The following is a 564,494-nucleotide window of genomic DNA, read 5'->3' as shown; positions in this document are numbered from 1 at the left end:
TCCCTCATGCCACAAGCCTTTGTATTATGCTTGGGTTTTCTTCTGAATGAAACACTCTTCTCCACCTGCTCTTTGCCTGGGTCAATCCTGCTTGGACCTGGAATCTTGTACATGCAAAGCAGGCTCTCAGCCACTGAGCTACACCCACTCCTCCCTGCTCATCTTTTAATCCCTGTGAATCTTCCCATGACCCTGGTCCAGGCCAGGATTTTCACATGACAGATTCCAGTTTTCTTCCTTTAGATCCCTTTTATCAGCTTGTAAAACCTACCCATTGATGTAATGACAGAATCCTTGTGTCTCCCTTCCCTAGGCTGTTTACTCGCTGGGAGTAGAGCTGTCTCTCTTCTGCTCATTATGTTATTATCCCCAGGTATTATTAGCACTGGAGGCCCTCAATAAATATTTGTCAAATGGCTATTGAATGTGGGGGAAAAAAAGAGAGGAGGAAATGAAGTTGCTGACTCTCAAGTTTTCTGAAGGAGTGGACTATGACAGATTTGCTAACACACCTTTGTTGTGTTTGCAGTGGCTGGCTCTGTGCCTTAATAAATATCAAGAGCTTAATAAATATTGGTAGGGTTGAACTGAATTGAATTGAAACCAGCTCCACCTTGAAATATGCCCTGTGCTTTCGTTTATTCAGCTCTTAACTCTGTGCTTGCTATTATGCTGAGTGCTTTCCAGGTTATCCCATTTTGTCATGAAGATGCCATGGAACGGGCTTTTTTTTCAATTTTATGAATGAAGCAACTGCATCACTCAGGGTCTCTACGGGAAACACATGGCACACTCCAATTAGGAGGATTTCCAGAGACTTGAATAAAGGGATTATTGATAAAGCTGTGGGTAGGGTGAAAGTAAGAAAGTAAGGGATGGCTAACTGGGGGGAGAGGGGCTTCAGACTCCCCTAGACCTGAAGATGACCAGAATCTGTAGACAAAGAGGGCATCGTGGAGGGACTGCCTGTCGAGAGCTGAGACCTTGCGTTGAGGGATGTGGCCAGCTCATGGTGACCTAGCGGGAGCCAGAATAAAATGCCCAGGTTCACTTTCCTCCCTCTCTGAGGCTCTCCATTGGCTGAACCCACCTGGGAGCCAGAGAGCAAGGGGACTGTTGATGCTGTCTGACAGGTGAGCCACCCGGAGCCTGGAGCAGGTGGGTGAGAGGAGAATGGAGCTGGAACTGCGAACTGGAGACACCCAGCACAAGTGCCACGGGCACAACCCTGAGAGCAAGAGCTCTCCCTTCCAAGGTCCAGCCTCTCTATCTTCATAGCCCTTAGGGAGCTCACGCTGGCTGAACATGTGCCACCTTCTTGGAACAGAAGTCAGAGGAGCTAGGGTTCTGCTCCCAGCCGAGTGCTGATGGACTGATGTTCTGAGACTGATTTATTGGCTGGGGCAGCAACAGCGTGGCGAGTGGCCCAGGGAAGATAGGAAATACAAAAGGGGCACATCAGGGTGTTTACCAACCCAGCAACTCCCCGAGATCAGCTAGCTAGAGGATCCAGCAGGAGGGAGGGAGGAGGGTCTGGCTTGACTTTATTAGACCGGGGGCTGGAGGACGATATAGAATCCAACCAGTCTGATGACTCACGCTGGGGACCTAATCCTGTCATTTAAAACAGGCCATCTTAGATCAGGTTAGCTTACCTAAGGTCCATTTCACCCTGAATTAAATCTGGTGACTGTGACTCTAATGACCTTGAAGCATTAGCCAGGGGCACTCTTCCAAAGAAATCGTCCACACCCTCCGACGGGTCCTCAGTGGCTCAATCTCTAAAATGAGGATGAGAGAACATGAGAGAGCACTTGCATAATCTTACTAACTGTCTGCAAAGCACTTTGATGATCTCAAATGGAAAGTTTCCTTGGAAGCATAATGAGCTGTTACTGTCTATTATTAACATTCTTTCTAGCATCTTCCTCTTTCTATCCTCAACCACAGCTTTTTTTAGACTTACAGACATCTATTTGCCAGCTAAAGGAGAAATCCAAGACATTGACCCAGGGACATTGATTCTTGCAAACTTGGTTGAGTAGTGACAGTTTCTCCTCCGAATTTCTCAACAATTAAATTTAACTTCTTGCCAGTCAGACTTTCTTCAGTCTCATGCCACAGGCTGCTTGCAATTATTATTTCCTAATCTAGATTTGCATTAACTTGTTATAAATAAATTTTCTTTCTGGACATGATTCCTAGTTCGAACTCTAGTAAAATAACTGATACTTTTTTTTTTTCTTGTTGTCTTCTCATTTTCTTTAGGAGGCAATGGGAACCAAACCTGGGACTTCCCACGTGGGAGGTGGGCACACAACTGCTTGAGCCACACCTGCTCTTTTGTTTTTGCTTGTTGTCTGCTCATTGTTTGCTCATTGGTTTTGCTCATTGTCTGCTCATTGTTTTCGTTCATTGTCTACTCATTTGTTTTCTTTAGGAAGCACAGGGAACCGAACCTGGGACCTCCCATGTGGAAAGCATCCGCTCCCTATGCATTTTTATTTAAAACAAATGTATATATTTTTTAGATGGACATATTGAAGAAATATATATTCTCAGACAATGTGAATAGTGACTGCTCTTATACTTCTCAACTTACAATGAAAACTGGTTTTAATTTACACCAGCAGTGACATCCAGAACAAAATAGTAAGGCAATAAAGCTAAAGGGGCTTATTCAAATCACCTGATTGGATTGCTCCATTTAACAGAAAGAAAAATGATAGCATGAGCAAGTGACCCATGAAACGTTTTCACAAAGGCTATACTTTGAATCTTCATAGCATCTCAGTGAGGCAACAGTTATTGCCCACAGAGGAGGGTACTGAAGCCCAAAACATTTCCTTGATTTGCCTGAGAATAAGTAGCTGAACAGCAGTAGCACCAGGTAGATTTTTCTCGCAAAACCTATACTTTTTCCACTGCATCTCTCTGCCTTTGGCTCGGAGGAGATCAGCAACATGTCCACATCTCTCTGATGATGATAACAATCTAGAATATGGGTCTATATTTTCTTCCCACTTTCATTCTAGAGCTCTGCCCATGTACAACAGTAGCATCTTGAGGTCAGAGCTGTGGCGTAATAAAGAGATTGGTTCACAAGGATCTCCAGGCTCAACACCAGGATCCTGGTGCTGAATGAAAATCAGTGTCGCCAGAGGGGTGTAAACTGCAGGCCATTTGAATAGAGCAACCTCCTGGGTTTATTTGTTTATGAAAAATGCTTTATATTCCTGAAACACTCAGAGGAAACCAAGATAATCATTAGATCTCCCGGCCCAAGCTAGCTTTGGGGACCCTCCATTCTGGTCTCCCTTGTAAAAATGCTTACTTTAGGAGCTGCAAGAGGCCCGGTCCCTCAGTCCCAGAGGTTCTAATGGTAATGAGCCAATAATCCAGTTGAGCAAGTAATCAGAGAACAGTAACAATTGTTCTGGTAACAATGCCCCCCAGTTTGCAATTACTTAGCAGCTTAAATTCACTTCATTTGGAAGATTTTGCCTCTGAGACTCTCATTCAGGGGGAAATTAGGTTAAATGAGGAATGACTTATTAGCTGGGGAGACAATTCATTTTGGGTTATTTGCAGCTTTAATTACGATCAGAGGGTCTCCAGATACTCCCAGGGCCATCCTTTAGAACAGTTTCTTGCCTCTGCAGTTGATCTTCTTCGATGGGGGCGCTGGCAGTGGTTGGATCCCCTGGGAGAAGCACTGACAGTGGTGGGTGTGGTCAACCAATCCCCCAGCTGGCTGCTTTGTTACCAGATTCTGCTCTAGACCCTTTCTACCAGCTGCTGTGGGAGAGTTACAAGAAGTGGAGAATCCTAACAAGATCTTTCTTTGTTAAAAAACAGCTTTATCGAGGTATAAGTCACAGACCATAAGCTGCCCATATTTAAAATATACAATTTGATAAGTGTATACACATTATATATGTATACATCCATGAAACTACCATCACAGTCAAAACAATAACCATATCTATCATTCCCCCAAATTTCCTCCTGCCCCTTTATAATCTCACCCTCCAATCCTCTCCTCTCTCATGGATATTCAGGCAAACACTACTCTGATTTTTGTCAGTAGAGATGAGTTTGTATTTTCTAGACTGTTTTATAAATGGAATGATGCAGTATGTACTCTTTTTTTTATTCTTTCACTCAGGATAATTGTTTTGAGATTGACCTGTTTTGCCCTTTTGAAATTATTTTATGAATCCCAAAAAGAGAAAGATTATGTTTGTGAAACAATCCATTCCTATGGGTGTGGGACCCTTTCAATTGGACTACATCAGGGAGGCGTGACTCAGGTTGAATCTCCACCCTCTTGCTGGGTCTGATGAAAACAGACACAGATAAAGGAAGCTACCATATTTGATCCTGCCATATGAGAGAAAGGACTCTGGTTTCACCCACAGCTGTGTTGCAGGGAGAGAAGTCCCTGAAAATCTCAAAGAGCTGAAGCCCAGGGAGAGATGAGCCATATGCCTGATAGCTTACAGCTGAACTTGGGAAGAAGGTGGAGCCACCGAGACTGAGAGAGAAGGCCCGGTAAGAGACAAGCCCTTGGGAAGCAGATGTGGCTCAAGCAGCTGGGCTCCTGCCTATCACATGGGAGGTTCCCAGCACCCTCTAAAGAAAACAAGCAAGACAGCAAGCTGATGAGATGGGCTGGTGCAGCGAGCTGATGCAACCAAGAGACACAACGAGGAAACACAATGAGAGACACAATAAATGTGGAGTGGAGGTGGCTCAGGCAATTACGCACCTCCCTCCCACATGAAAGCCCCAGGTTTGGTTCCCAGTGCCTCTGAAAAAGAAAAGGAGCAGACAGCAAGTGCAAACAACGAGGTGGGGGGCAGGGAATAAATAATAAGTAAAAGAGAAAGTCCTATGCCAAGTTTGCCTACAGGTGCAGAAAGGCAGAGACCATAGCAGAAATTCGTGGTCATGTTGCTTCCCCACATGGCAGTTGACTTTGGTGAAAAAGTACCTTTTATGGTGACTTGAGCTGGACTTTTCATGGCCTTGGAACTTAAGCTTTTACCCCAAATAAATCCCCTTTATAAAAGCCAACTACTTCTTGTGTTTTGCATCAGCAGCCCTTTGGAAACGAAGACACTTAGTTGCAAATCCGAAGTTAAACCTTTTTATTGCTGTGTATCCATTGAATGGATATACCACAATCTCTCCATGCAGTTATTGAGAAGTGTGGGCTATTACAAATAAAGCTGCTAAGAACATTTGCATACAAGTCTTTGTGTGAGCATATGGTTTCATTTCACTTGAGAAAATACCTAGAAGTGGAATGGCTGGATCAAAAGGATAGAAATATGGTTAGCTTTTTAAGTAAACTGCCAAACTGTTTTCCAAAGTCATTGTATCAGTTTATAATCCTACTAGCAGTATATGAGAGTTGATCTATATCTTGCCAGAACTTGGTCAGTCTTTCTAATTTTAGACATTCTAATATGTAATTAGTTTTATCTCATTGGATTTTTCATTTGCATTTCTATCATAAAATTGATTTTGAGCATATTATGATATGCTTATTTGCCATATATATATATCTGTGTGTGTGTGTGAAGTGTCTATTAAAATAATTTGCCCCTTTTCTTGATTAGGTTGGTTGTTTTCTTACTGAGTTTTTTTAAATTTTTAATTAGAGAAGTTGTAGGTTTACAGAAAAATCCTGAAAATAATACAGAGTTCCCATGTCACACCCTCATATACAGTTTTCCCTATTATTAACACTTTGCATTAGTGTGGTACCTGTGTTACAACTGATAAAACAGTATCATTACAATTGTACTATTAACTTTAGTTAATGGTTTACATTAGGGTTTACAGTTTGTGTTCTGTAGTCTTTCTTTTTTTTTAGGAGATACCAGGGATTGAACCTCATATATGTGAAGCATGCACTCAACCACTGAGCTATACTTGCCCCACTGCTCTGTAGTCTCATGTTGTTGTTTTTAAGTTTTTTAAATCCTAGAAATATATATAACCTAACATTTTCACTTTCAACCACATTCAAATATATAATTCAGTGGTATTAATTACATTCACAATGTTATGCTACCATCACCATCATCCATTACCAAAACTCTTCCATCACCCCAAAAGGAAACTCTGTACTACTATAGTTTCAGGGTTCATCCATGTTGTTGAATGTATCAGAACTTCATTTCTTTTTATTGGCTGGATAATATTCCATTGTATGTATATACCACATTTTATTCATTCATCTGTCAATGGACACTTGGGTTGCTTCCACGTTTTGGCAATTGTGAATAATGTCACTATGAACATGGGTGTGAAAATCTCTGCTCAAGTCTCTGCTTTCACTTCCTTTGTTTGAGTTTCCTGGCTGCTAAAGCAAATACCATGCAGGTTGGCTTAAACATTGGGGATTTGTTGGCACTTGGTTTGGAGGCTAGGAAAAGTCCAAATCAGGGTGTCATCAAGGTGATGCTGTCTACCAGAAGACTGTGGTGTTCTAGGACTGGCTGCAGGTGATCCTTGGTCCTTGGCTTTTCTGTCACATGGCAATGCACATGGTGGCCCCTCCTGGTTTCTCTGGACAACACTGACTTCCAGCTTCTTCCTGTGGCTTTCTGTGTCTGAAACTCATTCTGCTTATAAAGGACTCTAGTAATAGGATAAAGACCCATCCTGATTCAGATGGACCATACCTTAGCTGAAGTAATCTTATCAAAAGGTATTTATAATGGGTTCACACCTACAGGAATGGATTAAGATTGAGATCTTGCCCTTCTGGAGTAAGTAATGTAGCCCCAAGCCACTGCACCAGTTCTTATGGTAACTCCATACTTAACTTTCTGAGGCACTACCAAGCTGTTTTACACAGGGTATGCACCATTTTACATTCCCACCAACAATAAACAAGTGTTCCTATTTCTCTGCATCCTCTCCAGCATTTATTTCTTTTTTTTCAATAGTACCCATTCTAGTGGGTGTGAAATGGGATCTCATTGTAGTTTTGATTTGTATTTCCCTAAGGGCTAATGATGTTGAACATATTTTCCTGTGCTTTTTGACAATTTGTATATCTTCTTTGGAGAAATGTCTATTCAAGTCTTTTGCCCATTTTTTAGGTGGGTTTCTTTGTCTTTTTATTGTGGAGATGTAGGATTTCTTTGTAAAATCTGGATATAAAACCTTTATCAGATCTGTGTTTTCCAAATATTTTCTCCTATTCTGTGTGCTGTCTTTTTACTTTCATGGTGAAGTGTTGGGATGCACAAAAGTTTTAAATTTTTATGAAGCCCCTTTACCTGTTTTTTCTTTTGTTGATCATTCTTTTGGTGTAAAATCTAAGAAACCATTGCTTAAGGATCCTGAAGATGCTCTCCTGTGTTTTCTTCCAGAAGTTTTTATGTGTTGGTTCTTATATTTAGGTCTTTGATCCATTTTGAGTTAATTTTTTAAGATGGTGTGAGATAGGGGTCCACATTGATTCTTTTGCTTATGGATATCCAATTTTCCCAGCACCATTTGTTGAATAGACTGTTCTTTCCCCATTGAGTGGTCTTGGCACCCTTGTTCAAAATTTGATTGGCCATGGGAGGCAGACATGGCTCAACTGATAGAGTGCCTGCCTACCATATGGAGCGTCCAGGGTTCAATACCCAGGGCCTCCTGACCCATGTGGTAAGCTGGCCCACGCATGGTGCTGCTGTGCGCAAGGAGTGCCATGCCATGCAGGGGTGACCCCTCATTGGGGTGCCCTATGCGCAAGGAGTGTGCCCCGTAAGGACAGCCGCCCATGTGAAAAAAGTACAGCCCGCCCAAGAGTGGCGCCACACACACTGACACAGCAAGATGGTGCAACAAAAAGAGACAGTTTCCTGGTGCTGCCTGACAATACAAGCAGATGCAGAAGAACACACAGTGAATAGACAGAGAGAGCAGACAATGGGGGGAAAGGAGAGAGAAATAAATAAATCTTAAAAAAAAAAATTAGTTGACCGTAGATGTGAGGGTTTATTTATGAACTCTTCATTCAAATCCATTGGTCTATATGTCTATGTATTTGAGGTATGATCTTACTGTTACAAGGCCCTAAAGAATCCAACTCCAGGTACCATAAGAGGTACTTTCTCACCTAATATCTGTTGCCACATGTTGAAGCAAGATGGCCCCTGATATCTGCAAGGGTTCAGCCTTCCTCTTTCCTCTCAAGGCTCTGTGAGCCCAGCTTCCTCTGATCTCAGCTGTAGGCTGGCATAAGACTCTTCTCTCAGGGCTTCTCAGCAGCTCTGGTCTCTTCACAATGTCAGCTGTAAACTATCAGGCAAATGTCTCATGTTTTCCCAGGGCTCCAACCTCAGAACCAAGTTCTCTCCTCTGCCGTGTCTTTTTCTGTGTATCTACTTCTCTGTATTTTTGATTGAGCATCTGTTTATGTAGCCCACCAAGGGGGCTGGGACTCAACCCTGCTCACCCTAATAATGTGGTCGAATCAAAGCCCTAATCTTGATTTAATCAAGTAAATGTAAAGCCTTTGAATTTAAATCAGTCAAAGGATATCATGCCCAGAGAAACAGACCAATTTACAAACAAATCTTCTTTTTGGAATTCGTAAGTAATACCAAACTGCCACAGCATCTATATTCACAAGGCATATGTCTTAGTTTGCCAAAGAGCTGCTGATGCAAAGTACCAGAAATGGGTTGGCTTTTATAATGGGAATTTTATTTGGAGTAAAAGCTTACAGTTCTAAGGCTATGAAATGGCCAAATCAAGGCACCATCAGAAGTGCTTTCTCACCAAAGTCAGCTACTGGTGATCCTGATATCCTGTCATGTGACAATCAGGCATATGGCAGGGCTTGTCTCCTAAGCTTTGAGTGCTCCATGGGCCCAGCCCCTTGGGCACCTCATTCTGTGACTTGGTGCTCTGCTGATTCCATATTCCAGGACATCTCTCAGCCTCTTGGGACTTCTTTGCCTTTCTGCAGCTCTGGGCAAACCAGGAGTCCTCTTTCCCACATGGCTGGGTCAAAATGGCAGAGCTCCCTTTTCCTGTATCTCTTCCTCTGTGTCTCCATTTATATAAGGCCCAGCAAGAGGGTAGAAACCCAACCTGTGTCATACCTCACTGACATTGTCCAATCAAGAGTCCTACACCCAGAGGAATGGATTAGTTCAAAAATATAATCTTTCTTTTGGGGATTCATAGAACTTCAAACTGTCACAGCATGTAAGTCTGTAATTTTCTTATGATATCTCTACCTGGCTTAAAGGTGATATTGGCCTCATAAAATGAGTTAGGGTCCTCTTTAAGTTTTTGAAAGAGTTTGAACAGAATTGTTATCAATTCTTTTTGGAACTTCTGGTGAAATTCATTAGTGAAGCCATCTGATCCTGGGCTTTTCTTTGTTGGAAGGTTTTTGGTTACCAATTCAATCTCTACATTTGTTATTGGCCTGTTCAGAACTTCTATTCTTTCTTCAGTCAGTATAGGTAGTTTTTGTGTTTCTAGGAATTTGTCCATTTCATCTCAGTTACCAAGTTTGTTGGTGTACACTTGTTCATAGTATGCACTTATAATCTTTTTTAGTTCTGTGGGGTTGGTAGTAGTGACCCCCCTTTTCATTTCTGATTTTAGTTACTTGTGTCCTCTCTCTTTTTTCTTTGTAAGTCTAGCTAAAGTTTGTCAATTTTATTGATCTTTTCAAATACCCAACTTTTGATTTTGTTGATTCTTCATTTTTTTTATTCTCTATTTAATTTTTCTCCATTCTTTATTTCCTTCCTTTTGCTAATTTTGGGTTTAATTTTCCCTTATTTTTCTAGATCCTCAAATTGTAAGGTTAGGTCTCTGATTTGAGATCTTCCTTATTAATGTAAACATTTAGAGCTGTAAGTTTCCCTTTCAGCACTGCTTTTACTGCCTCCCATAGGTTTTGGTTTTGTGTTTTCATTTTCATTTGCCTCAAGATATTTCCTAATTTCCCTTGTGATTTTTTTCTTTGAGCATTGGTTAAGAGTGCTTTGGTTTCCACTACAGATGCAAGAAAAAGAAGGTCCTTGTACTTTTTGTCTGTCTGGTTCTGGCAGCCAAGATTGGGGGAATACAGGAAATTTTTAAAACATAGGGTAGGGGAAATAATCTTTGCAATTCAGAAATAGACTTAAAAACAACAAAAAAAGAGTGCATTGGTTAATTCCTACATATTTGTGAATTTTCCAGTTTTCCCTCTGTTATTGATATCTAGCTTCATTCCAATGTGGTTGGAAAAGATTCATTGTATGATTTCAATATTTTGAAAATTTATTAACTTGCTTTGTGACCTAACATATGGTCTATCCTGGAGAATGATCCATATGTACTAGAGAAAAATGTGTATTCTGCTGTTCTTGGGTGAATTGTTCTATGTATGTCTTAAGTCTAATGGGTTTGTAGAGTTGTTCAGGTTTTCTATTTCCTTATTGAGCTTCTGTCTCTTTGTGGTCTATCCATTACTGAAAGTGGTGTATTAAAAGTCTCCTTTTAGGTTTTTCTAATGTTGGAGTTTGATGCTGAAGACTTAAGCTGGAGCCCCAGGAAGTCAGCATGCAGAGGAAAGAGAAGTCAGCCCGAGGAAGAAAGGAAACTTGAACCCAGAGAAAAGGAAGCCCCAGAAATGTAGGAACCCAGGAAGCCTGAACCCTCACACACATCAGCAGCCATCTTGCTCCAAATAGACTTTGGTGAGGGAAGTAACTTATGCTTTATGACCTGGTATCTGTAAGCTCCTACCCTAAATAAATACCCTTTATAAAAAAAAAAAAAAAAATCTCCTTTTATTTATGTGGAACTATCTACTTCTTCCTTCAAATTTGTTGATATTTATTCATATATTTTGGGGCTCTGCCATTAGGTGCCTATTTATTTATAATTGTCTTGTACTACTGTAGAATTGACCCCTTTATTGGTATATAATAATCTTCCTTATCTCTCACAACAGGTTTTGATTTAAAGTCTACTGTATCTGATATTAGTATACTATCCCAGCTCTCTTAGGGTTACTATTAGCATGGTATATTTTTTCCTCTTCTTTCACTTTCACCTACTTGTGCCTTTGAATTTAAGAAGAGTCTCTTATAAACCATATTCTGCTGATCTCTGCCTTTTAACTGAAGATTTTAATCCATTTACGTTTAAAGTAACTATTGATGCCTCCTCAGTTTTAAAGTTCTTTTTTATATTCTTCATAGAAGTCCTTTATCAGTAATATGATTTGCAAATACTTCCTCCCAAATTGTGTCATCTTTTCATTCTCCTAACAGTGTCTTTGGAAGAGCAGAAGTTCTTAATTTTGATGAAATCCTGTTCATCCATTTTTTTTCTTTTATGGATTGTGCTTTTGGTGTCATAGATAAAAAAGTCTTTATCCAGCCTAACTTCACAGAATTTTCTCCTATACTTTTTTCTAGGAGTTTTATAGTTTTGGGTTTACATTAAGGTCTGTGATACGTTTTGAATTAATTTTTATTAAATGGATCCAAGTTCACTTTTTTGCATATGGCTAGCCAGTTGTTCAAGCATCATCCTTTATCCACTGAATTGCCTTTGCAAGTTTGTGAAAAAATAAATTGTCCATAAATCTTTGTGTCAATTTCTGGACTCCCTATGCTATTCCATTGATCTTCTGATCTATCTTTATATCAATACTGTATACTTTCATTATTGTAGCTTTAAAATAAGTCTTGAGGAAAGCAGATTTGGCTCTATGGATAGAGCATCTGCCTACCACATGGGAGGTCCAGGGTTTAAACCCAGGGCCTCCTGACTTGTGTGATGAGCTGGCCCATGCACAGTGCTGATGTGTGCAAGAAGTGCCGTGCCACGCAGGGGTATCCCCTGCGTAGGGGAGCTCCATGCACAAGGAGTATGCCCCATAAGGAGAGCTGCCCAGTGTGAAAAAAAAAGTGCAGCCTGCGCATGAGTGGTGCCACACACATGGAGAGCTGATGCAGCAAGATGATGCAACAAAAAGACACATTCCCAGTGCCACTGACAAGAATACAAGCAGACCCAGAAGAACATACAGTGAATGGGAGAGAAATAAATTTAAAAAAAAAAAAATCTTTAAAAAAAATAAAATAAGTCTTGAAATCAGGTAGTGTTAGTCCTCCAACTTTTTTTTTTACATTGTAGGTCCTTGCATTTCCATAGAAATTTTAGAATAAGCTTGTCAATTCCTACAAAATATCCTACAAGATTTTGATTGGAATGTTGACCCATGAATACAGTAATTCTCAATTCATTTAGATAGTCTTTAATTTCTCTCAGTAATGTTTTCTATTTTTATATGTACATGTCTTGCTCATCTTAGGTTTATTATTAGGTATTTCATATTTTTTGAAACTACTGTAAATGATATTATCTTCTTAAATTTAAATTTCTGATTGGTCATTACTAGTATAGAGTAAAATTTTTGTTTTTGTATATTGATCTTGTATCCTGCCATTTTGCTATTTTGTCTTTTTTTTTTTTTTCGGTTGTTTCAGGTAAAAGGGTAAATCCAGTCCCAGTGACTCCATCTTAACGAAGCAGAAAACTAGAGACTTTCTTTTGAAACTCCTAATTAGACTCAGATTCCTTTCTTTTAAAAAAAAAAAAAATTATTTATTTATTTCTCTCCCCTCCACCCCCCTTGCCCGGTTGTCTGTTCTCTGTGCCTATTTGCTGCGTGTTCTTCTTTGTCCGCTTCTGTTGTTGTCAGCGCACGGGAATCTGTGTTTCTTTTTGTTGCGTCATCTTGTTGTGTCAGCTCTCTGTGTGTGTGGCACCATTCCTGGGCAGGCTGCACTTTCTTTCACGCTGGGCGGCTCTCCTTACGGGGCACACTCCTTGTGCGTGGGGCTCCCCTACGCGGGGGACACCCCTGCGTGGCACGGCACTCCTTGAGCGCATCAGCACTGCGCATGGGCCAGCTCCACACGGGTCAAGGAGGCCCGGGGTTTGAACCACGGACCTCCCATGTGGTAGACGGACGCCCTACCACTGGGCCAAGTCCGCAGCCTGTAACCTAATTCTTATTTCTTGCCATTGTTATTGAGCACGGGTTTATTGCCTGATGCACATGGAAGTAAATAGTATGACACTAGGGTTTTAAGAAAAGAAAGGATTTTATTATGAGACAGCCAAGTAGGAAGACAGGAGAAAATTTTCAAATCTATCTCCCTGCATTGGAATTGGTTAGGGTTTTTATGGGATTACACACAGGGAAGTGGGGATAGCGATATGATTAGTTAAATTTATATTTAAATTAGGGATTGAAGTTAGCTTGTATTGATTGGTTGAATGGTTTGGCTCCTGTCCGTAGGGAACAAGCATGGCCTGAGAAGTCTTGGAGCTAACTGGCAGTAACAGAGGGGCTGGGAGCACCGTTATAAATCACTCAGCAAGTACAAAATAACAATTACAAGTGAAGAAAATAACAAGCAAAGGAATAAGCTAAAGCAACAACTACAATTACAAGTAAAACTGCTGTAATCCGTGATTTCGCCATCCAATAACCTTACAGGTAAAAATGATTAACATCAAGTTTTATTTCCTCCTCCATAGACATTTGCATTTTGACACGAGTTTGAATTTTAAACAGAAGGCATGTAGCTGTTGTATTGGAAATCTGGGTATTGAAAGCAGTGAGGGAAACAAAGCCTAGAAGTGTCTTCCTGGGATCCTGAATTCAAACCCACTGGTTTCATTTGTCCAAAAGACCCTGGCCTACTGTAGCTCTCCACTGATCAGGAAATCCACAGCTATTCACTGGGGGCCCCAGTGTACCAAGGCTCCCCAGGAAAAGAGGGGTACATTGTTTTAATTTCCAATTCAGCTAGATAGATTGCGTTTCCCATCTGTGCTGAGCTCTAAATTAGGTAGGACAGCAAGCTGCATTCCAGGAGAAGGAATGAATAAGTACAAATCTAACTTTAAACCATGAAGAAGTTTCCAAGTATTTTAGGGTTCAAAGGAGAGAAATCAGACTTTACATCATAAAGGTTGTAAGTACTAGGCCCCTCAGGTACTGAAATACTGTGGAGGGAGTTTGGCACATTGGGTTATATTTTGTTACATTCTCATGTGGTTGCCCTGATGAGCCCATCAGGTAAGGGCACAGTTGTGGGGAGCAAAGCGGTCTTTCCTGAAGAGGGAGCCCATATCTGGGATTGAAAATTGGGTAAAAAAGCCATTTTTTAAAAAGCAGACATTTCTCAATTAAATGTACTAGAGATGTATGATTTTTTTTTTTTTAATCATACAATATGTTGCACCATCTATTTGGTTCATAGTAACACAGTCATACAGTATTTGTCCTTTTGTGTCTGGCTTGCTTCACTGAACATAATGTTCTCCAGGTTCATGCATGAAAAAGCAATTTGCAAATAAGAAACAGAAAATCAGATGGGCCGGAGGGAGACTAGAGAGGGAAGTCCTCTCTCTATCTGGATCTTTTTCTCTTTTCCTGGACTTTGAGGAGTTAAGCAGGTTGATGGCCTTCCTGAGTGGCAGGGGGAAATGGCCTAAGCTGTGTAGTGGCAAGTAGGGGCCCTGTGAGGTAGCAGATCCCAAGTGTGGGTATGTATCAGAGGCTCTGGAAGCATCGAAATATTACACATGCCCAAGGGACCATCTCCTCCCAAGCCCACAAATTCTGTTTCAGAAGGTGGGCTTGGGGATGGGTAGATGGGAATCCGTATTTTCCAACACCACTAGGTGGTTTTAAGGCACACTGCTCGTTGGGAGCAACTGCTGCAGGAAATCCTGGAGTGCAACTGAAGGTGAATAAAATATAGACCAGGATGAGCCGAGCCCTGGTGAAGAGGAGGAGTCATCCGTGGGGGCGTCTTGGAGAAGATGTTCCAGGCAGAGGGGACAGAAAGGGTAAAACCCAGAGACAGGCATGAGCTTGGCACGTTCAAGGAAAGCAAGCCCGTGTGGCTGGAGCAGAGGAAAAGGAGGGGAGGGGTACGTAGAGTCAGGGAGGCGGGTGTGTAGGAAAGATTCTGGCCTCCAGTAAGAGGTCCAGCCTTGGTCCTGGCTCCTGGGAAGGACAGAGCCTCTGAGTCTTCATAGTTACCTGTGATAGGAGGGTCACCTGATAGTTCATATGCTAAGGAGATGACAGGGTGGGGCCAGCCCCTGGAGGTCTTAGAGGGTGTTGGCGGCAACAGAGACCAATCATGGGATGGGGCTTGGGGCTTGGAGCCAGGTCAGATCAGCCCAGCCTCTGGGAGAGGGGGTGGCGCGTAGGGGAGCTGGGGATTGAGTCCAGTCTGGTGGGCAATGATGCCATCGAAGAACTGCCCTGATTTTGAATATATAGGGGTGTGCCAGGAGGGCAACCCGTGCCGACTCCAAGGGGGTTGTGTTGAAAGACGAATCGCAGTCAAGTTTCCGTTTACAGCATTTTAGTCCCAGCGCCAGGCTGGTGCAGCAAGGAAGCCCAGAAACTTGTAAGAGCGAAAAGGGCCTTCGAGCTTGAAGGGTGGGTGAGAGGTTTTATAGACCTTAGCTTGAGTCCTACTGTTTGGATGGAGGTTTGTCCGTCTCCCAGGTGTGGGTTTAGGGCAAGCGGGCTTGATTTTGTATTGAGCCGAGTGTAACGAGCTAGAGGCTTGATTGACTCTGCGTGCTGGCCACATCAGGGGGACTTTCAGAGAGAAAGTAGGGCATGGGTTTGGGGGATTTAACTTCAGTGTTGGTTCTAAGAAAACCCAGGAGCTCTTTTTGATTATATTTCTCAAGAGGACACAGAAACTTTGCGTTTGAGATCTCTTCTTATTTGTATCCCTTTTGCTATAATAAAACTATAACGCTAAGTATAATGCTTGTCTGAGTAAAATCATTCTGGTGAATTATTGAACCTGAGCAGGTGGGAACCCCCAAATTTGTAACCACTTGGCCTAGACACCCCCCCAATCCCTCCCCCACCCCCAGCCTGTAGCTGGTGTCTAAAGAGCTTCTGATCAAGGATCACACCCTTAACCCGTGGAGCCTCACTCCAAGTGCTTAGGGTCAAAATGGAATTTTATGTTGTTGGTGTCGGGAGTTACTGCAGTCATTTGCAGTAGGTAAGGGTCAGATTGTGTAAGCAGGGGTAGGCAGACTTTTCCTGCAAAGGAGCAGAGTCCATATTCTTTTCTTTGTGGGTCATCTTTCCATATTTTAAAGACAACTCTGCAGCACAAAGGCAGCCACGGGCAAGAAATATTAACGAACAGGCACGGCAAGGCTTGGCCTGTCGTGCTCAGATTTGGTACCATAGTTTGTTGGCCCCTGACAGAAAGCCTTACAGAGCCTTAATAAGGGAGTTGGATAGTTTCCTATTTGCAAGGAGCAGCGACTGGAGAATTCTAAGTCAGAGAGGGATATGATGTGATTTACTCTTCAGAAATGACCATTTCAGGAAGCAGATGTAACTCAAATGGTTGAGCACCTGCTTCCTGTATGCAAGGTCTCGGGTTCGATCCCTGGTACCTCCAAACAAGACAGACAAGCAAACAAATGTAAAAATCAACTTAGGGGAGCTGGCGTAGCTCAGCGGTTGAGTGCTGTTGCCACGTATGAGGTCTGGGTTCAATCCCCAGCCCTGGTACCTCAAAAAAATAGATCGTTTTGGAGCTATTAAAATAACATGATACTAAAGGAGTTGTTTTATTTTCTTGTGAGAAAAAGTCAAATCACAAGCTTTCAGGGACAACCAAGGTAAATTTCCAATGCATATCGCCACCGTTTTCTGAGTTTTATCTTAAAGCAGGTGTAAGATAGACATTCTAACCTTGCACTGTGGAATTGTAAAAGCACAGGGTTGGTGGAGGCCTCCAGAAAGATCTAATCCAATCTCCAGACCTCCAAGCATACCCATATCTAAATCATCTCAGAGAGAGAAAGCCCAAATTACATGTCAGTGCTGACTTTGAGGACTAGTTTTCCCAGGCGCTTCCCCGGGGTGATGAGAACGCCCACCCCACTCTGACGAGAAGGTTGAAAAATAATTCTGGTTGTTCTAAAACAGGGGATCAAATGTAATGAATGGGCCACAATGATGAAGGAGGTTGGTGATGTGGGAGGAGTAGGGGGGTGGGGGGTGGGGTATGTGGGAACCTCATATTTTTTAATGTAACATTTTTTGTGATTTATGAATCTTCTTAAAAAAAGACAATTTATTATTTAAAAATAATAAAAATAAATAAAATCTACAACATTTAAAAAATAATAATAATAAAGCAGAGGATCTTAACCTTTTCTGTTCCACAGACCTCTTTGCCAGTCAGGTGAAAACCACGGACCCCTTACTAAGTCTGCACTATACTGTGTATTATTTAATAAATATATCACACCTGCACCAACACGTCCCCACAAGAATAATGTTTTTTTAAAATTTCAATTCAAGCTCACAGACCCCTTGTGAAGAACCCCTGAGCTAACGAGATTAAATACAAACAAAAATCCACACACACACAAAACAAGAAATGAAATACCAACTTAGGTGCCTTTGAATGCCCAACTCTGACTATTCAAATCTAGCAAATCTAGCAGGTGGCTTTTTTCCTGTAAAATTCCTGCTTTCAAGCCAAGGTCAGTCTAGTCAACTCCAATATTAAGGGAGTGTCTGGTAATTACACAGCATTCTGCTGGCTGCGAAAGGTCGTGACTAAAACCTAAGACAAGGTGTTGGAATGGACAATGAGACTGCTCAAAAATCAGGTTAAAGGAGATATTTATAAGCATGGAAACATGATCACTAGACATTTCTAAGTGAAAATAGTCACCAACGGTTTGGTATTAGCTTTTGTAAAACAAAAGAGCAGAGAGAGAGATTGGAATGATCTCTAAATTATAGATTGAAACGAAAAAGAAAAAACAACAAGTACAACAGTGTGCTCAGCACTCTTCCATTTGTGTTTTAGAAGGGTGTGTGTAAGTGATTGGCAAATCTTATCACTGGGCTTCTGGTTGGAAGGATTTACTATTATAAGGAAAGGCAAAATGATAAGGAGAGAGATGAAAAAAAAAAGGAAGCCTGTTGACCTGGTGGGAGGGCGGGAGGGGACAGAAACACTGGAAAAAACCTGCCAAGATCCACATCTTCCTGATCTTCTCCCCCATTTTCAAATATCCTCCCAGCAGCTCTGCGCTCTCAGTCACATATTGACAAATTCCGGTAATGGGGCTATCTTAGAGCAATAGTACCCTGAGGAATCTAGACGGCTTTTAAATGTGGTTCCATTATGGGATTACACGGCGCCTCCAAGTCCAATACCCAAGTACAGAGCTGGAGGGACGTGACCCAGAGCTCAGGCGGACGACAGAGGAGATGGTTCGGATCCTGTGGCAGCAGATGACATTTTCTTCTTTCAGAGAACCACAAAGCTTTTTAAAAAGCAAATGGAATAAAGATGTGGGCGGGAAGTCCCCTCCTTGGAATAAACAGATGGGGAGAGAGGAAATGAAAAGCAGGTGAATTGCCAAAGAACAGGCAGTAGAGTGAAAAACATCAGAATTTAAGAGTTAATTATATGCTGCGCTTCTAGAGAGGAGAGATAAGAAATCAGAAAAAATACTACTTTAGTGAAGGTAGAACAAACAATTCTTTTCCCAATGGCAATGAAAAAAAAAGGAAGCAAGCATCTCTGAATGTCGGCAATTACGCTGATGGCAGAAAGAATAAAGACTAACTTTCGTTGACGATGCAATCACACATAATAAGGGAGAGTATTAGAGAGACGAAAAGCAATCTGAAGTGTTTACAGTTTTGAGTGAGCCAAAAGCTCAGCAAGCATTTAGAGCTCATTATCTGAGTTGTGAAAAATTACCTTCAGAAATCACTGAAATTAATCGAGAAGTTAAACATTTATTAAAAACAAGCTTAGAGATTACAGGCGAAAGGTTGAGTCCGAAGAGTCAAACCAGAGCTGAATCAGCTCATTTCTGTGTGTTTGATTTGGAGCACGAGGCCCAGGTGCAATGGGAGACCGTGGGCTGCTTTGGGGGACCCAAGCCAGCACCCCGGGGAAAGAGCTGAGGATGCAGGGATCGAATGACCCCTGACCCCTCGGTGACGCCTGTACCCAGGGAAGGGAAACGATCCTTTGTTGACGGCCAGGTAGCTGCTTGGCTTGGGTGTTTGGGCAGTGGCCCATACTGAACCCTGGAGAGTGGTTCAGCCCCGTTCCCAAGGCCTTGACGCTAATGTCCAAACGAAGGAAGCCCTTTGCTGGGGGTGGCAGAGTGCAGCTTACCCCCCCCTCTTGTGTCACATCCATCTGGCAAACAAGAGGGGCCACGTGAAGGGACAAGGGTAGCCGCTGACGGGCCTCTTAGTGCGACACCGACATGGACGCGGCTGTCGTGGCGGTCGCAGGAGCTCCCGGGGGGCGTGTAGGCGAGGAAGAGAGGCTTTTCCTGCTGGTTTCTGGGTTGGTTTGCACCTCGGTGTTGAGCACTTTCCTAGCCAGGCACGAGGTCTCGCAAGAACGAGACCCTGATGAGCCTTTGCCAAAATGAGGACAGCAGCGAATCCTTAAATGGGACGGAGGGAGGAAAAAAAGGGAATATCTCCTGTCCTACACCGTGGCCTACTTTCCTTTTTCATGGGTGACTCTAACTGTTCCCTTTTCCAAGAACTCTGTGAATTAAGACATGTGAAAATTTACATGACCACAATTTTCAGTGGGAAAGGAAATAAGTTTTTTTTTGAAACCACCCCCTTGTATCCTTAAGTTACACTAAAATTTGGGAAACGGACTTTGGCCCAGTGGTTAGGGCGTCCGTCTACCACATGGGAGGCCCGCGGTTCAAACCCCGGGCCTCCTTGACCCGTGTGGAGCTGGCCATGCGCAGTGCTGATGCGCGCAAGGAGTGCCGTGCCACGCAAGGGTGTCCCCCGCGTGGGGGAGTCCCACGCGCAAGGAGTGCGCCCGTGAGGAAAGCCGCCCAGCGTGAAAAGAAAGAGCAGCCTGCCCAGGAATGGCGCCGCCCACACGTCCCGTGCCGCTGACGACAACAGAAGCGGACAAAGAAACAAGACGCAGCAAATAGACACCAAGAACAGACAACCAGGGGAGGGGGGGAAATTAAATAAATAAATAAATCTTTAAAAAAAAAAAAAAAAGTTACACTAAAATTTGGGGTAGATATCTTGAAATTCTTAGAACTATGTGAAACCCTAAATGTCTGTTTCTCTCTCGTGGTTGGTATTTTGGGAGAGGAATGGTTATGAGCTTTGGAGTCAAAAAGGTCTGAGGTCAAATGTCGGCTTTGTCACCTCCTACCTGTGTGACCGTGGTCAAGATGCTTAATCTCACCACGTCTCTGATTCATGATTGCTAAAATGGAAATAATAACATCTACCTTAAGACATGCGCTAATGCTGATGAGTTGATGCACTTAACACAGCGACTGGCGCATAGTAAGATCTCAGTAAATAGTGGCTGTTATTGTTGGTATTATTAAAATAAGCTAGAATTTTTAAATAATTTTCTTCTCTAAATTATTAATTTCAAACCTTTGAATGGACTTTGATACAGAATGTCATCTGGGCCCAACGTGCCATGGGAGTGAATGCAAGCTGGATTGTGGACAAAGTAAAATGTACGCAGTCTTAGAAAAGTTGCATGGAAACATGAAGAACAGAAATGAAAATTCTCTTTCCCTCAGTAATTCTTGTTGTGTCGGGTTTGTTTGGTTTTTTTCAGCAGCGCCTCCATTTCAAATGGAACCTCTGGCATTTTTCCTGATGCCAAGAATTTTGAAATATGACACTGCTTATATTGCAGCATCAATCTTACAGTTCCAGGAAGTCCAGGTGAAGACGTCATATAAATTCCAGAATCAGAGCACACTGTGAAAAACACTTGTGTTTCAAACACTGTACATTAGTATTCAGAGAGAGAGAGAAACGGCTCTCCACAAAGCCCCTGCTGAAACCATAACTTACTTTACTGTAAATTTATGCCTCACGCTTAGGAGAACGGAGTGCAGCAGCCAGCCTTTAGCAGCAGAAAATAGAAGTGCTCTAGGTCCTTTAGGCAGAGAAGGATTTAATGCCATGAATTAGGTGCTTACAAAATCACCAGAAAGGTGGGAGGAACAGATCCTCCAGGAGCCGCTGCCTTGCCATCCTCAGAAGGTGGAGGGAGCAGGTGCGGCTCGAGCGGTTGAGCGCCTGCTTCCCGTAAGGAGGGTCCCGGGTTTGATCTCTGGTGCCTCCTGAAAATAAAACAAACAACAAGCAAACAAACGAAACAACTAACTCAGGGGAGCTGATGTGGCTCAGTGGTTGAGCACTGGCTTCCTACATAGAAGGTCCAGGGTTCAATCCCAGCCCCAGTACCTCAAAAAAAAAAAAAAAAGAGATGGAGCATGAAGAAGCTGCCTGGTACGTGTCCCTTCCGGAACACCACTGAGGCAAGTGGGAGGTAAGAAAGCCTCAGTCGCCCTATCTCCTCGAGCTGCACTGGCAAAAATGGGGTGTTCTTATACTGCATCTTTTTTTTTTAAGATTTATTTTTTATTTATTTCTCTCCCCTTCCCCCCCACCCCCAGTTGCCGTGTGTTCTTCTGTGACCGCTTATATCCTTATTGGCTGCACCGGGAATCTGTGTTTCTTTTTGTTGCGTCATCTTGTTGTGTCAGCTCTCCATGTGTGTGGCGCCATTCCTGGGCAGGCTGCACTTCCTTTCGTGCTGGGCGGCTCTCCTTACAAGGCGCACTCCTTGCGCGTGGGGCTCCCTTACGTGGGGGACACCCCTGCGTGGCACGGCACTCCTTGCGCACATCGGCACTGTACGTGGGCCGGCTCCACACAGGTCAAGGAGGCCCAGGGTTTGAACCGCGGACCTTCCATGTGGTAGGCGGATGCCCTAACCACTGGGCCAAGTCCGCTTCCCTTATACTACATCTTGACTCCCAGGAAGCTCTGCTGCAGAAAGTCCCTCCGCTGTGACCAAGTTTGCCTGCAGAAAAAGCAGGCAGGCCTGAGCTAACTGCCATCTTCAAGCGTCTTGGGAGTGCATCTAGTGCAAGTAGCCAGGTCCCCATTTGTAGGAGAGTCTGGGAAGAATGCTTTCTTGCTTTTGAAGCAGCTGCAGGAGATGTCCTAGAAGGAGCTGGAAATGGATGTTGAGTACCCATCTGTCAGAGCATTGCATGTTGTAAGGGGGAAGGACTGGGCTTTGAAGCGAAAGAACGAAATGTGACCACTGAATCTGCTGCTTTCTACAACTGTGTGATCCTGGCAAAAGCTCTATGTTCCCTCATATGTAAAACAAGCAAGTTGGACTATCTCCTCTCTAAGGACCCTGCCGGTTCTTGCAGCAAAAATGCACTTTTGTGAGAAGTATCAAGAGAAACCATTTTCTGGTACAATCCTCCTGTTCCTTACCGCTCAGTTGTATCCTTGTTTTGCCTTTGTGGTGGCTGTACTTCCTTGGAAGGTATACCACCCGCAGCGGCAGCTGGATCTCAGCCGTTTTCTCCTAACAGGATACTTTCACATACTCCCCACACCATCCCATCTTGGAACTTTGGAATACATTGGGGTTGGCTGTAGCTAGAAGTAGGAGTAGGGCAGAAAAAGTTGGCAGAGCTGAAGTTCTTATTCCACATCTAAATTACTCAGAGAGTCCCCAGATAACCTATGCTGTCGGCAGGTATTCATTGAGCAACTTTTGTGAATAAAACTGAGCTGGAAAACCTATTTCCTGGCTTGTAGGTACTGATATACACCCCAAAGATAAGTGTTCCTTTGCATTGACTCTTGGAGCATTGCTTCTCTAACTTCTAACGTGCACAGGAATCTCCTGGGATCTTGTCAAAATGTAGATCCTGAGTCAGTGGCTCTGGGTAGGGTCTGAGATTCCGCATGTCTAACAAGCTCCAATGTACTGCTGGAGCTGCTGTACTGTGGGCCACCCTTTGAGTGGCAAGGATGTAGACTTGCCTAAACCACACTCCCACTCCAACCTCAACCCCAGTGCATGGAATTAAATACAAATATCTGTAATAGAATTTCTTAAATTGAGGATTCCAACCTGAAAGATAAGGGATTTGAGTTTTTGTATAGCGTTTTTTCGCCCAGTAAATATTAAGAACAACACAAGCACTATACAGTATTGTACTCAGAGCCATGTGTTCCAAAGGGGCTGCTCTGCAGTTTCGCCCCCTCCATATCATTCTTTATTATCTTTGCCTGCTCCTTCTAAAGCTGGCTGGTGTTTGAGCCTCAGCTTCCTTATCTATATAATGGAGATGAAAATATCTACCTGTAGCATTGTCCAGAGGACTAAAGAAGACACTGCATGTCAAAGAGCATTCACCTTACTTTACCTTGGGACTTCTCTTCCATCAGCTGTTATGCGGGATATTACTCATAATTGTTCCCATCTTTTCCAAAGCTTGGAAAATCTTCCATTCTCTCTCTCTCTGTCTCTCTCTCCCCCCTCTCCCTCTCTCCCTTTCTCCCTCTCTCTCAAAGTACTGGGCAGGGGATTGAACCCAGGACTTCGTATGTAGGAAGCTGGTACTCAACCACTGAGCCTCATTGGCTCCCCTAATTTGGCTTTTTCGTTTGTTTGCTTGTTTTTTGTTTCTTTGTTTTCAGGGAGGCACTGGGAACCAAAACTGGGACCTCCCATGTAGGAAGCAGGCACTCAACTGCTTGAGCCACATCTGTTCCCTGCCATTCTCTCTTTTGAAAGGAAAGGGGAAAACTTGAATGATACGAGATAAAGAATATACTAAAGTATATCCTGTTCATTTATAGACCTGTTTGGTGTAGTAAGTTATGGAAAGGAAAGCAGAGAGAGAAGTAGGTGACAGAAACATAGAAGCTGAGCAAAAAAATCTCCAGAGTGGAGATGAGAGTGTTCATGACAGTTTTACATGTAATGACAAAGAAATCGGGTATAATCAAAATGTCCAACATCCTTGTAGAGGTAAGTAAAGCATGGCATTGCTATACACAGAATATTTTAAATGCTTTGTTTAGATTTTTTGTGGCATGGAAAATGCATATGGCATCAAGTTTAGAGTTTAAAGAAAAATCAGGCTACAAACTGGTATATATTAAGTTAAAATATACAGAGGAAAGAGGCTAGAAGGAAACATGGCCCAGTGAAAAGAGTGGTTGATCTGAGGGGCTGTTTTTTCCTGTTTTTTCATACTTGTTTGGATTTCCCAAATCCTCACTAGTAAAGTGTCATGAGCACAGACTGTGCAGCCGTACTGCTGCTTCTACTGGTGTTTTACCTTCTTTGCCACTCACCCACTAGGCTAGTAGTAGGACACTGTTTTCTGTGTCTCTATTTCCTCAACAGTCAAATGGAGATAGGAATAGCACCAAACTCTTAGGATTTTCTTAGGAGTAAATGAGTAAACATCGATTAAGTGCTGAGAGCTAAGCCTGACACAAAATAAGTAATAGTGTAATATTAGCTGTAGTTATTTTCATTGTTATTGTTCATATCATTAAAAAATAAAAAGAGAGAAAGATGAAAAGATCAGAGGTAACATTTATTGGTATGTTAGGATGTTAGGATGAGCTCTGTCTTATATAAACTTTGTCTTGAATTGATTTAATATTCACAGAAAAGAAAAAGTTGCAAAGATTGTTTAGAGAGTTCCCAGACATCCCTTACCCAGTTTTTCCCTGGCCGCTAATATTTTACCTTACTGTGGTACATTTGTCAAAACTCTGAGGTGAACATTTGTGTATTCATGAACGCCCGACTATTTTTGGATTTCACCAGCTTTTCCATTAATATCCTTTTCTCTTCCAGGAGGATGAGATTTTTTAATATTGTCTGAAGTGTCTTTTAAGGCATTTTTATTGAGAAATATAGATCAAGGTTCATAAAACAAAAAATGTAATGATATAGGAAAATATAAAGTTCAAAAACTAACATTGCCAGTATCTTAGAGCCTTACCTTGTATCCTTTTTCTGTCATGACTCCCTTCCACCTCCTCACCCCAAAGATAACCATTATCCTGACTTCGGTGGCAAGCACGTCCTTCCTTTTCTTTATAGTGTTACTGTCATCTATGAATTCCCCTAATAGAGTAATTGTTCCTGTTTTGAACTTCCAGGACATGAAATCATTCTGTATCGGGCTTCTTTGATTCAGCATCATTTTGTTGTTGTATGTTGTGTGTCTACGGATCATTCATTTTCATTGTTCTGTGGTATTGAGCTTATGTGTTGGTTTTTTGTTGTTGGCTTTTTTTGTTTGTTTGAGATTTCCCTCTGCTCCTGACCCTTTCCTGATCAATTAAACCATTTGCCTCCATACCTCAGGGATAGGAATGCAACAGCAGAAAATTAGATGATAATATTTTAACTATTATTTCAAAAGCCCCAATCCTGGAGGATTTAAAGTTTAAACGATAGATTAATAACAGGGCTTCTCAACTTGGGCACTGTTGACGTTTTGGACTGGATGATTTTTTAAGTGTGAGGGGCTGTCTTGTGCTTTGGTGGGATTCAGCAGTATACCTGACCTCTATCCACTAGATGCCAGTAGCACACCCTTCTACCCCCAGGTTTTGACAACTCAAAATTTCTCCATACTTTGCTAAATGTCCCCTGGGGGGCGATATTCCTTACAGTTGAGAACTACTGATTTAGAAGAAGCCAAGAGCCGGTCTAAACTGTATCAACCACATGAAAACTCAATAGATGGGAATGGCAAGAGTTAGATGACGGTGGGTGCCTGTGACATGGGCTCCCAGGCCTGCTTCAACTCAGGGCCAAACCCTGGGGTGCAGAGTCGAATGATAGAAGCTTCTAGGTTGGTTGGGGGAATCCTAAGCAAAGGAAATTTATACTCCCCATGCCCAGGGGAGAGCCCAGAATACATGTCCTCCTGTGTCCAGCAGGCTGGGATAGCTAGGGAGGCAAAGCCAAGGCAGCCTCCGCAGAGTCTGCTGGCAGTCCAGAGAAAGTAGGGAGCTGCTGAATGTTTCCTGGGAGGCCAAGGGCTGTAAACACAGCACAGAGAGCTGGATGTCTTATGAAGCCTTACGCTTGGGCAGGATATAGCTGTGATCTGCAGGTTCCAGTGATTGATGGTTAGATGAGAATAAAGAACGGTGATGACACCAAGGACCAGACACACTCCTCCCTGTTGATGACTTGATTCTATATAAGCAACTAAGAAACAAGTCCAGGAAGCCCAGGATAGCTCCTCAATGGACTGATAGTCATGTTTTCTTGGCAGAAAGGGAGCTCTAGAGGAAATTATTGTGAAAATATGAGGCAAAGCCAGGACAATTTGACAAGAAAAAGAAATAAAAGGCATGCAGATTAGAAAGGAAGAAGTAAAGTGGTCTCTATCTGCGGATGACATAACTTTGTGTTTGGAAAAATCTATGGAATCCATACAGACCAAAAAAAAACCTATTAGAAATAATAAACCATTTCAGAAAGTTGCAAGATACAAGATCAATACACAAATTCAATTGTGTTTATATACATTAATAATGGACAGTCAAAAAATGAGACTCAGAAAACAATTCCATTTACAATAACATCAAAAAGAATAAAAGTGTTTAGGAATAAATTTAATACAATAAGTGTAAGACTTGTACACAAAAAGCTATGAAATATTGCTGAATATTAAAAGACCTAAACTAATTTAAAAAAAACCTCCCATGTTCATGGATTGGAGGAGTTAGTGTTGTTAAGATAGCAATGTTCCCTTCTTAGTGTGCCAGGGTTGCTAGAGCAGATGACAATAGGAACTTATTGTCCCACAGTTTTGGAGGCTAGATGTCCAAAATTAAGGTGTTGGAAGAATCATGCTTTCTCTGAAGTCTGTAGCATACTGATGGTCCCTTCTTAGCAATCCATAACTCAGTCTCTACCTCTGTCCCTTTGCCATCTGTCTCCTTCTATCTCCTACACTTCTGTGTCCAAATTTCCTCTGTGTATTTGGACTATAGTCATACCAGATTAAGGCTCACCTGATTCAATTCCACCTCCCCTTAATTAATAACATCTTCAAAGATCCCATTTACAGATGAGTTCTTATTCACAGGATCAGGGGTTATCGTAGCAAGAGATACGATTCAACCTGTAACATTCCCCTAATTGTCCTACAGACTTAACACAAATCCTATCCAGATCCCAGCTGTCTGTTTTGCGGAAATTGAAAGGCTAATCTAAAGTTCATATAGAAATTCAAGGAACCCAAAATAGCAACAATAACAACAACAACAACAAAAAAACGCTCAAAAAACAAACTAAAAAATGACTTTAAAAGAAAGAACAAAGTGGGACTCACACTCCCAGTCCAAAGCTACAGTAATTAAGACAATGTGGTATGGCCATAACAACAGACATCAATGGAATAGAATTGAAAGTTCAGAAATAAACCATTACAATTAAATTAAAGTCAATTGACTTTCAACAAGGTGCAAAGACAATTTGCACCCATAGGGAAAGAATAGTCTTTTCAACAAATGGTGCTGGAACAACTGGATATCCATACACAAAAGACTAAAGTTAGATCCCTGCCTCATACCACATATAAAAATCAACTCAAAATGGATCAAAGACCTAAATGTTTTCTTAGAAGAAACCAAAGGTAAAAATCTTCTTGACTTTGGATCAGCCAAAAGCACAAACAATCAAAGATAAATTAGACTTCATCAAAATTAAAAGCTTTTGTGCTTCAAAGGACACTACTAAGAAAGTGAAAAGACAATGTACAGAATGAGAGAAGATATTAGCAAATCATATATCTGATAAAGGATTTATATCTACAGTATATAAAGAACTCTTACAACTCAACAATAAAAAGACACATAATCCAATTAAAAAGTAGGCAAGGGCAGACTGCACTGTTTGCCACTGCTGCTTCCACAATTGTGCTAGCCCCTAGAGTCTCAGCTACACTGGGTGATGTACCAGAATAGAAGACCGGCAATATAGGAGCAGATTGGACCCACCTTTGTTCAGCAATTCTTTTTTAAAGATTTATTTTTATTATTTATTTCTCTCTCCTTCCCCTCACCCCCATTGTCAGCTGTCTCTGTCCATTCGCTCTGTGTTCTTGTCATGCAGCTTTCTTGTCATGCAGTACTGGGAAACTGTGTCACTTTTGTTGTTGTTGTTGTCATGTCATCTTGCTGCATCAGCCCTCTGTGTGTGCAGCACTACTCCTGGGCGGACTGTGCTTTTTTTGCACAGGGTGGCTCTCCTTGTGGGGCACACTCCTTGCACGTGGGGTACCCCTATGCGGGGGACACCCCTGCATGGCATGGCACTCCTTGCACACGGCAGCACTGTGCGTGGGCCAGCTCACCACACAGGTCAGGAGGCCCTGGGTATCAAACCCTGGACCCTGCATATGGTAGGTGAATGCTCTCTCAGTTGAGCCACAACCGCTTCCCTTCATTCAGTGTTCCTACCAGTCATTTGATGATGACAGAACCCAACCAGGTACAATTTACATTGACAAGGCCTTACATGAGAAAGACAGCCGTTGCAGGAGAAGGTTGCCTTTGTGAAGAAGTTGTCTAGCCTCCCATTCCAGAAAATCCAGCACAGCCTCACAGCACAGGACCACCAGCCCACTCCAGATGGCTGCATCATCGGCGTGGCTGTGAGCCAGCTCAAGGGTGACTGAAGACCCCATCACGGGGTTGCACCGTATATTCCGATTAAAGAGCTGTCATGATGCCTGGATTTTCACCAATGACATGTTCAAACCAGCCTGCACAACTTTGGGTGACCTCCACCCAGTCGGGAAATCATGCTGTTTCCCTCCTTTTCTCAATTCCATTCATTTTCCTCCAGATGCTCCAAATATCATACACAAATGAGCAGGGCTGTGGTGGGAGCGGGAACAACCTGCCGTCGCTACTAAAGTGTTGCGCGTGATGTCTGGAGGCGTCAAAGACGACTGGAGGATGGAAACGGACTTTGGCCCAGTGGTTAGGGCGTCCGTCTACCATATGGGAGGTCCGCAGTTCAAACCCCGGGCCTCCTTGACACGTGTGGAGCTGGCCCATGCGCAGTGCTGATGCGCGCAAGGAGTGCCGCCCCACGCAAGGGTGTCCCCCGTGTGAGGGAGCCCCACGTGCAGGGAGTGCACCCGTGAGGAAAGCCGCCCAGCGTGAAAAGAAAGAACAGCCTGCCGAGGAATGGCGCCGCCCACACTTCCCACGCCGCTGACGACAACAGAAGCGGACAAAGAAACAAGACGCAGCAAATAGACACAGAGAACAGACAACCGGGGGAGGGGGGGAAATTAAATAAATAAATAAATCTTTAAAAAAAAAAAAAAAAGACGACTGGAGGCAATTTTTAAAATTTGTTAAAGTTTATTTGAGCGAAACCAAAAGTGGTAAGAAGTGCCACTGAGAGGGTGGAAAGGAGAAACTTATATAGGACAGATATGGAAGCAAGTGAGGGACTGTTCTGATTGGCTGATGTTAAGCTTCCATTTGACATAGGGGGTCAGTAGGGGCCAGATATATCTTGATTAGTATGGGGAATAAGTTATCTCTATTGGACCAAAACTGGTATATCACCAGGTGTTGCTTTTCCACAGTTCTGTAGGGTGTGTTCCATTGTTCCATTTTCTTGGAAAGTCCCTGCAAGTCAATTGTTTTTGCCTTCTGGAATATCCTTTCTTGGAAAGAGGTCTCTCCTGGCAGTGCCCAGTGCAGGTGGCCATAACTTAGTTGTTAGATTAGTTGCATCTGACAGGATAAGTTTGTGTTATATCAGCACATGCCTCGAAAAGACTTAGTAAGTAATGCAAAATGTTGTTAATTTACTGACAAGTTGTTCTAGTTACCCAAAGAAGTAAAGGAGAAAACAGATGCCTCAATGTCCAGATATTGACTCATTCAGATGTTTCAATTCCTCATTACACAATAAAACCATGCAAGGGATTAGAACAGACATTTCTCCAAAGAATATGTGCATATGGCCAATAAGTACAAGAACAGATGCTCAACACCATCAGTCATTAGGGAAATGCAAATCAAAACCACAATGAGATACCACTTCTTACCCACTAGGATGGCTATGATTAAAAAAGACAGACAAAAAGTAGGAAATACTGATTCATGCTACAACGTGGATGAACATTGAAAACACTAAATTAAGTGAAAGAAGCCAGTCAGTCACAAGGCTAGGTATTATGTGATTCCATTTATATGAAATGTCCAGAATTAGCAAATCAAGAGCAATAGAAAGTAGATTAGTTGGTTGCCAGGGCCTAGAGAAAGGAAGGAATGAAGAGTGATTGCTAAGGGTTTCTTTTTAGTGTGATGAAAATATTCAAGAATTAGATTGCATTGATGGTTGCACAACTTTGTGAGCATACCAAAAACCACTAAACTGTACCCTTTAAAAGGTAAATTCTAAGTGTTTTAGTTTGCCAAAGGGCTGCCAGTGCAAAGTAGCAGAAATGGGTTGGCTTTTATAAAGGGGATTTATTTGGGGTAAACACTTACAGTTCCAAGGCCATGAAAAGTCCAAACCAAGGCAATGTAAGAGTTGCTTTCTCACCAAAGTCAACTACTGTTGGCTCTGTTGTCCAGGCACATGGCCAAGCAAGATGGCGGCCGGCCTCTGCCACGGTCCCTGCCTTCCCTTCCAGGCTCACATCTCCTCTTGAGCTTCTCCATGAGCCCACATTCTTGAACCACACCCACTCCACTCCGTTTTTATCAGAACCAGCAAGAGGGCGGAGACTCAACACAAACCAGGCGCCTCTGACATAGTCTAATCAGAAGCCCAAAGTCGATCTTATCAATTAATCTAATCAAAGTCCCCTCAGCCGAATGTAATGCAAACAAAGGGTATCATACCCACAGGAATAAATTAAACACATAAGCTTTCTCATTTTGGGATTCATAAAATAACTTAAAACTGCCACAATATGTATACACGTTGCATCTCACTAAAATATTCTTCTAGGAACTTTTTTCAAAGTAATGTCACATTTCTTGTAAACCTGAGTTTGTAGCCCAAACTGTGTACTGGCCACATATTCCAAATATATCTGTTCTGGTTCAGTATCTATTTTATTTTTTGATTTTGTTCTCTCAAAGGTCCTAGCAGCCCCGTCTACTCTCAGGGTCATCGGCTGACCATTTTCATTTCACCCATCTCCATCCCCAGGGTTCCCTAGACTGTGCCAAAAACACTTTTGAGGATGTCATGTGCCCTGCTTCCCTGCAATGCTGAACTTTGCTAATTGTGTTACTTCATATAAAGATAGACATGCTATTTTTAATCCTCTTCTGATAAATCATCTCTCTACTAGCAATTTCATCTATAGTTCCATCCCTGATCTTGGAGTCAACTCTCATATCTTTAACTGCCCACAGGGCATTCACTGTTAGCTATCATACCATCACTTCATAAATATACTTTAAACACATTTTAACTGAATCTCAACCATAGCTTCTCTTTATCCTTCCATGTCCGTTCCTAATAGCAGCTATATTTTCACAACTTTTTATAGTTTAGAATATATTTTCACATGGACTCATCTTGCTTCCACAAAACCCATGTGAGGTAGGTATTGCTATTTCCATTTTATAGCTGAGGAAACGGAGACTCAAAGAGGTGAAGCAGGATGTCTGCTCTACGAGTCAAACCCAAGTTTAAAAGGTCCAAATCTGACCACAATTGTTCTCATCACCGCAGACCTGAAGCCTCTGAGGACACGTTGACTCCTCCCTCTCTTCCACGCCTATGTAGCCAATTAGGCACCAAGGTCTGGACTATGAGTCTGAGCCCAGAGCTGATAGAATTTAACATTGGTCATGGGTTTCTGTTCATTCTTCCTTTGTAGTATTTCACCAGTCGGCCCCTTCCTACCCACTCCCACAGCCATCACTAGACTCTAAGCCAATGGTTCCCAAACTTGAGCATGCAGCAGCAGCAGCTGGAGAGCTTTTAAAACACAAGTGGCTGTGCCCCTCTCCCAGAGTTTTTGAATCAGTAGATCTGGGATGCAGCCTGAGAATTTGCATTTCTAACAAGCTCTCTGGTGAGACTGCTGCTGCTGCTTCTGGGACAACTCACTGAGAAGCCTGGACCAAGCTCTCACCACTCCATGCTTGGCCTGGCCTCCCTTGCTCCAATCCACCCTGCATGCCCCTGTCTGACTACAGCCATTGTCCTGAGTTCAAATCCCTGCCCTTCCAGTAACTCACACTCTGCCTTTAGTCAAGTCACTCAGTGTCTCCAAGTTCAATCTCCACCTCTGCAAAATATAAGAATGCCTACTTCATAGGGCTGTTGTGAGGATGGAATGAAATCATTTTCCAGGGCTTAGCACAACCAAACGGACAGTAGGTGCTCAATAAATACTAGTACTGATTTCCCATCCTGCCTCTTGACCGTTGCATGCACATTGTGCCTTTATACCTTTATACCTTTATTCATACCTTCTCCCTGCCCTGGAAAATCTGTTCCTTTCACCCCTTTCTCTCCAAGGAAGTCATTTCCAACCTTTTAAATTTTTTCTCAAGTTTCTCAGCCCATGGGGCCCTCTGCCTAATTTGAAGTCCCTTATTTATTATCTTTGTCATTCATTAGTCCGTAATCAAGCACTGCCTTATGACACCCTTTGCACCACTGGAGTAGTTAATTGTCACATATTTTTAAACTACATTGTGAGAGCCTTGCAACCAGGATGCTAATGGAATGCTGGCACATTAGTATCCCTGGCCCCATCCCAAGTCTCCAGGAAAATTTGCTGAATGAAAAATTGTGTCCTTAATGGACTCAGCAGAGAATTAAGGCATTCCATTGTATCTTGTATAAAGAAGTAACAAGCAACATGAGAACACTGGTTTTTATGTGCCTTGGCTTCAGGGTTTCATTTAACCAAAATTGACATTGGATCTGTTTTCAGCAGGTCTTGGGAAATTTTTTTTCTTTAGTGTGAGTTTCCTGGCTGAAATGCAGTGAGGTTGCCACTCTGTAGTGAAACCTGTAACTGTGCCATTCAAAATAAGTGAATTCCACACCCAGGAAAATCAAGCCAGCTCTTGGAACTTTAAAAAACAAAACAAAACAAAACAACCTCTGAGACTTAAAGGAATATCTCTGCCCTAGTGAGACAACAGATGGAGATGTGAACTTTTAGTCTTGGTCCACATGATGTTTACCCAAAAGGATGGCAGAAACAAGGTGGAATAAATGATTTCCAGAATTCTCTGGATTCCTGGAGTGACATTTAAGTAGATATTTTCCTGCAGATGCCATTACAAGTTATTGTGGTTGGCCATTGCAGTGTGGGTCTTTTTCATCCAACGTTATTTAACTTTTGCATACTATTATTATTATTACCACAGAAACATTTTTGGAGCCCTTCCTTTCCCGTGTTCTCATGAACATGGTCAGAGTAACTGCCCGTAACTGTTGGAAAAGGTTCCGATTCTGCACCACACCCCGATGTGCCATTGTTCCTTGGTGGCTGGTCACAAGTTCCTCATCATTTCATGGACAAATGGGGACTGTCTGGTCAGCTGCTCAATAGTTAAGAGTTCCTTCTACCTTTTCCTTTAGCAGCCATTTATTTGAGTCCCTACGATTGCTAAGGTTTTCAATTCAGTATCCTGTTTGATCCTCCAAACACCCTATCAGAAAGGTTGTATAACTACTCCAGTTTGGTAGAGAATAGAAACAAGACTTAGAAGCCCCCAGGCCGTCAGCATCACCTGGGAACCTGTACAGATGCAATTTCGCAGGCCCTGCCCCACACCTATGGAATCAGAAACTCTAGGGGTGGGGCCCAGTCATCTGTGTCCTCGTTTTTTTTTCAGAAGGTGTCTTCTCTTTTTTTTAAGATTTACTTAATTATTTTTCTTTATTTACTACCCCACCCCACCCCAGATGGTTCTCTTGTCTGTCTGCTTATTGTTTGCTTGCCTTCTCCAGGAGGCCCTGGGAACCCAACCCAGGACCTCTTATGTGAGAGGCAAGGGCCCAATGGCCTGAGGCACATCCACTCCCCATGGACTGCAGTGTCTGCTGGCTTGTGGCATCTCCTCATTGCAGCATCTAGCTGGTTGCAGCAGGGGCAGCATCTGCTTGTCTTCTTTTTGGAGGCATCAGGACCCAAACCTGGGGCCTCCCATGTGGTAGGCAGGTGCCCAACTTGTTGAGCCACATCTGTGTTTTAAGAGGTGCCCTAGTTGATGCTGGGGCAGGCTACACCTTGAGAACCATGGGCTTAGACTCTCGTGATGGCTGTGGGGATGCAAGGGGAGGGGAGCTGGAAATATAATGAAAGGAAGAACGAACAGAAAACCCTTAGTGTTAAATTCTATCTACTCAGTGTTAAGAAGCAGAGGATGGACCTTCGTGGCTGTCACTTGGCCCAGTGGTTAGGGCGTCCGTCTACCACATGGGAGGTCCACGGTTCAAACCCCAGGCCTCTTGACCCGTGTGGAGCTGGCCCATGCGCAGCGCTGATGCGCGCAAGGAGTGCCATGTCACACAGGGGTGTCCCCTGTGTAGGGGAGCCCCACGTGCAAGGAGTGTGCCCCATAAGGAGAGCCGCCCAGTGTGAAAGAAAGTGCAGCCTGCCCAGGAATGGTGCTGCACATATGGAGAGCTGACACAGCAAGATGATGCAACGAAAAGAAATACAGAAAAGAAACGGACTTGGCCCAGTGGTTAGGGCGTCCGTCTACCACATGGAAGGTCCACGGTTCAAACCCCGGGCCTCCTTGACCTGTGTGGAGCTGGCCCATGCGCAGCACTGATGAGCACAAGGAGTGCCGCACCACGTAGGGCTGTCCCGTGCGCAGGGGAGCCCCACGTGCAAGGAGTGCGCCCCGTAAGGAGAGCCGTCCAGCGCGAAAGAAAGTGCAGCCTGCCCAGGAATGGCGCCGCCCACACTTCCCGCTGACGACAACAGAAGCGGACAAAGAAACAAGACGCAGCAAATAGACACAGAGAACAGACAACCGGGGGAGGGGGGGGGAATTAAATAAATAAATAAAATCTTGGGGAAAAAAAAAAGAAACACCGATTCCCATGCGGCTGACAACAGAAGCAGACAAAGAAGAACACGCAGCAAATAGACACAGAGAACAGACAACTGCGGGGGTGGGGGGGGGGAGGGAAATAAAATAAATAAATAAATCTTTAAAAAAAAAAAAAGCAAGACAAAGGAGAGTCAACATTTCCTCAGATTTCAGGTCTACAGTGATGAGAATAATCGTGAAAGAAAGGAACTGGGTAAAGAAATTCTGCCTTCTGCATGGGCTTGCAGTCCTTCCGGAGAAGTCTCCTTTGGGTTGTGAACAAGCCTCTGTACACCCTGCTGTCTCTTTTGTGGCTTGCTGCAATGCAGTGATCAGTGCAGTAGCACATCACAATTCATTGTTTTGCACCTTTTCTTGCCTCGCAGCTTCTTTTCCCCTACCCTCACTGCCCTAGGCTTGCACCTCCCAAATAAAATATCAGCGCTTTAACCCTTGCCTCAGGCTCTGCTTTCTTGAAAACCTGGGCTTATATGGTTGCTTTCTATTCCTAATTTACAAAATTGGGTTCTTGTTTTTAAAATGTGTTCTTGAGACAGGAAGATGATGAACATGCTAACATCAGCTGCACTTCAGAAAAGCATCCTATGTATAAGCAGTGAGAAGGACTTTCTTGTGAATACAGAATATGAGTCTGTGTAAGTGAAACAAGTGAATGTATGAGTGTGATTATTTTATGGAAGAAACAGAAAAAGAAAAGCCAAAATAGGATATAGCCTGTACTGTAGTGGCCTCTATGAAACTTGTCAAACTTTTGCTTTTTTTCCCAAACAAAACATTTTGAACTCTCTAGTAGAAGACTTGAATTTTCCTAGGACAAGCACAAAATAATAGTTTACAGTATGCAATTTTGTACTAAGGCCAAAGAGACAAAAACCAAAGAGACATTATTCAAGCTCTTCTCCTTAGAGCAAAAACAAGCAGTTAACTTTGCTGCCAATGAGCCTATAAGACCAGCCCCAAGTTGACAAATGTTATGCCAAGAGAAAAATCAGAGCAATTTAGTCACAATTCCTTTACAAAACATTTCTGTGGGCATCACATAAAATTCAATGGCTGGGAAGTGGCTGCGGCTCAAGTGGTTGAGCACCCGCCTCCCCCATGGGATGTCCCAAGTTCAGTACCCAGTTCCTCCTAAAAAAACAAGGACAAACAACAAGCAAAACAAACAAACAAACAAAACTCAGGGAAGCCAGTGTGACTCAGTGGTTGAGTGCTGGCTTCCCACATATGAGGTCCTGAGTTCAATCTCCAGCCCCCAGATCCTAAAAAAAATAAAAAATTCAAGGGCTGAAAATGTGGAAAAGCCATCACTGTCATATGTGTATGTGCACATATTTTACTTCATAGCTGGGTAAAAACACCTATGTCCAAAGTATGAATCAACTTTTGGCATATGTATAAGTCAAGTTAGGCCAGGCTACGTGCAGGAACAGATAAACCCTGAAACTGAGACTTTATAAAATCCAGTGCCACTGGGGGACCCTCTTCCATATTAGAGCCGTGCCAAGGAGAGCTGTCTTCCAAGATCACCGCAGCATGGAAAGAAAGAGATGGAGAAGGTACCCCAGCTTTCAAACATCTTGACCTAGAAATGACACACGCCATTTCCTCTTAAACTCCATGAACCCAAGCTAACTAATAGGATACATGGGAAATGCGGGGAGGAAACAGCATTTAGACAACACACCATTTTCTCTGCCATAGAGCTGGGAGGTGGGACAAGGGTTAATGACTTTGCTGATTATGAACGAGAACCTATGCTTCGAGAAAATGATTTTTTTAAATTGTGTTTGTTGGATGAAATGATCTGGGAGTCTGAAAGGGCTGTCTTGGGATGGATGCTGAAGGAGCATGAGCTCTGCATGCAGCAAGGGAGGGTGTTTCCAGGTAAATAAAAGAGGCCACAACTGAATTCAGTCCACATCCTGGGTAATCCCTGGACAAGAGCCAACAGTCAGCAATAGCATGCTCCTGGTGTCGATTCAGTATTTAAGAAAATGGAGGCAGTTGTTCTGGTCATCCAAGTGTGCATGCTGTGTTTCAATGAGTTGTGGCAAGAAATGAGCAGTCTAAGGTAGACACTGCTTTTTCTTTTCCAAAATAAATTATGGGGAAGCAGATGTGGCTCAAGCAGTTGGGTGCCTGCCTACCACATGAGAGGTCCCAGATTCAGTTCCCACTGCCTCCTAAAGAAGACAAGCAAGACAGTGAATTTTTAAAAAAGATTTATTTATTTCTCTCTCTCCCCTCCCCGCCCCCAGTTTTCTGTTCTGTGTCTATTTTGCTGTGTATTCTTCTTTGTCCGCTTCTGTTGTTGTCAGCAACACTGGAATCTGTTTCTTTTTTTGATGTGTCATCTTGTGGTGTCAGCTCTTCGTGTGTGTGGCGCCATTCCAGGGCACCCTGCACTTTCTTTCGCACTGGGCGGCTCTCCTTACAGGGCGCACTCTGTGCACGTGGGGCTCCCCTACGCGGGGGACACCCCTGCGTGGCATGGCACTCCTTGCGCACATCAGCACCGTGCATGGGCCAGCTCCACACGGGTCAAGGAGGCCCGGGGTTTGAACCGCGGACCTCCCATGTGGTAGACGGACGCCCTAACCACTGGGCCGAGTCTGCCACCAAGAGAGCAAATTGATGCAATGGGCTGGCACAGCAAGCTGATGCAACAAGATGACACAATGAGGAAACACAATGAGAGACACAACAAGCAGGGAGTAGATGTGGCCCAACTGGGCACCTCCCTCCCACATGGGAGGTCCCAGGTTTGGTTTCTGGTGCCTCCTAAAAAGAAGACAAGCGGACACAGAACACACAATGAACAGACACAGAGAGCAGACAGTGAGCACAAAAAGGGGGGAGGGGATAAATAAATAAAATAAATTATGACAGCTGTCAAAGTGAGGAGTACTCACATGAGCATTTGAAGTGAAGAATGATATTAAAACATTTATCTCTTGGTGACCCCAATAGTTTCTGTAAAGACCATTTCTGTCATTTCAAGTGGTATGTTCAAGTGGCTTCGCTCAGTAAAATTTTCAGCACCTTGGAAAAACTGAATCAATCAGTTCAGGTCCAAATGATAAAGCTCCTTAGCACTGAAGTAAGCTAGCCAGACTTTTAAAGCGCAAAGAGCACAGTCGCCAAGAGCTGGACTTTCTCAAATCTAGATGATTTTCTTCAGTCATTGGTGAATTGAATCAATGGCATTCTTGGGCATATTATAAAACATAGGTCCAAATGTTGCAACAAGAACATGAAAACTTTTCCCAGAGGTATGTGTACCCCAAGAATGGATTAAGGATCCATCCATTCACCACTATCTCCCAAGCTGACACCTTCCATCTCTCAGCTTTTTCTTAAAGGTTTATTATATTCATTGATCTCTCCCCACCCCCTTGTTGTTTGCACTTGCTGTATCTGTTCATCTTTTATTTCTTGAGGAGGCACTAGGAACCGAACCTGGGACCTCTGATGTGGGAGGGAGGCACCTAATCACTTAAGCCACCTCCATTCCCTGCTTCATTGTGTCTCTTACTATGTTTTTCCTCATGTCTCTTGTATCATCTTGTCGCACCAAATCGCTACATCTGCCCATCACGCCAGCTCACTGTCCTGCTTGTTCTCTTTAGGAGGCACCAGAAACCTCTGCTCCCTGCTTTGTTGTGTCTCTCATTATGTTTTTCTTCTTGTGTCTCTTGTTATGTCATCTTGTCGTGTAAGCTTTCCGTGCGTCAGCTCGCTGTCTTCTTTAGGAGGCACCAGGAACCAAACCACAGACCTCCCATGTGGTTGGCTGGAGCCCAATCACTTGAGCCACATCCACTTCCCTCAGCTTTTGAGTGAAACAAGCCTTTCAACACCACAACTGACAGTGTGCCAGCAGTTGTCCTCAGAGTGAAATCTCCCCAGAGTTTCTGAATATGTCTGACAAAGTCATCAAATACTTGCCATTGATGACCTATGCTGTCCAGGTAGGATATTTTAATTCAGTTGAAATAAGGAACAAAAAAGAAACAAATGGAGAATTCAATCCAAGAATCAATTCATTTCTTTTCCAGCCAGATACACACACACACACACCTTGGCAAAATATGACAAAAATATTATCCCTGTCACTGAGTCACTGATAGGGAATATATTGTCTAAAATGTTAACAATTATTTTTACCTACAATTGTGGTGCGTCTTTGAAATGTACCTGAAATTGCCTGCATGTGCACCCCATGTCGTTAAGTGGCTCATAGATGGAAAAATGTTCCAGGACACCCTTAGCTACTCCTCTGAACCCTCAGTAGAGTTGGGAGGCTCATCTCCTGGCTTCTATTAGCACATGGGCCCCAGGGGAGGCTTGGCCAGCCTGAAGCCGAGAACCGGAGCCCACCCTGGCTTTACCCACCTCTGCTTGTCTTGTCTTTGATCTGCAGGTCTGAAAGGGAAGCTCCAAAGACTTAGGGTCCAGATGGTGAATGCCTGTCCAAATGTGAAGCAGACAGTTGTTAATTAAAGGCCTGGAGGACAGTAGCAGCTATTAGCCAAAGGAAAAGGTCTTTACTCGATAGACTGGGAGCCCTGGGGAGACCAGAAGTTTCTTTCTGATGCTGTTGGCTGTCTAGTGTTGCCGCGTTGTTGCTCAGATTTTCTTACCTGCAAACCTCAGTAAGAAATATATTTTATAACACAGCCCAGTACACACATGCAAACGTGTATCTACATATATAATGGAAACAAAAGTTTCCCAAGTCAATGCTCTTCTTTTCCTTTTGAAATACACTCTGATAGGCTCTCTCCTTTTATTTTCCATTCTAATCTATTATATTCTCTTTCATTTTTTAAAAAAATTCTGTCGAATGGAGACCAAATTAGTGGTTTCCAGGGGTTACGGAAGAGATGGGACGGGTGGGTGGAGATGTGACTTTAAAACAGGAGAATGTCTTCAAGGGAACGGAACAGGTCTGTATCTTGATTGTGACGGTGCGTATCCATTCTGTCCATCCACATGAAAGTGTCCGCGCACAAACTGGTGAATGCCCGGTAGGGTCAGTAGTTTGCACAATTATATTGTGTTAATGTCAGTTTCCTGGTTTTGATCTTGTACTACAGTTAGATAAGATGTTACAATTGGGGGAAGTTGGATAAAGGGCAGGGGGGGCCTCTCTGTACTATTTTTGCAAACTTCTTATGAGTCTCTAAAGATTTCAAAATAAAAAGTTTAAAAAAATGTTGCTCAAGACTCGTTAAATTGATATCATGACCCACTAAGAGGTTGCAAACCATAGTTAAAACATTAAGTTTTATTGCACCAAGTGTAGGCTTTGGACAAACAACTGTGACTCTGTGTACTGATTTGTTTGAGGAAGTACGTCAACCTATGTAGACTTATATTTGATCTGGCTGATGTTCTGCAAATTTAACTCCCCTTTGTCACCAGATAGATTGCAAAGGATTGCATTGTGTAGACAGACTGTTCTATTTTGTTCATGGGTTCTCCTCTAAAATCCCCTCTCCCACTCCTCCCCCCACTTTTACAAAAAGACAATTTTAAACAAGCTCCCAGAGTCTGCACACAGCAGCACTGCACGTGGACCACACGGGTCAGGAGGCCCTGGGTTTGAACCCTGGACCTCCTATATAGTAGGCAGACACTCTAAGAGTTGAGCCATATCCACGTCCCAAGATTTTTAATATACACCAAATTATTGAGAGGCTTGGAGGAGTTTGCTAAAAGTGGACATGTGAACACTTAAAATGTCAATTGCAATGGATAATGGAAGTGAATTTGAGTTTAAAAAGTCCCTTGGTTGTGAAAATAGTACCTCACAGGGTAGCTAAAGTCTTCTTCTTTCTAATTTATATGCTTCTTAAACAATAAAATTTTCAATGTTGACATAACAAGTCAAGTTGCCTGCTATGTATAGCTAAAGCATTACTTTAGTGACTCAGTTTCTCCATGTATGAGGACAAAAATTCCAGAGCGTTCTCCCTAATTCATAGCACTTCCGTAGATAATGACCATTTGTTCTCAGATGGAAGTAATTTCATTAGCATAAGTGGACGCGTAGTTTATAAACATAGGCACATGTGTTTCATATTCCACTCGTATATATTTACATATTCTGTAAACACATGCATACACAGAGCCACAGTTTTGGAGGCACTCATGGAATGTTATGTGCATGCAAATACTGTAGCTGTTGCCTTTAGGGCTTTTTTCTCAGGTGGCAAATCAGAGATTCCAGGGTGAGACCTCACTACCAGTCCCCAGGTCAAAACATACCCCCTGTGGAGCTAGGCTCTGGAATTATCCTCAACTTCTTTCCTCTCCTTAGATTGGGGGTACTAATTTATTGGGGGGGGAAAAACTGCATCTTAAAACATTAATGGCTTCTAATGTTTTAATACGGTAGCCTCTGTGGATAACGTATCTCTAAATCCACACTACCTGACTCTAATGAAGAGAATTTTAATCAGAGCGATAAGGCAGCTACCTTCTGCCAAGTAGAATTTACAACTCCCTTCTATTAACACATACTTGGGGTCAAGTTAAAACGAACCTGCTCCTGGAAAGTCAGGATTGCAAAGAGCAGAGAGAGAAATGGGAAAAGCAGCACCAGGTAATCTTAGACTTTATGGTGCTGTCTCTCTTTTGTGCCTTCCCCATGAAACTGAACTAGTCCCAAATATTATCTCTCACCTCGCAGTGGAGCAAGTGTAGCTCAGTGGTTCAGTGCCTGCTGCATTTGTGAAGTCCCGGGTTCAATCCCTGGTACCTCCTAAGAAAAACACCAAGAATTCAGTTAATAACAATCCAGTATTTTGTGGACTATATTATGTTTTTTTTACTAGGTACTAAATATAATGTGAGAGGGAGGAGAAGGTTATGTAGAGATTGTGTTCCTTAAAGTTTTCTCTATTTAAACAGCATTCTTTGGCTCAGGGACTGTGAAATGCGCCCCCCCCCCCCCGCCCCAAATTTGAAATATTATTTTTTGCTGATAATGAAAGCAAAAATAATAGCTGTTTTTTTACTGGATACTCACTCTGCACGGGACATATGCTGAGCACTTTACATTAAGCCTTACACAAAGCCTGTGATTTGGTAAAGTGAAGACTTTATACATGACAAAACGAATGCTCAGAGAGAGCCCAAAGGCTGCCCAGGGTCACACTGCTTATTAGTAGCGGAGCCAAGATCTGAGCCCAAAGCCCATGCTGCTAAGCCACACCCCCCACAGCCTGTTTGTTGTTGAAATCTGGGGAAACAAGAGAATACACAAAACACCAGAGATGCGTGCTTTTGTCTACAGTCCTCATGGATTTGTTTATTTTCAAGTTTCCTTCACTTCCTCCCAGCCACCATTTCATCTACTTCCACCTTTTAAAAATAGCAGCAACCCTCTTGTACGTTTTCTTCTCTTTTATTGTTTGGTCAGCTGTGCTCTTTTTGAGGTATGCTTTAAAAATACTGGGAACAGTGGTAAATCTCTGAATCCTCTGATTATTATTGTCACCATTATCATCATCATCATCATCATCACTTGAGTGCATTGGCATAGTCCAGTGGCAATGAGAAGTGGACCTGCCTCTGATTTGGGGTGTAGGCAGTGAAACTGCAACAGGCGGCTATGGGTAAGATGTACAGAAGATGGCAGTGTGGGTCACAGAACCACACAATCCACGCACCACTGGCCAGGGGATCCTGGTGCAACAGCAGACCTTGGGCTCCTGATGTTTTTGTAAAGGATCCTGGAAACAACAGAGGCAGACCCCTGACCATCCTGAGAGGCCAGCTGGAGTGAATATTTCCCAACTTTGCATGGCCCTTCTGGTTTAAGAGGGAAATACTGAACTGCAGTGCTAAGTTGTTCCCTTGAAGAAACTTACCGTTCAGACCCTGGAGATTCCCGTCACCGATATTTCAGCTTATCACCTGTACTCTATACTGCCCCTATTGATCTGAGGGTTTACAGTAGGCATCCTATTTCCAGCATATTTGGATTGCAGATAAAAGGAGGGCTGAGAAAGAGTGAAGAGAGATCAGAAGGGGCAAGGGAACAGAACATCATGATCTGTTTCTTCAATGTTGCCTAAGCCGTGTGATCCTGGGATACCCACTTCACATTCTGAACCTAAGTATCCTCATTGGTTTCCATTTTATTTTTTTCTTGGGCATGATAATATGGGCTATGCTGATTCTGCTCTGCTGTGATACAGCTCAAGTGTGAAAATGGCTGTTAAAATTGTGAATTAGTGGAGTGGATGTAGCTCAAGTGGTTGAGCGCCTACTTCCCATGTCTGAGGTTTCAGGTTTGATTCCTCGTTACCTCCTAAAAACAAAAGAAACAAACGAAAAAAAAAAACAACTCTCATTCGGGAGCAGATGTAGCTCAGTGGTTGAGTGCCTGCTTCCCATGTATGAGGTCCCGGGTTCAATCCCCAGCACCTAAACAAACAAACTGTAAAATATATTTATTATCAAATACTCTTTTCATAGGTGTGGCCTTACCAGGGGTTCTCAAACATTATCTTGGATCAGAATCACCTGGAGGGCTTATGAAAACTTTGATTGCTGGACCCCACCCCCAGAGTTTCTGAGTCTATAAATCTGGGAGGGAACTGGAGAATCTGCATTCCTAACAAGTTCACAGCTGCTGCTGCTGGTCAGGGAAAATATTCTGAGCTAGAGCAAGGGTAAGAGAATTTGGTACTTTTGAGGTCTTTTTTTTATTTCTTGGAACTTCCTAGTCTTCTTTAAAAAAAAACTTAGACTATTTTCAGAGCAGTTTTAGGTGTACAGAAAAAATTGTTCTGAAAGTACAGTGATTTCCCAGATACTATTTTCCCCACCCCACTGTTTATCCTATTATTAACATCTTGCATTTGTTTACACCCTAGTTATAATTGATGAACCAGTATTGATAACATTACTAGTAACTAAAGCCCTTAGTCTACATTAGGGTTCACTCTTGGTGTTTTATAGTTCTATGGGTTTTCACAAATGCATGTCATGCATCCACCTTCCTAGCATTATACAGATTAGTTTCACTGCCCGAAAAATGCCCTGTGTACCCCCTTTTCAGCTCCACCCCTACACAAAACCCCACAACCACTGATCTTTCTACTGTCTCTACAGTTTTACCTTTTCTAGAACGTCATATAGCTTAGGCTTCTTTTTAACACAAACTTAAGGAAAGTCTTTTCACAAAATTAGGAAATTATCCTTGCCTTAATGCTCTGTGTGTGTGTGTGTGGTGCTTCGGTGGAGCCTCACATGTAACCAGCTTGTGGAGCTTGCCCTGGCCGGGGGGGGGGGGGGGGGGGGGGGGGGGAGGGTGTGGCTGTGGGTGTGTGATGTGCAGATGTGGATGCTCTCTGCCCACCACTGCCTACGGAGCACACTCCTCCCTGCTGCGCTCGGAAGCTGCGGGCTGCTGAGTGCATGGCAGCGTGGACCTGCCTGCAGGGTTCTTCTGGAGGCCAGAAGAAGACCTGGCCGAGGGCCGGGGCCTTTCTCCGCACTGCTACAAGTAGCGGCTGTGTTTGGTCACCCCCGGCCTTCCAGCCCCTTACCCTGCTTGACTTTCACTTTAGTACCCATCACCTGCTAATAAATCATTTCCTTGTTTATTAGGTTTATTGATTGCTCACAGGCTATTTTCTTCTATAACCCTGCCAATCCCTCCTCTCCAAATATAAAGAGCAGGAATATTTGTTTTGTTCACTTTCATATGCCCTAAGAACAAAGAATAGGCACTCAGCTATTTCATGGAATGAGTGGATAAATGGCAGCAGTGCCTTTCCCGACCACTTACGATTTTGAGAAGCACATTTATTTGAGCATACTTATCTCCCAGAGCTGCTTGAGGACTACTGCGTCGTTCCAGCAAAGTGCACACTAACCACGAGGAACTAGAAAACACATCTTAAAACCACTGGAATTAACGTGCTCAATCAGGATTTAGCTGGTGTCAATGAAAATGGAATTGCAGAACTAGAGAAGTGAGCGCCGGAAGGGGCTAAGAGATTCTCTAACTCCTAGTCCTGCCCAGATGAGCGAACGGAAGCTCAGTGTCCCACAGCTGGTCCGGCTGCAGATGAACTAGAGTTCAGTTCGCCTCTTCGAGGACCAGTTTCGTCCCTGGTTTTTCTCCTGGACACCCTGGTGGGTTGAACCCCCTGACGACATCCTCCTAATAACCACAATTTGGATAACTAACTTTGGGATGTATCATAACTGGTGATCAGCTCCTGAGCTGCACGGAAAGCTCGCTTGAGTCCCTTTATTGACTTCAAAATAGCCCAACTTGCATTTTACACAATTCCATCTTTTTGGCTCACAGTTAAGGCATGTGGTGGGATTTACTGAATTTAAATTTTCCTGAGGCTTCTACAGCTTCTACATTCTACAGATTCTGAGGTCAAGACTGTGCAGCTACTCTCAACATTCTGATGTTCTGTCTTTTTCTGATCCCATAATTTACGCTTTGGGTTTTGGAATGAAAATGAACACAGGCTCAGAGAGATTATGATTAAGGGTCTGCATCAAGAACCCTAACAACTAGGAAGATTTAAGAGGCTTGAGAAGCCCCATGGAAACTACCATGAAAGTATGCAAGCTCGCAGAGAGCCATTAGAGTGCAGGTTGCCAGGGACAGCGGTCAGGGAAAATGGGGCGTTAGTGCAGGGTTTCCTTCTGGGGAGATGGAAAAGTTTTAGTAATGGAAGGTGGTGAGGGTACCACAGCATTGTGACTGTGATTAATCCCACTGAGCGGGATGCTTAGGAGGGGTTGAGATGAGAGTGTCATGTATGTATGTTCCTACAATTGAAAAAGAAATAGCAACTAAAGAGATAATGACAATTAAATGTAATACATAATACTGGATGGGATCCAATAAGGTATGTGTGGGTGGGTAAAGACTCAAAAGGACAGGATTGGGGATATAAACAAAATTGAAATATAAACTCTTAGCTTTATATCAATGTTAAATTTCTTGAACTTGAAAAATGCACTTCAGATGGATACATAGTGAATATCCATGTTCTCAGGAAATTAAGTGTTTGAGGAGTATGATGTATACAACCTACACTCAAGTGTTCAGAAAGTGGATTGATAGACAAATAGATGGATGGCTGAACAAATGGATGGATAGACTGATAGATGGTGGAGAGATAGAATGCTATAGTAAATGTGGCAAAATGTCAAAATTGGTGGATCTGAATATCTGGGGGATAAAGGTACGTTGGAGTTCTCTGTATGGGGTTTGTATTATTTTTTGTAACTGGTAAGTTTGAAGGAATTTCAAAATAAAATGTGTTTTAAAAAACATTAAATAAATAAATAAATAAAATGGCTTAGAGGAACCAGAAGCTCTGAGAAGATAGAACCTGACGGAAACAGATGAGGACACCCAAATAAATGCTGTCAAAATGCAACCAGTTCAAAGGCAGTGTCAGCAGATTTAATATCCCTTGAGCATTGCCAGTCTTGTAGGCAGCAAGCCAAGTGTTTTATATTCAGTGACACTTACTCCCCATAACACTCTTCAACCAAATGAAATTGCTATTTTTATAAGTAAAAAATGGTCCGAATAGCAGCAATTTCATTTGGTTCATTTTACAGGTTATTAAGGAGCCCGAGTTTCAGAGTGGATGATCTGCTACCAGTCATTTGGCTAGAAAATGGTGGTGCACATTTTGAGCTTCAGTCTGGTAGATTCCCAAGTTCATTCTTTTTCCACGATACCATGGGCTAGAAAGAAGTTAAGGAAAATTATTAACAACCCGCATTCTGTATTGTACTGGCCAACATTTCTTTTAATACCATATAGTTTTTTCTAGTCATAAATAATGCAGTTTAGGAGAACTGAAAGTACTATCTTGAAGGAGCCCTAAGTACTGAAAAAACCACAAATGGCTGTTTCCAGGTTATCAAATTTTAATAACATTATTTTGCTACCATGCTGCATCTATCCTTTTAAAGTGACTTTTCCAAGAAATCATTATGTGATTATAAACTAAAAAGATTCTTTGCTCAAAGTGATGAACAAAAGTCAGTCTCTCTTTGTAGCCACACTCAGAAGCCACTACATTTGATTTTTAAATCCTAAGCACACAACAATGCTTCCTCAAGTGAGATAGATAAAGCACGAAGTAAGTATAAGTAGGGAGCTAAACAAAACGGCCTGAAATTAATCTGATACATATTAATGACACGCTTAACAATATTATCAAGTGATAATGGTCTTAAAAGTTAGTGGCTTCCAAATGGCTGTGATGAGAATGACTTTTACACACAGCCATCTTGAATCTTTGGGGTTTCCTCTTTTATGTTCTCATATCACTCTTGCCAGTTTTCTCTTGGCATGGGTTCTTTAATCCTAAATGCATACATATGCACTCTCTTGCATGGCTCCTAATAGAAGGAATGAATGCATGATAATAAAAGGTCTTTGTATTATTTTATCAGAAAGTGGGTAATCACTGTGCTAAGCACTTTACTTCCCTGGGACAAAAACTAAGCTGTAGTTAGACATTTTTCTGGCCATTCACATTGGCATATTTTATAATGAAACTTCTGTGATCTGGCACTGATTGGTAGATGATATAAGAAGCAGAAAGAAAAAGCTTTGGAGTGCATAAGATTTTGACCCTACAGAGTTAACAGGGGTAACAGGAGTATGTCAATTTAGGTTTTCCTCATCTACACACATTGAGTGGAAAATATTGCTATATCCACACTACAAACAGCTCTTCAGTATCTGGCTTTCGTGAAATTGTGACAAAATGTGGGCAAACGAGAGGCTGTTTCAAAGGCTTAACTTTATAAAGAATATGACAGACTGATTATATTTGGGTGCCTTATTCCCAACTTCATTTAAGGACCTTGATCAGAATCAAATGCATACGATGCTTCATGGTATCTGGCATGCACTGTGTCATCTAGGTTAAGCTGGAAACTTGTTTCCCAAAATCTCCTCCCTGGATGGTTCTAGGTTAGAGTTGTTCAAAAGAGAAATGTGCATGAAAAAATTAAGCAACAGTCAAAAAAAATTTATCTCACATTTTAAAAATCAAGAAATAAGGTGGCTGTGGCATAGTTCAATCAGTGGCTTAATGATTGAATCTCCAGTCTTTGCAAGGGAAAGGGAGTGGAATCAGGGACCCAGGATGCCTTCTAACTCTCCACTTACCCTGAAGCTGGTTCTCCTCGCCGTCCAGGATGACCTCAGCAATTTTAAGCCTCACGTCGGGGCAAGCCATCCAGACGCAGAGGAAACCTAACTCAGAAGCACCCCCTCCCTCCTGTAGAGGTCTCACATCTCATTGACCAGAACTGGGTCACATGCCCAGCCCTAACCAATCCCTGACGAGGGAACTCAGCTAACCATGATTGGTTTAGCGTCTAAGTCTTAGGCCAATCAGGACTCACTACTGGCAACCGTAACTCTTTGAAGGTTATCCTGAGTAGGTCAATGACAGACGCTTCTAGAGGTTGCTTTCTCCTCTGATTCTCCTGTCCTCCTTTCAAGCTTTCCCTTCTTGAGCACCTCCCACTATCGTGTAAGGTCTAATTCCCATAATAGCTCCTGAATTCCATAGCTCTTAGAATTCTCTTTTCTCGATTGAACCCTGATGGAAACAGTGACAATTTCACTTGTCATAGCTGTGTTGTTTTTGAAATATAATACACATAATTTAAAAAATCAAGCAATACAGAAAGGTACAAAGAAGAAAGCAAAGAAATCACCCCCAAACCCCTTTAGTCTTGCTGAGCAGAAATAGAAGGTTTAGTGCTAATTTTCCACAATTTTATCCTTAGGATTCATGGCCTACTAAAATGACTTACAGAAAGGAAGAGAAAAAGGTTTGATAGGTCTGGATAAATAATAAAATTTCAGAGAGCAGATGTGGCTCAAGTAGTTGAGTGCCTGCTTTCCACATGGGAGGTCATGGGTTAGGTTTCCAGTGCATCTTTAAAAACAAAACAAAACAAAAAAACCACAAGCAAACAAACAAAAAACCAACTCAGGGGAGCTGATGTTGCTCAGTGGTTGAGTGCCGACTTCCCACCTACGAGGTCCTGGGTTCAATTCCTTGGCCCTGGTACCTCAAAAAATAATAATAATAATAAAATTTCACACAATTGCCACCTTGCATTCTATAATTGTAATTATCTTTTGGATTAAAATGTAGGTAAGCTTATTTCCCATTCCAGCCATATTTGTCCAAGAGAATTTTAAATGGCATTTCCCCCCTCGTTTTAGTTACTATATAAAATATAAAATATTTTTGTTCTAATTCAAACCAGAACTACAAATACTTCCCCAACCTCTACCAAAAGCAGCAGAGTTAAGAGTAATTCGTGGCATTCTTCATTTCTAACTTGAGCATCATTGACGTTTTTCCCAGAAGAGCAATCTCTTGGGAAAAGAGTCAGAATACTTTGGGTAAAATGTCATAGCAACAGCTTAAACTGAGAAAGGATTATGGAAATATATCTTTCCAAGGAACAAATTCCACCCAGACCTATGCTCCATTCATGCTTTTAACCATGGAAGACCCAAATATAGTGTGAGAAGTTGGGATTGTTTTTCTCTAAATTTCCCTCCTGATAACATCTTTGGAGTAAAAGAGCAGTGAGTTTTAGTCCAGTAGCACTTTGCCCTGTGCCATAGATAATTCCCAAGATCTTCCAACTCTATACCTTCTCCCACATGTACAGAGCAACAAAACTGAGTTGAGCTGTGGTTGCTGAGCAAGCAGCTAGGCTCACTCACTGGCTAAGAGGCTCCCTCCTGCAGACCAGCCTGCCAGAACAGACGATTCTAATCCGTGCCTTTGCAAAAATGTCAAATGACTATATCACTCAAACTTCGCTAAGAGCTGAAAGCTCAAATATTGAACCTGCAAATGCTGGGAGTAATGTAGCAATGTACTTCTAGTCCAAAGAACCAAAGTTCATCTCTAGCCTTGACAGTCATAAGATCTTGGGTAAACTACCTAACGTCTCTGTTAGGTTCCAGGTGAAGAGAGAAGTAACATTCTATTTGTGGAAATGTTTTGGAAATGAAAGTGCCCTATAAAGAGACTGTATGATAGTAACCCAGACATCGGCCACTCGAACTCTGATCAGTGACTGTATTAGCTCCAAAATATTTCCTGAATTTTCCACAAATTCTCAAGGCCTTACATTCTCAGGGTCACCCCCAGGCTTTCTCCTTCTGCTTCATATGCATCCCATTTCTGTGTCATCTCAGTTTCTCTCCTCACTCTTCCTGCTTCATAGCATGTCAACTCATACGTGAGATTCTGGCCCTTTCCTCAATTTGCTCTCCCTGTACCCTTTCCCCCACAAGCCGGGGAAGTGTTGGATTTCTCTAGGTTCTTGGCTATGCTGCATAAAAGAATTTAAGAACACACCAGTTTAGTTAGGCCAATAAAAGGAATTTATTGAGAAATAGGGGGAAAGAACAGAGCTTGTGAAAAATGGGAGAAAAGGATAGAAATAGCACAGATTTGGTGCAGGGACCCCTAGGCAGAGAGCTCTAGATTTGGCTTGTGTAGTTACCTTTTAACCTATTAATCACTCCTCCCCTTGCTAATGTTTAGGGGAGGGGCCCCAGCTGTTTGCTCTTCTGATTGGTTACCCTGTCAGTTCCCCAGGGGGCCCAATGATGAGGCCCCTTGAGGATATCTGGGGCTTCTGCTTGGCCCCAATGAGATCTCATGCCAAATGGGGTCCTCCCGGGGTCCTCGGGCAGCCTCGGGGGGTTTCCAGCAGGGCTCCAGGGCCACGTTTTTCTGTATTCCATTTTCCTAAGTTATCCTGCCTCACCTCTCTGAGATCTTCACCAAAAGCCTTTAGGCCTTTGCTTGTAGCAGACTTTTTACTGAAGTTTCCAGGAGACAGTGTGAGTTTACATAGTAGAAATCCAAGTATCTTTTTTTTTTAAAGATTTATTTATTTATTTAATCCCCCCCCCAGTTGTCTGTTCTCTGTGTCTATTTGCTGCGCCTTGTTTCTTTGTCCGCTTCTGTTGTTGTCAGCGGCACAGGAATCTGTGTCTCTTTTTGTTGCGTCATCTTGTTGTGTCAGCTCTCTGTGCGTGCGGCGCCATTCCTGGGCAGGCTGCACTTTCTTTCACGCCGGGCAGCTCTCCTTATGGGGCGCACTCCTTGCGCGTGGGGCTCCCCTACGCGGGGGACACCCCTGCGTGGCATGGCACTCCTTGTGCGCATCAGCACTGCGCATGGGCCAGCTCCACACGGGTCAAGGAGGCCCGGGGTTTGAACCACAGACCTCCCATGTGGTAGACGGACACCCTATCCACTGGGCCAAGTCCGCTTCCCCCAAGTATCTTAAAACCGAGTGTGAAACACTCCTGCTCTGAAAAGCCCTTTGGTCCTTCTACCATTCTGAGGGAAATGCCCTTCCCTGTCCTCGTGGTACTACTTCCTTCTCAAAAATCAGAAATACATACATGCCGACCGTCTCCCATTTCTCTTGCTGTAATCCCTGCCTAACAAAAGTCTTCTCTTGGCATATGGGAAAGTGCTGCATGTGCCCTGTCTAAACAAGGTGCTATCCAGCTATCAGCTCAGGCTCCTCCTTTCTCCTTCCATGTCCAGTCTTTGCAGGGGAAAGGGAGTGGAATCGGAATTTCATTTCCCCTGGAATATAAATTATGCCACCATCACACCTCCCCCTTAGGAGACAGAAACAGATGTCGCCGATTTTTAGCATTTCTTTTTAATTGTTCATTCAGCCAACAAATATTTATTGATCCTCACAATGTGTGAGGCCTTTTCCTAGATGCTACGTTGTAGCCCTAAACCAAACAGACAAGATTTGCTGCCACTATGAGTTTATATTTTAGAGAGGAGATGATAACCAGATACAGACAGATAATAAACAAATACATCCTGAAAATAAATGAATGTCAGAGTGTGTTAAGTGGATCAAGATAAAGCAGGAGATGGGAGCAGATGGGGGTCAAGCAGTTGAGCACCCGCCTTCCACACGGGAGGTCCAGGATTCAGTTCCCAGTTCCTCCTGAAAAAACAAAGACAAACAACAAGCAAAACAAATGAAAAAAGGAACTTAGGGAAACCAAGATGGCTCAGTAGTGGAGCACTGACTTCCCACATATGAGGCCCAGAGTTCAACAAAACAAAACAAAACAGATACAGCAGGAGAGGTGGGATAGGGAGCAATGTGCGCAGATGTGTGTGTGGTGGGGAGGGGGGTGGATTGCAATTTTAAATTAAGTAGTCAGGGAAGACCTCACTGAGAAGGGGCCAGTTTAGCAAAGACCTGCAATATGCCTGGGGGCAAGTCAGTGGACCATGGAGGAAGACGGTGCAGGCAGAGGAAAGAGCCGGTGCAAGGCCCTGAGAAGGTGGTTATCGTATCTCAGTGTTTCCTGTTTGTAGAAAAGATAAGATTCAGTAGCTTTGGCTCTGCTCTAAACCAGGAGTTCCTTTGGGATCAGAAGTAAAAGCAAGAACATGCTCCACACCCACCTGTATATTATGGGTTAGAAGAGCTTATGCAGGATAACTACGCCAGGTGCTCACATTCTTTGTGACATAATAGGTGCAAGGTTCTGAAATGGAAAGAAACTTGGTTCCAGGGAAAGAGGGGGCAGGTAGCTATCTTAGTCTGCTAGGGCTGCTGTAACAAAGCACCACCAATGGGGGGCATGGCACTTAAAACAACAGAAATGTATTGCCTTACAGATCTGGAGGCTGGAAGTCTGAAATCAAGGTGTCAGCAGGGCCAAGCTTTCATCACAGTCTGTTGGAAAGAATCTTTTCCATGCCTCTTCTAGCTTCTGGCGCTTGGTGGGCAGTTGATGGCATACCCATCTCTCTCTCTCTCTCTCTAAATGTCCCCTTCTCATAGGGATGCCAGGCATATTTGATTTGTCGTCCCCCCCCCCCCGCCCCCGCTCCATGACTAATGTTAACTAGTAACATCTTCCAAGAGTCTGTTTCCAAATAGAGTCATATTCATGGGGATTTGAACTTGGGCATCTCTTTCTAGGGGGACATAATTCAATCTATAACATAAACTCTTGTAGGACATTATTAAGTTGAGAAGTGTGTGTAAACACTGCCCATCCTACTGCTGGTAAGATGCAGATAAAAGTGCTTTGATAATAAGGAAGGGAGGGAGGGAGGGAGGGAGGAAAAGGGAAAAGGATTAGAGTCGCTCGATCTGTTATTTGATTTTAGAGGAGCCAAGGACCTCAGTGAGCCCTTCGTCCAACCTCTCCATTAAAAAGTAAGACAAAATGAGGCCAAGACAAAGAGTCTAGTTGACCAACTTCAGGCCCTAGTGCTAATTAAACAGAATTCGAGAACTGAGCCCATGTCCCCTGGGCTTGCACAGGGGCATTTGACATGCCTGGAGCAGTGATGATGCTCTGTCTTTTCTAACCCAGCAGGGCCACTAGCTGTTGCCCTCATGGATGCTCACTTTGATTCTGTGACGAAGCAGGCATCCGGGCCCTTGGGATCAAGGTGACTCTTTATCAAAGTGAAAAGGATGGAAGCACATCTTTTTCTCAGTAAATTCCCTCCTCCTTTTTAAAAAAACAGCGCATCTGAATGCATTGATACACAACTGCGTTGTCTCTTAGCTTGAGCTTTTGTGATGAGAAGCCTGCCTGTTCAGGGTGGAACAGCACATTGCTGTGGATGCGTGAGGGCAAGTCAGTTGTCCAGTTCCTTTCCTGAATGCCAGTGTTTTTCACACTTTGTTGGTTCAAGGCCAACAGTAATAATTACAGTTTGGGGAAGTAGGTGTGGCTCAAGCAGTTGGACACCAGCCTACCACATGGGAGGTCCTGGTTTGGTTCCCAGTGCCTCCTAAAGAAGACAAGCAAGACAGCAAGCTGATGTGAGGGGCTGACACAACCAGATGACACAATGAGGAGACACAACAAGAGACACAACAAGCAGGGAGCAGAAGTGGCTCAAGCAATTGGGCACCTCCCTTCCACATGGAAGGTTCCAGGTTTGGTTCCCAGTGCCTCCTAAAATGAAGACAAGCAGACACAGAGAGTACATAACAAACAGACACAGAGAGCAGACAATGAGCACAGACAGCAATGAGGGGCAGGGAGGGGAATAGGTAAATAAAATAAATCTTTTTAAAAAAAAAGGAGTTACAGTTTTTAGGAGATACAGTTTGAATCGCCACCTAGTATACACAGACTCAGATATTTGAAACTGAAGTTGTGTGTAATAATATCTGACCTGACAATATTTGGTGCTTTTGGGTATTTTCAATTCCATTTCATTTTTTACAAAGGCTGATTACGACCCACTAGGTTGATTTCAAGGCTCACAAATGCAACACAACTCAGTGTAAAACACACCAACCTAATGTACAGGAAAGTCCTGGCTCTGAGTTTCCATATGGAAAACGCTGAGAGAGTAGGTGGGGGGGGGGGGGAGGGGCAACCTCCTGAAACTTGATTAAAGGGATAAGGAACATCATTGTCTCTATAGTTCATGGTCTTTGTCCTTCCTCACCTCCAGCATTGCAGAATCTACTACATTGCCTTGGTTGACTTTCTCTCCCAGTCCCTGCCATATTAATAGCTAATATTAGCTGAGCATTTAATGTAAGATAAGTACCTTGCTTAGATTTTCTGTGCATTATCTCTTTTACAGCAAAGGAGGCAGATGTATTAGTTTCCTGTTGCTGCTATAACAAATTACCACAAACTTAGTGGCCGATAGCAGTACAACTGCTATTTTTCTTTTGATCTAGAAGCCAGATGAGTTTCACTGGGTTAAAAATCAAGGTGTAATCTGGGCTGGTTCCTTCTGGAAGCTCCAGAGGAGAATCTGTTCCTTGCCTCTTGCAGCTTCAAGAGGCTGTCTGCTTCTTAAAAATGTGAATGTGAATGTACTAAGGGACAAGAGCCAGTGATTCATGGCCCCTTCCTCCATCTTTTTTTTTTTCCTTTCTCTATCTTTAATTCCGACAGCGTAGCATCTTCTCTCTCGAACTCGCTCCCTCTGCGTCTGTTGTCACATCACCCTCTCTCACATGGATCCTCCTCCCTTCCCTTTACGAAGACCCTTGTAATTACATTGGGCCCACCCAGATAATCCAGGATAATCTTCTCTCTCAAGATCTTGAAAAATACCTGTTCTCATGGAAGATGACATATTCCCAGGTTTTGGGGATAAGGTTGTGGCCATCTTGTGTGTGGGGGGATTACCCAGACTACCCCAGTCGATTTGGATCCCAGAACAGCTACACTAGACCTCTACCTCTCCCCTCCAAACTTTGAGCACTCCCTCTCCTTCTCTTTTCCAGTAGGTGTTTCCAACATAAATCCCATGGAGACACGGTGGCTCCTTTAGCTTCCAGACTCTTAACAGCTCCTACTCACTATCTGAAACTATTGCCGTTATCCTCCTCCTTCTTTCCTTTCACCAAGCCTCAGTAGTGGATGTCTCTCTGCCTAGCTTAATCCTTCTCTTGTGCTCAGAGACCCAGCCACCACCCCTACCCCCAAGGGATCTTGCGCCTTTCCCATCCCCTCTTTATTAAATTCAACATTTCCTTTCTATTGGCTCTCGTCCCTTAGTACATTCACATTCACATTTTTAAAAGGAAAATTAAACAACAACAAACAAACAAACACACTCCTCCTGTTCCAGGATCTCTCTACTCTCACTGGCACCCATAATTTCTAAAACCTCGTACCATTACCTGACTGCCACTTGCCATTGGTCAAGTAAAATGGTAGCATGTTTTGCTGGGTATACGCCTTGACCACACTCAGCTACAGTAGGTGTAGATAGCTGCGTTCTATCAGGTGACCCTGTTCCCTAGCCAACAACTGATCAGACCATGCTAGATGCGGCCACATGTTCTTTGCAGCACCTGCCATGAAGAGGTGGAGTCTATTTCCACACCCCTTAAATCTAGGCTGGCCTCATGACTTGCAGTGACCAAGAGAATATGGCAGAAATTACATACAAAGTTTGGAGCCTAGGCCTCAGGAGTTCTTGTAGCTCTGGCCATCACTCTCTTGGAATGCTGCCCTGAGATTGCCATGCAAGAGGATCTGCTCAGCCTCCTGGAGGATGAGAGGCCATGAGGAAGAGAACGGGAGAGAACTAGCCAGACTTGTTGGTGAGGCATCTTGGATCTTCCAGCCCAGCTGACCCTCCAGCTCAATGCAGCTGCATGAGTGAAATGAGGCAAAACTAGCAGAGAATATGCCCAACTAACACACAGTGAGAAAGACTAAATCACTGTTGCCTTAAGCCTCTAAGGTTTGGGACAGTTTGTTACACGGCAATAGATAATTGATATAGTGGACAAATGATCCAAATTTTAAGAGTCAATCAGATTTTCTCCTAAGAATATGAAATAAAATACATAGTTAAAACCCCAATTATAAACTGGCAAAATCTAAAAGTCTTCCAGAGAAGCCAGTGTTCATAGAGGAGAACAGTATGAATAAGCAGCAATTCAGAGAACATGCAGCCTAAGAGCGAATGAAAAAGCTGGAGAAAGTAGCTTTATGATGACTCTTTGGTACACTTGAGGCCAGGCTGTACTTTCCATTGACTTGATTCCTTAAGATTCCACTTGATCCTTACAATACCCACCATCCTCCCCAAGCTAGCTCAAGTGGGTTTTGTTCTTACTAGCTGAAAAACCTCCATGGAACCAGATCCAGTAAAATACCTCTCGCATCACCTAGGTTAGACTCTGTTGTTCACTCTTTCTCCTTTGAAATTTTCTGCTGTATTGGTTTTGTGACAACACTTTTCTCAAGGTTCTTTTCTTGGCCACCTTTTCTCACTCAATATACTCTCCCTATGTACATTCATCCTGTAACTTTGTTTTGTCTGACTCATGATGACTCCCAAGCCTGTATCTAATTCCCCAAATGCTAGAATTCCAGACTCAACGATCTAGCCTCCTACTGAACATTTCTGCTTGGGTTTCTCTGAAATGCCTCAGATTGATCCATACCTTCCTTTTGTATTTCCTATGGATTCGGTATTAGTCAGCCAAAGGGGTGCTAATGCAAAGTACCAGAAATCTGTTGGCTTTTATAAAAGGTATTTATTTGGAGTAGAATCTTACAGTTACCAGGCTGTAAAGCATAAGTTACTTCCCTCACCAAAGTCTGTTGCCATATGTTGGAGTAAGATGGCTGCCGATGTCTGCCAGGGTTCAGCCTCTTTCTTCCTTTTAAGGTTCCGTGGGCCCAGCTCCTTTCAATATCAGCTGTAGGCTGGCATAAATCTTGTCTATCTCCTGGGGACCATTACTTTCCAGGCTCAGCTGCCCTGTTCTCTCCACAAGGTCACTGTAGTCTATCAGGCTCTCTTTTCCTGGGGCCTCTGCCTTGTCTATGGAGCTGTCTTGATGCCTCTGTGTTCTTTGCCTGTGTGTTTACTTCCCGGGGTTCCAGCATCCAAAACTCCAACTAACTCCTTTGCCGTGTCTTTGATGGATGGGGACTCAACATCCTACTGACATGGCCCAGTCAAAGCCTTAATCATAATGTATTCAAGTAAAAGTCAAACCTCTGAATCTAATACAATCTAGTATGCCCAGAGGAACAGACCAGTTTACAAACACAATCCAATATCTATTTTTGGAATTCATAAATAGTGCCAAACTGCTACAGATTCTATTTCCTAAATATATCTTCAATCCACCCCCAAACCCTCTTTGCTCTCATTTATGCCATCATGATCTCTCCCCTCGACCATAGGCACAGTTTCCCATCTGTAGTATTTGGCTGCTTCCACCAGGGGTTCAGGGTGCTTTATAATTCAGATCTGAACACATTAGTCTGCTGCATTAAATATTTCAATTCCCCACTCCCTCCAGCCCCCATAAGCTTCAGAATAAAATTCTGCCTCCTTCACCTCCCTGTGACAAATATTGTCACTGCCCCACCTATATCCCTTAGCACTCCCTATTCCAGGATATGCCCACAGCTTCCTTTTGCAAGCACCTGCTACTCTTCACTGGGGAGATTTCTTTTAGCTGCCGGCAGTGGGCCATAAGTGCCAGGAAGTTAATTCTTCCAGGGAGCCAAAGACAGATGGGAACTGAAGGATGTACTCGCCATCTTCCTCCACCAGGAGTGTGTGTGGGAAGGGGCCGGGGGAGGAAGGAGTAGCTTTGAGGTGTTTTCTGTACTACCTCCCAGACTCTCCCAGTGGAATTGACTCCATTTGCCCACAGTAGTAATTTGCTGCCTAATGCACACTATTTTGGTTTCCTTCCCTTCCCCGACCCCATTACCCACCCTCCACCTGTATTTCCTAGATTCACCTCCCAAATCAAGTACTTGTACTCAAATCTGGTTGTCTATTGCTACACGTAACAGCTGCCTCAAAACTTAGTGGCAAAAATAGCAATTATTTCCTTTTATCTCACAATTTTCTGTGTCAGGAATTTGGGAAGGGCTCACCTGGCCCATTCTCCTGCCCCCTGTGCTGTGGACCAATGTTATTCAGTGATATTCAGCTGTCAGCTGGGTAAGTCTGGCATGTCTAAGACAGCTTCGTTCACGTGTCTGGCACTTTAGCAAAGATAGGAGAGACAGCTGGAGGGCTGGGCTCAGCTGGGACTCTTGTCCAGAGGACCCACATGTGGTCTCTTCAACAAGGCAGTTTTAGGGTAGTCTGAATTCTGTGGTGGCTCGGGGCTCCCAGAGAGAGGGTAGTCCAAGAGACCAAGGCAGAAGCTGCAAGGTTTCTTGTGATTTATGCTAAGAAGTTTCAGAATGCCACTTTGACCTCATTCTGTTGGTCAAGCAAGACACTAAGCTCAGCCCAGATTCAAGGGGTAGGGAATAAGACTTCACCTTGCAATGGGAGGGGAGCAAATAACTAATTGTATTAGTCAGCCAAAGGGGTGCTGATGCAAAATACCAGAAATAGGTTGGTTTTTTAAAAGGGTATTTTTTGGGGGTTGCTTAAGTTACAGGCCATAAAGCATAAGTTACTTCCCTCATCAAAGTCTGTTGCCATGTCTTGGAGCAAGATGGGTGCTGATGTATACAAGGGTTCAGGTTTCCTGGGTCCCTCTCTTCCTGGGGTTTGTTTCTCTCTGGACTCAGCTGCCCTGCTCTCTCCACAAGGCCAGCTGCAGACTATCAGGTGACCAGCTCTGTCTCTCTCCCCAGGGCTTGAGTCTCTCCAGGTTCAGCAGCTCTGCTCCTCTGTGTGCTTACTTCCCAGGCTCCAGTTCAAAACTCCAACCTCCCTTCTCTGCAGTGGGGTTTCTCTGTGAGTCTCCACTTACCAAGGGGGCGGAGATTCAATGTCCTACTGATGTGGCCCAATCAAAACCTTAATCATTATTTAATCAAGTAAAAGTAAGATCTCTGAATCAAATACACTCTAATACACCCAACAGAAAAGACTAGTTTGCAAACATAAGCCAATATTTCTTTTTGGAATTTATCAGTAATATCAAGCTGCTACACTTATCCTTCAAGACCTACATTGGGCTTTTCCCTCTCTATTCCAGCAAGGTCAGGGACCTCTCTTCCTGCTCCTGCCCCAAATGATCGGTTAACATCTGTTTACTTTTTAGGAAGTTCCTCAGGAGAGAGAACTCTTCTTTCCTCTCTCTCTGAATCCTCATGTCTGTTGATGGATGAATGAATGGTCTGTGGTCCTAAGAACCCCAAGGCAACGTCTAATCAATCAAGCAAACTGCTACATTTTTACATTAATGTTCTTTCATTTTTTGAGTGGGTTTCTTAATGTCAGTCAGCCTTCCTACATTGAGGTGGCATCAGCTGGCATCAAGGGAAATGGTCAGGTGAGAGACTGATCTAATGTAACCATTTGATTAAAAATGATGGGACCTTATATGTGATTGTCTCAACAGCTTCATTTGACTCTCCTTATTCCCTAATAGGCACGGTTGATAGGTTAATGAAGTTAATCTGTTTAATAAAGGTGCCCTGTTCTTGCAGTAAAGAAGAAGTCACAATTGCCCTGAACTGAGACCTTTTGTTCAAAACGCTGTGTCGGAGTTCTACTGGTTAGAAACTGGGATACAACATAGTGTAGTATAGGGGTCAAGAAAATGGTTAGGTAAAGGGACAAACAGCAAATATTTTAGATTTTTTGGGCCAAGAGGCAAAGTAGAGGATACTTCATGTAGGTACTTACATAACAATTTAAAATGCAGCCATGTAAACATTTTAAAACCTTCTTTTAATATCCAGAATATATAGAGAATTCCTACTACTCAACAAAAAGATTTTTAAAAATTTTAAACTGGGCAAAGGACTTGACAGACATTTCTCCAAAGAAGATAAACCAAAGGCCAATAATTTTATGAAAAGATACTCAACATCCGTAGCCATCAAATGCAAATCAAAACTACAATGAGATGCCACTTGACACCCACAAGGATGACTTTTTTTTTTTTTTTTTAAAAAAGGAAACTAGCAAGTATTGGAGAGGATGTGGAGATATTGGAATCCTCATGTATTGTTGGTGGAAATATATAATGCAGCAGCCACTATGGAAAGCAGTGTGGCAGTTTCTCAAAAAGTTAAATACAGAAATACCATATGATCTGACAATTCCATTCCTAGGTATATACTGAAAGAAATTGAAAACAGAAATTTCTACCTGAACAATATTTAGAGCCTCAAAAATTCAGAACTGGTATGTCTGAGAAGAATCACAAGCTCATAAATTATGCAGCAAAAATGAACACTGCAAAGATGAAATGGATAAGATTTGATAAAGACCAACCACATTAAAAAACTTATATGGCCCTAAGAGGAGTTACATAAATCACATTTTCTCCTTCCCTCTGTCACAAAACCAGTAGAGATACAATTTTGTTTATTTTTCTCCAACCTACCAAAAAAAAAAAAAAAATCCTTGAGCTGGTGGACCTTACAAAAACAGGCAGTGGGCCAGATTTAGCCTGGAGGTCAATGACTGGTCATGGGTAGAGAGCAAGATTTGAATTAGGAGACTGCCCTCAAGCACTTAATCTGTCATTTATTATCTTGTGAATGCTCTGCTGGAGATTCTACCAACAATGGAAGCTCTGCTTCTGAGGGAGTTAGGGTGGAGCTAGGGATCCAGGCTAGTGTTCTTTTCTCCATGATAGAAAGGGGTACCACATGCCTGATCCTTAAGGAGCGTCAGAGAAAGGGAACATGGTTAGAGCCCTGGATCTCCAGGGAACAGACCTGAACTTGAGCCCCAGCCCAAGTCCACATCATAGACATGCGATGTTGAGCGCATGGATGAGGTGAAGGAAACTGTGTGGTCAACCTCAAGCCTAAACTGGAAACAGTGGTTCACCAGAAGACCCAGCCCCTCATCTCATCTTTGGGGAGTAACTAACCCTATCAACTGTCGCTCAGCAGTGGAACCTATATCTCTTTCTGTACCACTAAGGACTTCCACTTCACACTTGGAGGTCGCTGCTGTTCAACATCAGTGCCCTCACAAAGGTGTGTTTCCTCGGTGCTGCGGTTCCTGTGTAGTTAGGAATGAGCTGGGGCTTGAGCCCCCTTTGTTTAGGGTTGCAGTGAGCACAAAGGGTCTCAAGCAGGGTCTGTAGTGCCCTCCTGGAGGTACCCAAAAATGTTTCTGCCCAACCCCTTGACCTTCAAGGAGGGGCGTTCTCCAGGGGTGGCACATATTCTGCAATTCATGTAACAGATGAAGATCCAATGAAGATATGTCCTAACCAAATGCCAGTCGTGCCCCGTTGGGGAACACTGCTCCTGAGGCACACTGGAGTCCCAGACCTGGGGAAGCGGGGAGGGGAAGGATATCCTTCTCATCTTTAATGCTTCCTTCTCTATCCTCAAACGTGTTTGCAAGATCAAAAGAGCTCATGCAAATATAAATAATTTAAAAAAGAAAAAACAATGAAAAAGAGCTCCTGCATATGGAAGTCTTATACACTGTCAAGTATTAGAAGTATATTAATTATTGTTATAAATGTGTCTTTAGATGGCTGCTAAAAGTGAGACTCCTTTTTTTAAAATTACTTTGTATTTTAATAATCTATATGCAACTCAATTTTTCCCATTTTAACCTCAAATCGTACTCTCAAATGTACAATTCAGTCATGAGTCACATTCACAATATTGTGCTACCATCACCAAAATCTATTACCCCAATTTTTTTTTAATCACTTCAATCAGAAACTCTGTACCCATCAAGCAGTAACTCCCTCCTCCCTCTCCCCTTTTTAAACGTACAATCTACTATCTGTCTCTATAAAATTTGCTTCTTATAGGAATTTCATATAAGCAAGATATCCAGGATTTGCCTTTTTGTCTGGCTTATTTCACTCAACATGTCTTCAAGTTTCGTCCCTGTTGCAGCTTGCATCAGAACTTCATTCTTTCTCACAGCTGAATAATATCCCACTGCATGTATATACCACGTTCTGTTTGTCCATCTGTTGATGGACGCTTGGGTTGTTTCCACTTTTTGCCTGCTGCGAATAACGCTTCTGTTGGAGAAAAGTGGTGCTCTTTGGGATGTGGAGACTGATGATTGCAGGCAGAAAGGTTATTGGGAAGCTCTCCCAATGAAGGGGATATGAAGAATATACTTCAGTCCACCCCTGGCAGAGGCAGTCATGAATTTATACAATACATCTACAGGTGGGAAAATGCTTAGTCAGTGGGAGGGGGTTGGGGCTTGGGTAAGACCCAAGGGCCCATAGGGAGCCGTAGAGGTGGATTTTTCCCCTTGTATGGCTAGGACGTGATGGGCTAGGGGTAGTGAACTCTAGGGATGTCAGAGGAGTTGGTGGTGCCATGTGGCTCCTTTGTCTATCATTGTGAGGAAATGAGCTGTATCTGAACACATGGCCTATGGCTTGTTCAACCAATCACATAGGCTCTGGTCGGGAGGTTGCTCTATGTCACGGGAAGGCAAGTCACTGTTTGTTAACCATGTAAACCTTGTCATCAGTTAATCGTTATGAACCTTGTAAGGGACAAACCTCTAACAGTCTTCTTTGGTTACCTACGTATATATGGTAAGGGACCTAAGTAGGGGTGTAAAGAGCTGGGCTGGACGGAAGGATGAGGGATTTTAGGGTGTTGACTCCTTCTAGTTATTTCCTGCTGTCAAGATGTGGTGAGGGGTTCCCTTCTCTCCTCTCCTGTGGGTTTTGATTTCTGGTTCTGAAAAGGCTGGCATTGGTGTTCACACAGCAGAAAAACACCATTCACATATTCCTGAGTTGTCGATTGTACAATCTGGCATATGAATTGGATGAGGAGCTGTAAGAGGACCAAAGAGAAGAAGCAGCAATAATATCAGGAGTGGTGTTATGAGGGGTGAAAGGATTGATTTCAGGGGTGAGGAGAAATAAGAAAGAAATGCGGACAGCCATGACTGATTTCTGTAGCTGTTATGTCATGCTCTCTGGATGATTTCTATGTTTTCTTTTAAAATTTTGAGACGTTCTTCACTTGTTTCATTCTGTTCATATAGAAGCAACAGGTTTCATTTATGATTATGAGCCTCCCGTGACAGTGGTGAGGACATTAATGGTCTCCTATTTTGTATGACAACCGAGGCCACGCTTTTAATTTCTAGTTGTTGATTGTTCAGGGCCATATAGTTGTATCCCAGGATAACTGTCATTGGAGGGAGATATTTAGGATTGCTCTTTCCAACATTGGAATACTTGCAAACCAGAACAGGCTGTGGAAGATGGTGTGTCCTATGCCAGGTTTTTTAAGGATTGGATTATCGTGGACATGATATCCAAATTCTGGGTCTAATGGTTAATTGCAGTCGCTATGGTTTGAATAGTTCTTGTAAGAGGATGATAAGGGGTTTTTTTGAGAGGTTGGTATGAAGAGGAGTGAACGTGAAATGCAGGATGGTACAGCCTAAGAGAGGAGAGGGACAGGTCGGGATCATAAGAAATTGATGGGAGAATGTGTGATTTCTTATCAAGCGTATGATTGGTTTGGTAATTAAAGGAGACAAAAGGGACGCTGTTAACCCCCACAATAGAGATTGAGGAAGCGATTTGGATTTACAGGTGGAGATGTGGGGCCATCTCGCACCAGGACCTATCGGTTGTCAGTCGTTAATCTGAGGAGGCCTGGAAAGGAGGCTCTCAGCTCTGGGTCGGTAAGGGTGTGCTAGAGGAACTTGCCTGGAAACAAGGTTTTCAGGACAGTTAGACTTCCGATGAAGTTCACGACGACATGAGCCCTGGCGTCAGGGCAGGAGCATGCCTAGTGCCCTTCATTTCCACACTTCACACAGGGTCTTGGAGGTGGCCAAAGAGAAGAGGGGGGATTAGGTTTCCAAGAACCGGACTTGAGGGCAGCAGCTAGGAGGGAGGCTTTAGCCTGGTCTCATTTGTGTTTTTCTAATTTGGCTTCCTCTTCTCTACTGTCAAAGACCTTAAAAGCTGCTTTAATCAGGTCTTTTGAGGGGCTGGAGGGCTGGCCATCTTCTAGTCTGTGTAACTTCTTTCTGATATCTCTATAGGATTGTGCAATGAAGTGGGTGTGTAGGGCTAGGCAGCCAGATCTGATTCAGGGTCTAAGTTAGGGTATTTGAGGAGAGACTGGGTTAATCTCTTCATAAAAGCAGCTGGATTTTCATCATCATTAACTGCCTTAAGGGCAGCCTTTTTCATGCCTTCTATTACACAGGTTAAAAGGTGGGCCACATGGGGAAGGCTCGAGGACCCTGGCTGATAGTCCCAGGGTGGATTAGTGGTTGGAACTGCAGTGGGGCCAGCTGGGTGTCTACTGGGGTTTTGAGTGTGCATGGAATCTGGAAAGCTGTAGCAGCTGCCCAAATGCAGTTTTTCTCTTCAGGTGTAGTTGAAGAGGTAAGGATAGCATATGTGTTCTGATATGTGAGGTCATAAGACTGGGTGAGGTGCTGGAATTCCTTGATGTGTGTGGCAAGATTTTCAGAGCAGAAGCCTAACTGGTTTTCGCTCTGACTTAAATCTGAGAGTGAGAAGGGAATGTGCACCTTAACAATTTTTTCAGCTTCTGTTACTTCTCTGAGAGGTAAGAGGGTACTGATGTTTGTGTAGAATTAAGAGGTAGAGAGGGGTCAGCCTTTGTGTCTACAGAGGTGGAGGAAGATGGTGAGGGGCGGGGAGGATGTAGTCCTTGCGAACGAGTATGAGGAGGGGAGAAAGGAGGGGCAGAAGACGGCGCAGCAGTCGGCTGAGGGTGGAAGGTGGCGGTTGGGTGAGGACAGAGATGAAGTTGGAGGCACATGGCGGAGGGGCGTGAGGGAGGAACTTGGTCTGCCAGATCAAATTTGGGATTTTCAGGAGACTTGGGAGGTGGGTGAGAGGAAGATGAAAGTTTTTGAGGGGGTTCTGGTGTAAAGGAAGAATTTTGTAAGAAGAACAGGACTGGCAGAGGGTGGGGTGGTAACAAAGGAAAAGGAAAGCCTGAATGAAAGGTACTTGAGACCACTTGCCATTGTACTGGATGTGGTTTTTCTAAATCTTAGAGAATTTGGAAGTTGAAAGTGCCATGTTCCAGCCATTGATTTTCACTCTCCAATTGGTATTGTGGCCACACTGAAGTTGAAAAATGGATGTCTTTTGGGTCTGATGTCTTCTTCTGGATACAGAGTTTTAAGGTTGTGAAGGAGGCAGCCCAGAGGCGTGGTTTTTGGAGGGAATGAAATAACATTGCCCATTTTAGGTGGCTCAGGTGAGACTAAGGATTTCTAAAACAGGGGGAGATTCTGAGTGAGGCAGTTGTCCCAGAATCAGTCAGAAATCTCCAAGGAAACAGGAGACCACTCTTGGAACTGGATGTCTCCAGAGTCAAGAGGTCTCTCCCACGAGGATGCGGGCTTCCCGTCCACCATGGCCGTTGGGGTCAGTGAGGATCACCGACCTAGCATTAGGATTTTTGGCAGGTTGTCCTTGACAGCAGAAAAAGAGAGAGAGCAGGATCCTCCGGTGGAGAAATTCTTGACTCACCCAGCTATGATTTAGTGTCTGGTGTTTGATGGGTTCTCAGCAGCAGCGGGGTGGAGATTCCTCACCAATCAGTCTCAAAGTGACCCCAGTCCTGGGTTTTGGCACCAAATATTGGAGAAAAGCGGCACTCGCTGGGATGCAGAGACTGATGATTGCAGGCAGAAAGTTTATTGGGAAGCTCTCCCAATGGAGGGGGTCTGAAGAATAGACTTCAGCCTGCCCTGGCAGAGGTGGTTATGAATTTGTCTAGTACGTCTATAGGTGGGAAAATGCTTAGTTAGTGGGAGGGGGCTGGGGCTTGGGTAAGACCTGAGGGTCAATAGGGAACCGTAGAGGTGAATTTTTTCCCTTGTTTGGCTAGGGGCGGTGCCCGAGGGGTAGTGAATTCTAGGAATGTCGGAGGAGTTGGTGTGCCATGTGGCTCCTTTGTCTATTCTTGTGAGGAAATGAGCTGTATCTGAGTACGACGGCTATGGCTTGTTCAACCAATCACATAGGCTCTGGATGGGAGGCTGCTCTACGTCAGAGGAATTCAAGCCACTGTTATTTAACCATGTAAACCTTGTGATCAGTTAATCGTTATGAACCTTGTAAGGGACAAACCTCTAACAGCTGCGATGAACACTGGTGTACAAATATCTGTCCTAGTCAATGATTTCAGTTCTTTGGGGGTATATACCAAAAAAGTGGGGTTGCTGGGTTGTAGTGTTTCTGTTTTTAAGTAATGAGATACAACGTACATTCAGTAAACATGCAATAAAAGGCACAAATTTTAAATAACAGCTCAGTGAGTTTTTACATATGCGTACACACCTGTATAACCACCACCCAGATCAAGATAAAAGATATTTCCATAACCTGAGAAAGTTCCCTCGTGCCCCTCTCCAGTCAATACTCCCCACCCAGAGATGACCACTGTTCTAAACTCCCATAGCTTACTTAAAAAAAAAAGAGAGAGATTAATTTATTTACTTTATTTTTTAAAAATTTATTCCCTGCCCAGATGGTTTTCTCACCTGTCTGCTCAGTGTTTCCTCACCTTCTCCAGCAGGCATCAGAAACCAAACACGGGACCTCCCACTTGGGAGGCGAGTGCCCGGCAGCCTGAGCCATATCCATTCCTCACCGCTTACTTTTGCTTATTCTTGAACTTCATACAAATGGCATCATCCAGTGTATACTCTTCTGTGTCTGACTTCTTTCGCGAAACATGTATTTGAGATTCAACTGTGCTTTTGCTTGTATCAGCAGTTCATTCCTCTCTATTGCTGTATCATGACATATATGTCTTTTCTGTGTGGAAAGGAATTTTTAAATTTCACAATGACAGCAGAAGCTCCAAAGCAGTAAACCTGAGTGGTGAGCCTGGTCTCTCTGCCAGCCTCACTCCCACACTTGGGGAATTAAAGTCAATTAGGCTTCAGCTGCATTGGGTAAAGAACAGACTGTCATCCCTCACCAGGACACGGTGGGGGTAGAGGGTTCTGTTAGCTTAACCTTTATTAGTCTACTTATCTGTTCTTCCGATTGAAATTCTGCTTCTTTGAGACTGAACTGTCTTACTCACGTGGAAAGTAGAAAGAAAGACGGCTCTGAAGTGCAGATAAGCTCCTCAACCTGGGAGCCTGGTGCTTTAAGACCAAAGACACACTCCGCAGACAAGACGCCGGGAGTGGAATGGAAAACTACACTGAGTGCTTTCCGGGCTTCCTGCCACACTGTGAATACTTCACAATATATATTTTTTGAAAGCCAACTGTTCTCACATTGAGGCCAATTTTTCTTTTGCTAATACATTCTATTCTTGTCTTCGATCCAAAACAGATTGGGAATCAAGAAAGTTACATTCTTTGCACAGATTTATTTCACCAATAATCTGTTCATTTTCAACCAATGGCAACCACTGATAGTTTTTACATACTAACATTGGCGCCAAAGATTGTGAGGTGATGCAAGGTTCCAAGTTTGCATTTCTGAGAAGGTGCAGGCTGCGGTGGGTTTTGTAGGGATTGGTCCAGTAACACCCATTTCCGGAGGTGATGTCTCCCAAAAGAAAATAATGGAGACTGTTGGGAGCAGGATTTGGGGTCTATGATTAGGCAAGCGCCTAAGGCATTCTCTGTAACTGTCAGTGGCACCATGTTCAGTTGAGTCTGGGCCCCTTCAGAAGCTGAAAATAAACTCAGAGAGAAACAGCTCTATACTTCCTCACTTGCTTCTTCATTTACTGTCACTAGTATCACTGCTTATTCATCAGTACCAGCATTATCAGCCTTCCATTTCTGGATAATTGCACTTATCTTTAGGTATTTTCCCATAGCTTGTCTCAGTGTGATTCTTACATTAATTCAGGAGGTGGTTAGGGAAAGTATTATCTCCACATTGAGGTGTGAAGAGGTTAAATGAATTCTGCAAGTAGCCTTTGGGATATTTTATGAAGGTTAATTGAAAGGCAGAGACCTATTCTAATATTATTAAATACAAAGTTTTTTTTTTAAGATTTATTTTTTATTTATTTCTCTTCCCACCCCACCCCCAGTTGTCTGCTCTCTGTAGCCATTTGCTGTGTGCTCTTCTGTGACTGCTTCTAGCCTTATCAGCAGCACTGGAAATCTGTGTCTCTTTTTGTTGCGTCATCTTGTTGTGTCAGCTCTCCATGTGTGCAGTGCCATTCTTGGGTAGGCTGCACTTTCATTTGCACTGGGCAGCTCTCCTTATGGGGTGCCTTCCTTGTGTGTGGGGCTCCCCTACACGGGGGACACCCCTGCGTGGCAGGGCACTCCTTGTGCACATCAGCACTGTGCATGGGCCAGCTCCACACGGGTCAAGGAGGCCCAGGGTTTGAACTGAGGACCTCCCATGTGGTAGGCAGACGCCCATCCATTGGGCCAAGTCCACTTCCCTAATATAAAGTCTTGTCCATAGAACCAGGATAAAGTTGCGTGAGTTGTCCCAGTGACTTGACTAAAAACATCCAGCTATTATGGCTTATTGGCTGTCTTCTTTCCCTCTATTAGAATATAAGCTCCAAGAGAGTAGGGATTTGGCCTATTTAGTTCACTGTTATACCTTCAGGTCCTAATCCAGAGCCTGGCACACAGTAGGTATCTATAAATGCTTGTTGAACAAATGGAGGGTTGAGGGGACAAAAGAAAGATCAAGACTTAAATAGGTGAAGTGGCTTGCCCGAGGCCACACTGCCACAGCAGCCTTCATACTCAAGAGGGATTGGTCATAAATACCAGCCCTTTGTTCAAGCTTCTCACTTTCCCTTCATTTCCACTGGCCACATTAGTTGGCATTATTGGGGTTCGATGGGAGAGGTGGGGAGAGGTTGTCGTTTTCAAAAAGAAGCACCCTTTTCATAAAGATGTCACCAGAGTTACCCAATAGCCCAAGTCTTATATGAGCAATAAAGTTACCTTGGACATGAATGCCGGTTGGCTGACTGGGTCCACCAACTAGCAGATTACTACCTATCAGAGACTTTATCAAGGAAGTGACTGTTCTAAAACCAGAAATGCTAAAGGTCTGGGTAGTTAGTTACCTTCAGAGCCTTCCATCTCAGCTACTCTTTTTAAACTGGATCACCTGCATTTCTTGTGCATCACAAGATACGCCCCTAGAAAAGGAAAAGCTGATAGTTGAATGCTCTTTTTCTTCATGCTTTGAGAGTCCTTAGGGAAATATATCTGCTTGTGCAAATAATGTGCAGGAATATATGCACAAATATGCAAATAATTAAAGTCTTACTGACTTGTAAGAAAATTCTTGAGTCACCTTTTGATGTTCTAGGAATTCAATATTTCCCAGTGCAATTATCAAACTCCTACTCAGATACACCAAATAGAGACTTGGCTGCTATTGAAGCATCTATTTACTCAGAAAAGTAAATCCCACACTTAGAAGAAAATATGCCTTATTGGATCTGATGTTCCAAATGCCTTCTGCTTAGAGATTGCTCCAAAGGGATGCCAACATGGACAATGAAGGTTTATAAGGAAGGGTGCACCAAACCAAGCCCAATGTTACATATTTATGTTTCACAAAATTGTAAGGTTCACAGCAAAGAAAGAGAGGAGCCAGTGCAGAGAGAAAACGCTCTCTGGAAAGAATAAGATGCCAAGAAGGCGGTTAGAGACAGATAATGTATCTTAATGCTGTTTTAAAAAATTTATATGTGTACCTTCCTTTCTCCTTCTAGTCTGTGCTCTCAAGATAGAGAACAAATCAGTGGCTTAACCACATTTTCTCTCAGAAAAATTACAGTAACAGAGTGTACCTGGAAGCTTATGATTTTCCTGGCCAGCCGTCTTTAGGGTTATATTCCTTTTCATTACATTAAGATTGAAGGCTAATTAAGGCAAGTGTGGCCAGAGCAGGCCAAATTGGATTTTTTTTCTTATAGCTTTCCCTTCATCTCACCGTCATGCCATTAAATGTTCAGGCTATGAAATGCTAAGAACAGCCTGTTTCCACTGTAATATGGGTCACAGTGGAATGCAAGGGAAATTCGCCGCAGAATGTCATGAAGCTTTGAAGAGTCACAATAAACCTACGTGGGAGCAAAGTGGAATATGGGCATTTGCCTCTCCGTAAACAGATTTCACGAAGCCGGGAGGTACGCGTAGGTTGGAAGTGATGCTGGAAATGACAAAGTGAATGGTATCGTATCACCACTCTGCAGTGGCCTGCGGCCTCTTGAATGGCAGTCATCACTCAGAGGCTTTACAGGACCTGGGAATTGGGACCGCTAAATTGCACACCTTCTTTGCAGACTTATTTGAGCACGGGCATCTCTTGGGCCACAGGGCTATATGATACGGCCTCTTGATACCTGCCTATAATTAAGCAAGGTCCAATGTTTTCGTAACAGAGAGATATTAGTCAAGTAAGTCGACCTCACTGGGCTTCATGAGACATGTGATTTGAAGAGTTAAGAGTTAGATGATGCGAGTGGATGTAGCTCAATTGGTTGAGTGCCTGCTTCCCACGTACAAGGTCCTAGGTTCGATCTCCGGCCCTAGTACCGCAAAAAAAAAAAAAGGGTTAGGTGATGGAGTGCTTTTGGATTTTAGAACAGCAGAATTCAATGACAGGACGATTGTAATCCTGTCTGAAATTTGAAAGATACATGAGTAAGAAGATCTTGATGGAACTGAATGATGCTGATACATTCCATATTAAATGGGAAGGGTAATTTTAAATGATAATATAATAGTCAAAATATGAATGATAGAATAATTAATGAAAACACTAACTTTGAATTATGTTGGGATATGCTAATGTAACATAAATTTCAATTTTGTTAACATTATATCACCTGTGCTTGTATCATTAATACTAAGTTATGGAATAAGTATTAAAATATAATCATTATATTTTATCGGTGTTCAGTTATGTAGTGCGATTAGCATATTGCTAAGTAGAACTTTTCAAATATTAATAAAAAGTGAATATGGGCGGGGAGGGGAGAGTTAGGCAATAGCCTAATAACAGAGTGTGTTTCTTATATATCATTGTCTTACTGTGGAGCATCCTATTGCATTCCCAAGTGAGAACTATTTAGCTGGCCCCCACTGGTTTTGTTTTCATGTGTCTAGGTAGTGTATGAGTGCTTGTCCCTACCCAGATATAACCATTTGGTTTGCTATGGATCAAAAAACATTACTCTTACCAATCACCCAGAATATTTACTAATACCTAACATGTGTAAGTCATGGTTCTGGATGCTGTGCGATAAATACGGATCAGAAAGATGTCCTACTTGCTTTTTTTTTGAGGTACCAGGGGGCTGGAGATTGAACCTGTAACCTCATGTGGGAAGCTGGTGCTCAACCACTGAGCCACACAGGCTTCCCTGAGTTGGTGTTATTGTTTGTTTTCCTTGTTATTTATTTTTGTTTTTTCAGGAAGCACTGGAAACCCAACCTGGGACCTCCCATGTGGGAGGCAGGAGCGCAACTGCTTGAGCCACATCCTCTTCATGATTCTCTAGACTTAGCCTCACCCTTGCTTCTGCTGATTCTAGATTGACCTTCACCCTGGTTTGTAGATTACACTCACCTTTGCATTTTGCTTACGCTTGGGATGGTAACCACTCCACGGTCCTGTTTAATATCCATAAGAAAAACTGCTGCTGACCTCTACTTCGCACTTCCCTATCCCAGAACTTTGATCATTGTAACTTTTGTGACTTAGCCTGGCTCGGTACCCACTCCATCAGGTTCAGCCCCTTAATGTTTATTAAGGAAGGAACCGGTGTCCAGCTCCACCCCGGTTATTCATTAGCACTCTGGTGTTATAAAATACTAGTCTGGGGCCATTAGGCCCTAGTGCTCCTTTGCTTGTTCAACCAAATAAACATTTTCTCTTTGAAACCCTGGTGTCTCAAGAATTGCCTTTAGGAGCACTGGGAGAAAGGAACCCACTTTTGCTTGAAATCAACCCTGTTTCACCAGGGTGATTTTGCAAATAGAAAAAAGTTCTTAAATTTTTATTTGGAAATCTAAAAATTATCTTTCTAGAGATGCGATTGCTTTTCAAAAAACGTCTCTGCACGTTTTAACGTTGTTCTGTACGCTGACCAGCCAAAAGAAAGCCGTAAGGTATTCAGAATTCATGAGAAAAGTGTACTCAGCCTTGAAGAAGACGTGGCCTTTGTGCGTGTGTGTTCCCTTATTTAACTGCTGGGCTCAACCCTTTGGCCTCCACAAAAGCAAATTTTGACATTGACTTCAATGGGGAGAAGGAAGCCATGTTTTCAATAAAGGGGCATTTTTGTGTGTCTGGCTCCAGTCGCTGCAGGTCAGAGCCCATTGTGAATTACAAAGCTATCTGCGCACAAATTAAGGGTACACCCACCCAGCCTGGCCACCTGTTTTGTTTCCTTCAATGAAGCCACAACTGTCGCTGCCACCCAGTTCAATGCCACAGAAACTGTTGTGCGGGCTTAGTGTCTGCATTGTTCAGAGGTTCTGGGGGTGGAAGAGAGAGACTGACTGGCTTTCTAACTTGGGCAGCTCACCACCACCACCTCCCCCACCAGCCATCTCTTACGACTCTCCCCCTGGGCCAGTGCTTTGCAAATGAATGCAGGCCTGGGAAAGTATGGAGGCAGAGGAGGAAGTAAATGCTTAAATGAGAAGGTTGACTGAGAGAAAGACAGCTAATTCCAAAGGAGACCATTTGACAGTGACTGGAGACATGGCAGTGCTTAGAAAGTGCACCCACGCTTGACATGACTCTACCCTTAGAAGGATGCCTTTATACCTGGGAGGTTCTTCATTCACATGAGCAGGTGGGTCCATAATAGCTCTTGATTGGGAAGGAAAATGCAATTCCAAGTCAGGAAGAAAAATAGATTTTATTTAGGCTCTTGGCTATGCTGCAGCAATGAATTTCAAGAGCACACCGGGTGAGTTAGGCCAGTAATTTATTCAGGTAGGGAGGGAAGAGAAATGGGAGAGAATAACAGAGCAGGGGGCCCAGGGAGAGAGGAAGGGGTTGAAAAGTGATAAAGAGAGCTGATTTACAGGCTACATTTCCCCATTATAGGTTATAAATACCCAGGTTTATTTGTGTGGCCACATGGCAGAGAAAAAATGGTGAGAGCAGCATGCAAATGGCAGGAACGGCAAGAGAGTGGAGCGGTCTGTTTTATAAACTTAATTATTCCACCCCTTTACTAATGGCAGGGGAGGGGTCCAGCTGTATGCTGTTTTGAGTGATCACCCCACCCATCAATCCCCCAGTGAGGACTAGATGATAAAGTCCCTAGGGAACAGCGGGGCTTTTCCTTGTATCCAGAAGAAGCCTTTGTTCTGGATAGCAGAACCTTGGGGTGGGGTCTTCCAGCAGCCATCTGGGGGTTACTGAGGTCCACGTGGACTCTCTGCCAGGTTCCAGATCTGTGTATTGATTCCCTATCTTACTCTCCTGCTTCATTCCTCCCTCAGAGAGTTTATACCTTTAATCTTCAGGGGGTGCTAAAGGGAGATGATCTTTCTTCCATAGCTACTCCCTGCTGGTTAGGGGCTGTGGGCCCTGCCTGACAAGGTGTAAAACCCTGCTATTCTATCTCAATTGGAGGGAGACGGATCTGGCATCCTGTATGAAGCTGACTGAAGTCCCCATATGGCTGACAAGATGTTGATCCTGGAAGAAATAAACTTAATTAGAATTTTGAGAATGTATGGTTTTCCTAAGAGGACACTGGACTATGAAGTAGAAAAGGTCACGTGCCTGCAAAGGCTGCATTTTCCCAAAGTTGGTGGGAAACAGTATTTTTAGAATGGGAAGAAGCATTGCCCTTTTTAGTTAAGCTATAGGAGATGAAAACAGACAAGATTTCTTAAAGAGGTATTTGGTTTGTTCTTCCCCTAGCAATAGGTATTTGGGCTAGAGTTAGAGGGAAGAGCTGACTTTGACATAGACACTACTTAACTTTGTTTCTTGAAGAGGTATTTCAGGCCTTCCAATGACTGGTATTTATACATTCTGTCAGGTGCTTCTGGTGAGCAGGCACTTTCTTGGGTAGCTGGCTTTATTAAGGACTAGTGCCCCAAGCTAGACCTTTAACTTTAATAGGGGCTAGGAGGGAGACCTGGGCTAACCACGTTCATTAATTATTTAGAAAATGAAGTTTATTAGGGCTTTTAACATGTTCACTATTTCTTTGCATATGGTCTAGAATAGAAAAGGTATCACCATAATCATCAAGCATATATCTAGAGTAGGATATAGGTACAGTACTTAATAGTAATTATGTACTACTTAATGCATACTTCTCTTTGAACTGCAATTAACAGATGCAAGTTCTAGGTTTGTAATACCTTACATGTTATCTCTCCATGGGAGCAGGCCATAATGCCAATTGTGTTTAAGTTCTACTCACAGTACACTGGTGATCATTGCTCCACTTGGTATGTTCTTTACACAGTGAGCAAGTCACAGCACTGTTGACCCTAGAGAAAGGCTATGAAAGTAGTTTCCAGTATTCCACTGGCCTGGTGCATGGCACTCTTTGGCACTATGAAACAGTTCCAGTTTGGAGGCGATATCCATTGTACATTTGGCTATATCGAGCCACTGTTGGCTGCTATGGGAGTTTGAAACTGCAACATAGTTTCCATCAACCTCAGGAGCCAGAGATGTAGTAGATACCTTTATTGTTTTAGGGGTCAGTGACCAACCTGGCCAATAAAGCAAATGGAGAGGCAACCTGCAATGTATTGAAGGCTTGGTTTGAATGCACAGGAGAGTTTGACAATGCTGAAGTCTATCTCTTGATTTTTATACACTTTTAAACATTTTCAATGCAATGTATTATATATCAAATGAACTTTTTAGTATTTTGCTTTTTACTTCTACACTTTTACCATGAAGATGTTAATTAGCAGGTATTTTACTTTAGCAATAGAGGAAAAAACTACTTTTTCCATTTTTAAAATGAAAACTGAAGATTCCCAATGGAATCCAGATAACGTTTCATTACCACTACTTGAATATGGACATTGAGGTGACTTTCAGACGGGTTTCACTGCTATGAAGTTACTTTTTGCCGTTAATGTCAATTTAGGTTTCTAGTTAATAATGACTTCTTAGAACTAGAGCCATTTAAATGCTTCAGTTTGGAAAATGCCTTCACAAACTCTTTATAATTGACCACAATCACATAGACTGGCTGATTTACCTTAGATTACAATTAGCAACCAGTGGAATTTATGCATTTAAGAGAGGGCAGCCCTACATTTCCTTAACTTAATTTCATTAGATATGAATTTAGACTTTTCATCTTTCGTTAATTTGATATTATCATCCTGATGTATGAAGTTACACCCTGAGCAAATAGGCAGACATGAATAGTTTGACACAAAAACACAACTTAGTTACTCAAAATTTTCATTTTTTTACAAAACAAATTTAACTGTAATGAATGGCTTATAACTAAAATGTCCCCAATGCTTTAATATGATTTTCCTTTGCTTCAGAACTTTATATTATACTTTGACTTTAGAAGACTTTGGATAAGCAAGACTAATTTTATGTATATTCACTGAGGTTATGAAAGCCTCAGGAAACTGGTTGCTCTCATGAATTGCCACTTTTAGGAACCCCGACAGTCAAGGCAGGAGGCCTTCTTCACTTCCCAGTCCTCGGAGATAACAGGAATCTGGCAGCCACTGGCCTGGAAAAGTGGATGTTCAACACTAAGGGTAAAGAATTCCACCAGGCAACAATTTAGTTCACACTTGGAGCCTTGAGAGAAAGCAGAGTCACAAACACCAGTAGGATAGTAGACAGGGATGTTACAAGTTTGCTTTCCCCTTAGTCATAGGGGCAGAAGCTGTTATGAAATAACCATAAGCAAAGGCAAGGGGTGAGGCTAAGCTTGAAGTGACCATAAATGAAGGTAAGATCATTTTAGAATTTACACCTACAATAGTAGGTTTAGGCTAAATCCACCCAAATATAATTCAGTTTTATTCTTTTGCTGTTTTATAATATAAAGGCATTTATAAATAATCTTAACTCTGAGTTACAGTTTCTAGTTAGCTTTTACCTTAAGATGAACTGGGTACCGTTATTAACTAAGCCACAAGAAGTTTATTAGTAACAACTTTGGGAAGTTTCTTTGCTTTTCTAGCAATTAAATAAATTCCACTTGTGATTTATCCACTAAACCTACTAGGAAGACAGTATTGACATTCAAAGACTCATTTTTAGGTTACCTTTTGCCATTATCCATTTTGTAATAGGTGAACCCTACATCTGATTTCCTAGGCACAAGCAATCTGACAAACAGATTTCAAAGTTGAACACAAGGTTATGCACAAATTTAAAAAGAAGAGAGAATTTTATACCTTTAGCATTTCAAGGAACTCTTTGACTTTAATTGATGGCACATGAGGTTTCTTTATCTTGATCACTATTCACACCTTTTATAGGCACAACTGAGTTTAAACTGAGATGTTTGAGGTTTATTTCTTCATTTCTTTAAGGAGACATGACATGAGGTTTCTGGCCTCAGATTTATCTGTTCTCTTTTCTTACACTGGTTTAACTGGAATTCAGGGTCCTATACAGAGGCTGCTCTTGGCTATACTGTGGCCACATGGACCAGCAGTAGGCAGAATTTTGGGATTCCTAAGAGACTCCTATGGGGAGTTTGCTGGTATGCTAGAGACTGTGTCCATTATTCTAGGAAGAATGAAAAAGTGCCTTTAGTCACCCGTTCTGGCATCCAAGAGTCCTAGTCTGACTAAAACCATTTACTGCTCCACATAATTTGGAGCTGAAGCCCTGTCTCAGCTTTTCAAGAATTTTAATTTTCAGAGCTTAACTGGCCTACAAGCATCTTTGTGTGTAGGTCTTGGGGATATCTGATTCCAGATATCATATCAATGAACCCAAGCCAACTTTGTGGGAGGCCTGAGCAGTGGCCCCAAATCAAAGCACCTGAAATATCTGTCCCAGGAGATATTTGGCTGCTCCCTGAATGGATGGGCCCAAGGAATGGGGGCCATTCAGTTTCCTGCTCTGGTTCTTGGCACCCCTACGTTCCAGAGTCCAAGACCAACTGACCCAAACAGAAGTTCCTGAGTTAAATCTCAGGAAATGTTTGGCTGCTCTCTGATTCTCACCACCCCAGGGAATCATAGAGCCCCTGCAGCCGTGTATTCTCGGGGCAATCCTGGACTTGGGAGACAGGCTGACTAGATTTCAACCTGAAGCTGCCGAGCCGAATAGTCCTTCTTCCTCCTATCCTTCCAGAAGTTTTAGATGCAGTTTTAGTTCTATGAATTTACTGTCTGATAGTTTCCCAGTTAAACCAGCCATCAAAAGGCCATTAAGTGATTAGAGGTTAATCGTTCTAGCTAACAGGCTTTGAGGTCCTGAGGCAATAGTGTCCTTGCTAGACAAAGGCACTTTCCCAGTTTTACAGTTTTTAAAACATTCCAAAGCATCCTGGCACAAACCTGCAAAGAGAAATTCAGTAGCAAGAAGTAGAAAGGTAAAACATGGTAAAGGTTAATTATGCAAAGGTATCGTGGCCCTTGGGGAAGGGAACTCCCACAGCATCCATTTTGGCTCTGCCCACTACCTCCAGACTTTATTCCCCCAGGAAGCTGGGCATGGTTAGATAGGAATGCCACTTGCAAAGGCATGGGCTCGGGAAGCCCTTGGCTCTCTGGCTCTCCATCCCTGCTGTGCACTCTCTAGGGGAGTGGGCAAGAGAAGGTGGTATTTACCGGCCCTGAGAGCAGAGCCTCTGGCTGCTAAAAGGGCTTGAAAGAGTGGCACAGTGAGCTCCTGTCCTGTGCCCCAGCCCTCCCGACTGGGGTCAGATTCAACAAGGGGGCACACAGCGCAGATGCAGAGAATTCCCGCGTCCCAGCCCCTTTCCTCCTGGAATTACGTCCTGTGGGGGTTCGTAGATGAACCCATTTAAAATAGAGAACAAAAGGAAGGCATTAAACAGGCTGTAGGCCATAGTTTCACTCACCAAAAAACTCCTAGCTGGCTCGCCAAATACGTTACTGAATTTTATCTAGGTCTTGGCCATGCTGCAGAAGTGAATTTCAGAAGCATGCCGGGTGAGTTAGACCAGTAATTTATTCAGGTAGGGAGGGAAGAGAAATGGGAAAAAATAAAAGATCAAGGGTCTGACGTAGAGAGGAAGGGGTTGAAAAGTGATAAAGAGGGCTGATTTACAGGCCACAATTCCCCATTATAAGTTATAAATGCCCAGGTTTACTTGTGTGGCCACATGGCAGAGGAAAAATGGCGACAGCAGCACACAGAGGGCAGGAACAGGTCCAGAGGTAAGAGAGCAGAGCAGTCTGTTTTATAAACTTAATTATTCCACCCCTTTGCTAATGGCAGGGGAGGGGTTCCAGGTGTTTCCTGTTTTTATTGATCACCCCACCCATCAATTCTGCAGAGGGTCCAATGATAAAGCCCTTAAGGAACATCGGGGCTTTCCTTACATCCAGAAGAAGGCTTTTTCTGGATGGCAGAACCTTGGGGTGGGGGTTTTCCAGCAGCCATCTGGGGGTTACTGAGGTCCACGTGGACTCTCTGCCAGGTGTCAGATCCATCTATTGATTCCCCATCTTACTAGCCTGCTTCAATAATAGCGCTTGATTAGGAAGGAAAATGCAATTCCAAGTCAGGAAGAAAAACAGGGAGCAAAGCAGAAGTCTCCCACTTCCAACCCATGTTTATTTGTACTGAACTAACAGCTGGACCAAGAGGGATTTAATCTTAGTCCTGTTTGGCAGTATACTGACTCAGAATGGGGAACACTGATTTGAAGCTAAGCCACTTAGGCTCCAAGTTTTTGTTTGTTTGTTTTTAAATTATCACTGTATCCCTAGTGCAGATGGCACAACCTTCTTAAATGCAGCAGCATAGAAGGCAAGCTGATATATTATCCATTGAAGATAACAGTGCGCATTTGAAAAATATTTAATGCAGATGGAAAGTGAAGGGAAATGAAAAATGGTGCATTTCTTAATGCCAAATAAACAAGTTCTTGGTATACTAAGGCAGAGAATGAGAACAATAGGTGGGGATGGAGGGATGGAGAAGTGGAATGGTTATGAAGGAGACAAGATGTATTTCTCCACATATAACTGCTACTTAGGTCAGTACTAATGTTACCAGATTTTGCCTAGGTTCTTGACTATGCTGCAGAAGTGAATTTCAAGAGCACGTCTGGTGAGTTAGGGCATTAATTTATTCAGGTAGGGAAGGGCAAGAAATGGGAGAAAATAACAGATCATGGGTCCCAGGTAGAGAGGAAGGAGCTGAAAAATGGTCAAGCAGGCTGATTTACAGACTACAATTCCCCTTATAGATTATAAATGCCCAGGTTTTCCTTGTGTGGACACATGGCAGAGGGAAAACAGCGAGAGTGCTGTGCAGAGGGCAGGAACGTGTCCCCCAGGAGGGCCCAGTGACAGAGTCCTTGGGGAATACCCCGGGCTTCTCCTGGCTTCCAGGGGAAGTCTTTGTTCTCAATGACGGAATCTTGGGGAGGGTCTTCCAGCAGCCATCTTGGGTTATTGATGTCCACGTGGACTTCTTGCCAGGGTTCAGATCCATCTATTGATTCCCTATCTTATTAGCTGGCTTCATTACTAACTCTGGTAAAAAGAGAGTGCTTTAGTTTATTTATATCTACCCTCTCTCTTCCTCTCACATTTTCTAGTGCTTGATGGTTAGGTGAAGTGATTAGATCTTCTGCTGGTTATCTTTTTAAGTATAAATAATATGATACTTGAATATTATGGTAATATGATAAGGGGTATACTTGGACCTCTAGCTCTTCTTCCAGCCTCTCTGATGGATGTAGGATGACCAAATACCTGAAAGTAACTTGTTTCTCTCCCTGTTGCTAGGATACAAAGAAAAGAATTGTATGTAAATCAGAAGGTAATGAAATGCAACCCTCTCTTTGGGCCAAATTCCACTTTTGGTGGTCAAGAGTATCCTGTTGAAGCAATGAAGTATGAAAACCAGCTTCAACTAGTTGGTCAGACCTGTGCAGAAGCAGCCCCTGGCTGTCCTCACTTCAACTTGCTTAATTAACATAGTAAAATTCCCACCCGGGGGTGGAGTTATCCACCCCTTTCTTGATCATGCAATGTATGTGCAAGTGTGATTTCCTGAACATACTAATCATACAATTATATAACCAGCTATGTGTGTTCATCCATATACATAAAAACTAATGCATAATCAAAGCAAATGCTAAGTAGTAACTTGGATATTTAAGCAAGAGTGGAACTGCAGCATGGGGAGTCGGGTCTGAGTCACCTTGGACTGGCCTTGGCTCCTTACCTCTGCAGACGTAATAAATGTGAGTTTGCCTGACTCTCATGTTGAAGTTTTCTTCATGCCATCTCTGGTTATCCATAAAGGCCCTGCTTTGAGGCCTAACAACTCCCCCCTTTAAAGATGGGAATATTAGCTACCTTGGTGAGACATATTAATATGGGGAAAGATGGAAGGCCGAGTCACAGCTGGGACCCAGCAGAGAACAAGACTGTGAGACCCCACCCAGAAACCCCTTGAGGGAAGGCTGCCATTAAGAACAAAGCCAGAGGACCACGAGCAAGATGGCAGCAGAGTAAGTCACTCCTAGAGTCAGCCCCTGCTACAGGGCACTTAGGAATCACCCAGAGCTATCTAAAGCACCTGTCTGGGAGCTCCAGGAGACCAGAAGAGCATCCTGCAACATCATTGAAAAAGTGGAAGCAGGAGACTGCCCATCTGCAGAGAAGACTCGTGAGTAGAGCTCTCCACGGGAACCCTGCAGGCCGGTGCCCATCCTCCACTGGAGGCACAAGCCACCTCAGAGGCTGTTCCACAGCCAAAATTGGAAGCTCCACTTCCAAAAAATGGGAGAGGAAGGAGGCGGTTGGGCACCAACTTCAGCTACTGATTATTAAATTCTGGCTAAAGTATAATCCCAAATCAGAAAGAGGCCGGTAGCTGCCATTTTAACTCCACCCCTGGCAGGAGGGGAAGAGGGGTGGACTGAAAATCCCAGTGCTGGTAGGAATGGCTTCTTTCCATCCAGATCAGATTGCAGCCCCAGCCCCACCTCTGGCAGGGAGAAAGCTGGAGGACTGCACCAGCCTCTCCGGGAAAATAAAGGCCATGCTAAAGAAGCCAGTGATCATCTTACTCTTGTGGCACAAGCCACCTCAGGAGCTATTCTGTGGCTGGAATTGGAAGCTCCATTTCCCCCAGACAGGGGAGGAAGATACAGTTGGCCACTGATTTCAGCTACTGATTAGTAAATTCAGCTGGTAAAGTATAACCCTAAGAACAGCTAAAGTTTGAACCTGTCTGAGTTGGAAAGAAGCCAGTAGCTGCCATTTTGACTCCACCCCTGGCATGAGGGGAAGCCAGGCTGACTAACAATCACCGTGACCGTAGGGACCAGCTTCTTTCTCCCAGATTGGCCTGCAGCCCTAGCCTAGGCTTCAGCCCCACCTCTGGCAGGGAGGAAGCCGGTGGGCCGTGCACCAGCCTCTCCCAGTAACTGCAAGTACATTTGGCTGAACCGAGTAGGAAGTCTACCAGGGCAAATGTGGTCATCTTGGACCCTCACTGCATAGATTGCTGCCCACACCTGCAGCTCCATCTCTGCCCTGGGCAGGGGAGAAAGAGGCGTGAAGCTTCATCAGTCTCTCTGGGTAACTACTGTCTAGGCCTGCACGACTTGGATTATCCCATCAGCTGTGACTCTGTCCCCATCCCTGGCAAAGAAGAAAGTTGGGTGAAGTTTCATCAGTCCCTGGGGCAATGAGGGCAGCTGGAGCCTCCACAGCTTATAGCATCAACTACATCCTTAGCTTCTACTATAGAACCAGGAAGGGAGAAAGAGCAAGAAAGTCCTAAACTAAAGAGAGACAACTGCACCCAGAATAAATAGGACGCCAGATGCCAAGATACCAACAAAAAATTACAATCCACACCAAGAAACAGGAAGATACATCCCCGTTAAAGGAAAAAGACAAGCCTCCAGATGACATAAAGGAGTTGAGGCAACTAATCATACATGTTCAAACAAATCTCCTTAATAAATTCAATGAGATGGCTAAAGAGATTAAGGATATTAAGAAGACATTGGGAAGTAGATGTGGCTTAACTGATAGAGTGTCTGCCTACCATATGGGAGGTCCAGGGTTCAGACCCAGGGCCTCCTGGCCCATGTGGTGAGCTGGCCCACGTGCAGTGCTGATGCACGCAATGAGTACCATGCCACACAGGGGCGCCCCCTATGTAGTGGAGCCCCCTGCACAAGGAGTGCACCCTGCAAGGAGAGCCGCCCCGTGTGATAAAAGTGCAGCCTGCCTAGGGGTGACACTGCACACACCGAGAGCTGACGCAGCCAGATGACACAACAAAAAGAGACACAGATTCCCGTTGCCACTGAGAATGGAAGCAGACACAGAAGAACACACAGTGAATGGACATGAGAACAGACAATGGGGGAAAGGGGGAGAAGGGGAGAGAAAGAAATATAAATAAATCTTAAAAAAAAAAGACATCGGATGAACACGAAGATTTTGAAAGCATACGCAGAAAAATAGTAGATCTTATGGAATGAAAGGTGCAGTAAATGAAATTTAAAATAGATCGGAATCATATAATAGCAGATTTGAGGCGGAAGAAGAAAGATTTGGTGAGCTTGAAGAAATGGCCTCTGAAAGCAAATATACAAAAGAACAGATGAAGGAAAGAATGGAAAAAATTGAACAAAGTCTCAGGGAACTAAATGACAGCAAAAGACATGCAAACATATGTGTCATGGGTGTTCCAGAAGGAAAAGAGAAGAGAAAAGGGGCAGAAGGAATACTGAAGAAATAATGGTAGAAAATTTCCCAGTCCTATTGAAGGACATAGATATCCATGTCCAAGAAGCACAATGTACTCCAGTCCAAATAAATCCTACTAGACCAACTCTGAGACACATACTAATCAGAATGTCAAATGCCAAAGACAAAGAGAATTCTGAGACCAGCAAGAGAAAAGCAATGCATAACATATAAGGAATACCTAATAAGATTAAGTGCTGATTTCTCACCAGAAACAATGGAGGCAAGAAGACAGTGGAATGATGTGTTTAAGATATGACAAGAGAAAAACTTCCAGACAAGAATCTTATATCCAGCAAGGTTGTCTTTCTTTTTTTTAAAAAAGATTTATTTTTTATTTATTTCTCTCCCCTCACGCCCCCCCCCCCCAAGTTGTCTGCTTTCTGTGTCTATTTGCTGTGTGTGTTCTTCTGTGACCACTTCTATCCATATCAGTGGCACTGGGAATCTGTGTTTCTTTTTGTTGCATCATCTTGTTGTGTCAGCTCTCTGTGTGGGCGGCACCATTCTTGCGCAGTCTGCACTTTCTTTTGCGCTGGGTGGCTCTCCTTACAGGGCACACTCCTTGTGCGTGGGGCTTCCCTACGTGGGGGACACCCCTGCGTGGCACAGCTCTCTTTGCATGCATCAGCACTGCGCATGGGCCAGCTCCACACGGGTCAAGGAGGCCCGGGGTTTGAACTGCAGACTTCCCATGTAGTAGGCGGATGCCCTATCCATTGGGCCAAGTCCACTTCCCAAGACTGTCTTTCAAAAATGAGGGTGAGGGAAACAGATGTGGCTCAAACAGTTCAGCTCCCATCTACTATATAGGAGGTCCAGGATTTGATTCCTGGGTCCACCTGGTGAAGGCAAACTGGCCTGTGTGATGGGCTGGCCTGAGAGGAGAGCTGGCCCATGTGGAGTGCTGGTCCATATAGAGTGATGATCCGCATGTCATGCTGGCCCACACAGGAGTACTGGCCTGCATGGAGTGCTCTACTGCATGGAGTGCTGGTCCACATGGAGAGCTGGTGCAGCAAGATGATGCAACAAAAAGAGACACAGAGGAGAGATCATAAGAGATGCAGCAGACCAGGGTGCTGAGGTGGCGCAAGAGACTGAGCACTTCTTTCCCACTCCGAAAGGTTCCAGGATCAGTTCCTGGGACTGCCTAAAGAGAAGACAAGCAGACACAGAAGAACACATAGCCAATGGACACAGAAAGCAGATAGTGAGCCCAAAGCAATAAGGGGGGTGGTGGGGAGAAATAAATAAACAAATCTTTTTTAAAAAGAGGGTGAGTTTAGAGTTTAGAGAAGTCTGTAATCAAGAGACCAGCTTTTGCAGGTAGGTGGTAGATTCTTAAAGGAAATAAGAGGAGGACTGAGATGGAGAGCTGATGTTTAATGTATTAGAAGTTTAACTTAGCTTTAATGTAAAAGTGCAGAAATGTATAGAGTTGATGGTAGTACATTATAGTGAGTAATCGCTGGTTTATAAATTGGAATGTGCCTGAAAATGGTAGACTAGGGATATAAATGCCAATTGACAGAATGCTTGAGACTAATCTAGGGACTGAAAGGCACATTAAACCCAGAAGTGGATGAGAATTGTGGTTGATGGTACAGATGCAAGAGTGTCCTTTGTGAGCTAGAGCAGATGTACATCACTATTGCAGGGTGGTGGGAATGTGGAGAAGCATGGGAAAAATACAACTGTTGTGACCTTTGGATTGTGGTTAACAGTAATAATGTAATATTCATGCATCTATGCCAAAGATGTACTATGTTGATAATGGGGGGAGTATGGAAAAAGTGTACCAAATGTACCCTATGGACTTGGTAATAATCTGATGATATTATCTCATAATCTGTAAAAAATGTTCCACCACAGTGTGGTGTATTGATAGAGGGGTGCTGTATGGGAATTCTGCACATGTGCATGATGGTTTTGTAAGTTTACAAGTTCTGTCATAAAAATATATTTAAAAAATAATAATAGGGTGAGTTGGGGAAAACACATCAAATGTAAGATAAGGAATATAGTGCTAAGATTTTGACAATATTCTTTCATAACTTTTAACAAATGTCTCACAACAATGCAAGATGTTGGTGGAAGGTTGATGTATGGAATCCCCGTATGATATGCTTCGGAAGTTCACAACTTTTACTATACACTTATTGTTTGTATGTTCATGTATAAATGATATAAAATAATAATAATAATAGGGTGGGTTGGGGGAAAATACGCTAAATGTAAGATACTTTGGTTAGTAGTAGTATTTTGAGGATGCTCTTTAATCATTAGTTAAACGTGTTTCAGAACAATGCAAGGTATTGTGGTGGGGTGAGTTTTGAGAGTCCTGTTATGTATGCTTGTTTTTTAAGTTCACAACTATTTATACGTATTGTTTATGTATATTTATGTATGAGTGATATATTTCAATAATTTAAAAAAAAGAACAAAGCCAGAAAGACCCCTTGGAAACCTTGGGCTCAAGAGGAAGCCCTGTTTCACTCCAAACAGGCCTCCCCACTGGGCCTTGATAACTGCAAACAAAAGGCCTCCCATTGGTTCCCTGAGAGCTAACAAGTGGGGCACCCAATCAGAACAGCAAACAGCTGGGGCCCTCCCAACATTAGGAAAGGGGAGGAGGAAAGGGCTTCAAGAAGCCTACCTCAGGGATGTGGACTTGGCCCAGTGGTTAGGGCATCCGTCTACCACATGGAAGGTCTGTGGTTCAAACCCCGGGCCTCCTTGACCCGTGTGGAGCTGGCCCATGCGCAGTGCTGATGCGTGCAAGGAGTGTCGTGCCATGCAGGGGTGTCCCCTGCATAAGGGAGTCCCACGCACAAGGAGTGCTCCCCGTAATGAGAGCCGCCCAGCACGAAAGAAAGTGCAGCCTGCCCAAGAATGGCACCACACACACGGAGAACTGAAGCAGCAAGATGACACAACAAAAAGAAACACAGATTCCCAGTGCCGCTGATAAGGATAGAAGCAGTCACAGAAGAACACACAGCAAATGGACACGGAAAGCAGACAACTGGGGGTGGGGGGGGGGGAAGGGGAGAGAAATAAATTTAAAAAATAAATCTTAAAAAAAAAAGAAGCCTACTTCGAGGCCTACGTGCACATCTCGCCCTAGAGCATGCCCGCACTGGTCTGGGGTGTGTACTATTTTTTTTCTTCTTCTTTCTTAATAAACTCTTTCCTCCCTTTCCCAACCTATGGCATGTCCTTAATTCTCTTAAGCAGCATAGCCAAGAACCCAGAAGCCCAGAAGCAAGAGCTTTCCACTAACATTGGGCTGCCTCTAGTTTTCCTCTGTTCTTTCCTGCTTCCCACCTTCCGTTAGCTCTACCCTTACCATTTGGACCCCATTACCACCTTCAGGGGAGGGGCCCTACCACGTGGAGGAGAGAAGAGGATGACAACCCCTGTAATACAAGCATCGGGGTCACCGAGAAAGACCCAGCTCACAAGGCACTGGATGGGGCGTATCTTCACCCAGAGAAGAGAGAGCAGGGTCAGCTTCACTAGGCGGCATCAGTGACCCGTGGCCACCCAGTCGTGCTTCACAGCCAGTGCAGAGAGACGGTCTACACCCTCTCTCTTGGGTGTTGCAGGTGAGGGACCCCTCACCCTCTTCTCTGGGAACAGATAAAGCAGCAGGGATGAGCTGAGTGCCATAAAAGGCATGTACCTGGCCACGCTGTCTCCAGTGAATGATTATATATGCTTAAGGAAAAAGGGGAAGACCACACTAGCTACTAGGATGGGTTTTACCTCCAGGCACTCCAGAGAAAGGGGTCAGCCTGTAATTATCATCCCATGCTAGGAGGCAGGCAAAACACCCCATACCCAAGCACAGGGTTTATTTGTGGGCCGTAGGGAACAGAGACAGGCTGCGCTCAGACCTTTCCATACCACACCACTGCATGGTCAAGATGCCGTCCTAAACCTTGGCCAATGCTTCTTTGTCTTGTCTAGCTAGAACTAGCTTTAAAAGTTGAAATCCAGTGCATAATGACTATGTACTGACTATTACTCTCTGTTACTGCTGAAGGGATATATTCCTCTCTAGTGTCAACTACTTTATCAAGTAGCACCTCACAGAGGCACCCATTTAACTGAGAGATATCATCATAAGAGAATATATTGGAGCGGATGTGGCTCAAGCAGTTGAACTCCCACCTCCCACATGGGAATTCCAGAGTTCGATTCCATGCCTCCTGAAAAAACAAAAACAAGCAAGCAAAGCAAAACAAAAAAACAACTCAGAGAAGGTGATGTGGCTCAGTGGTTGAGTGCCAGCATCCTACATATGAGATCCCTGGTTTAATCCCAGCCCCTAGTACCTTGGGAAAAAAAAAAAAAAGAGAATTAAAGCACATCCTACTCATTTCCCCTGCTTAAGAGCTTTGGAACATAACCACTTTGTACCTTTCTGCATCAATCATTGCATTTGAATAAATTAGCTTCATTTCATCTGTGAAACAGATTGTTCCTTAATCTCTTTTTAATGCAGAGAGTAAAGGCTTGTACTACAAAGGCACACAATTGTATGACCACAGAATGTCCCCATTTTGATTGCTAGTGGTTTAAAAGTGTAATAATCAACACTGATGGTGCCACTTGAATGATTTTCTAAATATCTAGCATTCAGGCATACATTTTTACAGTAATGGACATCTAAATGTGACTGGAGCTAATAGGAATAAATTTGCTTTTTGAAATGCATGCTGCAATCAGATATCTTTTCTTACACACACACACACACACAGATAGATGGAAGCAAAAAGCTATAAAATCATTTCCCCAAGGACGTGGAAAGATAGGAACACTTACTTACTGTTGGTGGGAATACAGAATGGTACAACCACTGTGGAGGACTGTTTGGCAGTTCCTAAAGAAGTTGAATATAGATTTGCCATGTGACCCTGCAGTACCACTACTGGATATATACCCAGAAGAACTGAGAGCAGTGACACGAACAGACATCTGCATACCATTGTTTATAGTGGCGTTACTACTCAGTTGCCAAAAGATGGAGACACTCATGTGTCCATTAACTGATGAATGGATAAACAAATTGTGGTATATACATACAACAGCTGTAAGAAGGATTTCAATATTAACATTCAGGATTACATGGATGAATCTTGAAGACCTTATGTTGAGTGAAGCAAGCCAGGCACTGAAGGACAAATACTCACTGGTATGAATTAAGCAAATTGAGCAGAATCATAGAGCTTATTGCTGCATAATATTCCATCATGTGTATACACCACAATTTGTTTATCCGTACATCGGGTATATACACCCAAAGCATCATAGCCAGGAGTCAGTAGAACATACGCCTTTTTTTTCCATCAGGTCTGATCAGGGTGCTGACCTTGGCCACATCAAGGTCATAGAGTGTCTTCACAGCTTGTTTGATCTGGTGCTTGCGGCCTCAGCACCCACAGTGAACACAAGTGTGTTGTTGTGTCTGATCTTCACGGCTGACCCAGTGGTCAGGGGAACTTGATGGTGGCACAGTGGTCAAGCTGGTTTCTCCTGGGGGCGCTTTTCCGAGGATATTTGGGCTGTCTCCTGAGACGCAGTGTCTTAGGCTGCCGGAAGGTGGGTGACATGCTTTTGCTTTTGCTTCAGTTTTGGGAGGGACAGGGGCTTCCTTCTTTGCTTTTGGCACCATCTTTGTGGAAGGAATCCTTTGCTTTTAAAGCAACTTTTATTGAGAAGACCCGAAGGTGACCATAAACAAGTAGGGTTCTCAGTGCCCCTGGTTCCAGAGTAAAATGCCTAACATGAGTGCTCACTCCAGGGCTGCCATGCTCTCCCTCACTGCTAGCTTCCCTCCCCATATGCATTCAGAAGCAGAAATGATGAAAAGACATACTGTCCCCATGGCAGTGCCAGAGCCAGCCACGATGGACATGGTGATGACCTGACCTGTGAGAATCATCTTTCTCACAGATTTTTCTCTAGGTCAACCCTATTTCCAGCAGACATCAAGGTCTTGGAGATGGCAGGATAAGATGGGAGAACCAGACAACGGTTCTCTTTTTTTCTCCTGCAGGGAATGCACATGGCCACCATTCTGCTTTGCTCTTGGGAGCAGCCTTGACATTCCTTTTCCACTGATGGGAAAACTCAAGCAAAAATCAAAGTAATAATCAATGTCACTTAGCGAATTAGTGATGGAGACAGGAATAGAATCCAGACTTTGTAAATTGGGGATCCCCTGCTTTTAAGTCTAAATGGCTCTTTTTATTTTAATCCAGCTGCACTGAGTTAATCAGGCTTTGACAAGATCCAGCCCTGTATTCTGTAGAGTTAACATATTTGATATTTACCTCAGCCATTCGTTGTCTGTTTAATAAGTTTTGTTTTGTCTTCCCAGATGCACATTATTTGGCAGCATATAATCACATACGATTGTTTACACCATTTACTGTTTGCTTTCAAGTCTTGCCAAGGCCAACTTGGTGTAAACTAGCTGTCTGCAGCAGCCACACTAAGTTAAGCCTTTGAAAGGGTCTAATCGGGCCAATGGAAATAAACAAAATGATATGGAAAATAACTCCATGTAAGTTGACTGCACTGCTGGTCACCTGGCAAATAGGCAGACCTTCTATCCTCAGGAACACATAGAATTAAATCTTACTCAGGACACTGTAGCCCATAGAATGATTACAAAGAGCTATATACGTTTTTAATTTAATGCTTGATCCAATCCCTTCCAATAAACACACACACTGCCCCCACACACACTGGATGCAGAATCATGTGGTTAGTAAAACTTCACTCTGGCTTTTATTTTCAGAGAAAATGGTCAGTGAAATAAATTTCCTATCTGTTCATTAGAATGTCATGGTAATTGGGGGACTGTAGATGGTTTGATCATCTTTTTTTTTTTTTTTTAACATTCATTGCATTTTTTATTATCTTTTTTTTTAAGATCACACAAGATGTTACATTAAAAAATATAAGAGGTTCCCATATACCCCACTTCCCATAGCCCCCACTCCTCCCACATCGACAACTTCTTTCATTAGTGTGGTACATTCATTGCATTTGATAAGTACATTTTGGAGCATTGCTATAAAGAATGGATTATAGTGTATGTTGTAGTTTACACTCTCTCCCAGTCCATTCAATGGGTTATGGCAGGATATACAATGTCCTACATCTATCCCTGCAATATCATTCAGGATAACTCCAAGTCCCAAAAATGCCCCAATATCACACCTCTTTTTCCCTCTGCCTGCCTTCAGCAACTTCTGTGGCTACTGTCTTCATATCAATGATACAATTTCTTCCATTGCTAGAGTCACCATAATTCTATAGTAGAACACAGTAGGTCCACTCTAATCCAAATTTTATTCCTCCAGCATAAGGACCCTGGATGGCAATGTCCACTCTACCTCTAAATCGAGGTGGGGGCTTAGATCCACAGGGCTGATGGATGGAATTCTCCTGCTTGCAGTTGTAGACTCTCTTGGTTCCCTGGTGTGGTAGGTGATCATCCTCACCTCCCTGATAACTGACCTGGGTAAGTCCAAAGAACCAGAAAGTGGGTGCTGCAACTCTGAGCCAGCCAAAGTAGATATAACCCCAGGTACTGGTGCTCTTGAGGGCTACAGAGACACCCATGTCCTATGGTCATGGCAGATGGCTCTGGAGTTCAGTGCCTTGCCAGTGGGCCCTACTTTGGAATTTGTGCTCCTGAGTGGGATGGACTCAGGTATGACTTCTCTGCACATGCCTCCTCTGTCCCTTTAACTGAACCAGTGATTGGTGCTGGGGTTGGTGTATACTCAGAAGACTTGATCATCTTTTAAACTAATGAAGGAGGGCAACATAAACCACCAATGAACTGCTTAGGCATATGAAAGAAACCAGAGCATAAGGGAAGCAACTGTCACTCCAAAAACACTGAGCACAATCCCCCTCATCGTAAAACAATGCACCACGTACCTCTTCCTGAATTGGGGAGGGGACGTGTAGGGACTCTATGCCATAATCTTCATGTAGGAAAACAATATGTTTTCATTTTAGTCATTTTAGGACTGGCTGAGAATTCATACTCATCACTGTTCGAGTAAAAAGAGACCTTTACATTCATTTTGTCAATAAGTGTTAACTGAATAGTCCCTGTGGGTCAGGCACTGGGCTAGGGTTGCGGGCCAGGCAGGAGATTTGCAAAGAAGTCAGAGGCATGGGCTTTGCCCTTGAAGAAGGAGTCATTTAGGAGATTTTTGTCTTCTCTCTGCCCTTTCTCCTGCAGATGCCTCCTGTGAAAAGCTCTCTGCTGCCCACCTCAGAAGGGTCACACATCCTTTAAAATACTTTTCAACTGCTGATTCTATCTTAGAACTCTTATTTGTGCCTGATTCCTTCTTCTTTGAACTATATGTAGACTGGTTTGTTCTACAGTGCCTCAGGGGCAAGAATTAGATCTTGTTTATCTTGGTTTTCTGGGCTTAGTATTATGGGTATTCAAGCAACACCTGTTGGATCAGTAATGAATGAATAAATGAATAAATGAATGCAATATTAATATTTCTTTGACAAATGGCAAGCCATTCTTTTTTTTTTTAAAGATTTATTTTTAATTTATTTCTCTCCCCTTCCCTGCCCCGCTCCCTCCCCTACCCCCCCAGTTGTCTGCTTTCTATGTCTATTCACTGTGTGTTCTGTGTCCGCTTGTATTCTTGTCAGCGGCCCCAGGAATCTGTGTCTCTTCTGGTGTGTCATCTTGCTGTGTCAGCTCTCCGTGTGTGCGGCGCCACTCATGGGCAGGCTGCACTTTCTTTCGAGCTGGGCAGCACTCCTTGCACATGGGGCTCCCCCACGTTGGGGACACCCTTGCATGGCACGGCACTCCTTGCGTGCATCAACACTGCGCGTGGCCCAGCTCATCACACAGGTCAGGAGGCCCTGAGTTTGAACCCTGGACCTCCCATATGGTAGGTGGATGCTCCATCCGTTGAGCAAATTCTGCTTCCCTGGCAAGCCATTCTAATAGCCTGCTAGACTGCCTGAATTTACTCCCTCTTAAATGGTACCAGAATGGTATTCAAACTAGTCCAGTTGTTTAATTAATACCAGAAAGGTTTTTGTTGGCTGAAATCCTATGAGAGCATCTCTGTTTCAATGAGACGATTTTATTTAAAATGTCCTTTTCAGAAATATTGTTGATTTTGGAGTGTGAATGATGAGGATATTGCAGTTAAGTTTAGAAAGGGAGTCTTGTATGTTAGAAATATATACTGAAATATTTAGAGATGAAATTAGATGGTGTCTGGATTTTGCTGCAAAATAACTGAGAAAGGGTAAAGAATAGGAGAATAGATGAAACCAGACCAGCTGTTTGATAAATTAGATAAAGGGCTATTTTCCATAATTATTTGAATTAATCACTCTGAAAAGCCTTATTCAGTTCTGCCCTTGGCTGGAACATTGAACTAAAACAGGTTCAACTATACACACTGAAAAAACATCAAACTCTGTATAGAATTCCTATATTTTCAAACCTATTTTTTGTTCAGGTGTGCAAAATTGTTCCTTCCCTCCCACACTCCCTCTCACCCCCCCCCCCCCCAGCTTCCTTCCTTTTTTTCTTCTTTTGGTAACTCAGTAGGGAGAGACAAGTCCTGTAGTCCCTGAACTGCTATGTTTCCTGTTGCAACACTGGTGTCAGCCCATCTTTGACCCCATGGGCTCCTAGGAAAATGATCCTCATACATAATAGACACTTAGTCTGTTGAACAATTAACCAATCAGGTTCAATTGATCAATTGGCTAAACGTAATTATATTTTAGCTTTTTTACTTATTCACATTTATTTTTCTTTCTAATAGATAAAATTTGGAACATAGAGAAAAGAAAAAATATATATACCTGCCTTAGCTCGATCTTCACAGAAAGTAGAGCTTGGGGCAGTGGTTTAGGTGTAAGTTCTCTGGGGTGTGATATCCAGGAAATGGGACTGAAAGAGAGACGAGGAGAGTGGTACCTTCTTATCATTAAAAATAGTCTCATACGGGGATATGTACAATCCATTCAAGTGGATATGGCTTATCCCAGGTTCAGGTCTCAGTGCCTCCTAAGAACAAAACAACAGGAAAATAAAGATAAAAACCAACTTAGGGGAGCGAATGTGGCTCAGTTGTTTATTTATCAATTTTTGGTATTATGATAGATGAGAATTTAGTTTCTTTTACAGTCTTCTCATTTTCCCTTTCTAGTTTTTCTTTTCATTTAAGAAAATATAGAGAGGTATAGCATTCATACATGAACATACATAAACAATAAATGTATAGTAAAACTTGTGAACTTAAGTCCAGGGGAAAAAAAAAAGTTATGAACTTACACGGCAAATATGCATATCATCATACAGGGCTTCCATATATTACATTACCACCAACACCTTGCATTGTTATGAAACATTTGCAACAAACTATGAAAGAGCATTGCCAAAATATTACTGCTACCATAGCCCATATCTTACATTTGGTGTGTTTTCCCCCAACCCACCTAATTATTAACATCTATATTAGTATTATATATTTGTTACAGTTCATGAGAGAACATTCTCATATTTTTTCCATTCATCACAGTCCATCTTCTACCTTTGGATTCCCTGTGTTATATACAGTCTCAAGCCTCGTGCAGTCCATTCAAGGTATACATTCAGTGGCTGTCGTTTTCATCACGGAGTTGTGCTTTCATCGCCTCAGGCAACTTTAGAATGTTTTCGTTACTCCGAAAGGAAAAATCTTATACCCTCTTGTATCCCCATATTACTGTCCCTTAGAATTGATGTATCTTCTTTGCCATTGCTGCAAAATATTACAATATTACTATTAACTATCATCCATAAGTTACATTAGTTGTAATATTCTCGTGTATTACCATATTCTTAACAGTTTGTAAAAGAACATTCTTTTATTTATAATATTAACCACAACCTTTATCCACCACTGAAATCACTATGTTGCACAGTCCCTAGATTATTCTTTAGCTTCCTTTCTCCCTTTCTAGTTTTATTCCTACCTTTGGTTAAATAAATCAACTGTTTGCATCATTGTGATCATAAATATCCTCAATGCAGAGTCAAGCAAAGTATTATGATTATGTTTCCTTTCTTTTATTACTTTTTTTTAGTTAAGAATTTCTTCGTTTTTATTTCATTTGTATAAAGTTTGTTCTTCACATGTCCTTGATTATTTCCATATGTTTTATTTGAGTGCAGCTCAAAGTGTGGTCCCACAGATCAACAAGATCAATATCACCTGGGAACTTTTTAGAAATGCTGGGACAATTGGAAATCCATATGCAAAAAAATTCAAATTTTGATCCATGCCTCATACCATATACAAAAATTAACTCCAAATGTATCATACCCCTAAATGTAAACATAATGCTATAAGGCTTCTAGAAGGATACATAGGAAAATCTCTGTGACCATGAGTTAGACAAAAATTTCTTACATAGAACCCTAAAAAATGATCCATAAATAAAATGGACAAATTGGACTGATAAAAATGAAGAACTTACGCTCTTTGAAAGACACTGTAAAATAATGAAAAAACAAGTCACTGACTGGAGAAATATTTTCAAAGCATATGTATTATAAAAGACTTGTACACAGAATACATGAAGGATTCTCAACATTCAGTAATAAGAAAACAACCCAATAGAAAATGGGCAAAAGATTTGAATAGCTATCTCACCAGAGAAGATATGTGAATGGCAAATAAGCACAGGAAAAGATGCTCAAAATCATTAGTTATTGGGGACATGCAAATTAAAATAATAATATGATACCATTATATACTTGTTAGAATGGCTAAAATTAGAAAGACTGATATCCCAAATGTTGACAAGGATGTGGAGAAACTGGAACGCTTATACCCTGCTGGTAGACATTTAAAATGGTATAGCTACTTTGGAAAACAATTTGGCAGTTTGTTAAAACGTTAAACGTATGATCTAAACATTCCGCTCCTAGGTGTTTACCCAAGGTAAACAAAAGCATATGTTCACACAAAGGCTTGTATATAAATATTCATGGCAGCTTTATTTGTAATAACCCAAACCTGGAAACAACCCAAATATCTACCAATAGGTGAATGGATAAACAGATGGTGGTGGATCCATACTACCTAGCCAAAAGGAAAAAAAAAAGGATTGACCTGGTAACACATGGCAACATGGATGAATCTCAAAATAACTGTACTGTAAAAGAAGGCAGAAGAAAAAAGAGTACATATCGTATGATGCCATTTTATCAAATTCTAGAAAATGTACAACAATCTACCGTGACAGAAAGCAGCTGAGGGGTTATGGATGGGGAGGGATATGAGAGGGGGGTTACCAACAGATGAGAAAATACTCTTTGGGTTGATGCTAGGATGTCACAGATATATACAACATCAAATCATAGCAAACTTCATACTCTAAACAAGTGCATTTTATAGTCTGTCAATAAAGCTGTTAAAAAATAGTGACTCCTAAGCATGCTCTCACGGAGGCAGAGGGGAAAGGAAGGAGGATATACTTCTTATGCAACTTCACCGCAGAGAGGGGTGTTGTTTTTATAACTATTAGAAGCACGATAGTGTTGTCAAAAGAATAAAGTACAAAAAAGTTCATGGAAAGAGCACCGTAAATTGAGAAATGTTAGTTACTGATTTATTTGATTGGAAGCAGTGCAAAAATCACACATTTTTCATCAAGATAGAAAAATAAAGCTGCAAGCACTTTATGTACAGATTTGATGGGACATGCTTGGGGTCCCTCTGGCTTCTATCCCACTCTTCCCTTCTATCCCACTCTTCCATTGGTTCATCTTGTCACCTACACAGGCTTTCATTGCCCAGTGCAGTTTTTCACTCTTCAGTTTTTCTGACATTTGAACCATGATCCGTTGTACCTTCTTTCTTGGAAAAGTTTCTCGGTTAAATGGCTCTACCTCTCAAAAGTCTCTGTGAATTCTCTCTCTCCTTTTCTTCTTTCCTGCCACTTCCTTTTGAATTCAGATGATTTGGAATTTCTGGGAGAGTTTAGATAGGCTGGGTTGGGACCACTGAACCTGTGATCATGTTTCATCCCATCCCCAAGGTTCATGCCTTTGTAGTGACCCCAGAATATCTAGTTTAGCCCCAGGTTTACTAGAGTAGAAAGTGATTCCAGAACATTCTCCCCACTGTGATCCTCATGGGACATTAACCATACCAAAGACTGTTGGACAATTGGTATTTGGGGATAGTTTGAGTTGACAATAAGTTTGTTCCACTTCTGGGTGCCTCAGAAAACCTGCCCTGCATCCTGAGAATTCTGGTGAGATGAGCTGGCTGGCTTGCATGTTATCATTGGAATTCATGCCAAGGTTATATGTTGCTCTTCTTCCACCTACACAGAACCCTAGTTCTTCAGTACACTAGGAATGGTAACTGTATGCCAGGACATTCTAGAACTTCAAGCGTCCACAAAAGACAGAATTACACAAGGTTGTTCTAACTCAATGGTATGGGAAAGCTCAGAAATCAGTGGTCTGGGATAGTCATCTGGCATTCCTTCTTAGGATGTATATACCACTCTCATCACGTCTACAAAAGCAGAGTAGACTTGCAAACTTTATGAAAAATTCAGGTAGGATTCTACTTATTATCATTGGACTTTTATTTAGAAAAAAGCCATGAAAGGCATGCCATTACTAAAGATTACAATTCATGCACTAAATATAGTTTGAGGCAAAAAGTCCATCCATGATAAATTTGCCAATATTATGGCCTTTTAAGATGAAAATGTGAAATAAAAGTTGTTGAAATTATATATGACTATAGCTAGATATTTGGCAAGCTTTACTTCATATCTTGATAAATCATCCAAACACCGAACATCACTTGTGTTCAATTAAGATAAAACTAGGATTAATAGCATAATGTCATCCCAGAGTGTATATTATTCTTTCTTAATAGATGACATTATTTTCCCTGATGGAGACATTTAATATCCTGGAATCAGAATGAAGAGTAATATATTAGAAATTAAGTGCTATTGCTCTATCAAAATGCCATATAGGGCCACCTACCTACAAAATTGTCATCTCTCTCTTTCTGCCATTTATTTCTGTTTTCCTTGTTGGAATCGTCACCTTCTGCCCAAAGTAATGGACCATCCTGGTGTCATACCAACTGGTACAGGGTCATGTACCCACTAAATACTCATTGAGGGGGAATATGAGAATCCTGTATTTTGTGCAGGATTGCTCAATAAACCCACAACTTCTCTATTAAAAAAGTTTTTTTAAAATGCTCATTAAGTTGCTCTCATAATAAGGGAATTTTATGGACATTCTCCAGCCACTATTAAGAGAGGCAGCAGTGGCTAAGTACTGTCTTAGCTTAGGGTCCCACAAAAGCACACCCAGAGACAAGTATTTAGGTGCAAGGAAGTTATATAGAAGTTGATCCCGGGATGCACTGAGAGAGGTAGGAAAGTATAATAAGACAGGGAAGGGAGGAGAGCCAAAAAAAAAAGGGTGAATTAATGATCAGGCTACCTCTGGGGGCAAGTGAGGTTCAATCCCACTGGGACTCCTCTGAGAGCTTTTATGGGAATTACCTCAGAATCATTCTATTGAGGGAGAGGAAATTTGGCTATTTGTTTTATCATCATCTATCCTCATTGACTGTGCACCACTCCTGTGAGGTTAAATCCCTGTGCTCAGGTCAAACAGACTGATGCCCATGGCCAGGGGAGGCTCTCAGGCAGAGAAGCAGGAAGCCCGTAGGCAGAGAGGGAACTCTCTGCAGGTGACGTCCCAGTCCCCAGTGGGCTAAGAGGATGTGGGCAGGGCACTAGCTGCATCTGCTGCAAGAACCCTGGCCAGGCAGACCTGGGTTCGGGTCCTCAGTCTGACACTTACCGACTGTTCTGTCTTGGGCAGGCTAGTTAATATCTCTTAACCTCCATTTTTTCATCTGAGAGAATCATAAAAATAGTGTATACTAATGGCAGGTCTGGAGTCCAGGGTTATTGGAAGAAATACTTAGGGACTGAAGGAGAGTACAGGGTTTCTAAACATTCCCCACCCTACCCCATGAGGGTGCCAGTGCACCCACCTCATAGAGCTGCTGCAAATATAAAATGCCGGCAGGACAAATCCGATTGCATCGCTTCCCTACATAGAACTCTTCAGTAGTTTCTCATCACTAGTGAAGAAAATGACCAATGTCTTTAACACAGCCTAGGAGACCCTGTAAGGCCTGACCCCTCCCTGGCTCTCAAATGTGCTCTTCTACTCTGCTCCTCCTCTCTCTTAAGTTCCTTGGGTGTATCACCATCTGTCTGTGCATACCTCACTTCCACAGGCTAACCTGACCTTCCACCACACGGGTCTCCTCTCTTTAGGGGAAGGCTCCCACTCTTCTCTCTCCTTGGGCCAGCCCACCTCTGCCCACTTCGCCTCCACCTTCCCGTCAACCGTGATCCTCTCTCCATTGTCGGGAATTGGCTTCTAGGGGCCTTGCACTCCCCCTTCAGCCTTCCAACACAAAAGCCATTCCTAGGCTAGGGAGCTAAAACGCGAACCTAAAGTCTTCTTGGGATGGGGAAAAGAGAGTTACTCTTTCCTTCATGCCTACAGCACTAAGAACAAACCACAAATCAATATCCTGCTATAATTATTGCATCAAAGTTTGGATCCATAATCTTATCCTTATTCATTTGTTATTATAGTAGGAAAAAGGAGTTTAATGCTTGCAATTCCTCTCTTGCGTGTGTTGTCTTTGCAAGGCATTACTCCACTTCCTCTCAATGAAGGACTTCGCGGCCACCCACTGCTTTAGCCACGGCCTTTCCTGAGTACATTTTGATCAATGAAACTATTTAGGTAATGACTACTCTTTTTTCAATTCATACAGAAGAAAATATTGAACTGTGTGAACAGTGTCTCTGAATGCAAACCAAAACCTGTGATGGAAAACAGGAGGCATTACTGAGGAACACAGGCATGGTTTTTGTGTTCCAAAGCATCCCCCCCCGGAGCCTCTTCAGTGTGACTTGACCACGAGGTGCCTGCGCTCTAAAACTCGGGAGGCCATGAGGAGCTAACTGGGCTTGAAATCTGTGAACACTGTTGATCGGAACGCTGAGGGATACTCACGTTTGCCCACATGCAACTTTTCATAGGGCTCCCGATGGCTCCCTCATCTGTTTGCTTGTTGTTTTTGCTTGTTGTCTGCTCGTTGTTTTTTGCTCATTGTATTTTGCCCGTCTGTTTTGTTTCTTCTCTAGGAGGCACTGGCAAAGAGGTGGGGAACTCCCACGTAGGAGGCAGCTGCCCGACTGCTCGAGTCACATCTGCTCCCCCAAATTGTCTTTTTTTTCTTTTTTTCTTGTATTTTTTTGAAGATACATAGATCACAAAAAATGTTACATTAAAAAATATAAGAGGTTCCCATATACCCCACCCCCCACCCCCCACTCCTTCCACATAAACAACCTCTTTCATCATTGTGGCACATTCATTGCATTTGGTGAATACATTTTGGAGCACTGCTGCACCGCATGGATTATATTTTATATTGTTGTTTATACTCTCCCCCAGTACATTCAGTTTTAATAACTTAAAAGAGACTGGAGTACATGAGATGGAAACATAAGAATAACTCAGACTACTTAATCACAATTGATCTCTACAGTAGAATTTTTTTTCTTTTTTTTTTTAAGATTTATTTTTTATTTATTTTTCTCCCCATCCCTCCCCCACCTGAGTTGTCTGCTCCCTGTGTACATTTGCTGTGTGTTCCTTTGTGTCTGCTTGCATTCTTGTCAGTGGCACCCGGAATCTGTGTCTCTTTTCTTTTCTTTTTTTTTTTTTTAAAGATTTATTTATTTATTTAATTCCCCCCCTCCCCCGGTTGTCTGTTCTCTGTGTCTATTTGCTGCGTCTTGTTTCTTTGTCCGCTTCTGTTGTCGTCAGCAGCACGGGAAGTGTGGGCGGCGCCATTCCTGGGCAGGCTGCACTTTCTTTCGCGCTGGGTGGCTCTCCTTACGGGGTGCACTCCTTGCGCGTGGGGCTCCCCTACAGGGGACACCCTGCGTGGCAGGGCACTCCTTGCGCGCATCAGCACTGCACGTGGGCCAGCTCCACACGGGTCAAGGAGGCCCGGGGTTTGAACCGCGGACCTCCCATGTGGTAGATGGACGCCCTAACCACTGGGCCAACTCCATTTCCTGTGTCTCTTTTCATTGCATCATCTTGCTGCGTCAGCTCTCCATGTGTGCGGTGCCATTCCTGAGCAGGCTGCACTTTTTTTTTGCTTTGGGCAGCTCTCCTTACGGGGCACACTCCTTGTGTGTGGGGCTTCTCTTCGCGGGGGACACCCCTACATGGCAGAGCACTCCTTGCGCACATCAGCACTGAGCGTGGGCCAGGTCATCACATGGGTCAGGAGGCCCTGGGTTTAAACCTTGGACCTCCCATGTGGTAGGTGGAAGCCCTATCTGTTGGGCCAAATCTGTTTCCCTCTACAGTAGAATTAATAATGCTAATTTTCTGGCAACAGTAGTAAAATAGGGTTTAGAGCAAGAAACCTTGAAAGTATTTTGCTAGAATCATTTTTTTTTTACTTACAGTAAACTGCACATCTATGTACAACCAAGGGGTTGTAAGCATTTCACTTGGAATCTTATCCAGTAATCTGAGGATTTTAATTAAGCTTTTCTAGGGTGACAGAAGGAGGAGGTAATACTGTCTAGCTACCAAGATTTATCTTTGTCTTCTCCATAAGCCAATATTTGCATCATCTGCTGACTTGAGTATTTTCACACCCCTGGCAATAAAATACTAGCCTTGGGAATCCTCCCTTTCTCCAACTCCTTTTCACAGAAGAGTGTGGGTTTAAGAAGCCATGTTTGTGTCACACGACCCTGCTTCCCTGCCCTAACTGATTGGATTAGGGGTGGGCATGTGACCTAAAACGTCTAATCATATTCCTTTTCCCAGTGATTCAGAATTGGAATGAAGAGATCTGGTATATCCTCAGAGGACAAGATTATAAATTTGAGTATTCTGAAATGACCATCTTTGCCCATCACAGGGTAGGGATTCAGAGAAAGATATAGGAAGAGAGTAATGAGTGAAGCAGGTATGTTTCCAAGCAAAGAGAGAAGGTTGAGAAGAAGAGAGAGTTCTGGTTCCTTTGACTCAGCTTCATTCCTGCCATTAGGTTACTACTGTATTTTGATAATAAATTATCAGTTTCTACTTAGCATGACACTTGAAACCAGAGACTCAACTAATACAAGCATCCGGCCAGTGGTAACATTTGGTCAGGAGACAAGCAGATTCATGTTTACCAATCTTTTTGCGGAGGTGTTTATATTTCAAGTAGGTATTAAAATCAGAATCCTTAAAATAGTGTTATTATGGCAGTGACGGAATTAGACAAATCCAGTGACTGTTGAAAGATCTTCAATCAGACTGAATGCCACAGGTCTTAGGAATAATATCTGTCTAGCCTGGGAGAAATAGCAAATTTTTGCTACCACTTGTGAAGTCACAGCTTTTTTTTTTGATCTGTAAATGGACCCCAATTCTGCCTGTTTCCAACACTGTCACTGGTGGTTAGGACAACCAACTTTCATTTGCATAAACAGGTTTGATAGGAGACCTTCTACAGGGTGATTGCCTGGGTTGCCGGACCCAAGCCCTTATGGGTGGGCGTCCCCGGAGAGTTTTGCTGGGGCCTTCCCAAAGCTATGCCATTGGGTTTGTGCCTGGGTAAGGTAGTAGTTTGTACTATATTGGCTTAATGTCTGGGTGTCTATAGAAGCTGGTTTCTTCTCAGCCCCATCCATGGGAATGTTTGTCTTGCCTTATGTCTGTTCTTCTGCTCTCAAAGAACAGGAGAACAAAGTTATGCAAGAGACTTGTCTTTCACTCATTTTTTAAAATTATTATTATTTTATTTATTTCTCTCCCCTTCCCCCCAGTTGTCTGCTCTCTGTGTCCATTCACTGTGTGTTCTTCTGTGCCCGCTTGTATTCTTGTCGCGGCACCCAGAATCTGTGTCTCTTTTGTTGCATCATCTTGCTGTGCCAGCTCTCCGTGTGTGCGGCCCCACTCCTGGGCAGGCTGCACTTTTTTTCGCGCTGGGTGGCTCTCCTTACGGGGTGCACTCCTTGCGTGTGGGGCTCCCCTGTACAGGGGACACCCCTGTGTGGCACGGCACTCCTCGAGCACATCAGCACTGCGCATGGGCCAGCTCATTACCTGGGTCAGGAGGCCCTGGGTTTGAACCTTGGACCTCCCATGTGGTAGGCAGACGCCCTATCTGTTGGGCCAAATCCGCTTCCCATCGTTCACTCATTTTTAAAAATAAGTAAATAAATATTTACTGTGCATCTTTAAAGGCCAGTGAGGGCTAGGTGTTGAGACCCATTGCCCTACCTTAGCCTGAGCGTGGCACATCCCCATCAGCCTACTTGCTTGGCCAGCCAGAATGACTGTCCTTGTCCTTGGAACCCCAGTGTCTCCAATTCCCTCCTGTAGTATACCTTTCTTTAGCTTTCTTGGTTTCTCAACATCCACCTCCTGTCTTTGCTTTTATCACCATTACTTGGTTTTTACTGCCCTCCTGGCTTTGATGGTTGAACCCATCTAGGAAACAAGCCCAGAATTGTCATCTAACATAATAAACCATATTTATCTCCACAGCAGACTAAAACTGCTTTGTCATCAAGGACGTATTTCTTCAACTTTGTGTTGTCAGAATCCAGTATGGTACCTACTCATGGCAGCATTCCAGAAATGTTGCTGAAAGAAAAATAAATGAATGTGGCTATATGACAGATATTCAATTAACAGGAAGGTGTCATTGCTAAGTCTCACACGCCCCCATTCCTGCTGAGTGTGCTCCACAAGCTTACTGTTTCACATGTCCCATTCCCATTGAATGTGTACCACAAACCTCTTAAGCCTTAGAGAAGAAAAGGGAAACTAGAGATGGGGATAGAAGGCCTCTTTCCTGGAAGCCATAGCCTCTGTTCCATCAATGGCTGAGCTGCTATAGTATTTAATTTGAAATTCTTCAAAAATGATTGCTGCCTCCTTCCCCCATAGAAGTGAATTTACTTCGAATGTCATTCTTTTTTTTTTCTTCTAGGAATCACTGCATTCCTTCCTCTTTGAATCAATATCTTGATTCTCCCTGTGGCTTTCTTTTTTTCTAAATAGAAAGAGCATCATTTTCAATCTCAGTGCCCTTGGTAATGACCCTGTCGCTTTGAGCCACAGACACTCTTCTCTGTTTACTTATGGCACCTGGCCACCAGTACTCTGTAGCAATAGGACCCAGAGCCCATATTGCTCTATGGCTATATATAAAATCTACAAAAATCTCTCCAACTCCCATTGACCAAGTCACTGAGGTGTCTTGTTGCTCATATCCAGTCAATTATCCCATCCAACTTTCATTTACCACCCATCTTACTCTAGTATGATTTTTCTCTCAGAAACTTGCAAATATTTCAAATCCTGCATTTATATTTTGTCACACACATCCCACCTGTCTCTCATCAACCCACAATGATTTTCAGAGAGGATTTTTTTAATAAATGCCATTTCTCCTGCCTTCAGAGATGATGGCATCAAACCCAAAGCTAAGCTTTAGCAAGCTTTCTCCTTTGGTGTGATGTGTGGGCAGATGATGGCAACATTAAATGGGCTAGAGGCATGGCAGACAGGCTTTAGACTAATTCCTTGAGAAAATTCTGCTTGGAGCTTAAAGGCATAGGTAATTGTATTTAATATCTAGGGGTAGTTAGAAAAGTGGAAATTTGAAATTTTGAAGAAAAAAAAAATCCAAAACTCTAAAATCATTCAGTGACATTCTCTCAATTCAAGTACAAGCCTAGAGAAGTCAAGTTCAACCCACACAAATTAGATTGCTGGGCAGTCCGGAGGGTACATTCTCACCCCTGGAGGGGCGGGGGAAAGGGCGGCAGTGCTATGTCAGTCCACCTGGGCAACTGTGGTCATTTTGGACCTGCATGGCATAGATTGCTGCCCTACCTGCAACTCCATCCCCGTCCCAGACAGGGGAGGAAGGGGCATGAAGTTTCATCAGTCCCTCTGGGGAACAATAGACAGTCTTGGCCTGCCAACTTGGATTATTGCATACAGCTGTGGCTCTGTCCCTAACCCCGGCAAAGGAGAAAGGTGGGAAAAGCTACATCAGTCCCTGGGGCAATGCAGGCAACTCGAGCCTCCACAACTCACAGCACCAACTACATCCTTGGCTCCTATTACACAACCAGCAACCAGTTTCTAAAGAGAGAAATTGCCACCTAGAATAAATACATCTAGAAAGTCCGATGTCAAGACAACAGTAAAAAATTACAATCCATACCAAGAAACAGGAAGATATGGCTCAGTTGAAGGAACAAGATAAGCCTCCAGGTGACTTCTACATTTTAAGCATCAGTAGTTGTTCTTAGCCCTTCTCTTATCTCCTAATAACCTATAATCTAGGTTTTAACCCCATGTGCTTATTCTTCGTATTTAGTTCATATTAATGAGACCATGCAATTTTTGTCTTTTTGTGTCTGGCTTACATCACTTAGCACAATGTCTTACAGATTCATCCATGTTATCATATGTGTCCCAATTTCCTTTCTTCTTACTGCAGTATAGTATTCCTTCATATGTATATACCACATTTTGCTTACCCATTCATTGGTTGATGGACACTGGCATTGTTTCCCTCTTTTGGCAATTGTGAATAATGCTGCTATGAACATTGTTGTGCCGATGTCTGTTCGTGTCATGGTTTTCCATTTTTCTGGATATACTCCTAGTGGAGGAATTGCTGAATCTACTAGTAGATCTTTGTCGGTGGGTTTGACAGGCTAGTCAAAAATCACATGACCATGGTTCCATTGGTCTATGTGTCTATGTTTATGCCAGTACCATGCTGTTTTTACCACTGTGGCTAGGTAATATGATTTAAAGTCCAGAAGCAAGAGCCATCCAACTTTACATTTCCTTTTTAAGATGTTTCTGGCCATTTGGGACTCTTACCCTTCCAAATAAATTTGATAACTGTGTTTTTCATTTGTTTAAAAAATGTTGGTGGAATATTTATCAGGATTGTATTAAATCTGTATATCAATATGGGTAGAATTGTCATCTTAAGAATATTTAGTCTTCCAATCCATGAGCATGGAATATTCTTCCAATTATTTAGGTCTTTTTAAAAATTCTTTTAACAATGTATTGTAGGGAAGTGGATGCGGCTCAACTGATAGAGCGTCTATCACCATATGGACAGTCCAGGGTTCGATTCCCAGGGCCTCCTGACCTGTGTGATAAGCTGGACCACACGCAGTGCTGTCATGTGCAAGTAGTGCTGTGCCACACAGGGGCGCCCCTATGTAGGGGTGCCCCATGCAGAAGGAGTGTGCCCTGCAAGGTGATCCACCCCATGTAAAAAAAGTGCAGCCCACCCAGGAATGGCACCACACACACGGAGAGCTGACGCAGCAAGATGATGCAACAAAAAAGAGATGCAGTTTCCCACTGCTGCCAGATAATGCCAAGCAGATGCAGAAGAACACACAGTGAATGCATACAGAGAGCAGACAACGGGGGTGGGGGTGGGGGGTGGGATGGGGGCGGGGAGGGCAGGAGGGAAGAGAAATAAATAAAATAAACAAACAAACAAACAAAAAACCCCAAATGCTTTGTAGTTTTCTGAATATAAGTGCTTAATCCTTGGTTAAGTTTATTCCTAAATATTTGATTCTTTTAGTTGCTATTGTAAATGGGACTTTTTTCCTGACTTCCTCCTGAGATTGCACATTACTAGTATATAGAAACACCACTGATTTTTATATTGATCTTGTATCCTGACACTCTACTGAAATTGTTTATTAGCTCTAGGAGCTTTGTTACAGATTTTTTTCAGGAGTTTCTAAGTATAAGATCACATTATCTCCAAATAACGTGAGTTTTACTTCTTCCTTACTGATTTGGATGCTGTAAGAGTTTGATATGGTTATGATTCCAAAAATAGATATTGGATTATGTTTGTAATCTGATCTGTACCTGGGCATGACTGAGTTATGATTAAGGCATAGAGTCTGCACCCCTTGGTGGGTGGGGACTCACAGATAAAAGACATGGCAAGGGACAGAGTTGGAGCTTTTAATGCAAGGGTTTTTGATGTTGGAGTTTGATGCTGAAGCTTTAAGCTGGAGCCCAAGGAAGTAAACACACAGAGGAAAGAGAAGCAAGCCCCAAGAAGGAAGAAACCCATGAAGCCTGAACCCTCACAGACATCGGCAGCCATCTTGCTCCAACACCTGAAAATAGACTTTGGTGAGAGAAGTAACTTATGCTTATGGCCTGGTATCTGTAAGCTCCCACCCCAAATAAATACCCTTTATGAAAACCAACCAATTTCTGGTATTTTGCATCAGCATTCCTTTGGCTAACTAATACAGATGCTTTTATTTCTTTTTCTTGCCTGACTGCTCTGTCTAGAACTATCTTGCACTATATTGAACAACAGTGGTGACAGTGGACATCCTTGTCTTGTTCTTGATCTCATTGGGAAAGCTATCAGTCTTTCACCATTGAGTACAATGCTAACTGGGGGTTTTTCATATGTCGTCTTTATGCTATTGAGAAAGTTTCTACAATTCCTATCTTTGGTAGTATTTTTATCAAGAAAGAATGATCTATTTTGTCAAATGCCTTTGTGTCAATTGGCAGGATCATGTGACTTTTATTCTTTGATTTATTAATGTGGTATATTATGTTGATTGATATTCTTGTGTTGAACCACCCTTGCATGCTGGCTATAAAACCCAATTGATCATGATGAATAATTATTTTATTGTGTTGTTGGATTTGATTAGCAAGTATTTTGTTAAGGATTTTTGCATTGGTATTCATTACGGAAATGGGTCTGTAATTTTCTTTTTTTGTAATATCTTTCTATGGCTTTGGTATTAGGGTGATAATGGCTTCATAGAATGAGTTTGGTAGCATTCCTTCTTGTTCAATTTTTTGGAAGAGCTTGAGTAAGATTGGTATTAAATCTTCTTTGAGTGCTTGGTGAACTCAGCTACGAAATCATCTGGTCCTAGGCTTTTCGGGAAGATTTTTGGTGACTGTTTCAGTCTCTTTACTTGTGATTGGTTTGTTGAGGTCTTCTACTTCTTCTAGGGTCAGCGCAGATTATTTATACGTTCTAGAATTTTTTTCATTTCATCTACATTGTCTAGTTTTTTGGCATACAGTTGTTCATAGTTGGCATACAGTTGTTCATAGGATCATCTTATGATCTCTTTTATTTCTGTGGAGTCAGTAGTAATGTCCCCATTTTCATTTTTAATTTCATTTATTTGCATCTTCTCTCTCTTTTTCTTTGTCAGCCTAAAGTTTTTTCAATTTTGTTAATCTCGAAGAACCACCTTTTGGTTTTGTTAATTCTCTCTATTGTTCTCTTGTTCTCAAGTTCATTTATTTCTGCTCTGATCTTTGTTGTTTTATTCCTTCTACTTGCATTGGGGTTCATTTGCTGCTCTTCTTCTAGTTCCTCCAGCTGTGTAGTTAGCTTTTTTTTTTTTTTTTTTTTTAGCACTTTCTTCTTTTTTAATGTAAGCATCAAGGGTATAAATTTCCCTCCCAGCACTGCCTTCACTGCACCCCATAGGTTCTGATATGTTGTGTTCCCATTGTCATTTGTCTCAAGATATTTATTGATTTCTCTAGAAATTTCTTCTTTGACTACCTGATTATTTAAGAGTGTGTTGTTTAACTCTCCATATATTTGTGAATGTTCCCTTTTTCTTCCTCTTCATAATTCCCAGTTTTATTCTATTATGATCAGAGAAAATGTTTTATATAATTTTGATTTTGTTGAATTTATTGAGATCTGCTTTCTGACCCAACATATGTTCTATCCTAGAGAAAGATCCTTGAGCCCTTGAAAAGAATGTTTATTGTGCTGTTTTGGGGTGCAATGTTCTGTAAATGTCTATTAGGTTTAGCCCATTTATCATATTATTCAATCTCTCTGTTTCTTTATTGATTCTCTGCAAAGATCATCTATCCAGTGCTGAGAGTGGTATATTGAAGTCTCCAACTATTATTGTAGAGCTATCTATTTCTCCCTTTAGTTTTGCCAGTGTTTGCCTCGTGTATCTTGGGGCACCCTGGTTAGGTGCATATGCATTTATGATTATTATTTCTTTCTGGTAAATTGCCCCTTTTATTAATATATAATTCCCTTCCTTGTCTCTAATAACAATTTTGCTTTTAAAAGTCTATTTCATCTGATGTAAGTATAGCCACTCTGACTTTGCTGTTGTTGTTGTTGTATGCATGGAATATCTTTTTCCAGCCTTGCATTTTCAATCTATTGGTATCCTTGGGTCTTAGGTGAGTCTCTTTTAGACAGCATATAGATGGCTCATATTTTCTTATCCATTCTATCAGTCTGTATCTGTTGATTGGGGAGTTTAATCCATTAACATTCAATGTTATTATTGCAAAGGCAGTTCTTTTTCCACTCATTTTGACCTTTGGGTTTTATCTGTCATATTTTATTTTCACCACTCTTTTGACACTTTTAGTTACTTTTACTAATATAATCTTCATTCCTAGACTTTGTTCTAAGCATCTCTCTCCTGTCTTTTCTTTTCAGGCTGTAGCACTCCCTTTATTATTTTCTGAAAAGCCAGTCTCTTTGTTATAAACTCTCTCAATCTCCATTTATCTTTGAATACTCTAAACTCACCCTCATTTTTGAAAGATAATCTTGCTGGATATAAGATTCTTGGCTGGAAGTTTTCTCTTGCAGTATCTTAAATATACTAATGCCTTCTCACTTCAGTTGTTTCTGATGAGAAATCACCATGTAATCTTACTTGTAATCCCGTCTATGTTATGCATTGCTTTTCTCTTGGTGCTCTCAGAATTCTCTCTTTGTCTTTGGCATTTGACATTCTGATTATGAGTATTCGTATGTGTTTTGGAGTTGATCTAGTCAGATTTATTTGGAAGGGAGTATGTTGTGCTTCTTGGACACAGATATATATGTCCTTCAATAGGGTTAGGAAATTTTCTACCATTGTTTCTTCAAATATTCTTCTGTCTCTTTTCCCTTCTCTTCTTCTGGGACACCAATGACAGGTATATTTGCATGTCTCTTGCTGTTGTTTAATTCCCTGAGATTATGTTCAATTTTCTACACTTTTTCTTCATCTGTTCTTTTGTATTTTGCTTCAGTTCACTATCTTCTACCTTCTCAAATCTACTGTTCTATGACTCCAGTGTATTATTTATTTATTTATTTAGGTACTGGGGCTGGGGATTGAACCTGGACCTTGTAAATGGGATGACTGCACTGAACCACTGAGCCATATCAGTAACTCTGAACTGGTTTTTTTGTTTGTTTGTTTGCTTGTTGTTCATTTGTTTTTGGAGGCACCAGGAACTGAACCCAGTACCTCCCATGTGGGAAGCAGGTGCCCAACTGCTTGAGCCACATTCACCCCCCTACAATGTATTTTTAATTTCATTTCTTGCACCTTTCATTCCCATAAGATCTGCCAGTTTTCTACATATGCTTTCAAATTCTTCTTTGTGCTCACCCAGTGTCTTCTTAATATCCTTAATCTCTTTAGCCATCTCATTGAATTTATTAAGGAGATTTGTTTGAACATCTATGATTAGTTATTACAACTTCTTTTTGTCATCTGGAGGCTTATCTTGTTCCTTTAACTGGGCCATATCTTCCTATTTCTTGGTATGGATTGTAAACTTTTGTTGGTGTTTCTGCATCTGGCTTACTAGATGTATTTAATCTGGGTGCAGTTTCTCTCTTTAGTTTAGGTCCTTATTGTCCTTTCTTGCTTGCTGGATGTGTAGTCAGAGCTGAGGATGTAGTTGGTGCTGTAAGCTGTGGAGGCTCAAGCTGCCCGCATTGCTCCAGGGACTGATGAAGTTTCTCACACCTTTCTCCTTTGCCAGGGATGGGTTCAGAGCCACAACTGTGTGTAATAATTCAAGTCATGCAGGCCAAAACCATCTGTAGTTGCCTGGAGAGACTGATGAAGCTTCATGCCCCTTCCTTCCTGCCTAGGGCCAGAATGGAGTTGCAGGTGTGGGCAGCAATCTATGCCATGCAGGTCCAAAATGACCATGTTGCCTAGGTAGATTGACACAACATCCACCCCACCCCCGCTGGGGTGAGGATGGACCTGATGTTCTGCCCAGCAAACTAATTCGTGTGGACTGAATGGGCCTGCAGTTGCCCTGAAAGACTGAGGAAACCCCATCCCTCTTCTATCCTATTAGGGCATGGGGTGGATCTACAGGCACCCAAGAGTCCAGTCTGTGTAGACTGAAAGTGCCTGTCATTGCCTGTAAATCTGAGGAAACACCAGCCCCCTCCTATCCTATCGTGGGATCAGGGTGGATTCACAGGTACCCACCAGTCCAGTCCATGCAGGCCCTAAGTGCCTGCCATTGTCCGGAAAGGCTGAGGAAACACAGCTGTCCTTCTACCTTATTGGGGGCAGGGATAGAGCTATAGGTATATAGTCTGTGTGGCTGCTAGCACCTGCAGTTCCCCAGAAAAGCTGAAGAAACTCCAGCCCCTTCCTATCCTATGGGGTTGGAGGGGTGGAGATGGAATTGAAGGCACTAAACAAACCAGCTTGTGTGGGCTGAAAGTGCCCGCAGTTGCCCAGAGGGGCTGTGGAAACACAGCTCCTCTCCTATCCTATTGGGGTGTGGGGATGGAACCCCAAGAGTCCAACTATTCTGTCTGTTCTGTCTGAATGCTCCTACAGTTGCCCAGAGAGGCTGGTGCAGGTTCTGCCAACTTTGCAGGTGGGGCTGGAAACTAGGTTAGGGCTGTAGTCTGATCTGGGTGGAAAGAAGCCTGTCCCTTTGTCACTGTGATTTTCAATCAGCCCCACTTCCCCTCAGATGCGGGGTTTAGTCAAAATGGTGGCTACCAGCCTCTTTCCAACCCAGACAGGTTCAAACTTTAGCTGTTCTTTGGGTATCCTTTAGCTAGCTGAATTCACTAATCACTAGCTGAAGTCAGTGGCCAATTGTCTCTCCCTCTCATTTTTGGGAAATGGAGCTTCCAACTCCAGCCACAGAATAGCTCCTGAGAGTAGGATGGGCACCAGCCTCTGCAGCATGGCCTGCAGTTTCCCAGAGAGGCTGGTCCTGGTCCCCCAGCTTCTTCCCTGCCAGAGGTGGGGCTGGGGCTTAGGCTAGAACTGCAATCTACTCTGGAGGGAAAGAAGGCGATCTGTACCAGTACTGTGATTTTTAGTCAGTCCTGCTTCCCCTTACGCTGGGGGGCAATGTTAAAATATTGGATACTGGCCTCTTTTCAACTTGGACAGGTTCAAACTTTAGCAGTTCTTGGGACTTTCCTTTAGTCAGCTGAATTTACTAATCAGTAGCAGAAACTGGTACGCAACCATCTCTTCCTCCCCAGTTTTTGGGAAATGGAGCTCCCAAGTCCAGTCATGGAATTATCTCCCAAGGTGGCTTGCACTGCCAGTGGAGTATGGGCACCAGCCTCCACTGCATGGAGTGCTCTACTCACGAATCTTCTTTGCAGATGGGCAGTCTCCTTCTTCCATTCTTTCAAGGATAATGCAGGATGCTCTTCTGGTTTCCTGGAGCCCCCAAACAGGTGCTTTAGAAAGCTCTGGGTGATTACTAATTGCCCTGTAGGACATACTGACTCCTGGAGCTCCTTACTCTGCTGCCATCTTGCCCCCTCCTCCATGATCTATCTTTTTATAAGGAGATAAAATATGTCTCAGAAGCCCCTAATACGCTTCCCCTTCCATCTCATTGGCCAGACTGTCACACAGTCATCTAGATATAAAGAAAACTGGGGCCATGAATATGGGGGAGAGGGGAATGGGATTCTGTGACAGGCTTAGATTTGTAACGATACGTACCTTGGGTCTGGAGGAAGGGCCTATCTTCTCTGAGGTCAATGGATATTCTTTCACAAAATTAGAGTTCTGCTAGCTGGGAAAGGGGGTATATAGGGTAGGATACAAAGAGAGGCTATAAACTGTGAAGTATTGCTTTATGAAGAGACTGAATTATGAGTTAGCACCTTCAGACAAGACATTTTTCACGCCTTTATTGTCTGATTTCAAAGGCTTGGGTTTGCTGAAGCAAGACTCTCTTCCTGCAAGAGCATCTTTCTTCTTGCTATTTAGGTCTGCATGAAATCTGAAAATGCCTTTACTGTGTCTTTTAAACTTCTATCTCCTTTAACAATTAGAATTAGGTTTGGTGGAAACAAACAAACAAACAAACAAAAACCTATCTAAAATAAAGTGACTTAAATAAGAGAGCAGCCTGTTACTCTGGGTAACTGTTCAGAGTTGGTATGCAGACTCAGTCCAAAAGTCCTCATGGATTCAGACTACATGTGTCTTGTTGCTTTCCCATAAGTCCAAAGATTGAATTATGATCCAAGATGGCTACTCTAGAAGTAGCCAACACATCTGCATTCCAGTTGACAGGAAGGGTGATGGGAAGAAGAAGACACACTCAAGTCTCATCTGTTTTTTAAGAATGGTTGATAGAAGTTGCCACATTATACTTTCTCTAACCATCCATTAACCAAAGCTTAGTCACGTGGCCACACCTGGTTACAAGGGAGGCTGAAAAATATTGTCTTTATTTTAGGTAACCATGTGTCCAGCTAAAATAAGGATGTTCTGTGGAGCAGGTATAGCTCAGTGGTTGAGCTCCAGTTCTCCATATTCCAAGGGCTTCACTCCCCTGTGTTACCTGGCTGGCTCTTGTAGAATTTTGGGTTTGCAGCCTTTAGTGTATCTTAAGAAGACCAAGGGGGAAAACAGTTTAAGGAAAGGTAGAGAAAGAGGAGCCTCTTGATGGAAACGTAGGAAAGATGGTCAGAGAGGTAAGAGGAGAACTACAGGGCTTTGTAACAAAGAAGTGAGGAGATTAGGGTTGAAAGGAGTAGGAACAAATCCTATGAAGAACTAGAAATAATTTTAGCTTTATTATCTAGGTATTTTCTTAGATCAGAAACTTAGGGGTCATTTTTGACATCTTTCTTTTCCTTATATTCCTTATCTAATAAATCTTCATATTTGTTATATCCACTTCCAAAATATTCCTTAAATTTATCCATTTCTCTCCTTCATTTCTTAACTAAGCTCTGCAAAAATAATTTGTCTGTATCCTTTTCTGCCTGCCAACAGTTCATTATATACACAGCAACCAGAGTAATCTTTTATTAATAAAATCAAAAGCTAACACTCACCTGTTTAATAAAACTCTTCCCTGGCTTACCATTACACTTAAAACCATACTCCTTGCCATGGCCCAGAAAGGCTCTGCATGATCACCTTGCTGATCTCATCTCTTCTGCCCCTAGCAAACTGTTTTAGTTTCCTAGGCTGCTCAAGCAAATGCCATGCAATATATTGACTTAAACAATGGGAACTAGCTTATGGTTTTGAGGCTACAAGAAAGCACAGATTAAGGCATTTTCAAGGTGGTGCTTTCCCCCCCCGACGATTCTGGGTTGACTGCCTGTGACCCTTCATCCTTAGTTTGTCACATGGCAAGTCACATGGCAGTTTCATTGATTTCCGTTTCTGGCTGCTTCCTCTCTGGCATTCTGTCTGTCTGGATTTCACTCTGCTTATAAAGGGCTCCGTAATAGGATTAAGTCCTATCCTGAGGCAGGCTGCATCTTCTTATCTGAAGTAATCTCATAGAAAAGTCCTACTTACAAAGGTTACACTGCCACAGGAACTGACTAAATTTAAGAACATGTTTTTCTGGCGTACATACAGCTTCAACACCACACAGACTTTCTCAAACGGCACCACATGCCTTCTCCTTCCCATGACTTTCACACATGTTGATCCTTCTCTTGATTGCTGTTCCCTCAGCTCATCAAAGAGCTGGCTTCTTCTCTTCTCAGTTCAGTGAACCTCTTCAGAGGGCACTTCCTTGACACCCCAAATGAGCCACCCTCCATTTTTTCAGCAACTTACTCTTTTCCGTTCATGCATGTACCGTGATCGAATTATTGTGTGTGCTTTCTCAACTAGAAAATGAGGGTGGGTATAGTGTTCTGGTGTGTGTCCCGGATTTTGTACACCGCTTCCCTAGCACGTAGTAGGATGAATTGTGATGGAATTAATAAGTGTATGTAATCAGCGGTCATGTGCAGCACAGGCTGAGTAAAATAAGGAATAAAAAGTGCACATTGCATTTCAAGAACAATTTTTTTCTGAGTCCCCATAAGATTGCACAATTAGTGGTGGCTGGGTAATAGGGCAACCCTACACACCACAACTCATGCAAGGTGCACTCTTGCGCCGTCCAGGGCCCGTGGCAGCTTCGCGCCTGCGCAGACCTCCGCAACGCGATCCAACCCGGCTCTTAGCTAAGGCACGGCCTCCCCCGAATGGGGCGGGGCCAAGAGGACGGCAGGCTGCGGCGCTCGTGGATGACGTCGCCGCGCGCGTGCTCCGGTAGCCCGTAGTAACCTGGAGTCGCGGAAGTGGACACCGATGGCAGGCGGCAGTGGTAGGTAACTTGTGTGCTCCGTCTTGGCTCCCCGCTTTCCTCTCCTGCTCCGCAGTGGTGCCGGGGACATACCCTTACTTTTCGTCGGTCAGCGGGGACCCTTTCCCCGTCCCTTCCCCGTCCCTTCTACGCTTGGATCTGAAATCCGTCCTCAGTACTGGGCTGGGCAGCCACTTTTCTCCGCCTCTGTTTTCTAGGTGGCGGTGGTCTCCGACTCTCCACTTCCCGGCGGCAAAAACCTTTCCTCAGTCAGTAATTGCCATCTCCTTCCTCTTTTCCCTCCTGGCACTCCTCACCCGTCCCTCTCCGTTCCTAGCACTACAGGGTTCATCTCCAACCCTGTTTAAGAGATGGGGCAGTTTGTTATTCCTTTAAATTCTTGTTGCAGCAAACCGTCTTTCTTCCCTCCCCCTGGAGGATCCTTACTGGGAGCATCATGTTTTGAGTTTTGAAGTCCGTAGAGAATATTGGTTCTATTTTAATCTAGAGTTTTGCTTATTAACCCATGCATGGGAAGTGGGGGTGGTAGGGTGGAGCAGTAATGTGGAAAGCTTTTGTGATAATAAAAATTCACTTGAGGTCCAGTCAACAGTTAATAGCTTTTTATTAAATTGATCCTTCTTGCCCCTGGATTTCTTTTAGGTTTTCGACCAGTGATGATTGCAATTATCCTTGCAACGTAGCTTACTGACCATCAAAATAAATAAGCAATAGAACTCGCTAGGAATGTTTAGATCACTAAAAAATTACATTAAGATTTACATGGTTGATAAAGGAATAATATAGGTTATTATAAAACTCATTAGCAACCCACATATTGAGTATATGAGATGAGAACAGGATTCTGAAATCCTTGATCTCATTGATGATGTGGTTTTGTATTTCTTGTTCTTTTAGTGTGTTCCGTTTTTTAATAGGGTTTATGATACTTTACATAATTTAGGGAAGCCTGTTACTGGCTTGCAAATTGGTAGGATTGGGTTCTTCCAGTATTTCCCGGATAAAGTTGAATAATGTTAGGGGGATAGTAGTAGTTGCTGTTTATTGAAATGCTGTATCCTAGGGGCTGTTTTTAACACTTTACCTAGTTTTCTCCTTAGTTTACTTAGATTTCACTGCCTGTGAATTAGGAATTATTATTCTTGATTTACAGAGAAAGACTTACATATGTGAAAATGACATGCCAAAAATTTACAGTAATATATGACAGAGCCAAGAATTAAATTCGCATTTGTGTGACTTCAAAACCTGTACTTAAAAACCCCACTACTAATGATAAAATTCTATGCTTTTTACAATAATTACACATAATTCTATAAATTTGCCCACTCATCCAACAATGGCTTTACGTTTTCTAATATCTTTAATATTAAACTGTCATATACCTGGAATTAAAACACCTAAAAAGCCTCATTTGTGATCCTTCTACACATGCACACACAAACACAGACCATCCTTATCTTTAAAAATGAGGTAAAGGGCAAATTAGATGACTCAGTAAAACTTTTCTGTTGGAGCTCTCAGGGAGTAAGTAATTCTGGATAATAAGGTTTTATCCTTTTAGAAATGAAAACAAATATTTACTGCTTTGGATGGAAATTTGAAAAACATACTAAATGATTCCTTGCCTTCTAAAACACGATACATTGAGCAGATTTTAATTTTCCTTTGATGTCTCAGAGTGGGCATCTGAACATTATTTGTCATTTTGTGTTATAATTTGGTGATTACAACAGCTTTTTATTATATTTGACCTCCAAACTGCTTTGCAATTTGAATTTGCCAGTACTTTTTTTGTAGTTCATTCCCCAATATCATAATAAGTGAGTAAAGCATAGCAAATAAAAACAGGGACTGTGGAATCAGACTTAAACAGGTTTCAAATCCCTGCTGTGCCACTTATCAGCACAGTGATCCTAGATAGTTTCCCATCTCTGTACCCCTCAGTTTTCTCATTTGTAAATGGGGGTAAAAAGAAAACTTACTTCAGAAGCTTATTTTGAGTAGAAAATGAATTAGTATCTGTAAAAAGCTTAGAACACTGTCAAGCATATTGTAAGAGCCATGCAAGTATTTACTAATATATTATTAGCCTGGTTTGGACCTTAGGTTCTTTGAAAATTGCATTCTGCTTTGAAAATGGTTGCAACTTGCATGATATTTAATATGTGGTAATTCTCAGTTTACTGGAGAATTATCCTGACTAGAATCCTTCATCCTAAGCTGTTCTAAGGAAAATGTGAATTTATGAAATTAGACTTTATAGAACTTCACTTTCATGTACCTTTGTAAGGCAATATGCATTTTGCTTGGGGTGTTTGAACTAGAGATTTCATATATTCACTGTATTACACATATCAAAATAGTGGACTTTTAATTTCTGTTTTGAATTTGGGTCATTTTTCAGTGGCTTATATTATGGTCTACCAAAACATGGGAACCCCTTTTACGTTTGAATTCCAGTTGATTTACATGTCTATTTATGTTGCCTTGCACAGGTATAGTCTTTCATGTTCTCATAGTTCTCTTGGTTAAGTACCTCCTTAAAACAAAATAAACAAACAAAAAACTAGACGCCAACACCATTATGTACTGGCCACTTGTAAACACATCTCTTCAGTATAGTTCTCTAAGTACTGCTCTTTGTCCTTTCCTCCCTCCCTCCCTTCAAGGAACTCAAAAAATTGACTCTATCAACAAAATGAAATCATATTTCTTATGACATTTTCAAGGCGTGTACCCCTTTTTGGGGGTGTACTTTAAACCAAGGCCAGCTAAGCATTAGGTATTGAGTCCTTCAGCATCCATACTTAGGAACTTGAGAATAAATGGACTGTCCTTTATTTGAATACAAATCAGGGCTGCTATTCATGTTCAGACTTCTTGTCCAATATATATGTGCTACCACTTGCGCTACACTCACTCCCAAAGTGTAAGATATATATATATATACATTCGACAAGAAGTCTGAACATGAAATGAATAGCAGCCCTGATGAGTATTCAAATAAAGGATAGACCATTGCTACACTTTTGATGCATGTTGAATTATACTTCTTTATACTTTTCCTTTCATATGGCATGAGCTCAATATTGGATGATTTGATTTGATTGTGAGCTGGAGATATGAGTGGAGATAGGAGCAGAGATAACACTGTGAAGTTGCATGAACAAACATGCCTGGTGAGCATTGTCAAACTGGTACCAGAGTAGAAATTATAGTGTTATTTTTCCTTTCAGTTCATTTTTAGTCTAAAAATACTAAGGGAAGTAATATTATTAATAGTAATATTACATGTTACTTCTATAGGGTTTAAAGTATGCCGGGCACTTTTCTAAGCACTTTATCTGTAAAGAAGATAATACTATTTTTCATATTTCACAGATGAGGAAACTGAGGCACATAATTAAGTGAGTAGCTAAAATTATGAAGCTGGTAGGTGGTGGAACTGGGATGTGAACCCAAGCTATCTGGTTCCAGAGTTCATTTATCCCTAGTTTTTTTTTTTTTTTTTAGTTTTTTTTTAGGAGGTCCTGGGGATTGAACATGGGAAGCTGGTGCTCAACTACTGAGCTACATCAGCTCCCCAGTAAAAGTTGTTTTTTTTTCATTTGTTTCTTTTGTGCTTAGGAGGTACTGCAGATCAAACCTGAAACCTTGTGTATAGGAAGCAAGCATTCAACCACTTGAGCTATATCTGCTCCCCTATCTCTAGGTTTTGAGTTAATACTTAGTAAGTACAGCTTTACAATGTAAATTGTTTTGCCCACCACACACTTCCTCTATCCTCACCTTTTTTACTCTCTTTAAAACAGAATGTGATTCTGAGCTTAGTGGGCAAATGTATTGAATCTGTCAAGAGTGGTAGGTGCTTCTTACGTAATTGGGATAATATCATTTGAAAGGAATTCAGACTGTATTTTCTCACCTTAGTTCTTTTTCTGAGAGTATTGTTTTGAAAAGCAGAGCTTGAAACTTTATGATTTCATATTGCATATATATTGTGCTGATGTTTGCCTTTAGATATTATACAATTTCCATACTACTGTTCTGGGAGTAGAAAGAGCATTTTGTTCATAATGTTATTAGTGACTGTCAGAATGGTTTATAGCATACTCATGTTGCTCCTGTGTCATTACTCTATGTTGCTTGATTTCAGAAGGAATTATTTTGAATTTGCATTTTTATACACAATCAATTTCATTATAATTTTTCTTGGCTTTTTTGGCTAACATTTTATTTCTTTGACACTTGTAATTGAAGGCTTAGTTTTTTAAATTGATGGAAATTAGGATATGCTTAATATGTTTTGGTAGCAAAGGAGACTCAGCAGCCTTTTCTTTTAGCATCAATAATGTCTTGCATATATAACAAGTAATGAGGAATGATCTATTTCAGTAGTGCCTGATAGAAGTAGAATTACAGAATGTTAAGGGTTCAAAGGGTCCTTAGACAAACACCCCTGCCTTTTTAATTATTAATTGTTTTTATTGTGGTAACATATATACTATGCAAAATATCCCTTTTTAACCACTTTTGTGTTTGCAATTTAGTGATGTTGATTACATTTACACTATTATGCTATCACTACCATCCATTACCAAAACTTTTTTATCACCCAAAACAAACTTTTTACCCTTTAAGTATAACTCCCAAGATTTCTCTTTTACCTTTCATTTGGCAGATGAGAATCTGGAATGATTAAATAATTTGCCTATAGTCATATAATATTAGAATCTTTTTTTTTTTTTTTAAAGAATATCAATGTTCTGTGTTCTTTTGAACCATGTTATTATATTTGGGTAGCATCCTTACTTATAAGACAGGGTGCCAAGTTTTTTACTCGTGCAGTTTATTGTCTTGCTTCTTATAACACTGTTCTTGGAGAGATAGTGACCTGAGTGGACAGGTTGCAGAGGGAATGAACTGATATGACAGATCCAAGAGATATTTAGATAGATCGATAGGACTTTGAAATTGATTATATGTAGTTGAGAGTGAGAAATCTGGGCTGGTCCCCAGGATTTTAGCTTGGGTATCTGGGTAGATGGTGCTATATCATTCATTGGAGAGACTTCCTTAAACGATGGGCTGGGTATATGGATTTGAGTGATGAGGGCATGGGTGGCACAGAGAACATGAGAAAGATTGAAGATAGAACAATAGGAAACATCAACGTCTAAGAAGCAGAAGGACCCAAGAGATAGGAAGATGTAGTGGAGAGAATGGTATCACAAAACCCAAAGAGGAGAGGATTGCTAGAAGGAGGGCATGGTCAGTGGTGTTAATGCTGCAGAATTGACTGAAAGAGCCCACTGAGTTGACAACTAGGATGTCATTCGCCTGCATTTGAGTGGCCTTGTAGGGATGTGGTTCCAGCGAGCTGTGGTCTGAAAGGGAGATGGAGTAATGAGGATAGGGATTCAAGATAGTTCTTACAAGAAATTTGGCTGTGAGGAGAGAGTGAACAGTTAGAAAGAGAAGTGGAAGTCAAGAAAGGGCTTTCCTTATTTGTTTTTTCCCTTAGGACTGGATCATTCATTTATTTCTGAGATGAAAAGAACTGGGGAAGAGGGAAGAGTTGGAGATGATAGGGGGCTAGATGATTGATAAAGAAGGTCAAGTTCAGGGGAACTTTTTTTAACTTTACCTTAATGCATTATTTGTTAAGAAAGAATGGGTACTAACTCCCACCACTTTTACAAAGCATTTAAAAAAGCCAAAACCAAAACTGTTTTAACCACAGATACAAGTTCAGTAGGTTTTATTTTATTATTCCTGTTGTCATTGCAAAATAGGAAGCAAGTAGGTGACATTAAAAGCCTTGTCATTTTTACTTGATTTGCCTAAAAGTTAATTTTCATGAAAGCTGTTCTATGTGATATAGTATAAAAAGCAGCTTCTATCGAGGAATAGCTTATGATAGATAAATCCTCCACTGGTGATTAACAGTGATACTTTATGATCTTATTTTCATACTTAAATATGAGGATTTTTAAGAAAAAGATTAATTTGTTATCTCAATATGGAGCGATGACAAGTATTTCATATAGACCTGATTTGTTTTGGTGTTTAGGGTCCAGCACCTCAAAGGAGACATGGGTTGTTCTCTCCAAACCAGAAAAATGGACATTCATACTGCATGCAGATGGTAGACCCAGATGCATGCCAGAAGACAACGCTTCTGTCAAAGAAATTGCACTTAAAAAAGCAGCAGTATCACATCCCAGCAGTTGCTCTATAGCAGCAGCTGACACTGAACACTCATTCTGCAGCCACGTTCAGTACTTGGACAAATCTGTAATTCTTCAGTGGTCACATTTGAGCAAATGGATGCCCAAGGACTTCGACTCTTGTTCATAACAAGTCTAATTTGGAATATGACTTAAAGTTTTTTTCTAATAAAAAGGGTATTTCAGGTTCTGGAAATACCATGGTTACAGTATATGTTGTGTTTAGTCATTTTCATCCAATGATTTAGGAAAGGCATCATCTTATATTTTTTTACACCTAAAGGTAAATCATTAAAGCTATGCAGTATTTGTAGCATTTGAGCAGCTTATGGCTAACACATTAAACATGAGGCTTCTTCCATATTCGTGTAGTTCTGTATTTTTTTCTTAAGCTTATTTCTCTTAGCATAAATAAGAAATAGAGTGTTAAAGGAAAATAAACTCTTTAATGTTACTTTTAAAACCTCATACATTTTTAAATATCCCCCAATTAAATGTCAGTTACATGTTCAAATTTAAAAGGTGATTAAGCTCCTCAAAGATCTTTTAAAGATATTTAAATGATAATCAGATGTGCTTTCTTACCTTGCTCACAACTGCTTTTCCATTTCTAGGAATTTGTTCAGATCTCTTGTCTTGGCAAGGACGAATTAAATATTTGTTTCAGTTCATCCCTTAGAACCTGATGCTAGAAGTGTACTTTATGCCTTGATGAAATGGATTTAAAAGCCATTTAGAAAGAACAGGGTACCCATTTGCAGTGTGTACATTCCAGTTCTACCCCAATGGGAAAATCTGTGTTATAGTATTAAAAATATTTACCCCTGTGAAGAACCAGAATATAAATATTGAGATCTGAGTACTTCTGATATTCCTAGAGAAAATTTGAGTTTATTCCTCGACTTAATTTTGCTCCCTAGATGCAGTACTCCTTGCTGAGATTGTCTGTATAGCTGTGGCCCTGATGGGTGATCACCAAATAAATCCCCAGGGGGAAAGAGCTTGTCTCCTTTTCCGGCTGAAGGAAGTGTAGCTCTCTTAAGACAGGAATAGAAGGACCTCCAACCTTTTGACAGCTTTCCTCTTTGCAGGGTAGGAAGTGGGCTATAGGGTCAGACTGAGGCCAGGAATTGGGGGAGGAATAGACCGGCTGCTTGTCCTGGAGTTGCCAAGAAAGAAACAAGCTTATCACAAGTTTTGAATGGTGAAAACTTCCTGAATATACTGAGCAACAAAATTCCTACACAAGAAGCACTATAGGAAGTGACTAGAGCATTTGTCAGATGGTGGGTTTTGTTTTTTTTTTTAACACATCTTTGTACTCTACGTGAATCCAAAGTAGTGCTGTTGAGAGAAGACCAGAGTTAGGTTAAGCCAGTGTTCCTCAGTGTAGTCCTTGCACTGAGCAGCATCACCTGGAATTTGTTAGAAATGCAAATTATTGGAGGCCAGTAGTCTGGTTTAACAAGCTGTTCAGGTGAATCTAATGCATGCTCAAGTTTGAGAACCACTGATCTAGCTAGTTCAACCCAGTTGCAGTGGCAAAGTCACAATGTTGAGGGGGAGTGAGTGAAAACCTTATTGCATGACAGAACTCCCTTTAATTTTTATGTTCCATGTCATAGCTCTTAGAGAGTATGCTGTGTTTCAAGTTGAAGGAGAGGAAAGACTGCTTTGCTATAGATACCAGTGATGGATAACACTGTTCTTGTGAATGGAGAATTTCCTGGCTCATGACTGCAGTTCATGCTGGGATTTAAATTCTGCCAGACTAATAGATGAGAACTTTTCATCTTGCCTATATTTTTTAAAATTTCAATTATTTATTCCCTTATTCTTTTTTTTTTTTTTTTTGTACTTCATATATGCAGTGACCTGTGAGAGTCCTGCTTTCTTGGCTTTGTGATGGCAAGAGTTGGTTCAAATAGCTCAGTATTTCTGAAATATTAGGAAATGTAAGAATTATCTGGAAGTGTCTTTAAATGCTGATTTTGACCCCTATTCCTGGAGATTCTGATTTAGTAGATCCAACATAATGTCTAAGGACCTGCATTTTAACAGTACTTCCCTGGCCCCCATTGATTCTGGTACATGTGGATTTCAGATTATACTTTGAGAAACACTGCACCAGGTCTCTGAGGACAGTGATGATTTATCTGATTATAACTTTGTGTTTGGGAAATTCTGAGATACAAATGGTTTCATGAATTTCTTAGAACATTATCTTCATAGACATGAATCTATTGCTAGTTATGAACCTATCTGAAGGTTTAATATCTCACTGCAAAGGCTTGGGGTAAAATTCTTTGAGAAGTTATGAGTAGTCTTCTGAGATTAAAACCACTTCTGGGCAAAGTTTCTGTTTGGCATGATGAAAAAAATTTGGTAATGGATGGTAGTGATGGTAATGCAACATTGTAAATGTCATTAATGCCTCTGAATTGTACACTTAAAACTGGTCAGAGTGGCAAATTTTGTTATGTATATGTTGACACAATAAAATTGTGAAAAATGCCCTGTGAAGACCACTTTGGCAGTGTAATATTATAACACAAAACCAAATTTAAAACTTCTTAAGTTCCATAATTAGTATTTTCTGAATAATGAATGTTTTGGAAGCAGACCTTTATGGCTGTAGGGCTACATATTAAAATTTCACATAGCAAAAGAGTAAGTTAACTTGAGAAAATAGTGGGAAAGTGTACCTTTTCACACAGTCTCCAGATCATGTGCTGGAAGCCTAAAAGGCAAGAATGTGGAGAAAATACTACAAATGTGCCTTCAGGTTAGTACCCTGAGACCACTGTCAGGGGCGGGAGGAGATTTATCTAAAATGACTTAGACATGAATTGTCCAAAAAAAAACTGTATCTAGCTTCCTGAAAAATGATTAATGAACAATAATGCGGCAGGAAGCATTTTTCATGTTTCTGTTCTCTTTGGAGCACACCAGCAGTAACTGTCTTTCTTAGTGCCCTGCAACTCCAGGATTCCATTAGGACTTCTTGAAATGGATGAGAATAAGGAGAGTGGCAAGTTCTTATTTTCACCTACTTAAGGATAGATAATTATCAACAGAGTTTTCATTCTTGGAATGGGAAAAGTGAGTGAAAAAGAGGATGATGAGATATTCCAGTGTTTTTAATGTTTGGGGGGAAGTATTGTCTAATGACACCCCCAATCAGGAATGGGAGTATGCTTCCCTTAGGAAGCTGTTTCAGACTGCCCACTGCATTAATATTTCAAAATGAAATGTAACCCATATTTCCTTTCGACAGGAGAAATAGGTGCATTAGAGCTTGAGAAGCGACCCCCTCTGCATACTTGCATGACTGGTGCCAGCAGGAAGGAAGTGGGGCCAATAAAGAGTCCTGCCCCACTAATCATCAGACAGTTGGCCTTTTGTCAAGTTCACTGTGACAGAAATGCCTGCGCTATACCACACCATGACCCAAGCACATGTAGAGAAGACCTAGCCTCCCTGTTCTTGCAGGAGCTCCCCTCACGGAGCCCAGCTACCCAGCCATTTTCCTGAACCATCTAGTTTCCTGAACTGTCCACATTACTGTTATTCTCAAATACTTTATCATGGCTACGTGGCAGATCTGCTGCTCCCACTGAAGGATGTACCTCATTTTATGGAATAGAACCATCCTAAATTTTGCTGAAAAGTTGTCTTTGGAACATTCTAATATCCCTATTATTTAAAATGGATATATAGGTGTAGATATGGTCCCAGGTGTTTCAGTTTCTGGGCCTCCTTAAGCAAATACCGTGAAATGGGTTGGGTTAGACAATGGGACTTTATTTGCTCCTGGTTTTGAAGCTAAAAGAAAGTCCACATCAAGGTGTCATCAAGGTGATATTTTCTTCCCAAAGACTGGTGTTCTGGTGCTGGCTGCACCTTGTTTGGCACCTGGCAGCATCTCCTGGTTGCTGCTTTTCTGGCTTCTGCTGATTTCATCTTCTTCCTTTCCTGGCTTTCTCTTTCATGCCTAAATTCATTCCGCTTATGAAGGACTCTAGTAATACGATTAAGTCCCATTCTAATTGGGCTGGGCTCCACACATCTGAGGTAACCTCATCAAAAGGTCCTATTTGTAATCAGTTCACACTCATAGGAATGGCTTAAATTTAAGAACATGTATTTCTGGGGTACGTTCAGCTTCAAACTACCACCCTGGGTTAAGCCCTTTTTTAAACCAGTGTTTCTCAAATTGTGTACCAAATGATTTCAAGTGAATTTTAATAGTTATGTACTGATTTTAGTACCTGGTGAAAAAAATTACAATGAGCACATCCAATCCACAGTTTCATGGATAGTATTACCTAGGATGAGTTTAAGAAAAAAAGATGAGTCAATGATTAAGTGGATTTAAGAAAAATATTTAATAAATAATAGCACAGCAACGAGGGTGGCAAAAATGCTGATGGTGGTACATACATGGCTGAAGTTTGGGAAATACTGTTTTAAGGGAATACTTGGGGCCAACACGTTACTTTTGAAAAATTGCCTTTAAGATAATATATAAAGTAAATTGTAAATTCTCCAGTGTTGGAAGGAGATGATGCCACCAGGCACTGATGCCATTTGGCAAACCAAACAGAGACCCCTCATGGGCCATGGCAAAGGCAAGGGAAACCCAAGGCAGAACTGTGAAAGGACAATACTCAGGTTGGGGAAAGAGAGGTGAGCTCAAGCAACAGACGTCACCTCTCCGTCCAGCTCTTGTCCCATTCTTGTACTTTACAAGACTAGACAGGAGTAGGCAGCGCTTTAGTCTGGGTCAAAACGGCGAGTTGGCTTGCTGTTGGAGCAATGGGCTGGTGGCTGCGTGATACTTGAAAATGGTATTGCAGTACTGCAGGGTTCAATAAACTAGGGTTAAAGCAAGATGACACAGTAGCCAAGAATGAAGATGTAAAAGAAGCCATAAGACACCTTCCTGAGAACCTTTAGAATGACAGGATGATTTGCATTAAGAGAGTTCTGGACCTGACCATGAGGCAGCAGATCTTGCCTAAGAGCAGTGGACAAAATATGAGGAGGATAAATTCTACCTTGACTGATATCAGAAAGTAGTTAATTCGGGAAAGAAAAGAGATGAATGGGCATGTAATTGAAACCGTGATTGCAGCTATTCTCAAAGTATTTTTTTTGAAGTTGGTAAGACCTAAAATGTACAGGTTACGGACTATTTGGGCTACAAATGGATTACTTTAAACAAATGTCAATTGTAATTGTTGTTGGAGTTCCTGAATTCTACACCTTAAAATAATCTTAACTACTCAAAAAAAAAAAAAAAAAAAAAAAGACTAGAGAGCATGATGAAAATGAGAAAACAATAATGTTATTTTGACAGGTAGGTCTGTTGAGGCATTTTTCACATTTTAGAGTATTCCAAGCATCTAAACCATTATACTTTTGTTCTTTCCATACCTTTGGATAGCTTTTAATGAACATTAATTATTTCTAAATATTAGAACTAATTTTAACTAAATAATTTTGTCTTAAATTCTTCTTTTTAAAATTTATTTATTCTCCCCCTCCCTCCCCCCACCTTGTTGTTTGTGCTCACTGTGTGCTCCCTGTGTCCATTTGCTGTGTGCTCTCATCTTCTCTTTAGGAGGCACTGGAAACCGAACCTGGGACCTCCAAGTGGGAGAGAGAATGCTCACTTGCTTGAGCTACCTCAGCTCCCTGCTTTGTTGTGTCTCTCATTGTCTTTTCTCTTTGAGTCTCCTTGTTGCTTTATCTTGTTGTGTTATATTGTTGTGTCAGCTCACTGTCTTGCACATCTTCTCTAGGAGGCACCAGAATCTGAACCCAGGATCTCTCATGTGGTAGGTGGGAGCTTCATCATTTGAGCCACATCCACTTTCCAATTATTCTTTTTTTAAAATTTTTAAATTTCTCTCCCCTTCCCTGCCCCCCCCACTTGTCTTCTCTCTGTGTCCATTCACTGTGTGTTCTGTGTCCTCTTGTGTTCTTGTCAGCAGCACCGAGAGTCTGTGTCTCGTATTGTGCGTGCTCTCCGTGCGTGTGGCGCCATTCCTGGGCAGGCTGCACTTTTTTCGCACTGGGCAGCTCTCCTTACTGGGCGTGCTCCTTGCGCATGGGGCTCCCCTATGCGGGGGACACCCCTGTGTGGCACGGCACTCTTTGTGCACATCAGCACTACGCATGGGCCAGCTCCTCACAGGTCAGGAGGCCCGGGGTTTGAACCTTGCACATTCCATATAGTAGGTGGATGCCCTATCCATTGGGCCAAATCCACTTCCAATTATTCTTTTAATCAAGATTTTTTAACCTGTTTTGAGTCTGCTGAGATGTGCTAGTTCCTACCACATCTAACTGCCCTCAGTGTAGGATTACCATGCCCTAGAGGCTGTGTAGATAGTGTTTAAGCACACGCTGCTTGAGTTCAAATCCCAGATCTGCTGTCTGCTAGCTGAGTAATCCCAGTCACTTAGCCTCTCTGAGCATCATTTCTCAGGATCGTCCTTTATCTGTAAAATGGCGATAATACCTGTTTTACAGAGCTGTAAGAATTGCAAGAGATTGGAAGAGTGTCACATACACAGTAAGCACCCACTAAATATTAATTATTACTACCTTTGCTATGTTCTTCTAAAAGATGATCTCCAGAAGATGTTTCACTGCTTTTTGCTTTGTTTTTCACAAATGTACTTGTATCTTTTTTAAACTGACAAATCATGTTATTTGCCCCTGGATCATGGCGAATTGGCCATATATATACAAAGTCCTGGGTGTAGAGCAAGATGGTAAGGGCTGAGGAAGGAGAGAGGCATGAAGGGATTACATGTCCTTTAGGACAAAGTTGATAGGAGAGTTGTACCCCCAACTGGCCATGTTATGATTGATTAGTTCTTCAATCTGTTATGATGACATTTTTTTTTTTTAAGATTTATTTATTTATTTTTAATCCCCGCCCCCCCACTTGTCTGTTCTCTGTGTCTATTTGCTGTGGCTTGTTTCTTTGTCCGCTTCTGTTGTCGTCAGCGGCACGGGAAGTGTGGGTGGCGCCATTCCTGGGCAGGCTGCACTTTCTTTTGTGCTGGGCAGCTCTCCTTATGGGGCACACTCCTTGTGCGTGGGGCTCCCCTACGCAGGGGACACCCTGCGTGGCAGGGCACTCCTTGCGCTCATCAGCACTGTGCATGGGCCAGCTCCACACGGGTCAAGGAGGCCCAGGGTTTGAACCGCAGACCTCCCATGTGGTTGATGGACGCCCTAACCACTGGGCCAAGTCCGCTTCCCTGATGACATATCTTTAACAATTTTGACAGAGAGAGATTATTTTCTAGTTTTAAAATTTAGGTAGTTCATATGAAATCTTTAGTTGTTGATAGTGCCAGGAAACAAATAAGTCAGATCGTCATTAAGGCACGTCTGGGTCTGCAGGATGGATGAATAAAGTATGGATTGGAGTGGACTTGGTGGTATTCTACTATAGAACTATTGTGACTCTAGCAGTGGAAGAAACTATATCATTGATGTGGAGACAGTGGACATGGGAGTTGCTGAGGGCAGGGAGAGGGAGGAAAAGGTGTGATATGGGGCATTTTTGGGACTTCGAGTTGTCCTGAATGATACTGCAGGGACAGATGCTGCACATTATATATCCTGCCGTAACCCACTGAATGGCCTGGGAGAGAGTGTAAACTACGATGTAAACTATAATCTGTGCTGTGTAGCAATGCTCCAAAATGTATTCACCAAATGCAATGAATGTGCCACAATGATGAAAGAAGTTGTTGATGTGGGAGGAGTGTGGCGGGGTGCGGAGTGGGGGTATATGGGAACCTCTTATGTTTTTTAATGTAACATTTTGTGTCATCTATGTATCTTTGAAAAAAAGATAAAAAAGAAAAAAGACACATCTAATGAGGAAATAGATGTTGGTATAAAGCTTTGCAGTTCAGTATGTTCTTAATGTTTCTAGTACCTGGACTGGCCAGCCTCCCTGGGCAAGTGTAAAATCTTGAAAAAGAGGTAGAGGGAAACGGACTTGGCCCAGTGGTTAGGGCGTCCGTCTACCATATGGGAGGTCAGCAGTTCAAACCCCGGGCCTCCTTGACCCGTGTGGAGCTGGCCCATGCGCAGTGCTGATGCGTGCAAGGAGTGCCACGCCACACAGGGGTGTCCCCCCATAGGGGAGCCCCACGCGCAAGGAGAGTGCCCCATAAGGAGAGCTGCCCAGCGCGAAAGAAAGTGCAGCCTGCCCAGGAATGGAGCCACCCACACTTCCCGTGCCACTGACGACAACAGAAGCAGACAAAGAAACAAGATGCAGCGAATGGACACAGAGAACAGCAACCGGGGGGGTGGGGGGTGGGGAAGAGGTAGAGAGGAGCAGATGTAGCTCAAATGGTTGAGTGCCTGCTTCCCATATATGAGGTCCCAGGTTCGTTCCCTGGTACCTCTTAAAAACAAATGAAAAAGCCATCATTGGGGAGCAGATGTAGTTCAGGGTTGAATGCCTGTTTCCTATGTACAAGGTCCTGGGTTCAATCCCCAGTACCTCCTAAAAAAAATAATGGAGTAGAAAAGTGAAATCTCCATTTCTCTATAACTGTAATGAGTTCTCCCAGGAATCCTTGTTCCAATCACGCTGCTATAATTTAGTTTAAGTGGCACTCTTTAGAAAGCTGAAACAAGCTCTACTTTGCAAGCAAGTAGCAATCAAAGGGATAAATTCTCTCCTCTTTGAATATAGATTGAAATCTCTTCCAGTCTGATCTTTGCAACCCAGAACAGTGCCTGCTGCTAATGTGAGCACAAACATGTTATGCACCAAAGTGGAATGGCATCTGTATGCCAAGGTGAGATGAGGATAGCCAGAATTAACACCAGCTGCCATCAGTGATGCTGATTTCTATCATATCACATCAGGTTTAAGCATAATTCAGCATAGGCATATACTGATGTGAATAAAACCACTTGATCAGTTTTTGTATTCAGTGTTCACATTCTAGAACCTCCCCCACACCTCCCCGATTGTTTATAATATATAAATCAAGCCACTGCCGACAGTGATTTGCTCTCTTTATCTGGGAAAAGGTCTTTGACTCAGACCTGACTTGGCTTTGCTGCATTGATCTTCATCACAAGACCTTTTCATAATTCCCACAACAACATTAACTCTAGTTTTTGTTTTTGTTTTTTTTTTTTGCATGTATATATCACAATCGAGTCTTTCATTACATGGTCACAAATTATATGCAGTCACTCTTATGTGCTTCATGAAAGCAGTAAACTGAAAGAAAAGAGAGACTTAAAAACTTGAAACCAGAGAGCACAGTTTATCTTTTTTACAGTTTGCCTTAAAGATTGGCATTTAAGTTAATATCATACCACATGTGGTAATCCTGCAAAGTGCTACATATTTTTATTTATAGTTAAGGGAATAAAGCAAAATCCCTTTTTCATTATGTTTTCTTGCATTATTTACTCAATGATAAATGACATTGCCCCATGGGTATGAATTTTGGAATGAAAGACCCTATTGTAGCATATATTTATATGGGAGGGCGGTTAGAGTTATGGTTCCAGAGGGATTTTAAACTCTGAATATCCTGGTACAAGTACAGTTAAAACATATAGCTTAATGTTGTTATAACACTGCATTTTTACTTAAAGTAAAAGAAAAATAAAAAGGAGAGTAGAAAGGGGAAAAGCTGAAGGCTGAAATGTTAGAAACCAAGTAAAATGCCTAAAAGCATATCTTAAACTCACAGAGTAGAATTATACCAGAGATAAGGGGAATCTTTGATAGGATTTCCTCTGCAGTTTAAAAATGACTAGCCTATTCTTTTTAAAAGTTTATTAGCTGTTTAGTGCATCAGCGAACCATTTCTGTCAAACTGAGGAGAGATGAAAATGAGGAGCTGAAAGAAAAGTTCTGAGGGGCAGGAGAGTTCAATAGCTGTCCAAAACTTTGGGTAAAAACCAATTTTATGATATATGTCAATTTGTCCAACCAATTTCATGAGAATTTCTACTGAAGAAGGAAGGAAGTGGATATTTTGGAGTGAGGGTTCGCTTTTTAGAATATAAGTTATTTTGAAATGGAGTAAAAAAATAAATGATTAGGGAGAAATACTACTTTTGAATATAGTAGACATATATAAGCTTAAGCTCGACTCACTTAGAAATTTGGAAAATTGAACCAGGTGGGCTACCATTTTGCTAAGTACAGAATAGGGACTTCCTAACAAATTAATGATTTAAGTAAGGTTTTAGGACTTACATTTTCCAGACAGATGTGTGTCCCCCCATTCATTCAGCAGTTAAAAGACATCGTTCTGCTATTTGGAGGCCTCGTTATTTCTTAGGAGAAGTCATCTGTCGTTTGTATCGTTGTTCCTCTGAATGTATGTCATTTTGTTTTGGATGCTTTTGAGAGGATTTTTTTTTTTTTGAAGGGGCGGGGGCGGGGTGGGGGGCTGGTTTAGGAGTTTAGCTATGATGTGCCCAGGTATGATTTTCCTTGTATTTATCCTGCTTGGAGTTCTTTCAGATTTTTGAATCTTTAAATTTCTGACTTTCACCAAATTTGGGAAATTTTAACCATTTTTAAAATAAACTTTTCTGTAGGAATACTTCTAGATTTACAAAAAAGTTGCAAAGGTAGTGTGGAGAATGCACATAATATTCTTCAGTCAGCATCCCCTAATGTTAACATCTTACATAATCATGGTACATTTGTTAAATTAAAATGTTAGCATTGGCATAATGCTAACTACAGATTTATTTGGAATTCACGCATTTCCCCACTACTATCCTTTTTTTCTGTTTCAGGATTCAAAGCTATACATTACATTTAATCTCCATGTTTCCTCAGTTTCCTCCAATATTAGTTTTCCTTGTTTTTCATGGCCTTGATACTTTTGAAGAGCACTAAACAGAAGAGAGAGAGAGAGATTGATGGATGGTCAGTCCTCAGTGTGAATTTGCTAATGTTTTCACATGGTTAGTATGAGGCTATGGCTTTTGGTAAGAATACTGCAGAGGCGAGGTGCCCTTCTCATATCGTGTCAGGGGATAATGATATCAACATGACTTACCAGTGGTGATGTTAACTTTGGTGCCTTCCAATTTCTGTATTGATTCTTGGTACTTTGCATGCAGATATTAAGTCAAACCCATACTCAAGGGGAGGGAAATTAAGCTCTACCTCCTGGAGGAGGGAATATCTACTCCTCTTATTTGAAATTCTTCTGGAAGAAAGATTTGTCCCTTTTATTTATTTATCTAACCATTTGTTTATATCAGAATGGACAGTGGACTCACAGATACCTGTTTTGTTCTTTGAGTTCTAATCTAATGCTATTGTTATTTTTTCTTGCTCAAGTTGTTCCAGCTTGGCCATTGGGAACTCGTGTTTTTTGTTTTGTTTTTTAAAGATATTAGTGTTTTATATTTACTTAAAATTTTTTTTAACATTAGTTACCTTTGTTAAAATTGATGAAAAATTGGGGAGCAGATATAACTCAGTGGTTGAGTGCCTGCTTCCCATGTATAAGGTCCTGGGTTCAATCCCTAGTACCGCCTTAAAAAAAATGATAAAAAGTTATTAAAATAGTACTCCATAGTTTACGAGTATTTTTTTATATCACTTTTTATTAGTGTTGTACATTTATTATAATTCATGAAAGAACATTCTTGTACTTGTACTGTAAACTATAATTCATTATCTACAATAGAGTTCGCTGTGTTATACAGGCCTATGCTTTATCTTTTAATTTTTATTCTAGTAACATATATGACTTAAGGTTTCCCTTTTAACCACATTCACTAATATAATTCAGTGCTGCTAATTACACTCACAATAATGTGCTACCATCACTACCATCCATTTCCAAACCTTTACAATCAACCTAAATAGAAATTCTGTACAAATTAAATATCAGCTCCCCATTCTCTAATCCCAGTCTATGCCTTGGTAACTAATATTCTAGATTTTAATGCTCAGAGTTTGATTATTATAATTAGTTCATATCAGTGAGATCTTACAATATTTGTCCTTTTATGTCTGTCTTATGTCACTAAGCATATTGTCCTCAAGGTTCATCCAATTGTTGCATGCATAAGGACTTCATTCCTTTTTATGCTGAATAATATTCCATTGTATGTATATACAACATTTTGATTATCCATTCATCAGTTGATGGGTTGAGTCCATCTTTTGTCAATTGTAACTTATGCTGCTATGGACTTTGGTATGCAAACATCTGTCCGAATCCTTTATTTCAGTTCGTCTGGGTGTATACCAAGAAGCAGGAGTGCCAGATCATATGGTAATTCTATATTTAACTTCCTGAGGAGCTGCAAAACTGTCTTCTATGGTGACTGCACCATTTTACATTCCTTCCAGCAATGAATGAGTGTTCCTATTTCTCCACATCCTCTCCAACACTTGCAGTTTTCTGCTTTTTTAATAGCAGCTGTTCTAGTGGGTATGAAATGATATCTCATTGTGGTTTTGATATGCATTTGCCTAATAGGTAGTTGTATTAGTCAGCGAAAGGGGTGCTGATGCAAAATACCAGAAATTGGTTGGTTTTTCTAAAGGGTATTTATTTGGGGTAGGAGCTTACAGATACCAGGCCATAGAGCATAAATTACTTCCTTCACCAAAGTCTATTTGGAGCAAGATGGCTGCCGATGACTGTGAGGGTTCAGGCTTCCTGGGTTCCTACATGCCTGGGCTTTCTTTTCTCTGGGTTCAAGTTTCCTTTCCCTCTAGGGCTGGCTTCTCTTTCCTCTGTGAGCTTACTTCCCAGGGCTCCGGCTTAAGTCTTCAACATCCAACTCCAACATCAAAACTCCAACCTCACAAACCCTCAACTTTGTTCTTTGCCATGCCTTTTATCTATGAGTCCCCACCTACCAAGGGGTGGGAACTCAGCACCCTAATCATAACTCAGTCATGTCCAGGTACAGATCAGATTACAAGCATAATCCAATATCTATTTTTGGAATTCAAACTGCTACACTCCACCCTCTGAATTCCAAAAAGATAATACAATATTTGAAAAAAATCTTAAATTAGTAACAGTGCAAGTACTAAATCATATCACAATCAATTTAAAGAAATACAGTTTGTCTTGGAGCAAAGTCCTGTCTGCTATAGACCTCTAAAACTTACAAAACAATTTATCTGTTTTCAGTCCACAAATGGACAGACATAGGATAAACATTTTCATTACATTAAGGAGAAATTGGGAGGAAATAAGAGTCATGGGTCCTCTACAGTTTAGTAAACCTGCACGGCATTCTCCATTTGATTTCAGACTGAGAGTCATTCTTAAGATGATGGTTTCTTCTCCTTGGGACTATATGGGGACCCACCTTTTCCACAATCTTGCCCAATGGCCATTTTCTTGGTTCCACCCTCATCAAGCATCTGGGAATCGACCAAGCTCCAGACCTCTGCCTACAAGAGTGTTGTGGTGATTGCCACACCTTACCCAATCTTTGGGTTAGAGTCTTAACCCCCCTAGTACAGTGATCTGAAGACAACATTCCCCCTAACCTTTGGCATACAGGCTTACCCCTCTCAGAGCAATGAGTTGACCACTTGGCCTTCCCTAACCTTTGGGGGACAGGTCCACCCCTCTCAGACCTGTGGGGTGCTGACCTTAACTGCCCTAATCCTTGAAGAATGTGCTCCACCCTCGCTGCACCCTGGGGAAACAAAACTCTCCCAGAAGATCGAACTGGAGTATCCACCCTCTTCAACTGCTGGGGCAAACTCACCCTCTCTGTGTACATGGGTGGGGTTCCTCTCTTTGCCCAAGGTGAAGTTTTAATTCCAAATCTCAGCTTCCATGATTTTCCTCTTAAAGTTTTTCCTTCAGTCTCTCCATTCCAAGTCCTTTTTATTCCAGTCTCACATTGGTTTTGTTTATACAGCTCTTTCAAAAAGTCTGTTGGTTTAGCATGCAGGAAGCAGGGGTCCAAGCCATCATACAGTAAGACTTTCCACAAGTCTTTACGACATAACTGCATCTTCCCTTCTGATTTACAAGTTCCAAGTTTAGTTAAGTTTTCCAGTGGGGCACTTACATCTGGGAACCTAATTTCCAGAAGCTTGGAATTTTCAGAATTGGTTTCTGTTTCCTTTGTGCTCAACTATTCAGTTCTCAGCTTATTTCATTTTGCTATAAGCTTCAAGGAGAAGCCAAGCTGCATTCTCCAAGTTTAATTTGGAAAGTTCTTCAGCTAAATGCCCAGGCTCACCATTTTCAAATTCTGCCTTCCATAAAACACTAGGAGTTAATCTTGTGAAGTTCTCTGCAACTTTAAAACATGGATTGCCTTTCTTCCAGTTTCCAATAATAATTTCAACATTTATTTCTAAGGCATCATAAAAACTCTCTTTATCATCCTTATTGCTATCAATGGTCTCTTCAAAGCATTTTAGGCCTTTTCCATCAAGCATGTCACAATTCCTCCCAAAAATATCCCTTACCCATTTATAAAACCTTTCCAGCATTCCGGTAATTGCAAAAGCACTTCCCTACTCCTCAGTACCAAATTCTGTGTTAGTCTACAGTAGTGGTGTTGAGCCTTTTCAGAAATCATTGGCCATAAATGTAAAGCTCTTCTGAAATCTCAATTCAATTCCATTGCACAATATTTCTATCCTTGTGCCAATACCATCCTGTTTTGACTGCTGTAGCTTTGTAATATGCTCTGAAGTCAGGAAACATGAGGTCTCCAACTTTGTTCTTCTTGTTCAAGATGTTTTAGGCTATTTGTGGCCCCCTTCTCTTCCAAATAAATTTGATTATTGACTTTTCCAGTTCTGCAAAGAAGGCTGTTGGGTTTTGATTGGGATTGCATTGAATCTGTAAATCATTTTGGGTTGAATTGACATGTTAAGAATATTTAGTTTTTCAATCCATGAACATGTAATCCTTCCATTTATTTAGGTCTTCTTTGATTTCTTTTAGCAATGTTTTGTAGATTTCTGTGTACAAATCCTTTACATCCTTGGTTAAATTTATTCCTAGATAAATTGGTTCCTTTATTTGCTATTGTAAATGGGAATTTTTTTTTCTTGATTTCCTCTCCAGATTGCTTATTGCAACTATGTAGAAAAACTACTGATTTTTGTATATTGGTCTTGTACCCTGCTACTTTGCTGAATTTCATTTATTGGCTCTAGTAGCTTTGTTGTAGATTTTTCAGGACTTTCTATGTGTAAGATCATGTCATCTGCAATAGTAAAAGTTTTATATCTTCCTTTCCAATTTTGATGCCTTTTATTTCTTTTTCTTGCCCAACTGCTCTGGTTAGAACTTCCAAAACAATGTCGAATAACAGTGGTGGCAGCAGGCATCCTTGCTTGTCCCTGATCTTAAGGGGAAAGCTTTTAGTCTTTCACCATTCAGTATGATGTTAGCTGTGGGTTTTTCATATAGGCTCTTTATCATGTTGAGAAAATTTCCTTTTATTCCTATTTTTTTTTTTAAAGATTTTATTTTTATTTATTTAATTCCCCTCCCCTCCCCTCCTCCCCCGGTTGTCTGTTTTCTGTGTCTTTTTGCTGCGTCTTGTTTTTTTGTCCGCTTCTGTTGTCGTCAGCGGCACAGGAAGTGTGGGCGGCGCCATTCCTCGGCAGGCTGCTCCCTCCTTCGCGCTGGGCAGCTCTCCTTACGGGGCGCACTCCTTGCGCGTGGGGCTCCCCTTCGCGGGGGACACCCCTGTGTGGCACGGCACTCCTTGCGCGCATCAGCACTGCGCATGGGCCAGCTCCACACGGGTCAAGGAGGCCTGGGGCTTGAACCGCGGACCTCCCATGTGGTAGACGGACGCCCTAACCACTGGGCCAAAGTCCATTTCCCTATTCTTATTTTTCAAGGTGTTTTTATCAAGAAGGTATGCTGGATTTTGTCAAATGCCTAATGCCTTTTCTGTGTCAAGAGAGACGATCATGTATGTAATTTTTGTTTTTTCTTAATATGGTGTATTACATTAATTTATTTTCTTATTTGAACCACCTTTGCATACCTGTGATAAGACCCATTTGATCTTGGTATATAATTCTTTTAATGTGCTGTTGGATATAATTTGCAGATATTTTGTTGAGTTTTGAATCTATATTCATAAGAGAAATTGGTGTGTAATTTTCTTTTTTTATAGTATCTTTAACTGGCTTTGGTATGAGGGTGATGCTGACCTCATAGAATGAGGTAGGTAGTATTCCTCTTTAATTTTTTAGAAGAGTTTGAGCAGGATTAGCATTAATTCTTCTTGGAATGACTGGTAGAATTCACCTGTGAAACTGTCTGGTCCTGGGCCTTCCTTCATTGGGAGATTTTTGATGACTCTTTCACTCCCTTTACTTGTAATTTGTCTTGGGAAATTTCAGCCATTATTTACTCAATATTCTTTCTGTCCCTTTCCCCTTCTCTTTTCCTTCTGAGACACGTATAACATCTGTGTTTGTGCATTTTATGCTATCACTTAAATCCCTGAGGCACTGCTCAATTTTTTCTTTTTTCCTATCTATTTTTATGACTGTATGGTTTCAATTATATTTAAAGAAGCTTTAGATTACATAAATGTGGCATCAAAAATATAGGCGAGGGAAGCAGACTTGGCCCAATGGATAGGGCGTCCACCTACCACATGGGAGGTCTGCGGTTCAAACCCTGGGCCTCCTTGACCCATGTGGAGCTGGCCCATGCGCAGTGCTGATGCGTGCAAGGAGTGCCATGCCACTTAGGGGTGCCCCCCGCGTAGGGTTCCCCACGCGCAAGGAGTGCACCCTGTAAGGAGAGCCACCCAGCGCGAAAGAAAGTGCAGCCTGCTCAAGAATGGCGCGGCACACACGGAGAGCTGACACAACAAGATGCTGCAACAAAAAAGAAACATAGATTCCCGGTGCCACTGATAAGGATAGAAGTGGTCACAGAAGAACACACAGCGAATGGACACAGAGAGCAGACAACTGGGGGGGGATGGGGGGGGCGGGAAGGGGAGAGAAATATCAGTCAATCAAATCAATCAATCAATCAATCAATCAATCAATCTTTTAAAACGTATATATCCCAGTCCTTCCCCTTAACATCTTTCATTACTGTGGTACATTTGTTACAATTGATGAATGCATTTTGAAGCATTGCTACTAACAGTGGTCTATACTTTACATTATAGTTTATTTACACTTTGCACCACAGGATTTTGTGGGTTTTGACAAAATGTATAATATCCTGATCCATCATTACAGTGTCATGCAGGACAATTCCAGTGCCCCACAAATGCCCCATGTTACACCTAGTCTTCCCTCTCCCTCCCCTCAGAACCTCTTGTGGCCACTGCCTTTATATCTATGTTACAAATTCTTACATTGCTAGAATAGTAAATTCTACTGTAGTCCATAGTTGCATTCCCCCCTTAGGTTTGTTCATTCCTCAGTTTTGAGGATTTTGGGATGGTGATGCCCATTCTGTTTCTGATTGAAAGGGGGCTTAGATCCCGTGGGGAAGATGGATGGAACTGTCTTACTTGCAGTTGGGGATACCCTTTGATTTTGGGGATGGGCATTTTCCATCCTCATACTTTTGTTAGTTGTCCTGGATGAGTCCAATGAGTTGTAGAATAATGTTGCAACTCTGCTGAGATTCAGGGCTCAACCGGCATATGAACAGACCAAAGATTTAAGTCTCTGAGACATATATTTAATGATATATGTGCTAATTTATGTTCAAAATAAAAGGCCAGAAGAGCCATGTGTAGGGAAATTATAAATGAGTCTAATTCTGTTACATTGGAGAGTATATCTAGTGTATTTTTATTATCTACTGTTGTGACTTTCATCCCCATGATTTGTTATATTTCAAATTCTTCTTTGGGAAGTAGATGTGGCTCAACTGATAGAGTGTCTGTCTACCATATAGGAGGTCCAGGGTTCAAACCCAGGGCCTCCTGGCCCATGTGGTGAGCTGGCCCATGCACAGTGCTGCCGCATGCAAGGAGTGCCATGCCATGCAGGGGTGTCCCCCACGTAGGGGAGCCCTCTGCTTCAGGAGTGCACCCTGCGAGGAGAGCTGCCCTGTGTGTAAAAAAGCGCAGCCTGTCCAGGAGTGGCGCCGCACACACAGAGAGCTGACGCAACAAGATGACACAACAAAATGAGACACAGATTCCCAGTGCCGCTGAGAATACAAGTGGACACAGAAGAACACACAGCAAATGGACACAAGAGAGTAGACAATGGGGGGGGGGGGATAAATAAAAATAAATGTTTAAAAACAAAAAAAACAAATTTTTTAAAAAGATTTATTTATTTATTTCTCCCCCCTCTCCCCCCATCCCGGTTGTCTGTTCTGTGTCTGTTTGCTGCATCGTCTTTGTCCGCTTCTGTTGTTGTCAATGGCATGGGAATCTGTGTTTCTTTTTGTTGCATCATCTTGTTGTGTCAGCTCTCCGTGTGGGCAGCACCATTTCTGGGCAGGCTGCACTTTCTTTTTGTGCTGGGCAGCTCTCCTTACGGGGCGCACTCCTTGTACGTGGGGCTCCCCTACGCAGGGGACACCCCTGCGTGGCAGGGCACTCCTTGCGTGCATCAGCACTGTGCATGGGCCAGCTCCACATGGGTCAAGGAGGCCCGGGGTTTGAACCGTGGACCTCCCATGTGGTAGATGGATGCCCTAACCACTGGGCCAAGTCCACCACCCAAATTCTTCTTTATGCCCACAGATTGTCTTCTTTTCTTTTTCTCTTTTTCTCCCCCACCCTGCTGTTTTTGCTGTCTTTGTCCATTTGCTGTGTGATCTTCTGTATCTTTTTGTCTTTTCTTCTCATCTTTCTCCTCTAGGATTCACCAGGATTCAATCCTGGGGACCTCTGAGGTGGAGAGAGGTTCCCTGTCGATTGTGCCACCTCAGTTCCTAGTCTCTGCTGCACGTCACCTTGACTCTCCCCTTCGTCTCTCTTTCGTTGCATCATCATCTTGCTGCATCACTCACCTGTGCGGACACTGACTTGTTGTGCGGTCACTCAGCTTGCTGTGTGGGCTATCAGCTTGTCATATGGGCACTCAGCTTGCTGCACAGGTACTGGCTCACCACACAGGCACTTCTGTGGGCACTTGGCTCACCGTGCAGGCACTGGCTCTCTGCGTAGATGCACTTTCTCTTCTTCTTTTTCACCAGGAGGCCCCAGGGATCAAATCTGGGTCTCCCAGGTAGTAGGTGGAGGCCTTATCACTTGAGCCACATCTGCTTCCCACATTGTCTTCTTAATATCCTTTATCTCTTAATGTGTATTTTCCTTCATGTCCTTGAGTTGATTAAGGATTTTTTTGGTTAGTTGTTCCAAATTCTATGTGTCCTCTGAGGTTTTAATTTGTACCCTTGACTGAGCCATATCTTCCTGTTTCTTAGTATGGCTTGTAATATTTTACTGATCTCTAGGCTTCAGATTATCTTGATGAGTTACCTCTGCAGGTCAGTTTTTCCCTCTTGTCTAGGGTTTTATTGTTGATTGGCCTTGTGTTAAGGCTCTTCTTTGATATTTGTTCCAATGTATTCTAGACTTTTAGAATAGCCCATGTTTTACTGACCAGATTTTCTCAGCTCTTCTTCATCTGATTCTTGCCCTGGATAGGGGGTACATTTTTAGGATTGCACTTTTTGTGTAATTGTTTCACATACATGTGAAAACCTCCTTTTTTCTGTTTCTTCTCTGGGAATACTAAGATGTTCTGTTTGTTTTTGTTCAGAATTTCCCCCCTAGCTCCTATGAATTTTAAAAAAATTCTCTCCCTCACTCAGTGCCCCATTTTCCTTGTTTTTTAAGTTCTGGGACACTCCTGTTTTACAGCAGTTCAGTTCATTATCTCCCCCCTCCCCCCCCTTTTTTTTCTATGTGGGGCTTTTCTACCTCCAATTTCTTTCCCAATAGGGTATCCCACTCTGGGGAGCCAGACGGGGTCAACCTAGAAAGGTGGGTGTAATAGGCAGCCAAAGGGGTGCTGATGCAAAATAACAGAAATTGGTTGGTTTCTATAAAGGGTATTTATTTGGGGTAGGAGATTATAGATACCAGGCCATGAAGCATAAGTTACTTCGTTCCCTAAAATCTGTTTTCACGTGTTGGAGCAAGGTGGCTGCTGACATCTGTGAGGGTTCAGGCTTCCTGGGTTCCTCTGGGCTCATCTCTGTTTTCTCCACAAGGTCAGCTATAGACTATCAGGTAAATGGCTCTGCCTCTCTCCCTGGGGCTCCAGCTTCTGCATTGAACTCCAACATCAAAACTCCAACATTAAAAGCCCCCAGCTCTGTCCTTTGCCATGTCTTTTATCTGTGTGTCCCCACCCACCAAGGGATGGGGACTGAATGCCCTACTGACACAAGAGGTTTACATGATTACTTAAGTAAACCTCTGAATCTAATATAATCTCATATGCCCAGAGGAAAAGGCCAGTTTACAAACATCATCCAATATTTCTTTTTGGAATCATCAATAATATCAAACTGCTATAGTGGGTTACTCTAGAAAAGTCTGTTAGGCATTTAGGTGGTCCAGTCAACAGAAACTGGATAGATTGAGTTCAGCACTTTCCAGCTGCAATCTTATCATGCTTTCTCTCTTTCTCTCACTCACTCTCTCTTATTTTTCCCTCCTGGGACACTTAGTATGCAGCACTCTTCAGCAGCTTGTGTTCCACCTTCAGTCTTTGTGGACTTGGGTTCCTATGCCTGGATATGTGTGGGATGCTATAACTGCTGTCCCTGGGTGGGGGTGGGAGGAAAATGGGCTGCTGCTTCTGAGGAACTCCTGAGCTGTGTGGGACAGAGTGAAGAAGAGGAAGTGGACTGGCAGGTCTGGGTCCAAAGTTTCCTATCGGGTATATTCCTTTTTCTTTAATTCAGTGTTTGTGGAGTTCTTCTATAGTCTCTACCATCCTCCAGAGTTCTAAGCAAGTGAGATTTGTCCTTTTATTTGCTGCATCTTTGGGAAGGTTTTTTTCAGGGAAAGTCTTATGTCGCTGTGTGGATGACATCACACCTCCTTTTTTTTTTGTTAAAAAACTGTTTTGTGTTCAGGTTGGTTCATACCTTTTGATATGTTCCTTCCTTTTTGCTTTGTTTTATATTTTGCTTCCTTACTTTCTGGGCCAATATGATGTTCTAGTTTTTATCTTGTATTTTCCTTGTCTTAGCCCTAGAATCATCCATTTCTCTAAGAAGCCTTCATTCCTTTTATTAGAAAATGGTATTTTGAAATATCTGGATGGTGGGTGTACTCATTGCCCATTATTTTTAAAAGTATTTTTCTTTACCACATTCTCTTTCCCTGGTCCTTCTTGGACTCCACTTACATGTATGTTAGACCTTTTGATTTTGTCTCAAAGATACCTGGAACACTGTTCCTTTTTTTTTTTTTTTTCCAATATTTTTTTCTCTCTGTTCTTCAGATTGGTTGCTTTCTATATAAAACCAGCAGAATGTGGTGGAAGTGATACCATGTTGATTCTCAAGGGTAGGTCGGCTCTCAGCTGGTTCTTTTGGGGTGCTTGCTCTGCAGGCTCCTAGCTACCAGATAAGAAGTCTAACTATTCTGAGACCTCCATGTTAGCGATACCTCTTTTAGTCACTCTGGTCATCAAACCCTCTGGACAAGCCCATCATCTACCTGAGTACAACTGAGTGATCAGAAGAATAGCTCAGCTGAGTGTTATCCAAATTCCTGGCCCACAGAATATAGTAAAATGTTTTATATTCATTTGTGTATTAGTATGCCAGGGCTGCTATCACAAACACTATACACTGATTGGCTTAAACAACAGGAATTTATTATCTCAGAGTTTTAGAGGCTAGAAGTCCCAATCAAGGTGTTTTAGGCCCTGTTTTTCCAAAGCCTGTAGCATTCTGATGATGGTTTTCCAGAAATCTTCCATCGTGTGGTAATCTGTCTCCTGTGTCTCATCCTCTGATTTCCTACTTCCTTGTTCAATTTCCTTTGCTTATAAGGGTTTCAGCCATATTGGTTTGAGGCCCCTCCTCATTCAGTCTTGCCTCTTAACTAATTACATCTTCAATGGTTTTATTTTCAAATGGGTTCACATCCACACCCTGACTCACCTTAATTAATAAAACATTCAAAAATACTATTTACAAATGGGTTCACATAAAGGTTTTGGGGTTAGGATTTGAACATATCTTTTGTGTGGAATATGGTTCAGTCCCCAACAATTGTTAAGCAGAAATAGTAACTGGAACAAATTTGAACCAGAGGGAAAAAGTGGAATGAATGATCAGTCATGAGTAAGGAAACTGGTGAACATTTTTATAAATACAAATATGTATTGACTTTTAAACTTTACATTGGATTTGGGGGTGATTAAAAACAATGCTATACTGAGATATTAATAACAACAATATGAAAGCTGGTTTAGAGTGGGAAAGAGGGGAATCCAATGATAAAACTTTCCAAGGTCCTTGTGTTGTTCAGAATGCTGTTAGAGATCTATTTAAAGAAACATGTCTTAGGCAGATTAAAAAAAAGAAAATGAATAGATGGTGTAACTTATGAAACAATAGAGAAAAATGGGAATGCAGAAAAAAATAAGTAAAAGTTAGGAAAGTAAGAGCAAAGAAAATTGATCATGGTGAATAGAAAACATAAAATATGTTGGCTTAGATTAGTGCTATTACAACAGTAGCCACAATAAATGTAAATAAATTAACCTTATTTCTTAAAAATGATAATATACTTTTAAAAATCCAGTCCAACATTGCTTTAAAAATATATCTGAGGGATGCGGATGTGGCTCAAGCATTTGAGCTTCTGCTGAAAACATGGGAGTCCAGGTTCCGTTCCCAGTGCCTCCTAAAGAAGACAGCGAGCTGCCGTGATGGGCAGGTGTGGCAAGCTGATGCAACAAGAAAACATAATGAGAGACACAACAAAGCAAGGAGCGGAGGTTCCTGGTGCCTCCTGAAGAGGACGAGCAAGACAGTGAGCTGACGCAACGGGCAGCTGTAGCAAGCTGACACAAGAGGCACAAGAAGAAAAACACAGTGAGAGACACAGCAAAGCAGGGAACAGAGGTGGCGCCAGCGATTAGGCTCCTCCCTCCCACATCAGAGGTCCTGCGTTCAGTTCCCTGTTCCTCCTACAGAAACAAGGAAGACGAACAGACACATCAAGTGCAAACAGTATGGGGGTGGGAAGAAATATATAAATAAAATAAATCTTAAAAAAAATCTGAAGAAAAATAATCCAGAGCAATTAAAAATAAAAATAAAGGAGGAGAAAAGATATATCAGGAAAGAACAAACCAAAGGAAAGCAGGTGTGGCAATATTCATATCAGGCAAAACGGAATTTCTAGGTGTTTTGCACAGAATGCACCTGTATAACAGGAGTCATGGATAAGGATGTTCATTGCAGCATTATTTGTGATAAAATTTTAAAGAACTTAAGTATCAAGAAGGGAATGTTGAAATAAACTGTGGTTTAGTCATATAGGGGTATTAAACAGCGGTTAAAAGAAACAAGCTAGATCTCTATACATCAACATGGCTCTATTTCAAAACCACTGAGTGAAAGAAGGAAGCTAAAGAATATGTCGGTGTGACATCTCTAAACACACAGAATACATTTGGACCTCTAAGACTCCTTCTGACTGCAATTATTTTATTGAGTTTCACAGTAATAAGTTATGTTACTGTGATCATTTGCATTTTAGTGTCTGAAGAAATGTGCCCAGAAACTGTGAACTGGCAGTCATTAAGAACAATCACTTTATCTTAAAGAAGGAACACTCTTGGAATAGTAGAAAGCTGTCTTCTTCTGATCAAGTAATATGTAGACTTAAATATTTAATAAACGTTGCCCAGTGAGTTCAATGCTATATGATAAACATATATGAAAAAGTTTCTTCTCCCCCTTCTCAGCCCCCAAGTTGTTTACAAGAAAACAAATGTGGCATAAAGAAGCACAGGTATATCCTGAGAAGGAAAACTAGGAGTAATGCCTAGAGAAAAATGTTTGATAAGCAGTAATTTTCTACTGGACTATAGAGCATATGCAACCAGGATCCCTGTTCTATATGTAATTAGATGTTGAAATCACAGGTGGCCTTATATTTATTTTTAATAATATTATAATAATAAATAAACAAGAATATTTATTGAGACCCTACTCCGTGTGGGGAACTCTCCTTGTCGTCATCGTGAACACAGAGATGAATCAGGAGTCCCGAGGGCTTTGTAGACCAGTGGAGGATAAGTTAAGGGCCATGTAAGTAATACAGATTGCTCTGTAGCTTGAAAAGAGAATGAAATTATTGTGGTTGGAAGGATCGCAAATGGCCCTACAAAGGGTATTTCACACATTTCTTCCCCTGTGCTGTAACTTTGCTTAGTATTTGATCTTTCCCTCCTGTTCTTAAGAAAAAATATTGCTGTACATTAATCCTTTTGAAGTCGTTGATGTTGCTGAGACAATCATGTGAACATTTAAAATACAAACCATGTCTAAGCACTCTTATTTTAGAGGCAGCAATGATGAGACACTGGAAAACTAACCACTGTGCTTGGGAAATTTTACAGTGACAGAGAATGGAAAATTCCTTCAGTGAGACAGGTTGGGGTGTGATAACAGCATAAAGTGCTGAAGTCAATTGACTGTTTAGGAATATGGTTTCCATTTGCAGAGAAGCCATTCAAGGTGGCCACATATACGTGTTTGCACAATCAGTTGAGTTCTCGACGTGTGGCGCTGTGGCTCCGATTGATGTCAGTAAGAGTGATGTTCTTAAGAGAGAGGAGTTTTAGGTCAACCATGAATCCAAAGACAAGTATGAAGTAGTTGTAATGATCATTGAGTTGTAGTAGATTTACGTATCACTCTTAATTTAGGTTGGAAGCTATGCAAAGGTTATGTTCTGGGGCTGGCTTAAAAATTCTTTCTTCTCCAGGTTATTCCAATAAGAATCACTTCCTAGTCTACCTAACTTGAAGAAGAAAAAGAAGGTATAATGACATATGGAAGAGAGTCTAAGGAGGTGACATTTGATTTATGATTTGGGCTATATGAAGGAGATGGTCAGAGAGCTGGAGGATGAAACTTCCAAGGAAAAGCATCCGCAAGTTGGAAAAAATTCCTCTTCTCCCCCATGAAAAGAGAAATGATTGGCTTTTGGGCAAATTGCTTTACCTCTCTGGGCCTCGTTGTTTTCATCTGTAAAACTAGAGAGCTGGACTAATGATCCCTAAGGACTTTTCCAGCTCCAAAATGTAGTAAAACAGGACTAGTTAAAATGGGCAACAGAGTGAATGTCATTTTTGTTGTTTTTGTTTAAAGATGTCAGCCCTAAGGATGTTTGAATCCTTGGTGATAGGATAGAATCAGAGAGAAAATGTTGACTGGAGAAAAAGTCAAATGCAGAAATAAGATTCCAAGTAAGTGGGAGGATAAAGTGGTGGAGGGGAACACTTTCCCATTTCTGATGTTTCCTTTCTTGTCGTGAGAACTCAATTACTGCAATATTCTTGGTCCATCGACACCTTTACTCCTCTATCCTAAGGGAGTGGCTTATTTTGGTAGATTTAGGAAGAGAAAAGTGCTCTGCTGAGCTCCTCCCTTTTGCTTTTAGGCAGCAATCCTGACCACAGAGAGCCATTTTCTGCTCCTCCAGGGCTCAAGTCTTAGCATTGCCTGTGACCGGGGTGGTGGGGGTGGTGGGGGAGGTCAACCTGTTTAATTTGGGGGCTTGATTTTCACGTTCCTTGGACACTCACACCAAGCCATAGTCTTGGCCTTCATGGTGATATTTTCGTCTTCACCTGCCACATCTTTGTTTTCTCAGTACGCTCAGAACTTGGATAGGGAAGAAGAGTGCTATTTAGTTGGTTCTCTCAAGGCCCCCAGCGTTGGGATTCAGGGTGAAGGCGGTAGCTTTCGTAAGAAGGGACGTTATTTCCTTAGAGTCAGGAGAAGGCAGTAGTTGTGCAAACCCAGAGCTGTTTTTGAGGTATGATGGACCATCAGAGATTCGAAATCATCTCAGTAAAGTACGAGGCAAAGTAATCTGCTGAAGATGAGACCACAGGCATGGGTTTTTAAAGTTACAAGAAGAAAACATTTAGCATTGCCTCTTCAGGGAGTGTACTAAGGAATCCAAGGAAGAGGAGGACCAAGGATTGCCAGCAACAGTGGCAAACGAAGGAAAGTTAAGGGACTTGAATACAGAGGTCTCGAAGCAGCCTAGTTCTTAGCCTCCAGGGAAAAACATGACAAAAAGCTCTGTATAGAAGACATTTCATTCCTAAATTGTACCATGTTTCAGGAGTCAGCGAAGAAATCTATTAAGGTTGGACAGTACATGTAGATTTAAGGTGGTGTGTGTGTGTGTGTTCTGGCTATTATTATTTTTTAATAATTAAAAAAAAGCTCGATCAACAAAATGCTGCATGTTCGCAGCCCCAAACAGGAGGTTGGATTTTTAACATCCATTGTTTCTCATTACATAGATGTAGCCCATGGCTCTACTGAAGGTTACTGTTAAGCTTGTTTAAACTGTGCCTTCCTTTCTTGTCTGGTTAAATGACAAGTTCAATCACTTGTTCAGGCTTGTGCAGAAAAGGAAATGTCCCCCCTCCTTTTTTTTTTTTTTTTTTTTTTTTAATTTTTATCCTTTCAGGTCCCTTGGTTTTTCCAGGATCAACAGAAGTACTAGCTTCTCCTTAATGTAACTGCAAACTTCTTTGCATCCCCGAGTCCTCTCAATTCCTATAGCACCTAAATCATTACCATACACAGTTTGCTGGTGGTGGAGTTCTGACCACAGAGGGATTTCCAGAGGCGGTTACACTTAAACTGGGACTTGGAGGGGGAATAGGATTGGAATGCCAGGAGCATTTCGGTGCGGAACAGGACCTAAAGGCACAGGGACGCCTGGAAGCACCTTCTCTTCCCAGTGCTTGGTGGCTTCAGCAGGTCCTTTGACTTAGAGGACAAGGATACAAAGAAAGTGTTGGTCTCTATGACTGGGTCTCATTGATAAGGCTGCAGGAGGCCAGGCTTTTTTAGAGAAGGTGAGATTTTGATGAGGAAATAGCTTGTGGAGAGGTAGAAACTGGAAATTTGATCAAGTTGGTTGCTGGAAATGGTTGCAGAGGGAAGGGGAATTAAAGGGTCTCCTAGAGAGGCAGATAAGATGGGAAGGGAAGTGAGGCGTTAACTAGAATAAAAAAGGAGGCTCAATTTTTTACTTAAAAAGCTAAGCAAGTAATGTTGTTTTGTAGATGATAAAAGAATACCTCCAGATATTTAGAAACAAAAAAATTATTTTAAATATATCTCCTCTGTCAGAGTTTTTATTTCTTTTTCCCTGCTGTTTCTTATTCATTTTGGTAAAAGAATTAACAAAAAGAAAGAAAGAAAAAGAAAAACAGCATATGCTAAAAGAAATTAGGTACACAACAGGGTCTGAAATAATTTCAAATACTTTTTCTTTTAGCTGGGTTGCTATTATAAAATAAGAATACATTTTGATTCAGAACTTTTATGAAGAACTTGTGCATTTTATTGCAACATCTGTTTCTACATTTTAATTTCTCTCTTCCCTTTTATAGGTATTTGCATACTTTTTTTTTTTTTCCAAATGAGAAGACCTTTTGTTTGCCACGGGAAAGTTATTATCCAGAATGTTAATGGGCTTTCAGCTATTAAGATGTAATGATATACCTTGAGTATTTAACTATAAATTTGAAAAATCTCCATGAACAATCTCACAGGAATACTTAGAATGCACTCCTGGTAAATTGGCTCATTTTCCCGTAATTTATTGGAAGTGCTGATATGAAAGCGGTCCTAATGTGAAAAGTACATTAATCCCTGGAGTTACATTGTATGTATTAAATTATTACCCTCAAAGAATAAAGCTTATGAGGCCATTTAGCCTTCATTCACACTTGTTACTTAAAATCACAGTAGAGAAACAATCACTTATCTTTTGATGCACAAAATTAGAAATGATAAATTTAATATCTTTTAAAACAAGAGGCAGTGTGATACTCAGCTGCACGTTTGCATAGCAGTTGCTCTTTCCAAAACAAGCACTGTTCTAGTTTGGAGTATGATTCTTCTGGCTCTGTAGAGGCCCATTTCATTCGGTTGGTAATTGAAATATTTTTAGAAAACCATTGTGCAGCTTTCTTTGATGTCAGTTAAAAAGACCAGTTAGCCATGAGCATCTAATACATTGGAGGAATTACTTAAAGATGATAGTCAACTGGCAGGAGCAGCGGTTGCAGGAGGGTCTTATTTGGAACTTTGTCTAATTGTATTTTTCCTCTTTGCCAGGGCATGTGAAAGTTGTGGCACCATAATTTTTTCTTTCTTTTTTTTTTTTTTGGTAAGCAGACATTTATGATTCCAGAAGATTAAGGCAGCTAGGAAGCCCCATCTGAGAGTGGAACCAAGCTCTTGAACCGCAGACTACACCATGGATGGAAAGCTGGACCCGTCCCGAGACGACCTGCCTCTGCTGGCCAACACCAGCCACATACTGGTGAAGCACTACGTACTGGATTTGGATGCAGATTTCGAAAGTCAAGTCATTGAGGGCACCATCGTACTTTTCTTTGAGCCTGGAAACAGAGTCAAGAAATGGAACAGTTGCACTGAGGAAACTGGCCAGCCGGAGTCAGACGAAGCCCGCACGCTTAGGGCGCCCGAACCCTGCCGTACTCCTGTGACCAGTGCAAGGACTTTCTCCTCTAAAATGGGATGTCATGATTTTGCCATCTGCAGTAAAGGTGGAAAAGAGACTTCTGATCAAGATGGTAACCATGACAACCAGGAACAGGCTTCTGGGATTTCCAGTTCAAAGTACTGCCATGACGCAGGGAATCATGGGAGTGAGGATTTTTTGCTAGTACTGGACTGCTGCGATTTAGCGGTGTTAAAGGTCGAGGAGGTGGATGTGGCTGTGGTGCCAGGTATTGAAAAATTTACAAGGCCTCCCAGGCCCACGGTCGTTTCCGAGACACTCAGGAATCAGATTGTACGCGAACTCGTGACTCTGCCTGCGGAGCGCTGGAGGGAGCAGTTCGACTATTACGCTCGCTGCAGCCAGGCTCCTGGCTGTGGGGAGCTCCTCTTCACCACTGACACTTGGAGCTTACAGATCAGAAAGCCAGGGGCTCAGACAGCCGCTGCCTTTCCTCATGCCGTAAGGATCTGGTACAAAAGCAAACCCGAGGGGAGATCAGTTACGTGGACCTCAGACCAGAGTGGCAGGTAGGTTGCCCAGGCACCCTGCCCCGGTGCCCGTGAATCGCACACACGAGCCTTTTGCAGGGATGCTGTCCGACCCGGGGCCAGCACAGATGCCCCTCTTTATCCTGTGGCATTACCCATCCAGCCTCACATCCATAGATCCATGGCCAAGCAGGTAAATCCCCAGGCCAGGCATATTGAACTCTAATAGGATTACCTCCTTTGAGTCAGGATGAAAAGATTACTGCATTAAGCCCCCGTATTTCTGAATTAGGAGCTTGAAAGGCGAGTCTGATGGTTAAATCCCAAGCCTAGCTCTCCACTGAGAACTCTGTGAGAGATTTCCAGTGCTACGGATGGGAGTGGGACGTGGCTCCCAGCAAATGCCTTCTCAAAGTTCCTACCTGTTCCTGGAGAGGGTGGACCCCTGAGAAGTTGGGTCGGTGGGAAGCCCGGTAAAGAGCCTCCAGGGAAAGCTGGCTCTCTTTGTGAATTTCTTACTGTACCTGTCTCTTGACCAGTTGTGCCTTCTGGGACCAGGTGTGCCTCCTTGGACACGGTTTCAGTTTCCATATAACATGAACCCCAGAGCACTTGGAAAAATCTGTTTCGGAGAAGTATAACAGTCTGCTGAGACGGCTGCACACTTGCTTCTTTGGCCTTGGTTCTTGGGATTTGAATCCAGGAAGACTCCTGATTTTTAGTGTCAGGAGGAGGAATTGACAAGGCATTGATTTCCAGGGGACTTATGTAGGCAACCATTTGTCCTTTGCTAACTGCCCTTCTTCCAGCAGTTCAGATTTTTTTTTAAATTCGAGAATTTTTAAAACAAATTATTGGTTCTTCATTATTTTACCTATTTCTTTGTGCTAATTTACTGCGAATCAATGTGGTAATTATTGCAGAGCTTGGATGGAGGATTGTTTTTCTCATTTAGCACCTTTTATAGTATCAGATTCCCTTAATTGAAGCAGTTGTCTCCATCAATTTCTTACCTTTCTTCCCCTTCCCCCTCCACTCCCCCCCCCCCCCCCCCCCCCCCCCCCCCGCCTCTGCAAATTTGGATCTTTATTTAAAGCCTCACCTTGACTTTGAACTCTAATTATGCCGTTCCTTGCCTTCTAATCTTACCTCCTGCTCTGGTCTCCTGCCCCACTCAGCAGGAGTTCGTTTCCTGTCTCATTCCTGCTAGAGTCTGAGGCAGCCTTCGGGAAATTGCAGGGTTGGTACAAACTTACAACAGTACAAAGGCATAGTGATGCGATGTATTTATAGATTAACTTATTGGTTGTTCTTTGGAACCTGTGAGGGAAAGAAACAGGTGTTATTATATCTTCAAAATTTTTTTGAAATTGTTAAAGACAGGATTTGCAATAAAATTTAAAAACATTCTGTCTCTGAATACCTAACTAGGAAATTGTAGTTTTATACTACAGTATAATATTTCAGTTTTGAACAAGAATAATAAAAAGAAGAAACTATTGACAGTTATTTGGAAGAAATACTTATTAGTTGCCTCAAACATGACTTTCTCCTAAGTGCTTGCTGTAGAGAAAGAGATTAGATATGTGAATTAAGTTACCTGTAAAAAGTTTGAGTAGGATTGAGTTATGGATAAATTCTGGTTTCCATAGAGGTCCTTGGGCACATTTTATTTCTGAAAGGGTTGACTTAATGGATTTACTCTAGGTGTCTCTTGGCATCTTCTCTGATATTTTAGTAAAATGCACGATCAGTGCATGAATTTAACCTGTATCCTTGGAAGTTTGCAGTCATATTAGTAAATAAGTGTCATTTATGAAATATTACAAGGATGATAAATGTTTTTTAAAAGGAATCTAGAAAGATTCTCTTTTTTTGGAGGGTGGAGTAGAGTTTATTACAGTCAAATTAATTTTCCATAAATGGTCACAAAATCTCCTTATTTTCCCACATGTTTAAGAATACATCTAAGTATATACTGGTCCCTGTTTGACTACTCAAAGGACTTCAAAATGCCTGAGCATCCCAGGTTACTGGACAGAAATGATTCCTTAGTGATATGAGCAAATAGTGATGTCAAGGTCATACATAACTCTTTATACTCTCATGGTGTAATTTGGATAAAGTTTATTCCTCCACGCACAGGGCCCACATTTATTAAAACTAAAGTAGTTGTTATATGTTTGCCCTTGAATGGCAGAATATTATCAGTTTACCTACCATAAATTCTTAGTCTTGGATGAGAAACTTTTTAGTCCCAAATTATAGGTAGAAAATTGAATAAAGTGACTGGAAGCTCCGAGAAAAATCCATGTCTCAATTGTAAAAGGAAGCTGCTCTTCTTACTTTTGATCTTGATCAGGTCCCTTATCATATGCAAATGCATTTCAAATACATTTAAAAAAACAAATGACTGATACTAGCTTTCAGTAAATTTCAGTTTTATGCAGAGATTACTGCAGAGTGGTGTCTCCCTTCCCACTCTTCTATCACTGGTCAAGACTAAAACTTACACCATTTTGTTTGGTAATAAATAATCACTTAAGAGGTCTGGGATTCCAGATGAATTGCAGAATGTGACAAAACAGTCTTAACTGTATTACAGATTATGAAACAACCTCACTGAAGGCGATAAGGGTAGAGGAAAGGTACCAACCTAAGTAATTTTTGAAACGATGGAGTCTTTAAGACTAAGTGCAAAAGGACCTGTACATTAACACTGTACTATAGTTGATAAAGTTTTTTTCCCACAAGGGTACAGATGAACAATTCTGGTGCTGCTGTACATGTATACTGGAATTTGAACCATTAAGTAAATGGATGGCAGATGGTGGAAGCCTGGTTTCTCACTATTGGAGTGGGAGGTTGCAGATAAACAAGGAGAAGAGGTTAGAATGAACCATATGTCTATGGATTAGAGCAAAGACATCACTATGAATTCCCATGTTTAATAAAGATACAGATGGTTCCATACAGTAGTAATTACATTAATAGGTATGTGTATATTCAGGGTTAGTACATACATATATACACACACATATACTTCCTTGCTCTGCCAGCTGAAAGAGTCTAGAGCAATGATACCCCAGTGGCAACAGACACTTTCAATGCCCAGATTTCAAGTCTCTCATACCAGTTCTCCAGTTATTGGAGCCAGGGCTCCCTGGAGAATGGCTGATTCTAGGACTGGGGCAGGGTGTATGCAAGGTAAGGTTGGAGCATCTTGTAATACCCAAAGATAAAGAAGTACTCAAACAACAAAAATAACAACAGCAATTTCAATAAACTGACAGCTGCTCTAATTAATACAAACAATTAAACAAAACAACAGCAATCACCACCACCTGCAGTAGTGGAGATATTTGTCAGAGGGACACAGGAGCCAATTGAAAGAGCTCCTAATGACTAAAACTGGGCAACAAAATAAATAAAGTAGCACTGGGTTATAACCAGGCATCAAATACATATTTATGAGTCCATACTGCTATAAATAAATGATTGCACAAATAAGTGAATGGGGGAGAATAGACAAATTTCCCATACAGAACAATTCTAATTTATATATAGATACTTTGTCCTCAAGGAGATGAGTGAGGTATAACTCCTTAAGTGTGGGCTACATGTAGAGACATCCTTCCAAAAATACAGTATAGAAAGGAGCCAAAAGTAACTTCATTATGGAGAAACCTGACAAACGCTATCTCACCCAGGCGGTCAAGGTCAACATTGTCAGTGGTAACTCACGTTGATAGTATCTACCCATGATAAGATGTGATGACAATGGCACTTTACGGAAAACGGACTTGGCCCAGTGGTTAGGTCCGTCTACCACATGGGAGGTCCGCGGTTCAAACCCCGGGCCTCCTTGACCCGTGTGGAGCTGGCCCATGCGCAGTGCTGATGCGCGCAAGGAGTGCCGTGCCACGCAAGGGTGTCCCCCGCGTAGGGGAGCCCCATGTGCAAGGAGTGCACCCCCTAAGGAGAGCCGCCCAGCGTGAAAGAAAGTGCAGCCTGCCCAGGAATGGTGCCGCCCACACTTCCCGTGCCGCTGACGACAACAGAAGTGGACAAAGAAACAAGACACAGCAAATAGACACCGAGAACAGACAATCGGGGGAGGGGGGAAATAAAATAAATAAATAAATCTTTTTTTAAAAAAATGGTACTTTATGTCTATTGTCCTCCTTCCCCCAGCCCCAGTGTAATCATGGGGAAAAATTCAGACAAATCCCAATTGAGGGATATCCTACAAAATACCTGACCAGTTCTCCTCAAAACCATCAAGGTCATCAAAAACAAGGAAAGTATGAGAAACTGTCAAAACTAAGAGAATCCTAAGGAGACACAACAACTAAATGTAATCTGGTATCCTGGGTGAGGTCCTGGAACAGAAAAGGGATATTAGGGTAAAACTCAGGAAATCTGAATGATGTCTAGGTTGTAGTTAATAACAGTGTTTCAACCTTGGTTCATTAATTGTGACAAATGTAACATACTCATGTAAAGTGTTAATAATAGTCACTTTTTATCCTGAAATCCCCTTTATGACGGTTGTCTTCCCATTTTTACTAATTGACACTATTCTCTGGAGAAGAATTGAAAACATTTGAAGCAATTAAAGAGTATTTCTTTCAAATAATTGTCAATAATTTCTTTTCTTTTTATTTTTTTTACCTCCAACAACTATAAGTTGATAAAGGCTTTTTTTTGTTGTTGTTTTTGTTTTTTTTTTGAGGTACTGGGGGCTGGAGATTGAACCCAGGACCTCATATGTGGGAAGCCAGCACTCAATCCCCTGAGCCACGTGGGCTTCCCTGATTGGGTTTTTCATTTGCTTGTTTGTTATTTGTTTTTGTTTTTTCAGGAGGCACTGGGAACCGAACCCGGGACCTCCCGTGTGGGAAATAGGTGCTCAACTGCTTGGACCATATCCACTCCCTAGCAATAATTTCTTCTTCTCCATTATTCTAGTTTTATTTTATTTTTTTTTTAAAGATTTATTTATTTATTTATTTAATTCCCCTCCCCTCCCCCGGTTGTCTGTTTTTTGTGTCTTTTTGCTGCTTCTTGTTTCTTTGCCCGCTTCTGTTGTCGTCAGCGGCACGGGAAGTGTGGGCGGCACCATTCCTGGGCAGGCTGCTCCCTCCTTCGCGCTGGGCGGCTCTCCTTATGGGTGCACTCCTTGCGCGTGGGGCTCCCCTACGCGGGGGACACCCTGCGTGGCAGGGCACTCCTTGCGCGCATCAGCACTGCGCATGGGCCAGCTCCACACGGGTCAAGGAGGCCCGGGGGCTTGAACCGCGGGCCTCCCATGTGGTAGACGGACGCCCTAACCACTGGGCCAAAGTCCGTTTCCCTATTCTAGTTTTAAAATGAAATATCTGGGAGTATACAAACTATAGTTTTCCACCTCAGTTTAGCCATTGCAGGGCTTTGCCAGCTTTTGAACCTAAATGCTGTTTCTTCCCACCATCATTCAGCTAAAGATGAAATTTAAAGTGGACTGACAGATAAACATATATATATATAAACCATCTGAACATATACATAACCATCTGGACACATTTAACACACTTCTTGGAAAAGATGTTCACTTTCGAGTGGTGTGTGTTAGTGTGTATGTGCTCTTTAAAAATATACCTATATGGGGAGTGGATATAGCTCAGTGGTTGAGCACCTGCTTCCCACGTACAAGGTCTCAGGTTCAATCTCCAATACCTCCTAAAAACAAAAAGCAAAACAAAAAAAGAAAAAAAAATATTGATGAGAACAGGGACAGGATCAAGATTATGTAAAGAATTTGTTCTTGCTAAGTTAGAAAGGAAGAGGACTTAATATCTTTTTTCTTTTCTTTTTTTTCCTTACTTTTTGATTCAAGATCCTCAATACACCTAAGAAGAAAACTTTTAAAATGGGAATCTTAATTTGAAGTCTATGTATTTTCCACACTTGCTTTGCATTTTCAGCATTTTTTCCGTTCCACTGAATAAAATATTATTTTAAACCAAAGCATTCTCTCTGGTAACCCATTCCCTTTGCCCTTAGGAACATCATAATATTGTGGAACCAGCCAAGTGGTCTAGGAAGACTGGGCTTGAACCGATGATTCATTGAACATGAGTTGAATGGAAAGGAAATCTAGTTAAATGTAGGAAATTTAGTGCAGAAACTGCAATTATATCAATCATTGTTAAAGATAAGAAAAATTAGTAGGAAACACATTATAATTTGAAGTAATATTAAAATTTAAAACTTATCTAAACGCTATGGTGTTTCTTTGTTTTTACACAAGACCAGGATGAAGCTGGCAAAATAATATAAGAAGGACTACTTTTTCTGTTATATTTATTGCCCAGCTACTGGAAGAAGGAATATGTAAACTCTTGATTTTAGTTTGACATCAAAACTAGATGTTAAAAATGGGGCTTCCCCAACCACTGAATTAGTTTTATTGTTTTATATCTCAGTTTAAAGGAAAGTTTTAAAATGAAAAGAGTAAGAAACTCTGTGGGAAGGAATTTCAGGTTTAAAAGGAACCTACTTCCTTATTTGCTTCAGGGAACCAGAACAAAATTTATGAGAGCTGAAGTAGAAATACATGTTAGTTCTGTAATATCATTGTAAAACTGCAAAGGAAGAATTGGTAATCCCGAAGTTGAAAATGTTTAAAAAGTTTCATTTTTTAAGCCTCTCTTCCCCTTGCTTCTCATACACTGTTCTCTATTTCCCAGAGTCCCACTTGAGTCTTGTGGAAGAAAAGACAGTGATTCACTGTCCTCACCTAAACAAATAACCAAAATGACCAACCAAACCAAAAACGAATGACCAAACATCAACAGAAAATAAGGATTCCCACCAGCCTATAACCAAGAGCATAGTGTGAAAAGATCCTGGCAGGAGAGAGCACAGAGACCCGAGTTCTGGTCAGAACGGTGTGACTTTGGAGATGTCATTTTATGAGCTTAATTTCCTCACGTGTAAAATGAGGTGATTCCATGAAAGGATCTTCAGATGTTTTTCACATGTAAAATCCTATATCCACAAAGGATTTATAGATAAGAAATACTCTCTTTGGCTTTACAAGCAGCTTGCCTGTTTCATACCCAAAATACGTCTGGTAAAGAGGGGATTTCAATCTAGTCCCTTTGACTTGACACAAAGTGTGTCTTTCCAGGTCAAAGTAGCATTGTCCTTGGGCCTGCCCTGTATTCAGTATGATTGATGAATCCGGGTGGTCTGGTTGCTGTGCCATGAATGATGTTACAAAAGGGGTGTCTGTGTCTGTGTGTAGGGGAGAGAGTGAGTCATAGTTGACGCTTCCTGTTTTAGTAGTTCTCCTCCTTGGATTCTGTAGTACAAGAAAGCAAGAGGGTTGCTCACCCTCCAGGGAGACTGCAACTTAGGTCCACTGAGAACATGGAGTTGTAAGATGCAGAGGACTGTGTCACCTGGGAAGCTAGTAGAAGATTCTGAACCACTGAGTGGTTGCATCGGTGGCCCCCCGGTCTCCAGTGACCATATCCATGTCTCACTGTTTGAAAGACGCCACCAACTCATCAAACCACAGGCCCCGGAGCTGGAGGATCATCACCTCCTCACCGCTCCTGAAGCAGTCTTTTCCCCAGACGTCGAACTCAGTGATAGCTGAGTCTGAACATGAGTGACTTTAAAGTCACTTTATGGAAAGTAGTAGAGCTGAAATCCTTTTTTAAACTAAAAATGACCACTGCCTCCAGTGCCTGAGACCACGCAAACACAAATACCTGTAGCGGTCACCCGAAGAGAAAGAAAGATATGGTTTGAATCCGTCCCCTGCAAGTTTTCTTCCATTAATGACTCCTGCTTAAAGAAGACTAGGAAGCCTGTTGGTGGTTTTTTTTCCTTGAAAGGAACTGGTGAGTTCTTGTCCTCATTTGACCACTCGATGAACACAGAGATATTTAACAAGAGGCTGAAGTAATTGTTATTCTGTCCGGTTCTTTTATTATTATTACTATTACTATTTTTTAGAAGGTACTGGAGATTGAACCCAGGACCCCATACATGGGAAGCAGGCACTCAACTACTGAACTACATCGGCTCCCCAACAAGAGTTTTTTTGTTGTTTATTTTTCAGAAGGTACCAGGGATCAAACCCGGGACCTCTTATGTGGCCAGCAGGCACTTAACCACTTTGGCTGCATCCGCTCCCTGTCAGGTTCTTTCTAAATTTAAAAGTTATTTTAATATCAGCAAGCCATGAGCTTGCCTTTCTACCCGTTACACTGTTTTTTTCTTCTTTCCGAATTTCCGCCTCTTCTTCCCTCTCCCATGACTCTTGTTGCTGTTAACTTGAGCTTCCCAAGGAGCTTCCCATCAGAGAGGCTATCCTAGGGCGTGTGAGATGAGCCCTGGTGAGAGAAAGTTTTCCTTTGCGTGCTGGAAGGAATTATTCTGTCTGGAAATAATGAAGTTATAAGCATTGGGGAATGTCAGGCTGGCGCCTGCCCATCTATCCCATGAGCGTTTTAGCACATGGCCGAGGTGCAAGGCTGTGCCTGTTGGATAAACACAGCTGCACTTATTTCAGTGGCTACACATTCAGATAAGTGCACACCATGTTGGTTAAATGCACGTAGATTTCCCTCCTCCCTTGGCTGGGTGGGAAGTGGAGGGCAGGGAGCCCGCCCTCCCCAGGGTACTCATTTGAATGAGAGCATGATGGGAGCCACCTTTACTCCATGAGTGATTTCCATGACTCTCTGAAGACCCCCTTCGCCCACCCATCCTCCATCTGCTAGCCGGTGCCCCACATTCTACCACTGGAACTTTCGCCAGAGAGTAAAGCTTTCATTCCTGTTGAAATACAGCTACTTCACTTTGAATCATCTTCAGGTATTTGCACTATGCTGTGAATAAGGATATCAGGCTGTAAAAGAGCCAGAGGCCGTTGATTTATAGAGTCTAAGTCACTGGGGCCTGGTTTGGGAAGGTCATGGAGGGAGAAGTGGAAGCAGAAACTGTGAAATAGGAAAAGGCTGACAGAGGAGTAAGCTGGGGCCATCCAGAACTTTTCCTTAGGACCTGCTTCTGTGGTGGTTTTCCTATTTGAGAGAGCATCCCGATAAGAAAGTCTTATATTAGACATGGGTGTGTTTATAAGGTGTGGCTTTTGGGTGGATGACTTGCTCTACACTTTCAGATTTATAGCTCTGGATACCAAATGGAAAGTTGGGAAGAAAATCCATTTTAGACGTGAGCAGAAAGGATACCCCTGCTAGGGAGAGAGGATTGGAAAAGAGTGGGAATTGGAGGTGAGATCTCCCTGGGGGCCTGGCCAGGCGAGCAGTTCCCTTGAAAGGGAAGGAAAGGTCAGGCACCAAGGCACAAAATGGCAGACGGGCCTTCAAGAGGAAGACAGAAGGGACCAGGACCGAATTCTGGAACAAAATGTTTAGAACTGCACAGTTAGAGGGGAAATAATACAGAATTGGGGAGGAAAGGATGGTGAAAAACGACAACATCCTGTTTTTAATCCAGTAGATGGAAGGATTTCCCCCTGATTCATGTGTGGTATCCAAAAACAAAAATGCCTGTAGCATGAACATTTACTACTTTATAAAATCGTCATTCCCATCTTTTCCGAGGCAGGTCTGGTTTCCGACACTCAGTCCCGTTGTCGGACACAGAACTGCAGTCTGCGATTAGGAAAGCAACAATTTCTACCCATAAAACTGTCCTCTGCTGCCTGGCATGTAAAGCTTTCGTAAGCACCCTAACTAGGCAGGGACCCTCTCTTCCCCTCGTCCCTCCCTGCGACCCTGCTTGCCGTCCTGGTTTTCCTCTCTCGTTAAATAACTGTACTATCCATTTTGTCGCTGGAGTCAGAAACCTCAGAAAGTTCTGTGTTAGCTACCTCTTGCTCTATAACAGATTCCTCCCAAATGAGCAGGTTAAACATTTCTTGCCTCACACAGTGTCCGAGGTCCCAGGAGTCCAGGAGCCACTGAGCTGGGTGGGTCTGGCTCAGGATCTTTCCCAAGGCTGCAGTCAAGGTGCAAGCAGGGGCTGCGACTTCTCAAGCTCAACTGGAGCTGGGAAATCTTCTTCCAGGCTCCCTCACAAGACTTGTTGGCTGGAGGTCTCAGGGCCTCACTCGCTGGGCCTTTCTTCTCCGTGGGTTGCCTGAATGAATGTCCTCGTGCTGTGGTAAGAGAGAGGAGAGGGGAGATGGGAGTCAGGAGAGCACCCCTAGGACAGAAGTCACAGTTGTGTAAAAACAGTCTAATCTCAGAAGTGATATGCCATCAATCCTGCCATGTCCTGTTGGTCACACTAGGATATACTAGGATATACTATCCCCTGGTATCGTGGGAGGGTGGGGGCGGGTTACAGGGTCATGACTACCAGGAGGCTGGGCTTGTTGGGGCCAGCTTGAAAGCTGGCTGCGTCTTCTCCTTCAGCTCATCACATCCCGTGTCCTGAGTCTTCCTCTGCAGTGTGTCTCAGATAGGGCCTCCTCTCAAACCTGACTGTCTCTTCAGGGAAAAGGTGGCAGCTGCGGAGGAAGTGGATCCCACCTGCAGAAGGGCTCTGGCGGGATGCCTCTTATGCCAGCAGGGCCTCCGACCCAAACCCAGTGGGGGAAGCAAAGCCATTGTCACGGCAAGCCAGTCTTTCGGGGGAGAATGTTCCTTGTGGCCAGGAAGGGAAGCCCACCCTGGGGAAATGAGATGCTGAGCCCCCAGGCAGCAAAGGACAGATACGTTCCCACCTGGCCTAAGCACCTTAGAGCTTAAGGCCCTCCCTGTATGGGCCCAGCTCCCTAAGTCCTAGGAGGTCTCTGGCCAAGGACCTACACTTCCCTGTAAGCATCAAAATAGGTCTAACCCCACACAAACCAGCTTAGGTTAGAAGAAGTGGCTCCTTGGAGCTCTTGGACTGAGAAAAATCAGAGAGTCCAGTCTGCCTCAGTGAGAAAGAGCACAACGTTTGCCATGTATGCCATTGCCAAGAGGGAAACAGGAGTCATAGCTGCCATTTGGCCAGTGAGGATACACCCCCTTTCCCTTGACAGTACTTGCTTTCCCTTCTCAGGATCCTTCTCTCAGAAGGGCTTTTGGGAAAACACTAAACAAAGGGTAGAATTTTCAGAGGGAGGTATGCCTCAATCTCACCTACCTTAGTGATTTGAGTGCTACAGGATCTCACCCCATCACTTCCACTGGAAGAGATGAGTTCTAGCAGTCTCTCTTATTGGGTTCTTTTTTTCATTTTTTTAAAGAGTTATATTTCATTTATTTCTCTTCCCTTCCCTCCCCCATTGTCTGCTCTGTGTCCATTCGCTGTGTGTTCTTCCATGTCCGCTTGTATTCTTGCCAGCGGCACCAGGAATCTGTGTCTTTTTGTTGTGTCATCATGCTGTGTCAGCTCTCCATGTGTGTGGCGCCACTCCTGGGCAGGCTGCGCTTTTTTCGCACAGGGCAGCTCTCCTTGAGGGGCACACTCCTTGCGCATGGGGCTCCCCTATGCGGGGGACACCCCTGCGTGGCACGGCACTCCTTGCACGCATCAGCACTGCGCATGGGCCAGCTCACCACATGGGTCAGGAGGCCCTGGGTTTGAACCTTGGACCCTCCATGTGGTAGACGGATGCTCTATCCTTTGAGCCAAATCCGCTTCCCCTTATTGGATTCTTAAACAGCCTGAGGCTGGTCATTTAACCTAGGTTAAGTCAATTAACCAGAACCCCAGGGGACCAGAGTGAGCTCCAAACTCACCAAAATTGGCAGGCAGTTCTGGACCTCTCAGAAAATATTTGCTCTTTGTTATTGGATCTATAAACTTGAAATACAGAATCATAGACTTATGGACCTGAACAGACAGAAGTCACCTATTACCTCCCCCACCACCTCCTCCAACCCCCATCACCCCCATTTTACATGTGACTCAAAGAGGCCAAGGGACTTTCCCATGTTCATTTAATACATTGTCAATGAGACTAGAGTCTCGTTTCTGAACTTCATTTCCTTTCCCCATATTGAATCTGCACGTTATAGTGACATGTTCACATCTAGGATAGGTATACTGCAACTGCCTGTGTGCTCCAAGATCCATTTCTGCTAGTACTGGGATCTTCTCCAAATGGCAAAGAACCTCATTTCCCACTCTCCCTCCTTTGGCCTCTGGGTTCCTGCTAGGTTTATCCAGTGGGGGGCACTGGTGGGAGACTTGAGAGCTGGAATTGGTGAGAAACAAGGTATTTCTTCTCTTCTCCCTGCTCCCTTTGACTTCTCCAGCAGTGACTGAATCTCTTTTTTGGTTGCGGCTCCCACTAGACAGTCCCCACTGTGACGCTAGCTTCTGCCAGGGGACCTCTGGGGCTGTAACCCAGTAATACCTAGTTACACCAGCTGCCGCCATCACCCATCCAACCCACTGGGTCATAGCTGCTTCCTGCTGTGCTAATCTCTGGGTTGCCTCACTGTCCCCTACTTGGCAGCTGAGCAGTTCCATCATGTGTGTAACCAATCCCCTATATATATCAAATTATTTGGTAAGCCCTAGGCTGGTTTATTGTTTCTTTATGGGACCCTGACTACTAGAGGTGCTCTTGCAGCTTGTGGGAACACAATCAACGTTCAACCATAACGACTTTATATAGAAAAGGAAAACTAGTTTCTCCAAATGAGGTAGTGCTCTGCTCTATTTATTTACTCTATAAATCAAGCGGAGCAAACTTACATCATAGTTACCATAACTTCCAAAACATGGCAGCATTTCCCTAAGATGATTCCTGAGGAACAAGATTTGTGCTTTCTCCTCTGTGATGTCACAAGAATGTGGTCCTTTGCTGTCATAGATCTCTTCCATCTCCGTCACCCATGACTTAATCACGGGAGGGCTCTTTTTTTGTATTGGTGGATTTGTGCTTCTTAACTGCAGCGGGACGAGCCCTGACGTCATGCTGTACTGTGTCCTTGGCCTTTCCCTGCTATGGCCTGATTGTTATAGCCTCCAGCCCTGTTTATATGCCAACCCCTGTTCTTGGCCTCCACACAAGCTTTCTCACAAGGGTGCCATTTGAGATGGTGGTTTCCAGGATTGGGGGTATCCGCCCTCCAGCACTGGATTTGAGACCACCAGCTTGTTTTTCCAAGCATTAATATCTCAGTGATCTCCAAACATATTTTCTTTTCCAGGATGCTTTCCAAAAGGTTTGCGAGAACGTCTCGAAAACGTTTTTCTTTTGAAGGCATGTGGGTCGAAGGGGAGCGGGCGAGGGTAATATAAATTATAACTTGGCAGACGAGAATTTGAAATTGTATCCAGAATATATTTTTTTTCCCTTAAAAAATAAAACCCAGAAAAACAACCCTCTTTACATATTTAAGTAATTCGTTTGGGAGGAATCTACCACTCGGGCTCTTCACACAGCCCGGCCCTTGGCAGTTTCCGTCCAGAAGGCTTTGAAACCCCTGAACTACAGAGCCTCAAATGTTTTCTCTTTGAAAGCCCAACTCAACCTTCACTACCAGCGCAGTGAGAAAAGGGACAACTCATTTTAAAGACGCTCCCCCTTTGTTTCTTTCTCTTTCTTCTGCAGGCCATGTGTTTATACTATGGGATCCCCCATAAACAACAGGGCCCTTTTTCCATGCCAGGAGCCACCCGTTGCCATGTCAACATGGCAGGCCACAGTGCGAGCAGCTGCATCTTTTGTTGTTTTAATGAGTGGGGAAAATTCTGCCAAGCCAACACAGCTTCGGGAAGGTACCGTACATGTGTTCTTTGCTTATTTATGTATTGCACACATGCTGGACCCAGGAACCCAATAAGCAGCACTTTTCTAAACTTTAAAGAGCTTCTTTATTAGTTGGGTTGGAAGTGAACATACTATAAAATGTCCTGCCAGAGAAAACAAGCAGGGGGTGGGAAGGGGTGGGCATGGGATATGGGTTCCTGACTCCAGGTTATCAATTCATGGTTACGCCAGTAGTTGCCTTCAGCTGGGAGTCTGTGGGTCAGTCGTGGGTGGTCTTGGTTGAAGACTTCCTGGAAGCACTATTGCAGTTGAGTTACCTGTGGTTCCACCATGGAGGCAGTAGCTGGTTATTCATTATTTTTAGAGACAGTCCTGTTGGCTGTTGTCCCTTCTGCTGCCTGACGGACTAGACTTGTCCTGGGAAGGATCTGTTCTACACACTATGTGCCCGGGAAAGTTCTGAGCCAAAGATGTATAAAGAAAGATGGAAGGCAAGTGCTAAGGCATCATCTGATGTTTTTATTCTATGAATTACTTGTTTGTTGCAATAATTAACTCGTTCAGTTAAGATCCTGGCACCTTGATGCTGGGTAAAAATTTTGTAATTTTCATATTTCCTTCTTTAAATTATGGTGTTTCCTCCCACATAGTTATTCTTTGAAACATACAGAAAAATCTAAACAATAAAATAAAATGATTTTTAGAGGAAATGGTTACTAACATTTTCTTGCTTTTCCTTCCAGTATTTTGAACTCTACAGCAGAACACATATTATGATTTCAGATTTGGCATCATAGCATATAATAGTTTGTACTCTGCTTTTTCCCCTCTTAGTGTATTTTGAACATTTTTCAGGTCATTAAGTCATTTTCAAAAAGAGAATTTTATTTATTTATATTTTTTAAAGATTTGTTTTTATTTCTTTCTCTCCCCTCTCCCCCCTCCCCCCCCACTTGTCTGCTCCCTGTGTCCGTTTGCTGTGTGTTCTTCTGTGTCTGCTTGCATTCTTGTCAGTGGTACCGGGAATCTGTTTCTCCGTTTGTTGAGTCATCTTGCTGCGTCAGCTCTCCATGTGTGCGGCACCACTCCTGGGCAGGCTGCACTTTTTCCGTGCGGGGGCAGCTCTCCTTGCAGGGTGCACTCATTGCATATGGGGCTTCTCTATGTGGGGGACACCCCTGCGTGTCATGGCACTCCTTGCGTGCATCAGCACTGCACGTGGGCCAGCTCACCACACAGTCAGGAAGTCCTGGGTTTGAACCCTGGACCTCCCATATGGTAGGTGGACACTTTATCAGTTGAGCCACATCCGCTTCCCTCAAAAATAGAATTTTAATGTCTGCATAATATTTTATTTTACGACCATATCAGAATTTAACATTTCTATATTATTAGGCATTTTTATTGTTTCCAGATTTTTCCCCTATATAAATAAAGTTGCCTTAAACTCCTCAGGAGACATTTTGTCTAAAAGTAGAATTATCAATTGAAGGTTTTGAATATGTTTCAAGGCTGTTAGCACCTATCCCAAGTTGTTTTTCCAAAAAGGTTGTACCAATTTACATGAGGATCTCTGATTCTGTGGAACTTAGCTCATCTGACATGGAAGAGAAGATCTCTCTTTAATTTGGCTTACTTTTATTATCACTGAGGTTTTCTGTATTTCTTAACCATTTTCATTTCCTGTTTGTTCATATCTTTTGCTCATTTTTATACTGAGGTTTTAGTGAGACTTTTTAAAAAGTTTGTTCTGTTTTACTTTTGAATTTGATAAGCTCTTTACAAAATAAAGATACTAATCTCTTATCATATATGTGGAAAGTATTTTTCCCAGTTGTTAGTATGACTTTTACATGATGTTTCTGACCTACAAGAGGTTTTAGCTTTTATGTCATCAGATCTATCAGGTTTCTCTCAAAGTTTTTCTTTCTTTGCTCTGAGATTCACCAGTTTTGTTCTAATCCCTTTATATTTTAATTTATGTAATTTAATTCCTTAATCTATCAGGTCATAGGAAACCATTTCTCTAAGATCATTTATTGAATCTTCTCTGATTTGTGTTATCGCCTTTAGCATAAGCTATATTTTCACTTGTCTAGAGTCTTCAATGGATATTTACTTGGTTCTCAAGTAAAAAAGCAAAACTGCAAAATGAATAATGCATTTTTAAATTTTATTTTTAAAAATAAGTAATATTAATATGGCTCAAAATGAACCAAGGACAAAAAAATATGCAATTAAGTCTCCCTCTTACTTCTATCCCAGCCACTTGGTACCCTTTCCCCAAGGCAATCAATGCTATCATTTTTCCTTGAATAATATATTTTTTCCTCTTTTGTTGAACAAATAATAAATAGCATGCCATACACATTTTGTCTTGTGATTTCTCCCTTTAAAATAAATTTATCTTGTAGACATTTTCATATTGGAATATAAAGAGCTTCTACATTATTTTTACAACTATATAGCGTATTCTATGAATAAGGTGCTTCAAATCTAGTTAACCAGGGAAGTGGACTTGGCCCAATGGATAGGGTGTCCGCCTACCACATGGGAGGACTGCAGTTCAAACCCCAGGCCTCCTTGACCCATGTGGAGCTGGCCCATGCGCAGTGCTGATGTGCGCAAGGAGTGCCCTGCCACTCAGGGATGTCCCCCGTGTAGGGGAGCCCCACGCGCAAGGAGCACACCCCGTAAGGAGAGCCGCCCAGCGTGAAAGAAAGTGCAGCCTGCCCGGGAATGGCGCCGCACACATGGAGAGCTGACACAACAAGATGACACAACAGAAAGAAACACAGATTCCCGGTGCCACTGATAAGGATAGAAGTGGTCACAGAAGAACACACAGCAAATGGACACAGAGAGCAGACAACTGGGGGGGGAAAGGGAGAGAAATAAATTAAAAAATAAAAAAATTTAGTTAACCAATAGCCCTTTTTTTTTTTAAAGCAGATGCCAGGGATTGAACCTGGGACCTTATACACAGAAAGCAGGTGCTTAAACCACTGAGCTACAACTGCTCCCCACCAATAGCTTTTTTTTTTTTAAGATATATCTTTTTTTTTTTTTTTTTTTAAAGATTTATTTATTTATTTAATTTCCCCCCCTCCCCTGGTTGTCTGTTCTTGGTGTCTATTTGCTGCGTCTTGTTTCTTTGTCCGCTTCTGTTGTCGTCAGCGGCATGGGAAGTGTGGGCGGCGCCATTCCTGGGCAGGCTGCTCTTTCTTTTCACGCTGGGCGGCTCTCCTCACGGGCGCACTCCTTGCGCGTGGGGCTCCCCCACGCGGGGGACACCCTTGCGTGGCAAGGCACTCCTTGCGCGCATCAGCACTGCGCATGGCCAGCTCCACACGGGTCAAGGAGGCCCGGGGTTTGAACCGCGGACCTCCCATATGGTAGACGGACGCCCTAACCACTGGGCCAAAGTCCGTTCCCCTAGATATATCTTTTATTTCTCTCCCCTTCCCTCCCCCCGTCTCCATTGTCTGCTCTTTGTGTCCAATCGCTGTGTGTTCTTCTGTGACCACTTCTGTCCTTATCAGCGGCACCAGGAATCTGTGTTTCTTTTTGTTGTGTCATCTTGTTGTATCAGCTCTCCGTGTGTGCAGCACCATTCTCGGGCAGGCTGCACTTTCTTTCATGCTGGGTGGCTTTCCTTATGGGGCGCGCTCCTTGTGCGTGGGGCTCCCCTATGCGGGGGACACCCCTGCGTGGCACAGCACTCCTTGCACGCATCAGCACTGAGCATGGGCCAGCTCCACATGGGTCAAGGAGGCCTGGGGTTTGAAACTCGGACTTCCCATGTGGTAGGCGGATGCCCTATCCATTGGGACAAGTCTGCTTCCCCCCACCGATAGCTTTTAACCTCACTCTTTGTCAAATGAAGAATTTAATGGGCATTTACTTCCATCCTTTTCTCTCACCCACATTCCCCAATTTTGATTAATACAATTTGAGGTTTGGGACTCATATTATCTCTATATTTTGATTTTTAAATGTCTTCTCTTCCAGGAATCACTATTATCATTTTATATCTTCATTCCATTTCAGACCATGTTTCCTCTAAGTATTTAGATTTTCTACATTCTTGAACTCTTACTTTTGAATCATCTTAGTCAGTTGGGAAATGACCTCAATATTCTTTTTCTAGAACGGCAGATATAGGGTATATTTTCTAAGCCCTTCCATATTTAGATTGGTCTTTTGTTGTATATTCACTTATGGTCAGTCCTTGGCTATTATAAAATTTTTAGGTCACTTCTTTCCCCTCTCAAATGGCTATAAACATTTCATTATCCTCTCTAATTAGTATTTCTGAGGAGAAATCTGATATCTTTTTTTTTCATTCTTTGAATGAAAGAAGTCTGGTTTTTCTGCCTAGATGCTTGTAGAATTTTTTTAATGTATGTAATTCAAAACTTTCTAGAATGATCTTAATGTGAGTACCTTTGTTTTTAATCAGTTATGTTAAAGAATAATTTACATATAATAGTATGCATGCATTTTAAATCTGTGGTTCAATGAAATTTGACAGATATATATACTTATGTAATCACCATCCTTATGACGATAGAAAACATTTCTGTCATCCCAGAAATTCCCTTGTGCCCTGTAGTCATTCCTCTCTTACCCCACCCTAGTCAACCGCTGCTCTGGTTGCTGTCACTATAGATTAGTTTTACGTCTTCTGAAAATGTATATAAAGGGAGTCATTCAGAGTGTACTCTTTAGTGTCTGACTTCTTTTGGCCAGGATAATGCGTGTGAGATTTATCCATGTTGTGGCTGGTGTCAGACACTTATTCTTTCTTTTCTTACTGATGCATCGAAGATCACTGTATAAACAAGCCAGTTTGTTCACCTGCTTACCCATGGGTGGACATTGGGATTGTTTTTGACTGTTACGAAAAATGTGCTGTGAGCCTTTATCTATCAGTCTTTTTGTAGACATAGGTTCTCATTTCTCTTGGGTAAATACCGAGAAGTGGAATTACTGGATCGTATGATAAGTGTATGTTTAACTTTATAGGAATCTGCCAAACTATTTCCAAAGTGGCTATATTGTTTTATGTTCCCACCAGCAATGTATGAGAGTTCTAGTTGCTGTACATCCTCGGAAGCATTTGTTCTTGTCAGCCCTTTTAATATTAGCCATCCAACTAGGTGTAAAATACTGTTTCAGTGTGCTTTAAATTTGCATTTCCCTTATGACTAATGATATTGAGTACCCTTTCATGTGATTATTATGCACTCATATTTCTCCCTTTGAAAAGCATCTCCAAGTCATTTGCCCATTTTTATAATGTGTTTATTTTATCATTTTATTGTTGTGTTTAATACTTGTGAAACTAGATAACAGTTTTTTCTTTTGTTAGATATATTTATTGCAGATATATTGTCCCTGTCATTGTGGCTTGCCTTTTCATTTTTTACTTATACTCTATATCACTGATTTTCCACAGTGCCATTTTTGCTCTTTACAAATCCCGTTACAGATTTAAATTATGTTATTGCAAATTAGTTTTCTGCAAACCCTCATTATATTTTAAATCTTTTACTGTGTTGTCTTTTGATCTCACCCTGTTGTACTTATGGTTCAGCCTATTATCTTCTCCTGGATTTTTACTATTATTTCATTGTAGTTAGATCTTCTTATATAGTAATGAGAATGCTTGTTTCTTAAATTTATCTTCTGGCTTTTGTAGTAAATTGATTTCAGAGACTTGTTTTTCCTCCAAGACTGTAGAATGATGTTTTCTTTTACCTTTATTTTGCAGTAGCCGCCTCCCTCCATCCCCAGTGCCTTTTTGGTGTATACCGACAGGCAGAAAAAAAGGTGTGGGTTTTCTTTAGCTCCACTGACTGTCCACTTGCGTGCCAACTGAATCTTCCTCTCAGGTCAATTAGTGAAACGTTAGCCGAAGCACACAGCTCCATTATCCAAGCGTCTAGTTGGCGATTGTTAGTGAAGTTCTGCTGGACACACGTGGGATCTTTTTCGACCCCCCTACTTGGTTCCCTGACATGCTCAGTTGAGCAGATGAAGCACTGCAATCTCAAGCAGGCACTGCTTCCTGGACTCCTGGCTCCCCTCCTGCCCATGGCCCTTTACTTGTCGTAACCACGCCTCTCAGGATGCAGTGCCACTCTCTCTAACCCCACCTCGCCAGGCCTGCATACTTTCTTATTCAGAATTTGGTCCTGCAGTTCAGATGTAAGAGGCAATATTTCTCAAATTTGAGCATTAATTTTCTTTCTAGTAGAAAAAAAAAATCATGGGTTCAACGGGGTTGACTTATATTATTTATACCAGATTTCCATTTTCAAACTAAATCTATGAGTAGATATAAACTGTGGATGCTTTTACTCATCAGTAAAACTAAACTAAAATTTAAATTTAAAGACAACAAAATTACTAAAGCAATAAAATTCAATTTAAAAACTTAAAGGTTAATATTAATGTGAATATTTTGCCGACAGCTCCATGCAGTTTCTTTTGAGATCTCTCTGCTTGTAGTATCCTGAGCCAGTTTTCCCACCATTTCTCTTCCACTTGCTGTTACACTTTTGCTTACATCGCTTGCTGTGAGGTCATTTAGCTTTTACTTGGCCAAAAGCTTAACCTTTGCATTCTTTTCTCGGTATCTCTAGACAGCTAAAGCAGCCTAACCTGTCCGTGTGCAATTGTATACACTAATGCAAATGTGAACTCTGAAATAGGTTGGCAATAACTATTATATCTGGACGATCCAGGTGTCAGCAAACCACAGCCTGTGAGTCAAACCCATCCCACCATCTGTTTTTGTAAATAAAGTTGTATTGGAACACAGCCATCATCTATGGCTGCTTTCATGCAATGATAACAGAGTTGAGTATCTGCACAAAAGGCTGGATGGCTCACAAAGCTTAAAATGTTTACTCTCTGGCCCGAAAGTTTTCTGACCCTTATGATATCTGTCTATCTATTTGAAGATTATCATCAAAAACCAAAATAAGAATTAACTGTTTTCCTTTTTCATGGAAAGCTTTCATACCTCCAGGGGTTATATCTATGGACCTTGATTTCAGAAGGACAAGTTTGAGGCAAAATTATAATAAAGAAGATGTTCATTGGGCTTTGCTCGTGTTCCTTCCACTTATACCTTATATGATCTCACAGGGCAGACTTTACCAATTCAAACTGAGGGAGGCTTGAGCCAGAAAAGGAGAAAGAACTCTATGCCTAATATTGCAATGCCTCTTGCAGCCCACAGCTGGGATTTATCAGGACAACCAGGAAATAGTACTAATAAAGCTCCTTGCCAGAGCCAAAATGGCTGTTCTGTGGATGGAATGATGCCTACAAATGTATCTGCATTCCTTGGAGAAAAGGGTATGTGAATACAAGATGATATTATTTCCTTTCCAAGTCAATGTTTCCTCGCATGGTAGATGATTGGTCTCCTAGGACCTGCGCTTTGTTCACAATGCCCTTTAAAACGATGAGCTATCCTTGAAAACATGAGAGGCACAACCCAACCCAGCAAGTCACAGTTTCCATCACAGTGACACATCAGCCTGATTAGCACTCTTGTCGGGCACCAGCTGATTTCCCGAAAGAAGCAAAACACGTGGGAGCAGCATAATGCTCTGAGGCTGATAGTGGCAGAAATGACAGCAGCCCTTGGGCAGGGGACAGAAATCAGAAGAAGGACTGCCATGGGAAGTCAGTCCTATCTTTTTAAGAAGAAGCCTAATGGCTTGCGGTGTGGGCTGGTGGCCATCGTAAGAATTTTATTGGTTGAGTAGGCGCTATCCTTTTTTCAAGAAGCCTAAGTCAGGGCCATTGGATTTAGATTAACTTGTTTACTCCCTTATTCAACTTCCTCAGCATAATGCCATTTGGGTGGAGAAAATATCCTGCATCTTATGGTCGGTCTGTATTCTCTGCCAAAATGTAGCCAAACGATTGCGCACAGAGACCCAGTGTCCAAGACGGCACCTTATATGTAATAGGTGCTCACGATTTATCTGTTGAATAAATGTGCTCCAAGTAATCAGACAAAAGTAATATGTTTCTGGAAAAAACATTTAAAACCACTACTGAGAGTGACAAAAGTGATTTGAGTCATTTCAGTTAGGTTTCCAGTGATAGGTTATGCCTTTCCTCCAGATTCAACAGAGTTTAAAAGGAGAAAAATTAGTGCACTATGTTATTTTTTCTCCCATTTGGTAATATGGGTTTCTTCACTTTATTTATTTATTTTGCAGAGTCTACTTTAGTGTGTTCTTCCCAGAAAAATAAAATACTCTGCTTATATTTTTTGTGGGCAGCTTAGAATAAATGAGCAAGGCTGCCTAATACAAGCTCCTTCCAAATATAGGAGAAAAGGCACTAGAATAAGTGAAAGGTGTTAAAAACTCTATGTGCCCTCGCATAGGATCTGACTTCATTTTTCTGTGCAAATGTAGAACTGTAGACATTACTTCATCCTGGACAAAATGCTACTCCTTGGCCTGCCCACTAGACCAGCTCTCTGACAGTCTCTTTCTCTTAACTTGGTGTGGGAAATTCCAGGGAAAAGCCAAGCTTTCAGGGTCCAGACCCTCCTGTGGGCAATTGAAAGCCAACTTTTCTTCCCTCTTGATGGCTCAAAATGAGCAATACTGTTTAAACTGCTCCCACAGTATGCAACCAGGAATTACGTAGAAGGAAATGGTAAATTAAAAGGCATTTAGGAATGGTTATGATTAAGTGTTTTCAGCATAAAGAAAGAATGCAAAGTAGAGAAAGCACCTTGTTTCTAGAACTGAGGGAACTTTATTCTGGGCTGGTCCCCACATGTTTTCAAGAGGCAGGCAGTACAGAATACATGTATTCATCTTTTCTCTTTAGAAAGCTACCGCTGAACAGGGACTGGGTGTTCTCTCATCTGTTCCTCGTAAGGTCTCCCATGATGCCTTGCACTTTCCCAATCTTTGCCAGGTAATTCTTGTGTTTTGTGATTCGGTTTTTGCTTAGTTCTCTTTGGCCCTCCTAGCACTACACTCACCGAACACCGCACACGTGGAGCTCTTCTTTCTGGACGATGATGATTTCAGCGGGCACGTGTCCATCAGTTCTTGTGGCTGTGCATTTCCGTCTTACACTTGACCTTCATGAATTTTCTCCTGCGGACAAACTAGTCAAGGGTACCCTTGACCGTCTGGGGCGCTGTAATTCGGTGTCCAGTTCACTGATGCATTTTGTACTCAAGTTTAAGGGGAACTACGTCCCCGCACCGCAGGTCAGAAAGGCCGGTGAGGGCCGAGTCCGGAGCGGGTGCCGCAAGTTTCTTCCGGCTCGCGGGGAGCCGGGGGAGCGCGGGCCTCCAGACCTTGCGGGCAGCCGCGCTCTCCGCCCAGCAGGTGGCGCTGTTCCACCTGCTTCTCCAGAGTGCGCTTAAAGGTCATTCTCCCATGCGTCTCCTGCGCCTTCGGCGGTACCATGTGGCAGGCAAGGAAACCCGAAGCCTGGCCCGCCAGACAGAAGGGCTGAGAAGCGGCGGCATGACCTGGCACATCGCAGTGGTTAGGCAGGGCCGGTGCCCACCAGCCCAGGGCGTCTCACTGACTCCTTGTTCTGGCGCCAGCAACAACCGTTGAGCAACAGGAGAGAGGGATAACGAAAGACAGTCACGCCATGAGGGTTCAAGAGGGTGGCGCGAGCTCTTAAAGCCGGACCCGGGAGGCTGGGCATCCCAAAGGGAGGGAAAGAAAAGGCTGCTGTTGGTGACAGACCCAAGCACTGGAGAAGGCAACCAAGAGGGAGACAGCAACCAACACTGGGTGTTTACCTCCTTTATTTATGTGTGTGTGTATATATTTTATGTATTTCACATATATAAGTATATTGCATGTCTAGATAGACTTCTAAACATATGTATTCCTATATATACAACTTCTATACGTATTATCAAGTGCCTTTAATTTGTGGTGCAGATATTACCAAATAATGAAATAGCTTCAAGTATAGAATAGTTTGGGCGGGAGGCTCTGAAACAAGGAATAGTGGATAGAGAAAAGAACCAATCTTGAGATAGGAAAGAAGCAGGGGCTACCTAAGAATTGAGTAAAGAAATATAGGTTCATTGAAAGCACATATCAACCCGATGTTGCCAAATGCTTCCTGCTAATTGTCTAGTATACAATGGGAATCTTTAAAAGATGGATACTTTTAGTAGGAAGAATTTGAGTGTCTGTTTTAATTTTCAGTGACAACATTGACTCTGGAAATACAAGGGGCTCTAGGAGATGCTTAACTTTGCAAAGACAAATAATGGGCAGAGGCAAAGCAGGTGGTTTTGTGTGTGGTGTTGCTGTATCTTTGGATTGTGTTTAGTGACTTTATCCAAGATTCCCCTAAGACTAGGAAAATGAATTTCCATAAATCTTGCATTTCATTTGGTATTAATAGGCATGATTGATATACAAAAATGAGAAAGTGTTTTGGTTATTTTTCTCTTTAAGTTTTTTTCCTTTTCATAAAAATGATATTCTGAAGTAATCAGCAAGGCTGATCACAGGTATTGGGTAAAAAGTTCTCTCTCCCCATGAATGGACTATTCCATCATGTTTTTCCTTTTTTCCTCTTCACTGAGAATCACTCTTCTTCCCTTGGAAGATAGAATCTTCAAAACTATTTGTAGGACAGGTTTTAGAGTCAAAAATGGAAAAAAAAAATAAGGTAATTGTTTGAACACTCTTTAGTTATACTTGTTTTCAAAACCGAAACTTAAACTACCTCTTAGGATGTGCTTGATCCCTTCAAATCCTTATCAGACCTGCAAAAAACCACAGTCTTCTTTAAGGAAAATTCCAGTCCTGTTCTGGAGATGAAACTGTCTATTCGGATCTTATAGCAGCTGCTATTGTGATGATATGAATCAACCTCTGACATGCTCTGTCTGCCTTGCTGGTGAGAAAAATTGCAGCCTAAGAATTTTCCTCCCTAAATAAGTTCCCATTTGAGAAAGTGGCTTAGGGGCTTTGGGGAACTCTGATCTCTTTCTGAGGAGGTCAGAGGTCCCGCTTTATGGGATCTATTCAGAAGGGAGGGCAAGCTAGGTGGCTGCTCAAGCCTGCAAAGTTAGGGAGTGCCATTTCCTGCGGGCCCCTTCCTACCACCCCAGCTGTTAGTCTTGCTAATGAATCCCGGCCTGGCCGTGAAATCATCCAGTGGTGCACTGGGCTTCTGGCCTATACGGAGGAAGAAACTCTGGGCGAATTCAAGTACAGCGTGTTCTCTTTGTTTTGCAGCTGGTGTAGCGAGGGAGTCTAGTGCAAGTGGATTGAATCAAAAAGGAGAATGAAGGCATTCACTGTCTATTTCATCGCGGATGGCTCATTTAAAGTAAACACCATTTAAATAGTCTCCAAATGGCCCGTTCGATATGAAGTCATACAGGATGCCCCCTTTGGGCTGTCATTCTCCTTTAAATGGATGGCTTTGTGTGTACTGCGTTTTCATGCCCTTCAACCTTAAACCCCATATGTGGGCCCCATCAGGCCACGGGCTTCGTTGCACATATGGTGGCCATACCTTCAGCATTCTTTGCCTCTGTCTCTGGAAAGTCGGCCCGAGCCACAGGGGGAAAATCTGTGAAGACTAGAGCTTGCAGATGATGATGATGATGATGGTGACAATGACGACAACAGCAGCATTTCTCGAACACTTAATATGCCAATTATGATGCCTAGTGATTATCTAATTTAGTCCTCACCTCATCCTATTATTTCCTGGTTATAGATGAGAAAACCGATGCCTCGAGGGATTATGTATCCAAACTGGTAAGAGTAGAACAGGGATTTGAGCCCCATAGTCAGATTCCAGAGCCTCAAACTTTAGCCAAGGGACATACTCACAAGAAATAAACTCTCATTAATTCTCTTTGCCTAGAAACGCAAGGTAGACTTCCCAAACAAGAGACAATCCGAGATTAATTTATTTCTCTTTGTCTTTGGAATGCATGCTCTGCTTTCTGGGGGTAGTATTCCCACTTTATCATTTGCATTTTTTTGCAATCTGGTTTGAAGATGAGGTCATGTGTTCCCTAAGCAGCCCCTGGTGCTAGTGGGCAGTCCTCATGCACAATTGGGCTCAGTGGACTGATCCTCTAGCAAACAACCCCAAAGAGACTTTTCCACCAAATGAAGATAGTAAAAATGCCCTCTTCGTAATGAAGTAATAAGACCCTTCCCTAGAGCTCTGGAAGATCCCAGCATTCGCCCAGGATCAGAGCCAGAAGCTCAGGGCCAGACACTTTGGAGAAGCTTCTCAGAAGAGTCTGACCGCAGGTCTTTGGGACATGGATTTCTGGCTGGTTCTTTTTGTCCCAGCTTATTGATCTGCCTCTGACTATCATTTGATATCCAGGAAAACTTCCTTTGTATCGAAAACTTGAAGTGCAAAACAGTTTATTCCAAATGAGCTCTGCTAAGTAGAGGAACTCTAGGAATCTAGGGGAAAAAAGTCCTGAGGGCCATAGAAATCATCTTGGGCACTTAAAATATGGATTTGGATGATGCTTTCAAGACATTTCCAATAAAGATATTTTTCTTTCTAGTATTTAACCTCCGAGAAGACTGCGAGGGAGCAATCACAGTTCTGTTAACACTTGGGCTGGACTCCACTCAGGTTCTGTTATCACATTTGGTATATCTCATTCCCAAACACCAGCTCATTTAAAGTTCTGACTTTTAAAAAAAATCACTAATGTCCATTCTGCTACCTTGCCACCTCCCTTGTGACTTCCAGTGCCCTCTTCATATCAGCTCAAGGTGCCAGGCATTCTGACAAAGGTGCCGTGACATGACATGCTTGGCTCTCCGTGTGGACTCTCAGCGACCTTGTGCATCTAACCAGTACGTCTTATTCCAGTAGCAGTCTTCTGTTTTGGAAGCAATCTCAGTGCCCACTGTCTCCACAAGTCTCATCTTGTGGATGGAGAAAGAACGAAATAAATCAGGTCAGGGGTTCAGTGCAGGACAAAAGGGGAAAGGCTACTGTGCCGAATGTTTCAATCTTAGGAGGATTTCTTAATGAGATAGTGTCTCCTCCTTGTCTTTAAATTGTCTCTTCCATCTGATTTATATATTATCCTTTTTTTTTTTTTAAGATTTATTTGTTTACTTATTCTCCCCTTCCCCTCTTGCCCTGCTGTTTTTGCTGTCTGTGTTGTCTTCTCTTCTCATTTTCTGTCCTCTAGGATTCACTGGGATTCGATCCTGGAGACCTCTGATGTGAAGAGAGGTTCCCTGTCAATTGTGCCATCTCAGTTCCTGGTTTCTGCTGCACTTCCCCTTGACTCTCCCCTTGTCTCTCTTTTGTTGTGTCATCATCTTGCTGCGTGACTCACTTGCGTGGGCACTGGCTCACCACACGGGCACTTGCGTGGGCACTGGTTTGCCACACAGGCACGCAGGGATTGAACCCAGGTCCTCCCATATGGTAGGCAGAAGCTCTATCACTTGAGCCACATCCGCTTCCCTATATGTTATCATTCTACTGGTACCTAAGAACCAAAAGTGGTGTTCTTCTTCTGATAAGGTATTTTATATTAAAATGTTACTTATTTAAAGAGTTGAATAGTTCTATCGGCTTTATTATACTGCACCCCCCAAACAGTCCTGCCCCCTCCCATTTTTCTGGTTCCAAAGGTGGCCACTTTTACCTCTTTTAGCTGATCTTTTGGTACTTACCTCCATGTCCTTCAGTAAGATGCTTGGTTGCCCAGTGTTGGTCTTCCCACTATGGCAAATGAGATGGAGCTTTCTCCCCCCCACCCATTCCCAACATCCCGTCTTCCTCGTATAACTAATATCATCGCTCTGGTTAGATCATCATTCTTTGTTTTATTGTCCCATCTATCTTTGCTATTAAGAGCTGAGCTGTGTAGTAAAGCTACATGTGCTTTATCGTTTCTGTACCACGTGATAATTTTTTTTTGAGTTAATAATTGTCTTACTGTTTTGTTTTGTTATTTCCCTTGCTTGGTTTCCTATGTATTCACCAATCCAAGGCTCTTTGAAAGTTGTTTAAATCTCTTTTCAAGGTACTCAGATCTGTCAGGTGTTTTCCCAAGTAATCTGCTCCCGTGCAGATGGGTGTCCCTCTCTACAGGGCTCATCACAGCTGGCTCCCGGGGTCTGCCTTCTCCATCTTTCTGCAGGGTCCCTTGGCCTCTCTCTTGTATTGGCTCCTCTGTCTTCTCTCTTGGTTTACTACCTCTTCGAAGCACACATTACATACTCTTGTAGCTTCCAGAGAAGAGAGTGTGTGGGAGGGGACTTTTTTCGAAACTATGCATGTCTGAAAATGTCCTTATTGTAAGTAACTTTTTTTTCACCCTTTTTCCTGGAAACTTGTAGGATCTTGCCTTTATCCCCAGGGTTCTAAATCTCAAAATGATGTGTCTTGATGTGGGTTGATTTGTAGCCAGTGCGCTGTGTATTGTGGGCCCCTTCAATCCAGAATCTCTTGCCCCTTTCAATTTGGGGAAACTTTCTTGAATTTTTTAACTGACAATTTTCCCCCTACTATTTTCTCTGTCTTCTCCTTCTGGGTCTTTTTCACTTGCATATTGGACCTCCTGAATTGATCTTTTTTTTTTTAGAATAGCTGTACGTTTTCAGAAAAATCACGCAGAAAGTACAGAGTTTCCATACACAACCCTCTCACACACACTTGTACTTAACATTTTGCGTTAGTTCAGTACTTTTGATATAATTGATGAAATATTACTATATATAAGTATACTATTAACTACAGCCCTTAGTTTATATAGATTTATAAATTATTTTTTCCCCCACTTTATATTAAGGTTCGCTCTTTGGGCTGTACAATTCTATGTTGTTGCTGTCTTTTTCTTTTTCTGGTAACTTAGAAACAACCTAAAGCTTCCCATTTTATCCACTTTCAAATATACAGTTCAATGCTGTTAATTATTTCACCAAGTTGTACCTCCAGGATCATCATCCGTGGCCTGCTCTTTTCTATCACCCCAAACAAATTCCATACTAATTAAACATTAACTGCCCATTCCTCTCCCCCACTCTGCCCCTTGTAACCTGTATTATAGTTTTTTACTTTATAAATATGTATATTCTGCTTATTTATATAAGTGAAATCACACAGTATTTGTCCTTTCATGTCTGGCTTATTTCATCCAGCATGATGTTTTCAAGGATTTTCCCTATTGTAGCATAGGTCAGAACTTCATTCCTTTTCAGGGCCAAATAACTTTCTATTGTGTGTGTGTATATATATATATATATATCAAATTTTATTTGTCCATTCGTCTGTTGATAGGCACTTGGGTTGCTTCTGCCTGTTGGCTAATGCGATTAATGCTGCTATAAACATTGGTGTGCAAATATCTGTTCGAGTCCCTGCTTTCAGTTCTTTTGGGTATGTACCTAGAATGGGACTCTGGGTCATATAGTAAGTCATTACCTTCAGAGTAATCAAACTGTTTTCCACAGGGACTGTGCCAGTTTACAGTGCCATCACCAGTGAGGGAGTGTTCCTATTTGTCCCATACCCTCCAACCCTTGTATTTTCCATTTTTTCAATAGTATCCAGGCTAGTGGGTATGAAATCTTACTGAATTGGTCTTTTATTTTTCCCTTCTCACCTCATCTTTTTGTCTTTTTTTCCTTCTACTTTCTGGGAAATTTCCATCCCTTCTATTGAGTTTTTCTTCTCTTCTCTCACTTTTAAATTGTCTTTATTTCTGTATGCACCTTTTTTTATAGCATACTATTCTTGTTGCAGGTCTGCAATGAATTCTGTTCACTCTCAGTGTGTGTTTTGTTTCTTTTGAAAATGTTTTTCTCCTTGCACAATCCCTGTCCTCCAGATTGCTCGCGTCTGTTCTGGTCTCTCAGTTTCTCCTTAGGGACTTTCTAAGGATGTCTGGGATGAAAATGCTGATTGGAGGCTCTGGGTGCACAGAGGAGGCTTTCCCACGGTGAGATTCACCACAGACCTATAGGAAACCCCGATGGCAGTTTCTCTGGAGGTCTTCTGTTGGACTTGTCAGGTTCCTTTGGTCTCCTGCCTGGAGGGTGAATGCCTGGTGGCCAGCATTCTAGGGACCAAATAAAGGAAGGCGGCTGGAGGTCTCAGCATCCAGTATGCATACACTCCTCTAATCTCATTCGTTTGCCTGCGACTGTGCGTTCTTCCCAGCCCAGAGGCCCTCTTTCCTATTCTCTTTAGAAAATAAACTTCCGGTTTTTTGGCAGGATGGTTGGGGATTGGCCAACAGGCCTGGCCGTTAGGGATCTGACCTCTTCTTAGACAGATGTTTCAGCCAGCCCTGCTAGATTTGATATTTCCAACACACCATAGCCTTTTGGGACTTTCAGGGTGTCAAGTGAGCTGATTCTTTTATTTCCCCTTTGCTAACTTACGATTCAGGTCTGCTGTGCTATTTGCCTCTCTTACCATCTGGGTTTTAGCTTCCAAAATCTTGTAGCTATTTTCTCCTCTTTTTGTTGTTTCACGTCTGAGAAAATCCTTTTACTGTCCTTCACTGTCCTTTCATGGAGTTTTGGAAAGAAGCAAAGGTAAGCATTCCTTCTTCCATTTTCACCTGAGAGCCTCACCCTGGCTTTTTACTTACTGAACTCCCAAGGGTCCAAATGTTTTAAAGACCAAAATCCAATGGCCCATGGTAAACACTACAAAATGTATTCCAGAGAAAGAATGACCAGGCTGCATCCCTTTGATTAAGAGAATTCAATTACTTGGGATTTTTTTTTAACCAAAGCCTTTCAAAAGATTTGGTTCCTCACCAACTTCTTTCCTCTTCTTCCATCTCCATCCCCTGTGCCAGCTCTGATGGTGTTGTCCAGCCCAAATTGAAATTCTTCATGGAGCAGCCACAGGTGATATCAGGCTGTAGAAAAAAAGGTAGTTATGGGAAGGTAGAAAAGTGAGGGAGATGGGTGCAGTAACACTGTGTCATGTCAGATCCATGTCTTACTTTTATCAAATCCACTGTGACCATCCTTGCCCTTCTCTTACGGGCTTGGAATGAGAGCAGTGATTCTCTTTAAAGCTATGGCTTTCCTTCAAGCCCAATAGAAGCTAACTTGGCTCCAACACCATTGGATTGGGTGTGTGTGTGGTCTAAATCTACAGAAATCTATTCTCTCACAGCTCTGCAGTCTAGAAGTCCAAAATCAAGGTGTTGGCAAATTTGGTTCTTTCTGGAGACTCTGAAGGAGACTCTTTCCCAGGCCTCCCTCCTCACTTCCAGTGGTTGCCAGCAATCCTTAGAGTTCCTTGACTTGCCGCTGCATTGTTCCAAGCTGCGTTACTCAGTTGCCTCTGTCTTCCCATGGCATTCTCCTCTCCGTGTCTCTGTACACCAGTCATTGAGTCCATGAGAGGCAAAAGGGTGGCTGGGGGCAGAGAGTATAGCCAAGTGGCAGAGAAGTCCCAGAAATAACCCCATGTGCCCTTGACCAAAGGTCGGCTCTTCAGGGCGATAGCAACAGCGGAGCCAGGAGTTCCATAGGCTGAGATATTTTCCATTTCTCTTCAAGGTTCTTGCAGAGCCTGGAGCCAGAGGACCCTTCTTTTCATGGTTCATTTGTATCATTTTTTAAAAAATTGTGATAATGTACATCTAGCAGAAAAAGTTTGCCATTTTTATGTATACAATTCTTAAGCTTACAATTCAGTAGCGTTAATTATAATTATATTTGCAATGTTGCGTTAATGTCACTGCTATCCATTACCAACACTTTCTCATCACCCCAAACAGAAACTCTGAATCTATTAAGCAGCGACTTCCCATTACCCCTCCCTCTGGCCCCTGGTAACCTCTAAACTGTCTTTTGTTTCTAGGAGTTTGTCTATTCTAGATATTTCATATAAGTAGAATCATACAGTATTTGTCCGTCTGACTTATTCCACTCGGCGTAATGTTTCTCAAGGTTCAGCCCTGTTGTAGCATGTATGGGGACTCCACTCCTTTTTAGGGCTAAATAGTATCCCATTGTATGGATAGACCAGTTGGTTCATTCATTTATCTATTGACGGACACTTGGTTGCTTCTACTTTTTTAATATTGAAATCATGGGATTTTGATCCTCTCTTTAAAGAGAAGTGTGTCTTCATCTTCTTAGTCATCTACACGGAGAGTGGTAACAAGTGTAGCCATTCTGATTCCAGAAGCAGGAAGAAACTTAGAAGCAGTTTGCAGAGAATGGCTTTTGCAGCCCCGAGCTTACCCGTCTGTATTCCATATTCCTCTAATGACTTCCAAACTTGAGTATCACCAGATAGTGTATCTATATTTTCCCTCAAGTTTAAGTCTTTGTTTCCCAGTTAAGATTTTATTGTTCATTAGAGGAGTTTCATAGTGTAAACTTCTTTGAATCTAAGATGGTAAAGTTCCAGGGGATCAATAATGAATGACCTCTGTTACCTTCCTGAGTTCAGAATTAGTTGAGAGGCAGACAAAGGAGCCAAGCATATGGAGATCAAACGCCAGCCTTTATTATCGATTGTTACTGGTACGGCACTTTGAAAAATGCTGTTAGGCCTGCTGGCCAATGTGGCCGTGTTAATATTTTGGTCTTGAATTTGGTATCCTATCTGCTTGCCGGCAATATTGGACCACCGCAGACCACTCCGTGGATGTGGAACCCCCTAAAACTTAAAGCAAGAGAAGAACATCCCCTGCAGAGGAATGGTCAGGGGACTGAAGAAGAGGCAGGCATGCCCGCCTAACGCAAGTTCCTCCCCTGGGAACGCGAGGAGTGGAGGGTTTGTTCTCGGTAACATAAGGAGATGGCGAGTCCCCTTAAGACACCCCAGCAACTTATACCAGATTCTCAGGGAAAAAACAAAACACTAGCTTAAATCAGATGGTACAAGACATTCAGATTTCAGAAACATTATTTTTCAAGTTTCATCTTAGAATTGAGGGAAGTAACGGTGTCAATCATTCCTCCCTTTGATCAGAAAGCCTTCTCTAACATTTGGACTAAGTAGGAAGACGCGGGCTGTAAGCCAAGCTTGTTACAAACCAGGCGGGAGTCCTTGGCGCCATTGTGCCTCTCTAGGCCTGTTTCTCATCTGCTTAAATGAATGGGGGACCAGTCCAATATGTTAATAGATAAAAAGGATGGGAGGTCAGATCTGAACTTTCAAAACTCATTAGTTTCAGATTTGGGACTAAAACTCAGGTGTCTCCCTTCCTGAGTCTCTTTTTTTTTTTTTTTTTTTTTTTTTTGAGGTACCAGGGATCGAACCCTGGACCCCATACATGGGAAGCAATTGCTCAGCTATTTTTTTTTTTAAGTTACTTTTTTTTTTCCTTCCCTTCCCCCTCCTCCCGTCCTGCTGGTTTTGCTGTCTGTGTCCATTCGCTGTGTGATCTTCTGTATCTGTTTCTCTTTTTGCCTTCTCATCTTTCTCCTCTAGGATTCACCAGGATTTGGTCCTGGGGGCCTCTGATGTGGAGAGAGGTTCCCTGTCAATTGCGCCACCTCAGTTCCTGGTCTTGGCTGAGCTTGACCTTGATTCTCGCCTTCATCTCTCTTTTGTTGCATCATCATCTGCTGCATGACTCACTTGCGCGGGCACTGGCTCACTGTGCAGGCACTCATGCGGGCACTCAGCTCACTGCGCGGGCACTCCCGTGGGCAGCTGGCTCACCACGCAGGCACTCAGCTCACTGTGCCGGCACTTTGCTCGCCGCATGGACACTGGCTTGCCACGCAGGCACTGGCTCACCATGCAGCCATGCTTTCTCTTCCTCTTTTTTCACCAGGAGGCCCAGGGATTGAACCCAGATCTTCCCATATGTAGGCAGTGGCCCTATCACTTCAGTCACATTCCTGGCACTCAGCTATTAAGCAACATCCACTCCCCCTTCTCTAGTCTCTTGGTTTTCTACTCTATCCATTTTGGATGGACTTGACTTGAATTTAGATAAAATAATGTAGTTACAGCCCAGAAGTGATCATTCATTTATTCACATATTCTTTCAACAGACATCAATGGAGCATGTTTGGTTTTTTTTTAATATGCCAGGCAATAAGAATGAAAAGATGCATTTTTGTTTCTGTCGGGGTATATAGCTGTGCCCTTCTGTGTTTGCAGCTGTGTGGCCACCTCAACCATTGCCTTTATTTATAGCCTCACTTGAAGGACTCCGAGGGCGCCAAGCCTCCCTCCAGTGCTTCCCCCGAGTCCTCGAATGATGCCCCATCCGTGGGCAGGAGCGACCTCCACCGACCAGCTCCTACCCGCTGATCGCGCCAGCTCGTCAAGCACCCGCAGAGAAGAAACGCAGAGGAAGGTCCAGAACCGGGCTCTGGTCTCACGGCGGCCCTCCTCTTCTCTTCCATAGGCTACTCAAGCTGGCATTACTACGTCACCATGCCAATGCCAGCCTCCACTTTGACCATTGCAGTGGGAGCCTGGGCGGAAGTGAAGCCACCGTCCTGCTCATCCGGTGATCCAGCAACAGAGACATCCTTCCCAACTTCCGAGGCCGACCGCAGGTTTGTGTTTGGGAACTTGCTGAAAAAAAACAAACACTCGAGGGAGGCCAGTATGATGCATTTCTTCCAAGCGCTGGGAATGTGAGTCATTCCTGCTGAGAAACCAAACCAAAATATGATTAATCAAAGCAGGAAGGGCCCTACTGGGAAGGAAAGAGAGTTGAGAGGCAGGGATGTGGGCATATTGTTTATACAGACAGAAGGGGAAAAGAAACTAAGGCTATAGGAAATGCTCTGCGCAGTCAGGTGAAATAGGTGTGTTTGGTGAAGCTAAAAGAATCCTCAGATGCAGCTCCCCTCCCCCCTCTGCCTACACACACCTTTTAACTTTGGTTTTCAGTTCTTATTTGGTGGAAACCATAATCAAGAGAAGTTTCTTGTCTGGTGGAGCGCATGGTAAGCCGCGCGGCGGTTGCGGTTCCAGTGATGTCTCTTAGCGTCATCGTCATAGTTTGCCAACCTCCTTAGCGGCATGGTACCCGCCGGTGCTGTCACGAGGCCGGCGGGTTAAGTGATTCCTGCTGGCTCTGGGCTCCATTGACTTCAGCAACAGTGTTTTATTTTTTTGGAATGAATAAGAGCAAATCCGTTTTGAAGTTTGGAAACAGTGGTATGGGCCATTGGAGAGTCACTTGCAGGTTCCCCGGCTTCTAGCTTTGAGCCAAAACAGCAAGAAGGGGAATGCCCTTGGGAGACACAGAAGGGTGCAGATGCTGTGCTTTGTGGCAGCGTGCTTCATCTTAGGGCTTTTGCACCTGCTCCATTGACCCATTTTTCCTATTTACAGAAAGTCACTGAGTCAGTGCCTTCTGGTGGAGAAATCCCAGACTAATGGTACAGTGAGTTACTTCACCCTTGACAGCCAACTAAGATGGTTCTCAGTGCAAATGCCTTTTGTGTTGGTTTTATTTTTCCCTGTTGCTTTAACAATTCCTGCGGTGGCCTTGGTTAGTGGGTATCCTGAAGGCATGAGGCCATCCTGTCTTCTGTTGGGACAGGCTTGTCTAATTATTGCCTGCGTTTTGTTTTTTGAGGGAGGGGAGGTAATTTCTACTTCTTGCTCACTAACTTGCCTATCTTGGATGATTTTCCCTGAGCCACATAGAGAATATCATAGACTGATTATTGGATTTGACTTACTACTCCCAAGTCAAAAAGAGAGTTATTGGCAGAAGTGACCTTGTACGTGGAACATTTATTTACCTGCAGTGTCAGACCCTCTGGCACTCTGTTTGCCTGCCACTGAGATGACAGAGTGGGCCTCATGCCACAATTGTGGGCAGTCTGCCTTTCGGAGGGAGAGGACAGGTGCCCTGGAGAGTTGTTTGGCTCCTTAGTGGACCTTGTATGAGTGTTAAACCACAGAAACATTGGGGTTGTTTGTCCCTGCAGCACATCCTGTCCTATCCTGAATTGATACAGAAGCCATTGGATGTTTGCAGTCAGGGAAAGCCTTGGTCTGACTGTCCTTCCATTTAGTCCTGAGTGCAAGCCTGTACCTCAGGTAGCTTGTGTTATCCCCCTTTTAGAGATAAGGCTACTGAGGTTCTGACAGGAACTTGTTCCCATCCACGTGCCTCCTGAGTAACAATATTTGGGTTCACTTCTAGACCTGACCCCGTAGAGAGGTGTTTCAGAATCTCACCTGGGGGCTTTTAAAAACTGTCTGCGACGTCCCTGCCTCCCCTTGAGAGTCACTGCTGCGTTTGAGCCACGGTTACTGATTGGAGCGCGTCAGGTTGGGGCAGCAAACAGAAGTGGAGCGCACGGCCTTTCCCCTGACAGGGCCTTACCTGCTGGTTGTGTCTTTCTCTCAGGGCAAGGTCCCACTCCCCGTACCTGGGCGTTGGAGACCTCGGCCAGGGGTTCTCAAATTCATCCCGGTGAAGAAACACCGTGCTGTTCACCTCGAGCCTCAGCAGTGAGGGACTGTTAGAGGAGAGGTGCCGGTGGACGAATGTGTGCCTTAGGAAGGCTGAGGGACGGCAGAGACAGAAATGTGCTCTTTTGTCCTTCCAGCCACATTTCCAAGCGATGTGGGGTCGGGGAGAGTGGGCAGCGACCACTTCCTGTGCGCTTTCTCTCCCGCCCAGAGGCAGCTGAGGTGGCCTTTCACTTTTCTTATCCGGAAGGCTAGGGCCAGATCAAACAGGGATTCTGGGAAGAGATGAGTTCAGGGCGAGGGCTGCACACGCTCCCCAGTTAAGACCCAAGCGGGAAAGGGACAGACTGCCATCAAAATCGAGGTTTAATTATGGACGCAAGCAGGGCTGGGGGGCATGCTCCGGGGCATGGGCTCAGTGGGCTTTCTAGTACTCCGTTTCAGAGTTGCCCAGTTTTCCACTTAGCGGGGCCGCTGTCGGTTTCCACCGCGTGGCACAGAGCAGGCCAGAAATGCCCTGGGTAGGCAGGCGGCCTCAAGCACAGGCAGGCCCGCGGCGGCAAGCCAGCCAGGAGGGTCGGGGAGCGAAGCCCAGGGTGCTCCTCCAGGGGGTCCCTGCCGGAGACGGGAGGCCTGGGGCAGGGGGGTTCCCCCACACTCCCTTCCCTGTCCAACGTGCTATGACTCAGTTTTCCCTTCATTTATCAACGTGCTTGTCCGTCAGAAATGCACTGCTGATAAAATAATGGCTTGCATTCGCTTAACCCTCCCAAGCTGTGCGCTTCATGTGTGCTGTCTGTAGTCATCAGAGGGTGGTTTGTGTTTTTGGTCATTAACTCTCCGGCTCCACGCTCAGTTTGCCAGCAGAGGTGCTCTTCAGTGCCAGCCGCAGTGGTGTTTTTGGTTATATTCACATCTGGTCGCTTTTGCCTTCCCAACCCCCTTTCTACTTCAAACCTTCCCGAGACCACCAGTTCAATGCACGTAAATATAACTTTTACAGGGCCTTCTACAGCACAGGCTTTCATTTGCCAAAAGTGTTCATCTGGGTCCCAGAAATTTGGCCAAAGTATCGGTCACTGAACTTTTGATCACTGTTCATGTGGGCTAAATTATGGGAAGAACATTCCCTCTTTCAGCTCCAGTTCCACACGTTCTCCAGCCCACTCTGGGTGAGCGTTTCAGTAAGTACATTAGTTATAAGGCACTTAGATACACTGTCCAAAGTTTCTTAATTTTGTTGGGCTGCAGCTTAGCCTTCCTTAACCACAGGGGAATCTTTGTATTATATTTAACTTCTCGGGGCCTTTGTTAAAGCATGGTCTTCACTTTGGGGACCATACGGTTTAAGCACGGCATGGAAACTTGGATAAAGTCCAGAAGAACTCAGGAAAAAATGATTAAAGGCATGGAAAATCAGCACTGGGAAGAAGAAAAGGCATTGAGCTTATTCGTTCAGAAGAAGAGAAGACGTGGTGGGAAAAGTGGGTCTGCTCTATGGTTGTCAAGTATATGAAAAGTAGCCTTGTAGACCTTGGGAGGTGAGGCCCTGTTTCCATCCCTTTGAAAGTCTAGAAAAAAGGAATGATATCGTCAATGTTACGGGTTGGATTGTGTGTCCCCTGAAAGACGGTGAAGCCCTAGCCTCCAGTGCCTTTGAACATGACCTTATCTGGAAGGAGGCTCTTTGCCGATAGAGTTAGTTAAGATGGGGTCAGAATGGCATAGGCCAGGCCCTGAGTCCAGTCTGACTGATGTCCTTATAAAAGGGGAAGTGAGACACAGAGAGAGAGAGACCCAGGGGAGAAGGCCCTGGGAGGACAGAGGCAGAGCTGGGAATTATGCAGTTACAAGCCACGGAACACCAAGACTTGCTGGTCACTCTCAGATGCTGGGAGAGGCAGGGAGGGCTGCTTCTCTAGCACTTACAGAGGGAGCGCGGCCCTGCCGTGGTTGGTTCAGACTTCCGGGCTCTGGAACCGTGAGACCAAGTTCTGTCATTTTAAGCCCCCCAGTTTGTGGTACTTTGTTGTGGCAGCCCTACCTAAGAACTAATATAGTAAGTCACAGGAAGAAATAGTCGTGCTATTTCAGAGATCCGTTTCCAGTATGTGAAAGAAACCTCTCCAGATCTCCCTGGCCCTTTCTCCCCCATGGTATTTTGGCTTTGCATCTCTTATTGCACATATCTCATTTTGTTTTGTAACATTACGAACGCCTTAATAGAATACATCCAGCTTTCAGACACTACATCAACATATATACTGCATCCTTGTCAACAAGGCAGGGGCCTGGTAGTGGCATTTTGAACACTTGTGATTTTTAAGGTCTCCAGGCACCTGCTCTGCTTGTTAAAATATGCTAATAAATTAGGTAAACATTTCAGCGTGCCATGGCAGTTATTGGAATTTTATGTTTCAATACAGGCCAGTCTCGACATGAGAGGAGGGCTAAAGCAGAACCTCTTGAGGCAATTTAGTCTTGCGATTCCGAGTGTAACACAGATACTTCTAACTCCTTAAACGGCCTCTCACAAAACAATTTCAGCCCAGTGATCATATAAGAGGTACTTGGCCAGCTAGTGGCCTGGTTGCCTTCCCATCCTGTCCTGGCCTGATGTCCCTTTCCAGTCCAGCCCGCTCTTAGCAGTGTCAGTGGGCAGGATTGACACCGAGGGGCAGGAAGCCAGGGCACCAGAAGGCAGCCGAGCTCAGCTGGGACAAAAAGCCGGTACCCAGATTTATTCTAGAAGCGTCAGGAAGTTTGTGGGGAGGGAGGGTCAGGCAGGAGGAGCTTACGTTGACTCATGATGCAATGAAAGTAAATAGTTCTTATTCCCGAGGGGTGATGTATGGCTTCATGGGGATAATGCACATAAAGTTTTCAGAAATGCTTGTAAATGCTCAGTAAATGTAGTAGTAATTGTGGTAGTAGAGTTACCATTTTTTATTGTTATCATTAGTATAGGTTATTAATTAATACCAATTATTATCACTAATCTTCACTGTAAAAATATATACTCTAATTATGAGATGGGGCACAGCTCATATATAGCTGTTTCCAAATGCTTGGTTTGTTGATGATCTTGGGAGTATAAATATATATATATTTTCTTCTTTATTTTCTTTTAAATGTTACATTCAAAAAATATGAGGTCCCCATATACCCCCCACCCCACCCACGCCACCCCTCTTGGTAGTATATTGAAGCAGGTACATCTATAGAGATTAACTGAAGACTCGTCTGAAAGGAAGGTAAAGCATCTTTGAGTTGAAATGGGGCCTATGAAAAACTATTCAGGATTTCAAAAGTACAGTATTCCCTCAACTCTTCCGGAACATGACTCATATGTAGAGGGGGTCATAGCGTGAGTTGTCGTAGAATCTGTGCCAGAAGAAACCTTGAAACCATTTTAGGATTTTGTTTGTTTGTTGTTTGTATGATTAGAATATAGCAAGATGCACAGATCCTAAGGGCTTGGCTTAATGAGTTTTGTGTTTTTTTGTTTGTTTGCTTAATGAGTTCTGTGTTTTTTTGTTTGTTTAAAGATTTATTTATTTCTCTCTCTCTCCCCTTCCCCCCCATTGTCTGCTCTCTGTGTCCATTCGCTGTGTGTTCTTCTGCGTCCACTTGCATTATCAGGCGGCACTGGGAATCTGCGTCTCTTTTTTTTTGTTGCATCATCTTGCTGCTTTAGCTCTCTGTGTGTGGCGCCACTCCTGGGCAGGCTGCACTTTTTACATGCAGGACAGCTCTCCCTGTGGGTCAAACACCTTGTACGCGGTAGACAGATGCTCTATCAGTTGAGCCATGTCCGCTTCCCTGTTTGTTTGTTTTTTAAAGAAATCAGTTTTGTTGGTACAGATTGATAAAGCATACAATTTATCCAAAGTGCATATGGTATTTGGTATAATTACATGGCTGTACATTCATCATTTCAGTCATTATTAGAACATTTTCATTATTTCAGTAATAATAGTAACAAAAACCAGACAAACCTGTAAACAAGAAAATTCTTCACTTCTCAATCTCTCAATGTTTCCCCTGCTGTATATAGCTCCTATTTCTGACTGTTCTTGCACAGTTATTTATTTATTCAGCAGGTTGGGTTTTTTTCTTTAGATATATTCACATACCACATGGTCTATCTAAAGTGTACAACCAGTGGCTTTTAGTATGATCACAATGTTGTGCATTCATCACCACAAAGAATTTTAGAGCCCTGTGATTGTGTACACCCTCAATGAGATCCAGAACATTCTGTTGCCTCAGTGAGTCCCCTTGCACCCCTTCCCAGTGACCCCCTCTCCTCCCCCAGCAGCCCCTTTGTGAGACCATGTTTTGGTCAGGGACAGGGCCCAGCCCCGAGCGGTTTGCCTCAGGTCACACAGGCGGCCAGTGTGCGAGCAGCCCCTGACACCCGGGACTCCTCACCCCACCGCGGCCCCACGCGCGGCTTCCCTGCTGCTGCCAGTCCCACTTTTCCTGGGAGCCTTACCGGTCTCACTCACCCATAGCTTGTTTGCCTTAAAGGCCTGCATTTTCCCCAGGCTTTGATTATGAAAAATGGTACTGATTCCCACAACTGGACTCACCTTCACTATCCGGATGAGCACATTTTACGTCCAGAGAGAATTTCACCCATCTTTTCCCCCTTGAACAAATTGGCTGTTTGGCGAGGGTGCACCTTTGGGGTTCTTGCCTGCAAGAAATAATCTCACCCCATGGTGTGTTTTGTTCACTAGGACACAGAGACTGATGATTGCAGGCGGAAAGTTTATTGGGAAGCTCTCCCCGCAGAGGGGGTCTGAAGAATAGACTAAAGCCCCCCCATGCCAGCATAGCAGGGGTCTGAGTAGAGACTTCGGCCTGCCCCTGGAGGGTGGTAGGTATGACTTTACACAGTACATCAATAGGTGGGGAAACCAAGTGCAGCCTGGGGCCAAATGGCCAGGGGGAGTGGGCTAGGAGGTCTTGGAGTACACCTCCAGTTTCCCCATTGTCTAAAATGCTCCTGAAAGCTTTTCAAGAGAGGCTCTATCAGCTCAAATTATTTCGGTGCATCATGTACCTATGTAAATGCATTTGGACCACATATTGTGGTGGTTCATTTAATAAATGGCCTTCGGCACTTCGTGAGACTTTTAGTTGACGTGACCCACGAGCACGGCACTTGTCACCAGGTGGACACACAGCCTTTGAAGTTCAGTGTTCTCCGATAGGGACCTTTTCTTACTCCCTCCACAAAGCAAGGTCAACTGCCCAGGAGGCTGGACTAGATTTCGATGTCAGGAAGTCGGTTCCTTGCACCTTAGCCAGGCAGAAGTTCCTGGGGTCTCCCCTGGTGAAAGAGCCTGGGTGCTGGAAGCTGTGTTCTCTCTGCCCCGGGGTGATGGATGAGGCTTGTTTACGTCAGCTGTGCGCATGTCAGGGAGAGCTGGGCTTGGAGGAGTAAAAGACTCTTGGTAATTGTGGAGAGGTGTGGTGGTTGCAGTCTGAGTACACTGGGGCAGGGCAGCGCCAGTATTTTAAGGTTTTTCAGTGTTCATTGTGGCTTTAATAAGCACCTATCGTTACTCTTCATAATTTAAAATTAGAGGGGCTTTCCACTGTGTTTGAATAAAGGACTCGTTAACAGGTGGAAAAATAGAATGTTCCCTTTGATCTCAGTTTATTTGGATAGATAAGTTCTCTAGAGGCGGATGAGTCAAGTTGGAGGAATTTTTTTTCAGCTCTGCCTTTGATGGAATAACTGGCAGTGGTCAGATGGTGCAGGCTGGGTGCTGATCTGTTTCCTTAAAAGGTTGGCTCCAAGAAATTTGTATTGAAAGTGGATGGAGGAGAAAATGGTATCAAAAGTACTTCTGTATTCCCTATAGCACAACTTTTGGTGGCCTTTGTAAAGAACAACTAGGTTACTTTTCAGTAAAATTGTTCGTATTCTTCTGAGAAGTTTGAATCTATAGTTTTATTTGGTTAACTGTTCTGTTTGAGTCCAAGTCTTTTTGTCCCCCCCTAGGAAATTCCCAAATGGAATCTTTAATTGCACTGTACCATCCCTTCCTTTCTGAGGTTTGAATTGTCTACTGATTTGGGGAAGATTTTTTCCCATGGTGATATTTGAAAACACATTACTGAGGGCAGAAATTTTTTTTATTTGTGTCTGCAAGTTGTTTTGTTGTTTTGATTGTTGGGTTCTTTTTCCCTGTTTATTCTAAAATGAGGCCTTACTACTTTGCCTTAGCTTAGATTGAAGCTAGTCAATCAATTCAAGCACATCAATAATGATGGAATTTTTCACCCCTGTACAGAAACAAACAAGCCAAGAATACAAATGAACAGTGTTTTCTTGTGAGTCATGTGAACTGCTGTCTCCTTGAAGTTGTGCATGTCTATATTGAGTTCCTCACCTCCTCAGCCAGAGAAATAAACTCGATTTACCCTAAAGTGCATCTGTTTATGTCCTCTTGCTCCCAGGTTTGCCAGCGCTTGTGGTCACTTGGAATACCCCTGCCGCTTCCGGAATGCGTCTGCCACCACCCAGGAGATCATTCCCCACCGGGTCTTTGCCCCGGAGTGCCTCCAGGGCATCTGCCAAGAGACCCTCCTGCAGCTGATCCCTCCTTGCCTCTCAGCAGCACATTCCATCCTGGGAACACACCCGTTCCCCAGGCTGGATGTTCTCATCGTCCCCGCCAACTTTCCAAGCCTGGGGATGGCCAGGTATGTTGTTCTGTTGGGGCATTTGGAGAACATTGTGTTGGTAATTCCTGGATTATTTCTTGCTCTCCCCCGAGCTCCGTCGGAGCCACCCTGTGATAAAAGATGGAAGGGCCACGGTCGCCCGTGCTCGCAGGTCACTCTCATCACCGCCCTCGTAGGCGTAGGCTCCGCACCGCGTGAGCCGTTGGGTGCCATGGGCTCCATTCCAAGTGCCTTGAAAAGAAAAAACTTGAGAACACGTGTCCCCAGAATGATGTAGGTTGGACTGTGGAGGATCTGGGGCTGGTTGGCTTAGGTAGTTAGGCTTTGTGTTAATGAGCCCAAGGTCGGACCTTCAGGCTCTGGGCAGAAAACACAGCCTGGTCCCAGGGCCACAGGCTGCTCGCTTAATCCTGACCAGCTGTCACCCACCCCTGCCATCGGTCACAAGGGACCTCGCCTTGAGAGCCTCTTGTCAGAGAGACTGTGGGTGGATCAGTGTAAATCCATCATCACTGTTGGGGGAATGGCTCAAAGCAGATGTCTTAGAGGGAGGGCGGTGGGGAGTCACTTGTCTACTTTTTTTTTAGTACAGTAAATGCCTCATTCTTGTTGTTGCCTCAGTTTCGTTCCTGTAGAAAACCAAGGCCTTTTCACTCTATATTATTTATACTTAAAATCCATTCGTTAATGTCATTGTTCATTCTGTAATGGATAGCTGCGTTTCACTGAGAAAAGATAGGGAATGTCCTCAAGCTTTTCCTTGGTTATCTTTTCTATGTGAAAATTTTGAACATCAACAGTGAGTGTGCTTGACTGAGGATGGGAAAAAATAGGCTCATCTAAACATGTGACTTTAAGTTTTTCCCCATTAGTCAAGGAAATTCCTGCTGCCAATTAATTTCCATGCTTTCGAACAGCTGTCGTTTGTGGTGTTTTCCCTGAAAACTGCACACAATCTTAGCGAAACCCATGAGTAGAAAAGAACTGACCAGAACATTTGCTTTTGATCTTTACGACATATGTCTACTTTTAAAAAGTTGGCTGGCTAGCCTTAATGCTTGAGGAAGTCTGAGAAAGTCACTTAGACTGATTTTTATCCTATATTTATGAAGATAATGGGAATGTAGAAACTGGGATAATTACATATATTTGGTTACGTACACATATAATTGTCTTAGACGTCTATATATAGACTTTGTCTTAACAATGGGGCTTCTTTTGTTCTTTTGAAGAGTCGGCTGGACTTTACAGAATTATTGGTGAACAAAGAGTTGTTCATTAAATGTTTCTCATTTGTACATAATTTTGAGGGGCCAGATTGATTGGGGAGTTCTGAGCTCTTTGTGAGAGTTGCAGTTTCCAAGGGTGTGTTTGATAACAGTTGCAAGTGCTTGCCTGAGGCAGCCAAAAGCAGAGGAACTTTCAGACAGAGAGGCCTTCTTTCTGTAGCGCCTTCCTGGCGTTAGTCTGCCAAAACCAGAGTTTGTTGACCTGCCGATCATGCCGTAAACTCCTCTTTTCAAGTGTGCATGCCCAAGCAGGTAGGCTGTGAGTTTGCTACTTTTCGAGACATCAAGAGTGATTTAAACGTGCTTAACTCTGTATTTTTAGAGTAAGCCCAATCTTACCCTGAGGCCAAATGGTCCTGGGTACAAATGTCAAAAAAATATAATGGCGATAATAACTTAGCAGCAACAAGAGTGCTTTTATGCTCAAAAACAGGAGAACCATGCATTTAAAATTTTGTGGCAGGTTGTCAAATATCTTTTTTTTCCCCCTTCAAGTTTTTCTTTCTATCTTTTTAGGCTGTGGAAATAAGCCTGCCCTGGTCTACATGTTTTCCTGGCCTTACTTACTGTTCCCTGTATTTGAGCCTTATGTGTGTGTGTGGGGGGAGCAATTATGGTATCTTCTACTGCCAGTGGGGGGCGAAGGGGGGTACTCTGTTTTTCCAAACTCCAACTTAAATTGATTCCACTTGCTTGGCTTGACTATTGGGATCCCGACACCTTGAGCCACATGCGACTGAGTGGAGTTTATAACTGGCTCCTGGAGCCCTTGCTGCTTTATTTATGGGGGAGGTTTTGCTTGGGGTTGTGGAGCTGGAATAAAAGCCACAGTCTTGTAGGTTGATCCTGTACCATAAGCGGGAATAGAGAAAACCCAAGGCTAGGAGCCGTCACAAAGACCTCCACCCCAAAACTTGCTGTTGTCCTATTGGTTGTAATCCACTGCAAGATCAAAGGATTTCTTGGTAGTTTAAATGGCTCTTTTCCAAGTCCACATTTTATAAACATGCTTGTAAGATCATAAATTCCATACCTCTGTACTTCTATAGTGATTAGTCTTAATCAGAATGAATACCATTTGAGTATCCATTTTTGGTAAGTCCCACGTGGACTGAAATGGATAAATCGTTGATAAGCCCTTTAAATATTTTTTTGGAAGAGATCCGTAATGATTTCACTGTATTTTAAGTATTATATATCCTAGTTTGTATGTAAAAGCTTAAAACTCTCTTCAGATTCTGTCTTTGTGCCTGATTCTGATATTTCATTCAAGTGGAGAAAAACATATTTGTATGACCTGAGTGTATGATAATGCCAAACAAGTTTATAAGAAGATAAATAATATGTAAGAAGTATTTTAGGGTTTGGAATGCTTTTCAGACGTAGTAAGTAGAACATTTATCAGTACTGCACTTCATGCTTTGTGTTACCTTTTTAATGTAACAGGAGCCAGTGCCAGTTGATCCGCGCATCCTTTTGTCACTCACTCTTCCAGAAGAGAGACACTCTCCTTCAGTCCTGATTCTGGGAAAAACTATTAGTTTGCCCTTAAAATACTTAATAAGCAGTTCCATTCCCATGCTTTTCTCATTTAGTGAGCGTGGACCTCTGTTTTTGTTTCATTTAATTTTTGTTGTCTTAAAAAGGCTGAATCTGTTGTATCAAGAGCTGTGAAGTGTACATTTACTAGATTGAGTAATATATGTCGGTGGTAAGGTATGAATGCATTTCAAGTGAATCTCCAGCTTCTAAAACAGCTATCATCACTTTTGGCATAATTAATATTCTGCCACTTTCACTGTGTCCTTTCTCAGGAGTCTTGGCTAGGGATTGCCTTGTGAGCCTAATTTTCTAGGTATTGAGAAATACATGAAAGGAGTTCATCATCACACTTATACTCTTTGTTAAAATAATAATAATGTTAATGGAGTAATATCCTGGGACCAGATTTATGACACTTGCTTAAAAAGTAACACCTCCGTCTTCCCTCTGTATGTGTTTATAATAAATGCTTTGCTTCACCATTTGTCTTTCAGCAGTTCACAATTACACGTCACGGGGCATAATTAGTTTGGCAGAACTACCTTGCTGACATTCAGATATATTCTGTTCTCCCTCCTCGATTTGAATTTCGAGAATCTCCTGCAAATGATTTCAGAGTTGTTTTATGGTTTAGGGCACAGAATGACAAAGCCAAGTCCTCTATTGCTCTGTTTCCCAACTCTCCCATTCCCATGTAGTTTCACCGCTGGTCCCACTGGGAAAGTTGGGGGAAATGGCAACAGTGGTTGATGACTAGGTAATGTATTCTGCTTTGGTCTTTTTTCACCGGTTCCATACTGATTGTCTTTTTCATTTGTGCATTGTTTGTTTAGTCATTCTTTCCAGTAAAATGTTTAAGCACCTACTGTGTGCCAGGTAATATTTAAGACACTAAGTCTACAAGGATAAGTACGATTGATGAGGTTTCTCTCCTCATGTAGCACTCTTGTTCAGGGGAGATGAGTATACATGAACACAAATAATGAAGATGCATGCTGGTGGGGGGAGGGGTGCGGTGGGGGTGGTGGGGTCGAATGGGACCTCATATTTTTTTAATGTAATATTTTTACAAAATCAATAAAAAAAAAAAAGATGCATGCTGTGAAGAAAATAAAACCAAGTAAGCCACAACATGGCTGAAGGGACAGGTGACATCATTAGGGTAGGGAGGGGAAGGTTTCTATAAAGAGGTGATGTTTGTGATGAGACCAAAGAACAGAAAAGAACCAACCTTGTGACAATCAGGTTGAAAAGCAACCCAGGCAGAGGAAGTTCAAGTCCGAGGCTTCAAGGTGGACCACTGTAAGGGGTTGGAGGAGCAGAAAGAAGGCCAGTGTGGCTGGACGGCAAGGAGCTTTTAGAGTCACTTTCAGAATCACCCATCCTTAAACCCTCTTTGAGCGCCAGGAGATCCCATGGTCCCTCATGGTCCCACAGGGTCATCTGAGCCATCTGCACACCCATATGAAGACGAGCCAGGGAGCGTCACTGAGAAATGGCCAAGGTTGAGTGGGCTTCCGTCATTCCAGGCAGTCAGGGCTTGTCGGGAGAGAGTTGCAAGAGAGGTCCAATCTTTTTTCGGTTTTCTTGGGACCAAAGGTACCATATCACTCCCTGACCAACTTAGCTAGAGCTAGACTTATCAGCTGCTGTTCTGGAGCAGAACTCTGCGTTGCTGGAGGTAGCAGAGCATCTGGCACCTAGACTAGCAACTCTTCTTTTGCAAAGGTGGATGTAGCCCCATCTCCTTCCTGCAGTGGCTGCTGATAAACTTTTTGCAATCTTTTTGGATATAGTAATAGGTCACAGGGAGAGAGGCTGTGTTTACATGTTTGCTCATCTTAGTTTTTTTTTTTTTTAAGTTTTACAGACTGAACAGAAATAGGATTGATAAATAAATAACATTAGAGAAATCAACATTAATGACTAAACTATCTTCAAACGCCCCCACAGTGGAGAAAAACTATAAAGCTCCCTAATACACGGGGCTTGTTCTTAAAAGATTTGATTGTGCAACAAAAGACTTCTGAACGCTTCTACTGGTTCCTGATTATTGCATGCACAATTTTCTTAAGCACCTCAATTTGCGAATCAACGGTGTGCACATACATGCCCCAGAAGGAACATAACCAGTTTTTCCCTCCACCCCCTCCTCCTGGGGTTAGACAGGGTGTTGTCCTGTTTATTCTTATCTCCTAGCCAATGTGTAATAGAATAAGCAAAGCATAACATGCCAGTACAAAGAGCCTGTTGTTTTCAGCCTTCTAATTGTGCTCCTTTTTGTCGGGGAAGGAAGCAGTCATAAATTTCTGTCATTATCTTAAGTAGCAAGGTTTCACAGCTTGGGGAATTTTTCTTTGCTTGTTCTTTGTTAGTGTCTACTTGAATTTTTGACCTCCAAAACCAAAACCACTATAATTTTGAACAACCCTTTAAAATTTCAGGGTCTGCAACCCCGTGTTTTCAAGGTAGTGATTTTTTTTTTCCTTCAGGAATCTGATTTTGAGCCTTAAATTAGTGCGTCTTTCAATTCACCATGGCAGCCAACCCTTCTGATGCACTGAGTATTTGGGGGTTTGTGTGTGTGTGGTTTTGTTTTTTTGTTACTGTTGTTTGCTTTCTAGACTTTAAGGCATTTTCAAATTTCTTTCTGCATGGATTGCTTTTAAAACATACATTGAAGGGAGCATTTCTTTCCTCTTTTTTCCCTGTCGTACTCTTCTCTGTTTTGTCGAACAGGTGGATGTGAATGACGGAAAGCTGCTCATCCCAGCATTCTTTTCATCTCTGTAAAATTTTAATCCTTTGTCGACTGGCAACTCCGCTGTTGCTGTAGAGATGAGCAGACAGACTGGGTTGTGAGTAACGAGGTACCTGCAAGGTGATTTATGTCCCCTCATACCCATCCCCTTTGTTGCTTCCTTTGTGTTCAGGGTCTCCATTTTGTTGTCTATTTCTGTGTTTCTTCTTGCGGAAACTGCCTTTGTTTCCCTCCTGTCTCACAGAGAGGGGCTTTCCCTTTCTGGACATGGTTCTTTCACTTTCCTTTCTTGCAATAATAGCTGGTATCCATAAAGTGGTGTTCTTCTGGGACTCTGGAGGCCCTGGCTAGGACGGTTTTGGTAATCCTAACAGTGCCAGGTAGGTAGTGCAGGCGTGTGTGTTCCAATTTCAGTAGAGCAGGTGGAGGGAGGATAGAGGGTGTTCTCAAGACCACTTAGAGCCTCCAAGTCAGGGAAGACAAGAAAAGGGCCTCATCCGGGGGCGTGTCTCGGAACCTGCGAGTTCAGATTAGGCAAGACTCCTCTGTCACCCTCTCTGGGCATGTAACGTTTGCCTCTGGCTCTCCCCACGGAATCACAGTGTCACAGTCTCCTTGAAGGTCACCGTTCACCATGGGCTCCTTTTCAGGCAGGCTTCGAATCCAGGTGCCAGGCAAATCCCTGGACCACATGCGCGGTTAGGGCCAGGCTCTCTCTCTCTCCTGTTGGATCAACAAGCAGAGTCATCTCACAGCTTTGGGCTTAGCCAGAATCTTCTTGCCATCACACAGCTACGCTGCTTGTCAGCTCCAGAAGTAGCATTTGATCATCATTACACCACAATTCCCCCCACTCTAAAAGATTTAGCCAAAGCGTTTTGTTTTCTTTCAACTGTTGTACACACACATACACCGACAGCCCTGCCTTCAGAGAGCGCTGCTGGAGCCATCCTTCACGAGCAGTCGTCGGGCCTCTGAAAGGCCTTCCGGAAGCAATCCTCCCTCTACCTGCGTTGGTAATCTTCTCTCTCTCTTGATGTCATCACAGGCCCCTAATCTCTTCCAGTCCTTGAGCCAGAGACAGCCAGTCAGCACTATCTTTCCAGTTTCCCATTGCCAAGAAAAGCCCCCCTCCACCCCACTTCTCCATGGAGGCGTCATTATCGAAGAGACCGTGCTCTCTCTGGGTGAAACAGCACGATAGAGATCAATGTCAATGTTGCCCTAGTTGGAACATTCCCAGTGTTGCAGGCATCTCGCTCCTCAGACCCACTACGCAGTGCGAGCACAGACTAACAGCTTCTGGACTGTATCGTATATGCATGTGGGCCTGGAGACTCGTATGCCTGACTTTATTATTTTTTTAGGAGGTACGGGGGATTGAACTCGGGACCTCGTACATGGGAAGCGGGTGCTCAAACCAGTGAGCTCCGCCTGCTCCCCTGTACATATTTATTTTAAGGCTAGACTTCTTTTGGGGAGAACACCAACTCTGGAAACAGTCCTCAGGCGAGGCGCAATGGGTGGCTGATCTGCTCCCCGGGGACGTTGCCTCTTGCCCTAAAGCCAGAGGCAGCTGGGACAGATGAGCCTCTGAGCCACAGGGGCCTATTTGCCTCACATGAGTGTAAGATGGCCTTTTCTCTTGACCCCACCCCTAAAATGAAACTGGAATCGTATCCCAACTACATTTCCTAAAAAGAAGTGATTACATTGAAAGACCAGAGATGTGAGGAAGTGCTCCTTTAAAAATGGGGTATTTTAAGGATTTGACAGTACAATAGACTTTTGGTGGGATTAAAAACAAATGGATTGCTTTGTGGGATCTGAAGGTACAATACGAAAATCCACCACGGTTTAGCTCCAGAGAGGCTCTCGGAGTAGAACACGTTATATTTCTTAGTTAACTAACCGTGCTATTTATAGAGGTGACTCCTCAAAGTCTAGACATCGTTCCGGGAACAGAGAATTCCAAATCTGCAGTCATGGCACAAACCAAATCTGCCCTACATCTTCCCACTTAGCTTGCTGAAAATAATGACCTCCTCCCTTGTCACTGTAAAATGGAAATCTTGGAATTCTATTTCAGGAGATTGTTTGGACTCCCGAGCCAATGACTGGGGATGGGCAAAGAGGAGGGGGTTGTCATGAGAGCCTGCAACAGGCCACTGGGCTCTTTGCTCCTTAGAGACCCCCTTGCTGAATTATTGGAAACTGGTTGGTGGAGTCTAGCTTTTGAGTTGGTCTCCTCTAAGAAGAGACCATAAGAACCTAAGGATAGTGCTTTTCTTGGGGAATAAGTAGACCATAGATTCTGTCTCTAGTCAGAAGTGCAATTTCTGAACATCCTATTGAAAGCGGCTATTGGAAGGGGATGGATGGGCAAAGCCAAGCCTTCATTCCGGCACACATCCTTGGACAGGTGTGATGAATGCTGCAGACACCGCGGATACAGAGAAATAGGAGACCTTCAGCCCAAATCAGGGTTTCCTGAAGTTGGTTCCCAGGAGGACTAGTTTTGTGGAATGTTAGTAATGTGCAAAATGGCTTAATTAGTTTTAATTAGTGTTGGAAATGAGTAAACGAAGTTAAAAGGGATTCTTTACTGGAGGACTTCTAAGAAGGCCTTTCCTATCATTATCCCAATTTAATAGCCTGATGTTTCTGTGCCTCTCCAAGACCAAGCCAGGATATGCAGTATTCCCCAACTATTGTGCCAAGGCATCCCCCTTGACAGGGAGCATTTTCTGGGACGATTGTGTTCTCCAAAAAAACTACGTGCTCAAAACACACTTTGGGAAGTGTTCTAAATAACTGAGATGATTCGCTTGAAAAGTACCTTGGAGTCCATTTTAAAGCTGAACTGAATGGAATTCGGCTTTCATTCTGCAAGTGGTAGTTAAGTGTGAGGAAGAGACCACAGGCCCTACCTCTCCGGAACTCACAGCGTGGTACAGGAGACCTCCTGCTTCTTCTGCTTACACCCGCCTTTTTGAGCAACCATCCCCCTGTCTGTACATTTATTTTATTTGAAAGTTGTATACCGTGTTAGTACTGTGTTAATGTTAGGTACACTACAAAACACACACACACATAGAAAAGTGAAAAGAATGATGAAAAGCCAATTATCAAAGGAAGTCTGGTCCCTCCCTGCCTGCACCTCCCTGGATGGGCCTGTGCCCTGGGCTCTCGAGGCGCAGCCTTGGCAGGTGGAGGCTCAGCGCCTGTGAAGCTGACATCGCCACGCAGGGTCAGGTGCACCTGCTGCAGGAGTTAGAGAGCTGTGCGTGTTCGGTGGGTGCGTAGGGGATGTCTCTGGACAGGTGAGGATCAATACCCTGCTGACTCTTCTCAGGTGAGGGTGTCAGGTGGAGGAAGGACGATGGGGTACTCCAGTAGGTGGGTGGGAAAAACCCCTTGCCCATTTCGCCATAAGAAATGTGCTCGTGGACGGACTGGTCCTCCCTGGCTTAGCTCCTTAGCGAGGACTTGGCTTAGAGGAGCAGCCTGCAGACTGGCTTGGAGCCCTAACTTAAACAACAAAAAAAACTGATTTGTTTTCTATTTTTATTTTGAATGGGGGAGAGGGGGCGATTCCGTTTCTTTCATCAGTTTAACATACATGTATTTCTTTTTTGAAATAAGAGCTAGGGAGATTATAAGACTGGGATTTGCTTGCACTCTGTGGGTACCTACGCAGCAGTAGGTGTTTAAATTTTAGGCCCCCAAGTAGAACACGCCTCTCTTACCCCTAGTTAATTGCAAAATAAACAGATGTCAAGGGCAGAGGCCCCTTGCTTTCATAATAACCATCTGGGCCGCGTGCCCCCTCAGTGCACAACGGCATTTGAAATACCCGATCAGGAGCACGCTGTGCCCCTGAAGGCCGCCTGCCTTGAGCCGAGCGGTTGGCGGCACAGACCCCCTCCCCTCGCTCCCGCAGAATTAGCAGCTAACTCGCCTTCCACCCCAGCTTTTTAGCCTCCAGATGCCTCCATTTGCAAGCTAATAAGCCGCACGTACATATGTTTGAACAGTTGCGGGGCTTGTCTGCCGCTCAAACTGCGCGTTGGTTTAAAACAAACAACCCGGAACCCGGGGGTGGGGTGGGGGATGAAGACATTTCAGTTGTGCCTGCAGGTGGTGTTGTTTTGACCTTGACAGTCAGTTTTAAACGACCTGTCAAGCACCTTTGTGTGCTCCTGGGCACACCCACCTGGAAGATATTATATCCCCTAAGCTTTATGTGCCCCAGCAGGCAGGCAGCGGCCCCCTGGATTTTGTTTTCATCGATGGAGGGTTAATGCATGCATGGCAGGACTTTACGGAGAGGGGTCCAAACCCTGTTTTCATTTAATTCTGATTTCTCCCTGGGCCTTCCCCTCCCACCCCCAGCCCAGCCCACCCCGGCCACTTGGCCTCCTGGCCTCCCTCCCCCACCCCCTCAACCCTCCCCACTCTCTCACTCCCTCTGGCTTCAAACCATTTCTTCCTGGCTTTGATATGTCCTTGCAGAGCTGCAAGCAATCAGGAACTTAGGGGCCCAGAGTTCCGCAGGCTACACTGCCTGGTCCTTGGCTCGGAGGAGTCCCCATATCACCAAAGGAAATGGGGCCCAGAGGCCAGCCCTGGCCCTGCAGGACCCTCGCCCCAGGCCTGTACCTCTGCCCATCACCCTTCTGCCGGCAGCTCCCCAGGGGCGGCCCCTCCTCGGCTTTCTGTGCTGGCCGGGGGGAGCCGGCCAGGAGTGAGTCGGACCTTTCCTCCGTGGCCCAGAGCCCCCTCTGCTGCATCTGTCTGGAGCTCACCCTTCTAGGCTGGGGAGTCTCTCGCCTGCCCCCCCAGGTCATACAGGCTGGCCCCAGGAAGTTGGAATCAGGGGAGTGACGGACAGATGAGAGGAGCACATGGCATCCAGCCCTGTGCCAGTGTTTGGCTCTTTTCACATTATTTGAGGATGCAGACGATGGCTCTTTGTCCAGGGAACTCCTCGCCCTGAGCTTCTGTGCCAAGGCTCCAAAACGTTGAAGTGCTGTATTTCTAAAGGGAGCAATGAGGGAGGGGGTGCCTGTTCTCAAGACCAAATGGACATCGAACCAGCCTGTGATAATTCCGAAGTCTAAAAGAAACGGGCCGGGTCTAATTCTAATTTACCTCTCCGACAGGTGTTACCACCAGCAACGTGGGCCTCCATTTGCTTGGCTCCAGAGGTTGGCGGAGGAGCCAGCCTCTGCCTCGTCCCCTGGGTGTCTTCCCAAGATCCCCCCTGAGACCTAAGGGGGCAGCCCACCTTCCCCAGACCCCAGGCAGCCTTCCTAGGTAGCCCCTCACTTCATTTCTCCCTGGACTCCTCCGCCTGCAGCCCTCAGGGCCCCTCTGCCTTGGAGTCTGGTCCCCCAGCTCTTCACAGGCTCCTTGTCCCTCACAGCACCCATCAAATGCCCTGCCCAGAGTGGTCTCAGGAAACAGACGTTTGTTTCCATCTTCTTTCCTAGCGCTGCAGCTGGGTTTGCTGCTCCACTGGTGTCTGAAAGGCAGGAGAGGAGTATTTCTTCCTAGTTTTGATTTTGCCTTCCCCTTCCTCTGCCTCCCCTTCCTCTACCTCGTGGACAGTCACCGGTAAACAAAGAACACAGGCAGGGACCCACGTCGACAGCCAGCGTGGTGTCTGTCCAAGTCTTCTAAGAGTGACGAAGAGGCCGTCTTTCAGCCCTCACTCCCCCTTCCTCCCTACATAGGCACATCATGTGACTTTTTGATGACTTTCAGCACTGCCTTCTCACCGGGGCTCATTCTTGGCTATCCCCACTGGTCCTGTCTGGAGCTTTTCTACCTCGATGAGGACAGCGCTGTTTGCTTGGCCCCACCCCTTGGAACGACATCACTTTATTTGGAGGAACTGCTTCTCCTCCTCTTCCAAGCACATGGTCCCAATTGGGCCCAAGTCCTTCCCTGGGGTTTTCTGGTTGGAACAAGGAGTAGAGGAGATGGAGAAGTACGTGGCATGAGAGTGACTGGGCCGTTTCCTGCTTTGGGGAATTTCAAAAGCTGTCAAGTCGCCACATTTCCTACCACCGGGTCTCAGAGATGAAGGTCAGAAATGGCATTTGCTAGTGTGCCTCTGCCCCTCCGGTGGCTCTTTGAACCTTGAAACAAGGGCTCAATTTGGTCCAGGTTGAACGAGCTGGGTTTCCTGTCCCTGACAACCCAGAGCCCTGACTTTTTGACCAGGGGGGCTTCTTTCTTTACTTCTCAAAACGAGAGCATCAATGACAGCTGGAGAAGTGGGCCCGTGGCTTCGAGTGCACCTCACAGTGTGCCTTCCTCTCCCTTCCAGCGTTCAGATGCTTTAACGTTGCTCTCACCGGGTTTAAAACCAGCTCTCTGCAGCTTCTGGAGGGGTCTCCGATTTCCATCTCGTCTCATTTGAGCCTCACGACCAAGCTCCCAGCCCCTCCAGGGCCCACGGTCACGGGCTCCCCACAGCTTCCTTCAAGGCAAGCCCTGCCCTGACCTCACCAGCCCTGGCTGGGCCCGAGTGCCCGCGCCTGCCACCGCTTCCCACCCACCAGGCAGGGCCAGCTCCCCTCTCTGCTCAGCCGGAGTACTTCATCATGCGCGATGACACGTCCCAGCAGGTGCTGACAGCCGGGGCAGGGCCTGGGCTCCCATGACTCCTGGTCCTTGAGGCGCAGGGCAAGTGGCTGCTGAGGAGCAGGTGTTGGCAGGAGCCGAGCAGTAGAACCCCGTAGACCCGGCCACAGGTAGCGAGCAGCCGGGGCAGGCCCCGGGGAAGGCAGTCCTGTCGCCTCCCCGGCCAGCTTCTGGACCACCGGGCTGTGGGGCTCACTTCTTCAGAACTCCGGCCTCTTCCTTCCGCATCCCGTGATCAGAAAGGTTCATATCCCAGTGCTGCCGCTGGCTGCGGAACCCAGTACTGGGACGTTCCGAGCAGTCTCCGTTTTCTTCTGGCAAATGCTGTAGGTCTCCTCCCTTCTGGGACTCCGCGAAGATCAGCAATGACGTGGACGGAGCCTGGACCGTCATCGGCCTTCGGTGGACCCTGGCTCCTTGCTTCACTTGGCAATTTTGTGGGTCAAAAAACACCTACGATTTGTTGCTTATTAGTGTTCACCACACGCGTTACGATCCTTACGCACCCAGAATGCCCACGATCCTCCAGGGAGAAAATAAAAATCAACGTGATGTGGTCGCGGGACAACGTGAACAATTTGCTGTGGAGAGCTCCTGAGTCCAGGACAATCAAACTGTACAGACAGAGTTTCTCAGCTCATTGAAGGAGCATTTTAGAGTAGCACCTGCATTTTGTCAGGTCTTCCTTCAAGGCTGCTTAATACACAACTTAAATATATGTATGGTTTAAATATACATAGTGACATCCCTCCACCCTTCAAAAAAAATAATAAAGGTGAAGAAGGCAGTAGAATAAAGCTACTGGACACGTTCTGGTTCTGGTCAAAATGCTTTGTTTTTTCAAGCGGTACCAGGGATTGAACCAAGGAGCGCATACATGGGAAGCAGGTGCTCAAACACTTGGGCGACATCCGCTCCCAAAATGTATTTCTTAATTTCTTTTCCACAGCTAATAACAAACAGAAAGAAACCCTACACCCTATGTTCAGGTGATTTGGGATCCCACCTGGATTCAGACAGACTATCCTAGCCCTGTCTGTCTGATTGGCTTTTAGCCCTGCTAGGGTTCTGATTCCACCCTTTAATCAAAACCCAGTGTCCTTGACGTCTTTCTCTGTCACCTTTGGATCAGAGATTGAGCCCTGTCAGCTCCCAAAGCAGCTGTCTCTGATCTGTTCTCAGTATTATCAGAACCATTAGCTGACCTATGCTTGAAAGGACCCCGTGATGGAAACTTTTGAAAGAGCCCTGTGTTGGGAAACGGACTTTGGCCCAGTGGTTAGGGCGTCCGTCTACCATATGGGAGGTACGCGGTTCAAACCCCGGGCCTCCTTGACCCGTGTGGAGCTGGCCATGCGCAGTGCTGATGCGCGCAAGGAGTGCCGTGCCACGCAAGGGTGTCCCCCACGTGGGGGAGCCCCACGCGCAAGGAGTGCGCCCGTGAGGAAAGCCGCCCAGCGTGAAAAGAAAGAGCAGCCTGCCGAGGAATGGCACCGCCCACACTTCCCGTGCCATGGCACCGCCCACACTTCCCGTGCCGCTGACGACAACAGAAGCGGACAAAGAAACAAGACGCAGCAAATAGACACCAAGAACAGACAACCAGGGGAGGGGGGGAAATTAAATAAATAAATAAATCTTTAAAAAAAAAAAAAAAAAGAAAGAAAGAGCCCTGTGTCGCCACACCTGCCTCTTCCGAGTAGAGCCAGAGAGCTGCGCGGTGCATGCCTCTCAGAATCAGGAGGCCAGGATGTGATCGTGGGAGCGGGGATGGGGAGAGTGGGGGCGCAGGGAGGGGCTGGGGGTGGAGGGAGTGTAACCTGCACAGCTCCTTCTCCAACTTCTGGTTTCAGCTCCAGCTTATCTCCCAAACCGTCTCTCCCAGAAGCATGTACAGCGTTTTGTAAATAGTACCTATCTGTCTTGCTTGAGATAATCCTGTAGGCCAGAGTGCTTTGCTCAAGATGCTTTTGCAAAAGGAATTTTGCAAAGAAGTAGCGCTTAAAGGACCTCTGCATAGTAAATTTCTCTAGTGCATTTTTTCCCCTATTTTTGTCATCTCCACACCCCCACCCCCCACCATGAGTATTACCTGCCTTCCTTTACTTAGACAATCGAGCCCACATCCCGTTGTACAATGTGCTTCTGTCACTTCACATTATAGCCTGGATTTCTTTCCATTATTAGGTCTTAGAGAGTTTTCTTGTTCTCTTTTATTTATCTGCATAGTACTCAATTCTGTGGATACTCTTAAGTTTATTTTTCCAAAATATGGATCTTTGAGGTTTTACCCAGCATTTGCTGTTGTACTCCTTGCTGCCTGGACCACTTGGGTGCATTTTAAAGAGCCACTAAATGCACAAAGATTTCATTACTGTGCCCACCCTATGGTGGAAAGCAGGGCAATGCTGCGCCTTTCTAACCCTCACTGCAGCTAGGTGGAACTATGTGAAATTTCTGCTTTGGGCAATTTCAAAAGCTGCCAAGTAGCTGCACTTTTGTGTGGTTCACTAATGCTTGGAGGAACCTGCATGCAATAAAGCAGGGATGGAAAGAAGACAAGTCTTTCAGCCCAAACCTCACAGTTTGCCGTGAAGGTCTTTCTTGCTTAGACCCAGTCCCCATTTAGCAAACTGCGGGACAGGCCACGGTAGACCCCATCCAGCAGTTTTGGTCATGACATTGCTGTTCAGATTTCATTGATTTTGACAACTCTAAGGTGGCTTTTAGGCGATTCCCAGTAACTTTGGAAGCTTAAAGAGAACCTTTTTTAAAAAAAAAAATGAGCCTGCATATTTGTCATTTTTAAATGGCAGGAAGCAATGCCCTTTATTTTTCTGGTTTTTCAGCACTCGATGCTGTTTATACCATTTGGGCTGCTGATAACATTTTGGGGGGTTATGCCCTGGTGTTGCCAGGTGACCTGCAGCTGGGCCCTCAGGAGCAGAGTGCACAGGCCAGGTAGCGTGGAGGTGGAGCCTGCGCGGAGCCCGGCCCGGGCCGCGTGATGAGGCCACAGAATGACGCTGCTGCGTGGGGCTCCCGTCAGAAAGCTGGAAGGGGAAAGGGGAAAATAGTCCTTAATCACGTTGGGGGAAAAAAACAACGAAGGGGAAGGCCTACCCTTGTAAATAGGGTGTTGAAAAGACAGAGACTTGTCATGGGTTTCTCTTCAGGCTCAGGCAGAAGGCCAAGCATGGTCTGAATACAGAAAATGTGGAATGAAGTGCCAGAAAGGGAAGTGGAAAGCGATGGGTTATGGAAGCGACCTAATGTGCTTGGAGTCCCAGGCTCCTCGAGGAAGGGGCTTCTGCTGTGGCCGAGCCGCGGAAGCTCCTTTGAAAGATGCAGGTGGACTTCCATCGGCCACCCCCTACATAAACTCCAGAGCATCTCTCTCGAAACAGGGTTTTAAACATGAGGCAGGGCCGAGGCTCCTGGCCCATCATGGTTTCGTGTTGGCCAGACTAATCTAATTTTTCTTGGTGACATCGATGGGAAGCAAGCAATGGATGTGATTTATCTCAACGTTAATAGGCCGTGGCAATAAGGAGCAAATTTGGAAAATGTTCATTACCAGCACTGCAAATTATTTTTTTGAATCTCTAAAGGGCAAGCATTTTAGTTGAATCAAAATTAACATACATTCTAGGTGCCCGCCCTGTGTCAGTGCAAACACACGCACACAAACATTCGGCATACCGACCTCCTCGCTTTATTTTCTATAGAAACACAAAAAGAATAGATTATGGCACAATATATAATGGCCTGTATTTGTCATTGCAATGTCACTCAGGATGATTCCAAGTCCTGAAAATGCACCCATGTTACACCCCTTTTTCCCTCTACCTGACTTCAGCACCTACAGAACTGAGTGAGAGAAAGGGTAAACTGTAGTGTAAACTATGGTCCATGCTTTGTGGCAGTGCTCCAAAAAGTGTTCATCAATTGCAATGAATGTAACTCACTAATGAAAGTTTTTTTTTTAATTTTTTCTTTTTTTGGTATTTATTTCTCTCCCCTCCCCCCTCCCACCCCAGTTGTCTGTTCTCTGTGCCCATTTGCTGCGTGTTCTTCTTTTTGTCCGCTTCTGTTTTTATCAGTGGCACGGGAATCTGTGTTTCTTTTTGTTGCCTCATCTTGTTGTGTCAGCTCTCCGTGTGTGTGGCGCCATTCCTGGGCAGGCTGCACATTCTTTCGCGCTGGGCGGCTCTCCTTACGGGGCGCGCTCCTTGCGCGTGGGGCTCCCCTATGCAGGGGACACCCCTGTGTGGCAGGGCACTCCTTGCGCGCATCAGCGCTGCGCATGGGCCAGCTCCACACGGGTCAAGGAGGCCCGGGGTTTGAACCACGGACCTCCCATGTGGTAGACGGATGCCCTATCCAATGGGTGAAAGAAGTTTTTAATATGAGGAAAGGGAGGTGTGAGGAGTATGGTAAATGGGAATCTGTTGTATTTTTTTATGTAACATTTTATGTAAAATCTCTTAAAAATAAATAAAAAATATATTAAAAAAAAAAAAAAGAATGCAATAGACTGCTAATGTAGAAGGAACAAAGAAAACCATCGTAGAAGGCCTGGGAGGCTTGGAGCCTGCGGTGGGGGGAGCCACTGGTCATTTGTCTCCCCCCTCCCCCCTCCCCCTTCTGTGGGACCCTTTAACCCCTTTAAGGATGTGACGATGTTGTTAGAAGCTGAGGCAGCAGCTGGGGCATCGTTTTTCTTATACTTTTCAAATGGATCCTTGATCCAATGAGAAATGGACTTGTGCTTGTCTGGTCCATAAGGCCAAGGGAAATGGCTCTTTATAATAAGAGAATTATAAGGAAGTCCTTTTACATAACTAACTCTCGCTCCTCTTGCTGCAACGAAACGCCTTCCCTCACAACCTCACTACAGCAAGAGGAGAGCTGGTTACCCCCTGCAAATAATGTGCTTTTGTTTGTTTGTTTTGTTTTTAAACCTTCTGGCTTTTTCTTTTCTGGGCATACACTCTCTCTGTCTATATATATATATATATATATATATATATATATATATATATATGTATGTATGTATTTAGGTTCTTTTTATTGTCTATTATTTTATTGTGTCTCTTTTGCTATTCTTTAATCATCTCTTGCATTCCTCTGGATTGTTTTCTTGTTCTCCTGGACATCTTTCAGGAGTTGCAAAGTCCAAAAACAAAGTGGCAGAGGTCTTTTCATACCTGAGTGTAGGAACCGCTGATTGAGCTCTCAACTCTGCTTTTCGTTGTGCTGAGAACTTTCCATGTCATCCCGTTTAACCCTTACAGGGTAGAGACCATTACTGTCCATGCTCTGTAGATGAGGAAACTGAGGGAAGAGCAGTGAGGTGTCTTGTCTGCTCTCCTGAGTGCCATGGTCTCTGACTGGGGCCTGTGCGGTCTGAGCCTCTTCTGCCTGGTGCCATGAGTACATTCACCTCTCCCACAGTCTCAGGTTCCACTTCCACACCCGTGCCGGGCAGCTGACTCACTTTCCCCTTGAAGAGCATTTCAGCCCTTACACCTTTTTACTGCTTTATGAACACATGGTTAGTCAGTCCTTCCTTCAGACTGCTCTACACGTGTGCCTGGAAATTCATTTTACTTAACCACTTTTCCAAATCCTTTGAGTCTCGTTGAATTCCAGTTCAGCCCATCAAGAGCTGTTAACCCCGCTCTGCTTGATTTCCCTGGTGGATCTGGTGAATCTGACCTGGCAAGCCCTCAGGGTGCCTCGCCTGTCCAGGACCCTCCAAGGGCTTCACCCATCCCTGACAGATACCCTCCACCCCTACGCCCCACCCCGTGCATGCCTGACTGAAAGGAAGGAGGTGTAGCCTGAGCAAGCAAAGGTGCTTTACTTAGCTGGGGCTGCCGTAACCAAGTATGCAAAGGGTGCAGGATGTCAGCAGTTTATCATCTCATGGTTCTGTGGGCCAGGGTTCCCAGTCAGGGTGCTGGCAGGGTCAGGCCCCTGTCACATGGCTGTCTTCTCTGTCTCTATTTTTTTTTTTTTTAAGATTTATTATTTATTTAATTCCCCTCCCCTACCCTGGTTGTCTGTTTTCTGTGTCTTTTTGCTGCGTCTTGTTTCTTTGTCCGCTTCTGTTGTCGTCAGCGGCACGGGAAGTGTGGGCGGCACCATTCCTGGGCAGGCTGCTCCCTCCTTCGCGCTGGGCGGCTCTCCTTATGGGTGCACTCCTTGCGCGTGGGGCTCCCCTACGCGGGGGACACCCCTGTGTGGCACGGCACTCCTTGCGCGCATCAGCACTGCGCATGGGCCAGCTCCACACGGGTCAAGGAGGCCCGGGGCTTGAACCGCGGACCTCCCGTGTGGTAGACGGACGCCCTAACCACTGGGCCAAAGTCCATTTCCCTGTCTCTATTGACTGTGTCCAGATTCACTTTCATGATTGGGCACCAGTCATTGGATTTGTACCCACTCTAATCCAGTTTGGCCTCATTGTCACTAATAACATCTTCAGAATCCCATATTCCAAAGAGGATCCCATGTGAGGGACTGGGGGTTGGTACTTGAATGTATCTTTGGGGGATCACAATTCATTCCATAATGAAAAGGGTCGACTGTGCAGGGGCAGTGAATTTTTAGGTAATACTATCTATTAAGATCTGGAGGAGTCCCTATAACTTGACGGTAGCTTCAGAACTAGGGAAGTCTAACTTGGACGTGGTTTTTTTTCCCTAACTTGGATTTTATTTAAGTTCAGGATTATCTTGGACTCATTGCTATCACCAAGATAGCACCAAGGGTTAGTGGAAACCATGCCTTTTGAATGAAAACAACAGCCTGAAAAATGTTCACTTGATGTTGAATTCCATCACAGTGAGCTTGCTACAGGTACCTGGCAGGTAATTGATGTTCACAAACCATTTGTTGAACGAGGGAAAGAATGAATGTAACAATGGAGAGGAAAGTCACTTTATTTTTTGCCAAAGATAACTAATGTCATTCCCCTGGTACAAGTAGGGGAGGATGACAGGGATCACCTTGACAGTGACCCTCAAAATCAAAATTCAAGTCAGAAGTGTTCTCCCGCAACACACTTTCCAGGAAAAAAAAAAAAAAAATCAACGTCCCACAATCTCTTCACATCACCCCACTTCTCTGCTTCCCCAAATGGGATTTCAAGAATCTCCAGGCTTTAGTGTTCCTCCCCTTCTCTCCTTTTCTGATTTCTTGTTGGCTCTGTGTCTTCATGGACCCGGTCCTCTTGGATACCCAAGGATGTCGAAATCGGCCACGAGTCACTGGCGGTCGTTGTGAGTCTAGCTTAATGTATACCATATTGGTGAACTCAGAGGGACTGAGAAACACTGCTGGGAATTGTTGCCTAACTTTCAGGTGGAGCCAGCAAATAAAATTTCTGCCTCTACAATTAGGCTCTTCCAACCACTTATCAAATTCAGCTCAAAACAGGATCCTGGGTATTGAATTTTTTTTACTGGTTCCGGCATGGCTCAGTGAATCTCTAAACCATGGGCGTTTGTTATTGAGAGCAGAGGAGTGGCAGAAGGGTGGAAACCAGAGCTCACGGCCCAAGCAACAGAACATTTCATAATTTACAGAGCAAGGGACAGAAGCTCCTGTGACTTACATTCTAGGGCTCCTCTCGGGAAATCAGGCAGGCTTGCTTTCACCTTGATGGAGGAAAATAATTAAATAACCGCCCTTTCGCATTTCTTTTTCCTCTTTCAAGTCTGCCGTTCAGTTTTTGTAATACCCCTCTCAAGTCTTGAAAATACAACTGCTTCCCATTTGGTAAGCTTTTTTTTTTCCTTTTTCCATTTGGCAGCAGCATTTTCCTGTGTTTTTAATGGCACCAAAATTAACGTGGCTGTTTTTATTTAACAGGAACAACTTCAAGTTTTATATTACACGCCCAACCAAAGAATCTTTGATTTTGCCCTGGCGTCTCCCAAGATGTGAGCGGGGCTTTGAAAACAGGGCTGTCTCACTGCTGTTGCAAAGACTGCGGTGGGAGCCTGGCAGATTGGGGAGGGAGGAGTGAGAGAATGGAGGAGATGAGGGAAAGGGGCCTCCCCCAAGTTACTATTTTTAACGTCTGCTTGCCTACTGAATAGCTCAATTTACAAATCCTACTGGATATCGTTTTGACCTTCCCCGTTTTTCTTTCCTGTTGAAAGCGTGATGGATGCGTTGGTGGGAGACGAACCATTTGTTCCCTTTTTTTTTTTCCTTGCCTGAGCCTGTTGCCTTGTGATCTCCAGGCCCTTCACTCCCCTTGACACAGGCTGCTCAGGAGACCTCTTGCTGGAAGGATCCTAGCCCAGGGTTTCTTAGGAGGCGGGATCTCAAATCCCAATTAGCAACACTCCAGGAAACACACATCTTCACTTATTAAACAAATAGTCTTAGGTGAGCCTTGGCAAAGACACGCGCGGATTTAAAATCCTAGAGGCAAGCATTGCCGTGGTGGGGCCCACCTCCTTCCGCAGCAGCCTGTAAACCTTAAGTTGTGCGGTGTAATTTTGGAACCTGGTGTGCTCTCTTCTCCCTTGGCCCGGGTTCTAGACAATGTTGTTTCCTCACGGAGGAATCAAGAGAGTTAATGAGGTCTTTGTGATGCTACTGTAGAAGAGAAACACTGTAATTAAAGTGGTGCGCATCTGTGCGGCCATAGTTAAAGTTGCTTCACTTTTTCCAATGTAAACTCATATTTCCAGCGTTCATAACTAGCTATAAAAATTTGCTTCTAGCTACAGACCTGGCAGATTCAGTGTTAGCCTAGGAATAACCTTTACTTTTTTTTTTTTTAAGTCTTTTTAAAGGGATAATTTTTTTAAAAAGTTTAAGTTTATAACTGATGCAAAGATGCAAGGAAATTAAAATAGCTTTTTTAAGCAAAAAACTGCAACCCATAATTTTTTAAAAATGCGGACAAAGGTTATTAGATTTTTTTTTAAAATGGCTTCAAGGGAAACTTCGCAAAATATCTGTGGAAGATATTTTTAAAGGATATTGTTTCAGTTTTCCTCATTGCGCTGGGCAGACCATCAGCGAATGCCTCCCTTGTTCTCTGCCGGCAAAGATGTTTTGTCAATGGGCTTCAAATTCGCTGTAACAAAACTCTTGGCCAAGGGTGCACAGCAGCCTCTTTTTTTTTTTTTTTTTGTCTTTATTTATTTTTTTAATATTACATTAAAAAATATGAGATCCCCATATACCCCCAACCCCCTCACCCCACTCCTCCCCCCATAGCAACAATCTCCTCCATCATCATGAGGCATTCATTGCATTTGGTGAATACATCTCTGAGCACTGCTGCACCTCATGGTCAATGGTCCACATCATAGCCCACAGCAGCCTCTTGGCAGTTGGAAGTGTGGCCAGCCCCTCTGGTCATTAGGCCATACAGCTGTCTGTCCCACCCTGCCCTAACTCTCCGGGCTGTGCACGTTAGAGACCCATTTGGAGGCCTGGAGAGGCTCTTTCTGCCCCTGTCTGCATGTCTTCTCCTGATCCCACAAGGCCTGGGAAGGGGAGAACGGAATTCACCTTCCTAGGGGTTTCTCCTCACGTCAGTGACGTGATGCATCAAGTGGCTTCGGGTGGGCTGCTTTTGTACATACTGAGAAATGGGGGGAAACGGACTTGGCCCAGTGGTTAGGGCGTCCGTCTACCACACGGGAGGTCCGCGGTTCAAACCCCGGGCCTCCTTGACCCGTGTGGAGCTGGCCCATGCACAGTGCTGATGCGCACAAGGAGTGCCGCGCCACGCAGGGGTGTCCGCCGCATAGGGGAGCCCCACGCACAAGGAGTGCACCCGTAAGGAGAGCCGCCCAGCGCGAAAGAAAATGCAGCCTGCCCAGGAATGGCGCCGCCCACACTTCCTATGCCACTGACGACAACAGAAGCGGACAAAGAAACAAGACGCAGCGAATAGACACAGAGAACAGACAACTGGGGGAGGGGGGGGGGAATTAAATAAATAAATAAATCTTAAAAAAAAAAGAAAAGAAATGGGTGTGGCACAGTTTGCCCAGGTGATTCTGAAGTTCTCCAGCTAGAACCTTCTTTAAGACCTCATGCTAGGCAGGTTTACCTTTAGCCATTTCTCCAGCTGCCTGGGTCTTGATGGATGCCATGCGATGAGAGCAGTGGTGGTGATAGTTGTGATGGGGGGGCCACAGATTCCACTTGACCAAACTGTTTGCAGAAGCCGTTCTTCATCTTTGCAGAAAGCAGAGGCTTTGGGCATCTGCTTGTTGTCCCTTCTCTGCGCTCAGTATGCCCAGGGGAGCTAAAAGCTGGCGTTTGGTCTGTCTGGCCTGCCTTTGCATGGTGCATTTGGTTTGTGAGTGACATGGGCAAATACCCCTCTTTCAGAGGCAGGTCTCTGTTAGAACCAGAGAACGTTTTCTTCCTTTCTGTCTTCCAGCTTAGGAGCAAGGCACATGGTGACCTGAGGCTCTGAAACTCCAGAGCCGTTAGTAGAGCAGTGGTAGGCCATGTCTACTGTTTGTACCAAAATTGAAAGGATGTGGTGTCCTAGGAGCCATATCCTGTGCTTTGCATATATGATATCCTTAAATCCTTCCAAGAGCTCTGTAAGGTAGGCTTTTATTATCATAGCTTTATAGATTAGGAAAATGAGGGTTGACTTATAGGTGGCAAAGCTGGGATTTGAGAACCTTGGTCTGTGTGACCTCAAACCCTTTATCTTTTTCCTCCAGGGCAGTCACCAGATATTCTCTCAGTTCTCCTGAACATTCTAGAATGTTCGTCTTTCCTCAGGTGAGAGTATGAGATGAAATCATAGGATGTATCATATTTGGTTTTCTACCCTAACTTAGGGTGAGGGCAGAGAATATCTTTTCTCCCTTCATGTTTCCTTACACTGGTAGTGTACTCATATAACCCTTTTAAAATTAATATGGGAACTGTTGGGAGGCTCTTCCCGCATGTTTTCAAGGCTGGAACTGTGGAGTGATCTTTTCCTGACCTGGCTGGTCTTTGGCCAAATAGGACATTGAGCAAGCCAGAAACCAGGCCCTAATAGAAAAAAGCAAATAGAGATAAATATTTATCCTCATCCCGATGGGACCTCTAGGTTTTCAGGATCAAAGGCCTACTTTGTGTGTGTCTGTTCTTAAGCCTTGGATAAGTATACAGAAGTGGGCAACCTGTAGTACAGTAAAGACTCTGTGGTACCCAGGCTCTTTAACCCTCAAACAAATCCCCCAGTGATGTTAAAAAAACAGAATCCCATTTATAAAAATAAAAAATATAAACTATATTCCTTTGACACAGAGTTATTTAAAAAAAAAAGGAGGCACAGAATTGGGAACAAAGAGGAAAAAGAGAAGATGAGAAGAGATGGCAAAGAGAAGACAAGAGAAAGAAAGCTAGGAAAGGAGAGATGAGGAGGAGTAGTTACAGTCAGCCGCAGAGAAGGGCAGGTGACAGGAAGCGTGGCACAAACACTCTGTAGCCTGTTTCTTCCTCGCATTCCATGCGTTGTCTTTTCACCCTCTGAATAATGTCCTTTGAAGCACAAACGTTTTAAATTTTTATGAAGTCCAATTTATTTGGTTCTTTGTTTGCTTGTGCTTTCAGTGTCATGTCCAAGAAACCACTGCCAATCCAAAGTCACAATGACTTTCCTATGTTTTCTTCTAAGAGTTTTATATTTGTAGCTCTTCCATTTAGGTCTTTGATCCATTTTGAGTTGATTTGTGTGTGTAGTGTGAGGTAGGGGTCCAGATTTGTTCTTTTGCATGCGGATATCCAGTTGTTCCCGATTTTTATTTCTAAACTCAATAAATATCTATTAAGTACACATTGCGTTTCAGGCATGTGGTAGTTGCCAGGGATAAGACAGTCAAAAAACTAGTCATCACTGGTGGAATGTCTTAGAATGAGAGGCAAAAAAAAAAACAGGCAATTCAAGAAATTTAGGGAATGTTTTAGTTTGCCAAAGGGCTACCTATTGCAAAATACCAGAAATGAGTTGGCTTTTATAAAGGAGATTTATTTAGTGTAAAAACTTATAGTTCCGATGCTGTAAAAAATCCAAACTGAGGCACCATCAGAAATGTTTTCTCATCAAAATCAGCTGCCACGTGTTGAAGCAAGATGGTCACTGAACTCTGCTAAGGTTTGAGCTCAGCTGAGGGCAACCAAGCATAGAGCTTTTCTCTTGCCGTGCCTCCTGTGTCAGTCTTGGCTATTCCACTTTCTTCCCAATTCAGCTGCAAGCTATCAGGGATATAGTAGGACTCGTCTCTTGAGCTGCTCCTCTTGAGAAGCCCTAGCCTCTCTGGGGCTTCCTGCTTACATGATCCTCTAATCCTCTCTCTCACATGGCAGGATCAAACATGGTGGCTTCCTTGCCCTACATCTCTCTGCGTGTCTCTCTCTGTGTTTCCATTTATATCAGAACCAGCAAGGGGACAGAGTTTCAAACTGAGCCACTCCTCACTGACATAGTCCAATCAAGAGCCCTAAAGTTATCTTATCAGGTAATCTAATCAAAGAACCCTCAACCGAATTTAATACAGTCAAATGGTATCACACCCACAGGTTTAGGCCAGTTTACAAACACAGTCTTTCTCTTTTGGGGATTCATGAAATAATCTCAAACTGCCACAAGGAATAAGGTAGACTTTGGAAGGATTTAGACTCAAGCAGAGTTTCTTAAAGTGTAATATGAGGAAACCTGTGTTAGACCTACCTGGATTGCTTGTGTAAAAAAGCACACAGACTGATTCTTATGGATATATGTATAAGATTATCTTATAGGCAAAGAATGAGAAGTGATGCATTATATATTCAAAGCATATATTAACTAGCTAGGCCTGGTGGTTGTTTTTTTTTTTTCTTAGATTATTATCAAATATTTGAATATTGTTGATTTATTTATTTTTGACATGAAAAAAATCTTTTCTGTGGCCTTAGTTTTAGATCTGAAGACCTGAGGCTGTAGAACAATCTCATAACAGACTAAAGTTGTGGAAGTCATTCTTCCAAAAGCCTGTTGAAGAAATGTTTTAGGTAGGAAACCTGCTATCTCCCTGGAAAGAGAAGTAAGACGTTATTCCTCTGTTCCTAATTTGGATGCACTTTGCAAACCGGCCATACCCATGGTGCCAGGGCATGGGGCAGTTTCCCTGGGCAGCTGGCTACTGCTAGTTCTTCAAGCAGAAGTCTTCTCTTTTACAGAAAAGTGCCCACAGAAAAGTCTGCACGAGTGCCCCCAACTCACCCTGGGCACTTGGCAGACACTGATGGGCCCCGGGCAGAATCCATTACTCCCTTTTACCTAGATTTCTTTTGCTGTTCACACCCTGAATAAAAAAATGATCAAAATGCCTTAACTCTAGCTCTCCCTTGGTATTCAGGCAATTGGTGGTTTGGATGTGATTTGACTTCATGACTGCAGTTGGCATGGGAAACTCTGTCAAGGTGAACACAACGACACCTTCACACACACGTCTCTGAGCTTTGCCTGCACAATTCCAGGGTGTGTGTGTGAGAGAGAGAGAGAGAGCGAGAGCAGCATTAGGTGAGTGAATACATGAATTAGCATTATGTTTAACTTTTAAAATGAGAAATGGGCCATTCCCAGGGTGTGAACTGCTTGGCCATAAAGCAGCTTTTGTACATTCTCCCAGAGAGGGAAGGGCATAGGTGATGGCCAATAAAATTGTGTTGATCTTGAGCTTGATAACTGCACTTAAGGTAGTTACAAAAGTGAATATCCTTGTTCTTAAGAAAGGTACATGGCAATATTACGCGTTCAAGGAGCATAATCTATAGAAGCTACGCTCAAGTGTTCAGGAAATGCATGGGTTGGGTGGATAGATAGAATGATATGGCAAATGTGGCAAATGTTAAAATGGTGGATCTGGGTATCTTGGGCTATAAGGGTATTTTGGAATTCTCTGTTTGTATTATTTTGTTACTGGTCTGTACATTTGAAAGTATTTCAAAATTAAAAGTTAAGAAAAGAAAATGTTGTGTTGAGTCTTAAAAGAAAACGTGGGTGAGTTCCTGAAAGTGGAAAAAAATGTCTGGTTTTAAAATCCAGAAGCAATTAAAGGAAAGATTAATAAATTAGACCATGAAGCAAAATACTTTTGCATTTAAAAAATAAGCAAAGTAAATGACTCATTGGGAAAAGATATCTGCAGTTTGTGCTACAGACAAATAAATAATGAGCTCCTAAAAAGAGATAAGAAGAAAACTCAGGAACCATACATAAAAAGGAGCTAGAGATATGTACAATCAGTTCACAAAAAGAAATGCAAATGTCTCTTAAATTTATGAAAAGAAGCTCAAGTTTGCTCATCATAAAAGAAATGCAAATTAAAACTGCTCTAAGATATAATATCTTACCTATCAGATTGGCAGACACCCACGAGTTTGTCAACAATACTCTGTTGCTGAAGCTGCAGGGAAACAGGCACTCTCAGACCATGCAGCCAGAAATGCAAAATGGTTGAACCTCCATGGTGGGCAACTTACAAAATCTAGCAAAATTCGATAGGTTTTGGATCTAACTGCCCAATTTCTAGGACTCTGTCCTAAAGGTACACTGGCAAAAATATGAAAATACACGTGTTTACAGTTATTTATTGGCATAGCAAAAGACTGGAAGCAATCCAAATGCCCATCAGTTGTGGCCAAAAAGAAACTAGAATACATGCACATAGTGGAGCACTAAAATGGAATGTGACCTGATCCTCAGGATATATTAAGTGAAAAAACAAGGTGCAGAAAAGTGTGTATAATATGTTAAATCTCAATTTCATTGGTATTTGACAAAATCAATGGAAATATAAATGATAAAAAATTTTACAGTGGTTACCTTTAGTAGAAGGAAGAGAATAGGGTGGAAGGGACAGAAACAAGGGCCAAACTTTTCCTGACTATACCTTATTTTATAGATTTGACTTTGGAACCAGGTAAGTATTTTACATAGTTACAAAACCATTTTTTAAAAAAATATTTAAGCAGCCTCTAAAAATTAAAAGCAAAATAGAACAATGATTTTAACTGTGTTTTGGCTTGGTAGGATACCTGAACAGAATAATTCTGCCAAGTGACTTTAAAATGCAGCCATTTGGGGTGCAGGTATAGTTCAGTGGTTGAGTGCCTGCTTTACATGTACAAGGTCCTAAAGGCCAATCCCTGGAACCTCCTAAAGAAATAAACTAAAAAAGCCAAATAATAATTTTTAAAAAGCAACCATTTGATTGTACATCCCTTAATGAGAATGATGCTATTTTAAAATATCCTGAGTAGTAGTGATGCTATTGCTATTTTGAGCCTGTTGTCTCTTGTAGGATAAAGCAAATGAGTAATTATGTTAGGGTTCCTAAGAACTGAGATGTAAGGCACAGGAGAAAGGAGATGCAGATGTAAGCTTGATGCAGTTAAATAAAAATTCTGTGCTCATCAGTTTGAATTAAAAGTGTTAGTATGACCTCATCTTGAGAAAAAAATATTTCCTAACTGCATCAATGGAAAGCTGAGGAAGAATTTCCAACCCAACAGCAGTGAGCATCCTGGCATCCAGTTTGTGGCTTCTAAATACCATTTCTCACTAATAGGGAGCTTTGATTTTTCTTCAAATTGGGGACAAGAAATGCACAATTTGTATCTGGAATTTCTTGTTATATCAGAAAGCAAAGAAGTTATCAAAGACTTTTAGGGCCACAGCCAAAAGAAAGACTCAGCATCAGATTGGATAGGCAATAGGATAATAATTGCAGTGGTTTGAAACATATCAAATATGCTTAAGTCGATGAGTTCATAGTCATAAAAAAAATCTCACTTAAGTGAATAGCACCTTTAAGGATGAAAAAGAATTAACTCATTATTTTGAAACCTGGTAAATTCAGAGGGAAATTGAGCATTTCTTTTCTGTCACTTCTGTACAAACTATCTCACCATAAAGTGTTGAGAAGGAGAGTTTAGCCCTATTGAAGAATTTCAGCTGTTAAAATAAGAAGCAATGATGGAATTAGAAAATTATCTCATTAAATAATGACTCTTGGGAAGTGGATTTGGCTCAATGGTAGAGCGTCTGCCTACCACATGGGAGGTCCACGGTTCAAACCCAGGGTCTCCTGACCTGTGTGATGAGCTGGCCCATGCGCAGTGCTGATGCACGCAAGGAGTGCTGTGCCACACAGGGGTGTCCCCCACGTAGGGGAGCCCCCTATGCAAGGATTGCGCCCCATAAGGAGAGCTGCCCAGCACAAAAAAAGTGCAGCCTGCCCAGGAGTGGTGCCGCACACACGGAGAGCTGATGCAGCAAGATGACACAATGAGGAGAGGCACAGATTCCCAGTGCTACTCAAAAGAATATAAGTGGACACAGAAGAACACACACTGAATGGACACAGAGAGCAGACAAAGGGGGAGGGGGAAGGGAGAGAAATAAAATAAAAATAAATATCTTTAAAATAATAAATAACTCTTGGCAATGATTATTTTGTGCCTCCTGATTCAGGGATTATACCATACCTCCTTTAAAACATTTGTGTCCAAATATAACCAACCTGGATCTGATCACACCTCTAGACCTGATCATTATACAGGGAAAAGCGAGAATGGAGAAACAAATTAAATAACACTATAGGAATACAATGACAAAGTCCAGGCAATTGTCAACTATGTAAGAAAAACAACGCAGTTTCTTTCACAAATAAATTACAAGGAAAAGAGAGAAAGAGATGGAGGGGAAACCTAAAAGGACTCAGAGAAATGCCATCCAGTTGCAATGTATGGACCTTATTTGGATTCTCATTTGGACAAACCAAAGTATAAACAAACATATACGAGACAAAGAAATTTGAACACTAACTGGATAGTTGATGATATTTAGGAATTATTATTAAATGAGCTAATGTATGATAATGGCATCATGGTTTGTTTTTTTAAAATGTCCTTATCTCTTAAAACTATATGCTGAAATATTTATTTGAGGGTTACAAAACAGTTATAGCATGATGTAATGAATGGTATAAGATAGCAAATATTGACTTCTTGTTGTCTGTCTACTAGTCTGTAAGTCTTCATTTTATTATGTCTATCATCAGTGCCTGCCACCATGCCTAGTACAGGGTAGAGCCTCAGTAGCTCTTTATTGAATGAATTAAACCCGACAGTTAAGGATGGAAGGGAAGGATATTAGCATTAAAGAACTATGGACAATGAGAGAAGAGTTCCTTATCAGCTTCATGGGTGAAGAAGGACAGGAAATGCTTGAAGTAGGAACATGTGAGGATGGCAGGAAGAATGGCAGAAGGTGGGGTATGGGGCAGCATGACACTGGTGTACTCAGGATGGGAGGGGTTGAGGTAGGTCTGGCTGAACTGGAAAGTAGGTGGATTGAAGTTCCTTGAATGTCAGAATGAGGAATTTATACTTACCTGGTGGGCAGTGAGGAGTCACTGTGCAAGGAATCCTGCTTAGTAATAAAACAGAGTGGTTCTTGAGAAAAGAGGAGGCAAACTGGTAAAAGTAGTCTGGGTTAGGGTATCTAAAAATAGACCCGCATGTTTGGCCAGTTGATTTTCAGCAGCGATGCCAAGTTAAGTCATGGAGGAAAGGACAGGCTTTTCAATAAATAGTTCTGGAACAACTGGAGAGCCCATGTGAAAAAGAAATGAATGTTGACCCTCAAAAATTTACTCCGATTGATCATGGACCTAATATAAAAGGTGGCATATAAAACTCATAGAAGAAAATATAAGAGGAAATTTTCATGACCCTGGGATAGGAAAAGATTTTTTAGGACATAAAATACATGAGCCATAAAAGGAAAAAAACCTGATAAGTGGGACTTCATCAAAATTTAAAACTTCTGCCATTTGCAAGATACAGTTAAGAAAAATTGAAAAAGCAAGCCAACAGACTGGAGGAAAATATTTGCAATACACATATCTGACAGAGGACCTGCATCTATAATACATAAATAGCTTTTGCAGCTCAATAATAAGAGAACAAACAACCCAATAAATAATGGACAAAAAAGTTTTGGGCAGCTATTTGAGAAGAGTAGATATACAAATGTTCAACAGATATTTGAAAAGTTGTTCAACACAGTGGTCTTCAGGGAAATGCAAATTAACCCTCCATAAGATACCTCTGTATACATATTAGAATGGCTAAAATAAAAATATCTGACATTACCAAGTGTTGACAAGCATGTGAAGCATCCTGTATAATCATACACGCTGGTGAGAATGAAAAATGGTACAACCACTTTGGAAAAGAGATTCACAACTTATTAATTAAGCATATGCTTACCAAACAACTCAACAGTTCTACTCCTAAGTAGTACCCCAAGAGAAATTAAAACTAAATTAAAGTTATGTGGGGGCAGATGTGACTCAAGCAGTGAGCGCCTGCCTCCCACATGGGAAGTCCTAGGTTTGGTGCCTCCTAGAAAAACAAAAACAAACAACAAGCAAAACAAACAAAAATCCCAACTCAAGGAAGCTTTTGTGGCTCAGTCGTTGAGCTCCACATATGAGCTCCCAGGTTCAATCCCCACCCTAGTAACAGGAAAAAGAAAAAAAAAAAAGTTGTGTGGGGGAACAGATGTGGCTCAGTGGCTTCCCACATACAGGATTCCAGGTTCAATCCTTGGCCCCCAGGACCTCAAAAAAAAAAAAAAAAAAAAAAAGTTTTTGGATGTTCAGGATGTTCACACAAACACTTACACACAAATGCTCATTGCTGCTCAAACTGAAACAACACCAATGTCTATCATCATTTGAATGGATAAGCAAATTGTGCTATGTCTATACTATCCGTGCAAGGAATCCTGCTTAGCAGTAAAACAGAGTGGACTCTTTGATGCACCCAGCCACATAGTTCAATATCAAAAACAACATTTTATGCTGAGTGAAAGAAGCCAGGCATGAAAGAATATATATGGTATACTTCAACTGATATGAAACTCTAGAAAAAATAAATATACTCTTTAGTGACAGAAAGCTAATCAGTTATTGTCTTGGGCCAAGGGTGGGGGAATTAATTTGGATAGGGCAAAAGCAGGTTTTTTGGCAAGATGGAAAGTATTCTGTATCTTGGCCATTGTGGTGGTTTCTTGGGTGTACAGATTTATGTGCACTTGAAAATAGTGCATTTTGTTGTATATGAGCTATATTGTTATACTACTAATAAAAATAGAAAAGAGGTCTGAGTGAGCAGAGTAGTTGGAATGGCCCAGAATCAACCAGGGAATTGCCACCACAGGCCTACAGGAGAGCGTTTTCCAACAACAACTACTTTAACCCCTTACTAAGGATTTCTATTATTATTATTATTAAGATTTTTATTTATTTCTCTCCCTTTCTCCCTGTTGTCTCCTCTCTGTGTCTATTCGCTGTGTGTTCTTCTGTGTGCATTTGCATTCTTGTCATGTGGCACCAGGAAGCTGTGTTGTTTTTTTTTGTTGCGTCATCTTGCTGCATCAGCTCTGAGTGTGTGGCTTCACTCCTGGGTGGGCTGCACTTTTTTTTCACATGTGGCGGCTCTCCTTACGGGGTGCGTGGGGCACCCCTACACGGGGGACACCCCTGGATGGCACAACACTCCTACAAGGCAGCACTGCACGTGGGCCAGCTTACCACACGGATCAGGAGGCCCTGGGTATCGAACCCTGAACCCTGCATATGGTAGGCAGACGCTCTGTCAGTTGAGCCACACTGCTTCCTTCTTTATACGGATTGATGTAGTTAGAATTTTGCTTTGGCTCAAACATTGCTTGACCTGTGGTCAGCCTGGCTTGTTCCTCGCTTTGGCCAATATTGCTTTTACTCCGCACAACTAGGGCAATGGAGAGTATCTGGTGATTGATGGAAATTTTTCCTTTAAGAGAAGTCTTATTTGCTCCTATGATCTTTAAATTGGTTTCCTGCATTTCCTGGTGACTTCAGTTAGAGGGGCACCATTGGGACTCCTGTTCATTTTGAAAATTTTCTCTCTCTGTCTGTTCAAACCAAAGAGCAAAGGCTTTAACACAGAATTATAGGTGAGTGCTTAAACTTTTTTCTTCAGTGGTATAGGTGTAAAACTCCAGAGAGGGTAACCGGAGGGCTTATCTGGTCACCACGGCAGTGCTTTGCGTCTAATCCCAGTGTCTCATTAAGATGATGGACTCAAAGTCGCCTTTGACCGAATGATTGATGTTTCACTGGGTTTTCTGGATTCTTCTACCATTGCTTGTTTTTGTCTTTTTTTTCTGTCATCCCTTCTCCCCCAAATTAGTCAAACCCAGAGCAGGGGAGTTTGAGGTAGGAAATATAGTGGTCCTCTCCGCTCCCTTCTACAGTCTTCCTCATTAGAGCCCCTCTCAACTCACTGGGCTTCTGAGGAAGTCTCCCCGTGGGGTCCCCTGCCTCTGGCCCTGCTCCCTCAGATATATTCTCTACCCTACCATCAGGATGATCCTCTTAAAATGCAAACCTGCTCATCTTACCTGCCTGCAAAGCAACTAGATTTGACTTCTTACCACCTCGGCATAACATACAAGGCCCTTGCCGGTCTGCCCTTCCTGGTAGCTCCAGCTTCGTGTCCTTTACTCAATGCAGACACCAATTGCCTCCACGCTCCACAGTTTTTGTGTCTCTGCACCTCTTTCTCATCTCTTCACCTTGCTTGCCCTCTGTTTCCCCAACCCACTTTTCATCCTCTGTGGTTCCATCTTTGATCCCGCAGAATGAGTTAATTCCAGCCTCCTTTTTTATCTTTGCATCTTCTGTGTGTTTTTATTATTGCACTTTTCATGCTCTTTGTGATGGCCTGTGTACAAGTCTCCTTCTTTTAGCCCCTGATCTCAGGAAGCTCACGGCCTACAGTGTCTTATTTATCTTATGTCCCAGGCACTGACACAGTGTCTAACATCTAGAAGAGGTTCAACCAGGGAATGAATGGCTAGTTTGTTATTATAGCCTCTCTCACATTTTCTTCCTCCTGGGTAAGTTGGGTACCAGATATAGAATGCCCAGGAGCCTTTAAAAAATGAGATTTTAGGGAAATTATAGACAAAAGTCATCCTATCTAACCAGGACTCTTTTAATCTCATCTAATATTAATGTAATGATTATGACTCTTGACCACTCTTAATTATTATAAAAGAAAACATTATATTGTCTCATGGTCTTTTCTCTCATAATCTGAACTATATAGTCTTTGCACTCAACTTTTTGGTTTTCCTCCAATACACCTTCTTGTCTTCTTTCAACCATTGCTCTCTTTGCTAGTAAGATATATGCTGCAGAAAATAATGCTTGACTAAATCTGTGTAACATTATTCATCATTTAACTGTATCTGGGTTAGTTCTTCTTCTCCATGAACTTGCTCACTCATATCTGGCATATTATTTAAACCCACAAACTCATACTGAACAGCCACTTTGTGCCAGAAACTCCTGGCACTGGGGATGCAAGGTAAATACAAAATCTGTGCCCTGGAAGAAACCAGTCTTGTGGGGCAAATATGTCTGCTCCAGGGACCACCTGTGAGGTCACAGCAGGCCAGGTGGGGGCTGCTGAGGGGAGTGGGCAGTGGAGTAATGTAAAGCCCATTAAGCCAGCGCTTAATAAGTTACCTGTGGCTGGCAGGTTGTGCTTTGTGGCAATAGAAAAGCGGTCATTTGGGGGGAAAATACACAAGAATTTAATCATTCTTTCCATTAACAGATTTTTATTGAACACCTACCATGTGCCAAGCCCTATTCCAGGTGCTTAGAACAAAAGTCCCTTCCATCATGGTGCTTAAATTCTGTTGGGAGAGACAAATGATAAACAAATGAATATCTAATGTATAGTCATCAGGTAGCAAACGTGTTATGAAGAAAAATAGAGCAGGATAGGGGACAGAAGGGTAAGAAAACTTGCTATTATAAGTGGGGAGCTCAGAATGGGACTTTCTGATAATGTGATATTTAAGCACAGACCTAAATGAAATGTGGGGGATGGCCAGATGGGACAGGGTCCTTGAAGCCAGAATGTACAAAGCATGCTGGAAGAACTGCAAGAAGGCCAGGCTACTGGTATTGTAGGAACAAGGGAAAGAGTGATAAAAATTACAGTTGAAGAAGTTACTGGAGACCTGATTACATAGGCCCTTATAGGTATGATAAGGACCTTTGCTCTTATTCTGAGTGATAAGGGGTAACCATCTGAAGGTTTTGTGCAAGTGAATATTTGATTTATATGAAAAGATCATTTTTGACACTTTGTGGATGTCTGATTTTTTGGAGGGGTGATGAGGGAAACAGATCAGAGCAGACACAGGCATTCAAATTAGAAAGCTAATACAGAAATCCACGTGACAGATAATTGTAGCTTGGACTGGGTAGTGGCATGTATCAGAACTTCATTCTTTTTTACAGCCTAATAATATTCCATTGTATGGATATACCATGCTTTATTTACCCATATAGGTGTTGATGGGTAAATAAAGGTGGCTGCCACCTTTTGGCTATTCTGAATAAATGCTGCTATGAACATTGATGTACCAGTATCTGTTTGAGGCCTTGCTTTCAATTCTTTTGGGTATATTCTTAGGAATGGCATTGCCAGCTTATATGGTAATTCCATGTTGAAATTTTTGAGCATCCACCAAACTGTTTTCCACAGCTGGCTGCACCATTTTACATTCCCACCAGCTGTGCTTGGAGCGTCACGTCTCTCTGCATCCTTGCTAACACTTGTTAATATTTTAAAATTCGTAGCCATCCTGGTGGGTGTGAATTGGTATCTTATTGTAGTATTGATTAGTAATGATGTGGAGCATCTTTCTCTTACAAATTTGGGATATTGTGAAGGTTGAACCACCTGGTTTGGAGTAGATGATACATAAGATGTGAGTGAAAGAGGAGTCAAGGAAAATGTCAGGATTTGGGTCCTGAACAAAATGTTGGTGTTATTTTACTGAGATGGGAGGTGGCAGAGAAAGGATAGGGTGTGAGAGAAAATCAGGGTTGGTTTAAAATCTGTTGCTTGATGTGTCTAATTAAATACCCAGGTAGAAATGTAGCTGGAGTTTAAGGGGAAACTCATGGCAGGAGATATAAATGTGGGACTTTTTAGTGTACAGACGGCATTTAAAGTCATGGCACTGGGGGAGCACATCATGAGAGCAGGTAGGACAGAGAAGATACATGTAAAGAATGACTCTTGGGACGGTCTAGCATTTGGAGTTTGAAAGGAGGAAAAAGATTTAACAATGACCAAAAAGCAGACAGAACTTAGAACATGGGAGAATGTGATATCCGGAAAGCCACATGGAAGAAAGTGTTTGAAAAAGAGATGGTAAAGTGTTGGTAACGGATAGTAGCACAACACTGTGAATGTCATTAGCACCACTGAATTACACACTCAAAAGTGGTTAAAATGGGAAATTTTGTGTTATACGTATGTTGCCTAAATACAGGAGATGGGGGCCAAGTATGTTAGGCACTCTGCTGATAAATGGAATAAATGAGTACTAAGAATGGACTATGGGATTTAGTTCAGTAGAGATATTGCTGACCTTGAAAAGAGTAACTGTGATAGAATGGTGGGAGTAAAGCTTAACTGGAGTGGGTTAAGGAGAGAATTGAGGGCAAGAAAGGTGAGACATGAAGTACAGGCAGCATTTTCAAAGGCATTCTACAGTCAAGGAGAGCACAGAAATGGAGAATGTGCTGGAGAGGGATGTGAAGTCAGCCGAATATAACAGAGTGTGTGGGATGCTGGTGAGAATGATCTGAGTAAAGAGGGAGAAGTTGATGAGAAAGGAGAGAATGGATGGGACAGGGGTGATTATAGCGACTGTACTGACTTGGCGAGAGGGGAGGGCAGCAAGTGTAAGAATAGAGTGGGCCTTTGATAGAGGCATGCGTCGAGATGGATGCAGGTAGGTTAGGAGATTTGGTGGTGGAAGAGTTAGGAAGTTCTGTTTTGATTCTCTCTCTCTCTCTGTCTCACACACACACACACACACACACACACACACACACACACACACACACAGAGGTGTACCTAGGGATGGCAGAAACCACAGACCTCTGGATTTGCTATAACTTGTCCCCTTTCCCCAAAAGGGCCCTTCACTCTTCACATCAGGGCCTAGGCTTTGTCTCCTCGGATCCAGGCCACGCCCTGCTCTTGTGTTTAAGTCCCTGCCCTGGGTCAGTCTGAGCAAGTATTATGGCAGGACTGGAAGAGGGTGGCCTTGCCTGGAGTGCAGGGTTCAGGGTGGAAAATGATGGAACATGATGAAGCTGGAAGGTGGGTAGGGGACAGGTTGCGATCTTCTACCCACCTAAGGAGTTTGGATCTCATTCTGTGGGCAGAGGGGAGCCACTGATGGCTATTAAATGTGGGAGGAGCCTGATCAGATTTGTGAGTAGCCAGAACTCCAGTGTCCTAGTGGAGTTAGACTGGGAGGAGGAAGCCTGTGGGCAGGAGGACAGTCAGGCTCTTGCTGCCAACCGGGTGACCTCTCTGTTTTGTTCTTTATGCTATCAATTCCTTGTTAACACCTCAGTTTTTAGGATCAAATAGATTCTTATGGAAGATTGAAGAAAATGAAGTTTGTTCGAGAAGTAATGAAGCAGAACTATGTTTGCCGCGAGGCAAGTAGCTGATTTCCTTAATAGGTTGAATCATTAATGGGTTGGGAGATTGGGGCCTTCGTGTGCGGTAAAAAAGGAAACAGATATGAGTGGGAGAAAATTTGAGTTATGCTGAAACCGAAACAATCTCATTAGTTACTCTTAATATCCTTAGACATTCTGGAGGGATGCTTGATATTCTTTAACAGATGAAGGAGAGCCCACGGCATTTCAAGTAATGGCCCATAGGCTCCCAGCAAACTGATGATAGATCCAGGATCTAAATGGTATTCTGGAATTTCTAGTTCTTAATTTGGTTCCTGGACTTTAGCAAAATGATAAATCTTGGCTATCAACCACCTGCAGAATTGGGACATGTCACTTAAGACTTTACTTTCAGGCCCAACCTGCTTCACATAATTTCTACAATTTAAAGTGGGAATTATTTTGCAACTAGCACCTGGGGAAAAGTATTGCTGCAATTAGTCATTCAGTTCACATTTTAAGGTCCTCTGTGGAACAGAGTGTCTCATTAGCAAATATTTAGTTAATGGGTAAAACATGGAGCCTCTCCTCATGATATTTGGAACCACTGTACTTCCTCCATTCCTGTGAAGGCATCATCAATTTAACAACCGCCTTGGGGGAGGGAAGGGAGGACATTATTACACTAAACGTAAACATTGATTGTAAGATGCATCCCAATTTCAGAAATTTTTAAATGCAGGGGAGGAGGCAGGTAGGAAGGGGAGGAAATATTTCTCAGAACTATGGTGATTAGAGAGTTCAGATTTTCATTCTGGAAAACTTTACACTTTAAAGACAAACATGTATTTTGTTTTAGCTTAGTTCTAAGAACATTTTACTGATAAGCCTGACTCCTACATAGAGTAGTTTTAGGAATAAATGAGGGATAGGAATAATACATGCAAGGCATCTGTGACTGTCCCCAGTGCCTAATAAAGGCTTGATAACTATTCATTGTAAGTTGTTATAATAATATTTCTACTAATGTACTTTCCAGGGAGCAATAGATTTTTTGAAGTATTTTCAATTGTAAAATGTTAACCTTTGGTCAGTAGCATCTTTTTGCTACCAATGAGAAGAAATGGGCCTTTTAATTAAGTTATTAGTGTAAAAGAAAGCAAATGAAGCAAATACACTTATCGACACTGTGCTCCGGGCTAACCGGAGAGGCTCCCTCCCCTGCGGATCTGGTTCCTGCCCTTTAGCTGTTTATGAACTGTCACAGACCCTGTGGAGATGACCCCTAACGTTTATTGAGCCGAAACAGTGCACCAGAGCCTATTTTAAACAGTATACATTTAATCCTCACTTAATCCTCCTGGCTACCCTTTGAGTTAGGACCCCTCATTATTCCTGTTTCACAGAGAAGAAAAATGAAGCCCAGCTCACCCAGTTTGTAAATGGGAGGACTGGGAATTGAGCCACTGCCTGACTCCAGAGTGTGTGCCCTCGATGCTACATAATAGAGCCTGTGCTTTTAATTTGAAGTGAATGGACGCAGGCCCTATCGGTGGCCTGCCCAGCAGCCGGTCCACTTCCTTCCTTGCTGGGCCAGCCCTGATTTTGTTGTGTTGTTTACCCCTCTCAGTGTGTCTCAGAGAAGGTGAGTCCTGCCCCCACTTCCGTGAGTGGTTCATCGTGGTCCTGTTTCCCCGATTTGGTCAGGCGAGGGCATCTGGCAGTGTTCTGGCCAGGGGAACCTGAGGGCTGCCTTTCTGTGGGCTTCTGAGAAAGGTTTCTTCACTAAGGACGTGTCCCTGCCTCCCGCCGGCGTCATGACTTCTGGATGTGATGCCTGGAAACGCGGCGGCCAACCTGCTGCCAGCCTGGAGGTGAATCTAGTACCCAGGATAAGGCAGAGTCAGAGGGGCCGAGCAGAGCCCTGGCATTCTGAGGCGGAAGTGCCCCGTCCCCGAGCGTCTTACAGGAGAGAAGAGATCCCATGCTGTTTAGGCCTTGCTGTTGAGTTGGCCTTTCAGTTACTGGTAGCCCCAGGGAGCCTCATTTGGAGCACGCCCTCAGGTGTGTCTTGGCCCGTTGGCGTTCTGCAAATGGTCTCAGGTATGCTGAGATACAGATGACCTCAGCTCTCAGGGCGGCCTGGAGGGACCCGAGAGGCCCAGGCCTGTCTCTTCCAGTCTTGAGCAGCCTTCATGTTCAGTCTAGATTTTTACTATGTGTATCATGGCATTAAAAAGATTGGGAAGCAAAAATAAAAGACTGTAAAGTACTGTCCTAATGGTCAAAAGCACACAATAGACATGTTATGTGTCTGCGTGTCAGTAATAAAACTGTTGTGAAGGGTTAGCCTATGTTTCTAAGAAAATGTCTTTTGCCCCTCCGTCTTTGGACCTGATGAGCGTCTACTCATCCCTCAGGACCCTGCTCAAGGATAACTTCCTCTGCGAAGCCCTTCTGAAGTTCACAAGCCCTCACCACATCCTCTTCAGTGTCCTATAGAAGATTTTCATAGTTCTGTTATAGCACTGACATCACTGTGGTTTAATGAGTGGTTTTACAAGTCTGTGTCTGCCAGTGAACTCCACGCTCTTGAGTGCAAGAAGCTCCTGGTTGAGAAGAGGCTGTCAGGAAACTCAGAACTGAGCCCAGCACTTGGTAGCAAATTAGCCTAGATGTGGTGGTCGTAGAAAGTCCCTGAGTATTCATTCTCGGTACTTTAGTACCTTTGGCTGTTTTTAAAAAAACACTAATGCCAGTCTCCAGCTGCAGGGATAATGATTTCTTTGGTCTGAGGCACAGCCTGGCCAGTGGTGCTTTAAACCCTGGAGATTCCAACGTACAGTCAGATTGAGAGCCGCTGTCCCAGAGGGAGAGGCTAACACAGCCAGGGGAAAGAGGAAGACAACTTTGATAACTGTGTTGACAGGAGACCTCCAAGGGGCCAGCATCAGCAGATGCCACTAGATTCAGAGAAGCCAGTGAGGGGCTTGTCACAGCAGCTATGACGAGAGATGATGAATCTGGAAAAAGAGTGCTGCCCATAGGCCTGAGACTTGAACAGTCTCTATGGGAGATGCCTTATGGCAGTGCTTCTCATCCTGCCTATCCTCAGAATCACCTGGATAGCTCTTTAAAAATACAGGTACTTGGACCGCATCCCAGCCGTTCTGATTAAATTGGTCTGGGATAGAGGCTAGGCAATGATACTTTTTATTTTATTTCATTTTATTATTTTATTTTATTTTATACTATTGGACTTATTCTGAATTGCCACGGTTGAGAACTGTTGCTTTATAAGAATAGCAGTAGAATTTGACCCTAATTCTGTGTTAGAAGTCGAGTAGAGATTTCCCCAAGCTTTCTGATGTGAGATGTTGAGGAGAGGTTTGCACAGACCAAGGATGACAAAGTAGGGTGGCTGGATGTTGGGCCTAGGGTCAGGAATGAGGTGTGACAATAAACACGTCTTCATTCAGTTCGGTGTGAGTTGACGGTGGACTATATGAATCCCCCGATGACTTTTGGCTGAGTGTCATGCAGACATAAGCCAAGCTTAGCCATGGGCCACTGGGGAATCTCCCCTCCTTCTCACAAGGTCCCTCCATCAGGTGGTCTGTAGGTGCCCTGGCAGTTTCAAAGGAAAAACCAATTAAGTCATTTTATTCATATACATCTTAATAATTAGAAACAACAACAATCAAGAAAAAAGCCCACAAAAACAAAACAAACAAAAAATAACATTAATTGTGATTTTTACAGAACTCCTATTTTTAATAGTCTTTATCCTCTTAAAGATTGTGTATATGCTAGAGGAAATGTGTTAGTCACTTTGCCTTGGTCAGCTAAGTGAAGTTCATCTCAGCTGGCATATTTTTACATCACCGGTAGTTATTGTTCTCAGACATTTTTATTTATTATAGTTATTTTTATGGCAACTCAAAAAATGGATCAGTGGTACAAGAGTGAAGGGCAAAAATAGGGATGAAAAGTGTCAGGTAAATATTAGAACTCATAATAATGTCAGAACTATAAATAGTGAGCAGGCCTCAGTGCAAACATCAACTGTATATCTGTGACTGGTGGGACTCGTTCCCGGAGTAGGATGACGTAACACAAGCAGCCCAAAAGGAACAGAGAATGACGATGAAGATCTGAAATTAGATTTTATTGACCCAGCAATCCAGCCACCCTCTTTCCTGTATATTGTCTTTTTTTTAAATCGAATAGTGACTTGAAGACATTGTTGCTTTTCTGTCACTTTTAAACACAACAAAGGTAAACCAGTTAAGTTGTCTCCAGAATAAATCCAAAACTAGGCATTCCAAAGGAAGACTGATGAAATCTACAGTGAAAGCAGAGGAGAGGGAAGCGGACTTGGCCCAGCGGTTAGGGCGTCAGTCCACCACATGGGAGGTCTGCGGTTCAAACCCCGGGCCTCCTTGACCCATGTGGAGCTGGCCCATGCACAGTGCTGATGCGTGCAAGGAGTGCCCTGCCACATAGGTGTGTCCCCTGCGTAGGGGAGCCCCACGCACAAGGAGTGCGCCCCGTAAGGGGAGCCGCCCAGCGCGAAAGAAAGTGCAGCCTGCCCAGGAATGGCGCCGCACACACGGAGAGCTGACACAGCAAGATGACGCAACAAAAAGAAACACAGATTCCCATGCCACTGACAACCACAGAAGCAGACAAAAGAAGAAGACACAGAGAACAGACAACAGGGGCAGGGGGAGGGGGGGTGTTAAATAAATAAATAAATATTTAAAAAAAAGAAAGCAGAGGAGAGCTCAAAATGACCCAGACGATCCCCAGAGCTTTCCTCCTCATTGAAAACACCAGGGTCAAGTCACAGTACAGTCGAAAGCTCCCAAGGTGGGCTCCAAAGTCAATGACAAGTGCTCAGACAAAGCAGGATAAGGTGTCCAGCAAAACTCCTTCACCAAACAGCAGCTGGAATGTTGCGCGCTGCCCATGGGACAAGTATGGAAAAGCCGTTAACCAGCATATATATCTGTTAGCAGATCTTTTACTTTATGCTGAGACAAAACCAGTGTTGTACAGTTTACGAATCAACCCTTGGCATTAGCTCAATGCTTATATGAGGGAGAGTTGCTCGATGTGTTTTTGTTCATTGAAAGCTCCTGTCACAGGAGAAGAATGTTTTGTTTTTGTTTGGTGGATGATTACATTGTGAGCTGTGAAGGAGACACTAAAAAGTTGGGCTTAGAACTGATCAGTGAGTTATGCCTTTGCTACGTGAATGAAAGAGGTTGCGCTAGAATGTGAATGACGTTCTTTTCCTCTCAGACAACACTGTGCCTCCTGGTCCTTGGTTATAGTTGAAGGAAATAGTGAAAAGTGTGACAAACGAAGAAGATGGATAGCAAGTAGCATACTGAAAGGAAGGTGCCTCACAGATTTTGGAATGTGGTACGAGTTAAAAACATAACTTCTTTTGACACTGATTTCTGACTGTAAAGGCCATTTCTGTTATTTAGGTGGTTCTCTCAAGTGATACGTCATTTTGAGGCTGAACACTAAGATATTTAACTTTATTATTATTTTTTAAAGATTTTTTCTGGCCCCCCCCCAGTGGCTGCTTTCTGTGTTCACTCGCAGTGTGTTCTTCTGTGACCACTTCTATCCTTATCAGCGGCACCAGGAATCTGTGTTTCTCTTTGTTGCGTCATCTGGCAGCATCAGCTCTCCGTGTGTGTGGCGCCATTCTTGGGCAGGCTGTGCTGGGCAGCTCTCCTTATGGGGTGCACTCCTTGTGCGTGGGGCTCCCCTATATGGGGGACACCCCTGCTTGGCATGGCACTCCTTGTGCGCATCAGCACTGCACATGGGCCAGCTTCACATGGATCAAGGAGGCCCAGGATTTGAGTGGTGAACCTCCCATGTGGTAGGCGGACGCCCTATCCTTTGGGCCAAGTCCGCGTCCCCAAGATATTTAACTTTAAAGACAAGAAATCGTGTTATCTTACGGCTCCATGAGGTCATTCTATATATTTCCTACGCTAGCCCCAGTGCACAGCTGTGTCTCTAGTAGCTGAATGAGTAGGTTTTTATTTGTGAGTCAGAAAGAGCTGACGGTGTATTATAGTTTATGTTTTAAAACCACATCCAAAAGCTACCACGTGCTTGCCAAATGCAACCAAAAGGTGGATCAGGCATCTCTTTGTTGCTGCCTTCCCTGAATGGGACAGTCAACCCTACCAGCTAGCTCTGCAGTCTAACAGACTCATCAATTCATATTTACAAGGAACTAGAAGAGGTCCTTGGTGAGAAATCGCCTCAATTTCCAGGATTATGTCGCATCTAAGCACCACCCAGAACTATCTGGCAGAACCACCAAACACTTGCACACCCTGCTGACAAGCTCTGACTGTGTTAGGATTTTCTGATTTAGTAGAAATAAAGAGTAGAGGCAAAACTACCTAGAAGTGAGCTCAAAATTATGTCATTGGTCAGATATGCATTATCCAAATGCTATAAAGAATATCATCTCTCTCTCTGATATGAACCTATTTTTAAATTATTTTACAATATCATGTTTTATAAAATCATGAGGTATCTTATTTTTAAGATTTGCTTTCAGTGTAGTAACAGATATATCCCATAAAATTGGCCATTTTAGCCAGTTTTAAGTACAATTCAGTGACAATTACTTTCATGATGTTGTATAACCATCACTGCCCTACATTACCAAAACTTTTCAACACCTGAAATAGAAAGTACCCATTAAGCAACAACACCCCTTTCCCCCCTACCCTTAGTCCCTGGTAACCTGTACCTACTTTCTGTCTCTATGAATTTTCTATTTCTAGATATTTCATATATGTGGAATCATACAATATCTGTCCTTTGCATGTGGCTTATTTTATTTAGCAAAATGTCTTCAAGGTTCATCCATGTTGTTGCATATATCAGAACTTTGTTCCTTTTTATGGCTGAATAGTATTCTATCCTGTATATATACCACATTTTGTTTATCCATTTATCTGTCAATGGACACTTGGGTTGTTTCTGTCTTTTGGTAATTATGAATAATGCTTCTATGGAAATTGGTTTAGAATAACTGAGCCCCTGCTTTCATTTCTTTTCTGTACATACTTAGGAGTGGGATTGCAAGTCCTATGGTAATTCTGTGTTTAACTTTTCAAGAAATTGAGGGATATTATTTTTAATTTGCCTAGAATTGGTAGTTGGCTCAGATTCCCATTAAATTTGATTCAGATTCACATTCAATTTGATAAATGATGGCCTAGAGATAGACAAATGTATTTGCAAATTGCCCTTATATAAATAACACACTACAAAGTCACAACTATCTTCTTCTTGGATTTTGAGGTAGGACTCAAAAATATGTGACAGAGGACAGAAACAGGCTCCCATCACTAGTTATGCACAAGCCACCGTTGAGGAAGCATTGGCGTAAGAGCTCCAGCAAGAGACCTTTGGGGTTTATGCTTTGAAGTTGCTCACACCCTGAGTTGCACCTACCAAAGGCCAAGAAGCAAGTTCCAGCTTGGGAGGTCAGCTCCTGCAGGCTCCAGCAGGTTCCAGTTCTGGGGAGGGGACACAGCAGCTGAGAGGTTAACGTCCCTGAGCACGGAGGCTGGGCATGTGCCCTGTCTCGTGCATTTGCCTCAGGCCACGTGCTCATGGGCCACTAATGCCACACCACCCAGCATTCACACTTAGCAAATAGATTGTCGACTTGGGCTGCTCTTTTCAGGGTGGCTGGCAATGGGTCAGGTTTAAAAGCAGGATAGTCTCACTGAAATCAAGCACATTATTTGACCAAACAGCTAGCTACCACCAAGGAGCAAGAAGAATGAGATATTCCATCTGTTTGAATGTCATTTTGAAAGAATCAGTAAAAAAGCAATGAGGTTGAAATAGCTCATTATAGAATAGATTCGCAGTGCTTAAAAATTAATTTGGCTCTAAGAAATAAAAGATGATTTGGCATTATTTAAACTAGTGGACTCTTCTCTAAGCTCTGAAATAGATACGGAGAAGCAGAAGGTACTTCACGTCATAACAGAGAGAAGGCCCTGGGAGGGTCTGACATCTGAGTTTGAGGCCCAGCTTGGCCACTTAACCTAACTCTTCTGGGCCTCAGTTTCCCAACTATAGCATGGAGTGGTTGAGCTTAATGCTCTTTGAAGTTCTTTCCTACTCTCAAAATATTTTGATAAGTGAAGTGCTTTCTATCTGACATCCTTGAGCAAAACCTTTGCTCAGGATATTTTCTGACATTGAAATACCCTCACCCTCGTGCCTTGCCTTCTTTCAGAACCTAGCAGCCCTAAGTCACCTTACCTACCTACCTCCACCCTATGTTCTCTCTCCCTCTAATCATTTGGAACCTTCCTGATGCTCTTCTTGTTCTCTAATGGTAGTCGTTATGATAGTCATTTCTTCAACTATATTTGAATTGCTGTCAGTTCACCTCATATACGTTCATCCTAAACGGCAGCGCCATACTGACAACAGCTTTGAAAATTTCCAATTTCCTTTGACAGAGATTTAATTTCCAACGGCTCAATATCTGTTTTCCATCTGGAAGCTCTGAACAAAATAATAGCCTACATAATGACGTGTATTGGGAAGACCAATGGGCTTGAGCAGCAGCAGGGGTGGATATGGGGGTACTTGACATAATCTGGTTTATGTTTTACAAAACTCCTCTGGCTTCTGGTTGGAGAATGGATTTGACAGGGACAGGAGTAAGGCAGGAGGTGGTAAGATCCGAGTTGTGGCCATATTCCAGGCGAGAGGTTGAGGTGGTTTGTGCCAGGGTGGAGAAAGTGATGTGGAGAAAATCGGAGAGATGCAAGATATGCTCTGGAGAGATGACAGGAATTGAGAGTTTTATGTAGGGGGCATGTTGAGGTTGAGAAAGATGTCAAAGATGACTTCCAAGCTTCTGGCATATGTGGGTGGGAGGTCAGATTTGGAGAAAAGATCCTGAGGTCAGATTTGTGCATGCTAACTTAGTGCCTGGCTTGGCACAGAGCACACCATAAGCAGGAGCTTCTTCCCAGTCAAATCCTACCAAAATAATGACTGACCTTTGAGTCAGGAGACCAAGGTTCCGGCTCTGGCTAAGCCACTTTGGGTGAATAAACCTCACCTATATGTTGGAGGCAGTTGCACTAGAGGGTTTGTGTGCAGCCTGCGATGCTGGGGAGCCTTTGGTCTTGACCACCTGGAATGGTGCTCTGGCCAGCTGGATCCTCTTCAGAGGGACTGATGGACTTGAACTCTGCATATGGAAGGCAGTTCCTGGGGGAAGCTGACGCAGAGGGAGCTCCGGCCAAGGCAAATCGTGGCTCGCAAGGAGGCCTCTATGACGAAGGGGAAGGATGTGGTTTGAGGAGAGCAGCAGCTGCCGCTGTCATCAAATGAGCATGAAATTCTGCTGCACTTCAGAGGAGAACATGACTTAGGATGGTTGTTTATTAATTGGGGTATTAATATGATTGGGGCATGTGGAGAAATGGTGATGGGCAGAAAAGAAAAGGAAGAGAAGAAAAGCCTGTTTCCATCTTTCCTGCCCTCTCACCTTGTCCTGTAGAGTCCTTGTTGGAGCTGGAGTGGGTATCGAGAATACAGCATCTCTAGTCAAGCTCCCTGAAGTCACAGATGAAGAAGCCAAGGTCACCAGCTAGTGCATGGAGGCAGAGCCATACCAGCACTCACGTCCCCTTATACCGGGCCCATGCTTTCCTGCTTACCGCCTGTCAGGGCTCGTTCCCATGGGCCATTTTAGGTCTAATTTTGGGGGAAAATGCCAAGTTTGGTTTTATTTGCCTTAGATCAGACTCCAGAGATTTTATTCACTTCTCCTAACCTCCATATATAAAAACACTTCAGGCCCTCTTATTAGTCACTGCCCCTGTACATGGCAGTGAACTTGGCTCAGCCCTGATTCCAGAGTGATGGAATTGTTCTGATTTAACCTGGGCCGCTCCGTGGTTGTAAGAGTGCTTGCTTTTCTGAAACACGTCCTGCGAATGAAGACCGTGCCCAAGTGACGTCTTCCATTAGATTAGACAGTGCTCTTCTTTTCCTCAGAGGTGTCTGTTGTTGGTAGGTTGTTTTTGTTTTTTAAATTAAACCATGGCTTTGTTTATGAGGAACATCCCAAAGGGAGGTTATTAGGAAAGTCACTGCTTCCTACTGTGACTGTGGTTTGTTTCTGAGTAATTGAATTCCCTGGCCCCTTCTTTGGAGGCATTGACCGGTCCTTTGATGGCTGTATTGTTGTTTTACAATGTAGGATGCAGAGCATGCTATCTGTACCTAACCTTCCTTGTCGGAGTACATAAGTGAGACTTCACATGTACCCGCTGCATGCCAAGAAGCACATTTCTCTGAGGTTGGAGCAGGATCCCTGGAGAGAAGCAGAGGTCTTGGGCCTAGGGCATCCTGCAGGGTCAGGTTTGGGGGTGTTATAAGCAAGACCAGCTTGTGCTATGTACAAGGTAGGGAGCATATGAAGCAAAGAATCAGCTGATCAGTGTGGGGCAAATGGTAAGGTCAGGCCCCCTTTATGGGGACTCTCGTCAAGGCCAAGAGACCAGAACTTGAGAATAGGGAGGGCTCTGTTTCCAGAGGCCATATATCTGGTCAACCTCCTTCCAGTCTCCTGAACATGCTGTGCTCATTACCAAAACAGAGGTTTCCCTCTGCTGCTGCTGCTGTTGCTTGTCCCCACCCCGGGACACCCAGCCAGTTTCCACTGCCCCTCCAAGTTCTGCCCCTCCTTCAAGGCTCGCTTCTGGCCAGCGTCTCCAGGGAGCCTTCCCTGAGAATCCCAGTCCTCATTGGCCCTTTGCTCTCCGAATTCCTTCCACAATTGCAATCACACGGCATAGATTTGCACTTTGTTCTTTGCTGCTTTGTGTTATTTCCTCATTGTTTCCTGAGTGTGTGTGCTCGGGGGGGTGGGGAGTCAGGACGGGTAGTAGATGTGTGTCCTTTTTCTCTGACTAGATCATTAACTTCTTAAGGACAAGGGCCAACTTTTGAACTTCTTTCTATTCTCCCGTAGTTTTTGGCTTTCTGAGGACAAAGTATGTACTCATAAATACTTGCCCACTTGTTGGAAAGAGTTCTCAATGGATTTGTCGTATAATAGACTTTTAAAAAACACACATAAATTCTGCATGTGTCTCTTTTTCAAATTAATTTTGAAATCATATTGGTAAGAGATGATTTGGCTACAAGTGATAGAAAACTCAAAATATTAATGACTTAGATAAACCAGACATTTATTTCTCCCCTGTATAAAAGAAGGCCAGAGGTAGAAAGTCCAGGGCAGAATGGGACTCCATAGTGTCAGGGACCCAGGCTATTTTCCCTTGCTGCTTTACCACCCTAGTATATGACTTCATTCTTAAGGTGAACTCATAGTCCTCAGTGGCTGTTTGAGCTCCAGCCATTTCTTGCACATCCTAGGCATCAGGGAGGAGGAAGGGGAAAAGAAGATGGTGCAGAAACCTAGCATCAACTGTCATTCATTCATTCATTCATTCATTATTCATTCATTCATTTATTTGGAGGTACCAGGGATTCACCCCAGGAACTTGTACATGGGAAGAAGGTGCTCAACCCTGAGCTACACCCACTCCCATCAACTGTCTTTTAAGGAGTTTTCCCAAAATCTGCCACAGAATACTTTTGTTACATTTCACTAGTTCAAACCTCATGACACTTAGCTACAAGGGAGGCTGGAGAATGCAGTTTTTATTTTAGGTGGCCATGTATGTTCAGCAGAAACTTTGTGGTTCTAAGAAATAAGAGGAAAGCAGTTAGAAACTCTGACATATGACCAACTTGAGTAAAGTGAGGTACATTGAAATGACTGATTCTCTTTAGTCTCATCTCATCAGTTCATTTGTGAATTCCTCAACGAGTCAGTCATTGCATCTACTATGAGCTAAGTATTATTTGCATCTACTACACACTAACTACACTATGCTAAGTATTAAGAGATATAGCTGAGAGCAAAACAGATGTGGCCTTACTCTCAGAAAAGTTACAGTTTGAGTCAGGGAGACAAACAGTAAATAGGGGGAACAAAAGAAATGAGCAAGATAATATCAGATAATAGTAAGTGCTATAAAGAAAATACAATCAACTGGCCTTAGGTGGTTTCAAAAACCTTCATCTGTTGGGTATAGTTTAGAGTTATTACATGAATGAGACATGTAGTCTTCATCAAAGCCTTTTTGGTTTCCCTTTTGGATGGTGACTATAAATATATATGAGCTTTTTAGGGGGAAAATGCATTTAAAATTGCTTTGCTGGACCATTCATAAAGAGGATTTATTTAGACTGGAAAGTTTTAAGCTGACATTTCTAAAAAGTTTATATCTGGATATGTTTATATTAATTAAGGTCTTATTTATATAAAGTAAATGCACATTTTGAGGAACCATTTATTTAAACATGTAAAGACCATCAAGAAAAGTGTTGTCAGTAATAGAGGAGACTTCTAATGGTACGTGTTTAATAAAGCAGCATAATTTATGAAATACTTAGGAAAATGTTAACGTTTTATGCTTTTTTCCCAAATGAAGGAATTTTTATTTCCCTAGATTACACACACAATGGTATGATTCATTCATTTAAATTTTATATTAGGTGGCTGTTAAAGTCAGATAAGTCTTTACAGAGGACATTGGGAAACAAAAGTGAATAAAACAAAACAAAGCACCACCAGAGACAGTTGTATGGCTTTGATTTGATCTGCTTTGCCGCAGTCCAAGTTGATTCCTGGAATCTCGTACTAAAATTCCTTAGGATAAAGAGATACTTTATGAAATCTATATTTTATGAATTTCTCACTAACCCAAGCTTGAGTAAATTTGCAATTTCTAATATTAATTTTCAGCGATTTAGATTCGTGGCTTCTCATCTCTTAAATATTATGAAGATTACAGTCGGGGTAAGAAAGAGAAACTCCACATGGTTAAGAATGCCTTTAAATAAGAAGTCCTGGAGAACATTCTGGACTTTATGTGTAGAAATTTTAATCAACAATAATAAACTATGTGCTGACGACATGTTTAAAACAAACCAGGACTTAGGAAAAAAACAGGAAATTTGACCAAACAACTCTTCCTAGTAACAGGTTTTGTGTGTCTTTGTTAAGATCATCACAGCTTGTTTTAATTCTTTTCTAACTTCCTTTCCAAAATTTGACATCATGTTGCTTTGCAGTTTTATATACAGCTTTCATTTAATAAGCACTTTTAACTTCAAAAGAACTATAATAGAGGAATTGCGAATGAAAGGAATCTGTAAATGAAATTGCAGTGCTGCGTTGTAGTCCATAGGCACATTGGTGTTATAAATTGCTAATGAACGAGTCTTCTGCTAAAACAGCACTTAAACAGCCTTCAAGGCCAACTCTTAAGGGGTAACAATACTTGGCAGTTTGTGGAGTGGGAGTGCATTTTGCTTACCATTCTTAGCCTTATTCTTATATTCTTAAATTTAAACATGGCCCTTTGTTGTCACCCTAATGCACGAAACCATTCCCGTTTAATCTGGGACAGCTGCAGATGTTTAGAGACCATAGGCATAGGTTCTCACAGAAACCTGACCTGAAACGGACAGATGTTTGAACTCCAATGTAAAAATCTATTCTAAACAGTCTGGGCTACTGCTAGACAGGAATGCCAAACATTTCCAGCCGCAAATTATACTTGATAATAACCACCTTGATAGCAGAAAGCAGCAGACCCCTAGCTCCATTACGTGATCTGGAGGAAGATAGCAGGTCTTGGCATTTGGGCTCAGATTTGCTCCGTTTACAAATGATCACGGCCAGCATACATGGCATCACTGTGGAAGTTAGAAACTATTAATTCATTAAAAAAAAAAAAAAATTCCCTGAGTACAAAAATGTATACTTTCTTCTCCATCTCACTGGACCGTATGCAGAGAATTGTTGACGGTGAAGTAGGAGGGAGTCTAAACTCTGGCAGCCTGAGAACACACAAAAAAAGCCATATGGCTCAAGAGAGGAAATGGACACACGTTCCTTTTCAGAGTTTCTGAAATCAATGTGTTCCTGAAGAGCCATTTAAATAAGCTCACCAGTGTGTTTTATTTTGTGAAATGCGGGGCATGCCGGTTATGAAATGGGAGCCCTGAAATGTGATACAGGCATCTTAACCAGCTCAGGGTTTTATTCAATTCTTCAAGCCTTAATCCTATTAACTTTCATGCACAAAGGAAGTGTAGCTCTCCTCTCTGATGATTGCACCCAGGCCTCATGGCATTTGTAAACCAAATCTGGAATTTTACCACTACAGCTTATTGTTAAAAAATATAACAAGCCTCAGTGAAGCCACCTTTCAAAAAGGATATTTTAGATTGTGTACTTTAAGAAAAGCCTTAAAAGAGACTGATTTCCGTCAATTAATAGAATTTGAAGTTTCTTTTTTTTTTAAAGGACCTTTATTTGAATATGCAATTTTTTTGGTGTGGAACACATCAAATGTATGGCTTTTAAAAAACCCAGTCTTTGGTTTTACAAATAAAGGTCAGTGGTTGATTGAAAATATAATAGCATCCATGTAACCACTTTTCAAAATGAATGTTTTAGACTGTTTACTAAAAAAAAAAAAACATTAAACAGGTTTGATGATTTACAATCAGTTTATAGAATGAGAGGATTTTTTAAAAGCAACTTCACTTAAGGCAGATTTTTGGTATGAAATGCATCAGACTTATTTCTCTTTGCATGTCCTTTGGACATCGATCTAACCCAGCAAAATACCAAGCTCTGGTTGTGATGTTGTTAGAAGCTAATCTCATAGTCGTGAACATGAGCTAATGACTCATTAGTCCATATTACATTATATACTTTTCAGTCTGCTGCCTGCAGTTTTGATTCAATTTAGTTCCTACCATTCAGATTTGAAACAGCCAAGTCTTCCTGTTACTGCCCACCAAGTGCATAAGGCCTTTCTCTGAAATTTTGAGCTATTTTAGACCTCCATTATTTATAGTTTGTCCCATGCTTAATGTAAAATTGGAGAGGATTATTTGCACCCTTCCTCTTTCTCTTCAGCAATCCTCGCTGTTTACAGGTGGCTGGCTCTCATTAGCACAGCCTGCTCTGTGCCGCTGTGGTCTGGAATGTCTAGTCATTTGGGTTTACATAACAGTTTCACTGGGGCATTTGCTTTCCAAGGTCACTTCACTGTCAACTCCCGCAGTCCACACGGAAGTCTGCCTGGTCCACGTGATTTGCACAGGAAAAGAAAACATTTTATCCAAGCCATTCAACCTACTTTCTTTCCTTAGCCTAAATTCTTGTAGTATGCCTTTAAAGAGGGTTACAATTCACCTCCTCTTCTGAAAGATGGATTTATTTCTGTCTGTTTTCCTTGTCTGTCTTGACTCCTTTCCTGACTGGGAGGCACCTGGTGGTTAAGCCAGAATGACTGGGTGCTCCCCTTCCAAACACACCTGGACATGATGTTATGAGCGCCCCTCACCTGCAGGAGTGCCCCCCTAGCCCTGATAGGATCTATTCTGACTTGGGACATCAAGGAAGAGGATGAATTCTTTTGGTGAATGAATCTGGAGTCTTAAGTACTCCTGCGTTTACTTCCCTGTAGCTGGGTAATTTAAGCCAGTTTGCCTTTCATTTCAACCATGTCGAAGTATCCGATAAAGCTGTAACATCGGACTAGCTAGGAAAATGAGGGACTGGGAAAATGAGAGACTGGACAGTAACATGTTTATGATATATCCTTCCTGTTTTCCCAACCCTTAGTCCTCCCCGCCGGTCTTCCATTCTGACAGTCAGAAGAACACACTGCAGATTTCCCTTAAAGACAATGGCCACCCATTTAGGGAATCCCTGAAAATGTACAGTTACTTTATTAAGGAAAATCCCAGGGCTGCAAATCCAGTGCTGGATGAAACAGTTGACCCAAATCAGCAATTCCCAAGATCCATCAGCATTAATTGCCATAACAACCGGAATGGCCAGGCTTCATGTCACTCATTTCCCAGGAAAGCAGCCTAGAAGAGGCCCCATGGGCGTAGGGGTGGGAGGAGCTGGCGGGAAGTGAGAAGACCTGCTTGGTCACTTGATCTTGCAGACTGACCGTGCCTCCTGACCTTGGAGAAAATCCCTTTCAAAACATTGATTTTTCAGTCGTTACAGTTACACATCGTTACAGTTACACATCGCATGTCTCTTTGGCTGTTGAGCCATTCAAGGAATGTTTGGGAAATGCTTTCAGTAGAATAAATAAAGGTAAAACCAGAATCCCCAGTTCCTAACTGGAAACCCAGGGAGGAGATTCTGGAGAGCTATTGACAGCCCAGAACTAGGCTTCAGAGGGAGCTGGGACTCTATTTTCTAGTAAGATCCTGTGCATTGAGTGTGTTGTGTGTGTACAGATACATACATATACATACATGCAGAGATATTCTTACAAAAATATTTAAGGTACTTTCACAAAAAAGTATAACCGTATCTACCCATTGGTATTTGGGGAAGAGGTGGTTTCAGAAGAGGATGTGATCAACATTGCCCAATAACATTAGAAAAGTGCGTGTTCCATTTAGACCCCTTCCTTCTCTTCAAAATGGTGGACTTGCCAATTTTTCTTTCTTTTTGAAGCACATATTCAAAACTACACTTTCTAAGATGCTGGGCAGGAGCTGTACCTAAACGTAAGTACTGTCAATGAATTGAACACTAATTTTGGACTATTAGTCTTTTGGGGGAGAACCAGCTACCTAATTTGTGGGGCTCAGTGCAAAATAAAATGTAGAGCCCTTATTCAAAAATAAGGAAAACATCTCTTTAAAGCTACTAAAATACAGTGTTTTCCTTTCTTCCTCATTCTCCTTTGACTTGCTATCATGTGTTTTGTTTGCTATTTAATGTTCTAAGTAAAGAAAAATTTTAAATGGTAACTTAATTTTAGATGAATTTCACCACTCATCTTTATATTGTGCAAAGCCAATTTTAAATGCAAATGTGAGAACATGTAACGTGGATGCAAAATCACTGAAATTACACAATTTCTTTTTCACAACTCATGTACACCTATGTATTTTTTTTCAAACCAGAACAGTGGAAAGTCTGCATAAAACTAACTCAACTGTTTCTGTGTCACTTCTTGATACACACACACAACATTCTCTACCTTTGACTTATTGAAGAGTCAGAAAAATATGAAAGGAAAAGCAACTATGGGTTTCCTATCTTTCCTTTTCCTTCTATGTTGTTATTTTCAGCATTAAGTGGTTGGAAGTAACAGGAACAAGAAAGGATAGGATAGAGTTTCTCAGTCCTTAGTGTTTCTGAGAACACCGTTGCCTTCTTCAGTTATAGAAAATTCCAGTTCAATTGAAAAGCAGATCTCAGAAGCTATCAGCACACTCACTTAGTCCTACACATACCTTTGTACTCACCTTGTGCTGCACCAAACTCTGCCTCATGGGTCCCCCAGGATTCCTTTCTCATGGGGCATCACAGCCACCAGATGCGGATGAGGTGGCATGGAACGCTCCATCACCTCATCGGACATTACTTATAAAGCACAGGTGCAAAGATCAAAGTATTCAGAGTTCCCAGACAGCCATAGCAGAGCAGTAAACCAGGCACTGGGGGTGCGGGGCCCTCTGGGGCTGCAACAGGTCACACGCCCTTCCAGTGGCCGTGAGTATGCCTGTCCTTGAGCTGACTTCCGCTGTAGACTGAGCTTCTAGAAGGTGTCAGGCTCCAGGCTTCACCTGTCCATCCGATACTGCCCCCTGGGAAGGTCTAGCAGTCAGGAATGGGCCGGAAGCTGACACTCCACACTGACTCAAGTCACCCTTGCTAAGTTGCCCTGCCCTATGGGTGAGTAGGCGCCAGGAGGGGCCTTCTTCCCCTTTGGTTCAGCTCCCTCTTATCTAACCATCTCCCAGTCTCCACCCCCCCACACACAACCAAATGGCAGTAAGGGTTGCTGGGATCCATTTCATTATATACTGCTGCAAATACCTTGTCTCTCTTCCCCTTTCACAGGTCAACTCTTCTCCGTCCTAGAATTATTTTTATTTTCGATATCTTTTTTATATGAAATATTTCAGAAATAGAGAAAAATTTAGAGAATCACATAGAATGCACCTGTGTGCCCATCATACAGATAAGACCTAAAACATTACAAATACAGTGGAAGTTCCTTGGGCAACCTCCCTGCCGCTCCCTCTGGCAACCACCGCCATGGGCATTCCCTTGCATATTTTTATTCTTTTACGTCAGATGCATATGCTCTTAAAAACGTGAATTTAGTATTGCCTGGCATGTTTTAAAACTTTTATGTGAACAGTATTATTTGGTGCATGTACGGCAGCTTGTTTTTCACCCTCAACCTTATGTTTTTGACATTTGTCCAAACTACTCTGGCATGAACCCTTGTGACCAGTTTAATTTTATGTTTCCAAAGTTCCAAGTTTTTGATCCTGTGGGGAGCTTATTGTTGCTGAATCACCTACATCTAGCTCGGGTGGCCTGTGTCCGGTGATTAGGGTCTCCTTTGACTCTGTATATAACCAAAAATTTGGTGGGAGACTTGAGTCATCAACCCTTATCTGTTTCATTGAGTTTCCACTCAACCCATTGTCTGGGCAAGTAACATGCCGGAAAATTTTACTAGTGTCTCTTGGCAATCCTTTGCCACCGCCTTGTAGGATGAGGCGGGTCATGTTTTTCTGGCCACTCCTTTGATCTTCAAATCAGGTTGAATTAGTATTAAAGGAAGTACAGAGAGATGTAAAATCAAAGCCAGATAAGGCTCATCTTACCCAGAAGCAGAAAGAATGATTGTTCATCTGTAGAATGTCATTTGGGGACAGCCTTTCTGCTGTGACTCTCTCTCAACAAATTATTCCTTTTATAAGCATTGTCCAGTCATATTAAACACATTGTTCTTTAGAGTTAATAATATTATTTGTGACCCTTTGGTGTGAAAGACATTATCAAATTGATTTCTCTCCTGATAGGAAAGATGTGGGAGCACAATAAGTTTACTTGGCACTTGAGCAGGGGAAGGGATTGAACCCATAAATTTTTTTGAAAGGAAGGAGGATAGATCAAAACATGTTTTTTTAAAAAGGAGAAGATTACAGAGTATTAATAATAATTACTTCCATTTCTAGAATACCAACCACATGGCCGTGCTTTCTATGCATTCAAATCCCACTCAATCCTCACCAAAACTCTGCAAGATATGTGTTTGCATTATCATGGTATAAATGAGAAAAGTTCAAAGACATTAGCACAGTTCCCTCAAGGCCCCAGAGTGGGTTATGGAAGGGCAGGGATTTGAACCCAGATGTGGCCCCAGGGGCAGGGCTCTTTACATGCTCCAGTGAACCAAGCTTGCTGACGCCACAGTTAAGCAGCAAACCAGCCTTGCCAAAGGGAAGTATCACCACTGGTGTCTGGCCCGGGTGTTGTTCTGACTTTCGTCAATAGTGAACATCGCAGTTGGGTGTGGGTGGGTTGAGTGGGAAAAGAAGTGGAATGTTAGTGGTTATGTGGTTTCTAAAGAGAAGCCAGAAAAACTCAAAAGTCACTATCAGTTGGATTTCTACAGACCCGCCTTTGGCCTCAGAGGATCCCTGCCTGACTTGAGGACTGGCTGCCGCTGGCTAGCCTTTGGAAGAGTGGTCCAGGCCCTTACCGCCTCTCTGTGCCCACCCTGGGCTAGGCCACGGCCCGCTGTGCCAGCAGGTGTGGAGTGCCCTTTCTCCATGCCCCTGAGTGGGCGCTTCATCGTTGCCTTGTCTTGCCCTGGGCCTTCTGCCCCAGGAACACGGGCGTCACTCCAGATTCCCGTCCCATGAAGGTCCTTGCCCTGGACTGCATTCCGATGCCCCTCCCTGACAGAGACCTTTCCACTACTGTCCTTTCTCGTGACCTTGATTCATCTTGCTATCTTTAGCCTTACTCCATGGGCACGGGGAGCACACAGCTCTAGTCCCTCCATCTACAGGCCACTGGCTGCTTTTCCGCCTCTCTGTTTTCAACGCACCCTTTATTTATCATCTACCCAGGGACCTCTCCGGGTTGATCTCATAATTTTCAGACTTCCTGACATCTGAATGCAGCGCCTACACCCCCTCCCTAAGAGGGGCTGATTTTAATCTTCTCGGCCACAATAAATCTAACGCATACCTCAAGCCAGTGGCAGGCCTCTTCTTGATATCTTGATCCCTTTTCCTTTACCACAGAGATTGCTTGATTTAAGAAAGTAGCTGTGGCACTTATTTTTACTAGAGTTGGCGTGTCACGTTGGCATTCCAGCATACTTGACTCTCTGCAGCCCCTTATTAACCAGATCATTCCAGGTTGAGAAGTATTTTGCCTGTCTGATTTTGCTGGTACCGTAGACCAATTTTTCCCCTGTCTTGAATCTCTTCAAATAATGAGAAATATATGGCAGGCTGAAGCCTTTTTTTTCTTACTAGTTATTTGTAGTCCAATAAGATGTCTCTAGGAAGTAAACAATGACAATAAAATTGGTACCTAGAATTTCTATATTGCTTTTCTTCTCCAGGACACTGGGATGACATTTATCTGGATATTGAAGAGGTGATTCTTCTCATGGGTCATGTGTTGAAATAGATTGACGGCAGGGTAAACTGGTTGTTTACCAGTTTACCAGCACACTCTTGTGAAGGTCTAAATGTTGTTTACCAATTTACCAGTACACTCTTGTGATGCTCTAAGTGGAGTATAGACCATCCTTTCTTTTTCTTTTAAGAAGAGTTGTAGGTATACAGAAAAACCATGCAGAAAATATAGAGTTCCCCTATAACCCCCTCAAATATACAAACTAAAATTTCCCCTTTTAACAATGTTCAAATATATAATTCAGTGGCATTGATTACATTCACAATGTTGTGCTGCCATTACCACCATCCATCACTGAAATGTTTCCATCACCCAAACAGAAATCCTGTACCAATTAAGCATAAACTCCCTGTCCTCTACCCTATTCTGACCCCTGGTAAACTGTATTCTAGTTTTTTTCTCTAAGAATTTGCTTGTTCTAATTATTTCATATCAGTGAGATCATACACTGTCCATTTGTATTTGCCTTCTTTCACTCAGCAGAATGTCTTCAAGGTTCATTCATGTTGTCACATGTATCAGAATTCCATTCCTTTTTACAGCTGAATAATACTCCATTGTGGTATACACCACATTTTGTTTGTCCTTTCATCTGCTGATGGACACTTCGGTTGTTTCCATCTTTTGGCAAGTGTGAATAATGCCTCTATGAACATCAGTGTGCAAATAATCTGAGCCCCTGCTTTCAGTTCTTTTGGGTATATACCTGGAAGCAGGATTGCCAGGTTATATGATAATTATAAACTTAACTTTCAGAGGAGCCGCCAAACTGTTTACCACAGCACCTGCCTCATTTTACATTTATATCAACATTAAACAAGTGTTACTATTTCTTGACATCATCTCCAATACCTATTTTCTGTTTTGTTTTTAACTTAAGTCCATTTTATTTTTAAATAATTCTGAACTTATAGTGCAGTTGCAAAAATAATGCAAACCCCATAAAGAGAACTCTAGCATACCTACCCATCAGATACCCAAATCCACCAATTTTAACATTTTTCCATTCTATTTATCTCCTTCCTTCCTCCCTTCGTTCCTCTCTTCTTTCCTTCCTTCCTGCTTGCCTCCCTCCCTCCCTTCCATCATTCATCTGTCAAAACATATTTTATATTTTTTAATCATTTGAGAGCAGGTCGCACACATCACACTCCTTGAACACATAATACCTTCCATGTACATTTCCTGTGAACAAGGATATTCACTTTAAGTATAGTTATCAAGCTCAAGAAACTTAGCATTGATATAAGGCTTCCATCCTGTATCCCAATTTTTTTCTTATGTCCCAATTATGTCCTTTTGAGCCTTTTCCCCCCAATCTTAGATCCCACCCAGTATCACACATTACATTTTATTGTCATTATTTCTTTAACTTATCTTTCTTCCCTTTTTAAAAAATTGTGGAAACATATATACAAAATAAATTTCCCCATCCCAACCCCTCCCATATCATTCAGTGGGATTAATCACAGTCACAAAGTTGCGATACCTTCACCACCATATGTTACTAGAACTTTCACTTTCCTTCAAACAGAAACCCTACACTCAGTTTGTATGAACTCCCCATTGCCCCTGCCCCTCACCCGTAGTAACCTGTACTGTTTTCTGTTTCTATGTGTTTGCATATTCTCTGATATTTCCTTTGTGGTTATTTCATGGGGCTTAAGTTTAATGTTCTAAATCCACAATCTTGTTTGCTTTGATACCAACTTAATGTCAAAAGAAACCATAAACTATGTTCTATCCCTATACCTGTAGGTGATTCTTGTCACAGATTACATGTTTGTACATTTATGAGTCCCAAACCATTGATTTATTACATTTTATACATTCGTCTTTTAGATCCTGTAAGAAGTAAAGAGTGGAGTTACAAATAAAAAATACTGTAATACTGGTATTTATATTTACCCATATCATTATCTTCACCAGAGATCTTTATTTCTTCATGTGGTTCAGTCAGGTGTCTAGTGTCCTTTTCTTTCAACCTGCAGAGCTCCCTTTAGCATCTCTTACAGGGCTGGTCTAGTGAAGTTCACTTAGCTTTTGTTTATCTGTTAGTGTCCTTATTTTTGAAAAACATGACGGAGAACTCTTGGTTAGCAATTTTTTGCTTTCAGCACTTTAAATATGTCTTCCACTGCCTTTTTGCCTCTGTGATTTACCATGAGAAACTGGTACCTTAATTTTTTTTTTTCTGGTATTGGGGACCTTGTAGGTAGGAAACTAGCTCTCAACCACTGAGCCACATCAGCTTCCCTGAGTTGATTTTTTCATTTGTTTTTTGCTTGTTTTTGTTTTGTTTTTCCTGGAGGCACCAGGAACCGAACCTGGGACCTCCCGTGTGGGAGGCAGGTGCTCAACTGCTTGAGCTACATCTGCTCTCTGGCACTAATCTTATTGAGGTTCCCTTGTATGTGGCATATTCCTTCTCTCTCATGGCTTTCAGGATTCTCTCTTTTTATTATAACATGGTGTAGTATGGATTTTGGGGGGATTATCCTGTTTGGGGTTTGTTGAGTGTCTTGGATATGTATATTCATGTCTTTCTTTAAATTTGGTTAAGTTTTCAGCCATTCTTTCTTTGAGCCCTCTCACTCTACCCTCTCCCCCTCCTCCTCTTCCCCCTCCCCCTTCTCCACCCCCATCCCAACCCCCATGACGAGGACATGGATATTGGTATACTGGATGGTTTCCCACTAAGTTCCTCAGGCTGTGTTCCCTTTTCTGACCTTTTTTTTTTTTTCTTTTTTCTTTTTCTTTTTTTATTTTATTATTATCTTTTTTTTTCCAGAGATGCATGGATCACATAAAATGTTACATTAAAAAATATAAGAGGTTCCTATATACCCCCCACCCCCCACTCCTCCCACATCGATAGCTCCTTTCATCACTGTGGCATATTCATTGTATTTGATGAGTCCATTTTGGAGCACTGTTACACAGCACAGATTATAGTTTACATTGTAGTCTACACTCTCCCCCAGTCCATTCAGTGGGTTATGGCAGGATATATAGTGTCCTGCATCTGTCCCTGGTGCCGAGGGATTACTACCAAGCACCAGCTGGTAATTCAACTAGAAAAAAGACCTTGAATAAAAGGGGGAAATGGTAAAGACAAATGAGTTTATATGGCTAAGAGACTTCAAAATGAGTCGGGGGGTCATCAGAGGGGTCATGCCTATGCACATCTCAGCAGGATCTCAGAGACAGCCAAAGTAGGTACAGCCCCAGGTAGTGGTGCTCCTGAGGGCTACGGAGACACCCAGGCCCTACGGTCACGGTCACGGCAGATAGCTCTGGAGTTCAGTGCCTTGCCAGTGAGCCTGACTTTTTCTGGGCTTTTTGATATTTTAATGTCTTATTGCTGAAGTTTAGACTCAAAGGCGTCGGTTCCTTAAGCTTGTATCTAACTAGCATTATGACAGACTTTTCCTGGAATGCCAGGAGTTAATAACAAAGGGAAAATGAAAGACCTTTCCAAGTCTGTGCAGATTGACCTCTGTGACTGCTGTCCTTTGGGGCTGACCCATACAAGGAAGTTAGAGACTAGCTCCAGGCCAAAGTGTAGGGGCCTCCCTGGTCTTGGACATGCATTTTAGCCCTGGGAGTTGCCCTTTTTACATGAATATGAGTGCCCCCTCTTTCCTGGGAAGCCGTTTCCTTCTGGTACGGGCACTGCACTCTGCCCTACAGCCAGCAATCCCTGCCCCAGGCAGCCATTTGACTGCTGTCCCACAGCCTCCCCCACTCAGGGAAAGTCCAAGGCCAGTGAGTCCCTCAGGCCACCACTAGACAGACTGAGCGAGACGTACAATCTCCCAGTATGTGCACGAGGGTCGCTCGCCTCCCTCCAGAACCGGAACCACCAGGGATCCCCACTGAGAATGTGGACCGGCCCCAGGCCAAGGGGTGAGAGGGGAGGTAGGGGCCAGCCAGGACACCATAAGATCCTGCCGCTTAAGATGCCTTTTTCTTCAGGGGGTACCAGGGATGGAACCCAGGATCTCGTACATGGGAAGCAGGCGCTCAATCACTGAGCTACATCCCCAATGAGAGTTGGTTTTTTCATTGGTTGCTTTTGTTTTTTGTTTTCTCAGGAGGTATCAGGATCCAACCCCTGACCTTGTACATGCACAACTGCTTGAGCTCCGCCTGCTTCCCAAGATGCCTTTTCCTTGATTCAGCAATCTCCCTGTTACTGTAGTCCTTTGACTGTTTTCTGGAGCTTTAAGAAAGATGTTTCTTTCCCTTCTTGCTGGTTGTTCAACACTTCTTTGGGTGGACTGGGCCCCCGCTGAGATCTCATTGGAGTGGACCCTGGTTTTCCTAGCAGCCCTCCTAGCGGGTGTGAAATGGTGTCTCACTGCGGTTTTGATTTGCAATTCCCTAATGGCTAATGATATTTAGCATATCTTCTTGTGCTTATTGGCTGTTGTATATCTTCTTTGGAGAAATGCCTGTTCAAATCTTTTGCCCCTTTTTTCTAACCATTCTTTAATCTTGTTTTATTTTGTTTGTTCTGCTTTTAAAGGTTATGTATTGAAATCCCTCATTTTATAGACAGGGAAACTAAACCCAAGAGGTAGTCACTCGTGATTACCCAGAAAATTCATAGCAGAAATGGGCTCAAACCCAGGGCTCCTAAGTTCATGTGCTCAGAACATTAGTAGGAATTCTAAAACCTCACTTCCATATAACATTGGCTCACTGTCTTATTTTGCCATAGGACTGCGAATGCAAAGTACCAGAAATGTGTTGGCTTTTATAAAGAGGATTTATTTGGGGTAAAAGCTAACAGTTCTGAGGTCATGAAATGTCCAAATCAAAGCACCATCAGAGATGCTTCCTCACCAAAGTCAGCTCCTGGTGACTCTGGCATCCTGCCGTGGGGTGATCAGGCACATGGCAGGGCTCGTCTCCTCTTGAGCCGCTCCTTGGACCCAGCCTCTTGGGTGCTTCGTGCTTCAGCCGTCGCTGCTAGTGATGCTCAAGTCCTCTCTCACATAGCAGGGTCAGAAATGGCAGCTTCCTTTCTGTGTGTGTCTTTCTGTATCTCGGTTTATATCGGATCCAGCAAGAGAGCAGAGACCCAAGCTGGCTCAGGCCTACTGACGTAGTCCAATCAAAAGGCCCCACACCCACAGGAATGGATTAGTTAAAAAATATAATCTTTTCCTTTTTGTGATTTGCAGAAGAACTTCAAACTGTCATACTCTACCCAAATCCCAAAAAGACATGTTCTTTCCATATGCAAAATATATTCATTACACCACAATAGTTCAAAAACATTAAATCATTTCAGTAGTTATGCCAAGTACAAAGGCTCTTAAAAATCGGTTATAGGCATGCAGTTTGTCTTGGAGCAACATTTCCCTCCAGCTGTAGACCTGTGAAACTTAGGAAACAAGTTATCTGCTTCCAGTTTACGAAGGAGAGACAGACAGAGGATAAACATTTGCATTACCAAAAGGAGAAATTGGAAGGAAAACTGATGTCATGGGTTCCAAACAGTTCTGAAAACTTTCAGGGCATGCTCCATTAGATTTCAAAGAATGAGAGTCATCTTTAGAAAAATGGTTTCTTCTTTTTGGGGTTTTCATGAGGGCTGACCCCTTCCATGGACTTGCCCAGTGGCCATCTTTTAGGTTCCACCCTCATCAAGCATCCAGGTGGCAGCTGAGCTCTAGACCTCACCCTCTAAGAACATTTGGGGTGATGGCCACACTTTCCCCAATCTCTGGGGGACAGTCTCAATCCCCTTAGTACACTGGGATAGCGTCAACATTCTCCCTAATCTCTACATACCTAATCATACAGGTCCAAATCAGAACAGTAGGGGAGCAACTTAACTCTCCCTAATCTATAGGGAATAGACCCAACCCCCGCAGGGCAGTGGGGTGGTGACCTAACTGCTCCCAACCACCAGGGAATGTGCTCCACCCTCTCTGTAGCCCAGGGCAGCCACACTCCCCCTGAACAACATGCTGGAAGATCCACCCTCTTCAAATACCGGGGCAAACTCATCATTTCCACACACGTTATGGGCTACCTCTCCTGGCCTGAGAAGATGTCCTCAGCTTCCATGCTTTTCCTCTTGAGAACGTTTTGCCTTCAATCTTCCCCCTCCCTGACCCTTTTAGTCCAGGCTGACGGTTTTGCTCATACTGATCTTGCAAATAGCTTGTCAATTTTGCATGTAGTTTACAGGGGTCCAAGCCATAAGACTGTATGACTTTCCACACATCCTTCCTGGATAGCTGCATTTCCAATCCTGAGTTGCACTGAAATGACTGCCTGTTTCCAAGTTCAGTTAAGTCCTCACATGGGGCACTGTCCTCTGGGGTTTGTTTTCTGGAAGCTTCAAGTTTCCCAAATCATCAGTCTCCAGTTTCTTTGTGCCCAGCAGTACAGTTCTCAGCTTATCTCTTTCCTCTCCCATTTTGGTAGAAGCTGCAAGGAGAAGCCCAGCCACATTTTCCACATTTACTTTGGAAATCTCCTCAGCTAAATGTCCAAGTTCGTCATTTTCAAATTCTGCCTTCCATCTAACATCAGGAGTCAATTTTGCCAAGTTTTCTGCAACTTTAAAACAAGTTTCCAATATTAGTTTCATCATTTCCTTCTATGGCCTCATCGGAAATAAGTTTAGAGTCCATATTCCTACCAACAGTCTCTTCAAAGCAATCTAGGCCTTCTCTATCAAGCATCTCACAATTCCCCCAAAATATACCCCTTATTCATTTATAAAGCTGTTCCAACATTTTTGGTAATTGCAAGCAGCAAAAACCTCATTCTTCTGGTACCAATTTCTGTCTCAGTTTGCCACAGGGCTGCCGATGCAAAGTACCCATAATGTGTTGGCTTTTATAAAGGGGATTTGTTTGGGGTAAAAGCTTACAGTTCTGAGGCTGTGAAATGTCCAAATCAAAGCACCATCAGAGATGCTTCCTCACCAAAGTCAGCTCCTGGTGACTCTGGCGTCCTGCCGTGGGGTGATCAGGCACATGGCAGGGCTCGTCTCCTCTTGAGCCGCTCCTTGGGCCCAGCCTCTTGGGCGCTTCATGCTTCAGCCATGGCTGCTAGTGATGCTCAAGTCCTCTCTCACATAGCAGGGTCAGAAATGGCAGCTTCCTTTCTGTGTGTGTGTCTCTTTGTGTCTCAGTTTATATCAGACCCAGCAAGAGGGCAGAGACCCTACCTGGCTTAGGCCCACTGGAGTAGTCCGATCAAAAGGCCCCACACCTACAGGAATGGATTAGTTCAAAGACATAATATTTTTCTTTTGGAGAATCAAAAGAACTTCAAACTGTCACAATCACTAAAGAGCTATGGAAACAGTTCTTTAAGACAAAACATTTTACATTCCATTTACCTCCAAATGAGACTCTATCTTATTTCTGTGAGACATGCTTAATACGGTAGTCAATCAACAACTATTTGTGAAGTTTATATGGAATATTTTTTGAGAGCGCGATATCACCATATTTATTCCCTGTCCTCGAATAGCTGCCTACCCCATTGGAAAGAAAAGACACGAGATATTAGCAAATAGCAATTAAGTGCTAACTGTGTGGCACCAGGCGTTGATGCCATAGAACTTTAAGTGAAATAAAAAGCGCTAGAAGTTGGAGCAGTCAGGGCAGGCCTCTAGAACAGGTTTCCCACTTGCAAAATAGTAAGGTCTTTACAGAAAATTAAGCAGTAAGTCAGGAGAATTCATCCAAGAGGAATCCAGAAGCCAGGAGAGGCAGAAAAAATGGGAAATATATCTAGGGCACTGAGTTACAACACAAATAAATAGATTGAGGAGAAGAGCAGAGGTATAGGTGATCCAAAGAAAAAGCAACAGGGAAAGGGTAGGAGAGAGAAAAATGGGAAAAAAAAATGGGGAGGCAAAAAAGATGAAAATGAATCACATAATTAATGGGTGGGAATGCTGGCTGATGGTTTCCAGGGGCACTATTTCTAGTCCAATTATCTGTCAAAAATTCTTTGGCTTGGTGGCCAAAGGAAACTTTGGAGAAACCTCCCTCCTAAAATACTTGGATGCTTTCCCCAAACCTCTACTTTTATTTTTCTTATTTGAAAGAATATGAAAGAAGGCATTGTACCTTTGGGATCAAGAATGTAATTTTTAAAGTCCTGATTCTAGAATTCTTTAGAGTATGTGGTGTGGCCCTTATCTTGTCACTTCAGGAAGCGCCTGACCTCTTTGGAGCAAGATCATAACTTGGAAAAATTACAATTGCATGGGTAGTTAGGCAGAAGCTCTCAGAAGGAGCTAGGGACTTTTCTGACATTGGAAGATGAAACAAATAAGAGGAGAAATTGCTACTCTCCGTATCACTTTTCTCCTCCTCCGTGTCTGGTTTGTTCACAAGAAGTAATTCATCAACCCAGAGAATCTGAGCAGTTATCTGTTGGTCATAAGGAACTAATTTTGTGTCCTTTGTTCTATTTATTGTACTTACATATTTAATACATTGACTTAATAAAGGGGAGAAAATGCTTAATATAATTTTTTTCCTAAGCAACTTCTTTGAAACAGTAATATCTCATTTTCTGTTTCATCAGGATGCTATAAAAAGTTTCAGGCAGTAAATTTCATATTCCTGGCATAATTCAGTCCAGTCACAGTCACTGTGTTCGGGTGAGGTGAGATTATACATCTTACTTTCAACGGAGGATGAATAAACGATTAACAGTTGACTGACTACATTCCTTCTTGTGTATACCTTGGTTGTAGAATATGTCTTCTCTTCAACAAGGAAGAAAGATCAGGGAGCATGCAAACTATATGAGAGAGAAATATGGATTTTTTTGGTAAAGTGAATAGAAAAAAGAAACAAAAATCTAATTAGAAATTTCTTGTTAGGGATCATTAAATATGATTGTAAACTTTTAAAAAAATGTATTATTTACATTTGCAATGTGTTTGCAATTCTCAAATATTACCATTTAGTCAGTATCTTGAGCATTCTCAAAGGCATAGCTCAGCCACCCACTCCCTTTTATTAATCCAACCAAAGTACTGAAGATTTAATTTTCTTCCATAAGAGTATTCCGCTTTGGGTGGTTTTTATTATTTTTTAAAGAAAAAAAAAATGGTTATAAACAGCAACCAAAAGAACATTCCCTTAAAAAAAAAAAACCACAGGAAAATTGAGTTATTTTTATAATGATAATACTTTATACAGATCTGTGGTCTTTCATCTAAGAACTTTCAAGCACTTTTCAAATGTTGACTCATCAATCCATGACACACTTAGAAGATTGGGCAGTAATTCTGCTTCCATTTGGTTTCAAAGAATTCACTGTGTCCTAAGACATGTGGACTTTTTTTTTTTCTTCCTTTCTTTCTTTTTTTTTTTTTTTTTTGTTATAGGCCAGAAGAAATATGGCTTGGTCCCAACCCACTAGGAACTAAGTGTGATGAAGGAAGGAGCCATGGAAAAGCTCTTCAAATTCTCAGTAACACATGCTACGACTTAAAAACCAGAGACGGAAATCTCTACATATTTTTGAAGGGCCCAGAAAGGCAGTCAAAAGATTTTGAGCCCTAAATTATTCCAAGATTCAGGAGGCAGACTTGCTTTGCTGAATTAACATTTTGATCAGTATTTTATTTATTTTTTATTAATAATAGGGCAACTGTGTGACAGTATACCTGCCAAACATGAATTTATGCCTTTAACTTGTGTGGGGAAAGGGGCTCAGTGATGGGTTCTTGGCCTAAGAAGAGTCTACAAGTATTTCCAGATCAAGGATGGGAAAATAGGCTGCCAGTAGTTAGAAAGTTCATGAACTATCCATTATGATTTTGTTTATATTTAATAGTCTCAAAATTAAGCCTTTGTTGTCTTACTGATTTCCTTTGGTAGGTATAGTTCAGTGGCCTTTTCAGATATTCTTTGACTATGATTTGTTAAAGTAGAGAACTGTGTTGGGGGACATTAAGATTATTGAAGCAGGAAGCTACTTCTGAGTACCAAAAAATAGATACTTCTCTCTGTCATCTATCTATGTAGATTAAGTTCACTTCTGTACAACAATTTGGGTCAATGGCAGAAGACGTTAGTTCATAAGGCTAAGCATAAATTGAGGTTGAGTCAGAAATGTTACCTGGCATTCTAAAGACCATGTGTAGAAGTCGAGTGAGGGATGACAGGTATTATGGAACCTCCATCCTAAGCCGGGGTTCTGACGGCTGTGACTTAAGGCACACTTCCAACCACTACTGCACCCATCAGGACTATACACAGTGATACCACTCCAAGATGGCATTGCTTTATGGATTGCCTGTACTTTGGAGTTTCACAGGATCATCTGTTTGATCGTGGAATATTGCCTAGCTATGCCCTGTGGGCCTCTGTCTTTATCAGCACTAAGCATGCCACCCTCCAAGGGAGAAGCCATTCCCTCCTTGTTCTGAGAGAGATGGGGAGCAGAGGAAACCATGAGGCACCTTTTAACGATTCTGTTTACTTCTTCCTTCCTCTTAGATTGTCCTTAAATATTAGCAAGTAAAATGGTTGAGAAGAACAACTAAGAATTCTTCAGTTATGCTTTGAAATTCAAATCCAGGACTTCTGTCCTACTAGCTAGAGTGAATTTGTAAGGAATTGGCTTGTAATACTCCAACTAAGCTTCCAGGAAAGCTGAAAATGAGTTACCTATAGCCAATAAGGACTTTCTGGCTGATCACATTTTTAGGCTACTTTGGAGTCATCACAAAATACGAAACATATATTACCAATCTGAAAAGAAGTGGAGTATAATGAGACCCCAGAGGCACTAACCCCAGCCCTGCCACTTGTTAGCTGTGTGATGTTGGGGAAGTTGCTTAACCTCTCTATACTTCAGGGTCCTCATCCAGAAAATGCAGACAATATTACTAACCATAGGACTATCACCCAGGGCTGCTGTTCAGATATAATAAGTTAGTTAATACACGTATGGCTTTTAGATCAGTTCCTGGTACAGAATAAGTGCTGTATTGGTATTCACTGTTCTTATTATTATTTTGTACTCAAGAAATTTAAAAATATCCTATATTAGTTATCTATGGACATTCAAAGGGTAAAAGGGGAAAAAAAGTGTAGGGCTACACCTGAGAGGCTTTTATGAGCCAGAGCTGGTAATGGCACACCTCACCCCTCCTCACATTCCACTGGCTAGAACCCAGTCACATGGCCACACTGAACTGCAAGGTAAGCTGGGAAATATAGCCTCCACTATGACTCCAGGAATAGGAGGAGAACATGGGTTTCGTCATGATCCTAAAGTCCATTGTAGCAGTTTGATATAGTTACAAATTGTAAAAATAGATATTGGAATATGTTTGTAAACTGGTCTGTACCTGGGAGTGATTAAATTATGATTAGGGCTTTGATTGGGCCACATCAGTATGTTGAGTCCCCTCCCCTTGGTGGGTGGGGACTCACAGATAAAAGGCATGGCAAAGGACAGAGTTGGAGTTTCTCATGTTGAAGTCTTGAGCTGGAGCTGTGGGAAGTAAGCATACAGAGGAGCTTGGTTGTGAGGAAAGAGAAGGAAGCCCCGGGGAAGAGAGGAACCCTAAGCCTGGAACAAAGCAAGCCCCATGAAGAGAGGAACCCAAGAAGCCTGAACTCTTGGTAGATGTCGGTAGCCGTTTTGCCCCAACACGTGGCAATAGACTTGGGTGAGGGAAGTGGTTTATGCTTTTTGGCCTGTTAACTGTAAGATTTTACCCCAAATAAATACCCTCTATAAAAGCCAGCACATTCCTGGTATTTTGCATCAGCACGCCTTTGGCTGACTAATACATCCACCCAGAAGCCACTAGTTGTTCTTGCAACCCTTAGGCTAAGAACTACTGCAGTAGAGAGAGCAAATGAGTAAGATACACATACAGTAATCATATTTTCTTACCTGAAAATTGACATGTGACCCGAAACTCTCCTTTTTTTTTTCTTCTGGTTTTTGAAAGCTTTTTGAACAAAAAGTCTTGTAAAATCATAAATGTTTAATGAGTTTGGTTGTATATTTAGTGAGTTGCTTCTACTGGAAATGATCTAACTGTATGAAATGAAGGCAGTGCCAGGAGATGGGAAATGTGGTCTCTGTCAGTGACAAGCAACTGGCCCATCATTAGAAAACCCGCATGCACTCTTTCCCTCAGTGGCCAGGGGCAGCATCATGGAAACCTGAGGTTAGCGAAGTTGAACCCAAAAAATGTTGGTGGAAATTAAAACCACAAGCATTGTGGAGGATTTAGGGGTCTGGATGGAACCCAAGGGTCAGAAGAATAGAAACTTGTCTGACTGAAAGAGCAGACCCAAAGGAGAGAGAGAAGGAATAAGTATCTGATAGGTGGTGGGCAATGGAATTTCCTCTGTTGCAAAGGGCCAGGTGTGCCCTTCTCATTCCTGAGATGTACGTAAACTGGATTTGTAAAAATCCAATTTAAAGCTTTAGAAAGTGTGCCTAGGTAATTGAACCCTACAGAGAAGGTTAAAAATCCTTTTTATTAACGTGGTTTATAACCCTGAGCATTTACTGATTTTCTTAAGGCAGTTTATCCTACTAGTTCATGTTATATATTTAAGAAAGCAAACAGGTAATAATTTTTAAAATCCAGAAGAGAAGTGAGCTAATTTTATGTTGTTTTTCTTCAAATTTCCTACAATTAAACATGTATTACATTTAGAATTACAGAAAGTAATGTAAGATGATATATCATACAGACCCTTAGAAAAAGTGATTTGACTGATTTATTACAGCAGCTTTTTCTATTACTTTGTATTGTTGAATTGTTGTGGAACAGTGGACTTATATTTTACACAGTGGTTGTGCAATATTTTAAATTAAGTTCGTAAGACTAAAATCTCTATGGTCACAATTATCCTTAAAATCCCTTAAAGCACCCACAAACTATAGTATACTTTGGATTTGTTTATATAAATCTATCATGTAATATGAATATACTAATATTCTGTTGTATATAATATAGATTAACATACAATGTGATAAAACATACATGTAAACTATTGGTGTATGGTACTATTTAAATTGTTAACCTCTCTTTTTTGTTGTGCATGGGCATGGTTTAATTCATGTACGTTGACTCTGTACAAGATGAAATTCCATGATATAGTGGGACAAGCAGGGGACTTGGGTTGCCAGACCTGGCATTTTATGCCGGTGGACAAGTCATCTGAGCTTTCCAAGCCTTACCTCCTGTTGTAGTTTGCTGAGGCTGCCAATGCAAAATAACAAATGGGTTGGCTTTTATAATGGGAAATTTATTAGGGGTACAACTTGCAGATCTGAGGCTGCGAAAATGACCGAATCAAGGCACCATCCGAGAGGCTTTCTCACCAAATGTCGGCTGGTAGCAGATCCTGGAGTCCTGCCACGTGCTGAAGCAAGCTAGCGGATCTGCAGATCTTTCTCTACTTTCTTCTCAAGCTCAGTTGTGGGCCATAGTCATCTCTCCTGGGCCTCATCTCCTTGAGTCATAGGGACTCCTCTGTCTTTCTGCAGCTGTATGTGAACCTGGAGTCTTCTCTCACCATGGCAGGGTCAAAATGGCAGAGCTCCCTTTCTCGTCTCTTCCTTTAGTTCTCAGTTTATATGAGACCAGTGAGAGGGAGGACCCCCAACCGGGGTCACACCTCACTCTTGCAGTCCCATCCAAGGGCCCCACACCCACAGGAACAGATTAGTTCTAAGAATATGATCTTTTCTGGGATTCATACACAAAATAACTGAAAACACCTTCCTTGCCTGTAAGGTGGGGCTTATACAATTTACTTCATAAGTTGCATTAATGAGTGAATGAAATAATGTAAACTCTAAGGTGCTACATACTTTGGAGCTCCCACCAAACTGAGAGAGGCAGCAGGCACATGTCAGTTTTACTACTCTTGAATTTCTTGGGTTTCTGCTGGAAGTTACATTATGAATACCAGGTCAGTGATGTAGTTCAGTTGTATGTTTCCTACTCAGGCACAGACACACGCAGAGCGACCCATGGACCTACGCACAGAGCAGTGTCAACTTGTATGTGAAGTAACGAAGGAAAAGTAGGGCTTTTTCTTAAGCCTCATCCTGTAGACACAGTCTTTTTCCAAGAGAAGCCGTGCTGCTCTTGTTTAAGTGAAATAAGTCTGTACAGAAATGCAGTGCGGATACTGAAAATTCCCCTTGTTAGGCAGTGAATTTTATTGGGAAAGGATTTGTCATGCTGGAAGTTTTTCAATTATAAGGCCACTGTTTGCTTTGACTGACTATTGAAAATATGTCTGTTCACCATTCTTTCACCCTTTTTCCAAGATTGCATCTTAAAAAAGAGGGTTGCTTTGATTACAGTGGCACACAATGAATTTGATTCATGATAGCGAGAGGAGTAAAAATGAAAATGAGCAAGAAACCTTATCAATAATAGCTGAGGTAACTGCATCAACCAAGTAGAGTTTATTCCCTTTACCATAAAATAAGTTTCAAGGGAAGTGGATGTGGCTCAAGTGATTGATTGGGCTTCCATCTTCCATATGGGAGGACCCAGGTTCGATCCCTGGGGCCTCCAGGTAAAGGTGTGCCAGGCCCGTGCACACGGTGAGTGACGCAGCAAGATGGAGAGACACAGTGGAGAGTCAAGGCGAGACACGACAGAAACCAGGAACTGAGGTGGCCCAAGTGACAGGGAAATGCTTTCCCATATCGAATGTCCTCAGGGTCAAATCCCAGTGAAGCCAGAAACAGGGTGTGAGGAAATGGGGGCGGGTAGGGGGGCAGCTGGGAGGGAAGGCAGGATAAAAAAATGAGTCTCAAAATATTTTAACATTTTTGGCCACAGTGCTCATATAATGTTAATCCATCATAGAACAAAATGATAAGATGGCATCATAGAAAATGCTACTCTGTGTGTGTGTTTACTTTTTATTTTGAAATGATTTCTTTACAGGAAGATGCAAAGAAATCCCAGGGAGGAATGGTGTGCCCTTCACCCAGCCTCTCCCAGTGTTAACATCTTCGTAACTACAAGTCAGGAAACCACTGGTACATTCCACAGAGCTTATTCAGATTCCACAGTTATATATGCCCCGGTTTGTGTGTGTAAAGTTCTATCCAATTCTTTCACGTGGGTAGCTTCATGTAACTACCACCACAATAAAGATACTTAACTGTGTCATCACCACACAACTCCCTCATGCTACCTTTTTTTTTTAAAGATTTATTTTTTTAAATTTATTTTTCTCCCCTTCCCCCCTCCCCCAATTGTCTGCTCTCTGTGTCCATTCGCTGTGTGTTCTTCTGTGTCCGCTTCTATTCTTGTTAGCGGCACGGGAATCTGTGTCTCTTTTTGTTGCATCATCTTGCTGCATCAGCTCTCCGTGTGTGCGGCGCCACTCCTGGGCAGGCTGGACTTTTTTTCATGCTGGGCGGCTCTCCTTACGGGGTGTATTCCTTGTGCGTGGGGCTCCCCTACATGGGGAACACCCCTGTGTGGCAGGGCACTCCTTGTGTGCATCAGTACTGCACGTGGGCCAGCTCCACACGGGTCAAGGAGGTCCTGGGTTTGAACCGTGGACCTCCCATGTGGTAGACGGACGCCCTAACCACTGGGCCAAGTCCACTTCCCTCATGCTACCTTTTAAAAGCTATACTCACTCCCTCTCAGAAGTGAGTTTCTTGTAGACAGGATGTATATAGATTTAAGTATATTTGATGTGTTTCAATCCATTGCAGTTATTATTCTTATTAATGTCTAAATTAAATTGGATATTTTATTACTGAATTGAGACCATGTTCTGCAACTGAAAAGATTCTAGAACTTTTTATTTATTTAAGATTGAGCAAAAAGACATGGGGTCTACCTTCATTTTTATTCAGGTGCAGGGGAAATTTCCACAGTAAATACAGGTTATTAAAATCTTTCAGTTCATTAGTTTAAGGTACATAGAGCAGGTATCATTTCCATTCTGTGGATAAAAATACTATTTCACACTTCACCTATATATAATCTGTCTTCACCAATTGAGAAGAAATAGATCATAAATTCTCTCTTATTTGTAATAGAATGGCAATATCTGTTAATACAAAGATGGGGGCGGGGTGTGGAGAGCAGGAATTCCATTGTATATAAGGTATAACCCAAAGACTTTTCAACTGGGAAAGAAAAGAAAGGATATCTGATCCTGTATTGGGAACTTGAACTGCAGTTACCTGGGACATATCTATTAGATTCTTTAAGCCTCAATTTTGTTATCAGTCAAAATGAGAAATGGGTGTAAAGGGCCAGTGGTTCCCAACATTAGTTGATTATCAGAATCCTCTGAAATTCTTTGAAAGAGTTCAGATGCTTGAGCCCTACCAGCCCTACAGAACCAGAATTTCCAGGAATGTGGCTGGAGAATCTACATTTCTGAACTTTGTCACATGTGGCAAGTGGGTTGCTGGGTTGCTGTGGCAAGGAAGACATAAGGCTCAAGATAGAAAACCATGAACTGGATAATAACAGCAAGAAACAATGAAAAGCTGTCAATATCATAACCAGGAAAATTAGCCAACTTCCAGAAATAGAAAGTAATCTACTTGAGCATGAAGCAGCCTACATTGGACTTCATGCTGCTATGACCTAATAGCAAACTGCCTATTTGGACACATCCTAAATATGACATAGGCTCATACCACTTCTGGTTTACCAATGGCAGTAATTCTGTTTGTGATATGTCTATCTTACAAGGTTTGGTAAACTGACTTTTGAGTGCAGGTGATTTGACTTGAGACCTGTACCATGACTTGGGGTGGATTGGTTGGTCTGTTTTTGGTGGTCTGTACCTTGTTTCTGTGACTGAACCTGTGAATATGGCCCAGCAGTTAGGTGTAGTTAAGCCCTGCTACCAGAGAAAGGAAACACCTTAATTTCCTGGATTAGAATTTCTCATCTGTCTTTAGAAGGATGTTATTGCCTACTTTGCTCCAACTGTGTTTGTAGCATATCTTCGGTCTAGACTATCTAAATTACTCATAAAAACCCTTCAGTTACGCGATCATGACCTAGCAATTCATTGATAGTTTTGTAAGCTAATATGTATGCAAAAAAGTGGTAACCCCTCCATCACCATCCCCCCCCACACACACACAGAATTACATAATCCTAAAATTACAGAGATTTCTAACTTTAAATAGTCATCAGATACAACTGGTGCAAAAATTGAGCTTCACCAAGGAGATTCTGATTTTGCCAATTCACCATGACTATAAACCACTCTGGTCTGCCATATTCACAGACCTACCTTATTAGTAATTGTGTTATGGAGAATAAAATAAAATTAATCTAGTTTAGGAAAAGACTTAGGTTTGCAGCCGCCAATTGGCTGCACCCCATCCTCAACCATGAGTTGTCCAGAGCCTCTGATAATGCTGGACATGACCAAGGGTCTTGCTCTTGATTTCAGACTTGGGCTGACTATACTAATTAAATGTACCTTTTGAGTTAATGTGTACTATTTTAATGTCATAAATATTAGGTGCTTATTTTTAAAATAACATGAAAAGATTATATAAATTGAAATGAATACATATTTGATTTTGTACACAAATAAGTTCAGGCTGCACTTTTTTCATGTGGGGTGGCTCTCCTTACAGGGTGCGCTCCTTGCATGTGGGGCTCCCCAACATGGAGGACACCCCTGCATGGCACGGCACTCCTTGCGTGCATCAGCACGGCCTGTGGGCCAGCTCCACACGGGTCAGGAGGCCCTGGGTTTGAACCCTGGACCTCCCCTGTGGTAGGCAGATGCTCTATCAGGTGAGCCAAATCCACTTCCCCATTATTATTATTATTTTCCATTCTCTCTCTCCCTCTCTCCCTCTCTCCCTCTATCTCTCTCACTCTCCCTCCTTCTCTCTCTCCCTCTTGGAGAAGAAACTGGAATTGGTTACCTAATTTGCCCAAGAACACTTGCAGATTTGGAAAATTATTCTGAACAGTTTGACTCCAGAGCATTACTACTAATGGACTGATTGATTGGTTAAGCCAACGCAGACATGATAGCAATTTATCAGCCTTACAGTATCAAACCATACTGTAGGAAGATTCGTCAGTCAGTATCACATAGGATAGATTGGATCATATGGAAACTGGGCAGTTGTGAAGCAATGAGAAGGAAGAGGTGTTGAAAGCCTCAGGGAAGGAACAGTGGGAATGGAAAAGAAAGGATGGATTCCAGATGTTGGATAGGTGGATTCTGGATGACTGGCAACTGATTGAATGTTGAGGGAGAAGATGGGGCCAAAGAAGACTCTAAGGGGAAGCGGACTTGGCCCAGTGGTTAGGCCGTCTGTCTGCTACATGGGGGGTCCATGGTTCAAACCCCGGACCTCCTTGACCCGTGTGGAGCTGGCCCATGTGCAGTGCTGATGCACACAAGGAGTGCCGTGCCACGCAGGGGTGTCCCCCGCGTAGGGGAGCCCCAAGTGCAAGGAGTGCACCCGGTAAGGAGAGGCGCCCAGCGCAAATTAAAGTGCATCCTGCCCAAGAATGGCGCCACACACACGGAGAGCTGACACAACAAGATGACACAACAAAAAGAAACACAGATTCCCATGCCGCTGACAACAACAGAAGCGGACAAAGAAGAACATGCAGCAAATAGACACAGAGAACAGACAACTGGGGAAGGGAAAGGGGAGAGAAATAAAAATAAATAAATCTTTAAAAAAAAAAAGAAGACCCTGAGGAGAATGGTAGGGCAGTTAAGCCAAATAGGAACATTAGGAAGAGGAATTGGTCGTAGCGTAAAGGCAGTGAAGACAGTTATGAGCTCAGGGGACTTGAATGTGAAGCACCAGTGTGAGGAGGGAGCATGGAGTCTAACAGACCTCAGCTGGGGAGAAGTGGGCCCACGTGGGCAGGTGCAGAGCAGAAACATTAGTGACAGCTGGCGTTCTCTGAGTGCGCGAAGCAAGAGCGAGGGTGAGAGCTGAGGACCGCCACTGGGGAATGGCCATGGTTGGAGGGTGGGGGAGAAGAAACAAAGAAACCATGAGGTGGGGCGATGGCGGAATTCACAGAGCAATGATGCTATGGCTACTTGGCCAAACAGATGTATGTTTTCTGCTGTTTTCTCACTGTGCTTGCCTTTCTCTTTCCCTTGTGGAATCACACAGATGACAAAAACAATTGCATTTTGTAAGCTTGAGAGGGCCTTCGTGCCCTTACAGAAAACTGAAGCCCTGATTGTTAAGTGACCTAGTTAAAGTCTCATGACCGTGAAGTGGTAGGGCTAGAACGGCAACCAAGCTCAGGGGTATTAATTCCTTTTAACTTTTCTCTTGCTGACACAGTAGGCAGTTATTGAGTGCTCTTCTGTGTGTCTTGCAGGATGAAAAGCAATGTAAGATACTTGAAGACAACAGACTCCTACAACAGCTGGATAACAGGGTATATTAGCCAAAGGGGTGCTGGTGCAAAATACCAGAAATGGGTTGGTTTTTTATAAAGGGGATTTATTTGGGGTAGGAGCTTAAAGATACCAGGCCATAAGCATAAGTTCCTTCCCTCACTGAAGTCTATGTTCACATGTTGGAGCAGGTTGGCTGCCGATGACTGCAAGGGTTCAGGCTTCCTGGGTTCCTCCCTTCCAGGGCTTTGCTTCTCTCTGGTTTCAAGGTTCCTTTCTTCTCGTGCTTGCTTCTTCCTGGGGCTGGCTTCTCTTTCCTCTGTGTGCTTACTTCCTGCGGCCCCAGCTTAAGGCTTCAGCATCAAACTCCAACATCAAAACTCCAACATCAAAACCCCCAGTTCTGTCCTTTGCCATGCCTTTTATCTTACCCCTTGGTGGGTAGGGACTCAATGCACTAATGGCCCAATCTAAGCCCTAATCATAAAACTTAATCATGCCCAGGTACAGACCAAATTACAAACATAATCCAATATCTATTTTTGGAATTCATAACCATATCAAACTGCTATACAGGGTAATCTTTAGAAGACCTGTCAAAGTAAGTAGAGTCAACAAGAGCCACAAGACAGAGCATCAGTGAATCCAGATTGCCTGCCTCATGGATGAGTCAGGACTTGAGCCTTAAAGACGAGTAATAAAATGAGATGGGGGGAAGTAGATGTGGCTCAAGCAATTGGGCTCCCATCTACCATATGGGAGGCTCAGGCCCAGTTGCCAGGGTCTCCTGGTGAAGACGAGCTGGCCCATGCAGAGAGCTGATGCAACAAGATGACACAACAAAAAAGAGAAACAGAGGAAAGACAATGAGAGACACAACAAACCAGGGAGCTGAGGTGGCTCAAGCAACTGAGGGCCTCTCTCCCACATCAGAAGTTCCCAGGATTGGTTCCCAATGCATCCTAAAGAGAAGATGAGAAGACAAGTAGACACAGAAGAATGTGCAGCAAATGGACAGAGAACAGACAGCAAGCACAAGTGGCAAGGGGTGGAGGGAGTGGGGAATAAATAAATAAAATAAATCTTTTAAAAAAATGAGATGGGAAGACATTTAGGAAGTAATAAGCCAGATTTATATTAACTTGCATATCACATCCTATTTTACCTTTTTTACTGGCTCATTTTACCCTGGTCCCTATGAAATGAATGGCTTAGTAGCCCATCAGTTTTGAGCTGGTATAGGGAGAGACTCTACAGAGTCAATTAAGCTCAGAAAAATAAACTGTTAAATACAGGCCATATTCATGCAACCATTTGTTGAGCAGCCATTTACTGTACAATGTGTACCAGGCAAACTGGTAGGTGTCAGAGATGCAAACCTGAATAACGCAGGCTTCCTGCTCTCTAGAAACCAATATGTAGAAACAGCATTGTTCTTAGAAAGAAAAATGTAAAATATATAATTCTCTGCTTTAAGAAATACTACACAGCAGCAGATGTGGGTCATGTGATAAGGCCTCTGCCTTCCGTATGGGAGGACCTGGGTTTGATCCCAGGGGCCTCTGGTGAAAAAGGAAGAGAAAGCGTGCTTGTTGCGCAAGCCAGTACACATGTGGTGAGCTGAGTGCCTGTGCTGTGAGCCGAGTGCCCATGTGGGTGCCCGTATGGCAAGCCAAGTGCCCACGTGGGTGCCCATGTGTTGAGCCAAGTGCCTACATGGTGAGCCAAGTGCCCACGTGGTGAGCCGCGTTCCCACGCAAGTGCCAGAGTGGTGAACCGGGTGCCCATGTGAGTGCCCACATGGTGAGCCAGTGCCTGTGCGGCAAGCCAGTGCCCGCGTGGCAAGCCAACTGCCCACGTGGCAAACCTAGTGCCTGCACCGTGAGCCAATGCCTGTGCAAGTGAGTCATGCAGCAAGATGATGACATAACAAAAGAGAGACTAAGGGGAGAGTCAAGGTGAAGTGCAGCAGAGACCAGGAACTGAGGTGGCGCAATGACAGGGAATCTCTCTCCACATCAGAGGTCCCCAGGATCAAATCCCGGTGAAACTTAGAGGAGAAAAATGAGAAGAGAAGACAAAAAGAGAAATAGACACAGAAGATTACACAGTGAATTGACACAGCAAAAACAGCAGGGTGGCGGAGGAAGGGAAATAAATCTTTAAAACACAAGAAAGAAATACTGCTGTTAATGGAATTGATAGAAATCAGTCATATCTGAGGATTTATTAAAATTGTTGATCAATTATTCAAAAATAGAAGGAAGATTGTCTCTGACCATAGCATAATTAAAATAATTAGGAGGAGATAAAAGTGGTGTTTCCTCCCCCCCAAAATGGAAAAAAAATGAAACAAACCTTCTCTCTTAACCTTTGAGACAGAGAATAAGTTAAACCCAACCTGCATGAAAATCTAGAAAATAACATAACTGAAACTTCATATATCTTAATCTGTGGGGTACCACTGAAATTATTCTTGTTGAAAATTCATAGCTTGACATAACTTCTCAGGAGGTTAGAAAACGACAACAAAATTAACTTAAAGAACATATAAGAAAAGAAGTAAAAAGCAGGCATTGGTTAATTAGAAAGCAAGAAAGCGTGAAAATGATAAACAGAATTGATAAATGCATCCAAAAAGAAAAAGAAAAAAACAGATAGTATTGGCTAGCTTAATTAAGAGGGGGAAGGGAATATTTCACTAGTACAAAAAATTATAAATGAAAAGTGGTAAACAACAACAGATGCAGAGGAAATGAAAAGAATCATAAATAGTACTTTGTGAACTTTTCAGCAAACAATTTTGACAATCTGGATGAAATAAATGATTTTCTAGGAACATATGAATCACCAAAAATTGACACCAGAGCTGTTACCAGACAATTTAAATAGATGAATACTCATGGAAGAAATAGAGAAATTTATTAAAGAGTTTTTCTTAGAGAAACCTTGGACCCAGGTGGTTTATGGTGAATTTCCTCAAAATTTCAATGAGCAGGTAAGTCCTAACCATAACATTGTTTCCATGGAAAGGAAGACTTTCAAATTATGTTCCTGAAGCCAGCCAAATACAACACCATGGCCATAGAAACATAGATTATTAACAAAAATAATTGAGTAACATACAACATCTGAAAAGAATGATAAACCAAAACCAAGGGAGTTTTGTCCAGTAAGTGTAAGAGTGGTTTCATTATAAGAAGTTTATTAACATATTTTGCTATATTTATAGGTCAAAGATGTCAAAATTCAATAATTGCCAAAAGGCGGTTAACAAAATTCAACAATATTCCTAATACTTAAAGAGAAAGTACAAGGTGGATATTTCTTTAACATAGTTTATATAGTAAGTGTGTGCATATGTGTGTATTTGTAATCAAAGGCCAACTATAAACACAAGAATATTCAGTCTACAGTTGAGATTAAAACAAGACAAAGTACCCCCCATCATTTTTGGGATTCTAGGTCAGGGGTCAGGAATCTATGGCCTATGGACCAACTGCCTGTTTTTGTTTTAAAAAAAAGTTTTTTTGGAACATAGCTCTGCTCATTCATTTATGTATTATCTATGTCTGCCTTTGCACTATAACTCCAGAACTTAGTAATTGTGACAAAGGCTTATGGCCCATATAGCCTAAAATGTTTGCCAGTCTTTTTTCTAGACAATACAAGTAGACAAGACAAAGAAAGAAGAGATAAAATTATTGAAAGGAGGAAGCAAAATTATTATTATTTGCAGATGAAACATTGAAAACCCAAACAATCAGTTGAAAGGAAGATAGAAACATTAGGAGAAGTCAACAAGATTGGTGGTTATAAAGTACATTTCTTAAAATACCATTATTTTTTCTGCTTGACAAATAATAAAAAGTTATTGTGGAAGAAGATATCACATTTAAAAATGCACAGGAATAATAAAATTTCTTGTAACAGAAAAATTTTTAATTTTTCTGAGGATAATAGAAGGCTAAGATGATAGACATAAAATATTGCCAATTACTGCTTATTTTACATGAAGTTTTTACAAAAATAAGAAAACAACAATAAACAACCCAATATATCTATAAAGTATGATATCAATTAAAATATCAGATGGATATGGGTTGTGTTGGTGGAGTAGTGGGGACTTAAAACGACAATAAATAATATAGATACAGGGAAGTGGATTTGGCTCAATGGATAGAGCGTCTACCTACCACATGGGAGGTCCAAGGTTCAAACCCAGGGCCTCCTTGACCCGTGTGATGAGCTGGCCCATGCACAGTGCTGATGTGCGCAAGGAGTGCCATGCCATGCAGGGGTTTCCCCCACGTTGGGGAGCCCCACGCTCAAGGAGTACACCCTGTAAGGAGAGCTGCCCAGTGCAAAAGAAAGCGCAGCCTGCCCAGGAACGGCACTGCACACACGGAGAGCTGACGCAGCAAGATGACGCAACAAAAAGAGTCTCAGATCCCCAGTGCTGCTGACAAAAATACAAGCGGATGCAGAAGAACACACAGCGAATGGACACAGAGAGCAGACAACTGGAGGGGGGCAGGGCAGGGAAGGGGAACGAAATAAATAAAAAAATAAAAACAAATAAATCTTTTAAAAAAATAGATACAGATGGATAAATATAAATATGTGTTGATATGTGTATATACATGAGTTAGTACACAAACATGTATTTCCTTGTTCTGTCAGCTGAGAGGGCTTAGAAGCAATGACATCCCAGTAACAACAAGTATACCCAATGCCCAATGCCCAAATCTAATACCATTCTCCAATAAAAGGGACCAGGGCTCCTTGGAGAAATTGCTCATTCTAGGACTGGGGCAGGGAATATACAAGATGGGCCTGAAGAATTTTGTAATGCCACAAAGTAAGGAAGTGCTCGGTAAACCAAAGCAAAACCAAACAAAAAAAGAAAACCCTACAGTGACGTGGGAATGTCAAAAGGGGCACAGGAGCCGAGTGAAAGAGCTGCCTATGGCCATAGTTAGCAAAATTTGAGTATAATACATTCCCAAAGTATAAAATGAATATTCATGAGCCCATATTGACATATAAGTAATCGTGAAATAAATACATGAGGCAGAAGAGACAAATCTCTTTGCAGAATTCCAAGTAATTTATATAGATATTCCCCCTAAAGAAGTCATTGTAAATTGTAACTTCCTTCCTTAGGGTACAATATGGAAAGGCAGAAAAAAGAAAAACTTCAGAAAGTACAATCCTGACAAACACTCCCTCACCCAAGTGTTCAAGATTAACGTCCTCAGTGATAAGTCACGTTGCTGGCATGGATCCTTGATGTGATGTGATGAGAATGGTAATTTATGGTCTTCCACCCAGAAACCTGTACACTGTGCCTAACCCTGAGAAAAACATCAGACAAACTCAGGTTGAAGGACCGTCTATAAAATACCTGATCAGTGCTTCTCAAAACAGTCAAGATTATCAAAAAAAGGAAAGTGAGAAATGCCACAGTCAAGAGGTACGGACTTAAGGAGGCATGATGCCTAAATGTAATGTGGTTTCCTAGGTGAGATGATAGAACGGAAAGGGACATTAGGTAAAAACTAAGAGCCTGTAAGTATAGATTTGAATAATAATGTATTAATGTTGCTTCATTAGTTGTGAAAATGGTACCTTATTAATGTACAATATTACCAATAGGGGGAAGTCAGTATGGGATATATGAAAACTGTCTGTACTATTTTTACAACTTGAATCTAAAACTATCCTAAAGTGTTTATTTAAATTAAAAAGTATCCCAATGTTGAATGTAAAGTATATAATAAGGTACAATAAATTTTCTAGATCATGCCTGTATAAATATAAATTTTAGAGAAATTCTTAAAAATACTAAATATTTCTGAAAAATAAGCATCTGAGAATAAACAGGAAAAAATTTGAGGAGTAATGAGGAGGTTTGAGTTCTATCAAATTCTGAAGCAAATTATGCAACTACATTATCAGAACAGTTTGTTACTGGAAAAGAGCTAAGCACTTAGAATGTAGCAGCATAGAACTCAGAAATAGATCCAGATACATTTAGGATTTTTTATATGACAAACGTGACATTTCAAATTAGTGAAGAAAAGATGAATTAATCAGTAAATGTTATTGAGACTACTGGAATACTATATTTCTTTTACCAAAGTAAATTGTAGATAGATCAGATATTAAATGTAAAATGAAAATCAAACCACAGTAGTAAGCAAACATGAGTAAATTTATTTATACTTTTGAAGAAGGGGAAACTTTTTACAATCAGACAATTAAATCCAGAAGCCATAAAGGAAAATAGCGATAAACATATTATTGAAAGTAATGCTACAAACTAGGTCAAAAAAATAAAACAAATGGAAGGAAATGTTTGTAATACTTGATAAATGACGACATTCCCTATTTTACGAAGTATTCTAACAACAACAAAAAAATCTCTGTCTCCCCTCTCCTTCCTTAAATGTAACACAGTAACAAAGTGGGCAAATGAAACTTGCGTTCTCATTTATTTTTATGTTGGAGTAGAAATTGACTTAACTTCTTTGGGGGCAATTTGGCAATGTTTATCAAAGTTTCAAAAATATATTCTCTTTGACTCACTGCTAGGAATTTCACCAAACTATAGGGAGGTAAATGGACAAGAATGTTCACTTTAGCATAGTTGGTAAAATAAAATTCTAGGAACCACATAAGTGTCCTTCAAGAGGGGCAGGATAAATGGTTTCTGTTGCACCATTCAGTGGAATTCTATGCAGCCTTTGAAAAGAAGGAGGTAGGAGAATTGTGAAATGTTGATGGAGTAGGGAGCTCCAGGATTCAGTCCTTCCACCAAAATAACTTAAACAGGCAGAAACTGTCTGCATCAGCTACTTTCAAACTCTGGAGGACAGAAAAACATGGTACAGCATCCACGGAAGAGCAGGAGGAAGAGGCTGATGAATTACAGTCAAGAACAATAAATTGCTCTCAATTTACTGCAAATTGCTCTCTGCAAAGAAAATCCCAGGACCAGATGGCTTCACTAGTGAATTGCACCAAAAGTTCCAAGAAGAACTGACACCAATTCTGTTCAAACTCTTTCAAAAAATTGAAGTAGAAGGAGCCTTCCCTAACTCATTTTATGAGGCCAACATCACCCTCATACCAAGGCCAGATAAAGATAAACCACAAGAAATGAAAACTACAGAACAACATTCTTATAAATATAGATGCAAAAATCCTCAACAAAAATCTAGGAAGCCAGATGCAACAGTATGCAAGGTTGGTTCAACATCAGGAAAATCAATTAATGGAATACACCACATTAACAGAATGAAGGGAAAAAACCACGATTACCTCAATTGATGCACAAAAGGCACTTGACGAAATATAGCACCCTTTCTTGATTCAAAACAGAACACTAGGAATAGAAGGAAACTTCCTCAACATGATAAAGGGCATAAGGGCATATATGAAGAGTCCCTCAGGTCACATCCTCCTTAATGGTGAAAGACTGAAAGCTTTCCTTCTAAGATCAGGAGCAAGACAAGGATGGTCACTGTCACCACCGTTATTTAACATTGTACTGGAAGTTCTTGCCAGAGCCATTAGGCAAGGAAAAGAAATAAAAGGCATCCAAGTTGGAAAGGAAGAAGTGAAAGTTTCCCTATATTCAGATAGGATCCTACATACAGAAAAGCCTGAAAAATCCACAAAACTCCACGTGCTAATAATAAATGAATTCAGCAAAGTGGCATGGTGCAAGATCAACACCCCAAAATCAGTAGTGTTTCTATACACAAGAAATGAACAATTGCAAGAAGAAATCAAGAAAAGAAATCCATTCACAATATCAACCAAAAGAACCAAATCTCTAGGAATAAATCTAACCAAGGATGTAAAGGAGTTATACACAGAAAACTAAAAAACATTGCTAAAAGAAATCAAAGAAAAACTAAATAAATGCAAGGATATTCCATGCTCTTGGATTGGAAGACTAAATATTGTTAAGGTGTCGATATTACCCAAAACCATTAATAGATTCAGTGCAATCCCAATCAAAATTCCAACAGCCTTCTTTGCATAAAAAGAAAAGCCAATCGTCAAATTTATACGGAAGGGTAAGGGACCCCAAATAGTTAAAGCCATCTTGAAAAAGAAGAATGAAAGTGGAGGACTTATGCTTCCCGATCTTAAAACTTACTACAAAACTACAGTATTCAAAACAGCATGCACAAGGAAGACATAGAAACCCATCAAATCAAATTGAGAGCTCAGAAATTAATCCTCCTCGTATTTATGACTAACTGATTTTTCATATGATCAGAAAGACCACTCAATTTGGAAATAACAGACTCTTCAACAAATGGTGCTGGGAGAACTGGATCTCCATTTACAAAAAAAACTAAAAGGAGGACCCACCTACATCACACCATATACAAATATCAACTCAAAATGGATCAAAGACCTAAACATAAGAGCTCGGGCTATAAATCTCCTAGAAGAAAATGTAGAGAAGCATCTTCAGGACCTTGTATTAGGAAATGGTTTCTTAGACTTTATTCCCAAAGCACATGCAACCCAAGAAAAAAGTAGATAAATGGGACCTCATAAAAATAAAAAATTTGGGCCTCAAAGGACTTTATCATGAAAATAAGACAACACAATGAGAGAAAATATTTTGAAACCACATATCTGATAAAGGTTTAATGTTTAGAATATATAAAGAAATTCTTTAATGTAAAACAAAAAGACAAACCACCCAATTAAAAAATGGACAAAAATCTTGAATAGACATATCTCCAAAGAAGATATACAAATGGCCAGAAAGCACATGAAAAGCTCAACACATCATTAGCTATCAGGGAAATGAAAATCAAAACCACAGTGAGATACTATTTCACATCTATTAGAATGCTATTAGGCTGCTATTGAAAAATAAAGCATAAAATAACAAATGTTGGGAGGATACAGAGAAATAGGAACACTCATTCATTGATGATGGCAATGTAAAGTGCTGCAGCCACTATGGACATTTTGGCAGTTCCTCAGAAAACTACGTATAGATCTACCATATGACCTGGCAATCCCACTACTAATTGTATACCCAAAAGAATTGCATGCAGTGACTCAAATAAATAATTGCACACTGATGTTCATAGCAGCAATATTCACTATTGCCAAAAGTTGCAAACAGCCAAAAGTTGCATCAACCCATGAATGGATAAATAAAATGTGGTATGTGCATGCAGTGGAATATTATTCAGCTTTAAAGTGAATGAAGTCCTGATGCATGTGACAACATGGGTGAACCTTGGAGACGTTATGTTGAGTAAAATAAGCCAGACACAAAATGACAAATATTGTATGAGTGCACTGATTAGAAACAATTAGAATAAGCAAACTCATAGAGTCAGAATCTAGAATATAAGTTAACAAGAGACAGGATGGGGATATGGAATGAAACGTTAAGGCTTAAAATGTATAGGTTCTTACATGGAATGATGAAAATGTTTGGGTAATGGATGGCGGTGATGGCAGCACAACACTGTGAACACAATTAATAGCCCTAAAGTATTTATCTGAATATGATTAAAAGGGGAAGTGTTAGATTATATTTATGGTGACAGAATAAAAATTACAAAAAAAAAATCCATGAAACTACAATGTGGTTATAGAATGGAAAGCTGAGGTTTAATATGTGCAGAATTGGTAAAAAGTTGTTTGTGAATGTTTGGAAATGAATAGAAATGGTGAAAGCACACCATAGGATCTGTAATTAGTACAGCTGGCTTTCTGAAACACTGAACATAGTTCCTGGGTTCCCATAGACTTGGAGGACTCAAAGGGGTGAGGGAACTCAGATTGGGAACCACTGTTAGAAAATGAAGAACCCTGAACTTGCAGTCAGGAATGGATACCATTGCTAGCTACAGGCCACCACCAACTACCCAACTGTGTGACTTTAGCAAATCCTTCCCTCCATCTGAACCTGATTTTCTTCTCTTTAAGATGAGATTGCTGGGTAAAAGGTGATGGCAAAAAACCTTTCCAGGTATCAAATTCTATAATTTATGACTATTCTAATCCATGAGCTTTCAGTGGCACCAAATCAGTTGTGAAGACCACAGTAGCCTACTGATGTAAAAACTTATCAAATTGCTCTTTCAAGGACCCAAATAATATCATCCCCGAGTCCTGATGATGTCTTATTGAGGACTGGTGGTTCTTCATTCCTCATGAGGGGAGCTCAGAGCTCACCATTTTTGTGGCTTTCAGGTATTGGCTCTGGGTCCCTCCCTCCTAGGAGAACCTCTTGCATCATCATCATTATATGCTTCCCCATTTAGCACTGCTTCTGTTCACATATTAATCAGGAAAGTATTTTATGGTACTGGGATAGAAGATCTCATGGGAAACAAACTATCATCTTTGACATAGTGTTCAGTACCCGTAATTCTTTGAAGGACATTTCTCTGCATATCTGTATCTTAGTCAACTTTCAGTTTCCCACCTATGTAAGGAATGTGGGGAGTGTAGATAATCCACAATGTCATCTGTAGTTGGCTTTAGAATGTGTTTTCTCCTTAGTTTTGAGTTCTGTATATATCTGAGATTCCGGGAACCAACTTTAAACAGATTCATGAAGATTCACAGTGAAGACAGTCTGACTCACAAATAAACAAGAAGCTTTCCAGGTTCCCCAATTTTTTAGATCTTGCTCAACTCTCTCCATGTTTGGATTAGCCTACTTGCTGTCAGATCTTGGCAAAACTGATCGTTCCAGTATTCCCTTGTGTCAGGAGGTGGTTACCATTTGGATTTCTATTTCTAATTCGTGCAAAGTTGAGTAAATAGTATGAAACATCACTTGAGTAAGTGGTTAGGTGGGAGACATTCTCAAAACCAATGCTTGAGTAGAATGTGGTACCCACTGTCAATAAACAGGAAATCAAAATTTCATAATCTTCCCTGATTCATGTGGAGTTGACTTATATTTATGGCCATTTCTTCTTTTTAATGAGGGCGTGACAAACAAAGAGAGTATTCAATTTGCTCAAATTAAAATAGAATCGATTGCTGTCTCCTCTGTACAACAATTTTAAAAGCGTAACCTAGTATGGTGTGGTGTGGTGTAGTGTGGCGTAGTATAGTATTTTTTTAAATGGGAGGACAGGTGCTGTTTTCATTGTTTTTGACTCCCCTCTACCTTGCCCAGTGTTCCACATATGGTCAGGGGTCAGCTGATAATTGTTGAATGAAGAAGCCACCGCGATGTGGGGTTAAACCCTTGAGCCCTTAGGATTTCACGCACACACACGCACGCACTCTCCATTCCTGCTTCTCAGTGTCTTACCCACCTTTTGATGTCCACAAGAGGGGGAAAAATTTAGTTTCTTCAAGTATTTTCACACGGAATGCATTTGTTGTCACTTATAAAAATAATTGAAAACATTAATGTGTGTACAAATCCACTGGGAATCTGGTGAAAATGCAGATTCTGATCCAGCAGTTCTGAGTTAGGGCCTGGAATCTTCATTTCTATAAGCTCCCAGGAGATACCGATGGTCCTGGTCCCAGACCACACTTTGAATATCAAGAACTTAGAGTTGTGTGTTCTGTGCATTGAGTATTTCATCAGGGAAGACATGTCTTGACTTCACAATCAATATGTGGTTTAATATTTCTTACACATATATGGAGAGAGAGAGGGAGGGAGGAAGAGACGGAGGGAGGGAGAGATGGAGGGAGGGTTCTGTGTGAATGATGTTCCAAAGGTGAGGAAGGAACTAATAAAGCTGTCTGGGTCTTGCTTTGTATGCTGTGCCTCTGTTCAACAAGCAGATGCGTCATGGGGGTGGGTGAGCGGGGTCAAGTGCTGAAACAGGAGTGACAGTGTGGATGAAACAACAGCTGTGGAAGGCCTGCCCAGCTCATGCCCCCCCTTTAGGGCTGGGAGCATAAGAATGTGCTGTAGCCAAAAGGAATCATGAGGGGTGGTATTTTTAAGATGAGCAGGTCCAAAGGGGTTGTATTTTAGACAGGGGATTTACCCAAGATGACAGTGGGAGTGATTTGTGGCACTTATCTTCCACAAAGTCATGTTTATCTACGTCTTTTGGCTCCATCAAGGTACACTTTCTGGTCCTTGAATTCCTAGTGTTTCTTAGAAATAAATTTGTATTGTTTTGTTATTTGAAAGAAGAAAACTCAAAGTTCCCTTTTAATCTCTCCTTGATAACTTTCTCATTCCAAGTTCCTTGAAGTAGCTGCTCTTGTCTGCTAATGATTTAAAGATCAGAACAGGGCAGGGCAGCAGGCCTCGGGTATTGGGGTACTGGGTAAATGGTAGCAAACAGAGCTGTGGGAGCACCCAGCAGCTATTACCCTCATTGTCTCATTATAGTAATTGAATTGGTTGAAGAGACATGGAAATCCAAACTCGATACACTATTTTTTTTTCCAAAGGAAGTATCAGGGATTGAACCTGGGACCTTGTACATGTAAAGCAGGTACACAACCGCTGAGCTACACAGCTCCGCCAAAGTAGATACTTTTTTTTTTTTTTTTTTGAGGTACTGGGAACCAGGGATTGAATCCGGGATCTCATATGTGGGAAACTGGTGCTCTACCACCAAGCCATATCTGTTTCCCTGGAGTGTTTTTTTCATTTATTTTGCTTGTTTTTGTTTTTTTCAGGAGGTACCAGGAACAAAACCTGGGACCTCCCATGTGGAAGGCAGGAGCTCAACCACGTGAACCACATCCAGTCCCAATACACTTTTTAAAAATGTTTTATTGCCTTTTTTAAAAAAAAGATAAATAGATCACATAAAATGTTACATTAAAAAACATAAGATGTTTCCATATACCCCACTCCCCAGCCCATCCCACTCCTCCCACATCAACATCCCCTTTCATAAGTAATACACCCTGGAGCACTGCCACACCTCATGGACCGTAGTTTACATTGTAGTTCACACTCTCCTCTAGTCCATTCAGTGCATTATGGCAGGATAATTAGTGTCCTGCATCTGTCCCTGCAATATTGTTCAGGACAACTCCAAGTCCTGAAAATACCCCATATCACACTTCTTCCTCCCTCTCCCTGACCTCAGCAACACCCATGGCCACCTTCTCCATATCGATGATATAATTTCTTCCACTGCTAGATCACAACAGTTCTATAGTAGAATACCAGCAAGTCCACTCCAATCCATATTATATTCCTCCATCTTGTGGACCCTGGGATGGCAATGGCCACTCCACCTCTAAATCGAGAGGGGGCTTAGATCCCACGTGGCTGATGGATGCAATTCTTCTGCCTGCAGTTGTAGACATTCTCGGTTCCCTGGTGTGGTAGTTGACCATTCTCACCTCCCCGTCAGCTGACCTGGGTACATCCAATGAACCAGAGAGTAGGTGTTACAACTCTGCTGAGGCTCAGGGCCCAGCTGGCACATGGCAGTCCAGAGATTCAAGTCTCCTGAGCATACACAAACCCCAGCACCAATCACAGATTCAGTAAAAGTGACAGAAGAGGCATATGTAGAGAAGGCACATCTGAGTGCAACTCCATCACAATCAGGAGTGTAAATTCCAAAGTAGGGCCCACTGGCAAGGAAATGTAATCCAGAGCCATCTGTCATGACCATAGAATCTGTGTCTCCGTAGCCCTCAGGAGCACTAGTACCTGGTGTGGTATCTACTTTGGCTGTCTCTGGGATCCTGCTGAGACATGTATAAATGTTACCTCTCTGATGACCTCCTGACTCATTTAGAAGTCTCTTAGCCATATAAACTAATTTGTCTTTACCATTCCCCTCTTTTATTCAAGGTCTTTTTCTAGTTGCACCACCAGCTGGTGATGGTAGTAATCCCTCGGCGCCAGGGAAGCTCATCCCTGGGAGTAATGTCCCATGCTGGGGGTAAGGTAATGCGTTTACATGCTGAGTTTGGCTTAGAGAATGGCCACATTTGAGCAACATGGAGCCTCTCAGAAGGTAACTCTTAGGCACCCTCCCATGTGGTAGACGGACGCCCTAACCACTGGGCCAAAGTCCATTTCCCCCAAAACTTCTTTAAAATGAAGCCTAATATATTGCCAAATTTAATTAGTAGGAAAATGAAATAGTATTGTCAAGTTTAAAGATTAGAAATAGAATACATAATAATTTAGAAAAACTAAAATAAAGTAAAAAATTAATTGGGGTATTAAAAAATGAAAAATACCATAAAACTTTGTTTCTGATGTTTTGCCTTTCATCACAGTAATAGGTGTTGTCCTGCATGTATAATGTATAGCAGCAAGGCAATCTCCTCCATTCCTTCCTCAGTGTCTACATTCTTTTTTTTTTTTTAATTTTGTCTTCTAAAAAGTTTTAGATCACAGTAAAATCACATATACAATATAGAGGACTCACATATACCCAACATCAAACCGTTTTCCCACTTCCCCAGCAATGATCTTTTTACATGTGGATGTTATATTTGCTATAGCTGATGTACAGATATTGAAACATAGCTACCAACCATGGTTCCATTATGGCTTACATTATGGTTTATATTTTAGACTGTACACTTTTCTGAAATTTTTATTATTTTATGGTTTTCATTTTAGACTATACATTTTTATAAACTTCTGGTGAAATTTAACATGGCTTATATCCATCATTGCACGAACTTGTGGAACACTTCTATTGCCACTCAATTACCCCCACTTCCATCCATTCTTTTCCTCTCTCCCCCTCCCCTCAGGGCCCATAGTAACAACCAAGCTTCACTGCTTCAAGGACAAGATTCATAGATACATATAACAGTGCTGAGGGCTTGACACTCTAGTCTGTCCTCCCCCGTTGGGAGCCACCCCCATGCCCTCGAGAGACATCCTCTCCTCTGTTTGAGAACATCAGACGCTCCTGGATGGGGGTACAACACTTTCCCACTCATTGTATGTGTCTCCACTCCCAATACACTTTTTTTTTTTTTTTTTTTAAATCCCCCTCCCCTCCCCCGGTTGTCTGTTTTCTGTGTCTTTTTGCTGCATCTTGTTTCTTTGTCCGCTTCTGTTGTGGTCAGCGGCACAGGAAGTGTGGGCGGCGCCATTCTTCGGCAGGCTGCTCCCTCCTTCACACTGGGCGGCTCTCCTTATGGGTGCACTCCTTGCGTGTGGGGCTCCCCTACACGGGGGACACCCCTGTGTGGCATGGCACTCCTTGCGCAAATCAGCACTGCGCATTGGCCAGCTCCACACGGGTCAAGGAGGCCCGGGGCTTGAACCGCGGGCCTCCCATGTGGTAGACGGACGCCCTAACCACTGGGCCAAAGTCTGTTTCCCCCAATACACTTCTAAAAATATCACTAAAACACTTGTGACAGCCATTTAATGACTGCATAACACCATTATACTATTTAGCCTTCCTTTTGTTAAAAAATGAAGCTCTCTCTTGGACTTCAGAGGGGCGGCCTGCAAGCCCAATAAAATGAATCTCTCTGTAACTAAAGGAGGTGAAATCAGCTGATCTGAGGGAAGCTTGGCCACAGCCCTCATGCATCAAAAATATATGCAACAGGAAAGCAGATGTGGCTGAAGCAGCTGGGCACCTGCCTGCTACATGGGAGGGTCCCAGGTTCGGTTCCTGGTACCTGCTAAAAAGACAAGCAAACAGTGAGCTGATGCAACAAAATGCACAAAGAGATGTTGCAAAGAGGAGATGCAGTGATGAAGCAATAAGAGACAAAACAAGCAGGGAGCAGAGGTGGCTCAAGTGATTGGGTGCCTCCCTCCCACATGGAAAGTCCCAGGTTCAGTTCCCAGTACCTCTTAAAAAAGATGAACATAGAGCAGACAGTCAGTGCAAACAATGGGGTGGGGCAGAAATAAATAAAATAAATCTTATATATATATGCAATACCCACTAGGTGTATGGCACTGGAAGTCCTTCCAGCATCCCTGCAGAGTGATCGTGAGGTTCATTTTAGAGGTAGGAAACTGAGGCCCAGAGAGGTGGAGAACTTGGCCTGCGGCCACAGTTATCATGCACTCAAGTCAGGATTTGAATGTACGTGTGTCTGGCTCCAAAGTCTGTGCTCACCTGCTCAGTCGCTGTCCGTGAAGCTGCGTGTCCTCTGGGCACAGGGTGTCACTGGAAGCTGTTGTTAAAGAATCGCAGGCAGCGGTGATTCAGATGCTCTTCCTCTCACACTGCAGGTAGAGCCCTGGCCTTCACTTCTGTTTTCTTCCGTCTTTTTTTTTTTTTTTTTTTAAGTCTGCCAGAGTTGTGGGACATGACCATCTCAGTTACAATAACCTTTTTATCATGACCGACAATCAGGAAAAGTCTGTCATTATATAAGTCTTACCTTTGAGAATTTCATTTTTCTCGAATTGGCCTTGCAGGACTGAATGGGTTAATTCTCAGGTCTCTTCCAGGACTTCAGTTTTATTTTTCAAATCTCTTTTCTTATCCATCTCAAATCCATAGATTCAGCTTAGACCACCCCCTCTTTAGTAGAAATAGTTATCCTTACAGAATTTCTGGTAGTTTGGAAGGAGTCGAACACACTAGAATCATAGCATGTATTTCCGCCGCACTATTAGCATTCTAGCTAAGGGAAGTTTATTGTTCCTGTTTTGTCATTAGAATACAGTCCTGTTTAATATTGCATGATCCGTGGGTTGCCATAAACTGGTTACAAATTGGAGTGCTGTTACAACATGAAATGAAGCGCCTTGTCTGAATGTTGCTTTTGTTTTGCATTTAACAAATTAGTATGTTGACATTTGTCACTGATGGATTTCATTATTTGCTGAAAGGGTTTTAGGGGATTTGACAGCATGAATGGTTTGTCCTACCGACTTGTGAGAATTGATAAAAGAATCTTTGTTCTTTGTACAAAAGCACAACAGATATCTTATTGATGGACACACAAAAAGGGATGACTTGTGTAGCTGCGACATAAAATAAATGAAGAAAATAATTTTTGAGTTGCTACTTACGCTTTTATTTGATTTTCTTCTTTTCGTCCTTTTTCTCCCCTAGTTTTCGGTCATCTCAAAACACAGGCTCAAGAGCAATAAATGATTTTTAGTAAATTTAAAATCTTGATTTCTTTATACACCGCTTATATATTGTTTATGAAAACTGGTTTTAAAATGTTATAAAGCAGTTATTGTGGGGGATTGTGTTAAATTTAACTGTCTCACGTCCCCAGATAAGGGAAAGGTGAGATGGAGTCTCTGTGGATCAAGAAACCAAGAGTTGCATATAGGAAAAAATTAAAATAAAAATGTTACTCAAAACTGTAAAAATGCATGTTCTTCTGTGATTTCTTTCCTCTAGTTATGTGTAGAGGGGCAGCCTTGCCAATCAAGTGGACTTTCCCTATACAAGTAATTGAACCCTCATTGGAAAGCTGCTCACCTCACACTTTTGCCCCAGCTCTTTCAAAGCCCATCCTAAAATAGACGCTGGGCACACACACATACACTCACACACACTCACACGGGACTTCCAGTAAAAGCTGTGATAGAAAGCTACAAATAATGAAATCTGCCAATGATCAGATAATAACACCCATCACTAACAACTGCCAACACTCAGGCTAAAGCAATCAGACGCAGTGAGGCACCATCCATCATCCCTGTCATTTCAGAGGGAGTGGGGGTGGGGCCTGGGGGCGGGGTGGGGCCTGCAGAAGATGAGAGGAAACAGAGCAGAATGCAGGGGGCTGTAGATGCAAACGGGGCCCTCCATTTTTGCCATGAAGACACAGGACGCAAGAGGAAAAGAAGGGAATTGCTTAGTTAAAGAATAACAAAGGAAAGGATTTTGTTTACTGTCTCCCCTGGCAGACTCTTAAGTTCCAGGAGGACCCCGGGCCGTGCCCCCTTTGTTCATTAGTGCACACTCTCGCACACTGGCACATAGTAGGCTCTCAGTAAATAGTTGCTGAATGAATGAATGGGTTCAGCATCAGTATCTGCCCTCTGCCTCCTTTTTGCCCATCCCAGTCTTGGTCTGAGGACTTACATCCCCTGAATAACGTCACCTTTTGAGCCATGGAACCGAAGTCCGTGCCACAGTGCTCGTGTTCAGATTGGAGAGAAGTGGGCTTGAGTTCCAGCTCTGCCCCTTCCTAGCTTGCGTCCCTTCTGAGTTTTCTTATCTGAAGAGGGAAAAAACAAACAAACCCACAACCCTCACAAAACTGTCCAATTTCAAGTGAAAGAGAGAGAAACGCTGTATGTGAAGGGCCCTTAAGAACTGTAAGGGTGTTAGATGCCACCTTGTTCAATGCAAGAGATCCCTTTTGGGGGGGTCACAGGGTTAATTTACTAAGGAAAAGACAAACAGTTCTGTAGTGGCATAACAGGATTTTAAAATCAGGCTTAATTGGTTTTCCAAAGACCCAGGGAAGAGCCAAACCGACACCACGTGTGGAACTTGAGGACAAGCCTGCTTTGTGTTGCTGCACGCTGCTGCTGCTACCACAGGGGTCCTTTCTGCCGAGGAGAAAACTGAAGAACCGAGTGATCAAGGGGTTGGCCCAGATCCCCAGGAGGGTTTTCGAGGAGAGCCCCTTCTAAGACAGTGTTCGCTGGGCCTGCCAGCCCTCTCAGATTCACGCTGGGTCCCCAGGGGCCAGGATGGACAAACTCTTCCAGGGTTCAGAGGACACTCAACCCTCTCCCCCCAGGTTGTTTCCTATAGGAAAAGGTATAGGAGAGAAAGGCCAACCTGGCTCTGTGTCCCTTACACACGTGTGTGTGTGCATGCACGTGTGCACACATGCCAGCTCCCCAGATGCTTCTTCCCAAGATCTCAGGGATCCGGTGTCAGCAGGACAGAGCATCTCTCTCCCCAGACATCCTGAGCCTTGCCTGAACTGCAACACTGAGTGCTCTCCCTGAGCAGCTGACACGGGCTTGGTGAGGGCAGCTTGGTATGGAGAAAGAGCTGCTCTGAAATCCAGGGGCCGAGGCTTAGCCACCACCCCGTGCTAAGCCTCAGTTTCCTTCTTAGCTCTTTGGAAGTGAAGGTTACCCTAACGACCTTCAAGTCCCTTTCCAGCTCTGAGATTCTTTGAACTCCAGGTTTCTTCCTTTCCAACTTATGGAAATTATGTTCCCCCTCTTCCTGAGAGGGGAAGTGTAAGACACCAGGCTGTCTCCCACGGCTGCCAAAGTGGCTGCTTCTTAATGGAAAGTCAGCTTCCTTCTCAGGTTGCTTAACACAGCAGAAGCTTCTGGAGAACAGAGAAGCCCAATGTTTCCCTCTAGTGTTTCTGACGTCATTTGCCTGTGGGTGGGTTCCCAGCCGCCACCTCTCCAACCACACTACGGTTTATAACACAGATTTCAAAAACATACCTCAGCAGGGTTGGCCACCTAAAGAAGCAATTTCGTGGAGAAGCCCCTCCGCCGAGCGGAGGTGGAGAGAGCTTCGGTCCGGCGTGGCCCGGGCCGGGGTCCCCTCTGGCAAAGTACATTAGCCATCCTCCCCCACCCAGAGCCCCTACCTCCCCTTTAAAAGCAGAATGCTCGCTTTGCACTATCTCGTGGGGGATTTGAAGAATCAATTCTAACACTGACCTGAAAGCACTTACCAAACAGAGAGTGTGAGAGGAAGGGAAGAGAGAAGGGCACTGGCATCTGTGGCAGGCTTGCTGTGGGCCAGGTCCTGGGTGGGCCCTTGATGTTTATCCTCTCATTTAACTCCGCTGTGGAATTATCCTTCACAAAACTGTCAAACAGTTCGTTTTTCGGCCACTAAGAACCCAAAGCTTATTGGAGAAGACAGTGGACAAGCAGAGGGAGAGAAGGGGGAACGAGCGACCATGAGCCCCCCGGAAGCTAAATGTCTTAGACTCAACAGCATCCCCCCAAAGTTTAAAGATCCATTCGCAGTGTGTAAATCTGAGGCCTTGAGGACACATTCATTAGCACAGATATTTTGCCCTTTCAGTGCTTCTGAATAGGGTCCAGCCGAGTGATTGTGGCGCTCGCCACTGATAAATAACAGAGTTGTTACTCTTCTTCTAGTATTTTCCTTTCAAGGTTAAAAATAATTTTGCCACCCCTCCTAGTGATTTGTCTTTAAATGTGTAATACGTGGTACATTTCAGAAGAACTGAACTCGTTCGCCAAAATAAGCGGCCTTCTCCATGACATTATGGAATAAAAACAACCTCCGTTTGGTTTCACCCGCTTTGAGGCTTCTATTGCCTGGTAACGTGAGTGCCGCTCACGGTGAGATGCATGTGTGGAAATCACGCCACATGAAAGCTGTGACTCAGGTCTGTTCTCAGAAGACCTGAGGTAATGGCTATTAATATTTAATTTCATACATTATAGTGTTTGCAAAAGCAAACACACTGTAGTTAAGGTTACGTGCCGTAGAGGTCTCAGGGGCTCGTAGAGCCTCAGGGGAAAAAAAATAAATGCAAGAACAAGAGAAAATTTGAACACAATTAGGTTAACTGTCATAGTTGCACAACTGTGAGAAGTATGGCACCTTTTATACTTAGAAAATGGTGTGAGGTGTCTCCTCTTGGTTGTTGTGTCCTTCCCACAGGAAACCAGTGGACAAAAAAAAAAAAAAAGCGATTGTGGCTTGGCTGAAACTTTCCTTAAAGGCAGAGCTCTGTGGGCAGCTGCCCTTAGGTGGTGCGACATCCACCTCAGAAGCGTTTTGTGGCTGTGAGAGGGTAGCACGCAGCTGACCCCTGCCCGCAGCCTCCTCACACTTCTAGCTTTGAGAGCGTCACGGATTTCAGGCAAGGGGTCCCCTTTGATTCTGCTGTGACTGGGATTTTGTGAAATCATTTTGAGTGAAATATCTTGCAGGTTCGGGTCTGACGTGAATTATCCTGTGCTAGGCGGGACGCTGAGGCTCCGGAATCTTTGTTTTTCTGTGTGGAGAGTGGCAGGTTGTTTCAGCCTCTAGGGTCCCTCCTGGACCCGGTGGCCAGGGATTCCAAAGCCAGACTGCACCATCCTCAGCCCTCTCGGGCTTGTTCCATAGCTGAAGCATTGGGGCTCATGTTTTTCCTCCTTGCCGGTGCTCCCCTTCTAGTCCTCCATCAGAACGAACCTGTTCTCTTTCCCAGAACCCTCCCCACCCCCCAGCTAAGCGAGTATCAGATGCACGTTCATTCGCAGTGTGGCAGAGTGGTGATGAAACGTGCTGTCCTTTACCTGGGACCTCACAGCGCCTTGGGTTTGGTTCCATGGGACGCACCAGGCCCTTTCCGGTTGGCTGACATCAGCCGCCCACGTAGGACCGGCCTGTTCTCTCGGGCCTGCAGGCGTGAGCGGGGTCTCTGGGTGGCCGGGGGCCCCACTGCCGATCCTCTTGCAGACCCGTGGGGCCTCCCTCCTGGCGTGGGGTGATCGCTGTCCCCATCTCTCTGCTCTGGCCCCTCTGCCTGCTTTGGCTGCCGACCTGAGGATCTGCTTTAACCTAAGGCTCGCGGCTTCACACTGAGGAGGCGGAGGACATGGGGTCACCCGTGTGGGCTGCCTCTCTTTCCAAGGCCAGCCGAGGGCCGCTCGCAGGGAACCTGTCGCCCGCCCTTTTCACAGCAAGCCCCCGCAGCATTTCTAATTCTCTTTTTTGCTCAAGAAGCATGGGCATTCTCCTCGGTCTCGGGGCAGCTCCTGACACTTTTGCGGAGAGCCTTCAGGGTGGAAGTCTTTGTAGGCTGAAAATGGTCGAATAACCGATGTTTATATGGTTCAACCTCAAAGTTGAAAAGATGGATGCCCCTGATGTTATTGCTTGCCTAACAAGCATGCTGGGGTTTTGCCTAGAGTATTACGTTACTGATTTTTTTTTAAGTACTGGGGTGAGGGACTGAACCTCGTAGGTGGGAAGCCGGCGCTCAATCACTGAGTCATGTCGGCCCCCCAAGTAGTTTGCTTGCTTGTTGCTTGTTGTTGGTTTTGCTTTTAGGAGGCACTGGGAACCGAACCTGGGACCTCCCGTGTGAAGCAGGCACCCGACTGCTTGAAACACATCTGCTCCCCTGCTACAGATTTAAAAACGGCAAATTTGCTTTACTCTAAATAAGATAGAAAAAAATAGCAATTGTTTAAAAGAATGTTACTGGAACATGGCTTTTTACTGCTATTGCTACAACTACTTAGGCTATGACTAGGACTACTACTATTTGGGGTTTCTTTAGGAAAAAAATGGATGGAGATGGGGGAGTGGCCAAACCCCCTCTCGAAGCCTCTCTCTGGAAAAACCACTACCCTGGCCCCTCTCGCAGCTTTGGAAGTGGTTATTTAAATGAGCTCACTCCTGTCCCCCATTCTTGAAACGGGACATCCCTGGCCAGTGCTGTTCATTTCGTAGGTAAGGGATAAATGACCTCAGACACCTCAGGCACCGTAGCTGTCACGGTTTCGTTTTCCAAATGTCATGTCAATAATGAATCCATTTTGCTAATGAGAAGGGTGGACCCCTCTGCGGAGCTGTTCTCACAGCCACGCTGCCATAGCCTTACTCGCCCGGGCACTGGCGTAGCCCAATGAAGTCATTTCTATCGTAACGTAATTTTCCAGCTGGCTGGGGTGCAAAAGGGGTTTATTACTGTGGCGTGTTTTTCACTGTGTCTGAGAGAAAATGAAGCAGACACAGTTAGGTGACAGTATCAGTTCTGTTTTTACAGGTGCGTCTGAAGGGTGCAAGGTACCTTCCACTTGCAGTAGACATGTGGCTCTATGGCAAAAGCAAATGAAGAAAATTAACTTTTCCTCAAGAGATTTAAATATAAATATATAAGGTTAGTGCTGGAAAATGGCCTTGAGAGCCTAGCCTCTGGTCTCATTTCTGTCCTTACTACCTGGGCTCTCACTTCATCTTGCCTCGGTTTCTCCAAGGATAAAATGGAAGCCTCCCGGGGTATTTGTTTGTGCATCTGCATGTCTGTCTGGGTTCTTTTGTTTTGTTTTTTCTTCTCTTTTCACTCCCCTGCCCTGCTGTTTTTGCTGTCTGTGTCCATTTGCTATGTGATCTTCTGTATGTTTCTCTTTTTCTCTTCTCCTCTTGCCTTTTCTCCTCTAGGATTCACTGGGATTTGGTCTTGGGGACCTCTGATGTGGAGAGAGGTTCCCTGTCAATGGCACCACCTCAGTTCCTGGTCTCTGCTGAGCTTCACCTTGATTCTCCCTTCATCTCTCTTTTTTTGTGTCGTCATCTTGCTGTGTGACTCACTTGTGCAGGCACCGGCTCAGCACGTGGGCACTCGGCTTGCGTGGGTGCTTGGCTCACCACTCGGGCAATGGCTCACTATGTGGGCACACTTTCTCCTCTTCTTTTTCACTGGGAGGCCCCAGAGATTGAACCCAGGTCCTCCCATATGGTAGGCGGAGGCCCCATCACTTGAGCCACATCTGCTTCCCTGTCTGTTTTTAATTTTCCATTGAAGTACAATAAACATATAGAAAAGTACACAAATCTTAAGTGTACAGCTCATTGTAAGTTCACGAACTGAACATACCTTGAAACCAGTACCTTGATCAAGAAACAGAATGTGACCAGCAGCCCAGAAAAAGCTTATGCCTCCTTCCAGTCCCCTCCCCACACACAGGTACCATGTCCTGACTTCTAACAACAGAGATGATTTTACCTAGTTTTGAGCTTTAGAATGATGCTCCAGAATATTCTTATTAATATCTGGCCTCTTTAACTCAACATCAAGTTTGTGAAGTTCTTCCATATTGCTTCATGTAGTGACAGATCATTCTCATTGCTGTTTGTTTGTTTTAGGAGACTGAACCCAGGACCTTGTACATGGGAAGCAGGCATTCAACCACTGAGCTACATCCACTCCCCAATAAGAGTTGGTCTTTTCATTTTTCTGTTTGTTTGTTTGTTTTTAGGAGGCACCAGGGATCAAACCTGGGACCTCATACATGGGAAGCAGGCACTTAACCACTTGAGCTACATCCACTACCTTTGCTGTTTTGTATATTGTGCAAATAAGCTCTGATGTATTTATATCACTGTATGTTTTTGAAGCCATGAATTGTAAAGCTTCCTAAGCTTTTGGGGAAAAATGTTTTATTTATCTCAACAAGAGTGACCTATTTTCCATCTTTCAGCTTTTCCCTCTCCTCCTTTTGTGATAGTTTGGGGCTTTTTGTGGTTCCTAGAAAAGATCAGGCTCTTGGATCTCATTCATTCCTGTGGGTGTGGGACCCTTTGATTGGACTGGATTCAGTTGGGGGGCCCTGGATTGGATTGCTTCAGTGAGGCGTGACCCAGGGTGGGTCTTGGTCCTCTTGCTGGAGTCCTTTATAAGCACAGGACTGAAAGCAGAGACACACAGAAAAAAGCAGCAGAGATGGAGAAACCCTGAGAGGCTGAGAGAGAGAGAGGTCCCAGAGGCTGGAGGCTGGAACCAGCGGAGCACAGAGGCTTGGAAAGAGGCCCCCAAGAGGCTGAGAGAGAAGCCTGGAGGAGAGGGGAAGAGGTAGCCATACTCCTGATCTCCCACAGCTGAGCTCTGGGAGGGAGGTCTCTTGATGCCTTGATTTGGGCAAGGCCACCATGATGCCCTGCCATGTGCCTGATCGCCCACAGCTGAGCTTGGAGAGAAAGCATCTTCCCATGATGCCACCATGTGCCTGATGGCACACCGCTGATTTTCAGTGAGACAGAATCTCTACTATGTCCCTGGTTGCCCCAGATTTGGATGCCTGGATTTGTACATTTTCACAGCCTCAGATCTATAAGCTTTTTTTTTTTTTTTTCCAGGAGGTACCAGGGATTGGGTCCAGGACCTTATACAAGGGAATTGGACCCAGGACCTTGTTCATGGGGAACAGACACTCAACTACTTGAGCAAAATCTGCTCCCAGATCTGTAAGCTTTTAACCTAATAAATTCCCATTATAAAAGCCATCCCATTTATGGTATATTGCTCCCAGCAGCTTTTAGCAATTGAAACAACCCTGGTCTAGGAGAGGGAGGGAGAGAAGAGGTTGCTGTAGAAGGAACTGGGCTGAGGGAATCTAAAATGTAAGCACGGCTGGCCCAGACAGGGCTCCAGTTAGGCCCTTCATTCGGGGGTGCAGCATGGGGTAACATATGTGACTCTCCTTACTTTACAGAAACCAAGGCATGGAGGGGTCAGGTAACCTGTCCAAGGTCATCGTAGTAGGCAAAAGATGGCCCCTGGTCTTAGTTTTGTAACTGCTAAGACAAATACCAATAATGGGTTGGCTTACATAGCAGGAATTTATTGGCTTGTGGTTTTGAGGCTTAGGAGAAGCCCAGAATGGAGGCTTTGGCCAGGCGATGCTTTCTGCCTGAACACTGTGGCATTTTGGGGCTGGCTGCTGGCGAATATTTGGTCCTTGGCTTTTATGACACATGGTAAGGCACATGGCATTGTCTTCTCCTTTCTCCTCTTCTGCCTTCTTCCCATGGCTTCTCTCTCTTTCTGAATTTCATCTGCTTATAAAGGACTCTAGTAATCCAGATTAAAGTCTGATGCGGTTGGACCACACCTTAACTGAATCAGCATCTTCAAGAGATCTTATTTACAATAGGCCCACACCCACTAGAACATAGACCAAGACCGTAAACATGTCTAACCTGGGGTACACACTTCAGTCCACCACACCCCACAAAGATGTCCATGCCCCAATCCTCGTAACCTCTGACTATGTCAATGTACGTGGCAAAAGGAACTTTGCAGATGTGTGAAGGTTCAGTATCTTCAGATGAGAGTACCCTGGATTATCCAGGTGGATCCCATTTAACCACCTAAGACCTTACTTGAAGGTAGTGAGAGAACCAGAGCCATGGCCATGTGCCAAACACTCAGCTGGCCATTGGTGGCTTTATAGATGGAGAAAGGGGTCCGTGAATCAAGGAATGTGCATGGCCTCTAACAGCTGGAAAAGGCAAGGAAATGAATTCTCCCCTGGAGCCTTCAAACACAACACAAACACACTGACACCTTGATTTTCACCCAGTGAGACCCGTGTTGGACCTCTGACCCCCAGAACTGTATGATGATGAATTCGTGTTTTAAGTTTGTGATCATTTGTTACAGAGGTCGCAGAAAACTAATAGGATCATGCAGCTACTAAGTGGGAGAGCCAGGAGTCTAACGGAGGCCAGGACTCTGTCTTCAAAGCCTGAGTTCTTAAAACTCACCATCACCTAGAGTACTTAATACATTTTTGGTCTTCCACGGAATCTCTTCTCCAACTAGGTAAAATAAAAGTCCAGGCGCCAGCAGCATCAGGTTCAGTTGGGAAAGAGATAGAGTATGTCTTTGAAGCCCCCTTGCTTTCCCATCCCAACTCCCAGGTTCAGAACACTTCCTGTCTAGAAAAACAGGATACGATGTGTTACTGACACTTCAGTGTGAAATATTTTAAGATATTATTCCTTCTTAAAGTATGTGTACCCTAAAAGACGACCCAAGGAATGACTCTAACATTTAGGAGAAAAGGGCCATGCTCAGGTGCTGTGGCTGACCCTGCCGGTTAATGAAACGAGCACCCATGTGCAAACCCCTTCTTCCTTGCCCATCTCTCCTATAGAATAGGGAAAAAGCCGTAGACCCTCTTGTTCATGCTGTCTTCCAGCCAGGGGTGACCGGTGAGTGGAAATCTGCTGCGGGCTTTCTGGAAAAAGTTTGGCTTTCCTGATGAAAGAAATAGATGTTACTGATGTAGCCAAACCAACCCCCTAGTCCCCTCCTGTGTTTTTCCTACTTCGAAGATGAAAGTGACGCCTGGCACTCTGGTGGCCAACTTTGACCATGAGATGAGGACATGGTAGGCAACCTGAGGACAAAAGCCAGCCTGGCAGAATGGGAAGATAGGAAGACCTGGAGCTCTGACGTCATTGCTAAGCCACTGAACCATCTGCAGCAGCGCCCTTCTCCAGAGAGTTGATTATGTGAGAAAGAAAGGTTACCTCTCTGTGTGCCAGTATTGTGCTTGCTTTTACATGCAGCTGAATGCATTCCAAATGGATATAGGTGCCTTTCAAATCACAAGAAGGCAACTACCCAGGAACAGGGACATACGGCAGTAAGAATTATTTACAAGGAAAGGAATTCCTGTGATCTTCGCCACACTTTTACAATGGTGAACACATCCAAGGAAGGATGAATCAAGGCAACTAGCCCAGAGAAATGGGATTTAGCTATAGCCATCCAATAAACCTGATGCATTCCATTTGGAGGGAAGAAATGCAGGGCTCATAATTTCAGAGGAAAAGGCTACTTAAAACCAGGAGACTTTGAAAAGTAAAGCCTTTTGTTTATTTTTGTTTCTGGTAAGGTTTATTACCTTTTAAAGGGGAATGCTGTTAAGTTGAATCCCTCTGAGAATGGCCATCTGTCCTATACTTTCTAGGACCACCCTGGAAAATATGAGACACATTGTCCCTTTATCCCCACAAGCATGCCCCTTTGGCCTATCCAGGGGGTCACAATTTGAGATTAGGAAACATAGCTATTGTCTTAAAAGCTCACTAATTGATGAACCCCCAATAGCCAGGTGATCTCTTACCCTTAATGGCAATTATTGGTGCCTATGAGTACTTTTAAAAATTGAGAGAAATGTTTACTTTGCAAGTGACCGCTCAGAAGATCTCTGACCAGATAAAAAGATAACCCAAGCGGGCCAATCCTTTTAACAAAAGTGGTGGTATAGATTGTGACAGCTGAATGCCCCCTTCCAGCTGAGGGAGAACAATCAGGGAATTCATTCATTTAATTCATGAATTTTCCTTCTATTTACACTTTAAACAAACATGTCAGTTGTTTGCTTAGCTAACAAGCTCTGCCTTCATTATAAGCCATTAGTGCCTAGTAATAATTGAAGCTGTGTTTGGATTTCAAAAATACAGTAAACCTAATTAATTCCATCCTTACTAATATGGAATTTGTAGTAATGGACCTGAACCGGGCTGAAGTTTTTTCCACTCTCGATGAAGCAAGAGTTTGCTTTATCACTTTATAGCCATAAACAAGGTCGATAGTAGAGGTTGTTTGGTAAGAAAACTAGGCAAGGGGTCAAAATAAAATGCCTGTAGGAAACGGGCAGCAAATATAATATGGAGGAAAGGTACAGCCTCCTCTGCCTTTTTTTTTTTTAAACTGTTTCACACACACACACCCAGCTGTTTTTGCTGTCTGTGTCCATTTGCTGTGAGATCTTCTGTATCTATTTCTCCTTTTGTCTTCTCTTCTCGTTTTTCATCCTCTAGGATTCACCAGGATTTGATCCTGGAGACCTCTTATATGGAGAGAGAGGTTCCCTGTCAGTTGCGCCACCTCAGTTCCTGGTCTCTGCTGTGCTTCACCTTGACTCTCCTCTTCATCTCTCTCTTGTTGTGTCATCATCTTGCTGCATGACTCACTTGTGTGGGCACCGACTTGCTGCGTGGGCACTCGCATGGACACTTGGCTCATAGCGTGGGCACTCAGCTCGACACGCAGGTACTGGCTCGCCATGCAGGCATGCTTTCTCTTTTCCTTTTTTAGTAGGAGGCCCCAGCGATCAAACCTGGGTCCTCCCATATAGTAGGTGGAAGCCCTATCAGTTGAGCCACATCCGCTTCCCCTCCGCCTACTTTTGATGAAACATCGATACAAGATTTAGTTTAGGGAAGTGGCTGTGGCTCAAGTGGTTGGGCTCCCGTCTACCATATGGCAGGCCCCAGGTTCAATTCCCAGGGTCTCCTGGTGAGGGCAAGCTGGCCTGTGCCACAGAGAGTTGATGGCCCATGCTGTGGAGAGTTGACCACCCGCGCTGTGGACAGCTGGCGCAGCAAGGGGACACAACAAAGGGAAATGCAGAGGAGAGACAGTGAGAGACGCAGCGGAACAGGGAGCTGAAGTGGCTCCAGCAACTGAGTGCCTCTCCCACACTGGAGGTGCTGGGATCAGTTCCCGGTGCCTCCTAAAGAGAAGACGAGAAGAAAAAAGACAAGTGGACAAAAAAGAACACACAATGAATGGACAGAGAGAGCAGACAGCCAGCGCAAACAACAACAAGGTGGGAGGGAGGGAGGGAAATTTTAAAAAAAGAGTTCAGTTTTCTCTTCAACCCGCTATGAGAATAAAGAAGTGCACACATGAATGTAAATGACAAGTGGACTCTGCCAGTGGTGGAGAGACAGGAGGGAATGGTGGGGACCATGGCAGGCTGGAAAGCCCAAGTACCAAGTCTAAAAAGGTCACTGGCTATTCAGCTGCTGTTGCCATATAGGAATATGGGCCTAGTGTGGCCAAATCTTTCAAAGTTTCAAAATAATTTGAAAATATGAATTTCTAGGTAAAGTCTTCCTCCTTATAAATTTTGGCCATGGGTTGGTTTTTTTAAAAATTAATGCTGTGCAGCCAACACAGTATAGACTAGCAGCATCAACATCACCTGGGAACTTACTTTAGAAATGCAGATTCTAGACTTACTGAATCAGACTCTGGGGGGTGGGGCCCAGCAATCTGTTTTAACAAGCCCTCCAGGTAGGGTTGCCAGATTAAGCAAATATTGCATGAGGTATACACTAAAAAAATTATTTATGGTTCAACTGAGATTCAGATTTAACTGGGTGTCCTATATTTTCTCTGATAATGGCCCACCATGTTATTCTGACACACGCTCAAGTTTGAAAACCAGTGGTGTTGATCAGTCAAAAATCAAGCATTGGGAGACGTGGCTCATGCGGGTCAGCACCTGCTTCCCACATGGGAGGTCCTGGGTCCTTTTCCCGGTGCCTCCTAAGGAAAATGGAAACAAACGACAAGCAAAATCAATGTAAAAACCAACTCGGGACCCAATGTGGCTCGGTGGTTGAGCACCAGCTTCCCACAGATGAGGTCTTGAGTTCATTTCCCAGCCCCCGGTACCTAAAAAAAAAAAAAAAATCAAGCACTTGTATGGCCTGGACCCCCACTGCTGGCCTCCAGTTTGTGAGGTCTGGCATAAAGCACTGATGTCAAAACCACTGGGAACAGCATAGCGTGGTGGCTCCTAGCACAGCCTAGGGCCTGGCTGCCTGTGTTCCAAATTGCTTGGGTCCTTACAATCTATGGGGTCTTGGGCAAGTTATGTGACTTCTCTATGGCTTAGTTTACACATGTCAAATGGGTATAATAATAATATCTCCCATATGGCGTGGTGAGAATTGAGTGAGTTAGTGAACTGGTATGCGTGGAAGAGAGCAAACAACTTCTGTTTGCTATCGGTATTATTTTATTTTTCCTCCCCTTCTTCTCCATCATCATCATCATCATCACCAGCACCAACCACTACCACCACCGTCCCCTCAACTGGCTCGGCACGCTTGAACCCAACTTCTTCCCTTCTAACTTTGATGCTGTTACTGACCTGAACTGATGCCCTCCTGAAGCCGGCCACGGAGCCTGCTTCTAACCAAAAGAACCTGCTTTGAAATCGAGTCAACGTTGTGACTATCTGGCAGGGGGTATCCCGTACTGTCTAACGCGGATTAGAAACATTCTGCTTCTGGAATTATTCTATCAGCCTGCAGTGCCTTGGCTGCATTCAGGCCTCTGGCTAGACAGACCAGCCTTCCTGTTTTGTGTTACCATCACCCAGCCCCAGCATGGCCCTCCATGGATTTCTGGCTACACCTTGGGCGTTCAGATTCCCACAGTGCCTGGCTGGGCCTTGGAAGCTGCTCTCGGTTGTCGAAGTGAAGGGTGCCTCTCTCACCAATGAAACTCCTGAGCACTGTTTGGGAAATCCCCACAACTTCTTGTTCTAGGCAAGGAACATGGGAAGACTTGCATTTGTGGCTCCAAAGGTTGCTTGCACTGTCTTTCAAAGGAAACCAGTCACCCATCTGTTCTTGCTGGGGGTGGTGCAAGCTGCCTGAACCTGTCTGTTCACGAAGCAGCTTCCCAGGTTCCCACATTTCCTCAAATGACAGACTTGTACGCGCAGCAAAAACCAACTGGACAGGCTATTATGGCTCTCCGTTGCGCCATTTTATTGCTCTTCTGGGAATGAAGCAGAAATGCATTATTTCATTAAGTAAAGATTTTCCCTGTATCACAGTGGAGGCTAATTTTATTAGCACTTTTTATGGGAACAAACACCGTAGCCTGGCTGGGGAGGGTGGAGGTCAGGGAGGAGCTGGAGGGAGGGAGGGAGGGGAGGCAATCGCATTTTGTCAGCCATGTGCTCCGGTGGAGCTGCCAACATGTTTTAATTGGTAATTACCTACCAGAGGAGTTCTCCAGATCCTGCAGAAAATGCACAGCTCTCAGTCCCTAAGTAATTTAGGAATGACTCAGAAGAGGTGTTCAGCTAACATAAATATTCGTTCATATAGTGTGGAGATGGGTGTGCCCCTGGTGTCCAAAACATAGAGTCACCAGAATGTTAAGTGACTTTTTTAAAAACTGCTTTCTTTGTTCTCATCCGTGAGAATCCAGCAAACTCCCTAGACTCAACGTGTGCTTTAAGATACCAGAGCGGGAAGGAGGACAAAATCCAGTTGGAAAATCCATTCCAGTGTGGCTTTTTTGCCTCTGATTCTTCAGCTTTGAAACCCGAGGCATCTACATGCAGCTTTATTTGGCTTTTTTTTTTTTAATTCTTGCTGTTTTATTATTCTAGATATATATATATATATTTTAAGATTTTTAAAATTTTATTTCTCCCTCCATTCCCCCTCTTGTCTCCTCTCTGTGTCCATTCGCTGTGTGTTTTTCTGTGTTTGCTTGTATTCTCATTAAGCGGCTCCAGGAACCCATCCTGGGACCTTCCCGAGTGGGAGAGAGGCAATCACTCTCTTGTGCCACCTCAGCTCCCTGTTCTGCTACGTCTTCTTATTTTCTCTCCTCAGTGTCTCTTGGTGCGTCATTTTGCTGCGCCAGCTCTCTGCATCGGCCAGCACTCCTGCGTGGGGTGGCTTTTCCCAGGCCTGGCCGCATTCCCACATGGGCCAGCACTCTGTGCAGGCCAGCTTGCCCTCACCAGGAGGCCCTGGGCATCGAACCCTGGACCTCCTATATGGTAGACGGGAGTCCAGTTGGTTGAGCCACATCCGTTTCCCTATTTGGCTTTTTAGATACAGATGCCAACCCCCACCACTTTCCTAAGGCAGGACTGCCGAAGTGCAGGTGTCGGCACCTCCTCATAACTGGGTGCTAGCACTGCCCTCCCTGAGGAGGCAGGGCCGAGGTCTAAAAAGCGTTCTGTGGATGTTTTGCCTGGCACGGAAGTGAAGGGTCTGCCTCTGCTGATCACAGGCAGCCAAGGATGGCTTCAGACCCAAACGTGGTCTGTCTGGTTTGTTGTTATGTGTTGTTTTCCTTTTAGCAATAAGCCTGGCCAGCACTAGACAAAACTGCACAGTTGGCAAAAATGCTTTGGTGCCCCCAGCCTCCATTTCCCTCTCCTGCCTCACTAGTGTGCCCCCCCCCCCCCGCCCGCCATCATCTGTGCTCTGCTTTGGAGCCTTTCCTGTCCCCCATGAGTGTGTATCGTCCACGGGCAGTCCAGCCATCAGGCATGCGTCAAGTGAAACCAGGATAACTGCCTTAAACCAGAGGTGGTAAACTCCTGCCGCTCCTATCCACAGCTTTGGCTGTGGCATAATGTCCCTAATGATGGTTGAGCCACTCTTTGGAAATCAGAAGATTTAACATGAAAATACAGAAGTTGGGCCACACAGGGTCCACATCCCCACCTGGACCGAGAGGGCTGGTGCCATCGGTGGTCTGCGAATCCCGGATCTCCCTGAGAAGGAGACTCAGCTTCAGGGGGCACTCGGTGAGCTTGCCTGTCCAAGGTAGGGGCTTGTCGGTACTTAGGTCTCTCCCCAAGGCAGGAAATCACAGATCACCCAAGAGGGCCAGGAGTTTCTAGAATGGAAGCTCGCTCCTAAATAGTTAAAATGCAAACAGCCAACCTGCTTCCCTCAGCTTTCCCTCCATTCCCTCCCCCACCCTGCTTGCCCATTTTGTTACCTGCTTCCTTCATTTTGTTCTCCATTTGGCTCCTGTATCCCCGTGAGTTTGTGACCTGCTTTAAACTGTCTCTACTTGAAAAGAGTATCAAGTTGTGCACAGACGGGTGGGAGGCAGAGGTGGGACAGGAGACTGGCCCACTGCCCGCCCTGGGCTCCTGGCGTCATAGCCTAGCACCCACCTAAGTGCCTGCGCACCTGCTTTTCTGAGCATCTCCTGGTAGAGACCCACACGAGACTGCCAGCACAGGACAGGGTTACCGAGGTTGGGAACTTTGGCTCTTTGGGGGCACAGGGGATGGTAGCAGGGGAGTGGCATTGCCCCTTCTCCCTTCCTATCCTCCCCTCCCTGACACTCTGTAACCCCCTCCCCCCCATCCCATCAGGAAGAGGCTGAAGCTTTGCTGGTGAGAAGGGCTGGTATCCCTGGGCGGGTTCTGGCTGCCAGGCAGGTTTAGGGAGCCGAGGTCCGAGGACATAGCTAACGGCCTCCCTTCGGTGGACTCAGGGTCACTGCACTCTATGGCTCGAGCCAGCCCAGAGGGACGGAAGCCCAGAAGTCACAGGTCTAAACCCAGGGACCCTGGGCAGAGTGGTTCAGAGTAATCAGCAACAAGACCCCATGAGTTTGAATACTTGCTCCATTACTTGCAGCTGTGTGACCTCTGGCTGGTCCCTTAGCCTCTCTGGTCCACACTTTCATCATGTTTAAGATGTTGATAATGATTTTAAAAATCTATCTCACAAAGTTGTGAGGTTGATCAAGAAGGGTGATGTGTGTTGTATCCAATGCCTGTCACAAAGGAAGCTCTCAAACAACATGAGTCTTTAGAAGGGGAGTACGTTTTTGGTAGCAGTGTCGAGAACATGGCTCAGAGCTTCCCTCCGTCACTCTGCCAGAGTCACGTTGGCAGTTTAAGCCCAAATTCATTTAGGCCAATGATTAAGTGGTTTGCTGTCGATTTGCTATTCAGAATATTTAGAGGGAAATGCACACTGACTAACGTTTGCCTTTTCTCTCAAACCTAGATTTCCCTGAAACACAGATCAGTTGCAGCAAGTTTTCTTCCAGTTCCTGGAGCCGTTAATAGGCTATCGAGAGTCCCATATCCTGGGGAGGGGCTGTAGCTCAGTGGTTGAGTCCCTGCTTCCCATGTACAAGTCCCCGGGTTCAATCCCCGGTACCTCCAAATAAATAAATAAATAACCCGGATCCCCAAAAGAATATTCCCTCGTGCTCTGCTCCTGAGTTTAAAGGCTACACTATGGCGCTGCAGTGGGGTGCCAGTTCCAAATGCGGGGGGGGGGGGGGGGGGGGGGGGGTAGGGAGGGGGGGGGAGATGGCTGCTCCCTCCTGGCCCGTCTCAGAGCCACCGGGGCCAGCCTCTGCCCTGGAGACAACAGATGCGCCACCTCCATTAGACTGTCCCCAGGAGAGAGGGACTGAGGGACTTCACCACAGAGGCGGCAGGGCCAGAGCTGAGCCTTTGCTTTGCAAACACGTGGGTGGAACGGCTGGCTGGCGTCTGTCACCTCACACCTCGTGCGGGAAAGCAGCAGCAGGCTGTAGACCTAAGAGAACTTGTCCTCCCTTTCAGAGGCCCTGAGGCTCCCAGGCGTCTCCTTTTCAGTTTTCCAAATTAAATTAGCAAGTAATTAAATCAGACAAGTAAAAGCTGCTTTCCCTGGGTGAGGAGACCCTTCGAACTGGGCAGCCTGGTTTCTTTTTCTTCCTTTTTCTCTCTAACGGGGTATTGGGGTCCACATACCGTCGAAACTGGGAAACGCTCTGAACCCCCAAGGAGCTCGAGCTTGGGGGAGATCAACCTGCTTCCCCGAAGGGCCGTTAAAGAGTAAATGTCCTCCGCAGAAGGGGAACTGGGATGTGCTGCAGGAGGGGGGGCCTGAGGGCTCTTCCTGGCCTGGACCGAAGGCCATTTCCTGCCGTCGCGGTTCCACCCAGCAACCTGCCGGCCCGCGGCGCCCGCGGCCCGCGCGCGAGATCGCCAGGCCGGTCCGGGCTCCCTGGGAAACGCAGAAATAAATCAAGCACCAGCCCTCACTTAAGATCTGATGAAATTCTCCATTTCCGCTCCAAATTGAATTCCTCCCGAAGGACTGGAGTGGCTCCTGAGAGTAATGAAGGCGCGCCTTCCTCCTCGGCGAGCAGCCTGTTTCGAATTAACTCGAAGCGGGGGTGGGAGTGCAGCTAGAAGGAACGGTCTGGAGAAACTGCCTTCCGACCAGAAGGGAGCCTCTTTCACCGCGCGGGGCCCCGCGGCAGGCGCGCGCCCGCGTGGCCTTTGCGGGGAGGCAGCCCCGCGGGTGGTCCCCGGGGAAAGCGCGGGAACGCGCCGCCGCCCCCTCCGGTCCTGAGTGCGGCGGCGGCGGCGGCGCTTGTGATTTTGGAGAGAGAGTTGACAATAGTACTTTCCCGCCTTATTTGGGAAGATGGTAAACAAGGTGATGAAAAAAAAAAAAGGTGTTTTTTTTTTTTTTAAGGATGAAGATGTCACTGACGTGATTATCTTCCATCCTCTCTAAGGATGTGGAATCGACAAGCTGGCATGGGTAGAGACAGGTGACACAGGCCCTTTTCAGGGATAAAAAAGAGAACGTGTTAAAATGGACCTTGTCAGTGTGAAGACCGATCACTGGCAGGCCCATTAGCGCCCAGAATAAAAGTTCTGAGGAGGTGAGATGTAAGTTAAGGTTGAGAGTAGGACCTTCTAAAAATCCACTGTTTTGAAGGGGGACCTGAGGTGGATTATGCTGCTGGCAAAAGAATATTTCATTTTATTCCTGAAACTGAGCTGAAGAACCTTATACTTTTCTTCACTCACTGTTAAAGAAAAGCAGTTTAGAAACAATGTAAGAGATTTTGAAACTCAATAGGAGAAAGCCTGACCTTTCGGGTCCAAGGAAGGGAAGGGAATTTTCCCCCAAAAGAAAATTGTTTTGGTTCTCTTAGGTCAGAATTGTGTTAACACCCCTTGATAAAGGTGACAGTTCAAACCCTCATTCTGTGTTTCTAATTTCATTTTAAGAAAGACGTCGTTTCCTTCATAGGGAAATATAACCCAGAGTCCCTGGTAGGTAAAAATCCAACTTTAAGGGGCAAAATGGGCTGCCAGAGGATTTCGGGTCTGGTTCTCCACTGGAATATTGCTTTTCAGGAAGATGGGTGTGTTTCCCACTGATAACAGGGCAACTTATATCAAGTCGGACGCCCTTCCTGCCTGCCTGGGAGGATGTTTAAGCTTCGGTCTTCCTTAAAAGACAGTAGGAAATACATTTATTCCCTGGCCTGGAAGGACGGATTGAGGATGGGAAGTGGGAACTTAGGTTAGAGTCCAGCAATGCCAGGGCGCGTCTCAGACCTGACCAAGATGTACTGAGGCTGGGATGGTGTCTCCAAGGGACTTACAAATGGGGAAGAATAAAACAAAAAATAAACAAACTAGTGGGGAAGAAAGACTGGTACAGGCAACTAAAGCCTTTTAGGAGAAAAAAATTAAAGGGCAGGAAGATGAAATCTGCCCCCTCCACACACACACACGCACAGCTGCTTGGCGCATCTCTTCAGGCCCTTGCATAAATGGGCCTCGGATAGCCTTCCACACTGGGACAAAGCAGCCGTCAGGTCTCGCTGCGCAGCGGAGGGTTTTTCCTTCCTGAACAGTCTAACTGCGATTTCACTGCAATTCACTTGTAGAACCTTCCTGGGCTGGAGTGGCCAGGTCAGCTAGACAGAGCTCTAACTCCGTCCTTGGACGCTGTGTCTGCTGGCTGGCCGGCTGGGGGACCCTTCCAATGCAAGCTTGTCTCCAAGCCTGTTTACGAGGCCTGAAGTTACTTCTGTTTTGTTTTAGCCAAAAGGGTCAACCGCTGCCAGCAGTATGTCTGGAATGTTATTTACTCGGTACATTTCTGTGGCTTTTCTTTGTAGCAGTGCACATGCCAGAGCGAGGGGTCATTGACTTGAAAATGCCAGGTTGCACAGTCTGGCTTTTCAACAGAGGCAGCCTTCTCTGTAAGAGGAAATTGAGCTCCTGTGCCTCTCAGCTTCTTTCCTTCCTTCCTTCCTTCCTTCCTTCCTTCCTTCCTTCCTTCCTTCCTTCCTTCCTTCCTTCCTTCCTTCCTTCCTTCCTTCCTCCCTCCCTCCCTCCCTCCCTCCCTCCCTCCCTCCCTCCCTCCCTCCCTCCCTCCCTCCCTCCCTCCCTCCCTCCCTCCCTCCCTCCCTCCCTCCCTCCCTTCCTTCCTCCCTCCCTTCCTTCCTTCCTCCCTCCCTTTTTGGTTGGTTACTGGCTATTAGTGATTGTTGCATTGCAATATCCCTTTGTCCCAGTTGCTCCAACTCCACTCTGACTGTCTGAGATGTCTGACAGACTCTTTCAAGAGCCTGGCGGATGCTTTTTCAGTTCCATGCTGGCCCTGTTAGTATGTCACATGAAAGCGGTCTGCTTTGGTGCATGTGACTCCCTTGTGTTCACTTGGGCCCTCTGAGCTGAATGGGTGATGTTATACGAGGGAAATAGAGGTGGGGTTTTCTCTAATGGTGGCCTTGGAGGCTGAAGGAAAATCTGCAAGCAAGTTTGGCTTGTGCAGAGCCAACATGATGGCAAACAAATGGCTGTTGATTTGAACAGTTCACAACTCGTTTAAGTGATGGAGGGGAGATTTTTTTTTTAAGAGCAAAGTCTTCTGTAGGAAGACTATAAACAGTCCTGGATAAACAATAAATGCCAAAGGTGGCGGCATTCCATTTGCCTCTTCTTTCTTCAGCCTCCCTTCCTCCCATTTCATCTCTGCAGTTCTAAGCATGGTGTATTGTGGGTTTCAAGGTATTAAAAATGAGATTAGATAAATCTCCCCAGCTAGTGCCATCCCTGAGGCCATTTGCACACCTGGGTGGGCTTACTCCCTGCCTTCTGTCCCTCAGGATTAATTTGCTATGTCCAGATAAAGGGTGACGCCCCTGAAAATCTCTGCCTTACTGAGACTTGGCGTTTATCTGAGTCTCCTTGAAACCTCGCCCATTTCACAGCCCCTGTTAGTTTGTCAACTCAGCAGGCAACCCCAGTGTGCAATGGAAAATTTTTGGTTTCATTCTTCTGAGCTTTTCCTGCCCTTCCGCATGACTTCTCCATTTGTCTTTAAGCTGCTGGGATTTTTGGCTGAAGGGTCTTCTTTGATCACTCTCCTGACAGTAGGGCCTCCACGTTCTCACACCTGTTCTCCTTTTACAATCCAGATTTTCAGAGTAAATGCTTCCACGGGCCTTGTAATTTTTTTCAGCATTAAACTTTTGGTGCAGGTTGCTTATTACAGGTAATAGCCGTCTGATGACAGAGACAACTGCTTGGCAGCGACGGCCACCTGAACCACTGCCAGAAAGGCAAACGGCCACTCATTTAGTTCCAAAAGCATCCGAGCTGTGGAGCCTCTGGGTCATGATCTAGCATGCACATGATAATAACAGGCTCCCCGCCTCACTGGGGTAGCCCCTGAGGGCAGGCTCTGACAAGTCTCTCTGCGTTTTGTCCCCCACTCTCCACAGCCCACACATCGTCTTCCTCTCCCAGAGCACCTTGGCAGGAGGGAACCATCTCTGCGGGACCCGTCTGTGCCACGAAATTGCTCACGCCTGGTTTGGCCTGGCCATCGGGGCCCGCGACTGGACGGAGGAGTGGCTGAGCGAAGGGTTCGCCACGCACCTGGAAGACGTGTTCTGGGCTGAAGCGCAGCAGGTGGGTTGAAGTGACCCTAAGCATTTCACTGCCGGGAGCCAAGTTCTCTTCAGAACCATCCGTTCACTCCACAGCTACGCCTGGAGCCCCCACTGCGGCCCAGGCACTCTTCTGTTTGCTGGGGAGAGAGCTGTGTAAAGGAGATGGGGAAAGTCCCTGCTCCCCACGGGGTTCACAATCTAGAGACAGGAGAGGGAGTAGACAAATAAGCAAACAAATCTGAAATGTGTCGGGCAGCGATGAGAACTGCGAAGAAAAACGAAGCTGGATAGAGAGGGACAGGGGAAGTGCTATTTTATAGGGTGGTAAGAGAAGGCTTTTCTGACAAGGGTGCATTTGAGCAGAGACTTGGAGAGACGGTCAGCTATGTCGTGCTCAAAGGCTTCTTCGTGGTTAGGGTTATGTTGATGTTGACTTTGGGTTCTTGTGTGTGTGTGTGTTTTATGTAATAAGATTAAAGTTTAAATCAGGAGTCATACTCAAATGTCTGCAGGCAAGTAATGAATGAAGAATGAACCGGTGTTACAGATAAGGGAATGGTAAGGTCTGTGGCAAACTGGCAGCAGTTAACTCAGCTCTAACCAACTGTTATGTTGGAGGGAGGTTTTCAGTATAGCTTGGGCTTCTAGTTTTTTAAGAGACAAATCTGGATTTGTATGTGAAATTTACTAATTTCAGAAATATTATGCAAACGTAACACACCCAGATTGCTCCCAGTTCGTAACACTTACTTTAAAGAAGTGGTCACCAATTCTAATGAGGTTGTGGCAGCTAAACTGCTTCCTGATACCTGGATCACTTCTTTTCCCTTTTCACCCCTACCCTGTACACACTTGCACTGTCTGGCATTTTCCAAAGTTGCCATTTTTGTGCATACTTGTGTGATGTGGTTCAAGTTCCTCCTGCCTGTTGAAATCTCTGTATTTTTTTTTTACTGACTGGCATTCTCTGGATAGCCCAGACTGATTACCACCCTCAGAATTCTGCACTACTCCAAAAGAGGTCATAGTCTACTTCAGAAGATGAGGAAAGCACGTAGTGGAAGAGGGAAGAAAATGAATTAGAAAAGAGATGCAAATACCAAAGTTTACATCCTGGTGGGCGTCCAAGGCAGAAAAGGCCTGGTCTGAGGGGATCCAGGAAGCCTTCCCGGAGGAAGTGTCTTCTGACACAGGCCTTGAAGGGGAAATAGGAGTTCTTTCTTCGCACTTTCCCTATCCCTCCTTCTCCCTGACCCTGGATGTAGAGGACAACTCACATCATCCTCCAGGGTGCACGCAAAAATATGAATGTGCTGCTCTTGAGGCAAAGCGGACATTCTAGATTCCACCACAGAATTTGGAGACCTTTCTGAAAGCCCACCCAGCACCCTGAGCCTTTCCTTTAAGGGGGATCCTGAGCTGGTGCTGGTCCCCGGAGAGGGCTCCCAGCAGGTCTTTGCAAGCAGGAGAGGAGCTCTCTGGGGACAGGGAGGGGCTGGCCACCCCATTTCCCTCCCCTGGTCAGAGTGGGCCCCGCCAGTGAAGAGGGCACCGGGCCGTGTGGGCGGCAGTGCTCCGAAGGGCAGCAGCACCCATCTGGTCTAAGCGGCCCTGGGTGGTGACAAGTGACACCATTCAATCCTGCAGCTAACTCGCTTCCCTCCTCCCCATGGAAGGCCGTCTCCATCTCTGTGACAGGGGGTAGGGGAGAAGCGGGGTCTTGCCAGCCAGGGCCGCCCAAAGTCCCCCTGTCCTCTGGCTTCTGCCAGCTGCCCAGCTCCTCCTCCTCCTTCCCAGGCCGGGGTCTGCGCCCAGCCTTCCTGCCTCCCTTGCCATTCCCTGAAAATGCCATCCTCCTTCCAGGCCCCAGCTGCCTAGCACGGGCTTGCGCGCTTCCTGGCATTTCCACTCCCCTGCCTGATCCCTGTGTGCCCCGAAGATCCCATCAGGCTCCCAGGGAAGCCCCGGAGACCATGCCTGGCAGGCAGGCGTCTGTCCTCCTTCACCCCTGTCCCCTGCCTTCTCATCCCTCTCCCCACGGAGGCCTCTCGGCAGGGGCTCAGTCCCATTTTCCAGAATATCCCCCAGGGCCTCACGGACTCTGTAAATGTCTGTGTAATGAATCATTAGGGACCTTGAATCTCCAGAGTCCCTGAGAAAAGAAAGGCCTATAGATACTAGATATTTTCCCTCTCCAGTGAATATTCTGTTGCTCAAACACACCCCTTTCCCCGCAGAGAGATGGTCTAGTGAGTACATCAGAGTGACAGCAGCCCGTTCTGACGCGTAGGGCAGGGTGGGATAGCTGTAACCTTCCTCCCAATGAGTTCCGGGGGTCAACCTCTGGTTCTGTGCAGAAGATTCATCTGGGTTTCATTAGCAGGCTGCACTGTAAACAGTCCTCAGCAAAACCCAGGGTGGGGGCAAACCAGGATGGAAAGGCAAGAGAGCTTCCCCGCCCTGTGCAGAAAGGGCCAGCAGGAAAGGGCTGGATGGAATCCAAGTAGAAATGGGCCCCTGGGGCCATCCACACTCCCCGGGCCAGGTGTGATGTTGGGGGGCGGGGGAGGACCCCGGGCCCCTCCTAGGCCGGCATCAGAGGGTGTGCAGCCGGTTCTTCTTTGAGGGACCCAGAGGCCTCTTTGGCCCTTTGACTTTTCTGCTGGCGGGAGGCTGTCAGCGCCAACCCGGCTTGAAACAAACGGCGGCCCCCGCCCCGTGCGAGGAATCCAATGGTGACTGTCTCTTCTGCACGTGTCTGTGTGTCTGTGGCCTGAGCAGCTGTCCCCCCGCGAGGCCCAGGAGCAGCAGGAGCTGAGGGCCTGCCTGCGCTGGCGGCGCCTGCAGGATGAGGTGCAAAACTCCGCCGAGGAGATGCAAGTGTTAAGGTAAAACGCCACGGCTACCTACCCCTCTCCTCCTTGCTCCCTCCCTGCTCTGCTCTCCTGCAAGCCTCATCCAGGTCAGCCGATGAAATCTGCTGGGTTTCCTTTTTAAAATTAAATCGGCCGAGGAGGGCAGTTGGTATGTTTTTAAGCCTTCCACGGTGTGGGCTTGGATTTGCCTGCTGACAGTTTCCCGGTGTCTCTATTCAGAGAGAAAAGAACACAAAACCCACGAGCCGTTTTCTGGACATGGTTCTAGTGTTTGAAGTTCTAGTAGTCACTTGACGTGGTGGCTGTGGACACGTGAAAGGTTGGGATTTGACCGCCTGGCAGACAGCCACCCTTGAATGCTACAGGGAAAGAAATCTTCAGGAAAAATATTGATGCCTAAGTGTTTAGTAGGAACAGATGTTTTTGTCACTGGGGCCTTTTGTCTCGGATGTCGCCAGCAGGCAGCGGCTCCTGCTCGCTCGTGGTCTGTAGGAGGCTGCTGCTTCCAGCTCCTGCATTCTGTTTTTAGATCGTCGTACAGCGCGGTGGTTGTTTGTTTATTGCTTCTTGCCATTTTTGTCCTCTCTCTGCTCCTCATCTTCTGTGTTTTCAACACGACTGTAAATAGCTGCTTCTCTGCACCCCTGTGCCTAGGCCCCAGGAGCACTGCAGTTGCCATGACAACAAGCTTTGCCTCCCGCCCCTGGGCTGGATTCAGGCATCCTGAGTCAGCAGTCAGACAGGCGGGGAGAGCAGACCCTCCCCGCTTCCCCCTTCTCCCTGGCCCTCTGGGGATGGCAGCCGCAGAGGCCAGTGGCCCTCCCCAGGCGGAAGCCTGCGTGGACCACTTGTGCTGCTGTTGGCTCGTTTTTAAACAAACACCCGCTCCTCGTGACTTCCCAGCCGAGCGTCCCCGGGAGGCACAAGTTCTAGGGAGATCCACCCAGCGCGGGGCCTGACCCGGCGCGTTTGTGCGTCGTCGCTGGGGAACCTCAGAGCGCGGGGTGTGGAGAGCTGCACGCTTCCCACGGAAAAGCGCCCCGAGCTCGCACGCTAGCCCCAGCCTTCGAGCTGACTCACCCATTGTTTGCAGGCAGCGGCCGGCCCAGGTGGCAAGAAGAGCCAGGCCAGAAGCCGGGAGCCCTGCCTCCCCGGCCCAGCCCTTGTCCATTCCCTGAGCACGTGTCCTGAGCTCCACCCCTGCGCCACGCAGGCTGGCGAGGCAGACGGTCCGAGTGGCCCAGGCCCCTGCTCTCAGGAAGTTTCCACTCAGCAGGGACGCCGCTGCCCACGCAGCTACTTGCAGGTGGTCCCAGAGCCGTGAAAGGGGCTGCAGGGTGGCTGACGGGATCCCTGGAGGGGGTCTACCAAGGCAGGGTAGTTGGGGCATGCCCCTCGGAGCCGGCGCTGGGCCTGTGCATGGCCCGGCAGAGGGGGGAGCACGAAGGCCCATGGCAGGAGAGGGTGTGGCCTGCTGTGGGGACAGAAAGGAGAGCTGTGGCTGGACAGTGGTGCCAAGGGAAGAGGGGGCGAGAGGCAGCCGGGAACCAGCTCATTTGGCTTCCCTCTAAGTGCAACGGAAGCCGAGACAGGACGTTTGGCCTGCCTTGTGTTTTCAGTGTTGTCTGGTGCTGTGTGAATGGACTGCGGGCAGCAGAAGGGCAAGTAAGAGGAAGAGCTGGAAGGTTGCTGTCACCATGCGACATTCCTGGTGGTGGTGGTGACAGAAGCAAGAAGCAGACTCCTTTGGGACACATTTTGGCCATAGAACTAGCAGGTCTCTGATGAACTGACTGCGGAGGAGAGGGAAACGAGAGTCTCAGGAGTGGCTGGTCGGGTTTTGACTTGAGCAAACCAGTCTAGACGGTGCGGCCCTGCGGCCGCTGATGGAGGTGGTAAAGATCCGGTGAGGGGCAGGCTTGGAAGGGCGCCAAAAGATTTCCATTTTGGAGGCGTGAAGTCTGAGATGCCAAACAGATACTCACTTTTGAGAACAGAACTCGGTGGGTGGGACCTCCCAGGCGAGAGCTCGATGGAGAGGTAGGAGCGTTCAGCTTGTTACCATTTTTTTGAAATGATGAGCACAGCGAAATCACCAGGGGGGGGAAAGCGGGAGAAGTCAGGAGGCAGATAAAAAAGTGAAGAAAAGTGAGTCAGAAAGGTGGGGGCGGCTGACTCGTGGCTGCTGCTGAGAGGTGGTCAGAAAATGAAGAGAGACACGCGATCCTTGAGTTGGCCCCTGTGGAAGATGTTGGCGACCTTGACCTTCATAAATGTATTTACGACTGGCGAAGGAAGCCAGATAGAAGCAGACAGAAGAGCGGATGGGGTCGGGAAGCAGGGAGGGTAGATATAGACTCTGTCAGTGGAGTTTTGCTAGGGAGGGCAGCAGGAATGGGGAGGAAACTGAGGCAGATGAAAGTCACAAGAGACTTGTTTTAAGAGGGGTAACACGGGAGCATGCTCGGGGAGAGCTGCATAACTGTGCAAAGCCCTGTACTTCTTTTCCCCAGCTAAGAGGCCGTCTCCGTTCCCCACGCCTCCAAGTCCCTTCGAAGCCTCTGGTTCTGTACGGCCTTGGTCCTTTGGGGTGGGGGTGGGGGCTGTCATGACTAATAGGAGTTGACGAACTGTGTTTGCAGCTTTGTAAGCGAGTTGGATTGTGCACCGGGCTGTCAGTACACGCGCAGTGCCTTACCTCTAGCTTCCAGGGAGCTGTGGTCACCCCAGCTTCTGAGGACCATGATCCTTTCCCTTGTGGGTGGAGCAGGGAGAGAGAATACGGTATTTTTAGGCCCTTGCACTAGAAGCCTTATTTTGGCATTTGTTTCTCTTTATCTCCATATTCAGAAATTATGTTTGCCTAAATTTAGGCTAACCATAAAATGACTGCTTTCTAAAGACTTCTTGCACCTCGGTATGGAAACTACTGCTATCAGATGCACTTACACCGAAGAGGAAATGTTTCTGAACCTGCCCTGAATTATAGAGCCTAGGTTTAGTTTATCCCATCACCTAGATTTCCCCACTTCCGTGAGCACAGAAAACTTGGAAGTTATACAAAGCAAAAGGAAGAGCAAGAACAGTCAAAATTTGTTCTCAGGGATTTTGGTTTTTATTTGTTCCTGTTTTAATCTGCAAATAAGACCTTGGGAAAGAAATTCCTTAAAATAGTACAGTGATCAGAGATGCAGCTCCCCCTCTCCCTCCCCACTTACTTCATGGTCTTGAAATGATGGGTCAAGAGCATTGTCAGTCTTCGGCGTGTCTTGGTTAGAGCCTTGGTGTTTCCAGAAGCCATGGAAACCTTTCTCATCTTGCCCATCTTCCCAGCAGCTTTCGCCATGGTTGACCACTCCCTCCTTCCCAGAACACTCTCTTCTCTTTGCTTCTATGCATCACACTCCCCTGGATTTCCTTCTGCTTCAACAGTCAGTCCTTCTCCACCTCTCTTGCTGGCCATTCAAGACCTTTACTGAGATGACTCAAGGCTCACCAAGACTAAGTAACATGCCCAGCATGGTACAGCTGATAAACAGCTGAGCAGGGATTTGATCCTCTTTTCCCTATACCATATCCCTGCTTTCAAGGACCTTGATACAGAATTCACTTGCATTTAAAAAAAAAGAATACTCCAGGTATCTTGAACTCTGGAAGATCGGGAAGGTCTGGGTTAAAAAAAAACATCAAGCATCTTTGTCACTTAGTGCATGAAAGCCTATGTCTGATTGTTTTTAAAAATAAAGAAATAAAGAATAAAGAAAACATCGTGTTGATTCTAGATACTAGATTATTAACAAAATGAGAAGAGGAGAAATGAAATTGTGTTTGGCTTTGACTCACTACCTTCAAGGGCCTAAGAGCCGTTGGCCACTTGCGCCGTCCATACATTCCGATGCTGAATCGTGGATCTCATCAAGTCTGTCTTTCACAGACTCTGTGGGAATTTTTCTCTGGTCACAGTGCTCCCTCTCAGCCTTCATCAGCTGGGGAGTCTTTAAAGTGGCTGCTGGCTCCTGAGGTGTGTCCATTTGCTTATGGTTTCAAAATGTTAGGGGTCACGTTACTACGCCAGACCTTTACTCACTTAATTATTAAAGATGCCTTTCCCATCAGCAAGACTCAGCGGCTCTCTGCAGACTATCCCTCGCCTCTCCAGCAGCCCTGAGCAGAACTGTCGACTTAGGCAAAGGCCACCCGCTTGGCCGCCTGTGCCCAGCACTCGTCTCTTGTCCACCCTTGTCTAAAAGCTCTTCTCTCCACCAGTGCCATGGCCAAGGCTCTTGCCAAAAATAAGATCCTAGGGGGCTTCAGAAAGCCTCCTTGTACCTCTCGTCTCTAGGGTCTGCAGCTTGATTCCGGCATCTTCTCTCTAAGTGCTTTCAGCTAGCGGATTCTGGCAGGCCCCACGGGATGGAAGAGCTTCTGTGCCGGGGTCAGAAGAAATCGCTCTTGGTTTTTATTGTGTGTGATTTATTATCTCCTCCCCTTTTTTCTGGATACATCGTTAAGCTCATGCTGAGAAAAACGTTAAAATACATCATGCTCAAAAGGCACTGAGAAGCATGAGGTCTGACGTGGCTCGTTCCTTTAATTGCTGCCTCCACAGTTGATACAATTCTAGATGGATGTGGATGTCTTTCTCTGCCTTCCTCATGAATGCCTCACCCACTGGTCACAAAGAAAGGAAAAAACCAAGCGTTTAACTCTACAGCCAAGATATAAAGTGCACGCCCGAATACCCTGAGTTTGCATGATGCCCAGGCTCCGTAGGTCCCATTTAAAATAGTAAGACTCTTTATCACACATGAAGTTTTCACCTCTCAATGAGTTTCTCTCAAAACTTTAATTTCTAAAATGTCTCGAATACCATCAGAGTCTCTTCACGCCCATGCGTGGCCCACATCCCTTCGCGGCGCCCCACGCCTACCTCGTGGAGAAGCTCCCCTCCCCTGAGAGCCTCCGTGGCTGCCACACTCTCACCTCCAGCTTCCTCTGCTGCTCCTCATCCCTGCAGAAGTGCCTTCCCTCCTTACTTCACTTGTACCTGGCTCCCCAGAGCCGCTAACAGCTCCCTTTCCTTGTCCTTGGTTGGCGCCCTTCTCCCATGGCCTTCGGTGTCCATGTGTATGCCAGACCTTCCCCATTCTCCCTTCTCTTGCCTCCAGCCCCGCTGGGAAAGCTGAGACCATCTGCCATGTCGCCCCTTCGGATCCATAAAGACCCCTGCAGCCACCTCTACCTTGACGTCGCAGAAGCCCAAGTGCCTTTTTGTTTTTTTCTGAGAAGACACCAGGGATAGAACCCAGGACCTCATACGTGGCAAGCAGGTGCCCATCCGCTCGAGCTATATCTGCTCCCCTGAGCGCTTTTTTAAATTTTTCAAAAATTTTCGTTGTGGTGATATATACATAGAAAATGCTATCTCCTGTTTTAACCTTATTTAAGTGTGCGGTTCAGTGATTTTAATCAGTTACAATGTTGCGCTACCATCACTGCCATCCATTACCAAAACCAGCCTACATGTCTTAATATGCCTGGATGCCAGTCGCAGAACTTATAGGATCTGAGTGCAAGAAAAGCGAGCTTGAAAACCCTCTGCCAGTCAGGGATAGGGGCAGGGAGGAGCCACATGTCCACAAAGGGTGAAAGGCTCATGGGCTGGGTGTGTCCTCTCTTGTCAGGGAGAGCCAGCAGTGGCCTCAGCGGTCCCACTGGACTAACAGCAGTGGTCCAGACTAGAACAACCGTCCACTCAGAGGAGCTCCGTGGGGCCCTCTCTTTTATGGGGCTCCCTGGGCTTAGTCTCGCAGGTTACTGAGAACACGAGGCAGTCCTTTTTAATGATCCTGATGGAAGCCAATCACCTCCTTATCTTGGAAATACAGCATTTGTGCCTGAATTTAATCTGCCTCATTTTTATTAGTTTGTGCTTCGTTTTAAATTTAAAGCCTAAAGACTTTACCTAATTGAAGGAACAGTCTCTGTGATTCAAGGGAGAAAGCTTTGTTTCATTTGCCAGCCCCCCGTGGCCCACCTCTGCCAGCACCTTGCCCTGTCACTCCTTGTCCTCTCTTGCTAGCCCCTCTCTCTCTTCAGCTCTTCCCCCTTAACTGGTAAATAAGCTCACATTTCTCGCATCTTTAATATTCCCTCCTTCTATAATAACTCGGCATCCCCATCTGTCTTCTAATCTCCATTCCCACGCCTCTCATGAACTCTGGCCCTCTGGAATCTGCTTCCTGCCCTCACTAGTCTAGGGAAACTGTTGTGTCCCAACCTCCCCCCCGCCCCCCCCCCAAGGTCATTGAACTCTTACGATCACCAGCTTTCATGAGCGTATTTCATTCAGTTCTTATCTTATTGGGCTTCTCTGCTTCATTCAGCAGCATTAATAACTCTTCCTTTCTGGAAACTTCTATTACCTGGCTTTCATGGCAACCCCATCTTCTCCTTGTACCCCTCTGCTGTCCCTCAGCTATCTCTTTTCTGCCTTCCCTATGTCCACCTGCCTCTTCAGTCAGTGTCTCCAGGGACAGTGCTTCTTCCTGGAGTGGTCTCCTCTTAGGTGAGATTCCCCAGAAGCAGACCCTGATGTGATTTCTATGAGAGGGATTTTCTAGGAAATGTTCCCAGGCAGGGAGAGATGTAGTAGTGGAAGTGCAAATGGAAGGAGGCCAAGCCAGGGTGTGATATCATGTCAAGTCACCCAGGGCTGCTTGGGAGGCAGTGTGGGCCCCCTCAGAGAGGCCCCCATCAAGAGCTAGGGGTGTCCGTGGTGGGAAAGATGGAAATTCCCAGCTACTTCCAGCTCTCTGTGGTCCCCTACAGAATGGACTCTGGCAACCTGAGAGCCACCCTCGGAACAGAGATGCAGAGAGCACGCCCAGAGCTGGTGGGCACAAGATGGCAAGAGGTCCCAGTGGATGGGGCGGGGCAGGACACTGCCTGCTACCCTCCCTGGCAGTGCTGGTGGCCCCGAATCTCCACCTCCAGATCAGATGTGAATGGTGAATGCTTAACTTCCCACTTGATGTCTTTTCCTGGTTGTCCTTCTGTTCTCTCAAACTAGCAGTGCCCTCTCCTTGTGCCCATCTGCTCATTCTCCTATGGTGTTGAACTCATTGGTGGTACCACAGGTTCACGCACTCATCCAAGTGCGAGTCATCTAACTCCTCTCTCTCCTTCTTTCCTCCCCTGAGAGGGCGTAATAAATCACTAAAAATTGCTGATTTTATCCCATACATATTTCTTCAATTCAACCCTTCTTCCCCAACCCTAATACCACCATCTCTCTATTTAGAACCCCGTCGTCTCTTGCTTGCACTATGCAGTAGCAAACTAATTGTTTTTATGCTTCTAGTCTTAATCCCCTCCAATCCATCTTCCTCACTGACACTGGAGAGCTCTACTTAAAACACCGCATGGTTCTACCATTTTGTTGCGTAAAACTCTTCAAAAGCTTCCTGTCACCTGCAGGAAAAGCTTCCGACTCCTTCAGTGTGCAGGGCCACGCACAATATGACTCCTGTCTGTTTGTCCAGTCTCATATCTTGCCATTCTTTGCATTACTCTGTAACCGCCCCCAAATAGCTCATAGAACCCACTATCCTCCTGCTCTTTCTTACCTCCATGGCGTTGGTTTTTCATGGGGTCTCTATTTGGAATATCCCTCCCCTGCTGTATAACTCCAAATCATTACGATTGAGAACAGATATCACTGCCTTCCAAAAAAGTCTCAGTCCCTACCTTGGCAAAATAAATTGGCATCCCTCTTCTGCGCCCCAGATTCTCTGGTTGTACTACATCCCTGCTCTTACTACATTAGTTGATAATTATCTTTATGTTTAAGTTGAACCATATTAAATTGCCGATATTTCAACCATTTTTGCAATGTCATATGGTCCAACCTAAAGATCTCTTTATGTTGGCCCCTCAGCCTTTTGAGCTTGGGGCTCTATCATGTTCACCTCTGTACACCCAGCCCCTAGCACAGTGCTTGGCACTGAGTGGGCACTCAGTAATTGTGGAAGAATCATAGATTACATGGTCTCCGTCCCCAAGGGTCCTCATATATTATTTGGAGGGTTGAAATGAGGGTGACAAGGCGATAGAAAGACAAATCTTAGGCTGCACCCTCGGACTTCCAAGAACTAAGAATCTAATGTTGGTAGGATCCCAGAGGATCCCTGGGAGAAGGTGAAGCCTGGGCTGGGATGTTAAGAAAGGTTGGCATTGATGGTGAAGATGGAGGGAGGGAACTCGGTGAGCAAACCCACAGGCATAAATATGGGTTGGCTGTGGAAATGAGCCAGCTGGTGAGAATGGGTCTCCTGGAGAGGCTAGCTGCATGAGGAACCTGGGAGATTGAAGGAGAGCCGGCTAAGGCGAGACTAAGGGATGGAGTGCCAGAGATGCCAAATTCAGGAGTTTGCCTGACTCTATTTTAACTCCCAAGAATGACATAATGAAAATGGAACTCTGGGAAGATTACCCAGCCTTTGGGCTTACAGCTGATTAAAGACACAGAGACTGGGAGCAGCTGTGGCTCGAGCAGTTGAGCGCCTGCTTCCCACATGGGAGGTCCTGGGTTCCGTCCCTGGTGCTTCCTAAAAGCAAACAAGCAAACAAAAGAGAAAGCCAACTCAGGGGAGCCAGTGTGGCCCAGTGATTGAGCAGAAGCTTCCCACAAATGAGGTTCTGGGTTCAGGTACCAAGGTACCTCAAAAAAAAAGGGACTAGAGGCCAGACGGAAGGAGGCGGCTATTTTAGGATCCCAGGCCTGAGTTTAGAAGAGCTTAGGATCCACTCCTTTGGCCTAAGGCTCTGGCTGAGTGGGTTGCTCATTTGGGGCTATTCAAGCCTGATTGAAATGTCAACATGGCTTGAAAGGAGGCTCTTCATCATACAACTTAAAGTTATCCCAGACTGCCCATAAGAATTGACCCATTAAAGGAACTGGTTAAATATGTGGGCTTAGTGAGGCTTGTTTGTTATGATTTAGAAGAGAATGAAACACAATAGTCGGGGTTCCTTCTTGACCGAGGCTTGGTGGTTGCTGCGTTATTTTAGAGAAGTGTGGTTTGGGGATACAGCGCTGAACTCTGCTCCAGAGTTGGTCCATCTTTGGGGCTCAACCTAGTATATCGTAGCATAATGTTTATGAGTCACCCTTGAAGCCAGACTGCCTGGGTTTGAGACTTGGCTTCACTTCTTGCTGTGTGACCTTAGAGAGTTACTTGACCTCCCTGAGCCTCAGTCTCCTCAGCTATAAAATGGGGACAAGAACACAATAGTTTCTTCCTTATAGGTTGGTGTGAAGAAAAAAAATGGGTTGAATGCCCCCCCAAAAAAATCATTTAGAACACATATGTTAGACTGAATCATAGAAAATTGCCATTTGGGTCAATCTAAAATGGTTGACTATGGTTCAAACTGGGGACCACCGCAGCTAGTCCCATTGTCTTTACCCCTCCAGCCTGGGAACCTCTCCCTTTCCTCCTGAGAAGCTCACAACTGCCTGGAATGTTTAAAAAGCAAATTGAACGAAGAAAAGGAAGTTTAAAACGACGTCAAGAGGCCTGGTTACAAATGAAAAGGTTGAGATTAAAAAATAAAAAGCCTGAAAGTCAAACAAAGATGCTCAAACTACTAGCTTGAGGTAAGGATTAACTTGGCACTGCTTCTAAGGCACATAGACGCTTCACATCCTCCCAAAATTTATTCCTGTTCCAATTTCTACCAAAGGGCCACCCAGGTGTCCCCTCTGGCTCTCCTTTGTACACCTCTCCTGCCTCTCAGCACAATCTGACCACAGTCCCACGGTCCTGAGAATAAAAACTTTCTGATCTCTGTGGCCCTCAAAAGTTCCCACCTGAGCTTCCGAATGGGTGGCATTGGCCCACACCCTTCCTGGGATCTGCATGTGGATCTTGTAATTCCTGCCTCCTGCCCTTTCTGCCTCAGTCCCTTGGTATCCCCTTCCACCCTTTCTCTTTGTTTGAAGCTCATTCCTTAGCCAGCTAGCTGTGTAGGTGGTTTCTACCCTTTCATGGCCAGTGTATACTCTACCTGAGCCAGCCTTTTCTGGACCACTTTAGGACTGTCAACCAGCCAGAAACCAACTCTGTCCTTTCCTGTTTCAAAGCCCATTGCCACCCCCTGAGCTGCCTACTCAGATCCTGTTTCCTGTTGGAGGGACACCATCCGCTCTCAGCTCATTTACAGAGCAAAGCCGGCAGACGCCCTAATAATTGAATTCAAATAATCCTCCCTCATCAATTTTCTACATGGCTCCCTGGTAACTCATCCTTAGGTATTTCTAAGGGATGGACGGAATTCTCCTCTAATAGACCCTGAATTACGTATGTACAGTACATGATGTTTTGTTTTTCATGAACATTCAGTAGTATTTTTTTTAATCTAGAAAAATATAAAGAAGAAATAAAAAAGCAGTTCATAATGATCACTTAAATAACTGTGGTTCATTTATTTTTTCTCAAAGATAAAATTGCGCTGTAGGAAAACTCAAACCATTTAGAAAGGTATAAAATGTCATTGCCATCACTGTAGTGCCTCACCCTAAGATAACCATTGCTACCATTTTCTTTTGATTACTCTAGAAAATAAAATCTTTATGTGCCTGCTTCTGTATTGCTCACCTGTGTAGCACTGATTTATTGTAACACTATTCGCCTATGAAATATTTTCCTAAGAAATAATTCACATACATAAACCAACCAATAATAGTTCACTCTTATTTTGCCCATACTCTGAGGATATCTTGTGCTCCCAGCCAATCAGAATTATCTTGTTGGCTAGTGAGTGAGTACTCTCTCTATGGTCCTAAATTGGCATTGTACTACAAATGTTTGCTTACTCTCTATGTTCCCCCTTCCTACTGTGTAGTTTGTGTTTTGGCCAATAGTTTTGACCTATAATGGCTGACAAAAACAGTGCAAGAGTACCACTGGACCTGCTGCAAATGAATATCTTAACTAGATATTAAAATCCAGTTTTACAGGGGCACTTGGCCCTTTAAAACCCATATAGGAGAGAGAATAAAAGAGAGGGATTATACTTCTATTCAATATTGTACTGAATGGTTGTAGCCAGGGCAGTTAGGCAACAAAAGGAAATAAAAGGCATTCAGATTGAAAATGAAGAAGTGAAACCATTCCTATTGGCAGAATACATGATTTTATATATAAAAAATCTTAAGTAACCCACGAAAAAAATCTATAAGCGCTGATAAACAAGTTCGGTAAGGTAGCAGGTTACAAGATTAATATACAAATATCAGATGTATTTTTATACACTAGCGATAAGCAATCCAAAATGAAATTAAGAAAATAATTCTATTTATAAGAGTATCAGAAAGAATAAAATACCTAGGAATAAATTTTACCAAAAATACAAGCCGTCAAAACCTATACATCAAAAACTATAAAACATCATTGAAATAAATTAAAGAAGACCTAAATAGATAGAAAGACATGTCGTGTTCATGGATTGGAAGATTGTTGAGATGGTATTATGCTTACTCTTATATGCCGACTGGGCGGGGTGCCGGCATCCAGTTGTTTGGTCTAGAAGCATTGGCCTGATGGTTACTGTGAGGGTATTTCATGGATTTAAGTCATTGGTCAGTCAGTTACTTCTATTGCTGATTAAATCTACAATCAACAAAAGAGAGTTGCCTTCAGCCATGAGAAAAGTCTCATCCGATTAGTTGGAGGCCTTAAAGGGAGAACTGATGATTTCCACAGTCAGAAAGAAGAATTTCCATCTCGGCTACAGCCAGCCAGCTTCTCCTGAGGAATTCACAGAAACCTGCACTGAAGTTCTTAACTTGTGGGCTGCCCACAGAATTCAGTCTTGCCAGCCCTCATGGTTGTGTGTGCCAATTCCTATAATAAATCTCATAATGTTAATACATATATACAGATAGATATATATATCCTATTCCTGATGGTTCTGTTAGAACCCTGACTAACACAGAGGGCAATATTCCTTAAGCTGACCTGTAGATCCAGTACAATCCCTATCAAAATCCAGCTGCCTTTTCTGTAGAAATTGACAAGCTGATCCTAAAATTCATATGGAAATGTAAGGGACCTAGTAGACCCTAAGAAATCTTTAAAAGAAGAAGAAGAAACTTTAGGGGCTCATACATCTCAATTTCAAAACCTAACTACGAAGCAACAATAACTAAGACACTGTGATATTAGCATAAAGAGATAGACCAAGGGATAAAATTTAGAGTTGAGAAATAAACCCACACATTTATGGTCAGTTAATTTTCAACAAGGGGGCCAAGATAATTAAATCATTCAACATATGATGCTAACACTACTGGATAGCCATATGCAAAAGAATGAGGTTGGACCTCTTCTTCAAACCATATACAAAAATTATTAATAACTCAAAGTGGCAAGAGACCTAAATGTAGAAACTACAGCTATAAAATTATTAGATAAAATCATAGGAGTAAATCTTCATGATTTTGAACTAGGCAACACATTTTTAGATATGACACTAAAAGCACAAGCAACCAAAGGAAAAATAGATAGTATGACTTCAACAAATTTAAAAACTTTCGTGCCTTATAGAATACAATCAGGAAAGTGAAAAGACAATTCACAAAATGGGAGAACGTATTTGCAAATCATATATCTGATAAAGGACTTGCATCTAGAATATATAAAGAATTCTTACTACACAGCAATAGATTAACAAACCAACCAATTAAAAAATGGGCAAAGGATTTGAACAGACATTTCTCCAAAGAAGAATACATATGATCAGTAAGTAAATAAAAAATTACTCAACATCATTAGTCATTAGAAAAATGCAAAAGCAAAGCCACAATAAGTGACTTCTAGTTAACCAAGATGGCAGCACAAGATGCTGTTCCCCTACAGAATCTTTGAACAACTATCAAAAACTGATAAGCCATCTTCCTCAAAACTCCAGAGAACAGTTAAAGGGTTGCAGTAATTGGGTGAATCAGGAAAACACAGCTTTAAAAGCAATGGGAAAAGCTGTGACACCCTTGTTGGGCCCTCCTTCACCTGTTCCCCAGTACAATGTGGAACTGGCCTGCACTCCTACTGTGGGTCCCCAGCCCTGTTTTAGAGGGAGCAGAGTAACCCCTGTGTATGTGCTGGGGTGCCTATTGTCAATGCCAGTCTACTGGGTGGCAGCCTGAAAGACCAAACAAAGACACTTATCTCTAGCTCACATGATAGAATTTGCCCTGCAGGCAGAAGCCCCTTGCAGACAACTAAAGCAAAGTAAGTAACAATTAAGTCAAAGCAGCTTAGGGCAAATGATTCATGGCTTTAAGACATATAATAGAGCAGCTTCAAGGTGGGGACACTGTTTCACAGCAAGTAGAGAAGGCATTCAGATTACTGTAAATAGGGGTTCCTAAGGCCATGAGGAAACACTAGGCCAGGATAAAATGCAAGCTCAAAAAAGGAGAAGACCCTCAACTTCAATTTTGCCTCAGCCCGATCTTCTTCATGGGTAGACTAAACTCTAAAGTAGAGCAAGCCGAAACTGAGCCAATTTACCAAGACTGTGGCAGTTGCTTTTAGTATTGGTTTATTTGTTTGTGTTAGCTCCTGGCACTCAGGGAAATCCCTCTCATATCTCTGGCTGGATACAAACTTAAAGTACAGATATCCCAGGGACTAAATCCTAGAGCTAACACATTAAAATATTAAAATGTACAGTGTGGAATAAAAAATTATGGGACACAGAAATAAGAAATGATGGCCCATCCAAAGGAACAAGAAATAAATTTAGAAACCATGAATGAAGAAAACTAGACTTTGGACATACCCGAAAAAACTTTAAAACAAGATATTCATGTGCTCCAGGAGATTCAGGAAAATGCAGAAGAAGAACTTAAAAAATCAGGAAAATGATTAATGAGTTATATGAAACACTCAGTAAAGAGATAGAAATTTGAAAAAGGAACCAAAGAAAAATCCTGGAAATAAAGACCACAATAACTGAAATGAAAAATTCCCTAGAGCGTTTCAACAGTAAATTGGACCTGGCAGAAGAATCAGTGAACTCAAAGATAAGACAATTGAAATGACTCAGACCTAGAAACAGAAAGCAAAAAGAATGGAAAAAAGTAAACAGAGCCTAAAAGACCAGTGGGATACTATCAAGCATGCCAATATATGTACTATGGAAGTCCCAGAATTAGAAGAAAGACAGAAGGGGCAGAAGGAACATTCAAAGAAATAAAGGTAGAAAACTTCTCAAATTTAGTTAAAGACATGAATATATACTTTCATGATGCCCAGTGAACCCCAAACAGGCTAAACTCAAAGAGAACCACTCTCAGACATATAGTAACAAAAATGTTGAATGCCAAGAACAAGAAAGGAGTTCTGAAACTGCAGGAGAAAAGCAGCATGTTATGTACAAGGAAGTCCCAATTAGATTAAAAGCCAATTTCTCAACAGAAACCATCAAGGCAAGAAGGCAGAAAACAACTGTCAACCAAAAATTTTGTATCTGGTAAAACTGCCTTTCAAAAAAGAGGGAAAGATTAAGGTTAAGATTTAGATAAACTAAGTCGAGGAAGTTCATCACCACTAGACCTGCCCTACAAGCAATGCTAAAGGGAGTTCTTCAGACTGAAAGGAAAGGACACCAAGCAGTGGATTGACACAGCATAAAAAATAGAGACTTCCTCTATTTATGTAATCTAAAGCTTATTTAAAAATAAATAATAAAGTAAAACAGAAAAAAAACAACACTTCCTGTAAAGGTAACCATAAATAATATTGAATTTTTTTTTTAATATGTAAGTCCATTTTTCACTTCTTACAGGTTTCTAAAATGCAAATGTGACAATAAATGTATAGTATTGGACATATGTTGTATAAAAATATTTGCAATAAGTACAACAAAAGGTTGGGGGAAGGAGAAGTATAGAACAGTGTTTGTGTATGCTATTGATGTTAAGTTGATGTCAAAACAAATGTGATTTTTATAGATTTGGGATGTTAATTGAAGCTCCTTGGTAACAACAAAGAAAATATCTGGAATATATAAACAGAAGGAAATGAGAAGGGACTGAAAGTGTTACACTATAAAAATGTCAAATAAGTATGGAAAGTAGCATTAATGGGAGAATTGAGGAACAAAAAAGGTAAAAGACTTACAAAGGCCCTAGCAAAATGGAAGAAGAAACTGCTACACTTTCAGTAGTAAATAGAAATGAATTAAATTCTCCAGTCAAAGGCAGAGATTGGCAAATGGATAACAAAGCATAATTCAACTATATGCTGTTAAAGAGAGTCACCATAAATTCAAAGACACTTGTAGGTTGAAAGTGAAAGGATTGAAAAAAATATACCAGGCAAAGAGTAACCAAAAGAGGGTGGGGGTAGCTATACTAATATCAGATAAATAGACTTTAAGCCAAACTGTTATGAGGGACAAAGACATCACTGTATACTGATAAAGGGGTCAAGTTACAAGAAGACATAACAGTAATAAATATAATGCACCTAATGGCAGGACCCCAAAATATATGAAACAAATATTGACAGATGTGAATGGAGAAATGGACAGTTCTACATTGATATTAGGAGACTTCAAGGCACTGCTTTCAATGAAGGATAGAACCTCTAGACAGAAGATAAATAAGGAAATAGAAGATTTGAATGATACTATAAACCAACTAGAATGAACAGACAAGTACATTCACCCAATAGCAGCAAAATGTGCGTTCTTCCTAAGAACACATGCATCATTTTTCCAGAAATGACCATATATTGTATGACAATTCTCAATAAGGTCAAAATATTGAAATCATTCATTATCTTCCCTGACCAAAATGGAATGAAGCTAGAAATCATTTAAAAAGGGAGAGCTGGAAAAGTCACAAATATGTGGAAATTAAACAACACAACTCTTCAACAACCAATGGGTCAAAAGAAGTAACAAGGTAAATTAGCAAATATCTTGAAGTGAATGAAAATGAAAACACAACATACCAAAACTTATGGGATGCAGCAAAGGCAGTGTTGAGAGAAAAATGTATAGCTCTAAATGCTTTCAATTAAAAGAAAGAAAAAGCTCAAGTCAGGGACATAGCCTCCCAACTTAAGGACCTAAGGAAGAAAAGTAAACTAAACCTAAAGCAAGCAGAAGAAAGGAAATAACAAAGATTAGAGTGGAGATAAATGATATAGAGGATGAAAAGGCAGTGGAATGAATCAGGAAAATCAAAAGTTGGGTTCAATGAACCTTAGCTAGACTAAGAAAGAAGGAAGAGAGAGTAAACAAATAACTAAAATTAAAAATGGAAGGAAGGATATTACTTCCAACCCCACAGAAATAAAAAACATCATGAGGATATGATGAATAACAGTATGTCAACACACTAGATAATTTAGATGAAATGGACAAATTCCTAATACACCCAAACTATTCACATTGACTCAGGAAGAAAAAGGAGGTCTCCACAGACCAATAACAAGTAAAGATAACGACTCATGGTCAAAAACCTCCCAACAAAGAAAAGCCCAGACCAATGTTTCAAAGTGAATTTTACCAAACATTCTAAGAATTAACATGAATCCTGCTCAAACTCTTCCAAAAAAAATTGAAGAGGAGAGGATAGTTCATAATAACAAAGCCAGTTAAAGATAACACAAGAAAGAAAAGTATAGACCAATATCTATTAGGAATATAGATGCACAAATCCTCAGCAAAATCTAGCAAACCGAATCCAACAGCACATTAACAGAAGTATACACCATGATCAGGTGGGGTTTACCCAGGTATGCAAGAGTTGTTCAACATAAGAAAATCAGTTAGTGTGACACACCAAATTAATAGAGGGAAAGAAAAAAAAAGCATGATCATTTCAATTGACATAGAAAAGGCATTTGACAAAATCCAACAACCCTTCTTGACACCCTTAGAAAACTAGGAATAGAAAGAAACTTCCTCAACATGATAAAGTACATTCATGAAAAACCAACAGCTAACATGCTACCCAATGATAAAAGACAAAGCTTTACCTCTATGATCAGGAAGAAGATAAGGATGCCCACTGGTAAAGTGGATTTGGTCCAACTGATATTCCGTCTGCCTACCACACGGGAGGTCCAAGGTTCAAACCCAGGGCCTCCTGACCCATGTGACGAACTGGCCCACGCACAGTGCTGATGCATGCAAGGAGTGCCGTGCCACACAGGGGTATCCCCGTGTAGGGGAGCCCCACACGCAAGGAGTGTGCCCTGTAAGGAGAGCTGCCCAGCACAAAAAAAGTGCAGCCTGCTCAGGAATGGTGCCATACACATGGAGAGCTGACACAGCAAGATGATGCAACAAAACGAGACACAGATTCCAGGTGCTGCTGACAAAAGCGGACACAGAAGAACACACAGCGAATGGACACAGAGAGCAGGCAACTGGGGTGGGGGGAGTGGAGAAGGGGAGAGAAGTAAATAAAAAATAAATCTTTAAAAAAGGATGCCCACTGTCACCACTGTATTCAACATTATACTGAAGTGCTAGCCATAGCAATTAGTCAAGAAAAAGAAAAGAGGCACCCAATTTGGAAAAGAAAAAGTAAAATTTCCCCTATTTCAGATGACATGTTGCTCCATATAGAAAATCATGAAAACTCCAATACAAATTTACTCTACCTAAATAAACAAAATCAGGAAAGTGGTAGAGTACAAGATCAGCATGCAAAATCAGTGGTGTTTTTATACACTAGTAATGAATAATCTGAAGTGAAAATCAAGAAAAAAAATGACATTTAGGGAAGCAGATGTGGCTCAACCACTTAGGTTTCTACATCACGGGATGTCCCAGTGTCTCCTAAAAGAAAATAGTAGATGCCGCCTTCTGCCACAATGAGCTAGGAGCTGCCTCCCACTGCAGCAAGCTAGACACTGCCTCCCACTGCAATGATCTAGACTCTGTCCCCACCCCAACGACCTAGACTCCACCCCCACAACAACAAGCAGAGGCCAGAAGTCAGCAGACACCGCAGCCCTTGGGGAGCAAATATGGCTTAGTCCATTGGGCACTCACCTCTCATGTGGAAGGTCCTGGGTTCAGTTCCCGGCACCTCCTGTAGAAGGTGAGCAAACTGTGAGCAGACAGATGATCAAACCATCTGGAGGAACGGGTGGGGGGGGATAAATGAAGAAAAATAAAGTAAATAAAATAAATCTTTTTTAAAAAATGACATTTACAAGGGCAAATAAGAGACTCAAATATCTAAGAATAAATCTAACCAAGTATGTAAAGGGTCTGTACACAGAAAACTACAAAACATTGCTGCAAGAAATGAAAGAAGACCTATAAAATTGGAGGGACATTCCATGTGCACGATAGGAAGACTAAATATTGTTAAGATGTGAAAGCATTTTACTGATTCAACACAATCCCAATCAAAATTTCAACAGCCTTCTTTGCAGAAATGGAAAAACCAACCATTAAGTTTATGTGGAAGGTTAAAAGGGGCCCTCAATATCCAAAACCATTTTGAAAATGAAGAACAAAGGTGAAGGATTCATGCTTCCTGATTTTAAAACTTATTATAAAGCTACAGTAATCAAAACAGCATGATACTAGCACAAGAACAGGCATATAGGCCAATGGAATATAATTGAGAGTTCAGAAGTAAAACCTCACATTATAGCCAGCTGATTTTGACAAGGGTACCAAGGTGTAATTCAATGGGCAAAGAATAGTCTCTTCAATAAACGGTGCTGGGAAAATTGGATAACCATATGCAAAAGAATTAAGGTGGACTCCTACCTCACATCTTATACAAAAATTAACTCAAAATGGATCAAAGGCCTAATTATAAAAACCGGAACCATAAAATTCCTAGAAGAAAACACAGTGGCACCAAAGACACAAGAAACCAAATAAAAAATATGGATCAAAGGGACTTCATCAAAATTCAAAACTTACGTGCATCACAGGACTTCGTCGTGAAAATAAAAAGACAGCCTACAAAATAGAAACTATTTGAGAGCCACAAATCTAAGAAATCCAGAATATATAAAGAAATCCTACACCTCAACAACAAAAAGATCAACAATCCAATTTTTAAAATGGTAAAGGAAAAAAAATGGAGCTAAGGCTTAACATGTCCAGAGTTCCTGTTTGGAACGATGGAAATGTTTTGGTAAGAGATAGTGCTGATGGCAGCACAATATTGTGAATGTAATTAACAGCAGTGAAATATATATCTGAATGTGGTTAAAAGGGGAAATATTAGGCTGTATATATGGTAATAGAATAAATTTTTAAAAACCATCCATGGAACTGCATTACACAGTGAGCCATAGTGTTAAACCATGGACTATGGTTAATAGTACAATTATAAAGTTGTGCTTTCATAAGTTGTAGCAAATGTACAAGGTGTTAATACTATACAAGGTGTTAATAATGAGGTGATGTATTGAAATCCTGTATTTTTTGAATGATTGTTCTGTAAACCCACAACTTCTCTAATTTAAAAAAAAAAAAAGTTAAAAGACTTGAATAGACATTTCTCCAAAGAAGATATACAAATGCCTATTAAGACAGAAAAGATGCTCAACATTATTAGCCATTAGGGAAACGCTCATCAAAACCACAATTAGATACCATTTTACATATACTAGAATGGCTGCGATTTAAGAAAACAGAAAGGAAAATAAGTTTTGGAGAGGAAACAGAGAAATAGGAACACTAGTTCATTGTTGATGGGAATGTAAGATGGTGCAGCCACTGGAAAACAGGTTGGTGGTTCTTCAGAATGTTAAGTGTAGAAATACCATGTGACCTGGCAATCCCACTTCTAGGTATATACCCAGAAGAAGGGAAAGCAGAGGCTTGAGCAGGTATTTACAGAATGATGTTCACAGTGGCATTATTCACAATTGCCAAAACATGAAAGTAAACCATTTGTCCATCAACTGATGAACTGAATAATAATTTAAAAAGGCATTATATTCTTATAATGGAATGTTATTCAGAAATAAAGAGAAATGATGTTCTGAGACATGCCACAGCAGGGGTGATCCTTGAAAACATTATGCTAAATGAAAGAAGCCAGACACTGAAGGATAAATGTTATATGATTCCATTTAAATGAAACCTCCAGAATAGTCAAATGTATGGGTTAAAGACAGAAGGAAGTTTAGGGGTTGACAGGGGTAAGTTATAGGGCAATGAGTAACTTCTAATGGATATGGGGTTTCTTTGTGGGGAGGTGGTGAAAGTGTTCTGGAATTAGGTAATGGGTAATGGTTGCACAGCATTGTGAATACACTAAAACACACTGAATTGTACACTTTAAAATCATAAATTTTATGGTTTGCCAATTATGTCTCAATTTAAAGAAAGAAAGGGATCGATGGAACCTTTGTACAGTGGGTAACATCCCATAACTTCACTGTCGCCCAGCAGGGTTGACTGCAATTGTCTGAAGAAAATCTGGAAGAAGAAATCATGAAGGGAGGCATGAGGAACCCTGGGAGTTTGATGAGACCGGAGGAGACATTTCCAGCACTGGGACCAGGCCGACATCTCCTTAGGGTCTATGGTCTAACAACTGCACACAGTGCGGATCCATTCCCAAGAAAGCATCCCTTGTGTGCAAGCACATATGCACGAGCAAGTGGTGTTCATCTTTTCCACGCCGTGCCACACCTTTCTTTTTTGTCTTCCTAACATAATGCTGGCCCTTGGGTCATTGTCTTCCTAACAGTGCTAGCTCTTGGTCCATTGTCTGCACACAGTCGTGTGTGTGTGTGTGTGTGTGTGTGTGTGTGTGTTTGTTAAGTGCTGTGGAGCATTCCAGGAAATGAACGTTCCATAATGAACCAGGGAACATTCATTAACCAGTGGGCAATTTGGTAACTCCTAGTGTTTTGCTCCCACAAGCAGTGCTGTGGTGAGTTGGTGCGCAGCACCCAAGTGTGGAAAATTAAGCAGTACACAGGTAGAGAAGAGGGCTCCTCGCATCTTACCTTCTGGAGGGTGTTGGGTTTCAAACCCAGGAACCCCTCCATGCCCCGCCCCTCCCTACCCCCCAGTACTCCCATCCTCCAGGGAGGAGGTCAAAGTCCTCCTCCAGCTCCCACAGATGGTCTGCTTCTCCTGGAGTCAGAAGATGAGATGCTACCCACCTCTCAGTGCCCTGCCTGCCCCATGCTGGCGGGGTTTAAACACGCTGTTAGCCTCCTCCTTGCAAAGTGAAGCCCATATGTTTGTCTTATTCACCTCTTTCTGGGAAAGATTTGTGGATTTTTAAAAAATGCAATACAAAAAGTTTTCCATTTCTACACTTTCTACTCCGCCCCGCCCCCCCCCTCCATCCAGGACCTGCCATTCACTCTTCACTCTCAGTCCTCCTGTGGGTCCAGCCAACCCTCCTGTGTATTGGTTTGGAAGTCACATCACCTCTTGTCACACGTCATGTTTACAGACAGTGTAATATACTCAGTCTTTTTCATGGGAGAACAGAGGTACAGTTAATTTTTAAGGTTCTTTGCCCTTTCTGTATATTGTTTTATTGATTGCATCCTCCTTCCTGCCTGTGGCTGTCGTTCTGGACTGTGGATGCTGACTGTCAATCAACCAGTTAGACTCCCAGCTTTGAATCATATGCAAATTTGTTAAGCCAGTAAGTCCTCGTCCCTTAGGTACAGCCCTCATCTCTGTCTTGGTTATAGCAAATAACCAACATCCTTGGGTTTCCATATTTTCACCTTCCATGAAGTCATGAAACTGAACCTCCAAATACTCATCACCAGACATTCACCACTGCCATGTCCATCCTGCCATCTCCTTGCAGAAGTCAGGATGCCTGAAGCCCCCAGTGAATTTCTGGGTGGCCTTTGGGAGCCCATGCTAGCTCCTCTAGTTCTTCAGTTTTTCTTCTAAGTGCTTACAAAACTCTCAGTTCATGAATTTTGCCAGAGACTTCGCCTCCCCACCTCCTCAGACCCTGCTTCATTTAGATCAGAAGAGCATTTGTCTCTCCAACAGCCCCTTTCCTGTTGGCTCTGTGCTTCCATACCTCCTAGATGCCTGTGAGGGATGGAAGATCTCAGAGGCATGGCGTGTCCTGCCATCGGGATGTCTTTAAAGGACTAAGGAGCCCTCTTCACCTGGACCAGGCATCGGTTCCCTCACATCAAGCATCAGTTCCCACATAGCGATGCTTGTTCTACCATGGATAGTTTGAAAAATCTCCTCCTTCACAGGAAGGTTGGAGCAAACATCGTTTTATTCTTTCTGGCATCTCAACACTTGGGTCTTACGTGTTGAAGATCACTTCAAAAGCCCCTTTTGTTGTCCTGAGCATTTTTCATTAGCCTCCGCTCATGCAGAACTTTTGCCTTCCCAGCAACAATTTTATGACTTCCTGGCACTCTAGTATTTAAGCTTTGGTTTTTCCTTTCTCCGGCATACCCCCTTTCATCTTTTGTGTATATCCTCTGAAAATCCACCCTTTCCAGAAACCTCCTGCACAGTCATGTATTGATTTCTCCGCTCTCCGTTTCCTTCTTCACCTTCTTATAAAATTTGTCCAAATGATCCCTTGCTATGCTGAATGTGACAGTTTACTGCTCAGAGCATGGTATTAATCTGTTCCTTCTTCTCAGTTTAGGATTTCGTTTCTCAGAGAGGAGTTTCTGATTCATGGCCATTTAAAACCAGAGGACATTTTTGGTTTTGTGCGGATGCCTACTACTTCTGAGTTTCTAAGTTTTATCTTCCATTTTCCTACCCTGCTTATTAAAAACTGTGGAGTGGTTGGCGTTTTCCACAGCATCTTTCATGATCACCTCTCCAAGCAGCTGGGATCTGCTGTAGGCCCTGATCACTGACTTCCTCCACCTTCAGGGGAAAAGCTCCTTCTTCATTTTCCTTGCAGCTCCTGCGAGGGATGCTTCCTTCTGTCTTAAATCACTTCAGCAATTGCCTTTTTCAGCCTGCTGTGCCTGCTGCACGGTAATGGTCCCTGGTGGGGGAAAGCCCTCATGCCAGATAGCTGTTGCTACCATTTAGAAAAGCACACAGATACCTGGGCTTCTGAAAAAATACAAATCTGCTCATTAAATGCATATGGAGTATTTTGACCAGTTCTCTGGACAAACTTGGAAGCTAGTTGGTGGCAAGTGTTCACTATACACATTTTGTCGATGGAAGACTTGGGGCAATAAAACAGATAGGAAATTCCTTGAACTTTTAACCTGTCGATCTCTTTTTTTTTTTCGCCCTGTGTATTAGTACCCTGGTCTCAGTTGTGTGCCTTGTGTATGTGTGTGAGTGTGTGTGTGAATATTCTCGGATTTGCTCTGTTAGAACTTTAGCAACACTTGAAATGTGTTCGCGTTCTTTTTGTTTGCTGAAGTCAGCGAGGCAAGAAGCATGAAACACCTCTTGAAGGGTTTGAACTCAAAGTCAGGGCTCTCACAAAGGGCAGGTTGGAGGCTGCTTTGGGGGTGTGAGGCCTTTTCTTTTTAAACTTTTTATTTTCAAATACTTCTAGACTCATAAGAAGCTACCAAAAGAGTAGAGAAAGTTCCTGCCTACCTCCCCACAGCTTCCCCCAAGGGTAACATCTTACATAACCGTAGCGTGATGTCTTTTCAGTGGCTTTGCCTACACGAGGAAGGTTTCGCTGACACTGCCTGAACCCCAATCAGGATATATTATGATGATAATAGCAACATTTATATTGTGCTTACTAAATGCCAGCAGGAACTCTGGCTGAGCAATCTTAAACGTTACAGCAGCCTGGCGAGGTACCATAGTAACAATCATCATTCCTTTTTCACAGATGAAGGGACGGGGAGGTATGTGTGTGGGGGGCTGTTAATGGGATTTTGTGATTAGCTCAGGATCACAAGGCCCTTAAGTGACAGAGTCAAAGTTCACACCCAAGCTCTTAAATAGAATGTTACGCTCCCTCCCCTGTAGGTCTCACTGGTGCGGACGGGGGCTTGGCTTGGCCACGCGAGGCCATTTTCTACACGAGGATGGTACTGAGCTTCCTCCACCATTGGGGCGTCAGGCGAGTCCTCTCCCATGGCTGTCAAACCTCATGGGGCAGTGGGACTGATGGACAGGGAGGTTGAGATGCTGCTTTATCTCCTTCTGTCTCCTTCAGGAGAGCCTTAGCTCCTGGCTCTAGCACTGCAATAACGAGTTTATAGATGAAGATACATCGTGGCACTTATTTTTAGTGCCAGGGAGGTACAGGACGCTGGCAGACGGCCCATCTGGGGCTGTGGCAGGGCAGTAGGTGTTCAGAACCAAGCCCTCTGCCCAAGCGCCTTTTGGAGACATTTTTCCAAGTCACACCCTTGGTGATAGATCAAATCAGGGGGCTTGATTCCATTTTTTTTTTTTCTGGAGTTACTGGAGCTGGAGATTGAAGCCAGGACCTCGTGTGTGGGAAACCGGTGCTCAACCGCTGTGCCCCATCTGCTCCCCAGATAGCTCTTTAAATATCCACATTCCTTCTGTGAGTGCAGGGGAAAAGGAAGGAGAGAAGGAGGGAAGGTCATGTTGATCTCGGTTGTTACGTTTGGTACCCGTTACAACGGAAACCAAGGGCATCTGAGCCTGAGCGACCTTGGTAACTTAATCTCTCACACTTCATGTGTTCCAGCCAAGGAAGTAAATACTGGAGTATAATGTCTTAGAGATGCCTAACCCTTTGGCATTTACAAAGTGCTTTCATGTTATCTGAGCCTCATCACAGTCTTCACAGGTGAGAAGACAGAGCTTCAGGGAGAGTAAGCAGCTTGTCAAACGTCCTCCACTTAGAATTTGGCACAGGCAAGATGGGGGCCTGGGTCCTGGGCGGTCCCAGCATGCAGCAAGGACTTTGGTGTTCCATGAACCCCATTCTAGCCGACTCTGCCACCAGTTGGAGTCTTCTGTGGGCCTCACTTCCTTCAGCTTTTAAATAGGTTCAATCACAGTACTTGCCTTTTCTTGAGTGTAGAACATGATGCATAAGAAGAGCTTGGCAGAGTACCTCGTGCATGGGGATAACCAGGAAATATTAGCTGCTAGTATCAGTCCGATTCTCTATTAGAAATTAACTTGGCTACAATTATAGAATATTAAAACAATGTGAACTTAAACAAATAGGTGGTTGTTTTTCTCACAGAATAAGAAGTCTGAAAGCAGGCAGTCCTGAGCTGGCCAGCAACTGAATGATGCCATCAAAGACCATTCCCCTTCTTTCATTCCATTCTGTTCTCTATAGCATATTGCTTTGCTGCCTCATGGTTGCAGAAGGCTGCTTCTGCTCCAGACATTGTGTGTGAGGAAGAAGAGGTGCAGTACTAGTCACATTTTCCCAAATTATAAGGAAAGCAAGACCTTTCCCAGATCCCTGCCCCAACCACAGCAGACTTCTGCTTTTGCCTCATTGGCTAGGATTATGTTGCATGGATTTCAAAGCTGCAAGACTTACTTGAAAAGTGAGTATTTGACTTTTCAGATTTAATTGTACAAGTGGCAAGAAAGAAGGGGGATGAGAATGGGAAGAGAATGAGTCAATTGTATTAACCACAGACTTTCCAGCCTCTCACAAAGTATCTTTGGCCCTCAGCTGAAGGGGGCTTGGTTAATCCCAGTCCTCACTTCAAGGCACGGGAGTGTCGCAGGTCTATGCAGAGCCCTTTTTCTAGACCGATGCCTTTTTATTCTTGCAAAACATGACCTGTTTTATGTGCATCTATTTTTCCTTGACTTTCTAATTTAAATATAACATATATTCACTAAAGTTGCACGCATCTTAATTAGGTGACTTGATGGATTTTTACTATTTATTCCCATGCAAGCCCTACCCAAATCAATGTATGGAACGTGCCCAGCGTCCTAGAAACCTTCCTCTTTTTGCCCTGTCTGCCACTACCACCCCTCAGAGATAACCATTACTCTGGTCTCTAGAACCATAAGTTAGTTTTGTCTGTTCTCTGATGTCCTCTAAATGGAACTGTAAGCTTGTTCGTAGTATTTTTGTATCTGGCTTCTTTCGCTCAACTGTGAGATTCATCTGTTACTGCATGCAGTAGGGGTTCATTTGTCTGGTGCTTTCTGTCTACGCATTGTATCTTTTCATCACAAAAGACACGTCCTTTGATTTCTCATGGACCTTACCCCTGGGCATTGTTCTTTCCAACACCCAGTCTACTTTAAAAGCAGGCTTTGGGGGACTTGTATATTTGCCTTGGATACTGTCAGCATAAAATAATTTTTGGAGCACTTTTTGGTTTGGAGCAGGTGGAAGAAGGGAGTAAGAGAGGGATGTTTTCTGAAAGAATGTTTTTAGGCAAAGACCAAAAAATAAAAATAAAAAAAGCCAACTAAAGGCTTCAATAGGTACTGGAGCCTGGAAACCAGTCTTTGGAGCAGAGAAAATTCACATCTTTTTCTGTGTTCCTTCTAGTGTCTCAATTCAGAGCTCAAGGTCATCAAAAAGTTCACAGCGACTGTCTCTCCTGGGGCTGGTAAAAGGGGTTTGAATTCAGATTGGTTCTGAGAAGCTCTCCTCCCCCAAAGCTGTAAGGGGTAGGCTTTCTGTACCAAAGCTGCTGTGACTTTCTTTATAAAAACGCCCAATCCCATGATCAACTTGCAGGCAGGAAATAAAGCTAATGCTTTTCAATGGAGTCTAAAATGAGGATGAAAGGGACTGCGTTAGTCTTGCAAGTGTGCTCACGTAGGTATGTTGGGGATCTGGTAGAAAGATTGAGACTATGCATTTAGCTCTAGTGGCTGGATAGCGCCTGCTCTCCTTTAGGTATCTGCTGGTTCTGTTGTGTGTCTGCTGGGATAACGTCCTGGAATATTCTGCTGAGACTTTGTCAGTGTTTCTTTGCTTGACAGCTAGAACACATTGCAAAGGTACTGATGTGACAAGTCTGATCAACATCCGGCCAACATCTTTCTGAGCTGGGGTCTCTGGTTATATGGAATTAAGTGCACGAACCACTTTTGATATCAGATGACCAAACCTTGAAGTTAGCCATGTTTGTTGCTAAAAAAATTTAAGAGTATTTTGTTAAGTTTGTTGAGTAATTTCTATATTCCCGGCCCTTACTAGAGGCTTTGCATATATTATTTTAATTATTCTTCATGGCACCTGGGGAGCTAGGTAGGATTAAAGGAGAAAATTGAGGGTTAAAAAATTTAAGTAACCTGCTTGTCACTAACAGCTGTAAGATGTGAGGTTGAGATTCAAAACAAGTTCTGCCAGATTCCAAAGGCTGTGTGCCTTGTGCTACCGACATTTCCTTTTTAAAATAATCACCTGCCTTTCTGATGTTCTAACCCTCGTCTCCCTCATCTTACCCCACCCCCCACCCCAACATATGCTCTTCAATGTTCATCCAATAAGTGACTGGTTGGAGAACAACCACAGGCTACAAATACCCTGTCACATATTTTGAGTTTAGCCAATTTTTGAAGCTTTACTTCAACTGAAATATTCTATCGAGAATTTAAAAAAAATGTTTAAAACCAGGGAGCATGGTGGAAAGACCCTGATAAATAATAAGGGGCTCTGGCTTCAATTCTAGCCTTATCACTAATGAAAAACCATGAGACTTAGGGTACAGGCTTAACAGCTGGGTGCCTCAGTGTCCCTCACCTGCACAATGAAGAAGTAATATGTGATTACTAGCGTTCCTACCTGCTCTAAAAACATGAGCTGCTATGGCCTGTTTTTGCTTGTTTTGTTTTGTTTTGTTTTTTATTCTAAAATGACTTCATAGTACAAATATTTCTTAAAGGAAACTTAATAGTTAAAAACAAATCAAGGGATGTAGCTAACATAAGGCACTTCACTTTTGTTTTTGTTTTTTTTTAAAGATGTAGTATTTACCCTTCCAACTAAGTCTGCATTTTCTAGTGCTTTTCTCAGTCCCTCATACTTCCCAAAAAGAATATAGGCTCTTAAATAATTAATACTGGATCTTAGTTTCCTTGAGGGTCTGGCAAGTATTAATCTTGGATAGAATGATATAAAATATTGCCAATAGTCAACATCAGGGTGCCAACCCAAATTTGGATCCCTCCTTGTTCAGTGTATGAATTTATAATATATGTGGTTTTAAATTAAACCTGATACTGAACAGTAAGATGCTGTTGAGCAACTCTGGAAATAAACAAGATGATATTACAGTCTAATTAATTAGGAATGTGCTATACTTAAAGAAAATTTTACTCAATCATTTTAGACCTAATAAAGAGAAAACTGGCCATGTGAATGAGTCGGGAGCATCTGTTATCAAACATGGACTCAATCCAGAGAAGATCTTCATGCAGGTTCACTATTTAAAGGTAAGCATCCACAAGTGGCAGAAGTCAGGTAATCTAGCACAGCCCTTTTTAGGTTGTGCATGTAAGCAATGAAGATTAGTCACATGGCTGTAGCAAAAATAAGAAAGAAATCATTGATGATGGATAGAGAGATTGATCGATTGCTAGATCAACTGATGGAAAGAAAGAAAGATAGATGGAATGACATGGCAAATGTGGTAAAATGTTAAAGGTTGGAGGATCTGGGTGGGGGCTGTTTGAGTTCTTCTGTATGGGTTTTGTATTATTTTTGCAACTGCCCTTAAGTTTGAAATTATTCCAAAATAAAAATTTCATTTAAAAATCATCAGCTTTATAATAACACTTCATTCCAAAAGCTTGACACCATATATTAGGAAGGCATGAGTCAAAGTAAGCTGAAATATTATCCACCTTGCCCCTCCCTTCTCCCTGCTTCATGTCAGCTTTGAAGAGCAGAACCTTAAAATTGCTGTAATGTTCCTACTAGAAGACAGGAGTGGTACAGAGTGTTTTAAATTGTAAAGAACTTTCCTGATAGCTTAGCTGGAGAGGACCTGGGCTGATCATCCCATTTAATCTCTGATGAGCATCTGGACTTCCTATAAACCAACTGAAAGCAGAAATGGTGATGACCTGAACAAATGAGTTAAAGCAAAGTGGTCGATCTTTAATTTCCAGGCCCAGCTTTACTGGTAAGAACAGCAAGGGCAACCTGGGACAGCCCAGAAGGAACATTCTAGATGCAAGTGGTGCACTGGTGGGTAAGTTAGACTATGTAAAGCATTTTTCTGATGAATGCATAACAAGCATTTTTTTCTTTCTTTCTTCTAGGGGTATTTCCTTCTTCGGTTTCTCACCAAAAGACTGGGAGAAGAAACCTATTTTTCATTTTTAAGAAAATTTGTGCACACTTTTCATGGGCAGTTGATTCTTTCCCAGGTAATTTAGGGATCTTCCTGGGTCCTTGATGTACACTGGGAGGGGGCAGGGCATGTGAGGATTAGATTTGAGAACATTCAAAAGTAGGGAAAAGATTTACAATTTAATACAATAGGAAAAACAGAAAGTTAATGAAATGGACTCAAGCACATTTTTTAGGGAGGATGAACTCCCTGCACATTTTAGGGACAGACTGGAACCCAAGCTCTCTTGTAGACAGTGATACAGATGGTTGTACAATCACCTCACAAACAAAAATCCTGTAGTTCCCTCTGCCTGGAATCATTCTTGCAAGGTTGTCTCCTTCTTATCCTTTATTCTCAGTTTGTGGTGGTTTGGAGCTCTATGTATCCCAGAAAAACATGTTCTTAAATGCAGTCCATTGCTGTGGGTGTGAACCCATTGTATTAAGACCTTCTGATGAGGTTACTTCAGTTACGGTGTGGCCCATGATGTATTACTGGAATCCTTTATAAGCAAATGGAATTGAGACGGATAGAGAAAACCATGGAAAGTAAGAAGCTGTAACTGAATACAGCCTAGAAGAAGAGAACTGAGAAACCAGGAGAGGCTGCCATGCTCATTGCCATGTGACAGAGGAGTCAAGGACCAAGGACCACCAGCAGCCAGCCCAGAACCTTACAGTCTTTAGGGGGAAAACACCACCTTGATGAGGCCTTGATTTGGGCTTTTTCCTGGCTTCAAAACCATGAGCAATTAAATTCCCACTGGTTAACCAACCCATTGCATACTATTTGCTTGAGCAGCCAAGGAAACTAAAACAGATGTTGGTACCAGGAGTGGGGTGCTGCTATTGGAAATACCAAAATTGTGGAAATGGCTTTGGAATTAAGTAATGGGAGAAGAGGAAGAATTATTGAGGTGCTTGATAGAAAAAGCTTAAATGGCTTTGCAGAGACTGTTGGTAGAAATAGGGATGGTAAAGGTACTTTCAATGAGGCCTTAGAAGGAAATGATAAATGTGTTGTTGGAACCTGAAAGAAGGGCAGTATTTCTTTTAAAGTGGCAGAGAACCTGGTGAAATTGAATTCTGATGTCAGATGGAAGGCAGAACTTGAAAGCAATGAACTTAGATATTTAACTGAAAAGATTTCTAAGCTAAGTGTGAAAAATTTAGCCTGGTGTCTCCCTGCAGCTTACAGTAAAATGTGAGAAGAAATGGATAAGCTGAAAACTAAACTCTTGAGCACAAAGAAACCAGCGACCAATCGTATGGAAAAATCTCATTTTATCCAGATCGTTCCCTTGGAGACTAGGGCCAGAAGCAGTTGTATCAGGGGCCTCCCTGAGCTTCTGGAAAGCAAATCTCTGTAGAATAGTGCTCCATGTGAGGATTTACCTGAACATGGAACCAGTCATACATTTCAGGGGGAGTTAGGATTATAAATGCAGTAATCCGAGAAGGATCTATGAAAATTCCTTTTGTCTGATGGTATGGACCCCTGTGAACTATATCCAAAGCTGACAAGTTTTTTGCAAAATTTATAGCAGTTGAACCCGTGCCAGCCTGAACTGAAAGGGATAGAGGAGAAACTGGAGGAAGAAGGATTGCTAGGGCAGTGGAAGCCAAGATCTGGACCGAAGGTAATTCCTCAGGCCAGGAGAGTGCACCACCCAGGTGTGTGGAAAGGGTGGGACCATCCCTATGGAGGAGATGGGCCTTTCACCACATTGTTCAGGGAGAGTGCTGCCATCCCAGTGCTCAGAGATGGGAATATTTCTGCCATGCCTGGGAATATTTATCCTATGCTTGTCTCTCATTGTATAGTGGAAGCAGATAACTCGTTTTCTAGGTTTCACAGGTCACTGTGTCCACAGACACAGGTCCTCTAGGAAATTGTGCCCCAGGACAGACTTGTCCATAACTGATTTTGATAAGAGTTTGTACTTAGCATTGTCACTGAAATGACTTAAGGCTTTTGGGATGTGAGTGAATGAATGTGTTTTGCATATAAAGAGAATCTTTTTGGGGTCCGAAAGTGGTAGTTTGAAGCTGTATGTACCCCACATAAACGTATTCTTAATCCATTCCTGTGGGTGTGAACCCATTGTAAGTAGGACCTTTTGATGAGGCTACTCCAGTTAAGGTGTGGCCCATCTGGATCTTAATCCTATTACTGGAGTCCTTTATAAGCAGAATAAAATTGAGACAGATAAAGAGAAAGCCACAGGAAGTAAGAAGTTGCAACTGAACAAAACCGGAAGAAAAGAACCAAGAGGCCAAGGAAGACTGCCATGTGCATTGCCATGTGACCAAAGAGCCAAGGACCAAGGATCACCAGCAGGCAGCCCCAGAATGTCACCTCTTGGGGGAGAAAACACCACCTTGATGATGCCTCGATTTGGACATTTTCCTGGCCTCAAATGATTAACCCATTTGAGTTAACTGAGTAATCAACCCATTGAGTAATTCCATTGATTAACCACCCCATTGCATGGTATTTGCTTGTGCATCCAAGGAAACAACATGCCCCAATCTCAGGGTCTCACCAGCTAAACAGATTACCCTCAGTGCTGTTATTCTCTAGCCCTTTGCCCTTTCCATTGCTGTTAGTTATTATATTTTCATTTCTAGTCTATTTATTTCCTATTTCCTCCAGTCTATAAATTCAACAAGACCTGACACCATGCTCTTTATTTCACCAACATATACTCAATATTTAGTGCATGATTGACCCATAGTATGTACTCCATAAACATTTGATAAACAAATTGATTAATAATAACATACACTGAAATATTCAAACAGCCTGGGCATAAAAGATCCTGTAGGCTCATAAAGGTGTGGGGCAGAACTTCACACAGCAAGAAAGTTAACAGGGAGACTTTCAGGAGGCTCTGAAAACACGGATGATGCATCCTCAGCAGGGCATTTTTTGATATTTGAGAATTGTGCTTATGTACAATCTTGGTCACATTGTCCATGATGTTTGATATAAAAGATGTGCGTGTATAATATGCAAGACTAGATGGGTATTCCTCTTTTCTACATTCTTTTTATTCTTTCTCAGAGGTGGGGAGGGGCAAGGGAATCTACCTAAGTATGTATGTGCAACAGCAATTTGCAGACTGGTTCAGAAGTCACGTGTGCTTGGTTGACTGATTAGCCCAAATGTCTACTGCATAAAAAACACTTCTCGGGAAGCGGACTTGGCCCAAAGGATAGGGCGTCCACCTACCACACGTGAGGTCCACAGTTCAAACCCGGGGCCTCCTTGACCCATGTGGAGCTGGCCCATGCACAGTGCTAATGCGCACAAGGAGTGCCGTGCCACGCAGGGGTGTCCCCTACGCACAAGGAGTGCGCCCCGTAAGGCGAGCCGCCCAGTGCGAAAGAAAGTGCAGCCTGCCCAAGAATGGTGCCCCACACACGGAGAGCTGACACAACAAGATGATGCAATAAAAAAAGAAACATAGATTCCCGGTGCCCCTGATAAGGATAGAAGCAGTCACAGAAGAACACACAGCGAATGGACACAGAGAGCAGACAACTGGGAGGGGGAGGGGAGTGGGAAAGGGAGAGAAATAAATTTTTTTTTTAAATAAACAAAAACACAACACTTCTCACCAAGATACTGTTAAGGGAGTGCATTACATTCACCATGGCCTCTGAGGTTCTGATTTCAACTTCTGATGGAACTCTTAGAGCTTGCCAAATCAAATCGTTCAATTGTTCTTTTGTTTTTCTCTTTTGAATGACAACTTTTTTGTTTTTTTAGTAACAGCTTTATGGAGATATAATTCACATACCATAAAAGTCACCCTTTTAATAAATGTACATATCTGGTTTTTAGTATATTCTCAGAGTTGTGCAACTATTACCAATATCTGATTTTCGAACATTTTCATCACCCCAAAAAGAAACCCTGCAACCATTAACAGTCACTCCACCATTGTCCCTTCTCACCAACCCTAGACAACTACTAATCTCCTTTTGTCTCTGTGGATTTGCCACTTCTGGACATTTTATATAAATGGAATCATACAGTATATGGCCTTTGTGTCTGGCTTCTTTCACTTAGCATAATGCTTTCAAGGTTCATTCATGCTGTAGCATGCAACAGTACTCCAATTATTTTTATGGCCAAATAATGTTCTATTATATGAAATACCACATTGTTTATCCATTCATCAGTTGATGGACATTTGGGTTATCCTACCTTTGTTTATTATGAATAATGCTACTGCAAACATTCATGTATAGTTCTCTTTGGTTTGTACCTAGAAGTGGAATCTCTGGGTTATATGGTAACTCTATGTTTAAAATGTTTGAGGAACTGCTAGACTATTTTCTAAAGCAGCTGTACCATTTTACATTCTCACCAACAGTGTATGAAGGTTCCAGATCTCCATATCCTTACCAATACTTGTTACTGTCTTTTTGATTATAGCTATTCTAGTGGGAATCAGTGGTGTCCAATTAAGATTTTCATTTGGATTCCCCTAAAGAGTAATGATGTTGAGCATCTTTATATGTACTTATTAATCATTTGTACATCTTCAGAGAAATGTCTAGTCAGAACCTTTGCCCATTTTTCAAATTGGATTGCGTTTTATTATGGGTTGTAATAGTTCTTTGTGTATTCCAGAAGTCCTTTATCAGATATATGTTTTGCAGATATTTTCTCCCACTCACTTTCTTGACAGTGTCCTTTGAAGTACAATAGTTTTTAACTTGATAAAATACAACTTACCCTATTTTTTCTTTGGTTGATTATGCTTTGCATGCCATAGCTAAGAAACCATTGCGTAATCCAAGATCACAAAGATTTACTTATTTGTTTTCTTCTAATGGTTTTGTAGCTTTAGGTCTTAGTCTCTGAGGCATTTTGAGTGAATTTTTGTGTATGGTATGAGGTAAAGGGTTCAAATTTATTCTTTTGCATGTGTCTCAACAAACTTTTCCCAGTTGTTCCAGCACCATTTGTTGAAAAGACTATTCTTTTCCCATTGAATTCTCTTGATATCTTCATCAAAAATCAATTGACCATAAACGTAAGGGTTTATTTCTGGAATCCCAATTCTATTCCCTTGATCTCTGTATTAGTCAGCCAAAGGGGTGCTGAAACAAAGCACCAGAAATCTGTTGGCTTTTATAAAGGGTATTTATTTGGGGTAGAAGCTTACAGTTACAAGGCCTTAAAGAGTCCAACTCAAGGTACCATAAGAGGTACTTTCTCACCCAGAGTCTGTTACCATGTGTTGAAGCAAGATGGCAGGTGACATCTGCAAGGGTTCAGCCTTCCTCTTCCCTCTTATGGCTCCATGGATCTAGCTTCTTCCAATCTCAGCTGTAGGCTGACACAGGGTTCATCTTTCTTCCCGGGGCTCGTTTCTCTCTGGGCTTAGCTGCTCTGGTCTCTTTATGAGGTCAGCTGTAAACTGTCAGGCGAATGGATCATCTCTCTTTCCAGGGCTTTTGCCATGTCTATGTAGCTTTTTCTCTTCCTCTTTGTATCTTCTCTATGTATCTACTTCTGTGTGTCTCCTTGATTGAGTGTCAGTTTATATAGCCCACAAAGGGGGCAGGGACTCAAACCTAGTCACCCTAATGATGTGGTCGAATCAAAGCCCTAATCTTAACATAATTTAATCAAAGGCATCTCAACTGAATCTAATACAATCAAAGGATAACATGCCCAGAGGAACAGACCAGTTTACAAACATAATATCTTTTTTTGGAATTCATAAATAATATCAAACTACCACAATCTGTATGTCTGTATGTCAGTACCATACTATCTTGATTACTGTAGCTTTATAGTAAATTTGGAAATTACTGCTTTTTAACTGACATGTGCTTATAAAAAATTCAAACAGTACAGAAAAGTGCAAAGGTGAAAGTAAAATATTCAAAATCTCATCACCCAGAAATATCTCTAACTAATTGTTTTAGTTTACTAAAAGCTGCCCAAAGCAATATACCAAAAATGGGTTGGTTTTTACAATGGGGATTTAGTAGGTTGCATGCTTACAATTCTGATGCCGTGAAAGTGTCCGAATAAGACATCATCAGGCAATGCTTCCTCCTCAAAGACCAGCAGATGGAGGCATCTCCTGGTCTCTCCCTTCTCTTCAGGGTTTCATTGCTTTAGCTTCTGGCTTCCTCTCTCCTGGGTTCTATTGATTTCAGCTCCATGCTCTTGTGACTTTCTCTCACTCCTTTTGTGGCTTTTCCTCTGTCTTCTGTAGATTTCTCTTTGTGTGTCTCTCTCCATATTCATCCCATTTATAAAGGACTCCAGTAAGAGGATTAAGACCTACCCTGGGTCATGACCTACTGAAGCAATCTATTCTAATGGTCCCACCTACAATAAGATTACACCCACAGGAATAGATTAGCCCTAAGGTCTTGATTTTCTGGGGTCCATAAAAGCTTCAAACTACCACACCAGTATTGAGTGAAATCACTCCTGAGTTGATGTACTATTTCTCTCTCTTTTTCTATATGTTATGTATATGTGTATGTGTTTATATGTGTATATATGTATGTGCATATATATACATGTAAAGATAGGAAGTTATAATTAGATAGAAATAGTTTTATAAAAATAGGATTGTATTATATATGTTTAGTGGAATGTTTTAGATTTTCTTTTACTTGAATTTAACAATGAACAAGAAACTAAAGTGAATTTAAAGGACTTTCTGAACATCAGATGAATGCAAAAGAGATCATTTCATAAAAGATTCTTCTGTGGTTAAGAGGAACAATTACAAAAATCATTAAGAGGTTGAATTTATTATTTTTTCCTCTTTATTTATTTCAATTTTAGTTAGCATCAATTTATTCACTACTATAAAAGATGAGGAATTCAGCAGTTATGTACTTCTACTTTTTCCAAAATTATACATTTTTCTTAATTACTATTTTTACATGGTCAAAGTTTACATTATTTACATCAATTACAGTATGTGCTGGAACCATAATTTTCACAGTTGTATAGTCTTACCTCTGTATTTAAAGGATTTCAGTATCTACCAGCAGTCATTTTACCATGCTTCTGCATTCATAAGTATTTTATTTTAATTCAACTCTTTGTTGGTTTAATTTCATTTTCAAATTGATGTTCAAGTTGCAGACTCATTGGTTCTGTTATTTCTGAGATTTTGCCTGTTTGAGAATTCTTGCCTGTTGTCTTTATTTGACTTACTACCTGGCTGGATATAATATCCTTGGGTCAAGTAAGCATCGCTTCACTGCCTTCTGGCATTGAATACTGCTGTTGAAATTCAGCCCAAGTTCCCCCTTCATACCACCTAGATGACCGAAGAATTCTTTCCTCATGCTTTAAGTTTAGTAAGTTAATCAGAAAATGATTTGATGTCCATGGTTCTGCATCATTTTTCCCTGCAAAACAATATACCCTTTTTTTTTTTTTTTTTGAGGTACTGGGAATGGGAGATTGAAACTGGGACCTTGTATGTGGGAAGCCAGCGCTCAACCACTGAGCCATATCAGCTTTCCTGAGCTGTTTTTTCCTCTCTTTTGCTTGTTGTTTGTTTGTTTATTCAGGACTTTCCATGTGAGAGGCAGACACTCAACCGCTTGAGCCACATCTGCTCCTGCAGTGTACCTTTTTGGTATTCAGATTCTATTCTTCCTTTTTTCAGTAAAAATTTCTTAATTGTATATTCAAGCACATTTATTATTTTTTCCCTTACAGGTTTCTAACCTTCAAGGAGTTATCCTTATGTTATACCATCTTTGTCCTCCATTCCTGTTCCTTTCTAATTGCTTTTATCTTTTTCATCTTCATGATCTGTGTTTCTCTCAAACAATTCCTTTGTTATTAATGTTATCTTCTTTAATGTCCATTTCTTACTATTTTTATTTTATTGATGCTCTCATATTGATATTATCTTGGTCTTTTAATTCATTTCCTTCACTTTGAAATCTCTTCATCTTTTTGATATTTTGTCATCTTTGAGCTTTCATTTTACTGACTTTATGATACTTATGTTCTTTTGTCAGTTTGTTTCATAATATGAAGCATTCATGGAGAATTTTCTTCTTGGTTCCTTGGAGTATATTTTATTTAAGACTGGATTGTTTGTCCTTCATATGTTGTGCTCTTTCTTTGATTTGAGTTGTTCTATTAGTTTGAGTAGCTGCCATCTTTTTCTTCTTGTTCACACTTCACATGGGCAGATCTGTCCTGATCTCATGTACACTTAGTTCCTTATCCTTTATTTCTGTCCCAGCTCACCTGAGACCTATTTTTCTTCGATATTCCACTTGGAGGAAGAGGGGGAAGCACACTGAAACTGTATATGACCTTTACAGAAAGAATTTGATTCCACTAATTCTTTTGAAATTTTGTCAAATATTCCTTGCCAAGCTTCTCTCGACCTAATATGATGGCAGTTTATTCTCATTGTGGGTATCCCTTAAATTTTAATTCTTCCTCCAATTCATCTTGAAACCCTAGAATCTATATAACTCATCAAAGAGAACCTTCCTCAGTTATTTGTTTCCCATGCTTTGTTCACCTTTACCCATCAACCATTTTCAGTCCTTTCATGGTCAGAAGAGAGGAAAGATGAGAATATTCCTGTTTTTTTCCAAATGTGTGGGTATTAGTGAGAACTTGTGGGGTTTGGGCAGTTCACCAGTTCCACTATTGCTATGCATGAGATTGGGGAGTGGTGCAGAGGGAGGGCTAGACACTGTAATAGAAGCTTATATTTCTTTGGTTGCCTTCTTTTGACATTTATGGCACAAGGCTGTATTTCTTTTCTTGTTTGGATGCTGCTGGTAAAGTTTTTGCTAATTTAATTTTAACTTTGCAGCCTGTGTTTTTTATGTTCTTAGTCATTGACGTGAGAGGACCGTGATCCAGTTTCTTTACTTAGAAGTTCCTTAATTTTTTTTCAACTTCTTAATCCTTTTTCTTATACAAATCAGCCCTTCCAGATACCCCATTCTCTATGACCTGTCTGGTATTTCAGTATTATCTTTTCAGAACCACTTAAGCTGCTCTCTTGAACTTAACAATGACTTCTCCCTGACAATTGAGTCTTTTCTCAGTTCTTACCTGCCAACCCCATCCTTGCTTTGACATTTTGATTATTTGTTTTGCCTTTCCTACCTCTGTCCCCACCCCATGACCATGGTAATTATTCATAAAACGTCTGATAGATATTGCTAATCCTCTGTAATTATCAAGACAATGTGTATCAGTTAATCCAGTATCCACATGCACCTGCTTTTTATTGAATATTTTCACCAAACTGAAAAATAATTACCAAATTAGCCTTGTGCCAAAATCAGCATTAGTTTTTTTGTGTTTTTTTTTTGTCATGCTTAATTTAGTTTTGTTAGGTGTTAATCAAAACAAGCTGAGACTGATCTGATTAGCATATAGATTGTTAGGGGAGTAGGAAATGAAAAAAAATTCTCAAGGAATCTATTTGCAGTTTCTTTATGAGTGGGGTGTGGTCTAGTAACAATTACCAAGGATCCAGATAAAATTTTTATCCCAGCTCACTACGAAAACATCAGACCTTTTTTTTGCTTTCCTTGCCTTTGATTTTAAAAAAATTGTCAGGCATACTTTAGAGGCGATAGACATAACCTGGGAACCCTAGTATTTGTTGTTAGTTGGCTTTGTCAGTGATCCTAGAATCTATTAGCTACGAAGGAAAACCCTGCTTATCCTATTAAGATTTCTAAGTTGCTTTCATGAAGCTTTCAACAAATTGAAGGAAAGAGTGAAGATGGACAAAGAATTGAAAAGATGTGGAAAAGGACAGAATTGTAAAAGACATGTGTCTCTTTATGTCCTTCTGTTGTGGAGGGTGGGGGAGGCTTTTAACACGCATCCTATTCCAGGGCTATGTGCCAATTGCTGAAAAGATCCAGGGAGAGAAGCACTTAGTGATTAAAGATGTGGTGTATGAAAGGAACAAGGAGGCCCATTCGGTTCGTCGATAGATACTAAAAAGACAGCCTGGATGAAATGAGATCTCTTCTTGGATTAGATGGAACACAAGATGGAGGAACACTACTTTAGCACGATAGAACATACGTTCACGTGACCTGCTGGAACGCAGGTGCTGCTTCTTAAAGATATCCAGATATTCACTCTTTGCGCGCTCAGCGTGATTGCCGAGAAAAGTCTTCCAGGTCCTTGGGTGGTGGGCTCCAACTAGCTGCTGTGTTGCCTGGAGGAATGAGCTCTGAGGTAGGGCGAGGCCGATGCTCCCATACATACGAAAAGGCAGGGCAGCTATGTTTCTCAAAAAATGTACCAGACCTTCCTGGGGAACCTCCTGCCCTTTTCCTGTATTCACACGGAATTTGGGAATGCTGTGCTCTGCAGTCCTGTAATGAAAGATCCGATTGTAATTGGGAAATGCAAAAGGGCAGAATTAAGGTTAACTCTGAATTTCCTGCCTCTCATGCAATTAAATTCTCCCCCTTGCCCTTGTGTTAATGCAATTTTTCCCCCTATAATTGAGCATAAATTACTGGCAAATATGGGCTAAGTTGATATGGGCTGTAGGGAGATAATGAAGTGAAATTAGTAAGAAGTTATAATTACAGTACTTGGATTTTTAAGAAGCAACAATACTGTCATTAAGCCAATAAACTATTTAGCATAATTTATTAACTTATCAGATTGTGATAAATGAATTTTAGTTAACTTTTGATTTGCAAAATCATTTTTAAAATAATAAAAATAACAACTTCTGAAAACCCCACACAAAAATAGTTCTTCTCATTCTGAATACGTTCACCCTTATTTCCTTTGGTAATTTTCCTCCTGATAATCGACTTGAGGTACAAGAAATTACTCCAGATGTGAGACATTCATTAATTTGGGGTTGGCTCACTTCCTTGTGACTGCCTGACCCATTTTTAATATTTGTTTTGCTGTTGTTTGTATTGTTTATTTTAGGTGAAGCAGCAACAGGCAAGTAAAGTCTTAGAAGGAGAACAGAAATTGCAAGATATAAATCTCTTATTTGTGCTTCTAATAGGGAGGCTTTGCTTCTGGAAGTAATGGACTGTGACCAGCCATAAACACATAGATGAAGGATGGCTGTATCAGTAGCATAGGGATGGCTATCCTTTAGCATAATGATAGGAAAAGCACACTTAGTTGTACAGACTGGTTGAAGATTTTCATTTCTCTGTAATTCCATCTGTTTTTTTGTTTGTTTGTTTTAAAGATTTATTTTTTATTTATTTCTCTCCTCCCCCTCTCATCATCAGCTCTCTGTGTCCATTCACTGTGTTCTTCTGTGTCCACTTGCATTCTTATCAGCAGCACTGGGGTGTCATCTTGCTGCATCAGCTCTCTGTGTGTGCGGTGCCACTCCTGGGCAGGCTGCGTTTTTTTCATGTGGGTCAGCTCTCCTTGCAGGTTGCACTCCTTGCACGTGGGGCTCCCCTATGTGGGGTACATCCCTTGTGTGGTACAGCACTTGTTGTGCGCATCAGCACTATGCGTGGGCCAGCTCACCACATGGGTCAGGAGGCTCTGGGTTTGAACCCCTGACCTCCCATATGGTAGGTGGACATTCTATCAGTTGAGCCACATCCTCTTCTCTCCATCTGTTTTGAAATACAAAGATGTGTGTGACTCTTTCCCCCTTGCCCTCTAGTTAAATCGATCTCATCAGAGTCCTGTGTTGACAACCTGTGTCTTCAGGCCAGTTCTACTGGGAGGGCTCCCATCTGGCGTGATTCTGGTTGAGCGTTGTCATATTTGGTCATTTATTTCATTGTTCAATATCATCAATGTTCCAAGGAAAGTTAAATATCCTTGTTTATTTGATGTTCTGTATTTATCCAAAAATGCATCTTATTAGATCTTCAAGTGACAGAAGTTTGGGACTAGGGTTACCAGATTTAACATACAAAAATGCGTTACACCCAGTGAATTTGAATTTTGATAAACAACAAATCATTTTTTAGTGTAAATATGTCCTCAACCTAACTGAGTGTTCTATATTTTACGTGGACACCAAATCAAGATTCCAGAATTAGATAGGCTGGAAAGATGGGTCAATACTTAAGGTGCAAACTGAATAGAAAGTTGTTCTTGAACATTGCATAATTGAAAGTTTTAGGTGCTACAGTATTTAGGTTATCTTTAAAAAGAGCTCTTAGGAAGATGGACTATGGTTAACAGTACAAATATGAGAGTGTTCTCTCATGAACTATAACAAATGTTAGATACTAATACATAGTGTTACTAATGGGGGGGTGTATGGAACACATGCACCAAGTGTACCTCTGGACCATAGTCAGTGGTAATAGTCTGATCATGTTCTTTCATAAGCTATAACAAATGTTCCACAACAATGTAAGGTGTTGGAGGAGGGGTTGATGTATGGTTATTCTACACATGGTGGATGATTGTTTTGTAAGCTCAGTACTTCTCTAATTAAAAAAAAATGTAGTGAGAAAAAAAGAGAGGCCTTCTGTTTTAGAGAAATGTACTAAAATATTTAATGATTAAATTACATAACGTTTGGGATTTGCTTTTGAATAATACAGGCACCAGGGAAGTGAATGGGATAGGATTAACCGTGGGCTGATGAATACATGAAGGTTAATTATACCATTTTGTCTACTTTTGAGTATGTTTGAAATTTTCCATAATAAAGGAAAAAATGGATGTATGTGTGTAAGTCATGCTTGTAGGCTTAAAAAATCTATTATTTAACCATCTAAATGTCCAACAATTGAGGATTTGTGCAGTGACTCTAGAGGAGGCTGCAGATGGAGGAGGGACTTGTGAGTCATGTTGAAAATTGTGGACATCTCTGCTCATCCATTAAGCCATTAATTGTCTTGATTTTTGCATTTGTCTTTCCTTAAAAACAGTGCAAGAATGTTGCTTGTTAGTCTGTACTGGCCTCTAGGAATTCAGTATGGAACAGAGTATATCTCAGTAAAGCTCATCAAGTGGAGGCCTTGGTTAAGTACAGAGGGGTAGAGCTTTATGTTGTATACAGCTTTTTGGAAATAGTTAAACATAAAATGAAATAAATGGTTACATTAGGTCAAAGTAACAAACATGACATTTTTCAATTTGCTGTTTTTACAAAACAAATCTCATCCACTGTTTGGATGCATCCCTGGTAAATTAATAAATAGGGTGTATAGTCTAATAAGTCACCATAGGCTTAGCTTCCGTAGCAGGTGAACTCTCGACAGCTGGGAATACTCCATCTCTGGCATGGTTCTACGTGGAGTTATTCACTGACAGACTTCATTAATGGTTTGCTTTTTTCTTATTCCAGGATTTCCTTCAAATGCTATTGGAAAACATCCCAGAAGAAAAAAGGTGAGGACCAATTTAGGAATTAAGAGCCCATTTTTATTTTTAATATTAAAACTGACCCTGCCTTTCTAGGTATGTACTCTGAAGAGTTGAAAGCAGGCTCTTGAACAGGTATTTTTAATACAAATGTTCATAGCAGCATTATTCACTATAGTCAAAAGGTGGAAGCAACCCAAATGTCCATCAGCAGAGGAATGGATGAACAAATTGTATCCATTTAATGGAATATTATTCAGCTATAAAATGGAGTGAAGTTCTGTTACATGCTACTGCATGATTGTACCTTAAAGACATTGTGTTGAGTGAAACAAGCCAGACACAAAAAGGAGAAATAGTGTCAGATCTCACATAGATGAAATAACTAGAATATGCAAATCCATAGAGACAGAAGGTAGATTAGATGACAGCAGACCAGGGGTGGGGGTGGGTAGGGAATGGTGAGTTAATGCTTACTAGATACAGAGTTTCTGTTTGGGGTGATGGAATAATTTTCATAACAGATGGTGGTGTATACTTGAAAGTAGTTTAAACGGAAAAAGTTATGTTGTATAAATGTTGCCAGAATAAAAAAAGAGAGAGACAGATAGTGAAATAAAAAATGACCCTTCAATCTCTTGGCTTATTCCAACCTTAAAAAGTTCATTCTTCCTCTCTTAATAGGGGAAAGAAGTGAGAGTCACAGACTTAGAGTGTGGCCATTGGGAGCTAGCATCCACAACCAAGGTGTCCCAGAGCCTGGAGCCCCAATTGTGGCATAGGAGGCAGACCCAGGACAATCAGTGGCCTCAACTGCAGCGGGAAAGAATGGAGGAGGGGGAAGTTCTGCAAGTGAGGGTGGCTCCAGTTAACATCAGTTAATATAAGGAAACACTAACCGAAGGTGAAAATGTAGCAGAGTAATAAGAGCCTGGGATTTGAAGTCAGGCTCACCCAGGTTCTAATCCCAGCTCTGCCCCTTCCCAGCTATGAGATTCAGAGCAAGTCATTTAACTCCTTCAAATTCCAGTTTTCTAACCTTTTTGGCAGGGCTTTAGGGAAGTTTCAAAGGAGAGAACATATGTGAAAAGCTAGGTGCCCAACTAATAATTGGCATGATTTTTATAACAATAATCATCTTTGCTCCATCAGGCACCTTGTACAGGATCTACCAGCAGTAACTCACCTCATCCTTAATTACAGCACTCTTCTCCTTCATCATCATCATCACAGTGATAGCATCCAGCACTTAAAGGGGAAGTTACAATATGCTGGCACCCATTTAGTCCTCAAAATTACCCCTTTTTTGAGTCTTTGTCCCTATTTTATCAAGAAGAGGGCTAAATGCCTTGCCTGTATCTCACAGTTGTATGTGGCAGTGGTGGGGTTTGAGCCCAAGCAGCTTGCTTCTAGAGTTTATGTTCTGACCTGCTGTGTTAGCAAATGAGGAAACTGAGGCTAAAAAAGGTAGAGGTAGCAAGCGAGATAGTGGTACATGGGAGGTGAGTATGTCTGACTCTAGCACATGCCCTTTTCACTGCCCTACTAAGTAAGAGCCAGCTGCCCTGGGAAGGAAGGAGAGCCTCGCTCTTGGAGGTGCCTGGTTTTAGGCTGGCTGACCACCTACAGGTCTTTGTAGAGGAACTTCAGGACCCAGGTCATGGCTTAAGCCAGGTTGGTTCTACCCTATCCTTCTTCTTTCTTTCCTTCCATCCCAAATTCTTGCTTCAACAGTTCAGCCTGTTATTGCCAGGTTTGTATTTTTAATAAGGTGGAACCTCACATATACATAAAGCAAGTCAGTACATTGCACTGAATTAACCCACCCACACTCTTTGACAAGCTCCTTTGTTTCTACCTCTTCATAGTCCCACCATTTTATGTTGATGGGAGGTGGCACAGGGCCTTACAAGTTGGCCAAGATAGTTAGCTTTTCAGGAGGCTGCTCAAAGGAAGTGTTGCTTAACTTGGAGGGTCTGAAATGTTTCAGATTTGCCATTCTTCCTTTTTTTAAGCAGACATATGGGTTTCTTCACACAAAAATCACATCAGGTGTGGCCATTAGTCTTGAGGTCAAGAACGAAAGTTTATCTGGAAGATATCTTTTTTCTTTTCTTTCCTGCTGCCATGGAGTAACTTTTGGGGTCCCCTGATAGAATGAAGCAGTTTCCTTAGAAACTAAAGAAGAGAAAGAGAGGGAAACGGACTTGGCCCAGTGGTTAGGACGTCCACCTACCAAATGGGAGGTCCACGGTTCAAACCCCGGGCCTCCTTGACCCGTGTGCAGCTGGCCCATGTGCAGTGCTGATGCATGCAAGGAGTGCCCTGCCACGCAGGGGTGTCCCCTGCGTAGGGGAGCCCCACACGCAAGGAGTGCGCCCCGTAAGGAGAGCCGCCCAGCGCGAAAGAAAGTGCAGCCTGCCCAGGAATGGTGCCATACACACGGAGAGCTGACACAGCAAGATGACACAGCAAAAAGAAACACAGATTCCGGTGCCGCTGACAACAACAGAAATGGGCAAAGAAACAAGATGCAGCAAATAGACACAGAGAACACAGAGAATAGACAACCGGGGTGGGGGGAGAGAGGGGAGAGAAATAAATAAATCTTTAAAAAAAAAAAAAAAAGATGAGAGAAAGAGAAAAAAAAAGAAGAGAACTGATGAAAATAGTGTATCACCTCCTTAGGCTGTTACCAAAGTCTATCTCTTAGGAATAACTCCGTTCTTTCAGAAGAACTTCTTAGGGCACAAAATAGCAATTTTCATTGAAGTCACAGTATACATTTTTTAGCTTTGGAGGTCTGCTTTCTTTTCATCCTCTTCTTAATAACATTCTGGAGTTCATTTGGATGGTCCCCAAGCCTCTGGCTCTGGCGCCCTGGATCCTGCCTGTGGGGCTCTTTACTGAGGCTCTATTATCTGCTACATACTGTGGGGCTGCAAAGAGGCTTTTGTTGCAATTGTGGATGTTAAGGACAACATCCCTGTTTCGATGCTGGCTGCCTGGTTCCGACCAACAACCACAAGCCCTTTTGATAGAATACCTCTCCTGGTTTGCATCATATTTTGACTAGCAGGGCTAAGCTTCTTTTAAAACAAAAAACAAAAAAACTTCTCCCTCAAACGTAAAGCAATTTCATCCCTACAATGAATCTATTTCAGCAAGTTATACCAGAATATATTTTGCAACTGAAACACCTTCTCTCCTGCTAACTAATCAGAGTATCTAGCTCAGCTATTAAAACAGACTATTTACCCTCTTACGTATGCCACATATTGTACCAATTTTATCTAGGTCTCCAAAGGCCCCACACCTACCCCCTGGAGCCTCTAATCTTTGGCCCCTGTTGCAAACTGATCCTGGGGCACATCTGTTAGGCACGTGGGCTGTGCTGACCCGGGCAGGGTTTTTCAGATCACATCAGCCAGTTGGCATTCAGAGGCCCATACTCTCTGTGTCATGCTGCCTTTGCCTTGTGTTCTTGCTTGGATTAATTGAACATTCTCTATCAAGCACCAGCTGTACCAGGCTTTAGGCTGGACACTGGGGAACACCGAGGGCCGCACATCCCGGGCACAGCCCTCAGGGAGCTCCTCGTTGACTTTTGGAGACAACATAAATCAGGTCATTGTGACTTGGTGCGTAACGCATGCTAGTGAGGTTCAGAGATCTGGGGGCATCACGTCAGGTCTCAACAAGCAGAGAGGAACTGCCGAGGGCTTCAAGTGCAACAGGGCCACCATCAGATGGGAAAGATCCCTCTGGGAGGCAGCGAGGAAGACAGATGGGGTGGGGTGGAGCAGAAGCCACGAGACCAATTAGAAACCAATAGAGCAGTTCAGCCAAGAGGTCTTGAGAGCAACCATGGCAGGGAAGATGGCAATGGGATTAGAGAGTAATGGGCAGATTTGATGAGGCTTTCAGAGGAGCCACAGATAGCCTTCACTGCTGATTGCTCCTGGAAATTGAAGAGTCCAGTACGAACCCAACCTCTCCTTCTTGGTAGTTCGTTATACTCCGAAGGAGTGTTGGAAATACAGGGGAGTGGGTGTTATGTGTGGGGATGCGGATGGGCAATGGAGAGTGGAAGGATAGAGAATTCAAAGGGGAAGGGATGTTTTAGACATCTTCATTGTGAAATCCCATTTTCAATGCTCATATTTTATGAGATCAAAGTAAGGGAAAAAAATAAAAGGATGCCTTCTGGATGTCGGAGTGGAAGGAAATCCAAACAAATACAGGCACCAGCCTCACTAGTAAAAGGGCTCCCTGGGGAGTGCCTTATCCATGGACCTTGCCCACGTGATAATCCACCTTTATCAACAGCGACTGGTTCTTTCTTTGCCCACCAATTATTATGTTTGCTTGTGCAAGTTAGCCTGTTTGTTTTAATCCCAGCTACTTTTCCTCTCCCCCACAGAACTGGGGAGGACTCACTTGATAAATATCACAGGCGTAGTCTTTGCTCTCTGCCCAAGCACAAACAACTTGTCATCAAGAAAAACAGTAACCGTGTGCAAAACCTTTGAGGTGCACACTATTTGCAGACGTGTAGAGAAAGAGCATTAAAACATTAATTTACTCAAATTTTGAAATCCATGCAGTATGTGCGTAAGTTGCATTCCAGAGAAAAGGCATTTTCCATTTTGGACCCTGAGCTCTGAAGTTCCCAACACCTTGCTTTTCTGTCTAATACCTGCACATCTAGAGCTCTTCGGGTCTGTCAGGTGAAAGTTGCCGGGACTGTGTGCTTTCCTTTAGAGGTACGGGAATAAGGTGACCTAGAATCTCAAGCGGCTGAAGACAGGAGCCAAGAGAGATAAAGACATTTCCCCAGGTCAGTTTCAAGTTGAAAGGCACCTCATGGCAGAAATAGCTGATAATCAGCTCCCATCCTTGTCATGGCGCCCTCCGAGGTCGACTGAGCGAGAAGAGACAGGGCACGTGCAATCCCGATTTCACTCAGCCCTGTGTTGATGTCTGTTTACCTCAACCTCACAAAGAACAGTCGGCCGCTTTCTCAGCTGTAAACGCGCCTTATTTCTCTGACCAGCATCCTGCTGGGGCGCCCAGTACATTTCTCTCCACTGCTGCGTTGACTAAGCATGACCACGTGCACAGCGCAGGGAGCCTGGAGACCGACCACTGAAACTCAAGAGTTGTGTGAAGGGCATGGGAGTACAGTGAGGGAACTCCCCAGCCAGAAGGCAGGAGACAATTTTCTCTCCCGGACATGTGGGGGGCTCTGAGGGCTGGTCAGACCTGGCTTGCGGTGGTGAGCCGGAAGTTACCAAACTCACTTGTACAAATCTGGAGGACAGCAGACCTGGTCCGTGTCCTCTTAGCTCTCTGTGTAAAATCAATTTCCATAGTGATCAGACATGCAGAAGAGTAATTTCCTGTAAGTCCTGGGTCTCAGTTAAGTGGAAATGCTTCTGCTTGTCTGTGGAGATCGTTTAAGCCACATGACCTCAGAGGGAAAACATGCACCATTGGCTTAGACTCCACTGTTACAAGCCCAAGCCCAGATCTACAAATCCACCTGCACCAAGCGACATCTCAGGAATCGTGATCAAAACGGCAGAATGTTACCTTTTTTTTTTTTCTTTCCTGAAAACATACAGTCCATTTCTTCCCTGAAAAGTCAACACTTTCCTATGACCGGTCTCTCCTAATTTCCTTGGGAGATAAGGCCACTTATATTACCGATTTTCAAAAGAAATATTTTGAGCAGCTGCATTTAATGCTTTTATCTTCCTCTCATAGCTGAACATCTTATTCCATACCGGCAGGTCCCAAATACTGGTGTCTGCAGCTTTCTGCTGGGTCGCTGGAAACTTGGGCCTGTCCCTTCGGCTCCCTGCCTGGGCTTACTTCGGCCCCAGGCTTCTTAGCTTCAGTTTCTCCATCTGCAACAACACCAGAAAAAGCCACACAGCAATTGAACAATTGACACCCACTTCACACGGCTATTATGAGAAATGAAGTGCTAATAGTTATAAGATGCTTTGAACCTTCCCACAGGCAAGGGATCTGAAAACACATGTTCCCCTCATTCACGGGAGAGTGTCTTTGGCTCCTGGACGCAGCTGAAAGATGAACTCCCCTGCCCTCACGCCTGTGCCCCTCCCAAGGGCGCCCCATCTCTTCTGAAACGTAATTGAAGGGCAGACAAACAGGGCAGACAAACAGGGCAACCACAGCAGGAGGCAGGCAGAGATGTTAGCAAGCAGGAAAAGTCCACCTTCAGTTTCAGCCAGCACGATCTCTCCCCTTCAGCGGGCTTGTCTGTGCCGTAAATCACAGAGAAACACATGGTGAAGGCCGAGTTTCACACGGAAGAAAAGGTTGGGGCTTCACAGCCAGGCTGCCTAGGTTCGTATCGCAGCTCAGTTAAGTCCCACCTACGTGGCCTCAGATGAGTTGCTTCACCTCTTGGAGCCTTTATTTGCTTGTCTCTGAAATGGGGATAACAGTAGCGGTCTTTCACAGTTTTTGTATAGTTTAAATGAGATGTTGTCTAGCGTGCCTAGTACGTAGTAGGGGTTCAGTAAACTGCAGCTACTACTTTTATGCCTGTGCGTAGCAGTGGATAGAGGTGTTTTTCGTTTGCTTTGTGTTTGTGCTGCTGTATAACAGTATCTGGCCTCCAAGTTAGCCTGGCTGGTTGTACAGAGCGCAGACGATAGTAGAGTCTGATTGTACACAGGTCTGTCCATTCCTATGTGAAGTCACCATTGCCCCCAGACCATCTTTCAGCCCTCCAACAGGAGTTCTTCAGGTGGTCCATCCCCATCATGTCTGCATTCCCATAGGCCTCCTTTTATTGCCTCCTATTTAAACACCCTCAGCAGCCTCCCATTTGGCCTCCCTGCCTCCAGCCTCCACTCCCTCGGTTCTTCTTTTTTTTAAAAAAAAGATTTTTTAAAATTTCTCCCTACCTCCTCATTGCACGTCTTCCCTTTTCAGGAAGCACCAGGGACCGAACCCAGGACCTCCCATGTGGGAGGGAGGCACCTAATCACTTGAGCCATCTCTGCTCCCTGCTTTTCTGTGTCTCTCCTTGTTTTCCTCCTTGTGTCTCTTGTTGTATCAGCTCACCGCTCCAGCCTGTCATGCCAGCTCTCTATCTTGCTCGTCTTCTTTAGGAGGCACCGGGAACCAAACCTGGAACGTCTCATGGGTAGCCAGGAGCTGCAATTGCTTGAGCCACATCTGCTTCCCAGTTACTCTTTCTCAGCTCCCTTCTACTCACGTCATTCCACAGCCCTGCTTCAGGGCTTTCGTGATGAGGCCCAAGCTCAATAACAGGAAATTTAAGGTCCTCAGTCTGACCCCAGAACCCTTCCAAGCCTCATTCTGGGTGCCCGCTGGGCTGAGCAGCTCAGGATATCCAGACCATATCTCTTTCTGGGCTGTCTGCTTCCATTCCCTGTGCCCTGTACCCGCCTTCCCCCCTTTTCTCCTGGTCCTGACCCCTCGTTTGGGATCTCGCACAGTACAGCTGAAGCATCGCCTCCTTTAAGAAGTCTCTCTAAGGCACCTCCCCGTCCTCCTCCCTCCTGTCCAACCTGAAGCAGTTGGCCCTCTTCCTTACCCGTAGGCTCGTACAACTTGATGGCACTGGTGGCTTTCTGACTTGTGTCTCTCCTGCTGGGGAATCATATCCTGGGTTTTCCCCACAGTCTTCCACAAAACCACATGCCCAGTAGGCATCCACTGAATGTGCACCACATGGAGACTTTTTTTTTTTAAGATTTATTTTATTTATTTATCCCCTCCCCTGTTTGCACTTGCTGTCTGCTCTCTGTGCCTGCTCACCTTCTCTCTAGGAGCCCCTGGGTACAGAACCCTGGACCTCCCATGTGTGAGAGAGGCGCTCAGTTGCTAAGCTACCTCCACTCCCTGCTTTGTTGTCTCTCTCATGGTCTTTCCTCTTTGTGTCTCCTTGTTGGATCATCTTGCTGTGTCACCTTGCCATACCAGCTGGTCGCACTAGCTCGCTGTCTTGTCATCTTCTCCAAGAGGCACTGGGAACCGAACCTGGGACTTGCCATTTGGTAGGTGGGGGCACAATCTCTTGAGCCACATCCGCTTCCCAAGAAGGCCTTTGTAGCAAAGACCTTCATACCTCACTCAAAAATATTCGAGCACTTAACTTCCCAGCCCATCCCCATGCCACCCCTAAAGAAGCAGCTTTAAGCTAAAATCCCCCAGGGCACATTTGTGTCCATGTCCTCTTGTCCTCTCTGCCGTGGCCATGAGCAACAGCTGTTCACCATCTTTTGTAAAATCACTCTACAACGGCTATTACGTCACTCCTCAGACTTCTCTGCAAGTTGTTTAATCCCCCTTTCCCTTCACCTCCCTCGTGGAGCCAATGCTCTTACCCCTTCAATCACCACTACTTCCCTTCTCTAAATCCTTTCTAAGCTCTGCATCTCCCTCTTAAGCTGTGGAAGCCCCACTCACACACGTCATTCTAGAAGAGTCATGACCTGATGAATCTCTGTCAGGGAGGTCAGCGGCCTCTCTGTGGATTTTCTGAATCTCTCTCTCTCTGTCACTCTCTCTCTGTCTCTCTCTCTCTGTCTTTTAGGAGGTACCGGGGATTGAACCTAGGACCTCATACATAATGAAGCAGCACCCATCTGCTGAGCCACACCTGCTCCCTGACTATCTCTTGAAGGATGGGTGATAGGGGCTATTGACCCCTGGATCCCAGACACAGAAATATTCTGCAATGGAAGCTTACAAAGAACACCTTCGTACCTGCAGCCAAGGAAACTTGAGCTCGTTTTATTTTCAGGTGAAATGTAGGAAGCTGGAATGTAAGATAGATTTTATCATTTACACCAGAGACAAGACTGCTCAGTTGAAGGTCTCTTCTCGTCTGAAATGAATGCAACCTTTCCCCACCGTATCTGCCAGAGCAGACGCTGCCACAGAGGACGGCTGCTTAGGTGCACGGTCAAGTTCTCTTCCTTCACCCCTGGGCTGCCCCGAGCTTTCAGCAGGGTTGGGCTCTGCTGGTACTGTCAGTTGCCTCCCCTGACTGAGAGCCAGAGGCCCACCTTTTCTCCTCTCCTTCCTTCATCAGTCCTTCTCTCAGTGGTCCACTTTCCTCCTCCTCGTAGATCTGTGGGCATCTCCAGCCCCTCTCCCCGCAGCAAACCAAATAAATCAAGCTCAGGAAAGAGCAGTGACGAGGATCAAAGGCGCTCAGAGCTGCCTCTTCTCTCCCAGGCTCCCCGCGCCCACCAGGTGCACCAGCAGGCACACGCACATCCATGTACACGCATGCACGGGCCCACGGGCCCACATGCTCACGGCTTACACAGTAGGCCTTTCACGCTGAGATTGGCGCTGCTCAGTGACAACAGAGAAGTGGTGGGCCCTGGCCTTCCCGGTAATTCCACTGAGTCTGGAAACCTGGAGGGGCCGTGTCTCCTTTACTCACTTCTTTCCCTTCTCCTGCCTCATAGACCCATGGCTGAGCCTTTAGAGGGAATCCAAAGCACTTTCTCTGTTTAATCCCTCTTGTAATGTTTTTTTCTTGTTTTGAAATAGCAACAGCTGCTTCCTTAAGGAAACTTTGCTCTTGTCCTGATCAGGGAACACAAAGGAACACCAGGGGAAGTGGATGTGGCTCAAGCGGTTAATCGCCTGCTTCCCACATGGGAGGTCCTGGTTCAGTCCACAGCCCTGTACCTCAAGAAAAAAAAAAAAAAGGTGCACCAGAATTTGCTTCTCAATGAGGGGGAGGACAAGGAAGGAAAAGGAAAAACAGTTCATCTTCCCTTCCCCCACACCTGCCAAGTCCACCCTTCCCTCCATTCCTGTCTCGCTTCTGCCCTGTCCACAGTAAAACACACAGATCGGGGGAGCCCTTGGGCTACAAGTGCCTTAACAAATGCATCATATCTTTCCCCAACGTCTTTTTCAATTCCAAGAGGGAGGGTGTGTGTGTGTGTATATATATAGTTATAATTTTATTGTATATATACAGTGTGATCTGTAATGTATAAAATGAAAAAAGATGCAGAGCTTAGCGCCATGGAAATATCTTACCGGGGAAGATGATGATCTTAAAAAGAATAATCTCCATTGAGTCAACTGTGAAATGTGTTTTCATTCATTCAAAAATAAATATTTATGGGATCTACTTACACGCTAGAGATGATTGGAACAGACAGGGAGCCTCCTCTCAGAGAGCTTCTGTCTAGTGAGGAGGCAGATAAGTAATCAAATAAATGGCCATCACAAGGTGCGATGACTGCCAAGGCCGAGCAGGACACGAAGCATGACGGCCACTCCATCCCCCGGTGAGGCCCCTGGGAGAGGGGGTCAAGGATGTCATCCTGGCATGGGCAGGAGTTACCTGGAAGAAGTGAGGAGACAGGGGTGCTTCCAACTTCATGAACAGGGGAAGACAGGACACACCTCTCGACTCAGCTGACCCTAAGTAGATGGCATAGCACTTTTAAGGAGTATGCAAGTCAGCAGCACATGAAACCAAAAGCATTTCAACTAAGGGTCAGATGTAACAATCATAGTACTTCAAATAATGGAAAATGTGGACCTGCCTTCGAAGGCAGCGTATGCTCCTACCTCCGAGCCATTCTTGGGCTCCAGCGATTATTTGGGTTTTGCTTGTTTTAGCCCATCATCACTATAAAGTGCACGTTTCATTGGATGCACTGACTGCTGTAATACATGATCTCATTTGGATGGACGACCCTTCAGGAAACATGAGGTGCCATAGTCTCATGAGTATGCCTTATCCTCCCGGTGCTGGCTTCCTTAACCATAAAAATACTTTTCAGAGCACTAATAGCACCTGCTGTATGCCTCTGATGCTCAGATTTCATTATGTATTTACTGTTACCTGAAGAGAAGCTGTGCTGGATGTGACTGGGGTCTCTTCCACATTTGCACCTAGGGAGAGCTCTTTCCCCCAAAGAATAAGTACTTCTGTGGGAGATGTATACTGTGTGTGCCCATTCTCTGTAATAAGTGCTCTGTAACTTTTTAATCCATTCCTTTTCTTGTTTTGTTTTATTTTTAAAGGCTTGAGTTGTCTGTTGAAAACCTCTTCCGAGACTGGCTTGAGAGTTCCGGAATCCCAAAGGTACACTCAGGATTTCTGCTTTTGGGGTGTCCATGGAGAATAGTCAAGTCTGCCACTTAGCATATTAATCATGGCCGTCATTTTTATTAAATGTAAAGGCAGTCATCTCACTGAATTAGAGCAGCCCTAAGGAGGGACGTGCTGGTCTCCCACCCTCTTTTGGCCCTGCCATCACCGGGTGGGCCTCTGGCCACTGCCTCCAGTTGCTGTGGTGCTGTAGGTAGACACGGTGGTTGACTCTGCTCAATGCGCTATATGAGGTCTTGACAGAGCAATGTGTATTTGGGGGGAAGTCACCAGGCAACAGTTCAATGCCAATAGCAGGCTGAGCCACTACACCTCTAGTTCCATTCTTTGGGTATAGCCGGACAAGCGAGCTGGTTCGCCTGCAGCTCTCATGTGCTCGTGCCGTACCCCTGGTGTCTGTCCCTCATTTTCCCACCCTGGCTGCCCCTCAGCATCCTCCGCCAATTCTGCATCCCTCTGGTCTTCTCACCTGGATGACCTGTTTAGATCCATTTCTCTGTCTTGGGGAGCTGGGCCCACTGCCTGAGTGTTTCATTCTGTCCATCCCTTCCTGCCTATGGGCAGCTCTGAGAGAGGCACGTCTTCCCAGCCAGCCCAAGCTGGGGGGAAATCACGGGGCTTGGAGCCGCCTCCTGCCTTTGCTGTTCCCAAGTCCAGTTCCTCCCTGTCTAATGGGCAGCTCCAGGCCACCTGGTTGTCCAAATGCTAATCCTAGAGATGGGACCTGGGAAGTCCAAGGACGGCATCCTAGAGGGGGCTGGGAGGACGCTGCAGGCCTGGAGCCTTCCAGCTTGGGCTAGCCCCCGGAGCAGCTGCAGACGGGGCCCTGACTCACCCCCGCCCTGGGCTCAGCAGCAGCCTCTCTAGCCTACCAGTTTCTGGTTTCTGGTCTGTTGGCACATGGTTGGTTATATGAGCTTCCCCTTGGGAGTGTCTGGATGTCAATGAATGTCTGTGAACCATGAAATTAAGGAACAGGAGGGGCCGTCCTCCATTGTCTTTTCAGCCAGTCTACTCCAGCCTTTGTCCTTTCCACCACCCAGGGGAAAATGTAGGCCACCAGTCACCATTAGCTCAGATTCCTTAAAGAGGACGCATCGCCCGAGTTCAGGAATGTGTGTCACCTGTTAAAAGTTACGTGTTTAGCCCAATCCTTCTGGGAGCAAAAAAGGATAAAAATCCAAAACAAACCAACAAACAAAAACAAAACTGGTGGTGAGGCAAGGCTGCAGCTGTTCCTAAGAGGAAGTGCTTTCCACTCGTGTATATTATAGTGACAGCCTGTGTTTTCTCAGAAGGCGACTTCCAAACCAGACCACTGACTGAGAACAAACGTCCAGAGAAAAGTTAAGGTTCCCCCAATCGCGAATAACCGAGCTTCACCCCGTTTAAACAGGGAAGGCTTCGCGGAAGCCCTTTGCGTGGTACGTGGTGCCCCTAACCCCGCTGTTTCAAGGCTCTCAGACATTCTTAGCGTGCCTTGGGGCTGGGAAGAAAGGGGAGTTCAGAAACTCCCAAATTTCCTGGCTCAGAACAACTGGGCCGCTGTTTGCAGAGGGAAAGGAAAGAGTTCTTAATGGCTTGCCTGGAAGCAGGCACACCCCACTTTGCTGACCCTCTCCCAGCTGGCTCTGTGATTTCCCCCTGCCCCACCCCTAAGAAGATGAGGTTTTGCCACCAACAGGAGACTTTTGCTTTTCATGGAAATGGAGAGGGGTGTGTGGAAGGGAGAGATCTGCCTTGAGCCGTACATTTTTTCCCAAGGCCTTGTCGCGTTAGTGACAGCTTATAGGGTAGACAAGAATCTTTGCTATAAACTGATGAAACCTGCTGTCAAAACACGCCCAGGTGCTATGAGGCCAGCCCTGCCATAAATTGTCTTTAAGACTCAATGGTATTTCCTTGGGTGCTTAACTGTTGAGTAAAAGAAAAACAAGTGTCAGACAAAAAGCACCCTGATTTAGTGTACATTGGTGAATGATCGGACACCATCTTTTCACCTATTCGACCCGTTTTCTCCCGCTCTTTATGCGGTCAGTGATGATTTACCTGCTTTCAGCTCTGGGCGCACTCCTTGAGAGTTCCTCTCGTTTCCACTTGAGTGCAAGGCTCGGCAAAAGCCTGAGGACCCCCTGGTTGCAGGAGGCTCGCCGTGAATGGGACACCTTGTTCTTTGTCCCCATCTTTATGGTATCAGGTTACCAGTCTGCGCGGCCTGGAATGCCAGCCAGAGCACTCACACTGCTCCCATGCTCTTTGTTCTCGTTAAAATTTTCAGTCGACCAGCACTGGAAGTCACTCGTGACAAAAGAGTCACGTTCTACAGGCGAAGTTTTCATTCCGCGGGTTACAGAGGCTTTTTGTCTTCTCTCAGGAAGCCTTGCCTTGTGGTTGGCCTCGATTTTCCTTCTGGGCCACGTTAAATGGAAATCTTTTTTTTTTCTTTTTAATGTGGAAGTATCGTCACAGAAATAACAGTAAACACGAGCCCCAAAGAAGGAAAAAGACCATATCAGATCCAAATCTCTTTGAAGAAAAACATCCCTACCCTTTGGCTTCGACAATAGATTTACGATTAATTAGTATTATAGATTATTTTCATTTATGACTTTTTTTCTGATTATAGAAGAATTATACACTTCATTTGGAATATAAAGCAATTTTATAAACAAGAAAATAATTTTTGATATCTATCCTTTTGGTCATTTTTATGGATGTATGAATACATGTTTTACTTTTTTATTTCTTTCCCTTTTTAGAATAAAAATTAATGTTCTCTCTGTAGTAAGTTAAAACAGTGGAAAAATATAAAATGTAAAAGCCCTTCCCCATTCCTTTCCCCAGAGATAATCAGTGCCTGCTAACAGTTTGGTATGTGTCCTTCAACACATTTTCTGTGCTATGCAGCATGGAGGTGCATATTCTTTTTGAACAAAATTGGAATATTATTATCCAGAGTTAAAAATTTTCACTTAAGACTGTATCTTGAGCTGTTTTCCATATCCCTCTAATTTAATTCAAGAGCAAAAAATTGTAGCATAGCTTCCTAATGAATGGATGTACCATAATTTCATTTACTCAGACTCCCACTGATGGACTAGTATGTATTATTTCTAAGAAAGTTTCACATTCCATTAATATGGTAGTCTATAAATAGATATTTTTAAAATCTATCTACTGAAAATTTATTTGAAGTCGTCTCATCCCAACCTTTGTGCTAAGAGAGGAAGTTTCATGGGTGAACAAGACACAGTCCATTTGGTAAGGCAGCTTGTACTTGATCATGTGGAGTCATGATTACTCCACATTTATACCTCATGTGCAAAGGATTATCAGTTGCAAGTTATAGAAACTGGCATCAAAGTAACTTCAGCAAACAAGAGAAGTCACAGGCTCAAATAATGGAAGCACCTTAAGTTCATTCCGCCTGGCTTTAGGGACTCAAATGTCATGAAGAATCTCTGGCCATCTCTCAGTTCTGTTTTCTTCTATGGTATTTTTATTCTCTGGATCATTTTCCTTGTATGGTTGCAAAATTGGCTATCAGTCTACCTGCCTACCTGTCTATAAATAGATTTTTATTTCTTTTCATGTCTGCTGGCCCAAAGAATAGCCCTCCCTGCCACCACACATGTACATGTATTCCAACCGTCTTTTTTCCCCTCCTTATTCATTCATTCATCCATCCATCCATCCATCCATCCATTCATTCATTCATTTATTTAATTTACTTACTTACTTACTTATAGGTATGGGGGGCCAGGGATTGAACCCAGGTCTTTGTACATTGGAACCCAGTGCTCAACTACTGAGCCACATTGACTCACCTGAGTTGTTTTTTTTTATTTGTTTTTTACATGAATTTTTTTAACTTTATTGAAGTATATCACTCATACATAAACATACATGAACAATAAGTGTGCAGTAATAGTTGTGAACTTACAAAACAAACATATATAACATCACACAGGACTCTTGCACCTCACCCTACCACTAATAGCTTGCATTGTTGGTAAACCTTTTAAACTAGTAATTAAAGAGCAATGTCGAAATAGTACCACTAACCAAAGTAATTTTCCCCAACCCCCCATTATTATCTTTATATCATTTATATGTGAACATACATAAACAATAAGTGTATAGTAAAAGTTGTGAACTTACAAAACAAACATGCATAACATCACGCATAACATCCTACAGGGGTCCCATACATCAACCCTCCACCAACACCTTGCATTGTCATGAGATGTTTGTTACAAATTATGAAAGAATATTGTCAAAATCTTATTACTAATTCTAGTCCTTATCTTATATTTGGGTATTTTCCCCCAACCCACCCTATTATTATTTTTTAAATATATTTTTTATGCCAGAAGTTGTAAACTTATAAAATAATCATGCACATGTGCAGAATTACCAAACAACACCCCTCTATCAACACACCACACTGTGGTAGAACATTTGTTATAAATAATATAGTATCATCTGATTGTTATCACATCCATAGTGTATATTTGGCACACATTTTCCATACTGCCCATTATCAACACAGAACATCTTTGGCATAGATGTAAGAATATTATATTATTACTGCTAACCACAGTCCATAGGTCACTCCAGTTGTATCTTTCCCATGCTTCTTCACATTCCCACTACCCTGCAATAATGATATGCATGTGCTTTAGCTAACAAAGGACACTTGCATCTGTACCATCAACCACAATTCTCATCCACCTCTTGGGTTACTGTGCTATTCTGTTCTAGAGTATTCACTAGCATTCTCTTAATTGGCATTTACATACCTAGACTGCCATTTTCAGCCACATGCCCATTTATAAACTAGCTATTACTATGTGTTACTATCCACTCTATACATTTCCACACTTTCACAGTAAAGCTAATTAAAACTTCTACATATATTAAACATCAGTAGTCCATCTCAGTCCTCCTCTCATCTCCTTTAAGAATCCACCACCTACCAACAGGTCTTGAAACTATTTTCCTACAATTTCTTCTAGAAGCTTTATGGTTATTGCTTTTATTTTTAGGTTTTTGACCCATTTTGAGTTAATTTTTGAATAAGGTGTGAGATAGGGATCTTCTTTCCTTTTTTCGGCTATGGATATCCAGCTCTTTCAGCACCATTTGTTGAATGGACTGTTCTGGCCAAGCAGTGTGGGTTTGACAGGCTAGTCAAAAATCACTTGATCATACATGTAAGGGTCTGTTTCTGAATCTTCATTTGGTTCCATTGGTCTATGTGTTTGTCTTTATGCCAGTACCATGCTGTTTTTACCACTATAGCTAGGGAATATAAAGACTAGAGAGGAGAGTTCACTTCTACTTTTTAAGGTGTTTCTAGCTATTCGGGACCACTTACCTTTCCAAATAAATTTGATATAGTCATGTTTTCAATTAAAAATGCTGGTGGAGTTTTTTCAGGATTGCATTGAATCTGTATATCAATTTAAGAGATTAAGTAAATATCTTAATGATATTTAGTCTTCCAATTCATGAGCATGGAATGTTCTTCCAGTTATTGAGGCCTTTTTTATTTCTTTTAACATAGAGTTGCAGTTTTCTGAATATAAGTGCTTTACATCGTTAAAGGTTAAGTTTATTCCTGACTATTTGAGTTTTATCTGTCATATTTTATTTTCACCACTCTTTTGACACTTTTAGTTACTTTTATTGATATAATCTTCATTTCTAGACTCTCTTTTAGGCCTCTCTCTCCTTTCTTTTCTTTCAGGCTCTCGCGTACCCATTAGAATTTTCTGAAAATTTGATCTCTTTGTTAGAAATTCTCTCAATTTCTGTTTATCTGTGAATATTCTAAACTTGCCGTCATTTTTGAAAGGCAATCTTGCTGGATATAAGGTTCTTGGCTGGAAGTTTTTCTTTTGTAGTATCTTAAATATATCATACCACTGTCGTCTTGCATCCATGGTTTCTGGTGAGAAATCAGCACTTATTGGGTATCCCTTATATGTTATGCATTGCTTTTTTCTTGCTGTTGTCAGAATTCTCTCTTTGTCTTTGGCATTTGACATTCTGATCAGTATGTGTCTTGGAGTTGGTCTATTCAAATTTTTTCAGATGGGAGTACATTGTGCTTCTTGGACAGGGATATCTATGTCCTTCAATAGGGTTGGAAAATTTTCTACCATTATTTCTTCAAATATTCCTTCTGCCCCTTTCCCCTTCTCTTCTCCTTCTGGGACATCCATGACATGTGTGTTTGCCCATCTTTTGCTGTCAATTTATTTCCCTGAAACCTTGTTCAATTTTTTCCATTCTTTTCTTCATCTGTTCTTTTGTATGTTCACTTTCAGAGGCCAGTTCTTCAGGCTCACCAATCCTTTCTTCTGCCTCCTCAAATCTGCTATTATATGATTGTGATGTTGTGTTTTTTTAAAGATTTATTTTATTTATTTCTCTCTCCTCCCCTCCCCCCCCATTATCTGCTCTCTGTGGCCACTCACTGTGTGTTCTTCTGTGTCTGCTTGCATTATCAGGTTGCATTGGGAATCTGCATCTCTTTTTTGTTGGGTCATCTTGCTGCATCAGCTCTCTCTGTGTGCGGCACCACTCCTGGGCGGGCTGTACTTTTTACATGTGGGGTGGCTCTCCTTGCAGGGCACACACCTTGCACATGGGGCACCCCTACGCGGGGGCACCCCTGCATGGCACGGCAGTCCTTGGCGCAGCAGCACTGTGCATGGGCCAGCTTACCACACAGGTCAGGAGGTACTGGGGATCAAACACTGGACCCTCCATATGGTAAACAGACACTCTGTCAGTTGAGCCATGTCTGCTTCCCTCCAATGTTTTTTAATTTCATTTATTGTGCTTTTCATTCCCATGAGATCTGCTATTTTTCTATGTATGTTTTCAAATTCTTCTTTGTACTCATCCAATGTCTTAATATCCTTAATCTCTTTAGAGATTATTCAAAATCATTGAATTTATTAAGGAGTTCATTTGAACATCTATGATTAGTTGTCTCAACTCCTTTATGTCATCTGGAGGCTTATCTTATTCCTTTAACTGGGCCATAGCTTCCTATTTCTTGATGTGGACTGTAATTTTTTGTTGGTGTCCTGGCATCTGGCTTACTAGAGTATTTATTCTGGGTACAGTTTTTCTTCTTAGTTTAGGACTTCTTCCCATTTGTCCCTTGCTTGGTATGCAGTAGGAACCAAGGATGTAGTTGGTGTTATAAGCTGTGGAGGCTCAAACTGCCCTCATTACCCCAGGGGCCGATGAAGCTTCTTCCAACTTTCTCCTTTGCCAGGGGTAAGGAGAGAGCCACAGCTGTGTAGAATAATCCAGGTCGTGCAGGCCTAGACTCTAGTTATGCAGAGAGACTGATGAAGCTTCATGCCCCTCTCTCCCCTGCCTGGGGCGGGGATGGCGCTGCAGGTGTGGACGGCAATCTATGCAGTGTGAGTCCAAGATGACCACGGTTGCCCCGTTAGACTTCGGGTTATTCAGTCTGTGCCAGCCAAATGTACCTGCAGTTACCTGGATAGGCTGGAGCAGGGTCCACCAGCCTCCTCCCTGCCAGAGGTGGGGCTGAAGCCTAGTCTAGGGCTGCAGGCCAATCTGGGTGAAAGAAACCATTTCCTATCATCACTGTGATTTTCGGTCAGCCAGGATTCCCCTCAGGCTTGAGGCAAGGTCAAAATGGCAGCTACTGGCCTCTTTCTGACCTGGACAAGTTCCAATTTTAGCTGTTCTTAGGGTTATACTCTAGCCAACTGAAACCACCAGTAAGTAGCTGAAATCAGTGGCTAACCATCTCCTCCTCCCATTTTTTGGAAATGGAGCTTTAAATTCGAGCCACAGAATAGCTCCTGGGCAGCTAGTGCTGCCAAAGTAGGATGGTCACTGGCCTCCCTCCCAGAGGTGGGGCTGGGGCCTAGGCTAGAGCAGTAATCTGATCTGGATTGAAAGCAGCTGGTCCCCATCAGCATGGTGATTCTCAGTCCACCCAACTTCCCCTCATGCCAGGTGCAGAGTTAAGATGGCGACCACCGGCCTCTTTCTGACTTGGACAGGCTCAAACTTTAGCTGTTCTCAGAATTATACTTTAGCCCACTGAATTTACTCCTCAGTAGCTGAAGTTGGTGCCCAACTGTCTCTTTCTCCCCCATTTTTGGGAAGTGGAGCTTTCGTTTCCAGCCGCAGATCAGCTCCCAAGGTGGCTTGTGTCTCCAGTGGAGGATGGGCACCAGCCTCTGGGGCATGGAGCCTCTATTTATGAGTCTTCTCTGCAGATGGGCAGTCTCCTCCTTCCAGTCCTTCAAGGATGTTGCAGGATGTTTGTCTGGTCTCCTGGATCCCCCAAACAGGTGCTTTGGCTAGCTCCAGAGGGCTTTGCGTGTTTACTAACTGCCGTGTAGCTGGAGCTGACTCCAGGAGCTCCGTAGTCTGCCGCCATTTTGGCAGTTCTATATCACCTGAGTTTTTTTTTCCTTCTATCTGGTTGAGGTTTTTTGATGCATAGCTTTGCTGCCTGGGGGCCTTGCACCTCTCTGTGCTACATGGGGGGCCTTGGATGCTGATTTCTGTCTTTTTTACCAGGAGGTCCCGGGTATGGAACCTGGATCCTCCATATGGTAAATATGAGCTCAATTTCTTGAGCCACAGCGCCTTCCCATGAGTTGGTGTTTTCATTTGTTTTGCTTGTTGTTTGTTTTTGTTTTCTCAGGAGGCACTGGGAACCGAACCCGGGACCTCCCGTGTGGGAGGCAGGAGCTCAGCTGCTTGAGCCACAGTTGCTCCCCTCTCCTTTATTTTTAAAGAAACTTTAGATTACAGAAAAGTTACATAGAAAATATAGGGGATTTCCTTATACCCTACCCCCTTACTTTTCCCCTATTAATATTAATGACATCTTTCATGAGTGTGGTTCATTTGTTATAATAAATGAACAAATACTGAATCATTGCTACTGACCATGGTTTATACTTTAGTTTATACTTTGCACCATACAATTTTATACGTTTTGACAAAATTTGTAATGGCCTGTATTCATTTTTGCAATATCATGCAGAACAATTCCAATGTCCCAAAAATGTCCCATATTACAACTATTCTCCCCTCTCTCTCCCCTCAGAACCTCTGGTGACCACTATCTTTATATCAATATTACAAGTTCTTCTATTACTAAAATAATAATAAGACTACTTTGAACCCATAGTTGCATTGCCCCTTATAGTCATTCATTCCTCAGCCTTGAGGATTTTGGTATGGTGATGCCCACTCTGCTTCAGAATGAGAGTGACCTTGGATCCCATGGTGCAGATGGATGGAACTATCTTGCTTGCAGTTGTAGATACTTTGTTTTTTGGGATGGGCATTGTCCATCATCATCCTTTTGTTAGTTGCCCTGAGTGAGTCCAATGAACTGGAGAGTAGGTATTGGCTGCAACTCTGCTGAGATTCAGGGCTCAACCAGTGTATGAACAGAACAAATATTTAAGTTTCTAGGACATACATTTAATATATAATAATAAATATAATATATATAATATATAATAATAAAATAATAATAAAAGGGGCAGAAGAACCACGTGTAGGGAAATTATAAATGAGTCTAACTCTGATCCATTGGGGAGATAGGTTAACATATATTCCAGGGTAAGGCCCACCGATCAGGTGTTGATTTCCTGGGTTGTTCAGATATCTCTAGAGCCCTCAGGAGCACCCTGCTTGAGGCACTTTTTACTGTGGCAGTCAGTGAGATCCTCCTGAGACGTTCATAAGTGTAACATCTGGAATGACCTCCTGGCTCACTTTGAAATCTCTTAGCTGGAAAAACTCATTTCTATTTAATATTTCCCCCTTCTGGTCAACATCTTTTTTCCAAATGCATGGCTAGTTGGTGCTTGCCAACTCTCTTTTAAGATACTTATGTGCAAATTCTAGAAATAACTTTTCTCCAGCCAGCCTTTCTTCTGTACATCCCTATTTTAGTTGCTAGTTTCTTAAGTCCTCCCTCTCTTTGATCACTTCCCCCCATACAGACAGTTGCCAGTTCCTGAGGTTCTTATGCTCATACTTAACCAAATTTCTGATTTTTTTCCCTTTCCTAGTGCCTCCACCATTTTTCATTGTATTTTGCCTGAAATGGTGCAGTAGCTAATTGGTCTTTTAGCTTCCAAGCTCTACCCCTTTCCATCCATCATTTAGATCATGCAAAAAATGTCTTACCCAGGCACAGTTCAGAGCCATTCTCCTCACTAGAAACTTGTTCCCATTGACAATGCACCTAGAACAAATTTGTTGACCTCTTATTTGAGGCTATCAACAGTACTGCACCAAGCTACTTGTTCTTTTTTCTTTTTCTTTTTCACCTTACTTCCCACCGTTCCTGGGTATTTGCCCAACCATATGTACCATCTCCTAATATCTTTGAGCTTTACCCCCAGCCTTGCTTTGCATGTGCTCTTTTCACTCCTTGGAGTGCTTTCCTTTCTCTGTAATTTAGCATTTATCACAACCTGCCTCATATTGCTGCTATCTGCATACACATCTTAGGCCATCCCCCCACCACACCCTGGAAACAACTCATTGTTGCATTACCTGTGGTGATGCTCATTTGTTTTGGGCCTTGCACATAGATGCCTAAGGGCTGCACTGTCCAGTAGGGTAGCCACTAGCCACATGTGGCTATTTAGTGCTTGAAATCTACCTAGTGCACTTGAGGAGCTGAATGTTTCATTTTACTTAATTGTAATTCATTACATTTAAATTTAAAAACAAATAATTCAATCATTGTTTAGAACAACTGGCATATGCGAATGAATCTATTTTCCAACTGTCAATCTTATAAATCTAAATACAGACCAAACACTTCTGGTTAAAGTTTACCTTCCAAACTTAAATGTGCCATGAGTATAATCTATGCATCAGTGATAGAAGACTTAGTCTGAAAAAAGGAGATTGAATATCTCAGGAGTGGTTTTTTTTTTTTTTTTAAATATTGGTTACATGTTGAAATCATAATATTTTGGATGCATTGGGTTACATAAAATATGTTACTAAATTTAATTTCACCTGTTATTTTTTGTACTTTCAATGTGGCTACTAGAAAATTTGAAATAACGAACGTGGCACACATTAGATTCCTATTGAACAGTGCTGCCCTAAAGCTGTATTAGTTGAATTAAAATCTGGGTGCTTAAGGCTTAAAATCACCCCTAGAATAGGTACCATTGAAATCATCTGGTTGTGTTTTTTTTCTGTCAAATGAATCGATGTGTATAGAGCTGGCCAGCACTTGGACGCCTTTCCATTTGCTATGACAGCAGGACAATCAGAATGCAGAGGGTCACAGTGCTGCGTTCACAATAGGGCACAAGCTAATTACCAGCCTAGCTTCAGCTCTTAATTTCGGCTCCCAGAAGACCTGCCTCCTGAGGTGCTGACAAGTAGGCAAGTTCATTCATGTGAACCTCACAGCCCTTCTGGGCATCCGTCTACGCCTTGGGGGACGTGCCCATCAGCCTCTACCCGGCAGAATCCTCGGCAGCAGTGGCAGTGAGGCCAACCGAGAAGATGGGTGACGTGGCTGACCACATAATGTGTCCTGGAAACAAGCAGGAGTCATCTCAAGTTCCCAGACCCACTCCTGAATCCCAAAATTTACAACAGCAGGTTATTTCATCATATTGGGAAAATGCCGCTTCTTTCTAAGCAAACACCTGCGACACGCCAAAGGCCGCACAAGCCGAAAATGGAAAACCTGTAGGGAAAATGCTGCAATCACGAAATCGAGGAAACTTGATAATATGTGACGCAAGAGTTTCTGTCATTGGAACCACAATGTGCTTTTAGCATAGAGAAAGCCAGGTGGTTTATTAGGGTAGTAGTTTATAGTCTTCTTTTAGCACGTATTATGTAATAGTATCAACATAATTTTAAGGCCCATTAAGATACTCAATTTCAGTGGTCTTTACGAATTCTACATTTAACGGTCAATCGAGAAAACTGAGACTGGTTATTTTGCAAATTCCAGAGAAATTATATTTTTCAAATTATATGTGCTATGAAGCCCATGGTTCTTTAATATCAATAATAGCAGTTGCATAATATGGTGCACTTTTGGGGCTCCAAAAGATTTGGCTGTCATTTTTGTCCAGTGGTTCAACTCACATTTTCTAAGTGACTCAACCTCTTGTCAAGGATCCTTAGAGAGACATTGAATAGGTGCTTTTGTCTTAGTTGGCAGAGTCACAAGAGGTAGGGAGAGATTTTATCACCTTTTCATTTTTAGCCTAATTTCCCTTATTTTTTGGCGTCTGTGGCTACCTGCCTATTCCAAAACCTCTCTGACCCATTATTCCACATTTCTTGTGAATTCCCTTCACAATGGCCAATAAAATTACCCGAGCCAGCCCCATTATATCCCCTTATGGATGAATTTTCTTTGGGTATAATGTTAATTTTTTTTGTCCCAAATGACTTTTTTAGTCCACAAAAATTAAAAGCCATGTCTGGTGATATGAGAGGGAGAATTGTGGGAAGAGTCTGTTCGCCCAGACAGTAGTAAGTAACTGAAGGTTTGCACGTGTGTCTGTGGTGGTAGTGTGTATTATTAAGGACATCTGATTTGACACTCTCAAAATCTTTTGGCATCCTCACAGCCCCAGGCACCCCATGATGAAATAGGAGATGTTTTCCTCTGGTTTCCCCAAATGAAAGCTCTGTGTCTTTGTCCTTTTCTCTCCCTTTCAAAACCTGATTTCTGGCCAGAATCTTATCTTCGTTTGCCAGGACCACTACAACAAATACCACCCACTGGTTGGCTTAAACAAGAGTTTATTGGCTCACAGCTTGAAGGCTGGAAACACTGCTTTAAGATATCATCCGGCCATGTTTTCTCCCCTTGTCTGTAGCGTGCGTGACTTGCCACAATTCTTGGAGTTCCTTGACTTGTCGATATATCTCTGCCTCCATGGCATGGTGATCTCTCTCTCCTTCTCTGCCTTCTCCTCTGCTTTCTTCTTCTGTTTCCAATTTCCTTTCCATGTAAGAACTTGGGCCATGTTGAATGAAGTCCCATCCTCATTCAGTTCGGCCTGACGTGAACTAGTCACATCTTCAAAGGCCCCCTGTACAGATGGGGTCACACCCACATGACTGGCAGTTTTGACTTGTCCACTTCTTTCGTGGGGGCCATGATTCAGTCCCCAACAGATCTGAATCTCATTCATAGTTGTCCAAGACTAGGCTCCAAGTGAATAAGAACAATTGAAAGTGTTTCCTCTCCCAAAGGTTTCCTTTGTAACGGGAAATTACAAAGATAGACAGCCTTCTCTTTACCGAAAACTGTCAAGCTTTACCGAAAACTGTCAAGCTTTACCAAAAACTGTCAAGCATCCCACACCGGTTGGAGGAAGCTTCCTCCTGAATCTGAAATCATGTCTCCGAATCCAGTGCTTTCCCTTCCTGCCCCCCTTCATTCAATGACTATAGACTGTGCATCTCATCTTTATGAGGGAGTGTGGATGATCAAAGATGAAAGAAACACAGACCTTGCCCTCCAGATGCTTAATAATTTAGTAGGAAAAATAGATACTAATAATTAATCTAAGGCAGAATGCAGTAAGTGGTGAAAAACTGTGAAGAGTTGAGATCTTTTCCAATGACTGGAAGCAGAGAGGGTTGAGGTACCATTTGAAGCAGGTCTCAAAGGACAGAGTTTGGACAGGTGGACATTGTGGAGAAGGCCATTACTGGCAGAAGGAATGATTGGCAGGTAGAAAACTGAGTATGCACATTTAAAGATTTATTTTATTTATTTATTTTTCTCCCCCGACTCCCGCCTGTTGTATGCTCATTCTGTGTCTATTTGCTTTGTTCTTGTCTTCTGTTTTTAGGAGGCACCGGAATCGATCCAGGGTCCTCCCATGTGGGAGGGAGGCACCTAATCACTTAAGCCACCTCTGCTCCCTGCTTTGTTGCTTTTCTCATTGTGTTTTCCTCCTTGTGTCTCTTTCACTGCGCCATCTTATTGCGTCATCTCACCACGTCAGCCTGTCATGTCAACTCACTGTCTTGCTTGTCTTCTTTAGGAGGCACTGGAACCAAACCTGGGACCTGCCATGTGGTAGGTGGGAGCTCAACTGCTCGAGCCACATCTACTTCCCTGCATGTTTGAGCAACACTGGGTAGAATCAACTGTCAGTGATTGGTGGCTGATTAATTAGTTTGTCTTAACCACAAAAAAGACCCACAGAGTAGTGACCCAGAACCAGGGAAATGGAGGCAACTTACCTGTGTGAAGTAGGGGGAGCAAAGAACACTTCCTGGTCAGCTTCACTCTCCACTTCCTCCCAAGCCCCCATCCCTGCAACACCCTAACCAAGGCCGTTCTGTCCCTGAATAATGGAAGTGAGTGCATTTTTTTTATGGTGGTAAAATACACCCAGCAAATGTATTTTGATCATGTTTCAGAGTAGTGCTCTTTTTTCCCTCCAGGTCCCTTGTTAGCAACGAGTTTATTGTCTGTTTGGCATGGAGAGCAGGATCTGCAAAGGGGACTAATTAGTAAGGCAGGATGCAGCCAGATGACACAAGAGACTCAAATGTGATCATCGGGGGTTTACACGAAATCCAGGAGCCCAGGAACCACAGAAGGTTTGGAGAAGGAGTGATAGGATTTGAGTGACTCTCCCACAGTCGGGGGGGCCAGCGGCCTTGACCCTCCGGATGGAAGGCCCAGCCGTCCCCTCGGCACTGTCTCATGGAGTCAGAGGAACGCTGGGCTGCCTTTTTACTCCTTGGTTTTGGACTGTGAATGTTCACGTCCAGAGGCCATTCATTTCAAATGGATACTTTAAAAAAATGCCCTTAAATGTCCGATGACCAGTGGTGTCTACCCAGAGAGCACACACAAAAGGCTGGGGCACATCGACAGCCCCTCAGCAGAATAAGGGTGAAGCACACGAAACAAGCACATGCTGGTGCAGCGCAGCCGAGGGGCCCGAGTCCTGCCGGGTGAGGAGGGGGCGCTCGGCAGAAGCGGGCGGCCGAGGCCCGGCCCTTCAGCATCGCGGTGTGGACATCTGTTTGTAAAGGGAGCTCAGGGGAAGGCATGTGAGGATGGCTTGCTTAGTTGGGAGGGAGAGCTTCGGAGAACTTTTTTCCTTAAAAAGTGACCCAGACGAACACATCCATGTTCAGGGTGTGACACTGGGGAGAGAAATCCAATATTTGCTTGGTGACTAAGGGTAAACCTGCCATTCTGCCCTTTGAACCAAAAAGAAAAGGAAGCAGGGGCCTCTGACTTTGAAATGTCCCTTCCGCTCAGTCCAGCTGAAGGAGACCTGGTAGGTTGATAGTGGCCTGTGAAAACACGGGTTTTAATAAAGAGGCTAGGAACTCTCTGGAAGCCTAGCTCTATGGGCTTAGCCTTAGAGGTCCTTGGGGCCATCTACTGCAGGTCTGCTGAGACCAGGTCACGCCTCAGAATCTCTCAGAAGCCTACTGAAAACTGCAGAGCCCAGACTGACTCTGTACCTCTGAGTCTCTCCACAGGTAGGGCTGGGACTGGCTAATAGAATCCATATTTTTCTCAGATTCTGGAATATATTTTATCACTTTTATAAATCCGTGTCCTTCCTCTGTAAGTACAGTCTAAACTCTGAGAGCCCTTCAATTGTACATTCTTCCCAAGAGATCCAAATTTTTGGCTTGGTGGTTTAGTTTTTTCTTTCCACCAATCTGCCACCAGAGTTGAAAGGGCACCGGCTCTGACCACAAGCTCGTGGTATTGGAGGGGCGGCCGCAAGCCGAGCACTGACTATAATCCAGCAAACGCACAAGGGGCCTCTGCCCCCAGGGTCCTGGCAGGAACCATAGAGCCAGACCTCCTGTATTTGCCATATTCGACTGGGATGCTAAGTCTAGTAGAAAACGACAGGCCCCTAGGCAGCCTTAGTCATGAGTCCTCCCGCTCATCGTGCAAGGGAGCCAGTGTGATTGTCCTCGAGGTGCAAAGTCTGGGGGACCCCATTGGGCCGTAAGGGTGCTGCCTGCTTTTCAGGCCCACACTTGTGTCCTCACAGACTGATCCATGTAAGGACGATTGCACCCCTCCTAAAAAAGAGATACTGTGTAATAGACTTTCATTGTAATGGCACTTTATCTAGTTCGTAGAGAGAGATCTTTAGAAAGATGGAGCAATGTAAATTCAAAGAATTCAGACAAAGATGTGAGCCTCAGAATATAGACCGTATATTGATAGAAAAACATCTTTTGTTTGTTTTCAAGAACTGCTCCTATTCTCTCCTCTCTGCAGACCCACCCGAATAATCAGAGGCAGATTACTGTATATTTGTATCTTGCTCTTCCCACACCTGGAGGGTACAGCCCTGACAGCCACCACTTCTTTAAGTTGTACACGTGTGTATGTACTTACATGTCGGACGTTGCACGGCCTCTGTGCACATCCTGATGTTCAGATAGGCAACCCGAGCTGTCTGGGTGGTAGCCCCTACGGTGACTCTCCCCAGCAACTGCTGTCAGAGCACCCTGTGACAAAGAACGCCACCAGAAGCATTTGACTGCTTTAGAACACAGGGCTTTTCTTTCTTCTGTTTTGTGGTCAGCCATTATGTAGTACAAAATAGATTAATATTTAATATTTAATACCTGCATGTCGTATATAATGGGTGGATATGGCCTATATTGCTTCCTGGTTAAAGATCAGTCTTTTCTAGTAGTGCATGGCTAGTCTGCTTTAGAATCATTTGATTTAAACAAGTCTTAGAGGGCAACTCATCTCCTCTTCATTGGGGGTGAGGCTGAGCCACAGAGTTATTTATTTGCCCAAGTATAGAACTTTAGATAGTAGTGGGTAGCAGATCTGGGGTTTGAACCTAGGACTCAATCCTCAGTCCGTTGGACCAAGGCACTTTGTAATTTTTAGCACTGTTGCTTTATTTCCCTGAATTATGGAAATACATGCACAAAATAAAATTTCCTGTCTTAGCCACCCATACGCATACAAGTCAGTACTTTCATAATGTTGTGCTACCCTAACCACCATCCATTACCAGAATTTTCACATCACCCCAAATAGGAACCCTGCACCCATTGTGCATTAACTCCCCATACCTCTTCCCTCAGCCCCTGATAACCTGTACTCTGCCTTCTGTGTCTGCGAGTTTATATATTCTACTTATTTTATATGAGTGGAATCAGACAATATCTGTCCCTTCACGTCTCACATATTTCACTCAAAATGACATCGTCAAGTGCATCCAGAATGTAGCATGCATGCATCATTTGTAGCATGCATCAGAATGTCATTCCTTCTAATGGCTAAATCATATTCCATTATATGGATAGTTCATTTTTGTTTATCCCTTCATCTGTTGATGGACATTGGGGTTACTTCTGCCTTTTGGCAACAATGTTCCTTTTAATCCAACTTGGCTTGGCATATCTGTGCCTCAGTTTATTCAAAGACGAATGAGTACATAATAATGAATCCAAAGGAGAGCCCTGAACAGCGGTGGTTTTTTAACATTTAATTGATGACTGCTCTTTTCCTAAAACTGCCCTTTAGTGGCTAAAAATGTGCTTTGTGTGCAGTAATGTGAACCTTACTTTCTAAGACTTTTCATAAATATGTGTCATGTGTATGCACATCCCTCTTCTGTTTTGATATTTCTAAATGATAGCCTGTGCATCTGGATTGAATATTTTGCATAGGAAATACTGGGCTTTATTTCATTGAATTGTGTATGTGTCAGAGAAAGGCTGTGAGAGTGTGTGTGTAGTAACTATTTAGGCCTTTGCCTTTGGAAAGATACAGCTGTTCCTCCCTTGAGATGGAAACTAACTTTGATAATAAATAGCAGGTCACCCAAAACAAACAACCAAGGAAAAGCAACTGGTTGAGTAAGATGTGTCTTTATGTATTAATACTTTCTAAAGTGGGGGTTCTTAACAAGGGGTAAGTGGACCTGAAATTCAAAAAAACATTACTCTTGTAGGGACGTGTTGATGCGGGTATGATATATTTATTAAATAATACACAATATAGTGTGGACTCAGTAAGGGGTCCATGGAACAGAAAAGGTGAAGAGCCCCTGCTCTAAAGCGTTTAAGGAATGTTTGCCATATCTTCTTATTTGCTCTCAAAAGCAAACTGACTGGCGCCCTGGCTTCCGCCCTCAGTTTGTTCCCTTTGCTGGCGCAGAGCGGGTGAGCATCACAGAGCACAGCTGATGGCGGCCAGCCAGCAAGGGTATCACAGGTCAGCCGTGATGGCCAGTGATTGTCCAGCTGCCCACATCCAGTGGCGTGGTTTAAAGGAGGGCAGCGTTCTGGTCACACACCTCTGTAGGCGTTATTTATTGCAGCTTGGTTGTGAGTGTCTTCCGAGATTCGGCCAGCAGAAAACCCTGTCGTTCCACGTCAGGCCTCCAGCTCCAGGCCTTTACAGGCAAAGTCAGTTCTGCTCCTGAGCCTGTCTCGTCAGAACCACCCTGTCCCACTGCACCTGGGGCCCGAACAATTGTATCACATCAGATGGGAAGCTGCATTCTTTTGAGTTTCATAAACAGGAGCAGAGGCTGGGAGCTTATCGGGTTATATCCACACTGATATCTGCACAGGGCCCATTGTCATGATGTTTCGTTCGACAAACTTAATTCAGTGTTAGAGGAAGAGGGTCGTGAATACAGGAAGTACAGCTTTGGAGTCAGCTCTCCCACTGCTAAGCTGGGTGGCCCTGGCCCAGCCACGTACCTTCTCTGAGACCTTGTTTCTTCCCTGGGAATGAGGGGAGCTGGCCTGGAGGAGGCCAGAGCTGCCTTGGGCTGGAGCCACTCCAGGCCACCCTGCACCGTGCTGAGTCCCGGGTCTCCAGTTGGCCTGGTCACCTCTGTCAGGAGGAAAGTCGGGATTTATTGTTTTGGGGGTCTTTTCTGAGCATCTTCCTTTCATGCCTGGCAATCTTTGAGTTGCCCTCAGCTCTAAAGCCTGTCCTTAGTTTGGTGTGATATTGGGAGGGTTTTCATATGTTCTGTCCTGAGTGGTGATTTACAAACTTACCCTCTCAAGAGAACTGTTTGTGCCTTTCTTTTCTCGCCCCACTGGGAAATTGCTCTTTGAAAAATTGTTGGGAGAAATCTTAATAAATAATCTATCTGCAGGAGCATTTATGTTGGCTGATCACTGAAGAATAGACATTTGCTCTGAAATCAAATTAATTATTCACAGATATTAACCTGTTTGACCAACAGGAGGTGAAAAAGCATTTTGCTAGGATTGTTAATGGCCAGAAATTGCTACAGATCAATAAACAGGTCAGTTTTACCTTTGACAGTGGCAGTTGTTAATTCCAGGATATATTTTGAGATATAAAAATAAGTACTGGTTTATGTCTGTTGTCCAAGTAACCTTGGGGGAAAATTCCAGGGAGTCGGAGGCTGACTTTTGAAGGTGGGGAGGATATCTCCAGAAGGAGCACCACATTTTTTGTGCTGCCTTTACATTGAAACCATTAGAGTATTTGCTGCTTAAAAATATATAAAAACAAACAAAACCATTAATGTAAAGTTTCTGAGAAATTTCTGCGGTGTTTGCTGCAGAGCTTATAGCAAAATGCTGCTGTTTATTGCATTGAGAAAGTAGAATCTATTTGGGGTTTAGGTATAACAAGAAATGATCAGACCCAGATGCTTTCCTAAAATTATATTTCCAGTGCATTTATATGTCTGTTACAAAGTGTGCTACATGCTAAAAATATTTTCCTTTGTAGGCCGAGGGAAATTTCAAACCACATTGAGGGATACATATATCAGATGGTTTTTCTTAAGTGCGTTAAGGGCCTCCTGTTTGTTATTAGCCCAGACTTTACAATATGACATTATTTATGCCAAAAAGCTCCACAATTCAATTCTTCTTTAATTTCAGCAACTTTATTGGCATGAAAATGCATGGAAGGGAGGCCAAAGTCAATACATCAGAATTTGGGACTAAGACTCCAGGGCCACAAGTGATAATGGGATTCGGCTGTAGATAACCTCCGTTATCCCTGTGGTCTCATTTCTTTGGGAAGGAGACATCGCCTCCCATGACAAGTGGCTTCCCCCACTTTTTCTCCAAGTGCTTCATTCCATTTTCTCTTGATTCCTTTTTCCTCGATTGCACAAGCTGTCATTTTTCAGATTTTATATGGCCAGGGCAAGGATAGGCGTGGCTTGAAGGCCCTCCTTGATTGTATTTATTATGACGCCAGCTTCTCCTGAATTCTCACTGGGTCATAACTGAGGGTCTTCCACCTGGGTTTTGCACAAACACTTCTGGTCAACTAGCTATAAATGGGCAAATCAAATTAGAGAATATATAGGCTGCATAACTCTCTATAGAAGTATATTTTTTTAAATAAATCAGTTTCATTGATAGGTATATTAATAAAGCATGCATACATCCAAAGTATACAGTCAGTGGTATTCAGTATAATCACATAGTTGTGCGTTCACCAATTCTGTACAGATTAACCCTCAGCTTTCCATTCTCTACCCTCATTCTATTTTCTGGTAACCTATATTCTCATTATTAACTCCATGGATTTACATAATATATTTAGTTCATAATAGCACAATCATATGGTACTTGTCCTTTTGTGTCTGGCTTGCCTCACTCAACATAATAATGTCCTCCAGGTTCATCCATGTTGTCACATGCTTCACAACTTCATTTCTTCTTACTGCTGCATAATATTCCATTGTATGTATCCACTTCAGTTTGTTTATCCATTCATCATTTGACAGACGCCTTGGTTGTTTCCAGCTTATAGTATTCATGAATAAGTCTGCTATGAACATTGGTGTGCAGATGTCTGTTCCTGTCTCTGCTCTCAGTTCTTCTGAGTATATACCTAGAAATGGTATTGCCGGGTCACATGACAAGTTTGTCTTCAACTTCCTTAGGAACTGTCAAACAGCCCTCCCCAGCGGCTGTACTATTCTGCATTCCCACCAACAGTGAATAAGCATGCCTATCTCTCCACATCCTCTCCAACATTTACAGTTTTCTGACTTTTTAACATTGGCCATTGTAATAGGTGTGACATGTTATCTCATTGTAGTTTCGATTTGCATTTCCCTAATCACTAATGATGTTGAACTTTTTAAAAATGTGTTTCTTTGCTATTTATATTTCTTTATAGAAGTATATTTTTAAGTTTAAATCTCCCCTCTGGCATATAAATTTACATATTAGAATACCAGAATGAAAAAAAGGCTATAATTTTATTGAGTAGTCCCTATGCTAATTGTAATATAGGCAATAGTATCTGCTAGTCATAACACCATCATTATACCCACTTTATAGATGAGGATACTGAAAAACATTATCAGCCTAACTTAAAGCCCAAGTTCTTCACTGTTCCTTGGTTTTTAAATGCATGCAGCTACTTTTAGGGTTTTAAATATTTTGGCACCCAGCACCTCGTCATGCTGGTACACAACAAAGTAGAAATATCAAATTTCATTCTATGGTCTTTTTACAACTACAGTGGGCTTATTGTTTCAAGTGAGATAGGACTAAAAATGGAATTGTCTCCTTTTTAATAAGGCATATGAAAGCTTTGCTTCATCGTGACTGCTGGTAGTTGCTGGGAGGGGATGCATACTTGTTTGCAGTGGCTGGGATGTGCCGTGTCTCTGCAGGCTCCATGCAGGGCCATAGAGTCTGGGTGGTTGTCAGGGGAGGCTTTTTTTTATTATGCTACCAGAACTCAGTTATTTTGAGACCTATGAAAAGTTTGCTTTAGGTTCAAAATACCAGGTGGGCCTTTGTGGCTAAGAGGAAAGAAGAAGAGAATGAACATTTATTGTGCCTCTCACTGTGTGCATTGTCTCATTTTGTCCTCATGCCAACTCTGTGTGGTAGATAGCAGTATCTCCCTTTCGTAAGTTCAGAGAGGTTGTATGACATCCCCAAGGGTCACACAGCTTCTAGTTGGCAAGGACTGCGTTTCCTGTTACCCCACGGCTTTGCACTGAGACAGCTATGCCTAATTCATAGGACAACACTTAAAAACAGCAGCAGCATATTTGGGTGTATGTTAGGATGATTTACAATGTCCTTGAACCTCAGAGAGCAAGCAGTGAAAACAAGGAATGCTTTAAAAGAAGGCAAAGCACCTGCGCAGTGCGGAGAGGCGCAGCCCCCCCCCCCCCACGCAGCAAAGCAACGCACAGAGAAGACCATGACGCAACCAGATAGAGCGGAAAAAAAGGCAAAGCAGAAAGAGACCATAGTATTTATACTATAAGTTTACCCTGTTAGTTGAAATCAATAATTATAAAAGTAGTTGTAAGTGACTGAAGATGGTTAGTTTTAAGAAATTCTAACATACCTATCACTACTGTGAATCTAAACTAACAGGGTAGATTCTTCAGTTCTGCATATTCGGAGGTGTTTATGATAAGTCTAATAAAGCACCAACGTTCTTTGTGGTTCTTTTCCATCTATCATATGGCTGAGCACAAAAGCTGTGTTATGTACAGAGTGGCTCGGTGTATCCCTAGTAGAAAGAAGTTATGTGTGGTATCTAAAGAACAATGAGAGTTTGCTGCTTGGCTGATCCCTGCTGGATCAAGTCCACATTCCCTAGCTCCCACTCTCCCACCTACACATTCAGAGGGTGGGAGCATAGCAAAGGGAGGGGGGACAGGTCCTTTTTTTTTTCAGAGAGAGATTTAAGCTCATGCTCGCCTAATATGGACATAGCTGCGCCTGTGTAGCATTAAACATTGATTTAATCTACTGCTGGAGAAAACATCCTATGAAAAGTAAAGCGATTAGCAGCCAATTAATTTTGGCCCTGCCCATTGTTTTCTTGGAATACCTCCTTGTATGGCTCTAAACATGTGGTGAAAAAACTTTCTGGAAAATAGCTTTTCCTCATATATTATTTATATTTGGGATAGCCACTCCATCCCACCCCCTAATGGGATGGGTTTTACTGTCCTTACTCTTGTGCGTGCGAGATTTTACTTCTTAATTGAGGAAGGATGATTCAGGCTCATGCCTCCGGTTTGAAAAGTGTGATTCCACTGGGTTCCTTTGGGAAGTGAGATGGCAGGCAACCCATTCTGAGTGCCACGGTTTTGAAAAATAGACCTGCGGGGGCCACAGACTCCCAACATGGACCCTCTCCTTTGAGGGCCCCTGGGAACATGGGCAGGCCCATGTGCACACACTTACAGATGCCACACCCACCCCGTCTTGGCAAACTACCTAGCCATGGGTGTTTGCTTTTCAGGTTAGTTGAATGCCAACATATGGTATGTGTGTGTGTGTTTTAACTGGTATCGTTGATACCTTTGGCAAGTCATCTTGGTCAGAGTAATTTTTCGTCTAGCATCACTGTACATGAATATCTTTCCTAAACAAGGCAGCCCATTTGGTTGGAACATGGTACCCAAGTCCCAAGGGAGTCAGCACGGGTTGCTTCCCGTCTGGAACAGTACCTTTCACATGGAGCAAAGGGTGGTTTCCATCGGTACACATTGCTCCCTAGTCTTAGCCAGCAATCTTTCAAATGCAAAATGCTTTGCAGGGGAATGGGCAGCAGCCCTCAGTATAATTAGAACATGGCCTAGAGATGAGGAATTGGAAATACCACCTTCAGTACACAGAGTTGCAGATGAGCACTAAAATTGGGTTCCCTGAAGACAGGTATTGAGGCTTTTTTCACTCCAGAATTCTATCTACTCTTGTCTCCCTTCTGGGGACAGTGTTAAGACCTTCCACCTCTTCTTAGTCCTTTGTGAGTACGCGTGCATAACTTATCTCATCCAAAAATATAAACCCTACTAGCACAATCCAGCCCAGAATTGTGTCTGCTGTCAGCCCAAAGGGACTTACTGTCAAAGAACACAGTAAGTGGCTGCTGCCATGACATTGACCTTGAAATTTGGATATGTCTCCCAAAAACATCTGGAATTTCTTCACAGTACCCTGTCAGAGAGGGATCATTGTTAAATGATCTAAACCAGTGGTTCTCAACCCTGGCTGTCTCTTGGAATCCCTTGAGGGAAGGGGGTGACTTTGAAAACAGCTGATGCCTGGCATCTACCCTCACCTACTAATCAGTGGTTTTGGTTGCAGCCTGGGTGTTGGGATTTTTTAAACTTCCCCAAGTGATTCTAATAAGCAATCAGCGTTGGCAACCACTGAGTAAGGCCTCTACATAATTTATATTTCGCCTATGAAAACCCTTTAAGGTGAAAACGTCTGTGAATATTCACCTCCTGTAAAGAATTGCTGTCATACAGGTGTTGAGGTGGTTGTGCTAATATCCATTTTCTAGAATGGCTGTTTCAATAGACTTTTATGGTCTGGGATTATATTTTGTGGGCTGTGTTTTGATCTAGGCTTATGTGACCCACATAATAAGCAAATATTTTAAAGGGAGATGGTCATGCTAAATGTTCCCCAAATTCTTGTGCTGGAGTAGAAAGAGCACTAGCTTTCCAATAACGAGATCTAAACGTCAAGCAGTATGAAGTACTGAAATTCTCTAAGACTCAGTTTCTCCATCCTCAAAATGGGGCTATGTGAAGAAGAGAATGGTCTGCAGATGGAAGAACTTTGTAATTGGCTGCTCGTTTTCCCTGCCAGTTCTGAGGTTCTGTGATCTCTGATGTATGTGGTGCTTCAGTACCTTATTTTTGGTTTTTGCTTCAGTACTTTTTGTCCAGCTTCTAGTGATGGTGTGATGCTTCTTGGTTCTAATAGTCTAGGGTTGATAAATAACAACTTCTTCCAGTCCTAAGCACATTACATGTGTCATTTGATCTTCATGAATCTATGAGAAAGGAGGCTTAGAGAGGTCAACCAGCTCATACATCACAGAGCCAAGCCAGACAAGCTGTCTGCACACTCTTTATATTATGCTGTCTTACTGCTTTTGTCACACAAGTTCCGTGAGGACAGGGATGGTGTCTTATTCAGTTTTGTGTTCACAGAGTCTAGCTTTCTGTTTTGTAATAGGCACTCAATATGTTAAGCAAATAACCTGTCCACGTGTCCAATTTACATGCTTCTTCCTGCAAGCAAAGACCAGTTCTTCCCTTTTAATATCAAAAGAAATAAAATACTTGGTTGGTAAGCAGTTTTATAATAGTCCTGTATGATATTTGTATAGTATTATGGTTTTTAAAAAAATTTTTAAGTTACTTTTTATGTTTTAATTATATAAATAGGGTATAATCATATGTCCTGAACTTCTACACTTCACTTTCAAATGTGTTAATGGATTAATACCATTAGAATGATAGAATTTTTCAAGACCACCCCACCACTCCACTCCCCAAAAGAGAAAAAAGAAAAGAACAGCGAAAAAAAACTGGGCATGCTTTCTTCCTGCCCCTTCTTGTCCAAAAGGAGTTAAGGCAGCTTCCAAAGTAGATAAATAGAGCATAATAAAAATAAATTGAAATTTTAAAAAATGAGGCAAAGTAAAAATAATGGTAGGAAAATAAGATGGGGCCAGGAATTAAATTACCATACAAAACGCCCACCTTGAAGTTCCTATGCATGGCTAAAACAGGGTCTCAGAGCTCAAAGGTTTCTAGAAGAGGGGAAAAGGGTAAATTGCAGTGTTCACGAGGTAAAAGAATAGTAACAACTAAAAACAGTCACCTAAGTCCAACTATTCCTGATAATGATACCAGGGAGAAGTTTTTCCTATGGGTCCTCAAAGAAAATTACTAACGCAATAAACAACCCTCTAGAAACATCCTTACGGTAAACACTGCAATGGTTTTCATGGTGCTGTTTTTTTTATAATGCACCTCAATAAAGGCTGATGGCTTCTTACCAGAACATAATGTGATAAAAGGAATTTCAGAGGACCAGGAAGATGCAGTTCCTGTGCCAGCTTGATGGTGGTCTGGCTTCATCCAAGAATGGATTTTAGAGCTTTTCCTATGGGCATCAGGAAAAGCTGTGAACCTCCTGAAAATTAATTGTGTGTGTGCTCTCTAAATGTATTTTTTTTTTCTAGGAAGCTGATAGATCAGTAGCCTTCATCAGATTCTCGGAAGGGTTCAAGGAACAGAAGGACTGAGTATCTGAAATTTTGCTCCCTCAGTAAAAGTTACTCTTACAAAGTAAGAGTTTTTGAGCAACATTGAGTTCAGGGTTATGGTTACTGAGAAAAAGTGTCTCCTAGGCACTCAGAGCCGTAAGCTTCAGCAGTCAGCTGATGTCCTTTTTGGAAAACTATGCTTTATCAGGACTTCCACTAAGAGGTACATTTGGCGGGGCCAAAATCCTCTTCAGAAAGAAACTAGGTGTTTACTCTAACACAGCGCCAAAATGGGCAATAATTCAAATTATATAGAAATTTCCTAAAAATCAACTAAAAAAACCAAAAACATAAAATAAAGGAATGTGTCCCTTAAAAATGACAGAGCAAAATTTAAAGACATTAACATGTGATAACTGGGCCCCTATACCTTGTTATTATTTACAACTTAATTAAACTAACCTAGATTTTACTTTCCGACCTCTGTAGTCATATACTTTTTAAGTCACCCTGAATTTATGTTGATGATCAAGCCCTTCTGGAACCAGTGAAAGTTTCTAGAAATCTCTACCTTGTTTGATATGAAAAGGTCTTTTGGCTTCTTAGAGGGGTTACTTGCCCCTGCTGTGACCAAGGGAGAGTCATTTTCCATCCGAGGCTGTTTGGGATAATTCACGAGCTTACCTTGTTTGCTCTTCAGGACCTTTGACAGAAGGTGAGCCTCTTTTCCTTCTGCTGCATCCTACCTCATTCCCTAGAGAGAGGAAGGAAGAGAGAATGTGCCCATATATTAACAATATGAAAGTGGTATCCTTATTTTTTTCCAGTGAAAGAAGTGATTTTCAATTTGACTGCAAATAAAAGAAAATAAAAAGATTTTCCTTCCCAAAGTAATATCCAGCCACTAGGTAAAATGATGCTTTTATTTTATACTATGGTATTTTGGTAAGCCTCTACAATGGTCTTCACCGATTATAAATCACTTTGACAAAGTTCCTCTCAAAACTTCCATCTCTACTAGAATGAGGCAGTTTTAAAGTTGTTATTCAAATAAAAGACATCTGATTTTAAAAGATAGCTTTAAAAGTGTTTCCACCACATGCAGAATTCCAATTTTTTAAAAAGTAGTCTTTCTTCAGTTTCTCCACGCCCTAACTTCATTGGTAATCAACCCCTGAAAAACAGGAAATTTAGGTAAAGAAAAGGAGTAATGTCTTAAGATTGTATTAAACACGCACAACGAGTGTCAATATTTTCCAGGGTCATGCAGTGATATGTTAATCTTTCATTCTAGATTAAGTCCAGCTCTTAGCACCATTTTGGAATATAAGACTAGCAATAAATATTTGAGGAATTTGGAGCCTTTATTTCTCATTTCTACTTTCACTTCTTTATTTTAAAAAAATTGAAATGTAACTGATAGCTCATGGTCTCTCTTTTAAAAATGCACACTTCTATGCTGTTTACAAATTAAGGGATTTTAGTGGTAAAACAAACAGTTAATAAGAAAAATCCTTAAGACATCCCTTCTTGACATTGCATATGCCATTTATTCATTCCTTTATCCTTCCATTCACTTATTTATCATATTTATTGAGCATCTACTACATGCCAGGCAGTGCTTTTAATGACTAGGCAAAAATCGAGAACAAGAGAGACAGGCTCTCTGCCTCCTGGAGTTTACAGGCCACTTGGGGAGACAGACATTAAATAAATTAATTTTTAAAAAGTTATAAAATATAAGTACTTCAAAGGAAATAAACAGTACGCTATTGGAAAGAATAGTTGGGTGACATCATTTGGATTGGAGAGGGGATAAGGAAAGCCCTTGCTGAGGAAGTGCCCTTCAAGTCCAGAATCAGAGACGACAGAGGAGCTAGCTAGGCAAAGAAGATAAGGAAACACGTTCTCAGTAAAGCAAAGTGATAGAAACGGAATTACTTTTGGAAATATCATTCTGGCTTCCCGATGGAGGATGGATGGTGGGGGTGGGAGGCAAAGGAAAAGTATCAGCAAGGAGATCAGATAGGCGGCATTTAGAACGGACCACAGCTTTTGCTACCCACTCAGCAAAGTACCAGAAAGGCAGAGTGACAGTAGAATGTTTGCTTTGTTCAGCGGATGTCAGAAACAGGTTCTCGATGAGCTGGGTACTAGGAAGAAAGGCAGCTGTGTCAATGGCAGCAAGATGGGGTTCCCAGGTCTCAGCTCTTAAGATCTTTCCAGTGGCCCAGTGGGATTTAGAGAGTTAGGAACAAGCGTGTGTGTGCGCGTGTGTGTGTAGGATAAGAGAAAAAAGCCTGCAAGTTCTAACTACCCAGCTGTAACAACAGATTTTCACAGAAGCTTTTATAAGACTTAATTTTCAATAGTTACCTTCACCCTTGTTACTGAATTGTTGGAATTTATTTTGTTTTTTGTTTGTTTCTTCTAAGACCATATGTTTAAAATTTGCTGACAAACCAACAAAGAGGATGCGTAAGAAAGGTCCATTTAGGCAGAGCACTGTGTTAGTACATCATTATTGAATGGTTCATATCAGAGTTGCCAGGGATGGTGAGCTCCTAGGGAAAAAAAATTCTAGAGGGTAAAGGAAGTGTCTGCCAGTGAGAAGCTTCTATTGATTCGGAAAGCTTGACTAGTTCAAAGTTCTCTTTCCATTTAAAATTAAACACCTTTGCAATTACATAATACACTTCACCCTTTGTAATTTTTACCTGTGTATGTGTACTCAAGATTTGCAAGGCATTAACTATTTTTATGCATTTTCTCTAGAGTAGAAAAATTGTACCCGGATAGTTGTACGTTTTTACATTATGTAGAAGATTCAATAACACATTGAAGTCTTTAGCAAATGAGCACAAATTTATTAGCACTTAGCTAATGATACAAAATGGTCACTATCTATTTATATCCCTCTCTAGAGTGGAATTTTTTTTTTTTTTAATCAGAGAAGTTGTAGGTTTACCAAAAAATCATGCAGAAAATGGAATTCCCCTATTACCCCCACCCCCTATTATAATACCTTTCATTGGTGTGGTACATTTGTTGCAAGTGATGAAAGAATATTATTATTATTGTTCTATTAACTATAGTACATGGTTTACATTAGGGTTCACTGTGTTCTACACTCCTATGGATTCTTTTAAAAAATTAAATTTAAAAAAATCTAGTTAGGTGTATATATACACACACAACCTAAAATTTCCCTTCTTAACCACATTCAAATATGTAATTCAGTCCTGTTAATTATACTCAGTCTTGTACTACTACCATCACCACTATCCATTACCAAAACTTTTCCATCACCCAGATAGAAACTTAGAACAATTACGCATGAATTGTCCATTCCCTACCCCCACACTAAGTCAAAAATCCCTCATTCCAGCAGACTTGTTTATTTTAGGAAATAGAAGTGCATCGTCAATGTAATTCTAAGTAGCCCAGTTATGAATATGGAATGAAGGGATAAAATTAAGATTTCCACTCTGATGTCTCCATTAAGAAGCTCTTCTTTGTGTAAAATACTCCATGGCAAAGTTGCTTCTATTTAAAGTAGTGAGTTTGATCTTGGCTTTGATCTAAACCTTTTGATCTTGAAAGAGGGATGGAGCAGCAATAAAGAGAGGGCAAGACAGATTTTCTTTAAAGAAATGCCATAAAGTTAAAGGGATGGTTAGGATCAGCACACAATTGCGACCTGACTCCCCTTACTCCTAGCCCCCCACCCCGGCTCCCCCTACCCCTAGCTCCCTACCCCGTCTGGGTTCAGCCAACTTCTGATGCGGATGGGAAGAAAACCTCTCGGGGGTCGGCGGAAAGACTGGGATATTGCACATTTTTATAAACTTAGCGGAAACTTTCCCCCTAATTATGAAAATAGATGGGCTCTTTTGAAATTCAGTCGTTTTTGGTGGGCGCCTGCAGTTCGAGGGCGGCGTGTCTCCACGGGCCGCGCGGAGCGCAGGGCTCAGCTTTTACCAGCGCCCGGCCTCCCCCAGGGAGGTCACCTGCCACCGCCACGGAAAAACGTCTATTTAATGGCGTCTAATCCATTCGCGGAGATACTCCATTAGGAAAGTTCCTTTCTCTCCGCAAAAGCCATCAGGACACTTAGGCTTCTGACCCGAGGAGGGAGTTCAGGCGGCGCGCGGGGGCGGGGGCGCTTCTCCAGCAAAGCCCTCTCGGCGTTTCTGCTCCCACGGCCGCCTAGGAAACCTTTCACGGCGGGGGGCGGGGACCCCAGAGTCCCCAGATGGGGTGCGGATGGAAAGGTGAGGCGTGCGCGCCCGCGGCCCGTCTGCGCATGGAGGGAACCGGGCGCGCGGGCGCTGGCTGTAGCCCGGGAGAGGCAGAAAGATGCTTGCAAGGAGAACAATAAAATAGACGGCGCGTGGGGCGGGGAGGGGCGGGGGCGACCTGCGGGGAGGGCGGCGCGGCCTCCTATACCTTTAAGGCAGGCCCCGCCCCCGCCCGCCCGCGCCGCCGCCCGGGCCCCGCGCCGCCCGCGCTCCGCCTTAGGTGTTGCGGGCCGGGAGCGCGCTCCGCTCTGCGCCGGGCCTCCTGGCCGCGCGGACGCTGGTGAGCGGGCTCCGGCGCCCCCACCTCCAGCCTCACCTCGCACGGGGGCCAGGTACAGGCCGGCGCGCCGAGTTGGTGGGAACGCGGGGAGGGAGGCCGGGGTCGCTCCCGGGTAAACTTGACTCTGTCCCCTTCCCCCGCAGCCGCTGCAGAGGGAGCGCCAGGCCGGGGCGGAGTGCGGGCTCGCGCGGCAAGTGAGCGCCGAGGTGAGTGGCGGCCGGGCGAGCGGCGCGGGCCGGTGCTGCCCTCCCTCCCCGGGGTGGCGGGTCCCGCGCCCAGTCCCCGTCGGCGCCGACCGCGCTCCTGGCTCGGGAAGATGGCCCCTTGTTGGGGGGCTCCGGCGCGCACCCCGCGGGGGCGGCACATGGGGTCCTTGGTGCGAAGGAACCGCCAGGGCGAAGGTCACGGTCTCAGCCCCGAGTGGGGGGGCTGGGGGCCGCGCGCACTCCGGGCGCCCGGGGAGTCCCCTGGCGCGGAGGCGGCGGGGCGAGCCGCGAAAGGTGCCGGTGGCTTCTCCGTTGGAGCCGCGGAAGGTGGCGTCGCGCGGTGGGGATCGTTCTTTTTTCTCACGCCGAGAGGCGGCCCTCAGGACACGTCGTCCTGTTTAAAATGCTCTTTGGTTTTTGAACTTCAGGTCACCAAATGGATTCGAGTGAACCGGAGACCCAGAAAACGGAAACGAAGGGAGAACGAAGAAGTGTTTGAAAAGGTAGGGGTCCCGAAAGCTAGCACGGGAAGGAGTTGGAGATGAAGCTCTTCTGCTCCGAGGACTTGGTCACAATAGAGTAGCAATCGTTTTATAAAGTTTTCATGAAATTTGCAGTAAACCGTAGATTTAATTTATGTGGATAGAGCTACAGAAATATTGGTTGATAATCCTAATGATCATCAACATACTGTGTTTTCATGAAGTAGGAATGACCTGGGGATGAAGATTTGTTTCGTGCTTGATAAACAGAGCAATAGGGCTTAAATAGATTTCTTTATTATATTAGACCAGTATTGTTTATTATTGCAAAATAAGGGTCCCTCTTAAAAAAAGAATAAAAATGTTCTGAATAAATTGCCCACGCTGTTAGGTTTCTGTATTTGGTCGTGATTAAACAGTGTGTAGCCTGGCTCTCTCACCTAGACTTCAGAGTCATCTCAAAATGGATACAAAAGATGAAATAAGGGTATTACTTTGGAAACACAAAGAGGGCTTTTTATTACTGTAAAGCAAAATGAGAAATTTGTTTTCCTAAATTTAGAATTTCAGTATGTTGTTTCCCAGAAGTTTGGATTGCCTGTGTTACTCCTGTATTTTTTAACTGTATTAAGTTAAAACTTGATTTGTCACCGTAGTAAATATTACGAAGTCAGGTAAGTCATCTGTTGTTTCCTAAGTGACTTTGGTTGAAAACTCTTTAATAACAAGTGAATAATATCTTTACAAATGTTAGAGCAGCTATGCTTTATGTTTTTTCTTAATTACATTTTACTGGGTTTTGTTGTGTTTCTTTTTTATTCTTGATAGAGCCAGGGGATTAAAATAGCAGAGTGTTGTTTTTCTGCTGCTAGAATGTATGATGAATCATTCCTGATTCTGAAGCCAAATTCTTGCTGATAGCATTGCTGCCAACTTCTGTGATGTGTTGCCTTAGTATGGGCATCGCCGTGTCTGAGAATGTGCACAAAGCCCATCATAATGAAGGTGATACCAGAGTTTCAGAGTGCATTTGAGGATACCACAGGGAAGCTTCAAAGAGAATTGGGAAAAGACCCAGCCTGGGAGAATAGCAGTTTGAAGTTAGACGTTCAGGGTCTAGAAAGTGGCCCCCCGTCCTTCTCTTTTTTAAAGAAAAGGGGATGTCAGGCACTTCAGTTAAATGGTAATAGAAGTAATTTTTGTTTTGAGCAGTCTTGATTTTTCTGACCATGTCTCAGCGTGCTTTGGTAGGTGGTGATGTTTGTTTTGCTCTCCTTGTTTAGGTGCTTTAAAAAGGTTTTTGAGGTGACGAGTGAGATCATGAAATGTCCAAAGAAGGGAAAAAAAAATTATGGTTTGCTTAGTATTGCAAAGAAAGGTGTTCTACCTGTTATTTTTTAAGCCTAAATAAGATCACCCAAACTCACAGGGTGTCATACACAAACAAGGGGGAAACCGTAGTCTTTGTAGATTACTGGGCGACCTCACTCCGCCATTCTGAACCAGAAGTAACCATGTGTGGCATCCCAGGCTTCTGAAACTGATGTGGCCAACGTGTCTTCTGAGAGTGAAAAAAGTGAGGGGCGGGGTGGTCTCAGGATTTTACCTTCTCGAGAATGGAAGTTCTTCGCTGAACCATTTCTCCTTGATAGAGGCTGTTGAGTTAGAACTCATGGGGAAGGCGCCGTCAGATTTTTCTTAGAATATTTGGGCAGCAGTCTTAAAGAGGACATGAAAATGAAGTAGGTCAGGACCAGTATTCAGAAATTCCTTTCAAGGAATGGAGTTTAAAGCTGACTAGCTTGGGAAGTGTGAAGGACCAAAAGATGGAGAATTTCAGGCTGGTCTCAGTGAATACGAATTATCAGATACAACCGGCTCTTGAGTCTTTCTCCTCAGCTCTTGAGTCTTTGTCGTCCCTCAAGCGGCACCTCCCCAGCCTAGGGCCCACTGTTAGCCTCTGCCACACCGAGAAGAGAATTTGGAGCTAGCTGAGGCAAAGTCTGCAATATTTTCAAGGGCAACGTGAAAGGGAGTGGACTCCACCACCCCTTAAGGACATTGGAACAGTATTCCCGAAAGCACGGAAGACATCCAGCAGCTGGGGTTGAGGGCTGTCTCCTGATTGCCTGAATGTTTGTTCTGAAACCCAGTGTGAAGTCCGAGTGGTAATTAGTATTCAGAGATCATGTGATAACCTTTTGCTACAATTTGACCCGATCATTTGTTGGAATCTAAGTAGTTATTGTTTAGTCTAGTCTGTTATTTTTCTAAAATGCCTGCATTCCCCAAGTAGACGCAGACTGTTCAGTTTTTTTCCTCTTTTGCACATCTACTATGATTTTTCTTCTACATTAAAATAAAGCTGTCATCTTTTCTGCTTTAATTCATTTCTGGTAGGTCTTCATTTTAACTCTAGCCGTTGTCTTTATTTGCCTACTTATTTTCTTGGCCACCTCTCCATTCCTCCTCCAAACACATTGTTCCCTCAAGTGTCTGTCTACGTTTTCAGGCCTCTCTCAGGATTTGGCTTAAATGAGTTAGTTTGGTTAACTAGTCTATATTTAACTGTCGGACTATAACATTTTTCTTCCGATAAGAGGATGCCATTTTAACTGACTTGTGGAAAACAGAGAACCTTCTGACCTGCCTCAGAATGGAGAACGAAAAGCAATGGTGAAAGATCAGAGTCTGAAAATGGGCCATGGGCAAGGAATTATATGTAAAGAAGATAATCTTACAGCAGATATTTATGTTTCCCCACAAAGAATATCTTGAAGGTGCTAAGTGGTAGGCAACAGCCTGTTATAACTTGAAATGCTAGTGGAGTTTTTCAGTGAGCTCAGAAGGGAAAACAAAATAAACTTTGCTCCATCCTCTGCTGTGTGTTAAAATAACAAATAATGAAATAAAGTAAATTGGGTGAGCGAGATGTACCACCCAGATAAGGAATTTAAAATGCTCTCCATAACTTGCCTGTAGTTTAGATTCCTGGCTCCTGCCCCTCTGCTTGGGGCCATTCCCACCCAGCAGACAGCTGCACTGTTTTCCTCTGCTCTCTTGCAAGTTCTCATTTCTTAAGTTTCCGAAGATGCAGAATTCTCTCTTGTGCTTCTTCTCATATTTTCTTTGACATTCATTTCCATTTTTATCTTATCTTCATATTTTTAGCCTTTTTTATCACTGGTATAACTGACTTCTTACACTGTTTCTTGTTTTCTTTGTTTTGACTTAGAAAACTCACTTCTCTTCTGCTTCTGGCTCTCAGGTATTTTCTCTTTAAGTTCTGATATTTTTCCTTTTCTAATGATTCCAAATTCTCTTTATCTAGTTTGAACAGTTTTTGTCGCAGGAGGGCCTGAATGACACAAAGAATAATTAGGATGAATGGATCACCAAGCTCTGTGGGGGACAGGGTAAACAATGATGATTGCGGCAGGGAGTTGTATCCTGTGTATTTTTTTAAATAATGCTAATAGATGAACAGACTAATAATGGCTATTGGTTTTGGAGGAAGAATACACCATATTTGTTTTTCTTTTTTTCTGCTTTTATCTTTAATGGATCCAAAGATAAACTATACATCACATCACACTCAAATACCAAGGAATCGTATCTGTTTTTCCTGAGTTTAATGCTTCTTTTGTCAATATTCCAAGGATTAGAATGTGTTGTAGGACAATATCTTATGGGACAGTATGTCAGTATTTTATGGAAAGACATCAATGAGGTATATTCCTTTAGAAGAAGAAAATTCCATTTTTCAGATGCCAAAAAAGTACCTTCCTAGTTTGCGCATATCTAATAATATGCAGAAAAAACTTACTTAAAACGTCCATTTCTAGTCATGAGTAAGTATATATTGTGATGTCAGAAGTATTCGTTGGCTAACTTTCAAAACGTTGAAAATTCAGCAGTGCAGTGGTTGACGGATACTAACAAGCGGTCCTTTCTGTGCGCTAGTTTGCCTCCCCAAGCGAGTGGTCTTACCCGGGTGAGATCGCCTGGCCTCTGCTGTGATTAGTCATAGCGAACACTAGGCACATGTGGTTTCCAGCAGCAGCACCCTTTAAAATTGACCTGAATTCTTCTTTCCTGCCGGAACCTGAAAAGCAGTACCCTTTAAGAGGATAAAATTGTTTAAAATTTGGTGAAATTTTCCTTGCTATAAGAATGAGACGTAAAAATTTAAAAAGAAGGTTGTGGAAGTGTGAGCTTCATAGTATATAGCAGCCATTTGAATTGGAATTGAATGATAAATTCTGTTTTCTGAGCCTTTTAGAAAAATATTGAAATCTTGTTTTCTTTGTGAAAAATCCTTTCCTAAGTTCTGGAGCATTTTCATTTTACATTTATTTTGTTTGTTCTTTCCACACACTTGATTCTGAACCGCAATCAATGATAATCTTGGTTTGAATAATAATTCACAGATTTTTTTTTAACTGTATGTAAAACCCAACATGGCTTATGCATTCAGTACCATTAATTGTACCTTTTAAAATTATATTCCTGGTAAGAGAATACTTTAATAATTACCATAATATTGAAATATTCAAAATTATAAAGCCAGGTACAAATCTCAAACTCTTAGCGAAGTGCTTTATTGCTGTGTTTTTCTTTAGTAACAGAGGTCTATTTAATATTCAGTTTATGATTTCTGGAAACCAACAGTTGAGACTAATAAAAATGACTTGGCCCTCTCTTGGAACCTTAAGAACTGATAGAAACTTGTGTTAGGCTTGATACTCTGGGGCCTTCAGCCCACAGAACCTAGCAAATGGCACCTGATGAGTTTACGGAGTCCTGAACTAAGAGTTTCTTCACTTGCTAGGAATCACCGGGTATTTAGCAAAATGGTAGGCTCCAGTGGCTCTAATGCAGCTGGTGAAATGCTCCTATCTAGTGGTTTCCCAGGCCTGGGTACCCTTGCCTCTTTTGAGAGTGCTGTTGCCCTGTGAGAATTCATAACTAGTCTGCATTTATATAGCCATAATCTCTTACAATAGCTTCATTGATGGTAGATTTCCATAGAAAAGCTTTATGGATTCTAATGAGTCACAGCTCTGGAGGCACCAGCCATCCCTCCCTCCTTGTCTGGGAGCAGCCTTGTGCCCTGGGCTGTACTGATTGTGCCTTTGGATGACAACGTACTTGAGTGATGGGGGGAAGGCAGTAATTTATTAAAAGTAATTACAAAGAGACCAAACAAAAGGAGTAATTACAGTGCTGTTAATATACAATTCGTTATTTTATTGCTGAAATATTTGTCCCAGTCTTATTTGTGAACTCCTTTTTTTTTTTTCCTGTAAATCCCTAACAGATGCATAATTTATTAAATTCTCTGTACCCAGGTCTTAAGTTAGATCAGGTTTCTCAAGATCTTGACTTGTTGGGGGGGGAGGACGGACAGATTTTTAAAGCTGGATCAAGGAAGAATTGCTGATAAAATGTGTTTTGGGTAGCCTCAGAAAGGAAGTCTGATCCGTATGATTTTATACCATTAAATTTTCATCTGTTCTGTAGATTTATATTTTTAAGAATCCACTGTGTTCTAAAAATGGGCTGAGAATTCTGAGTGTAGTAGTACAATTCCTCCCCGTTTTCAACTAGAATAGCAGGGAAGATTAAAAGATAGTCATCCACTTTGCCTTACGCACTTATTCACGTATTTTTAAAAGAATCTTTGAATGGTACTATTAATATACTAATAGCTAACACTTGCCATGTATCACGCACTGTTCTAAGTACTTTACATGTTTCAGCTCATGTAAATGTCTCTAAGGTAGAGTCACAAACCAGCAGTATACTGTGAGGATGTTCTAGACTGCCTCAAAACCCTTTGTGAAAGCAGGTGAGATATAAACAAGTCAAATAATTGCAATAGAAAAAATGCTTTAGGCAAAAATAAAAAATTCCTTTTAACCTATGTTATTAACAGCCCTAGACCACTAGCATAAAGCACCCATTTCTAAATTAGGGCAATCCCAATCAGTGTGTATTTGGGAAACATTTTGACGAGTGCAGATGATTATACTACTGTTGATTTTAGCAGGGTTCATGCCAGTGATTATCAACTCTTCTCTGCCGTGAACGATTAAAACCATTTTAATATGAAACATAAGTGTTCCACTGGAGAAGAAAGACTGGGAGAGAAGAATTTAGTGGCTTTTTAGTTATTTTTATAGGAAACACTAGTTCCATTCCTGTGACAGAATGCTTTTTTTGGCAGTCATTCCTATCTTGGACATTTTAATGAGCTGCTGTTTTGTACCTTCATATAGCAATATAAAGATGCATTATTTTAGTAGTGCCTACTGGTGTCAGTGCAATTTAGGCCTGTCATTGTTTCCATTAATCTTCTATTTTAGGAGGCGGACATTAGCACGCAGGGAAGTGCTCAGCTATTCATGCACTTCGTTTTATATCCAGGTCTCTGTACATAGGAAAAGTGATATTCAAGTCTTAGAAAAGGACCTAATCACACGCAGACCCTCAAAAAATATTTGTTGAATGAATGAAATGAAAGAGTCCCATAAACAACACTTATTTTATAAGCGTATACCTGGTTATGGCTATGGTTTTTTGTTTGTTTTCAGGCTTTACTTTAATTATTATGTTTTAATCATGGAAATTTTCATTAAAGTACATTTGGTAGAGTTTTCTTGACTATCTCTTTCGTCTCTTCTATGAAGAGCTGGGAGCCAGGAAGGCCTGAGATCTGTCATGACTGGGATATTATTTCTCTTGAGTTAGTTGCTTGACTTTGTCTTTCACCTGAGAACTCTTTTATTTAATAGGCCAGTTAAGGCCATTTACATTAATTTATAATATGTTTTGCCTCAGTTCATTTATTTTTATCATGGTAACATATAGTGTAAAATCTGCCCTTTTAGCTGTTCTTAAATTTACAGTGCAGTGGCATTAATTATATTCACACTGTTGTGCTCCCATCTCCACCATCCATTACCAGAACTTTTTCATCACCCAAAACTCTGTCCCCATTAAGCTGTTATGTGACTTTATGATATATTTTTTTCTTTGGTCCATCTTTTGATACTTAGGAAGACTTATATTGTTCCGATGGGTTTTTTTTTTTTAAATTATTAAAGCATTTTAATTATTTCAACAACAATAATAATAACAAACAAACTTGAAAATTCCTCACCTCTCAATCTCTCTCTTTCCCCTGCTGTACATAGCTACTCTTTCTGGCTATTCTGCATAATTATTTGTTTATCATGCAGTTTTATATTCACATACCGTATGAGCTATCCAAAGTGTATAATCAGAGGGAGGGGCAAGATGGCATCAGAGTGAGTGCCCCCACATCTCTCCTACAAAAAAACGGCCGGGCGGAGACAAAATCCCTCCTGAATGATCTGCCCTGGGAACCCACAAAGCAGGAGGTTTCAGGACATCGATTCAGACGCCATCCCGCCCTGCCGCCTGGGTCTCCGATGGTTATTTTTATGTAATACCACATTAGGACTGCTTTTGTTCACTTTTTTGGTAGCTCTACTGTATTGAGTCTTTGCCATGCCTAATAGTGAAAGTCATTATTAACCTTTTCTTGCCCCTCATCCTTACTCTCCCATCCTCTTACTTGAAGTATCATTGTTTTACTTCCAGAAAAAGACCAATGAGAAAATCAACAAGCTTATTGTGTTTTTCATATAATTTCCCCATTGTACTATTTCAACTATGTCAGAGCCCATAGGTATTACATACTGTATGATATCTTTTATAAAATCACATGGTTTTAATCTGCAGGTAAATCTATGTTTAAAGCTCATCATCTGCCCTTATGGTAGTATCTTTTCGGTCTTTCTGAACCTGGTTATCTAGTAGATTTCTCAGGAAGAGCTTATGGCAACTATATTTTCCGAGTTTTTTTTTCCTTTTAAACTTGATTTCAAATTCAAAAAAATAACAGGAAAAGGCAGTTCAACAACTTATGGAAACCTTACTTCTAAAAAGTTCCGAGTTCTTGCATATTCATAAGTTTGTGCCCATTGTACATGAAAGTCAGTTCAGCTAGATATAAAATACTTGGCACATATTTTCTCTGAGTATCTTAAATATGTTAGTCCATTGTCTTTTTACCTAAAGTCTTGCTGCCAGAAAGTCTGATGCTGACTTCAGTTCTTTCCCTCAGGGTAACTTGTTCTTTTCTGCAGGACGCCCATATTTTACAATTACGTGTCTCATTGCGTCATTGGGCATCAGTTTTCCCAGTTGTAACTTGGATTTTGGGGCTTATTTTCCTCATTTGTAAAATGAAAATAATAACTTTTTTTTTGGCCAGCTAACAGCGTCCTTTTGAAAACCAAATAAGATATTGTATATAAAGTACTTAGAATTTATTTCACTATCTTGTTATCCTGTCCAGTGTCTTATCAGGGACTTTAAAATTTAGAGTGGCTTATTTTACAGATGAGCAAATAGACTTCAGTTGTCTTCATAGCTGTGAGAAATCTAAAATGGATATTCAGTGGAGTCTTTTGTGTGTACCCTGGCCATAAATAAGTGGATGATGACCCTATGGTAAATGGGCTCTCTGGATCACCCATGGTAGCCTACTGGGCTAAAAGAAGTTGTGCTTTTTTTGAAAATATATAGTAAACTCCTGTTTCCCACCCAAAACTCTGGGTTTACGTGATCTCAATTTATGGATGCACAGAACAATAAAGAGAAAAAAATTAAAGTACTCTATTTTTCAGATCATAAGGAGAGCTGAAAACCCAGTCAGTTTCATCAGCCAGCATTTTTCTTGGATTTGTTATACTTAAGGCCCTGCATAAGGAGCTGCTGGAAAATACCAGGGAAACACGGGATGTCATTTCTGTCCATAGGGGAGGTAAAACACAAAACATATCAAAGATCACTTACAAAGCAGCATGTGATAAATGAATCCAAACCAGTGTAGCCTAAACTAAGGACAGGAGTAGATGGTGCATTTTACCGGAGGCTATCCTGGACTAGAATTTCCATGCCTGGGCCTTGTTTTGATAAAGCAGCCCTTTACACATGCAGGCTGGGAGTTATGGTGGAAATTGGGTAATTGAATTAGCTGCATCCATTTTAATGCTTTTACCTGATTTGTAAGCACAGATAGGGGTTTGAATGACATCATGTAAATAGTGTTAGTGTCTCTATTTGGATATGTGATTCTTTAAAAAATAGTTTCATCCATGCATTGCAAGAAAGGCTGGAACCCATCATAGAAATTCTGCTGACACTTACTAATAAGACTGCTTTAGAAACCCAAGGCTAGAAATGTATACTACCTATAATAATTCTATGTATAACACATTTCCTTATTAAATTCTATGTTTGTTTAAAAAATTTGTTTACTAACCATTCATTGTATATCTACAACATACCAAACCCTGAGTAAGGAGTAGGGAGTACAGACATGAATAGAAAACAGTCCTCAAAGAGTTTACAGTTGAGATGTAAAAAACTATATAGAGTTTTCCTCTGTATAGTAAAACTGAATCTCACCTGTTTTAGAGGTACAAGAAAAGTGCAGGAGATCTACAGAGCAGTTTGGATCTCTAGAAGAAACGGAAGTCTTATCACTTTTGGCTATTTTCATTCACAATCCTTATCCAGGCTGATAGCAGAATACTATTTTCATTCAACTTTTGTTATTTTGTAGAGGTGAGACCGTCATTTCTGCTTTCAAAGTTCTGGTCATTTTCATGAGCACATGCTCGGTACCGTGAATGTTGTATTTATCTTTGGCCTGCTGACGTGAAGTCAAAATGCTGCAGCAAGTTTTAGACCACTGTGTTATTTGGAGGACATAAGGTTTTCAGACCATTTCATTCCCTCTCTCTGTACTATTTTGTTTTCTCTATCTGCATTGGTAAGTTTCTATTTTCTTTTAATATTTGGTTTCCAGATGGAGTGAGAAATTAGTGATTCAGAATTGTGGTAATCAATTTAGCAGTGACCTTAGTTCCAGAACTTTTCAGAGTTTTCCTTTTTTATGGTTTTTGAATGTTGTGTTCTGTCATTCAGATGGCATTCCATGTATTTGTATTTTCAGCCACAGAGATAGAGCATGGCCTCCTCGTTTATTTTTGTGTTTTTTTTTTAAGTATTTAAAAAATAGTCCTATATCCCTTCGTCTTCCTGATGAGGAGGTAAAATGGACTTGTGAAGTGGGCAACGTAAATATGTATATCCAAGTCATTTAACATTTTACATATCTTTCTAGAAGTCAAGAAAAGTTAGCTTTTTAGAGCCTAGGATTTGAACCATACATCTGTAAAGATTCTGATTTTTATATATGTGAAAGCAGGAAAAACAAAATGGTATGCAATAATTTCTAGCAAGGAAACCATATAAAATGGGGAAAATGGTCTCAAAATGTATGTTTCTATTTTCTGGAATTTTCATAGGCAAGGCATTAGTAGTCATTTTATGGGGTCTTTTTAATAACTGAAAGTTATAAAGCTCATATTAACTGTCTGTGGCAACATCCACCATTAGTTTGGCTTCTGAAAAGTAGAAAGCTGTGAAGGACCTGAGATGTTAAAGAGGAACAGCAGAGAGAATCTGGGAGAGAAACAGGATGAAACCCTAGATTGTTTTCATCATGCAATTTAATTTCTGGTTTTTCTTCTTGAATAACACACTGCATGTGCTTGTGCGCTGTCAGTTTTCAGTTTTGGAAGAATTACCTTTAACATTTATTTCTGGCAATAAAGGTGTAAAGGATGCTGAGTGGTCCCACAGTAGAACAGAAGACAGTGGATTTCTCTCTTAACAGCTTTGTTGAGTGATAAGCCATATACATTTTATATGCTGTAAAACTCACCCGTGGTAAGTGTACAGCTTGTTTAGTTTTAAGAAACTTACATAGCTGTGCAGCCATTACCACAGTCCTGGTTTAAAACATTTCCATCACCCAGAAATTTCTCTTGTGCCCACTGTAGTCAATCTCCCTGCCTATCCCCAGCCCCAGGCCACCACTCATGCTTTCTGTCTTTATAGTTTTGCCTTTCCTAGAAGTTTCATATAAATAGAATCATACACTTTATAGTCTTTGGCTGTGACGTCTGGCACTTCATGTCATGTTTTTGAGGTTCATTGTCGTTGCATGAATAAACGTTGGTTCCTTTTTATGGCTGAGTAGCATTCCATTGAATGGCTATGCTATATTTTGTTTATGCATTTGCCAGTTGGAAGACTTTGGAATTTTTTTTTTAACCACAGATTTTGACTATTACGAATACTTCTATGAACATTGATATAACTGTTTTTGTGTAGACATATGTTTTCATTTCTCTGGGGTACATACCTAGGACTGAAACGGCTGAGTCATATGGTAAATGTATATTTAACTTTTTAAGTAACGGCTTAACTGTTTTCCAAAGCGGTGCACCATTTTATTTTTTATTTTTATTTTTATTAGAGCAGTTGTAAGTTTATAGGAAAATCATGCATAAAATATAGAGTTCTCGTATATCACTCTATTATTAACATCTTGCATTAACACGGTACATTTGTTACAATCCCTGAACATATATAATTGTACTATTAACTATAGTCTGTCATTTACAATGGGGTTCACTGTTTGTCTTATATAGTCCTATTCTTTTTTTTTTTAAATTTTTATTCTAGTAACATAAACTAAACTTTCCCCTTTTAACCACATTCAGATATATAATTCAGTGCTGTTAATTACATTCACAGTATTGTGCTACCATCACCATTATCCATTACCAAAACTTTCCCATTCAACCCAAATAGAAATGCTGTACAGTTTAAGCATTAACTCCCTGTTTCCCACCCCCACCGTGGCCCCTGGCAGTCTGTTTTCTCGTTTCTGACTCTGAATTTGCTTATTCTAATTACTTCATATCAGTTTGATATCAGTATTTGCTCTTTGGTGTCTGGTGTGTTTCACTCAACATGATGTCTTCAAGGTCCATCCCTGTTGTCACATGTTTCAGAACTTCATCCCTTTTTATGACTGAATAATATTCCATTCTGTGAATATACCACATTTTGTTTATCAATTCATTGGTTGATGGCCACTTGGGTTGCTACCATGTTTTGACAATTGTGAATAATGCTGCTGTGCATAACGATGTGCAAATATCTGTTCAGGTCCCTACTCTAAATTCTTTTGGTGTACACCCAGAAGTGGGATTGCTGGGTCACATGGTAGTTCTATACTTAACTTTCTGAGCAACTACCAAACTATCTTCCACAGCAGCGTCTCCATTTCATATTCCCACTAGCAATGTTTAAGGTTTCTAGTTTCTCCACGTCTTTGTCCTCACTTGTTACTGTTAGTCTTTGTGATTTTATCCATTCTGGTGGGTTTTGATCCAGGCTTTTTATACCTAATGCTTTTATTTCCAGAGAGGCTCTGAAAGTGTCTAGATAATCTAATTATGCTTCTGTCCTCCATTTTACATAACAGAAGGCGGTGGCTTTGTAAGTGGAAAATCTAAATGTCTCACCCAAGATCCCCAAATGAGTCATTGAACCTAGAATCCTCATGCTTCCGTTGGAGTTGTAGCAACCTGCTCTTGTTCTGACTCTTAACTTCTTATGACTCAGAATCCTTTGCATCTCTGTGGCCTTGTTAGGTGTGGCTTCCTTTTAATAATAATAAAAAAAAATCCATTCTTATCCTTTCTGGAATTTTGTCTGATGAAATCCAGTTTGTTTTCTGCAGAGGTGTGCCAGCATGCTGCGGAGGTTTTCTTCTCACTGCTAATTCACTGCAGTGTACAGGACTTGGGTTGCACAGACCTGCTTCTGAGGCTGGCTCCACATTTATCCTGTGACTTTGTGCCACCTGTGCAGCGGGCTGGGCGCTTGCCTCCCAGAGCCTGGCGAGGGTAATGTGAGGTGACCTAGCTAAAACAGCTGGCACTTCATAAATGTTTAATATACGTTCACACGTTGGAGAACCTCTCTTCAGCCTAGATTGTGAAAGACTGATTACCTAGAAGGCATGCAGATAGATAATACCATTCACTTGTTTTAACTCCTCCGTGACAGTACGACAAGAAAATATTCTTAAATTGATTGATAGACTTAAAAATTTTTTTTAAATTAACCTAGGTTTCTTCATGTTTTTGGACAGCAATAGATATAGCAGTAGTACTTTGAGGAGTTTCTGTGTTTTGTCCCTGTCATTTGTTTTTTTTTCAGAAATACCAGTTGTCTTTCTCAGAGTGACTGTTACCATTTCATTTTCTTCTCTCTCTACCTCGTCCACCGTAGTGAGTAAATTGTCGTCGTTCCTGTTCCAAACTCCAAGTTTCCAAAGTGTTCTTCAGGCTGCTGCTATTTGTATTCTAGCCAAGCTATATTTTACATCAATCTATAGTAATTTTTATTCCTCTTGTTTCATTACCCAAATAATTAAAACAAAAAACTTTTATAGTTTTTCTTAGAGAAGTTGTAGGTTTACAGAAAAATCATGCCAAAAATAGAGTTCCCATATTATTCCTCCATTATTAACATTTTTCATTAATGTGGTACCTTTCTTATAATTCATGAAATAATATTATATTTACACTATTAACTTGATCATGGTGTATAATTCTTTTGACGTGCTATTCGATTTGGTTTGCTTTTTTGTAGGGCTTTTTTGCATCTATATTCATAAAAGATATTGGTCTGTAATTTTCTTGTGGTATCTTTATCTGGCTTTGGTATTAAGGTGATGCCTAACTCATAGAATGAGTTAGGGAGTGTTCCATTCTTCAGTTTTTTTGGAAGAGTTTGAGCAGGATTGGTGTTAATTCTTTTTGGAATGTTCTGTAAAATTTACCAGTGAAGCCATCTGTTCCTGGCTTTGTTGGGGGACTTTTGGATTACTGATTTAGTCTCTGTAATAGTTATTGATTTGAGATTTTCTGTTTCTTCTTGAATCAGTGTAGGTAGTTTGTATGTTTCTAGGAATTTGTTCATTTAGGTTATCTAATTTATTGGTGTACAGTTCATAGTTTCCTCAGATAATCCTTTTTGTATTTGTGGGATCATTAGTGATGATAACCCCCTTTTCATTGCTGATTTTAGTTATTTTCATCTTCACTTTTTTTGTTGTTGTCATTCTATCTACTGGTTTGTTGATTTGATTGATCTTTTCAAAGAACCAACTTTTGGGTTAGCTGATGCTCTTTGTATTTTTTTAATTCTCTATCATTTATCTCCTCCCTAATGTTTATTTCCTTCCTGTGCTTGATTAGAATTTAGGTTTTTGTTGTTGTTGTTGTTTTTGTTTCCTGTATCCTCCAGTTGTGAGGCTGAGTTTCTGATTTGAAATCTTTATTCATTTTAAATATAAGCATTTAGAGCTATAAATTTCCCTTTGCATCCCATAAGTTTTGGCATGCTGTGTTTTCATTTTCATTAGCCCCAAGATATTTCCTAATTTCCATTGTGATTTCTTCTTTGACCCATTGGTTGTTTAAGTGTGTTGTTTAATTTCCACATACTTGTGAATTTTCTGGTTCTCCCTCTCATTGATTTCTGACTTCATTCCATCGTGGTCAGAGAGGTGAGGTATATTGTGTGATTTCAAAATTTTGAACTTAGACTTGTTTTGTGATCTAATATATGGTCTATCCAGGAGAATGATCCATATGTGCTAGAGAAGAATGTATGTTATGCTGCTGTGGGGTAAAGCTCTTAAGCCTTCTCTTTATTTATATTCTGTGTAAATGTTCTATCCATTATTGAAGGTGTATTGAAGTTTCTTATTATTAATAGAGAACTGTCTAGTACTCCCTTCAGATTTGTCTATGTTTCTATCATGTATTTTGGGACTCTGCCATTAGGTGTATCTATATTTATAATTGTTATGCTTTCTTGTTGAATTGACCCCTTGATCAGTATACAGAGACCTTCTTTGTCCCTTGTAACAGGTTTTCACTCAGTCTATTTTACCTGATAATTAATTTAGCTACCCCAGCCCTCTTTTGATTCCTGTTTGCCTGGTGTGTGGTGTGTGTATTCCACACACACACACACACACCCCATTCTTTACTTTCAACTTGCTTGTGTCTTTGATTTTAAGGTAAGTCTCTTGTAAACAGCATATAGTTGGGTCGTGCTTTTTTATCCATTGTGCCGATCTCTGTGTTTTCGAAGAGTTTAATCTCATTACATTTAACGTAATTACTGATAATGTAGGGCTTTCTTGTACCATTTTGACATTTGGTCTTTGTAAGCCTTACAGCTTTTTTGCCCCTTAATTCTCCTGTAAATGCTTACTTTTATATTTATTTGATTTTTTGTGTGTTGTTACATTTTGGTTCCCTTCTCATTTCCTTCTGTGTCTATATTTTTCATATATTTTCTTTGTGGTACTATGGGGCTTAAATTTAGCATCCTAAATGTATATAACAATCCTGTTTGATTTGATACCAACTTGACATCAATAGCATACACATACACTGTTCCTGTATCCCTCCATCCCCTCACCTTTTTGTTGTGCTTGTTACAAATTATCTCTTTATACATCGTTTACCCAGAACCATAGATTTATCATTACCTTTTAGGTATTTGCACTTTCGAGCCTGTAAGAAATAAAAAGTGGCAATACATACCAAAAAAATGCAGTACAACAGTACTAGAATTCGTAATTACCCATTTGGTTGTCTTTATCAGAGGTCTTTAGTTCTTTAGGCTGCTTTGATCCCCTGTCTGGTGTCCTCTGCTTTTGGTCTCAATATCTCCCTTTAGCATTGCTTCTAGGGCAGGTTTGTGGTAACAAACCATCTCAATTTTTGTATATCTGGGAGTGTCTTAACCTCCCCCTTCATTTTTGAAAGACAGTCTTACCAGATACAAATTTTGGTTGGCATTTGTTTTCTTTCAGTCCTTTAAATATTTTCTCCCATGGTCTTTCTTGCCTTTGTGGTTTCTTATTAGAAATTGGCACGTAATCATATTGGGACTCCCTTGTACACGACACATTGCTTTTTTCCTGCAGCTTTCAGAACTCTCTTCTTGTCTTTGGCACTCAGCAGTTTGACTGCTGTTTTGTCTGGTCATGGTTTTCTTAGAATTTATCCTATTCTAGGTTTGTTCATATTCACGTGTTCGTTAAGTTGGTGAAGTTTTCTGCCACTATTTCTTTGAATATTCCTTCTGTCCCTTTCTTTCCTCCTTCTGAGACTCCTCTAATGCTTATATTGCCACACCTCATGGTGGCCACAGGTCTCTGAGGCTTTGCTCACTGTTTCGATTCTTTCTTCCTTTCTGCTCCTCTGCCTGAACATTTCAGTTGCTCTGTTTTCAAGTTCACTGATTCCTTCTCCTGCAATTTCCATTCTGTTGTTGAAACATTCTCTAGAGAACTCTTCCTTTCAGTTATTGTGGCCTTCATTTCCAGTATTGCTGTTTTGTCCTCTTTGACATTTCTCTCTCCATATTGAAAGTCTCATATTGTTTGTTCATTTTCCTGTTATCTTTTAGTTCTTTTCTGTTTTTTTTTTTCTTTATGTCCTTGAGCATATTGAGGATCATTTTTTTAAAGTCTTTGTCCATTGTTTCCAAAGTCTGGTATTCTTCATTGACGGCCTCTAGATTTTCATCTTCTTTGGGTGGGCCGTCATTTCCTGTTTCTTTGTTGTAATCTTTTGTCGTACACTGTGCATTTTAATACTTTAAAGTGTTAACTCTGGGATTTAGTCCCCGTGTTGTCTGTTTCTTTTGTTTGTATCTAACTAGCGATATGACAGTTTTCCTTGAGTGCCAAGAGGGAATAGAAAAAAAAAAACCAACGTAAAAAAAACATCTTTCAGACTTTCCAAATTGGCTCTGGAGTTTGCTGGTGCTCGCCTACAGAGTTTGGCCCTCTTAACAAGACCAGCCAGTGGTGAATGCAAAATTTAGGGTCCTCTCTAAACTGTATCCAAGGAAAGTGGATTTGGCTCAACTGATGAGAGCATCCGCCTACCATATGGATGGGAGGCTCTGGGTTCAAACCCAGGGCCTTCTGACCCGTGTGGTGAGCTGGCCCACGTGCAGTGCTGATGCGCGCAAGGAGTGCTGTGCCATGCAGGGGTGTCCCCCGCGTAGGGGAGCCCCATGCCTAAGGAGTGCTCCCCCGCAAGGAGAGTCGCCCCGTGCAAAAAAAAAAAAACCACGCAGCCTGCCCAGGAGTGGTGCTACACACATGGAGAGCTGACACAGCAAGAGGACGCAACAAAGAGAGACACAGGTTCCCAGTGCTGCTGACAAGAATACAGTAGGACACAGAGCATACAGTGAATGGACACAGAGAGCAGACGTTGGGGTGGGGGAGAAGGAGAGAGAAATAAATGAAAAATAAATCTTTAAAAAATAAATAAACTGTATCTGAGCCTTTTTCTTGTCCTGAGTTTGTGCTAACTAGAGTGCTCCGGAATTCCCCAGACTTGAAGCAGGTAATCCTTTGCCCTAGGCCTCTTTGACTTAATTGTTTCTTTTGCTGCTTTAGCAGTCTTCAAGCCTCTTTCTAGCTGCAGGTCAAGTGCTGGGAGACAGAGCCAGAGGCAGGTTTCCCGGTCAGTCTTTTCAGGCTGCCACCCAATAGACTGACACTGATGCAGTTCCCCGTCCCCCCCAATATGTGTGTAGGGGTTACTCTGCTCTCTTAGGTATAAGGCAGTTTATTATCGGGCCTATTTCCTCCTGTAATGTCACTTTGCAGTGTGCTTCCTGTCTAAGGGAAGGCTCAACTACCACTGTCACCTTTTGCTAAACAGAATTGGCACTGTTTTAATTTCTTTCTGACTAATGGGGAACTCTAGTGCCAGTGGCTGGCTGTGAGTTGAGTATTTTCTCTGAAATAGTTGTTACACAGCCATGTTGAATTTCTAAATGTTAAAGAGAACATAATGTTTTGTGGAAATCTCTTCTTGGCTTCATGCTGCTGCACAAAACATCAGGAAGAACTAAAAAGTTGAGATAGCGTCAGAAAATAAAACCACCATCACCACCAAGGAGCTGTCTAAAAAAACTGGAAGAATTCTAAATCAAGCAGCTGGCAGCAAGTGCCAGTGAATATGATGTTGAGAGCGCTCCTTGAGCTCCTAAATGCTTGTGTGTGGTGGGCTGTGAAAGAGAGGAAATGGGGGCAGGGCGGGGGGTACAGCACTTGAAGTTCCAGTGGAACGTGTTATTTAGGAGACTGCATTCATCTGTTCAGCGTGGGAATTGTGAGAGTTTGGAAAGGCCATATAGTGTTTTTTGTTTTTTGTTTTTAATTGTGGTAACATATATAGAATACGCTTTGCCATTTTAACCATTTTTAAATGTAAAATTCAGTGACATTAATTACATTGCTACTTTTTCCTCACCCTAAACCGAATAACTCCCCATTCCTTTTTTGTCCCCAAAGCCCCTGGTGGCTGCTAATTGATTTCGTGTCTCTATGAACTGTTTTATTCTAGGTATTTCATAGAAATGGAATCATGACATCTTTGTCCCTTGCGTCTGGTTTATTTCACTGCGTACCAACCCCTTGTTTTCCATGTGAGAACACCGAGGCTCTGAGAGTTTTCATTCACAGGCTGCACCCAGAGTGCCAGCCGGGCCCAGATCAGGGGTCCCCTGTCCCCTTTCTCGCCCGCCCCAGCCTTCTGCCTGGGCAGCACCCCACAGTCGGGCCTAGAGGCAGAGCGACTCAGGTTTCAGGGAGAAGAAGGGTGTCAAGGAGGCCTTTGTTAAATGTCTCCCGGGCACCACCGGGCATGCGGGTCCGGGTGGCTCAAGATGCCTTACAAGGCCATCCCTTCCGGCTACAAACCCGGCCCAACCGAGAAGCGTTCCCTGTTTGTGGAGGACTTTGCCCTCTGGGCCTGTTTAGCAGTGGACTGGGTCAGAGGATGAGGGCCAAAACCAGGCAGCAAGCTGTGTGCAAGAGTTGAGCTGAAATTTGGATTTTTCTATTAAATTAGCAAATTGACAAGGCATAGATTATTTGAAGTTGGGTTTTTGGGTTGTTTTTTTTTTTGGCAGCTTGTCATAGAACAAGCAACTGCAACATGAAAACATTGTCATTCGGTTTTCTTTGTTTTTTATTTATTTATTTTTGGTCAAATGTATCTAGGTAAGCAGGTATTTCATTCTGGAATGCAGAAAAGGCACTCCCCCTGGTGCCTTCTCTTCAGTTGGTACAGTTATTTTTTTTAATTATGTGTGCGTGTTATTTTTTCTGAAATGGAAGCTAGCTTTCCATTTTGATACATGTTTATGCCTTGATATATTGCAAAGGTAGTTTTAAGTGACGTTTTCTCTGCAGTCTGTCTGGCTTGGTTATTTGCTTATAGTCTGAATAAAACAATGCCCCACTTCCAAAAGAGTGTCGCTGAAACTAATGTTCAACTTGGGTTATGAACGATTTAGTCACCCAGGACTCTCTGTCCTATTCGCAGGGCATAGAGATTAGGACTATTACAGTTTTGGGGAAAAGTGCTTGTGTGTTCTCTGGAACACACTGGCAGATACAGCGGGACAGTGCCCCAAATGATGAAGTGAAAAGAAAAGGCAGAACCTCGGCTGCTACAGACTTGGCAAAGTCTTCCTCCCCCTTCCTCTCCCAGCAGATGGAAAGGTGCTGGATGGACAGCAGGTTTCAGATAACACTCATGTGTTGATCAACCCAGTCTACTTTGAATCTTGATCAGAGATTAAATCCGTGACTTGGGCAACAAGTAGCATTACCTAATTATAGAATACCAGGTTGTCATAAAAGCACATCAGAATGATGCCGAAATAGCTTCCAACAGAGCTTCCCTGATGTCCTGGTGTGTCTGTGTAGTTTGGGTGTGTGTCTGTGCAAATACATACAAACACATCGTTGGTATCTGGGCAGGGGAGGTTTGCGCTAACGCCTGCTGGGTGATCCCCACATGTCAGACCAAAGCTGTGGGCGCTATTTCCAGAACTGGCTGTTTGCATCTGACCCTGACTCACTGGCCAACGCCTTAACTCCTGGAGAATCGACGTGTGTACTGCAAAGTCATTGTCATCATGAGCCGTCCTAAGGGAGAGGCTCAGTGGAAAAAATGAAAATAGAACAAATCAGACTCCAGAAAGGAAGGATAAAAAAATAACTTGTTTTCTTGCTTAGTTTTGCTTGACTTCCTATTCATTCTTTTCGAAGCTGCTGTCCTCCCGATGGAGTTCAAGGTAATAGAAGAGAGGAAATCTGACTTGTTCCCATGGGATTTTTCACTCTTTTGTTGAAATTTTTAAACAGGAGGAGGGAGGGTTGCAGAGTAAAATAATGATAAATGATTGTTGTAGGTTTTGAACATGTAGTTATAATTTCTCAGTGTTTTAAATTTCTTTGCATCCACCCTGTTTGGAGCTCATAGATTATTACAGAGAAGAGAAGAAGGGAAGTGATGAATAAATATGTGCGAACTTCACTGATCTTCTTGTTTTCAAAATGCTCTTCCAATCATTTGGAGGGTGAGGCATGTTTATTTACATGTAGTTTAAGAATAAAGAATAAGGTATCTCTGGTGTTCTTGGTGGAGCTTTTTGCCATGAAAAACTGTTACCAGCATATTTGAAAATACTTTTTTTTTTAAAAGACGCTAAGACAGTGTGTTTTAGTAAATCTCAGTATCGTATTAGAAATAATCACAAATTAAAATAAAGTAGCTGTTTTATCTTACTGCCTTTCTCAGTAGAAAGAGTTCAGTTGCAGAGAGCATTTCACTTCCCAAATAATTTTCCAACCCTGGTTTTTTGTAACAAGAGAACTGTTAATCTGATGTGGACAGACACTATTTTTGCCTTTTCCCAGAATATGTGTGGTTCTCATTAACTTTCTCTCCACAGAACTTTGGAGATGACCACAGCTGATACTTGTGGGACATCTGTGCTCTCAGAATTAAATTGAAGTCTTAAAGTGTGTTTTCCTCCACCATGGCCCTTAACAACATGGAATTTGTAGTCACACTGATGGACTGAAATTCCATCTTCACCCCTTACGACTTTTTGCCTTGGACAAGTTAGCCTGTAAAAGCATCAGTTTCCCCATCTGTGAAATATTTCCTGTAAAGCATTCAGGAATCACCCAGGTGATTGCTCAAAAACGGCAGTTTGTCAGTGTTATGGATAACTGGTCACTAGCTCTTCTGACGCTGTGTTCAAACTTTAAAGCCATTTGTCATCTGTGGGGTGGTGTATTGTGAGACCAGGAGGAGCCCTTGGACCAGCAGGCTAAACCAAGAGCGGTAGCTGCTGGGGGCGTGGCGGTAACCTCAGCGTGGGGACTCAGGCCCCCAGCGTGAGGGCCCGGCGGTCCCAGGCTGACCCGCTGCCTGCCCTGTGGTAAGTTTCCACTGGGCTCCTCCACAGAGTCCTTCAGTGGATTTTGTTTTTTTATTCAGATCTTAATTAAAGTTATCTCAATTTTCAAAAGGTCTGGTCATCCAGAAAGACTGTGCTTGCTGGTGTCCTGAGCACTGAGAAATTCTAGTAAGCATTCAGAAACAAGCGTTGAAAATTCCTCCCCCACCCCACCACTCTAGAGGGGTACATTTGTAAGTACTGTTCTTATGCAGAACTGACTCCAGATAGATAATACGTTTCCTTAAGTGCGGGACGTGCCAACAGACAACTGCTCAGACACCGTGGAGAGATGGGCTGTGTTTGTCTCGATTATGAGTAACCTGTGATACATGATTTAAAAAGACTTCTCAGAATGCCCTTGCTTATGTAATCAAGATCGATATTTTTTTAGAAAGACGGTCTTATAGATTGGCCAAAAACTACTTGATAATCAGACATCATTTTCAAGTATTAGTAGTTAAAAGGGTCATTAGACAAAGCCCTGTGGACTGACTTTGGTCTCCTAATTGCCAAGGCTTGAAACTCAACTTGTCCTGTAAGTTATGAGTCTGCCTGAATTTTTTATGGGGAGAAAAATTATTATTTTATGTTGGATAATTTTCCTGTCAGGTATTAGGCGAGCCAGCCAGCTCTGTCAGTGTATGCAGACTGCCACTTGCTGCTCACCTGATCCCTGCTTTCCCCGCTGGAATTGGCCTTAAATAGACAGCGAGGAATGAGAGAGAAAGTGGGATGGGAAGGGGATGGGGTGGGGGCAGTGAATCATGAGAAAAGGCCCCTGGTGGTTTTCATTAGTTCTTGGCATTCCTGGACTCGTCTTACCTCTGTTGACAAAGAGCAGCAGCTCAGCCACAGCCTTGCCCACTCTCAGGGGCAGGGTCACCGCCATCTAGACCGCCGAGGTCCCCTCCCCACTTTGTCCCAGGCAGTGTGCCTTCTCCACCCGCAGTGCAGGTGGCTTTGAGCATCCCGTTGGCCCAGGGAAGTGTCCCTTGGCCTGTAGCCAAGTTTCCTGACAGGGCTGTTTGTGTGACTCGTTTAAAGCTGCCTGCCCTGAACTCCGGAGAGCAACGGTTGGGTTTCATTTTGCGGGCCCGCGCGTGCGGACATCACGCCTGGGCAGCCCTGTGTGCCAGGCTGGCTGCGGCGCACCTCCGAGGGGAGGGAGAACGCCGGGAGGGCCAATGCTTTTATTGCTTTGTCCTCAAAATATAGGAAATACTCAAGGGGGTGGTGGGAGAAGAGAGAATAAATATAGCACTTCCATTTTCCCGCCCGGTCCACTCTTTTCTTCCACAACATTTCAGTTTTCAAAAACGGCGTTTTGTCCCACCAACTGCAACTAAAAATGCTTCCACACTGTTTCTGTCAGATAGAGCCTGTCATCACGTGGGTTTTCTCCCTCAGAGGCATTTTCCTGGCGAGTTATGAGACATCTCCACAGTGCCAGGGGTCTTACAGGATCTCTTCTGAGGCGGCAGCTGAGAATCTCGGTATCTGAGGTGCCTGGCAGAAAACCACAACACTCTGACTAACTGGTCCTGGCTCTTATTTCTCCCACAGCCCATTTTCTCCACAGAGATAGTTTTACACGCTTGTCCCTCTTGCCCCATCCAGCCTTCCATCACGGAAGACATCCACCTCAAAGCTGATTCCCTCCCCTCAGTCCCGTGTCCTATGGAGAAGAGGTTGTTCACGGCTGACAGGCCCACCCAACCGTGGAAAGTGGCGAGATAGGTGCCTGGCAAATGTTCATTTGTTGGGAGAAGGGAGGGGAAGGTCGGAAAGGGCATCTTAGGTCATCATACAGGGTGTCCCTGGTGAGCAGATTGAGATTTTTTAGTATACAAAATTACCAAGCCGATACCGAATTTAACAAATAAAACCTAACCACCTGCAGGTTTGGGGGGCAAGTGGCTTGCCTTAGAATTTAGGTGTAGGAATTAGAAACAAGAATTTCTCGAGCTGCTCATTTGCTAGGTGTTCATGCTTATTAGCCTATGTGTCTTATCTGATTTTGCAATTTAAAAAGGTTCTGTATTTTTTTTTTTCCAGTATGGGGCTAATAATCTTCCTGGGATCTCTGTCCATTCCCAGGCCCCAGTCCTGCCCCTGCTGACAGCATGTAGTAATAAGTAAGCTAAGCACGGTTACAGCCTAATAGGGCTGTGACCTGGCTTGAACTCTCTAATGAGGAAAGAGCAGATTTATTTGCTCCCCCCTGCATGCCTCCTCCCCCCCCATGCTCTTTTATTATCTTTAAGAGGAAATTGAATAGCGAAATTCTGCATTCTCATAATGCTAATGGCCTGATGTCATCTTTTCCACTCTGAAGTCAAAGAGTCACAACCAAAGCACAGAGTTGACACTCATAGCTGCCCAGTGCTTCAGCCATAGACTGTATGTGTGTGGGTATATGTTTTAACGTCTTCTCATTATAATTTACGTACCATAAAATTTACCGTTTGGAAAGTATACAATTTGCTGATTTTTTAAAGAACTTTTCTATCATCCCAGAAGGATTCCCCGGTACCCATAAACAGTCCCTCCCCAGCCCTTAGCCCAAAGCACCCACTCATCTACTTCCTATTTCTGCAGATTTGCCTGCTCTGGACATTTCATATTAAGTGGAATCATACAAGATGCAGTCTTCTCCATCTGGTTTCTTTCACTTAGCATAAAGATTTTGAGGGTCATCCATCTTGTGGCAGGTATCAGTCAGTTGTTCTTTTTCATTCCTGAGTAATATTCCATGATGTAACTATACCACATCTTGTTTACTGTTCAGCTGATGACATTTAGGTTGTTTCCACTTTGGGATCTTCTGACTAATGCTGCTGTGAAGTCAGGCACAAGTTTTCGCCTGGGCATATGTTTTCATTTGGCTTGGGCAGATAACTAAGAATGAAATTGCTGGGTCATATGGTAAATTTATGTTCCACTGTTTAAGAAACTGCCAGACTCTTTTCCAAAGGGGCTGCACCATATTATATTACCACCAGCAATGTTTGAGCGTTCCAATTTCTCGCCATCTGCACCACAAGCTGTATTTAAGGAATAATCTTAATCTTACTTTATGTTCTTATGCACAAAAGAAAGCTAGGAACCATGTTAAGTGTTTTTTGCAGTTCTTCCAACTTGACTAACATATGTTAGTTAAAATTATAGTTCTTGGTGCCCTATTCTCTCCACTCCCAAGGCTCTGCCACCCATCACGTGTGTGATAGTTTGACAGTGTTCTGTGTAATTGTTTTCTTCTTGTGGCTTTGATATAAAGTATGGGGAGTTTGTGTGTACATTGTGTATGTTGTTATTGCCCAAACATTAAATTGCTTAACTGTTGATAGGGTTTTCTTCTTGTATTATAAATCCTTTTTTTAGTGTGCTCTATTATTCAAATCAAAGGCTTTAAGTTTATGTTTCTGAATGTATACATTGTTTTAATATAGAGTAGAATTCTCTAGGGCCACATGTGTCTATAGGGTCATGTTTTATGGCACTTTAAATAATTAAATGGCAAAGCATCCAGTGTCTGTAATTGGGTAGCTTTTAAGTGTTCTCATTAAAAACGCAACTAGCAATATTTGTACTATCTTGAGCTATTTCCAAAGGCTCTGCAAAAATTGTGCAGGAAGAATGTATCACATCATTTGGCATGGCAGGAGTTACCGTGCATTTTTAGGACCAAATGATTAAAAGTGCAGTTCAGTTTTGTTTATTTTAGAATCTTCAGGTAGACTCTATTTTAACAGCAAGCTGTTTTTTGAAATAAGTCATATATTCGGTCACAGGGGAGCATTCCAGAAGAGTAGCACTTTCATCAGGACGAATTCACGATGACACCTTTGTAATGAGTGGCCTCAATGCCATCACTGGCTGCAGATTCATTTGTCTTACGACTTTGAGCTTGTCCAAAGTCGCTTTTAGCCACGACCAGGCGAGGGGCAAGGGGCCTGTCCAGAGGAAGTAGTGAGAGGCTTTGGGGTTCCCACACAGCACCCGAGTTCTCAGTAACAGAGGACAGTGCCAGGTGCATGCGGAGTCCACATAAGACAGCCGCAGCCAAACACACTGTGCACTTACTACTCTGGCCTCCAGAGATGCTCTGTCACACGGGCGCGGTTTGGTATAAAGGGTGGGTCTCGTGGAGGCAGTGGGGTATCACAGCGATTTTGGGGTGCTCTTGGCCTTCGGCGGGCAGAGTCTGGGTACACTCTGCACCTACGGCGCATAGCACGTTCCTGCATGGCAAAGAATCAGATGCCATGTGCCCTGTCTTCCGAGGCTGTCTGGAGTTGTCCTGGTGAAAAACCTGCACAATTTCTGAGCGTCGAACGTGGCTCTTGTTTTATAGGCACTGTCTTAATATTTACTGAACTTTTTAGAAATGCAACTGCCAGGTCAGTCTGGGAAGATTGTATTTTCATGAACTTTTCCAAGAGCTGTTTCCCATTTCAGAAAATCTTGTCCCCAATAGAAATCGTCTTTGCGGTGTCTGAGCATCCACAGGACACGACGTCTCCTTCCGTTCGCCTTAATAGCTTTCGCATTCGTGGGGAGCTCCGGGTCCTCCTCTGGCTTCCTTACGTCTTAGAGGCATTCAGGCCTGAGCCGTAGAAACATGTGCATACAGAAATCCTTTTACTTCTCTTTTAGGCTGTAGATGGCATTCTATTAATTCTACTCCCAAGTCTGTGTTTTACATGGGTTAGGATATCTCAAATTTCATTTCAAGAGTTTTCAAAGTGGGACCTTGTCTCGGGATAGTGTGAGAACCAAAGTGACAAACGCCTTGTGGTCCATATCATTGAAATGTTAAAGGAGCGAGTATGGAGACAAGTGGCAGTGGGGAGGGGAGGCAGTGGCAGCCCGTGGAGGGTTCATGGGCAGAGCTTCTAGGTAGCCGTACGTGTGTATATGTGGGGAAGGGACCTGTCACGGACCCGTCGGTGTTTTCTATGAATGGATTCTCTCTAATGGTCTACGCAGCACTCCCCAGGACTGTCTTCTCTGCTTGCCAGGGAGCCCATCACGACAACCTCCGTCACCCTTCCCTCTCTCCATGGGAAGACTGCGACATCCAGGTCCGCACCGCAGATTTCAGCGCTGTGGCGAGGAGGGCAGAGAGGAGGGCTTTATGGGGGGCGTCTCCAGATTCTTTTGGGTGTTATGAGGATGCAGATGTTCCATCATTTTCCAGGCTCCATTGCCTGGCGCTTCTGATGACGAGTGCGCCCCCCGTCAGGCACTGCTGCCGCCCCTTCCACAGCCTCTGTTTTCTCTGCTTGGTGGCCTGGAGGTGGAGCACCCTTCTTTGGCGTGCTGCGCTTCTGCCCTGGGCTCCGGGTTACCTGCCTCCAGTCCTCGTTCCAGGCCACTCGTAGCCGTGCCAGTCACTCCCTCACCCTGGGCTCGAGAGACATGGGGCTTTCCCAGCCCCTGCTGATTTCAGCACCCATGGAACTTTGTGGGTTTTCCAGTCTTCATTGTTCTCCTCCTCCTCTCATTCGGTAATGATCTTTTGGGCAAGTCAGTGTTTTACAAGCACCTTCTCCAGCAGCTTGTCCAGGAACCCAGTAAAGAAAAAAAGTTGCCGCAGCCTTATTACGGCAGGTCCTGAGAAGGGATTCCTCGAGGGCAAGTGGCAGAAATTCATTTTAATTTGTCATAGGCAAATCCACCCTTACTACAGAAAAATCGAGTTCTCACTAAGCCTTTGCGTATATGCCTGAGTGTCCCTCGGTTAAAATCTGAGTGAGCCGTGGGCTGGCTAGTCTCTTTGACAGGGCTCGTGAAAACGAGGTGGCGTCCGTGGGTTTTAGCGTGCGCAGCAGGGCTCATTGGGTCGGCCCCCCGGGGGAGTCTAGCGCACGCTGCTCGGGTTGGTGACGGCTGGAGTGAGGGGCCAAGGTGGACTGATGCGGGCCGGTGCCCCGGGTCTGCGTCAGCCTTTGTTTTCTGGCGTGGGCCTCCTCTTGTATCTTTATTTCAGCACAGCTTATTTAGTTCCTACCCTCAAGTTTTAAACCCACCAGTGTGAGCTGAGAAAATTCATGTTTTTTTCCTGATTATAGAAGTAACCCTATTAGAGAAAATCTAGAAAATACAGGAAAGTATAAAGACAATGCTTAAAAACTACCAGTGATCCAGTCACCCAGGGAGCTACTTCCTCCTTACTAGTTCTGTTTGTCCTTTAAGTCTTTTAGAGAACATAATTACTGAAAAAGAGTCGGAGCATGTTATAGATTTGTGACTTCAAAGGTGGTTCATTCAGGCCACTTTTTAGTTTTTCAACTAATCAGATTCAATTATTTTGAAGTTCTGGTTTGTCGTGTGTGTGTGCGCTTTTTTTTTAAGCCCTCTTCTGCATCTTTCATGAAAAGAGCCTGTTGGCAAGTACATCCTGGGACTCGGCACCTACCTGGAGCTGTAGTCCTGGTGTTCCAGGGACACGCACACCTTAGCTGAATCTGTGTGAAATGGTCCCGTGCGCTGGGGTAAATTTTTTTGTACGTGGAGAGACGTGATTAGGTCCAAGGCTTCGGAGACAAGGGTTTGTGGGTTTCTCTTTGTACCTTCAGCTTTCTGTGTGCGATCCTCGGTATAAAAACCATCAAGAGTAGACCTGCATTTCCTCCTCTTCCCTGAGAAGGAATCGAAGTGACAAGCATTTCAAGATCTGAGGGGACCGGCTCGCCCTCGTTACTTTTCTGTTTGGTTTGCAGTCACAATATGAAAGTCTGGAAGCTGAGCCTCTCTTCGGCAGAAAACTGTGTGGCTACTTCTGTTCTACTTTAAGGGTTATACTGAACTTGATACTCCCAATTTATTTCTAAGGAATATGCTGTTACACAGCCCTGTCTCCTGTTCTCTGGCTTTTATTAAAATGCAAATAGTCTTCACTTCAAAGTAGCGCTCCCCTGAATCCTGGAAGAGGTGGGAGCTCTGAGCTCTGCCCCTTGGCCGTGCTGTCTGGCCTGGCTGGCTCTTGTGCCCGTCTCGCCCCCTAAATTGGTGAAAAGCCCTCCTGGCACGGCCGGACCTTTGGGGAGTGGAGCGGCTGCATGCGGTGCTTGGTTGAGACTTGGCTCTGTGCAGGCGTTCGTACCCGCAAGCTCCATTTGTATCACCAGCACTGGGCATTTCAAGTTCAAATCTGTTGGCAGAGTGCTGTTAATTATTTGGGCAGTACATAGATTTTTCTGCATTACGTCTGATTTACCTAGTGAAAGAAGTCAGTGTGTCTGTCTGCCTCTGCTCTTCGGGCTTTTTTTTTTTTTTTATAATTTTGAAACAGTGTCTCAAAACTTAAGTAGGCTCTCCTCTGTCTCTAACATCCAGTAGCAGAACATAATCTGGTTTGGTGTGGTCTGGACACAGACGCATCAGCTCAGTTCTCCTTTTAGCCTGAGAAGGAAGTAAGTCTTCAGAGCAACTTTTTTTCTAGGAACAGATAACTGGTTGAAAGCTCAACCTCCATCAAAGTACAGGAGCACAGCTCGGGGTGGGCGCGGACTGTGCTGGGACCCTGGCAGGGGCCCGCTGGGGGAGCCTAAGGTCAGAACCGAAGACTGAAAGGGGCTTCGGGGCTTTACTCCCACGAGGGACCAGAGTTGCTGCAGTTCACCCACGCAGTTTAGGTCCTTCAAGCCCAGCTCCTCTAAGGCAGGGAGAATTAGAACGTACACATATCCTACGCTTTTGCTAGATCATGCCATTTCAGGTTCGCTTTTGGAAACTTATCCCAATTTAAACAAGCTTTTGCGTCCCCGTCCTTTGACTTGTCCCAGATATCTGGGGGATTATCCTCTTGGAGGACCTTTCCCCACCGCTGAGGGCTTTGATGTTCCAGAGCCACCAGCCCTTCTTTTGATTACATGTGTTTCTGCTAAAGACATCTTTTTCCAGTGCTTTTAGGGAGCATGCCTAAGTTGCGCGGTCCCCTGTAGCTTTTTGTACTTTGTGGTTTCTCTCATCCTATTCTATTAACCCTAACATGGAAAGGGGCATGATTAGAAGGCACATGTCCCAGGAAATCCGCCTCACTGCCTGGCCTGGAAACCCAGTGGCGTGACTCGGAGTGGCCTACAAACACATGTATTGTGCATCAGAGGGGACCCCTGGCCTGACCAGTTGAGGCCAGCTGCTTCTGGGGGTGTCTTCCCTTTCTGGTCACCCTCACCCAGAGCTGCAGTTACACCCCTGTACCCAGCAAGTCTGGAAGGGACTTCCACCTCCCCGGGAAACCAGGCAGGTCCTGCAGCACTGTTTTTTGTTCATTCATTTGTTTTAAGAAGGTACTGGGGGTTGAACCTGGGACCTTGACTGTGGGAGGCAGGTGCTCAACCTCTGGGCTACATCTGCTCCCTAGCACTGTTTTTAAAATAGGACTCTCAAGTGTGTTTTTGGATAAATGAGTTCTGCCATTCAAAAGTATTTCTATTGAAACAGAAGCTGCAGGGTGAAACCTAGAGATGTTTTCCTCTGTCCCATGGCATGCCAGTAAAAGAGGCCGAGGGGAGTCCTTGGGCATCCAGTGGGGCTGTAGAGACTCTCTCTCCTGAAGGTCTGATGTTCTCCTGGTGTATCTCAGCTCTGCAGGTCACTCCTGGACACAAGGACTCCTCTTGGCACATTTCATTATCACCAAAGGTAGTTATGATAGGTGGTATTTAGGGAGAAATAAATGGCACCTAAACAAGTGGGTAAATAAATGGCTGAATAAAGTCAGGGTGGGGTGGGGTGTGGTTGTGACCACTTCTGTGCCTTTATCCTATGATATGGCAGCACGGATTTAAATGACATGCTGCCCTGAAAGATTCCCAGAGGGCTTTACCGACTTAGGTGTGCGCCTATGAAAGACAGGGAGGTGGGGATAAGACTTTCCGTAATGCTGGGCCAAGTGCTGGACCACTAGAGAATTCATTTAGCATGGTGGTTCTTAGGATACCCTTGTAACTTCCAAGGAGATTTAAACATTGGATCCAAGTGCGTTTGGAGGCATACCTGCCCGGCTTAGGGGAAGGCGGGAAACGCCTGCCAACACAGGAGGCTAAGAAGCACTCCACCACCCTGTGCTGCTAGCTTTGGAGGCAGTGCTTCACCTCTGGGTCCTGGAGTCCCAAAGTCGCCAAAATCGAGGCATAAATCTACAGTGTTTCATCCCAGCTCTTCTTTTGATGAGCTTTGCCGCCCTTGTGGGTGCGGGTTTCTGCTCCCATCTGCCGACCCTGGGACTCTGTTGACTGGTCCCTCGTGCCCTCTTAGGGGCCGCATGCCCGTCATCCTCATCTCGTGGCCCTACACTGCCCCTCATGGTGACCCCTTCTGTCCGTCAATTTCCTTCTCTTGTCCATTTCCTTCTCTTCCCCCTCCGTCTTGTTTCTCTGCCCTTCTTTTCCTTTTATTTACTATGCTTTTTGGTTTTCTCTTTATTTCTTTCTCCTTTTATAAGAGATATGGTAAACTGGTAGAAATAAATGATAGGCTTCTGAGCCTGGGTAGAGGAGCACCTCTTCACCCGTCGATGAGTCTCCATGTTTGGAAAAGTCTACTGAAAGTACAATTCCATAACTCAGACTTCCCCCTTCTTGAAAAAGTAATACTGGGCGCTAATTACATGACACTGTAATTAATATTGTATAAATTTCACTTGCTTACTATACCATTCACCAAAAAAAGTCACATGGGAAATTTTTGACATTTAGAAATAGGAGCTTTAAATTGAGTCTTAGTTAAGAACCAGCAAACCACAATACAGTTTTATATATTTACTTTATTTTGTGACACGTCAGGCATGGAAGTAGAGTATGAAATACATAATGATTTTACGTACAGAAATAGTAAAAATTCTATTGTATAGCCAGTTCAGTGCCCCAGAACTCAATGTGTGAGCAATTTAATTTGGTGTGCTATAAATAGAAATTTAAAATATCAAATTACATGAAATGATTTGCTAACCCTAATAAAGATTTGAAAAACAATTTTTTTTGTTGCTGTTTTCTGTCCCTGCTCTGCTGTCAGCTTTGTTAAGCAGTGGAGCCATTATAAATGAAAGAATTGCTTTTAAATGATACTTTGAGGACATGTCTTTGCTTTGTCTTGTCTTCTATTAGAAGTTTGGTTCTAAGTTCTAACATTCACGTTGCTTTGTTCTGCTGAGTATGTATTTGAAAGCAAGGGAATTTTTATTTATATTTGAAACTTGATCATATTCATTATTTCTTGCTCAAAGCCAAGATGTAAGTATCAGTTGCTTCAACTTTATCCTTTTTATGCTTTTGGATAATAGCCTTGGATGAGTGCCTTCATAAAGGGAATCCTTGGCAAAGGAAAATAGAGCCAGACATCCGTTTAAACATACTTTTTTTTTTCCAATTTTCTCCTTACTTGCAGTTTAGATCTATTTGATCGAATAGCATCAGGATACCAAAGGACAGAATTGGAAAATGCAAGTGAAAGTTCTCTGGCACGGGTGGTATGGATGGGAGAATTCAATTACATCTTCCTTATAATTTGGTCAGAAATGAGATTAGGGATAAGGTTCAAACAGAAAGTAGAGATGAGCTTGTCTTGAAACTCTACTTGTATATTATTAGTTTTTCTCTTAAATCACGTACCATATCACCTTGGCTCATCAGTTTTGATGTGGGCTTAAGCTACTCATGGGGAAGATATAAAAGTTCTCATGTTTTAAATGAGGGAAACCTTGGAACAGTTATGCTTGCATTTCTGACCAAATGGCCATCTTTGATTTGACACAAGCCACACGAACGTAAAGCAGATATTGTTTGGATTATGCAGTGAAGTTTCCTGAAAAGAGGAGATTGAGAAGCAGGCCTGGTTGTACTTCTCTCTGATGGCTGGATTGGTTTGGATATGCCCCTGGTTTTGTTAGGAACCTAGGAGAGACATGGGAAGACATCTCATATACACCTAGCATCTCACTTAGTAATTTGGAAGAAAAATATTTCAACGCTAATCACGCCAGTTTTTTCCTGAAATTGGACATTACTTCTTGGCATGTGTGAAAAATCTGCCCCTCTTATACGCACTGTAGGAGAAGTCAGTAACTCAAGTTCAAGAGCAGTTGGTACCTCTTGAAGATCTGAGTGTAAGTATCCAGCCGATGGAAGAAACAGTGCATTGGAATCTCTGAGAGTTGTCTTTGTACTAGCAGTTCCCTGTTTTAAAAATGAACCCCTTTGACACCAGATTCAGATAATTTTTTAGAAGGAGAAATCGCTGCTGTTGCCGCTTGGCAGATATTGTCTGTCGGTCAAAGCAGCACCTGCCTTTGGATGCTGCCCTGAAAAATGGGCAGGAAGTGCTGATTGAAGACCTCAGAGGTGGTTCCAGGACAGCGCCACGCTGGGTTTTCTTGACTAAAAAGGATCATACAAGTACTCGTGTTTGAAGCCTCCCCGCATCTGTGCTGCCGTGTTTAGGGGTCCTTTCTGACGGTATGTGAATGATCGTGTGTGATCTTGTGAAGTCGCATATGACCTGAGCCTGAGCTGAAGGTTGAGGGCAGTTGGAACCTTTAAGTGACATTGTTTGCTTTTTAAAGATCTTACTACATGGGGTCTTACCTGTGGCTTTACTACTTGGGGTCTTACATGTGGCTCGTGGTTGAATGCTGGCTTTCCCACATACAAGGTCCGGGTTCAATCCCCGGCCTAGTTACCGCCCCCCCAACACCAAAAAAAATCTTAACTACTGATTGATCAGAAGGCCGTTTTTAAAAATTTGAGTTATTTGAAAGTATGAAAATTAAAATTTTTTTGAAGGTGTATTTTATGAAGATGTGATTTCCTCCTTGCTTTTAATCTTTGTGGGAGAAAAATCCAAAATTTTAAATAAATGTGTAAGAGGAGTACTTCAGATGGCAAGAATCCTAATGAAGGGGGCAGGAATGATCTTTCATCCTTTTAAAGATATTTAATCCTTTCAAAAAAGATTTCCTTATTCCCTAATTATCTTTAATAACTGCCATAAAAGAAAATATGCATTTACTTTGCTCTTAAAAAAACAAAGGCATAGGCGAATGTGGTTAAAAAGGGAGACCTTCAGTTGTGCATGTTACTAGAATAAAAATCAAATGATTAAAAAAAACCCAACAGAATACAAATGATAAAACATCAGAGTGTATAACACAGTGAACCCTTTTGCTGATGATGGACTTTGGTTATTAGTACAAATATAAGAATGTTCTTTCATGAATTATTACAGATGCAACGACACTAATGCAGGGTGTTGATAATAGGCTAGTATATCGGGAAAAGATACATCTAGTGTGAACTAGGGACAATAGTTAATAGTACTATTTTAATAACCTTTCATCAGTTGTAACAAAAGTAATGTTAAAAAAAAGTAGTACAATATTTAAAAAGTGCTATTGCCGATTGTAACAAATGTTCCATACCAGTGCAAGGTGTTGGTAGTGGGAAACCCTTATTTTATGCATGATTGTTCTGTAAACCCATAACTTTTCTAGTAAACCTTTTTTTTTTTTTAATAAAAAAGGAAAAAACAAAAGCACGGTATTGCATTCCTTTCAGCAAATATCAGAATGGATTGGACTTGGGTTTTTTTTAATGGTGGGAGAACATTGTTCCAAATATTGCCAAGCATGGCATAACTGTGAGAGCTGGGGGGAAGCTGTCGCCATGTGCATCCCATTGCAGACGCTGCCAGTACAGTCACCCTGATGGGCCTGCGGCTTTTTATAGCCCTTTGATCTTCTCAGCCTCCCAGTCTGGCCACAAACTCTCATGAACAATCCCGACCTATCCCTGTCCTCCTTTCATCTCTTGATGACGGGATTACCACAGGATCAGACGCTCACGGTGATTTGGCAACTCTGTGAATTCTCATGGTATCCCTTGCAGAGAGTGGTCAAATCTACTGAAACTTTTGTTCAAAGCAGATAAGCTGCTGTTTAGTTTGAACATCACAGAATAAGATGGGCACCTGTATGTAAATTATGAGGTGTCTTTGGCCTACAAGTGGGTATGAAAATTGTAGAGAACACAGAGGCTTTCGTGATTTTTTAAAATAAAAAAACTCAGAGCATTGCTGACAGTTTGGTTATGAATAAATGTTCTTTTAAGTTTCAGGACAAGTGTCTTTTTGGACCCACCTTTAATCTTTAGTGTGATTTTTTTAAAAATAGACTTTCCTTTGTCAGTTTCTAATCATTTTATCTGGGGAATTCTTTCTTAAGTCACCTTTTGTTTATTCTAACCAGAAAGCTGTTAAGAGTACATTGATAAAAAATGATAGGCTGTGCAAGCAACTATGAAAAACATTTTTGTCCTTGGCTCCTAAAAATCTGTTGTTAAAAGTGTTGTTAAAAATGTTGCCACATTCAGTTGTAGAGGATGTGTAGGGTTTTGTCATTTGGGGTGATGGCATAAAAGCACATTGACTTGGGCACCAAAGTGCAGTGTTTTCCAAGGATTTAAACTTGTATTTCCCCCAGGGATATTCACATATGTGCAAGACATAAAGCCTGACCTTTGTTCTAGTCCTAGTTTCTTCTGGGAGCTAGCAGAAGGACTAAGGAAAGAGCATTTTTGGTCCAGTTTGCTAAAACGAAGAGGGAAAGCCCTCAGACACTCTTCATCCCTCTTGAGCTGCTCTCTGCAAGCCTTGGGCACGCCTCTGGGGAAGGGCGGTGTTTATTCCCGGAGAACTATGGCAACATCATTAGTGACAGATCTAGATAATGTCGCTCAGCACCTGTCAGAGCCAGCTAAATTCCTGAGGGTTTCTCGGGCCTCACTTTCTGCCTCACAGTGTTCCTGCCCAGCTTTCTGATTTGAACTCCCCATTTACACGCTGCGACCACGAGTGTGATGACCCGGTGGGGAGCGTTGACATCTCAGACACGTACAAATGCGCAGAGCCCTTCAGAGGGAAGTTGCTCAGTGTGGAAATGCCTTTCAGCCTCCTATCCCTCCGTCGTCCTTCCTTGCTAGGTGCAAAGTAAGTTGTCTGCCAGGAATGCCTGTGTCCCCAGTCATAAGTTATACTCTCCTGCTGCAGGAGAACAAATTCCTCAGGCAGGGTGAAGACAGCACTGATTTCTCTCCAGGTAAGCCCAAAGTGATGGTATGACTAAACCAGACTACCGGGAAAACTAGATGTCTTTGAACTTGAACAATGGTGTAGGTCAGGAGTGAGCCCATCTCAGACTGTAGTTGGGAAAACATACTGCTTTCCAGCAGCTGGCAACTTAGCATGCATCAAGATGTGGATTCTTCCATGCTTTGGTTTCTAGGCAACTTGTCCAGATTTTAAATCTGAATATAAACACACACACACACACACCAAAATGAGTAGAGTGAGAAAAAATCTTGTTTACCACTCGGCAACTACAGCAAACAAATCAGACCACTACCTATCTGTTTGGAGATTCCAGTGGTTGAATCTAGAAAATGAAAACAAAGCAAAATGGTTCATTTAGTATTTATCTAGTGTAAAAAGACCACGCAGTTATCTGCCTCCAAGGTCCCTTGCAGGACAGGTGATCTCCTCATGGGGATGGTTTTTATTGTGAGGGGAGACTTCTCTCCCTACATGTTTATTAGTCCTGCAGAAAGATTCTTGTTATTGCAAGTTGTGTCCATGAAAGGGCCCGTGATGATTTCCTGCATATTGGCCGCATTGGTCTTCTCCAGGCATCTTTTGCCATAGAAACTCTTGGGACTCCCTGTAGAGTCCGGGCTGTTTCTGAGTGGGCAGGTCTGACAATGGAGCCTCTGATTCAGCCCGGAGGGTGTAGGAGCAGTGCGGGAGCTAGTGGGCTTAGTATCTTTTGGAGATTTGGAGTTGGAGATAACCACAGTGAGCTGACAGATGAGGCGGCTTCAGCCAGGCTGCCAGCGCATTTGGCCGACTAAACGATCGTTAGACCAGCTGCAGTTGAGGTCCACTTAGAACAGCTGGCCGGCTATCGGTTTGAAAGAAGGGTTGCCACAGACCGACTGGATGGACTGAGGTCCAGTGGAAGCCCGTGGGTGTCGTCCTTCAACACCTGTAAATAAGCCATAGGTTAGGGTTAGGATGGACACAACCAAGCCCCATTTTTTTGTCACACTCTGTGAATCATGTGACAGGGACCAACTGCAAAAGGTCTGAGTAAAAGTGATACCATGGGAATGAAAAGCAAGACCTACGGGAAAAGGTGAAAGAAACGGGGTTTGTTTGGTCTAGAATAGCCACGTTTGGGTCTCTGAGGATCCGCTGGCTTAGTGAAGGGAGCGCCCACCTGGGACATGGCCCCAGGGCGCCAGCCCCTGGGCCTCTAGACAAGTCATCGAGCCTCTGGCGTATATGCCAGACATCAACCATCTGGACAGTCTCACATTCCTGAACTCCAAGGACACGCATTCGTGAGGCCCTCTTTATTTTCACAGGACAAAAATTAAATGGCTCAAGCTGTGCTGGTGGGGTTAACTGATATTTTTGCAAACAACAAATCAGTATTGTGAAATATACTGTGTTACTAATAGAGACCATTAGTAGATTTGTGTGTTATTTTTATATGTCTGTTTTTCAATGCTAATTATTCACGGCCTAGCTAAACATGGGATCACAAATTCAAGTCCTAGCCTACAGTCAAAACACAGCATTTTACTTAAGTAATGTTTCTCTCAAAAGCTTTAAAGGACAACTCTCTCTGCCAGAGGAGCCAGCACCAAATCTCTGTATTTCGTCCTTCTCTCCCGTTTCTCAGCAAGCTCTGTTCTTTTCCCCCATTTCCCAATAAATTCTTTTTACTGGTCTAAAAAAAGAAAAGAAAAGAAAAGAAAAAGCTTTAGGACACGCCCTATAAACGGAAACAATTTGTGAGGTTGCTGATTTGTTTATGCTTGCTATGGACATCATGTTTGTTTAGTCAGTCATTCATTTTTCATGCTATTAATTTTAAGAAGTCTTTAAAAGAGCCACTGGTATTATTTATTGTCAAAAACAATGATTTTGATGAGTGACTAAATACAATTGCTGACATTTTACTTTTTATTCTTCAGAGTCTATAAAAACAGTCTTCAGAATGTTAAAATTTTGCAGTTATCATGGTTGGTATATTTCTTTTTCTCACTGAGCTGAAGTGTGTTAAAGATGCTGTTTTAATTCTGGGTATATGATAGGAATAGCATTTCAGAGCATTTAAGAGGAACTAAAAGACACAAATAGGAACGCACAGGCCTTGGTAGGCCTGCATCCATGAGCAGCAAGAGGCTGCGAACTGAGTTCTCCTCAGTCTCAAGACACCTTGGGAGGGGAGAAGAGCCCTCCTCCAGCAGGCAGCTTCAGGCCACAGCAGCGCCCAAGGGCTCTGCTTCCCCAACCCCTTCCCACTGGCTAGCGCTACATCTATAGGAACAATCGCCCGTACAAAATCAAACAGCCGTGGCTTTCCTGCCCTTTGAAAAATGGAATGCCGGGCCTCTTGATTCTGCGTGTTAGTTTCCCCATTTAGATTTACGTCGCTACCCGGAATAGTTTTCCCAGGAACTGGGGACGAGGGCAGGCCGTATGTCCTGGTGAGCAATCCTGCTAATCAAGTGGATGATCAAAAACCAGAAACCCAAGTTTAGCTTCCAACCTTAGAACCCTCGGAAAGCGACAGCATCGCCCCCTTTTTTGGGCACGGTGTTGAGGCGGAGGCCCAGCTGTGCTTATCTGCCTCCCTCTCCCTGAGGCGCCATTGTTTCCAGCTCTTCATCCCCGAGATTAGAGAGGACCGCAGGGATATCCCGCTCCCTTCCCCTGCCGCCTTGGCTTCTCTCTGACAGAGGTGGCTCACTCCCTGGTGATGAGGACGGGCTTACCACCCGGCCCTGCCCCAGTGCGCTTTCAAGAGGTGGGGCCTGCCTCGGACAGACAATTGCCCCGGCACCTCCCTCTCGCACTGTGGCATGGGGGTCTTAATTCCCATTTGTCCTAGCTCCTCACATGCCTGCTCAGTGCCACAGACAGTAACGCCACGTGATAGCCAACGGGATTAAAAAACACCGATCTTAGCAAGGAGTAATGTGAAAAATTACTTCTGTGCTGTAAGACTTGGTAAAAAAAATTGTGGTTCGTTCCTCAGCAAAGTGTTTATCTGGAAAGATGTGGCTGGCTAATTGTTTCCCTTTGGAAAATTTAACAGTCGTGAGCTCTGGAAAACATCATAATAATCAGGCCGTTCCATGACAAAGTTTTGAGTCTTTATACCATGAAGAAAAGAAAGTAATGGGTGTGGATCTTGTAGAAGATGGACTGTGATAAATAATAGGCTCCAACCCTTTTCCCATTCCTTTTACCTCTTAGACATTTTGCCGGACCTCTCGAACCAAAAGGCTCTTGTGCCATTCAGAAACTTAGCTAAATGTAACATGTGAGTGAAATATTCAGGGACAAAAGGAGACCCCTTTAGCAGTGGTGACTTAGCTTTAAATAATGTAGGAAATGGCTTCATGAGTAGATGGGCTGATGCTAGAAAAATTGGGAATAAGGGAAACTAGTCAGAAATAAGATTGCCTTTTACATCCTTTATGTAGTAATGTAAACTTCTGATGTAGCCAGATTGTAATTGCAGTATTGCATATTCAGAGTTCTTGCTGTGCATGGGTTGGGGGATGGGGGGAGAGATGCTTAAAAAAGTACAGTAAACTGGACTGTGATCTCACCATATGTGTTGAATTGAACACAACTCTTCTGCATTTAATGAAGACTTTAGCCTTTAGGGGTAAATAAAACATCACTAAACAGGGATGGCCTGAATATTTTTTACTGGCTGTAATAATTAAAGCCATGAAAAAGGTGGTAGGGTTATGTTACTTATTAACTTGAATCATTCTTAGATTTGATCAAGACGTGGTTGCCTGTGGCGCTTTGTTTCATGTATGTCCTTTGTTTCGTTGACATGCTCTGCCCTGGCCTCTGAGGCACTTTAAAAGCAGTGAAGCAGTTAAGGAGCCAGCCCCGAGAACGTTTTTACCAAACCCTCTATCCAGCTGCCTTCTCATCCCAACCCACCCACCCTTCAGTTATGCTTTTCAGGCACTAGAATTGAGCCTGGAAATCACCTATGAAGTTGTATACTTGGGGGAGTAGAAGGAAGAACCTGGAAGAAAGCGTCCCTTCTTAGAATAAAACTGAATCCAGGTGGCCCTGCAGTTGAGAGTTTTTAAAGGATGTTTTTATTTTCCTCACATATCGAACCAAACAAGTTAAGAAGCAATGAAATTGATGATAAGTGGAATGGACTGCAGCTGGATGAGTTTCCTATTGCTGCTATAACAAAGGAAGACAAACTTAATGCTGTGTTCCTTCCTGGAGGCTCTTGAGGAGGATTGCTTCCTTGCCTTTTCCAGCTTCTAGAGGGTGCCTGCATTGCATTCCTTGGCTTGTGGCCCCAGTCTTTCACCTTCAGGGCCAGAAATGCAGGGCCAACTTCTTCTGCTCCCATCTCTCTGGCTCTCTCCCTCCTGCCTTCTGGTTCCATTTACAAGGCTCCATGTGATGGATAATCCCAGCTACTCTTCCCCATCTCAAGGTCACCTGATTAACAGCCTTAGGTTCCCTTTGCTGTGTAAACTTATCCAGTCACAGGTTGCAGGGATTAGGATTTGAACCTGTTTGGGCACCATTATTCTTCCTTTCATAACAGAAAATGTTGACAATGTCAAGAGTAGTGAATTGGGGGAGCAGATGTAGTTAAAGTGGTTGAGCACCTGCTTCCCATGTACAAGGTACTGGGTTAGATCCCTGATACCTCCTAAAAACAAAACAAACAAAAAGCCAACTCTCACTGGGGAACAGATGTAGCTTAGTGGTTGAGCACCTCCTTCCCATGAACAAGGTCCTGAATTCACTATTTGGTACCTCCTAAGGAAAAAAAAAGTTAATTGGAGCATTCACAGGGTTGAAGAGTTGACAGATAGAGGGTGTGGTATTACAGGTGGTTTTCAGTGGCTTTGTAGTTTTTTTCTACAGCTTCTTATAACCCCTAAAAGGAAGAATACATATATATATATATATACTGAGCTATGTATGCAGATACACAGACACACATGCGGTAACATAGTACAAAAATTCATTCACATTTTTAGCTTCTGTTTTACCATGATATCTAACATGCCAGCTGTTGAATATAAGGAGAAATTTTAAGTGTGACATATGACTAATTTATAACTTTAGTTTGGGGGAATTTGGTATTTCTCTATTCAAAAGAATGATCCCACTATTAATAAGAATAATTGGAGTAATCATTTGTTTGGTTCTGGGATTTTTATAAATTTGCTCTCATTTAAATGTTTTTATTAACACTTCATAGGAAGACCTCCATAAAAATGATACTGTAGTTTTAACACTATAAACATCCTTTCTTGGTATACACATCAGTGAAATTTTTACCTGGTTCACGTTGTGTACTCAGTGACTCAGTTTTGTGTGTCCCTCTTCCCCAGTCATCTCTTAAGATTGTGGGTAATGTCTGCTCCTGTCTGCAAGGCCATTGCAAAGTCAAATGAAGATAACAGATGTGAGAAACTTCTCTGGTAGAAAGGCACCATCTGCATTTGCATAAAGCAGAGCAGCGGTGGTTAAGCTGTCATCAGCTTCCCAGTAGAAAATGTCCCTGAAATAGATATGACATTTACCTGTAATGGCTTTCTTTGCCTGTGAAATTAATGGTATAAGGCTTTTTTTTCCATTTTAAAGTATATTATCTTTGAATTTCTTCCTTTAAAGTTGATCCTATTTTAACAATTTTTCATCATTTAGTTGCTAAGAATCAGTGCTAATGGGCACAAGATTGAAATTTTGATCCCGCTACAAGACAGGTTACATCAATTCAAAATTGGTTGTGCTGGGTGCCTGAGGTTAGATTTAGGCCTTCAGGGAGCTGGGAAATTCAAACTTCATGCACAGCAGCACTAAAATAACTCTGTTATATATGGCAAAATAGGGTAATTGCCATAAGGAACACAAAATGGGAATGAATGACAGAATAAAAGCCAGGAAACAAAAACTGCCCCGGAAGGGTGAGATTGGGGAAGGGTTCTTGAAAACTGGCTGTTGCTTGAAAAGTGTTTGGAGGAGGAGCAAGAAGGCATTCTAGGCAGAGGGGCTGGTGTTCGCAATTCCTGTAGGTTTAAATGCAGGATAAGATTTATAAAGGGTTGAGAGGTTGGGAAAGGTGATTAGGGGACCAGAACATACTGAACGGCACCCACTGGGGCATAATACCGTTTTTCGCATCTGCGGACAGAGAGAAGAGCCCTTCTCAAGGAAACTCACTTGCCTGCGGAAGCGGAGCAGGTTTATAATCCTAGGCCCTTGCCGCCTGGCAGTCATGGAACGGAGCCCTAGAGTGGGGCGCTGGAAATGGGCTGGAGGGAGGGAAACGGGGAGAGCCTATTGGGCGCCTGGTTTACAGTTGGTGGTTGCATTGGGCAGGGTCACTGGTTGCATCCCTCAGCCCCCACATCTCTGACTGCAGGTAATTGGTCTTTAAAGGAGCATGGGGGAGGAGGGCAGACCGTTGTAAATTCATGCCCAGGAGCCCAGTGGGTCTTCTGGCAGGAAGGGCCCCTACGCAGGTGCTGGGTATTTCCTGACACCCTGGAGAGTTGGGTCGTGTTTTTGTTGTTGTTTTTTTTTTTTTTTTTTTACAGATGAGAGAACCACCACAAAGCTTGCGCCGGAGGTTACTGAGTGAGTAGTCGGGCGGGATGAGACCGGGGTTCCTAGTGACTCGCCATTTGAAGGTGTGCGCTTAGTGCCTGCTGTATGTATAATTTTTTTTTTAAGGGGGAGTTATGTCGCGTGCACCTGGCAAGATCCCGCGGTCCGGGCGGTGCCGCGCGCGATCTGGAGAGGGGGCCCGCAGGCTCTCTGAGCCTGTTTCCTCATAGATAACTGCGCGGCTAGCTGGGGCTCCAGGTCGGGGCAAGTACGGGGCTGGGGTTGGAGCCAGGACGACGCCCTCCGGGAGTGCCGCGCTGCGTCCGGAGACTCCCTGGACGCGCGAGTCTGGTCCCCGGGCCCCTGGGGCCGGCGCGCCCCCGCTCCCTCCCGCCGGCACCCGCTGTCTGCCGGCGGGGCCTGCCTCTGCGGGTCCCCACGCACTCGAGGCCGCGGGGGCGCCGACCACGCTCGCGCGCGCCGCGGGCTGAAACCCAGCTGCGTCCCGAGAGAGGCCCGGGCCTGGAGGACGGACGGCGGCCGGCGGGGTTCCGGGACCCACGCTGCTTGCGTCTTTAAAACTTGTGTGTCAGATAGGGCGCCCGGCTTTGGAGCCAGGCCTGTGGACACACGCGAGGTTCCCTGAGTGCCTTCTGCGCCCCCTCTGCCCCGTGGGGGGGGCCGCGCGCGCCTTCCCGTGGTGGCGGGTGCTCGGGGCCCCGGCCTCTGTCTGGGAGTCGGTGAGGCCCCGGGCGCCCAGGCCTCGGCCTTCAGGAATTGCCGTACAATGACGGCCCCTCTCTCCAGAGCTAGGCGTTGTCGATTCATAACCCCTCGCCTTCGTACTTCCGATTTTTTGGGTCATCCTTTGCTTTCAGGGATGAACATGCTCCGGGGACAAATATCGGTGTAGTTGTCACAGACCTTAGACTAACGTGAACCTAATTGAGAGCGGGCCGGAAGACTGTAGACTTGGGACAGCGTCGCCCAGCGGGCCCCTGCGGAATTGACGGTGGCGTTCGGGGCTTTGCCTTTGAACCGCCAGGGACGGTGTCGCCGCCGCTGCTTTGAATAGGGGAAGTAGCGCAGAGTGATGCGCAGGTGGCTCCGGCTTTGCTGGCCAGCTCGGGGTAAAAAAGAAGGGCAGGAAAACGTTTCCCAGATAAAAGTTTCTTTTAAAAAATTGTTTTTCCTCCTATGGGGCATGATCACGGATTTGACTTACAAAAAGGGAAATGGTAGTTTTTGAGCAAATAGTATTGGAGTCAATGAAAAATAAAATCTGTTTATCCTAAGTGAAGTTAACTTTTAAGGCTTCTCTCCCTTTCCATGTAAAGCAAAATTGTAAATTTGATGAACAGTTCAATTGGCAAAGACAGTCTTGCTTTTGAAAAATAAATGCTAAACTAAAAAGTTTGTATGAGTGATGAGGCTGATAGTAACATGGCTGCTTGGCTCTACTTTGACAAGAACATTTTGATGTTCCATAGTTTTTCTTCATTCCTGTTTCTCACTGCAGATTATTTATGTGAAGTAAATATGAATTTTTTTTCAAACTGAAAGCTACTTTGTTTAAAATATTGAGTGTTATTTCAAAATATACATGAAGCTTATTAAGATTTTAACATTTAAAGAGAAGTATCTTGTCTGGTACACAGAGAGTTGACTTGGCTAAGGAAGACTTTAGGGCCATTTCTAAACCTTAAATTAGTGGGGAATTGGAAGGATAAGTTGTGGGTATCTTTTGTTTTCTCTAAAGGAGCTTTTTCTTGTTTTTATTTACTCACCCTGTTGATTTTACTTACAGAACAAGTATTTGGAAATCCTTTCTATATTATTTCCCAGGCGCCTGATTTTGTTAGGTTAGTTTCTGATTGCATTTATAGATTCGGGGGAAACATTTAAGAATGTCATATTTTCAGGGCATTAAGTTTTAAGCTGGGTAGACATTATAGCATTTGAAAGTGCTAACATTTGGTTTTGTGTCCTTTCCACTTTGTTTTAACTTTTAATGAAGTTTTGCTGGTTTTCCTTTTAAAAAAAAGATTAACTTTCAAAATGGTTACTACAAGTAAACTATAAATTGTGTTGAATAATCTGTTACGCATATTTAGAGGCAGACTTAGTTATTATTAAAGAAAAACAGCAATACAGAACAAAGTAAGGTACTAAATTCCGTAATGTGTCAACAGTTAAGATTTCCTCCACTTAAAAATGGAAACATTTTAGAGTATATCCTAGTAAATACATGGATGGGACTATAAACCATACTTTCCTGAACTTTTGTAAATTTTTTTTGAAAAAATACATAGGAAGGATGGAGGCTTATATGACATGTGTTGTGCAAAGTTTTTCATACTGATTGTTTTTATCTTTTCCTCCATTCAATAGTTTATTGCCCATGATTTCTTTTGTTTTTCTTACTATAAAGGATTCTTCACATAAACTTCTCAGTTCAGTAATTCTTCTAAATGGATACAGGTTACTTTGAAGATCGGTACTTGCAAAGAGAAGTGTAAGAAGGTTTGCTTTTGATGTTCTGTTTTGTTTTTCTAAGCACATATTTTATGGTTAAAATTTTACTCATCCTATAAATTTCACTGTATATCTAAAAGTATAATGAGGTTGATATTCAGAACATATGAACACTTAATTTTGGTTTTCTAGGGAAAATTGGCCTTCTGGACTTGGCTGCCTCTGGTTTGAGGCTGTTTTACCTTTCTGCTCTTCTTATGAAGTGCATCATCAAGAAATGCCTGCCTCTCACTAATTGCTAGTAAATAGCCTTTTCTATGTTCTTGAAGTCCTTGCTCTAGTTTAGTTTTTGCTGGAATTTGTTCAGGTGACCTTTATCTACGGGGATTGCTGTAAGATAGGAAACAAGATTGATGCCTCTTTTGTGCCAGTGTTCTGGTTGTTTCAAGTGAAGATGCGAAGTCATTTGCCATGAAAGCCACCCTCCCAGGAAACTCATTTCTGGCATTTGGAGTTTTTCTGTTTGGGCCACCATGTAGCCTTTCAACTGATTTTAGTGTGAACAATTAGCATCCTCTGCTAGTAATAAGAATCATACAGATTGTTTACTGGAAACATGCCCTAGGTGGTTTGTTCCCTCATTTATCCACATAATCTGTAAACTATAAGAAAACAGCCCTCCCACATCTTCTCTTGCAAATTTCCACCCCCTGAGCCAGGAGCATTTGTTCTGCAGGAGGGACCAAATTTAGAAGCTTCATATTCTTTTTTTTTTTTTTTTTTTTTATGCAGTGAGGTTCTCTCTCTCTTTTAGTGGTATCCGGGATGGTCTGGTGTTTTTCCACAGAAATACTAAGATCCTTGTGAAATGGCATGTACGCTTGAAGCTTAAACTTTTTTTTTTTAAGTACAGTGTGCAATGAGAGAAAGTCTTCACATTCTCTAAATTAGAGGAAAAATTGCTACAGCTATTATTGCCTTTATTCTCAAAGCCATTTGAATTGCAGGTTGTGTTGGAACTGGTTTGTACATTGTTTAAATGCTGAGGCTTAGACGTCTAATTAGAGTAATTACTGGGTGGGAGCAGGCGAGAGGAGGAAGGGCGGGGGCTTCCCAGCCAGGGGTGTGGCCGGGCAGGAGCTCGGCGCGCGGGCCCGGCCTCCGATTGGCCGCCACGTGGGGCGGGGCCCGGCGCCCGGTCGGGGATTGGCCGGGCCGGAGGAGGCGGTGCGCGGGGCGGCACTACGGGCCTTATTAGCCCGGCCCGCGAGCCCTTTCAGGTAGGAGGACTCGAGGGCCCAGCCAGCTGCCTGAAGTGATGAGCATTAGTAAGTACAGCGTTTTCCTCTCCCAGACTTTTCTTACGCACCCCACCCCCTGGCCCTGATGACAGCTGCGGGCTGCACAAACTGTGGCCGTCAGCTGTTGTTTGTTAAAAGAATTAGAGTAGTTTCTTGAAGATTGTGAAACCCCTCCTTATTCCCTCCTTTTAACCCCAGTTTTGCCACCAAATGAGCTTTAACTGGTTGGGGGCGGGGAGTCAGACTTGGCTCCCCATTATTGCTTCTGCTCCATACCCTGCCCTTGCTCACAGCTAACCAATCTGTGGGGTTGGCATTCCCACTGCCATGGTGATATCGTTCGGCTGTGAATGGGATTTCTGTTAGCCTTCAAAAATACTATAAGGTGCTTTTGTTTTGAGGCTCCCACATTTGTAAACATTTAACTCTAAGTGCATTCAGGGGCCTAGGCCATGCGTATCGTAATTTTGTGTGTGATATTGGCCAAGCCTTCAAGTGAAAGAGATTGGGTAAACAAACATATTGTGATGCACTCAAGAAAACTCATGCAAAGGGTGACTCCCCCAGGAAACTAGTGACATAAGTTACTTCTTCAGGCTTCTCTCTTTAGAAAATGGTAGCTTTGATTTCTAGAGAACTGTCCCCACTTTACTTTTCTGTGCCAAGGTGTTCGTGCTGGTCTAGAGGTGTTCGTTCTGGTTCTTGATCTCAGTTCCAGCACACGGTTCTTAGATGGAAACGTGGACCCAGATGTGGTACCGCTCACCAAGTACAGTAACACAACCCTTTTTCCCAACAATGCCTCCAAAGAAAAGATAGCTTGGCTTGCCCTGGAAGGCTTTGGCATTTTTCATGTCTCAAAGATGGCTGGGTAAAATTCTGAAATGAGCGCCTACATTGTGAAATCAGTGGAGGCGTGTAGTTGGTTCTCAACCTGCAAGGTTGCATTTGGTCATTTTAATGTCTGTGTCCACTTTTTTCAGTTAAGTTCTGTAATCACCGGTTTTTCAAGTTAATTTGTTTTAAAATAAGTGACATGGAGTAGTATGTGTAGATTATAATTAATATGTTGTAACTTTGATATTGGAAAGTAGGTAGTAGTGACCAGAGGAGCATTTTTTAATGCTTTTTTTTTTTAAAGTTAAATTCTAAGTAGATTTATACCAGATAAACTGAGATACTGAGAGAAAAGTTTGGCCTTCTGTAGAGTGTTTTCCATTAAGATTTAAACAATCAGAAAGCTTAGAAATGGCTTAACAGCTGTCATTTCCAAAGGTTGTTCTATGCTGTTAGAATGTATTATTCCAATAAAATAATATTGGATTTTTCTTATATGAGTACTTTATAAATATGTAAAGGCAGGCCTAAAAGTTAGAATAGCTTAAGCCTTAACTTCAGTTTTTGTGAGATTTCTTTCAGAGTCTGTTAGGAATAACTTGCATGAAATTTTAGATTGCTACAAGAAAGCACATCTTAGATTTAGGCAGGTCCACGCCAACACCTGTGCAAAGAAATATCCCAGACCTACTAGGATTTTTAAGTCCGTAATTAACCACCATTAGTGAATATCCATTTTGCATTTTCAAAGGCTGACTTCTCTTAATTGACTTTTGAGTACTTGAATTCACATGAGAAAATATTTCTACAGCAGCAATCAAGGCTGCATTTCAGATTTCTTGTTACCATATAAGCTTCAGTCTGCTCTGGCATATGAGTCCAAGCTGGAGCTCATATGAGATGTAAGATTATAACGTCTGCACTCTCATAGCATGAAAGTTCATATTTTGCCCTCCAAGAACATTTTCTAAACAATATTTCAGTTTGTTTAGTCAGGAATAGTTTCTGTTAGTGATGGGAAATACATTGATTTATTAATTATTCAGCCATTTGTACGTAGCATGCAATTGGATAAACAAGACCTGGCAAATCACGCACATTCACGTGGGTTTATTGTTCTGTTTCCCACTTACGTATTAGTTTCATCGCATTTGTTGTGCATCCAAAGGCCAGCCATTTCCTTTTCATACAGAATGCTGGCCCAGAAGTAGCTTTCACTCCCTTTGAATGAACTGTTACTGTGGTAGGAAAAAGAAAAAATGAAGTAAACATTTCTTGAAAGTTGGTGAAACTTTTTCTTCTACCTTTCTTTCTCTAAAAGTTAAGTCTATTTTTTTTTCAGTAATAAAAATTTCCAAAAGTGTCGAAGTAACCCTTTTCTCTCTTAATTAATGCTTTCCTCTCTTCATAAAATTTTTCAAAATTAATCTAGCATATAAAATGTCTGGACTACATTCCAAAATGTTAAGAATTTGAGTGAAATGTTTTGTATACATCAAATCATTTTGTAGAGTAAGACTTTAAGACATTGACTGGATAGGAAGTTTGTACAGTTCTTGCAAGGAATGTTTATTTTAAAAAAAACAATTTTATTCCTCTGTTTTTTTAAGTACTAATTCATTTAGTTTGTGTACCTGCCTTTCCACCTCACCCCCGCATCCCACTATTCCTTTTTAGTTGTGGTTGACTGTAAATATATTTCAGGATATGTTTCTTTGTCAACTTTCTGACAGAGACTGCCTGTCAAATTGTGGGCACGTGGCTAAAATGTATGCTTTCACTTGGATTTGGTAGAAAATAGAGAAAGAGCATTAAAAAAAACTGACCTTGAAGATATTTGTACTGCCTTAACTATGCACCTATGAAGAAGAAAGAATAGGAACCTAGGAGTAATGGACTGTTAGTATTTTAGACCCCAGAGTAAACACCCACATGTGGAATTTATTTATAAATGACATTGCCTGCTTCAGAATAGGTCACAAAGGATGTGCGGGTCCACTCCTGCCTCGTTTACCTGAGGACCACAGTGGCTGAGGTGGTTTCTCCTTCCTTCTGTCCCTGGCCATTTTCTTGGCTGACAACTGTGGTTAATATCATTATCTCTAAAATGTTTCTCTAGCTTAGTTTGTTTTTTTTTTTAACTTATTTTTGATCATCTGAAAATTAATCTCTAATAGGCTTTAATAAGAAGGCTAAAAGGCTATGGAAAACAAAGGGATGCCACTGAGATAACACGCTTTTTAAAAAGATTGCAACTCTATCGGTTCATTGATCACAACTGGAGAGGCTTTTCATTTATTTTATCATTAGCTTTTCAAATATGAATCATCAAGCAGATGCTTTTGCACAGAATGTTTATAAAACTTTAAATTGATAAGTTTGAGTGTGTTTGGATTTGTTCTAGTCTAGAAGTGAGAATCACGGCTTGAATTTTCAAGTTTAGCTATATAAATTTGGTTTTAATAGATTCAATTAAATCACTGAATTGCTGATTCCCATCAATTCTTATGGACATTACTTTATCAATCCATCTTTTAATATTGAACCTTAAGTCCTTTATTGAAATTTGCATGTCAGGCATAGGGTAGATGCCATTCAAAGTGAGCAAGAGCCCATTCCATTCCTTATGAAGTTGCCTTAAAAATGTACGTTCTTTTTATACAGTTTTCTTTGAACTCAGGTTTATTTCTGGTTTAAACCTCAAAGGAAGGGGATCCTATGTCTATATATGAGATTCTAAAGCTTGTATTTTCTGTAAGAGCCCTTTTTTCTCCATTTGCTAATTATTCCTAATTTAGAGGAAAAGCTTTATTTTCAGACTAAATATTCTTAAGGATTGCCATTTGTGCATATTGACCAACTTAATTTTGTGTGTCACTTTTCATCAGGAACCTAGGTCATAAAATAAATCAACCAAATGTTACAAAGAAAAATCTAGTGTTGATAGAATTATTTACTGAAAGTAAATTTTGCAGTAAATAATTCCACACAGGCCATCTGATTTTGACATTCTGGGGGTAATGTAAAGCAAGTTAGAGAAAACTCGGAAGAGATCCTGAGTTTGAACAAAATTATAGGTACTGCTTTTTCCCTGAAAAACTCTGGAAATAATATGATAGTGTCTACACTGTAAGTGGCAACACAAAAATCTGAGCATGTGATTGTCTGGTGCGGTGCTTCATATATATCTGCAAAGCATTTGGAAAATTTTAAATTCTCCTTTCAGTTTCTGAGTGCTTGCACCGAACTAATGTTTTATATCCAAGAGAACTTCTTAGCATTTGCTTTATGTTAAAGTTTTAAAATAAAACTTTCAAGATGTATTCTATTTAAATATCGTAATGGCTAAGGATGGAGAGACAACGAGGCACTTCTTTGCACTTGTGCTGGGGAGTCTGTCTGGAGCTACCTGGGCCTGCTGTACTGAGGCCCCTGGTTTCCAGTTTGCTAGCTCAGCACTTGGTTAGAACATGTGCTTTAGTCATATGAGCGCTTTAGTGCATAGATTAGATTGTAGTATTGAATTTCTTCATAACGAAGATCTTCTTTCCATTAAGTAAATTACTGGGAAATAATTTTAACATGAATCAAGAAAAATGTTTCAGCTTGAGCTGGAGTCAGAAAAAAAGAAAGGGAAAAAAAAGGCCAGGTATCTCATGTAGGCTACTCAGAAAAAGAAGTTGATACAGAGTAAATTTCTTTTTGTATATCTCTAGAAAGCTGTTTATGCCAATTCAGCCTTATTCTTTATTCTCTTCTGAACTTTTTTTTTTTACCACACTTATTAACATACCTTGCCATCTTACCATCTTTTTAATAGCTGCATAGTAGTCCATTGCAGGGCTATATAGCATATTCACACCTAATTTTGGCACACAAACTCAACAGACAGTTTTCTCAATAAATGTATGGTAATAAGCTAGATGGATTTTAGGGATCCTATAATGAGTTAGGAAATATCACTAAAAGTTTAGAAACTTGGGTTGATAAAAAATGCATAGGTTTATTCAAGATGAATGTATCAGCCGCCAAGTACAGTGTTATTAATTGAGGTAAAAGTGTTGATTGTAAAACAAAGGAGATTTCCGGGGGGGTAAAAACCGTAAACACAACGAAAGTTAGAAGCAGTCATTGATGCTTTTAAGAGTTCCAAATCCTTTTAGGAATCCTTAAATCATATATTGAGCGTGCCATTGTCAAGACGGGGTGAATAGAGTGAACCACTTAGGAAGTTACAGTTTCTTTTCTATGAGTGATGATTTTCTTGAGAAGCGTGAAATTCAGATCAGGAATGGTCTCTCTTGGCCCCTTGGGTTTATGGGCTGGCGGGTTGGGAGTGAGGCGGGAGAGGCAGGCACGACGACCCCAAGCGTCGTTGGAAATTTTCAATTTGAGTGTTTTACAATGTAATATTTTCCAAATGGGTAATAATATAACCCATTAGCATAATATAGTTTTAAGAGAGGCACTTGACAAGAGAATTGCATTTTATGTGTTTTGTACAATGAGCTTTGTGTCAGATTGCATGTAGTTTGGGCGATACTGTTACAGAAGTTAGGGAAATGATAGCACGTGGAAAATTGGCTCTTACGTTTGGGACTGTGGAAATGACCTATGCCAATACATTATCCCAGGTAATATTTGCTAATGATAACTGTAATAGTCACTGTAGAGTCATTCTTGGAAGCACCACGAATATACCGTGGCTCAAAAGTACAGTTGTCTTTTTAAACCGTAGCTGACAGACTTGTTTCCCAGATTGTTGTAAATGTGCTTTCCCCCCATGTGAAATGAAATCATTTGAGTGTTTGTTTTTGCTTGAGTTTTCTTCCTCCAAATGTGACTCTACACAAATATCCCTACGGATGTTTGATAATCAGAAATAACTGGTACTACAGGACAAATGGATGACTGCTGGTTGATTTTCATTATTGTTGTTGTGAAGAGTTATTTTCACTCTTATTTTGCTTGGTGGCCTTCATTTGCTGGTAAATCGGTTTTGTGCCCCCCAAATACTGTGAGCAGTATGGACTTCTATTCTTAAATCTTGGCTGTTCTTTAAAATGCGTTGTTTTTGCTTCAACATGTACAGAGCAGTTTTTCTTCAGTTTGTTTTCAGTAGCAATTCAAACCAATTGTTTTTCTTCTTCAGAAGTTACTCGATTAGACCAAAGATACTTAAAACGCATCATGATATTCTTGTTAACTGCAGGTCTTGGGCAGACACTTGACTGCCTATTATAAAATAGCTTATTTTTGAAACTTAAAAATGTTGATCATTTAAAAAGGGGCAGGTGAAAGAACATTTCTTGATGCGACAACTCCGGTCTTTGCCAGTTGATTGGAGGCAGGAGACAAGGTTGGCTACGCCTCTGGGTTCTGATTCTCTTAAGATATGGTATTTCTTTTTGGGTCGTGAAGAAGGAGATCTCTTGTTTTTGTTTCAGGAGACTTCATCAGTTCTATCTTAATTGTGTCCCATTGGCAAAAACCACCATGTGGAAGTTTATACAACTTGGAGCTTTTGACCTTTTTTTTTTGGTTCAGAGCAGTGCCTGAAAGATGTCTTGGCGTATACAGTCGGTCTCATGTCTGTGTCCTCGTAGCCAAGCTTCCCTCTCACCCTTAATGAGGAGGCTGTATGAATGGGGACATTTTCCTCGCGCACCTATGGATTGTGGGAGGGGAATAAGGGTGTTTTCTGGGAAGGGTAGAAAGGAATTAGTCACACTTTGGGGAAATCTTCCCAAAATGAAAGAGCATTTTTGTATGTCTTTGGGATTACCCGTTTAACCCAAGGGGCAAAGGAAAACTGCTCTCTCTGTTGTGCGCCTTTAACCGAGACCCCTCTGCCCGGGACTCTCAGAGGTCAGCCGCCTTAATTCTGGGTCGAACCCTGCATGTGTGGAATTGCAGCCAGCAAAGCTCCAGCGCACAGGAGAACTTGAAATTTCTCTCCCTCCCCCATGTCTTCTGTTTTTGTTCCGTGTAAACAGTTCCTGCTGTAGTAACATAGACAAATATAGCCGAGAATGCTTTTCTGGAAGAAGAATGCTCCCCGAGCATTTTTTAACCATTTTTGGGAAGAATCGATCTTTCTGTGTATTTCAGACCGTCTGGAAGGGGAGGGCAGGGGAGGCCATTGCTGTAAATTGTAGTGACATCATATGTATTGCCCCCATTGATCCGCTTTTAGTCTCCAGCCAGGATAAAAGGAAATGGCATCAGGGAGGAAGTATGCTTCATTTAGGCACAGATCCCAGAGTGATAATGGGGTAATAATAGAACTCACGCCACCGTCAGTCGGTGGCTGCAGTAGTAGGTGCAGGCTCAGTCCCGGCCGGGGAGCCTCTCGGTGACTTCTTCTTGTGCAGGCAGCAGCGCCAGCTGGGCGGCTGGGCGACGGGCTGAGGCGCCCTCCTTTCCAGGGGCCCAGGCCGGGTCCCCCGCCGTGGAAGGTCAGTACAGACGGGTCCCCGACCCGCTTCCCGCGCAGGAGGACGCGGTGGAGGGCCTGCGGTGCGTGGGTGGTCTCCTGGCCCGAGAGTGAGTGCCCCTTGACAGCAGCAAGAGGCTTCCGAGGAGTCAGGGCTTGTCTTTGTGCTGCCTTCGACCGGGGTGGGTTTGGAAAATTCTTACTTTTCTTTCCAAGAGCCCGTGTGGAAACTCTTTAAAACCATTCAAAGTGGTGCGGCTTGCCTCAACTCTTAAGTTGACTGGGGGGAAAATACAAGGTAGGCGCGCTTTTTTTTTGTCCTTTCTGGGTAATTAGCAACTATGGGACCCTCCACGTTGAGAGCAGGAACACAACAGGCATAGGACCCCTGAACAAATAGCATTTGTAACTGACTGACCTTCAGCGTTCTTTCTTTCTTTCCTTAAATATTCACTTGAGTAAGTTTTACAGTTGTGTGACATTCTCCCTTTCAAGTACCCACATGACTTTGGCACCCCATAGTCTTATTTTGTCTGGGTTTATGAGGCAGATGCATTTTAAAAATACGAAGCTGGTCTCCATATGGAAAAAGTAATAACCCCGTCACAAATTCCTTGTCTGTGCAAAGGAAAGGACTTTCTGTTCCTGTCTCCATGTAACTGTGGATGCGAGCACCGTGAGAGCCTCCACAGTAAAGGCTGCGTCTTTTTACAGAATGCTTAAAGGAACTGTTCTCTTGAGAAGTTGTGCTCAGAAGCCCATAGTCTATTTTTCTTGACTGCGTCCTAGTACAAATTAAAGCCATCCATGTGTCCCTCGGTATTGATGGATTAAAACACAGTTGGCCCAGGAGTGTGAAATGTAATTTGATTCTACATGAGTGGGAGCAAAGGGACCCCCACCACATTTCCCTGCCACACACCCACTGTGGGGCTGCCAGGGGGCGCCGCGCCGCCTGGCCTGGGGTCCTCACCACCTCTGCTGGTGGTCTGTGTATCTTTCAGTTGTGGTGTAGACATTTCGGTTATTACGTATTAATTCCCCATTATCGAAGGGTGGCTTTCCAAGGAGCACATGCTTATTTTACAAAGAGAAATTGTACTGTATTAAAATAGAGCTATTGACCACTTTTTTGCTTTCATCCACTCTTTTCAGGGTCCGTAATCTCATTTAAAAATCACGTCCTGTTCACTGATTTGTGACGGAAAGATGCTGACTTAGTTATATTGTCTATGTACTAAAATAGCCTTAGTTTGGAAGATTGACAAACTGCTTTTCTCTCCTTTTTTTCATTGTTTAGAGACTACATTCTTTCCATGAATTAGAAGAGTTACAATTAAAAGCCAGATGGCTACAGGTTGTTTACTGAGTGGGAGTCATTTATACAAGTCCATTCTAAAGAGTCGTCTAGAAGCAATGGCACAGCATTGCTGAGGAATGTTTTAATCGTCTTTGTGCAGGTTCCTGGGGTTTTGCCCGCCCCTGAACAAGCTGGCTCCTGCTCCAGTCGCGAGGCGTGGCTGTGGAAGGCGGGGCGGATACCTGGAGGGGACGCGTCCTCCCGCCTGCTCTTTACCTCTCTCCAATTAGAGGGGATTACATTTATTAAAGAACTGTGAAGGTTTGTCTGTGTAATGTGCTCCTTCATCTCAGCATCCACCTTAAATCATGTGGCTGAGCCTTAAATGTTTCCACTGAGTAAAATTTGGAGAGAAGCCGTTCAGCGATGTCTTAGGTTGTGTTTCTTTGTGCAGAATCTGGAACTTTCCGCTAAGAAGAAAGTGCAAAGGATACAAAAGTAGGAGTCCCAGGTCTTTTGATAGGTTCTCTTGTAAACAGTTCTTCGGCTTTGAGCTGGAGTTTGGTTTAGTGGTTATTCCCAGTTTGGGATAAGCTGAGGACAGAGTTGGTGGCCTTACTCAAGGGTTTCTTTCCTTTGTTGATATTTCTGGTTCAAACTAAGTTGCAAACACGAGTTCACACAATAGACTTCTTTGTAAGGTCCAGCACATAATAGGTAGATTCTTTTCTTTCGACTCTTTCCTCCCCTGTAATCCTGCACATTTGGCAGGGCTGATTCCTGCTTGTATTTAGCTTGCAAACGCTCCCGAAAGAAGAACCGGTGGGTGGGTGTCCTGCGCTGTGTCATGCTTTATTAGTGCCCGACTCGGTGCTCTTGTCAGGCAGGCTGCTTCCCAGGAGCCTGGCTTCCTGTTTCTGGAGGCTCTCCCTCTCCGGCTGTCCTGTAAACATTTAGAAATTGCCGTCCTGGGGTTGGCTCGCTTTGGAAATGCTGCTTACAGCTCTAGAGAGTTCCTGTGCTGGGCGCGGGCACCCACCTGGCTGGCCGGCTGGGATGCTCTGCCAAGGCATCAGTCTCCCCCACCCGCTTCTCCTGTGCCCTGGAGAGAGCCGGGTGGGCCACTCTGAACTGGGAGGGGGCAGGCCGCTGGGTGTGGTGAGAAAGGGAAGTGGGGAGGGCACTCCAAGGAGGTTCAAGTGCAAGAAGGCATTCAGAAAAAGCGGGAAGGATGGGCTCAAGGCGGTGGGTGGATGGCCCAGCCTTGACTCCGAAAGGGCCCTTTTGGGATAGAAGGAAGGAAAGGCAGGAGAAAGAGGCAATGGGGCGAGACAGACGGAAACGGGCAGGGGACCAGCAGCCCTATGATGACTTTGCCACCAGCCAACTGACCAGCAAGACCTTGGAAAAGTCTGTGTCTGCTGCCTGGTTGGGATGTGGGGGTTGGGGAGAGGGCCAGGAGCAGGGGAGGGGCTTCCTCTGCCTGTACCTGCCAGGAAATCCTCACAGAAACAACGAGGAGGGTCACTATAGACAGATTTCTTTTAATATAGCAAAAGTCGCCTTGTGCAGCTAAAGCTATTGAAAATGGTAGGCTGTTAGTAGTAGTTACATCATAATTTGATGTCGTGAAAGCACTGCAGGCTCATGACTTCTCAAAGAGAGGAAATGCAGTGTTAGTAATTGCTTGAGTCCTTGTACAGATCCTCGCAGGCTGGTGGTTTCCACGCTGTGTCTTTGCTGGAGGCACCTGTGTTTCCCCCATCAGCCTAGAGGGCCTTACCATAGTTCAATCCCCAGCTTGCCTTGCAGGCAAATGGAGCTTGGTTGTGAAACAACCAAGCTGTTGTGCCTCTGCCTGTCTCTCCCTGTTGGGAGCTGGGGGTCTTATTAAAACTTAGAAGATGAGGTGAGGAAACATAACAAACCCTTTCTTTGTGGAGTTAGGTGGTGAACATTCACATGCAGACCACCCACTTTTCCTTCTAGCTCATTTCGGAAAATGTGTGTGTCTGAGAGGGAGGAGAGAGGGAGGGACAGGGTGGGCAGAGCACACAATCGAGGGCAGAGAGGCGAAGCAAGGAAGTTAGAGAAGCCAGTAACATAAAAAATGCCTCCCAGAATAATTGAAAATGGGGACTAAAGTCCAGGTGTCCCTCTTAATGCTCTGCTGGTCTAGTATTGGCTCCTAGGCCTGTATATTTGGGGTTCGATGGGTGTGTGCTGCCATGGAGAAGCCAAATGTAGAGACTAGTGGAATTCATCATGGTCATTTGAAAGCCTTGATTTTAAAATAACTACCTTTCAGTTCCTATGGAGTGTAACTTAGCCTTTTTTTTTTTTTTTTTTTTTGGTGTCCCCATTAGCAGTTTATGTAAGTAGACCCCTGCACCGGGCAATGATCTGGGCCCTGCAGAACCAGCAGTGAACGAGCCAGATGAAGTCCTGAACGCTTTTAAGTTCCTGGGTTTCACAAATACTGTTTACCCAGCACAAATTAGTTGGTTTTATTTTTGTACCATGGAGAGACAGCCCCCTGCCCTTGCTTTTATTCCACATACGACCCACCCTGTGTGAAGGCTCAGGAATACAGCTGACTGTGTGTGTACACGTGGATGGGCACGTACACCAGTTTCTTATTTTTTAAAGGAACAATAAATGTATAACGTCCAGACGAAGTTCTCATTTTGTCACATGCTCTCTTTATTTCTTGGTTTACACGGTAGAGGTGCCAATTTGAAAGCTGCTGCTGCTTGTTAAACCTCCATGTGTTTGCCTGATATTGGATGACCTCTCGAAATCTTTGTTTTTCTAGGCTAAATGACATGCTTTGGCATAGCCATGCCATAAAGGGAGGGCTCGAGTAAACCCTGCTTCTGTTTTATTAGGATGAGCACAGTTTTGATGTGTTCTAAGTATAGAGCTGCAGTGGAAAGTCGGGCTTCATCAGGGCCCGGAGTGGGGCGTCTGGGAATACAGGCTTTAGAAACCCTACGGCTTTTATAGTCAACTCTGCAGTTGTCCCATGGTTCACACATGTGATGCAGGCTTATCCTGGAACTGCCATCTTTGGCTTGTTTGGGTTTAATTTCTGGTGAGGAGAATGCTGTTTTCACAGGCTGTTTGGTTTTGCCTTCAGCTTCTTCCAGACCAGTTGGTCTTGCTTTTGGAGCGGCTGTTGGAGCAGAAGACCCTGCGCCCCCGAACTCTGCAAAGCCTCCAGAGGACATACCGCCTGGAGCAGCAGGATGCAGAGGTAACTGGAAAAATCTTGCGTGTGAACTTCCCCTGTAGGCGAAGAACTACGTGCCAGAGCCCATCGCAGGCCCAAACTGTCCATTAGCAGAATCCTGCGCCGTTGGCTGGGGACCGCAGGAGGGCGGGTGCTTCGGGCAAAGCCGAGCTGCCTCCCTGGTTGTCTTTGCCCCAGTAGACCACCTGGGATTGTGGTTGCGCTTACAGGGTATTGAGAGGTCCTAAAATTTTCCCTCTCACTTCTTAAATTGTAAAGAGAGACGTAGATATCCTAAAGGAGTGAGCAGGAGGTGGGGGGAAGGTTCCCAGAATCTGAACTGACTCGGTTGGTGCAGTCTTGTTGCCTGTTAGGGAAACTCAGCTCGTATGTGTCGGCTTCTTGGTTGCGTTTCGTTAGGACAGGAAAGGAGCCATATGTAAAGGAAATGAAAACTTAATCTAACGCCATGGTTTGAAAAGTAAAATTGGACACTGGGGGAAAGCAATATGATTTGATCCTTAATACTTTTGAGCATATTGCAAAGACTGCAGTATGAATCCTAAGTTGAATTCCAGGTTTTTGGGTATAATAATAAATATTAAATGTATTTAGTCGTCTTTCAGTGCAAACCAAGAACACAGAGAGGAAACTCTTTTATATGAAATTCTTAATGTCAAATGCAAGTGAGTTTGTATGTTCAGTTGAAAACAACTGAACATTTTAGAACTGCACAGTCAAGTACAGCTGCCCCTCAGCCACATGGGGCTGTTGAGCACTTGAAATGTGGCTGTTTCAAACGGAGATGTGTTGTAAGTGTAAAATGCACAATGAGTATTGAAGACTTAGTATAAAGAGAAAATGTAAAGTAGCTCATTCTAAGTTTTTCCTATTGATTGTAATGTTGCAGTGATAATACTTGAAATAAAACGCTATTAAAATTAATTTTACAGTAATTAAATGGAGGAACTTGAGAAAAGTCACTCATTATTAGATTGAAAAGGTAAGGTAGACATTGTAATACATTTTAAAGTCCCCACAAATTCAGGAGTTGATTTGGAAAAGTCCCAGTGAAGAGGCCTGTAGCTCCTTTACCCAGCCTAGTATAGATCAAACACTGCAACCGTTGCTGTTTATTTCAGCTCTTATATTTTTGTTTATAGGAGTTTCCAAATGCCAGACTTATTTTTAATTAGTGTTCAAAAGACCTTTCTATTCATAGGCATTAGGTTATATTTTAATCACGGCTGAATACCACTGAAATGTCAGGCTCCTGTCATGGGCAGTGGACAAATGCGAGCGGAGGATCAAAGCTTGTCATTTGATGCCCGGAAGCAGTGAGGTGGTAGACCCCGTCTCCCCCCATCCTTTTGGCGTAGAACACATCCTGTTCTTAACTTACAGCTCAAGCGGAGTTGTTATATATAACCTCTTAAACCTTTGAGAACTATGGCAGGTTTTATTTGGCTTCTCGTTTGAAATCTCTCAGAGCACATCATGACACCCAAGGACAAGACAGCATCTCCAGCTGGGAGCTCTCGAGATGGGAGGCCAGGGACTGAGGGCAGCTGTGCCTAGCAGTTCCTGCCGTTCAGACCTGTCCTCTTCCTGGGCATGTGACATCCAGCAGTGGGAATGGGAGACCATGAGAAATCTTCTATTCTTTCTGGAAGTCAGCTCAGAAGGAAACGAACAAGACAGTTTCAGATAGGAGCTCTGGAGGCATCATACAGGGTGAATAGGTTTCTTAAGAGAGTGACCAGGAAGGGGCAACTCGGAGAAAATTACATTTGGACTAAGACCTGAGGAAAAGAGGAGCTAGCCATTCAAAGACAGGTGGGGGCTGGCTTCTGTGCTACAGAGTAAGGGTTGGCAAACTTGTTCTGTAAGGAGCCAAATAATTAACATTTCAGGCTACCCTGTCTCTGTAGGCACTACTCACCTTTGCTGTCAGAAGCGGGAAAGCTGACATAGACAATAACCCAAACAAATGGTATTGGGCAGGAGTGCTTGTGAGGAGCTGTGCATGCCCATTTCTTTTCTTCCTTCAGTATATGGATGTTCCCCACAGATTTCCAAGATGTATAGAAGGGCTCCACTGACCCTTCCTGAGTGTCAAGTCACTTTCGGAGCAGATGAGTCTGCTGCCAGGTTTGTTAGCTGCCCCAGCATTTCGGTAGCTCACTTAAATTGAATCCTCAGCAGCTTATGCCCCTCATTGCAAATCACACTGCGGAACACCCTCATGGGCATAGTAGTGGATTCTCAATGTATCCTGTCGAAAGAGTCAATTCTCAGAAAAAGATTCCAACAACTCTAGCAATTCTAACACGACCCCGGGGCCCTCTGTTTTAACACAGTTGGAGCTTAGCTTCTCTGCTGGTTACCGCCCTCCTGCCTTGCCCATGGCTGTGGGTGGGCGGGCGCAGTGTCAGTGGGAAGTCTGTTGTTCATGATTCCTTGTCTGTGCCTCAGCAGTGTGGCAGTTCTATTGCTTCTATGTTCCACTTGTACTCAAGGAGCGTCTGTCAGTCTGTCTCTGAGGCCGGCACTGAGTTGGACGTTATTGCCAGGTGTCGGCAGGCCGCGGGGGCCAGGGCTGTCAGCCGCGGGAACGCCCTTGCAGAATATGTGCCCGTGTCCTCAGCGTGCCTGCGTCACACGTGGTGTGAATACAGAGCTCTGCTCTTGGGGGGGACGCAAGACCAGGTGTCCAGAATTCTAAAGGGAACCTGCACAAAGACAAATGTAATAAAAAGAGGTGGAGTAATTCATACAGTCCGAGGCCACTTTCCGCCTTGCCCACTCTCTCTGACGGGTGGATTGTGGGTGAACGAAAGCCTGCGGTCCTTAGCCTGGAAAGAAGCTGGTTAGCTGGCGGCTCACCAGCCCTGTGCGTTCTGAGGCCTGGAATACACCAGGCACACTCTGGACTGCTAACCCAGAAGGAGGAGCTGCGGGAAACTCGGCTCACAGCAACGAGTGGATCTACCGTTGATGAGCATACTGGCTCAAGAAACCAGCCATAAAGTTTAAAATATAGGTGATGGCTGCTGATCTTTGAACCGAGAAGTTTTCTGAGATCTCTCTGTACGTGATACATTTCCTACCCTCTTAAGCGGGTCTCTGAAGCTGTAAAAATAGCTGCTCCAGGGTGTTGAGGTGAGGCTCTCTGACTTTTTCCTCCCAGGACCTCCCATGACAGACCAAACCGTCAAGCAACTTTATTTCTATAGACTAGAGTTGAGAACTTCAATGAGGGGCCTGGCCCCAACATCCATTCTTGAAAATTCCAAGAGGGCAGCCCCGTCTCATCTGGCTTAGGTGGGGGGGGGTGGGCTCTAGTCAGCAAGGCCTGCCTGGGGCATCCTCAGCAGCACGCTCTGCTCTGACAGTGCCATTGGTAGGGTGAGCCGGCAGATTAATGTTGGGGACGCTGCTACCAGCAGCCAAAATCAGTTGCCAATTCCTGTCCTCACTGTTTGGGAAGATTCCATTGTATGCTGAAAGGAAGAGGCCTCCTGGGTGAAGTTGGAGTGAGAAAGTGTGGACAGCCAGTGTCTCTGGCTGCCCCGCAGTTCTACCTCTTGGGTTCCCCTGAGGGTCCACCACCCTCTTTCCTGGCCACCTCAGGAGAAAAAGGCTGAAACCTGCTTGTGTGTCTATGAGCTGCTCTTCCCTTTTCTCCATCTCGCCTGAACACCAGTCCTTGTACCTGGTACTGGCCAAGGCACTGACCGGCCTCTGGCCAACTGGTGACCTCAGGCACGCCACCTGGCCTCCCTGAATCTCGTTTGGTTTGACTGGATTGGCAGTTTTTATGCTTTTTCTGTTTCTTTCTTTCTTTTTTTTTTTTTAAAGATAAGCATCATGACCCAGTAAATTGATTTTATGCCCAGCAGATGGGTTGCAAACCACAGTTTGAAAGACCTTGGACTCGATGACGTCAGGGGCCTCTCCAGCCCTCCTCACTCCCTTTGGGACTTTGGCCAAGGTGGTGGTGGTGGCTTTTAATGAAATGTTTGATTTTGAAATACTTTCAAACTTGCAGGACAGTTACAAAAATAATACAAACCCCATTCAGAGAACTCTAACATGCAAAGTAGAAGTAGTAACAGCAAAGAAATCTAAGGAAACAGTTTAGTAAGAAGGACAAACCTGTTCTACCGCCAGTGCACAGAGAAAGCCACTCCAGTGCCTCTCTGCATTGTATTCTCAAAAGGACACTCTCAAGGTTGATTGCAAATGGGGAAAAAAATCCAGCCGCGCAGGTCTCTTCCCGGCAGTGTCTCCTCAGGAGTGGGGGAAGAGCCCTTGAAGACCAAGACCACGTGGCTGGACTCCTGCCCACTGCCCCTTGGTGAGCTTCCCATATGGGTGTGTGTGTGAGTATTTTAATATTGTACATTAATAAGAGGAGAACCCGGTGTTTGCTTGGAAGGAAAACACTGCAGCATTTATAAGAAGTTTAAGGTGGAAAGTGCACTTTCAGACACAAAGTGTTCTACCAGTGCTCTCATTTCTGAATTTGATTTGAGCCAAGTGAGAGCATGGTTTCTATGACTTGAGAACAAACTTGAGAGGGGTTGAGTTTATTAAAGGGGCGAAGCCTGAACGTTTAGCCAGGTACTGTATCTGTAAGTTCTAAGATTGGTGAGTATCTGTAATTCTCTGCATTCCTACACCCGCGCCCCACCCCACCCCCACCCCCCACCCCCCCCCCCCCCCCCCCCCCCCCCCGGCTAAAATGGCCCCCTTGTCTCTGCTCGTTGTTTTTGCTTGTTTCCATGCATTTTGTGCTCCTTGTTTTGGTTTTGGGTTTTTTTGCTGTTGTCTCTTTTTTCTTTAGGAGGCCCCAGGACCTCCTGTGTGGGAGGCAAGCACTCAATTGCCTGAGATGCACACACGTGTGTACAGACACACATACACACACCCCACATAACTTTTAATGCTAAAGCTCTTTCCATTCAAGGTGACTTTCTCCTTCATCTTTGTGGGTCTTGGAGATATTAAGTGGTCAGGAGAGTCCATCAGCTGCTATGGAAAGCTCCCATTACCCTTTTGTCTGCCAGTTGCTTTTTGGTAATTTTTGGCTACCAAACAAATAAGATCTTGCTCTTACCTTGTTTGTTTTCACAGCGCAGGTTAGAGGAACCATGAGGTGTGATTTCTTCAGCTTCTGTTGCCATTTCAGGACGCTCATCCCGGTATTTATTAAAATGCAGTGCACCAAACTTGCTGCTTCCTTACAGAGAATGTCCTTCCTCCTTTGTTTACTTCAAGGCAATTCATTTAGCCATAAATTTTATGGATTTGCTGCATTAAGCCTGCTTACTTAGGTGGCCTGGGAGAGCAACACACACCCAGCTATTCTCCCATAACCACGTTGCTGAGTTTAGGTGCAGCCTGTGGAGCTGTGACTTGCACTGCTGGAATTTTCCAAGGACCTGAGGCCCAAAAGCAGGCAGCCATGCATGAGCCTGGCCCCTTCTCAGTGGTACTTAACAAACCCACGTGGTGGCCAAGAGCACAGGGCCAGAAGGCCCCCTACCCATCGGGTGCTCTCTCCCTCTCCTCCCCTCTCTTGATGACTGCCCTGGGTGCCAGGACTTCACCAGGGAGTCACCTGGCTCAGGTCCCCTCGCCCAGCATTGTGAGGAGGCACCTCCAGGGAAGGAAGCTCCACGGGGTGCATTTGCAGATTTAACATAACAGAAACCACTGTGGAGGGTCAGAAGGGTGTGGGCAGTTAGTGAAGCTGTTTTCCAGAATAAAATAAGAGGGATGGGGGGGCGGGGAGGGATCAGGGCTCCTGGAAGGGGCAGGTGACACTGGTGTCCTCCATCTGGCTGGTGGCGCAAAGCCTTTCTGTGATGGGCCATTTGCTGCAGTTTCTTTGCAGCTTCAAGGAGTTTTGGCTTGTTGACCCCTTGACTTGGTCAAGCTCAAGTTGCAAATTGGATCAGATGCTGATGCCCCTAAATAGTGTGACTTACTATGAGCTTTTCCTTTGATACAGCGTTGTAATTTCTTCTTGAATGTTTTGAAAGCTAGGAGGGGTCTAGACTGAACAGAGGGATTGGGGTAATTTTCTTTGGTTGATTTTGAACATGTCTCTTTTTTAAAACTAAGTGCCTTTTATGATGTGGGAAAGAACAGAGCTCTTAATAGCTCTTTGGCTTTATTTGTGGATTTTTTTTCTTTGTATTTGGTTTATAAAATATTTATTCAGTATTTTAAGAACATTCCTTCAAAGTCAGGATGGGGGTCCCTAGGTATTTTTTTCTTGGGTTTTTCTTTATTATCTTTAGAACTTTTCTGTGAAAACCCTGTGACATTTAGTCTTTCTTGGGAGAAAGAGATTTTTTAAAACCTGATCTAAAACAACAATGTAAAAAAGAAAAAAAAACTTTCATTTTTCAGATCAATATTCCTCCATTGTTCCTGAGGCTAGAGATTGTTTTATTTACCATGAATTTTTTTATAGCACAATGTGGCTGGTCAAATGTTAAAAGAAAGGGAAAAATGAGCCATTGATAGTGTAATCTGACTGATTTGTTTTTCTTTAAAAGAACAAAAAGACCTTTTAAAGAATAATAATATTTAGAATTGATCTGCATGAAGAGAAGAATATTTCTGAAGTGGGCTTTTTAAGGTATAGATTCATCCAGACTTGATTTTAAAAGTTACTGGTTGCTTATTGCTCCTTGTAGTTTGCTTCTAACCCCACATCTAGCAGCTGGTCTTATTTGATAGCTGAAGATTTAAGGGCATTATTGACTCATGCTATTCTTGTATTTATTGCCTTGACAGACTTTCTAATTTCTCATTTTCTGGGGTTCTGAATAGCATACTGCCCAATGCACAAACCTCCTTTTTCAGTATAGCCAAGAAGCCAGCTTCCTCTCACATTCATTTTGTTCCTTAAAGGTTTCACAACTGAAACCAGCTTGTGGGGTTTTATTCGCACCTCTAGGTTCTTCACACCTCCGCCTGTAGGTTTATGCATTTTTGTAGTAGATTTCTGTACTAAAATCCACTCCAAAAGAATACACAGTTGTCTTTGAACGGTGCCTTTTTTTTTTTCCTTTTTCTCAACTGTAAATAGAACCATGTTCAAATGTAAAGTGTATTTTAAATATCCTAAAATAGAATGCTCACTTCTGCCGGAAATCTCCGGGGGTGTTTGTTTCCAGGTTGCTTTTCTCGCCTCCAGAGCCTTCCTGTACACCTCTCCCTGTTCTCCAGGACTCTGACACCGCAGGATGTGAGAATTGGATTTGTCTGGCTTCTGGCCTGTGGGAACTGGGCCCTACCAGTGGGATGTGAATTCTGCCTGACGGTGTGGGGAGCTTCCCACGGGGTCACAGCACCAGGGCTTCTTCCCCGCCTGGTGCTTTAGAGTCCCCGCAGGATTTCCTGGCCCTGCATACCGCTTCCATTTGAGTGTGTACGCTGGTACGGGGCAGCAGAGAGAAAACAACCGTGGGACAAACGAAAGGCTCCCCGGGTACTCTGTATGGAGAGACCAACTAAACTCTATGGAGTGGCCCTAAAGAGGAACGTCCTGAAGCTTTTTCCTCCTCAGGTTGCTTTGCTGCATCCCTGAACCATGGGACTCTGTTCTGCCCAGAGTTCCAGGCTGAGGCCAGGAGGTCCCCAGGTACCTGGGAGCCAGGCAGCCAGAAACCAGCAGCCTACACCCCGTGGCTCTGTCAGGACTCCCGGTGCTTTCTCAGGAACAGTGTTCCCCAGCTTGACTCTTGGGGTGTGTTTTGTTTTTGTTTTTAGTAACAGTTTTTTGGAGAGCTAATTCATACACCTTACAGTTGACCCATTTCGAGGGTACACTTGATTGGCATTTGGTACATTCACGGTGTTGCGTAGTCCTCACCACTCTCCAGTCCCAAGACATTTGCATCACCTGGCCCAGCATACCGCTTCTGTTTGAGTGTTTACGCTGGTACGGGACAGGAGACCCCATACCCATTGAGCAGTCACTCCCCAGCTCCACTCTTTCTCCAGCCCCTGGCTGCCCCTCATCTGCTTTCTCTAGGTTTGCCCCTCCTGACCATTTCCCATCAGTGGAATCACACAGTGTGTGGTCTTTTGTGACTGGCTTCTTTGACATAGCTTGATGTGTTCACAGTCCAGCCGCGTGGTAGCACGTTTCAGCACTTCGTTCTATTTGTGGCTGAATAATAGTCCATGAATGGTTATACCACATTGTGTTTATCCACATCTGTCAGTTGATGAATGTTTGGGTTGTTTCTACTTTTAGGCTTCAAAATATGAATAATGGTGCTATGACTATTGATGTGGACAAGCTTTTGTGTAGACATACTGTCTCCCAGTTCTCTTGAGTGTAATTGCTGGGTCATATGATAGCATGTTTAACCTTTTGACTGTTTTCCAAAGTGACTGAGCAATTTTACAATCCCACCTGCAGGGAATGAGGGTTCTGATTTCACGACATCCTTGTCAGTACTTGTTGTCTTTCTTATTTTAGCCATCCTAATGTCTGTGAGGTGGTTTGGATTTACATTTCCCCCATGCCTAATGATGCTGAGCATCATTTCATGTGCTTATTGGCCATCTCTGTATCTGTTTTTTTCTTAAGATTTATTTTTTTATTTCTCTCCCCTTCCCCCCTCCCTCCCCCCCTCCCCCCTCCCCCCCACTTGTCTGCTCTCTGTGTCCATTTGCTGTGTGTTCTTCTGTGTCCACTTATTTTCTTGTCAGCAGCACTGGGAATCTGTGTCTCTTTTTGTTGTGTGATCTTGCTGTATCAGCTCTCCGTGTGTGCAGCACCACTCCTGGGCAGGCTGCACTTCTTTTTTTGTTTTTGCACTGGGCAGCTCTCCTTACGGGGTGCACTTCTTGCGCATGGGGCTCCCCTATGCGGAGGACACCCCTGTGTGGCACGGCACTCCTCGCGCAACAGCATGCATGTGGGCCAGCTCAGCACACAGGTCAGGAGGCCCTGGGTTTGAACCCTGGACCTCCCATGTGGTAGGCAGACGCTCTATCCATTGAGCCAAATCGGCTTCCTCTCTATCTTTGGAGAAATGTCAGTCCAGATCCTTTGCCCATTTTTAAATTGGGTTCTCTTTTTATTATTCAGTTCTTTATCACACATGCTTTGCTAAGACTTTCTCCCATTGTGTGCGTGGTGGTTTCATTTTATATATATGTATATATAGCCCTTTGAGGCATAAATGCATTCAATTTTTATGAAATCCAACTTACTATTTTCTTTTGTTTGTGCTTTTGGTTCCATATTTTAAGAATCCATTGATAAGCCTGGGTCAGGAAGATGTATGCATATGTTTTCTTCTAAGAGTTTTTACAGTTTTAGCTCTTACATTTAGGTTTTGGGGATTACTTTTAAAAGTCCATTTCTCTAGCTCGTGTACAAAAGGGTATTAGAAGAAATAGCCAGTAAGAAGCAGGGAAGGAGGGAAGAGGGATGCATTTTTATCATGGGTCACATGGTATCAATAACTGGTTTCTTTCCTCTTTCGGATCTTAATTTACACAGCTTTTTCGCTGCACTTACCACACGCCATGTGATTCTACACTCCCGAGGATACTGGATATTTCTTAGTCTTTCTACTGACCTGTAAGCTCTAAGGAGGGTAAGCACTGCCTGTTTTGCTCTCCACTTTATTTTCAGTACGCAGTCCTTATTTGCTGGGGAATGTCTCTTCCCAGATCTCAAGGCATTCTGGAATAGCAGTTACTCCTGTCTGATGCACCTGAGCCATTGGAGTGACGATGCCCATAGAGAAGCTCCTTCGGCAAGGAGGGAGCTCTTTTGGCAGACTTCACGGAAGCCTCCAGAGGCAAGTTTGCTTCTGGTCAAAGTGAGAGAAGGCACAGGTGTCCCTTCTGAATTTACAGGTGGCGACCCATGGTCTTTTCTGGCAACAGTGAAAGCCCTCTTTTCAGCAAAGGGCATATTTTAACAAAATGAAGAAAGAAAGCACAGGTATCCGTTATATCCAGGTTACAGAATTGCATGGTGTAATGTCTGGTCATTTGGTGATCCATTTTGCTAGGGAAGAAAGGCAAACTATGTCCTACTTCAAGAGAGACTCAACATGGGCTTCCCGGTTGTGCTTTCGAGATCAGCTGCCTTCAGTGGAATTAAGTGCAATAAATAGTGTCTGCATGAAGAGGAAGAAGGGTTAGAACCGGCGAGAGAGCACATGGGCATAAGGCCACTGCTTCTACACTCCTTCACATCTGACCCCTTCCTCTCCTTTTGCAGGCCAGGTGCAGGGGTGGGGGCTCCCCAGAGCAGTTTTAGCCAAGCCATTTGCACATTGTCACCGTGCACTGGTTCTGACCAGGTGCGGTAGAGTCAGAGCCGCAGGGAGTGCCTTGCATGCCGTCATCCGGCACTTCTGGTGGCCACGTTCCTTTCTCAGCCCTCAGCCGAGGGGTTTACGAACCTGCCTCTGCGGCAGCAAGTGAAGTAACTTTCCATTCCCTTTAGTTAGAAAAGAAATAATGTTAAGATGGCAGCCCTTGAAAGCAAGGAGCAGTAAAGGTGAGAAAGGAAAGGTAAGTGACAGAATCAGAGCACACATGTTGAAAGTCCTTGTCTGACAACCAAAGGGCTGTCCTTTTTTCTCTTACAGAATGAACAGGTCGGACATGCTTGGCCACGACAGATGCCCCTAAACACAATTTTTAGCTGGAATCCTGCCTGCCTCGTAGCTGCTCCACAGAGGCGTCCCAGCTCTTGGGGTGCCGAGCAGGCTTCCCTTGCCAGCGGCAAACCCACTTTAAACAAAGTAAAATCTAATTTAAGGACACATTGAAAAACCAGGTTTGTTTATTGCCGTGTTAGACTTTTTAAGCTACAAAAGCCACGAGCCTTGGCTTTTGTATCTGTATACAAGAAAGGTTTACCTTTCTGTTTACAGATATAAAATGTAACTCTAAATAGGGCTAATGGGTTTCCCAGATCATGTTCCCACTTACAGATTTTTTTCCCCCTTCAACAGTAAATTTCAAAATCAAAAGGACAGAAAAGAAAGGGGAATGATTCCTGTTGTAAATAGGACGTGTGGCATTCTTCAGAGCATTTTACAGCTTCCCACTGTGTGTTGTAATTTCACAGTAGCTGAAAAATGTTCAGTTTTCAAGAGGGGTACATTCATTCAAAAACTTTGATCCAGCACATGTGACAGCACAGGGATGGCGGGAAGGCCACACCAAGCTTGCTTTTTAGTGTAAGGAAAGACACAAAACCAGTGAGCCAGCAACCACGGCAATGTTCATGAACAGCAGGAGCTAGAAAGCTCCGAGGCACAGCAGAGGAGAGCAACTGATGGACCAGCTCGGGGCCAAGATGTGCCTTAGGGATGTGGCCATGATAGGGTCTTCAAGTCCAGCAGTGGTCGGATGGGGCTCAGGCCACGGTGCTGCCCCTTAGCTGTCACCTGGCATCCTCAGGCCCTTCTTTTGCCGACCCTTGCAAAAGCCTTCTTGTTAAGAGGGGAAAAGCTTTTGTGACACAGGAGACTTTCTAGAGTGATCAAAGGTTGAACAAGTAATCAAATTCTATGTAAACAAAAGGGAGTACTCTGTAGCTTTTAAAAATGAAAATACACAGGCTCTATTAAACTAACCCAACAATGGCAAGTGGACAAAAGGAAATACACAAGATAATATGTCCTTATTGATTGCTGCTGTGGAAATAGCAGATGTGTGTCGAAGTGAGTTTGTCCTGAAAGGCTAGAATTTGGAGTTCATTGGGTTCTCCTCTGTAAAGTTGCCAATTTAACTTATAAATATTTGAAAATAAAGCAAGGGGAGCAGCTACCTAAAGAAGCTATAGGTGACTGATTGATTGATAGTTATTCTCCACTTCTGCCCATTCCCCCATAACCTTGAATCTGCTTGCTTGCTTTTTGAATTTGCTACTTCTAGTCATCTCTTACAAGTGGTATCAAGCAATATTTGTTCATATCTGCCTTGCTTATTTCACTGCGCTTAATGTTTTCAGGGTTCTTCCAAGTTGCAGCGTGACTCAGAACTTCATGCTTTTTTATGGCCAAATATTCCATTGCATAATATGTATACCACATTGTGTTTATCCATTCAGCTCTTGGACACTTGGGTTGTTTCCACCTTTTTTTAGCTATTGTGAACAATACTGCTATGAACAGTGGTGTACAAGTGCCTATTTGAGACCCTGTTTTCACTTTCCTTGGGTATTTACCTAGAAGCACAATTACTGTGTTATAGGGTAACTTTATTTTTTTAAAGATTTGTTTTATTTATTTCTCTCCCCCCCCCAGTTTTCTGTTCTCTGTCCATTTGCTGTGTGTTCTTCTTTTTGTCTGCTTCTGTTGTTGTCAGCAACACAGGAATCTGTGTTTCTTTTGGTTGCGTCATCTTGCTGCGTCAGCTCTCTGTGTGGGCAGCGCCATTCCTGGGCAGGCTGCACTTTCTTTCTCACTGGGTGGCTCTCCTTATGGGGCGCACTCCTTGCACATGGGGCTTCCCTACGTGGGGGGCACCCCTGCATGGCAGTACACTCCTTGCACGCATCAGCACTGCGTGTGGGCCAGCTCCACACGGGTCAAGGAGGCCCCAGGTTTGAACCGCGGACCTCCCATGTGGTAGATGGACGCCCTATCCACTGGGCCAAGTCCACTTCTCAAGGGCAACTTTATATTTAACTTTTTGAGGACCTGCTGTATTGTTTTCCACAGCAACTACACCATTTTATATTCCTTCCAACAATGCATTTAGAGCTCAACTTTTCTGTATCTCCAAACACATGCTATTTCCTCTTTCTGTCTCTCAATGACAACTGTGAAGTATCAACAAAAATAAGATGGTACTGCCTGGGATTCTGGGGTTTGTGGTAAATGACTTTGTCCCATATCAATCCATGGAGCAAGAACTGTTGTGAATCTCCTTAGCCATCCAGCACGGGAGAGACTAGGAAAGAGCAAGTGGCAAGCTGATTTGGGGATGACTTTTTCTAGAGGATGTGTTTGTTTCCTCAATGCCAGCATCACCTGCATCTGAAAATTGCATTTTTTTTAAAGCTCTTCTATGCTAGGCCTTTGGGCCATATAGATGCAGCATCCCCCTGTAACAAGACTGAACTTTCAGAATGAATGCCAGAGCATGTTTTCTTGCACAGAAGAATTTAATTCATGAAGCCAGGGACAGGACTTGTGGCCCAAGGCCCAGGCTTCAGGCACTCCCAGACTGCCTTGCAGGGCTGGGCTGCAGCGGACAGGCTGACTCACCTGGGTCTGCTCTGCACATCTTTTCTGGTATGACATCCCAGAGAGCTGGCAGTTAGACATTTCCCAGCCCATGGCAAGGCCTCATTTCTAGAGCATGGCCAGAAAGCTCCTGCCCAGGCCAGCCCAGCCTACCGCCTATCTTTGTAAAAGAAGTTTTATCAGAAAACAGCCTCACCATTTGTTTACACTTCATCTAGGGCTGCTTTCCCATGTAATGGGCACACTGGCCAAAAAGCCAAAATATTTACTCTCTAGCTCTTGACAGGAAAAAAAAAAAAAGCTGATCCTTTTGTTCTTGACTTGAGGAAACTGGTTCTGGATGCATTAAACTACTTCCAGGATGAAAAGAGATTGGGGTGGGGTTGGCCTTAACCATTTTTCTCTCCCGTTTTCAGCAGGAACCACAGCTTGAGAGCAGGCAGGTTCTGATTAAAGGTTGTGGCTCTATCTCAGAAACCCCCATCGGTCCTGGGAGTGATCTCCTGAATCTGGCGGGTGATCTGGGAACACAAACGCCTCCTGAGAGGCAGCTGCTGTCTTTGCCTAGCGCTGGGAGCAGCTGCAGGCTTCATGCTGCCCTGCACTGCAGAGCCACGAATGGTGCACTGAGCTTCCTTCAGATGTGCCATGTGCCTGGGGCCGAGACTGAGGCAAGCCTGAGCCAGTCTGTCTTTACACATGGTTTGAAGGGTGCTAGATCCCCTCGGCCACTCTGTTCCCCTGCCACCCCCCTCCGGGGACCGCATACTTGGCCCCCAAGTCCAGTCCCAGAGCCTGGCACTGCTCCCTCCAGCACCTTGCTCTTTTCCACCCTTTCCCTTTCCTGCCCCAGCTCGGCTCTGGCCCAGCCCGCTGCAGGCAGGCCCTGGCACCATCATTTCATCAGGTAACATCACCTTCAAGTTAGTACTCAGGATTGTTATAGAATCAATACAGAATCAACAAACGGTTGAACTTTTGGAATAGAAAAGGAAGCCGGGGCACCCAAGGCCCAGCGGTCATTTAAAAGTAAGAGAAAATAGAGTACATTGAAGGTAGTGAGGGAAAGGGTTGAAAAATGAAACTTACTTTAACCTGTGTATACACTCGTCTACTTATACGCACACACACGTGTCTGCATTTCTGCTGGCCATCCCACTCTCTTGTATGCTCCCTGGTCCTGACGCAGAGCTGGCTGCGATGAGCGTTCTGGGCTAAGGAGCTGCAATGAACGCAGCCAGGCCCTGTGTGTGGAAGCCTCCGCATTCCTTTCTGGACCCAGACCATTCATCCGCTCAGACCTCTTACCACAAACACCCCATTGTCCTGGTGGGAGACCCTGCCCTGGGGTGGGATCCCCCATCCCAGAGCAGTTACTTGACTAATTTAAAGGTTTTAATTCTCTATTGGCAAATCCAGGTCTGATGTCCCTGAATTCCTACCTGCCTTTTATCCTTCCCTGATTCTGAGAGCCTCCCATTTGCATCCCCCTATAAGAGCAAGTTGAGTGGCTGTGCCAGAGTCCTGGCAGGCACTGACGTCTGTGCACTGGTGTCGAGATACTTTCGACCTGGACACACCTTGGAGTCCACTTCCAGCCGTGTGAAGGGCGCCTCTGGGTTAGAACCTACCTGTGTATTCAGTTAGGGCAGCACCTGCATCAATTTTCACTTCAGTTCACCCACAATGTACTATGTCCCTCAAGCAGAAAACTTTGAAAGGCAGATTTCTTGAAATTTCATTTTTATTGTGCTAACATAATTTATTTTAACCATTTTTAAGTGTACAGGTCAGCGGCATTATTTACATGCTCTTGTGCTCCCATCACCACCAGCCACTACCAAGACTTTTTCATCACCCCAAAAAGAAACTCCATCCCCATTAAGTCATAATTTGCCGTTTTGCCTTCCCTCTATCCCTGGTAACATCTAGCCTACTTTCCGTCTCTATGAATTTGTTGCTTGTGGATATTTCATGTAAGTGGAGTCATACAATATTTGTCCTTTGGTGTCTGGCTATTTCCCTCAACAAGGTTCAGCCATGTCATCGCATTCATCAGAACTTCGTTCTTTTTTGCAGCTGGATGGGGTTCCGCTGTATGGCTCTACCACATTTAGCTTATCCATCCAGCTGCTGGTAGACACTTGGGTTCCATCTTGGGACCTTCTGGCTATTGAGAATAAAACTGCTGTGAATATCGGTATACAAATATCTGTTCGATATTTGCTTTCAAAATATGTTGGATGTAAAACTGAGTGGAATTGCTGGGTCATTTGGTAATTCCATGTTTAATTTTTTGAGGGACTGACAAACTACCTTCTACAGTTGTGAAAAGCAGATTCTCAAACTGGGTTTTATTGGGCTGAAATATTGAAAGGCGTACGTATACCTTCATGTCCTCCAAGACTCCACTTTGTTGTGGTGTCCTGGAAAGAACCGGAGACCCAAATCCTCGTTCTCCTTTGTCACCCATTGTCCTCAGTGGTCTGTGCCAGGCACGTGCTAAGTGTTTCACATGCCTTCACGCTCACCACGCCCTTGCCAGGCGGGCAGAGCTACTGTCCTTGTCTCGCAGCTGGCGTGGCCCTGGCCGAAGGAGGGCCGTGCCGCCAGCCTGGGTGACCCTGCCCCTCCACCACTATTTGGCCCCAAGATTTCAACCCGGAAGCAGAGGTAAATGCATGGCAAAGGCAGCAAGTCAGGCGCTGCCAGTCCAGGGCGGTTCCTAAGAGACACTCTTAGGAAGTGAAAACGCCGCCATGTGGCCACTCGGGGTGCAGGCGCCCTTGGCCTCTCCCTTCTGAAAGCCCCTTTCTGGTTCTCTCTTGCTTGCTCGGCCTCCTTCCCAGCCTCCTTCCGCGGCTCTCTGCCTGCCTGTCCTCCAGGCCTCCCATCCGTCCTTCCCGCGTTCTTTTCCTTGTTCCTTCCTTCTCTGTCTGCTCCTGACCTCGCTGACAGTATTTAGGTCTAAAATGTTCACTGGCTCCAGTGTACCGGGGGATCCCTAGAGTGAGTTTGAAGTGACTTCAGAAATTTTAGTTACCACTTAAGCAGTCATTAAATTGTTTCAACTCTATTGAGATATAATTAAAGTACAATAAAATATGCTTAAAGTATACAGTTTAATCAATTTTGCTATATATATATAATATATATATATATATATATATATATCACACACACCCATGAAACATTAAAACTAAATGGACAACAACAACAAAACCTAAATGAATAAACCCAAGAAGCCATAGAAAGAAAAAAATAAGTTCAGTACATAGCATTCAAAAACTTTTTACATAGCGAAACTGCACTGACAAACTCAAAAAAGATTGACATACTGGGGGGAAATATCTGCAGTTTAACCAAAGGCAAGTGCTAATTCATAAAAGGTCCAAGAGTTTAACCCGAAAAAGCCAATGACTCATGGGTGGGGGGGGGGGAGGATATGAACAGCCTTACGTGTGCACATGGAGAAAATGGTCCTCCTCACTGGTTACTGGTAGAAGGTGTCAACTACCCTGGCAGGACGCCTTTACCTGGTCCCCCTGGTCCTGAAGCTTCCAGTGGGTTCTGCCAAGAGCTGGGGGCAGGGAGGTGGAGTCCTCCCTCCTCCCTGGGGGCCTGCAGCCTGGACCCTCACCCCCCACCCCGGCCTTGGTCTGTAGCCCCGTGAGTCAGCGGTGCACTGCTCCGTTGATGCCGCGATCCCCCTAGCAAATGCTTGCTGTCCCCGTGGCGTGGTGCGGGGAAGTGGAACACCCGTGTATTGCTTGCGGGACTGTAAATTGCCTCAGCCTCTGTGGCAGTTCAATATCTATCCAGATAAATGAAGGTGCATGTGCTTTTCGATGTAGACTCTCCGTGTCCAGAAACTGGGCGTACGAATACCCTTAGACACGTGAAATACCAGATGGACGTGGGTCTTCGCTGCAAACATGTCCATCGTTCAAGGTCTGGTTAAGTTAGGGCACAACAGAAGCCCCCACAACTATGAATACAAAGAATGCGAAATCTGTTTATGTACTAATAGACAGGTGTCAAGATATCCCTTTTATCTTAAATTTAAAAAATAGCGTAAAGATTAGCGCCAGTTGTGCTGCTACCGTGTTAAAAGGAGTGGGATGTCCTTTGTGTATGAGTGTGGTGTGTATATAAGAACTGACCTGTGCAAGGTAATCTGGAAAAAGAATTTTAGAGTGATGAGGTGTAGGAAATGTCTTAGAGCTGATTTTTGCTTTTATGTGTGGTTAGTTTATTGATCAGTCCCAATTTGAAGGGGCCTGGTTTTCGCCAGAGCTCCCAGCTGCTCTCTGTCCAGTCTCCGCCGGGCGGAGTGGCCAGGGCGTGTCTGGGCTGAGGCCTGGGTCACGTCCCCCTGGCTGTGGCTGCCGCCTCTCCAGGACCTTCCGGGCAGGCCACTGATGGGTTCCACCGTCCACACGGGGTAGTGAGGAAGCGTGGAGACAAGGACCTATTCTCCGGGAGGAGCAGCCCCCTCCTAGGCCTCGGGGCACGGCTGGCCGCCTGTCCCCAGCCGGCGGAGGGAGGCCTGGGGGCCCCTGGCCCTTGCTCAAGGCCCTGTCACCCTTGCAGGCCGCTTCACTCTTGCAGGCCACAGGCCCTGCTGTCATTTATCTGATGGAGTAAGTTTAAAAAAAAAAAAAAAAGGCTTGAGGTCGACCTCCATATCCAATTAATGCATTGTTTTTAAAAAGTGAATATGCAGAGCAGGCAGCTTTCTTACTTACAGACGTGCTTGAGGCTCCAGCTCCCAGGCACATAGACTGCCACTTTCCCGGTACTAAACTGAGGAAGCAACTTGATATGAGTGTGTTATGGCCTCTTTCAAGGAGTGCTTTGAGATTTCTCTGGGGAAGTGGACTTGGCCCAGTGGTTAGGGCATCCGCCTCCCACATGGGAGGTCCAGGGTTCAAACCCCGGGCCTCCTTGACCCATGTGGAGCTGGCCCACACGCAGTGCTGATGCAAGGAGTGCCGTGCCACGCAGGGGTGTCCCCCGCGTAGGGGAGCCGCCCGGTGCGAAAGAAAGTGCAGCCTGCCCAGGAATGGCACCCGCACACACAGAGAGCCGACACAACAAAAAAAAACACAGATTCCCGTGCCGCTGACAACAACAGGAGCGGACAAAGAAGAACAAGCAGCAAATAGACACAGAGAACAGACAACCAGGGCAGGGGGCGGGAAGGAGAGAAATAAATAAATAAATAAATCTTAAAAAAAAAAAAAAGATTTCTCAGTGATCCAGGGTCCAGGGAGAGGGGATATTCCATCTGTCCTCCCTTTGGAAATATTGCTGGAGAAATTGAGACAAATGTCACTTTGCTGCCAGCTTTCTAGGAAGATCCCTGTTCCACGTGGTTATGAGTGGCCTTGCAATTTATGAGAGTTTAGTAGATTGAAAAATAAATGTCATTGTCTCTCAGAGAAGTATGAAGAGTAGTTTAAAAAAAAAAAATGGTAGCTCTGAGCCCTGCACGCCCATCTTCGTGATGTCTTTGAAACATCCTGTCATCTAAATACTGAAATACTTTTAGCTCTTTATCATGAAAAGGCTTGCTTGTATTTTCTGCTCTTCGTGGGGAAGGGGGGTTCTGTACTTCCTGGGTGCCCTTAGCTGCAGGGTTCAGAAGACTGGGTCTCTATTTTTAACAGTAAGAAAAGTGGAAACACTGACTTCATATTTGTTGTGAAAAAGCCTCTTTCACTGGGCCCATCTCCTGGAATCTTCCCCAGCAATGCTGGAGCCTCCACGGCCGCCTGCCCCCTGCCTCTTCCTGGGCTTATCATACTTGGAAACAGGAGAAAGGAAGACGAGTGAGTTCGTCTAAAAATCAAATCTAAAAAATGGAAGTTTTCCCAAGCTATGACAACATTCGTCATCCAAGGCATTTTGTCATTGTGTCACACAAGCACGCACTAGAATCCTGCAGCCGCTGCTTTGCCGAGAGAAGTGAGGCCCAGAGATGTCCGGGGCTCCCCCGAGGCTGCCCGCTTGGGTTTGCCATCAGCACCCAGGGCTGGCCCAGCCCGCCCTCCTGGCCCTGGTTCCCCAAAGCCCACCAACAGAAGGGGTGTCTGCTGGAGCCCAGGCCAGCCACCCCAGCCTGCGGCCTCTTCAGGTTACCGCGGGGTGGGAGAGAGCCTGCAAAGGGGGCTGCTTAGCCTCTCCTCCCTGCGTTCCGTTCCGCCAGGGCGTGGGGAGTGGGGGAGCCCTGTTGTTCTGGCTGCTTCCCTGTATTCTGGTGTCTTAGGGTGAGCTGGCCTCTCTGAGCGGGGCTCACTTGTTCTCAATGTTGTAGGGCTGCTCTCTTCCCTTTTATGGCCTGTGGTTGGTTTCTGTCGGCTGTGTTGGGAAGAGCCATTGCGTTGAAGATGGAAAGATTTCTCAGTCACCTGCTTCCCTTCGCTTCATTTGCACGCGCCTCTGAAATTCTGTAGGGCATTCCTGTTGGCATCCTGTCCTTGGAGTTCATAGTGCCCACCTGTCTCAGAGCCATGCACAGAGCCGACCGAATTCCTGAGTCAGCACCCAGCACCATGTAGCCTGTGGGAAAGCCTGTCCAAAAGATTTCTTTCCTTCATTCCTAATTGTGTGTAGATCCATTTATAATCCATTAAAGGGAACATGCAGCCAGGTCAGTAGGCGATGATATCATTTAGGGCCCCCGCCCCCTGCCCAACAAAGTGTTGAAACTGCTTACATTTTACCGTTGCCACAAATGGATCACTGTGCAATTACTTCCATTTATGGCTGATGCTGAACCATTAATGGAATATAAAGTGGTAGACTGTAATTGAAAGGACTTTGACGCAGTGAAAAATGGCATGGGACTGAATTCTGAAAAACAAATGCAGGTAGCGCCACCGCAGGATCTTCGTGTAAAGAAAGCGCCTGCAGGTGGCTCTCTGGCTGCAGGAGGCACCCTGCCCTGCGCCAGCTCCCCCATTGGCGGGAGTCGTGGCCACAAGGCAACACTTCCATGTTCTCAGTAGATTTGAGGGCTTTCCTGGCACGTTCTTCCTGGTAAACCTTTAGTATAAAGTGTATCTTTGAGGAAAAAAAGACAACTTTCAGATTTAGCTTCTGTGTTTTAAATGTCCTCACCCTGCTGGACAAAAGCTAGAGGGCCTTCTGTTCACATAAGGTGGCTCTGGTTTTGTGGGCCCCGTCCCCTTGGTTAGAAAGACAAAACTCTCAGAAGCAGTGCTCTACCTCTTCTGAGACACGTCGAGTGCAGCGTCTTCCTCCTTTAATCCTGTTGATTGTTAAAATCAATAAGCATCGGACCAAATCAGCCAGTGCTGAAAAGCAGATAGCCTTGGTTTAATAGCAAACCTCAGTGGCAGCATACCACTGTGCGGGGGCCAGCAGCCTCCTGGGGGCGTCGCGTTTAATTCTCCAGTTACCTTTTGTGCTTGTCTGTTATCTTACAAAACCGTTTTGAAGACTGCTGAAGCACATCAATGAAACACATACTTCCCTCCCGCCCCACCTGCCAAAACAGACTACCAGTCTTCCTAATTAGGAATGCAGCTCCTTTCTTTTAAAAAGAAGTGAAACTTGGGCATTGATGTAGCTTGGCGGTTGAGCACCTGCCTCCCGTGTACGAGATCCAGGGTTCTATCCCTGGTACCTCCTAAAAAAAAAGTCAAAGAAATATTAGGCTTGCACAGTGATACATCTTGGGGAGTAAATTTTTGTAATGGAAAAGGTGCTTTATCTTCCACATGGTTCAGATACAGAAGCATGTCAGTTTGTTTCTGACCAGGTTCTCTGGGTTTCCAGGTTCGCCATCGGTGGTGTGAGCTCATCGTGAAGCACAAATACACAGAAGCATACAAAAACGTGGAGCGCTTCCTTCAGGAGGACCAGGTAAGATGTTCAGTGAACAAGGATTCCTTAAGTGCACTTAGCAATCTCTTTCCTAACATATTAAAATATTTTCCAAGAAATTTTAAGGAGTAGGCAGGATCTTACCTAACGGGCCCCTTAGCAAATTTTCCACCTTCTCTTGGTGACCTTTTTAAATCAGGGACTCTTAATCTTTTCTGTTCTACAGACCCCTTTGCCAGTCAGGTTGAAAACCTCGGACCCCTTCCTGAGTCCACACTAAACTGTGTACCGCACCAACATGACCCCATAAGAATAATGTCTGTTTATTTAAATTCAAGCTCACAGACCCCTTGTTCGAACCCCTGCTTTAAATCATTGGATTGTGCCCCTTCCAGGCTGCCTTGGTTTTCCCTGAGTGCTGCCCCCTGCCACTGTGAATCTCTGAATTCTCTCGGGCACTGGCTCTGGCTTAGGGGTGTCTTGGTTCAGATCAGTGTTTCCCCATCGACCCTCGTTTACAGTCGGGTTAGAAGGGAGAGTGCAGTTGGCTGCATCGGTCTGTCTGTACTCCTGAGACGCCAGGCCGAGGCCAGCCTTGTTTCCTTCAGTGGGAGCTCCCCTTGCCACCCTCCAGGGGAGATGGGCTCCCCTCCTGCCCTCCTGCTGGGTCCTGCCGATGGTCCCTGGCGAGCCCCCGCCGTGCTGTGGCGCTGACAGAAAGGAACTGGGCTCCAGAGGGGGGTGGGGGTGGGGTGGGGGAACAAAAGGACTTTTGATGGGTTTCTGAGCATTGGGGGCAGCGAGCGAGTGAGGGCTTCTTATTCCCACAAAGAAAAGTGCATGGCTCTGTACCAGGAGAAATGTCACATTTGCACAGTGCAGCAAGAGGTGTTTGAAAGAACGGAGGCAGGGGTGTGTGTGGGGTGGTGCCCGTGTATAAGGACACAAATATAGGAACAACTGCGTCCTTAAGGTCTATTCTGAACTTTCGCCAAATAAGGATTAACATTTCTCAGCTTTTGCAGGAAGGAGTTTTGGGAGCCCTAACCACAAGGTTTTATCTTGTGCTGCCTTTGCGATCCTTTTTTTAATTCGCTCCACCAGAAGGAATCTGGGCATAACTAAGCCTGGGGCGAGAGACAAGGCAGAACACAGGGGGTGCACTGGTGCTCCCGGACGTAATTGGCTGTTTTTAAAAACGTAGGGAAAACACAGATGTGAGTCTTTGCAGCATTGTTTTCGAAACAGAAAAGCCAGTGTCCACCGCAGTGGCCTGGGCAGTCTGAGGGGAAGCTGGCAGGCTGCGTTGGCGTAAGAGGAATCTTTCCCAGGGGCAGGTGATGGTTCTCCTACGCGGTGGTGGGTGGCCTTCATCTCCCTGGAAGCTTGTGGACTTCCTGGGCCGACTCCCAGGGACACACTTTCTGGGGCAGCGGTCCGCATCTCTGTCAGGCGCGCCGAGCTCCACCTGTCTTGCGGCCCTGAAGTTTTCCCATCTCGGCCTTTCTGGGAACCCGTTTGTCTCTCTTCAGAACAACCTGGCACAGTCATCACTGTGGAAATGCTCACCCATTCCGCTGAGCAGTTACATCACCAGACTGTGTTGGCATGATTGATAGCTAAGAATTCCTCAGAGTTGTGATGAGAACAAGGGAGAAGGGGATTGAAAACGGGAGATTCTAGAAGTCCAGCTGTTCAACCCACCATCTCTTCTCTCGGGTGATTTGTAATTGCTAGGCCAGCAAGTTTGGGTGGAACAAACACAGGTCGTGCGTGGGCCCCTGCGTGTACTCAAGATTTCCTTCCCTTCCCTTCTCTGGACTCTGCGTTGCTCCAACAGGCCATGGGCGTGTACCTCTACGGGGAGCTGATGGTGCAGGAGGACGCCCGGCAGCAGCGGCTCGCCCACGCCTGCTTTGAGCTGACCAAGGGGACGATGGATGGAGCCTCAGCCCAGGTGGTGGCCGAGATGTTATTCTGAAGAGGTGACTCTCCCTTTCCTTTCTCCCTTGTCTGGCTTTAACCAGATAATCCTTTTAGAAGCCTGCTAAATTAATTAGCCACATGGCAAGGCAAGGTCGCCTGCGGCTCGGCCCTCTCCCCCGGCCCAGGGGACAGAAGCGGGCCACTTCACAGCAGGGCAGCTCTCGTTGACAGTGTTCTGTTATGCGTAGGACCCCAAACCGTGGGAGATTATCTTGAGTAGGTCTAGAAGATGCGATGGGAAGTCCAGCAGAAGCTTTAACACACAGTCGTCAAGGGCACGTCTGACAGAGGAGTACGCTGCTGTGGCCCTGGCCCCTGAGCTGCTGCGTGTGTGCTCTTTCCGGGATGTGTGAGAACATGAGACAAGGCTAGTGGGAGGTCCCCCCGGCCAGCGGGCACCTGTCCTTGCTGCCACCTGTTTGCGGGACAACACGGTGTGTCTTGACAGCACGTTTATTTTTCTAACCTCATTGTCCCTGGAGCAAAATTTCCCCCTGGCTCACATCGGAGTGGGAGTCCTAAATTAAATTGCTTCCTCCCTGTATTGGGCTTGCAATAGAATTATTAAGTTGACTACTTCCTGGCAGTTAAGTCTTTCAATGTGGATTTCAGTATTATAAAGGTAATTTAGCAGTGGTACATAAATTTTGTTAAGTAGAACTAAGGGATTATGTATGTATTTTTGCCTTCATCAGTCAGTTTCTTTTCTGTGTATTCCCTTTTCACTTCAAGGTTTTATGTCATATTATAGGGCATGTCTAATTTTGTATCCCTTTTTTTTTTTTAAACCTTCCATCAAGTCCCAAGCATTTTTCATTTTGCTATATATAGTTTCTCTATATTTAAATATAAGTTTTAATGGATGTTTAATATTTTGTGTTAATATTTTTAACCCATTCTTGACATTTAGTATGCTTCTACTGTTTCACTCTTATGAAGATCATTTCTTTCTATTATAAGTATCTTAGTTATATGAAATAACTAACACTGAAGGAAAAAAAAAAGCAATGAAACTGATGTTATTTAAAAGTACAGTCTGTTCTCCAGAAGGATCAGGAACCATGTTTGCCAGGACAGGGAATCAGTTGCAGAGATTGCCACGATTGTCCTCTTGTCACCAAACAGACTGAGGCAGAGAAACCACTCACCTCCCAGCCATCTGGGATAGTAGTCAAACATGGGATGGTTTAAAAACAAAAGTAGTTACACAGTTGCCATGCTGCCCTCTTCATAAAGTAATTGATATAAATCATGTTTCTCTTTAGAGTTTTTTTTTTGCCCCATGTTTGTGTTTCCTGAAGCATGTGCAACTGCAATAAGGCAAAGTATTCCTTTGATTGTTCCCTTTGCCCCAAATTCTGGAGGCCCTCGGGGGTGGCACAGCCCTTGTGAGGCTTCATTTTGGGTTTTTGCCCCCAAGCAAGCGAGAGAGTATTTCCAATTACAAGTTTGCTTTTTTCTCCCCTCCCCTATGAAACCTCCTCCTCTGCCCTGCCTTTTGATGTGTATGTGGCTCTCGGTGAATGCGAGAATCCACGGGTATTTTGTCCCCTGCATCCTCCATGAGGTACTGCCACGGGGGCCGCCTCCTGAGATGCCCTTCCCAGCAGTTGAAAATCTTCCCTGCCCAAGAAGAACCCCTAAGACACGCCCTCAGGCCGGGCGGATTAGCCTCCCTCGCCAGCCTTGTCGGCCATCTGACCAGCCAGTTTTCGTTCCACTTTGCAAAGCTGTACTGGCATTTTTCTGGTCGTCTCTTGAGTTCTTCTGATAAAAAAAAAAAAACCTAGGACACCAAGTAAATGAACAGCAAACAAAACCAGGGTCTGTTTGGGGGCAGGACGGGCACGGGGGCGTGCGAGCGTCGAGAGTCCGCGGGAGCTTGGCGGGACCTGGTCTGCTCTCCAGTGCTCTGGCTGCTTGGGTTCCTGGCATGCTGATTTGTGACTTAAGATTAAAATCACATTGCCAGGGATTACCACGCAACCACGACCTTGGCTGCACCTCCAGAAACTGTAGTTACCCTAGCTCTTCAGTCGGGAGCACAGACGCATCTCGCAGCTCTCCTTTGGACCCAGCGGAAGCCAACGGCTGTGGAAGATGCTCGCCCACCCTTTAATTATGCCCAGACCGGTGACCTCTCTGACAAGGTGCAGAGCTTAGCTGATTGGTGAACAGTGATTGGTTTCCACCTTGTTCACAGTGGCTAAGTTCTGCACCTGAAGAGAAGGTGAGATGGGGACAGTTCAGTTGGAGCTGCTGGGCAGAGGCTGTTGCCGACGGGGGACGGCCACTTCCGAGGGGTCAGGCCCAGGGCCGAGCGTGTTTCTGGAGGACAAGAGACCGGCTCGGCCCGAAGGACGCGCTTCCTCCTCTCACGAACACAAGGAATACACCAGAAGCCCTTCAGTTTGTCCGTTGTCCGTGGAGATACACACTTGCTAATCGGTCATCTGTCTGAGTGGCCACGTGTGTGGAAAGCTGCAAATGCTGTCCTTAGAGAGAACCGAAAGGCCAGGGTGCACCTCAGGAGGCCGTTCGAACTGTGTCAGTGGGCTCTTGCATGCCGGGTGGGCCGGGGACTGTCAGGGGCGATTCTGCGCTGTAACTGCACACGTGCGGTGAACTGTCTTGTATTTGCAGTCCAGGTTTCTGTGCCTCCCACAGCCCCTCGCGGACGACGCCATGTGAAGCGCCCACCCCAAGGCGCTGCTTCTCCGGGCTGTCGATTGGACCCGTCCTCCGGTGCCTACTGAGCTGATATCAGTTCTCATTTCACACACTGGCTCAGTTCAGCAGGAACAGGAGTCGAGCCCTAGAGCAAAAAGACTTCCCGCCTGGACGTGGCCAGAGGCCCCCACGTGCTGCGAGGCCACTCACGCCAAGACTGACCGGGCACCCACTGCCGGACCCTGTTGGCCAACTCTGGTGGTGTTTGTATTTGTGTGTGATGGTTGTCTGGGTGTTCGCAGGGCCTGAATGGTGCACTGACACGAAAGGAAGACACCTACACTCTTGAAAGCGGGGCCTGGTTAGGGCCAAGGCATGGGGTCCCCGTCCCTGTCCCCGTCGTCCCCCCCCACCGCAATGACGTGGGCAGGACCCAGCTCTCACCGTGCAGAGTTCTAGACTTTGTGAAGGCAGGTCTAAAGTGGGATGGCTTTCTAGTAAATGAAGCCTAAATCACAACCCTTCCAGTTTCGTAGTCGTGTGAGGGCAGAGTGCATGTACCAGTGCCACCATCAGCCCCACTGCCTGTGGAGGTAAGATGTGTCCTGGCCAAAAGTCCCCTCTGCACGGTGGGGAGGGAAGGACACAAAGGCACTTAACTTCCTGAGAGCTTTCACAAGGATCCCTTTGTTGTGACTGGTAATAACTTGTATTGCTGTTTCCTCTGCAGGAAAGATCACAGAGATTGCTTTTTCATCCACCCATTCCTTGCCCTGGAGGGCCCAGGATTGTACCGACCCTGGACATCAAAGGAAGGAGTAGGTGGCTGCTAAAGCCATCGGCCAGCGTCACGTGTCTTGGTCCCTCTCTTTCCCAGAGGCTGGTGTCAGCCACACGTGGAAAATCCTCACGCACCCAGCCGCCCACTCAGGCCTTGTGCCCTGCCTGGACGTGCCCCCTGCCACCAGGGAGCTGCGCTCCTCCGGGATTTAAGGCAGTCCTCATGTGAACGACCAGGGGGACCCGAGGCGGCGGCAGCCTGCTGGACGTTCTGCATCTGTCTTCTCAGCACAGGCCTCCAAGTGGATGTTCAGTAATTCCAGAAAGGCCCGCATTTCTGTATACTGGGCCAGCAAGCACCATTTGACGTACTCTGGATCATCTCAGACCAATTCTTCAGATTTATTGTGATTTAAATATGCAACATTTAGATTTTTGCCAAGATTTTAATTTTTTTGCATATGCACAGGATAAGAATCTAAGATGTATTAATAAAATAAGTAATGGACTCGTGCTTTGTTTTCGTTTTCTGTAGTCTCACTGGCTTCTGAAGTCAGTAACTGTTTAAAATTAAAAGTCGAGGAGGGAAAGGGTATTCTCCACATTTGCTGCTGTTTCTTCTCCAGCTCACTAATGTCTTTGTAGTGTAGGCTATGTAGATATTTGCAGAAGCTGGGAAGTAAGGACGTTAGTGCATAGGCTGTAGGAGTGTGGGGTGCTGTTTTTTCTTAAAATTTGGAATCTGAGGAAATGCGTGCACAGGAGTCTGTGGTGGTTTCCTTTTTCTTTCCCACAAATGTTTGCACGTTTTAAAAGAAATCCCTCTGGAAAGTCCGAGGCTGGAATCTAAGCCTCCTGGTACTGTTGGAAGGGAAGGATGGTTTAAAAATGCCCAAGGAGACCCTCGTTTCTGTGAGAGCCTGAGCTGAACAAGAAAAAGGAGCATCCCCTGCCCTGCTTGGGTTTGCCTTCTCCGGCCCTGTGTGTTCTGACCTATTTGGTGTGAGAAAAGACTTCCCCACATCTCTTCTTTGGAAGCTCGGGGCTGGGAGGTGTTGGTCTTCAAAACCCTTTCTTTACGGAGCAATGACTCATTCTAGAAGCTTTCCTAGGGATTTGTTCTTTGCTGTCTGGTGTGCTTGCAAATAAGTGTGCCTGTTTTTCTCTTTGAAAACTGTTATGAGCAGTTCTCATCACCTTATGTACCTTATTGGCAGTAGTAATTTTTTAATTGCTTTTTAAATCAGGATAAATGTCACAACAGTGCTTTCTAAGAAGACTTAGAATAAAGGATGTCCTCTGCCTTTTGGCACAAGTATGAGTGCACGGTGGGCGCGGAGGCCCGGGGCACAGGCGGCCCTGCAGCCGGCGGCCTCGCCCTCCGTGGGCCGGGCCCAGGGATGCGCTGCCCGGGGTTTGGTCCTGCGTCCTTTTCCCGCAGGTGCCACGCGTGCTGCTGGGGGCGGGGTTTACACCTGAGGCTGCACCTCCCTCCCGGCCTCCCTGCATGCTGCGCGTTTTGCTTCCCGGCAAGGCCGCCCTCGTGCATCTGAGCCACCAGGCGCGTGGGAGGGGGTCTACGGTGCTTGTTGCACGATCGTCCCCGGTACCCACTTCAGCCAACTCCAGGAGACAGTTTGAACAGGTTTTCTAGCTTCCTCTGGGCGGAGCTTCGAGAACGTTCTGTGGAAGAGCGTAGGGCTGGAGCCTGACGGCCTCCCGGTTCCAGGCCAGGCAGGGCCTCAAGGTCAGCTGTCCGCTTCCAGATGATTCATCTGGTGTGTTTTATTTTGAAGTAATCCCCTTGGCTCAGCTGAGGTGTGTGATAGGCTTTGAGTTACAAGCAGCCTCCTGATGGGGTTGCTTCATCAGCATTGACCTCAGAATCTTCTGGAAGATGCCTGGAGTTGGGGGAGCGGGTTGTGGAGGACCCCCGAGTCCCCCGTGGAAGGAGGCAGGGCTGCCTTGGGAGAAGGGGAGTGGGTTGGGGGGCTGAGCCCCTGGCTCTTCTTAGGGATGGGCTGGGAACTTGAACCTGAGCGTGCTAGAGAGAAGTTCCGGCTGGGACGGTCCCTGCCTGCGTGCAAGAGCTGGGGTTTCACGCACCCAGGGAAAGCTAACTATCTCGGCTGCTCCCAGAAGGAACTTTCTGGCCTCGGCAGCGCCCCTCGTCGCAGACCTCCCAGTGTGGCCCGCCCCATAGCACCGGACCTGGTCCCGGGTCCCTCCCAGGCTTAGAAATAGAAAATAAGCCGGTGTCAACAAGACCTTGCCTCTGCCAGGCAGAGTCCTCGCAGCAGAACCCAAGACAGGGAGAAATGCCACAGGACGCTATCAGCCAAGTTAGAAACAAAACCCAGTTCCGGTCACTGGTGGCTTCCTTGAACGGTGACTTAGACGGTGAAATTGAGTCAGCATTTGATAGTCATCAGGAATGGATCGCCTGTCCGGGGCTGCTGAGCTCGGGCCCACGCAGGTGGAGCCCCTGTTAGACGCACAGCTCGGTGGGACCTGGTCCTCTAACCCGAGCCTGCTGAGCGGCTCTGAGTGCCCCGGGAGCGGCACCAAGGCAGGGCCCCTGGGGCGGGTGCAGCCGCGCGGTGGGGCCACCCCGGAGGCAGCCTGCGCGCTGCGCTCAGCTGCGGTGGGCGCGTTCAGAGAGCAGGAGGAGGAGGTCTCGGCCATGGAGCCCATGGAGCGAGTGAGGGGTCAGTCACGCGGCCTGAGGGTCCTTCTGGAACCTTCTCCCCGCCCCCACACGCTCCCCAGTGGCGGGGAGGCCAGTGCTGAGGAGGAGGAGGGTGTGTGCAGCGAGCTCTGAAGCCGCCCGGCCGCCCCAGTGTCTCTCAGCCAGGCGGGAGAAGGGCCCGGAACCTGACCCGACCAGGACAGGAAGTGGGGGCGGGAGGAGGCTGCCGAGGAGTCCCGCGGGAGGCGCGCCGGTGTCCGTCTTGGCCCCTGTTTCTGGACTAAAGGATTCTAAAGCTTTGCTTTTTACTGGAATGTCAGGTCAACAGATTGACGTGGTAGTCTGCATCCCCCCGGAAAGGCGGCGCTACAGAGGGCGGCCCCACAGCAGGCAGAAGCGCGGCCCGCGAGGGTGGGAGTCGGCGACGTCCGTCCCCTCGGCCAGTCCGGGTCGGGCAGAGACAAGCCCTGAGGGGAGGTTTCGGGCGCGGCTTCAGAGCGCTGTGACCTCGCACGCCGGGCCGGCCGGAGCGAGCGCGGGCGCGCGGGACCCGGAGGAGGGCCCTTGCCCAGCTGCCCCCCCAGGCGACGTGACCGAAGCAGCGTGGGCCGGAGCAGGGAGGCGCCGCCGCAGGCCCAGCGCGGCCGTCGCCGCCCCCGTCACGGGGCTGCCCGGCCTCCAGGCGGCGGGGCCCCCCAGCGCCCCGGGTGCACCTGGGCCTCTGACGGCCGCTCCCCGGGGGGCCGGGCCCACCACCCCGTGCCTGAGGGGTCTCGGGGAGGGCCGGGCTGCCCCTGGAGCTTTGCCCGGCGGGCAGGTTAAAGCAGCGGCTTTGGACCTACCCTGTCCTTCAACACGTCCGCCCCAGGGCACAGCCGGCCGAGCCACCCCAGGGTGCCAGTGAGCGTGGGTGGGTGCTCCCTGTGTGCAGGGCCCGGGCTCTGCCGGGGGCGCCAGGGCTCTGACCCGCTGGGCGTCTCGGCCCAGGAGCCAGAGGCACCCGAGGGGACTGCAGCCCCAGCGCCCGGGTTGACAGGCTCAGCGAGGGGCCCTGAACTGTAACCCCCAGGCCCAAGTCCACTGCCCAGAGGCCTCACCCCCTCCCCCAGCTCCGGAGGTTTACAAGCTGGGAAGGCAGAGGGGCCAGTTGGGCCTATTCAAGGGTGAAGTTTTATAGATCTTTTCCCACCCTTGGTGCTGTCTGGGAGATTGATTGACTAATAAGGCTTTTCTGGTCTCAGGGCCAGGCTGTGTGAAAGAGGCGGGGGCCCTCAGCCAGGCCTGGGGGAGGTGGAGGCTACCAGAAAACTATAAACGCGCCCAGAAGTAAGCCGCCGCGCACCTCCTGCCCCAGCTGGGTGAGAGGAGGCTGGGTGCCGGGGCTCAGGGTGGAAGACCCGGGCAGACGCCTGTGTCTCCTCGTCTCTGGGTAGCTTTGTGCATGAGTCTCTGCATCTTGCTGGCGAGTCTGCCTCTGTCTCTGTCTCTGTGTGCGCACCTGCCGTGGGGGAGCACTAGGCAGAATGCAGAAGTGCAGATCAGGGGAGTGTGGGTTTCTTGGCTGCTAAAACAAGTACCGTACCAGGGATTGGCTGGACAGCAGGGATTTCTTGTCTCCCTGTTTCAGAGGCTCGAAGCCTTGCTCCCCGCAGGACGGGTGTCTATGGCTACCTGGCTGGCAACCTTTGGGGCCCCTTGGCTTTCCTGTCACTTGTGCCTTTCTCCTCTGGGTTCTGCTGACCTCCGGCTTCTGGCTGCTCCCCATGGCTTCTCTCTCGGTGGCCTTCCCTGTAAGGCTGCCCTGATTCACTTGGCCGCACCTTAACTGAAAAGAACTTCATCCCAAGGTCCTGTTGACAGTGAGTCCACGCTGACGGGACTGGGTTAAGATGAAGAACATGTGTTTTCTGGAGTCCACAACTCTGTGTCTGGTCACAGTTTTCCATCCATTCCAGACAGCTCACAAAGCACACACGGCCACTGCAGGGCCATTTTCAGAGACAACAAGTCCGGGGCTTTGGCCTCTCAGCCCCAAGGACTTAAAGGGGAGGGGAGGCGGGAGAAACAGCCCTGAAGACCTGCTCCCACGGCCGCTCCCCGGCACATGCTCCCCTCCCCGCTCTTCTGGGCTCAGTGCCCCCACACAGCCATCCCATCCAGGGCTCCGGAGGGGCCGGGGCAGGCTGGGAGCACTCAGGGCCGTGCATCCCGTGGCTCCCCCTGCCTGGGAGACCAGGCCTACCCAGCTCCGCACAGGCCACCGGAGCCACCTTCCCAGACAGTTCCTCTGGGGCTTTGTCTGAGGCACCCGGTGTGTGCGCTCCAGCTTCTGTTCCCTTAAGCATTCCTTGTGCTCGTTCTACCTGTGATTTTTTCAGCTTGGGCCTTTGGGGCTTACCCTGGCCACTTCCAAGCCTGGCCTGGGAAGGGTTCTTGCCTGAGGGGCGAAGCTGCCAGGCAGGCTCCTCCGTGGGCACCTGCCAGCCTTCATGGATGTCTATGGTCAGAACCCAATGGCACTGCCAAGAGGCCTGAGTTCCAGAAAGTTCCTTTCCCCCCTCATAGCCCTCCCTTGTCCCACAAGGTCTGACAAAACAGGCTTCTGGAAGAAGTGTGTGTTCGTGTGATGGTAACGCCCTTCTGTTCTTGGCATGGTTGGTTTTATGTGTCCCTTGGCTAGACTCTGGTGCCCAGGAGTTTGGTCAGACGCCAGCCTGGACAGTGCTGTGAAGGTCTTGCAGGTGGGGATAACACCACAGCCAGGTGCCTTTAAGCAGAGGACGCTTCCTGAGGTGGGTGGGCCTCGTCCAAGCAGTTGCAGGCCTTACGAGCAAAAACAGGGAAGACCCTCAAGGCTGCGCACAAAATCATTCTTGAGCTTCCAGCCTGCCAGCCCACCCTGAAGGCTCATTGGTTCCTTAAAATAAATCTCTTGATATATAATAGAATATATACATATATTCCTTGATTCTTTTTGACTGATATACAGTCCTGAAGACGCCAGAGGGCACTCAGCATGCCAACCAGGGCATGCTTGGAAAGGCACAAATAAAGAGCCCCAAGATGCCAGCCCTCTTCACCTCGATTTCTCCATCGATTTCAACGCTGTGACTGTGATATACATCTCCTGAGAGTTTTACAGCAATTATGTCTAAGGAGAGAAGCTCAAGAAGAACATGGTGAGCTACCAGGATACGTAAGAGAATAAGCAGGAGCCAGCTTTAGTATTTGCCCACAGGATGTACATTTATGTTGGGTTATTTAAAAAAGCATTTTAAGGGAAAGGAGTTGTCATTTTATGATTTTCTCCATTTTAGTAAATGGCACGTTGAGGAAGACAACCAGAGACATGCTGGTTTCAGTGAACCAAGGCAGAGCAGAATGTTTTGTAGAGCGAGAGGTAGAAATTCGTGAGTCCAGAGGCAGGACAGGTCTCCAGTAGGATATGGGAAGTGTGGGTCATGTCCACAAACGTCTCCAGTGGGGGTGTCCCAGAGGCCTAGCTCCTCCACCCAGCCACCCTCCCTACCACAGTGTACGGACTCAGCCATAATGAGCAAGTTTTCTTTTTCTAGAAAAGTCCTTCGAATAAGCCAAAAAATGTCCCACACAAACTAAAGAACAAGGAGCGAGGGGCAGAGCAGCCCTTGTGGAGCTATAGGCAGCACAGAGCCTGGCGTCCTTCCCAGCATCACTTAACAACTCTCTCCTGGGGCATGTTTACAAGAATCTTCCTTACATGTCACTGATTACAGCTTTATTCCTTTGCACGGATCAAATGTGCTAACAAATGTAAATAATATATAAGCCAAAGGCAGGTCTTCCTCACCTTTTTGACTAGTCCCTTCCCCTAGCCCCTCACTTTTAAGCCATTTGCACACATCTACCCCACAGAGCTCTTCTAAGTATACGCCCTGCATATATGTGCCCACCCCCTAGCCTCATAGACACATGGATCTATGCTTTGATTTTTCCATCTAACAGAATATTTAAAGATGTTCACATACCTGGAATTTTGCCTCTCTGTTTGGATGGCCACAGAATACTCCACCTGTGTTCCCATACCTCCTCACCACACCCTTTGCGTAGCTGTTTTACATATTTATACACTGTGACTCCAAGACCACTGATTTCTCACTACATTTTGTGTATTTGCCTTTTAGATCCCGTAGGAAGTAAAAGGTGGAGTTACAAACCAAAAATACAATAGTACTGGTATTTGTATTTACCTATGTCATTGTCTTTTCCAGAGATCTTTATTTCTTCATGTGGCTTCAGTCATTTTTCTCATGTCCTTTCCTTTTAACCTGCAGAACTCCCTTTAACAGTTCTTGTATGGCTGGTGTAGTGGTGATGAACTCCCTCAGCTTTTGTTTATCTGGGAATATATTAATCCCTCTCTCACTTTTGAAAGACAGTTTTGCCATATATAGAACTCTCTTGGTTGGCAGTTTTTTGATTTCAGCATTTTAAATGTGTCTTCCCATTGCCTTCTCGCCTCTGTGGTTTTCAGTGAGAAACCGGCACTAACCTTATTGGGGCTTCCTTGTAGATGATGTGTTGCATCTCTCTTGCAGCTTTCAGTATTATCTCTTTATCTTTGGCATCAACAGTTTGATTTTAACATAATGTGGCTTTTTGGGTTTATCCTGTTTGGAGTTCATTGAGCATTTTGGAGATGTTTATTTGTGTTCATTGTTAATAAATTTGGGAAGATTTCAGCCATTATTTCTTTGAATGGTCTCTCTGCCCCTTTCTCTGTTTCTTCTTCTGGGGTTCCCACAAAGTGTATATTGGTACACCTGCTGCTGCTCCACAGGTCCCTCAGGCTCTGTTCACCTTTCTTTATTCATTTTTCTTTTCATTCCTCAGACTGGACAATTTCAACTGTCTTATCTTCACATTCACTGGTTCTTTCTTCTGCTAGCTCCAATCTGATGTTGAACCCCTCTACAAGATATTAATTTTTGTTACTGTGGTCCTCAGCTCTGTTTGGTTCCTTTTATAATTTCTATATCATTATTGATATTCTTTGTGTTCATCTGTCATTTCCCAGATTTCCTTTAGTTCTTTGTCCATGTTTTTCTTTAGCTCTTTGAGCATATTTAGGACCATTTTTAAAAGTCTTTTTGTGGAATGGTCTGACCCTTCTCATTGATGGTTTCTAATATTTTAATTTTTTGATTGCCTGAGCCATCACTTCCTCTTTATTTGTATATTTTGTAAAAATTTTTTGAAAGCTTGACATTTTGATATTTTAACATATTGCTGAAATTTAGACTCTGAGATGTCTGCTCCTTAAACTTGTATCTAGCTGTTATTATGACAGAGCTTTCTTTGAATGCCAAGAGCTTACAAAAGAAAGAAAAACACCTTTTCCAGTCTTTGCAGATTGACCTGTGTGAGTGCTCTCTTTCAGGGCTTATCTAAACAAAAAGTTTAGAGAATAGCTCCAGGCCAAAATGTAGGAGCCTCTGTGGTCCTTTCTACTCATGCATCTTTCTTGGTCATGCACATTTGGTCTTAGGAGTCCCCCTGTTTACATAGATAGAAATGTCCCCTCTTTCCTAGGAAACAGTTTCCTCAGGGTCCTGGACACTGCTCTGTATGTCCTCTAGCCAGCAACCCTTGCCCCAGCAGCTGCTTGACTGCTCTCCCTCCACATTCTATAGGAGAGCTCTGTGAGCCACCTTCTACAGACAGGGCAAGTCCCTCAGCCAACACCAGATAGACTGGGCCAGACATATGTGCTCCCAGTATATGCACAAGGGTTACTCTGCTCCCTCTAGGACCAGGACCAGGGATCCTCATTTGAGACACAGGATGGCTCTGTGCTGAGCCAGTGAGGGCTGGGCAAGGAGCCAGCCAGTGCTCCACAAGATCCTAATGCTTTTAAGATATCTTTTTCTTTAGTCAGTGCTCACCCTATTATCACAGTCCTTTAACTGTCTTCTAGAACTTTTAGAAAGAAGTTTCTGCCAGTTCTTGCTGGTTGTTCAAAGCCTTTTTTGGGGAATGGAGCCCTGGAGTGTTTAACTCCACCATCTTGATTGGGTCAAAGCCAATGAAATATCTTTTAAAAGACATTTGTACATCAGGAGTTCAAATCATTTAATGTTTCCTTGTTCCAAGACTACCCTCTTGTTTTCCCTTGGTACTATGTAATGTTTCTAATTAAAGTCCTAAATTCTTAATGTGGAACTAGAGTTGGCAATACCTACTTCTACTTCTCAAACTGAAGTATCAGTCATTATGTGTTTGTATGTATGTCTTAAGTAATCCTTCCCCCTTGTCTATTGTATATTCTTCCTAATGTGTGAGGAATCTGTTCCATGTCGTACACACCTTTTGTACCACACAGTTGGTGTTGGGGCACACAGCCGTGGGGAAGATCTGGGAAGCTTCACACCTTGGTTACAACCTGTGGACACAGAGCTTCCAAGAAATGACATTCCTGATCAGAAGGTACAATACTGACTTTAAAATTCACTAATGCTTAGGTTAACTGTTTAGTATTACTCTGAAATTGATCACTTTCCTAAAAAGCACAGTGTGCTAAAAAAAAAAAAAAAAGCATTTTTTAAATGTACAGAAGGTCCCAGTATTACTATGAAATTTTCCTTTCTAGCCTAATGGAGGTTGAAAGGAAGTTTTTTTTTCAGTAGTGGGCAAATTTAAGCCTTTTCTCCTAATTATTATGGTTGTTTGGACAGATGAGTGTACTTAATCTTGAAGCAAAGTAATATTTTTTCATGTTTGGAAGAAAAGAATTGACTGTTGTTAAGTTTTCAGCTCACTCTGAAATCTGGACCATATTCACAAACAGCATGAAATGAGGCAGGTTCTTTAAAGATATAATTTTGACAGATCCTGGATTGTGTCCATGCCATATTTGTGCCCACTTTTTTTTTTTTTTTATTTACTGGGGGCCAGGAATCAAATCTGGGACCTTGTATGTGGGAAGCTGGCACTCAACCACTGAGCCACATTGGCTTCCCTGAGTTGGTTTTTTGTTTTCCTTGTTTTTGATTTTTGGTTTTTTTTTAGGAGGCACTGGGAATCAAACCCAGGACCTTCCATGTGGGAGGTGGGTGCTCAACCCCTTGAGCCACATCCATTCCCTGACCACTTCTTTTAAGAACAATGTTGCTTTATGTTCATTTGGGTAAAGTGTGATTTGGCAAATTATTTAAATAAAATATTTGTCATTTTAAAAAAAGGTATTTGTATTTCCACTCTGCTTAATTGTACATAGTTTTTGTGTTTTGCCCAGGAGTCCCTTAGGCTGATGTACTTTCTCTTATTGATTTGGAGAAGAGTTTTATAAATTAGACAAATCAGCTTTTTGTCATGTGTTGCAAATAGTTTTTCCAAATTTGTCATTTATATTCATATATATTGGTTATTTTGGTTTTTGTTTCTATATGCCCAGTTTTTTTTTCAGGTGATTAATTTTTAAAAGCCATTCATAAACTTAGTTTAGTAATATATATTGCTTAAGAGTTACCTCCTGAAAACCTCCTTCTTACTCAAATGTGGCCTATCTCTAAGCCAAACTCAGTTTATAAGCTCACTGCCTAAACTCTGGACTGGGATGTGACTCCTGAGGATAAGCCTCCCTGGCACTGAGGTATTATTACCAAGTGCCAACTAGCAATGCATTTGGAAAAAGACCTCGACCAAAAGGGGGAAATATTAAAAAGAAATGAATTTTTATGGCTAAGAGATTTCAAAGTGAGTTGGGAAGTCATTCCTGAGGTTACGCTTATGCACATGTCAGGAGGATTTTACTGACTGCCACAGTAAATAACGCCTTAAGCAGGCGTCTCCTGAGGGCTCTAGAGACTTCTAGACATTATAGGCAAGGCATACAACCCCAGGAAATTAGCACCCCATCAGTGGGCCTTACCTTGGAATATATGATAACCTATTCCCCACTGTATCAGAGTTAGACTCATTTATAATTTTCCTATATATAGTTCTTCTGCCCCTTTTATTTGAACCTATAATTAGCAATATACTTGTTAAATATGTGTCCCAGAGACTTAAATCTTTGGTCTACTCACAGGCCAGTTGAGCCCTGAATTTCAGCAGAGCTGAAGCCAAACCTACTCTCCAGTTCATTGGACTCACCCAGGACAACTGACAAAAGGATGATGATAGACAATGCTCATCCCAAAAAACGGAGAGTATCTACAACTTTAAGCAAAAGAGTTCCATCCATCTGCCCACAGGATCTGAGGCCAAAATACCAGAAAGTGGTTGTTTTTATAAAGGGTATTTATTTGATACCAGGCCATGAAGTATAAGTTACTTCCTTCACCAAAGTCTATTTTTACGTGTTGGAGCAAGATGGCTGCCAACATCTGTGAGAATTCAGGCTTCCTGGGTTCCTCTCTTCCAGGGTCTTGCTTCTCGCTGGGTGCAGGGTTCCTTTCTTCCCAGGACTTGCTTCTTCCTGGGCTCAGGGTTCCTTTCTTCCTGGGGCTGGCTTCTCTTTCCTCTGTGAGCTTACTTCCTGGGGCTCCAGCTTAAGGCTTCAGCATCAAACTCCAACATCAAAACTCCAATATCTACCCATGTGGAATCTAAGCCCTCACTTGACATAGGTGTGCAATGGACACAACCAATCCAATGTCCACAGAGGAAATGTGAAATGGGTGTGGGAACGGTAGCCATGGGGGCTGCTGGGTGTGGGGAATGGGAAGAAGAGATGAGATGTGGAGGCGTTTTCGGGACGTGGAGTTGTCCTGGATAGTGCTTCACGGACAATTACAGGACACTGTAGATCCCCCCAGGGCCCACTGGATGGAACGTGAGAGAGTCTGGGCTATGATGTGGACCATTGACTATGGGGTGCAGTGATGCTCAGAGATGAACTTACCAGGTGCAATGGATGTGTCATGATGATGGGAGAGAGTGTTGCTGTGGGGGGAGTGGGGGGCGGGGGCGGTGGGGTTGAATGGGTCCTCATATATTTTTTTTAATGTAATTAAAAAATAATAATAAATAAATATTAAAAAAAAAAAACAAAAACTCCAATATCAAAAACCCTCAACTCTGTCCTTTGCTATGTCTTTTGCCACCAAGGGGTGGGGACTCAATGCCTTACTGACATGGCCCAATCAGAGACTTAATCATAACTTAATCATACCCAGGTACACACCAGATTACAAACATAATCCATTATCTCTTTTTGGAATTCATAACCATATCAAACTGCTACAGGAAGGAACAAACATAAGGGGGAAATGTAACTCTGGACCAAAGTAGACTTACGATTGTTCTAGTAATGGAAGAACTTGTAACATTCATATAAAGGCAATGACCACCAGATGTTCTGAGGGGAGGGAGAGGGAAGAATAGGTATAACAAGGGGCATTCATGGGACATTGAAATTGTTGTGCATGACATTGCAATGATGGGCACAGGCCATTATACATTTTGCTGAAACTTATAAAATTGTGCAGTGCAAAGTGTAAACCATAATGTAAACTACATACCATGATTAGTAGCAATGCTTTACTCTTTGTTCATAAATTGTAACAAATGTAAAATAAAAGCCATTCAGAAGCAGATTTGGCTCAAGCAGTTGAGCGCCTGCTTCCCTTATGGGAGGCCTGGTTTGGTTTGCAGTGCCTCCTAAAAACAAAGAAACAAACAAGCAAACAAACAAAAAACTACTCAGGGGAGCCCATGTGGCTCAGTGCTGAGCCCCAGCTTCCCACATACTTCAACCCCCGCCCTGGTACTTCAAAAAAAAAAAATGCCATTCATAGACTTTTGGGTTTTTTTGTATGTTTGTTTGTTTTTAAGGAGGTACCAGGGATTGAACCCAGGACTTCATACATGGGAAGCAGGCGCTCAAAACACTGAGCTACACCCACTCCCCACCATTTACAGACTTTTTTCTTTTCTCTAGAACAGTTGTAGGTTTATAGAAAGCATATGGTGGATTTCATCTACCTTTGCTTCTGTGGTTTCTTGATTTTGTGTTGTTCTTACAAACTGCTCCCCTGGAGACCTGGAGAGAGCGTGGAGGGCGGAGCGCGGAGGAGAGCCCAGGAGTCCGCGTATCACCCGGTGGAGCCCAGGCCCCTGCCCCGCCTCGTGCGCCCAAGCCCAGCCCCTCCTCCTCCATCCTCGCTTCCCTCCAAGCCCAGCGGCTTTACACTAGCCCACACCAGACAGGGTGGGTGTGGGTGGGAGGCAGAAGGGGCTGAAAGGACTTTTTGTTTTGGGGGCGGGGGGAGTCCACAAAGCAAAGGATGAACAAAAGTTCTAAATGAAATATCAGAAAATTCTTTTCACGTCCTGGGAATAGGATATTCTAATTTTGTAAATTAAATTTTATGTATTCAAGTAATATGCCTTCTTTCCAGAAAGGCAGCAGCCGGCCTAACGCCCCCCCCCCCCCCCCCGCCCCCTCCACTCTCCGCAAGCAGAGAACTGCTGAAGCCTTCTCTGGAGAAACTCCCAGCTCCAGAGACCTCCAGACCTGCCACTTGGGCAAGAGGGCTGCGCTTTTGGTTTGTTTTAACGTCTATTTTGGTCTAAGAGGTGAAGATCCATCTCTGTTTCCCACACTGTCTTGTCCCCTATTGATCAAAATGCCTGAATTCTCTACATATTTATTAACAGATATTGACTGGGCACTAATTGTGTACTTAGACTCTTTCAGGCACTTGGATGGAAGGCAGTAAAGAGTGAATGTGGTAAGTAGCTTAACTGGTATCTTAGAAGGTGTTGAGTGTTATGGAAAAGGGCCCACGTAGACAGTGGAAGGAGATTAGAGAGTGGGTTTTGATGCTGGATAGTGTGATTGGGGAGAGGGGAGGGAGGTGGTGACGTCTGAAGAGGAGAGGGACTGGCTGTGCCTGTCTGGGGAGGACTCAGGACAGCCTGTGAAAAGGCCCTGCGGTTGGCATGTACTGTGTGTGTGTGTGTGTGTGACTGCCAGGGCCCACGTAGCTGGAGCAGGTAGGAGTGGGTGAAGGGGTGTGAGGAATATTAGGAAACAAAGCGAGAGAGCAACAGGGCCTGGATTTTGGAGGGCCTTGAAAGCCATTTGAAGAAAGCCAGATTGAACGGAGTGAAGAAGGGCACATGTTGGAGTATTTTGAACTGATCATATTTGGAAGGATCACTCTTGGCTGAGAGGAGAGACCTGAGTGCTGGAGGGGCAAGGGTGGAAGCAGGGAAGGGGTCTCATGTCATCCAGGCAGGGGGCCAGGGCGTCCAAGACCAAGATGGGAGCTGTGGAAAATGAGAACATGTCAGAGTCTGGAGTTTCCTTGTAGTTTGGCTGTGCTCGCGTGTGCGAGAGGAACCAAGGGTACCTGCCGCGCGTTGGCCTGCGCGCTCGAGGATGGAGCTACCGTCCGCAGACATGGGAGACCGTGGGGGTTGGGGGTTGGTGGAGCCAGCACCAGACACGTTAAGGGTGAGGTGACCTCTCGAGGTTCTGGGGTGGCCCACTGGGCCACCGCGTTTTCCAGTCTGGCCAGAAGAGAGGCCTGGCTCGTCTGCTGGAGGCGACACCTGGAGGCCCAGGCAGGACGGCGGTGAGGGGACACGGGCGGGGCAGGAGCACCGAGGGCGCGGCATCACGGAGGGTGGGGGCTGGCCTGGCACCGCTGCTGCTGCCCGGGGAGATGGCCCCATGGCCTGCGCGGGAGCGCTGGCCTGTGGCCGCACTGCAGGTCGCGACTGGGAGCAGCTGCTTCAGGTCCTGGGGCTCCAGAACGCGTGTTCCACTCCACTTCCAGGAGTTTCCTGGCTGTGTTTGAATATTTTTCCATGGACATCTTAAAGTCAGACTGTCTCCTTCTCCTGATGCTTGAGGCATGTGGCGTCTACCCGATGACTTTATAACCAGCCCTGTTTCTATGCAGGGTGCCTTTCCAGAGTCACCAGGCCGATGGGCGGTTCTCGGCTGGGGCTGACGTTGCCCACCACCAGGGGACATTTAACAAGGTCTGGAGGAAATTGTGGCTGCCTGACTGTCCAGTGCGTAGGGCCCGGGGTGCTGGTAGACGTCCTGTCCCAGCAAAGAGCTGTCTGTGCCAAATGGTTCATCGCGCCGCATTGGGGATTTTGATTTTCTGCAAAGGGCCCTCCTCTCCCCTCGGCTTCCTCTACTGCTAAGTGCTGGGTGGTTTTTGGAACTCAGCCTTTTAAAGGTGCTCTAGAATAACTGTAAAGATGAAGCAATGTAGGAGGATGGACATTTTTTAAATTCTCGTGGGCTGCGCAGTACCTGACCCCTTCCGGGATCAGGACGGCACCTCTGGTGACTCCCTGTAGAGGCTGAACAAGCAGGGGCTCGCTCTCCTGCTGACCGTCTAGCTGACACGCGGGCACGCAGCGGCACCTCCACCAGTCGGGGGCTTCCTGCTGGCCTTTTCTTGCTACCTGCCATGGGCGCCAGTGCTGCAGGAGCAAGTCACAAAGGCCTAGGCTGCAGTGCATAGCATTCTGCAGCGACGGCAGCAGCAGTTTCCTCACCGGACCTTTCCGAAGCCTGTTCTGGATGTTGTTGCCAGCTGCTAGCACAAAGTCTTCTGAGGTCTGAGATACCCTTTGGGTCAGTTCCCTTTTATTTTTACCATTCAGGGTTAGTTTCTGTTGCATGTGACCCCAATTTTTCTATTACTTGGTGGCAAGATTCCCAGGCTCAGATGACAAACTGTACCTGGTCTTTTCCTGGGGCAGGCCTAGGTTCTGGGAGGCGTGAAGTTTTCGTAACTGAGAAGGGGGGGGAGCTTTTCTAAGAGAAATATTGGAATGTTAAGTGTAACTTGACTTTTTATTTAAACACAACAAATTATAAATTTTAGCAAGTAGAAAAATTCCACAAACATCATGAAATCAGATAAATAACAGAACATTTGTATGAATAGGTAGGCTATCATATCTTTTCTTCCTCTGTTTTTCTTCTCTGTCCCTTTGTTCAACCTCTTCTTAGTCCAGTGACTTTGCTATTCAATCTTTTCTCCAGCATGCTTTATCCAACATTTTATTATTGAGAGTTTAGAAGAACTTCTCCCAGCTTCACAACCTGGTAACGTAAAATTTCAAAACTGTTGTCCAACCTCTGAAAACCTCCGACAAGTTGCCCCCAGATCTAAGCTCTAGGACTTGGAAGGACTTCATCCATGCCATCCTGGTGTCAAGTGGCACATGCTCTGTGGTGATGTGGCCCCTTGGCTTTCACCTCGGTGCCCAGGACCCAGCGAGCTGGCAGGGGCCAGAGGGAACACTCTTGGAAGCTTTTCCCTCACCTGGACAGCTATGATAGCTTGACTATACACATAAAGATGCCCACAGAACCCAAGAGAAGCCTATCTCCAACGCAGATTCCCCTTAACCAGACCCTCGATGTGCCCATGGCCCCGCCAGTGCTATCCAACATGGAAGGAGAGAAGAGGCAATGAGAGAGATTTGTCTTCACCAGCAATTAAATGATCTACTTTACAAATATTTTTTGGAGTTTTTAAGTCTTTTGTTATGCAAAGTTTCAAACATATGCAAAAGTAAAGAGAACAGCATAATAAACCCCTATCTACCTTTCATTCAACTTTTACAATTATAAACATTTTGCCTACATTTGTGAGATGGGGTCCTCTTTCTTTCTTTTGGGTATGAATATCTAACTCTCCCAGCACCGTTTCTTGGATAGACTGCTCTGCCCCAGCCAGGTGGATTTGACAGCTTTGTCAAAAATTACATGATGTGAGGATCTGTTTCTGAGCTCAGTTCAGTTCCATTCATCTATGTCTATCCTTATGCTAGTACCATGGTTTGTTTTTTTTTTACCACTGTAGCTATATAATAAGATTTAAAGTCTGGAAGGGAGAGTTGTCCAACTTCTTTCTTCCTTTTTAAGATGTTTTTGGCAATTTGGAGCCCCTTACCTTTCCACATAAAATTGGTAATTGTGCTATTTCTTTAAAAAAGGTTGTGGAATTTTATCAGGATTGCTTTGAATCTATGTACCAATTTGGGTAGAATTGATATCTTAACAATACTTAGTCTTCCAATCCATGAACACAGAATGTTCTATTTATTTAGGTCTTTTTTTCATTTCTTTTAGCAATGCATTATAGTTTTATGAATGCAAGTGCTTTCAGTCCTTAGTTAATTCCTAAATATTTGATTCATTTGGTTGCTGTTGTAAATGGAATTTTTTCTTGATTTCCTCCTCAGCCTACTCACTATTGGTGTATAAAAACACTACTGATTTTGTGTATTAATCTTATATTCTGCCACTGTCCTGGACTTGTTTATTAGCCCTACTAGCTTTGTTGTAGATTTTTTGGGACTTTCTAGCTATAGAATCATAATCTGAAAAAGGAAAAAGTTTTACTCTTCCATTCCAGTGTGGATGCCTTTTATTTTTTCTTGTCTTGTTGCTCTAGCTAGAGCCTCTAGCACCATATTGAAAAACAGTGGAGACAGTGGGCACCCTTGTCTTCTTTTACCCTTGAGAACAATATTAGCTGCGGTTTTTCATATATGCCCTTTATCATGTTTGAGAAAGTTTCCTTCAATTCCTATCTTTTGGAGTATTTTTATCAAGATAGGATGCTTAATTTTGCCAAATGCCTTTTCTGCATCAATCAAGATGATTGTGTGATTTATTTTCTTCTTGGATGTATTCATGTGGTATATTTTGCTGATTGATTTTCTTGTGTTGAACCACGCTTGCATGCCAGGTATAAAACCCAGTTGATCCTGGTGAATTATTGTTGGATTCAATTTAATGAGTATTTTGTTGAGGATTTTTGCATTCATATTCACTAGGAAAATAGGCCTGTAATTTTCTCCTTTTCATAAAATCTTTACCTGGCTTTGGTATTAGGGTATTGGTGGCTTCATAAAATGAGTTTGGCAGCATTCCTTCTTCTCCAATCTTGTGGAAGAGTTTGAGTAAGATTGGTATTAAATCTTCTTTGAATACTTTGTAGAATTCAAGCCATCTGGTCCTAGGCTTTTCATTTTGTGGAGTTGTTTGTGACTGTTTCCATCTCTTTACTTGTGCTTGTTTTGTTGAAGTCTTCTTTTTCTTCTAGGGTCAGTGTAGGCTGTTCATATGTTCCTAGGAATTTTTCATTTCATCTACATTGTCTAATTTGTTGGCATACAGTTGTTCATAGTATCATCTTATGATCTCTTTAATTTCTGTGAGGTCAGTAGTAATATCCTCATTTTAATTTTTCAATTTATTTATTTGAATCTTCTCTCTTTTTTTGTCTAGCTAAGGGTTTGTCAATTTTGGTAATCTTCTCAAAGAACCAACTTTTGTTTTTGTTAATTCTGTTTTTGTTTTCTTTCTCAATTTCATCTATTTCTGCTCTTATCTTTGTTATTTTATTCCTTTTGCTTGCTTTAGGAACAATTTGTGATTCTTTTTGTACTTTCTCCGCTATGTAGTTAGGTAATTGATTTTAGCACTTTCTTATTTTTTAAGGTAAACAGGGAGGGCAATAAAGTTTCCTCTCAACATTGCCTTCACTGCATATCATAGGTTCTGATATGTTTCTCATTTTCATTCATCCTGAGATATTTATAGATTTCTCTCACAATTTCTTCTTCAACCCACAGATTATTTAAGAGTATATTGTTTAATCTACATATATTTGTGAATTTTCCCTTTTTCTGCTTGTTAATTTCCAAATTTATTCCATTATGTTCAGAGAAAGTGCTTTGTATAATTTTGATCTTGTTGAGTTTATTGAGATTACTTTGTGACCCAACATATGGTCTATCCTGGAGAAAAATCCACGAGCATTTAAGAAGAATATATAATCTATTCTTATGGAATGCAATGTTCTGTATATGTTATCAGGTTTAGTCCATTTATCATATTATACAAGCTCTTTTTTCTTTATTGTTCTTCTGTCCAGATATTCTATCCAATGATGATAGTGGTGTTTTGAAGTCTCCAACTATTTTTGTAGAGACATCTCTTTCTCCCTTCAGTTTTGCCAGTATTTGGCTTATAGAATTTGGGCCCTCATGATTAGGTGCATATACGTTTATTACTGTTATTTCTTCCTGGTGTATTGCTCTTTTTATTAATATATAATGTCCTTCCTTATCTCTAATAACAGCTTTGCTTTTAAAGTCTATTTCTTGTGATATAAGTATAGCTACTCCAAGTTTTTTTTTGTTATTGCATGCATAGAATATCTTCTTCCTGCCTTTCACTTTCAATCTGTCTGTATCGTGGGTCTACGATAGTCACTTGTAGACAACATATAGATGGCTCATATTTTCTTAGCCATTCCATCAGTCATTGTCTTTTGATTGGGGAGTTTAATCCATTAGCATTCAATGTTATTTTTATAAAGGCAGTTCTTCACCCATTTGACCTTTGGGTTTTATCTGTCATATTTTATTTTCATCACTCTTCTTATACTTTTAGTTACTTTTACTGACATAATCTTCATTTCTAGACACTCTTTCAAGCCTCTCTCTCCTGTCTTATCTTTCCAGGCTGTAGCACTCCCTTTAGTATTTCTGCAAAACCTGTCTCTTGCTTACAAACTCTCTCAGTTTCTGGTTATCTTGTGAATATTCTAAACTCACCCTCATTTTTGAAAGACAGTCTTGCCAGATATGAGATTCTTGGCTGACAGTTTTTCTCTTACAGTATCATAAATATATCATACCACTGCCTCCATGGTTTCCTTTTTTTATTTTTTTATCTTTTCACAGATACTTAGATTATATAAGTGTTACCCAAAAAATATAGGGGATTTCCATATGCCCTCCACCCACATTTGCCCCCATTAACAACATCCTCCACTAGTGTAGTACATTTATTGCAACTGGTGAACACATTTTGGAGCATTGCCACTAAGCATGGATTGTAGTTTACATTGTAGTTTATACTCTCTCCTACACAATACTGTAGGTTATGGCAAGATATATAATGGCCTGTATCTGTTGTTTCAATGTCATTCAGGACAATTCCCATGTCCCAAAAATGCCCCCATATTACACCTGTTTTCCCTCTCCCTGACCTCAGAACCTCCAGTGGTCACTGCTTCCACATAAATGATATAAATTCTTCCATTGCTAGAATCATAATGAGTCTACAGTAGAATGCCAGTAAGTCCACTTTAGTCCATAGTTCATTCCCCAATCCTGAGGATTCTGGGATGGTGATACCCACTCCACCTATAATTGAGAGGGGACCTCAGTCCCATATGGCTCCCATATGGCTCCCATATGGCTCAGTCCCATATGGCTCTCTCAGTTCCTTGGTATGGTGGTTGTCCATCATCACCTCCTTGTTAGTTGTCCTGGGAGATAATGAACTGGAGAGTAGGTGTTGCAATTCCATTGAGTCTCAGGGCCCATCTGGCACATGGACAATCCAAAGATTCAGATCTCTTGGATGTACACCTACCAACTCCAGCAGTTACTATAGGTTCAAATAGAAGGGACTGGAGAGCCATGTGTAGGGAAACCACAACTGAGTCCAATTCTGTCACATTGGGGAGCACAAACCCCAAAGTAGGGCCCAGTGGCAGGTACCAAACTCATGGGCTATCTATCCTGCCTAGGTGTCTCCAGAGCTCTCAGGAGCCTGCTATTTGGGATGGTGTCTAATTTGGCAATTAGTGAGATCCTGCTGAGATGTGCATAAACATAACCTCTGGAATGACCTCCTAACTCACTTAAAATCTTTGTCATATAAACTCATTTGTCTTTATTTTTTCCCCCTTTGTTCATGGTCTTTTTCCATTTGCATTGCTAGTTGATGCTTCCATGGTTTCTGATGAGAAATCAGCATTTAATCTTATTGTGACAGTTTGAGATTATTTTATGAATCCCATAAAGAGAAAAGATTATGTTTATGAACTAATCTATTCCTCTGGGTGTGATACCCTTTGTTTTAATTTCAGTGAGGGGTTGCTGATTAAGTTACTTGATAAAATCAATTTAGGGCTTCTGATTGAGCTGTGTCTGTAAGGTGTAACTCAGGTTGAGTGCCTGCCTCCTTGGTGAGCTCATGTAAATGGACACTCACTCAGGAACATGCTGGAAGAAAGAGAACTCTGTCATTTTTGATCCCAGGGACCTGGGGAGAGATAAGCCATTTGCCTGATAGCTAACAGCTAACCTTGGGAAGAGAGTCAAGACTGATATAGGAAACCCTGAAAGAGACACTCTATGCCAGCCTACAGCTGAGATCAGGAAGAAGCTGGGCCCATTTAGCCTCAAGAGGAAGAGGAAGTCCAGAGGGGAAGGCTGAAACCCAGTAGAGATCAACTGCCATCTTGCTTCAACACGTTGCAACTGACTTTGGTGAGAAGCAACCTTGAGTTGGACTCTGTAAGGCCTTGTAACTGTGTTTACCCTGAATAAATACCTTTATAAAAGCCAACAGATTTCTGAGGCTTTGCATAAGCATCCCTATGGCAGACTAATACATTGGGTATCCCTTGTATGTGATGCATCATTTTTCTTTTGCTCTCAGGATTCTCTCTTCATGTTTGGCAAATTTGATATTCTGATTATTATGTGTCTTGGAGTAGGTCTATTTGGATTTATTTGGATGGGAGTACATCGTACTTCCTGGATATGGGTATTTGTCCTTCAATAGGGTTGGGAAATTTTCTGCCATTATTTCTTCGAATACTCCTTCTGCCCCTTTTCCATTCTCTTCTACTTCTAGGACACCCATGACATGTATGTTTGTACATCTCTTGCCATCATAGTTCCCTGAGCCCTGTTCAGTTTTTACCATTCTTTTCTTTATCTGTACTTTTGTATCTTCACTTTTGGAGGCTATGTCTCAAGATCACTGATCCTTTCTTCTTCTTCCTCAAATCTGCTGTTATACACCTACAGTGTATTTTCAATTTCATTTAATTTGTCTTTCATTCCCATAAGGTCTGCTACTTTTCTGTGTATGTTTCATATTCTTCTTTGTGCTCACCCTGTGTCTTCTTAATATCCTTCATCTCTTTAACCATTTCATTGAATGTATTAAGGAGGTTTGTTTGAATATCTGCGATTAGTTGTCCCAACTCCTTTATGTCATCTGGAGGCTTAGCTTGTTCCTTTGACTGGGCTTTATCTTCCTATTTCTTGTTATGGATTGTAATTTTTTGTTGGTGTCTTAGAATTGGGTTTATTGGATGTATTTATTCTGGTCACAGTTTCTCTCTTTAGTCTAGGACTTTCTATTTGTCTTTGTGTTAGAGCCCCTCTTTGATACTTGGTTCAACTTAATTTGGGACTTTATAGTGGCTTGTGTTTAGCCATTCTGAATTTTTTTCAGCTCTTTTTCATCTGTTCCTGCCCCTTCTTCCTTGTTGTTACATAGTAGGAGCTGAGGATTCAGTTGATACTGTAAGCTGTGGAGACTCAGTCTGCCTGTGTTGTCCCAGGAACTGATGAAGCCTCTCCCACATTTCTCCCCTGCCTGGGATGTGGATGGAGCCATAGGTATGGGCAGCAATCTAAGTGATGCAGGCCAAGACTGTCTGTAGTTGCCCAGAGAGTCTGACAATGCACCACTCTTCTCCTCCCCTGGCAGTGTTGGGGATGGAGCCTCAGGATTGCCCAACGATATAAGTCAGTGCAGGCTGAAATCACCTGCAGTTGCCCAGAAAGGCTGGAGAAACACCTCCCCCCTCCTGTCCTATGGGGGGGGGGGTGGTGAGCAGGGATAGACTTGAAGGCACTCAACAAACCAGCCCATGTGGACCAAAAACACCTGCAGTTGCTTAGATAGGCCAAGGAAATATAGCTCCCCTCCTATCCTACTGGGGGCAGGGATGGAGCTACAGGCATCCAAGTATCTAGTCTGTGCTGGCCAAAAGTGCCTGCAGTTGCTTAGAGAGGCTGGGTGCAGGTTCCCCCAACTTCCTCCCTGCTGGCAGTGGGGCTGGAGCTTAGGCTAGAGCTGTGGTCTGATCTAGATGGAAAGAAGCTGGTACCTACCATCGCTGTGATTTTCAAACAGCTCTACTTCCCTACATGCTGGGGGAGAGTTAAAATGGCAGGCACTGGTCTCTTTCTGACTTGGACAAGTTCAAACTTTAGCTATTTTTAGGATTAGACTTTAGCCAACCAAACTTACTAATCAGTAACTGAAGTCAGTGCCTGACCATCTCTTCCTCCCCCATTTTTGGGAAATGGAGCTTCCAACTCCAGCCATGGAATGGCTATTGAGGCAGCTAGCACTGCCAGCAGGGGATGGGCACTGGTCTCCACAACATGGAGTACTCTACTCATGAATCTTCATTGCAGATGTACAGCCATCTTCTATTCTTCCAAGGATGTGGCAGGATGCTTTTCTGGTCTCCCGGGACCCCCAAAACAGGTGCTTTAGATAACTCTGGGTGATAACTAACTGCCCTATAGGATGAGCTGATGCTTGGAGCTCCTTACTCTGTTACCATCTTCACTACCCTTTCACATTCTTGATTGTGTCCTTTGAGCTTAAAGTTTTAAATTTTGATGAAGTCCATTTTATCTTTTTTTCTTTTGTTGCTCATGCTTTTGATATGATACCTAAGAAATCACTATCAATTCTGGGGTTACAAAGTTCCCCCCTATGTATTCTTCTAGCAGTTTTATGGTTCTAGCTCTTATATTTATGTCGTTGAGTCATTTGGGATGCATTTCTGTATATGGTGTGAGGTGTAGGGGTCTACTTCATTCTTTTTTGCAAGTGGATATCCTGTTTTTCCCACACCATTTGTTGAAGAGACCATTCTTTCTTTTTCCAATGAAAGTACTTAATACTCTTGTCAAAGATAAGTCAGCCATAGATGTTTGGGTTTATTTCTGAATCCTCAATTTTATTCCATTGGTTTATATGTCTGTCTTTATTCCAGTGCCACACTGTTTTGACTACTGTGGCTTTGTAATAACTTTTTAAAAAAGGTTTATTTTTATTTCTTTCTCTCCCCTTCCCCCCCCCCCCCAGTTGTCTATTCTGTGTCTACTTGCTGCGTGTTCTTTTTTTATCCACTTCTATTGTTGTCAGCAGCACCAGGAATCTGTGTCTCTTTTTAGTTGCGTCATCTTGCTGCGTCAGTTCTCCGTGTGTGCGGTGCCATTCCTGGGCAGGCTGCACTTTCTTTCATGCTGGGCGGGTCTCCTTATGGGGCGCACTCCTTGTGCGTGGGGCTCCCCTACGCAGGGGACACCCCTGCATGGCAGGGCACTCCTTGCGCGCATCAGCACTGCGCATGGGCCAGCTCCACATGGGCCGAGGAGGCCCAGGGTTTGAACTGCGGACCTCCCATGTGGTAGATGGAAGCCCTAACCACTGGGCCAAGTCCGCCTCCTGTAATAACTTTTCACATGAGGAAGTGTGAGACCTCCAACTTTGTTATCAAGTTCAAGAAATTTAACACTGCTATATTAATAAAACTTACATTCTTATTGTAATTTTTTCATGTGTCCCAATAATGTCCTTTTGATTTTTTTCCTTCATTAATAAATTCCATCCAGAATCATTTTAATTCTCATTGTCTTTATAAATGCTTTATTTTTAAATTGTAGGAACATGTATACAGTTTGAACTTTCCCATCTCAAATACTCCCAATTATACCATTCAGTGGGATTAATCGTATTCATGATGACTTGCTACCTTTACCACAAACCTTACTAGAACTTTCCTATCACTCCAAATGAAAACCCTACACCCATTATACATTATCTCCCCATTATCCCTGTTCCACAGCCCTGATAACCTTTTCTGTCTCTATGACTTTACATATTCTCTAGTATTTTCTTTGTGGTTAACATTGGAGTTTAAATATAACATCTTAAATTTATAACAGTCTTGTTTGGTTTGATGCCAACTTAACTTTGATGGTATATACAAACTATATTCCTATGCCCCATCATCTCCCCACCTTTATGTAGTTCTTTCACAAATTACTTATCAATACATTTTAAAGTCCAACACATTTGCTTTATCATTACATTTTATGCATTCGCCTTTTAAATCTTGGAGGAAGTGAAAAGTACAGTTACAAACTAAAATTACAATAGTACTGGTATGTATATTTAAAATCATGTTATCTTCACCAGAGAGCTTTATTTCTTTATGTAGTTTTGATCTGTTGTCTAGTGTCCTTTCCTTTCAATTCCCTTTAGCATTTCTTTTAGGGCTGGTCTAGTGGTGATAGAGTCCCTCAGCTTTTGTTTATCTGGGAAGGTCTTAATCTTTCCTCATTTTTGAAAAACAGTTTACGGATATAGAAGTCTTGCTTTGGCAATTTTTTCCTTTAAGAATTTCAACTATGTCATCTTACCATCTTCTTCCTTCTGTGGTTTCTAATGAGAAATCTACACACTTAATCTGATTGAAACTCCTTCGTATGTGACATGTCGATTCTCTCTTGCAGATTTCAGAATTCTTTATTTTTGGTATTTGACAGTCTGATTATTATAATATGCTACAGTGTGGGTCTATTTGGGTTTATCCTGTTAGGAGTTCATTAAGCTTCTTGGCTATGTATATTCATGTCTCATTAAATTTGGGAAGTTTTCAGCCATTGTTTCTATGAATATTCTCTCTATTCCTTTCTTCTTTTCCTTCTGGGATTCCCACAATGTGTATATTGGTATGCCTGATGGTGTCCCACAGGTTCCTCAGGCTCTGTTCACTCTTCTTCATTCTTTTTTCTTTTTTCTCCTTAGCCTGGATAATTTAAATTTTCTTATCTTTGAGTTCACAGATTCTTCTGCAGCTCCAATCAGCTGATGAAATCATCTATGGAATTTTAATTTCTGTTACTGTGGTCTTCAGCTCTGTTTGGTTCCTTTTATAATTTCTATATAATTGATATTCTCTGTGTTCATCTATCATTTTCCTACTGTTCTTTAGTTATTTTTCCAAGTTTCCACATAGTTTTTTGAGCATAAATTTAGGACCATTTAAAAAAAATTCTTTATCTGGTATAGCCTAGGTCTGATCTTCCACATTGATGGTTTCTAATGCATTAATCTTCTCCTTTGCATGGGTCATTGCTTCCTGTTTCTTTATATGTTTTGTAATCTTTTGTAATTCTTTGTTAAAATCTGGATTTTTTGGCAAGTTATCACTGGAATTTAGACCCTGAGGCATTTGTTCCTTAAACTTGTATCTAAATATTATAACAGAGCTTTCTTTGAACGTCAAGAGCTAAAATAAAAGAGGGAGGGGTAAAAAAAAAAACACCTTTCCCAGTTCTTTGCAATTTGGCCTGTGTGAATAGTGCTGTCCTTCAAAGAACAAGTATTTATCCCTAAGATGAGTTTAGGGAGTGGCTCAAGGTGAAAGCGTAGGGCCCTCCCTGGTCCTTTTTTTTTTTTCACATTAAAAAAATTTCATTGAAGTATATCACTCATATATGAACATACATAAACATAAGTATACAGTAAAAGTTGTGAACTTACAAAACAAATGTGCATAATATCATACAGGGGTTCCATACCTCAACCCTCTACCACCACCTTGTACTGCTATGAGACATTTTTTACATATTATGAACAATATCATCAAAATATTACTACTAACTATAGTCCATATCTTACATTGGTGTATTTCCCCCAAAACCACCCTATTATTTTAAAAGATATATCTTTATTACAGAAGTTGTGAACTTATAAAACAATCATGCACATGTGTAGAATTCTCATACAACACCACTTTACCAACACACACACTGTTGTGGAATATTTGTTACAGGTTATGAGATAATATCATCAGCCTTTTACCACCAACCATGGTCCATAACATACATTTGACACACTTTTTCCATACTCCCCCATTATGAACACAGTACACCTTTGGCATTGATGCAAGACTATTACAGTACTGCTGTTAATCACAGTCCATAGGTCATATCAATTTTTCCCACACTTCTCCACATTCCCACCACCCTGCAATAGTGATGAATATCTGCTTTACCTCACAGGACACTCTTGAATCTGTACCATCAACCACAATTCTCTTCCACCTCTGTTTTCACTGTGCTGTTCAGTCCCTAGATTATTCTCTAGCTTTCTTTTTATTGACATTTACATCCCTAGATTATCCTTTCCAGCTGCTACTCACTGTAATGTGGTACCATCAACACCATCAACTCTATCCATTGCCACACTTTTACAGTCAAGTTAGTTAAAACTTCTATATACATTAAGCATCAATACACTGTCTCAGTCCTCCTCTTGTTTCCTAATAACCTGTACTCTAGGTTTTAACTCCATATGTTTATTCTTTGTATTTAGTTCATATTAATGAGACCATTCAGTATTTGTCCTTTTGTGTCTGGCTTACTTCACTTAGTATGATGTTTTCAAGAGTCATCCATGTTACCATGTGTCCCAATTTCATTTCTTCTTACTGCAGCATAGTATTCCATCATATATATATACCACATTTTGTTCATCCATTCATTGGTTGATGGACACTTGGGTTGTTTCCATCTTTTGGCAGTTGTGAATAATGCCACTATGAACATCAGTGTGCAAATGTCTGTTCATGTCAGTTTTCAGTTCTTCTCCATATAATCCTAGTAGAGGAATTGATGGATCATATAGTTGTTTTATACTTATCTTCCTGAGGGACTGCCAAACTGTCTTCCACAGAGGCTGCTCCATTTTACAACCCCATCAACAGTGAAGGAGTATTCCTATTTTTCCACATCCTCTCCAGCAATTATTGTTTTCTGTGCGTGTGTTTTAATGGTCACTCTATGTGGTGTTAGATGATCTCTGTCATTTTGATTAGCATTTCCTTAGTAGCTGGTGATATGGAATTTTTTTTCATGTGTTTTGCCATTTGTACTTCCTCTTTGGAGAAATGTCTATTTAAATCATTTTTCCATTTTTTTAAATTGGATTGCTTACTCTTATTATTGGGTTTTATGATCTCTTTATATAGAATGGAAATCAAACCCTTATATGATACGTGGTTTTCAAATATTTTTTCCCACTGAGTGGGCTGTCTGGTCTTTTTGTGCATGTATCTTGTCCTGGACATGCATACAAGGCCCTAGGAATCTCTCCATTTACATAATGTGAAGTCCCCTCTTCCTTAGGAAACAGTGTTTCCTTATTGTCCTGGTCACTGTACTGTTATGTCCCACAGCCAGCAGACCTTTTTTCTAGCAGCTGTGATTTGACATTTCTCCTAGTGTTCCACCTATAGGAGAGTTCTATGAGCTGCTTTCTACATGCAGGACAAATTCTGGAATGGTAAGCCTGGAGGAGTGTCCTGGTTTAGTCCTTCAGGTTGCCACCAGATTGGAGCAGATACACATGCTCTTAGTATGTGTATGAGGGGCACTCTGCTCCCTTCTGAACTGGGACCAGGGACTTGCTCTTGGCATGCAGGTTGGCTCCATGCTGAACTATCAAGGGGATGGAGGAAGGGGCTAGCAAGGGCATCAGGAGATCCTACCATATTTTCTTTTTTTACTGGTTCCTCATCTGCAATATAAATAAACTACATAGGATTGTTGTGATGATTGAGTTTATCACAGTGCAAGTTATTGTCTTAGTATTATGATGTGTGCTCAAAGATATAGAAGCAGTGACAAAACCTGCTATTTAAGTGACCCTTTTTCTTGATTCAGTACTTTCTCTGTTATTGCAGTCCTTTTAACTGTTTTCTGGAGATTTGAGAAAGATGATTCTGCCAGTTCTTGCTGGTTGTTCAAAGCTTCTTTTGGGGTGGGGGGAGGATAGAGCTCTGCAGCATCTCACTCCACCATACTGATCCTTACTTTACACAGTATTCAAAACATATACTGCATGAATCCAGTGCTAGGACCTCTTGCAGGACCTCGATAAGGGCTGACAGTGAAGGGCTCTGATGCATAAGCATCATTAGAATCCCTATAAATCTGCTCCTGGTCTTAGCCCTCAGGGAAGTGCCCAACCCCATTATCTTGTGAACAGGTTCTGCCAGTGCAAGTGAGGGCAAGTATGATGGGGGCTAGTGGGAAAGAGGGGAGAGCCTGCTGCTTTCTTTATTGTTTTGCAAGTGTTCATGAAAGGATGGGCTTGGAGCCGTTTTGCAAGTCAGAGATGAAAGCTAGGAGAACTTCAGAGGCCAACTCCTAGCCATGACATTATTGAATCACTGAATTAATGATTTCCCTGGGTTTTCTGTATCTGAGATCATAAAATATCTTGTTTAAGTTACTTATATTTGGATATCCTTCTGGTTGAAACTGAAAGCATCCTGACCTGTACATACACTGGTATGGCAAAAAGAACCTCATTCTAGTAAATCGCAGATCTGACTTCTAGTTTAATGTTGCCTCTTCACATGCTATGTTCTTGCATCTCAAACAAGGACATGCAAGTCAGTGGTCCTCAAAGGCCTTCACTGTTCTTATGTTCCACTGGTTATTTTCCAGAGTCCATTTTTAGCTGGTTCCCTACTTCTTTGCATTCTTTCAAAAAATTCAAATAGCCCACATGTCCAGACTTTCCAACAATCCAGTGCCACTGGAAGTAGAGGTATAGTTTATTACACAATTTTTTGACCTGCCCCAACTTTCTCTGACCTCCCTGGGTATCTCTCCTGGTGGCTGGAGGTAGGCTTGCTCAGGGGTGGAGGAAGCAATGTATTTGTCTTTGGTTTTCAAGGGGAGAATATCTGCCCCTCCCTCCACAATGAGAGTTGTTACTTCTCATTAAAGTGAATGAAACAACAGAATCACCAGATTTGGATGGGTTCAAATCTGATATAGTATGTACCCATGCTCAGTACACAGGGCCTAATCTGAAAGCAGGATCAGTTGATGAGGCTTAGGAGCTGTTCAACTGCTTGTTGGAACAGCCTTAACCTCTGTGCTTCTTTCCTTTTCGCTTTTCACCTTTGAGCACCAATTATCAGACTGGGAAAGGGTAAGGGGAGAAAATAAATTCAAACAAACCAGTGCTTTGTTAACAGCTGGAAAAAAGTATTCATGAAAAAAAAAAGGAAAAGAAAAAAGAAAAAAAAGGTATTCATGGACAATGAGGGTTCATTCAAGACACAGGAACCTATTGGGATGTCTATGACTTTGTTAGAACGAATACTGAAGTTCCGCTGGCTGATGAGCTGCCATTCTAGTGAGTTACCACTCAATGTTTAAAGTGTGGAAGGGGGGAAGCAGACTTGGCCCAATGGATAGGGCGTCCACCTACCACATGGAAGGTTCACGGTTCAAATCCTGGGCCTCCTTGACCTGTGTGGAGCTGGCCCATGCACAGTGCAGATGTGTGCAAAGAGTGCCCTGCCACGCAGGGGTGTGCCTGTGTAAGGGGAGCCCCACGCGCAAGGGGTGCGCCCCGTAAGGAGAGCTGCCCAGCGCGAAAGAAAGTGCAGCCTGCCCAAGTATGGCGCCGCACACACAGCGAGCTGACACGGCAAAGATGACGCAACAAAAAGAAACACAGATCCCGGTGCTGCTGATAAGGACAGAAGCAGTCACAGAAGAACACACAGCGAATGGACAGAGAGAGCAGACAACTGGGAGTGGGGGGGGGGGAGGGGAGATAAATAAAAATAAAATAAAGTGTGGGAGGGTTAGGGAAGCTTTATAAAGGAATTGGGAAATACTACAAAGAGGATAAGATAAGGTCAGAATAGCAAGAAATCTTCCAGAAATGTAGCTGAGATAGAGTTGGTTAGTGATCTTGTTTTAATTTGTGTGAAATACACCGAGGCAGAAGAAATGGGGATAGTGAGAGGATTCCAGTAAACAAAACCACATTAAAGTATAAATGGATTTTCATGTGGAATCAGACCCACCACAGGCTGGTCAGATTCCTGGTGGTTCCCCTCTTTAGGGGCTACCACAAAATTGGACCCCTTATTTTGATCCACAGTGATTGGTCACAACTTCTTGGGACTATTCCCAAGCTCTGGTTTGAAGCCAACATAGGAAAGATGTTTTCAATTCCAAGTGAATCATACAACTTCTTGTCCAACTACTATCCATTTAGATGAAGTGTATCTCTATGAAAGTAATACTTTTCACATTGTAACATTTCTTGGAAAAAAAGGCCCAGGTCAAAGGTTCTTGGGATTTAGCAGGTCTCTAGATGGACCAAGCAGCACTGCCATAGGCCGAAAACTAGTAATTCCTCCCAAAGGTCAACCTTCAGTCCAACAAAACTCTATTCATACTTAAAACAGGAGTCACAACAGAGTGAGATTCAGAGATTAATACATAGATCACAATGAACACGAAAGTCTTGACTCACCCAACACACGCAATATACACAAAGGAATATATAGTCAGTAAAAGTGCAGAATAAATCTGAATGAAAAAACAAATCCTCAAATGACAAGAGATAAATAGTAACTTTGGAGTTACCAATTCTTAATTAGGCATTTATGATTTCTATTCCAGTTTAATGAAATGTCTGATATAATCTCTTCTAATGTTTCTAAAACATACCCTGTGCCCTCATCTGTCTCTCATCTTTGAGCCCTTTGAGCAGTTGATACCTGGCAAATATAAAGCAAGAAGAGTTAGTGCTAGGCTGGCTCTGTGCCATTCCTAGGCAGCGATGCCCATTCGTCACCAACAGCCCGTCAGTGTCGCTGGGCTGGGCTGGGCTTTGCTGCCCCGTGGCCTGGTTGGCAGGTTGGGGGATGCTCAAGGGCAACTTGAAGGATCCTGACACTCCTGAAGGAAGAATTTCTTAGAAAAGCAAGAGAGTCAGGTTTTATCTTCCAGAAAGACTGCCTTAGATCCGTGTGGATTGAAAGACATCATAACAATTACTTGACTTCTAAAACAAAAACAGGTTTGTAGAAAGGTGCTAGGTTGCACTCTAAATTATCAGTGGTTCATGATCCCAATTTTTGGTCCAAAGACTAAAACATTCAAATGACAGCTGTACATCTTGGCTTGACATGGGAAAAAGAAAAAGACATCTCTTTTCCCATCTGAACTTTTTCCTTTGGCAGCTCTCTAATTGATGTTCTTCCTGGCATTGGGCAGGTACAGGGAATGCCAAAAGCATAAACCAGGTGTTAATGAGTACATCTAATGAGTTTGGAATAAAGCACCCCCGTCTTCTCATTTTGTAAACTGTGTGCAACCAGATCTTCCCAAGTGGTTGAGGCTCATTCTCACAGCACAGAGAGGGTCTGATCCACACCTGTGGCCCTCAGGATGCTCTCGCTCAGTCTGTCCTGTGGCTGCAGAAGCCTGGCCCAGCACCACTGAAGCCATGTTCACGGAGCCTGTGCTAGACTTGATCCCTCAGCTCTTGAAGCAGCTCCCTGGCCAGCTGTCCTGACCGAGAAGCTTCCATGCCAAGATGGTCCCATCTGTATAAAGTCTGGTCAAGAAAGCCAATAATCTCATGGGTTATCTCATCTGTCTGAGCCATCTGCGATGAAAACAGAAGAAAAGGCAGGTTAAGACATTTGCCAGTCAGATTCGTCTCACTCTGTCCAGTGGATCTCACCATTCCATTTCTGAAAAACACATTTCTAAATTAGCTCTAAAGTAAAGCACTGGGGTCTCTTACTTTGTTTTCAAGATGATTAGCAGAAAGTTTCTTCTCAGAGGTTGGCTATAAAGTAATCAGAGTAATTTCCTAATGATCACCCTCTCCTGCAGTGAGGTTCAGCTGTGAATGGAATGGTGTTGGCCTCACAAAACGTTACAAATGAATACTGCTCTGGGACAGAAACATTGGCCAGAATGCTGGTCATACGCTTTGGGATTATTTGCAGAGGGGAGTGAAGGCAAATAAATGTGCCATGGCTTGACTTTCTGCAAAAGGCTCTCTTCTGAGAACTGGAAAATGCTGAAAGGAAAATGCCGCCTGTGTCACACACATAGCCCTACACATGGCATTCTCAGGCTAGTGCCCAGTCTCGCTTGTTTTAATAAGGTTTTATTTAACACCTGATTCTCTCAAGGAGGTGGGAAACACAGGAACTGTTAGTTCTGTAAATACAGCCGCAAGGCATTCTTAGTTGGTGCCTATAAGTATTTTCCTAAGAATGACTGTTGAGAAAAAAGGAGGGAGAGGTGAGAATCTCACAATTTGGCAGTCAAAGAATATGGTGATTCTTCTCCCACTCCTCATGGCTCCCTGTTCGCTTGTTGGTTTTGCTTGTTGTCTATTATTATTTTTCTTTAGGAGGCACCAGGAACCAAACCCAGGACCTCCCATGTGGGAGGTGGGGGCTCAACTGCTTGAGCCACATTCGCTCCCCGTGATTCTTTTTTTTTAGACACAAACAGCATTAAGAAGCCCTAAGTGTTTGAAAGAATAGTCTGCCAGTCCATTTTTTGCATGTCAATTTGCATAGAACGCTTAGTCACACGATTAGCTATAGTCGCCCAAGGGCAGCTTCCTTGTGATCTCCTCACTGGGCCCTTCTGATGGGTGGCTTGGTGTTAGTACTTAAAGTCATGCGTCCCAGGAAACCTGTCAGTCCAGGTCCCCCTACCTTCTGACATGTAAAAACACTTCTTGCAGTACGTGCACCGTGGGAGTGGCACTGTGGTATGCAGCAACGTGAAACTTAAGTGACGTAGCTCACACAGCGTCAACTCCACTTGGCTGGACGCTCAGCCTCAGGAAGACCTGCCAGGAGACTGGGCCTGGTCAGGGCCGGCCCAAGCTGGGACACACAAATCCCCGGCCACCCTCCCGGCCTTGACTTGCACAGTTCTCCCAAGCTAGATGCTGAGACAGAGGTAGAAACAGGACTCAGGCCTGAGAGTGCAGTCCGGCTCTACTTGAGACCTCTCTCAGTTCCCATTAAAGTTGTGCCAGCGCTGGGGTCCTGGGTTGGTGAGGCAAAAGCTGGTGTTGGAAAAAGCCTGCCCCATCAAGGCAGACACTTCCACCATCTGGCCACCACCTGTTCCCAGGCCAAACCACCCAGAAGCCCTGGCTCGGAACTCTTTCCAGGGTGCTCTTGACAGAGGAGCTGATGAATGCTGGGGAGAGGCGAGGAGAAGCCAGAGAGGTTGGGGGTGTGGAGGAATCCTTCCCTCTGTCCCATTTGCAACTGCTGTGGCCAGCCTGCTTGAACTGTCACTGCAGCCACTGCACCAGGGCCTTCTAGTTTGGAAGGTTCATATGTTAACAAAGAGTTCTTAGAATATCTGCAAAGACAGCAACTGGGAGGCTCTCTCGGCTGCGATGGCCCCTGGGGTGCCCAGCTAGCTAACACTCACCTCCTAAGGTGTGCACTTTATCTATCAGAGAAATATTAAGGTTTTATACTTTCCTGAATTCTCTGTATCCTTGGCAGCTGAACTGACATGAAATTTAATGAAGAGGCACTGGGGTTCCCACCGTCAGGATTAAGTCAGCAGTGTAGTTGGGTTGAACTGTTGTGGGAATGGGCTGTCCGTCGTAGCAGCAGACTTGAACTTAAGGGCATACTCTAGCTGTGGGACTCCTTTAAAAGCAGCTTCTCTGGGGGTGAGACTTGAGGGCGGTCAATTTTCATGCGGGCTGTTTCCCCTGGGTAGGTAGAAGCTTGGTTGGAATAACTGACGCAGTGACCCGGGGGTCTTGAGGCACTTTCTCCAGGTTACCATCTCTCTCACCCTGCGGTTGGGGCCAGGCACTAAGACTCCTGGGGTGCCCCTGGCCTGTGAGCAAGCTGAAAGCACCCCCCGGATGGCCAGCTGGAGGAGGGGAGGAGGACGCGCAGAGGGAGGAGCTGACGAGCGGGCGCTGCTGTGCTCCCAGCAGCAGGGCCTGCGCGGGCTCCCGCAGAGCTGAGGCGTCACAGATGAGGCGACCGGCATGGACAAGAGGCCTAGGGAGGACACTGTTACTGACACCTTCGTGGTTCAGAAGTGCCCACCTTTGTCTTTTTTAAAAAATAACTTTTACTTCAGGACAGATTTAGATTTACAGCACTATCATGAAGATAGTTCAGACACGTCCCATATACCCCATACCCAGTTGCCCCTTTATTAACACCTTATATTAGTATGGTACATTTACAAACCAATACTGACACGCTTTATTTACTGAAATCCATCCTTCGTTTTTACCTAATGTCCCTTGTCTGTTCCAGCATCCCATCCAGGATCCACCATTACATCATGTCTCCTCAGGTTCTTGACCGTGACATTTCTCAGACTGTGCTTGTTTTGATGTTGGCTGTTTGCACTAGTCAGGCATTTTGTTGAATATCCTTCAGCTGGAGTTTTCCTAATGTTTTTCTCATGGTTAGACTTGGGTTTTGGAAAGGAAGATCACAGAGGCATAGGGCCATTCTTACCACATCAAGGGTATGTGCTGACTCAGATTTCTCCACTGTAAAATTACTCCCTCCCACCCCACCCCACCCCAGTTTCATACTATCCTCTTTGGAAGGAGGTCACTATGCACAGTCCATATTTAAGGAGTGGGGAGTTATATTCCCCTCTTGTAGGGTAGAATATCTACATAAATTGTTTGGAATTCTGCATGGAACATTTTTCTATTCTCCTCCATTTATTTCTTTAGTCATTTATTTTTACCGGTAGGGACTCACAGATTCTTTTATATTCCAGTGTTATTTTATTCTGTTGCTTAAATTGTTCCATGGTTGGCCATTGAGCTCTCTGTTGGCTCTTGTGTTGCTCTGACATGCCCTCTTCACTATGGAGTTTTTTTTAATTCTTTTTTTTAAACTACTTCCTTGGTCTGGCACTACAAGATGCTCCAGGCTCATCATTTATATTCCCTGCATTACTCCTAGAATCAGTCATTTCTCCAAGGAGCCCTGGTTCCTTTCATTGAAGAATGGTATTAGAAACCAAGTTCTGAGTACTAGGGGGACTCACTGCTACTGGGGTGTTGTTGCTTCTAGGCCCTCAGCCTAGATGGAGCAAAGTAATGTCTGTATATTAACTGTATAGACACATAGGATAAATATTTCTTTATTAACTTTTATGTGCCTATATTAAAATAAACATGACTTGAAAGTGATGTCTCCAACTCTAATCTCTTACCACACGGCTCATTCTAGCCTCTTCCCCTTGCTTTTCTGTAATCTACTCCAACAATGAGAAAGCTGGCTTTTACGATCTGTCATCCATTTACTTAAGGGTTCACTCTCAGTATATATGTGTAGTGGTTTCCAAATTAACCCATACCCTATGAAAAAAACTTTATCAACTAGAGTACAGTGCTTATGTATAGTTTCTTTTGCCTTTAGTCTTACAGACTCCATCTCCAAAGTTACTTAGGTCAGCATTTTATTCCCTTTATTTCATACATTTGTGATACACTGAGATTCTTCTGTCTTATTTTGTATCCCATCCTGCCTGGGACTCCCTCCGACCTCTTAATTTTTTTTGTGCATTGTAGATTTGTGCTGTAAATCTGGAAAGTACTATGGGTTTAGGTGAATGGTTAATGGCTTATATTTATCACTACAGCATCATAGAGAGTAACTGCACTTCCCTAAAAAATCAATGCTTCACCTATACAATATTCCATCCAAATATCTGTTTACCTTCTCTACAGTTCTGCCATTTCCAGAATGCCATATACTTGGACTCATACAGTGCTTTTTACAGACTGGCTAACTTTCATTTAGTAATATACATTAAAAATCTATTTTGTCTGATATTAGTATTGCTATTCTAGATCTTTTTGTTTTTGACTACTATTTGCATGGAATATCTTTTCCAATCTTTCACTTTCAACCTGGTTGTGTCCTGACATCTGAGGGAAGTCTTTTCTAGATAGCATATAGATGGCTCTTTTTCTTTTTTTTTTAATTCATTCTATGTTTTTTTTCATTGGGGGAATTCAATCCATTAACATTCAATATTATTACTGTAAAGGCATTACTTTGTCCATTTTATCCTTTGCCTTTCTGTTGTCATGTGTTACTTTTTACTCAAGTTACCCTTACTAATAATCTTCATGTCTACACTCTTCTACACTCTCTCTTGCCCTTGTTTTTTATTTTCAGGCTGTAGCATTTTCTTAGTATCTCTTGTAAATCTGGTCTTTTGGTAACACATTCCTTCAGTTTTTGTCTCGCCCTCACTTTTGAAGGACAGTTTTGCCAGATAAAGAATTCTTGGCTGGCAGTTTTGCTCTTTCCGTACCTCAAATACATGATACCACTTTCTTCTTGACTCCATGGTTTCTGATAAGAGACCAGCACTTAGTCTTATCCTTGTATGTGATGCATTGCTTTTCTCTTGCTGCTTTGCTTTTCTCTTGTTGCTTTCAGAATTATCACTTTATTTCTGGTATTTGTCATTCTGAACATTAGGTTTATAGGAGTGGGTCAATTTGGACTTATTCTGTTTGGGGTGAATTGTCCATGGATATTGACATTTAAGTCTTCCATAAGGGTTGGGACATTTTTAGTCATTATTTCTTCTTTCCCTTTTTCATTCTCTTCCCCTTCTGGAACACCAATAACACATATGCTTGTGCATTTTGCACTGTAATTCAATTCCATGAGACCCTGTTCTGGTTTTTCCATTCTTTTTGCTTTATGTTCTCCTGTCTTTTCAAGTTCAAAGTTGTTTTGTCCTTGATTTCACTAATTCTGTTCTCTTATCAAATCTGCTGTTATATGCATCTTTTTCCCCCATTTTCCCCCCTTTACTCTTTTACCCCCCCCCCCCCCTTGAGGCTTGTTTTGCTGTCTGCTCTCTGTGTCCATTCGCTGTGCATTCTTCTGTGTCTGCTTGAGTCCCTTTGTTGCGTCATCTTGCTGTGCCAGCTCTCAGTGGCACGTGGACCACCAGCTCTCCACGGCATGTGGGCCAGCTTCCTTCACAAGGAGGTCCTGGGACGTGAACCCAGGGCCTCCTATATGGTAGATGGGAGCCCAATTGATTGAGCCACAGCTGCTTCCCTAATATATTTTTTTAAATTTTATTAAATTAAATTTTTTATTTATTCTAATATATTTTTAATCTCATCCATTTTGTCTTTCATTCCCATAAACTTTGTCACTTTTCTTTGAGGCTTTCAAATTTTCTTTATGTTCATGCAGTGTCTTTTTTTGAAACATATTTTTATTAGAAGGTTGTGCATTTACAAAACAGTCATGCACATGTCTGGAATTCTCATATAACACCCCTCCACCAACACAGTACCTTGTTGTGGAATATTTGTTACAGATTATGAGGTAATACCATCAGACTATTACCACTAACTTTTTTCTATAGCATACATTGGTATATTTTCCATACCTCCTATTATTAACACAGTATATCTTTGGCATTAATGCAAGAATATTCCAGTATTGTTTGTTGACTGTAGTTGATGGTAGGCTACATTAATTGTATTTTTCCCATTCTTCTCCATATTCTTAACACCTTCAATAGTGATGCACATTTGTTCTAGTTCATAGAAGGACTTTCTTGTATTTGTGCTATTAACCACAATCCTCATCCACCCCTGGGTTCATTATGTTATTCAGTTCCTAGATTATTCTCTAGCTTTCTTTTAGTTAACATTTACATCCCTAGACTACCCTTTTCTGTCACAATCCCATTTATAAACCAGCTGTGCTAGTTCTATGTGTTACCATCAACTCTATCAATTTCCACACCTTTACAGTCAAGTTAATTAAAACCTCTAGGGAAGCGGACTTTGCCCAGTGGTTAGGGCGTCCGTCTACCACATGGGAGATCCGCGGTTCAAACACCGGGCCTCCTTGACCCGTGTGCAGCTGGCCCATGCGCAGTGCTGATGCATGCAAGGAGTGCCAGCTGGCCCATGCGCAGTGCTGATGCATGCAATGAGTGCCATGCCATGCAGGGGTGTCCTGCGTAGGGGAGCCCCACGTGCAGGGAGTGCGCCCTGTGGGGAGAGCCACCCGGCACAAAAGAAAGTACAGCCTGCCCAGGAATGGTGCCGCTCACACGGAGCACTGACACAACAAGATGACGCAACAAAAAGAAACACAGATTCCCTGTGCTGCTGCTAAGGATAGAAGTGGCCACAGAGGAACGTGCAGCTAGTGGACACAGAGAGCAGACAACCTGGAGGGGTGGGGAAGGTTTGGGGAGAGAAATAAATAAAAAATAAATCTTTAAAAACAAAACAAAACAGGGAAATGGACTTGGCCCAGTGGTTAGGGCATCCGTCTACCACATGGGAGGTCCGCGGTTCAAGCCCCGGGCCTCCATGACCCGTGTGGAGCTGGCCCATGGGCAGTGCTGATGCGCGCAAGGAGTGCCCTGCTACACAGGGGTGTCCCCCGCAAAGGGGAGCCCCACGGGCAAGGAGTGCACACATAAGGAGAGCCGCCCAGCGCGAAGGAGGGAGCAGCCTGCCGAGGAATGGCGCCGCCCACACTTCCCGTGCCGCTGACGACAACAGAAACGGACAAAGAAACAAGACGCAGCAAATAGACACAGAGAACAGACAACCGGGGGAAGGGGGGAATTAACTAAATAAATAAATAAATCTTAAACAAAACAAAACAAAAAACACCTCTACATATGCATCAGTATACTATCTCAGCCCCCCTCAAACTCAAATCTCCTAATAAGCCATATTCTAGGTTTTAACTCCATATACTTATTCTTTGTATTTTCAGTTCATATTAGGGAGACCATGCAATATTTGTTGTTTTGTGTCTGGTTTATTTCACTTAACATAATGTCTTCCAGGTTCATCCATGTTATCATATGTATTCCAATTTAATTTCTTCTTACAGCATCATTGTATTCCATTGTATGTATATAGCACATCTTGTTTATCCATTAATTGGCTGATGGACATTTGGCTGTTTCCATCTTTTGGCAGTTGTGAATAACACAGCTATGAACATTGGTGTGCAAATGTGTTCACATCAGTTTTCAGTTCTGGATATACTCGTAGTAGAGGAACTGCTCAATCATATACAGTTCAATGTTTAGCTTACTGAGGAACTGCCAAATTTTTTTTTTTTTTCACCACAGAAACGGCACCATTTAACATTCTACTAACAGTGAAGGAGTATTCCTATTTCTCCACATCCTCTCCAGCACTTATTATTTTCTGTTTTTTAAAATAATGGCTATTCTATGCAGTGTGAGATGATATCTAATAGCTAGTATCACTAGTGCTTTTAGCCACTTATAATTCTTCTTTGGTGAAATGTCTGTCTTTTGTCCATTTTTATTTTTATTTATTTTTTTGTCTTTAATATTACATTAAAAAAATATGAGGTCCCCATATACCCCCAAACCCCCTTACCCCACTCCTCCCCCCATAACAATCTCCTCCATCATCATGAGACATTCACTGCATTTGGTGAATACATCTCTGAGCATTGCTGCATTTCATGGTCAATGGTCCACATCATAGCCCTCACTCTCCCACATTCCACCCAGTGGGCCATGGGAGGACATACAATGTCCAGTAACTGTCCCTGCAGCACCACCCAGGACAACTCCAAGTCCCGGAAATGCTGCCACATCTCATCTCTTCCTCCCATTCCATACCCCCAGCAGCCACCATGGCCACTTTCTCCACACCAATGCCACATTTTCTTCGATTACTAATCACAATAGTTCATGAGTAGAATATCAGTAAGTCCACTCTAATCCATACTCTACTCCTCCATCCTGTGGACCTTGGAATGGATGTGTCCACTCCACATCTATGTCAAGAGGGGGCTTAGATTCCACATGGATGCTGGATGCAATTCTCCTGCTTTCAGTTGTAGGCACTCTTGGCTCCCTGGTGTGGTGGTGACCTTCTTCACCTCCATGTTAGCTGAGAGGGGTAAGTCCAGTAAACCAGAGTGTAGGAGCTGAAGTCTGTTGAGGCTCAGGGCCTGGCTATCACATGGTCAGTCCAGAGATTCAGGTCCCCTGGGTATATATTAAACCCCAGCATCAACTACAGTTCTGGTAAAAGTAACAGGAGTCCATTTTTAAATTGGATTCCTTGCCCTTTTATTGTTGAGTTGTATGATCTCTTTATATAGAATGGAAATCAAACCTTTATTGAATGTGTGGTTTCCAAATATTTTCTCCCACTGAGTGGGCTGGCTTTTCACCTTCTAGGCAAAGTCCTTTGAAATCACAAAAGTGTTTAAGTTGGAGGAGGTCCCATTAATCTATGTTTTCTCTTGTTGCTCGTGTTTTCAGTGTAAGGTTTAAGAATCCACCTCCTCCCACCAGGTCTTGGAGATTTTTCCCTATATTTGCTTCTTGAAGCTTTATAGTTCTAGCTTTTATATTTAAGTCATTGAAACATTTGCGTTAATTTTTGTAAAAGGTGTGAGATGGGGTCCTCTTTCTTTCTTCTGGATATGGATATCCAGTCCTCTCAGAACCATTTCTTGAATAGGTTATTCTGACCCAGATGGGTGGGCTTGACAACCTTGTCAAAAATTACTTGATGTGATGGTCTGTTTCTGAGCCATCAGTTCAGTTCCATTGGTTTATATGTCTATCTTTATGCCAGAACTATGCTATTTTTTTTTTTTTTTTTACCACTGTACTACGTAATATGACATAAAGTCTGGAAATGAGTGTCCTCCAATTTCTTTCTTACTTTTCAACATGCTTTTGGCTATTTGGGGCCCCTTTTACCCTTCCACATAAAGTTGATAATTGTGTTTTCCATTTCTTTAAAAAAAAGGCTTGTGGAATTTTTGTCAGGATTGCACTGAATCTGTGTACCAATTTGGGTAGAATTGACATCTTAATGATATCTAGTCTTCCAGTCAATGGAACACAGAATGCTCTTCCATTTATTTAGGTATTCTTTAATTCCTTTTAACAACACATTGTAGTATTTTGAATACAAGTAATTTATGTCCTTGGTTAAGTTTATTCCTAAATATATGATCCTTTTAGTCACTACTGTAAATGGATTTTTTTCTTTCCTCCTCAGATCAGATTGCTCACTGTTAGTGTATAGAAACACAACTAATTTTTGTGTATTAATCTTGCATCCTGCCATTCTGCTGAACTTGCTTATTAGCTCTAGTAGCTTTGTTGTAGATTTATTGGGACTTTCTAGGCATAGCATAATATCATCTGCACATGGCAAAAATTTTACTTCTTCCTTTACAATTTGGATGCTTTTTTTTTTTTTCTTTTTCTTGTCTGCTTGTTCTATCTAGAGCCTCTAGCACTATAATGAACAAGTGGTGTTACTGGCCATCCTTATCTTGTTCCCTATCTCAACTGGAAGGCTTTTAGTCTTTCACCATTGAGTACAATGTTAGCTGTGGGTTTTTCATATATGTCCTTTATCATGTTGAGAAGGCTTCCTTCAATTCTTTTCTTTTGTAGTATACTTATTAAGAAAAGATGCTGTACTTTTCTCAAATAACTTTTCTGCATCAAGATGATCATGTGATTTTATTTTTTGATTTATCGTGTATTATGCTGATTTTCTTGTGTTGAACCACCCATGCATACCTGATATAAAACACACTTGATCATGATGAATAAGTCTTTTTGTTTGTTGTTGGATTCAATTTAGCGAGTATTTTGTTGAGGATTTTTGAATCTGTATTCATTAGGGAAACAGGTCTATAATTTTCTATTTTCATAATATCTTTATCTGGCTTTGACATTAGGTTGGTGGTGGCTTCATAGAATGAGTTTGGTAGCATTCCTTCTTCAATTTTTTGAAAGAGTTTGGATAAGAATGGTATTAAATCTTCTTTGAATGCTTAGTAGAATTCACCTGTGAAGCCATCTGGTCCTGGGCTTTTCATTATGGGGAGTTTTTTGATGACTGTTTCCATCTCTTTACTTGTGCTTGTTTTGCTAAGGGCTTCTATTTCTTCTAGGGTCAGTGTAGGCTCTTTGTATATTCCTAGGAGTTTTTCCATTTCATTTACATTGCCTAGTTTGTTGGCATACGGTTGTTCATAGTCTCCTCCTATGATCTCTTTTATTTCTGTGGGGTGAGGAGTAATGTCCCTGTTTTCATTTTTTATTTCATTTATTTGCATTTCCTTTTTTTAGTCATTCTAGCTAAGGGTCTGTCAATTTGTTAATCTTCTCAAAGAAACAACTTTTTTTTTTTTTGTTAATTCTATTGTTTTTTTATTCTCAATTTCGTTTATTTCTGCTCTCATCTTTGTTATTTCATTCCTTCTGCTTTCTTTGGGGATAGTTTGCTGTTCTTTTTCTAGTTCCCCCAGCTATGTAGTTAGGTCATTGATTTTAGCACTTTCTTCTTTTATAATGTAAGCACTGAGGGCTATAAATTTCCCTCTTGGCACTGCCTTCACTGCATACCATAGGTTCTCATATGATGTGTTCTCATTTTCATTTGTCTCAAGATATTTTTTGATCTACAATTTCTTCTTTGACCCACTCATTAGAGTGTTTTATTTAATCTCCATATATTTGTGAATTTTCTCTTTTCTGCCTGTTGGCTTCCAGCTTTATTCCATTATAATCAGAGAAAGTGCTTTGTATAATTCCAATGTCAAATTTACTGAGATCTGCTTTGTGACTCAACATATGGTCTATTCTAGAGAAAGATCCATGAGCACTTGAGAAGAATGTATATCCTACTATTTGGGGGTGCAGTGTTCTGTATATGTCTATTAGGTTTAGTCCATTTATATTATTCAAGCTTTCTGTTGCCTTATTGATCCTCTGCCCAGATGTTCTTGCAATGATTATTGTAGAGATGTCTATTTATCCCTTTAGTTTTACCAGTGTTTTCACCTCAAATAATGTGGGGCATCCTAGTTAGGTGTATATACATTTATGATTGTTATTTCTTACTGGTGAATTTTCCCTTTTATTAATATATAATTGCCTTCCTCAATTTGCTTTAACAGTCTATTTCATCCAATGTAAGTATAGCTACTCCAGCTCATTTTCGGTTACTGTGTGCATGGAATATCTTTTTCCAGCCTTTCACTTTCAATCTATTGGCATCACTGGGTCTAAGATGAGTCTCCTTAGGCAGCATATAGATGGCTCATATTTTCTTACCCATTCTGCCAGTCTGTCTTTTCATTGGGGAATTTAATCCATTAACATAACATTCAACATTATTACTGTAAGGGCAGTTCGTCTATTTTAACGGTTCGGTTTCATCTGTCATATTTTAATTTCATGATTTTTTTACACTTTTAGTTACTTTTACTGAAATAATCACTTCCAGAATCTCTTCCAAGCATCTCCTGTCTTTTCTTTTCAGGCTGTAGCACTCCCTTTAATATTCCCTGCAAAGCTGGTCTTTTCATTACAAACTCTCATTTTCTGTTTACCTGTGACTAGTCTAAACTCACCCTTATTTTTGAAAGGCAATCTTGCTGGATATAAGATTCTTGGCTGGCAGTTTTTCTCTTGCAGTATCTTTTTTTTTTTTTTAAATAAACTTTTTAAAGACATTTTAGATTACAGAAATGTTACAGTGCAACTACGAGGGGTTGCTGTGTACCCCCTCCCTCTCCCACATCACCCTCAATTTTTTAAAAATGTAGCAGTACACTTTATTATGATGTATCTATAAAATCTGCTCATTAAAAAAATGCACATTTAAAAAAATGACTCACATGTGGTAAGGACTAGCCTACCTATAGTGATAATCTAAAAAATAAAACCATCATTGTGAAATTTATTAGTACTTCACACATCTAACAAATACTGAAGGAGGGAACGATGATTGTTATAGCTTCCTTAAAGCCAAAAACTTAAGCACAAATCAGAATTAGGAGAAACTTTAGAATGTTCACATTTGCATGCATTTTTGACTGAAGTTTCAAAGATTCCACATATTAAAAACCACAAATTTGAATCAAAATGAATATTAAAAACATTTAAGCCTTGTGACAAACTCTACAGAAGCAAAGGAAACAGAGTGAACAGTAACAACCGTATATTTCTAGGAGCCAAACAATCACTTATCTCCTTTATCATAAAACAAAAGTCAATGAGTCAACATTTTAATAACATTGACCAAGTTATTTTCTTTTTCTTTTTAAACCCTTTTTTAAAAAGATTTATTTTATTTCTCTCCTCTTTGCACCCATTATTTGTCCATTCGCTGTGTGTTGTTCTGCATCCACTTGCATTGTCAGATGGCACTGGGAAACTGTGTCTCTTTGTTGCTGTGTCTTCTTGCTGCATCAGCTCTCCATGTGTGCAGCACCACTCCTGGGCAGCCTGCTCTTTTTTCATGTGGGGCAGCTCTCTTTGTGGGGTGCACTCCTTGCATGCAGCAGCGCTGTGTGGGGACCAGCTCATCACAAGGGTCAGGAGGCCCTGGGTTTGAACCCTGGACCCTCCATATGGTAGGCAGATGCTCTATCAGTTGAGCCATGTCCACTTCCCCAAGTTATTTTCTATTCAAGAATTTGCTTTTCAAGTTGTCTTTAAAATGTATCCATCCATATATTTGATTAGATTAAGTTTATACATCAAAAACATGCTCAGAAGTCTAATCTTAAGTGTAAACCATAACTTATCAAATCATAGTCCAAATACTATACAATGATGTTACCATTTAGATTTATATGCTTCATCGGACTTATCTTAAAACAGGAGTTTTGCCCTGTTCTCCAGAATAAATGTCCCTAGGTCTAAAACTTTAAATAATAAAAAAAGATTTAAAAAATTCATGCTATGCATTTTCCTTCATTGGGCTTTGATAAACTCTTCAAATCTCTCACCCTTGTTTTTCCTTTCAGACTGCAGCACCCCCTTTAGTATCTCTTGCAAACTGGTCTTTTGGTAACATTCTAACAGTTTTTGTCTGTCTGTGAAGACTCTGAACTCACCCTCATTTTTGAAGACAGCTTTGCCAGATACAGAATTCCTGGTTTGCAGTTTTTCTTTCAGTACCTTCAATACATCATACCAGCTTCTTCTCTCTTCCTTGGTTCCTGATGAGAGGTTGGCACTTAATCTTATTGAGTTTCCCTTGAATGTGATGCTTTTGTTCCCTTTTGCTGCTTTCAGAATGCTCTCATTACCTCTGGTATTTGTCATTCTGAGTCGGTGTCTCGGGGTATGTCTATTCACATTTATTCTGCTTGGGGTGTGTTATCCTTCTTGGATACTGATATTTATGTCCTTCATAAGGGTTGGGAAGTTCTGTCATTATTTCCTCAAATATTCTTTCTACCGCTTTTTCATTCTCTTCTCTGAGATACCAATAATGTGGATATTTGTGTGTTTTGCATTGTCATTCAATTCCCTGAGACTCCGTTCCACTTTTTCCATTCCCTTCTCTTTCTGTTCTGTCTTTTCCAGTTCAGATGTTCTGTCCTCAAAATCATTAATTTTGCCTTCAAGCATTCAAATCTGCTCTTATGTGCCTCTAATGTATTTTTAATCTCATCCACTGTATCTTTTCATTCCCATAGGGTCTGTTATTTTTCTTTGCAGGCTTTCACATTTTTCTTTATGCTCTCCCAGGGTCTTCTTAATATCTCTTATTTCTTTAGTTATATTTTCCTTAAATTCTTTGAAGTGATTTAGGAGAGTTGTGTGATTATCACTGATTAATTGTAATAAATCCTGTATCTCTTTAGGATATTTGGTTTGTTCTTCTTCTGGGCCACCTCCTCCTGTTTCCTCATATCACTTATAATTTTTTTTTGCTGATGCCTAGGCATCTGAATGTGTTGATGTATTTCCTTGATGGCTAATTGCTTGCTCATTTTTTTTTCTATAGCTCTTTGATATTTGGTTCAACTTATTCTCAGTCTTTAAAATTGCCAAACTTAAGTTTTCAAAATTAGGTCAGGGACTCATTATGGGACACAGGCTTTCTTCCAGGGGTTGGATACAGAAAGTGGGAGCAGTTTTGTCCATGCAGTTTCCAGACAGGCCAGCAGATGGCACTAGTCAATGAACCTTTCCATGCAGGTGTTTTAGTCTGGGCTTTCTTGTGTTCCTGTGTTGAACAAAGTATGCTCTGCTGGCCAAATGCACTGAAGAAAAGACTTTAACCTCCCCCTCCCTTTTCCCTTGACAAGGAAGAAGACATCTGTTCCCTCTCACACACAGCTTAACATCTTGGGGGTAGAGGAGGGGAGCCCTTCCTGGCTGCCTCTGGGGATTGGTAACTCACATTTGTCTTGTTTTCTTCATCTCTCTATCCCTTGCCTTCCTGGGAGTTGTGCAGCACTGTCCTTGTCTGCTGACTCCCAAAACAGGCCCCCTGGACAGCTTTTGGTTCTTTCTCTGTTGTTTTTGTGAGAGCATTCAGCTCTGTCAGTCCATTGCCATCTTCCCACAATCCTTGACAAAATTTGGTCAGCGTGTCCCAGAAGACCTTCCAGGCAGGGTGGGACCACACCATTGTTTTTTCTTGCAGTATCTTAAATACATCATAACACTGCCTTCTGACCTCCATGGTTTCTGATGAGAATTAAGCACTTAATCTTATTGGGTATCCCTTGTATGTGATGCTTTGCTTTTTGCTTGCTCCTCTTGAGAATTCTCTCTTTATCTTCAGCATTTGACATTCTGATTAGTAACTGTCTTGAGTAGGTCAATTCAGATTTATTCAGATGGGAGTGCATTGTTCTTCTTGGACACAGATATCTATGCCCTTGAATAGGGCTTGGAATTTTCAACCATTATTCCTTCAAATATTCCTTCTGCCCCTTTTCCTTTCTCTTCTCTTTCTGGGGCATCCATGACATATATGTTTGCATGTCTCTTGTCATCATTTAGTTCCCTGAGACCCTGTTCAATTTTCTCCATTCTTTTTTCATCTCTTCTTTTCAGAGGCCATGTCTTCAAGCTCACTGATCGTTTCTTCCGTCTTGTCAAATCTGCTGTTATATGTCTCCAGGGTATATTTAATTTCATTTATTGCGTCTTTCATTCCCATATGATCTATTTTTCTATGTATGCTTTCAAAATTTTCATTGTACTCACCCAGTGTCTTAATATCCTTAATCTCTTTAGCTATCTCGTGAATTTATCTGTGTGGACCGAGATCACCTGCAGTTACCCAGAGAGGCTGGAGAGACACTGCCCCCCTCTTACCGATCAGGGGTGGAGGTGGAGCCAAGGTAACCAACAGTCCAATTTGTGCAGGTCAAAAGCATCTGCAGCTGCCCAGAGACGCTGAAGAAACATAGGAGGGAGGGCAGGATAGACGCAAAGGCATTCAACAAACCAGTTGCCCAGATAGGCTGAGGAAACACTCTTTCCCTCTTATCCTACTGGGGGCAGGCGTGGAGCGACAGATGTCCAAGTATGTAGTCTGTGCCAGCTGAAAGTGCCTGCAGTTGCCTGGAGGCTGGGTGCAGGTACCCCCAGCTTCCTTTCTGCTGGTAGTCGGGCAGGAGCTTAGGTTACAGCTGCAGTCCAATCTGGGTGGAAAGAAGCCAGTCCCTACCATCACTATGCTTTTCAGTCAGCCCTGTTTCCCCTCATGTTGGGGGGAAGTTAAAATGGCAGTTACTGGCCTCTTTCTGACTTGGACAGGTTCAAAACTTTAGCTGTTCTTAGGATTAGACTTTAGCCAGCTGAATTTACTAATCAGCTGAAGTCAGTGCCAGACCGTCTCTTCCTCCCCCATTTTTGGGAAATGGAGCTTCCAACTCCAACCATGGAATAGCTCCTGAGATGGTTTGCATGGCCAGTGGAGGCTGGGCACTGGCCTCCACAGTGTGAAGTGCTGTACTCATGAATCTCATGCACTGCAGGATGCTATTCTGGTATCCTGGGCCCCCCAGATGCTTTAAATAGCGCTGGGTGATTACCAACTGCCCTGTAGGATGAGCTGACTCTTAGAGCTCCTTACTCTGCTGCCATCTTGTCCCAGTGTCTTCTTAATATTCTTGATCTTTCATCACATTTTCCTTCAACTTCTTGATTTAGGAGATTTGTGTGATAATTATTGATTAGTTGTCTTAAATCCTGTGTCTCATAAGGATTTTTGGTTTATTCCTTTGGCAGGGTCATATCTTCCTATATTTTAGTATGGTTTGTAATTTTTTGCTGATGTCTAGGCATCTGAATATGTTTGTGAATTTACCCTGATGGTCAATTTCTGTCTCTTGTCTAGTGGTTTTGTTTCACAGCTCCTCTTTAATTTTTTTGGTTCAACTTTCCAACTGCCTTTAAAATTGCCTAAGTTATCAGAATAGGGCTAGGGACTCGCTAATGGGGTATAGATTTGCCCCCCGGGAGTTTGGGACAAAAGACACTTAAAAGCAATTTTTCTCCTTGCAGTTTCCTGCCCTGCCAGCAGATGGTGCTTGTTGGCAAATTTTTCCGAGAGGTGACAACCTCCACTTGCCTGTGATTCTTGTCTGGCCAGAGCTAAGATTCAAAGCAGGTTCTGCTGACCAAATTCACTGAAGAGAAACCACTTTTTGCCCTCTGCCATACTTCTCTGTATTCAGGCAGGAAGATATCTAGTTCCTTCTACTTGGCTGCAGTGACCTACGAATTTTATTCTGGCTGTTTGCTTTTGGGGGGGGGTAGGTTCTGTTCCCAGCTGTGGGGGTAACCCCCAGTTTTCATTTTGGCTTCTTTGACTCCCTGTCACTCACCCACCTGGGCGGTGTGCAACACTCTCCTGGTCTGCGGAACTCCAAAGCATGTCACTTGGACGGCTGTTTGCCCTTCCTATGTTGTTCTCTCAGAGAGTTGAGCCCTGCCTATCTATTTTAATACTGTCTTCCTATAAGTCCTTTCTAGCAATATACATTTAAAATGCATCAGTGTCTTTTGTGGCTTAATAGCTTGCTTCTTTTTATTGCTGAATAATATCCCATTGTATGGATATACCACTGTTTATCTACTGAAGGACATCTTGGTTGCTCCTATTTCTGGCAGTTATAAATAAAACTGCTATAAGCAATACTACGCAGGTTTTTGCGTGGACAAAAGTTTTCAAATCAGTTGGGTAAATACACAGAAACATGATTGTGGATTGTTTGGTAAGACAATGTTCAGTTTTGCAAGAAACTGCCAAACTGTCTCCCAAAATGACTGCACAATTTCACACTCCCACCAGCTATGAATGTGAGTTACTGTTGCTGTTGTTCCAATCCTTGCCAGCAATTGGTATTGTCAATTTTTTGGTAATTTGCCATTCCAATGGGTGTGCAGTGGTACCTCACTGTTGTTCTGCTGTTGATTTTTAAATGAGCTTAGTATGCTAAAATGTTTACAGATGAAATGATCTGGCATGTGGGATTTGCTTCAGAATAATTCACTAAGGAGTGGGGGTTACAGATCAAAACAGTTTAGTTTTGCATATGTTATAATGAAAAGTAAAAGATCTAATGGGTTTTGCTTTTAAGAAAAGAGGAATTTTTAAAAAAAGAGAAAAGCAGTCACCATACCTGATACTGCACTGCTCTCCCAGAAGCCCCCTTCTGGCAGATTCCCCAATGGAATGATCAGTAATATTCTTTTTCTACTGTAAACTTTATGAGGGTGGAAATAGGTAAAGGGAAGCGAGAGGTGTGTGCCTAGAAAGAGGATGGCTAAACAAGACATTCTTTCTGAATGCTTTTAGGAAAAAAGCTCTAGTACTTTTTTCATCAGAACTGATTTTGAAGGTGAGTGGAGGGAAAATTCTGAATCAGAACTCTGTGATCTTGGACAGTCCGCCACTTGGAAATCCACCAGGGAAGAAACAGGGATACATGATGGCACCCATACGAGCTCACCCCTGGCAGTGAAGAGGCTCAGATCTCCTGGGCTGAAGCCTGTTGGTGTGGCTCCTGTTACCCTATTGTCTCACTAGGCTCTGGTTCCTTTTCTTTGAATTCTTTCTTATTCAATTTGTTTTAATAGAGCAGTTGTAGGTTTAGAGACAAATCAGAAAGTACAGAGTTCCTGTATACCCCTGCATCAACATACATTTCCCTATTACTAACATTTAGCATTAATGTGGTATCTTTGTGATAAGTGATGAAACAATAATATTGTAAATATTAACTGGTCTATAGTTTACATTAGGGTTCATGCCTTTGTGTTGTATAGTTCTGTGGTTGTTGTTTTTTTAATTTATTGTGGTAACATATATACAATCTAAAATTTCCCATTTTAACCACTTTCATGTATACGATTTAGTGCCGTTAATTACAATTACAGTGCTTTGCGACCATTACCACCATCCATTACCATAACTTTTCTATCACCCCCAAACAGAAACTCGGTACTAATTAAGCATTAACCCCTCATTCCTTACTCCTGGTAACATGTATTCTAATTTCTTACACTATTAATTAGCATATTCTAATTATTACATATAAGTGAGGTCATATATTTGTCCTTTTTATTCAACGCAATGACTTCAAGGTTCACCCATGTTGTAGCATGTATCAGAAATTCATTCCTTTATATGGCAAAATAATATTCTGTTGTACGTATATACCACATTTTATTTATTCATCAATCTGTTGATGAGTTGCTTCTGCTTTTTGGTAATTGTGAATAATGCTGCTATGAACATCAATGTGCAAATATCTGCCTGAGTCTCTGCTTTCAATGATTTGGGGTATATACCTACAAGTGAGATTGCCAGGCCAAATGGTAATTGTGTACTTGACTTTCTTTGGATTGGTCAAAATGTTCTCCACAGTTCCTGTGCCATTTTATATTCCCAACAACAGTGTATAAGGATTCCTAATTTTTCCACATTTGTGTCAACATTTGCTATTAAATAATAGCCATTCTAGTGAATGTGAAGTATATCTTATTATATTTTGATTTGTACTTACCTAATGGCTAATGATGTTGAGTATCTTTTCATGTGCTTATTGGCCATTTGCATAACTTTTGAGAAATGTCTATTAAGTCAGGTGAAGACCTGTTTTATAATTGGATTGTCTTTTTGTTGTTGGGTTGGACAAGTTCTTTATATATTCTAGATATTAAACCCTTACAGATACATGATTTTCAGATATTTTCTTCTGTTATGTAGGTTGGCTTTTCATTTTCTTGATAATATCCTTTAATGAACAGAAGTTTATTTTGATGGAGCTGAAATTATCTATTTTTTCTTTTGTTGCTTATGCTTTCAGTGAAAAGTCTAAGAATCTATTGCTTAATACAAGCTCCTGAAGATGTGCCCCTATGTTTTCTTCTAGGACTTTTACACTTAAATATTTAAATATAAGAATTAAACTATACTTATATTTAAATCTTTAATCTATGTGGACTTAGTTTCTGTACATGTTGTAAGATAGGGGTCCACTTTCATTCATTTCCATGTGGATATCCAGTTTTACCAGCACTATTTGTTGAACAGACTATTCTTTCCCCATAAGTGGACTTGGCACCCTTGTCAAAAATTAGTCAAAGATGTGAGGGTTTACTTCTGAACTCTAAATTAAATTTTATTGGTCTATATGTTTATCACTGAGCCAGTACTGCTGCTTTCATTACTTTAACTTTGTAATAAGTTTGAAATTGGGAAATGTGAGTCTTCCATCTTTGTTCTTTTTCAAGATGGTTTTGGCTATTTGGGTCCCTTTACCCTTCCGTATAAATCTAATGATTAGCTTTTCCATTTCTGCAAAGAAAACTGTTGGAATTTTGATTGGGATTACATTGAATCTGTAAATTGCATTGGCAGAATTGACATGACAATATTTAGTCTTCCAATCCATGAACATGGAACATCAGGTCCTCTTGAATTTTTTCCAGCAACATTTTGCAGTACAAGTCCCTTATATCCTTGGCTAAATTTATTCTTACATATTTGCTTCTTTTAGTTGTTATTGTAAATGGAATTATTTCCTTTATTTCTTCTTCAAGTTGTTCATTACAAGTGCATAGAAACACCACCGATTTTTGCATGTTTATCTTGTAACCTCCCACTTTGCTGATTTTATTAGCTCTAGTAATGATGTAGAATTTTCAGGATTATCTATACCTAGGAAGATGTCTTCTGTGAGTATACAGGAAGTTTTTCTTCTTCCTTTCCAATTTGGATGCCTTTCATTTCTTTTACTTGCCTAAATACTTTGGCTAGCATTTCCAGTACAATGTTGTATAGCAGTGATTGAGAGTGGGTATCCTTGTCTTGTTTCTGACCATAGGGGGAAAGCTTTCAGTTTTTCACCGAGTGTGATGTTAGCTGTGGGTTTTTCATATATGCCCTTTATTATGTCGGGGAAGTCTCCTTTTATTCCTGCATTTCACCCCTTTTTACCAAAAAGGGGTGCAGGATTTTGTCAAATACATTTTCTGTATCAATTGAGATGATCATGTGGGTTTCTTTCTTTCTTCTGTTAATGTGGCGCATTCAATTGATTTTCTTATGTTGAACCACCTTTACATCAAGTACATCAAGCCTACTTGATTATGATGTATAATTGTTATAACGTGCTGTTTTATTTGGTTTGTTAGTATTTTGTGGGGATATCTGCATTTATATTTGTAGGAGATATTGATCTATAATATTCTTTGTTTAAAAGATTTATTATTTATTTTTTTATTTCTCTCCCCTTCTCCTCCCCCTCCCCCCCGCAATTGTCTGCTCTCTGTATCCATTTGTTGTGTGTTTTTCTTTGTCTGGTTGCATTCTTGTCAGCGGCTCCATGTGTGCGGCACCACTCCTGGGCAGGCTGCGCTTTTTTCACCTGGGGCAGCTCTCCTTGAGGGGTGCACTCCTTGTGCATGGGGCTCCCCTATGTGGGGGACACCCCTGTGTGGCACAGCACTCCTTGTGCTCATCAGCACTGAGCATGGGCCAGCTCACCACATGGGTTAGGAGGCCCTGCGTTTGGACCCTGGACCTCCCATGTGGTAGGTGGATGGTCTATCAATTGAGCCAAATCTGCTTCTCGGATATAGATTTCTTTGTTGACAGTTTTTTCTTCGGGGACTTTAAATATGTCATCCCTTTGTTTTCTGGCCTACATGGTTTCTGATGAGAAATTGGCTATTAATCTCATCGGGGATCCCTTGTATATACAACAAGTCACTTCTCTCTTGCTGCTTTCAAAATTCACTCTTTGCCTTTGGATTTTGACAATTTTGCTATATTGTATCCTGGTGTAGATCTGTTAGAGTCTATCCTCTTGGAGTTCTTTGAGATTCCTGGATGTGTAGATTCATGTCTTTCATCAGATTTGGAAAGTTTTCTGATATTTTTTCTTCAAATATTTTTTCTTCATCTTTATCTCTCCCTTTTCCGTCTGGGACTCCAATGATGTACATGTTGGTACATGTGAGGCTGTCCCACAGGTCCCTCAGTTCTTTTCATTTTTCTTTATTAATTTTTCTTTCCACTCCTAATATTGGATAATTTCAATTGCCTTGTCTTTAATTTTGCTGATCTTTATTTCTTTTCAGATCTGCTGTTGAATCTGTCCAGTGAATTTTTCATTTCAATTACTGTATTTGGCAGCTCCAAAATTTGTTTGATTTTAATACTTTCTCTTTATTTTGCTCATTTTCATAATTTTCTTTAGTTCTTTGTATACGGACTCCTTTGGCTCACTGAACATATTTTAAGAGAGTTGATTTAAAGTCTTTGTCTAATAGTTACAATGTATGAGCTTCCTCAGGGATGGTTTCTGGCAACTTCTTTTTTTTTTTTTTTTAGGTGAATGGGCCATACTTTCTTGTTTCTATGTGCTTTTGTAATTTTTTATTGTGATCTGGACAGTGAATATTCTTTTGTTTTAACTTTGGAAATCTAGTTCTCCCACTCTTCTAGTCCTCTAGTTTTGCTAGTTTTCTTTGTTGTTGTTGGAGCTGTCAATTTGTGACTTTTCAAACAATTTTTTCTTCCAAACAGTAATGGAAAGGGAAAAGGGAAAAGGGAAAAAAAATAGGTAATGCCTCTTTACAACTCCTCTGCCACTTTTGCCTTAGAAGAGCTGGAACAATGGCTGCCCTCAGAACCAGCTCCCACATGTGAAGTATCTGACCAAAAGCTATAATCAGCAACCAGACCACATACACCTAGATTTTGGAGGACTAGGTCCTTATAATCTACCCGGGAACCAGCAAAGTGCAGCAAGTAATAGGTTGTGGTCCCCACTGCTGCCTGCCACACAGCTGGGGATTAGAGGATGGTAGCTGCTGCACAGAGGGTGCAATTTACTGATATGTACTGCAGTTTACCAGCCTCTTCACCCAGCTCTTCCTTGGATGCTGCAGTGTTCCACTAGACTCTAGAATTCTAAAATAGTAGATTCAGACAGCTCCTGCCAGTTTAATAGTTGTTTTGATGGACTTATTCCTGAAGTTTCCTACTCTGCCATCTTCCCACAATCCTCTCAGTCAACTCATTTTTCATGGGTCCTGCACCCCACTCTCCAACCCTAAGCTTTGGGGCAAGGAGCCACCAAGCCTGCTTGCTCTAGGCAAGAGTCCTGTCCCAGTTTGATGCCAATCCACTTGGTCATGAGGGCTAGGGCTCCTCACTGGAGTTTGGGCCAAAGCCTAAGGAAGACAAAGGCTCTCTGTTTACTGGCCATTATCCTCCATGTCCACACTGCTGTGCAGGGCCCTGAGGGAGAGGAGCCTCGTTCAGGAGAGGATGCAGGTGACCCTGGCCTGTCTTTTCTTCCCTGTTGTTCTTCTCTGCAGGCAGTCTCTCTCTCCAAATTCAGCCAGTAATGGAAGTGCCTCCTCCGATGGTATACTGGCCTTACCTAGCTGCTATGGGAGCATCTTTATACATACTAGCAAGGACATAAATAAGAAAGGAGATCACTTTTATTCACAGCAATCCCTGGCTGAAAGCAGTTATTGTAACTTATACATGGCCTGTGATAAAGTGGGTTAATGCCAAGGTCTATAGACATTTATTTTCATTCTCACCTATAGAGTCCTCACAGACCAAAGGGACTTGGAAGTAAGTGATGTGTTCATTTTACAATAGTACGCATTAGATAACTGGCTGTGTTCTCGTCAGGCTGACCGATGAGATGGCACCCTTTGTGACAAGAGTTCTCTTTTGCTCTTGACCCCCTAAGGCTCTCAGGAGGTCTTCTGTCTAATGGAAACCCAAGCACGTGAGCAGCATGGACTTACCGGCTGACTCTGGTGGCCGAGCCCTGCTCCTCACCAAGGCTTTTGGCAGGGTAGGCTGCTATTCACTGAGATTTTCCTCATATCCATATCCACCTACCCTCGAAGGGAAGAGTAGGTGGCTTCTGGGTGCTGGAAACAGTCCTTTCTTAATTTGGTTGTGGGATGCATGGGTATTTTCATCTATGAAAATTCACCAGGCTGTAACTTTACTGAAGGTATATTACATATCAATAAGAAGTAAAAGCAAAAATAAAATTCTCAGAGCCAGTGTGTTAGTGCTCACTTTTGACTTGGCCATCCTTTACTGCTAACATCGGCTGGACTTCAGGAAGGAGTTCTTTAAGATTATCCAAAGGCTGGCACCACTGCAGTGAGCAGCACTGTGGCTGCTGGATGAGCACCCTCAGTGGCGTCTCCTACCTTCTCAGGAGGAGGAGGAGGGTGGTGCACTATAACTGAAAAGCTAGCACATGGGGGCAGGCAAGAGGCCTGCTTCTCCTGTAGTCCTGTCAGTAAACCCTGTAAGCCGGGGCAGGTACCTGCTCCCTCTGAGCCTCTGTTGCTCGTCTATGGAATGAAAGGCTGCATAAGGCAGGCTGTGGGGTCTACTCAGCTGTAAACTTCCAGGTTTGGTCAGTGTCAGGATATAAAGCAGGACCCTCAGGCAGATGATCCACCTTCATCTGTAGTGTGAGCACAAATGAGGGTGGTGGCAAACAGGGTGACTTACCAGGGTGATGGCTTCCCGGGCCACCGTGTGGCCTCCAGGAGCCCAGAGCAGGAAGTTCAAGAGGAGGCGCCTGACCAGTTGTCGACATGCAGGCGGTCTGGGGTCTGCTTCGTTGCTCTCACCAGCTGCTGCCTGCAGTTCCCTGCCCGAGAAGGCAGGACTTTGGAACAGCTTCCTGAGACGGGAGAGCACTGCCTTCAGCTCTACCTGGGAGTATAATTTCAAAGGGTAAGAGGTTAGGAAGAAAACATGCATGCTTCTAGACTTTAGTCAGTACTTCAAAGCCACCCCCCAGAATGAGGAAAGGAGTGGTGCCCGGGGGAGGGGAGACAGGCGGCTCCTGTCTGAGTTCACACACTACTCCACACAAACCCAAATGGGCGTGATGGAAATTTCTTGACTTTCTTTGGTCTTGCTCACTACAACAGCCAGGGCACCATGCCAGGAATTGACCTTTTCTTGTATGAAAGGAAACAGAGAAAAGTCCTCCACAGAATGTAGTCAGATTTTTATATTGTGGGAAAAAGAACAAAAGGCTCCTTGAAGACTTGCTTCACTATCACGGCCACAAATCAATTAAAGCCCCATGCAAGTGGACCTCTGCTGAGCCAATGTTCTGATAAGAATGCAGCTTTTCCTTTTGCTATCTTTTGGAGGAAAGCATGCACACTCGTTGCACACACACACACACACCACCTCTGTTTTATTTTAGACACTGGAGCAATCTGTTCCTACATATCTAAAGCCCAAGCAGAGGTCACAAGTCTGTGGAATACATATAATAATGGTAATTGTCATAGGTCTGTGGGTTGTTTTTGTATAAAAAATATTTATTTCATGCTGAGTCTTCTGCTTGCTACAAGAATGGTACATCAAGTTGTGACTTGGAAAACAAAGCAAAAACTGAAAGCCATAGATCCAAAATGCCACATGGAACTCACAGCAGCTATGTTCTATCATTTCTGAAAGAATTATTTAGCCCTCTTCTGAGAATTCCCATGACTGATTTTATGGATTTTGTGCATGTCAGTTTTTTTCCTGGAAATTAAACCCTTATTCAATGAAGTCTGTCATAAACTCCAGCACACTAGGAGTGTTGTGTGAGCTATTCTGACCACAATACAAGACTGTGAGAAACTGCGACATGGGGCTCTTCCATGGATTAGGGCACAGCTCCAGCAGAAGGGGACACCCTTTCACCACCTCCCTGGGCTGGGCTCTGGTGTGGTCCCCAGCCCAGCCTGCCCTCGCCTGACTGCATACACAGGCACCGAAGATTTGCCGACTCCATGTGTCTGCAGAAAAGTCAGGGCTTAGGAGGCCATGTCTTTCTACCCCATTTTCTTCTTGACTAGTGTTTGAGTTTCCATCCTTGCCCCATATTCCCTAAAACTTGGTCATCTTCTTTTCTATTTGGTCCCAGACAGTCTTTCCCTCTCAATGCATTTCATGTCTATAAACTGTCTGACATGCCAATAACTTTGAATGCTTTCTAAGTTTATCAGGAGAAAGGAAGTTTTTTTTCCCCTATATTCTTCCTGCATTACAGAAATTTATATATGCTACTAGAAAATTTGAACAAAAGAGAAAAGCAAAAAGAAAAATTAAAATGATCTATATTCTACCATCCAAAGAGATTCACTGTTCATAACTCAGTTTACATCCTTCCTCTCTTTTTTCTAGGCAATGAGAACATACCACTCACTGTACATAATGTTTTGCATCTTGCATCTTTCACTTTACAATGCACTCTCTCTAGATCATCTTAGAGAACATGATTTTCCATGATAGAATGCTATCCCATGGTTAGAAGATACCATAATTTATTTAGCCAATATCATTGGCTATTCAAATTTGAGGCCATTTCCAATTTTTGCAATGACAGACAAAACTGTTTATCAATCTTTGTATGACTGTGTCCCTAGGATGATTCCTAAAAGTGGAATGGCATGGTTTAAAATATGAACATTTACCTAATTCTTAAGGATATATAAAACATAGACATTTCTGTTTTTATCATTACCCAGGTCAAAGTTGGCAATAAAAGAGGAACACCGGCTGGCAGAGAACAGTCTGTCCCTGTCCCAAGCAGAGACCATCTTGCTCTTTGCTCTTACAGTCATACAAACACCTCCAGGATGGCTGGCAGAAGCAACCAGTCCAGCCACAGCACACTCTCAGGGACTAAGCAATTAGCTGTTATTAATAATGCCTTTTAACTCAAGGGCACCAAATACTGCCAAGCTCAGTCACATCTCTCAATAATCATGCTTTTCTAACATTTACAGTTTACAATTTGCTTTTCAAGCCCCAGCAGACCATCAAGTGATTAGCACTCACAAAACCCAGGGGAGCAAGAGCTGGGCATTAGCAGCCCCGCTAGAACTAGGTCCCACATGCTCCCTTGGACATCGCACACATCAAGGCCTCGGCTTGGGCACCAAGGAGGAAGCTGCGCTGGAATCATTAGTAAGAAACAATGGTTTAAATTACAAGGTAGATGGCTACTGCTGATAGAACAGCTAATAAGTAAATCGACATATTGGTATTAAAATACTCTGAATGAGTTCAAACCCATTTTTACCCAAGATGCCCAAGGCTTCTCCTGATTAAGTGGCTAGGCATTGGTTTTATTTAAAAGAAAAAAAAAAATTAGCTAGCAGAGAGAACGTTTACATTTTAATTAGTATTACAAAAAATGAGATAAAAAACATCAACCAGGATGTTTCTTAATTAGTTGAATATGATACTTTAAAAGGGAAGAAAAGGATAGCTTTCTTTTTAATCAGACAGCAATCCTCAACTTCATATGTGAATTATGATAATTTCTAGAAAACTGTTCTAGTTTTGGTTAAAAATAATCAAAACTTTCAACTTTTAAAATCCAAAATTATTTTCCTTCCCCCTGCCATGCAAGCCTTTAAACAAGCAATGCATACAGACATATTTGTACTGGTGGCTCCTTTTTTCAAACAGAAAGCATAAAGCAATTGGGAGCACTGCTCCATACGTAATAAAATCTGTTCCCTTTGATTATTAAAACCAGCAAGAAGCACAGACAGTTTAAGTTTGAAAAACCAACAAATAAATGTTTGCAAGGGAGGTGCCATTGCTTTTAATCAAAGCACTGCTTCCTGTAATTGTTATATTCCACATAAAATAACGACTGTCTTGCCACAGACATTCTCCCAGTCGTATACTTAACTGCTCTGTTATTCAGGAAATGACCAAGTCCTTTTTCAGAAGCAAAGTGGTTAATATCGGGCGATCAGAGCATTCTAAACAAAGTGGTGATGTGAGGATCTGTTTACTGATCCAAGAAAGCACAAGTCAAGACCGAGACAGATGTGGCCAGGCTGCTGGGCTGCAGAGCCAGGCAGGGCTGTCTGGCAGGGCAAACTCGGAACCCACATCTCCTGGAGGACGCAGCCAGGCCCGGTGCGTCTGTAAGGTGAGGGCAGACTGACAGCTGAGCATGACCAGGTGAGGTGACCCACGGGGACAGAAAGGCAGCACCTCATCTCCTCGGGATGTACAGGGAGAATGGGGTTGGAGTTTCGGCGGGGGGATGGACAACCACCACTGACTAAGCAAACACCTACATGCTACCACACCCTCCCGTGACTGCACAGAGCTTAGGCACCTGAGAGATGTGGGAAGAGCCACACCTCCCCAGAGCCTTGGCTGCAAGGCCGAGCCCGAGCACCACCCACGCGGCAGGCCCTGCACCCACCATGGTGTGTGCCCGCTGCTGACTGCCGTCGTGTGGGCTGGAGGAGAACGCCAAGAGCCACAGCAGGGCCTCCAGGGGCTCAGCATCTGACATCAGCAACTGCTCAGCCGCCATATCAGCCCATCCTCCAAAGTGAATAAACAAAAACCAGCTCTCAAAGGGGCCTCCGTAGGACCTGGAACAGAACCAAAGCACATGGCAGCCAGGCAACTGGATATCTTTCTCCTCTCTGGTTTTTAGAGCAGCATTAGTGTTTGTGAAAAGTTGGCTTAAATTCTACTTGTCCACTGAAGTACAACTTGCAAGGAATACAAGCTAGGTTCAGAAAATTTACAATGCCACTCGAATGCACAGGACACTCAACGGGCTGCCTTGCAAAAAGCCCATGTGTCCTGGAGACTTCAGATATTTAAGTCTTTACCTTCTGGGATCTTAAGTGAGTACAAGGACTTTGAGAAAGGAAGATTTTGGCCCGTGACCAACAGGAATGAAGCAAAATGAGAATCTGCAGCTGGTGCCTGTCTTCTCTACAGTCTGGACAGCTGGGCTGCTGTGGTGAATGGGGCCTCCCAGCCGCAAAGGCAGCCACCTAAGGAGCTTCCCCACTAGGAAACGAGGGGAACACTCCGGGGGCCAGATAGGGGCCAGGAGGGCCCTCTGCCTCCAGCCTTCAGCAGTGAGGGGTAGGGAGGTTAGGCTCAGGCAGACGTATGTGCTGTTTTCTTTCTGACAAGACAAAAAGCTCTGGGTGATATTTTGGCAATTATGAATTTTTAATGAGTTGTAAATTGTATTCCTTCCTGTCATCATCTACATACATCAATGCTGAAAAGTTAAGTCTTTTCTGAAGCTCTCCTTTCATCATACTGGTAGCTGGAAGTTGCACTTGTTGTTCAAAGGGTAGACTCTGATCAAGGTAAGGACCCATTAATTTCACACAGCAACACTCTCAGTAGTTTAACATCTCCCCTAGAGGAAGTGGTGGAGGACTGGCTTTATATATATATATATGATAAAATAGCACTCTATTAACTCCTCTCCTGCCAGATGTCTGGAGGCTGAGTTCACCAGAAGTGGGGGACTAGGTTTGTGCTTAGGTTAAATCAGAACTTTCCTGCTGTAGCAGGGTGGGGTGGTGGTGATCGGTATAGGAATGTTTGGGGCCCCTCTGCAGCGACTCTATTTTTGCTGGTTTCATATTCTTCTGCTTGGTCCAAGGAATTCCCAAGCACTAAGCACAGTCTTTGTCTCTCTGGTCATTGCTTTCCTTCCATCCAAGTCTTCCCTGAGAACAAGCGCTTAAATCTTGGGAAATCTAGCTTGAGGGACAACGAGAGAACAGGAAAGAAGGGTGGGAGTACTGTCCCCATGAGAAGGAGAATGGCTAATCCAATAGGTCAGAGCCTGATGCTCTGTGGGTCACATCACTGATGGGTTGGGTTATGATGCCTCAGAGGCAAGAACCAGGCTCTCTGTGTCCTTTCACTGCAGACTTCCTGTGGAATCTTGCCAGGATCAGGACGCAAGGACTGCCATGCAGAGATGGGCCAGGTCCCCCTCTTTCCTACCACTGACAGTGTGCAAGGCAGTCCACGTGTCTTCCCAGAACCTGCCTGAGTTTCTTGCAGACCCGCCTTGTTCAGGAGGTTTGGGGTCTAAGTCTTGCTCTTCAAAAGAGATGACCAGAAAGGGTACATATGGTGGTGACATGGTGTTGCAGGCACTTAATATGGCCAATTTCCTGGTCCCCATTGGTTACCAGTTCTTTCTGTCTATTCTTTATTAGTAGGAATCTGGGTAGGGGGAAGGAGAGAGTAATTGGCACCCATACTTCTAACAGTGATAGTGGAAATAAGAGCACCATAATCTGTTGCTGACTCAGTGAGACTGCAGAGAATTTCAAAAGGGAGCATTAGCGAAAGGATCAAATAGAGACAGTCTTGGTAGGCTACTACAGAAAAAGAATAAAATATTTATATTCCAAAAGCAAGGAGGTTAAGAGGAAGCCCAAGAGTGTTACAAAGTGTTACAAAGAGCTAAGCAAAGCCTAAATGTAAATGCTTTTAAGAAAATAAATTTAAGAGAGTACCTAATACCATAATGCTAGAAATGTTAGAACTGACTTTCTAATTTTAGGCATTTATTAAAAAGAGGAGGAAAATAAACACTTTATATTCCATCCTAATGCACAGAAAAAGTTTAGAATTCCCATCCTAGAGAGAGAAGACCCCAGCACCCAGAGAGATGCCTTCTTGTTTTGCATGCTGGGGGGTTCCAGCACATGGGCACTGCTTCCTTCAGGGGTCTGTTCTTTTTATTGTTTTTATTGTATATTTCAAAATCTAAAACCAGATATAACCTAAAACAGTTTCTCTAGAAGGTATGCACATAAGCCCGCCAATAAACTGACCTGCTCAGAAGGGGTCCATGCAGCACTTTGCTTTCTCCCCTTTTCATTTAGCAATGGTACTTACTTGCTTGGTGGTGCTCAAAGAGCCAATAATATGCCTTAGCCTGCCAGCCCTGCTTCAAAGGAAGAGAAGGATCAAGAGAAACCACATGTGAAGGAGACTTAGGAGTGGTCAGTGTTTGCTCACCCATGAGTCTGGTCTTCAACAATTTCTCTGAGCATTTCAGAAATATGCTTCAATGACTGGCACCAGAGTCTCTGTGGGATATCTGTGAGTGAAGAGAGGAATCAGAGGCGAACTGAAGAAAAGCCAAGCCTATTAGGAATCATGTGCTGCTAAGACTGGGTACGTTTTGGGCAAGTTCCATTTGTTTCTGGTTCATGGAATCCATACCCCTGCTGTCATGTTTTTCCCAGCTGCTATCTATCTCTTATGCTTGGGGGGAAGATCCATCAGTGTTACACAGAGCTAAATTTCAATGAACTCTTCAATTCAGGTACATGTAGATAAAGCATATGAAGACTGCACAAACCAGCACATCCCAGGATTTAGATATGCTATGCTATGGTTGCTCAGGATTTTTATTTCCTACCTACCACCCCCCTCCTCTTCCATCACTAATAATTTGCAATTTCAGAATACATGGAGATTGTCATAAAACTGTCAACAAGGAAGTGGGAATGGACTGTCCAACTGTTTCTCGGTGACTGTGATGAATTCAAATACAATTTCAAGTCTATCGTAAAGAAAAGGCATATTCATACAAACGTCTTTTCTTGAGTTAGTTTTTCTGATTTCACAATTATCTTGTGGTTTTAAACACATCTGAAGATGTATGTATCTGCCCTTCTAAGCAACATCTGAAAAAGGTTACTACATTTTCATGTAGTGATAGATTCTGTAATTAAATACATGAGAAAGAAAATATAAGTGATAAAGCAACCACTACTACTCCACAAATGTTCTAGATTAAAGGGTCATATATTATTACTTTCTTCTCTAAACTCTCATAACCCTTGATTTGGGCCTTCTGAAGGCATTTTTCACTTTCTTCTTTGTATTAGTTATTTACTTATTATATTTCACCTCTACTTGTAGGTCTTGATAGGGCTCATAAGTTATCCATCTTTTACACCTCAGAAAAAAGAAGGCAAAAAAAAAAAAGGCATGGACAGGGAAATATTATTTGTTTTTACCCTTTCCTCTGTGGTCAGATTAAACTACTTTTTCTATAGCATAGAGTTTATGCGGTGTCAGTGTTGCCTTTCCTTCAGATTTCAGGCTTTACAGGGAAAGGATGGCTTTATTCTCTAAATCTGAAATGTTCCCCAAAAGCAAGGTCATGGGCATATTAATCGATCAACCTCAGGTGAATTAGGGCATAGCCACGACTTCTCCAACTGGATATAGCCAAGGGAAGGCCAACAAATGAAATCAGAAAAGGCTGTAGTCTAATGCAAATATCTCACTGAATTATTTCAAAAGCCCTTCCTTGCTTAGGGGAAATTTCCCCCTAAATCTCCTTGGTATCGTTCATCGTTTTTTTCTTTTCTTTTACAGCAATGGTACAAGGCATAGAAAGATGAGATACAAATCAATGTACTGTCTATTTTAATTGAGTCAAAATTTTAGCCTGTTCCTAGCCTCCAGGTGGATCTGGCTGCACCAGCAGTGGCTCTTGTGTTACTCAGAATCAAAACCTAACTAGAGACCAGTTCAGTCCTTTTCCTTTTTTTTTTTTTTTAAATCTTTGTTAAAACTGGGAAGTCAAGCAAATTCTCATATCAAGATCCATAGAATGTGAGACCCCAAGAGCTTAAAGTAATTTTACAAATGAGCACCTCTAGCTCTCCTGTATTATAAAGAACTGGGAAAGAAGGGTTATGACTTGTCAAATGCTCTTTCCCAGAAATCATTTCAATATGGGAAAATCAACCTCAACTTACCTTTAGGGTGTTGGAGTAGCACCATGACAAGAGACGGAGAAGCATAAGGAAAGTAGGTCTTGAGTGAAAACTTCAGCTACAATAGAACCAAAAAGTCAAAATATCATGGAACATTAGGACTGGAAGGGGTATTGAGAAAATACAAAATCTTGCATTCTTTTGCCCAAGAAAGATCTCCTAGTACTAATATGGATATCTCTATACATGCATATCTTTCTATTTAAATGAGAGATACCAGGGCAGATGGGAAATGTTAGGTATTAGCATGTTTTTTTAAACAACAGAAAAGGTTACAAACAGTAATAGTGCTAAGATTCTTTGAGAACCGAAGTGTTGTTAACTATCCATTCTTTCTGAAAGCACAGATGCTTTGAACTATTTTTTTTTTAATTGAAGTAAAATATAGGAACAGTGAACAGGCTTTAAGCATACAATTTGATGAGTTCTGGTAAATGTATACACCCACATGGGCATCAACCCAGTTAAGATACAGGACATCTCCACCAGCCCAAAACATTTCCTTAGGCCTCTTCCAGCCAATCCTTCCACTCCAGCCTGGCAGCCACTATTTTTAATTCAAAACCAAGAAATTAGTTTTGCTTGTTCTTGAATTTCATGTAAGTAGACTCACAGAATATGTATTCTTTTGTGACTGGCTGCTTTGGCTCCACATGTTGTTGTTTGCTTTGGTGTTTTCTTTTAGCAAATTTTTTTATTGTCTTTTTTTAAAAAGAGCCATAGATCACACAAAATGTTACATTCAAAAATATAAGAGGTTTCCACATGTTGTTTTGAGATTCATCTATGTAATTGTGTATCAGAGGTTCATTCTTTTTATCACTCAGAAGTTATCATTGTATGAATATACCATAATCTATTTATCCATTGTCCTATTGATGGTCATTTGGACTGTGTCCAGTTTGGGGCTCTTATGAATAAAGCTGCACTAAATATTCTTATTTATATCTTTTTGTGGATAAGCATTTTCATTTCTCTTGGTAAATATCATAGGAGTAGATTTACTGGGTCAAGGAATAAATGCCTGCTTAGGTCTTTAAGAAACTGCCATATAATTTTCCAAAGTAGTTGTACCATTTCACACCCCCACCAGCAATGTATGAGAATTCCAGTTGTTCTATACACTTGTCAACATTTGGAACTGTCAATCATATTAATTTTAGCCATTCTAATATATGCAAAATGCTATCTCATGTGATTTTACTATGCATTTTCCTGATAGCAAATGATTTTTAAAATTTTTCATGTATTTATTGCCTATTTATATATAGTTTTTGAAATATATGTTCAAGCCTTTTGTCCATATTTTAAAGTTGGGTCATTTCTTATGGAGTTGTAAGAGATCTTTATAAATTCTAGACACAAATTTCCTGATATGTGTATTACAAATAAATATTTTTTTCTCTTGGCTGATGGCTCATTTCATTGTCTTAACAATGGTCTATCAAAGAGCAGAAGTTTTAAATTCTGATGAAGTCTAATTTATCAATTTTTCTCTTATGGTGTCTTTTTGCATTCCTTCTAAGAAATCTTAGCTGACCAAAAGTAAAAAAAGATATTCTTCTGTTTTTTCCCCCTAGGAGCTCTATAGTTTAAGCATTTATACTGAAGTTTTATGATCCACCCCAAATTAAATTTTGTTGGCTTTGTGAGGTAGGAGTTGAGGTTCTTTTTCTCCCCCCATAGAGATATCCAGTTGTTCCAACACCTTTCTCCATTGAACTGTGTTGGTGCCTTTGTCAAAAACCAATTGACTATATATGTGTGCGTCTATTTCTGGACTCTGTCTCTTCCACTGATTTATGTCTACCCTTTGGCTGATACCATACTTTATTCATTACTGTAGCTTCATAGTAAGCCTTGAAATCAGGTAGCGTGAGCCCTCTGATCTGCTTTTGTTTTTCAAAATTGTTTTGGCTTTTATAGGTCCTTTACATTTCCATGTATGTTTTAGAATCAGCTTGCCAATTTCTATTTTGAGACACCTTCTAATTCTGACTGAGATTGTATTGAAGCAACAGATCAATCTGGGGAGAAGAAACATCTTAACAATTCATGAACATGGTTTCTCTCTCCATATATTTAAGTCTTCTTTAGTTTCTCTCTCAGCAATGTTTCATGGTTTTCAGTGGAGAAGTCTTATATTTCCTCTCTACTTCTGTTAGTTTTTGCTTCACAAATTTTTAAACTCTGTCATTAGGCACATATCCATTTATAATTGGTATTTCCTCCTAATGAATTGACCATTTTGTCATTATGAAGTGTCCTTTATCTCTGGGAATACTCCTTGATAGAGCCATACCAGCTTTCTTGTGCTTATTATTTGCATAATATATCTCTTTCCTTCTTTTTACTTTCAATTTATCTATGCATTTATAATTAGAATGGATATCTTAAACACAAACATATAGTTGAGTCACGGTTTTTCATCCAATCTGGCATCGCTACCATTTTACTAAAATGGGTATTTTCATGTAATTTTTGTAATTAATGTACTTGTTGGTATATTTGGGTTTAGGTCTACCTTTTGATATTGGTTTTCTTTCCATCCCATCTACATTTTGATCCTCGGGCAGTGCTGGCCAAACAGAATGTGCCTTGAGTTCTGTCCCCTCCCCTCCTCTGCCCCCCCTTCCCACCTGCCCTCCCCACGCACTGGGAAGATCCCTTAGGGGAGAAGTAGATTACCAATGGGGTTTCCTTTTTCAGGGGCGAAATCCCCTCCAGTTTCTGTCAGTCTTTTTGGTTCTTCTCAAGCATCTTCACATAGCTTTTTTTTTTTTTAAAAAGTATTTTGTCCAGAATTTATAATTTTTATCTTGGCCAATTTAGTTTAATACATCATCAGACACTGCCATTACCAAAGCCAGAACCTGAACTAATTTATTGTTTGTACAGAGCCAGAAAAAGTGGCTTGCCAAGACAACCTTAAGCTTTTAGCTGGCACAGCAGTGTGCTTTTCTCCTCCTCTAGAGCAGGGATGAGAGGAAAGGGTAACAGAGAATGAGAAGCACAAAGGAGAAACATTTCTGACAACGGGAAAGAATGTGGATTAACGGGAAATCTCATAAGCCGCTGTGAGATGTAAACTGGCACAACCTCTTTTGATAATAATTTGGCATTAACTATGAAAGTTACCCAACAACCAGGCATTTCTACTCCTAAGTATATATCAAGAATGTTCAGAGCAACCCTGCAATGGAAAAAAATTGAGAAACAACCCAAATGCCCATCAGCAAGAAAACTGGAATATTTTCACAATGGAACACTATACAGCAATAGTTCACCACAGCCACACACAGCAACATAAAACAATCTTTGTAACATGACTAGTGGAAAAAAGCAAGTCTCAGAGACTATATAAGCATGAAACTTTTCTGTTTTGAAGTGCGAAGCAATTAAACCTAAACAAAACATGGTTAGGCAATCATCTACATGTGATCAAATTATTTGCAGAAAAAGCAAAGGAGTGATAAACAAAATTCCAGACAATGGTTATCTGGGGGCAGAAAGACAGGGTTATGGGGTCGAGGGAAGTGTGGGAACACAGTTGTTACAGTGGTCCAGATCTTGGTTTGAATGTTGGGGCTATAGATATTCATTTTATTAAAAATGAATGAATGAACAAAACAAAAACACAAATGAGAGAGGACGAGGAGTTCCGGATCCTCTTGGTTCCCTGCCCAGCCCTGCACCAGGACCCAAGCGTGTGGCCCCATCTAGCCTGGTCAAGGGACTGTTCAAAATTAAAAGCAACTGCCACTACATTCCCCATCCCTAATGCCCAAGGCCAACACAGAGACTCGGTAGCAGTGCTGGTAAGAAAAACGAACTCAAGCCAGAGCTAAAGAACAAGACTTTTACCTTCTGCCCCAACCTAGGCGTATGTAGGGAGTCAGTGGAGAGGGTTTCTAGAGGTCAGTTCCTAATTGGGAATACAAAGTACGTCCAAGGGAGGATAAAAGATATTTATAGTTATGCCTCAAAATAACTGTCAGGGCCAGCCGGTGCCTTTCGGCAGAGCTCTCCTCCTGAATTCCAGGCTGGGTACCATTGATAACGCTGTTTGCTACAGTCTAGTTAACGTTCCTAGGGAAAGAGACATTGAGGAAAGATTTATCGTTGCCTCAAAAAGGAGAAACATTTGCTAAAACCTGTGAGGTTTCTTTGATGTATGGGTGTGGGATTTTAGCAGAGTCAAACATCACAGTACTGCTCTCAAGTAAAACTGCAAAAAGCATCACAAGGGATCACGGCATGCTTCACAGGAAGATGCAGCGGATCCAAGCACTCTAGCAAAGTGCCACAGAAATGCTGTCTCTGGCTATTAGAAATAAAGACCAATTAAATTGCCTAAAGGTAAAGCTCCCTGGCAGCAAAGGTTCCTCCAATTGGTCGGCTGCCCTTGGCAACAGTGTGTGGAGGCAAGCCTTCCTGCAGGGCCTGGCACCTGTACACTGACTGCATCTAGCCTGCACCTCAGGGTCATTGCATTCCCAGCTGCTCTACAATGAACCAGTCTCTCATTGTCCCTCTTGCTACCTTCTTTCTCTCTTGGAATCCAATTCACATGTACAACTTAGATAGCAGAGGAAACTGTAATAATTAAGAATGTCCAGTACTTTCTATTCAGCACATCCATACAGATTCCAGAATGTTTAATGCTGCACTAGGAGGGTCAGGAGATGCCAGAGGGGCAGAGTTCTGCTTAGCAGACAGTGAACATCACAGGGAACAAGGAAATTTGGCTCCAGGTCAGCACATGCTGACCATACAGAGATCTCTGCCACAATGGTAGATAAATCAAGATAGTGCCTGCCTGCCTATGTCCTGGCACGCAGAAACACTTATTTTCAATTAAAATCGTTTTTCCTTTGTTGGGGCATTTATTTGGAGGCTTTCTTCATGAGCAAAACAGTCCACCAAATCACTGAGAATTAAGTGTTCCTTTTTTGGTAATTAGCCCAAAACTCTTAAAAGCCTTTTTTTCTTACAGAGGAATGAATAATATATGCAATATAATGAACCTGCTTGTTTTCTTTTTCCAGAGCTTCTACGAAGCATCGTGTAAACACTTGAATAGTGGCCAGTACTTGTGGGGCTCCATCGGTTTCCAAGAGTGCATACCTGAGCAACACAAAGTCAAATCATAACAGATTTAATGATTAACCTGGCAAACTTATGAACTTGAATTATACAAGGGAAGAGTGGAGACATTCTTTTTGTGCCAGAAGCTTTAGCAGTATCTCAAATCATCAGATTTCACACCTGCGTGGAAACAGGAGAGATGTGTCACTCTTTTCTAAACGATCTTTTTAAAATCCCAACGTGCAGACCTCTCTTTCTTGGCTCTTCAATTATTAAGTAGTGCATGGCCTTCCAATGTAAGCCCCAGTGCTCTTTACAAATATTTGTGCAGTGTGCACCTGGACATGCAACATCAACAGATATCTTGCTTTTGCAGGGAGAGAAAGAACTGCCCAAAGGAGTAAAAGGGCCCAGTCAAATTCACGTAGCAGGTGGTGGAGAATCTGCATGTATGTGGTTTGGTTTCCACACATTTTAATACAACTAATTTTTCTTTATGCTTTTTTTTTTTTTTAAAGATTTATTTATTTAATCCCCCCCCTCCCCCGGTTGTCTGTTCTCTGTGTCTATTTGCTGCGTCTTGTTTCTTTGTCCGCTTCTGTTGTCGTCAGCGGCACGGCAAGTGTGGGCAGCGCCATTCCTGGGCAGGCTGCACTTTCTTTCGCGCTGGGCGGCTCTCCTTACAGGTGCACTCCTTGCGCGTGGGGCTCCCCTACGCGGGGGACACCCTGCGTGGCAGGGCACTCCTTGCGCGCATCAGCACTGCTCATGGGCCAGCTCCACACGGGTCAAGGAGGCCCGGGGTTTGAACCGCGGACCTCCCATGTGGTAGAAGGACGCCCTACCCACTGCGCCAAGTCCGTTTCCCTATGCTTGTTTAAGCAAAGAGCCAACTCAAACTTTTGTCATCTTTAAACTAAAAAAGCACTCTGACTTCTTATTTCTGTACTCATTTAGCTTCCTGATTAGTATGTTTCAAAACCAACCCCACTGGTGGGTTAGTTGCTGTTGGAGAAATTGCTTTTCCCCGTGTCCCGTGTCTACTGCCTGCCAGGGTGATTCCACTGCTATGTGCAAGGGAGATGAGGAAAGGATGGACACCCTGGCTGTACCAGTGTCTGTGAAAGAGCCTAGAAATACTCCCTGGGTGACGAGCTCCCACTGGGGTCAGTCTCAGCGCTCCATGATTAAAACCCCCTTTAACTGCCTGCCATAATCCAACCTAATATCTAGCTATCTCCTTGGTGTTTGTCATCTGTAAATCCACCTCATTTTGTATTTTCAAAATAAAAAGTGATATGTCTTGAGATAAACATGCAGTTTATTTTGCCTTTGCTTTATTTATTTATTTATCTTTGTTTCCCCTTAACCTTAAAATCCTTTAGAGAGATTGGTCAGCCCTCATGTGGTGAAGGGAGTAAACTGCTACCCTTTTCTTTTGGGTTGAGAAAACTTCTACATGAATATATTAATTCAATACTGCTTTTCTATCATTATTAGACTTTAAAAAGGCTTAAAGAGAAAGAGAGAGAGAGAGAGTTACCTTAATTCTTAGGTGTTGGCTTTTAAATATATACAGACTTTTGAATTTTTTACCTCTTATTACCAGAAAGCTCAGAGGAGTAAGAAGAAATCAACTAATTTTCTCACCATATACCCAGAGATTATCACAGAATTTTTTATTCACGTTTGAAAATTGAGCATTTTAGATTTATTACCAGTAGAAAAAGCATAACATTTACCTGAACACTTCATCAACAATTCTGAATATGGCAGGATGACAGGCTGCTTGAGGCTGTAAAGGTAAAGATCGTGAGAAGGTAAAATAACAGAAGCATTTCACTAGTAACGACTTGCTATTATCAAGCAAATAAATTGCCCAGAACCACTGGTGACTCAAAAATGGGCATATTCCTTTGGGTTAGAAAAAAGGATTGCATGGGTACATAGAGAAAGCCCTCCATACACAGGCAAACAGTGGTCCTCTTTGGCAAGGGGACTGTGGGCCAGTTTTATTTTCTCTTTATACTTTTCTATATGTTCCACATTTTCTATAATCAGCCCATATGATCAAGAAAAAAGAATAAGTATCATGGGAAATTTGTGAATCCCTTCTACCAGCATTCCGTGGTGAAGTCTGTCTCCTCACATGGCCGAGAAGTGCCTCAGGGTCAAGCCTGGGTCTGCTATCTATTCGTTCCTGCTCATTGTGTAATGAGGGCTTAATAGCTTAGAATTATTATTGAGGAGAGCAGTGACCTCTGCCATGCTGGACCAAACAATACTGCATTTTAGGGCACTAAGAGTTTAGCAGTTTAAGTTATTTAGGATGAAAAAAAAAAGATACCGCCACCTTGAACAAATAAATCTATCTAATTTATTCTTCAGCGACATTGGTGACGGTTTTTCCTGGGTTACATCTGCAGAACCTGGCCTCTTGTGGCCTGCCGGTAGAGGTTTCAGTGGGCCTGACCCAGGTTCTATGTATTTTTGGCTGGAGCTCAAGCCTGATGAAAATGCCCATTTGTGTTCTAAAACAGATATATAACAATAGCCCCAAATATTAATAGATTAGGCTCTATAGGGTATCTCTTCGGGTCATGGGGTACTTGATATAAGTAGTTTTGGAAAATATTTTTTCATGTCTCCTTAAAAAAAAAAAAAAAAAAAGAGGATCTCTCAGGGTTTCTGGGCCTCACTGATAATAATGCTTCTATCTCCAGACTTTCCCCCTTTTGCTCAGTTCTGCTCTGAGACTTGAGTTGTAATATTGAACGTGCGCCATCTAGCGTTCACACACCTCCAGTACACACTGTCCCAGAAAACTCCCAGGCCGGAACATTGCCACTTCCTACAACGACTTTTTTGAAGGAGAGATTTGTGATTTGAAAATTACAAATCTACTCTTTAAATAAGACATTTTGGTAAAATCTACCTTCTTCTCTCCCACACTCCTTAATCTTTCACTGATGTGCATTTTTATTTAAAAGAAACCAACTAGATATTCTTATAGACAAGTTCATTATCTACTCAAGAAAGTAATTTGGCAGAACTATGGCTCAACAGAGAAGAGGCGGGTTATTTCTTGGCTTTAATCTGAGGGAAGGAAGTTAATCTTCCTGCTTTTCAGCCTCACTGTAAATAATAACAGAGATGCTAACAGCTAGTAAGAACTTACTGGATATATGCCCAGAAAATATCATAAAAGTTTCTATGCATTCATAATGGAAAAATCAAACAAGAAGGGAAAAGTGAACGCATGTCTTCAAGAAATGTTATTCACCCAAGTTTGCCAGAATAGTTTTTCAAAGTTTACTATGTAGGCAATATGCCTCTTGAATGTGAGGGTTCAGACCAAACAGCACTGCCATGTGCCAAAGGTAGACTGGCATACAAAGCCTGAGAACGTGAACTGACGAAAATAAGACCAAACTGAAAGTGATAAAGTAGAACCATCTCCTTTTGCTTTAATGGTCACCTACCCTCACAGCTACTCTCCATGTCTTATGCTAATACAGAAACATTCACTACTTTATATACAAACTTTACAGAAGTCAAAGAAAATGATGATCCAATGAACAGAATACGGCCACCTTATAAACAAAGGGGGAAAGCAGGGAAGAAAAGTCCTAACTCGACTTGTCAAAAGAGAACTAGAGCTTGGATATAATTTTCCTTTATACAGTTTTCTAGCAAAACAGATCAATCAGATGTTTCAAATATCTCCAGACTGTGTGGAATCTGCCTGTTTCCGTGACAATATACTCTTTTCTTAGGTTCTTCTCCTTCCAAATATTTCAAACCCTCAACCTGCTTCCCTGATCTGTTTTGGCTTCTAAAACAGGGAAAATGCCAGGAGGCAGGGGGAAACCTGCTGAAACAGGAATGGCTGAGACTGTGATTTTAAAAAGTCTCCCTTGCTGCTCAGAGCTCTGAACAGATCTTACTCATCTGCAGCCTTCCTGATGGTTTTGAAAATGAGACTCTTTATACTTCCCAAGCATATAATTTAAGGGTCAGTGCCTCTCCTCATGAACACCAGAGTGCTAGGAGGCCAGGCATATGTCCCGAGGACATCAAATCATAAAAGCCAACTTCAGCTGCTTTTCTTATCAAGAGAATCCTCCAAACAGAATTAAAGTCTTAAGTTATGCTTCTCTGGAAGCCGTCTATGTTCCCCCTAAATCTCTACAGCATCCTTGTGACCAATGAGGCAAACATTTAACCCCTATGTGCTCCTGTTTTATTTGTAAAGTGGGATGCTGCAGTAACACACTGCAGGCCACTCTGCAACCCTGGGCTCGGGACCCAGCTCTGAAGCTCCACGAGCTGGGCAGTTATCTTTCCTATAAAAATAAGGAAAGAGAAGGAAAACTTTGCTGGGTTCCATCTGTTTGTCTGTTTTCTCCATCCCACCAAAACGTGTTTCTTCACAAGCTTTTCTCTTCTCCATCTAGCCTAACGGTTTTCGAGGCAGATTATCTCAAGTCTAGGGAAACTATGTCACCAGGAGGCCATTAGTAACAAGGGTTTTGCCCTTCTACTCCCCACCCCCAAATGCCTGAGGAAGAATGGCAGATGATGATGGAGTGCTCCGGACTCTTGGCCTTCCATTCCCCTCCTCATCTCCCACAGCTACCCACAACTACACTGTTGATCTCCTAGCTGCTTAAAGAGCAGCCCATTCCCATCCTATCCCTCAGGAAAACGAGGGAATGCAAAGTCAACACAGAATAAGTGCACAACCGTATTCTATTCCTGTATTTTGGAGGAAAGGTGGGAGGAGAGGCCAGTGTATCGCTCTGTACCATTACTTATACAAGCAATATCAATTCTTGCTTTCTACTCTTGTTGCTTGGTTAATCTGCTGATATCATCCTGATTCATCAATGTTTACTGCCAGCTACTTGCTGGAGAATGCTGGAGAGCAGAATTCTCTGGAAGAAATATTTCTTGTTTCTAACATTTTCTGGTTCTGTATGTGTGTGTGTGGGGGGGGAGAAAAGGTGGGAGAATGTGGAGAAGAATGGGGGAGAGAGAGAGAACACATGGCACAAACCAGAAAGAGAAATTATACTGTGTTTTGAGGTAGTTCACAAACAAAAGTAAATATCTCTTAGAAAAGATTAAAAGGCAATAAAGGAACAGAAAAAAATTCCTCTAGTCCTTTTCAGCTATCACCCTTCCCAGGTATTTTTTCCTAAACATAAAGAGAGAAGTTGCAGATGATTATGAAGAAGTTGAAGTTCACTAAGCCTGGAACAGATTTTCTTTCATAGTCTATTTTTTATTGTAGTTTAAATATTTACTCAGGAAATGGCCATTGACAGAAACCAGTTGATGGGTAGCTTTCCCTTGGAGTTAACCATCGGTTTGGCAGTCCTGCACTACAGTGTAGCTGACTCTTCTGGACCACTGTTCTCGGCAGGTGGGATGCCCTAGCATTAATACATGTATATAAATTAAACGGTGAGTATATTCATAACAAGATAACTTTCTTCTTTAAAAATATTCTCTGTAAGATTCATTTCAATAGTGAATTCCTTTTATTGAGCTCAAAAATGATTTGTTTTTTTTTTTTTAAAATCTACTTATGTAAAACCTTCACATCTATTCTGTAAAATAAGGCATCTTTATAAATCTATATTTTTCATTATGTCAGTTTCTCCTTTTCTCCTTTCAAAATGCTAAACATAAGACTGTAAATATCCTTAAAACATTTTAGAATCTATTTTGTTTCAAAACATGCAAGTTTCTTTCAACAAACTTGAGCTTGGAAAAATTCTTTTTTTAAAATCTTTACCAGATGTTGTTTATACTAAATGCAATTTTTTTTCAATATCCTGTAATGCAATGATTGTTTAATTAGTGATAAACCTGTCATTTCTGGGCTTAAAAAACCCTGTAACAAATGCCAAATGTCCTTTTGCGTTTTACGCTGACACACGCTCTTTGAGTGCCTTGGGACACAGAGGCGGGCGGCGTGTGCAGGAAGGCGCAGCGATGCCCAGCCCTGGACGCCCAACAGGAAGCCCGTAACTCGGAAGCTCCTCTTTCTAGCCTCGGCCAGTGGCCCCCATGCAAGTGGCTCTTGCAGCCCGGGGTGAAGAAAGCTCCTCAGCCCATGCTCTTCTCAGCTCAGCTCTGTGTGGCAATGACTCCCCCAGGCTGACTACTGCTCTGATTTGGGGGGGGGGGGGGGGGGAGTAGAGAGTTTGCTTTCTTTTTTCTCTCCCTTCAGCTCTTACAGGTGGCAAAGTCCTGCATCTCCAACAGTGAAAACAGGAGAAACTGGGGCCTCTTTCTTTACAAAGAGACAATGCTGGGGGATCTGGTGCCCCCCTGAGGTCTACATTGGAAAATGCAACTACTGTCCAGAGATGCAGATCATCTGACCTTTCAGCCATGAATAAGCCACTATAACACTTTCCTATTCGACTAATGCTAAATTCTCTACTTCTGATTTTGTTAAATTACATGCATTACATTAAAGAGCTCAAAAAGGGAATACTTAAAGGACTGCTAATGAAAAGGCAGAAGAAGAAAACCTTAGAACATTAGTGAAAACGTATTCAAGTGCAGAGAACTGACACCATCATTCAGGACGTGGAGTTAATTCTTCAATTTGATTTTTTATTAAAGGGAAATTGTGTACAGGAATTTTCTGTAAAGTTTTTTTTTTTTTTAAATGGCTAAGATTGTGATTGGGAGAATGAGGAAAAGAATGTATCCTGTCTGATACTAATGAGGTCGAGGATGACATCCAGGTACCAGGAGGCTTTTTACTCTTAAGTTTTTATTATATGAAAACTTAATTTTAATTGAGCTATGCATATTATTAAAATAAAAATGAAAACGAATGGTGCCTCGCTGTCACCCTTCTCCAGCATTCCTCCTCTACTCCCTGGTCTTTCTGGCAAATCTGCCTATGGAGCTGAGTGGGTCATTCTCCTGGACACGCTCTGTGTCAGCGGCATGTGGGGTCTGCCAGCAAAAGTACGTGATGGAAGGGCCTGGGAATGAGGGATCAGGCCAGCCCTGGCACGCAGCACGGCAGTCAAGCACAGTGCCACTGCCACCCAGCCAGCATTGTGAATCTAAACAATAGCTTTCTGGGCTCCCTGAATGGAATTGCAACTGGAAAACACAAGATCTTTCTGATTTGGGGCCAGCCTTGGGAAACCAAACGGTGCCAAGAGAGCTGCATAATTAGCAAATGGCTTTCACCGCTTTCAGTGACATCAGTTTTTAAGGTCAGATCTGAAGCTATGGATTATGGTCTTCCAGTGTCTGGGCTGTCAAGGGAGACACTAGGCCAGATGCTTTTGAAAAGCTCCAGTCTGCATGGTAAATGACAGCTGGGGTAGGACTGTGATTTATTTAGGAGCCACCAAAAACTATGGGCAGTCATGGAAGCCAAAGGGTGAGCCTCAAAAGTAAACAGGATTTTGAAAAATTTTTATTTTAGAAGTCAACTACATATATACACATTGAGAATTCAGATGGTATTAGATGAACTCCTTATAGAGTCTTAAAGGAAAATACCAGGCCTCTAAGTCCCTGAGAGGCCAAATCATTTGGGGAGGTCATTTCACTTTGAGCAACCTGTACCACACTTTTATCTTTTGTTTTTCTTAAGTCTTGGTAACTATAGAATTTCCAGTACTAATTCTGGAGAGTCCCAAGGGATGGAAACGTAATTAACGGCGCTCCATATAAAATACAAGTTACTTAGACCATCACACTTTAATTACTCTCAGAATCCAAATATAATGTAATAGGTATCGCGTTTCTCCTGTAGGAAAGCACACCAGTCTTGTGCCATTTGAGTTCTAGAGATCTCTCTGATATTTCTGTATGGTCCTGTCACTACACAGAGATACTGTGCTGTGATAAATGAGTCAGATGATGCAATTAGGAAGCTGGTTCTTCAGGTTACCTTTGTAATCATTTAGCCACACTGCAGATTAGCCCAGCCAGCTTGGCTTTCTGGCCCTGTGGGGCCTGGGCTGCCAGAGGAGGAACGCCCACTCCTATCTGGGGTTCCCACTCATCACTTGTATTGTAACTACCTCCTTGAACCCTAAGGCACAGAGAGGTCACATCCTGCAAATGCCACAGTAAATTAAACTGAGTAACACTCTCCACAGTCCCCCATTGACCATAAGGGAAGCTCCGAGTCTCTACACACGTGCTCCTGATAAATGCCTTTGTAAATCAACTGATGGAGAAGCTGCTGGACTGGGGGAGATTGTTTTAACCTTAAACTGGAGACTGACGATTACACAATTCCCCGTTTAATGGGAGTATCTGCTTTCTCTTTCTCATCCCCAGCAATGCACTGTGCTTCCTAATGTGCTGCTTGTGCCAGCGGCTCACAGGTCACAGAGGAACCACAAGGATCTCTGAAAGGGTGCAGCATCCAACAAACTTAAAAAATTCAAAGGAACTAGAATTTTTCAATATGGAAAAGACTAAAGAAAATATAATAGAGGGCCCTAAACACCAGGGAATAGCCCAGCTATGATATATATCAGTATTAAAAAAGCACCAGGGAAAATTAACATAAATCAAAGAATGAATATTTAAAAGTTAGAAAGAGGGAAGCAGATGTGGCTCAAGTGACAGGGCTTCCACCTATCATATAGGAGGACCTGGGTGTGATCCCAGGGGCCTCCTGGTGAAAAAAAAGAAAAGAAAGCATGCCTGTGTGGCAAACCAGTGCCCACATGCTAAGCCAGTGCCCGCGTGACAAGCTAGTGCCTGCACTGCAAGCTGAGTGCCTATGCAGTGAGCCAGTGCCTGCACAAGTGAATCACACAGCAAAATGACAACGCGACAAGAGAGAGAAGAAGGGGAGAATCAAGGTGAAGCACAGCAGAAACCAGGAGCTGAGGTGGCACAGCTAACAGGGAACCTATCTCCACATCCGAGGTCCCCAAGATTGAATCCCAGTGAATACTAGAAGAGAAAAAATGAGAAGACCAAAAAGAGAGATAGATACAGAAGATCACAGAGCGAAGGGACACAGATAGAAAAAAATAGCAGGGGGAGGGGGGAGGGGAAGAGAAAGGGAGAAATTAAAAAAAAATTTAGAAAGAATTAATCTGACAATAATGGTAGACCCTGGAATGGGCTGCCAGAGGTGTCTAAAAGCTTATTTTTTACTGTTATTGTAATTATTTTAAAATCAGATGCATCCTTATTTCTTGCCTTAATAAGCAACTCTTTTGAATGGTGAGGTCAAGTAGTAATTATCCTCTGGGTTCTTTCCATCTTAATATACACATATCATCATACCTTCCCTTTTTTTCCTAACAAACACTGTAAGTTTTCATATCACTTGGGTTCAGTTTTTGGTTGCTAACTTACAGGTGAAAGCAGCATGGATACTGGAGGACTGCACTCTCCAGATTCATCTGGGAAGCCACAGACCTTGAAGGCAGAGAGGAACCCATGAAATATGGGAGGGGGCAAGCCATGCCATGAGCAGCCACACCTGTGAGTTGGTGGGGATGGATGACAGGTACCTAAAGAGATAAAGTGAGGGTATAGGAAGAAGGCAACTGAGGCAGTGATGATCCCCTCACACCGCCTTCAATTTGAAAGAGAAAGAAAGGAAACAAGTTCCAACTGAATTAAACCAATAGGAGGTGTGTGGGAGGTGGGGTAGTGGACACTGTGTCGAGGTTGGCACAGTCACCCTTGGAGCATTCCATGAGCAGCACTCCATTCTTAAGTCTTGGCGGCAGATGGGGTGGTGAAGTCAGCTTTCCTAGTTTCCTGCCCCCAAACTTAAGCTCTGAGTCTTCACCATATCTCTCTCAGCTAAATTTCTCCAATGACACAACTGGAAGACAAACTCCATGCCCACATTTCTCACAGGTTATGAAAGCCAATGAGTAGACATGCTGACGCCCACGGAGGCGTCCATGAGGCAGAAGCACGGGGGTGGGGCACACCAGAGTTGGTTGAATTGCTTTCCCTTGGTCTTTATTCTTGTTTTTACAAAAACTCCACAGAGCTGCCTCCCACAGAAGGAAAACACCCTGACAGGTCAGGCTCTGAGGAGGCCTGCTATCAGGTTAGGCAGTAGGGGCACATGCCACCCTGGGTCCCCAATGTCACAGGCCCAAGTCGGAAGAGAGCAGGGAGAGCCACTGCCTGTAGGGTGGCTTCTGGGATAGCAGTCTGGCACCCAAGGAGAAGCTATGGAATTCTTCGTTGTTTTAACCATTTTTCTGGAGTTTGTTTTTGATTCTCTAGAGTATTTTACTTTTCCTCTAGTGAGGAGCTAAAGGTTTATTTTTTAGATGTTTTTCTTTCTTAATTGATTACTCCTCTCATCCATAAGATCTTCATTTCTTAAAAACTTACTTTTCATGTGGAAATATTGTTTTAAGAAGTTTATGTTGTCAAAGTGTCAATTTTTGTGAACAAGCAATATAAGAAGCAACATATTCAAATAAATCTGGAATCTCCCCCTATTTTTCCTACAGGCTCACAGTAAGCAGAAAAGCCCCCCTATATTAGGTATTTCTAAAATAAAATGTAAATACATGACTATTTTAAAAGAATCTGATTGTCCATTTGTTTAAAAATTTCCCCTTTTCTTTTCTTTGACTAAAAAAAATGATACCCAGCATTCTCTCTAAGCATTTGCCTTTACTGAGGCATAGCACATACCAGCAATGAATCTTTTATAAAGCATTCAATCCTCCTCAGAAAACATCTCTCACTGGAGACTAGCTTTTCAAAAAGATGCAGCGTTGCTTTTTCAAGGCTGGGAAGATGACGAAGCCAGAGACAGAAGACAGCTGATGTAGGGAGAGAAATCTTCTTCCTTCAGCAAGAAATAAACAACATTTTAAATAGAAATGGATTACTGAAAAAAAGAAGATTAAGAAAGTTCAAAAGGCAATTACTAATTCAATTTATAAAATTTCTTTTCACCCTGGTCACAGCAGCAGTTAATGTTTATCATGTTAATGAATATTTACTTAGTATCCATCTGCAAAGTAATGTGACTAAGCTTCCACTTCAACTCACCTTAAGAATCCAGAGAATTAAAAAAAAAAAAAAAAAGAATCCAGAGAATTGCTCAGAAAAAGAAAGAAAAAGCTTTTTAAAAGGATAAGCAAATATATTCTGGTGGAAGAAAAAGTGTTTAAAAATGAGCTGGAAAATGGCATTGTTGTATTACTAGGTAAACACAGTCCCTAACTCAACAGTTTGGTATCAAAGTGCATCATAGTGTTTTTTTCTCTTCCTTTTTTTTTATTATTACTATTTTTAAGATACATAGATCACACAAAATGTTACATTAAAAAATGTAAGAGGTTCCCATATACCCCACTCCCTACACCCCCGACTCTTCCCACATCAACTTCTTTCATTAGTGTGGTGCATTCATTTTATAATAGTTTAAACTGTGGAGTCTCACTGGGATTTGAGTCCCAGGATCACCACCACCACCTACTAACTGTATCATCTTGGGAAGTTATTTAATCTCTACACTTCAGCTTTCTTATCTGTAAAATGGGCTTATTTCCCTCACAGTGTTGTTATAAGGATCGAACGCATAATAGGTATACAGTGATGATTAACATACTGCTTGGCACACAGTAAATCTTTAATAATTGTAAATCTGCTGCTTGAAAGTTAAAAAAGTAATTTTCTTTAGTAACAATTTTCTATATGGTGGTTATGGCCTAAATGATCCATAGAGGGCCTTAGGTATAATATTTTAAAGACCTTAATCATTTTGTGTAGCTATGTTTCTACAGGAAGGTTTGTTTAGAGAATCCTCCTGTGTCAGTGAATCAGGGGTTCTAGTCCCCTCCTGGGAGACAGCACAAGGGACTTCCTAACTCAGAGACACTTGGGGAGGCTCTGGGTGGCAGCAGGGGCTCTCCCTAACAGGGCCTCCATTGCTCTCCCTGTGAACCCCTAGCCTGTTCCAGTCTGGTGGGACTTGCCTTCTTTTGGTCCTGCTTTTCCAGGACCTTCTGACTTCTTAAATGTGGCATCACAGACAGCAGGATCCTTTCAAGATTCTGCCAGAGATGTTTACCACTATTCATAGGAAAAACGAAAGCTGGGGCTGAAGGCTCCCCATTATCCAATAACTCCTTCAATCCCTGTCCCTTCACTGTAACTTCTCTCCCAAAGCCAGATTTATTCCTGCACAGTGACTGTGGGACCCAGGGAATGGGGACGGGGTCCACAAAGGAACAGGGATGGGAAAACAGGGGACAACTTCTAGTGGGGTCTCTCTTCTCCCTCAGCATAGCTCCTACACACCTTGCCCTGGATTTACTCTGGGGCAAGACAAGGAGCAGAGAAGGAGAGGCCCCCACTCCCCACCACTCCCCTATTCTGTCCACACCAGCAAGGAAGAACTGCCATGGTGTTCCCATGTCCTCAGCACCTGTCACATTTTGGGGCCATACTACAGAGGTTGCCTATCGTGGCATCCATGTTTTGGATTGCAATTTCCATGCCTTCCTTCCCTATTATACCTGATGGCAAAGAAATAGTGGCCATTCATTCATTCCTTCAGTCACAGGATGATTACTGAGCACTTCCTATGTGGCGATCGCCATGCCCGGTGCAGGCTGAGTAGATGGAAACAAAACAGACCTAGTCTGCACCCTTAGCAACTCAGACTCCAGTGGGAGATTGCCGAAACAAATAAATGAAAGTGTGATAAAGGCTATGAAAGAAAAGACACAGGCTGATAGAAAAGAGAATAGCAGGGGTGGAGCAGGGGGACCTAATTTAGATCAGGTGATCAGGGACAGCCTTTCCAAGGTGAGGTGACAGATAGGCAGGTAAAGAATATTCTAGCAGAGGAAGAGCAGCCAGGAAGGCCCTCAATCAGGGAAGAGTCAGGGAAGTACAAGATCAGAAGGCCAGTGTGATATGCTGAGAGCAAAGGGGAAACAGCCTGTGATGAGGATGTAGGACACCTACCAGAGGCCAGGTAAGCACCGAGGGTTTTACCCTGTTTACTCTGGTCTGAAGGGTTTTAAGCAGAGGTATGCCGGATCTGGTTCATATTCACCAGAGCACTCTGATGGTGGTGTGGAGAACTAGGTGCAGGGAAGGAAGTCCAGGGAGAGAGCATTCTGGCTTGGACTGGGGGTGGCAGTGGAGAAGGAGCAGAGAGTGACCAAAGCGTATTTTAGTAGTAGTATTAAGAGAAATGGGTAAAAACATGATGAGGGTGAAAAAAAAGTAGGAATCAAGGTTCCCCGGGTTTCCTGGGCAAGGAGGTGGATAGATGTACCACCTACTGAGATGGAAATGGGGGAAAGAAGCAGATTTGTGAAGGATTTATGAAGAGCTCAGTTTTTTAGGGTATGCAAGTTTAGAATGTTGGAGCCACAACCAAGCAGAGATGTCAAGCAGGTTCTTGAATATCCATGTTGGAAGCTCTGGGGCAAGGTCTGGGTCAAAGATACAGATATCTGGGAGCTGTTCAGTCAGCAAGTCAAGTCCTGAGAATGGATGAGAATTTGGAGGGAAAGAGCTCTGACTGGGGAGAGGGGAGGGTCTAGGTCTATGTCCCGAGGAACGCCAACACTTACCGAGGTGTCAGGAAGAAGAGGAAGAGGAGGAGGAACTGTCGGACAGACAGAAGTGACACAAGCAGAGGCCAGTGTCCCCAGAGGTTGAAAAGACACATGATTTAAGAGGGAAGGCCGGCTGCAACTGCCACTGCCACAAGACTGGTAAGGAGTGGAGTGAACAGCAAGCACTGCATTAGGCGGG

General features: G+C 43.2%; 2 protein-coding genes and 1 long non-coding RNA gene across 10 annotated transcripts in view; 2 read left to right on the top strand and 1 right to left on the bottom strand.

The window, feature by feature from the left end:
- Positions 1-115,035: 115,035 nt before the first annotated feature.
- On the top strand, positions 115,036-481,732 carry AOPEP (aminopeptidase O (putative)). 6 transcript variants are annotated; one of them, XR_011649356.1, is made up of 17 exons: positions 115,036-115,102; positions 149,754-150,632; positions 164,179-164,345; positions 184,730-184,883; positions 193,243-193,488; positions 308,910-309,099; positions 311,862-311,968; positions 340,222-340,324; positions 341,156-341,263; positions 354,545-354,588; positions 365,635-365,695; positions 396,524-396,586; positions 397,015-397,089; positions 454,578-454,694; positions 464,212-464,308; positions 475,736-475,822; positions 477,624-477,769. XR_011649356.1 is itself a non-coding variant. In XM_004470934.3 (17 exons), the coding sequence occupies exons 2-16, from the start codon at positions 149,836-149,838 to the stop codon at positions 477,762-477,764; spliced, it is 2,460 nt and encodes an 819-aa protein (XP_004470991.2). In that variant the 5' UTR covers positions 115,036-115,102; positions 149,754-149,835; the 3' UTR covers positions 477,765-477,768; positions 481,170-481,732. The 6 variants fall into 6 exon arrangements, 5 of the variants coding, with proteins under 5 accessions (XP_004470991.2, XP_012385473.2, XP_012385475.2 ...); XM_004470934.3 differs by lacking the exon at positions 464,212-464,308 and adding an exon at positions 481,170-481,732 and having other exon boundaries at positions 477,624-477,768; XM_071216642.1 differs by lacking the exon at positions 464,212-464,308 and adding an exon at positions 481,170-481,732 and having other exon boundaries at positions 115,040-115,102; positions 149,694-150,632; positions 477,624-477,768.
- Positions 481,733-484,889: 3,157 nt separating this feature from the next.
- Positions 484,890-492,502, top strand: LOC139439483 (uncharacterized). Its single transcript, XR_011649354.1, has 3 exons — positions 484,890-487,087; positions 490,270-490,373; positions 491,977-492,502. It is a non-coding gene; the product is annotated as an uncharacterized lncRNA (long non-coding RNA).
- A 19,054-nt stretch (positions 492,503-511,556) lies between these two features.
- The window catches only part of FANCC (FA complementation group C), a 306,236-nt gene continuing 253,298 nt past the window's right edge, over positions 511,557-564,494 (bottom strand). For all 3 annotated transcript variants that reach the window (XM_058301557.2, XM_058301558.2, XM_058301559.2), the window contains 8 exons: positions 561,405-561,561; positions 552,461-552,513; positions 550,658-550,757; positions 545,613-545,688; positions 543,853-543,934; positions 541,256-541,430; positions 537,523-537,729; positions 511,557-513,279 (listed from right to left, as the gene is read on the bottom strand). In XM_058301557.2, the coding sequence (XP_058157540.1) occupies positions 513,136-513,279; positions 537,523-537,729; positions 541,256-541,430; positions 543,853-543,934; positions 545,613-545,688; positions 550,658-550,757; positions 552,461-552,513; positions 561,405-561,561 (994 nt within the window). In that variant the 3' untranslated portion in view covers positions 511,557-513,135. The remainder of the gene's footprint in view (positions 513,280-537,522; positions 537,730-541,255; positions 541,431-543,852; positions 543,935-545,612; positions 545,689-550,657; positions 550,758-552,460; positions 552,514-561,404; positions 561,562-564,494) is intronic.

This window comes from Dasypus novemcinctus, chromosome 8 (genome assembly GCF_030445035.2).
Source record: "Dasypus novemcinctus isolate mDasNov1 chromosome 8, mDasNov1.1.hap2, whole genome shotgun sequence".
Taxonomy (NCBI): domain Eukaryota; kingdom Metazoa; phylum Chordata; class Mammalia; order Cingulata; family Dasypodidae; genus Dasypus; species Dasypus novemcinctus.
This window is presented reverse-complemented; position numbering and strand designations above follow the sequence as displayed.

What these genes read in the sequence shown, in the direction of transcription:
- AOPEP (XM_004470934.3), top strand. Translation starts at nt 149,836, where the DNA reads ATGGATGGAAAGCTGGACCCGTCCCGAGACGACCTGCCTCTGCTGGCC. An exon ending in CCAAGCCTGGGGATGGCCAG is followed by an intron (nt 193,489 to 308,909) that starts GTATGTTGTTCT and finishes CACTCTCCACAG; the next exon opens with CCCACACATCGTCTTCCTCT. An exon ending in GGCAGTTGATTCTTTCCCAG is followed by an intron (nt 341,264 to 354,544) that starts GTAATTTAGGGA and finishes TTCTTATTCCAG; the next exon opens with GATTTCCTTCAAATGCTATT.